The sequence below is a fragment of the Boeremia exigua genome, assembly GCF_020726555.1.
Source record: "Boeremia exigua strain MPI-SDFR-AT-0100 chromosome Unknown C7974scaffold_5, whole genome shotgun sequence".
NCBI classification, from domain to species: Eukaryota; Fungi; Ascomycota; class Dothideomycetes; order Pleosporales; family Didymellaceae; genus Boeremia; species Boeremia exigua.
This window is the reverse complement of record NW_025763522.1, coordinates 1-441,324: the sequence shown is the minus strand read 5'-3', so window position 1 is coordinate 441,324 and position 441,324 is coordinate 1. Positions and strand designations below refer to the sequence as shown.

At 49.3% G+C, this 441,324-nt stretch overlaps 141 protein-coding genes and 2 non-coding genes across 143 annotated transcripts; 72 read left to right on the top strand and 71 right to left on the bottom strand.

Annotated features, from left to right (window-relative positions):
• Positions 1-19,044: 19,044 nt before the first annotated feature.
• C7974DRAFT_281371 (uncharacterized protein) lies at positions 19,045-19,287 on the bottom strand (the record flags this gene model as incomplete). Its single annotated transcript, XM_046137593.1, has 1 exon — positions 19,045-19,287. A coding segment is annotated over one exon (243 nt), but the record flags the coding sequence as incomplete, so codon positions are not given.
• A 423-nt stretch (positions 19,288-19,710) lies between these two features.
• C7974DRAFT_309375 (uncharacterized protein) lies at positions 19,711-21,402 on the bottom strand (the record flags this gene model as incomplete). Its single annotated transcript, XM_046138220.1, has 2 exons — positions 19,711-19,861; positions 20,984-21,402. Coding segments are annotated over 2 exons (570 nt in total), but the record flags the coding sequence as incomplete, so codon positions are not given.
• A 2,889-nt stretch (positions 21,403-24,291) lies between these two features.
• Positions 24,292-26,678, bottom strand: C7974DRAFT_471276 (SNF2 family N-terminal domain-containing protein; the record flags this gene model as incomplete). Its single annotated transcript, XM_046146499.1, has 2 exons — positions 24,292-25,170; positions 25,224-26,678. The coding sequence occupies 2 exons, from the start codon at positions 26,676-26,678 to the stop codon at positions 24,547-24,549; spliced, it is 2,079 nt and encodes a 692-aa protein (XP_045997786.1). The 3' UTR covers positions 24,292-24,546.
• A 147-nt stretch (positions 26,679-26,825) lies between these two features.
• C7974DRAFT_471275 (uncharacterized protein) lies at positions 26,826-30,021 on the top strand (the record flags this gene model as incomplete). Its single annotated transcript, XM_046146498.1, has 6 exons — positions 26,826-26,959; positions 27,038-27,140; positions 27,200-27,495; positions 27,699-27,828; positions 27,875-29,308; positions 29,510-30,021. Exons 2-6 carry the CDS (start codon positions 27,086-27,088, stop codon positions 30,019-30,021), a joined length of 2,427 nt encoding a protein of 808 aa, XP_045997785.1. The 5' UTR covers positions 26,826-26,959; positions 27,038-27,085.
• Positions 30,022-31,793: 1,772 nt separating this feature from the next.
• On the bottom strand, positions 31,794-31,903 carry C7974DRAFT_t56. Its single transcript has one exon. It is a non-coding gene; the product is annotated as a tRNA-Leu (tRNA).
• Positions 31,904-34,923: 3,020 nt separating this feature from the next.
• C7974DRAFT_433192 (uncharacterized protein) lies at positions 34,924-36,734 on the bottom strand (the record flags this gene model as incomplete). The annotated part of the gene is made up of 3 exons (XM_046144904.1): positions 34,924-35,698; positions 35,752-36,187; positions 36,233-36,734. 3 exons carry the CDS (start codon positions 36,732-36,734, stop codon positions 34,924-34,926), a joined length of 1,713 nt encoding a protein of 570 aa, XP_045997784.1.
• A 1,353-nt stretch (positions 36,735-38,087) lies between these two features.
• On the bottom strand, positions 38,088-41,696 carry C7974DRAFT_163431 (Piwi domain-containing protein). Its single transcript, XM_046136003.1, has 2 exons — positions 41,093-41,696; positions 38,088-41,039 (listed from the first exon to the last, which is right to left on the bottom strand). Exons 1-2 carry the CDS (start codon positions 41,467-41,469, stop codon positions 38,276-38,278), a joined length of 3,141 nt encoding a protein of 1,046 aa, XP_045997783.1. The 5' UTR covers positions 41,470-41,696; the 3' UTR covers positions 38,088-38,275.
• An 871-nt stretch (positions 41,697-42,567) lies between these two features.
• Positions 42,568-44,018, top strand: C7974DRAFT_391932 (30S ribosomal protein-like protein S7). The gene is made up of 2 exons (XM_046141631.1): positions 42,568-43,305; positions 43,362-44,018. Exons 1-2 carry the CDS (start codon positions 42,676-42,678, stop codon positions 43,797-43,799), a joined length of 1,068 nt encoding a protein of 355 aa, XP_045997782.1. The 5' UTR covers positions 42,568-42,675; the 3' UTR covers positions 43,800-44,018.
• A 689-nt stretch (positions 44,019-44,707) lies between these two features.
• C7974DRAFT_163353 (uncharacterized protein) lies at positions 44,708-47,279 on the top strand. The gene is made up of 4 exons (XM_046136002.1): positions 44,708-45,628; positions 45,682-46,463; positions 46,521-46,582; positions 46,629-47,279. The coding sequence occupies exons 1-4, from the start codon at positions 44,806-44,808 to the stop codon at positions 46,795-46,797; spliced, it is 1,836 nt and encodes a 611-aa protein (XP_045997781.1). The 5' UTR covers positions 44,708-44,805; the 3' UTR covers positions 46,798-47,279.
• A 12-nt stretch (positions 47,280-47,291) lies between these two features.
• Positions 47,292-50,074, top strand: C7974DRAFT_163323 (heterokaryon incompatibility protein-domain-containing protein). Its single transcript, XM_046136001.1, has one exon. It carries the CDS (start codon positions 47,733-47,735, stop codon positions 49,950-49,952), a length of 2,220 nt encoding a protein of 739 aa, XP_045997780.1. The 5' UTR covers positions 47,292-47,732; the 3' UTR covers positions 49,953-50,074.
• A 777-nt stretch (positions 50,075-50,851) lies between these two features.
• Positions 50,852-53,132, bottom strand: C7974DRAFT_433185 (SEC1 family transport protein-like protein SLY1; the record flags this gene model as incomplete). The annotated part of the gene is made up of 6 exons (XM_046144903.1): positions 50,852-52,075; positions 52,127-52,173; positions 52,226-52,730; positions 52,776-52,823; positions 52,873-53,054; positions 53,102-53,132. 6 exons carry the CDS (start codon positions 53,130-53,132, stop codon positions 50,852-50,854), a joined length of 2,037 nt encoding a protein of 678 aa, XP_045997779.1.
• A 968-nt stretch (positions 53,133-54,100) lies between these two features.
• Positions 54,101-57,847, top strand: C7974DRAFT_163312 (uncharacterized protein). The gene is made up of 3 exons (XM_046136000.1): positions 54,101-54,715; positions 54,767-54,983; positions 55,035-57,847. The coding sequence occupies exons 1-3, from the start codon at positions 54,191-54,193 to the stop codon at positions 57,554-57,556; spliced, it is 3,264 nt and encodes a 1,087-aa protein (XP_045997778.1). The 5' UTR covers positions 54,101-54,190; the 3' UTR covers positions 57,557-57,847.
• A 337-nt stretch (positions 57,848-58,184) lies between these two features.
• Positions 58,185-60,771, top strand: C7974DRAFT_452149 (CASC3/Barentsz eIF4AIII binding-domain-containing protein). Its single transcript, XM_046145812.1, has 2 exons — positions 58,185-59,141; positions 59,202-60,771. The coding sequence occupies exons 1-2, from the start codon at positions 58,564-58,566 to the stop codon at positions 60,631-60,633; spliced, it is 2,010 nt and encodes a 669-aa protein (XP_045997777.1). The 5' UTR covers positions 58,185-58,563; the 3' UTR covers positions 60,634-60,771.
• A 1,602-nt stretch (positions 60,772-62,373) lies between these two features.
• C7974DRAFT_452141 (Six-hairpin glycosidase-like protein) lies at positions 62,374-64,640 on the bottom strand (the record flags this gene model as incomplete). The annotated part of the gene is made up of 1 exon (XM_046145811.1): positions 62,374-64,640. Exon 1 carries the CDS (start codon positions 64,471-64,473, stop codon positions 62,374-62,376), a length of 2,100 nt encoding a protein of 699 aa, XP_045997776.1. The 5' UTR covers positions 64,474-64,640.
• Positions 64,640-65,634, bottom strand: C7974DRAFT_163264 (uncharacterized protein). Its single transcript, XM_046135999.1, has one exon. It carries the CDS (start codon positions 65,392-65,394, stop codon positions 64,807-64,809), a length of 588 nt encoding a protein of 195 aa, XP_045997775.1. The 5' UTR covers positions 65,395-65,634; the 3' UTR covers positions 64,640-64,806.
• A 319-nt stretch (positions 65,635-65,953) lies between these two features.
• Positions 65,954-66,633, bottom strand: C7974DRAFT_310020 (magnesium-dependent phosphatase-1; the record flags this gene model as incomplete). The annotated part of the gene is made up of 2 exons (XM_046138248.1): positions 65,954-66,310; positions 66,364-66,633. The coding sequence occupies 2 exons, from the start codon at positions 66,631-66,633 to the stop codon at positions 65,954-65,956; spliced, it is 627 nt and encodes a 208-aa protein (XP_045997774.1).
• Positions 66,634-68,412: 1,779 nt separating this feature from the next.
• On the top strand, positions 68,413-71,189 carry C7974DRAFT_433179 (alpha-glucosidase precursor; the record flags this gene model as incomplete). The annotated part of the gene is made up of 2 exons (XM_046144902.1): positions 68,413-68,659; positions 68,737-71,189. 2 exons carry the CDS (start codon positions 68,413-68,415, stop codon positions 71,187-71,189), a joined length of 2,700 nt encoding a protein of 899 aa, XP_045997773.1.
• A 636-nt stretch (positions 71,190-71,825) lies between these two features.
• Positions 71,826-73,397, bottom strand: C7974DRAFT_163232 (uncharacterized protein). Its single transcript, XM_046135998.1, has 2 exons — positions 72,810-73,397; positions 71,826-72,759 (listed from the first exon to the last, which is right to left on the bottom strand). Exons 1-2 carry the CDS (start codon positions 73,348-73,350, stop codon positions 72,008-72,010), a joined length of 1,293 nt encoding a protein of 430 aa, XP_045997772.1. The 5' UTR covers positions 73,351-73,397; the 3' UTR covers positions 71,826-72,007.
• A 711-nt stretch (positions 73,398-74,108) lies between these two features.
• On the top strand, positions 74,109-75,300 carry C7974DRAFT_163230 (tryptophan synthase beta subunit-like PLP-dependent enzyme). Its single transcript, XM_046135997.1, has one exon. The coding sequence runs from the start codon at positions 74,193-74,195 to the stop codon at positions 75,210-75,212; it is 1,020 nt and encodes a 339-aa protein (XP_045997771.1). The 5' UTR covers positions 74,109-74,192; the 3' UTR covers positions 75,213-75,300.
• Positions 75,301-76,023: 723 nt separating this feature from the next.
• C7974DRAFT_391916 (uncharacterized protein) lies at positions 76,024-78,026 on the bottom strand. The gene is made up of 2 exons (XM_046141630.1): positions 77,739-78,026; positions 76,024-77,686 (listed from the first exon to the last, which is right to left on the bottom strand). The coding sequence occupies exons 1-2, from the start codon at positions 77,990-77,992 to the stop codon at positions 76,456-76,458; spliced, it is 1,485 nt and encodes a 494-aa protein (XP_045997770.1). The 5' UTR covers positions 77,993-78,026; the 3' UTR covers positions 76,024-76,455.
• A 1,506-nt stretch (positions 78,027-79,532) lies between these two features.
• On the bottom strand, positions 79,533-80,084 carry C7974DRAFT_163206 (uncharacterized protein). The gene has a single exon (XM_046135995.1). It carries the CDS (start codon positions 79,935-79,937, stop codon positions 79,575-79,577), a length of 363 nt encoding a protein of 120 aa, XP_045997769.1. The 5' UTR covers positions 79,938-80,084; the 3' UTR covers positions 79,533-79,574.
• Positions 80,085-80,233: 149 nt separating this feature from the next.
• C7974DRAFT_163215 (vacuolar calcium ion transporter /H(+) exchanger) lies at positions 80,234-81,879 on the bottom strand. Its single transcript, XM_046135996.1, has 2 exons — positions 80,477-81,879; positions 80,234-80,429 (listed from the first exon to the last, which is right to left on the bottom strand). Exons 1-2 carry the CDS (start codon positions 81,649-81,651, stop codon positions 80,330-80,332), a joined length of 1,275 nt encoding a protein of 424 aa, XP_045997768.1. The 5' UTR covers positions 81,652-81,879; the 3' UTR covers positions 80,234-80,329.
• Positions 81,880-82,226: 347 nt separating this feature from the next.
• On the top strand, positions 82,227-82,613 carry C7974DRAFT_375148 (uncharacterized protein; the record flags this gene model as incomplete). The annotated part of the gene is made up of 1 exon (XM_046140191.1): positions 82,227-82,613. The coding sequence occupies one exon, from the start codon at positions 82,227-82,229 to the stop codon at positions 82,611-82,613; it is 387 nt and encodes a 128-aa protein (XP_045997767.1).
• An 826-nt stretch (positions 82,614-83,439) lies between these two features.
• Positions 83,440-85,634, top strand: C7974DRAFT_163179 (heterokaryon incompatibility protein-domain-containing protein). Its single transcript, XM_046135994.1, has 2 exons — positions 83,440-84,119; positions 84,171-85,634. The coding sequence occupies exons 1-2, from the start codon at positions 83,725-83,727 to the stop codon at positions 85,585-85,587; spliced, it is 1,812 nt and encodes a 603-aa protein (XP_045997766.1). The 5' UTR covers positions 83,440-83,724; the 3' UTR covers positions 85,588-85,634.
• Positions 85,635-86,789: 1,155 nt separating this feature from the next.
• Positions 86,790-89,256, top strand: C7974DRAFT_310205 (endo-1,3(4)-beta-glucanase 1 precursor; the record flags this gene model as incomplete). Its single annotated transcript, XM_046138260.1, has 2 exons — positions 86,790-87,317; positions 87,373-89,256. 2 exons carry the CDS (start codon positions 86,790-86,792, stop codon positions 89,254-89,256), a joined length of 2,412 nt encoding a protein of 803 aa, XP_045997765.1.
• Positions 89,257-89,595: 339 nt separating this feature from the next.
• C7974DRAFT_391903 (small nucleolar ribonucleoprotein complex subunit Utp14) lies at positions 89,596-92,081 on the bottom strand. Its single transcript, XM_046141629.1, has one exon. The coding sequence runs from the start codon at positions 92,056-92,058 to the stop codon at positions 89,665-89,667; it is 2,394 nt and encodes a 797-aa protein (XP_045997764.1). The 5' UTR covers positions 92,059-92,081; the 3' UTR covers positions 89,596-89,664.
• A 684-nt stretch (positions 92,082-92,765) lies between these two features.
• Positions 92,766-93,258, top strand: C7974DRAFT_412023 (uncharacterized protein; the record flags this gene model as incomplete). The annotated part of the gene is made up of 2 exons (XM_046143606.1): positions 92,766-92,960; positions 93,061-93,258. 2 exons carry the CDS (start codon positions 92,766-92,768, stop codon positions 93,256-93,258), a joined length of 393 nt encoding a protein of 130 aa, XP_045997763.1.
• Positions 93,059-94,356, bottom strand: C7974DRAFT_163165 (hexaprenyldihydroxybenzoate methyltransferase mitochondrial precursor). Its single transcript, XM_046135993.1, has one exon. It carries the CDS (start codon positions 94,319-94,321, stop codon positions 93,407-93,409), a length of 915 nt encoding a protein of 304 aa, XP_045997762.1. The 5' UTR covers positions 94,322-94,356; the 3' UTR covers positions 93,059-93,406.
• A 1,285-nt stretch (positions 94,357-95,641) lies between these two features.
• On the top strand, positions 95,642-98,309 carry C7974DRAFT_471257 (uncharacterized protein; the record flags this gene model as incomplete). The annotated part of the gene is made up of 2 exons (XM_046146497.1): positions 95,642-96,053; positions 96,227-98,309. 2 exons carry the CDS (start codon positions 95,642-95,644, stop codon positions 98,287-98,289), a joined length of 2,475 nt encoding a protein of 824 aa, XP_045997761.1. The 3' UTR covers positions 98,290-98,309.
• A 444-nt stretch (positions 98,310-98,753) lies between these two features.
• Positions 98,754-100,145, top strand: C7974DRAFT_412020 (uncharacterized protein; the record flags this gene model as incomplete). Its single annotated transcript, XM_046143605.1, has 1 exon — positions 98,754-100,145. One exon carries the CDS (start codon positions 98,754-98,756, stop codon positions 100,143-100,145), a length of 1,392 nt encoding a protein of 463 aa, XP_045997760.1.
• C7974DRAFT_391900 (uncharacterized protein) lies at positions 100,050-102,532 on the bottom strand. The gene is made up of 2 exons (XM_046141628.1): positions 101,528-102,532; positions 100,050-101,465 (listed from the first exon to the last, which is right to left on the bottom strand). The coding sequence occupies exons 1-2, from the start codon at positions 102,236-102,238 to the stop codon at positions 100,215-100,217; spliced, it is 1,962 nt and encodes a 653-aa protein (XP_045997759.1). The 5' UTR covers positions 102,239-102,532; the 3' UTR covers positions 100,050-100,214.
• Positions 102,533-102,745: 213 nt separating this feature from the next.
• On the bottom strand, positions 102,746-104,803 carry C7974DRAFT_310154 (uncharacterized protein; the record flags this gene model as incomplete). Its single annotated transcript, XM_046138256.1, has 2 exons — positions 102,746-103,524; positions 103,591-104,803. The coding sequence occupies 2 exons, from the start codon at positions 104,801-104,803 to the stop codon at positions 102,746-102,748; spliced, it is 1,992 nt and encodes a 663-aa protein (XP_045997758.1).
• A 340-nt stretch (positions 104,804-105,143) lies between these two features.
• C7974DRAFT_163116 (uncharacterized protein) lies at positions 105,144-107,831 on the bottom strand. The gene is made up of 2 exons (XM_046135992.1): positions 107,182-107,831; positions 105,144-107,127 (listed from the first exon to the last, which is right to left on the bottom strand). Exons 1-2 carry the CDS (start codon positions 107,419-107,421, stop codon positions 105,298-105,300), a joined length of 2,070 nt encoding a protein of 689 aa, XP_045997757.1. The 5' UTR covers positions 107,422-107,831; the 3' UTR covers positions 105,144-105,297.
• Positions 107,832-108,886: 1,055 nt separating this feature from the next.
• On the top strand, positions 108,887-110,015 carry C7974DRAFT_163109 (uncharacterized protein). The gene is made up of 3 exons (XM_046135991.1): positions 108,887-108,944; positions 109,042-109,210; positions 109,261-110,015. The coding sequence occupies exons 2-3, from the start codon at positions 109,136-109,138 to the stop codon at positions 109,945-109,947; spliced, it is 762 nt and encodes a 253-aa protein (XP_045997756.1). The 5' UTR covers positions 108,887-108,944; positions 109,042-109,135; the 3' UTR covers positions 109,948-110,015.
• On the bottom strand, positions 109,918-112,867 carry C7974DRAFT_163104 (uncharacterized protein). Its single transcript, XM_046135990.1, has 2 exons — positions 111,491-112,867; positions 109,918-111,358 (listed from the first exon to the last, which is right to left on the bottom strand). Exons 1-2 carry the CDS (start codon positions 112,715-112,717, stop codon positions 110,084-110,086), a joined length of 2,502 nt encoding a protein of 833 aa, XP_045997755.1. The 5' UTR covers positions 112,718-112,867; the 3' UTR covers positions 109,918-110,083.
• A 1,429-nt stretch (positions 112,868-114,296) lies between these two features.
• Positions 114,297-118,591, bottom strand: C7974DRAFT_452112 (uncharacterized protein; the record flags this gene model as incomplete). The annotated part of the gene is made up of 8 exons (XM_046145810.1): positions 114,297-114,834; positions 114,883-115,367; positions 115,416-116,008; positions 116,109-116,240; positions 116,363-116,364; positions 116,394-116,911; positions 116,965-117,294; positions 117,884-118,591. The coding sequence occupies 8 exons, from the start codon at positions 118,589-118,591 to the stop codon at positions 114,402-114,404; spliced, it is 3,201 nt and encodes a 1,066-aa protein (XP_045997754.1). The 3' UTR covers positions 114,297-114,401.
• A 180-nt stretch (positions 118,592-118,771) lies between these two features.
• C7974DRAFT_309370 (uncharacterized protein) lies at positions 118,772-119,279 on the bottom strand (the record flags this gene model as incomplete). Its single annotated transcript, XM_046138219.1, has 2 exons — positions 118,772-119,103; positions 119,153-119,279. The coding sequence occupies 2 exons, from the start codon at positions 119,277-119,279 to the stop codon at positions 118,772-118,774; spliced, it is 459 nt and encodes a 152-aa protein (XP_045997753.1).
• Positions 119,280-120,561: 1,282 nt separating this feature from the next.
• On the top strand, positions 120,562-121,631 carry C7974DRAFT_391886 (major facilitator superfamily domain-containing protein). The gene has a single exon (XM_046141627.1). It carries the CDS (start codon positions 120,598-120,600, stop codon positions 121,615-121,617), a length of 1,020 nt encoding a protein of 339 aa, XP_045997752.1. The 5' UTR covers positions 120,562-120,597; the 3' UTR covers positions 121,618-121,631.
• A 49-nt stretch (positions 121,632-121,680) lies between these two features.
• Positions 121,681-122,834, bottom strand: C7974DRAFT_163070 (uncharacterized protein). Its single transcript, XM_046135989.1, has 2 exons — positions 122,707-122,834; positions 121,681-122,648 (listed from the first exon to the last, which is right to left on the bottom strand). Exon 2 carries the CDS (start codon positions 122,634-122,636, stop codon positions 121,920-121,922), a length of 717 nt encoding a protein of 238 aa, XP_045997751.1. The 5' UTR covers positions 122,637-122,648; positions 122,707-122,834; the 3' UTR covers positions 121,681-121,919.
• A 140-nt stretch (positions 122,835-122,974) lies between these two features.
• On the bottom strand, positions 122,975-123,991 carry C7974DRAFT_310156 (uncharacterized protein; the record flags this gene model as incomplete). The annotated part of the gene is made up of 2 exons (XM_046138257.1): positions 122,975-123,817; positions 123,878-123,991. The coding sequence occupies 2 exons, from the start codon at positions 123,989-123,991 to the stop codon at positions 122,975-122,977; spliced, it is 957 nt and encodes a 318-aa protein (XP_045997750.1).
• Positions 123,992-124,409: 418 nt separating this feature from the next.
• C7974DRAFT_391883 (uncharacterized protein) lies at positions 124,410-126,158 on the bottom strand. Its single transcript, XM_046141626.1, has 2 exons — positions 125,772-126,158; positions 124,410-125,720 (listed from the first exon to the last, which is right to left on the bottom strand). The coding sequence occupies exons 1-2, from the start codon at positions 125,901-125,903 to the stop codon at positions 124,524-124,526; spliced, it is 1,329 nt and encodes a 442-aa protein (XP_045997749.1). The 5' UTR covers positions 125,904-126,158; the 3' UTR covers positions 124,410-124,523.
• An 896-nt stretch (positions 126,159-127,054) lies between these two features.
• Positions 127,055-128,872, top strand: C7974DRAFT_163061 (uncharacterized protein). Its single transcript, XM_046135988.1, has 2 exons — positions 127,055-127,664; positions 127,717-128,872. Exons 1-2 carry the CDS (start codon positions 127,239-127,241, stop codon positions 128,791-128,793), a joined length of 1,503 nt encoding a protein of 500 aa, XP_045997748.1. The 5' UTR covers positions 127,055-127,238; the 3' UTR covers positions 128,794-128,872.
• A 273-nt stretch (positions 128,873-129,145) lies between these two features.
• On the top strand, positions 129,146-131,369 carry C7974DRAFT_357116 (amino acid/polyamine transporter I). Its single transcript, XM_046139613.1, has 7 exons — positions 129,146-129,453; positions 129,511-129,777; positions 129,827-129,885; positions 129,933-130,155; positions 130,219-130,558; positions 130,614-131,122; positions 131,176-131,369. Exons 1-7 carry the CDS (start codon positions 129,393-129,395, stop codon positions 131,283-131,285), a joined length of 1,569 nt encoding a protein of 522 aa, XP_045997747.1. The 5' UTR covers positions 129,146-129,392; the 3' UTR covers positions 131,286-131,369.
• An 866-nt stretch (positions 131,370-132,235) lies between these two features.
• Positions 132,236-133,033, top strand: C7974DRAFT_308788 (uncharacterized protein; the record flags this gene model as incomplete). Its single annotated transcript, XM_046138191.1, has 1 exon — positions 132,236-133,033. The coding sequence occupies one exon, from the start codon at positions 132,236-132,238 to the stop codon at positions 133,031-133,033; it is 798 nt and encodes a 265-aa protein (XP_045997746.1).
• A 630-nt stretch (positions 133,034-133,663) lies between these two features.
• On the top strand, positions 133,664-135,046 carry C7974DRAFT_433164 (kinase-like domain-containing protein; the record flags this gene model as incomplete). The annotated part of the gene is made up of 3 exons (XM_046144901.1): positions 133,664-134,183; positions 134,232-134,501; positions 134,628-135,046. The coding sequence occupies 3 exons, from the start codon at positions 133,664-133,666 to the stop codon at positions 135,044-135,046; spliced, it is 1,209 nt and encodes a 402-aa protein (XP_045997745.1).
• Positions 135,047-135,243: 197 nt separating this feature from the next.
• Positions 135,244-137,175, top strand: C7974DRAFT_163035 (uncharacterized protein). The gene is made up of 3 exons (XM_046135987.1): positions 135,244-135,978; positions 136,032-136,437; positions 136,490-137,175. The coding sequence occupies exons 1-3, from the start codon at positions 135,444-135,446 to the stop codon at positions 136,995-136,997; spliced, it is 1,449 nt and encodes a 482-aa protein (XP_045997744.1). The 5' UTR covers positions 135,244-135,443; the 3' UTR covers positions 136,998-137,175.
• A 2,404-nt stretch (positions 137,176-139,579) lies between these two features.
• Positions 139,580-140,990, bottom strand: C7974DRAFT_391874 (uncharacterized protein). Its single transcript, XM_046141625.1, has one exon. It carries the CDS (start codon positions 140,556-140,558, stop codon positions 140,091-140,093), a length of 468 nt encoding a protein of 155 aa, XP_045997743.1. The 5' UTR covers positions 140,559-140,990; the 3' UTR covers positions 139,580-140,090.
• A 491-nt stretch (positions 140,991-141,481) lies between these two features.
• C7974DRAFT_391873 (acylase ACY 1) lies at positions 141,482-143,706 on the bottom strand. Its single transcript, XM_046141624.1, has 3 exons — positions 143,264-143,706; positions 142,845-143,213; positions 141,482-142,796 (listed from the first exon to the last, which is right to left on the bottom strand). Exons 1-3 carry the CDS (start codon positions 143,414-143,416, stop codon positions 141,537-141,539), a joined length of 1,782 nt encoding a protein of 593 aa, XP_045997742.1. The 5' UTR covers positions 143,417-143,706; the 3' UTR covers positions 141,482-141,536.
• A 150-nt stretch (positions 143,707-143,856) lies between these two features.
• On the top strand, positions 143,857-145,206 carry C7974DRAFT_310076 (uncharacterized protein; the record flags this gene model as incomplete). The annotated part of the gene is made up of 3 exons (XM_046138252.1): positions 143,857-143,944; positions 143,993-144,168; positions 144,220-145,206. 3 exons carry the CDS (start codon positions 143,857-143,859, stop codon positions 145,204-145,206), a joined length of 1,251 nt encoding a protein of 416 aa, XP_045997741.1.
• A 1,017-nt stretch (positions 145,207-146,223) lies between these two features.
• C7974DRAFT_423416 (major facilitator superfamily domain-containing protein) lies at positions 146,224-148,409 on the top strand (the record flags this gene model as incomplete). Its single annotated transcript, XM_046144384.1, has 6 exons — positions 146,224-146,440; positions 146,489-146,789; positions 146,839-147,138; positions 147,188-147,403; positions 147,465-148,086; positions 148,141-148,409. The coding sequence occupies 6 exons, from the start codon at positions 146,224-146,226 to the stop codon at positions 148,237-148,239; spliced, it is 1,755 nt and encodes a 584-aa protein (XP_045997740.1). The 3' UTR covers positions 148,240-148,409.
• Positions 148,410-148,806: 397 nt separating this feature from the next.
• On the top strand, positions 148,807-151,893 carry C7974DRAFT_357101 (uncharacterized protein; the record flags this gene model as incomplete). The annotated part of the gene is made up of 2 exons (XM_046139612.1): positions 148,807-149,931; positions 149,986-151,893. 2 exons carry the CDS (start codon positions 148,807-148,809, stop codon positions 151,696-151,698), a joined length of 2,838 nt encoding a protein of 945 aa, XP_045997739.1. The 3' UTR covers positions 151,699-151,893.
• Positions 151,894-154,468: 2,575 nt separating this feature from the next.
• C7974DRAFT_391863 (ABC-2 type transporter-domain-containing protein) lies at positions 154,469-159,929 on the top strand. Its single transcript, XM_046141623.1, has 3 exons — positions 154,469-159,040; positions 159,090-159,425; positions 159,475-159,929. Exons 1-3 carry the CDS (start codon positions 154,738-154,740, stop codon positions 159,630-159,632), a joined length of 4,797 nt encoding a protein of 1,598 aa, XP_045997738.1. The 5' UTR covers positions 154,469-154,737; the 3' UTR covers positions 159,633-159,929.
• Positions 159,930-160,819: 890 nt separating this feature from the next.
• C7974DRAFT_391859 (ATP-utilizing phosphoenolpyruvate carboxykinase) lies at positions 160,820-163,784 on the top strand. Its single transcript, XM_046141622.1, has 6 exons — positions 160,820-161,245; positions 161,320-161,395; positions 161,446-161,646; positions 161,890-162,228; positions 162,279-162,999; positions 163,050-163,784. Exons 1-6 carry the CDS (start codon positions 161,199-161,201, stop codon positions 163,349-163,351), a joined length of 1,686 nt encoding a protein of 561 aa, XP_045997737.1. The 5' UTR covers positions 160,820-161,198; the 3' UTR covers positions 163,352-163,784.
• Positions 163,785-168,321: 4,537 nt separating this feature from the next.
• On the top strand, positions 168,322-169,947 carry C7974DRAFT_423411 (uncharacterized protein; the record flags this gene model as incomplete). Its single annotated transcript, XM_046144383.1, has 1 exon — positions 168,322-169,947. The coding sequence occupies one exon, from the start codon at positions 168,322-168,324 to the stop codon at positions 169,507-169,509; it is 1,188 nt and encodes a 395-aa protein (XP_045997736.1). The 3' UTR covers positions 169,510-169,947.
• Positions 169,948-170,345: 398 nt separating this feature from the next.
• Positions 170,346-173,874, bottom strand: C7974DRAFT_391853 (chitin synthase-domain-containing protein). The gene is made up of 6 exons (XM_046141621.1): positions 173,625-173,874; positions 173,086-173,569; positions 172,674-173,035; positions 172,324-172,624; positions 170,905-172,274; positions 170,346-170,850 (listed from the first exon to the last, which is right to left on the bottom strand). The coding sequence occupies exons 1-6, from the start codon at positions 173,667-173,669 to the stop codon at positions 170,713-170,715; spliced, it is 2,700 nt and encodes an 899-aa protein (XP_045997735.1). The 5' UTR covers positions 173,670-173,874; the 3' UTR covers positions 170,346-170,712.
• Positions 173,875-175,341: 1,467 nt separating this feature from the next.
• On the top strand, positions 175,342-176,403 carry C7974DRAFT_309351 (uncharacterized protein; the record flags this gene model as incomplete). Its single annotated transcript, XM_046138217.1, has 1 exon — positions 175,342-176,403. One exon carries the CDS (start codon positions 175,342-175,344, stop codon positions 176,401-176,403), a length of 1,062 nt encoding a protein of 353 aa, XP_045997734.1.
• Positions 176,404-176,412: 9 nt separating this feature from the next.
• Positions 176,413-177,680, bottom strand: C7974DRAFT_162817 (dihydrofolate reductase-like domain-containing protein). Its single transcript, XM_046135985.1, has 2 exons — positions 177,414-177,680; positions 176,413-177,359 (listed from the first exon to the last, which is right to left on the bottom strand). The coding sequence occupies exons 1-2, from the start codon at positions 177,532-177,534 to the stop codon at positions 176,422-176,424; spliced, it is 1,059 nt and encodes a 352-aa protein (XP_045997733.1). The 5' UTR covers positions 177,535-177,680; the 3' UTR covers positions 176,413-176,421.
• On the top strand, positions 177,536-178,764 carry C7974DRAFT_162801 (ubiquitin-conjugating enzyme/RWD-like protein). Its single transcript, XM_046135984.1, has 3 exons — positions 177,536-177,848; positions 177,906-177,993; positions 178,048-178,764. Exons 1-3 carry the CDS (start codon positions 177,828-177,830, stop codon positions 178,488-178,490), a joined length of 552 nt encoding a protein of 183 aa, XP_045997732.1. The 5' UTR covers positions 177,536-177,827; the 3' UTR covers positions 178,491-178,764.
• Positions 178,765-179,364: 600 nt separating this feature from the next.
• Positions 179,365-180,987, top strand: C7974DRAFT_391848 (6-phosphogluconate dehydrogenase). The gene is made up of 4 exons (XM_046141620.1): positions 179,365-179,677; positions 179,727-179,758; positions 179,838-180,113; positions 180,161-180,987. The coding sequence occupies exons 1-4, from the start codon at positions 179,479-179,481 to the stop codon at positions 180,851-180,853; spliced, it is 1,200 nt and encodes a 399-aa protein (XP_045997731.1). The 5' UTR covers positions 179,365-179,478; the 3' UTR covers positions 180,854-180,987.
• Positions 180,988-182,488: 1,501 nt separating this feature from the next.
• C7974DRAFT_411990 (uncharacterized protein) lies at positions 182,489-185,722 on the bottom strand (the record flags this gene model as incomplete). Its single annotated transcript, XM_046143604.1, has 7 exons — positions 182,489-182,605; positions 182,707-182,889; positions 183,552-183,872; positions 183,921-184,102; positions 185,320-185,386; positions 185,442-185,651; positions 185,705-185,722. The coding sequence occupies 7 exons, from the start codon at positions 185,720-185,722 to the stop codon at positions 182,489-182,491; spliced, it is 1,098 nt and encodes a 365-aa protein (XP_045997730.1).
• Positions 185,723-186,912: 1,190 nt separating this feature from the next.
• C7974DRAFT_411989 (uncharacterized protein) lies at positions 186,913-188,544 on the top strand (the record flags this gene model as incomplete). The annotated part of the gene is made up of 1 exon (XM_046143603.1): positions 186,913-188,544. One exon carries the CDS (start codon positions 186,913-186,915, stop codon positions 188,542-188,544), a length of 1,632 nt encoding a protein of 543 aa, XP_045997729.1.
• Positions 188,545-188,863: 319 nt separating this feature from the next.
• C7974DRAFT_309010 (endoplasmic reticulum vesicle protein 25 precursor) lies at positions 188,864-189,584 on the bottom strand (the record flags this gene model as incomplete). The annotated part of the gene is made up of 2 exons (XM_046138200.1): positions 188,864-189,307; positions 189,375-189,584. 2 exons carry the CDS (start codon positions 189,582-189,584, stop codon positions 188,864-188,866), a joined length of 654 nt encoding a protein of 217 aa, XP_045997728.1.
• Positions 189,585-191,369: 1,785 nt separating this feature from the next.
• Positions 191,370-192,110, top strand: C7974DRAFT_433150 (uncharacterized protein; the record flags this gene model as incomplete). Its single annotated transcript, XM_046144900.1, has 1 exon — positions 191,370-192,110. One exon carries the CDS (start codon positions 191,370-191,372, stop codon positions 192,108-192,110), a length of 741 nt encoding a protein of 246 aa, XP_045997727.1.
• A 376-nt stretch (positions 192,111-192,486) lies between these two features.
• On the top strand, positions 192,487-194,914 carry C7974DRAFT_162692 (hexose transporter-like protein). Its single transcript, XM_046135983.1, has 7 exons — positions 192,487-193,215; positions 193,267-193,291; positions 193,339-193,624; positions 193,671-194,191; positions 194,282-194,401; positions 194,449-194,592; positions 194,674-194,914. Exons 1-7 carry the CDS (start codon positions 192,862-192,864, stop codon positions 194,778-194,780), a joined length of 1,557 nt encoding a protein of 518 aa, XP_045997726.1. The 5' UTR covers positions 192,487-192,861; the 3' UTR covers positions 194,781-194,914.
• Positions 194,915-195,243: 329 nt separating this feature from the next.
• C7974DRAFT_391838 (major facilitator superfamily domain-containing protein) lies at positions 195,244-197,119 on the bottom strand. Its single transcript, XM_046141619.1, has 4 exons — positions 196,764-197,119; positions 196,231-196,713; positions 195,707-196,183; positions 195,244-195,655 (listed from the first exon to the last, which is right to left on the bottom strand). The coding sequence occupies exons 1-4, from the start codon at positions 196,981-196,983 to the stop codon at positions 195,276-195,278; spliced, it is 1,560 nt and encodes a 519-aa protein (XP_045997725.1). The 5' UTR covers positions 196,984-197,119; the 3' UTR covers positions 195,244-195,275.
• A 771-nt stretch (positions 197,120-197,890) lies between these two features.
• On the bottom strand, positions 197,891-199,235 carry C7974DRAFT_309819 (glycoside hydrolase superfamily; the record flags this gene model as incomplete). The annotated part of the gene is made up of 2 exons (XM_046138240.1): positions 197,891-198,592; positions 198,642-199,235. The coding sequence occupies 2 exons, from the start codon at positions 199,233-199,235 to the stop codon at positions 197,891-197,893; spliced, it is 1,296 nt and encodes a 431-aa protein (XP_045997724.1).
• A 609-nt stretch (positions 199,236-199,844) lies between these two features.
• C7974DRAFT_333807 (Six-hairpin glycosidase-like protein) lies at positions 199,845-201,682 on the top strand. The gene is made up of 4 exons (XM_046139146.1): positions 199,845-200,059; positions 200,116-200,203; positions 200,259-200,733; positions 200,780-201,682. The coding sequence occupies exons 1-4, from the start codon at positions 200,022-200,024 to the stop codon at positions 201,562-201,564; spliced, it is 1,386 nt and encodes a 461-aa protein (XP_045997723.1). The 5' UTR covers positions 199,845-200,021; the 3' UTR covers positions 201,565-201,682.
• A 35-nt stretch (positions 201,683-201,717) lies between these two features.
• C7974DRAFT_452069 (uncharacterized protein) lies at positions 201,718-204,058 on the bottom strand (the record flags this gene model as incomplete). Its single annotated transcript, XM_046145809.1, has 2 exons — positions 203,078-204,058; positions 201,718-203,030 (listed from the first exon to the last, which is right to left on the bottom strand). Exons 1-2 carry the CDS (start codon positions 203,871-203,873, stop codon positions 201,718-201,720), a joined length of 2,109 nt encoding a protein of 702 aa, XP_045997722.1. The 5' UTR covers positions 203,874-204,058.
• Positions 204,059-204,063: 5 nt separating this feature from the next.
• C7974DRAFT_391831 (fungal-specific transcription factor domain-containing protein) lies at positions 204,064-207,171 on the top strand. Its single transcript, XM_046141618.1, has 4 exons — positions 204,064-204,420; positions 204,472-204,549; positions 204,599-205,203; positions 205,250-207,171. Exons 1-4 carry the CDS (start codon positions 204,255-204,257, stop codon positions 206,909-206,911), a joined length of 2,511 nt encoding a protein of 836 aa, XP_045997721.1. The 5' UTR covers positions 204,064-204,254; the 3' UTR covers positions 206,912-207,171.
• Positions 207,172-207,255: 84 nt separating this feature from the next.
• On the top strand, positions 207,256-209,626 carry C7974DRAFT_471226 (Six-hairpin glycosidase-like protein; the record flags this gene model as incomplete). The annotated part of the gene is made up of 5 exons (XM_046146496.1): positions 207,256-207,326; positions 207,380-207,497; positions 207,548-207,612; positions 207,664-208,541; positions 208,593-209,626. 5 exons carry the CDS (start codon positions 207,256-207,258, stop codon positions 209,624-209,626), a joined length of 2,166 nt encoding a protein of 721 aa, XP_045997720.1.
• Positions 209,627-209,946: 320 nt separating this feature from the next.
• On the top strand, positions 209,947-211,588 carry C7974DRAFT_423398 (uncharacterized protein). Its single transcript, XM_046144382.1, has 3 exons — positions 209,947-210,421; positions 210,469-210,533; positions 210,583-211,588. Exons 1-3 carry the CDS (start codon positions 209,960-209,962, stop codon positions 211,406-211,408), a joined length of 1,353 nt encoding a protein of 450 aa, XP_045997719.1. The 5' UTR covers positions 209,947-209,959; the 3' UTR covers positions 211,409-211,588.
• Positions 211,589-218,402: 6,814 nt separating this feature from the next.
• Positions 218,403-219,188, bottom strand: C7974DRAFT_375103 (uncharacterized protein; the record flags this gene model as incomplete). The annotated part of the gene is made up of 3 exons (XM_046140190.1): positions 218,403-218,504; positions 218,703-218,840; positions 219,036-219,188. 3 exons carry the CDS (start codon positions 219,186-219,188, stop codon positions 218,403-218,405), a joined length of 393 nt encoding a protein of 130 aa, XP_045997718.1.
• Positions 219,189-221,995: 2,807 nt separating this feature from the next.
• C7974DRAFT_t70 lies at positions 221,996-222,073 on the top strand. The gene has a single exon. It is a non-coding gene; the product is annotated as a tRNA-Gly (tRNA).
• A 5,037-nt stretch (positions 222,074-227,110) lies between these two features.
• On the bottom strand, positions 227,111-231,646 carry C7974DRAFT_162625 (p115 like vesicle tethering protein). The gene is made up of 3 exons (XM_046135982.1): positions 231,166-231,646; positions 227,278-231,120; positions 227,111-227,215 (listed from the first exon to the last, which is right to left on the bottom strand). Exons 1-3 carry the CDS (start codon positions 231,490-231,492, stop codon positions 227,117-227,119), a joined length of 4,269 nt encoding a protein of 1,422 aa, XP_045997717.1. The 5' UTR covers positions 231,493-231,646; the 3' UTR covers positions 227,111-227,116.
• Positions 231,647-232,176: 530 nt separating this feature from the next.
• Positions 232,177-235,604, top strand: C7974DRAFT_452050 (XRN 5'-3' exonuclease N-terminus-domain-containing protein; the record flags this gene model as incomplete). The annotated part of the gene is made up of 2 exons (XM_046145808.1): positions 232,177-235,153; positions 235,254-235,604. The coding sequence occupies 2 exons, from the start codon at positions 232,177-232,179 to the stop codon at positions 235,466-235,468; spliced, it is 3,192 nt and encodes a 1,063-aa protein (XP_045997716.1). The 3' UTR covers positions 235,469-235,604.
• Positions 235,605-238,179: 2,575 nt separating this feature from the next.
• Positions 238,180-238,659, top strand: C7974DRAFT_375100 (uncharacterized protein; the record flags this gene model as incomplete). The annotated part of the gene is made up of 1 exon (XM_046140189.1): positions 238,180-238,659. The coding sequence occupies one exon, from the start codon at positions 238,180-238,182 to the stop codon at positions 238,657-238,659; it is 480 nt and encodes a 159-aa protein (XP_045997715.1).
• A 10,375-nt stretch (positions 238,660-249,034) lies between these two features.
• C7974DRAFT_375099 (uncharacterized protein) lies at positions 249,035-250,811 on the top strand (the record flags this gene model as incomplete). Its single annotated transcript, XM_046140188.1, has 3 exons — positions 249,035-249,104; positions 249,349-250,200; positions 250,297-250,811. The coding sequence occupies 3 exons, from the start codon at positions 249,035-249,037 to the stop codon at positions 250,809-250,811; spliced, it is 1,437 nt and encodes a 478-aa protein (XP_045997714.1).
• A 264-nt stretch (positions 250,812-251,075) lies between these two features.
• Positions 251,076-253,533, top strand: C7974DRAFT_423395 (uncharacterized protein). Its single transcript, XM_046144381.1, has one exon. It carries the CDS (start codon positions 251,132-251,134, stop codon positions 253,088-253,090), a length of 1,959 nt encoding a protein of 652 aa, XP_045997713.1. The 5' UTR covers positions 251,076-251,131; the 3' UTR covers positions 253,091-253,533.
• A 90-nt stretch (positions 253,534-253,623) lies between these two features.
• On the bottom strand, positions 253,624-254,856 carry C7974DRAFT_391820 (uncharacterized protein). Its single transcript, XM_046141617.1, has one exon. It carries the CDS (start codon positions 254,759-254,761, stop codon positions 253,832-253,834), a length of 930 nt encoding a protein of 309 aa, XP_045997712.1. The 5' UTR covers positions 254,762-254,856; the 3' UTR covers positions 253,624-253,831.
• A 1,344-nt stretch (positions 254,857-256,200) lies between these two features.
• C7974DRAFT_308831 (uncharacterized protein) lies at positions 256,201-257,067 on the bottom strand (the record flags this gene model as incomplete). Its single annotated transcript, XM_046138192.1, has 1 exon — positions 256,201-257,067. A coding segment is annotated over one exon (867 nt), but the record flags the coding sequence as incomplete, so codon positions are not given.
• Positions 257,068-257,769: 702 nt separating this feature from the next.
• On the top strand, positions 257,770-259,206 carry C7974DRAFT_391818 (uncharacterized protein). Its single transcript, XM_046141616.1, has one exon. The coding sequence runs from the start codon at positions 258,056-258,058 to the stop codon at positions 258,743-258,745; it is 690 nt and encodes a 229-aa protein (XP_045997710.1). The 5' UTR covers positions 257,770-258,055; the 3' UTR covers positions 258,746-259,206.
• A 2,839-nt stretch (positions 259,207-262,045) lies between these two features.
• Positions 262,046-264,093, top strand: C7974DRAFT_162570 (multicopper oxidase-domain-containing protein). Its single transcript, XM_046135981.1, has 2 exons — positions 262,046-262,396; positions 262,446-264,093. The coding sequence occupies exons 1-2, from the start codon at positions 262,165-262,167 to the stop codon at positions 264,044-264,046; spliced, it is 1,833 nt and encodes a 610-aa protein (XP_045997709.1). The 5' UTR covers positions 262,046-262,164; the 3' UTR covers positions 264,047-264,093.
• On the bottom strand, positions 264,094-265,406 carry C7974DRAFT_162554 (uncharacterized protein). The gene is made up of 2 exons (XM_046135980.1): positions 265,143-265,406; positions 264,094-265,093 (listed from the first exon to the last, which is right to left on the bottom strand). Exons 1-2 carry the CDS (start codon positions 265,288-265,290, stop codon positions 264,141-264,143), a joined length of 1,101 nt encoding a protein of 366 aa, XP_045997708.1. The 5' UTR covers positions 265,291-265,406; the 3' UTR covers positions 264,094-264,140.
• Positions 265,407-268,706: 3,300 nt separating this feature from the next.
• C7974DRAFT_310180 (mannan endo-1,6-alpha-mannosidase DCW1 precursor) lies at positions 268,707-270,161 on the top strand (the record flags this gene model as incomplete). The annotated part of the gene is made up of 3 exons (XM_046138259.1): positions 268,707-268,797; positions 268,850-269,550; positions 269,604-270,161. 3 exons carry the CDS (start codon positions 268,707-268,709, stop codon positions 270,159-270,161), a joined length of 1,350 nt encoding a protein of 449 aa, XP_045997707.1.
• A 580-nt stretch (positions 270,162-270,741) lies between these two features.
• Positions 270,742-272,079, bottom strand: C7974DRAFT_411969 (uncharacterized protein; the record flags this gene model as incomplete). The annotated part of the gene is made up of 1 exon (XM_046143602.1): positions 270,742-272,079. One exon carries the CDS (start codon positions 272,077-272,079, stop codon positions 270,742-270,744), a length of 1,338 nt encoding a protein of 445 aa, XP_045997706.1.
• An 804-nt stretch (positions 272,080-272,883) lies between these two features.
• On the bottom strand, positions 272,884-274,589 carry C7974DRAFT_162528 (fructosyl amino acid oxidasesarcosine oxidase). The gene has a single exon (XM_046135979.1). The coding sequence runs from the start codon at positions 274,363-274,365 to the stop codon at positions 273,007-273,009; it is 1,359 nt and encodes a 452-aa protein (XP_045997705.1). The 5' UTR covers positions 274,366-274,589; the 3' UTR covers positions 272,884-273,006.
• Positions 274,590-275,226: 637 nt separating this feature from the next.
• C7974DRAFT_162319 (transmembrane amino acid transporter protein-domain-containing protein) lies at positions 275,227-277,135 on the bottom strand. The gene has a single exon (XM_046135978.1). The coding sequence runs from the start codon at positions 277,018-277,020 to the stop codon at positions 275,593-275,595; it is 1,428 nt and encodes a 475-aa protein (XP_045997704.1). The 5' UTR covers positions 277,021-277,135; the 3' UTR covers positions 275,227-275,592.
• Positions 277,136-278,801: 1,666 nt separating this feature from the next.
• Positions 278,802-280,263, bottom strand: C7974DRAFT_162279 (phosphoglycerate mutase family protein-like protein). The gene is made up of 5 exons (XM_046135976.1): positions 279,775-280,263; positions 279,369-279,722; positions 279,232-279,318; positions 279,096-279,186; positions 278,802-279,049 (listed from the first exon to the last, which is right to left on the bottom strand). The coding sequence occupies exons 1-5, from the start codon at positions 279,826-279,828 to the stop codon at positions 278,886-278,888; spliced, it is 750 nt and encodes a 249-aa protein (XP_045997703.1). The 5' UTR covers positions 279,829-280,263; the 3' UTR covers positions 278,802-278,885.
• C7974DRAFT_310415 (uncharacterized protein) lies at positions 280,158-280,457 on the bottom strand (the record flags this gene model as incomplete). The annotated part of the gene is made up of 1 exon (XM_046138268.1): positions 280,158-280,457. One exon carries the CDS (start codon positions 280,455-280,457, stop codon positions 280,158-280,160), a length of 300 nt encoding a protein of 99 aa, XP_045997702.1.
• Positions 280,221-282,023, bottom strand: C7974DRAFT_162289 (uncharacterized protein). Its single transcript, XM_046135977.1, has 3 exons — positions 281,368-282,023; positions 280,996-281,321; positions 280,221-280,882 (listed from the first exon to the last, which is right to left on the bottom strand). The coding sequence occupies exons 1-3, from the start codon at positions 281,773-281,775 to the stop codon at positions 280,699-280,701; spliced, it is 918 nt and encodes a 305-aa protein (XP_045997701.1). The 5' UTR covers positions 281,776-282,023; the 3' UTR covers positions 280,221-280,698.
• Positions 282,024-282,114: 91 nt separating this feature from the next.
• C7974DRAFT_375086 (uncharacterized protein) lies at positions 282,115-285,566 on the top strand (the record flags this gene model as incomplete). The annotated part of the gene is made up of 4 exons (XM_046140187.1): positions 282,115-282,391; positions 282,443-284,196; positions 284,336-284,553; positions 284,603-285,566. 4 exons carry the CDS (start codon positions 282,115-282,117, stop codon positions 285,564-285,566), a joined length of 3,213 nt encoding a protein of 1,070 aa, XP_045997700.1.
• Positions 285,567-286,698: 1,132 nt separating this feature from the next.
• On the top strand, positions 286,699-289,193 carry C7974DRAFT_162268 (fungal-specific transcription factor). The gene is made up of 4 exons (XM_046135975.1): positions 286,699-286,971; positions 287,017-287,935; positions 287,989-288,364; positions 288,412-289,193. Exons 1-4 carry the CDS (start codon positions 286,879-286,881, stop codon positions 289,160-289,162), a joined length of 2,139 nt encoding a protein of 712 aa, XP_045997699.1. The 5' UTR covers positions 286,699-286,878; the 3' UTR covers positions 289,163-289,193.
• A 729-nt stretch (positions 289,194-289,922) lies between these two features.
• On the bottom strand, positions 289,923-291,196 carry C7974DRAFT_310542 (uncharacterized protein; the record flags this gene model as incomplete). Its single annotated transcript, XM_046138277.1, has 2 exons — positions 289,923-290,397; positions 290,508-291,196. Coding segments are annotated over 2 exons (1,164 nt in total), but the record flags the coding sequence as incomplete, so codon positions are not given.
• Positions 291,197-292,224: 1,028 nt separating this feature from the next.
• On the bottom strand, positions 292,225-294,581 carry C7974DRAFT_333767 (glycoside hydrolase superfamily). The gene is made up of 2 exons (XM_046139145.1): positions 293,784-294,581; positions 292,225-293,728 (listed from the first exon to the last, which is right to left on the bottom strand). Exons 1-2 carry the CDS (start codon positions 294,215-294,217, stop codon positions 292,525-292,527), a joined length of 1,638 nt encoding a protein of 545 aa, XP_045997697.1. The 5' UTR covers positions 294,218-294,581; the 3' UTR covers positions 292,225-292,524.
• Positions 294,582-295,723: 1,142 nt separating this feature from the next.
• Positions 295,724-297,994, top strand: C7974DRAFT_162249 (FAD binding domain-containing protein). The gene is made up of 4 exons (XM_046135974.1): positions 295,724-296,299; positions 296,355-296,741; positions 296,791-297,138; positions 297,189-297,994. Exons 1-4 carry the CDS (start codon positions 296,096-296,098, stop codon positions 297,882-297,884), a joined length of 1,635 nt encoding a protein of 544 aa, XP_045997696.1. The 5' UTR covers positions 295,724-296,095; the 3' UTR covers positions 297,885-297,994.
• A 487-nt stretch (positions 297,995-298,481) lies between these two features.
• On the bottom strand, positions 298,482-299,721 carry C7974DRAFT_333760 (uncharacterized protein; the record flags this gene model as incomplete). Its single annotated transcript, XM_046139144.1, has 2 exons — positions 299,337-299,721; positions 298,482-299,081 (listed from the first exon to the last, which is right to left on the bottom strand). Coding segments are annotated over exons 1-2 (717 nt in total), but the record flags the coding sequence as incomplete, so codon positions are not given.
• Positions 299,722-300,628: 907 nt separating this feature from the next.
• C7974DRAFT_471207 (uncharacterized protein) lies at positions 300,629-301,402 on the bottom strand. Its single transcript, XM_046146495.1, has 2 exons — positions 300,968-301,402; positions 300,629-300,906 (listed from the first exon to the last, which is right to left on the bottom strand). The coding sequence occupies exons 1-2, from the start codon at positions 301,242-301,244 to the stop codon at positions 300,755-300,757; spliced, it is 429 nt and encodes a 142-aa protein (XP_045997694.1). The 5' UTR covers positions 301,245-301,402; the 3' UTR covers positions 300,629-300,754.
• A 1,692-nt stretch (positions 301,403-303,094) lies between these two features.
• On the bottom strand, positions 303,095-304,901 carry C7974DRAFT_310434 (sugar transporter STL1; the record flags this gene model as incomplete). Its single annotated transcript, XM_046138270.1, has 4 exons — positions 303,095-304,102; positions 304,151-304,689; positions 304,740-304,789; positions 304,840-304,901. The coding sequence occupies 4 exons, from the start codon at positions 304,899-304,901 to the stop codon at positions 303,095-303,097; spliced, it is 1,659 nt and encodes a 552-aa protein (XP_045997693.1).
• Positions 304,902-305,862: 961 nt separating this feature from the next.
• C7974DRAFT_357014 (uncharacterized protein) lies at positions 305,863-307,535 on the bottom strand (the record flags this gene model as incomplete). Its single annotated transcript, XM_046139611.1, has 2 exons — positions 307,214-307,535; positions 305,863-307,163 (listed from the first exon to the last, which is right to left on the bottom strand). Exons 1-2 carry the CDS (start codon positions 307,314-307,316, stop codon positions 305,863-305,865), a joined length of 1,404 nt encoding a protein of 467 aa, XP_045997692.1. The 5' UTR covers positions 307,317-307,535.
• A 506-nt stretch (positions 307,536-308,041) lies between these two features.
• Positions 308,042-309,337, bottom strand: C7974DRAFT_411955 (uncharacterized protein; the record flags this gene model as incomplete). The annotated part of the gene is made up of 1 exon (XM_046143601.1): positions 308,042-309,337. The coding sequence occupies one exon, from the start codon at positions 309,335-309,337 to the stop codon at positions 308,042-308,044; it is 1,296 nt and encodes a 431-aa protein (XP_045997691.1).
• A 445-nt stretch (positions 309,338-309,782) lies between these two features.
• Positions 309,783-311,930, bottom strand: C7974DRAFT_310096 (uncharacterized protein; the record flags this gene model as incomplete). Its single annotated transcript, XM_046138253.1, has 4 exons — positions 309,783-310,799; positions 310,854-310,988; positions 311,034-311,786; positions 311,883-311,930. 4 exons carry the CDS (start codon positions 311,928-311,930, stop codon positions 309,783-309,785), a joined length of 1,953 nt encoding a protein of 650 aa, XP_045997690.1.
• A 1,676-nt stretch (positions 311,931-313,606) lies between these two features.
• C7974DRAFT_162188 (uncharacterized protein) lies at positions 313,607-315,156 on the top strand. Its single transcript, XM_046135973.1, has 2 exons — positions 313,607-313,789; positions 313,851-315,156. Exons 1-2 carry the CDS (start codon positions 313,743-313,745, stop codon positions 315,046-315,048), a joined length of 1,245 nt encoding a protein of 414 aa, XP_045997689.1. The 5' UTR covers positions 313,607-313,742; the 3' UTR covers positions 315,049-315,156.
• Positions 315,157-316,279: 1,123 nt separating this feature from the next.
• On the bottom strand, positions 316,280-317,122 carry C7974DRAFT_375075 (cytochrome cd1-nitrite reductase-like protein; the record flags this gene model as incomplete). The annotated part of the gene is made up of 1 exon (XM_046140186.1): positions 316,280-317,122. The coding sequence occupies one exon, from the start codon at positions 317,120-317,122 to the stop codon at positions 316,280-316,282; it is 843 nt and encodes a 280-aa protein (XP_045997688.1).
• Positions 317,123-318,069: 947 nt separating this feature from the next.
• Positions 318,070-319,325, top strand: C7974DRAFT_433127 (uncharacterized protein; the record flags this gene model as incomplete). The annotated part of the gene is made up of 3 exons (XM_046144899.1): positions 318,070-318,178; positions 318,403-319,177; positions 319,211-319,325. The coding sequence occupies 3 exons, from the start codon at positions 318,070-318,072 to the stop codon at positions 319,323-319,325; spliced, it is 999 nt and encodes a 332-aa protein (XP_045997687.1).
• A 1,288-nt stretch (positions 319,326-320,613) lies between these two features.
• On the top strand, positions 320,614-321,400 carry C7974DRAFT_375072 (Alpha/Beta hydrolase protein; the record flags this gene model as incomplete). The annotated part of the gene is made up of 2 exons (XM_046140185.1): positions 320,614-321,024; positions 321,056-321,400. 2 exons carry the CDS (start codon positions 320,614-320,616, stop codon positions 321,398-321,400), a joined length of 756 nt encoding a protein of 251 aa, XP_045997686.1.
• A 1,634-nt stretch (positions 321,401-323,034) lies between these two features.
• Positions 323,035-324,191, top strand: C7974DRAFT_433126 (uncharacterized protein; the record flags this gene model as incomplete). Its single annotated transcript, XM_046144898.1, has 2 exons — positions 323,035-323,327; positions 323,378-324,191. The coding sequence occupies 2 exons, from the start codon at positions 323,035-323,037 to the stop codon at positions 324,189-324,191; spliced, it is 1,107 nt and encodes a 368-aa protein (XP_045997685.1).
• A 20,128-nt stretch (positions 324,192-344,319) lies between these two features.
• C7974DRAFT_391776 (beta-lactamase) lies at positions 344,320-345,753 on the bottom strand. Its single transcript, XM_046141615.1, has one exon. It carries the CDS (start codon positions 345,595-345,597, stop codon positions 344,431-344,433), a length of 1,167 nt encoding a protein of 388 aa, XP_045997684.1. The 5' UTR covers positions 345,598-345,753; the 3' UTR covers positions 344,320-344,430.
• A 194-nt stretch (positions 345,754-345,947) lies between these two features.
• On the top strand, positions 345,948-348,236 carry C7974DRAFT_462663 (fungal-specific transcription factor domain-containing protein; the record flags this gene model as incomplete). The annotated part of the gene is made up of 5 exons (XM_046146212.1): positions 345,948-346,010; positions 346,070-346,551; positions 346,599-347,060; positions 347,106-348,035; positions 348,078-348,236. Exons 2-5 carry the CDS (start codon positions 346,111-346,113, stop codon positions 348,234-348,236), a joined length of 1,992 nt encoding a protein of 663 aa, XP_045997683.1. The 5' UTR covers positions 345,948-346,010; positions 346,070-346,110.
• An 87-nt stretch (positions 348,237-348,323) lies between these two features.
• Positions 348,324-350,228, bottom strand: C7974DRAFT_162168 (major facilitator superfamily domain-containing protein). The gene is made up of 5 exons (XM_046135972.1): positions 349,766-350,228; positions 349,597-349,703; positions 349,371-349,545; positions 348,908-349,316; positions 348,324-348,846 (listed from the first exon to the last, which is right to left on the bottom strand). Exons 1-5 carry the CDS (start codon positions 349,986-349,988, stop codon positions 348,411-348,413), a joined length of 1,350 nt encoding a protein of 449 aa, XP_045997682.1. The 5' UTR covers positions 349,989-350,228; the 3' UTR covers positions 348,324-348,410.
• A 294-nt stretch (positions 350,229-350,522) lies between these two features.
• Positions 350,523-352,339, top strand: C7974DRAFT_391769 (aldehyde dehydrogenase). The gene is made up of 4 exons (XM_046141614.1): positions 350,523-350,730; positions 350,790-350,859; positions 350,914-351,347; positions 351,402-352,339. Exons 1-4 carry the CDS (start codon positions 350,530-350,532, stop codon positions 352,296-352,298), a joined length of 1,602 nt encoding a protein of 533 aa, XP_045997681.1. The 5' UTR covers positions 350,523-350,529; the 3' UTR covers positions 352,299-352,339.
• A 506-nt stretch (positions 352,340-352,845) lies between these two features.
• Positions 352,846-353,709, top strand: C7974DRAFT_162144 (uncharacterized protein). The gene has a single exon (XM_046135971.1). The coding sequence runs from the start codon at positions 352,886-352,888 to the stop codon at positions 353,393-353,395; it is 510 nt and encodes a 169-aa protein (XP_045997680.1). The 5' UTR covers positions 352,846-352,885; the 3' UTR covers positions 353,396-353,709.
• On the bottom strand, positions 353,710-355,482 carry C7974DRAFT_162143 (uncharacterized protein). Its single transcript, XM_046135970.1, has one exon. It carries the CDS (start codon positions 355,393-355,395, stop codon positions 354,025-354,027), a length of 1,371 nt encoding a protein of 456 aa, XP_045997679.1. The 5' UTR covers positions 355,396-355,482; the 3' UTR covers positions 353,710-354,024.
• A 126-nt stretch (positions 355,483-355,608) lies between these two features.
• On the top strand, positions 355,609-357,819 carry C7974DRAFT_162124 (uncharacterized protein). Its single transcript, XM_046135969.1, has 4 exons — positions 355,609-356,309; positions 356,372-356,422; positions 356,480-356,768; positions 356,858-357,819. Exons 1-4 carry the CDS (start codon positions 355,679-355,681, stop codon positions 357,663-357,665), a joined length of 1,779 nt encoding a protein of 592 aa, XP_045997678.1. The 5' UTR covers positions 355,609-355,678; the 3' UTR covers positions 357,666-357,819.
• Positions 357,707-359,095, bottom strand: C7974DRAFT_433119 (uncharacterized protein; the record flags this gene model as incomplete). Its single annotated transcript, XM_046144897.1, has 2 exons — positions 357,707-357,964; positions 358,019-359,095. 2 exons carry the CDS (start codon positions 359,093-359,095, stop codon positions 357,707-357,709), a joined length of 1,335 nt encoding a protein of 444 aa, XP_045997677.1.
• Positions 359,096-359,439: 344 nt separating this feature from the next.
• On the top strand, positions 359,440-361,518 carry C7974DRAFT_471196 (hexose transporter-like protein). Its single transcript, XM_046146494.1, has 5 exons — positions 359,440-359,816; positions 359,877-360,649; positions 360,707-360,912; positions 360,975-361,155; positions 361,209-361,518. The coding sequence occupies exons 1-5, from the start codon at positions 359,715-359,717 to the stop codon at positions 361,477-361,479; spliced, it is 1,533 nt and encodes a 510-aa protein (XP_045997676.1). The 5' UTR covers positions 359,440-359,714; the 3' UTR covers positions 361,480-361,518.
• A 534-nt stretch (positions 361,519-362,052) lies between these two features.
• Positions 362,053-364,553, bottom strand: C7974DRAFT_162079 (uncharacterized protein). The gene is made up of 5 exons (XM_046135967.1): positions 364,204-364,553; positions 363,633-364,152; positions 363,203-363,579; positions 362,823-363,152; positions 362,053-362,771 (listed from the first exon to the last, which is right to left on the bottom strand). Exons 1-5 carry the CDS (start codon positions 364,488-364,490, stop codon positions 362,303-362,305), a joined length of 1,983 nt encoding a protein of 660 aa, XP_045997675.1. The 5' UTR covers positions 364,491-364,553; the 3' UTR covers positions 362,053-362,302.
• A 111-nt stretch (positions 364,554-364,664) lies between these two features.
• On the top strand, positions 364,665-366,504 carry C7974DRAFT_162068 (uncharacterized protein). Its single transcript, XM_046135966.1, has 2 exons — positions 364,665-364,868; positions 364,915-366,504. The coding sequence occupies exons 1-2, from the start codon at positions 364,741-364,743 to the stop codon at positions 366,419-366,421; spliced, it is 1,635 nt and encodes a 544-aa protein (XP_045997674.1). The 5' UTR covers positions 364,665-364,740; the 3' UTR covers positions 366,422-366,504.
• Positions 366,225-367,806, top strand: C7974DRAFT_391757 (uncharacterized protein). The gene has a single exon (XM_046141613.1). It carries the CDS (start codon positions 366,588-366,590, stop codon positions 367,602-367,604), a length of 1,017 nt encoding a protein of 338 aa, XP_045997673.1. The 5' UTR covers positions 366,225-366,587; the 3' UTR covers positions 367,605-367,806.
• Positions 367,807-368,193: 387 nt separating this feature from the next.
• Positions 368,194-370,399, top strand: C7974DRAFT_162052 (Alpha/Beta hydrolase protein). Its single transcript, XM_046135965.1, has 6 exons — positions 368,194-368,623; positions 368,674-368,853; positions 368,901-368,978; positions 369,028-369,535; positions 369,583-369,751; positions 369,799-370,399. Exons 1-6 carry the CDS (start codon positions 368,317-368,319, stop codon positions 370,294-370,296), a joined length of 1,740 nt encoding a protein of 579 aa, XP_045997672.1. The 5' UTR covers positions 368,194-368,316; the 3' UTR covers positions 370,297-370,399.
• Positions 370,400-370,592: 193 nt separating this feature from the next.
• Positions 370,593-371,147, top strand: C7974DRAFT_309519 (uncharacterized protein; the record flags this gene model as incomplete). The annotated part of the gene is made up of 2 exons (XM_046138226.1): positions 370,593-370,755; positions 370,867-371,147. The coding sequence occupies 2 exons, from the start codon at positions 370,593-370,595 to the stop codon at positions 371,145-371,147; spliced, it is 444 nt and encodes a 147-aa protein (XP_045997671.1).
• Positions 371,148-372,170: 1,023 nt separating this feature from the next.
• Positions 372,171-373,615, top strand: C7974DRAFT_423367 (carbon-nitrogen hydrolase). Its single transcript, XM_046144380.1, has 3 exons — positions 372,171-372,670; positions 372,719-373,280; positions 373,330-373,615. Exons 1-3 carry the CDS (start codon positions 372,387-372,389, stop codon positions 373,585-373,587), a joined length of 1,104 nt encoding a protein of 367 aa, XP_045997670.1. The 5' UTR covers positions 372,171-372,386; the 3' UTR covers positions 373,588-373,615.
• A 143-nt stretch (positions 373,616-373,758) lies between these two features.
• Positions 373,759-374,561, bottom strand: C7974DRAFT_433114 (uncharacterized protein; the record flags this gene model as incomplete). Its single annotated transcript, XM_046144896.1, has 4 exons — positions 373,759-373,859; positions 373,915-374,205; positions 374,253-374,330; positions 374,381-374,561. 4 exons carry the CDS (start codon positions 374,559-374,561, stop codon positions 373,759-373,761), a joined length of 651 nt encoding a protein of 216 aa, XP_045997669.1.
• A 156-nt stretch (positions 374,562-374,717) lies between these two features.
• C7974DRAFT_391750 (uncharacterized protein) lies at positions 374,718-376,022 on the top strand. Its single transcript, XM_046141612.1, has one exon. It carries the CDS (start codon positions 374,786-374,788, stop codon positions 375,938-375,940), a length of 1,155 nt encoding a protein of 384 aa, XP_045997668.1. The 5' UTR covers positions 374,718-374,785; the 3' UTR covers positions 375,941-376,022.
• A 132-nt stretch (positions 376,023-376,154) lies between these two features.
• Positions 376,155-378,437, bottom strand: C7974DRAFT_433112 (uncharacterized protein; the record flags this gene model as incomplete). Its single annotated transcript, XM_046144895.1, has 9 exons — positions 376,155-376,363; positions 376,433-376,769; positions 376,827-377,032; positions 377,097-377,167; positions 377,234-377,315; positions 377,372-377,401; positions 377,460-378,006; positions 378,088-378,143; positions 378,323-378,437. 9 exons carry the CDS (start codon positions 378,435-378,437, stop codon positions 376,155-376,157), a joined length of 1,653 nt encoding a protein of 550 aa, XP_045997667.1.
• A 998-nt stretch (positions 378,438-379,435) lies between these two features.
• Positions 379,436-382,245, bottom strand: C7974DRAFT_309204 (glycoside hydrolase superfamily; the record flags this gene model as incomplete). The annotated part of the gene is made up of 4 exons (XM_046138213.1): positions 379,436-380,169; positions 380,287-380,548; positions 380,606-381,429; positions 381,504-382,245. The coding sequence occupies 4 exons, from the start codon at positions 382,243-382,245 to the stop codon at positions 379,436-379,438; spliced, it is 2,562 nt and encodes an 853-aa protein (XP_045997666.1).
• A 1,492-nt stretch (positions 382,246-383,737) lies between these two features.
• C7974DRAFT_433110 (LysM domain-containing protein) lies at positions 383,738-384,958 on the bottom strand (the record flags this gene model as incomplete). Its single annotated transcript, XM_046144894.1, has 2 exons — positions 383,738-384,685; positions 384,743-384,958. 2 exons carry the CDS (start codon positions 384,956-384,958, stop codon positions 383,738-383,740), a joined length of 1,164 nt encoding a protein of 387 aa, XP_045997665.1.
• A 5,465-nt stretch (positions 384,959-390,423) lies between these two features.
• On the top strand, positions 390,424-392,075 carry C7974DRAFT_161992 (uncharacterized protein). The gene is made up of 3 exons (XM_046135964.1): positions 390,424-390,557; positions 390,688-391,227; positions 391,279-392,075. Coding segments are annotated over exons 1-3 (891 nt in total). The 5' UTR covers positions 390,424-390,555; the 3' UTR covers positions 391,628-392,075.
• Positions 392,076-399,514: 7,439 nt separating this feature from the next.
• Positions 399,515-401,248, bottom strand: C7974DRAFT_391743 (chaperonin 10-like protein). Its single transcript, XM_046141611.1, has 7 exons — positions 400,945-401,248; positions 400,782-400,883; positions 400,563-400,716; positions 400,330-400,512; positions 400,201-400,281; positions 399,925-400,147; positions 399,515-399,869 (listed from the first exon to the last, which is right to left on the bottom strand). Exons 1-7 carry the CDS (start codon positions 400,990-400,992, stop codon positions 399,608-399,610), a joined length of 1,053 nt encoding a protein of 350 aa, XP_045997663.1. The 5' UTR covers positions 400,993-401,248; the 3' UTR covers positions 399,515-399,607.
• A 448-nt stretch (positions 401,249-401,696) lies between these two features.
• On the bottom strand, positions 401,697-403,533 carry C7974DRAFT_451978 (uncharacterized protein; the record flags this gene model as incomplete). The annotated part of the gene is made up of 4 exons (XM_046145807.1): positions 401,697-401,842; positions 401,897-402,654; positions 402,710-403,193; positions 403,245-403,533. The coding sequence occupies 4 exons, from the start codon at positions 403,531-403,533 to the stop codon at positions 401,697-401,699; spliced, it is 1,677 nt and encodes a 558-aa protein (XP_045997662.1).
• Positions 403,534-403,665: 132 nt separating this feature from the next.
• Positions 403,666-404,741, bottom strand: C7974DRAFT_391741 (uncharacterized protein). The gene is made up of 2 exons (XM_046141610.1): positions 404,459-404,741; positions 403,666-404,410 (listed from the first exon to the last, which is right to left on the bottom strand). The coding sequence occupies exons 1-2, from the start codon at positions 404,581-404,583 to the stop codon at positions 403,861-403,863; spliced, it is 675 nt and encodes a 224-aa protein (XP_045997661.1). The 5' UTR covers positions 404,584-404,741; the 3' UTR covers positions 403,666-403,860.
• A 147-nt stretch (positions 404,742-404,888) lies between these two features.
• C7974DRAFT_391740 (uncharacterized protein) lies at positions 404,889-406,173 on the top strand (the record flags this gene model as incomplete). Its single annotated transcript, XM_046141609.1, has 3 exons — positions 404,889-405,349; positions 405,457-405,638; positions 405,700-406,173. Coding segments are annotated over exons 1-3 (937 nt in total), but the record flags the coding sequence as incomplete, so codon positions are not given.
• A 241-nt stretch (positions 406,174-406,414) lies between these two features.
• Positions 406,415-408,106, bottom strand: C7974DRAFT_433106 (Aldehyde/histidinol dehydrogenase; the record flags this gene model as incomplete). Its single annotated transcript, XM_046144893.1, has 5 exons — positions 406,415-406,997; positions 407,057-407,651; positions 407,701-407,877; positions 407,937-408,018; positions 408,068-408,106. 5 exons carry the CDS (start codon positions 408,104-408,106, stop codon positions 406,415-406,417), a joined length of 1,476 nt encoding a protein of 491 aa, XP_045997659.1.
• Positions 408,107-408,235: 129 nt separating this feature from the next.
• Positions 408,236-410,323, bottom strand: C7974DRAFT_161959 (uncharacterized protein). The gene is made up of 3 exons (XM_046135963.1): positions 408,957-410,323; positions 408,797-408,906; positions 408,236-408,745 (listed from the first exon to the last, which is right to left on the bottom strand). Exons 1-3 carry the CDS (start codon positions 410,193-410,195, stop codon positions 408,493-408,495), a joined length of 1,602 nt encoding a protein of 533 aa, XP_045997658.1. The 5' UTR covers positions 410,196-410,323; the 3' UTR covers positions 408,236-408,492.
• A 175-nt stretch (positions 410,324-410,498) lies between these two features.
• On the bottom strand, positions 410,499-412,397 carry C7974DRAFT_462649 (CoA ligase; the record flags this gene model as incomplete). The annotated part of the gene is made up of 2 exons (XM_046146211.1): positions 410,499-412,310; positions 412,364-412,397. 2 exons carry the CDS (start codon positions 412,395-412,397, stop codon positions 410,662-410,664), a joined length of 1,683 nt encoding a protein of 560 aa, XP_045997657.1. The 3' UTR covers positions 410,499-410,661.
• A 296-nt stretch (positions 412,398-412,693) lies between these two features.
• On the top strand, positions 412,694-413,935 carry C7974DRAFT_451966 (kinase-like domain-containing protein; the record flags this gene model as incomplete). Its single annotated transcript, XM_046145806.1, has 3 exons — positions 412,694-412,792; positions 412,851-413,146; positions 413,191-413,935. The coding sequence occupies 3 exons, from the start codon at positions 412,694-412,696 to the stop codon at positions 413,933-413,935; spliced, it is 1,140 nt and encodes a 379-aa protein (XP_045997656.1).
• Positions 413,936-413,984: 49 nt separating this feature from the next.
• On the top strand, positions 413,985-415,349 carry C7974DRAFT_161939 (chaperonin 10-like protein). The gene is made up of 4 exons (XM_046135961.1): positions 413,985-414,225; positions 414,282-415,060; positions 415,113-415,164; positions 415,217-415,349. The coding sequence occupies exons 1-4, from the start codon at positions 414,104-414,106 to the stop codon at positions 415,320-415,322; spliced, it is 1,059 nt and encodes a 352-aa protein (XP_045997655.1). The 5' UTR covers positions 413,985-414,103; the 3' UTR covers positions 415,323-415,349.
• On the bottom strand, positions 415,350-416,619 carry C7974DRAFT_161940 (beta-lactamase-like protein). Its single transcript, XM_046135962.1, has one exon. It carries the CDS (start codon positions 416,543-416,545, stop codon positions 415,376-415,378), a length of 1,170 nt encoding a protein of 389 aa, XP_045997654.1. The 5' UTR covers positions 416,546-416,619; the 3' UTR covers positions 415,350-415,375.
• A 165-nt stretch (positions 416,620-416,784) lies between these two features.
• On the top strand, positions 416,785-418,878 carry C7974DRAFT_333694 (uncharacterized protein). Its single transcript, XM_046139142.1, has 7 exons — positions 416,785-417,007; positions 417,061-417,119; positions 417,179-417,273; positions 417,323-417,680; positions 417,734-417,999; positions 418,049-418,346; positions 418,394-418,878. Exons 1-7 carry the CDS (start codon positions 416,876-416,878, stop codon positions 418,869-418,871), a joined length of 1,686 nt encoding a protein of 561 aa, XP_045997653.1. The 5' UTR covers positions 416,785-416,875; the 3' UTR covers positions 418,872-418,878.
• Positions 418,879-419,610: 732 nt separating this feature from the next.
• On the top strand, positions 419,611-421,414 carry C7974DRAFT_462646 (Aldehyde/histidinol dehydrogenase; the record flags this gene model as incomplete). The annotated part of the gene is made up of 7 exons (XM_046146210.1): positions 419,611-419,671; positions 419,727-419,752; positions 419,805-420,091; positions 420,141-420,240; positions 420,297-420,668; positions 420,727-421,000; positions 421,052-421,414. Exons 1-7 carry the CDS (start codon positions 419,627-419,629, stop codon positions 421,412-421,414), a joined length of 1,467 nt encoding a protein of 488 aa, XP_045997652.1. The 5' UTR covers positions 419,611-419,626.
• Positions 421,415-421,652: 238 nt separating this feature from the next.
• On the bottom strand, positions 421,653-422,685 carry C7974DRAFT_451952 (3-beta-hydroxysteroid dehydrogenase; the record flags this gene model as incomplete). The annotated part of the gene is made up of 2 exons (XM_046145805.1): positions 422,482-422,685; positions 421,653-422,422 (listed from the first exon to the last, which is right to left on the bottom strand). Exons 1-2 carry the CDS (start codon positions 422,510-422,512, stop codon positions 421,653-421,655), a joined length of 801 nt encoding a protein of 266 aa, XP_045997651.1. The 5' UTR covers positions 422,513-422,685.
• Positions 422,686-422,969: 284 nt separating this feature from the next.
• Positions 422,970-423,713, top strand: C7974DRAFT_471177 (EthD domain-containing protein). Its single transcript, XM_046146493.1, has 2 exons — positions 422,970-423,327; positions 423,404-423,713. The coding sequence occupies exons 1-2, from the start codon at positions 423,115-423,117 to the stop codon at positions 423,674-423,676; spliced, it is 486 nt and encodes a 161-aa protein (XP_045997650.1). The 5' UTR covers positions 422,970-423,114; the 3' UTR covers positions 423,677-423,713.
• A 572-nt stretch (positions 423,714-424,285) lies between these two features.
• On the top strand, positions 424,286-426,619 carry C7974DRAFT_471176 (general substrate transporter; the record flags this gene model as incomplete). Its single annotated transcript, XM_046146492.1, has 10 exons — positions 424,286-424,354; positions 424,423-424,500; positions 424,548-424,754; positions 424,805-424,819; positions 424,870-425,031; positions 425,085-425,403; positions 425,458-425,786; positions 425,837-426,019; positions 426,070-426,311; positions 426,421-426,619. The coding sequence occupies 9 exons, from the start codon at positions 424,286-424,288 to the stop codon at positions 426,205-426,207; spliced, it is 1,500 nt and encodes a 499-aa protein (XP_045997649.1). The 3' UTR covers positions 426,208-426,311; positions 426,421-426,619.
• Positions 426,620-440,745: 14,126 nt separating this feature from the next.
• On the top strand, positions 440,746-441,324 carry C7974DRAFT_161917 (uncharacterized protein; the record flags this gene model as incomplete). Its single annotated transcript, XM_046135960.1, has 1 exon — positions 440,746-441,324. A coding segment is annotated over exon 1 (518 nt), but the record flags the coding sequence as incomplete, so codon positions are not given.

Here is a 441,324-nt window from a genome sequence, read left to right as displayed (position 1 = left end):
AGACCTAGACTTACTAGACTAGTAATTTCCTAATAGGGAAGCGTATAGCCTAAAGAGATTATAAAGATATAAAAAGAGTAAGTTATAATAGTATATATAACTTGAATTCTTAGTTGCTAGGTACAGGATAGCATAGGGGGGAATAGGAGTACTTATACTTCCTCCCTCCCTACTCTATTACTAAGCAGAATATTCTAGATAATACTAGACTTTTCTTATTAGTAATATACTAACAGGATTTATAAGCAGATTACGCGTCTATACACGCAATCCCTACTAACAATAGTAGTATATATTTATAAGCTTATTCTAGAAGCTTCTCTATACTACTAAGAATAGAACAAGAAATATCTCTAGGACTAGTAGAGCTATAGGCTTAGTAAGCACAGGAAAATACTTCTCTAAGTTAGGAGATTCTATAGCGTGATTACCTAAGCGCTATGCCTAACTAGGAATCTACTAGAGTAAAGATTATTCTAAGTTATCTTGAAAACTTTACAACCTAGACTTAGAAAACACATAGGAACTAGTTATAAACCTTATAAACTGCTAATAGCTCCTGTCCTAGTATTCTTAAAAGTAAAATCTAGATTACCCTCTAAAATAGATAGTATAAAAGCACTCTAGTTAAGAGCTAGAGAACTAGGTATTAGCCCTCCCTCTAGCTAAGCAACCTTGCAGTAAATATCCTTAACAGCTTTAAGAGCCTTAATATTATTAATATACCACCCTACTTTATCTACCTACTATTTCTTATAATGCTGTAATAATTTCCTTTGTTTCTAGATATAATCTTTCTTTGTATATGCAGCTAAGATAGCTTAGAGAGTAGCAGACTTAGCCTTATCTACTTCTGCCTCTTGCTGCTCTAGATAACTTAATTCCTAATTAATCTTATTAAAGTTTAGAATTAGAACCTCTACTAGAATACACTACTGCCTACTAACATAATAATAGTTCCTACACTCCTTCTTTAATAATAATATCTAACACTCTAAACCCCTCTTTGCATAATACTAGCAAGACACTATTACTAGTTTGCTAGTGCAATTAATGCAGTAGCTAACAGAATAATAGTACGTAGTACTTCTAGAAACTATAGAGTTAGTTTATAAGGATATAAAGGTTAAAAGGGGAGAATAGTGTTATAAACCTAAGGAAGAGGCATAGTAGAAGATAAGAGATAGAAGGATTAATAACACTTAGGGACAACCTAAAGGTCTTTAAAGAAGGTTAGCAATTAGGACTAATAATAATATAACCCCTTATATTCTAAAGCCTTAGTAGAATGCTACTATAGAATATATTATGTGTTGTTCTAAGAATCCTATAATATTCTAAGATGTCCTAACACTAGCATATTATAGAATACTAGAATAACTATAGAATATCTTAAGTATATAGCAAGTAGGAACATAACCCTTATAGTTTGTGTTTAACCTAAGTATTAATCTATAATATTAGATCTTAACCTAACCTTCAAGCTAGACAGTCTACTCTATACTACTTATTATTACCCCTTGCCCTTAAGACAGACAGATAGTATCTATACTCCTTAGTGCAAGACCCCTTTAGTTTCCCTAACAGTATTTATCCCTAAGAACTAATTAAATAGTGCTTATAAGCTTTGCTTAAAGTATAACCTTAATAAGAAGATAGTATTTAGGATAAGATATAGACTCTATATATACCTAGTTATACTATTTAGTCTAATAAATATACTAGCTATATATTAAGAATTAATTAATAATATCCTTAGAGTATACCTTAATAGGATAGTAGTAGTATATCTAAATAATATTCTAGTATACTCTAAAATACTAGAAGAGTATATATAATATAATATAGAAGTACTAGAATTCTTAAAGCAAGTAGAACTCTAACTAAAACCTAAGAAGTATAAATAGTATAAGAAAGAAGTTAAGTTCTTAGAGTTTATTATAAGATAATATAGAGTTAATATAAGTAATACTAAGATTAATATAGTAAACAATTAGTCTACCTTAATAATATTAAAGGGATTTAAGAATTCCTTAGGTTTATTAACTTTAATAGATAATTTATTAAAGATTACTTAAAGAAGGCCTTACTACTTATAAACCTAATATAAAAAGATATACTCTTCTTATAAAGAAAAGAATAGAATAATAAATTTAAGTTAATATAATAGGTATATATTAACCCCCTAATACTAATTATATTTAAGCGTAATAAGCTACTTTAAATAGAAATAGCTACCTTAGATTTAGTATTAGGAGTATATATTATACAAGAAAAATATAGATAATAGTGCCTAATTACTTACTACTTATATAAGTTTTTAGGACTAGAGAAATACTATAATATATATAATAAGGAACTTTTAGTAATTATATTATCTTTAGAATATTAGTAAGTATATATAGAAAGCTATTTAGACTTTATAATCTATATAGATTATAAGAACTTAGTATACTTTACTACTACTAAAACTCTAAACTAAAGATAAGTTAAATAGTTAGAAATGCTAGGCTAGTATAAATTTAAGATTCTATATACTCTAGGTAAGAATAATAGTAAAGTAGATACTCTTAGCTAATAATATAACTTAGTAGGTAAAAAGATAATTAATAGAGCTACTATACTTAAGATTAACTAAGATAGATCCCTTAGACTATTATAATAGCTTAATAATATTATATATATATTATAAGAATACTATATACTAAGTTAAGTACCTAATATCTATTAAGAAGGAATTATATATAACATAAAGCACTACCAAAGGGGCTACACTACCAAAGGGGCTACTTTATCTTAGCATTGCAACTTTCTTATATAACATAATATGCAAGAACAACGCAAACAGGAATTAACTCAACAAGAAGGCAGAATTACTCTTGCTCTTTAGGCATATACTAAGGGACAGTTTTAAAGTGTGCAACATGCTGCTACAGCCTATAACATACGTTATTAGCAGCTCTTAAGGAGGCTTTAAAATATTAGATTTTAACAAGAGGCTCTACTAAACAGCTAGAAGCTCTCTACAACTAAAGAGCAATTAATTATATAATATATAATTAAGCTTAACTTATAAGGATTTGTACCTATACTACCTAAGGTAGTAGATATTACAGACAAACTCCTAGCTATATATAGTAGAACACCTATTAGAAAGAACTAGGCAGAGCAACTTGTTATACGTACGCAGGAGCTTAAAATAGCTTTTAACTAAGCAAAAGATTATTAGAGAATGCTTTAAGAGGACCTAGGGGTTATTAATGCCTAGTTTAAGCTTATATAAGACATGAAAGACAAGTATAGAGTCTAGGATAATAATATCTATAACTTTAATAAGACTAGCTTCTAGATAGGAGTTATTAGCTTAATAAAGATTATTATAGGTTTAAAGAGATATAAAAGACTATAGCTAGTTTAGCTAGGCAATTAGGAGTAGGTAATAGTAATCTAAAGCATCTATGCTGCTAGGTATACTACTTTACCCTTTATTATCTGTAAAGGGCGCGTATATATCTCTACCTAGTATAAGGAGACTAATATACTATATAACTAGAAGATCTTAGTCTTAGATAATAGATAGATAATTAATATACTTAGTCTTAAGTAGTTAAAGTACTTTAACTAGCATATAAAGGCGCGTTAGAAGAGGTTGTATAGGCTACTTATTTTAGATAGCTATAAGAGCTACCTTAACTAGGATTTTAAGGACTACTGCCTAGAAAACATAATCCTTACCTTTTATATACCTGCTCACTTATTATATATCCTCTAGCTACTTAATATAGTATGTTTCTTACTATTAAAACTAAAGTACTCTTAACACGTATAAGACTTAGTATCTAAACACGTCTTCTATATTAACAAAGAAGGCTTCCTTCTAGCCTTTAGAGATGTATTTTTTAACATGTTTATATATAAGAACTATAAGAAGGCCTTTAAGGCTTTAGGGCTTGTGCCTATTAATAGGTAGTATGTCTTAGATTAACTAGATATTTAGATTTATATACTACTACTAGCACCCCTACTAGAAACACTATAGTAATTCTAAATACTAAGCAATTTATATAAATTTAGGTTATAGGCAAAGCTTATAAGGCAAGCTATTATATAATTACTAGAAGTAGCAAGAGAGGGGTTTGCATAGCTTATAAAAGGTAGTAAGCTTATACTATATAAGAATGTTATATAAGCAGCTTGCATCTATAAGCTAGAAGAGTAATTAGTAGTACTTACTAAGCGCAAAACCTAGAAAAGAAAGTAGATCTAGCATAGCAGTATAATAGAGTATAGCAAAGCAGCAGCCTTTATAGCTAAAAGCGCAGCTATAGCTTATATAGTGTTAAAAAGAGCACGTGTTAGTAGTAGACATAAAAGAGCCTAACTAGGTTAATAGCACTATAGCAACTATAGGAAGACTAGATATAACGCGCATACGTGCTAGAAAGATGCAGAAAAAGATTCTACATCTAATATAAGTGCGTTATACACAAGTATACAAGAGGGGAGTAAGTAATTGCTTGTGTTATATGTGGTGTTTGCAGTGCCAAGACAAAGTAGCCCCTTTAGTGGTGTGGCCCCTTTAGTGGTGCTTTATATTAATTATTATAATAATCTACTATATAGTTATTCTAGAATTATAAGGACTATAGAACTTATTAGATAATATTATAAGTTCTTAAATATAAAAAATAAGGTTACTAAATGTATTAAAGAATATATTAACTACTAGTAGAATAAATATAGTATATATACTAAGTATAGAGGAATATAGGCAATAGAACTACCTACTATACTATAGATAAAAATTATAATAGATTTTATTACATCTCTATTAATCTCTAAGAACTCTATAATAGACTATAATTACAACTTAATATTTATAGTAGTAGATAGATTTATAAAAGCTACTAAGTTTATACCTTTCTAATATAGCTATACTATAGAGTAGCTTACTTAAGTATTCCTAGATAGAATTATTTAATACTATACTATTCCTAAATTAATTGTTAGTAATAGAGACAAGCTCTTTACTTTAAATTTCTAGATAACATTCCTAGTAGTAATAGAAACAAAGAAGAAACTTTCTATAGCCTATTATCTATAGAGAGATAGATAAATAGAATAAGTAAACTAGATAATAGAGATATATCTCTATATTTACTATAACTAATAGTAAAATAACTAGGTTTTACTTTTACCTATAGTATGAATTATATATAATAATAAACTATTAGAAGTAATAGGTATAATACTATTTCTTATAAATTATAGAAGATATCTAAATCTCTTTATATAAAGTCTTAATAGTAATATCTAAATAGAATTAGTAATAGCCTTAGTAGAGAAACTAAAGAAAGTATATTAGAAATTACTTAAGAATATTACTAGAGCTTAGATATAAGCAATCTCTTATATTAATAAAAAAGAAAAATTATACCTTTACTAAGAAAGAGAGATAAAGTATATCTCTTTATAAAAAACCTATATATAAAAAGACTTATAAAAAAACTAGATAAAGTTAAAGTTAGACTATTTTTTATTTTAGAGAAAAGTAGCCTAGTTAACTATTAACTTAAGCTACCTAAAGATATTAAAATATACTCTATATTCTATATCTCTTTATTAGAACTAGCTAATACTAATATACTAATCTAGAAAGACTTCTATTACTAGAATAATAGTAATAATAAATAGAAAGTTAGGAGAATAATAAAATATTAAGAAACTAGACTAGATAAAGAATACCTAGTTTAGTAGTTAGAATACCTAGACTTAGACAATATATAGGAACTAGTTATAAACCTTATAAACTACTAATAGCTTCTATCCTAGTACTCTTAAAAATAAACTCTAGATTACCCTCTAAAATAGATAGTATAAAACTACTCTAGTTAAGAGCTAGAGAACTAGGTATTAGACCTCCCTCTAGCTAAGCAATATTATAGTTAATATCCTTAATAGCCTTAAGAGCCTTAATATTATTAATATACTACTCTACTTTATCTACCTACTATTTCTTATAATGCTGTAATAATTTCCTTTATTTTTAGATATAATCTTTCTCTGCATATATAGCTAAGATAGCTTAAAAAGTAGCAAACTTAGCCTTATCTACTTCTACCTCTTACTACTCTAGATAATTTAATTCTTAATTAATTTTATTAAAGTTTAGAATTAGAACTTCTACTAGAATATACTACTACCTACTAATATAATAATAGTTTCTATGCTCCTTCTTTAATAATAATATCTAACACTCTAAACCCCTCTTTATATAATACTAGTAAGACACTATTACTAGTTAACTAATATAATTAATATAGTTACTAGTAGAATAATAACATATAGTACTTCTAGAAACTATAGAGATAGTTTATAAGGATATAAAGATTAAAAGGGGAGAATAGTATTATAAACCTTAGAAGAGGTATAGTAGGAGATAAGAGATAGAAGAATTAATAATACTTAGGGATAATATAAAAGCATTTAAGAAGGTTAGTATTTAGGACTAATAATAATATAACCCTTTCTATTCTAAAGTCTTAGTAGAATACTACTATAGAATATATTATATATTATTTTAAGAATTCTATAATATTCTATAATATTCTAATATTAGTATATCTTAGAATAATAGAATGACTATAGAATATATTTAAGTATATAGTAAGTAGGAACATAACCCTTATAGTTTATATTTAACCTAAGTATTAATCTATAATATTAGATCTTAACCTAACCTTTAAGCTAGATAGTCTACTCTATACTACTTACTATTACCTCTTACTCTTAAGATAGATAGATTATATCTATACTCCTTAGTATAATACCTCTTTAGTTTCCCTAATAGTTTTTATCCCTAAGAACTAATTAAATAGTGCTTATAAGCTTTACTTAAAGTGTAACCTTAATAGAAGGTATAATAAAATAGTTAAGACTAGAAGTAAAATAATAATTATAAGAAATAGAAGTAATAGTATTATATTAATAGATTTTAAAACTTAAGTAGATTTACTTTTAGAAAGTAGAAGATATAATACTACTATAAGTACTAAAGTAGTAGTAGAGTAAGCTTATAAAGAATAGCTAATAGATTTAGAATAAATCTAAGAGAGAGAGGAGTAAGTAATATAATTACTCTCTTATTACTAACTAGATACTAATACCTAGCAAATGCTAATATACTTAGTATAATATTATATAAGCTTCTCTATATAGTATAGTTTTATTATAAGTTATATAATAAGCTTACTCCTTAGTAGTTAAACTAAAGTAGGTCTTATATAGAGCTTATATAGCTTATATTAATCTTAGTAAGCTTAGCATATAAAGCTTCTTTTAAGCCTAGTAAGCTGCTATACTCTTTATAGTATATAGTAAGTAGAAATATAACCTTTATAGTTTATATTTAACCTAAGTATTAATCTATAATATTAGATTTTAACTTAACTTTTAAGCTAGATAGTCTACTTTATACTACTTATTATTATCTCTTATCTTTAAAATAGATAGATTATATCTATACTCCTTAGTATAAGACCCTTTTAGTTTCTCTAATAGTATTTATCTCTAAGAACTAATTATTTAGTTTTTATAAGCTTTACTTAAAGTATAACCTTAATAATTAGCTAGCTCTATAATAGTATAAGAATTAACTAACTTTTTATTATATAGAAGCTTATAAAAGTAATAGAAAAGGTCTATAGTATATAGCTAGCTAAGGTTATTTAGTACAATAAAGAATAGCTAAGAATTTTATATCGTTAGAAGTTACTCTTAGTAGATAATATTATAGATATTACTAATAACTCTTAGAAATAAAAATAGTACTAGTTAAAAATTAATATTAATAAAGTTAGTAATAGTATTAGTAAGATTATAAGTAAGGCTTTAGTCTAGCTAGTAACTAAGAAATAGAAGTACTAGAAAGGTTAGTAAACTATTAAGTAGTAGAAGAATAAACTTACTAGCCTTCTAAATAAAAACTTAAGAAGTCTTTAGGTATAGCTTAGATTATAAAGTTATTAAGATAACTTAGAATACTCTTTACTCTAGTAAATTCCTAGTTAGGTATAGCGCTAACGTAATCACGCTATAGAATCTCCTAACTCTAAGGAGTATTTTCCTGTGCTTACTAAGCCTATAGCTCTACTATTTCTAGAGATATTAATTATTCTATTCTTAGTAGTATAGAGAAGCTTCTAGAATAAGCTTACAAATATATACTACTATTATTAGTAGGGATTGCATGTATAGACGTGTAATCTACTTATAAATCCTATTAGTATATTACTAATAAGAATAGTCTAGTATTATCTAGAATATTCTACTTAGTAATATAGTAGGGAGGAAGAAAGTATAAGTACTCCTATTCCCCTCTATATTATCCTAAACCTAGCAACTAAGAGTATAGGCTATATATACTATTATATATCTTTATTATCTACTTTTTTTTATATCTTTATTACCTCTTTAGGCTATATGCTTCCCTATTAGGAAATTACTAGTCTAGTAAGTCTAGGTCTACTAGACTAGGGAGAAAGTAGACTAGTTCTTCTCCTACTTTCTTTACATATATAGACTAATATTAGTACTTTCTAATCTACTATAACTTTTAAAAAGTTCTTATTACTATTACTACTACTACTACTATTACTATTACTACTACTACTACTACTACTACTACTACTACTACTACTACTACTACTACTACTACTACTACTACTACTACTACTACTACTACTACTACTACTACTACTACTACTACTACTACTACTACTACTACTACTACTACTACTACTACTATTACTATTACTACTACTACTACTACTACTACTACTACTACTACTACTACTACTACTACTACTACTACTACTACTACTATATTAAGAAGAGTTATTAAAACTAGTCTAAAATATTAAGAAGTTTAAAAATATACTAATTAGAAAACTTAATAGAGAATTAAAGCTATAAGTTAAAAGAGATGTTAAGTAAAGCTTATATATACTTCTAGGCTAGTAATATTAAGTAGTAAAAGAGATTATATATAGGTTTTATAGATAGTAGTAGTATATATATATTTAAATAATATATTTACTAAGCTATAACTTTACTAGACAAGCTAATAAGCGATAAAAGTATAGTAGATTATAAGTTATTATTAGCTAATAAAAACATACTATAAAGAAGTAAATAGTCTATTAGTAATAATATTAGGTAATATAAAGTAGTTATTAAGTAGTATATATATTAGTACTATAGCTTAAGCTAGCTAGCTATAGTAGCTATTAGAAGGTATAAATTAAGAATATAAATTAGAGATATAATATAAGAGTATAAATTAGTAGTATAACTTAAATAGGTAGGTAATAAGCTGAAAGTAGATAGGCTATTAGGCTAGTAGGCTAAGAAGATACCTTACTCTAATTAATTATATATAGTTTATAAAGGCTTAAGAAGCTATAGAGAAACTAAAGCTCTATTAAGTATATTTTAATTTAAATAATTAAAGGTAGAAGTATTAGTAAAATATTAGAGTAGAAAGTTAAGTAGACTTATAAAGAATAAGAAGCTTAACAAGGCTAAGCTCTATAAAGAAGAAAAGATATATAGTAGAGTATTAGTTACCTAATAAAAAGACTAGTACTTTATTAGAATAAGATATAAGAAGTAGGTATATAATATAGAGCTATAGCTTAAAGATAGATCTTTATAGACTATTAGAGAGATAAATAATTATACTATACCTTAACTATATATATTTCTACCACTATAGTATATTAGATATAATCTATAATTTTATTAATAATATATAAAAATAGAAGTATATTATAAAAAATCTATAAAATTAGCTAAGGCCCTCTGCCTATAGCATAAATGTTATAGATATAATCTATAGATAAGTTAAACGCAAAAAAAAGATTAAAAATAGAACAAAAATGTTGCTGCCGAAGGGATTCGAAAATTAGGCTAGTACTAGTGCTAGTGCTATTTATATTCTAATAATAGCACCTTATACTCTTAATATAGGTAGTATTAAATATACTAGGATATATTAATAAACCTACTCTATATAAAAGGTATAATATTATATACCTTGCTTTAACTACTAGAAAGGCTACCTTAATCTTAAGAGAGATACTAGATCTATAATAGTTTAGCTAGAAGGTAATAAAGGTATATATACCTACTATTGCTAAGTAAGAGGTAAGGGGTATTACTTAGTAGATTAGTATTATTTAAGGTCTAGATATTAACTACCTAAAGGCTTAACTAGTAGTCTAGCTAGAATATTTAAATTTAGTAGATAAGGTATATATAGAGTAGCTTAGGTTACTACTTATATAAGAGAACTATATATTTTAGTACTTATAAAAAGAAGAGATATCTACCTAATATTAAGTTTAGAAGGTAGTATTTAGTTATAATAATTTTTAATATCTAAGGTTACTAGGTATAAGGTTCTAAGTATTTAGTAGATCTATAGTATAACTAGGTTTACTTAGTTAGTAAATAACTATAATATATTAGTATAAATATATTTAAAGCTACTAAATAGCTATCTAAGTAGTACTTTATTATTATAGTATTAGTATTATTACTATTACTTAGCAATATTAGCTATAACTAGTATACTTAGCAAAATAAATCTTAAAATCTAAGGGGGGGAGTTTATAAAATTAGAAAATAAAATTTAACCTTAAGTAGATTAGGCCCTAGGCTAGGTATTATAATATAAAAGTAAAATATAAAATAAAAGTAAGATAAAGGTATTTAGAAAGTAGTTATATTAATTAGCTTTAGGCTTAAATATATTATTAGAACATGCTAAAAGTATAAGTAGTACTCTATATATATAGAACTAGTACTAAACTACTAAACTAAAACTAACTATTACTCTCTATACTAGACTCTTAATTAGAATTAAAATTATTATTATTATTAGTAGTAGCTTAAGTAGTAATATTAGTAGCCTAGATAGTAATTAGTATATAATTAAAATTTACCTAGAATATAAACTTATATTAACTTTAATACTAGTAGCTAAAAACTTAAGAGTAGTAGTAATTTAGTGCTATTTAACTATAACTAAGCTTAGATACTAAAAAGTAAACCTAGGCCTAGAACTAAGAGTATTAAAAGGTATACTAGCATTAGCTATAAGGCACCTATAACTCTAGAGCTTAAGTTTAAAGGTATACTAAGTATATATAAGCTTAATACTTATATATATAACCTATTAATTAGTTCTAAAAGTAGCTATAGTAGTAATAGTAGTATTATAGTAAATATAAAGGCTATATAGTTAATTAGTATAAGTATTTAACTTTTAAGAAATCTATAATTATTAGTAAAAGTATTAGTAAATTATAAAAACTAGAAAAATCTACTAGAGAGTAGCTACTATAATTACTATTAATAAAAAAGTTATACTTAGTATACTTAGGCTTATTATAAAGTTTGTTAGTTTTAAAAATACTTTATATATAGTATAGATAAGATATATAAAAAGTAATAGTATTTTTATACTTATTAGTAGTAGAGTATATAAAGAAGTAGATATTATAGACTATAGTATTAGTAATATACTTAGAGTATAGGTAGTAGACTATAGTAGATAAGTAATTATATTAAAATAAAGATATAGTATAGTTATATATTATTATTAGCTTACTTATATAGCTTAATAGCTTTATATTTATCTTAATATTTTTAGTAGAATAATACTTAACTAGAAATTTATAAATATAATATTATATAATATTATATAATATATATATACTATATAGATAAAATATATAAAAATTACTAATAGAAAGCTTAATAGGTATATACTCTAGGAAAATACTCTTTTCTTTACTACCTATAAGGTTTTATTAAGGCTCTTAGTGCTACTAAAAACTATAGCTAGAGAGAGAGGTTCTATAATACCTATTATAATATTTATTATAGTATTAGTATTCTAGTGCCTATTCTAACTAGAGCTAGTATTATTAGTAAGTAACCTATATAAGCCCTTTACTAAATATAAGCTTTAACTTGCTAAGTATTATTCTCTATATATAATATACCTACCTATCTTCTAACTATCTCCTCTAGTATAAAGTAAGTACTTTTACCTATAACTAGAACCTTATATATATAGTAATAGCTTATTAAGATATTCTAGTATATCTAATACTACTTAGATTAAAGGTATAAGGCTATAAAGCTAATATATATATAGTACTAGCACTAGATTAATATATATTACTAGTATAGCAAGAGTAAGATATAATATATATTATAGGCAAGCAGCGCATATAGGTAAACAGCGCACTTTTGCTAAGACTCTCCCCTATTATACTATATTATAGCCTAAAATACTATAAATTAGCACTATATAAGATAAAATAAGCTATAATATTACTTAGAGACCTCTTCTACTCTATTCTTGCATATTTATATATTATACCTACTCTCTCTATACTTTCTATAGTATTATTAGGATAATTTACCTCCTTTAGCACATACCTATGTCTTCCTCTTCTTTCTATTACTATATATACTAAACTCTAATAGAGTAGTCTACTACTAGCCCTCTTTAACTATAAGGCTTCCCTCTATCTAGATATGCCTTCTTTTGCATAATTTATATTCTATAGCAGCTACTAGAGCTATATAAAGCATAGCATTCTCCTATTATACTAAAGCTAGCTTATATATAATAATTGCTGCCTCCTTTAAGACCTTCTTAAATACTTTAACTATAGAGGTTAGTAAGCTATCTATATACCTCTAAATCCTCTTCTTTATAAGCATTAATTATAACCTAAATTCTAGGGTATTACTTAAGGTCTGCAACTACTAGAGCAGGCTATTTTAGGGGAGTAGTAGTAATAGAGTGTATAGCTTCACATTTAGAGCTAATATAACGCAATCTAGGGCAAATAGAGCTAATCTAGCCCCTTAGAACTCTTCTTAAATATTGCTAGGGGTAATGGCTCTATTATAAGCTGCTATAAAGCATAGAAGGAACTCCTACTTTATAATATAGTTAATCTAGTTATATATTAGCTAATTAACCTTATCCCTATATACCTTCTTTAGAGGGCTAAAATAAGCTATATTAAGTAGCTATAGGAGGTATAATAAGTATATAGGCATATATAGACCTATAATATTATTATTCTTATAGTATTACTTAAATTCTATAGAGTTATAGCTCTTATAGCTATTAATAATTAGTAAATAGTAGGTGCTAATAGTATATATCTTTATGTACTTATTAAAGTACTTTAACTAGTTAAAACTAAGCTTATTAGTAGTCTAGCTATTCTTAGAGATAGTAATAATCTAATCCTAGGGTAGGTTATTATCTTTATACTAGTTAGACTAGTAGTAGTAGGCTTTAAAGATAATATAGGGTAGAATAGCCTACCCTATAGTATTAATACCTTAGATAACTATTACCTACTTATAATTGCCTAGCTAGACTACCTTTACCTATCTATAGTTCTCTAAAGCTATAATAACTACTCTAGAGCTTATCTAGCCTATTATAAAGCTTATCTTATTAAAGTTATAAGTATTATTATTCTAAATGCTATACTTAGCTTTAGTATTAGCTATAAGGTTAAACTAGCTCTATATAACCTTAGAATCTTTATAGAGAGCTTGCTTATAGTTATACTTATAATTAAAAACTACTTTAAGCTCCTCCTAATATAAAATAAACGTGCTAGCCTAGTTTAAGCTAATAGGTGCTAAACTATACTCTTTCTATAGAGAATTAGTAATATTAGTTATATCTATAAGCTAGGGAGGTTATCCTTACTTAGCTAGCTTAAGTATATGCATAATAATTACCTACTCCTTAGTATTAGTTAGATTCTATAAATTAGCTATAGTATTAATATATAAAGGTTGTCTAGTGCATCTTGCATAACGTACCTCACGGGCGAGCGAGCCAACGGGCGAGCGAGCCACTTTTGCCAAGCCCCCACCAAAGTACCCTTTTTATACCAATGCCTCAACAACAACCTATTATTAACGCGTTAAAGGAGGCTCAGGTACAGCTTACGCTTCAAGCTCTTAAACAAGACGCGAATCTCTCACAGCAACGCGCTGCAGCCATCTATAAGGTGCCTCGAAGCACACTAAGCCATCGACACACTGGACGACCTTCACGAGGTGATACTATGCCTAACTCACGAGGGTTGGATAATAATGAGGAGCGGGTAATTGTTGAGCACATACTTAAGCTAGACGGGCGAGGATTTGGCCCCTGGCTGGCAGATGTGGCTGCTATGGCCAATTCTCTGCGCGCTGAGCGCAATCTGGGCCCTGTTGGCACAAACTGGCCTAGTACGTTCGTTAAGCGTCAGCCAGAGCTTAAAGTAAAGTTTAATCGCAGGTATGACTACAAGCGAGCCCTCTGCGAGGATTCAGGGGTTGTGCAGGGCTGGTTTAGCCTGGTAGCCAACGTCAAAGCCAAGTATGGCATCCAGGATGATGATACCTACAACTTTGATGAGACAGGCTTCATGATGGGCCAGATCTCCCAAGGAGCAGTCGTCACAGCTTCAGAGAGACGAGGAAGGCCAAAGGCAGTCCAGCAAGGCAACCGGGAGTGGACAACAGTCATACAGGGCATCAATGCGAAAGGATGGGCTATTCCACCCTTCATCATCTTCAAAGCGCGCCACCACCTTTCTGGCTGGTATAAGGAGGAAGATCTGCCCCAGGACTGGGTTATTGGAGTCTCCAGTAACGGCTGGACTACTAATAAGCTTGGTCTTGAGTGGTTAAAGCACTTTGACAGGCATACAAAGGAGCATACTGTTAGTACCCACCGACTGCTGGTTATTGACGGCCATGAGAGCCACGACTCGCTCCAATTCCAGCAATACTGTAAGGATAACAAGATTGTTACCCTGTGTATGCCTCCTCACTCATCACACCTCCTACAGCCACTTGATGTGGGCTGTTTTGCCCCTTTAAAGACAGCGTACGGGCGCCAAGCCGAAATGCTCATGCGCAACCGAATCACCCACCTTATAAAGGCTGAGTTCCTGCCATGCTTTAAAGCAGCCTATAATGCAGTATTTACTCCTAGTAACATCCAAGGAGGGTTCAGAGGTGCTGGATTGGTCCCCTTTGACCCAGAACGGGTCATATCAGCCCTTAATGTGAAGCTTTGGACTCCAACACCACCACTTCCTGCCAACAACGTGCCCTGGCAGTCGCAAACCCCTAGCAATACTTTAGAGTTTAGATCGCAATCAACACTTGTAAAGTCAAGGATTCAGAGGCATGTAGACAGCTCTCCTACATCTATAGTAAAGGCGTTTGAGAAGGTGTCAAAGGGGGCTGCAATTATTGCGCACAAGCTGGTTTTAGCTCAACAGGAAATCAGGGAGCTTTGAGCAGCTAATGAGGCCGCTACGCGACGAAAATCACACAAAAGAAAGCGGGTTCAGAAGGAAGGGACACTGATAGTTGAAGATAGGCAGCAACTGGCAGCTCTAAAGGAGTTTGGGGCACGTAGCGATAGAAAGAGGGCGAAGAAGCAGGTGCGCGCTCAAGAGGGTGAGCCTGCCTAAAGGCGCTGCAGAAGGTGCAATCAGACTGGTCACAACGCGCGAACGTGCAAGATTGATATAGAAGAGGTCTCTGAATGATATCACATGCCGTAGTCTGCCACAGAGTGCCAAAGTGTGGTGTTGTAGGCTATAATGGGTCAGGTTTTGGTAAGGGCTTGGCAAAAGTGGCTCGCTCGCCCGTTGGCTCGCTCGCCCGTGAGGTACGTTATAGTGTTATTTTAGAGGTGCTATAGATAGCTGCAGCGCGTTATATAAAGAGGTCTAGGTCTTATTTAAGAGCTTAGATTATAAGCTATATCTAACATTCTTTTAACGCATTAAGCTATTGTTGTTATAGAGGCATTAGTAGAGGTTGGTGTTTTGGTAGGGTCTTGGTAAAAGTGCGCCGTTCGCCTATGTGCGCCGCTTGCCCGTGATGTACGTTAGATCTTTAGCAACATACCCTTATGTCTAGCAGAGCAAATAGTAGAGATGGCCGTGATCGCGCCTGTAGCAATTTCATCGAGTATCAAATTCCCTTTGGACATGTGAGGTGCAGTACAGTAGCTCTAGCGGACGCTCGCTGCGCTTATTGCTCGTATGCGCTCTATAGTGGGTCCTTCGCCTAAAGGAAATAAGTTCGACCCACAGGATGTAGGCCCGATGCATACGTATTGAGTTGATAGAAATGAATCGGCTAACGATTCGTGGACTTCTTGCAGCTCAGGGCAAGGTCAGGAAATGGTGCCACTACGATCAGGCCAGGTTCCGGCTGGAATACCTAAGACATGGTAGTATAGCTCTCGACTCCGCTTTGTCCACGATAGGCCGCGTGGTTTACGCACCTTGTAGGCGATGAAAGGCACGCAGATCAATCGAAAACGATATGGTCGCATATCCGTGTTGGGAACCACACCAAGCTACCTACCTAATTATAAGGTACTTTTTCGAGTAACAATCATGACGGTTTCCTCAAGCGCAGGTGCCCGGATAAGCGCTTCAATTCTGCGACAGTAATGTCGAATGCACTCGCGTCCTATCCCCATGTCCAATGGCCTACTCTGATTTGCTTTTCATGCTTATGTGACTGCCATCTTGTGTCTCACTCTCACTGCGATCGTTGCCTATGGCTGTGGGGCAAGCTATAGCCCCACTTCACGTCCTTGTTTGATATATCACATGAACTCTATCACCTTACTCATCACAAAATTTTACAAAAGCTCTTGCACTGCAACCAACCGTCTTCTTGTCACGGCTCGATCGCGACTCCAAATACTCGGCGCTCATGACGCGTGGATTGCAGGCATGCAACAGCATCGCCTGCAATCCACGCGCCTAATTTACTCTCTTTCCCTTACCTGAGGCACACACGGCTATCTCGTAGCTGTAATGCGCGCCCAACTCTAGCTGCAGGGCATTCGACTCCATCTTCACGTCTACGCAACTTCACAATCACAACAAGACACCTCATGGCCACAGGCGAAGATCAGGTCGAGATCTAAATAGGAAATTAATAATCTTAACAACGAGTGCAAGAGAAAGCCGCGGATTCTAAACACATTGGACTTAGTCATAGGAGAAAGAGCGTTGCTCATGTTGGAGGGACTCATATTGGCTTGACGGGTAGCCGCGCGGGTATCTTGCAGCAAGTCATCGGCTTCCTTGAGAATCCAAAGACTTTGCTGACTCTGAAACGCCAGCGGACCATTAGCTATCGGTGCTTAAGAGAATATGCGGAGGCGCGCTTACTACCAATAAGTACATCTCTGTTCTATAACAATAGATATTAGCAGTACAACTCTTTGTACCCCAGACTTGCTGTAAGATTTTGCACGCGCGAAGTATAACTTGTCAGGCAATCAGCGGAACATCATTCGAATTCATCACCATGGTCGTTACAGTTGTTGCAGTGTTGCATTTTGTCATCTTCTTAAACTACTCACTTTTCCAGGCGCCACCAGTCTTGCGTTGAAGCATCCACTTCTTCTTCATCATACAGGCAGGTTTGCTAAGCCCCGTTCGGAATTGTATCGGCAGCAGTAGACTACTATGTACCGTCTCTTCACCATTGAGTGTCCTTGCTACCTCCTTCATCAGTGTTCCAAGCGTTTTCGGTAGTCAGTCCAGTGATGGGCTCAGTGACAGTGGTCTCGCCAGAGACAGCTCCTTGTCCGTCGCCACCAGAATCTTCGCCAGTGACAGGGGATCCGATGACAAGAGGCTCGGTGACAAGAGGCTCGGTGACAGTGGTCTTGCCAGAGACAGCTCCTTGTCCGTCGCCACCAGAATCTTCGCCAGTGACAGGGGATCCGATGACAAGAGGCTCGGTGACAAGAGGCTCGGTGACAAGAGGCTCGGTAACAAGAGGCTCGGTAACAAGAGGCTCGGTGACAGTGGTCTCTCCAAGGACAGCTCCTTGTCCGTCGCCAGTAGGGCCACCCCAGACTTCATCCCCAAATCCACCCAAGGCAGCGTTCTCGTCTTCGAAACCAACGAGAACTTCTTCGCCCTTTTGCTGTGTACCGTAAGCGGCGTCGGGGTCGAGGCGAATCTGCGTGTCGACTGCGGCCTTATCCGAATGATACTCTTTGAGAAGAGTAGCCACGTCGAAGTCGGGGATCTGCCACTGCTCGCGCTTTGCCTGATCATTCTCCAGGTTCACGAAACACTTGTGAACGTAGCACCAATACCAGGCCTTGTAATACGCGGTTTTATGGTAGCGGACTTTCTGCTTGCCCTCGTAGCCATCGCTCACGCTCTTGGGGTCACCGAACATGACAAGAAGGGCTGCCGCGCGACCGAGTGCAAGAAGCTGTCGGGTAGTGTCGACCGTGAACTTGAGCGGGCCCGAACAGACGCTGTCGTACAAAATGACGTCTTTCTGAGCTCCCTGCATCCTATCGACCGTGAAAACATCGACATCCTTCAGCTGCAGACCAATGTGATACTTCTCACTGTCCACAGATTCCTGAATGAGATGCTCGATCAGATGCTGTATGACGTGGCGATATGAAGCGACTTGAGCGGTGTACGGAGCCATGATTGCAAGTTGCGTGCCCTTGAACCTGCCGTCCTTGACTAGATCGTACGCAGCTCGGAGGACATAGGGAACGAAAGAGTCGTTGTAACTGGACTTACCCGCAGGCAGTACCTCAGTCTTTCCGGAAAGCCTCACAAAGACGGTGCTTCTCTCGCTACCGTAAAGCTCGAGAGCACACTGCTTTGCGAGTGCGAATGTTGGTCGCTCATCAACGCCAGGCGCGACGCGCATCTTGCCACGTGGAAGAATGTAGTTGACCAAGTCGTTTATGTTTGAGTTGAATCGGTGTTGCTCCCACAGCCAAACAGTGTTGAGGCCATTCAAGACCCATCGTTGAAAGAGAGAAACCTCAGCCTGCTGGCCGAACGGGTGGTCCTCAGCGTGGCGTGCAAGTGCAGGCGTAGGCTGAAAAAGATCGCCGAAGAGGATGTGCGGTTTGTTTGAGTCGGGCAGAATCTTGAGTGGGCCGTCACCAGTCTCGTACGGGCGGCTGAAGAGTAGGCCGGCTACTGTGCCCATCTCGGATGTCTTGCCTGCCTCATCGTGCAAGACGGCGTATGGTGGGCGGAGTTTGTGAGCGCGCGTCTGAGACACTACATCTGGGGTCATGCAGATGGCAATGGCTCGGTCTGCGAGGTCTTTGACGATCTGGTTCGCATATAGGGTGATTTCTTGAGACTCTTCGGGAGACAGATCTGCAGAGTCGGCCACCTTCTTGAGCAATAAACGGAAGGAGGCGTACGTATCGTCGTCTTTGGCAATAGCATGAGGCTCAGTCTCCCCTGGGTCGGGAAAACCTGCGCGACGTAGGATCCAGCGGCCTTCTGAGAGATCCTCAATTTGGAGTCGCTTGTCGAAGCCAAGTGCACCCTGATCCGTAAACGCTTTTTGCATCTTGACAAGAGGGATGAGTGAACGTGCGACAGCGCGCTGTTGCATCCTGTACTCGTACTCTTCTTCAGATTCATCTTCTTCCGATTCTTCTTCGGACTCTACAGACTCTGAACCTTCATTTCCAGAATCTGAAAGGTCATCTGCGGAATCTTGTTTGTCCATCTCCATCTCGTGCTCAGCGACGAGGTCGGGATCGAAATACAGTGGCTTTGACTGCTTGAGCTTCAGCTCGCGCTGGCGCTTGAACTCTCCGTAGTACACATGGACCTCGGTCTCTCCCATGTGGCGACGAATGACGATAGGATAGAATGGGTTCATGCCTTGCTCGCGAAGATCATGATACACGAGGAGACAAGCGTTGGAGCTCTTGACAGCAATGTCGTCTACGTTCTTGTTCATCGGAGACTGTACCCAGAGAGGATCAAGGTCACCCTCTGAACCGAACTTAGCCATTAGCCAGTAGTGGAGCTGTGCTAGGTTGATGAGGATGCGAGTCTTGCCTACACCTCCAGGACCCTGGACGGGCAAGATGCCTCCCTGCATGAAACGCAAGGCATCTATGACACAACGCTGTTCATCTCCGAGCAGATTCGCAAGGTAGCTGATTCCCTCGTCGACAGCCTTGTCCTTATAAACGAAAATCATACCCGCAAAGTAGTCGAGTGGTGCAAGATTGCGGAGGTTGTTGGCTTGCAGAAGTCGCATCTCGTGAGCGAAGGCATCTTTTCCCTTGTATAGATGGTTAAGGGTATTAATGGCACGCCTCACACCGACGCGGGGGCTGGTCTCGCGCACGATACAAGCGATACCTGGGAGCGCCGCCAAGGCTGTCTCCATCTCAGTCGATGTGTCGCATGTTCTGCTGTCGATACAATGAATGCCGTTCTCGAAGACGGGGTCAATGAGGAAGGTTGTGCCATGACGAGGGCGAAAAAGGTACCCAGCGTACTCGCGGGCGTTGGTGAACCCCAAGGGCTCGATCACCTGAAATGTCCAGTCCTCAGACTCGTCGGCATCTGCGCTCGACAGCTTGACCTTGAGAACTGAACCTGCCCGGTAACTGCTCTCGTATGGAATGCCCAGGTGAGCGAAGTACAGCTGATCGTCGCCTCCAGGGAAACGCGCGATCTTGAGATATGTAAGATCCGGTTGACGAGCGTCAATCGCGTCCAGATCATGCACGAGGTTGTGGAAGAATATCGTGAAATATTCCGCAGAGGACATGAATGAGTACTTCTTGTGGATCTTGTATCCACTAGGGCGCTCTTCACGGCTGATCTCCATCCCCTTCTGCGGATTGATTTTGCCGTCTTTCCACCAGGCAGTGAGTGGGTCGCCTCCGGGCGCATGCTGTGCCGTCATACTATCATCCACTGTTCGGATGCGCTCCTCAAGTGATGAAAGTGCCGCAACGGTGTAGAAGTGCACGATGATGGTTCCAGTGCTCATCAACATGTCACGAGCCTTGCCAATGTCTTGCTCAAACTCGCCGAAATCAAGGTTCGAAAAGAGTGCCTGACCAAATAGAGGGCGCTCGTTACCGTTCTCTCCCTGTCCTGGGCCATCGCGAACAGTGCGGAGGGGGATACGAATATGCACCAACTCAGCTGATAGATCCAAATCGACCTGACGCGCTGCGATCTCTTGGTCCTTGGTGGACGCATACTTTGTGAAGAGATTATCGGTGACTTTGACAGCTTCGACGATGCAGCGATTGTTCTCGTCATCGCAGATGTTGTCGCGCGTGAAAGCACAAGAGGCAGTCTTGTGCTCCCAGCCACTATTGGCCTTGGTGTTTTCGTAGCTTCCGTCAAAGGAAAAGCCGAATGATGAGATGTGGTGCTCGTTGACGGTTGTGATGAATTTAGCTGTGAGAATGCGCTGGGGCTTCTCGTCGTCAAGCATGCCCTTTGGACGCTCGACTTGCTCCATTGCAGCAGGCTCGAAGACTTGCTGCCCCTGTTGCTGCTTCATCTCGTCCCTGGCCTTGCTGGGTACAGCGGGTTTAGACTCGTTGCTGCCGGAGGGTGTAAGAGCTGCCGCATCTTCACGCTTGTTGTCTTGCTGCGCGTCGTTGTTCTTGGGCTGAGGGCCTTTGAAGCAATCACTCAGCAGATGCCCGTGTTCACCGCAATTGGTGCAGACTTGCTTTGTGCAGTTGGCAGTACCATGGTCAGTACCACCGCAGGACTTGCATGCTCCAGTCTTCTTGTTCTTCCTCATACGCTGGGTGCACCGCTTTGCAACATGGCCAGGTTGCTTGCACGTGTGGCATACCACTACAGAAGACGAAGTGCAGTTTGACTTGATGTGACCTTTCTGGCCGCAGTGCATGCACTCCACGTCTGGACAGTTAGGTTTGGAATGTCCATGCTGGTGGCAGACCTTGCAAGCCTGGCCATTTGGCTTAATCGGACAGTCCTTAGCCATGTGGCCAAGCTCGTGACAGATGTTACAAGCGCCCACGGCTGTAGCTGTAGCCAGGCGGAACGCGCCAAGGGCAACGCTCTCACCTTCAGCCTCAAGTACTAGCAGACCGCTAGTATACTTGGTGTCTTCACGACCATACTCGATCTCGCGGGTGAGGTACTGGAATGCGGCGTTATCAGCCATTGCTACGTGCGTTGGCCAGGCGAAAAACTGCGTGCAGGCGGATGGACTGCAAGTCATGTGAGCAAGCTGTTGCAACAAGCAGACAGAAGAGTGCATACCTTGAAGAGAACGGTAGAAGCTCTCGTCGTGGAGAGTGTGAAAGGCGGGCGGTTGATTGTCAGTGACGCGGTCACTGTAGAGCAAGCGGTCTCTGCAAACAGTCAGTAAGCGCGCGCAAAGTGAAGCAGTGTGTTGTAGGAGTTACCTTGTGAACGTAATCCCTTTAGAGACTGGTCAAAGCAAGTTGGTAGATTCTTGCTGTCGCTGTCGTGGGGTTGGCAAGGTGAGGTAAGTGGGGTGGGTGTGATGCTGCGCGTTTGCTCGCTCGCTTCGTTGCCCCAGCAGCTGAACTTGCGTTGAAGACAGGCAAAGCTTTAGGCAGCTGTAAGTGCTGTATGAGAGTGATGTAGCTGGAGAAAACAATAAACAGTAAGTTCCTATGGGGATTACCCTCCGCAGTTCTAGTACTGGTAGACTGGCGAGCGCAAAGAGAGAGTTCTTGCGATTGCAGCGCAACAACTTACTTATGTTTGAGCCTGCTAGCGCGTTTCTACGATTGCAGCCTAGCCTAAGCTAGCGGTGAGTCCGGCAGGCAGCACATGCGCTCCTTCACCGTGACATCGCTGTTTCAGTCCGCAGCCGTGCCTCGAAGACCAGTGAGCAGGGCCGTCAATACGACGCAGCTATAGATTGGATGGGCTTGGATCCGCAATTTCCTTATATCTCGTTTGCATGCTGGCTTGACCGACGTACTTGATGCGATGTCTATGTCACTGGTCTTCTAAGCGCGATCTGATACTCGCAGGTCGCCTACCAACAACAGCCAAGCAGCGACCGTCTCACCGGTTGCATTGACGGTAAAAGTTATGGATATAGTCGTTCTCGCATGCGCGGCAGGTCTTCATGCCGTCGAGCTACTATCGCGTTACCAGTGTTGGTTGGAAGATGGGCACTGCGTTTGTCGTACGACTGTAATTTACGAAGTGTTTCTTTGTATGCTACGACTATAATATATCACAGCATAACCCCGTGCAGTGAAATGCAATGAAGCGCTATACTCAGAATCACATTCGAATCCCTCAGATAGCGATATTCCATTGCCTTGTCGATTTGCTTTTTCGCTTCCAGACACCACCAAAGAAGCAGGTAGAGTACAGATACTGTAATCTCTTTGTATGATTTTATTTATCAACGTTCGTACCACTGGATTATATCGGTGATTGTAAGGATATACCCCCAACCTTGGCTTGTAGGACGCAGCTTCGCAGCTGAAGTGTATGCAGAACGCCTCACAGTACTCACTCGGTCAAAAAAGAAATCCGGCTATTGACAGCTCCCTCTCTCTGAACATCCCCAGCGCCAGAGCAAAAAGCGACCGTCCCAAGATCGTGATCAGCGGCTGACGGAAGGTTTTTGGTTTAGCTGACTTCTATAATCGTTGGCGATTTGTGCAGACCCCTACGACTATGGGTCAGATTACACATGGTAGCAAGTAGCAGATGATCCTATCATGGTTTAATTCCAACGTTGTTGCCCTGCAGGACGTCCAATCAGACTCCTATTGCCAGTCAGAGGCATTTACTACCAATAGGTACATCTCTGTTCCATGGTTGTGGGGGTCGCCAGACTAGTACCTATCACGACCGTAATGCCAGCTGGAATTGGGCTGCATTGTGGTGCAAAATGCGAATCTTAACTTGCAAATCGACGGCATCACCTGTGCAGGCCTAATAGTTCAATGGCTACAAGGATGGTGGTATGGAAATTAACGAATGAGGCTTAGATACAGTCTCTCACATTTTGGAACAAACGGCGGATAAACCACCTTTCAATATACTGGTAGCCACTCTAACACTGAACTTGAAGCTACGATAGCAATTGAGTCTAAACTATGAGTAGGCGTTTCTTCCACAGTTAGCGGAAGCATTCTACAGAGATTTTCGACGTTGTGTTGTACTGGACTCACGGTGGTAAGGCAGATCTCGAATTCCGAGGTTCCTACAAACCGACTTGGGCTTAGATCTTGTAGGATGTTCACAAGGACGTTCGAGTGTTGTTTGGTTGCGAGCCGTCAAAAAGTAGGGTTGAGACAATTCTAGCATTGTAGTTATGGATGACATTGGTGTACTGAAGACTTCTGATGGTTTTGATCGCTATCTACTTTGCATGCCCAGCACTAGTGCGCACCCTTGACCACCAATGAAATACCTCTCTTGATTCCAACATTGATGCAGTATCAAGATGAGAAAAGGAAAGCCTTGTGGCTACCAAGACGACATCCTTGGCGATCTGAGAGAGCAATGAGTACTTAAAGGGTGGTGCGTGCTGGTGGAACATATTTGGTAGCCACCAAGGAGACGCCTTGCTCGTTGCCAGAAAGTGAAGATTATCGATGGTCTACGTCCAGAGTGGTTCTGTTGGCAAATCGACCTTCTTCTGCTCAAGACCCTTTGCAGCCGACCGAAGACTGATGATGTTGCCGTCGAGTGTCTGCCCGGCCATCTTCATAGATATGTACATCAACAGTGTGTCCGGATCGATGACGTCCAGATCCAGGCCAGCAACTCGAGGGTCGTTAGCAGGGATGATGTCATCGTTGTGAAGTACCCAATCCCCAAGGGCACGGTCTCGGTCTGTGTCTGCCTCATTCGTGCCGAAGACGTCGAGATCCAGCTGGGTCATCAACATCGGTAGACTTCTCAAAAGTGTCACCGCATCTTGCTGCGTGTTGAACGAGTCCTTGGTGGTGATTGTGATGTGGCGACAGAATCGCGTCTGATTTTTGCGTCGAACGCGACCCACCATCTGATCTCGAACGCCCTGGCATGGCGCAGGCTCAAACTCGATAACGGTGCGGCACCGAAGGTGCATGTTCACACCGGCGCACGAGATGAGGTAGGAGCAGATCAAGATCTGAGGAGAGTGTGGATCATACAAGAACAGCTCTATGAGCTCGTCGCGCTCCTGTGTTGAAAGATCTGCCCGGAGTTGCCTTGACCTCAGTCCGCAAAGCCTACAAACCTGTTTGATTGTCAGTAATGCGTTTACAATACTTGTGATCTCCGGGTACTCACAGTGTCCAGCCATTCCATCTGGAAGGGGCTGTTTACCCATACCGTGACCTTCTCACCCTGGAGAACAACAAGCTCTGCAACTAGGGCAAGGAAGATTCGTAACTTCGGCGACCCTGTGCAGTGCTGCCTAATGATGCTCACGTGGTCGTCTGGATCTGGTAGGGGCAGCTGCCTATCTTCTGGTACATTAGCGCGCTTTTGACCTGCGCGAACGTCTTTCAAGAACCGGTATCCGTTGTTTTTGTGCTCTTTCACCTTCTTAAGCTTTGTGGCTTTGTACTCAAGAAGATACGCCATCCCGAGCCAGGAGCTAATAAGGCAGAGCTTCCTGTAGGTGGTGGTGTTCCACTGGAGCGCATCACCATTGATATTCTTTTTGAAGAGTGTCGAAGACGTGTCGGCGTACAGAAAGTCGTGATGCAAACGCTCAGTAGCAGTGAAGTCAGACTGAATGTTGATCCTTTGGACTTCTGGAAGACTGTCGCCAATACGCTTTCCATCAATCGTGGACGATAGCGAACGGCGAATCATGCATTTGCGGAAGATTTTCCTCATCCGCAAACCGCGCTGCTCATTTGTGGTGTTCCGGTTGAAAACCCATTCCTCTAGTGCTTCCACCGTGAACCTTAGGATAGCTCGAGGATCATCATCCGGCACGGTCCAGGGGTCAAAGTTCTGGATGATATCCTTCAATGCGTTGGAACCGTTTGCCTTGATAAAGCCGACATTCCGTAAGTATTCTTCAGAACTCAGCTCCGGCGGTTGCAGGAATCGCATGATACCGCAAAAGTCATAGAGGCCGCTCAAGATCGGGGTGCCGGTAACTACATTTCGATACTTTCCCCCTATCCAACGCACGGCAGTACCGACTTGAGGCGACATGTGTCTGATTTCATGCCCCTCGTCGAGGACTACGCGTTCAAAGCAATCTTGCAGCTGGATTGCGCAAGATTTCGTGGCTACATGAGCCTCTCTTGACGAGGTGACGTGATTTTTCGCGGTCTGTCGGAACACATTGTTTGTCTTCATGTAGTCGCTGACGAGCCAGTCCGTCTGCGCCTTGGGACCGTGCCGAGTCGCCCAGGTGGTGTACGTAGATAATACAATCGTATCGGAGTTCGACTCGTCGCCGTTGAAGTACTCCGAGGATCGTGTCAACCTGCCCTTGGGGTAATCTACGCCGTCTTCGGCTCTCTTCTTTGGGGTACCGTAATACATGACGATCCGGAAACGGTCAGTGAAGGCCTGGATTTCTTTCTTCCATTGGGTGAGCAGAGTCTTGGGCATCAAGATCAGTGTAGGTAGCGCTCTGGGCACGGTCTCGCCGTTGGCAATTGCCAACCTTCGCTGGTTCGACCGCAACAGCAGAAGTCCAATTATCTCCACCGTCTTTCCGATGCCCATCTCGTCAGCAAGTATGCCTCCACTGATTTCAGAATCTTCGAAGCTCGCCATTGCTTCGAAGATTCTGAACCTAATTAATTGACTTAATTACTTATTCTATTTTTATTAACCAACCGTGATCACAAAGCCAAGCAAATGCCGGGTCTGTGCGTCTTCGTATTGTTGCTGCGACTCGCGAGACGACCTCCTCTTGACCATCTTCGCGTGTCGCAGCTCGCTCGTCGACGGGGTCCGACCTCTGCGGTACCTCTTCGTTGAGGTCCAGCCGCTCCCTAATTCGAGGGAGTATGAACTTCTTCTCTATTTTTCTCTTAAGCCATCATTAATCAGTAGTAAGTCCTTGTCTTTGTGCAACGTGGTTCTTCTGCATTATGGACCGCTCACAGCCGGACTCAACTAATCGCTAATAGTATCTTTGCATTTGCAGATCATCGCGCATTCAGTGTTGCGACGAGAACATGGATGTTCTTTGCCAACGAGACCTGGGCTCTGGTCGTGGTGCCAGGCATATCTGTATGTACAAACGGTCTACGCTTTTTTTTCGCTGAGATTTGGACTGACCAAAGCCACAGGCGTTCAGGGCTTCTTCGTCGCTGCATCTTCGTGGGCTCGGCACGTGGGTGTCAACAACGGCAAGAGCTCTTGCCCTAGCTCTCGCCCCACCTGGCTTCCGCTTCGCCCAACAAGACAGCAGAACACTGTCACACTCCGTATTCAACCCTGCAATTACATCCGTCAAGAAGTCACTGTCAACTCTCACTTTCTTCCTCAAAGGGTAGCCCCCGTATTCCATCCTGTAGCCCACCTCCTTCCACCGAGCGAGCAGCCACTGCCAACTCGCGCCTTCCTCAAAGTCCGGCCTACAGGGGTAGGTCAGACAGGGTAATCCCCATATTCAATCCAGCAACTCACATCCATCCACCGACCGAGAAGCCACTGCCAACTCTCACCTCCTTCCGCCGAGCGAGCAGCCACTGCCAACTCTCACCTCCTTCCTCACAGCCCAGCCTGCAGGGGTAGACCAGAGGGTAAACCCCATATTCCACCCTGCAACTCACACTCATCCTACAGGAGTCCGTAGTCGTCAACCTGCAGCTTGCAGATACAGAGCAGCCACCGTCGACTGTCATCTCACTCACAATGGCCTCCAAGAAAATTGATGCGTACTTTCCGAAGTCAAGCAAGCCAGCAGCGGTCCAAAGTGAGTCGTCGTCCTGCACGGTGTCCCCAGGAACTAATCTTTACAGTACCTGAAACAGCTGCAGATCTGTCACCACCGGAAGTCTGTCTAGAGGACCTTCAGCTGAGCTTCGATGAGTCGCTGGGCAACATTGAGCTCCTTCTCGCAGAGCTACCAAGTGACCATGAGTTGGCCACACTGAACGTTCAGCTTGCATTTTCTGCCAACCCACCAATAGAGCAGGTCACGTCCGTGGCGAAGGCAATTTTGACAGCAGAGTTTGCACACACAGGCTTTCACATGGAGCCGCTGATTACTCTCAATGAAGAAGCTCCCTTTGACGTGGCTACACTTCAGCACGAATGCTTCCTGGCAGACAACGGCCAGCTCATCGGCCGACCTTTACCTCTAAAGAAGATGAAAATGAGCCAGGATCGCGCCCTCATCATCGCAGGAAATGGCCTCTGTGAGTGGCTACTAGTGGATCTCCAACTTCAATCTCCGGTCAATGCATTCACCGACAAGCGAGAGTGTTCTGTCACGATATACAGTCATGACGATCTTGAGTCGCAAGCGGTCTACTACATATCCGTTCTGCTCACACTCGCCAAGAAGCGTATGCATAGTCCGCTGCGCCACGCCGATTTCGTTCTCGGCAGCAAACACTGTGTAGCCCTTGGTCAAGCTCAAGGCAAGGGTCTCCTAGGACTTGTAGCCGCGAGAGCCATGCTCGCTCATGCAAACATCACAAGCACTGGTGGTAATGATACCACAACCACCCAGATACGCCTCGCCTGTGCCCGCTCGCTCGAGAACAGGCTCCTCGAAGTATGTGGTCATCGACGGTCCACGCAAGCTTTCGCAGAACTCGTCCTTCATTACCGTTCAATCGACGCGGCCGTCCCACTGCCATCGAGTAAGAAGAGACTCGGAGAACCACTCGCCTCTGGAAGTAAGCAGAAAAAGGTGCAAAAGCGGTGGAACACAGTTGAAGAGACAAGACTCGTCGCCATGAGAGATGTAGAGGGAAAGACATTCGAGAACATCGCAGCAATTCTAGGCCGCGGTATTCCATCAGTGACATCGAAGTATCAATCACTCATGGGCCAACCTCGAAAGAGTCGCAAGCTAGATGTCGGCAAGGACGACGATCTGGAAGAGTACACCTTTCCGCTTGAAGTGATTGGTAAAGTCCCCTGCGCCAATCATGAAAGAGGCTGCATGCATGTCGCAGCTACCTACAGAGAAAGCATGTTTCATCTCGACCATTGCCTTCACAAACAGACGTCCGGACCGTACAAGTGCGCATGGGATCCCGAGAACTGCCCAACGTTTCCCAATGTACAGGGAAGAACCAACCACTACAAGTCTCACAAGAATATTCAGACCGACAATGACTTCGCGTGCCGGCGCGGCTGCGGAACTCGCTGGCCAAATCCTTACCTCCTCACAACCCATGAGTACCACTGTGGTTTCGATACGCGCCCCAAGGGTGATCAACGTACGGCGCAGGTTGTCACCATCAGTTTAGCCTCGAAGAGCGAACCCCGGTCGCCATCCATCATTTTTGTAGCACGCGAGTCCACGAACAGAATCCCTCAAGCGTGGCTCGCTGGAAAGGACTCCTGGCTTGAGGGACTGCCAATCTGGATTCAGCCGAGGCTGGAAGCGTATCGGAGGTTGTAGAATGACCACCGCCCAGCTGTCCTTGTTGCCGGCCTGAATGTCAAGACCCGCCACACGCCTGCGCCGCCTGAGCCAGTAGGATTTCTCGAGGCCGCGGACAACAGCACCCAGAAATCAAACAGAATCCGCGCCATGGACTTCACAAAGGCCGTTGTTGAAGTGCTGACGAAAGCTTCAGACCGCCCAGTCATAGTGTCCATCGGCGCTGATGGGTTCTCTTGCAACACCGCCATGCTGCAGCCTTTCATCGAGCGTGTACCAGTGTTCGATCTTGTCCTTCGTCTTACATTCATCGAATATCCGAGAGAGGAGAATGGCCCTAAGCTGACCGAGACTCTGCTGGTCAAGGACAACGATGTGTGGTGGGGAAAGATGAACTCAGTCGACATCCTGGCCGGCCTGAAGCAAGAGACCTCCCTCAACGATAACAAGCTTGTCCTGGAAGTGATTTCGCTCTGGGATCGGCAGCAGGGAGGGAAGGACATGCAAAGCGCCGCACCATCTATTGCCGGTCGCAACACTTATTGACTTGCCGATACGAGGACCAGTCATCATTCTGCCATGCACTGCAGTCAGTCGTCAGTCTGCTTGTTCTGCACAATAGCGGCGAGAGTCTCTCTGGAAGACAGTGGCGCATAATCTGTAGCTAAAGCGTGTAAACTTTGTATGTCCATAGTTAGCTACGAGATTTCTCTTAACTTCAACGTTTCAATGACTCTCATTCCCAAACAGTCTCCGCAATCAGTTGTGATATCTAGTCCGATGATCGATGGTGAAGAGGCAAATGTCCACGCTCGTTTGCTAGGTCCTCTCGCTTCACCTCCACGACCTCGCTAACACCTATACGCTCTACCCGCCCCCGTACTCCACTGCTTTACACTGCGCCAAGATCATCTCCGCTTATGACTATGCCTACTGGCCAACCTGTCTTTTTGAGTCGCGTGTCTACGGTTATTCAGCCGGTTTTCTCACTTTGCATCTATAGCCTCACCAAAACCCGTACGCTCAAATGCACTTGTCCTGCTTATTCCAAGACTAACGCTACATCCAGAACTCCTTCAACTATGATCCACCTGCCGATCAAGTGCTCGTCATTGTGTGAAATCTTGTGGCTACGTATATTACCGCGCATCTAACACAATGACACCCAAGCGAAAGAAGAGAACGTACGAAAACAGCGCCCTCACGAGGGCTGGGATAAATCTCGGCGAGAAGAAATTCTTCGACAAATGGCTTAAAGTACCACGCGCCGATCCTTATCAGGAGATCGTCGAGAACGGTGTCCTGCTTTCTGAAGCCTTCAAGGAGGGCCAGAAAGGAGACGAGTTTCTCAACGTCTACAACCAGATCTTGGATGGAGAGAGAGGCGGAGCTGATCGATTCGAAGGCAGATTGAGAAACGCCTTCGATTGGCAAGTGTGGCTCTCACACAAATTCGTCCACAACACCACGTATCGAGATGGATGCTTGTATGGCTGCATAGACCCGATGCCGGCAGTACACGAGAAGCTCTAGAACATGATTAAGAGCGAGCTGCGGAACCGCAGTCGTCTTGCAAAGACACCTGGGAAGGCTTTAAGAACTACAAATGATGAGAAGCACGGCGGTGAGGTGAGAGCATCAGAGACACAACAGATGAGCTTGATCCCAACCTTGATTTGGAGCTGATCACCTGGAAGAAATGCTCACCTGACATCGAACTTTGTTCATTAAGTATTGTAGCTGCAACTTTGTGCTGAAGTTGGTCGGTCAGCTTGAAGGTTGCTCACTAGCCGTGGATCCCGAAACGCGAGAGACTGCATCTGAGCCTCATTACTCAACGTTCCCACACCGTCGCCTTCCTGAACACGCAATTTTAGGTCTGCACAGGGTGCGCAATTGATTTGCAAAATACAACTGGCATTTCGCACTGCATGCAGCCCGATTGCACCTGTTGTGGCAGTCGTGGCAGGCACCAGTTAGGTAAGGCACCTGAGGCCTGCCCCCGCACACATCCCGTAACTACACACCCCATGACTAGCAATCTAATTTTGAACATATTAGACTAGGATAATAGTTCCCTTTTAAGAAGTTGTGTAGAGCTTAAGGAGCACAGAGCAATGAAATGCACGAGTACTACATAAATATGTGGTCTTTGCGAAGGATTATTAGGTGGGGTGGTCTGTGCCCCTAGCGTCTCGCGTAGGGGTACGGCCACAAACACCTGCGCGAGACGCTGGGAGCTGCTGCTTTATAACCCTAAGCAAGTAGAAACCAAAAAAGCATAAAAGCAAAAAAGCAAAAGAAAGAAGCAAAAACTATGCTATGAAAGAGATTCGAACTCTTGCGTACAACGTACATGAGAAAACCCTACAGAGTAGAGAAGCTATTAAGCTTGAGTCACACGCCTTAACCACTCGGCCATCATAGCGATTGATGGAATCATGATCTGGTTTTGAACTCATAACTCACATATTTTGCAACTCGGACTTTGATACTTGAACCATTTACGAGACCCAAGCCCAGACATCGTCTCCTCCTAGCGATCCTCACAAGCGTCCACTGTTATTGATTCGAATAATCAACCCCACTTAACTCACCTAACTCACCTCGCCAACCCCGCGACAGTCAGAGTAGCTCACCTCGCTTCAATCACTTCCTAACACTACCAAAGCAACGTAGTACATGAGAAACCTCTACGAATAGAGAAGCTTTCGCTTGAGTCACACGCCTTAACCACTCGGCCACAATAGCTTTTGATGCGAATAAGGGCGGTATAAGGTAATATATTGGAAGCAGCAAACGTTGTAGAAGGCCGATATCTAGCGAGGCTGAGGTCGGCTTAAGATGACAAGATAAGCAACTCGCCCCATGTGGCTAGTAAGAATGCAAGCAACTATAGACAGTCGCTCCAGGCCTTAAAAAATGTGCTACCATATAGAGCTGAAGGGACGATCTTATACTGTATTGGGGAAATGCTTGAGCTGTACAGAGCGAGTGAACTTCGGTGCTGGGACGAGCGAAGTGGTTTCTCCTAAATGGTTGTAGAAGTAGGTTTCCACGAGTGGTTTGCGTGAGTTACTCTGGCATCTAACGGACTACCTAGATGGGCCGTACGGACAGATATGCCCATACGTAAATGCGTTCCCTGTTCTGGTGGGCTTTCACGGTTGCGAGCTGGAATTCGCTGCCAGCGATTTAGAAGGCCGAGTCCCGGTTCTGATACCACGAATATGTTTTGAACCGCACCAGAACCCCATCTCTGAACTATCTACGATAATGAGATTCTTCGTATACCTATCCCAGAAAGTAGGTATACCACGGACTGTCGCCGGTAGGTCGGTCACCATAAGCATGGAATCCGTGTTGCTTAACATTCTCAGGCTCATCTGCCCAGATCGATTCAGCACCGGATCTGGGAAATGCCGAGCGATGGTGTCTCTAGCAGGAGGCTCAGAAGATAGATCACACCCAACATATAAAGGAAGCTGAGTCTATCAGCTCAATCATGTTCTCTGAAAACGCAAGAAGCGCACGGCTCGGTCGACTTGCCTAAGCTAACGGCAGACAGATCCTGAGGGGCGTATCCAACACGCGAACCTTCGTCAGCCGTGAGCTCAACACAGAATATATCTTTGGGCTCTTTATGCTCTCTGTGTCTCTCTCCACCATCGGGAATCCCAATGGGTATGAAGTCGTTCAGTTTATGGCGGACCAGAAAAATGCATTAGCGACTACGCACGTCAACTTGACCTTTCCAGCTTTCAACGGGGTCTTATCCTCAGCCTGGGCGGCTCTGTCGAGGACGCCACCAGAAAGACGGTGGGGAAGGTTGCAACATCAACATGCAACTCGCACATGAGGTATTGCAACGGCCCGAATGCACGGTATGGAGATTGCCACTTTCGTGATGAGAAACCTCTGATAGTACAATCTGAGAAGCTGTTACGCTTGAGTCACACGCCATAACCACTCGGCCACAGCAGCAGATGTTTCGATAGAATTTTCGCCTGGTAGTTGCAATACATCACCCTTACTTGGGCCAGCAACGGCGTAGTTATTAGTACCTACTTGGATTACCCTTCCACAAAGCCAGGCTACTAGCTCTGTACTAATTCTCTCGGGTTACAGAAAAGTTAACACCAAACTAAGGATGCAAGCTAAGTATCCTAATATACAACAGCAAAGTAGGGGAACGTACAAAATGAATCTACTAGATACTTGGTTGCCTGCAATGCAAGTACTCCATAGCCAAACGTTAGCTTCTACTATCACAACAGTCACAAATCTTACGTCGAAGTCGATCAGCTTGAAGGTTGCTTATCCGTCAAAAGCCTCAAGACAATAACTGTGTGACTAGCCGGCCCATGACTTGGTCCATCAATTCCTCTTTGTTTGGCAGTGCCAAGTGGTTTGGCAGAGGTTGATTGGCATCGGCCATGTGATGGTCTTTATGCCACTTGACATTCGTAGCGGCGCATGGTACTGGACGGCATGAAGTCAATTGCACGTTATAGCTGAACATTGGGTATTCTTCCATCATGACGCCAAGACCATATCGCAGAGGGATGCATCGAGGCAGTCTGCAAACTACAGTACGAATGGCTGCGAGAACTTGATGTTGTTGGTCCAAAGACGTACGTTCTATGCTGCACCGAGGCATGTCCGGGTAGCCACTTCGTACTTTTGTAGGATCCAACAGATCACTGCCATGGCTAAGAAGCCGCAGAAGCACTACCGAACAACTCCGTTTGAGCGTGTACAGTCTGATAAGAAAAACCCATGAGGCTATTCATCGGATTTGCTTCACGCTGCAATCCGACAAGTGGCCAGTCGGACCTGCTCGGGTGTGGTAACTACTGGGTACTTGGCCAGTCCCATGACCCGTGACCCGATTTCTAGCAGCTTTCACGTGCGCTCCCTCACCGCCCTTGGATGCTTATCTTTGTTACGGTCCTTTCCTTGAGGTCACGAGGATTCCGATGGTTGGCACTTGTGTTGGAGGTACACACCGGACTTGCGCCTCTTATCTGCTCATCATGCATGGCGGGGCGGCGCTAACTACCGTCGCATCGTGCACGTGAGGAACATGTCCTCGCCATCCCACAGCATCAGGCAAGAAGGACTGAATCTCTCATCAGGACTCTTTCTTGTCAGAGTGTATGTGGTCAGGAGCTGAAAATGTAACAATGTTGAAGGATGATTGGTATCGAAAAAACGCAACGCTATGTACACCGCAGCTGAACGCTGACCCAACACTGTATATCCAGACCATGTCGCTAAATGTACTCTGATGCAATCCCTGTACGCCCAGAGCCAAACGCCTGATGATAACCAACAGTCAACAAAGGAACACGCCTCACACCGTTTGTCTAGCCGGGACGCTATGCAGAAGCCAAGAGTCTACAGAAGGAGTTGCGAACAAAGGGGGGTCAAAGAGCATGGCGGCAGCTACATGCTCTCGGTTTCGTCCATCCCGTCCTCCTCGTCTCTGCCCGACATGATCTGTACTCGCCGCTTAGGCTCGGTGCCCCACAGCTCGCGTAGTACGCGGTGTTTCTGGGTATCTCGTACGCCCTTGAGGAAGCCGTAGGTCTTGTCGACTTCCTCGAGCTGGCCCTCGAGCCCAAAGCTGTTGCTCTGCGCACGCTTGATCAGCGGGCCGACCAGGTTTCTTCTGGCTTTGTCGAGCTGGTCCTTGACCGAGTTGATGACCTGGATGTGGCTCTTGAGCTCTGACTTGTTGATGAGGGTGGAGGCGCGCACATCCTTGAGCAATTTGAGGTTCTTCTCGTACTTGGCAATCTTGAGTTTGTTTGTGATGGTGTTGCGCCACATGCGGGCGAGGAATTCGTCCTTGCGGGTTGCCAACGAGTCCTCTTCGCGCGCCACGCTACGGTGCAGGTTGTGGAACTGTCGGTCGACGGACTCGAAGAGACGGAACAAGACGTCTGCACGGGCGAGCTCGTTCTGGATGTTTTCTTCCAGGGTGCTCAGGAGGTAGTCAAATGTGCGCTGCAGCGTGGCGCGGGAGCGCTGCTGGGTGGTGTGGCCGAGCACGTCGTTGACGACGCGGCCGAGGGAGGTGGGCGTGCCGTCGGCCTCGAGGGCGCCCAGCAGGGACAGCACGCCGTGGACGTTGGAGACGAGGGTGTCGAGCATGCCAACCTTGGGCGACTGGATGGACGAGAGCTCGCGGCGGGCCCACTCCATGGTGATGAGGATGCTGCGGCGATTAGCGCGGGCGGGCAGGCAGGGCGGGGCGGGCGGGCAACGTACCTGTCCATGTCGCCGTCGACGTTGGTGAAGAAGGAGGTGATCTTCTCGGACAGGACCTTGAGGCTGTCGCCCAGGTCGTCGAGCTGGTCGATGATGACGGTCGAGGCGGACATGTTGGTGGCGCGCACGCTCTCGCCCAGGTCCTGGACGGCGATGCTCGCCTCGGCCAGCTCGCGCGAGCGCGGGATGACGTTCTCGCTGGCGTACATGAGCGGCTCGAACTGCTTGGCCATGTTGGCGACGTTGGCGACATCGGGGATTAGGGTGGTGTTCCACGGGTGCAGTAGCACCCAGCTGAGCACGAGGGTGGCGAGGGTCATGAAGAGGTTGCGGCGGGTGCGGGTGAACATGGCCACGGCGCTGGCCAGGGTGGCGAGGGTCTCTTCGATGGGGGCAGTGCGGAACAGCGTCTCCCCGCGGATGGCAAAGCGCACGACTGGCAGAGTCAGTGGGGGCCCAACGCGCACGGCGGGCTACGTACAGCCGTCCATGGGGCCGGGCTCGTCGGCGGGGTCGAGGGCGGAGGCGGGCTCGTCGGCGGGCTCTTCGGCGAGGTCGGCCATGGGGCTCTGCAGGCGCGAGGCGATGCCGTCGGGGTAGCGCGGCTCGTCGGGCTCGGGGCTGCCCTGCGGGGTGTTCTTCATGGGCGATTCGGGCAGCGGGATGCGCGACGGCGTGGTCTCGCGGTCGGAGCGGTAGTAGGACGGCGAGCGGCTGGAGTGCAGCAGCGAGCGGCGGTGCCACTGGCTATTGTTCTTCTGCCAAGCGGGCGGCGCCCAGGGGCCAGCCTCGCTCTCGTGCTCCGACTCGTCGGCGTCGTGTGGCGGCAGGCTCCAGCGCGACGAGTGCATGTTGGAGCGCGCGCTGTAGCCCGACTGCGCGAGGCGGCTGCGCTCGGGGTCGAAGGCCTCGAGCGACGCGCTGAGCGAGGGGATGTCGTGGTCGTAGATGCTGGCGCGCGAGCGCTCTATCGGGTCCATCATGCTGGTGCGCGCCTGCGCGGGCGACGGGTGGGCGTGCGAGTGCGAGTGCAAGTGCGCCGGCGGGGTCACGGCGAGTGCTGTGCGACGAGAGAGTAGGGTGCAGTGCGCGGCGACAGTGTATATAGCTTGTGCGAGTGAGTGCGGGCGGGCGGGCGCGACGGCGGCCTGGGGACAACGACGGGCGACGGCGGGCGACGGCGGGCAACAGCAGGCGACGGCGGGGTCACGGCGAGTGCTGCGCGACGAGAGAATAGGGTGCAGTGCGCGGCGACAGTGGTGGGTGCTATGCTGGGTGGTGTGCTGGTGTGCTGGGTACCGTGGTGGAGGTACGCAGTCCGCGATAGAGCGATAAGCTGCCCATGCCTGCCCAGCTACCGGTACACCAGCGCCGCCCGCCAGTACGCTCGCGGCCTGCACTCATAGCCCGCCCACTGCCCTCTGTCCACCCACTGCCCGTCGCCCACCCGCCTGCTCGACGCCAGGGCTCCAGCGGAGTGACACGGGGTGGCTGGGGGCGGCCCCGTGATTGGCGCTGCTGCCTCGCGCCATGCTTCCCCGCTGCTAACCACCGCTGCTAACGCACCTCGACCTCTGGACGACGTCTGCTGCTCCACCGCCAGTCCGGCCCATGTGCGCACAGCGCCGCCCGCGCCCTCGCTTCGTGCTGTCGCCCACATCGAAATGCCCGTCCGCCTTACAGACGTTCAGCGATGCAGGTCGCCCCGCGACCGTGCCCCACGACAGTGCCCCGCGACAGCGCCGATCGTGCCCGCGACCGTGCCCATCGTGCCCCATGCCCCGTCGACGCTCTGGCCAATCCATGTGCGGGAGCGCGTCGGCACTGTGCGCCCGCACGCCAAGCCCACCCTGCCGTCATGCCGTCATGGACTGTGCTGACCGTCGTACCTTGCAGCCGGCCTCTGCCAGGACGACGCCAGGTCTGTCAGCGCCATGTCAGAAATGCGAGGGCTGCCGTGGAATGCATGCCTCCTGCGAGGAGGGAATGCGGGCCGTTGACGGCTCTACTCTCTGCAAGGCTGTGAGTGCCTGCCGTGCTGCCACGTCGACGTGGCCGTCGTGCAACATTGCTGGAAATCATCGCCATCACCACAGCGTCTTCCTCGCGTCGAAGCGCGCTTAAAATGACGCGACCGTGCCGAGGCATTCCATCGACATCTTACCATGCATAGAAGACTGAAACCAAACTTTGTGTATTCAACTAAACTCCGCTAGCGCTACCAACACCCAGCACTCATGTTGTATGAGCGTCGTCGAAATGCAAACAGTAGAGAGCCATGTTGAATGCTCTCGCCTCAGACCGGCCCCAGCTAGCACAGGTAGCTGCAGCCGGGCGAACAGTACCACCAGGGTGATGACTGTGGAGACAGCCGCGCACCATCTCTCCCTCGATTCCGTGCATGGCTGCCTTGGAACCGGATGTCTCTGTCGAAACATCCGGTTCTGAATGGCTCAGTGATTCCTATCTGGATGACAGGAAAGTTCGTGTAAATCACACCAATAATGATGAGAATATCAGGGTACTACAAGTAGTACATCGACTCCATCAGCGGCGCCGCCACATCCTTACGCCACTGCGTATCGTCAAAGTTCGTATTGCCATCGCCCTTGAGCACGCTGTGCAGATACGATCGTCCGCGTTCGCACAGTAGATCCGCATAGTACGCCGGCGGGCAGATACTCACAGCCCGCGTTGCCCGCGCGAACGTGTAGCACAGGCTGTGCGTCAGGCTCTGCAACTGGTCTGCCCCGAGCTTGATGTCGTCCTTAATGACAACGTAGTGTGCCGGCTTACTCGTACCCTGCAGGCCCTGGTGCGCAAGCAGGAAGAAGTCGAACAGCTTTTCGCCCGTGACCCCGCGATCGACGACAGTCCCCGGCATTGGGTTGCCCGTCTTACCATCCGTGTCCTCAATCTTGGTTGGGTAGAAGCGGGTGTGGTGACGCTTGCCGACAATGACAATCGAGATCTTAGGGTGCTTGTTCTTCGCGCCATACAGCTTGTCAAATGCTGCCTCAAACGCAGGGAGCTCGTTCTCAAGCACCAGTCGGTACTGGCCCTCGGAAACACCATCGCGGTACACAATGACTTTGGTAGGAAGCCGGCCCTGGTTCCGCTTCTGCCAGAGCTTGAGCCGCTCAATGATCATCTCCTCCAATTCGCTGACCATCTCAACCCGGCCTTCCTGCGTACGCATGCTAGCTGGGTACTGCGAGAACAGAGCATCGACCGATGCGACCACGCCTGCGATGCTAGGCGCCTTTTCCGAGCTTCCAGGAGATGGGTGTGTTACGTCGATTCCGAACAGAATGGTTTGTGGGTCAAGAGGGGCCATCTGCTTTGCATCTACAATGTGATTGACGCCACCAAGCTTCTGGTTGAACTTCATCGCCACGTTGGCAAAGTACTGCGGTTGCCCACGTTCTTTGGAAAACTTCTGCCCAATGTTGCAAATATTGGGGATGCCGAGTTGACAGTCGCACACGTACTTGATGGCATCGTAGAGGGTGGCATTGTCGCTGGGCAAGAGAACGAACAGAAAGTTCGGTTTTGTCGAGAACCCCTTCTTCAACGTGTCAAAGATTTGTGCCTGGATCTTCGCAAATGCCTTGTTGTTGAGATCGTTAAAGGCAACGTTGACGTAGACCGGCTCTTGTACTGCGCCAGGACCGAGTCCATACGAATGTAGTGCCTGTTTGAACGCCTCCAGATGCATTTTAACAGCGTTCGGCCCTCCCATGATGGTGTCACGGGTGCCCGAGTTGATGACGAGAGTGCTCCATGCCCCGAGAGGCTTCGCAACATGGCGGAAAGGTTTGTCTCCAAGAGCTCTGGGATCCAGGTTCCAAGCCCCACCACTAGGTCGGTGGGTTTTGGCTCTGTACTGCAGCTCGGGAGCTGGAAGGATGCGTCCGGGTACCGTCAGCAGTTGAGGATCGACCTTGATCCCGAACCTGCTGAGTGCGACGTTCAGCCCATCCGCCATGGGGTTGATCTCGGTGACTTGTAGACCGTCCCCAGTGATTGACTCGGCGTTCTGGTGGGGTCGCCGCGCTGCAAACTTGATCATCTCGCTCGTCTGGGGGCCGAGCAGCAGACGCTTTGCAAGCTGGCCTGGTAAGACGGTGCACAGCTCTGCAGGAATCCACTTTGGATCGTCCCTTGTGCCATAATTGACGACAGGAGCCTTGGGCACTGACAGAGTCATGTTGTACGTTTTCTTGAAATACTCCGCGATGGACAACTTGGTTCGCTTCCCGTTCTTGTCTGTCATGTCGAAGGTGAGATTAGAACTATCCTTGCCGAACAAGGACAGGTTAGTAATGACATGCTGCTTCCTCTTTGTCTGGCCCTTATTCTTGCGATCCGGGAGGTAGTTTGTTTCAAACTTGAGCAGCTTGACAAAAGCCGCTAACTTGTTGTACTGGTACGCATTACTCGGCGGATAGCCACCAGTGAACTCCGACATGACATCAAGAAGAGGTCCGGGCTTGTAGAATGCACCTGTAGCAACGTTGACGTTGACAAGCAGGCGGTTGACACTAGTTCGCACACTGGTGAAGTATCCGCGGAGGGCCTGTAGGCCGGACCCTAGATCTGCATATTGTAGCTGAGGATGGTTGTCGAATGGATAGAACTTGTTGCCACCTGCGGTAGCGATGTTCGAGTCACTACTTGGACTGTGTGTCATCAGGATGTTGAGCGCTTGGATGGTCTCAAGCTTGAGTGGGTAATTGGACCCTGGCTTCGAGACATCGTCGAGCAACTCCTTCAGTGAGACGGTACCCAGCTCGTCCACCAAGGCCTTGAATGTGCACCTCTTTCGCGCCGCCTTGACTCTGTCAGTATCGTCGGGCCCTGGGGCGGGGAGCGGCTCGCCATCCGCTGGGTACCATTCTATCGTGTAGCTGGCCTTGTCTCCGCCGATCGCTATCTTCTCCGGCGATACAAGCATCTGAGCCCAGTCGCTAGCGATAGGGAGACCTTCAAAGGGAGCGTTTTGTAGTAGAAGCTCGACAAGACGGCGCTTCTTTGCTTTTGGCATCTTATCGCCGTCGGGTTGGAATGACACCGAGTATCGGTAGAGATCCAGGTTCGGATGGATGCCCTTCAACTCGAAGTAGTTCGTATACAAGACAATGGATCTGCCCAGCTTCCCGTATGCAGGGCGTACCGGAAGTACCACTCCCAGTGAAGCGGATGCCATAGCCTTGGCCAGATCAGCCTTGACCATAGCATCCTCAAGCTTCATGACCTCGGCATTTGGTTTAGGGATATTCCCACTTCTATGAGTCTGGTAAGTACAATTTCCAGTTGCTGACGCGCTGTTGGTACTTACCCAAACACTCTAGGTCCTTCTGCAGCACCACCGCGTCCGCCGCGAAAGCCTCCACCTCGATCGCCACGAAAACCACCTCCACCTCGATCGCCACGAAAACCACCTCCGCCTCGATCTCCACGGAAGCCACCTCCACCGCGATCTCCACGGAAGCCGCCTCCACCTCGATCTCCGCGAAAGCCACCGCCGCCACGATCGCCGCGAAAGTCACCACCGCCGCCTCGTCCTCGTTCTCCACCCTCAAACCCTCCTCTTCCTCGACCACCGCCTTCAGTACCTCCTCTTCCCCGGCCACCACCACCGTCACCTCGTCCGCGTCCACGGAAGTCTCCCCGCCCACGATCACTACCGCGGCCTCGTCCGCCGCGATCAGCCATACTTGCTGAAACCGATCACCGGGCCGGTGTTAAAAGATCTTCTAGCTGGAGTGACGAGCTTGAATTGAGCAGTAGTTTGTCTTAGTCTGGATTGGATAGACAAGTTATTGTTTGTTAATCGGGAAAGACTGTTTGTGTGCAAATCATCTCGCGAACGACCGATCAAGGCCAAAGATTTAGACAGTCTTTGTGGTGAGCTCGACTGGCTGGTCTATAATCGTCGGATATGGGGGGTTCGGTAAACATAATGCGCATGAAAAGTACCGAGAAATAATGTAGCCTCACCTGCTGAGCAACAGCCTACACAGAAGGCTGAAGCTGTGCCGCCACCTCACAACACGACTGGGAGAAGTAAATCCGTGCACGCTAGATCAAACAGATTCGAAGATTCAGTGTCAGTCGAGATGAGATAAAGACGGGAGGCGGTCGGGAGGGGCGGGGCTTTTAGCCTCCACATGGAGGCGCCGTGCGCTGACGCGTGCTCACGTTTTAACAGGGGGTCGCGCTCTTACAGTGTGAGTGGGGCGAGAGTAGACCAATGTGTATTTGTTCGAAGAGCCGATTGACATCAGGCTTGCACACAGCCGAATTGTTCGGCGGCTGACAGGCGTGTGGCACGCCAGCGCACCTATCAGCCGATCCTCTGCGTAGAGCTGCAGCTCGTTTGACCTATGAGACATGCAGCAAGCAAATATCTGCATGCTTGCGTGAATAAGGTGCTGCTCAATTGCTCACCGGAGATATACTTCGTACGTCGTGTGTGATGTTAGCCCGGCTGGGACTGGATTAGAAGGATGCGCAATTCTCTAGGTCTATGCTGCCTGCTACAGATGTCTCCAGTCGCACGTGTTTGTAGAACTGGGTCATTTCCATGGTGTTCGCCACACATAAGCGATGTTTGAGCACATCCTTTTGGCTGGATTGCATCTGCAGCTGCGATTGGGGTGTGGTTGGCAGCGCTTGGGTGCAGATCCCATTGCAAGCCTCCAGAAGCAAGCATGCATACGAGTTTGAAGCAGTTAACATGTCATTTCACAGAAACAAAGCAGCACACATCCGCATGCGACATTGGCATGGGTGCCAGTGGCGTTTGGACGTGTTCAGGAAGTGACGTGTGCACGTGACTTAGCTCCGCGAAACGGAGGTTACCAGATTTGACATCTCGTCACTTTGGAAGACGGCGACCCGACACACAACACCGCCGCCATGCCTCCACGACTGAACGTCAGCGCATTCACACGCTCAATTGCCTTCAGGCCGAGGCCCCAGGTCCAATGGCCTGCTCGCTCCGCGTTGCGAGCGACGCCCTCGCAGAGCCGCACATATGCCGACGACGCTCCTGCGCAAGACCGGTCCCACAAGCCCAGCTCGGAGCCCATTGAACATGTCTCGGAGGAGGCTGCAAAGACTGCAGAGATTATGGGCAAGCCAGGTCCAGATGTCAACCAGGGCACACCGGTTGAAGACGTGGGGCCCATATGTAACGAGTGCGATGAACACCGGCTAACGGGTGTTAGATCGTCAAGGGCGACAAGGAAGCGCAGAAAAAACCTCCCAAAGGTCATGCAGGACGCTCTCAAGCAGGGTACCAAGACGCCGGCCCCCAAGGGCTCGCGCTCCTACTCCACCATGACTACACGCTCGGAAGAGGCAGTGGCCCCGGGTCTAGTCGAATTGCAGGCTGCCTCCAACCTGCCGGCGACTCCTGGGCTCAAATTTAAGGCGCCGACTCTGCCCCTGCCCAAAGACGGTCACGTCAAGCACCGGTATGACCCCGTTGTTGAGCAAGTCACCAATCTTCTTATGCGGCACGGCAAGAAGGGCGTTGCCCAACGTGTATGTTGCTTTCTCCGCGCAATATCCAAGTCTACAGCGCTAACAGTCCGCGGCAGCAAATGGCAGTAGTCCTCCAGTACCTCCGCACTTCACCCATTCCAACTATCAACCCAGCGCGCCCTCTGCTCCCAGGTGCACCACCGCCATCGCACCTTCCTTTGAACCCCGTTCTTTACCTTACACTTGCTATTGACTCTGTCGCCCCGCTCCTTCGACTTCGCGCGCAAAAGGGTGCTGCTGGTGGTGGTGTGGCGCTGCAGATCCCGACGCCTCTCAGCCAGAGGCAGCGGAGAAGGACAGCGATTCAGTGGATCTTGACATCTGCATCCAAGAAGAGGAATGTGGGAAGTGGCAAAGATAGCTTGGGACAGCGTGTCGCCATGGAGATGATTTCTGTTATCGAGGGCAAGAGTGGTATCTGGGACAGGCGCAATGCGGTTCACAAGCTGGGTGTCGCTGCCCGTGCCAACATTGTGCTGCCCAGGAGGAGATAGTTCTGGTTTTGCTGTGGTTCGGCTGGAAGACTAGCACTGGAAGGTGTACCATAATGTAACAAGGAAACAAGGAACGAATGCCGCCCAAATGAAATTCTGCAGGATACAGGATCTTCGTTGCTAGATGCCGTGCTCGTCCATCGTGATAGACGTGCTGGCATCGCTCAAAAGTTGTGCCGCGGGGTCCGAAATGCGCGATTCACAAATATGGAGCTCCACATGCTCAGCCACACCATCAGCCGCGCGCGGAGTCGCGGACTAGCTCGCACCTGCATATGCCAGTTCCCACTTCCAAGGTTCCGAGTTTGGCTTCTTGAACCCATTCTCTACCCCGAGAGCACACGGTGGCCAAGGGCGATGCCGACGTTTATGCAGGCGCGCTGCGTGAGGGCTGATCCACACGACGGCCGACGGCACGTGTAGAGCGAGTGCCTTCCAAACTTTACTTCCAGCGCGTGCAGGCTGCGAACGAACGTCATGCCACGCCAGGCTGTCTTGGCATGAGGGGTCTCAGACCAAACCCAGACGTACCCACGAGACATCGTGTCGCGCTTACGGTTCCTGAAGTTCCCTTGGTCTCCCGGCTATTCTTCTTCTCATCTTCATGTCGTCTGCCTCCCTCGCTCTTCTTGGGAACCGTTTCTTGTCAGACAGCGGCTAGAGCTGACAATTGGACACGGTCCGGCCCGCCATCACATCAGCGCAGCGTCGGTCTTTGGACTTGCACTGACCCCACCTACCGCATTGATCTCCAGCCATTCATCGCGCGCGCTCCCCGCAACGAGCCCCAGACCCGCCGGCCAGCGTGAGGGGTGCATGCGAGCTTCAGGCCCTGACTGCCACCTCCGTGACGCTGCTGCGACCCGCCCAATTGTGATATCCCCCTCGCGTCACTGTACCCCACAGACGCGCCGCGCTTCTGCTCCACCGGGTTCGCGCACGTACACCGCCAGTTGGCACCGGAGCCCGCCCAACCCTCGACCAACGCCCTCGCAACACCGCCGCCATGTCGTCGCTGACGGCTGCGATTGACCAGGAGATGAAGGAGCATCGAGATGCCCGCAAGAACAGTGCAGGCCGGCGCGCCGAGAGCCCTCTGCCCGGCGGCCGCCATATGAGCCCTACACCGCGCCACTTGAACACTGATGACGACCGGGTCCGCAGTGTCAGTCGCGGAAGCACGGGGATACCGTTCGCCATGCCGAAGAGCGCGCCGTCATCGCCCCGCGGCAGCAGAATGTCCGATGCCACCCCGTACAAGTTCAATTCGATCGCAAGCGTCGCGCAGAGCGGCCCCAAGCCTCGAGCCATGTCCTCGGTCTACGGCAACTCGGCCGGCTTTCTGGGCTCCGGCAGCCCTCGCGACCGACACAATTCCATGAGCGGCGCCTACAACAGATCCAAGTCGGGGTCGCCAGGGCCAGGCCGCTCTGCATCGCCGCGGTCGCGGGGTCCAGCCATGTCGACCTCCGAGGCAATGCGCAAAATGTCCGATTCCGCAATGACCGACTCTGAGAGCGAATACACAGCACCCCCTCGACGGAAGGCTTCAGATCCCACCAAGGGCACGACGTCCGCGCCCGGCGGCGGCGTCCGGCTGACCACCGACGATGACGGTGACGAAGGCGAAGGCGAAGACAGCGCTGCGGTAGAAAGTGACGATAACAACTCCAGCTCCAGCGGGGACTGGGATGATGGCTGGGCCACGGGCTCCTCGGGCAACAAGAGCAGAGGTCGAAGGAGGTCGAGAACAGAGTCTGGTGGTACAGATCGCTTGGGCAGAGAAATTGTCACTGCGCAAAGTCTATTCAAAACGGCCAAGGAGGAAGGTAGGGTGCCCTGCATCCATGTCTTTTGCTGTAGAGATGCTAATGTCAAACAGGACGAGACCTTCAAGCTTCTTTCATGACCCGTGAGGAGCGGCAAGAAAAGCTGCGCAAGCTGAACGGACCAATCATCAACATTGAGGGACCTGACGGCGAGAAGGCCATGGTCCGGCGCAAGTCTACGGACGTGCATCCACATACTAGCTTTGACCAGGACAATTCTAGGATGCCCTCACCAATGAGCTCTGATGCCGAAGATCACATGGCTGAACTTCGGTCGGCCCAGCAGCTGGCTCTGCAAATCACACCCATTCAGTCAAGTCCCGAGGCTCACCGGTGTGTTCGCCAAATCGTTCGCGGAGACTACACGCAATTTGCACAAGAAGCAGATACTGGCTTGAGGCGACAGCGTGTATATCTTGTATCAACCGATCTGAGTGATGAAGCAGCATACGCCTTGGAATGGACGATCGGTACCGTCCTACGCGATGGGGATACCCTTTTAGCCGTGTATGCTGTTGACGAAGAAGTTGGTGTGGCTACCGATGCCCTAGGCGCACCAGTCGCTCAGGGTACAACTGGATTGCAGGAGGGAGCTCATCTCAAAAGGACCCTGTCCGGCCACGATGGCATATCCCATAATACTCCCTTGTCAAGCACTATCGCAGCTGCTGAGGCTGATGTCAGTAAGATGGGCAAAGCAGAAAAGGATCGCTACCAGGCTTGCGTAGAAGTATCGGACCGGTGTGTCAAATTGCTGAGAAAGACTCGACTCCAGGCCCGTGTTGTGGTCGAGGTATTCCACTGCAAGAGCCCGAAGCACATGATCACGGAAGTCGTAAGCCGCCTCAAACCTCTCTGACACTTCGACTGCTTGCTGACAGATGTTTGACAGATTGATATGTTGGAGCCAACTCTCGTCATCCTCGGGTCTAGAGGACGCAACGCCCTCAAAGGGTAAGTAAGCAGCTCCATCATTGAACGCATGAATTGACTGTGGCAGTGTATTGCTTGGCTCATTCAGCAACTACCTTGTGACGAAGTCTTCGGTACCGGTTATGGTTGCTAGGAAACGCCTGCGAAAGCACAGCAAATACAAGCGACAGAATCTGAGAATGTCCAACGTCCTCACTGGCCCGGGCGACAAGCTCGCAAACGCCAAGATTGACTAAAGTCGTTGTATGGGGATTTGTCAGTCTGTTGCGGTCTTCAAGGGCGAACACGCTTTATCTAGTAGCATTTCCGGTCGTTACGAAACCTGCATAGTTTGGCAGACACGGCAGTGTATACTTGACTTAGCACGGGGTTTGGAATCCATGTTTGAGCTCATGAAACTCTTGTCTTCTTGAGGTTGCAGTGCTCTTGCTGGGGTGTGGGGCTAAATATACATTGATCTCCAGAGCCGGGCGGGATCTGCCTCAAACGCATTACGATTCAGGGCTCAACGTTCATCTTTCGCAGCTGACACAACGCGACAGCTCTAGGCAGTTCTGACAGTTGGCTTGTTCCAACCATCTTTCCATTCTCAGGTCACTGGCGTTGACGCGAAATGAAAGGGTAGGTGCAGACAAGAATTACTTTTGTCTTCGAGAAATTCTAGCGTGCCTCAGCCCTGCAAAAGAAGGTGCATGTTTCACTCCAATTTCTTTTTGCATCGTGCCAACGGCAATTCCAGCCGCTAATCGGCCAACGTCCTTCAATCAACCCGAGTCGATGTCGTAAAGACGCCCGCGATCTGGGCGCGGTCCCAAGATCCCGGCTCGCTGAGCTTCCACATCTACCCCCCTCACATCGTTCTTCCCGCTCTACGCCTCAAGCGCAGCTCACACTGCGTCCCCGCACAGACAATGCGTGAGGGGCCCGTTTGTGGCTGTCTGCAAACATTCATCATGCAGCATGTCTGGGCACCGTATGTGTGAACGGACCAGGCTTAGGCATCCGAGAGGACCTGGATGATGCCCGCAATGTAGCTGCAGGCGCATACGGCCAACTGCTGGGCGGTGGTGAGGGGCAGGGGTGCAACGAGCAGCATTTCAAAAGCTATGCTTGCCTCGGTGGAGAGTATTCCAGACACTTGACGCTGCGACTGTTGTCGAATGCTTTCCACATGAATTACCCTACAACATACTTACCTCGGCTCGGCCACCTTTCATTCCTGGAGCTTGACCAGGAAGAACTGGACACCTCAAGCTTGCAAGCAAAGCTCATTCAACCACCCACACGACAGTACCTGCTCTCGAGACGGAGACCATGGGCCGCAGCAACAAGAGACGAGATCGATGCAGACATGCTGCTGGCGGACCTCGGTCAGCTGGCCCCATCGGCGGCTAAAGACTTCATGCCCAAGGCACATACCGAGGCCAGTTTTATCTTCCGATTGATCAATGACGTCGACTACCACGGCGAAGAGAATGGATATGTAGCTATCAGTTACTGCTGGAAGGGAATCAATCGAGACACCCCGAGGAAAGTTGTCGAAGAACTACCATTCGCATGGAGTAGGGAAATCGAACATTTCCCATTGCCGACCAGTGGCGCCCTATTCCAAGCCGTGCTAAAGGAGAAGAACCCGAGCGAAGGGCTGTGGTTCGACCAGGTCTGCATCAACCGGGATGATGACGCAGAGAGGGCCGCCACTATTGGTGCTATCGATAGGATCTACAGCAACGCGAGAGTCGTTGTTGTGGCCTTGGACGACATCGTGGCTTCGCCAGCAGAAGAACAATTCTTACGATATTACCTGGAGCAGTACAGCTACTGCGACCTGCCTGCCGGCCATCAGCCCAATGTGCGCCAGAACCCACCTTTCATGTACCACTATCCTGTGTTCGTCTCCTTTGTTGAGCGTGTCCTTGGTTCAGAATGGTTCGAGCGGGCCTGGTGCGCATATGAGATGAGGCTGGGCCAGCAGCATGTGTTTCTCTTGCGCTGTTCCTCTCAGTACGCAAGTGAGGTGCAGACAGTGATGCGATTTGCGACACCATTCCTTCTTCATATGCTGGTCCTCGCGAGTGAGCTACCTACATTCACGACTACACAACAAACGAAGATGCGGAGGTTGCAGGACGCCCTTATCGGACACACCAGCATACAAGCGAAGGATCTTGCTGTGCGAAGGCCTGATACTCCACAGTCGCCAACAGCAGAACCTTCCCAACTCGTGCCGACCATCGTAGAGGTTTTTCAGATGAAAGCTGGCGGCAATCCGCAGTTACCAGAGTATCTGAGAAGGCTCGATGCCAATCGAGACAAAACATGCATCGCTCTGAGCGCGGGCAAGCTTCCGATCACTCTGGCACCAGCCAACCCATACCAACGGCCGAATATCGAGGACGAGTGTCTCCGCTCGCTACTCCTCGTTGGACTGGCTGCTCGAGACCCTGTCTGTCTGTGCACGACTGGCACACCACTGCAACTACACGATGGCTCGGTGTCATGGCTATCGAGGCCTACATCACTAGACACGCATTTCACCCGCTCGATACCTCGACGATTCCCTCGAAGTTCGAATCCGATACGGCAGTCTTCTGACGGCAGAGCCGAGTACGCTGAGCTCGATCTTGTCTTTTTAGATCTACCACATCGTTCCAACCCAAATCCATTGTTTCCAACACATGTTGCACGAGCGCAAGTCTTCGTTCAACTCTGCATTCAATTTCACATCCGTGGTCCAGGCATGTGGGACTTCTGGCAAACTCCCGACCATCCTCGGAGCGCTTCTATGCGCAACGTCTTCATCCAAATACTCGCTTGCATCTTCGACTGCGGCCCGCAATGGCTACTCGAGCTGACCGCCAGCTCTAACTTTTCCCACATATCAACGCTCGATCCCAATACAATCGACATGCTTCTCAACCCCAATCTGATCATTCAAAACTACATCCTTCTTCCCGAAGGCCAATCTGCGCTCTCCTCGCTCTTGGCTTGCATATCAGGCATCCTCGTATCCGGCATATCGTGGGCGAGCGGCGCGACGGAATGTACCCATGGCCCACTCATCGTCTCCGCACCGGCGCCATCGTATCTAGCCGTCGACCCATCCTATGGCGGTATGGCGATCGTCTTTGCGCCATTCGCGCACAGTAAAACACTGCTTGTTGCCGTTCCAGACGCGGTCAAGCCTGCCGAATACGAAGGCCTGTCGCGAGCTTGGGTGTTGACGAGCATGAACCCATTTACTGGAAGTCCAAAGCAGAGCGTAAATTGGACATTGCAGAGCAAAGGAGTCGTGTTCGGAGACGGCAACTTCAATGCCGCGTTGGCGAGGAGCGGAGAGACGAGGTGTCACCGGGTTTACGGGCCGTGTGTGCAGATGGGATCTCAATAGGCAACCAAGCGTGGTGTTTGTTCATTTCTAGAAGCAGACAAGATATTGGTATCCTCAAATTTGTCACGATAGCAGAGTGTACATAGCCAAATTGTTCAATGTTCGTCTTGGCCGTTATTACCGTACGCCCATGCTCTACAAGTGACGTTCCTACCACAGCGCTCAATCGGGCCTTGAGTCGCCGTGCCACAGGCTCAAGTGCCCGTTCAAGCATCCAAGCCGGAGCCACAGCACTGCCGAAGGCACTTGCACAACCCAGCTGCAAGTCAGCAGTAGACCCATGACCCTGCCACGGAAACGCTATTCCACACCACGCTACGCCACGGTAATCGCGCCTCTGCTCAACCACGCCGCCTGCTGAAGTCACAGCACAAGATCTCACCTCACCGCGACCGTGCTCGCTCAACAACGTGGTGCCGTTTCAGATCCTTCTTTTCCATGCTTTTGGCTTCGACGTTGCATCTCCCGAACCCGGGTCTCGTTGTGCGAGGCCGCGCCATGTGGCTCAGGTCGAAGGCGCAATCGTTACTCAGGTCTGGGTGGACGTGAGAATTGCTTTTTGGACCAGTGTCAAACCATGTGGCAGGGGCCTCGGGAAGCGTGGTTTTGCGTGTTTCGGGCCTGTCAATCTGTTATGCTGGAACGGGTCGGTGGAGATTTAGGGGTGGCTAGCACTTCCTATGTGGGCGTGCGTTGAGGTGGTACAGTACGCACTGCATTTGCTTTTCGCGGTACAGGTAGGAAACGCGAGAGTCAGCAACGGCGGGATTGCGAGGGGTGAAGTGTAACGTGAGCCTTTCAGCGTCAATCACTCTGTGAGCTTTGATACTGCGATTGTTTCATTACTTGGCCTGCGTTTGGGCGTCTTAAACGCTGAGGCTCTATGGACAGCTGAGACTCTACGAGCTTTCCGTCCCTAATTTGGCAAGGTCTTTGGTCACGAATTCTGTCGCGCTGTACAATGCCGTGCTGCCATACACGATCCTCCTCTTCTGGCCCGGCCCCTGTGTACTTGCGCTCGTCCGCTTGGCCCACTCCTGCAGATTCCCGTACTCGTCCATACTGCCACCACCAACCGTGAATACGATTGCCTCGCTAAATCCCTGCCTGCGCTGCCCAAACGTTGCTTCAATGCCACGGCCGACAGTGTTCTGCTGGTTGCGAGATGCGCTCGCGGGAGGCAGCGTGCCACGGGCATTGGCGGAGCGCGGATCGAAGTAGAGGTACGATTCGGTCTTGCTGATGGCAGAGGAAGAGGCGTTCTGTGGGTCCATGAGCGATTCCGTGATCTTGGTGAGTGTAAGGTCGGTGTTGGTGGGCAAGAAGTTCTTGATACCGCTCAAGACACCTTCAAAATTTGCACCAAGGCCTGCTTCCTTGAACTTGTCTGTGACGCGCGATGAGAGTGATGAGAAGCCGCCGAATAGGTGGGACGTGCTTTGCGCGGGCTGCGCGGGGGCGGATGTGATCATTGTCATGCGAGTGAGTTGGCGAACGGTCTTGACGTATTTGACAGGTGTGGTATCGGCACCTGCGGCCTCGAGGGCTTGCGTGAAGGAGTCAAAGTCGCCGCGAGAGAGCTCGGTCTCTGTAGTGAGATACCACTGCAAAAACAGCCGGAGCTTGTCGAGTGGCTCGTTGCCCTTGTCGTTATCTTTAATGACGTCGAGGATCTGTGCCTTTGTTTGTTTCGACAGCTCTTCTTCCAGCTGGAAGTAGAAGTCCATCTTTCGATTCTTGATGCCCTCCATGACCGCTTCGAGGATGTTCATATGCATCTCTATCGTAGTCTTCCTGTCTCTCAGCTCGGGGAGTAGCGCCATAGCACCCTTCAAATGCGCGGCGAACTGATTCGTTTCTCCGCTCAGATCGTCAAGAGAGGAGGCACCGGTCTTCTTTGTGACGTTGTCTGCATCCTGCTGATATTTGTTCCATTCGTTGGTCACGTCCTCGGCTACGTTGGGGAATGGCAGCGATGCATTTCTTGCCCAGAAAAAGTCGGATGCTGTGAGGTCATGAGACTGCTTCTTGACACCTTTTTCGGGATGGTCCTTGTCGACGGGAATCGAAATGCTGATCTTGTTTAAGTGGAAGTCTAGTACATCGTAGACCAAGCTTTGGTACTGGGAGTACGTCAGTCTCTGCTTGAGGGCTGATGTCGCTCAACGACTTACAATCCACGAGTGACTGAACATGGGCACCAAATCAACGTTGCGGTCGACTGTTGATCAGTCAGTATGCGCGACCGTGCGTGGGGGAGATTCCACACTCACCAATGACCATGACCGGCCGAGACGATACAGTCGAGGACTTGTTGTCGGAGAACAGGTTGGTCTTGGAGTTGAGGATGTGGTCTCGCAGCTTCCGGTCAAGCTTGGCGCAGATGTCCTCTGCGGCGCCGCCCTTGGGACAACGGATGATGGGCACAACGCCCATGGTGACGACGACGGAAAAGAGGCCAGACACGATGCGGTCGACGACGTTGTCGAGCTCCTGGTCGGAGGTCTGGCCGCTGTTCAGGGTGTGGTACGCGCCCTTCATGTTCAGATGGAACAGGTCGGGCTCGGAGACGACAAAGTTCAGGTATTGGTCGTAGACCTGGGCCAGATGCTCGGCCGTGTTCGTCTGCACGACCTGGGCGCCGAAGTCCTCGAGGAGGGGCCGCGGGATGCTGGAGAGGAAGTTCAGGTAGGCGGGGCTGTAGAGGCCGCGCGCCAGGTCGGACGTGACCGTCTGCAGATTCTGGGCCGTGGGCTCGACGAGGTAGATGACGGGGACCTGCGGGCGTCAGCATGCTGCGGGCGGGCGAGGCCGGGGGCGTACATCAGGAATCATGTGCCGTGTGGTTGCGAGATTCAGATGAATGGTGACCTGGCGGCGGCTCAGCTTGGCTCGGGGCAGCTCGGGGGCGCGCGCATACTCCAGACGCCCTCAGGTCGTTCACACGCAGGACGGAGCTGATGACGTCCCGCCCCATCTCGTCGAAGACTAACACCTTCCATGTTGCGCCGGCCGAGGCGGCGTCGGGCGCGTCGTCGGCGTCGCTCTGAGCGTCGACGTCGGTCACGGGGGCGTTGAGGTTCAGGATGCGCTTGATGCTGGCTGTCGTCCGTGTCAGCGCCGGGGCGGCGTCGGGTCGAGGAGCGTACCTATTTGCCTGTCCCGCAGTGAGACAGCCATTGTGAGGTCGGCGCTGGCTGGCTGGCGCCGTTCTGAGCACTATCGCATGCGCCGAGGGCAGGTTCGGGGTCAGACGCAGGTCGCAGTGAGGCCCGCAGCGCTGCAGCAAAATGACACCGTCGCTCGTCTGCCTGTCGGACACCTTCACCATGCGCCGGCGATGCTGCACTTACCCCCGCGCGACCTAGCGCGGCCCGGCCTTGGCGGCTGTCCGTCTGCGTAAAACGTCGACTCGCCCCTGCGCACCCGCCGTTCCTCCTCAACTCACCCACCCCCAACACCCCCCTTCTTCTGTCTAAACTCATGCAACTTCTCAGTGAACTCCCGCCCACCTAATAAGGGCTTCTGATTCTGAGCTAGATTCACTTTTCGAGTCCCCGCTCTGGAGGAAGTGTGCACTCAGGTTGGCAGCGGCGTTTGTCTGGAGGATTCGCGTGCGAGGCAGAGTGACAATCAGCCTGCTTTCTGCTACTAATTCAGCACCGCGCCGACATCGAGTGTCGCATCAGGAAAGTTAGGCCAGGCATTGTGCAGGGCAAAGCCGCTCCTGCAAACGCTTCTCGCGGCGACCTTGTGAGCGAAACGCCGCGCGTGTGTTGTGCAATTGCGTGCGCAACCGTACGTCAAGTGACAGCCTCCGCAGCGTTCATCGCAATAATTGGCGACGCCAAGTGCCGTCCTGATAAAGTCAAACCCTCACATTCGTGGACTTGAGCGTAACAGCATCGCGGGCGACGGGACACGAGCGCTGCGCGGTTGACCCAGCATCCTTCTCGCTGTCGCAGCCTGCGCAAAGAGGCACTCCAGCGCCCTGGCCACTGCGCACCAGGACTCACCACGACACCACTACAGCCCAAACCGGCAGTATTACCGGCCATTTCAGGCTTCCGATTTTCCTGACTCGACGGCCTTGTTCACTTTTCGTGACACCCGCCATTCTTGTTCGTGCCTAGCGCACTACATAAATCTCCTCCCCTGCTGAGACGTGTGGGCCCACCCGCCCTTTCAGCCAATCAGAATCGTCCAGCGCAAGCTGACCCAAGTCGATCATTCAAGCCATGGCCTCCAATCACGTGCCCAGTGACCAAGTGCCTCTGCAGGGTCAGAACATCTATACGGACCCGTCCTATCCCAACTTCTTCCCCAATAATGTCGAGCGCTATGGCACCCCGTCTTGGGAAGCACAGCTGCATCAGAATGCCGCCCTGACATCAGGCACAACCACCCAAGCTTGGCACGGCTCATATCCCCAGCAAGCCTTCAGCCCGCAGCCATACGGAGGGCAGCCACAAGCCTTCCGAACTGCATCGCCATATCAGTATGGCCAGTTCAACCAACACAGTCCAGCAGGCACCTTCAGTCATGCCCCTGCTGTGGATCCGGCTCTGGCACTCAACCCAAACGGTTTACAACAGCAACAGCAGCAGCAGCAGCAGCAGCAGCAACAACAACAACAGTCTCCGTACCAGATGCCCGTACGGAACGTTACACCTTCGACTCAGGCTGGTACCGTGACCCCACAAGCACTCCAGCAGAACACGACGACACTTCAAAATGCACGTGCTTCAGCGTCCCCTTTCCAAGTAGGTTTCAGTGACTGGCCATGCGCAAACCAACAGCTAACATACTTGCAGGTGCCGAAGAGTACCGCCGAGCAATTCGCCCAACAAGCCATGCCCTCAGCTTCTGCGAGGCCAGTCCGGAACCCAGCATATGAGATTCCCAAAGGCAAAAAGTCAGGCGGGCTCTACGTCATCGACACACTCGCACTCGCAAAGGCCACGAACTCAATCGCTCTCAACAAACTCGTGACGCTTGGCACAGAACCCATCCAGCTAGCTACAAATAGAAGTAAGCAAACACGATTCCAACCTCACATTGGCCGACCTAACGCTAGTATAGCTGCACTACCACTGTACACAGCACGACAGTCTATTAAGGAGCTGAAAAAGATCGGAGCTGACAACAAGAAGCTTCTTGCTAAGCTGTCTTCTTCAAAGTCGTCGCTCTCAAGAGCGATCAGGTTCAGCAAAACCAGTGCTAGCGGTACCGGAAGCCTGAAGCGGGATGTCAGTGACAGCGAGAGTTACACCGAGTCCTCGGATGACGACAGTGAATATAGCGATTCTGAAGACGAAGAAGAATCACCGCTGCCAGTCTCAAGGCCTGATGATGACCCCCACAAGGCCGTCTGCTACGATGTCATCAAGGCATCTTGGTTCCCGCGCAGGTCTGCCTTGAATTCAGAAAAGATCAAGTCTAGCATGCGCGATCTATGGGATGTGCTGAATACTATACAGAAACGCTGGCGGACTGATAGTAAGGCAGTTGCTGAAGCGGAGGAGGCGAAGAAGATGGGCGAGCTACCCACATTGAAAAGTCGTGTCACAAGTCAACGAGACTTGCTGCAGACTGCTCTGAAGGCTGCGCTTGATCATGCACATCCCGATGTTCTGTATCATTTGGGTCAGGTGAAGCCATTCTTGTATCTCTGCTATCAGTTCTTGGCGAACCGTTTCAAGGCTAAGGATTATGACGGGCCACTCCCTGCGGCCATCTATGAGGTCCTGGCGCGGTGTGGTACCCTTACAACGGAGCTCATCGAAGAGACTAAAGTGTCCAAAGCCTTGGTTTCCATGAAAAAGCAGGCAAATGACAAGAACAAAGCTTTCATACAACAAATTGTTGAAGCCGCCGCGGCGGGGTCCAAGAAGGCCAAAGTAAACTCTCCACCTGCAGCTGAGACACATGAGGCTAAGGCTGCAAAGCGGCCTGCAGCAGAGGCAGCCACGGCCGCCACAGGTGAAGGTCCTTCTGTCAAGAAACCCAAGCCGGTTGAGCCCTCTGCTCCGTTGGCCAGGAAAGACACTAGCGCAGGAGCCACAAAACTCGCTGCGATGTCTTCGAATACTTCTGCGCTGAAGCGACCCGGGGAGAAACCTATAGGTGCGCCCGCGCCTGTCAGGGCCCGTGTCAATCCGGCCGCGAACAAGTCGTCGAGCATATTTGCCTCCCTCACTGCTGCCGCTAAGAAGCCGACGACAACGGCCACTGCTCAAATGGCCATGAGGCCGACTGCACAGTCTAAAGCCACGGCAACAGCAGGCAAAGATAAGAAGCCGGTTGCGGCAGCAGCTAAACCGTCGGGCTTCTCATTTGCATCAACGATGGCGGCACTTACGAAACCCAAAGAGCCAGAGGCAGCACCTACCAGGACAGAAAAAGACGATCCGAACGAAACACCTGCGCAGAAAGCAAAACGTGTCAGGAAGGAGTCTCGGCGCCATTTGCGTGTTACATTCCGCCCGGATGCTTCGCTGGTCGCGATCAAGTATTTCAGTCACGATCCCGAGGAAGAGCTGGGTCACGAGGAAAACTTTACTCGCGACGCTGGCGATCTTGGAGGTGAAGGCCATATGTTCAAACAGCACAAGGAGCTCGAAGAGGATGACGACGATGAAGACGATGAAACCGAGTATCGACCTTGGTCGGAGCCGTCTCAGGTTGACTTCAGTGTGATCGATGCTGATGAGCGTAATCGCAATTACGTGCCATATGGTGGAGGTGAGAAGGTGCCGAGTTGCCCCGAGAAAGAGGCGAATGTGCGACGCGAGAACGACATACTCATGGTATTCTACACAAGTCCTGCTGATATCCCGCCATCACCGCATGAGCCTCCGGAACAGTCCGAGGATGAGACAACAGCGGTAACAATGTTTGGTAGTCCCCCCGACAAGTGTCTGGAGCGAGCCCCGAAGGCTGCAGCACCTGCAACGACACCCACGCTCGACTTCAGCAGCCTCGAAAGTATCGTTGCTCAATTCGCCAACCAAAATCAACCTGCTGCACCTGCACCTGCAGTGGTGCCGGCGGCATACCTACCACCAGCACCAACTGCTGCTCCAGCTGTGGATCTTGCGAGTCTGCTTGCTTCTCTCCAACAACATCAACCTCCTGCTATGCCTGCTCCACCTGCAGCAGCAGTGCCCGCGCAGTTCCCAGCGCTTCCAGCTGGAGTCCCTCCTCCACCGCCCGGCGCACCCCCAGCCGAGTTGGCGGCCTTCATGGCGGCCATGCAGGGGCAGGCGGGCGCTGGTGCAATGCCACCAATGCCGCCTGGATTTCCTCCCATGGGATTTCCTGGGGCGCCTTTTGCATTCCCGCCGCAGGCTCCCCAGGCGGAGGCGACTGCATATCAGGCACAAACACAAGCACAGGACCAATACTATCCGCAAGACTACCAGCAAAGTAACGGTGGAACGAAGCGAGCGCGCGAGGAAGGAGTCAACAGTGAGCGCGGCGGGCAAGGCAAGAAGCACAAGGTTGGAGGGAAGCCTCACAAAGTGCTTGCATGCAAGTTTTTCCAGAAGGGGGCTTGCAATAAGGGAGAGAACTGCACATACATCCATGATGTCAACATGTAGATGTGCACGAGGAATCGACTAGCATGGGTGGGTCGCATAGGCGCGGTGTTTGATTTTCAGCAGAGGCTGTATTATACCCCATTTGGCTTTGGCCATGTTACGTACATGTATGCATTACGGCGGACGGCGTGTCTGGGACGGACGGGACTGATGCATTTGCGGCGTTTCCATTCAGCATTTACGCGGAGGAGCAGAGCGTGATACACCGAGAAGGAAGGGAGGAGCATGGGCAGCTCCAGACAAACTTGTCTGAGACGCATAGTTAAATACTATAATCTACATATTTCCACGTCACCTCAGCACCAATGATATGTGGGGACGTCAGATGCGCAGACGTGCAGAAGTGCAGATGCAGATGCCGAAGGTGCAGAGCGCAGACCTAGGTCATGACGCATGCCGCGTGACGCACGACGCACGCCCGCAAGAGAGGGTCTGCACGTGACCAGGGGTGCCAGCCCTGTGCAACTGTCAGCAAGACAGGGGCATGTTTGGCTGCATTGTTGGGCCGACGCGGTGCAGAGGCGCAGAGCAGTGCCAGCGCCAAGCACGGCAGCTGCAGCTGCGTCTGGCGGCCGAGAGGGCTGGGGCATCGGTGTGCGGTCACTGCGGGCACTGCGGTGCAGCGTGTGTCGGACGGGGCGGTCGAGCGGCGTGGTCGAACGGCGTAGTCGAGGCGGCCGCGGCTGGGCTGCCGGGATGTGGTTCGCGTCCTCAGCACAGCGCGGGAGCGAGGCGTCGGCTTGGCACCGTGTTCCGTCACATTTTCCCCAAGGCATCAGGCCTCACGTCCAGCTCCACGCCGCACCAGCAGCCTGGACACGCCCTCGCACGCTCGCTCATCACCCGCCGCCCGCGCCTCTCTGGATCTGCCCCGCCCGCTCGCCCGCCCGCTTGGCCTGATCCTGCCGAGCGCTCCCCGCCGAACGCACCGCCCTGCGAGCTTCACCAGCCGGCCGCACCCCACACACCGCGCTGCCAGCGCCCCGCCACGCCCGCCGCACGCAACCATGGCGCCCGCGCGCAAGAGAACCACCAACATGGCCCGCCGCCGGCTGGACGATGAGGACGAGACCAAGTCGGTCGCCACAGACGGCGCCGACGACTCGCAGAGCGACGGCTCCGCGCCCAGCCTGGCCGAGGGCGACGCCGACGCCGACAACAGCGACCTGAGTGACGCAGACAGCGCCATCGCGCCCGCCGAGGGGCAGCCGCGCCGCAAGCCCCACCGTGCCCGTCGCTCCAAGCCCGCCGCGCCCGTCAGCGCCCGCGCGCGCTCGCCGCCCGTGGCCCGCTCCGACGCCGCCTATGCCGCGCCCGACGCCGCGAGTGTGGAGGAGCTTGACTTCGAGACGGCCCCCGCCGAGCCTGCGCCGCCCGTCGCCCGCCCGGAGACGCTGGGCGACCGCCGGCGGCGCGAGCACGACGAGTACAAGAAGAAGCGCGACTCGGATCCGGCCTTCATCCCCAACCGCGGCGCCTTCTTCATGCACGACTCGCGCTCGGCCCCGGGCCAGAACGGCTTCAGGCCCGTCGGCGCCCGCGGGAGGGGGCGCGGCGCCATCGGAGGGCCCTTCTCGCCCGCAAAGTACGCTCCCCGCCCGCCCGCCGCCCACATGCACATGCAGCTTGCTAACCGCGCCCCCAGCCTGCGACACCACCCCCAGGAGGCCACCGACTCGCCCTGGCAGCACGACCTGCATGACGCCGTCAACGCCCCGCACCAGCCCGCCGCGCCCGCTCCGCCCGCCGCTGCCGCTCTCCACACACAGCAGCCGCCGCACCCGTCGCAGCACCAACCCCACCGCGCGCCCTTCGCGCCTGCCTCGAAACCCCCACCGGCCCGCAACTTCTCCACCACCGTGCACACCCACAACGCCGTCGTCCGCGTGCTCCTGCCCAACATGAAGAGCCCCATCACCTTCCAGAACGTCCCCATCAAGTCACATACCCGCCTGCCGAACCACCGCCCTCCCCTGCGCCGCGACAAGCCCGTCCGCATCTCCCTGCCCCCGTCCGCTCCGCGATACATCTTCCCCACCGTCGAGCGCTCCTTCATCTTTATCCCCCGCGCCCTCCGCCCCAACCAGCAGGGCTTCGGGCGTGGCCGCGGTCGCTTTGGCTCCATTGGCGGCGGCGGCGGCGGCTTCTCTAGCAGACGGACGAGTGTTTACGGAGGTAGCGTATATTCGCCAAGCGTGGCTCTTAGTCGACGCTCCTCTATTGCACGCGACAACATGGTGTCGCCGGCCGGCTCCATCATGTCCAGGAACGGCAGCTTCATCGATCCCTCGCGCCCCGTTGTACGCCTGCCTCCGGGCGGCGTTAGGATGCCTACCGGGCCTGCCATCATCTCGCCCACCAACGGGTCGTACCCTCCGCCCCAGAAACCTGCCTTCCGCGAGAACTGGGCCCAGGGCCAGCTGCCCATGCACCAGCCACGCCCGCAGAAGAACGTCAATGTCGCAGGCATCGAGTCGCCTGCCTCGATGCACTTCAACCCTCCTCAGCAGCAAGAACAGCAGCCTTTCCATCAGCAGGTCCCCGCCCACATCAACGGTGCTGCGTCGGGCGACCAAGCCGGCTTCTATCAGCACGCTCGCCAGCCGTCATACCCTGGCCATGTGTCCACCGGAACCCCGCTGTCCAACATTCCAGAGCGTGCCATCCACGCACCTGCCTTCCAGCCATTCCAGCCCGGATACCAGCCGCAACCCTTCGTGCCAGGGGGCTACTACTACCCGCCTAGTGGTTCTCAGCTACAGTTCATGGCCCCTGGTGGCATGGTACCCATGTTCGTTCCCGGCGCACAGCAACCCTACCCCATGCCGCCACCGGCGCCTGCTGTGGCGCCGCCTGCGCCACCTGCTGCAGGCCCCCCCAACATGGTCGCGTATGAGCAGAACGGCATGACCTACTATGTCGACTCGAACCAGCTTCCTTACGCACCACCTGCCGAGACCTTTGGGCAGCCCAGCTATGCAGTGCCCGGCATGGGTGGTATGATGACCCCTGGGCCAGATGGAGCGTACTACTACCCGCAACAAATGCAGCCTGCTGCTTTCTATCCCCAGCAGTAGAGCGGCTTGGGGATGCACCTGTTCAATTGTGTCATATTGCCGAACGGAGACTATCACAGAAGGATCAAGGCAGCATGCCCTTTCGGAATGACGCTGCAGCAATTCGCTGACGCTCTCACCAGCGCTCAGATTGCTACTCTCTCGCTTGTGGATAACCGTCCACGCCCACAACCCTCACTCGATCATCCCCTACGCTACGATTATGATCTGAGATCATTGGCTCTCTCAACCAATCGCGTGCCAATGGATCTGTTACTTCAGGCATTCGACCCTTATTACCGCCTACACATGCCTTTCACAGCAGCCACACGATCGGCAAACCCACGCACTTGACGGATCATCCCGTCACAAAACATGACCATTTTCAACACTTCGTAACCACTAGCGACAAAACATGCATTATCTGCCTGCGTCTTCGACTTTCCCGCTTTCGGCATGGCGTTTGCGACGCATGCGATGCGCGCACTTTGGCATTGGATACCGTAGTTCTAATATTGCTTCTTTTTGATTCCCCCTTCGTTTTGTTTCTGGCATATCTCTCAGTACCCTGTTGACGGAATGGATTGGAGTACGCTCGGGTTGGATGATTCGGATGAGGTACGATCTGGGTCTGGACGGGGACGGCTATGGATTTAGGCGGGTCGGGAGAGGCTTCGGTTGGGAGGAAAATGGGGCGGCACGGCGCGTTACGTACGATTAGACGACTGAATACAGGCTATCCGGAGCTAAGCTGATGATGCGTGTTGTTTACTCGGGGTTGTGGGTGTGATGTGGTATTGTACGACATGGTTGTGATGCTCCTCAGGCTCGAGAGGTGGCTCGCAGTGAGTGCAAGCAGACGCACACGGGAGTGAAGGCACTGCTGGACTCATTGAGGAAGGCTCGGGGATGAATGGGGCGTGGAGCCGACAAGATCCTGACAGAGGCTTTCCGAGCTGAACTGCATCCGTGGTACGTCTAGCGCCTAGCTTCTTCCCCGGCACCGTGAACAGGTGGGTCTGATTAGCGCGCTTCCCGAAGCCTCATCCCACATGGTGGCGTCGGCCGAGCGTGTGGGGTTGTACCATGGCCGTATACGAAGTCGCAGTACAATGAACCTACAAAGGCCTCGTGATTTTTCAGAGCTCTTGCCCCGGTCCTGGGTAAAAGGTCAAGCTGGAATTGATGCGACTTGAGCACATTTCTTTTCCGCCTATCACGTCGAGAATGGGGGCGCACTTCGACCTAATAGCTAGCTACAAATTTGTGTTTGGACACTAAGATACTGGCGTTGCCTGGCCTCAATCGTCACAGACTCTATCAAGCAGAAGTACCGAGTCGGGTATCTGCTTCCACACCCTACTTCGCTGCCCTCGATCCTTTTGGAGCACAAAGACATGTAACTCGGCCAACGACACGTCTTGTACGTAAATAGTCAGCCTGGACTATTCGTACTGGTTTAGCTGCAGACATGCCCACATGCTCGGCTTGGAGCTCATCGACTAGCTAGTCAAAGCCAAGGGCATTCTGTATGCTGTCTAAACGGAGTCCGAACCATGCGAAGACGCTGTGCAGGGCTGTTAGCAATGGCCATTGAGTTGCAGACACGGCTATGAGTTGCAGACACGGCTGTGAGTTGCGGACACGGCTGGGGATGTGGCCGATACAACTGGCAAAGTAATGCGTTGGAATTGGTAGGACGTACAAGCATCTTTATAAATCAGCTTGAAATTTATCTCTGTATACTGAGACCATCACACTTCACATCCCTCTCACAAACCCCTCAGCCTCAACCTCCCACCCGACTGGCCACACTCCTCCCTCCCTCCCATCCCACCCCCCACTCATCATCCCCACAGCCAGCAACAATCCCGCCGCACTCGGAAAATACGGCGTCGGCACCCTCGTGCCCCCCTCCGGCATCCCCAACTCATCCACTCTGTTATTCTCGTCCAGCAACCAACTCACGGCTCTCTCCGCATCGCCCCTCCTCGCCTCGGAAATCGCCAACAGCGGGAAGTCCCAGCCATAACTAAACGGAAAATTCCACGTCTCGTGCACTTTGTCGAAGGTATTGTTAAACACCGTCTCGTTGAAACGCGGGTCCGGCGGCAGCCAGCCGCAGATCCCAAGCAGCCCGGGGTGATCCTCTGTATACTCCGGCGTCGTCCACATATCCCGTATGCCCTCGTAGGTGACATATGCATCGTTTTCTACCGGGAAAGGCGCGAGGTTGTCGTGCACGTGTGTCCACGATGCGGGGACGGGTTTGTGCTGGCGCGCTTTCCAGGCCGACGCAACGGCGAGTCCGAAGCGCCAGTACGACAACTCAAACGTGGGGTTCATGGTTCCGTTAGGCGGAGTGTTTTCAGATACGGGGTAAAGCGGGGGTCCGAGGTCGTAGACGCCCGTGGTGGAATTGAAGAAGGCGTAGCTGGCCATGAAGTCCGCCACGGGCTCCAAGACGTGATCCCATTTCTGGAGTGTGGCGGCAGTGGGGAAGGATCTGTACTCCATCTCGGCGAAGTACATGGGGTGCGGCTGCTGCCAAATCAACAGGCTGTTTATTTGACCTGGCGCAGACCGGCCACTGGGGTCGCTCATCTTGCCCAGACGGGCACCTTCGTAGCCTTGCTTTTGGGCCCTGGTGATGCTGGATGGGAGGAAGCGCGAGTAGACTCCGATGCTGCGATTGTATAGGTCCCACTTTGACCAGAACATCCAGTGCGCGAGATGCCAGAAGACCATTTCCAGGTGGAATTTGCCGTACCAGCCGTTGTTCACCAAGCCAGATTCCTGCGCAGGGTCTTTTCCAGCGCCATTTACAGCAAGCAGGTATTGCGAGAGTACTATGCGGCGTTGGAGCTCGTTCGCAGAAGAGTTGGTTGCGAAAGGGAGGGAGATGAAGGCGCCAGACGACCAGTAGTCACCCCACCACGCTTTAGATGCTTTCTGGACCCCGTCAAAGGAAGCGCAAAGGTCATTTTTGGCATGTTGCGCGTAGGTGACGGTGAATGATAGAGTACCTGCTTCTTTACCAGACTTCAGCGCGTACTTGTGTTCGCCATCGATGAGTCGAGTCAATGTAGCATTGCCTTCCCAAGCAATCTCAGCAGTATAGGCTGTTGCATCCAGCGTATGCGTGATGACTGCTCGATTGTCTCCGACGCTCAGTGCAGTGGTGTGATTCGATGTGGCATTGAACAATCCCACAAATGGCGCGTCGAACTTATTCTTCCCAGAAGCATATGGGAAGTCAAATACAACTCCAAAGTTGCCCTGAGTCAGTAGCTTTGAGGTGATTCGCACAGCTACAGTGTCGGTCTCCGGGCTCCCTACTGTGGTAACACCGACTTTCTCGTCGTCAAAAGCGAACTCCGACAGGATCTCGCCCGACCAAAAATCTAACGTTTGCGTCTTACCGCTGAGTGACTCCTCGGTGACATTTCGTCCACCGAACCACAGCCCAACCCTCCCTAGATTGATACGGTGCGGATTCGCAATCATCCACTGACTGATCTCTTTCTGCTCTGGGTTCGGCATCTCATAATTGACAAGCCTCTCGTGCGTCCACCAGTCAACACCGGTATAGTCTTCAGGCAGCGTCTGGTTCTGCGTTGTCGGCAGTGAGGAATTGTGCCAGCCCCATGATGAGAGCGTGTTGTGTGGCAAGAAGGTTTGAAGTCCCGTGACATCGACTCCGAATGCAAAATTGCCATTGCCGACTTGGACCGGGCTATATGGATGGGATTGATTGAGTCTGAGGTTGAATCTCTGAACGATGGATTTGCGATTGATGGCACCCTCCACAACCGATGGTAAGAACAGCAGCGCAAAGCCGTAACTGTAGGAAGGTAGCATGGTCGGTACCTGGTGCGGACACCATGGTACAAGAACGTATTTGTAGCCTTCTGCATCACTAGGATGCCCGGCTCGGGCAGATTTCGCTCGACTTCGTATTACTGGTTAAATGCCGGTTGATGATCGCTAGCCACTTCATCGTCAGCGGGGTTGGCGATCTTCAACCTCATCAAGCCGCTACCGGGGCAATGGATCCCGACAACCAGGCCTGGGAATCGCGTGTGAATTGTTGGCGTGGTCAGATTTAGCGTGGGTAGGTAGACATTGTGTACCAAAGTGCTGAACTCGAATTTGATTACTAACGCATTATCTCCGCAGAGTCCTGTTAACATCTCACTGCAGTTGGGTAGCAAGCGCTATAACTTGGTCCAACAACGCTTTATCCTCACCCCCTGCGTTCTTAGTGACCTTGTCCCTTAGGTGATCCACCTGCTGTCCCGCTGCCGCTGGCGGGTTGCCCTGTGCCGTCTGAATCCTAGAGACCTGCATCTGCAAGAAGAACTTCGGCACCTTGATGGCTAGGCTGCCTCCTACACTCCTGATACCCGCTTCAGTGGCGAGGTAAACATTGAGGTTATCCTGGAAGGTCTGCAAGTCTGTGTCTGCGAGGGGGTCTGCGGTCGCGAATTTCGAGAGCGCAAATTCAAGGGGTGTTTGCGAAGACGTGGAGAAGTCGATAGCGGAGAAAGTGGCGCCGCCAGATGAGACGTCGGGGACGTTGGAGATGGTTGTTGCTGTGGTGGAGCAGGTAACGGCGCTTTGAATTGCAGCAACTGTGTCGGCGACTTCACCAGGGAGGGAGGTTTTTCCGATTACGAAGCATGCGTTAGCTTGTCGGGTGGTAAGCTGCGTAGTAGGGAGAGCCATTGAGGCCGACAACATGCTCAAAAGGGTGAGCGCTGATGTGGTAGAGGTGCGCATCTTGACCACGGGTATTGAATGTGATTAAAACGATTATGTGCAACGAACAGAGGCCTGCCAGAGGTTGTATTTGCGAAAGCGATGAACCGAATGGTATGAAGTCGATGTGGCTGATGCAATTTTGGTAGCGATGGGCTCCCGTTTTGTAGTCACTCTCGTAGCCTGAAGCCATCGTCAGGACTTACATTCAGGCGCCGCGCTGTGTGAGGTCGTAGATCAGGCATCTTTTGCGGTGGTTCCTGTATCACAATGGTGGTCGTGACAGGCTTGACAGGGCGGGCCGTCCACATTAGGCAAGGTCGCGTCTCAGGTGGAGTTTTGGGTGCGCGCAGCATGAACAACAGACTCCAATCCGCCCATACATCCTCACGATTGTTCATGAACGAGGGACGAAGACCGAATCCTGTGCTCGCACTGCTAGAAAAGGTGTCGAAACCGGCTGGCGTGATTGACGAATGTGTGAGCCGTTTTGTCTAGCAAATTTATTGTGAGCCCCGCGACCTTCCTTCTAGTATTGCTGCTGTTTGTCTATCGATTCCTCAGTAACTTACCCGTTGAGCTAGGCGTGCTCTCGCCCGTGTCTCTTCCTCCACCCTCTGACACCCTCGTCTATAACGTCTCTTGTCACACCACGTGGCACGAGCTTCATTGTCACACCCAGCACTTCCACATTCTTATTCCTACTTTCATCGTCGAAGAACAGCATCTCGTCGTACTCTATCCCACTGTCCCTGTGTATGCGTTCGAAATGTGTTGTCTTGTTGCCGGGGTATATTTGCAGATGATCGAAATAGTCTAATGCGCGGGTCGAGGAACCAGATGAGCTGGGGATCTTGAGGAGCTTCAGCATTTCGCGGCCGAGGTCAGGTGCGTGCGTGCGCGAGGCAGCGCCAATCAGAATATTCTTGGCCTTGAGCTGTAGATTGTCAGTGACCTGCTCTCTGTTGGATGTCAAATTCCTGCACTGACAGCTTCCAACACCCCGCCTACGTCGTTATAGAAGCCATAGGCCTCTCCAAAACGGTCCTTCACCTTCAGCCCACCCTCTGTCGCCTTCAGAGGCCCTGAGACGTGCGTATCTACCCAGAATGGCCATAAAGTGTAGTCGAGGTCGAATACGACTATTTTTGGTAGAGGCAAGCCATCTGTGAATGTCGACGGCCACTGGACCTTCACCGGCAGGGTTGTCGTGGTTGCGGTGTCGTCTGACTGCGTAGAAGCACCGCTACGGCGGGGCATCTTGAAATTGTCACGCGAGATTAGCTTCGTGTATACTGATTCGCAAAAGTATGTGTCTGTACAGCGCAGAAAGGATAGTAGACCGAATCTACCGATATGTGCGGTGTTGCGATGTTACTGAAGCAAAAAGTTCGTCGAAAACACCGAAGTGGCGCGCATCCACGATGACGTCACGCGCCGACAGAAGTACATGGCTGCGCTTCAACATCCGAGGAGTAACCATGCTTTATCTCCCGGCAATCCGCGGGTGTACTCGTGCTTGTTGTTTTGTGATGCGTCAACTCATGGGGAGCGAATTGATACGACCAAAAATTGGCATTTCATCACGACCGCACACCCTCCCGAATGACCCACCACGACACACGATAACGCCTAGTTACTTCGATTGTCGATTGAGTCGAGATCTCCGATGTGGTGCATCGTACATCGGGAGATTATTTACCGGCGCGACGAAGTCACTAGATTACTTCCATACTGAAGTTCTGATGAAATGCACATGCAACGACCAACTAGCAATGATACCTGCACTAGCAGAAGCAAAACGCCATACTTTGGGCACGAGTCGCTCGTGATCAGAAAGAAAGTTGGCGATGTTGTTCATGAAGCAGCCCAGATGTACATAGCTTCAGGTAGCACCACTTGCGACTGACTTGCTGCTCCTGCGACTCGCTCCTCGAGAGGACACTATTACCTAGCTTGTAACTCACTCGACAGGGTTCCGCACTGCCCCATTTTGACTCCAATGTAGCACCGACAGAAGGAACCACGTGCCTAGGAGGTTGCACCGGGAGCTCACCGCTCCACCGTCCCACAGATCCACTAATACCCGGTTTGTGAGCTCGACACACCTTCTAAAGCCTTCGCACGCGCTATGGGTATCGGCCAAGGTCAACATGAGCCGTTGAGTTTCTTGTACGCCGCCGGGTGTGGGATTGCAGATCGCTCCACAGCCAGTAAGGAGCATGTGAGGCGATCGTCTCCGCTTTGGGGTAGCCAAGCTTTGCGTAGCGTGGCGCGAAAAGCGCCTCGAAGCGTGATCCCCGCAACGCGTGAGCCTCGCGTCTGATCCCCAACGTCACGGACGCAACTCACATTGCTAGTGAAGAGCCAGTACCCGCGCCGTTACTCAGACAGCATACCGTCATTCACTTAGCATGCCCAAGACCAGTCTCAGCGTCACTCTCTGGATACAGCAAGTAGGGCGCTGAGGCTGTGGGGTCGAGTACAGCATTCCCCTGACGGATGCCTCGTGCCCAATAGGAAGGTATCATCCACATTCACCGGCCTGATTGACTACCCCAGCTTTCCTTACATCCACTATAAGCGGGAATTGCACATCCTCATATCCTGGAACGATGCGCATCCATTCATTTGTTTTCTGTCATGTAGTGCATACGCGCCGAGCACAAGGAGCCGGAGATATCTTGGCCCCTGTACATCCCCACATGCGTCTGCAGGACAACAACCCGGTCCTCTTCGCAATAGCCAATGCAAGTCACTGCTGCGTGTCAATAGACAGGGATGAGGTCATTTGTTTTCCTACGAGCCCTGAACGATGCATCATGCGGTGCAGAGACGGCACTGCAAATTGAAAATGTCATTCAACAACTTGTCGCGAGCTCAATTTTACCTTCACTCCAGGTCATTCTGACTACGGCCCACTCATACCCGGCGCCAGCCCTAGCCCACACTCATATTTAATGTGCTCGTGCCCGCCCATCCTCCTTCTCCCTCACTTGGACCAACACTGACTCGCAGGAAGTCAATCTTGGGTGCAACATGTTATTCAAGTCCTTCATCGCGCTCGCTGCGTCTGCGCAGCTTGCTCTCGCTGCGCCTTATCCACACGGCGCCGCTTCTCTCACTGCTCGGGCCGTAAACGCCAGCGCGTGCCCAGGCTACACTGCTACCAATGTCGACGTTACAGAAGCTGGCCTCACAGCTGACCTCACCCTCGCTGGCCCTGCTTGCAATGTCTACAGTGAAGACTTGCAAGAACTGAAGTTGGTTGTCGAACACCAGACTGGTATGTATACCAATTGCGCATCACAGGACCCATCCGAAATTCGAACGGCAAACGGACATAGACTGACCCTTCCAAAGATGACCGTCTTCATGTCAAGATCTATGATGCAGGTCTCAACGTGTTCCAAGTCCAAGAAGAGGTGCTTCCTCGCCCTGCCAACGACAAGGCTGCTTCTTCCGGGGCAGCTGTTCGCTTTGATTACACCGCACAGCCCTTCGCGTTCAAGGTCACCCGTACCAGCAACAACGAGGTGATCTTCGACACTACAGGCACTCCCTTGATCTTCGAGAAGCAGTATGTTCGTCTGCGTACCAACTTGCCCAAGGATCCCAACCTGTATGGTCTTGGTGAGCACAGCGATTCTTTCCGCTTCCACACGGACAAGTATCGACGTAGCCTTTTCAACGCGGAGTCCATCAACATTCCCAACAACGCGAATTTGTACGGCTCGCACCCAGTCTACTTTGACCACCGCGGCGACAAAGGCACTCATGGTGTCTTTTTGCTGAACTCGTCTCCCATGAACATCGACATTGACAAGGACGAGGCCGGCAACCAGTACCTTGAGTACAACACCATCGGCGGCGTTCTTGACTTCTACATTCTATCTGGCCCTAGCCCTACTGCTGTCTCGAAGCAGTACGCTGATGTTGTTGGCTACTCTGCCATGTATCCTTACTGGACGTTGGGCTTCCACCAATGCAAGTACGGCTACTGGGACGTCAACATGGTCGCCGAGGTTGTCGCCAACTACTCGACTGCTGGCATCCCGCTCGAGGTCATGTGGACAGACATCGACTACATGGATGCTCGTCAAGACTTCACCCTCGACCCTGAGCGCTTCCCTCTCACCAAGATGCAAGAGCTTGTGTCAACTCTGCACTCTCGCGACCAACGCTACGTGCTTATCCTTGATCCTGGCGTCCACGCTTTCGATGAAGTTGCGGCATACAAGAGCGGTCATGATCTTGACATCTTCCTGAAGGCAGCTGACGGTACTGATCTCCTCGGCGTTCAGTGGCCTGGAGCTGTGGCATGGCCTGACTGGTACCACCCCAACGCGCAGAAGTGGTGGACTGACGAGGTCCTCAACTTCTTTGACGCCGACTCTGGTGTCGACATCGACGGCATCTGGGTTGACATGAACGAAGCGTCCAACTTTTGCCAGGACATCAACTGTAAGCCGCGCGAGAAGGCCATCGCAGATGGTATTCCCCCCAAGCCCGCCAACGGTCCTCGTCCCAACACCGGACGCCCTATTCCCGGCTTCCCGGCATCATTCCAACCCAGCTCCTCGAAGCGCGATGTCGAGGCTCGTCAAGCTATGGGTCAGATGAAGGGTTTCCCAGACCGCGAGTGGTTCAACCCTGCCTACTCAGTGAGCAACCACGTCGGCGATCTGACCGCGCTCACCATCTACCTCAACACCTCGAACTACGACGGAACCCGTCAGTACGACACGCACAACCTTCACGGGCACATGATGGCCATGACAACTCAGAACTCCATGGTCACCCGTCGTCCTGAGGTGCGCCCGTTCGTACTCACCCGCTCCACCTGGGCTGGAACTGGCCGCAAGGCAACCCACTGGTTCGGCGACAACGCGTCCGACTGGGAGCACTACCGCACGTCGATCCGGCAGATGCTCTCCTTTGTGTCGATGCACCAGATGCCGCTTGTCGGCTCCGACGTGTGCGGCTTCAACGGCAACACCAACGAGAACCTGTGCGCGCGGTGGGCCATGCTCGGCGCCTTCTTGCCCTTCTACCGCAACCACGCCGAACTCAGCACCATCCAGCAGGAATTCTACCAGTGGCCGTCGGTCGCCGCGGCCGCGAAGAAAGCCATCAACACCCGCTACACGCTGCTCGACTACATCTACACGGCGCTGCACGACCAGACCACCTCCGGCGCGCCCATGATCAACCCGCTCTTCTTCCTCTATCCCAACGACGCCAACACCTTCGCCATCCAGGAACAGTGGTTCTACGGCGACGCGCTGCTGATCTCGCCCGTCACCACCGACTACTCCGACACGGTCACTTACTACCTGCCCAACGACACCTTCTACGACTTCTGGACGCACGCGAAAGTCCAGTCCCCCGGTGCAAACGTCACGCAGTCCAACCTCACGACTAGCGACATCCCCGTGCACATCCGCGGCGGCTCCATAATCCCCATGCGCGTTGCGTCAGCCAACACAACGAAAGCGCTGCGCGCGCAGGACTTCGCCGTGCTCGTGGCCCCCGGTGCTGACGAGTCCGCGACGGGCCGCTTGTACCTGGACGAGGGCGAGCGCATCTCGCAGCCGGCGGTCAGCGAGATCGAGTTTGAGTTCAAGGACGGCAAGTTCAGTGTCTCGGGCGAGTTTGCGTATGCGGGTGCCGACGGCGAGTCGATTACGGTGGCCAAGGTGGTGGTTCTTGGGCAGGAGAAGGCGGGGGCGGTGGGGGTGTTTGATGCGGAGAAGGGCGAGGTGGAGGTGGAGGGGCCGTGGAAGCTGGATGGCGGGTTTGAGATTCAGCTCTAGAGTGGTGAATTTGGTGGGTAAATGGTCTGGATACGGGGTGGGATGCTACAGTGGGGGTTTAGAACCGGTACGGTGTGCGTAGATTAGCATACATGGCATGGCGTTCTGGGAAGGTGGTGTTTTGGCGATGAGGTGGACTTGGATCTATCCACACCTTCTACTTCGACTTTGAATTCAAATCTAATCTCTACAACATGTCTTCTGCTCCTGTGCTTCTGCTTCTCTGCTACTGCTCTGCCTTGTCAACTTTCACAAATCTACACTCGACGAGCTCAACTCCGTGCGCACAAAACACAGCTGCAATGACCCGTACAGTCTCACCGGAATCATACTGCGATCCCACAACAACCATAGCCGCAGTCATAAGCCCTGCGCAGGGCTGCAGCCACAGCATCAGCGCACCCAGCGCAGTGGGTGTGTGAGTCAGTGTCATGGTCGTGCGACACCACCGCATGGCCACGGTGTCCCAGACGCGGTGTCCGCGGTGGCATTGTTGTGCTCTGAGGTCGTGTGACGCGGGTGCGGGTGATGGGACGCGGGTGACGCGGGCTCGGTGGTGGGTGCGGGTGCGGGTGGTCACTTCGGAGGTCACTTGACCATCCGGCCACGTGATTGTTGCGCCGCGGCCTGGGCGGTGTGGGTGAGGGGAGAGGTGTGGTGGAGGGTGGAGGGCGGAGGGCGTAGTGTGTGTGCGCTGGGCTGGAGTCTTTGTGCGTCATGTCTCGCTGTGCGGTGTTCTCCGACTGCGACTGCGTGGCGCTGTGCTGAGGCGCGACTGAGCACTGCGGTGTCCGCCGTTGTACTGCCCTCCCCTGCGCTCACCCCTCCACCGCCAGCTTCGCGGCCTCCAGCTCGTCCCTCACGCTGTTCAGACTGACGTCCTGCACTTCAGAGCCGACCTCAATCCCCCGCTTCGGCCGGTTCTTGTTCAGGCCCTCTAGCAGCACGCACGCCTTGCACACAGCCTGGCTGGACAGGTATCCGCACTGCGAGCACGTGCCCATGACCTGCTTTGCCGGCCCCTTCTTCTTAGGCCCGCCGGTGCGCTCGGCGCGGGGTTTCTTCTGGCCCTTTGCTGGCGGGGCGGGGCGAGCGGGGAGGGTGATCTCCGTCTCGAGAGGACGCGCTTCGGAGCTAGGCGCAAGACTGGCTATGCTCGTACCAACGGCGCTGCCGCAGCCGGCCTCGTCGTCCTCGGCGACGCGCATGGGCGGGTTGGTGCTGCAGGAGCCGGCGCAGGCGTCGTCGCTGCCGGGCACAAGGCGGGCCATGTCTTCGCCGCTGCGGACGACGTCGAGGATGGCGCTGGGTCGCACGCGCTCGAGGTTCTTGATCAGGGCGCGGGCGCTGCCGCGGAAGGCTTCGGGCGAGTAGATGCACTCGGTGCTGAAGTAGTCGAGCTGCTTGTGGTGGGCGTAGAGGACAATCTCCTTCTCGTAGGCGTATTTGAGCGGCTTGGAGCGCTTGATGTTGGTGTTGTCGGCGACGGGGCCGGACGAGGGCGCGAGCGAGGGCGTCGACGTCACGATGGAGGTGGTGCGGGACAGGCGGGGGAGGTCGCCGCGGAGGACTGGGGGCGTTAGTTGCGCACTCAGCGGACGGCGGGACAGGATGGCTCACGGTTCATGAGGACGGTCTCAGCAACGTCATCCGCATTGTGGCCAGTGACGACGTGCTTGACGCCCAGCTTGGCCGCGCCCCGGTCCAGGGCCTGGCGGCGGAACACGCCGCAGTACGTGCAGTTGCCCTTCTTGCCCACCTGCTCGACCACCTGGTCCATGGTCCACCCGTACAGCTCCGCATAGCCGAGGATGGTCAGCGGCATGTCGTACTGCTGCGCGTTGCGCTTGACCGTCTCCAGGCTGTCATCGCGATAGCCCTTGATGCCCTCGTCGATGGACAGCAGGATTAGATCCAGCCCGTAGTCGTAGCGCTCGTTCAGCGTCTTCAGCACCGACGCGAGCACCGTCGAGTCCTTGCCGCCCGACGCCCCGATTGCGATGCGCTCGCCGCGCTGGAAGAGGCTGGTCGAGACGATGGTGTGGTGGATCTCCGTCTCGAACACGTCGATGAAGCACAGCTTGCACAGCTTGGAGTGGTCCTTCGGCCGGAGGATGAGGGCACGGTTGGTCTTGCACACGGCGCATATCGAGGGCGGCATGCTGGGCGGTTGCGCGTTGTGGCGCGTGGGATGGAGGCGCGCTGAGGTCTGGCGGGGCGAATCTCAAAATTCGTCCCCGAGTCATTTGTGAGATGCGGGCAGCGTCCCCGAGTCATTTGCGCTTATCCGCGCCATTGGCTGCCTGCTCACTGGGTGGAAGGGCAAATTGCATTCCTGCAGCAATCAACGTTTCTGCAGTCCTGCAATGTTACCGTGTTAGGAAATAACGGTGGTGTAGTCTGGTTGTCTCTGGCCTTCTGGTTTCCTCCACCCACACGCTGCTTCCAAGCAGCCAGATATGCCGTCATCCACAGCCCACCCTTGTGCCATCACTCTGCCTCCTGCCGTGATATTCCACGCCAGTCCTTCCAGCCAGCACGGATCATTCTGGAGGTATCTAGTGAATCTTCAGTGCTTGGGGGTGCGTCAAGTGGCATGGCCTGGAAGTGTTGGCTTCGACGTGCACTTGCAACTGCATTGACTGCAAATGGGGCCACTTTCGCGGGTACCGTTGACCGTCGACTATCTCAATCATTCAATTCCAGCAGTCTTGCAATCACTCCCTCTCCAAGGCGCGCAGCCAAGTACCACCAGCCACTATCACATCATCCTCCGTAAGTACAACGGTCGAAGGTGGTGGAAAGACAGAGCCTTGCCCCACCAACCACGCTAGCGGACCGTCCACGCCCTACAAGTACACCATCTCCAATCGGCCGCCTATAAACAATTCCCCCAGCCCTATATATCCATCTAACAACCCCAACAATATACACCCATCCAAAATCACCAACCCTTTACACCCATCCAACAACCCCAACCCAACACCCAACACCACCCCCAAAATGCCGCCTCCCGACTCCCCCCTCCCCCAGCCCTGGCGCCGAACCCCCCTCATCCACTCGACCACCCTCTCCGCCGCCGCCGGCTGCCAAATCCACCTGAAGCTGGAAAACCTGCAGCCCAGCGGCTCCTTCAAATCCCGCGGCATCGGCAACCTACTGCTCTCGCACCTCGCCTCCGTCCCCGCGGACGCCCGCTCGAAACTCCACTTCTACTCGAGTTCGGGCGGCAACGCGGGGCTGGCGTGCGTCAGTGCTGCGGCCGCGCTGGGCGCGCCGGCGACGATTGTCGTCCCGCTGAGCACGAGCGCGTTTATGGTCGGCAAGATGTGGGAGGCGGGTGCGGCGGGGGTGTTGCAGCGGGGCGCGAGTTGGGCCGAGGCGGATGCGTATTTGCAGGGTGAAGTCATGGGGGAGGCGCGGGCGCGGGGCGAGGCGCCGGTGTATGTGCCGCCGTTTGATGCGCGGTTGATTTGGGAAGGGCATGCGACGATGGTGCCGGAGATTGTGGAGGACTTGGGGGAGGTGCCGGATGTGCTTGTGTGTAGTGTTGGAGGAGGGGGGTTGTTTTGCGGGGTGATGTTGGGGAGGGAGGCGCTGGGGGAGGAGGCGGAGAGGATGAAGATGCTTGCTGTTGAGACGGAGGGGGCGGATTCGTTGAATCTGTCGTTGAGAGAGGGGAAGTTGAGTACCCTGCCTGCCATCACCAGCATTGCGACTACACTGGGGGCCAGGACGGTGGCAAAGCAAGCTTATGAGTATGCACAAAGGGATTGCGTAAAGAGCTTGGTTTTGAAAGATACAGAGGCTATGGAGGGGTGTGTGAAGTTCGCAAACGATGAGAGGATCATGGTCGAGGCTGCGTGTGGCGTCAGTCTTGCGCTGTGTTACGGAGGGCGGCTGAAGAAGGCGTTGCCGGAGCTGACGGAGACAAGCAAAGTGGTGATTGTGGTGTGCGGCGGGAAGAACGTCACTGCAGGAATGTTGCAGGCTTGGGCGGAGGAGTTGAAGCAGACGGCATGAATGATGAATCCTCGAAAGGCAAGACGACTGTGCATATAGATCACATTAGAATAGACAACTTGCACAAGCAAATCGCGAAATAGCCTGGGGTCTCTTGAAAGTTCAATTACCGTCGAGTCGGTGAGCAACGCACATAATAGAAGTGAACGAGCCTCGAGCGTTTGTTCGTCCCTCCGACAGGTGAAAGCACGTCAGTGCAAACGCAGTTGTTTATATACCATCCACACCCGACTCCACCGTACCACACAACCGCTCTCTCTATATACTTTAACATTTCATAATACTCACCAGCGCGTCTCTTCAAATACTTTACAGCCATGGCAGACCCCATCCGCGCCGCGGGTAAGCTCCTGCTCGAAGCGAAGCAGTGGCAAATCGACACCGCCAGAAACGAGCTGGCCGAAGTCGAAACGCGCCTCGCCGTCCGCCAAAGACTTCTCGAAGAGGAGCGCAAGTCGTTGCTCGCTTTGCTGGTCGGCTGCTACAACTCCCTGCAAGAAGAGAAGGCGCGTGCGCTGACCGGTCTCTACACTCACTGGCTAATTCTCTGCAGTCGATCATGTACCAGACTCTTGACGCTGTGCAGAAAGAAGAGGGTGATGATGGCGAAACAGAGGAACTGAGAGCCCAGTACGACAAGCGCTGGGCCGGGCAGATTGAAGCGCTCGAGGTCATGATCGAGCAACACTACGAGAAGAATCCCGAGTGGGACTACCCGCAGGCGTGGTTGGACAAACGTGCGGCCAATGCGATCAGTGGCGACGGAAGGAAGGTGGAGCATGCTAAGGAGAAGTAGGGAGGAAGCAGGGTTCTTTGAGCAAGAGTATCTGAGCCGCTTGTGCAGGCATTAATTATTTCAGACGACTAGCAAAATCCTTCCATCTTCTGCTTCCAGAGATCGGGTATAAGTTTAACAAAAAGTGCTTGAAATGCTTCGCCGGAGCAGCATCAATTCTATCCGGTCCGTTTCCAGTCCAGACTCTTCCATTCTTCACTGCCAATGCCTGATCGAACATCCAGTAGTACCTGTGCATCGAGTGATACCCCGCATATCTCTGTATGTTGACGGGTTGGCGGAGTGCCCTTCAAATCCAAGCCAGTGCCGTCCATGACCTCGAAGATTACGCGAGACGAAATGCGATCCTTTAATCGTTCGACCCCTCCGTAGAGGTACTGAAGGTGGCATCAGGCCAAGAAGTCAGCCCCAGTCAATCTCAACAGCTGAGACTGAAATGCTCGTTTTTCAGCCGGCAGAACCCAGATTATCCCATTCGCCGTTGGAAAATCTGACGTTTGGGTCGACTGGTACTTCCAGCTGGAGTCTCAACACATTATCCAGCAGATCCTTCACCACCACCTCGAGACTGCCGTTTTCATACACAGCCATCGAAGTCGCCAGGATCTCCGTCGGGTAGTAGCGTTCGTTCCCTACATTATCGGTGTTGCACCACAAATTCGTCCAGAAATCCCAGTCGGTCCCGTTGTGCGAGATGAGGTGCATGCAGTTATTCGTACCGCGTGAGATGACATGCGCGAACGGATACCCGTCCCCGCCACGGCCTTTGACAATGCTCTGTGTGTCCGGGAATTCGCCGCCCTCGTGGCTGGCGCTGACGATGAGCCAGTCGCTCCATGCACCGCCTCTGAACATCTTGTGTCGCGAGCTTCCGTCGGTAACGAATATGTCGATCACACCATCGTCCCCGTCGCGCCATGAGACAGCCATGGGCGAAGAAATGGAAGGGGGTCCGGGCGAGATAGCCTGTCTAGTCCACAAACTTCGTCCAAACGGATTACCCAGATCCTCCCAGTTCTCAGGCCACCCAGAGTCCGGTGTCCAGTGCTTATGCATGAAGGTCTCGCCATTGCTGATAAACACGTCGATTCGATCTTCGCCCCATGTTGTCGCCGAGACGTCTGCTGAGACATTGGTACCGAGTTGCGTCCATTCGCTCCACGCGGAACCGTCGTACGAAACAATCCACACAGACCCTTCGCTATCCACGTTGACAACATCGACCCTATGCTGGGCCCTCGAGATCACAGCAGGACGCCGCAGGAACTTCGCCGCAAACTCGAGTTCTTGCCAGTCCTCCCACCGGCCGTCGTGGAAGTGCATGTACAAGATGCCGCCGCTGACGCCATTGACGGCGACTGCTGTTCGCGTCGTCTCACCCGTGTTGACAACCACAGGGGTAACTAACAATTGGCGATAGGGATCGACTTCGAAGTCGCGGTCGAGCTTCCTTGTGTATATGCGGCCTCTGGCACGCAGATCCCAGATCAGCAGGTCGGGGACCTCTACAGCGACGCTGATGTCTCTCGGCATTGGTCCTTGTGCCTGCAGAACAGGTTGAGTAGGACCAGGCGTAGGGTCAGGGAAGGAACTCGAAGTTGCAGGAGTGCCGGTTGGGTATATTGCCCGACTTGAAGACCAGGCCTGTAGTTGTTGGTCACGACTATTCTCTGCGTCGCTTTCAACTGTGTTAGTACGGCAGTCCGGGGACGAATTGGCCTTGAACCTACTCGGATCTTGATCTCTTTACGCCGTACGCTGCACCGAATATGATGATAGCAAGGACTCCAAGTGCTACAAGACTCCATACTCGGACTCGATTGTCCGTCCATTTTCGTTTTGGAGGCGTTGCTGGCAATTGCGGGTTACCTGGAGGCGTTGTTTGCATTCGCGGGTTACATGGGGGCGTTGCTTGCAACTGCGGGTCACGGACAGAGTACTCCGGAGGAGCCTCGTCCGGGTGATGCACCCTCTGTGGTGCCATGACGTCGAAGTCGCATTGGTATTTGACTCCATATCCGGGGAGATCGTCTGATAATATATGTGCTTGCATCGCCAAGATACCAAGGTTGCTTCACAGTACACAAGGCGTCGCCAGCCAATCAGCGCCGCGGCTTGTGCCGCTAGTGCCGCTGCGGCGACAGATTGATCACACCGGGATTCGTACGGGCTGCCTGATGTGGTAGAGCGCCAATAGGAACATTGAAATCCAGCCTCTTTACATGGGCAGCCAATTGAAATAGTAATTTTTGCCGTACAACCGTGACGGCGTGGCGATGGGTCGGTCATGTTTGACAATGTAGTAGAATACCTGCAAGATGTCAGTATTGGAAGACGAGCCAGGTTTTTTCTCAGATAAGAAGGTGGAATCCCATTCGCGGTAGCTCACAACTTTGGCATCATGGGTGAGAGTGCTTGCGCTTTAGATCATGCGGTCAAGTGCAAGTGACCTCGTGCTCGATCTTGACAAGGGTCTGAATTAAAGCTCACCTTCAAGATCCTCACCGGATAGAGGGATGAAATATCCACTGATGTCTTTTGTCGAATCTGCAAGTCCGTTTGCAGTTAGTAAAGGAAAGCGGGCATGAGAGTCATGTTGTATGAACGTCGTAAGTATCTTCTCCCCGAGCCTCTCAGGGTTGATTCTCTATTGGATGCTGCTACGTTGAATTCAAGACGTTGCCCGAGCTCGTTTGTGATACTTTGGCTGTCTTAGGAGGAATATGCTGTCAGAGCTTCCAGCCCGGTACGACACCATTTATTCGATAGTCGAACGTTTTTGAGACACGAACGCGTTATATGGCGACCAAGAGACTACAATATGAGTTAGTACCTGCCGTATCGCTAAGATGAAAGCCCAGAGAACTCCTATGCTTCGTGACTCAGCTTTGCTTGAAGTTCGAAGGTCGCTGCAGACGCCGCCATTCTCATTCCCAACGCAAGCATCCAGTCTGGAACAGACTTGTTCTGACCTGCGAGCGTGGCGCTGTGGTGGAAGCCGTGGACTGTACCATGAAGATTTGACATCTTCCCAATGCAGTCAGCGTTCTCAGAGCATAAGAACTTACGACATACTGCGCTTGATCGCACATTACTGGGGACCCACTTTTGGGTGAGAATGCAAGACGGTAATGCCATTTGTGAAGCCGCAGAGCCATTTGACAAGCCATGCAAGCCAGCGATCACGACCGAACGGCTGTCGCTGAGGCTGGAAGAAGCGACGTCGACGTCCTTGACAACAAAACCCATGGAAGGCTCGAATGAAACATGGCACCCCGTGTTTTGAGAACCCGAGTGTGTGGCCTGGCAAGAAGCGCCGCTATGGCTTCGTGGACGAAGTCAGGACAGAGATTGCAACTAAACAGCAGATACCACCCCTTTCCACTTCAAGAACACGGGATCTATTTTGCATGAAGCAAGTTGAGGTGAAATGCAACTTCAGCGTAATCGCTTTTGGGGTTGTCCATTGGAATGTGCTGTGACAAACCACAGCACTCCTTCACCACAACACGCACCTGCGCAGGCTGCTTGGCAGGCCGCTGGATGTTTAGGCTTCGCCGCTATATTTATCTGACCTTGTTGTTGATCACACAACGGAGAGCGCCGGGACACATAAAGCTGGTCGCAGTTATTGAGGAGTATGACATTCGCGTTGGCGATGGCATTTTCCCAGCGTGCTTAGTTGTAGATGTATCCGAGGCGCATGTTTGATCTGCGTCTGACGCAATCCCGCACTTACTCGTGTATGTATATGCAGCCCCCAAACGCTCTAAAACCAGCACAATGTCAGCTAGCGGATCTCGGCAGTGAAGGGTACGTACTCCAGATGCCGTGTCTTCCAGAGCCGGAGCCGTGTGGGGCGGCCCCCAAAAACCCTCAAAGCTTAAAAGGACAGCCACTCCCGCTGCCACAGTGTGTGGCACAGTCATGCAAGTCGCTCAATTGCAGCATCTGGGTGTACTCGCCATTCTCGATTGTATTATTGTTACTGTTTGGCGGCTATTCTTACACTAGATTCTTTCTTGCACTATACTTTCGACACCGCTGCCGCTCTGCTTTCCTCTCCGCTATCCACAGGCAATTGCTCGCTACCTGGCTCAGTATCAGACCGAAACGCCCGAGGGACTAGCCACCGTACAAAGGAAAAGCAAGGAAATCAAGACAAGGGAATAACATGTTCCTTACGGAAACTGGTATCCAAGAACTGTACAAAAGGGAACAGATGTCGCATCGCTCTGCAAGCGACTGTGTTTCGGACTAGCCTCCATTTCAGAAGGCCGAGGGGGTTGGTTGGGGAGGTTGAGGTAAGACTGGTCAGCTCTTAGCTGGTGGCGAAAAACCTCTGAACGAGACCGTTACCGGTAGGATCGCCCTGGACGTTGTCGGGGTAAATGTAGAAAGCAAGCGCGATGATGGCGTATCTGTTTGGCATTAGCGTAAGTCGTTGCGTGCAGGGTGTAGTACTTACGTTCCGAGGCACATGGCGCCCTCAAGGTAGTTGCTCTTTCCATCCTGGATCAAGTAGTTGACGATCAGCACCGAGATGAAGAAGATGATGGTCTCGAAGCCCTGGAAGTGCAGGGTCATGGGCTGTCCCATGATCCAGCCGAGGATAACGAGGAAGGGAGTGACGAAAAGCGCGATCTGCATGGAGCTGCCAATTGCAACGTTGATGGCCAGGTCCATCTTGCCCTTGTATGCGACGATAACAGCAGTTACGTGTTCAGCGGCGTTTCCAACAATGGGGATAAGGATCAAACCGACGAACGTCTTGCTGATGTGTGCTGACTCGACGATGGAGTCGATGCTGTTGACAAGGAACTCGGCGCAAATGGCGACGAGGACGGTGACGAGGACGAGCGCAACACCAGCAGCGACGGGGGACAGGATCTGGCCGTCCTCGTTCTCGTCATCTCCACCTTCCTGGTTCTCGACGTCGGCGAATAGGGCGTGGTGGGAGTACAGCTGGAAGTACAGGTAAAGAATGTACAGGATGAGGAGGATGATCGAGGTGCCGTGCGACAGAAGCAGGACGTTCTTCTCGGCCTCGTGTGTGCCGCCGTTCTGCTTGTCGCCGGAGATGGTCGCGTACAGGGTCGCGGGAATGATCAGCGACGCAGATGCGACAGCCATCAGCGAGGACATTGTCGATGCGACGGTCTCGTTGAAGCTGCGCTCCTGCTCGCGAATACCGCCAGCGAGGAAGCAGCAGCCGAGCACAAGCAGGATGTTGGACAGGATGCTGCCCAGCATGCTGGCCTGGACAATGCGGATCTCGCCCTGCTTGAGCGCGACAATGCTAACGATGAGCTCGACGGCATTGCCAAAGGTGGCGTTCATCAGGCCACCCAGCGTCTGGCCGAGCTTGGCAGAGAGCTCCTCAGTCGCAAAGGACAGCAGCGCGGCCAGCGGGATGATGGCGATGAAGTTCAGGATGAAGACGGCGGTGGGGTTCCAGCCGAGGGCGCCGGCGATGATGCCAACGGGGACGAAGACGAGCAGGACATTGACGTAGTTGCTGACCAGCGTCGCATAGACGAGGTGCATAAAATGCTTGGGCAGTCTGGTGATGGCCGACTCGTCGGGGCGAGTGGTGCCGAGCAGCGGGGTGTGCTCTGTCGAGCCATTTTGCGGTTGCGGCATAACTGGATCGCTGAGAGAACGCGAGCTGCCGTGGCGACCGATGCGGTGGAAGTCGCGCTTTATGTTTTCTGCCAAGTCCGGTTAGCCAAGACCTGCCGAGTGCCTTTGTACTATCGGAGAAGGCCTGCGACGGAGACGGTAGAGAGCGGTGGTGCTGCGCCTGGCGTCCAGAAGGGACGGGTCACAGGACGGTGGTGTTGGAGGGCTGCGTTCCAAGACAGGAGGGGCGACGAAGCCGGCACACCGAATGCGGACAGCTGCTCGGGGAGTTGTTGATTGCAGGACTCACTCATTGCTGTGCGGGAGACGCAGATATCAAGAGTCCCGTGGGCGCGGGTATGCTAGCAAGTACTTATTTGAGCGTGTCAGAGGCGCGCTGCTAGGATTGACGCTGTAGCGGGCAGGTGTGAATGCAGTTGGCTAGTGGTCCGACAAGATCAATTGACCGCAGATCGCATCAATCAGACTGCACACAAAAGACGGTTGAAGAGAATCGAAGAGCGATAGCGTGAGGGGAAAGAAGGCGCAGCGCTCCTGACTGACTGTGTTGCTCGCGCTGCTGATGACGGAATGAGATGGCTGGGAGCTCCAGAGCTTGCTGGCGTTTGCCAATGAGCACTGCCTCAGCCAAGCGCACCACCGCGGGAAGTGCTGCTCCACCTGCCCCTGGCGCCGTTGCAGAACAGCGGGTTGCCTGCGGACAATTCCTCGTCAGCCGAAGCATTGCGCACTCGGCCGCCCGCAGGGCAAGCATATCCGGCTCTGCCAGCGTTGCTTATGCGGACATCAGCAGCATTTGCGCACTGCGCCGGGCGTCGAGGGAGTTGAATGCGCGACGTCATCGTGTGCGCTGGCTTGACAAGCCAATCTTGCTTCGTCGATCATCGATCGCACGGCCCCGCCAGCACCCGCCAACGAAACCGCCAACGAAACCACCAACCACCGCGCAGCATCACGTCTGAGAGGCGAATCCCTCATTCGACGAGATATGCCAAGCTGGCGATGATTTCGCGTGAGCTTTCGGCGATGACAGTCTCACTGCCTGCCTCGTGTGTACTGCCATCAGCAGCATTGGCCCGGAGTATGTCCATTTTGCAATTACCAAGGCCAAGCGCCTGCTCAGCGCTCCTGAGCCCGTGGCTGGTGAACAAATGCCCGAGACCTGACCGCAGCCACGCAAGGTGGTGCTGCAAAGTAAATTCAAATGCAAGGCAGCGCCTCTCAGGTACAGTTCTGCGCCCCTGAAAGCAACGGCATGGCAGTCGCAGGCTGCATTTGCCACGCGTTAAGCTGAGAGACGACATCAGCATTTGGAAAACCATCGTCGCTCATCAACAACCTTCAAATACTGCCGCGCAACAACGTGTCATCTTAGTGTTCAATCTATCGTCATCATGAAGTGGTGAGTAAAAAGGTGCTGAAAGTATCTCGAGCAGCCTCGGTGTTGTGCTGGTTCTACAATCCACTGATCCTTGCATTCCTGGCAAGTGCATCTTAAAGCACGCTGTGTTCTATAGGTAGGGTGATCAGAGCGAAGGATTCCACAGCGGCATGTCGAACGCCTCAACACGTGGGGAGACCAGCAGAAGCACCCCGCAGTAGTCAGCTCAGCCTCGACAACCGCGCCGAAACAAGCCATGCTCGTGCAACACCCTCTGAGCTCTGGCGTTTCGTCTTCTTTCGAGACATGCTCAACGATGGCTTCTGCGATCCGTGCAAGGCCCTGTTGTGTGGGAAAAGCGAGCCTTTCGGAACGTTCTCGGGGGCACAACTGTATTTGCACCATCCAAATGCTGTTTCGTTTCAGGAAGCTCTTGACTTGCATTGTCCATTGTGTCTGCGGTTATGGGCGGCGATGGGCCGACCCTCTGAACTTGCAAGTACCAAATTCGGTAAACCTCAGCAAGACGATGCATTCAGATCAGATGTGTATACGATGGAGTTTTTCCTGCATCGCGAACACACAGACACTGATATCGACGAAGACGCAGAGTCGTTCAGACTTCATCTCATGAGTTCAACGGGTACTGCCTCACACTCCTCAATCAACCTGAAATTTACCAAAATCCAGCAATGAGCCCTGCTCCAACGACACAGCCCCTTTCCTCGACCACAGGATCAGACTCGGCCTTTGAGTTTCTAGCCACCAGTCTCAGAACGTGCCAGACGTCCCACACTCGGTGCCATCAACTAACTTTTAGCACGAACTCTCTGCCAACACGAGTTATAGACGTTGGCGAATCAGCTGGCGATCTCGTTTCCTTGCACGAGCGCGGTACACTCGACCAAAACACCTCTTATGTAGCCTTGTCACACTGCTGGGGAGGTCTTCAACCTCTCATACTCTCTGCAAGGACAGAATCAACGCTACGCCGTGGGATAGATATCGGTGAACTACCTCGGACGTTTAGAGATGCTATTTTCGTGTGTCGTAGATTTGGCTTTCGTTATCTCTGGATTGACTCGCTGTAAGTATGCTGAGTTCACCAGATCGGACGCATGCTTACTCGCCCCTACAGCTGCATCATGCAAGACGACACAGCAGACTGGGCTAGAGAATCCAAGTGCATGAGGAAGGTGTACAGTCATGCAGCTTTCACAATCGCTGCAACCGCCGCAGAGGATGGAAGTGTGGGGCTGTTTTTTTATCGACCCCATCCTCGATTACCTCCTGTGCAGGTTGAAGCGACCTGGCATGCTGATCCATTACCTGCTTTCGAAGACAGAAAGACAAGATTCTTCCCTCCGTCAGATACTTACTTCATCGGCGATTTCATTGGAGAGGTCGATGACATACAACGCTCGCCACTCAACAACAGGGCATGGGTAGTACAGGAGCGTTGTTTGTCACCAAGAATCCTACACTTTGGCCGCGAAATTCTGTACTGGGAATGCCACGAGTTGTTTGCCAACGAACTTTACCCGGATGGTATATCAATCCCAATACCAGCCATGAACATGTTCAATCTCAGACACCTAAAAGCCAGGACCTTCGAGAGACGAATCTCGTCATTCCAAGAGGATCGGCAACTTACAGCTGATGCGGTAATACCTACAGATGTAGACTCAGGTCTTGGCCTTTACAACGATTGGCTCAGACTCCGTCTGATATACTCCCTGTGCAGTATAACACGCGAAGAAGACTTGCTGGTGGCACTGGCAGGTATAGCAGACGAAGTAACACACATGTTCTCTCTCTCGGCGTCTGTCTCACAAGACGACCTTTCTACACCACACATGACGTTCATCGCGGGAATGTGGAAGCCATATCTACTACAAGAGCTGTCTTGGTCGCTCATGGCTCACCACCCGGGCGGTTTCAACAGGCCAACGAAATGGCGGGCCCCGACATGGAGCTGGGCAAGTAGCAGGTGCGCTATAGGCGGCTCGAAAACTCTCATGGCCCTTATCATGCACTCGGACAGCGATCCGCGGCAGCTCTCGTTGGGAAAAGACCAACCAGATATACTCGAGGTGAAGAGGAAGCTGACAGCCTCGGAATCCGCAGAAATAGTGGAAGTGCACATAGAAACGGCGCTCTCGGGAGAGATAACCGCAGGTTTTCTGCGCCTGGGCTGCCGCCCGTTCCGGGAGAAAATGCGACTGAGTCCCAAAGGCACATCCGGCGCGTTCACGCACTCGCTCCCAGCCGAAGCGACGATCAGCAACGATACAAATTGGACAGGCATCACTCTTGATAGCGCAAAAGACGGCACGGAGATCGATGTCACAGCCGTCGTTCTCGCGCGCTTCCGTACCCCCGAAGGCGAGTCGTGGGTGGAGGGCCTGGTGCTACAGCCCTCACTTCAAACGCCGGAGATGTACGAACGCATTGGAAGCTTTTTCTTCAATGATTCTGAAGCGCCGATTGCGGAAGGGGCTAGGATACAGAAAAGGCACGAAGAGGCCGAGCACCAGGTCATCACAATGATCTGAACATGATGGATACCCTGAGTGTATGCAAACCCCGGCCCCATGCCTAGCCCGACAGCAACGCAACCAGGAGCGAACTGGATATGCGTAGCCACCTCAGCAGAGCAGCTTTAGTACTACTAGAGTCGCAGACCTCCACTCCCAGTCCAGCGGCGAAGATCGACACTGCCAACCAGCCCGCCGCCGCCGCAGCAAGCAAACACCCTGCCACTGTACCAGCCATACACCACCCTCCCCCGCGCCCAGCAACTCTCCCGGAGCGACGCACACTTCCACAGACCTACCTGGAACCACTAAGCTCCAGCGCAATCCCCACCTCCTAGTCCGCACCACCGCCTCCCCAGACTCTAGCAATGGCACAGCACCGCAAACGGCTCGCACTGACATACACCCCCCTCCTCCTCCTCGCCTCGAAAACGCTGGTGTCGATACACACAACACACAGCCAACACGATGTACCCTGCATCAGCACCAGGATACAGGTGGCTGATTGGTTGTCATGGATGCTGATACACGTGAGCGTCTTTGCTCTGGTCGTTGTGGTGTGGGGTTGAGAACGCGAGAACTTAAGTACATGAGATAGCGCAGGTCGAGGGCAGCGGGCGTACCAACACATCACGCTCGAGAAGACAGAAGCTCCCCAGAGCTCGTCCTGGAATACATGTACGCGGACCTCGCCACGAGGTGTGTCACTGCTTGACTGCATACCGCATCCTTCCACGATCCCCTCCCACTTCTAGTTACGTGGGACTTCCGCGGTGAGGACCTTCGATCTACGACGCTGCCCAGGGCCACTGGAACGGTGTTCGATAATCTGGCCCGTGGTTGCGGGGTGCACGCTTCGTCGCCAGTGCTGGTGCGTGGTTTGGTTGGACGAGGCTGTTACACCTTGCCAGTGACTCGTTTGCGCTCACGTCACTTGATGGCCGGTTGCACGGGAGGTCTGGAGTAGTCCTAGAGCGGAGCAGTGCCTCAGTAGTCCCAGAGCGGAGCAGTGCCTCAAAACGTGTAGATCGCGTTTGATGTTGTCAAGCCCGCTTGCCTACACAAACGGCTGTCTGCACTTTCCCGCGCTGTCGAGTCAACGTCACCATGTGCGATCGAAACAACCAGCCAGCTCGCCCTCCTCTAGCCATCTATCCATCATCACTACGGGACCTACCACCCTATGCGTTTTGCCCCGGACGACCCGCCCTCACACAACCATGTATCCTTTTCTCGACTTCCTCTGCTGCTTCCACGACCGCAAACCCGCCCCAAAGCCACACCCACACAAACCACCCGCACCCACGCAGCCCCAGAGGCACAACACTCTCCCCTCGATCCCTCCTCGCGCCGCCACCGCGCCCAAATCCCCGCCCCGCCCCCGCCCCAAAGGCCTCCTCCAAACCCTCAGCTACCGCACCAACCCGCCCTCCAAGAGCCCCGACATCCCGCCCGACAACATCTTCGTCCCAATCCAGCCCGATGCCATCCTCCCGCAGATCCCCATCGGCGACCACCACCCCGTGCCGCGCACGGGCATCGAAGACCCGCACTCGCGCACCCTCCACACCAACGGCTTCTACGCGAACGCGTTCCTCGGCGGCCAGAACCAGCCCGTGTGGACGCACCCGTACAGCGTGTGGTGGGGCAAGGGCGCGCAGGACGTCGGCGTGCTGCAGACGTGGGGGATGAACGTGGGGTGTGTCGAGGAGGGGGATGTGGAGTACGGGCCGGGGGAGCCGCCGAAGGTGAGTGCTGAGAAGACCGCGGGGGCGGGGGCGGGGGCGAAACTGACTGTGCTAGGTGTTTAGTTGCCCGCGGAAACAGTGCTTAGTGCTGTCGGCGGCGGAGCTGGGGGCGCTGACGCGGTTGTCGACAGATTCGCATTTGCCGTTCTCGGTGAATATTAATCTGGGGCTGGACGGCGGGGAGGGCGGGTTGAGGGTCTCGTTTCCGGTCGTCCAGGGCATGGCGTTTGTGACTGCTGGGTACCGGGGCGCGACGCCGACGGTTCAGACCGGTGGGCGGGGGTTTGTGGAGGTCAACAAGCCGGTCATGATGGGCAGGGTGGCGAAGTATAAGGCGAAAGACTTCGGTGGAAGGGACTGGCTGATCTACGTCAGTCCGTTGGCGAGCACGACGTATGATGCTGGCGCGTTCGTCAAGATCGACGCCAGCACGCTCATGGGCCCGGCGGGTTTCAACGGCACGATTCAGGTGGCGAGGAACCCGCTGGGCGCCAAAAGCGAATCGATCTACGACAACGCCGTTGGGACGTTTCCGATCGAGGCAACGCTCACTGCCGTGGTTAACGAGGCCAAGGCTACGTACTCGTTCAGCTACACGAAGATCGGTGCCTCGCCATTACTGATGTTTGCTCTGCCGCACCACATCCAGTCTCTTGATCCCGAGCTCAGACTAAAAGTCACGGAGCTGCAGCTGCGCACGTCGACCAAGGGCATGGCAACGGCAGTGTGGGCCGAGAAGCTTTCCTTCATCGAGACCAACCTCCCCGTCACCATGTCGTTTGGCCCCTGGAACCCCACCATGAGTGCCAACGCGAAGATCCGCTTCCCCCCGGATGTTCTCTCCTTCATTTCGTCGATAGCAGAGCACGACCTGCGACGCGCCATGAGCAGCCCCATTCCACTCGACTCGTACTACTACGCCGGCAAGTCCCTCTCCGGATTCGCAACTCTTGTTTGGGTTATCAAGGAGGTGCTGGGGCTCGCTGAGGTTGCCAATGCCGGTCTTACGAAGCTGAAGCAAGAGATGGCAAAGTACGTCCAGAACCAGCAGCGCTACCCGCTCTACTACGATGACAGCTGGAAGGGGGTGGTGTCGAATGCCGGATTCGCCGACTCGGGTGCGGACTTTGGCAACACGTACTACAACGACCACCACTTCCACTTCGGCTATTTCGTCTACACGGCCGCGGTCATTGCGTTCCTGGACCCGGAGTGGCTGACGCAGGGCCACAACAAGGCATGGACGAACATGCTGGTGAAGGACTTCGCCGAGAGCGACTACAAGGGCCGCGACTTCCCTTTCTCACGCAGCTTCGACTGGTGGCACGGCCACAGCTGGGCCAAGGGCCTATTCGAAAGCGCCGACGGCAAAGACCAAGAAAGCACCAGCGAAGACGGCTTCGCCAGCTTCGCCCTCAAGATGTGGGGCAAAGTCACCGCAGACGCCAACATGGAGAAGCGCGGCTCCCTCATGCTGGCCCTGCAAGCCCGCTCCTTCAACACCTACTTCTACCTGACTTCTGCTTCCGTCCAGCCCCCGCGCTTCCTCCCCAACAAAATCTCAGGCATCCTCTTCGAAAACAAAATCGACTACGCGACTTACTTCGGCGACTCCCCCGCCCTCATCCACGGCATCCACATGGTCCCCCTCAGCCCGGCGTCCGCGCTCCTGCGCCCCCGCTCCTTCGTCAAAGAAGAATGGGACGCCAAGTTCAGCGACGGCCGCGCGGTGCGCGACGGGCCCGACGGCGTCGAGGGCCCCTGGCGCGGCGTCTTGCATGCGAATCTCGCGCTGCTGGACCCCAAAGCGAGTTTTTCTTTCTTCAGGGATGGGGTCGCTGGGTTCTGGAGCGATTTGTGGATCGATGGGGGCGCGAGTCGGACGTGGTATTTGGTGTTTGCGGCGGGGTTGGGGGAGCTGGGGAGGGGTGGGCGGTAGGTTGGATATGAGGTTGGGTTGGTGTGTTTCTTGGGAGCTTAGGGGGAGAGATGGCGGGTGCTGGGGCGTGTGGATGTGTGTTATCTCGCGCCTACAAGGTGGAGTAAGGCGAGTGTAAACCTCGATATTCCTCCGAGTGCGCCTCAACAGCTACTTCTCTCCACTGTGTGCGATGTAAGAGTCTCCCGCGGCGCGGGCGGACTGCGGACACGGCACGGCACGGAACACCCAGTCTGGCGGCCAGTTTGCAACACACACACTCCATTTCAAAGCGCCATCTATGTGTATAAACACGAGCTCTATCGCTCTCTCTCTCGAATCCCCCATCCCACGACAACAAGATATAACTTTTCCAAAACGCCCCCCCCATGGCCCCGCTCACCCCAGTACAAACGTCCACGCAAACGCCTACGCAAGCGGCTTCCGCATCGCCCCAATAACGCCCCCCTTGACCAAAACCCTTGGCAACACAGCGTCCTGATGCGTCCGCTTACTCGTCCACTCCCTGCCCTTGGGCAGCCTGAGACTCCTTTCATACTGCTCTCGTGTCTCGAACGGAAAAGGCAAGCTGCCGGCCATGTACTTTTTATTCGGCTTGACGACCTTCTCGCTGATGATGACGCGGTCCAGTTTCCGGTCTGCGCGCGCGGAGGCGTCGACACCAGGCGTCACCGTCGTCGTGCGCCAGCCGCGGTTGCGCCGCTTCTCGGCCTTGGTCATGCCGTCGCCGGCCCAGGCGCCCCAGCCGGGCAGGAAGGTGGTTGTTTCCTTTGCGGCGTCGTCGGTGGTGGTGGCGGCCTTCTCGGCGCGGAAGTCGGCTTCGACGTTGTCGCCCGCGAAGCCCTTGGCGGTCAGTGCGTGGTTGCGGGCTAGGCTTGTGAGGTCGAGGTCGTCGCCTTCGTCGGAGTCGGCGTCGAGCTCGGATTCGGATTGCTGGCCGCTGAGGACGGTCGCCCAGCCGTCGGCGTCGGCGGTTGTGATGCGCTGTTGGAGGAAGTCGTCGACTGTTTCGGAGGGGGCGGGCTGGTCGTCGTCTTCGTCGGCGAAGTCGGTGAAGGGGAGGAGGTCGTCGGCTGCATCGTCCTTTTTGCTCTTCTTTGCCTTGGCTGCTTTGGCGAGGAAGGGGTTTGCTGCGTCGGCCTCGGGTTCGGCGTTTGCATTTCTGCTCTGTGTCTTGCGGGTGTTGGATGCGCCGGTCGAGAAGGGGTTCTTAGGCTTCTCGTTCTTGCGTGTGCCGTTCGACAGTCCGCCTGTAGCAGTTTCCTCGTTCTCCTCATCAGAGCCAGCGCGCTCCTCGAATTCGCTGCCCTTGACCGGGATAGCTGTCGTGACAACCTTGCCAGGCCCGTACTTGCGGCGTCCATTACGTGTAGCGTTATCCGCAATCTCGTCCTCGCTGTTCTCCCCAGTCAGCTCGCGGCGCATGCCTTCAATAGCCTCGTTGTTCTGTGCGCGCTTCGCCTTCTCGGCCTTTTGCATGAACGCCATCTGGCCCAGCTTCGAGCCCTTCTCGGAGAACGGGTTCTCGAGCTGGTTTAGCTGGCGCTGCAGCAGCTCGTCGTCGTCGGCCGACTCGTCGTCGCTGTCCTCTCCATCACTGGGGACATCCGACGCCTCGTCATCCGAGTCGAGGACCTCCTTGCCCTCGATGCGGCGCCGCAGCTCCTCGTTCCGCTTGGCCATCTCCGTAACGCCCGCAAGCGCATCCTGGTCCCAATTGGCGCGACCCGTCGCCTTGATGCCCTTGGCCCACTTGCTCTCGCGGTGCTTGGCGCCCATGCGCTCCTCGGCTCTGCGGCGGTCGTTGTGCTCGCGCTCGTCTTCGGACAGATCGACGCCATCGGCCTTGAGCTGCTCGCGCTCCTTCTCCAGCAGGCGCTCGCGCTCTTTGCGGTGCACGCGGCGGTAGGCCTTGCTCTTGATCTTCTTGATGCGCTTGGCGCGCACTTCCTCGCGGAAGAGGAGCTCGCGTTCCATGCGCAGCTGTGCACGGCGCCTTTCGACTTCCTCAATCGGCAGCTTGTTTGTTTGCAGGATCTCCCACTTCTGAATCTGCTCCTCGTCGTCTTTGCCGTTGGAGAGGCCGCTCTGCTGCAGGATGGACTGGATGGTGCTTTCGAGGTCGTTGGCAGGGGCGGCGGTGGTGGTGGGGAGGAGACGGTCTTCGCCCATGGCCTTGCCGGCATCTTTGTGCTGCAGCGGGAACGAGAGGTGCTCGGCGCGGCGGTTCTGCTTGATGGTGTCGGTCCAGCGGTCGAGGGTCTCGTTGGTTTTCGCGTTGGCGGCAGCGCGGTCGAGTTTGTCTTGCTGGCGCTTGGGTAGAGGCGCCTCCAGCTTCCGTGCAATGTCACTTCGCTTCGAGTTTTTGTCGTCGCGCAGCAACTTGAGTGCCCTCTTCTTCTCATCGTCGCCCGCCTTGGGCTTCAGGCTGAACAAATCCACCTTGCGCGACACACCGAACTCATCGGGCGCCGCAGACTCGTGGACCTCGACCCTCTTGCCTTTCGGCCTGTCCTCGTCGCCTGCGGCAAGCGACGAAATCAGATCCTTGAGCTGTGCCTGGCGATCCTCCTCATCCTCGTCATCATCACTAGACAGATCACTCGCGCCATCGCGGCCAACATCCTCACCCTCACTCGGCTCCTCGCTGTCACTCACGTGCGCAGCCTTCTTCTTCTTCCTCTCGCGCTCCTTCTTCTCCTCCCTCTCCTCCTCCTCATACTGATCCAGCGCAGTCGCCAGATCAATCCCCTCCTCCCCAAAATCATCCTCCTCTTCCTCCTCGTCCTCACTCTCGCTCATATCAACATCGCTGTCTCCCTCCCCAACCCCTCTCCCCTTCTTCCCCTTCGCACCCTTACTCCCCCGGAAACTAAACCCCTTGAACCGCTCCTCATCGCTCTCCCCAAACGCCTCATCGGAGTCAATATCCTCATCGTCATCCTCATCCACATGCCCCATCGTCCACGTATTCCCCTCGCTATCACTGCCCTCATCGAAACTGTCCTCGCCCCGCCGCCGAGCCTTTTTCCGCACCCCGTCGTCCTCATCTTCGTCGGCGTCCGAGTCGGCGTGCGCGCGCTTCTTGTGGAAACTGGGGTCTAGTTCGCCGAGCCGGTTTTGCCGCACTTTGGGGACGTCGGGGTTGTCGTACTGCGCGATGGCGAAGGCGTTGAGGGCGCGCTTGGAGGACTTTTGCGTGTTGCGCGAGCCTGGGGCGCGGCCTTTGGGCTTCGCGGCTGGGCCGCTGGCGAGCGAGCTGCGCGCTATTCTGGGCGGCATTTTGGTGCGTGTGGGAGTGTAGAGGTTGCGCGGGTGGGCGAGCGTTGGTGGGTGAGTTGCGGCTTGGCATTGACTTTTTTTGAAGCCCGTGCGCTCGGAGGTCCGCTGCGGTCGGAGGCGTCGCATCACAGCGCATCGCATCGCGGGCTGCTCATTGCGGCGCCAATTGACATCGCCGGCCGGTCGCACTTTTCCCTCCTCGACTCGACGCACGCGAAGCGCTCGCCATGTTCAAAGCTACGCCCGCCCTGCAGGGCACCATCAGGCGCCTGCCGCTGTCGACCAAGCAGGCTGGCAAAGAGTACTACAAGGGCAACCGCGTCGGGTCCATGGGCACGATCAATCGATACGGCAACTTCATCCCCGACTGGAATAAGATCCGGACGTATGTGTATCCGGTGCACGGGACGAAGAACGCGGAGGTAAGGACATCCGGATATTAATATCTACACATCTATTCGCCGCACCCCTCGACACCAATCTCCCGCACGCACAGCAGGATGCTAATATCACACCTCACAGCTGACGCCCTTCGTCGCCGAGACGGTGCAGAAGACGCGCACAACCGATACTGGCGGTGCCGAAGTGTACCCGCGCCGCTTCACGGGCGAGGACTATCTGCGCGCGTGGAAGATGTCTGGTGGGCATGATATTGTGTACGAGGAGGATCCGAAGGCGGCGAGAACGAACATGCCGGGTGTTTTCGAGGAGCGGCGGTGAGTGAACGGGGTGAGGGAGGGAGACACGGAAGGGGATGAGAGGAGCGCTGGGTGTATGATACGTTGAACAAAACGCTGTAGAGGCCGCAAAAGGCCGTGCTATGTATACATACTGTACATTCTAGGGTATCATGTACTCGTCCACCGCCCTACCCCAACCGCCTCACCGCAAAGAAGTAATTCCCCCAATCCTCCCCGCCCGGCACCTCGCGCCACCCAACCCCCGGCACATACATGACGCCCAGGCTCCTCACGCTCGCGCCATCCCACCCAGGCTCCTTTGCGAAAAACCCCCGCAGCTCGCCCTCATTCACGTACTTGCCCCAGTCGTGCGTCCCCTTGGGCACAATCCCCAGCACATCCTCGGCCATGACGTTCGTCACCAGCCAGCTCGTCCACGTGCGCGCAATCGTGCTCATCACCAGCCAGCCGCCGGGCTTCACGTGCGGCAGCAGCTGCGCCACGAACGGGCCGGGCGCGTTGACATGCTCGAGGACTTCGAACAGCGTTACGACGTCGTGTGCGTCTGCGTCGCGCTCCGGGAGCGGCAAGTCCTCGATCGCGGTGTTCATGTACGTCAGCCGCCCGGGCTGCATCAGCAGCGGGTCGCGCCGCTTGTGCGCCTCGGCGATCGCGAGCACCCCCGGCGTCGGGTCGATGGCGGTCACGCTGTGCGTGTCCGGGAGCCGCGCGGCGGACTCGGCGAAGATGCCCCCGCCGCAGCCGATGTCGAGGTACTTCAGCTTGGGGGCAAGGGGCGGCGCGGTTGATAGGCAGCTGCGGATGAAGGTGTGGCGGAGCGGGTTCATGAGGTGCAGGAGCCGTGAGGAGCCGTGCGGGTCCCACCAGGTCGAGGCGAGGGCGTTGAAGTGCGAGACTTCGGTTGGGTCGACGGTGGAGTTGGGTGGGTTGTGGCGCGTGGGTGTCGTTGTGAAGGCGCGGATGGGTGTGGTGGAGGCGCGGGCTGTGAAGGATTGTTGCGAGGGACGGATTGTTGCTCTTTGTGTTTGTAGATTACAGCGCTGTAGCGAGCGCATCGCGCGCGCCGAGGTATGTGGCCTCATCTTGTCGTTGTCAATTGCTGTTTGCTGGTCGTGGTCATGGAGTAGACGAGTTGATGTCACCAAAAAGTTACCGCGGCGCACGGGCCAACAGTTCGGTGGTCCTTTCCTCCCTCATCTTCGAACGTCGTCGCACCAGACATCCAAACTCTCCATCGCCTCTCCAAAATGCAAGTACGACATGAAGTCTATCAGACGATAAGTGCATCATCGTAGCGCAGGTCAGCATGTGGTTTGCTGTCGAGTTCTCACAGCTTGGTCAGATCCAGGCGTATAACTAACACTGCTTGCTTGCCCTGGCGAACATAAGTAGTAGGTTCTAAAGCTGTCCTTGACGCAGAACGTGAGTAATAGGATTTATATCAATGATACGATCAGCTCAACTCCTATATATCACTCTCCATCTTACCTTTGTTTACACCTCGAGGTTCTATCCAATTCTTGGTTGATTGGTGTACGTTACTGCAGTCATAGTGAGTCGCTGCACGCTCTACTCAAACACCCCGCAAGAGTCTAGGAGCCTTCCTCTGCACGACCAGCTCCATATCCCGTATCTCACAGGCTGTAAGTCTGCTGTCCGGCACTGTACTCCGTCCACGTATGAAAGAATTGTCTGTTCACTCATTTCACTACATTCTGAAAAGTGATTCTACTGCTTAACGACACAGATAAAGTCGCGCCGTCGGTTGTTCGAATACTAGATCATACCAGGTAGGAGGGGCTATTCGACGCACTGTACTTTTCGTGACTCTATTCATCTTACAACTTTGAGCTGTAGGGCTTGCGTCGAACGGCATCGACGACTCGACACTATGTGCTTCAAACATCGGCATAAAGTCCAGTAACCTCAGGGTCTTCAAACAGTGTGTATCTCTAGATACGTTGCACTTCCTGTCCGAGGTTGGCGGTATGATCAACACTCACATGAGCCTACAGGCGGGCGTTCATGTTATTTTCCAAGGCGTCATAGTCAGAGCATTGACTTTCTTGGGCAACAAGAGGTGAACAATCAATCCCGAAGTTGAGCATACCAAACGTGTAAGTTGACACAATGTCGATTCTGTTCTCGAGACTCATGGCTGTACGAAGCACGCGCCGACAATGCCCTTTGTGGGGCACCTTTGTCTGACAACACTCGATGTTCAACTCGAGTCAACAATGGACAAAGACCAGTCCATGAGGAAAAGAAATGTGAGGCTCGTTGTTGCACGGACAAAGGAAGCCAGTCCATTGTCGGAAGCGTGCACATAAACGTGCTTCACTTACACTAATTCAACTTCTACATACTGACACAAATACTGCACACATATCCCTAGCGACAGAATGGTTACCATCAAAACCGCACTACCAGAGCCCAGGATGGTTAAGGGGAAGCCTCTGGACCCTTCAGCTCAGGGAAACTGGAAGAATGTAGAGCCTGACACAGAAGAGCAGATGAATCAATGGCTCCAGGACGAGGAACGACTCTTGCTGGCACATTTGACATATTATCAGAATCTGATCGATGACAGCGCTGCACGCCAACAGGTTGTGGATGCTCAGACAAAGGTAGACGAAGAGTGGAAGAAGTGGGAGCCAGAGTACGACATGACCACTGGCGAGATATATGACGAAGCCATACGCAACCGCATGGACGAGGCAATGGCCACAGCAAGCAACGACTTGAAGCAGGTAGACCATGCGAATAATAGAAAGATCCATGACATATACACAGCGGCTCAAGTCATGTGGAACGGTAAGTACGCCGACACCTGTGTGGCTCAACCATGCTAACAAGAGCAGAATTCCTTTACTACCAGAACGCCTGGCACAGAACTGCACCAACGGACAACGGGGGTACCAAAGAAATGCAACGTGTCTCAGACTGGCGATTCAACCTGATTCGTTTATTCAATAAGTGGAATATAGGTGACCGCAGCAAGCTGAAGGGACCCATCGGGCCCAGTCAGCTGCACATGTTTCCAGATAACCTTAGACACAGTTCAAAGCACCCTAACCGCCGAGATCACTTAGCGGAAAAGTTTCCGATGAGCGACTTACGTCTCGATGATGATGCCATTGCAAAGAAGCACGCAGAAGTCGAGCAGAGGAGGAAAGAGAAGGGAAAAGCAGACAGATCTACAGTAGACAAGAGCAAGCACGCGACCAGGATAACCCTCCCCGAAGACCACCAACTCTACCACGCCACCACAGAAAGCTCTCAGCCATGGCAGTACAAGGGCCGCCGCGTCCACACATCCTGGGAGAGCGCGGACTGGGGCCCCGCAGTCGCAAGCAAGCAGCGCGTCCTCGGCACGAAGCGCAAGTCAGACCGACCGTGCTTCAGAACGCACCTCGTCGAACACGTCGTCGACGGCTGGGACACCGCATACGGGCCCAACCTGGAGCGCACGCGCGACAATGTCAACGGCGGCTGGGTGCTGGCCCGCACCGGCACCATGATCTCGCGCCGCATCTTCGAGCTCGACGAAGACGACCAGCGCATCCCCATCGACCACTTCGAGTACGACAGGCCTACGTACACGCCCTCTGGGACTGTTACGGCGGTTCATGCGCGTGATGGGACGTTCACTGCGCGTCGGGAGGCGTACCCGAAGACTTCGCTGGTCAAGTTTGGAGATGATGAGTTGTCGGATGCCAGTGATGGGGAGTACCACGAAGATGACGTGCCGCTTCCAGATCCATCTGGCGGAGATCCATCTGGCGGAGAATCCTCTGGCGGAGATTCCTCTGATGAAGGCGGTGATGATGAAACGGATGACGATGGCGATCTGTTTAGGATGTCGTATCTCGGCCTGATTAATGAGACACCACGCCCTGCACCACCTGGATCTGATGGTGGAGACAGTCCTTCTCATGGCGGAGACAGTCCTCATCATGGTGGAGACAGTCCTTCTCACGGTGGAGACAGTCCTTCTCACGGTGGAGGGAACGACCCTTCTGGCGGTGATGGCTCTGACCCTAAGGGCGGTAGTGATACCGAGAATGGAAACGATGACCCCCCCAGACCTAATGGTCATGAGCAGAGAGTCAAAGGGGAATCATTTGAGTACGGCGAAGACGAACAGGGGAAGTTCTGTTTTGTCACGATGAGACACAAGGGCCCAAAAGGAATTATGTTCACGCAGCGCGACCGGATCCCTGTTCCAAACCCTGATGCCCCCGAAGATCTCGACGAGAGAGGAAAGCCATACACTGTAGTTTACCCCAGAAAATACGAAGACGACTCTTTGGTTCCAGCTCCTAGAGACAAAGAATCCAAGAGCACGGAGTGGACGCGTGGTGAGAATGGCGTTTACCAGAGACATGACAGAGTGTGGCGCCCAAACTTCGTCCAGCGCGCATTTCGTCGAGACACTGGAGAGTACGTTAAGTATATCGACTCAAGATCTCACTTTGACAAAGTGATTTCAAGCAACTTTGGTAGCAAAGCTGTTACCGAGTTTAACAAGAAGGTAAACAAATTCTCAACAAAAAACGACGCAGACACCCAAGCAAAGACTCCCAAGCAACCGGGATGGAGGAAAGAAGAACTTGAAGCATTGGCTCGCTACCTTAGTGACGTGGTTCATCAGAAGGGCCTCAAACATGTCACGGACAACTGGACTACCGTCGTGAAGGACGTCGCGAAACCTTTCCAGAAGTTCCAGACTGAGACTCTCAAAACTGAGGCCCGTAGCGATGAGAGCATCCGCAGAAGGATTGCTCGAGGCTCAGGAATAAAGAGAAAGAACGAAGCCGCCGAGAATCGCATAGGCACGATGTCGAAGGCCCAGCAGCATCCTGCTAATTACTTCACTGCCGATGATTTCAAGGAGGTCAAGGAGGCCAAGGGTGGCGCGACGTCTAAGAAGCGCAAGCAGGATGACGTGTCCAAGACAGCGCCCCAGACTGGAGGTTCTGATGACGAGACTGGTAGTGAGGGTGATGAGTCAGAGGCGCCAAAGAAGAAGAAGCCTAAGAAGCATTAGCTGCGATGATTTAATAGAAGCATATTGTAGAGGTAAGCATAGTTTTCCATACCAAGCGAGCATTCCGTCACTAAATTGTACCTATTCCCATCATTTCCAACATCAATTGGTGCCGTGCGATCGCGTAGGAGCATTACGTGGTGTCTCGAAATCTGATCATCATCAGCATACCGCATCGCTGCTCGACATTGTTTAAATACTCTTCAACACGCTATGTGAACGAATACATGTAGATCTCGTCCGCACAGTGCACAAAGTCCCCGGTCCGGCAGTGAAGTCGGCACGGGCACGGGACAGGGACGACCCCTCACTACCATAAAAAGTCCTGCAGGTCCTACCCAACACCAATTGCTACCAACTCAACTGGTAGTTGCTACAACTACCCACCACCTACACCACACACGTTCCACTGTCGAGTAAACAGTCACTCCACATCCCAACAACAACGATAACAGCATCGAAACATGGTAGACACACGTAAACGCGGTGCTATTGAGCCACCCAACGAGGGCGACGGGTCTCCGAAGCGTGTGAAGGTGACTCAAGTCCTTCCCCCAGCTACGAAGAAACGCCCTGCCGCGAAGAAGACTCCAGTGTATCCTCAAAACGTGAGGAAAACTCCAGTCCCGACGCCAAGACTCAAACTACGTCTTCCTCCGGAGCCGGTTGCCGAAGTCCCAGCCCCGAAAGCAAAGAAACCAGCACAGAAAGCGAAAAAGACAACGGTGGCAGCTCCAGTGGTGGCAGAAAAGCCCCAGCCTAAGCAAACACGCCGCACCACTCCCGCATCGTTGAACCCCCCTTCGCAGGCTGCCCCCAGCACCCGGGCCAATCCCACCCCCACTCCCTCCCCATCCTCTATATGGACTCCAGCACAGCGATCCTGGATCCTGTGCCACCACGCGCTCCTCCTGCGCGGCCTAGTCACAACCCCGCGCCTCGCCGCGCCCGCGCCCACAGTGCGCTGCGCGTGGTTCAACGCCTTCTTCGAGGGCTACAAGCTCGACCAAAAGGGAGAGCCTGAGGTCGCGCCGCCGCCGCGCTACGCAAAGCGCGCGTTCCGCGACTTCTGGCGCGAGGCGGCCGCGCTGTGTCCGGGGCTGCTGGCGCGGATTGACACCGTGACGCAGGAGAACGCGGAGGCTGCGGGTGGAGAAGGGCGGACGTGGATCCCTGTTGTGACGCCGGCGGTGCTCGCGCGGTTCGAGGTGCTGCATGGTCGGGACACGGAAGACGGCTTGGACATCGGGACGAGCCGTGTGGGAGCGTTTCTGGACGAGGTCGTGCGGCGGCAGTTCGAAGAGGCGGAGCCGGCGTGGATCGCGGGCGGCCGGGCGAGTGTGCTGCGCTTCTGGGAGGGCACGGAGGAGGAACTGGCTCAGGAGGTTGGTGGGCCCTTGGCTCAACGCGAGTACATCCGGACCATGCACGGCTCGTCGGGGGCCCGCGTGGACGTCATGGTCGCTAAGAAGGATGTGTACAGCGCTTCTGGGGCGGCGCTGCTGAACATGGCGATCATACGTCCGGATGGATATGATGGGGATATCAACATGCTTGGGGCGGATTTGGATTCGCTGGCGATAAGCGGTGAGCAGAAGAGCCGTCTCCGTGAAGATATATACGCGAATCGGGTTGCAGATGCGCTGAGGGAGCGTGTGTTCGAGGAGAAGCTGCGGATAGCAAAGGAAGCTAAGGAGGCTAAGAAGGCTGAGGAGGAGGCTGAGAAAGCTGAGGCAGCTGAGAAAGCAGCTGGTACAGCGACTAGAACGAGGAGTAAGAAGCAGAAGACGAAAGATAAGGAGATGGTGGAGCCCAAGAGTGCTCCGTCAGCCGCTGCGCGAGAAGATCAGGTGTGAAGCTTTAGAATTTTGCGGCTGTCTCCGATGTTCTGACAATATAATGAATTTCCCCCGATACTATCATATCTATCCTGGTGGTGCTCTGTTACCTGACACTGGCAAAATCGATGATCGCTTACGAAAACTTTGACCTGATACCCTCCAACCCATCCTTGGTGACAGCTTGATACGAATCTTTTTCGACTCCTCTCTTGCCTTACTCCGTTTGGCTGGTGTCACCTTTTCTTGTGTCTCTTTTGGCAGTCCATAGATGAGAGCAGGCATGGCTGACGTCTTCCACATTCCGGCCCCTCCAGTGTCGTTCGATGTCTTGATGATCGTCGCAACCAGAAATACTAAGCTCAGGACAAGTAACACCAGAGGAAATGCGAGCCACGCCCAATTAATTTGTATGAATACCTCACGGGCGTAAGCGTCGCCGTGTAAGAGAATCTGAATTTCCTTGGCTGAGCGAATGGTGTTGGTCATTGCTGTGGCTAGTCTCTCTAAATGTCGTGTCACATTGTTTGGCGCCATCCATGGATTGAAGGCTAGTGTCTTAGTCCATGGCTCACCGTCACTCCAGATCATGTAGCGCATTAGTGGTATAGTGGTTGTGTTCAAAGATGTCGTCATAGCTGGGGTGATGTCTGTAAAGCCCATGATCATCTGCGAAGCAGTTGCATTGCTGACTCCATATAGCGTCGAATTGACGTCAATGTTGATGGCTTCTCGATAGGCAATATCGGTGTAGTTGTATAACTCGCCACGTGTGTAATTGGCGTCCCATGGAAAAGGCCCAGGCGTAGTGTTGAAGTGTGTGTCGACGACCTCTTCGACATAGCCTCCCCATGCAAAGGCCGAGCGCACTGTCTTGACACACCAGGTAAGAACGCATTCTTGTGCAATAGGTGTCGCGTTTCGATGAACCGCTTCGATTGTACCATCTGGAGAAGAAACGATGATCACGTCGATGATGGTATTTCGCAATGACTTGAACAGCAACGAACCATTGCCGTATAGAGGAGTGAACCGGGTCATTGACGTCAACGGTAAAGTTCGGTGGAGAAGAGTTTCGCCCTCTCCATTGGTAGCATTCGACTGGACAAGGTAGCCGGACATCAAGACTGGCCTGTCGCTAGTGGCGTTAAGAAAGTAACCACAGTGTGTTGTATTTGGATATGACCAGTCTACCTCGAATCCCCCTCTTGTCTCAGCAAGCCAATCGACTTTGTTAGTCAGGCAGGTAAACGTTAGATAGCTTGAAACGTCGGTGCATTTACTGCAAACGCCTAACGTGTCGTACAGGGGCCATGTACAATTACTGGTCGGGCAAGACTATATAGACAAGCTCTTGTTAGCATAAATGTCTGCCTTGAAGAATCCATGTGATGACATACGACTGGTATCTCAGGCCGGGTACCGTTTCCAAATAGCAAGGGCTCAGTGCCATTGCCATCTGAGAATTTCCTTGTGATCGGGAAGAGATCCGGGCTATCTGACACAGACTCCACACCTCCTAGGTAGGGTGTATTGGGATTGGATCCGTAGCGGATAGTTCTTGAAAGATCACCTGCAATGTCTTCTCCCTGTAGAGCCCAACGATCTGGGAGACTGACTACTTGCTGAAGAAATGTATCGATCGCAAGGAGAAGAACTATCAGAAGGGCACCCATCGCGGCGAGCGAACGTCCTCTAGTCCTGTAAAGTAACATTATGGCACCCCATGGACCACGAGTAGCCTTGTCAAATATCTCAAAGTCCCACATGGCCTTAGAAGACCCGTGAAACCAGCTCCACTTGAGTTGGCCAAGAGCTTCTGTTGTAGGTACGATCAGTGCTGCAGAAGCAACTTTGCCTAGTATGTTAGCAAGAGTGAGCAAAGTGCTCCAGTTTGCCAGACGCCCATTGCTAACATGAAGATAGATGCCGATTATGGCACCTAGACTGGAAGCACTGATCGCCCAACACGCGATTTCGAAGAGCCACCTCTTCACCACATTGTCCGATGCATCATATCTGGCAAGCTTCTGCTCGATACGTTGCGTAAAGTCGAGTGGCTGTGTCTTGTTCTCAGATATCACGCGTGAGGAGGATCGCGACGCGTTCATGCTTCGCTATCGACCCCTTCGACGTCGAGGCCAACCTTTGGGACAAGGTCTAAACTAACAAACCCTCAGACATATGATAGTGATGTGATGGAGAGGCGGATTGATGACCGAGAATTCGATGGATGCGGTGTATGCACAGCTGTTGAACAGCCACGCCATTTTCTTTTGCGCTATCCGACAATGTCAAGCAACTGAGTGCCGTCGAGCGGTTGCGTAGCGCCAGGATTCAGAATTTAGGATGCTACGCAATACCACCGCTGGGAGGCGCAGCGGCGCTACGTTATCATCTTGTTGGTGTTGGCATTGGAGTGCGGCACAGCAGCCGGGCGGTTAGAGACGCACCTTCCTGCACGCTGAAAAGTGGGCCCTCGCCTAATAGGGTAAAGCGGTAAATTGAACAACCCTCACAGACGGGGTTAGGTCCCAAAGCTTGCACGTGTGACATCATGTTGGAATCTTGAGAAGATGATAATCATGATTGTTGAGTTGAGAAAAGTTGGATTCTCTTCAGATCCACCCTGGGGGTGGTTGATTCTTTCGTACTGGCAGCAACGGCGACCTAAGCAAGCTCTGTTTAGACACCCGCCACCCTGAATTCGGCAGCAACTTGATTCGTACCTTCTTCGCATCGTTCTTCAAGCTGCTCAACGTCTGAGTGAATCTCCCCCTTGTATCTTCTGGTAAACCATATAACAACGTCGGCATGGCCGAAGTCTTCCAGACCCCGGTCGCGGAGTCTTTTGATGTCTCCCACATTGTAGACACCAGAAAAGCAAGAGATAGAAGCAGGAGAGCGAATGGAAAAGTAAGCCAGGCCCATGCAATATGAATGAAGCTTCTTTTACTGTACGCGCTACCTTCAATCATTTCTTTGCTGGCTGAAGAACGAAGAAGGTTTGTCATCGAAGTCGCCAATCTTTCCACAAATCGAGTAACGTTGTTCGGTGCTTGCCATGCATGGAAGTCTAATGTCTGTGTCCATGGTCCTTCGTAGTAGTTTTTGAAGCGCAGCAACGGCGTATCCGTAGCAGATTTGGTCGTGTAGAAAGAAGGGAAGAAGTCGTCAAAGATGTTCAGGATGTTCGTAACCGTGTAATTGTCACATCCATAAGCAATTTTTGGATATTCAAACCTTTCTCCGGACAGTTCAGATACGTGAGGTTCCAAGGTGATGTTGACAGTGTACTCTATCCAGGTTCCAACGACATCCACTCCGTCATAGAGCGTCCAAGCTAGCCATGGCCATGAATCGTCCTCCTGTATTGGCTCAAAGTACTCAGACAGCACTTCTTCTCTGTATGTTCCCCAGTCATAAGATGACTGGAGAGTCTGGACGCACCAGGTCAGCATACATTCATGAACGACTGGTGGCTCCTTTCGAAATATGCTTTCTACACCATCTGATGCAGAGGCTATCAAGAAGTCCATCAGTGGGTAACGAAAATCCTTGAAAGCGACTGAACCATTGCCGTAGTAAGGTTGCTTGAGATCGAAATCTGTTAATGACACAGCCCGCACTAACAAAGCTTCGTCACTTCCATTCGAAGATCCGTTGCTTCTGTCCACATATCCTGATAAAAGGGTTGGCGAGTCTGAGGTAGCATTCAGGAAGTATCCACAAGCTGTTTCATTCGGGTATGGAACTTTGAAGCGAGGGCCTAGCCAGGTGGCGGTCCAATCATTTGGAGTATCGAGACAGGCGTAAGAAATATCCAGGAGAGCAGATGCTTCTGTGCAACGACTACATACGGCTAAAGTATTGTATGTAGGCCACGTACAGTTACTAGTAGGGCATGAAAGCGGAATATCAGGCCTGGTGCCATTGCCGAAGGCTGTAGGCTGTGTTCCGTTTTCGTAGAAGAATTGTTTGATCAGAGGTTCGAAAGATCGGTCCATTATTAACATCTCGTCGTTATTCATCCAAGCATTCTTGTAGTAAGGCTCATATCGCGTGTTCCTGGGAATGCTACCGGTCGCACTCTCTAGGGACCAGAGATCGCGATACTCGACAACTTGTTGGAAAAATGTGTCAATGGCGAGGAGCAAGACGATAAGCAACGCCCCCAGTGCAGCGAGCGATCGTCCCTTGGTACGATATAGGAGCAGAGCGGCACCCCAGGGCCCACGAGAAGCCTTATCGAATATCTCGAAATCCCACATAGCTTTAGAGCTGTGGAACCAGTTCCATTTCAGTTGACCAATTGCTTCTGAGGTGGGCACTATCAACATTGCAGCAGCAACCTTTCCAAGAACGTTGGCACTATTGAGAGCGAGTTCATTCTTGGTCATAAGATTTCCGTCGACACGGAAGTATATGCCAACAATAGCGCCCATGCACAGTGCACTAGTGGTCCAGCTAACAATTTCGAGCAGCCAACGTTTGAAAATGTTGGTGGAAGCATTGTATTCGGCTAGCTTCTTCTCGATCCGTTGTGTGAAGTCCAGGGAGCGTTTCTCATCCGCGACAGTGCCATGGGAGGTGATCGAATTGCGATAAGTTGAGGGATTGAACGAAGCCGGGGGGTGCCTTTGAGGCCTCAATACCGGTGGAAACTCTCCAGGCATCTGCAATTTTGTAGCAAAACGGTATAAGGCCACTGTTTCAGCGAGCGGTGGTTTTTTGCGGGTGAGGGGTTGAGATACAACAAATTCTCCGCTGACATGTACATATTAGGTTCAAGTTCTGCTCGATGTTGACTCTCTGTTACGCGCCCATCCACAATCCTTCGAGGCTATGGTGCTGGTCGCGATACCATCACAATTTTGTGCCAATAAAAAATCGCGCTGTTGATTCTGTCGAATCATATTCGTTGGCGCTGCAGCGCGGTTCCTGGCGGCTAACATTCCATACCTAGGTAACTAGGGTACAGTAGGCAGCCCTCGCTTACCTAGGTAACCAACCCACAAGGTCAGCAACCAGGGTCTACTTACATACACAGTGGTTACAAGATTGTGCGAGCGTCACAATCCTGACGATCTCAGTATTATAGAACAAGGATAGTACTTTGATACGTGGGGTGGCACAATGATTGAGGGCAGAGACGATGGAATTCGCAATTTCAAATCCATCCAGGAGGCGGTTGATGATTCAAACCTCTCCTGAAACTGGGTGTCGTCAATGTATGACCAGACACTCTCCAGCCATGTCTGGGTAGAAGCTGAATCTTAACTTTCTTCGCCTTCTCGGAATCTCCAAATCCTTCTGAGGTCCGGCCCTCAAGTTCTCTCTGTACATTTTCAGGAAGACTATATATCAAGGCTGGCATCGCGGATGTCTTCCAGATCCCTAGTTCTTCGTGGTCACCTCTAGAAGTCTTCACGATTGTTGCTACTAAGAACGCGAGACTAAGCACAAGCAGTGCCAAGGGGAAAGTGAGCCATTCCCATCGTACTACAACAAACTGCTTCTTGTTGTAAGCTTGGCCAGTAATAATGTCATTACTGTCCACGTCAGATCGCATAACATTGGTCATGGCTATGGCTAGCCTTTCCATGTGGCGAGTAATGTTGTTTGGCGCCTGAAAAGGGTTGAATTGTAGCTTTCGCAGGTTAGGGCCAGCAAGAAAGTTCTTATATCGAAGCATTGGTCGATCAGAGGAAGACAAAGCTGTATAGGATGAAGGAAAGTAATCGTCGAATGCCTGGGCGATGTAGGAAGTAGTTGTGTTTGACATGCCATACGTGGCCTGCAGAAGGGCAGGTTCGATCGCGTCAGGCGTGGGCTCAGGAGTAATGATATTGATGTCCTCTTTGTAGATGTTCATTGTGCCGTAGTCCTCAGTGATGTTGACACGGTAGGCATCCCAGGGCCACGGACCCGAAGTTGTGTTGAAAAGCTTTGTCAATATCTCTTCTTTGTATCCACCCAAAGCATAAGATGATCGTAGGGTTTGAACACACCACGCAAGAACGCACTCGTGCGCAACAGGAGTGTCGTTACGTAGAATGCTATCAGCACCGTTTGCAGCCGAAACTATTAAGGCGTCCAGAATCGGATTTCTCAGATGCTTGAAGTTGATAGATCCTCCAAATAGCGGTGTTTTGTTGATCATATCTGTCAGAGGTATAGAGCGAACAAGTAAGGATTCGCCCACTGTAGACTCGTTCCGATCATCCTCAATAATACGCCCCGACATGAGAACCGGAGAGGCAGATGTCGCGTTGAGAAAGTAACCACATGCAGTCTTGTTTGGATATCGTGAGCTGTCGAGAGGGCCGATATGATTTGTGCTCCAGTCTACACTTGTCATGAGACAAGCGTACCGAAGGATATCCGAAACCTCCACGCATTTGCTACACACCCCTAAAGTCCTATACTCAGGCCAAGTGCAGTTGCTGCTTGGGCAAGTCAACGGAATTTCTGGTCTTGTTCCGTTGCCAAAAAGCATTGGTGGAGTGCCATTGTTGATCATGAACTGTCCCACGACAGGACGCATAGCTGGGTTTATGAACGTGGTCTCTAGGCCTTCGAAATACTCCGGCGTATAAAAAGGATTGTATCGGACAACTCGAGGAATGGCGCCACCAAGGTGCTCCAAGGCCCACTGATCTGGATAATCAGTGACTTGCTGGAAAAAAGTATCAGTCGCGAGTAGAAGAAGTGTCAAGACTGCACCAAGTGCTGCAAGGGACCGTCCCTTCGTACGGAAGAGAAGTAGGAAGGAACCCCAGGCACCTCGTGAAGCCTTGTCAAATATCTCGAAGTCGATCATTTCCTTTGACTTATCGCCCTGGAACCAGGCCCATTTCAATTGCCCAATGGCTTCCGATATGGGAAGTATGAGGGCTGCGGAAGCAACTTTTGATAGTACATTGTAGGTGGCAAGAGCGAAGCTCCGTTCGCTCAGAAGGCGGTCCCGAGAGTATATGAGAATGCCGACAATGGCTCCCTGTTCAACGATGCGTTAGTTATGAGCGATTTAAATGCACGAAGATGGACTTGCCATGCACACAGCACTTGTTGTCCAGCTAATGATCTCGAATAGCCAGCGCCTGAAAAGGCTCTGGGATGCGTTGTACTGGGCTAGTTTTCTCTCAATGCGCTGTGGAAGATCCAGTGGTGCGGGCTTTTGAACAGATGCGCGGTACGACGGAGGAGCATCGTCGTTGCTAGCTTCACGCGATTCCGAGGCGAGGTAGTGTCTCGATTGTGTAGGAATTGGGGGTAGTAGTTTATGGCTCATACTGTATGTCTGTGACCGACGGTAGCCGTAACGTGGTACAAGCGTGCGTCTCTAAGGGGCAGAAATCGTTCTTGAGTTAACTGCATCATCGGTGGATTGCCGCCTACATGCTCCCACAAAGTCGATCCTGCTTCAATCATCCACGCGACGCCCTACAAGCGCAACGATAACGATAATCGCAGCGGCATATTGTCGCTGTGCTAGTCGGGAGGAATGTAGAGGTACGGCGTAGTTGGGGGGATTGGCCGCTAAGAGTCTCGAGTTAAGCGCTGAGGCGCTCCTCGCTTGCACCTGAGCATGTCGCGCCGCGACATGATGAACCGAAGGACTACCGGACGCGCGGCGGCATGGTGGGCCAGCGGTTATAGCCCATGTCGACAGGACCACCACGGTGATGTCCTATGGGCGAGGATTTGAACAAAGCTTAATGCCTCCTAGAAGCGCGGTAGACATTCACGCGTCATTGTGGTAGGTAAGCCTCAACAGAGGCTCGCGTTAGTGGCGCCATGCACTGCCATGTGATTAGGTGCGGAGCAAGAATGACAAGCTTGCACACACCTGGGAATTTTCTGGTCATGAAAATTTTAGTTCGTGCTTGTTGTGAGTATACATATGTAGTACCGTACAGGGTGATGCGATCTTGCATTGCAAACCATAAGCTCTCCGTACCTAGATAACGTCGAATCTACCTCCAGCCTTGAGTTCAAAAAATGCGCTATGGTGACAGCTTTCAAAACATTCAAGCAAGACACGGGATCTCGTTCAAAGTCAAGTCCAACGATAGGTTGTTGGAGGGTTAGCGCTGGTGAACACCAGTTCAATGTTCTCAGGCTTGCATTTACAGGGACATGATGGCCCTCGACCAAAGCTAATGGTGATGTTCCTTGTGGCTTTCCTCATCAAAGGCAGAATCTATTGAATCTCGTCGCGATGCTGCAGGGACAAAGTAACCGCCGTTGTCTTCTGTCACGTGTGCGGGTACAGTGTGACTTTGGTCGCGGCAAGGGCTGATTGGCGTGATGATTCTGCCATCGAGAGCCAATCGCTTCTGATCTAGCAAAGCTAACAAGACGCCGCCAAGCCTCATGAAGCTGCTCGACTCCTTTCATTGGTTAGCAGCGATTCTCGCAGATGCAAAGACTTGGGAAATTACAGGAGGAGAAACAATTTCAAAAGAAAGCTCGTCACTTACAGAAATGCCTTGCAAGAAGCCTTCCAGCGCTTGCGGATGTGACAGCTCTTACTGTGACGGGCCTCCTGGTAATCTTCGAGCCATAGCTGATGGTATCGTACCTCCAAGAGCGACGATCTAACGCCGTTTGTTCCTGACCCCTCGATCGCAGCGTTTCAGGCTGCTGAATCTGCGACCCAACGATTATGCTTCGAAGTCATTCTCCAATGATAACTCTATCCTGCGGCAAGCCCTATATTGTGCATGTGAATTCGATGTGATCAGACTGCGTAGGTGGTTCCGACAGCGGTTGAGGTCTCACAAACCGAAGCGCCGAGGGTGGAAGGTGGAGGTGAGGTCGTCTTGCGTCGCATCCCGAACGGTCGATGAACTCAATCATCTCTGAAGGATAAAACGATTGGTTTTCCCTCTCTTAATAACCCAAGCAGATCTACTCAACTGCCTCTCATTCGGAATATCTCTCTGGGATTCTCTGGACCCTTGTCAGAACAACTTTGAACAACCTCAAACGTTCCCGACACCATGCATCTCCACTTCGTCGCCACCGTATTGTCCCTCACTCTTTCAGTATTTGCGTCCCCAATATCGGAACTCGAGGTATGCCACGTCTGTCTCGTACACATTTTCTTCCACTTACACGACTCTAGACTGGGATAGAAGTCACATTACCGCATACCAGTCGTCATCTCGAACCACTTATCGGTCTTGTAGAAGACAAGAAGGTCATTCGTGATGCCGCCAAATCTGCTGGGTTGGATGACCCGACGGAGTCTCCCGAGGCATTGAGCAAACGTATCAACCGGGGAGGACGTGGTCGGCGACATGCAGAACCTGATGGCAATGCTGTCTCATTAAATACTCGCATCAATCGTGGAGGTCGCGGTAAACGGGACCCAGAACTGGAGATCGGCGTCGAAGCTCTTAGCAAACGCGTCAACCGAGGAGGTCGCGGTAAACGAGACCCGGAGGTAGAAAGCGATGCGGAGTCTCCCAGTCTTGGTAAACGCATCAACCGAGGAGGTCGCGGTAAGCGGGACCTAGGATTGGAGAGCGGTGTCGAATCTCTTAGCAAACGCGTCAACCGTGGTGGTCGCGGTAAACGGGATCCTGAAGCTGAAGCTGAAGCTGAAAGCAACATTGAGTCTCACAGCAAACGCATTAACCGTGGTGGTCGCGGTAGGCGAGAGGCTGAAGTTGAAGCAGAAGGTGACGTCGAGTCTCTGAGCAAACGTATCAACCGTGGTGGTCGTGGCAGACGAGATGCTGAAGCTGAGGCAGAAAGCAGCATTGATTCTCTGAGCAAACGCATCAACCGTGGTGGGCGAGGTGGCTAGACAGATATCCCAGTGGAGACTTGGGTTGTTTTCCTTGATTGTTATTTTTTGTTGGTGTCTGTGCCAGGTGCACGAGCAACATCTCTCATATAGTATGTAGTCTTAATAAACCATCTTCTTTCTAGAGCGCTCTTTCTCAGATCCAACCAGGAGGCGGCTGAGCTTTGGGAGCTCGGGAGATCATAGGCGAGAAAACATTACCAGAAACCCGCCAACCCAGATTCGGATGCAATCTGACCTTCAACTCTTTAGCTTTTGCTCTTGGCGTACCTTTACTTGTGGATCTAGTCAATTTTCCTCGCATGTTATCAGGAATTCCATGAAGTAAAGTAAGAATAGCTGAGTTCTTGAGTACTCCCACTTGTTCCCTTTCGTGGGCAGACTTGAATACTGTTGCCGCGAGGAAGATCAAGCTCATCATGAGGAGTCCGAGAGGCAAAGTAAGCCATTCCCAGCGCACAGCGACATAGTTTTCCATACTGTAAGAGTGTCCGTCTATCCATTTTTTACCGGTCTTCGACCGGATGACGTTGGTCATTGCTGTGGCCAGTCTTCCAACGTGGGACGAGATGTTGTTTGGTGCAAGCCAAGGGTTAAATATAGGATGTTGAGTGTATGCTGGGCCATCTTTCCATGTCCAAAACCTGAGAACCGGTTCCGCAGACGCGTCCTTAGCCGTGTAGAAAGAAGGAAACATATCATCGAAGACAACCATTATTGAGTAGGCTGTATTGTTAGAAGTACCGTAGCTTTTCATAGTCGAATTGGCATCAGTGGAGTTGACGTGTATGTGGATGTCGTCGGCGAAGAAGATTTGGGTGCCGTTTGTGGCCTCAATAGATGGATCCAATGCCATTGTTTGCCAAGGGAACGGACCTGCAGTTGTGTTGATGCGTGTCTCAAGTACTTCTTCGTTGTACTCGCCCCAGTCGTATGACGACTTGATTGTTTTGACACACCATGAAATGACGCACTCTTGTGCCAATGGTGCCTCGTGTCTGTATACCGAGCTGGCTGTACCGTCTGCAGCAGACACTATCAAAACATCTGCGATCGGATCTCGAACGTCTGGAAACATGATGGATCCATTGCCATACACAGGTGTCTTGTCGAACACTGTTACCATCGGTAACGTCCGTACAAGAAGTGCTTCTCCCGGTTCAGAAGTTTCTGGCTCAAGGAGGTAGCCGGACATCATTGTCGTAAGTTCGCCCGTGAAATTGAGAAAGTAACCGCACATTGTCGCGTTAGGGTATGAATTATCCACGTTGTATCCACCGGTCAAATTCGAGGTCCAATCCACTGTACCATTAACGCAAGCGTAGGTTAGATAGTTTGAAACGTCTGCACATTCACTGCAAACACCCAAAGTGTCGTAAGCTGGCCATGTGCAGTTGCTGGTTGGGCAGGACTGTGAAAGTGAATGTATCAGCAGGTGTATCTGTTTGTGCAGAGCTCGAACGACAGGAAGAATGTGCTGGTATGAAGTGCTATTGAAGACCAACAGATTCGCCCTTCACAAAAGGTTGGAACTTGTACTTACAAGTGGTATATCAGGCCGAGTACCGTTACCAAAGGGTATCGGTTGTGTACCGTTGCCATAAAAGAACTTCGAGGCGACAAGCCCAACATCCGAGTCTGCAGTTGCCCAAAGCGCGTCTTCGCTGTATACGGAGATATCGCCAGTCTCGAAGCGCTCAGTCCAGGGAACGCTTGCTGGCGCATCTTGCAGTGCCCATCTATCCGGAAAGTCGACGACTTGCTGGAAGAAGGGATCTAGAGTCATCAAGCCTAAGGTGATAAGGGCCCCTAGAGCCGCGAGCGCCCTGCCCTTGGTTCGAATAAGAAGTAGCAATGAACCCCAAGGACCTCGAGATGCGTTGTCAAAAATCTCGAAATCCCACATCTGCTTTGAGTGCTGCAGGAACCAGCTCCACTTGAGCTGGCCAAGTGCTTCTGAGACAGGGAGGATCAATGCGGCACCAGCCATCTTCGACAGAACAGAGATGTAAGCGTTCAGTGTCAGGCCGGTCCTCTTGTCGAGAGTCCAGTTCGATAGTTTGTCATCTTGGAGATAGATGAGCACACCGATGATGGCAGCCATGCATAACGCGCTGAAGACCCAACTGACAAGCTCCAATAGCCATCTCTTAACAATGTTCCCTGAGATACTGTACTGGAAGAGTCTTTGTTCGATGCGCTCGGCAAGGTTGGGCGTCTCTTCTTCGATCTTTTCGACCTTCTCGTCAAGCGGTGGTGTTATCTCGACAGAGGGTGGTTTCTCGCCGCCATTCCAGATCCCAAGGCCAGGATGGAAGAAATTTATAGGTGTCTTCTCATCAACCTGTGGCATGTGTGGCATCTGAGGTATCTGCAGGGTAGGCACGCTGCCAAGTTGGATTCTGGGACGTTGGGTAGGAAAGAAGCGGAGAGATGGTCGAGCTTGATCTTTTGGTTGTTGCACCTCTGGTGCTGGCTCAGGGAGTGGCCATACAGACGAACGGGCACTCGACGTCTGAATTGTTGTAGTGGGACTGTGCTGCAGAGAGCTGTCGTCCCGTGCCGTCAGATAGGCTGGGTCCGAAGGAGCTGGCCGCCCATGGGTGAGAATTTCTGGTGTTGTGGGTGTTGTAGGTGTTGTTCCGTACGATTTTGGTGCTGTCCGTTCATCATGGGTCTCAAGAAAGATAGGGATACCTGGGAACGCTGGCCACTGCTTGCCGTTGCGAGAAGCCGAGGCCTGCCCGGGCGTTGAAATTGGATAAGGCATGATAGTGAACGTGGGTGTTGGTGTAACAACTGGGAGTAAAAGCACTAAGGGAATAAAATCTCTCAAATCAAGAGGATAGCAATAGTAGGGCTGAAAAGATGCGGTCCGACTCTACCTGTGTAAGTGACATACATCACAGTATTATCATGCACGCTGTGATATAGGCCCATACAGCAGCGCACATGCAATGCAGCTGCATGAAACTCCAGGAACGAGCTCTCACTGGAGGTTTCCACACCGACTGTGCCTTCTTTTCGAAAAGTGGTGCATCACCAGCACAATCGACCATTCACCTCACGGCCTAAGCGCAACAGGTGCTCCCAGCCACCTGCAAACATAGTAAATCATGCCAAGAAAAACGGCTGAGTGTTGGTTTCTGCACGCCTGCATACGGCACAGGTGTCGGCCGTTGTTGGTCTGGGTCACCGGTGAGGGTCGAGCCGTACAGAGATGGGGTGTAGCCGCTGTCTGACCAGGTGGCCAGCCTAGTGCGTGATGTAACCGCCGGAACAAAGACATTGTATGCAGGATTTGGTAAAATTAGCATTCGGCCCCCATATGAGGAAAAGTCCGGAGGATGACATTGAGGCACAGTATATAAGCGCTTCCAGCCTCATGCTTTCGAGATTCGGAAGCAGGACGTTCCAGAGATGTCCAAGCTTGCAAGGGCCCAAAGCCACGGCTGCAATAATGCTTGGTCTTATCGACACGCGTCGCTGATGCAATCAAGCTGTACCTTGTGGTCGTAATGCTGGTGTTGTGCGGAGGAATTCGCCAGGCTCGAGCAACGTTTGCGCGCTTAGACGCGCGAACTGCCGATCTCCGGTCTATTTTTAGACTCCAATCGCGAGTGTAAGCGCAATCGATAAGATCAAGATAGCACACCTTTGCCGATCGACTGCAGGCTGTTCTCACGCAGGCACACCCACAGCAACACCCAGCGATCTGCGACCCCACTCAATATTAGTTGTCATTGTCGACCTTCTGCGAGCCGATTGAGTGCCACAGTCGCAACCTATGCCTCTTTCACATGAGGACTTTCTCACGAAACCAGATGCACGGCAGAAGTCTACCAGCCACCAATCCTCCCCTCACCGCCCCCGGACCGTTCCTTGACCTGTTTTGCTCGAAGCGCTATGGCTTTCTGTGAATTCTACCATTCGTCGCTATATTTTGTTTGCCACGTGTAAACCTGTTCGCGTCAAGTCCAACACCTGCGGCCGGCTTCCAGCGCGGCTACGCTAGGCTTCCTGCGACCGCTCTGCAGCCCTCATTGGGCCGACGGCCGGCAACCGTGGTGTCGGGTGGGCGCCACCTGCGCATCATTCGTTCGTAAGATATTCATGTCCGCCTTGCCAGTTCCAGATATGTTTTGTTTGTTTTACACCGCGGTCACTAGGATTCGGGAGTCATGTGGTGGCATTGCGGTGCTTTGGTGGCATCGCTTGCTAGTCATGTTTCATTGCATTGTACCATGGGCCTCTGAGCATGAACCTGTCAAACCTGTCATGTGCAGGATGGTTCGAAGCGGAGCGCGCTTGCCGGTCGCTCTTGCAGTGGCCAGCCCGCCACGCTGTGTCCCGCTCTGATACCCAAACAGGAGATTCCTATACCCGAGACCTCATCTGTACTGTATATGCACACCCTACGCTACCACGTAAGCGTACTGCAACCGCGCAAGACCTCAGTCAAGCTCGAGACCACACTCTAGCAACTTCATTCTGATATTGCCGTCCAATGTTCCTTTCGCCTGTTCGACAATCTTACCCAGAGCAGCTCTTCTCTTTGTTGCTCCGGGAGTGTCGTCAGCGCGTTGAGGACATACATTGTTGAAGTCATGGAGGATGTGCTCGAACACCGATTCGCACTTCTCAAGCAGATCCGTCTCAAGCTTTAGAAGGTAGCTGTCGATGTTGATCTCAACGTGATGTTTGATTTCCATGTACGGACCGAGTTTTGGCTGAAGTACCTTTTCCCTGAAGGTGTGTGTGCGAATCTGATGCTTTGTGCGCATGGTCTTGGTGGGGGAAGCGTGAAAACTCAGACCGTAGATGTAACTCATCTTCTTCGTGAACGGGTTGGTGTCTCCACTCGTGAGCGAGTCGTGGAAAAGGTGGCTGGGATTGTATCAATGTATGCTCAACAATTTTGTGATTTGTTCTTACCGAAGCTTGGTTTCCAAAGTTGCAGTGGCTTCTTTGATAGCAATCTCGACGCCACGTCTCTGTTTGCCGAGGTTATCGAAGAAGTCGTGGAATGCGCCGAACTGGTTTGAGTCCAGGTTAGACTTAATGTCTTTCTCCATGTCATAGAGTGTCTCCGACAACGTTTGCAGTCTCTCGGTTCGGAACGATTTCAAGCCAATGTCGCAAAGAGCATCGAAATCTGGGCGCAAGCTCTCGTTCGCAAGAGCCAACAATTCCTGGTTCCAGTCCGCGCGGCCGCAAGATGGAGTCTTCCAAGCACCCTCGTGCCGCAAGAACGTGTAAAAGCTGATGGGCTTCCAGTCGGCAGGCTTCGTCCATCGAGCTATTAACTTGGCCGCCTTGTCGAGCCAGGCGCTTTCGGATAGCTCAATCTTGCTCAGGACTGTGGCCACAGACGATGTCCAAAACTCTTGTCGAGCGCGACGATACTGAGAAGGGATCTCCTACGATTTGTCAGCCCCTCTTCAAGCCCTTGAGTAGCAGCCACTTACCAATCTTGTCTCTTTTATGATCTTAGCAAGATGCTCCCGTTTCATCATTGGCCTGAACCCTGCACAGGATAGCGAGATGGCGTTGAGTAGTCCTGGTACTACGTTCGTGAAATGGTGTACCAAAGCTTCCTTCTTCCCAAGTCTGCCCGGTAGTGTGAGGATCAAGTGCCGAAGTTGTGGTATACCGGTGAGATCTAACGGCAGATCCGGAGGACTCAATAATGCGTAATCCTGAACATGCTTCAGGTATTGCTCACTGCTGACGCAGAATACAAGCAAGTCACTAGAATCTTTGGTCTTGTTCCGGAACCATGTCTGTAGCTCTGACCTGACCTGACGTACACGAGCAGCTACCACGGTCTGCCTGCGGAGACTATCTGCATGTTGTAAGTGTAGCTTGTACAACTTCTCCTTACGCTGGAGTTCGTCGACCAGGTCGCTAAGAGAGTTTTTCTTTGCACTCTTCAGGTTAGCTGTAAGTTGCTTCTGCTCGGCTTTGACGAGCTTTTCGTGGTCTTCGATAGACTTCAAACGACCTTGTTCGTCTAAAGTGTATGGCACCTTGACATTCTTGGCATTTCCGATTTTCTGTACTAAAGTTAGCAATTTTGCAGAACCAAACAAGTGTCGAGACTCGTACATCAACCTGTGTGATGACGACCGCTATGTTGCTACTCTTCTTCATGTTGCGACATGCCAGGACATTGGACTTGAAGCCCGGGTCATCACCCGCTCGAGTGTTTGCGTGAGCGACCAGAATGAAGTTGCATTTACGCAAGTATACTTTTGTAGCACGGACACGGTAGCGGTTGGTATCCGTGATTCCTACACATATGGATGAGCAATAATCTCAACGTATACAGACCAGAACCCACCTGGAAGATCAGTGAGCACTATGTTCCGAGAGAGGATTGGGTGAGAAAAAGATATCCTAATGCCGTCAATACTTCTGATGATCTTGCCGTATGAAAAACTTACTTCGCAAGCTTAACGAAAGGCCAGACTGAACTTTCAAGATAAGTGTCGCATCCGACATCTATCATTGGTGAAGCCGCTGTCTGTATGAACGGCTCGATAGTCTCGGCAAGCTCTTCAGCAGTGCCTGCAAGGAGCGGGCCTTTCCCGATGTAGGCTGCCAGTTGCCGGTAGATATCTCGCGTTAAGTTCAGCAGCTTGCCCAAGATGTGTGGATCGTCTTCTGACTGAAGCTCTCCAAGGGTTTCGCTGGTCGAGTCTCCATCTTCGAAGCCTTCACAGCCGCAGAATACTGCTAGAAGGATTTTGAGTGCTGGAGAGCCGCGATCGACATCTTGGCCATCGTCAGCGTCAGCTTCGGAGCTGACGAAACTATGGAAGTAATCTTTCACAGCCCATTTTATCATGTTAAGACAGCTTTCGAGAGAAAAAAGCTCAACATGCGCTGCGAACGGTCGTATTTGGTCATCTGGAGCCTGCACAAGCTCCATCGGAACGAGTGTCCCGGCATCGTTCTCACTCTACATTGCATCAGTATATATCCACACTGAATCATTATCTCGCTCAAACTTACCGTAGGACACAGAGATATGATGCCCAGAATCGCGTTGATGAGGGTAGATTTCCCGATGCCCGAATTGCCTGAGATGCCGACGACATACGCTGGCGAATAAGCGGGACTCTCTACTGCGATTGTTCGTTCTGCTATGTATGTAGACTCAGAGTCTTGTTCCTCTTTCAAGATGTGACCGTGGATGTTTCGCACAAGGGACCGGATCAGCGCTTCAGCTTCAGCAAACGCTGGTGTGTATTGTACCAAGGGCGGCACAGGCTCGGAGTCTGGATCATGGCATGTCGTTTCCTCCTCACCGTAATCGTCGTCATTGACTGCACGGTCGAGTTGCTCGAAATGGCCAGCAATGTCCATGCACACACCGGAAGCTGAGACAGGTTAGCCAGGCTTAAGGAGAATCAAAGCTAAGAATTACCTTTACGTTTGGCCATTCGAACTGGTTGTCTTTGAGGAAGAGCCTCTCCCGGATGCGCTTCGACACTTTCCGTTTTCACAGAAGCTTGGGAAGGTATGTCCTCCAGATAAGAGCCATCTTATTTTGGAACCGTCGGTGGTGGTGTGGTAGGCTGTAGATCATCGGTTGACTTCTCTGCTCCAAGCGTAGAGTCCATTTCACGATCTCCCGCCATGGTGCCGCGTGATCTGGCTGTACAGGTCAGGATACTGGATCGATGAGCCAGGATAGAGGATACTCACCACGTTGATTGTTACACACTTGAAGCTCTGTAGGCAAGTGTGAGTGTAAAGTAGGTGGTAAAGAAGTCTGAGTTGAGTGATGGAAGAGAGATTCGAGTAAGATTTATATTGGCAGATCGGCGGTGACCTAGCGGGAAATGATGACCAGGTGAGAGAGCACTAAGGGCCTCTGTTCTACAGAAAGTGTTGACAGCCACAACGTCTAATACAAGGTTCCGTTGACAACTTGTAAGCGTGGAAAGCGCAGAAAGGCAACGTGCGTATGCTCAGACCCACAACCAAGCCTTTTGAGAGTATCGGTGGCAGCGTAGTTGGTAAGGTCGCTGATGGTGTTCCTGCCTTGCTCTTCAAAACCAAGCTTCTTGTACAATCGGCCAGCAGGATTGTCGCTCGCTGTATCCAGGTACACCAGCACCTGCTGTTCATCTGCAAGAGACGATGCCCACTCGACTAATTGGCTCGCTAGGCCTTTGCCGCGATAATCAGGGTGCGTCGCCAGATTCTCCAAAAGGTAATGCTTTCGTCCTTGCAAGGTGTCCTCCCTCAATTGTCGCAATCCCAGTGTAAACGCCATGACAAGATCCTTGTTGCTACTTTCAGGTAAACCGCGTCTATATGCTTCATCTTCAAATTGCTGGCGCTCGTCGCGGTCCTCTTCCAACTCCTGCTTGGAGTCCGTTTCCACAGGCGTTGTCCATTGCGCAATAGCTGCAATATTACCCGTCTCCACGTGACGCGCCACGATAAATTTTGAGCTCACTCTTACTATCTGCTCTGCAATGCGGGGTGCCATGGAGGTCGCCAGCTCCGTTGGATCGATCTCGCCAAACTGCAATCTGGTGAAAGGTGAGACCCACGAAAGTGCAAAGAGTGACGCTATTGCTTCAGCATCTACAGGCTTTGCTTCTGCAATCTCAAAATGCGCTGCCATTTTCGACTGTGTGATTAGAAGTAGTCGAGGGCTCTCGTCGCGTTTCTCGAGCGGTGCGAGGGGCGTGATTAAGTGGGTCACTAGCTCTTAGCGCATGTTACCTATGAAGGAAGGTGCTTATGAACTATGCTAGAGAAGAAGACTTCTTCCAGCTCGATATGATTTGGTTCTTTTACTCCGCTATGTGTCGAACCACTCGAGCTCATCGTTACGTCCAAACACGGCTCTGTACACTCTGTCGCCGTCCTCCCTGATGACCTCTTCGGTGTGAATGCTATGCAGACTGTACTCGCGCTCATCCGCACTGCTACCATCTGTGCCCTCCTTCGGCGAGCCGAACACACGTATGTGAATATAACTGTCGTCGACGGCTGGAAGTTGAATCTTCCCGAACAAGTGCAGGCCATATGCCGAGATGGCGGCGCGGACGGACTCGAGGTCGCCGGCGGTGAATGAAGTCAGGTCTGAGTCGGAGACATGCTTGACGGCGCGGAAGTACTCTGGCTCGTGTCCTGAAGAGGTCAGAAGGAGTAATAATGCATGGGCGCTAGAAAGGCGTACGATCGTGGTCGCGACGAAGCTTCACGAGCTCCTCCTTCAGGGTATCCAATATAGATTCGACTGCATCTATGGACGCCTGCTGAGGCGCGTGTGCCTCGCTCAGCTGTACTGTCTCTTCGGTGGCCATGGTGTTGGTGGTGGTGTCGCTGAGTTCCTCTTCACAATAAAGGTTCGGGTAATGAATTGTAGACTCGCAAGCAATACTCTTACTTACCTTGGATGCCAGCAGCTCGGCTTACGTATGTGTGCTCCTACGGTATACCGGGATTATGCCATGTTATGCGCTGTCCAGGACTTGTTTCGAGTGGAAGCACATGTCAATCTTGTTGTTGATCAGCGGCAGACGACTGGCGACTGCGTGTCCAAAATTTGTGTCCACAATACAAGCGCAACTCCAGTATGGAGAATCCAGAGCTCAGATAGATGCCAGCTGGGCGCAAAGGCTCGTTGTTCTGTAGGTCGACTGGTGCTGAACGCTGTTGCGCCCGGCTATCCTCGGTTACTTCGTGCGCTTGCGCCGGACTCGAGCGAACAGCACCGACAGTTTATTCTAACATCAACAGCACAACATAATCGATTTTGTTCGAATTGTTCGAATTCTCGTCCGTAATGGAGACAGCAGGATACAGACTTTTTGTTAACGAGAGCTTCATAGTAATGTTATTCTAGCTGCGCTTAAAGCTGCTGACCTAAAATAAGACGTGCCCAGCTGTCGCCAGTGGGTTATTGCACGCCCTAGTGACGCAAGCGACAAGGGTGATGTCAACCATGTGTCTGCAGACATCCTCGATTCGACAATGAATGTTTACATTTGTTATCTGCTCGTTGTGAAGGGAAGCATTTAGCAATCGAACGATGCGCATTTGTATTGCAAAATGCTTTGGAACTTGCGAAACAATGTCAGTACAAGTACCTGCGATCTCGGAGAGCCCTTTCAAAGCGGCAGGACGAACATGTAGAAGGGCGCAGTCTAACCCTTTTGGCTGCGACCACTGTTACGTTTAAAAGAATGACTAACTGTCCAACGTTGTTCACTCTCATTCAGACGACTGCTGGTGCTCGAACTCACTGTCAACATGGCTACCACGACAATCACCGCTGAGCGCATTGGGCTCTCAGATCTACCTGGAGAGTCTCAGGTGCCGCTTACGGCCTACACCCCGGCAAGCTCACGACCCATCTCCATTGACAGAAACCCCGACGAGGTCCCAGAAGATGCGCCTTACTCTACATCAGCGATTCCAGATGGTGGCTACGGGTGGGTTATCGTTGCCTCGTGCTTCATCACGACCTTCTGCCACAACAGCATTATCAACTGCTGGGGTGTGCTACAAGCTGCGCTCCTGGACTCGACCATGAAGAATGAAAAAGCTTCAACGTTGACTTTTGTCGGATCCTTGGGTCTCGGTCTTGGCGCCGGTCTCGGTCTTCTTGTCGTTCGCTTCATGCGCTGGTTCGGCGCACGGGTGACCGTGCTCATTGGAGTCATCCTCATGGGCATGAGCTTGATAGGAGCTAGCTTCTGCACCTCGAACATCGCGGGTCTTTTCGGAACAATTGGATGTATTGGTGGAGTAGGCATGGCTATGAACTACGCTGTATCCAACGCGCTTCCGGTCCAGTACTTCAGCTCCCGTCTCGGACTTGCCAACGGACTCATCAAACTTGGTGGAGGCGTTGGAGGCTGCGTTATGTCCATTGCACTCGACGCCATGTATCAAAGAGTCGGGATTGATTGGACCTTCCGCTTCCAAGGGCTAATGACGCTTGCAATTGGCATGCCGGCTGCTTGGTTACTCAAGGATCGAGTGCCACTCAAAAAAGCACCCTTCTTCGATGCCAGCATGTTTCGCTCCGTGCCCTTCGTTGCGACTTTCATTGCCAGCGCCATCGGTGTCTTCGCACTCTACGTCCCTCCATACTACCTTCCGCTGTTTGCACGATCAATTGGTCTGACTTCCAGCACTGGCGCAGGCCTCGTTGCAGCCTTCAACGCCTGCAATGCAATCGGACGATTTATTGCGGGACCACTGTGCGACAAGGTCGGCCCTCTTAACATGTTTGTGATGGTGATGGTTCTCAACGCTGTCAGTATGCTAGCCATTTGGCCGTTATCGAGCACACTCGCGCCACTCGTTCTCTTCGCAACCGTCAACGGTGTCGCGAATGGGGCTTACTTCACTACTCAGCCTACTGTCGTGGCCGGCATCTTCGGACCTGGACGGGCTACCGTCGCAATGAGTATGTCTGTGACAGGCTGGACAGCTGGATACTTAATGGGCGCGCCGATCGCAGGTTACCTACTTCAAGCGGCCGGTGGTAGCAAGCAAGCTGCAGGTATTGGTCAGAGCATCGAGGTCTATCGACCTGCCATCTTCTATGCTGGCGGAATGGCTACGATTTCTGCTCTCTGTGTCATTGCAGCGAGATTGACAGTCGCGAAGAAAGTTTTGAAAAGGGTGTAAAACTTGTGCATTGTAGAAAAACATTGTATATTCGATCTGCCACAGACTACTCCAGTGACATTGTTTCCAAACAATCTGATGATAGCAGTAAACCGTTTTATCTTCGAACAGCCGTTGGTCCGGATCGAAAGTACAGTAATAGGAGAAAGCATCGTCCAAACCCATGTCGATGTCATAGTGTCCAAGTGTGGCGCAACTCGGCACGTCTGCCTCAGTCCTCGTTCATTCCAGTGATATGCTCCCCTGCGACGTCAATGGCGCCGTACTCCAATTCTCTAGCCTCCGTCTCATCGTCTTATGCATCAATCACCCAAGATATCAGAGTCCTCATCGTCATCGAGCTCATAATCATAGACCTCATCCATATCGAAGTCAGCTGGCGCGTTCACATACACAAGCTCATGACCCGGCTCTTCGAGAACTTCGTTGAAGAAGTCCAGCATGATCTGTGCAGTCCAGTGGCTCATCAGGTGCTCCCTAAGCACAGCCGCACCTTGGGGGTCGCGCAGGTGCGTCTCAACGAGGTACGTAAAAGCGATACGTTGTCCGAAAGTTGGCCACTCGAAAGGTATCAAGATTTTGGCAGCGACCGGGAAGAGCTCCTGGTTACACATAGGGCATCGATTAGATTCTGATGTGCTGAACCAGTGGACGAGGCAGGTGTAACCGAAGACATGACCACAGTGAGCGATACGGACTGCAACCTCGGGTTCGTGGCCGCCATCTTCTACCATGGCATCGCTGATAGAAGCCTCGACGTTTGCTTGTGGGTCGGTCTCGGCAGCATCCACTCGTGCACCCTTGGGTGTGTCGTCTGAAGCTTCTCCGATGACATCGCTGATGGAAGCATCGATGCTTGCTTCCGAGTCGGTCTCGTCATCGGTGAGGGCATCCACTCGGAGTGGCTCGCGACAGATGTTGCAGTCCATTGCACTGTCCAACAATACAGTGATCATCCCATAGACGAAGAACTCCTGCCTGGATGGATGTGGCATCGGATCTCCTTCTGCGTTACTCATGATGGACGAGTGCTACCGATGTCAGTCGTGATGGCCGTGGCCAAAGTAGTTCTGACTCGGGGTTACTCACAATGTTTGTTTTAATCTTGTTGAGAGGCTGACTGATTGAGTGGTTGTGAGGTAGAGGTGTGTAGTGGAGGTGGTGGGAGTAGCGGAGGGGACGACCAGGTAGGTATTTTATGACAAGCAGGGAGTCGCGTACCCTCTCGCAGCACGCGATGAGACGCGTGGAGAAAACAGAGTCTAGCAGAGTGAAGTGCGTTCTAAACAATGGACGCGCCTTGAATCGTGATTCGAGCTTAGCTCACTGTCACCGTATCACGAGACTCCGCCTCCATTCACTGATCCCCGACGCGCTTCGCAACCACTACGACTCCACGTATCACACCGGTACTTCCCCACCACCCGAACAGCCACTTAGCTGCCTGAAAGTTTCCAAGACCGAGACCAAGTAGCTTGAGCCTACGATGCTGATCGTCCATATACTCGGCCAGAGGTGCAAAGACGTCCTCAGAGATGTCGGTGATCTTGATGTCATCGTCCGCGTAGCCAATCTCTACAAGCTTCTGTCGATAGCCCTCGGGGGTAACGAAGTTCATCCACGGTGCACCCATGAGCGTGGTCAGGACTCGAAGAATCAGCTTCTGTAGCATCGTTGCATGTGGTGATAAGCAGAGATCGAATGCCATGAACGATGTCCCGAAGCTTCTGTACGCATACTTGATCAAGACCCATCGCGACGGAGAGAAGTGATAGGCAGTGTCTAAAGCCAGTAGCCAGTTTTCGTTCGATTTCGCACCCGCCGTATTGATGGAAGTGAGCAATTGTTTACCCCAGATATCAGGTCTTGAAGCATCTGCACAGAAGAGGTTAACGTTGTCCTTCTTTAGTTCGTCCACGCGTTCTTGAGCATATCGACACTGCCCTTCGTCTCGCGTGATACCGATATACTGATCGAACAAAGCGCTTTGATGCTCCTCGTCCCACCACATCTTGTCAGAAGGCCGGACAGGCTTTTCGCTCATCAGGTGAATAGTCTGCTCGCCACAGCCGAAGCCGACGTCAATGAGACACCTCGAGATTTTCGAGTCCGCTCCGTCGAGTATCCCAGCTTCAGTAAGCACAAGGTTCAGTAAGTCTCGACATGCTGCAGCCAGACTCTTGGGCCTTGGGGCATCATTCTCATCAGTCTGAACAAAATATTAGCACGACTCCCAGAACCCAAGACTTAATTCACTAACCTTCCAGTACCCCATGTTCATCCACATCGGCACATTTGTATCAAGATGTAATCTGCCATGCTGCAAGCCATACACGCTCTTCTTTCCCGACTTCGGCACGAAACACAAAGCCATACCGAGAGCAATCAGGAGTTTCGTCTCTGAGCTCCAGCTGTCCAATTCAAGGGCGCCTGCGGATACTGTGCCTAGGGCAAGGATCGGCAGTCCAGTATACAGGAGCAGCTTTCTGCAAACCTGCTGAACGTCATCAATACCCTTTCCACCAGGCTGTCGCTCGCCAAGAGTCCATATCTTTGGAAGGAAGATGAGCAGGGCAAGGGTCTGCAAGTATAGCCGAAGTATCACCCAGCGTGTTGGCCAGCTCTGCGATTGCATAAGCTGGCTGTCAGGCACCTCGAGGGAACACAACGGCAGCGCAAACCAGAGCAGGGTGCTCATGGCAACCAGCTTGAGGGCATGCAATATCATGGCGGCATGCGGAGCCAATTGTTGGGGTGAATCTGCCGACTGACACACTGTGTAAGTTCAGATTGCGAGGTTTACAATTTATTGGTAGTCTAGCCATTCTAGGAATAGTGCGATTAGGGCTCCAGCATGTAGACATAAGGCGTTCATAGTTTGAGGTCATTACAACATTATAAAGCGATCAGCGCCGCCAGGGCACGTCGACTTTTAGTGCATCAGCGACTCGCATCGCAGAAATAACACAGCCTTCCAGCAGCACCATACCATCCCAGCACCAACCACCGACCAGATACACATTATCGTCACCGTTCCTCCACAATGGTACTGACTTCTCGTCGTCGTCGTCGCAATTCTGGACATGGCCAAATATTGCGTTGACAATACGCTGGCTTTTTGAGCTTCGAAGGACTCGTGTGAACTTTGCGGAGTGCTGAATCTGAGACTGATCCAGCGTGCTGAAAGGACAGGTCGTAACGATTGCGCCACACGGCTGGACGTGATGTGACTCAGTCTCATGTCTGCCCTGGGTTGACGTGTTCAGGTGGATCAATTGCGCCGCACTACTCGGCCCCACTCGACTCGTGTTGAGTACGCTGTTGTCCGTATGTACAATACTCTCAACGAGAGTCGTTGGTATATGTGCCATGTAATGTCGCAGGGGTTCAAAGACTTTTCCCACGACATCAGGAGCCACCGCAAGGACTACCTTGTCAAATGTCTCTGATCCTTCTTGTCCGTTGGACCGCCTCCACGAAAGCTGTACGCCCTTTTCTCCCGGCTCGACAGCTGTGATAGCAGCATTAAGCTCGTATCGTATGCCCTGTACCAGCCGGTCTTGTGCTGCCCGAACGCCCTCCGATACGGTGTAGTGCGGCGCGCGGTGGGTCCTTCGTTTGTACTCTGTCAGGTCGCTGGCAGGGAACAACAGGAGCGATTCGTGCGGGCAAGTCGTGACGCTCGATATAAGGGGAAGGATGTAGTAGGTCGCAAAGCGCTCGGGCGTCCGCGTGCGCTCAAAGTATGCTTGCAGCGTTTCGCCGCTCTGCGGAGCAACGAAGAAGCAGCAGAGCGAGAAGTATATGTAACATGCCAACAGATACACCACGTCCAGAAGATATGTCAACAAGCTGGCACCAGACAGTCGCCGAGGCAGCTGGTGTAGATTCGACGCATGTGTGTAATAGGGCGTCTTCGATTGCGCAAATTCGAACAGGAAGGGCTGCGACTGGTAACGTATACCCAAGTAATCGTACATGGACTTTAGATTACTGTAGAAGCCGCCAGCGAAAGCGCGCATCGGTAGATCGACGCGGTCGGCTGATGTGCGCGCGGCATTGGGTATTGAGATCGAGGCCGAGTCAAGAGACAAAGTGTTGCCCTGTGTTGTCAGAATTTGAGCGACTCCAGTACCATCGACGTCACCACGTACCGATTCGAACACCTTCACGGCGTATCTCTGGCGACGGTCTTGTTGAAGCAGGTGGGCTGTCGCAAGCCCAGCCATGCCCGAACCAACTACAGCGATCTTCACCTGCTGCTGCGGCTCCATGCTTAAGGTCATGAGGGATGGCTCGAACTGTGCAGGGGCGCCTTTTGGTGATCAGACATGGTGCAAAGCTGGCCGGACGGCTCGGTTCGTTGAAGGTTTCTAAGATGTCGGAGGATGCTTTCCGCAAGGGGCAGCACCTGCGACTTGCGAGTTGGCCAATTACGCCAATCGAAAACTCAGCATTGACGGGATTTGTGGGGCGAACGTCACTTTCAAAAACCGGAAAAGCTTATTTAGAGACACAAGAGAGAGGATCTGGTGTAACTTGCGAGCACATGCATGCTTGCCGATTGGATGAGGACTGCACCGCCCCTGTGCGCACACCAACACTGTGTATCGTCAGCAATGATCGTGAACGCGGCCGCGACCGCAATCAGCTTTTAACAGTCGCGCGACCGTCTTCCTAACATCAAACGTCTCGAGATGGCACCGGCGATCCGTGTAGCTGTGAAAGGAAGGAACATCTTGTGCACGCCTGAACAACGACAACAAAGAATGCCTTTGACTCCTCTTAACTCGGTACCTGCACCAGATGGTTGAACAACGATACATACGACAGAGTTTGCAGAGCTTCCAAACATTCATGCAAAGCCCAACATACCGACGACTTTGTGGAGCGAGAACCTGGGAAAACTTCTTTCACTCATCGCAATGCAATGCGAATCACGTGCTCTGCTCACAAAGTAAGTACAATGCGCTCGTTGTGAGTAGGGTTCGTGATAGCAGGCTCTCCACCTGACTCATCTGGATACTCCTTCAGTTCTGAAACCAAGTCGGCCAGAATGTGCCGAGTGATGCATTTGCATTTCTACAAAAACATTGTTCATCAACGAATGAATCCTTTCGCTCAGCAGCGTATCTGATCAACAGAAGCAGCATATTTGGGCTGCATCGATCACACCAGAAGGAGCTCCCACTTGGTGCGACGAACAGCGGCTGCATGGAACCTCCAGAAGATACGCAGCTGATCGTTATCATGTCGCCAGCGCCCTACCAATCGAGAAGCGAACTGTTCCCGGATGTGAGCCGTTCTAGAGTACAGGACATCATGATGGTATCTTCTCACTTTAACACCCCAATTGGGACAGCCCCACACTGCATCACGCTATTTCAGCGGCGCTAAGCTAGAGCAGCTGATGGGTGTATCTCTCGATTGAATGCCTCGAAATGGATTTCGCATCGCTCCATCAGCGGAGGTTTTTCTATCGTAATGGATAAGAAATTATGGGAGATCACCGACACTCGTATAAAGCCCGATTCCCTCACTCGTTTGCGTTGTGCCTGCGCTATCAAGACTTTCCAGCTGTTCACTTCGTCCGTCCACCATAAGCGCAACGATCTCATAACATGACCTCCCGCGATGGTTACACATGGTCGCCTGCTGCCGGTCTTGTAGCTGGTGTGCCTTCCATTGGCGTTATCAATCCTCCTACCAATGTCTCCAGTGCTGAAGTTCTTTACGATGTCGTCGTCGTCGGCGCAGGATACTGCGGCTTAACAGCTGCGCGCAATGCTGCAGCCGAAGGGCTACAGGTCCTGTTACTTGAGGGACGGGACCGCATTGGAGGTCGCTCATGGTCATCGAATATCGGCGGCTACCCTTTCGAGATGGGTGGCACATGGGTGCATTGGGGACAGTCGAATACCTGGCGAGAGATGTCAAGATATCAGATGATGAATGACGTTGAGAAGTCATTTGACTTTTCGCATGGTATAAACCATTATGAGTTGAACATCGGTCAGCAAGGTTATACTATGAGCCACGAAAAAGAGGTATGCTCGTGACTGCTAAATCAGCATCGAGTCACGCACTAACAAGCTGCAGGATGAGTTGCTCATTTCGGCTTTGAACAAGTTCACGAACATTGACGGAGTCTTTGGGAGAAACACTATCCCTCTTCCCTACGATACGTTCCACGTCCCAGCCGCGAGAGAGCTCGACAATCTTTCGGCGCAGGATCGCATCAACGAAATCGCACCATCGCTATCACCACAAGAGCGCGCTTCACTAGAAGCATTCGTGCTACTTTGTAGCGGGGCCACACTCTCGACCATGAGCTTCCACGAGTTCATGCACTGGTGGGCAATGTGTGGTTATTCTTACACAGGCTGCATAGACATGCTCATTACGTGGAAGTTCAAAAATGGACAATCGAGCTTTGCGATCAGGTTTTTCGAGGAAGCGCTCGCTACCAAACGCCTTACATATGCCTTCAACAGCCCGGTCAAGCACATCCAAGACACAGGCCGCAAAGTTGAAGTCACTACACGAGATGGCCGTCGCTACCATGCTGCACGACTGATCTCTGCCATGCCGCTCAACGTTCTCGGCGACGTGACATTCGATCCGCCTCTCAGCACTGGCAAGAAAGCAGCCATCGCAACAGGTCACGTCAATCAGTGTGTCAAGGTGCATGCCGAAATATCGAACAAAGATCTTCGTTCCTGGACCGGTGTCACTTATGAATCCGGCTCAAGAGCATCCAATGAGCTCATGTACGCTATCGGTGACGGCACAACACCCGCAGGGAATACTCACGTCGTCTGCTTTGGAGGCGACAACAAGCATATTGATCCTGAAGTCAATATCGATGCAACAAAGCGTGCAGTCACAAACATGTTCGCGCAGCAAAAGCAGAAGCCTGAGATCGAGAGATTAGTGTTTCACAACTGGTCAAAAGACGAGTTCTCAAAGGGCGCATGGTTCTTCTCGCCGCCTGGGCTGCTCGTCAAACATCTGGATGACATGAGGGAGAGGCATGGCAATATCCTCTTCGCCAATTCGGATTGGGCCTTGGGTTGGAGGAGTTTCATCGATGGTGCAATCGAGGAAGGCACAAGAGTAGCTTTTGAGGTTAGGAAGGAGCTGGCAGAGCTGAAGAATGTGAAACCCAGTCTGTAGACTATGACAAGAGTAGTCCCGATAACTTTAACTGCTTTAAGCTTTGCATAAGCACAGTAAGTCATATTCTCAAATGCACAGAGTGTTCAGAAATGATCTTGGACACGATCAGTGCTACACCTTGCTTCTGTTGCTAACGTCAAATCCTGGCAAAGCATTCCCTGAACTCTGTATGACAAGACCAGAATTGATTGGCACCGACGTTCAGATTCCTCGCCTATGCATGCTACTCAGATCCCGTATCATATCGGGGCCAAAGCTTTGTCGCCGCGTGTCCCTGACTGCGTCTAGCGCCAAACCCCGCACTCGAAGGGTCCGGAAGGGCAATGTCGGTAACACAGACTTGCCCGATCGGGTCAATAAAGGGAGAACCCAAATGACCGGCAACTATCTCATGGCTGATGGTCCAGATAGATCGATTGGGGCACGATATCTGTGATAGGCGGCCGGCCCTTCGCTTCTATTGCATGTCCGTATCTCCCAGACCAGGAAGCGACAGTGATAAGACAGCAGCCGGTCTGATACAAAAGCCTCCTCGCAGCTGGCACTTCTCGAGGGTAACGCATTGGCTGAACATCTAGGTACTTCTCGCTACAATCATGGATTCAACGGAGAAGAAGGCAGATTACGAGTCGACCGTCAACACTGACCTTGAGCGCTGTAAGGACCCACGTAGTTCCTATACCTCATCTAAACTACCTGACTAACGAGCTCTAGTGGCATCGCAGCACCAGGGTCAAGTCCAAAATGTGCACCTCGAAGGCCTCGTTCTCCAAAATGAAGATACACGAAACATGAGCGGCTTGGAGACCATCTCCGCAGGCTGGATCATCTGCAACAGTTGGGCAGGCATTGCAGCGACTTTCGCACTTGCGATATCTCAAGGCGGGCCCGTAACCCTAATCTACGGGCCCATCATTATGTGTTTACTGGTCGGTGCTTGTGCAGTGTCACTCGCAGAGCTGGCGAGTGTTTACCCGACAGGTTCGTTGCGTCAATCACTCTCACGTCCGCGCCTCTGACGTTACTCTAGCTGGTGGGCAGTATCATTGGGTCTCGATCTTGGCTCCTGAGAAATGGAGTCGTGGGCTGGTAAGTTGCGCTTTTCGCATTGGTGAGAAAACACTTACATAAATTAGAGCTATTGGTGTGGAGCGACGAACGTTTTCTCTTGGATCGCCATCTGTGCAGGCATTGCCATTATCATCCCTCAGCTATGTCTGGGGATGGCTATCTTTTGGAACCCGACATATGTCCCACAGACATGGCATGCGTTTCTGGTATACCAGGCCGCCAACGTCCTCGTGTTAGTGTACAACATATACCTACTCCGACGGACAATGTGGGTACACGACCTTGCTTGTGAGTCTGTCCCTGTGAGAAGATACTGTCATAGTACTGTTACTGACTATGCTTATCGAACAGTCTTTGTATCAATCGCTAGCTTCCTGGTCATCGTAATCACGTCTCTCGCTCGCACCGCACCGCATTTTCAGCCGACGGAGTCCGTGTGGACAACCTTCCTCAATGAGAGCGGCTGGTCTAATGGCATCGCTTTCCTTACGGGTCTCGTCTCGCCAAACTACATGTACGCCGGAATTGATGGAGCTGTGCATCTCGCAGAGGAATGCAAGAACCCGGGGGTCGTCGTTCCTAGGGCCTTGATGAGCACTGTCTCGATCGGTTTCGTCACTTCTTTCATCTTTGCCATTATCATGATGTACTGTACCAATGATATAGAGGCTGTGGTGACAACTACCACTGGGTAAGAGGTCGATCTTTGACAAACTGATGGATACCTTCGGCTAACATTCATTCAGTGTACCTGTCTTCGAGATCTGGCGTCAAGCAACTCGATCAGATGCTGTGGCAACCGTCTTCCTGGTACTACTTCTTCTGGCTGCTACGTTTGCTTTGAATGCGACACATCAGACAGCATCCCGTCTAACGTGGTCCTTCGCACGTGACGACGCATTGTTCGGCAGTCGCTGGCTGGGCAAGATCAACGAGAGGCAGCAAGTTCCCATCGCTGCACTGCTTTTCAACTTCGCTATTATGTTCATCATCGGCTGCATTTATCTCGGTTCAACATCCGCGTTCAATGCCTTCATTGGCACAGGCCTGATCTTGCAACATGTCACTTACGCATTTCCGGCGATCCTGTTGATGATGCGAAAGCGATCTACGAAGTGGCTGCCAGAGTCTCGTTCTTTCAAAGTCCCATCACTTCTGGGTTGGGCAGCAAACCTAACCACTGTCGGATTTGCAGTTCTGGTCCTCATCTTCTACGACTTTCCGACTATCATACCGGTGACAGGCACAAGCATGAGTAAGTTTCATCTAGAGTAGCTCATTGTTGTTTTTGCTGACTCCTCTCGGTAGACTATGCATCGGCGGTCATTGGCGTAATGGCCATCTGCACGATTGCGAATTGGTTTGGACATGCACGCAAACATTTCCGAGGTCCGCGCTTGCAGGTAATGTGGGAGTAGGAGATTAGTAAGACCAGAGTGATAAGTCGTTCAACCTGTTATGAAGAGTTTACATCGACTCTAAAATGCTTACTCTTTCTGTTGATTTTTCCTTTAAGGTGCTTGCACTCGTGATTATAACTCTCAGTGCCAATGTGTTACTTCGCCGACTCACGCTTGTTCAGGCAACGGCGCATACCACGCAAGGTTTCGAGCAGAGTCTTAAGTTGGCACGAAGTCTTTCTATCAGAATCATGGTTGCGCATATCAACTCGGACGTGCACAGAACATCGCAGTAGACGAACGAATCCAAAAGATCCACTTAGACGCTAGACAGGGTTCGGAGGTCATGGGCAAGACTGCCCGCCCTTAGGCTAAAACACACCCTGTCTAGCTATCGCTTGGCGCAGTCTTTCATATGTAAGACGCCCCCCCTGCTAGGTAACCTCAGTATTGACACCTCATCTACAATGACATCTTCGTCTTTCTCCCAGTTGCCTAACGATGTCCTGGTCGAGATACTCACACAGCTCAAACGCACCAGCGACACCACTCAAGACCTTTTTTCATGTTTGTTGGTGAACTGCTGTTGGTGGGACGCCACTACGCCTCTTCTCTACGGAAACATCGCTCTTACGCTTAATTGTCTCGGACCCTTCTGCAATCAACTAGATACAGGAAAATACGGGACGTTAATCCGTTCCATCACGATATCTCCACAGCCGTACGACGAACTCGAGCAAGTCCCGCAGCTCGTCCCCTTACTCTCTCACTTCTCCAACCTCCGTTCTTTCTCCTTTTGGTTTAGCAGAGGATACTACGACATAGTTCCACATTCAACTCTCGTTCAACTTGTGGAGGCACTACCACCATCCTGCGTGAACCTCGAGCTTGATGTTTTCGACTACGATGTACGTACGGAAGAAGATACGACACACCTTTGCGACTCCCTTCGTAAAGTACTTCCGAGAATGCAGCATATCCGCCTCCGTGTGCGGAGTTGTGATGCGCTTTTTGTCAATCCCTCGACACCGGACCAAATGATAAGACTCCCGCATCTCAAGTCGTTCATCTATATATGCGCTTGCCCGCCCGGCGTACCCTTGCCTACATGTCGATACTCACAACTAGGTCCTATAACCCACGACTACCACGATATTCTCTGGACCACTGTTATCCGTCACTTGCAAAGACTTGTCGCAACACCCAACGCCGTTCCCACTGACGCACAGGTCTACGCCTTCATGACAACGGATAGAGACGACAACGACCATTCTCTCTGGACAGCGCACATCCTCGCTGACATGCGCGCACAGACCAGCATTGTCCAGCCCTTTGGCCTAGTTTGGATGGAAAGTTCGATTCGCGGCTCGCACGTGTTGCGACGTCAAGACGGGACTGAAGTCATGACCGTGCCAGCGAATATCGAGGCGATTGCCGAGGGACAGCTGTGGCGTGAAGTGCGTGGGGGCGCAAGACTACCAGCGGCGGTACTGGCGGATGCACGCGCGGGGAAGCCTAGTTTTGCAGTCGGGTGTGAGGAGAAGCCGCTGGCGTATCTGAAAACTAGTGCGCAATGGAGAGAAGACAACCCAAAGAAGAAGCTAATGACATGGGTCAACGAGGAGAAGACGGGGATTAGGCTGGTGGATGCGGAGGTGAGGAGCGGCAAGGACGAGTATCTCTCATTGGAGCAGATCAGCGAAATTACCCCTGAGGGATGGAGGCGGGTGGGCATGAACGATATGTTGGAGAAGATTGAATCATGACGGACAGACACCAGATTCATATAGGCGTGGTCAAGCTCTCAACGCCCTTGCCTGGAAATATATGGATCTACATGAGACTGCCAGCACAGTCCCACATAGACCCCGTCTCTACTTTCGATCCATCTAGTGGACAATGCTACTTTGTGAGAGCCTGAGAGGCTGAAAGAAGTGCCCTCGAGCTTCTTGAATGGGTCAATATTTCAGGTCCTGGTGCGCGGTACGGTGACATCGAGTCAGTACGCGCCGACAGAGCGTGGCGCTTTCAAAGGCTGATTCTATATGATGTTGATCGATCTGCAAATGCAAATTTAGGTGGTTGTTGACAAGTATGGAAAGACGTGGTAAGGCTCGTGCTTAACGTTTAGGTAAGCAAGATTTGCGGGACACAACCTACCTAGGTACCTACCTAGGTAGCCTGCATGTACTTCGGCGCCGTAAACCGTCGACCACATTCACCGCCTTCAGGACGGCTTGGACTCGATCATGCTCCGTTCAAGACTTGTAGCACTATACCTCAATCCTAAGTATCATCATTGCCGAGTTGGCAAATCAACAGAATTCGAAGCTAGATTTACTTGTGTTCGTGCAGCCTCACGACGCGTCACCAATGTTGGTTCACAGTTCTCGACCATGTCGTTCTGTTCATCACCGGAACCATCGGTCGAGTATCGTTGGATTGATGGGGTGGAGCGCCTGGAAATGTATGAGCCTGGAGGATATCACCCCGTAATGATCGATGATATACTGCACAAACGCTATGGGATAGTAGACAAATTGGGATATGGTGGTTATTCTACCATCTGGCTTGCTCGAGACGAGACTCTGAAACGCTACGTTGCTGTCAAGATCGGAATATCGAGCCCGTCGCTCCCTCAACGGGAAATTCATGTGTTGCGCGCACTACATAGTTCGAGGTCAAGCTCAAAAGCTCCCGCAGGTCCTGACACGAACGCGCTGCCGAGTGTTCTCGATGCATTCGATATTCACGGACCCAACGGAAGTCACGCGTGTTACACGCTGACTCCCGCCCAAGGGAATCTGAAGGAAGCCTCGTTCAGTCGTCTCTTTCCAATACAAGTCGCACGCGCTTTGGCTGCAAGATTAGCGACTGCGGTAGCGTCTGTGCACTCACGCGGTTTTGTTCATGGAGGTTTGTCTTGCTCTTTTCTTAACCTGTCGCCATAGACAAAGCTGATAGACAGTCTAGATCTTCATCTTCGAAACGTGTTGGTAAGGCTTCCATCCACCTTTGAAGGACTCTCGGTCGAGGAATTCCGAGAAAAATTTGGTAAGCCTGACATGGTACCCATTGCTCGGGTCGATGAGAAACCCCTCACTCCCAACGTACCGGCTCAAGCTGTAGTGCCTCTTTATCTTGGTAAAAAAGCCCAAGATTTTACTTTGGACGATGCAAACGGCCTAATTCTCAGCGACTTTGGCGAGGCGTTCTCCCCAGCTACAGAGCAGCGTCTGGGCAGGAACTGCAATACTCCTCTGGCGAAGCGAGCGCCCAAGGCTTTTTTCGAACCGGATGAACCTTTGTCATATCCATCAGACATATAGAGCCTTGGAACTGCTATCTGGGAAATATTAGGAATAAAATTCATCTTTAGCGAGTCAGAAACACAGGATGAGCTTGTGGCCGAGCAAATCGATGTCCTGGGTTATCATGGTTTCCCCGAAAGCTGGAGAAACCAATGGGAACGACTACGAAAGGAAGAGGATTGCGAGAACGGTGTGATACCTCGACAGCCAATTGGCGATCGGGAGACGTGGCCTAGTCTTGAGGACGCCTTTGAAGAATTTGTGCAGAAGTACAGAAGGAGACGAGAGGCAGCTGGGACTTTTGATGAGGAAGAAACGCGGGCGATCCTTGATTTGATGCGCCGTATGCTCAAGTTTCGACCTAGTGAGCGTCTGACTATAGACGAAGTACTCAATTCTGAGTGGATGATTGATTGGGCATTGCCTGAGTTGGGGGGTTCGTACACTAGTCTGACGTCCAGAAAGTAAGCAATCTGTAAGGTACCTCGCGGGCGAAAGAAGTACCTGGCGAACGAGTTTCTTGTACTGGTAGCTTGCCCCGTGAGGCCTGTATGGCAAGGTGAAGAGGGCACGTGTTTGTGGCCGTGCGCGGGTCCAGATGATCGAGGTCAACTCTTGCCGAACTCGGGCCGAATGGCAAACACACCTTCAGATCGCAATGTACTCGTGCAAAACTCATCGCCTGGTAATGGAGTACAGTGCAGTAAAACACCACGATTACAACAGCTCACTCGGCCTGCGCTTAGTGTGTTGTCATTTCCGACACTGAAGAACGCGAAACGTTGGGTACTCCGGTGGTGGCGGCGCCGCCGCCAGGCGTTTCGGTCTACACTCGAATCCTCCCTTACGTGGGTATTTCAACTAGATGTCTGCAGCTGAGACGCCAAAAAAAGAGCGAGGATGCTTTCAGTGCTCGCGTCGCAGGATTGTTTGCGACAGAGCCGAGCCATCTTGCCTGAAATGTGCGAAGAAGGGCATAGAGTGCTCAGGGCCCAACAGGATCAGATTCGCAGGCGGTGTGGCCAGGAGAGGGCGCTACAAGGACTGCAAGATACCTAATGCTGGAGGAGATGACGGCTATGGCGAGCTGCCGACTACCACCGAGTTCCAAGCATTGCGATGGCCTGGCGAAGACAGAGTCAAGAAAAGGAGGAAAGTTGATTTGGTGGAGGATTCAATCGCAAAGAGGTCTTCGTCGCCTGTCTCAAAAGACTCCAAAGATAATGAGATGTCATCAAAACCGTTACCGGGTCTCGTGAAAACGGACGAGGGCGATGAAGATGAAGTGGAAGATATTGGCCGAGGTCACAACTCCCCTATCGTCACTCGAACACAACCCTTCGAAATTGCTCCTTGGATTGCGCCTATCGATCCGAAACTGCGAATGCTCTTTTCATACTGTAAGTGACAACATAGATCCTCCATAACCGATGAGTAATTGACAGCTCGTTAGTTTCAGATATCGTCGCGCCGGTCATGGTCGTGCTTGACAATAACTTCAATGGATATCGGTCTTTGGTACTTCCCATGGCAATGGAAGACGATCTCTTGCGGCGTGCGGTCGGTGTTGTGGCCGCGCAACATCTCAGTCGTGAGCGGCCTGAGCTTCAACATGCAGCAGAGGCGGGTCGTGCCGCTGTCATATCGCGCTTGCGCAGTGACTCACTACAACAGTCTGCAGACAGAGTGTTCAACAAGTTTACGTGGGCGACACTCATCGTACTTCTAGTCGGTGAGACCGTGACGGGAAGCGCAGACTTCCGTTTCTTCGTTCAGATGCTGCTCAGCCTCTCTACGTGCAATCCCGGTCGAGATGTCGATCCTGTGTTGTCATCGTTTTTGCAGGCACAAACGCACATGTGAGTGACCCAACGATTCTACCCCTATCATACAGCCACTGACAGCTACAAGGTTTGAGTTCCTAGCTGTACCGCTGCTTGGCGAGGAAGTTGGCGTTCTTACAGTGATGAAAGCTTCAGAATCTCTGATGGGTTTCCTCTCTTACTCGAACCTACCTGAGGATTGCGAAGATCGGCGCAACACAGATCTTATCCGGCAGTGCTTCGTCTCTGCATGCAACATCTACGCTCGTTGCGCCGCGAGCTCAGACATCAATTCCAGCTTTAAAGACGCCATTCAATCCCAGTATATTCAACAGCTCATCGAAATCATGTTACAGGTCTCTCCAAATGCCCGCGGCGCACATGCTCTTGTCTGGGTGTGCTTCGTTGCTGGAGCCGCCTCGACGGATCAAGACCAGCGAGACTTCTTCGTACATCGCATGGAGCAGGTCTACGCTCAAACACGATTTCGCAACATCCCTACTGGGATAGAAAGTCTCCGCAATATCTGGTCGCAGGGACACGGAAAGCGATGGACTGCTTGTCTCTCTCAGCTGTCCAATGTTTTGGTAATGTGAGAACCTGCTAGATCAACATATGTGTGTGATCTCCGGAACACGATCGGCTTGGTCTTCGTGATCGAGTCTTGAACACAAAGGGCATGGAACTGTACTTGTGTCTTCAAGGACAGAACTCAAGGCCCTATTTGGGCAGCATGATTGATACAAGTGTGCGTTTGAGGCCGCATAACTTCTGTTAAGCTTAACCTTGAGAGCATGTAGAGATTCCGTGATTTGAATTTTGGCGCACGCTTCATGTCGGCATTTGTCTCATCTCTGCTCGAGGTTGGTACAGCAGAGCAAAAAGCCATGACTCTGTCTTTCAGAATAAAATGAGACCGACCGCAAGCCAGATGGTATTCGCGAAGGTGTGATGGGATCGCAGGTATCTTCCGCCCAGCAATTCGCACCCGAAAACGCAGGTCGTGAGCATGTAATCAGACCCTTTTCTGCAGCACCCACGAACCATCACTCATCACATTCCACCCTCTCGTCTCCATTCCAGTGTGACTCACAAAGGACTCAGAACTATCACCTGGAGCCTTTGTCAATCGAATAGATGACGCTTCAGTCACACTTCCAGGTCAAGCGCGTATACACATGTAGGTCGACAAACAGATCGATCATCATAAATTTCGTCTTGGGATTTAGTGCAAGCCAGACAGACGCAGCATCGCAGGCTGTCTCCAGCCTTCGGATACACATGGATTGTGTGTCTATCTTTCTCGGTTCCGAGTCCGGAGTAGAAACGCAACCATGCAAGTCTTGTACGAGGGCTTTTGGAGACACATCCCACCTAGACGAAGAGTGCATATAGATCTTGCCTCAGCTTTGGACGGACATACATATCGCGTGCATTTAACTTGATACGTAGCTTGTAAGCTAGGAGCTAAATGACAGGCAATCATCTCCCTTTAGATGCTGTTTTTAAAGAAGATCAGACAAACAGGTGACGGGCTACCTGTTCGACCTTTTCAAGCACCCATATACTTGATCAATGCGAACTTAGATTGGAGCTTCAAAACATCTAGTACAGAAGGACCATCAGATGCTTGTCCGTTTCTTTGGATCGTTAAGTACGCGTTACTAGCTGTATCTTTCGTTGACGCCTCTCTGAGAGGCGCAGAAAACAGAACCACAAATTCTTTGGCTGCAACTTTGAGAGACAGACGTACTGTTCAGCATGTTCAGAATGTACACGTCTTTGTATCGTACACGCCCTAAAACCGTCCTTCAAAAAGGCACACAGAAAGGCCATGGAACGCCTTCAACCAGTTTCCGAGCACACATTCCATCTGCGCGTGAGAATTTCGATGTCAAGTATTCCAGTCCTCGCAGAGCAGAGCGAAGAACCATACATCTTTGAAAACTTGGATTTAAAGAGACAGAAGCACCCACATGATGCGTTTGCGGTGTGTTTTCATTCGCAGACATCCGGAGCCTTGGTGGGTAGCCTTCCCCAGACGGAAGGCGGCAGAAGGAAGAAAGACATTTGCAGTCGTTGTGGTAATTTAGGATTTCGTGTGTTATGAATGGCGTTGTTTTAGTAGAAGGGAGAGTAGAAAGCAGAGAGCAGAGTCGTTCTGCCAATTTCTCGGGGTTCAGAAAGACAGAAACACCGCCATATCGCGTCCTTGGTCATATTTTGGACTGCGCACCATGGTGTAGACATCGTACGCGGATAGGAGGAAAGACATGAAGAGTAACCGCAGCTTTTCAGGCCATATCTGACATTTGGAGTGCGTTTTAGAGGTTTGTGGAGCAGAACAAAGAAAGTAGAACGAGTATAAGAGTGCTGATCATAGTGTTCGGAGAGACAGAGGCACTCACATGCATACTTTCTTGACGAGTTTCGACCGCAGATACTCCTCAGAGACAGAAAGAAGAGGACATGAAGATCATCCAAAGTTTTTTAGACCCATATTCTTCCCTGGTGACTTCGATTTAAGGTGCGTAGAGCAGAAAGCAGAGAGGAGAACATGTCGCTGCTAGACGGAAGCTCAGAGAGACAGGACCAACGCCACATGGCGTGATAATTACTAGATCATCTCAAGTCCTCATTTGTGTTGCGTGTACGAATCTGAAGGTATGTGAAGCAAAGAAAAGAGAGAAGAGAACATGGATTAAAATCCTGTCCCATTTCGTACAGATTCAGAGGGGAAGAAGGACGCCCATTCCTCATGCACGGACTGTTCGGAGTTTTTCGACTGCGGATACACCACAATCCTAGACTTTAGAGGCGGGAAGAGCAGAAAAGCCATGAAAGTCCATGCGGGATTTTTGAAGACATGGCAACGCCAGATGCTGATTTCACGGTGGATGGAGCGGACAGGGGCAGAGCAGAGCCATAGTTCCTCCTTGAAGGTGTCTGGAGAAACAGACGCCAGCGTAATTTTCGAGGCAGAAGCGCACCTGGGCAGACCATTTGAGTGATCAGTAGGGATTTAGTACGCACACACTCCCCAGGCTTTGATTTTAAACGCAGGCGAGACAGAAAAGCCATACGCCTGTCGAATCGGTCTTTGAATACCCGACCACTGTGACAGTCTGATTTCACGGTGGGTGGAGCGGAGCAGAGACCAGAGGCATATCTGTTGTGTCTGGATGTATGATGAATGTTGAGAGGCAGAAGTGAGACAACCATGTTGCGAGTTCCAGCTAACTGTTTCGACGCCGGACAGAGCGAAAGAGCTGTTTGCAATCGGATTGCCAATTTCGAACACATGTCGATGTCGAGGCGTGATTTCACGGTGGGTGGTGCAGACTGCAGAACCAGAGATGTGAGGAGAGATCTTGAAGTACAACGGCCATATAATGGATCGCGACAGATTCAGGACACCACGTGCACCCCAGTCATGGGATTTGTAGGCAGGCGAAAAAGGCATGTCAATTGTTATCGCCATTTTCGATGACATTGCCCTCCGGGAAGTCTGATTTCACGGTGGGTGGTGCGAAGAACAGAACCACATAAGTCCTCATCAGCAAACTTTGAGAGACAGAGGCACAGACGCCACACAGAAGCGAATGTGTAAGAGTTTGGAGGTAGACAGAGAGATCATGAATTTGGATGAGCTGACTTTTTGAACACACCCCCACCGCGACGATCTGATTTCACGGTGGGTGGTGCAGAGAGCCGAGAGCAGGGAGCTGAGCGCAGAGAGCTGGGAGTCGAGCGCAGAAACCAGAGCGCAAAGCCATTCGTGAAGACCAAAGGTCTTTGGGGACAGAAGCCATCGCATGGTATCCCAACCCATTCACCACGCGCATGTGCAACAATTCCGGAATTCCGGTGTTTTTACGGCGACAGAAAGACCATGAGCAGAATGTGCAGTGGATTTTCGAGCACCCATTTGTCGTAACTTCCGAGATTCTAAGAGGTGTGTAGCAGAGCGTCCCTGAAGACCAGAGCCATAAAGTGCGCTTTCCCGGGGTTTCGAGGGACAGAAGCGCAGCCGCCATGATGACCGTCCAGGTGAGATTCGGAAGCAGGCAGAAGAACCATCGCACGGATCTCCAGTACATTTCCGATCCATACGACATCGGATTCTTAATCGGGTGGGGAGTCGCTACCAGAAACATAAAATGTAGGGCATCGAGTTTTTGGAGAGCCGGGAGTGAGATCAGAAGGTGATGCTCGGCAAATGTAAGATTGATGGATCTGCTTCGCGAGAACTCTGATTAATGGAGAGTGGATGGCAGACAGAAACATGTGATCTTTGATCCAGTTTTCGGAATAGGGGCGGAGGCGTAAATGAAATACGGAACTTTTCGGAGAGAGATGAAGGATGTATGTTTTCGGTGGGAGGCAGGCAGAGACATGCTTCTTGTGTGTTTTGATTTTCGGAGAGGCGGAAGCGAGACCCTGAATCGGAGTGCAATATCCTTTCCTGAGAAGAGTGAGGAGTGGATTGCTGCGGTCCAGATACTGGTCAGGTGCGGGGTCGCAGGCAGAACCATGTTTCTGTGCAAACAGCATACTCGGAGAGGTGGTGGCCAGACCATAGAGTTTAGACGGACGCCTTTTTCAGGGGAGTGCAGAGTTTTCGTTTTCGATTTTGTGTTGAGTGGGAGGCGGGCAAAACATGACCTCCCGTGAGCTCCCTTCTGGATAGGAGAGAGCGAGGCCACCAAGGTACAACTAGATCTTTTGAGGAAGTGGTACAGGGTAGGTGTTCTCGGACTGATGAAGGGCGAGAGGCGGGCAGAAACATTAGTAGGTATTTTCGTAATTTTGGAGAGATCGGAGTTGATCAACGTTGTAGAATCTTCTGAAGGGAGTGTAGAGTGTCTATTTTCTGTAATGGTTGAGTGGATGGCAAAAACATGCAGCGTTTGAGATTGCTTTTTCGGAAAGGCGGGAGCGAGGCCATCAGAAAGAAAACACAAACTTTTTGGAGAGGGATGCAGAGAGAGTGATGAGGAAGAACGATAGAGATAGAGGGCGGTGGATCTCTATATATATGTAGAATGAGGTCACGTGGGCAGCGCGAAAGATGGAAACGGGGGTCATGAACCTGATTCAGGGTGTATTGAATTTGCAAAGCGAACCGGACATGTCTACAACGGCACCGCCGCGCCATCACCACGCAGGTCGCTGCCGCCGCTCCACACCGTCATACCATCGTCCGTATGCCTCCTGATAATCTGGCCGCGGCCGAACATGCCCCTCCCGTAGCCGCTCAGCAACTGCACATTATGGCCCAGTGCGCGCAGCTCCTCCACCACAGCAGGGTCGATGCCCTCCTCAAGATAAACTGTGGCATCTGTCATTTTACCGTCCGCACTGGGCATGCCCGCGCCGATGCAGAAGCGTGGCGAATCAAGCGCGGCCTGAGGGTTGAGCTTGAAGACCTCCTGGTTGAGCAGGACCTGGACATGACCCTGGGGCTGCATGAAGCCGCCCATGACGCCATAGACGGAGTGCAAGGAGCCGTCTGCATAGGTGGTGAGGCCGGGAATGATGGTATGGTAGGGCCGCTTGCGGGGGGCGAGTTCATTGGGGTGGCCCTTTGCGAGGTTGAAGTTTGCGCCGCGGTTTTGCAGCGTGAAGCCGCAGCCGGCGGGGATGATGGCAGTGCCGAAGCCGCCATAGTTGCTGTTGATGAAGGAGATGCCATTACCGTGGGCGTCAGTGCAGCAGAAGTAGACGGTGTCGCTGCGGAGGTGGGCGGGTGAACCGTGGATCGGTGCGTCGGCTGCCTTCTTAGGGTCGAAGAGGTTGGCGCGCTCAGCGAGATATTCTTGTGAGATGAGCTCTGCAGACGGGACTTTGACTACGTTTGGGTCTGTGACAAACCAGTGGGCGTCTGAGAAAGCGATGCGGAGGGCTTCGATTGTCGCATGGAGATGCTGTGCGGTGTTGTGGTCCTTCAGGCCCCACTTTGAGATCTTGCCTTGCTTCTCAAGCTCTTGGATGATACCAAGGGCCATTAATGCGACGATGCCTTGGCCATTGGGTGGGTGCTCCCAGAGCTCGATGCCGCCATTTGTGAACTCGCCAACACCTTGACCGGTGTACTTCAGCGAGATGGGATCTACAGCCTCAGATCCGGTCTCGGAGTGGTGCTTCAGATCGTCCAGAGTGATGTATCCACCAAGATCAGACACAACCTTCACAAGCTGCTCGGCTACCTTGCCCTCATAGAATCCCTTTTTGCCTTCCTTCGCTAGAAGCTTGAATGTGTTGGCGATAGTTGGGTTCTTCATAATCTCACCCGCCTTTGGCGCTCTGCAGCCGTCCTTTGCCGTTGAGTCTTTCTTGAGCATTTCATGCCCGTTTGGTGACGCTTTCCGGAGGGCAGATTCACTTTGCGCCCACTTTTCGAAGTCAGCAAACGACTGTAATCTTCATGTCAATTCACTTACAAACGTAGCAGAAAGTTCGGAAACTGGGAATCCATTCTCGGCGAGGTCAATCGCAGGGGCAAGGATCTCCTCGAGGCTCACTTTCCCACTGCCAAAGCGCTCGACACAGTCGACCCAGCCGGCAGCTGCACCAGGCACTGTTGCAGCATGAACACTGTCCATTGGAATTTGGCCATTTTCTCCATCTGCGATGTTGAGGTCTTTCCTGATCTTTTCTAACGTGACGTTTGAACCAGAGCGGCCAGATCCGTTCATGGCAGACACCTTCTTGGTCTTGGCATCGTAGAACAGGCAGAACATGTCACCACCGATACCGGTGGACCCAGGCTCGGTGACATTGATTGCTGCGGCGACAGCAACTGCTGCGTCCTGTCTGCAATGAGTATCTTGTCGTTGGTGCAAGGCGTATTACGTCATACCGCGGCATTACCACCCTTCCTCAATATGTCGATTCCAGCAGCAGTCGCGAGAGGCTGGGTACATGATACAATGCCCTTGGTGCTGTGTACGACAGATCGTCGACTGGGAAAGTGGACGAACTCGGGCTCTGGGTGGGGGTAGACGTTGGCCATGGCTGGTCAATGCTTATCTGGGCGTGTGTGTCGAGTAGTCTTCAAAGGTTCGGTCCTTTCCAACTGTAAGTAGGCTCGTTCTCTACAAAATCACAGTGCATGCGGGGTATCTATGGGGATATGTGGTTCACGGATATACGCGGAGATATGTGATGTGCTCATGCCGTCGGGAAAAGTGCAAGTGCCGACTTCGCTGGTGGCCATCTTGCCTCGGAGAGTCTCGATGTGGATCTACAGTGACGCCCACTTTTGATATGTAGAGATCCAGGTACAGAATTAGGAAGGTGCCGAGACGGTTTTGAGGCTGACATTGATATAGTGGCGTCGCGTGGCGGGAATGACGAGTCGTCACGTGCCAGCGTTCCGAATGGCCCTGCAGCTCTCGGAAAGCGCGTCGATGGTTGCAGGTTTTCGTTCCGCTGCCACGCCAGATCCAAAGTATGCTCACAACAGCGTGGGTATGTCGCAGCTGCCTCACGCGCATTGCAAGGCCACTCGTACAGCGTCAATTACGTCATCAGTCGAGCGGTACGAACCTCACCGCAGCACCCTTCTGCTTGTGCTGACCCTGTCCAGCGGCTCCTTCAGCATTGGTTTCACCTGCGCTGCTCTCACGCGCCCGCAACATCGCTCTCGAGCACAAGACGCTTACCGAAAAGCTCGCCAATGACTTCGACACGAAATCGGCGAAGAGGTTGGGCGAATGCAGCTCCGTAGTGAGGGCGTTGGAGACGTGGGATAAAGCAAATGAGGTAGGCGCCCTCGTTCTTGCGTGTGGCTGCGGCGGCTGATCTGGGCTAAAGTCTGTCACAGAGCTCACATCGCTGATACACGACTCCACGACCGACGCCGAGCTGCGCGATCTTGCAGCGGATGACCTGGAAGAGACGCGCAATGAGCTCGCCGGCGCCTCGCAGAGCCTCGTCACCTCCCTTGTACCCGTCCACCCGTTCGCCCACCTCCCATGCATCCTCGAAATCCGGCCAGGCGCGGGCGGGTCAGAGGCGGCCATCTTCGCTGGCGATCTGTTTCGCATGTATCAGGCTTTCTGCAACCACAGCGGCCTTCGAACAAACGTTCTAAAGTACGAGAATATCAATGGCAACAGCGAGGCTGGCATACCGCTTTCAGAAGCCATCTTCGAAGTTGAAAACGAGAATGCTTATGGCCTGTTCAGGTGTGAAGCTGGTGTGCATCGCGTTCAGCGAGTGCCGGCCACCGAGACCAAGGGCAGGACACACACAAGCGCAGCGTCAGTGCACGTCTTGCCGAGCTTACAGGAGAACTCCGCAGTACAAGAGGACTTCGACAACCCGGAGAGCGACTACTATGTCGACATCAAAGAGGTCAGACAAGAAGTCATGAGGGCCAGCGGTGCGGGCGGCCAGCACGTCAACAAGACCGAGTCGGCTGTTCGACTCACCCACATACCGACCAACATCGTAGTCGCCATGCAAGATTCGCGCTCCCAACTGAAGAACAAAGAGAAGGCATGGACATTGCTGCGCTCACGTATCGCGCAAGCCCGACGAGAGAAAAGGGAAGATGAAATCGTAGCGATGCGCAGAAGTGTCATTGGCGTCTCCAAAATGGGCCGCGGCGACAAAGTTCGAACGTACAACTACGGGCAACAGAGAGTCACCGACCATCGAAGTGGCACCACTGTACACGACCTCGATGATGTGATGGCAGGCGGACAGACGCTCGAGAAAGTCATGGACAATGTGCGCAGCTGGCTTATGGAGCGAGACGTCGAGAGCTTGATCGCCGAAGAAAGCGAGGCCAAGTGATCGGCCGTATCACGGATGCTATCCGTCGCCGCCACGTGCGAAGACTGCCGTAGACGCTTGGAAACATGGTGTCGCATTCCCAATTGGGATTCGAGGTCAAGAACACGAGCACGAGTACGAGTGCGACTTACCGAAGTCTGCCGCTGAGGCTGAAGACGAGGCGCTGCTACTGTGCCTAGTCTGATGATTTCAAAAAGGAATTACGAAGGCACTCCTTGCGTTGCTTTTGCCTAACAAACACATAATGTCACATTACAGCAATGCAACCCGTTCAGATCGACACATTCAATCGACTCTCACGAGCTTCAAGGTGTGCACAAAACAGCGCATCAGCTTGAGCCGCACTCAGCTCAGCAAGATTAACTCTCGTATTTCAGTTTGAGCGAGCCCAAGCAGATGGGTCTTTGTCGCGAACATGTTGCCGTTTGCGTCGCAGCATTCGGTAGTCGCGGCTCAGCCGTTGTGATTGGCCGTAGGACCCATGACCATCCCCTCTTCTTGCAAGCATTCAGCCACCGCTCTCCACATCCACTCCGAGTCCATGGTGATGGTCCCTTGGCGAGTGCTCGATTCATGCTCAAACTCTGTTGCGGGGTTCGAACGATGGATTTACCGAAAAGCTCCAGACTTAGTCGCTGTCGCGTACTGTATCGCATAAGGCGAGTCAGGTACAGCAGCGACGGTCAAATGTGTCGAGGAAGTCGAGACCGTAACCAGCAGGCCCACAGCGGGTTCCCCGCAGTCTCCAAGGCCACTACCCCGGATTTTTCGCTCTGTTGATCAATAAAGTGGGCCCTCTAGAGCGCCCCATGGTACGCTACACAATGCTGAAGGCGTGTCAAGTTTGTGACCTGCAGTCTAGATCGGCAAGGAGTATGTTACCCGAAGTCGAGAGGGGGTCGATATCAGTGATAAGATGTATTGCAGGAAGATCAATTCCAGCGAAGCACCTCCCCAAAGAATTTCTCTCTTGCCCTACCTGTTCTAACCCTACCGTAACGAAGCTGGTGGCCCATGATGGCTACCCCAATCTCCGATCACGAGAAACAAGATGTCAACTACATTGAGCATGTCGAGACGAACGAATCATCGATGAATCTGCACAAAATGCAAACGCTGTCGGGTGTGGACATGAAGAACACCTCGGCCGTGAAAGGTGACGATTCTGATGGCAAAGTCATCTGGAGCATTCGCGGTATCTTCTCGGCGGTCTTTCTCGCGGCACTGTACACCGGTATGCTCTACACCCGTGATCTCTTAATGTAGAGCGCTGACTTTTCAGGCTCGCAAGTCATCCTCTACTTCACCGGCGGATCTCTATCCTTCATTGCAGCAGACCTCGGGATCACCCGTGGCATCGTCTGGTTGCCGACTGCAAACATCCTCGCTATTGCCGCCACTTGCCCATATGCTGGCTACCTCCAAGATCTGTTCGGCAAACGTTACATTGCTCTGTTTGGAGCTTTTTGTATCTGCTTAGGATGCGCGCTTGTGGGATCTACCCAGACCTTTGGACAGGCTATCGTAGGGATGGCCTTATCTGGCGTAGGTGCCGCCATTGGTGAGCTTACAGGCCTAGCCGGGTAAGTGCTTGTATATTGTTACGTGAAGGGTCTTGCTGACAGTCTCCAGACTCGCAGAAGTTGTTCCCGTCAAGTATCGCGGCTACTCGCTAGCACTGGTCACTGCCTTTGTCCTTCCCTTCTGCCCATATCTGATGTACGTGGAGCTGTGGTCACATCGTGATCTGACAGTCGGCTGGCGATGGGGTCCGTGGGTCTCGCTAATCTACAACGGCATCGTGGGTCTCGGTCTGCTATTCACATACTTCCCCAAGGCTCACACCCGTGCGGATGGCTTTTCGCGACTCGCGATCTTGAAGAAGATTGATTACTTGGGAGGATTTCTGTCGGTCACCGGTCTGACTCTGTTGTAAGTCGGCTAACCTTGCTTCGATGTAGTCAAATCTAACTACTATCAGCCTTGTTGCCCTCAACTCTGGTGGCTATACTCACGCCTGGAGTAGCGCTTACATCCTCTGCACTCTCCTATTCGGCCTTGCTCTTATCGGTGCATGGATCGTGTGGGAATGGAAGTTTGCGCCCTATCCTATGGTTCCTGGTGAACTTTTTAAGGGCCAGCGCATCGTCGCTCTCGCGTACGTTGTTGCCTTTACAGCAGGCATGAACTTCTTCAGGTAAGCATGGTCAACATTCCAAATCTTTCAACTTCTTACAAATTGGCTAACACCTCAAAAGTATCCTGAACTTCTTCCCCGTCACGTTCACGTCTGTGTACGAACCTGATCCGGTCAAGATTGGTCTGCGAGCGATGCCTCCCGCCTTTACCACAGCCATCGGTGCCATTGTCTTCAACGCCGCCCTCTCCGTGTTCCCAGGTCGCGCAAGAGAAGTTCTGCTCGTTGCTGTGGTTCTCATGACGTGTTTTGCCGGTTCCCTTGCAGTCATGACTCCCGATAACGAACAAACGGTCGTGGCACTGGGATCCATCGCCTCGTTCGGCATCGGTGGTGTTATTGTACCGGCTGCTACCGTCGCCATGATCGTCTGCCCTGACGCACTTATCACCACTGCAGCCGCGCTCTCACTTAGCATCCGTACCGTCGGTGGCAGTATCGGCTACTCCATCTACTACAACGTTTTCGCTACAAAGCTCGAACAGAACCTGCCAAAGTACGTTGCAGAGTACGCAGTCAAATCAGGTCTACCCGTAACCAGCGCTGTCGAGTTCGTGACGGTTTTCCTAACCGCACCTGCGAATCTGACGACTACACCGATTGAGGGCCTCACACCAGCGGTCGTTGCCGGCGCGACTAAAGGTGTGCAGTGGGCCTACAGCCAAAGCTTAAAATATGTCTGGGTAAGCCAGCCGAGCCTCAACAAGAACTCAAAACAGTGCACTAACAATCCAAAGTTTACCTCAATTGCTTTCGGCAGCGTTGCAATCGTCTGCACCATCTTGTTACCAAGCACGAAGAAGTACCAGACAAACCGTGTTGCTGTGCAGATTTAGATGTTTGAAATGCGATCGAAGGACAAGACGTCTGCAGCGAAGACCGGTCGTTTGTCGTGGTGGGTCGGCTGATGTGTTGCCAGTACGGATAACGAGGCTGGTCCCGGTTTACCTAGTAATTAATGTCACAATACAATTGTCAGCATCCAGTACGATGGCATGGGCCCAAGACGAGCTGGCAGCTTCTCTTCGGAGGATGACTGCATGTGAACGTATCAGCTCCAGCTTGCTGGACACTTGGTGTCACAATTTGACCGGTCAACGACGCGGGGTGCAGGTAAAGCAATGTGATTGGTTGCTCTCGCTTAATATGCACTGGTTGGGAAGCTCGCCCCCAATACTTGGTCCGCAACAGCATGCACGACATATCCTTTGCATCAAAGGGCGTCCATTTGCTATCTCGGAGCGCTGTTATCGCTCTGTTGCCTTGTTCAGCTTGCGGCAGGTTACGTGCTACGTGCCTCCACTAAAGGCAACCACTGAAACTGTGCTACGGCGGTGGCTTATAAGCTGCGCAATGCCTCATCCGAACATGTAGCAGGGCAAATCTACTTACATTCCTGCAACATGACGCCCATGTCCATTGCATCGCCGCTGAGAGAGGTTTCTGAACTCAAAATCAGTGAGTTCGACCAGCTAAAGCAGGATTTCAAGGCTCGATACGGCATTGGCACTCCACAGTCTACCAACGTCACAGTGCGCGAACGAATCGCAACGCTTATCGATAATATCATCAAATTCGACTCGTATCTCAATGAAGATGAAGAACTCACGATCATGGCGGATCATGTTGAGCAGACTGGGGATGACGACTACATGTCAGATGATCAGCTCCTGAAGTTCGAGCAGAAGATTCTCAAGAAGCTGCACAAGCGGATGAACCGCTACGATGCAACCTCCCTTCATTTGCACATGATGAGGGAAGCCATGACAGGTACTGACAAGATGGCTACTTCTGGTTTGGATGCTTTCTCCTTCGATGACGACTTTGAGGTCGTTGACAATAGGCTCGAGAATGTCTGGGACAAGTTCGAGGCTGAGGCGTTCACCGCCAAAGACGTCGACACTGAAGCACTGGAGATATACCTGAAAAGTCTGATGGACGACAAGAGCACGAAACACCCCTTGTCCAGATTACGTGACAGGATGGATGAGTATGGTCAAGAATTGCTTGAGGGCGAAGCTGACATCGACGAATCTGATCTTGAGTACTGCATTATGGACCTGCTCAAGAACGACCTCATCGACAAGAAGAAGAAGAAGGTCCTCGAGAGCTACTTGCAGAGCGGGGTCGCTCTGAAGGAGCTGATTGGTGTGCTGAACATGAAGTCTCTCAAAACCTGGGACTGGAAGCAAGCGGCCAAAGGACTGCCTGTCACAGCCCGACTTGACTCTGAGGGTCAGTACCATGTCACTATCGAGGAAGATCTCGTCGACATGCTGTTCCTGCACTGCACAGCTATCGGCTGGGCCCAGAAGCTTAAGGACTGCTTCAACGACTTCTTTCGCTTCGTAGACGCAACCTACAAGCGAGAGCTCACTATCGACGACAGCAAGGAGCGCGAATTCTTCCTTGGCCAGATGCCGTTCGAACCCCTGTCTGAAGACTCATCCGACTCGCCAGAATTCCTCGTCCAAGTACCACCACCTCCGCCGATGCCCCTCAGCTGGGGCGTGCCACAGGGCGTCTACGTCACGCCTCCGCCCATACCTATGCCTGTCAAAGTTCGAAAGGGAAAGAAGAAGTGCGACCGTGCGATATCGATCATGCCTCCGCCTCCGCCCCCGCCGCCACCGATGATGATGATGCCGCCGCCACCACCTCCGCCAATACCAGCGATTTTCTTGATGCCCCCGGTCAATCTCGACACCATGAATGATGAGCGCTACAGAATCTACAAGCGCGACTTCTTCATGTCGCGTCTGCCCACGCCGAACGGCTGCAAGCCCAAGCTGACGCCGGTCGAGGAGGTGCAGGCAAACTTGATCAAGACACTGGCGGCTGAGGTCACGGTCCGCACTGCCCTGGATGGTCAAGCCAGCTGCTCGGTTGTTGATTTCCACTCACTCGCGACAGCACTGCCGCACAAAACTATCCTGGTGATCCTCAAGTTCTTGCACATCCCAGAGATAATCGTGGATTTCTTCGCGCGCTTCCTTGGTGCGAGTCTGAATATCGGTCCTTCGGTGCGTGGTACGAGAGACCGTGTTATTACGCGTGCTTGTGGTGTACCGGAGCGGCATGGCATGGAGCTTCTGCTCACGGAGGCGGTGATGTTCTTTGCCGAGCTGGCTGTCAGCAAGAAGACAGGCCTGCCTCTGTACCGTCTTGGGTCTAGGTGTTACTTCGTGGGTACGGAGGAGCAGAACGAGCAGGCTATGCAAGAGTTGTCGATCTTCTCAGGCCACACTAAGTTGGAGTTCGATGATGTGTCTGCCCAGCCTGGTCGGCTTGACATGGGCTTCTTGGAAATTTCGGGCGACGGCATTGTCATCAAACAGTCCATGGTGGAAGAGTACGCATTGCGTGCGAAGAAAGAGCTTTCAGCCCAGAACACAGTCTACGATTGGGTACGCGTATGGAACAGCACAGTCGGAACCTACGCCGCCCATCTCTTCGGACCCCTTGTCGACCTCTTTGGCAAACCGCATCTTGAAGCCGTCAAGGCCGCCTACAAACACATCCTCGACACCATCTTCCCCGGTAGCAACCTCACCGCCCACGTGAAATCCATGCTCCGTACCCGCTTCGACTCCACCCGCACCATGACCCCGCTCGCCCTTGAAGCCCTGATCCACCTCCCGATCTCCTTCGGCGGCCTGGGCGTCCTCAATCCCTTGATATCCCTCAGCCTTGCGCGCTCCCTCACAGCATCTCCCGCCGCCATAACAGCCGGCTACATCGATGTCGAAACCAAGTACCACGCCGAGGCCCTTGCAAACTGGAACGAACTCACCGCTACCCACATTGCGCAGAAACTCACGGATACATTCTCCGGCCCCGACTCAGCGCCCGAGTCCATTCGCGAAGCCGCCCAGTCGAAAGAGTTCCTGGATCAGAAGGCACTGACCAGGCACCGCGAGTACGCGCTCTATCTACCTCTTCCTTCCACTATGCTCCCACCATCACATACGCACCCGCCCCCGCCGCTGCGCGATCTGAGCATCCCGTATCTCACGGGCCTGTATCAGACCCTCCTCAATTGCCCCGTGGAAAACATATCGGCGCCGGAGTCCCTCAGAGACGAGGTGCGCGAGTGCGGCCGCATGAGGCGGTGGGAGCTACTCGAGGCGCGGGAGCGCTGGGTGTTGGCGGTGTATGGGGAGGAGTGCTTGGAGGCGTTTGGGTCGCTGGATGTTTGGATTGAGAGGTATGTGCCGAGGGTCTGTGTGGTACTGCTTAGGGGTGAGGGTGACGTGTCGGATGGAGAGAGCAGCTCTTATTATAGTATTCCCTGAGAGGTGGCATTTCCTTTGAGTAATAAGGGTGTATTTCCCGGTTTCTAGTGTCTTTTCTTCTGGCCAGTGGGAGATTGGGACCAGGGCAGACAGATAGGTTGAGACGTAACGATTCCCCAGTCAATGATTATTATTATTTCTTTATACCTAGAACATTATATGCGTGCAAAGGAGATCTGAGCCGTTGAGGGAAGGGCGGAGCGTGCGCGTCAGGGTCACTGTATAAGGCAAAATCCGAGGTCGAGTGGCTATCAGGGTCTCTATTTTATCTACATCAACCAAAGTTACAAAACTCCCACATAAATGAACTCAGGTTCAGAGTTGATCCGCTAGCCATCAGGTAGGTATAAATTAATTCTCTCCCTCTCTATTCTATCAGGAAACACAAAGTCCTCGAGACATACTCACCAGCTACCACAAACATCCAAACCAAAGGTAAATCAAACCCATACACCACTTCCTCAACGTGACTTACACCCTGCAGTCACGCGTATACCACGCCCATCCTATCACAATGGGTAACACCGCATCACCCACGCAGACCCTCGCCAGGACGCCCATTATGCGCATGAACAAGAACAATTCCTCGCACCGCCGCTGGTGGCAGAGGATTGTGAAGAAGTGCAACGAGCTCGGGGATATGAAGGTACGTCAACCCTTGCCATTGATTTATCACCCAGCCTCCTTGTTTTTGTCTTTCCAATATATTGATCCCCATTCCCACAAAACCCTACCGAATCACATGTCTTCAATATAATTATGAACCCTCGCTAACGCACCCAGAAATCCCTCGACACCATGGACCCCGCCCACCTCACCACCATACAACTCGCGCTCCAAGCCCGGCTAGCGGAGCACCTTGCTTCGCAAGAGCTGGTGGACGCGTTTTGGGGGGTGAGGAGGGAGCATGCGGGGTGGGAGATGCCGCAGTGGGTATTGGAGAGGATGGACGAGGAGGAGAGGGCGGGGAGGAAGAGCGGGTTGAAGCTTAGGATTAAGCTGAACCCGAAGTTGTATATCAGGATCAAGTTGGAGAAGCAGGAGGAGGAGGTTGCGGTGAAGGGGGAACAGATGGAGGAGTAGGGTGGCGAGGAGGGGAGGTAGCGGTCAATTGGTAGTAATTTCTAATACTTGCGCATAATGCTCCGCCCTGATCGGGTAGACCCTGCATACTGCACCGTGACGCGTTCAAACAGTCGGGTTTTTTTGTAGGATCTAAACCGTCCTCATCACTGCCGACAAGTCGGTGAATTGCAACTGAATTACTTCGTTCAATCGTATATCTGCCGACAACGAGAAGTTCTGCGCGATAGTGGGTCATGTTTGTAGCCATCCAGTGGAAAGTCATATGACTGTGATGATCGAATACTGGAGATGCCGCACTTGACGTTAAGATAGGCGAGTGTGTCTGACCAGCCACTTAATATTTGTAGGATCCAACCCATCTTTTCTGCAGCCGATAAGCTACAGGACTACACCTGAATGACTCCGTCGGATATACAGCTTAACGAGATAGCGCCATATTGCCTAGTGGTTGCGTGGACGTGCTTGTGTGCATGTGTCACTCATCCAACTTTGTGCGCTGACTGTGTAAGTGGTGAAGTGGCGTCCATTATGTGCCTCCCCTGACTCTGACGGGTCTGGTGGAATCTTTTGAAGAGCGTTGCCTTCTCGCAGGCTCGAATACGGCGAGGTCAAGCCCGTTGAAGAATTGTCGTCACCGTCGGTGAAGTGGATGAGGGAATTCGAACGCGAGACGAAGAACCTCAATGCCGAGTCATTCAGGGACGTTCTGGAGCAGCAGCAAATTGTGAGTGTTGTTGTCATATATTTTTTTGATTGTTTCGCTGACTTGCAAAAGCTGCAGGACCATAATAAGTTCTTGCTAAACCGCTTCGGCGATGAACACGGCATCAGCTGGCCTACGATGGCCATGAGCCTCTTCGCGTCTGCCACATTCTTCGTGGGGGCCCACGACGTTCAGCAACAGCAACAGCAGCTCGTCATGAACCGGCTCACGCAGCTGATGAGCGAGACCGACATCAGCGAGGACATCAGGCACAAGGTGGCAGATTGCCTCTCGCAGCCCGAAACGGTCAAGGAACTTGCCAAAGTGCTCTCGCTGCCAATGAGCACTGCCCGCGCCTCACGCAGGACCGCCCGCAAGCACACATCGACCAACGGGACCTCCGAGTTTTTTGACGAGGACACACACTCTGAGTCTGGGGACGGCGTCGAGAGCGACTCTGATTCTTCAGAGTCCGACGGTGAGACACTTAGTGTGGCCCATAAGCTGCGTTCGGGTATGAGGCGGACCAACATCCACGCCGTCAAAGCGCCAATTGGCACAGCAAGGCGTGTTATGTTCCAGCCTGGAGACCGTGGAGCACGACTAGCAAGTGATACTGGACATGACAGTTCACTCTCAGAACAAGCATTGGCATCGTCATCACCCCTGTGAGGATCCTACTTCATAATACGGCATGATCGAAATCGCGATTCATGAATAGAAAATTGTGCCAGTGAGGATGCGACGATTCACCGGATGGCGGATCTCGGTGCTCTCGCACGCCGCAAAACGCGCTTGTCTGTCTGAAAACGGAGACAAGCGTTGAGGCTGAAGGATGAAAGATCCAATCGATCGAGATTTGGCAGGCTAGACAGCGCATCGGCCCTTGCAAGCACCGAACGCGAGGGCCAGGCGCACCGACCAAGGGTAGATGCGACGCGATTATGACGACACCACTTTGCAAGCCCTAAACAATGAGCACACCAAACACGTCCAAGATGGCAGTATCAGCGTATTTGGAAGCGCGTAAGTACTCGTTGAGTGCGACCTGTACTTTAACACACATTCGTGATACCCACTGCCCGCTGCAATTTTCAAAGCGTGTGCATTTTTGCTCGATAATTTAGAGGCAATACCTCATACTGATTGGCTACTGGCTTATTGTCGGTTCCTGAACTGGTACCACCACTGCACTGCCAGTCTGTTCTGTCATTCCGATTGACCTGCTGCAGGGACGTTGAGGAGCATAAATGGCTTCAAATGAACGTCCCACGCCTTCAGCTTCCCAGCTTCCCGGTGGCTGGATAGAAACACCAGGAGAATCAATTACACGACCATTACATGTTGAGGATCAGCTTCAGGCGCACGATATTCACAACACAAACCAAAGTGGTACGACCGGCTCAACTTTTATCAACAATGCACTCCACACTTCGAGCGAGAGCTATTACGGCGGATCAGGAGCTGGTCTGTTCACCGAGTCAACACACAGCACCGCGGTCCCATCCCCAGATGCTGTCGATAACCGCGCGTTAGACACAAAGGATGTGTTCACACCAGATAGCAGCGGGGAGCGCAAAGAGGAAGTCGTACCAGAGTTGATCCATAGCGACTCTTCGTCGGGCTCAGAGCCCGAGGAGCCCCGTGACGATGCAGTATCCAAGCCAGCTTCAAGGCCAGCTCTGCAGTCGAGAACTTCAAAACCGATGACCGAGGACGACCTCTTTCGTGCCATGTCAAGACGCAGGAACAGCCATAGCAACACTCTTGAACGTCGAGATACACAAGCCACCTCCGCTAGCGCCGATGAGGAACAAGACGAGATCAACAAGCTGATGTCGAGGATGTTTGGCCATACACGACAGGAGGCTTCGGAGGAAGAGAAGACACGACATGTCGGTGTAGTCTTCAAGAACCTTACGGTCAAGGGGCAAGGACTAGGAGCCGCTCTGCAACCATCCGCTGGCGATATTTTCATGAACCCGATTCGCTTCGTCAAGAATCTCGCAACCCGTGGACCCAAAGCAGCAGCTGGCAAGCCACCTGTTCGAACTCTGATTGACGACTTCAGCGGTTGCATCAAGCCGGGTGAAATGCTCTTGGTACTTGGGCGGCCTGGCAGTGGATGCAGCACATTCCTCAAGATGCTTGGTAACCAGCGTTTCGGCTACGAGGAGATCACCGGAGATGTCAGGTACGGCGGCACTGACGCTGCTGAGATGGCCAAGAAGTATCGAAGCGAGGTGCTTTACAACCCTGAAGATGACCTCCACTACGCGACGTTGAAGGTTAAGGACACACTCAAGTTTGCCCTCAAGACCCGAACGCCCGGCAAGGACTCTCGTAAAGATGGCGAGACGCGCAAGGATTATGTGAACGAATTCCTTCGTGTCGTCACCAAATTGTTCTGGATCGAGCACACAATGGATACAAAAGTTGGAAACGAAATGATCCGTGGTGTGTCTGGTGGTGAGAAGAAGCGTGTTTCCATTGCAGAAGCCATGATCACCAAAGCGTCTGTACAAGCATGGGATAATTCCACTCGTGGCTTAGACGCGTCGACAGCTCTCGAATACGTGCAGAGTCTGCGATCGCTGACGAACATGGCAAACATCTCGACAAGCGTTGCCCTTTACCAGGCTGGAGAGTCGCTTTATGATCTTTTCGACAAAGTCCTCTTGATCCACGAAGGTCGCTGCTGCTACTTCGGGCCTGCTGATCGCGCCGCGGACTACTTCAAGAATCTTGGGTTTCACCAGCCAGACCGCTGGACTACCGCCGACTTCTTGACCTCCGTCACTGACGACCACGAGCGCCACATTCAAGACGGCTACGAAGACCGCATTCCCCGCACCGGCGCGCAGTTCGGAAAGGCCTTTGCTGACAGTCAACAACACCACGACAACCTCAAAGAGATCGAAGAGTTCGAGAAAGAAACTGCACGCATGGCTGAGGACCGCCGTGCGGCTGCATCAAAGGCGACCAAGAAGAAGAACTTCACCCTGCCCTTCCACAAGCAAGTCATGGCTTGCACCAGGCGCCAGGCTATGGTCATGATTGGCGATCCACAATCGTTGTACGGCAAGTGGGGAGGTATCTTTTTCCAGGCCCTCATTGTCGGATCTTTGTTCTACAACTTGCCAAACACCGCTGCTGGTGTCTTCCCCCGTGGCGGTGTTATCTTCTTCATGCTACTCTTTAATGCTCTTCTTGCATTGGCTGAGCTGACATCTGCATTTGAAAGTCGTCCGATCTTGTTGAAGCACAAGAGTTTCTCATTCTATCGACCCGCAGCTTACGCCTTTGCGCAAACTGTTGTTGATATTCCTTTGGTCTTGGTCCAAGTTGTGATTTTCGACATAGTTGTGTACTTCATGGCCAACCTGCAACGCACAGCTTCGCAGTTTTTCATCTCACTACTCTTCCTGTGGATCATGACAATGACGATGTACGCGTTCTTCCGCGCGATCGGCTCGCTCGTAGGATCGCTTGATATCGCGACGAGGATCACTGGTGTCGCAATTCAGGCTCTCGTCGTCTACACAGGCTATTTGATCCCACCAAGCAAGATGCATCCCTGGTTCAGTTGGCTACGATGGATCAACCCCATCCAGTACGGATTCGAAGGCCTCTTGGTCAACGAGTTCTACAACCTCGAAATCCAGTGTACAGCTCCGTACATTGCCCCCGCCATCCCCGGTGCCGAGGAGCAATACCAATCTTGCGCGATTCAAGGAAGCCGACCCGGTTCGCTCACTGTGTCGGGTGCCGACTACGTGGACGCTGCGTTTGGCTACTCTCGAAGCCACTTGTGGCGCAACTTTGGTATCATTGCCGGCATGTTCATCTTCTTCGTCTGCCTCACAGCCATCGGCATGGAGATCCAGAAGCCCAACAAAGGCGGTGGTGCGGTTACCATTTTCAAGCGTGGACAGGTGCCCAAGTCTGTGGAGAAGGACATGGAGACCCAGAAGCCTGAAGACGAAGAGTCTGGCAAGTCCGAGTCTTCTGCCGTAAACGAGAAGAGCGATGGAGAAGGCTCTGATGACAAGCTTGGCGGCGTTGCGAAGAATGAGACGATCTTCACCTTCCAGAACATCACCTACACTATCCCATACGAAAAGGGCGAACGTACATTGCTCAAAGATGTGCAGGGATACGTCAAGCCAGGTAAGCTGACTGCGCTCATGGGTGCTTCAGGTGCTGGTAAGACGACATTGTTAAACACTTTGGCCCAACGCATCCGCTTTGGAGTCGTGCACGGAGACTTCTTGGTCGACGGCAAACCACTCCCTTCTTCATTCCAACGATCTACTGGCTTCGCTGAGCAGATGGACATCCACGAGTCAACTAGCACGGTGCGCGAGGCCTTGCGCTTCTCTGCGCGCCTGCGTCAACCAAAGGAGACACCTCTTCAGGAGAAGTACGACTATGTAGAGACCATCATCGACCTTCTTGAGATGCGAGAAATCGCAGGTGCCGCAATTGGCGTGACTGGCTCTGGGCTGAACCAAGAGCAGCGCAAGAGGCTAACGATTGGTGTTGAACTGGCTAGCAAACCTGAGCTGCTCATGTTCTTGGATGAGCCTACATCTGGACTCGACTCTGGTGCTGCCTTCAACATTGTCCGTTTCCTTCGCAAGCTCGCCGATGCTGGCCAAGCTATCCTATGCACCATCCATCAACCCAGCGCCGTCCTATTCGAGAACTTCGATCAGCTTCTCCTGCTGAAGTCGGGTGGTTCCACTGTGTACTTCGGCGACCTTGGTGATGACTCGCAGACCCTTATCAAGTATCTTGAAGGCAATGGAGCGAAGAAGTGCAAACCCAAGGAGAACCCCGCCGAGTACATGCTGGAAGCCATAGGCGCAGGCAACCCCGATTACAAGGGTCAGGACTGGGGCGAAGTGTGGGCAAAGTCTGAAGAGAACTCCAAGCTCGGCAAGGAAATCCAGGACATTGCATCCAAGCGCAAATCTGCCTCCCAGAACGACGAGGCAAAGGACGACCGAGAGTACGCCATGCCCTACATGACACAGTGGATGACCGTCGTCCACCGTAACTTCGTAGCCATTTGGCGAGACCCTGACTATGTCACCGGTGTCATCATGCTGCATATCATCACTGGTCTCTTCAACGGCTTTACATTCTGGAATCTCGGCCAGTCACAAATCGACATGCAGTCCCGGCTCTTCTCGGTCTTCATGACTCTGACGATCTCACCGCCGCTGATTCAGCAACTCCAGCCTCGCTTCATCAACATCCGCTCGATTTACAAATCGCGAGAGGGAAATGCTAAGATCTACGCGTGGACTACCTGGGTCTGGGGCGCTATTCTCAGCGAGCTTCCGTACCGTATAATCGCTGGCACGATCTATTGGTGCTGCTGGTATTTCCCGCCTAACTTTCCTCGCGATACGTACACCGCTGCAAGTGTATGGCTCTTTGTCATGCTGTTCGAGGTGTTCTACCTGGGATTCGGACAAGCGATTGCGGCCTTTTCTCCCAATGAGCTGCTTGCGTCGTTGCTCGTACCTCTCTTCTTTACTTTCAGTGAGTCCCTATCAACCAGATTCACAAGTCGCATATTAACACTTTTCAGTCGTATCTTTCTGCGGTGTAGTCGTGCCCTATGTCGGCCTACCTACGTTTTGGCAAGCCTGGATGTACTGGCTCACACCGTTCAAGTACCTGCTCGAAGGGTTTCTCGCTCTGCTGCTCCAGGGTCAAGAGATCCGGTGCGACACTAACGAGCTGGCGATCTTCCCTCCCCCGCCTGGCCAAGACTGTCAGACGTACGCTGGGCAGTTCGCGCAGCAGTCAGGCGGGTACGTGGAAGCGCAGTCCGACGGAACGTGTGGGTTCTGCCAATTCGCTACCGGCGACGCGTTCGCGGCGAGTTTCAACGTCTTTCCACAGTACATATGGCGGGACTTCGGTACGTGCGATCTTTCCTGCATTAGGGTGCTGAACTAACGGTGCTGCAGGCATTATGTGGATATTTATCTTCTTTAACTTTGCGGTTGTTTTTGTATGCACATACTTGTACCTGGGAGGGATGCACAAGTTCATTTCATTGTTCAAACCTTCTGCGCGCAAGGAAAAGGCGGCGAAGAAGAAGAAGCAGAGTGGTGATGCTGCGTAGAGCTCGGCGTATAATTGTAGCGTAATCTCGTTCCTGAGTTCGGGTGAAACCGTAGAATCCCGCGGCCGAGCCATGAACCACCTAATTGGGCTTGGGCTATGTCTCATCCGCTCCTTGTCTTCCCCGCGAAACACCTTTTCCGAACATGTGCGTTTCGAGCATTGTGAGTCTGGAGCTCGTGACAGAAGGAGGCGCAACAGGTAGCTTCCCGGTATCTGCACGGATATGCAGCACGTGTACAAGAACCTTTGGCGACAACATTAGATAGCGGTGTGTGACAATAGAATGAAGTCTCGGTGTGCAAGCCAGGGTTGTCCGTCCATCTGGAACGAACGTGAGGCTCAAACGCGAGTGCATGTCTGACACGACGGGAACGTACCGCAGCTGTCACGAGCTGCAGCCTCACGACTCGTCAGCGCGCACGCGTGCGGGATTTGTCGAAATAGCCCGAGCGTTATCAAAAAGGCACATCTCGGCTTAAGCTGACCCAGGTTTGCACGCGCCCGGCTACGCAGCCGTTGCGCATTGCTTGACGAAATGCCTCACGCGCGATGGGCAGCAGCATGTGCAACAGCCGTCCGCCCGAACACTGATTTGTGAATCCTAGTGCTCCGTTGCGTGCAGGGATCTGCTTGTCCACGAGCTGGAATCGGAACGCCTGCTATCTGCACCGCCTCCTGCGCCCAGCCCTACCGACTATCGTGATTGTGCATGAGAGTTTCTGGTAGATTTGGGCTCTAGAGCCGCGGACTGCCAGCGCCCTTGGTTGCTCAGGGCCAATGTGGCTTCGCAGGGGTTTCACAATGTCTTCACGGGCCTTGAAAATTTATCACGAGGGCTGCATCGTCTGCCTTTCCATTAGCAATCGTGCGTGGATTTGGTTTATTTGTGGGTGCGCCGAATTCGAGAATGACGCATTGGCCCCTCCCTGAATGGGCGTAGCCTGTTTCCGGCGTCTTTTCTCTTCTGATGCAAGGCTTGTTGTGGGGTAGAACCCGATCAGCCGTCTGGGGCGGCCAGACGCGCCCAAGACTTCTGACAGCCTGAGCCAATGCGGTGCCTGTGGTTGTAATGGCACCCTGGGGAGGGCTTGGCTGCGAGGGGGAGGTTGCGGGGGACAGGTTGCAGAGTGACAATGCTACTTGTGACTGCATGCGAGCAGCTCTCAGACATCGTCGCTGAGACATGTTCAGGCGCATCGCTGCGAGCGCAGCGCGCTCCAGCAGCCGTGTCCCTGGAAACAGGTGCCGGCCAGGTGTTCCGAGTCTTTCGCGCTCTCGTGCGGACCTCCGCGTTATTTTCGTCAGCTGGGAGCCGAACACTACGAGCGCGCAACCATACACCCAATCAGCACGCGTTGGCTCAGCTGCTGCCCGGCCCACATCCAGACTGAGGACGAACGACGTCGTCAGTGTGGAATATCGTCACGCTATTAAAGAAGCCTCATACCCCGTGGTTTGCAAGTCAAGCCCAGCTACCTTGACCCAAGACTTTGTCCGTCCTCAGGTGTCACTCCAACAGCGTTCACATTTCCACTCTTCCTCTGTACCTGCATTCACGTTCACAATGGTTCCCCAAGTCAACAAGACAAATCTCCACCCTTCCGGCATTACGTGAGTACCTCACCGTGCGACCTAAGGCCAATTGGCCGCGCTTTAGGCAGACACAGCTAACAAAGAACCCACAGGCCGAAGAAGGAGCACACTGAGATTGAAGAGGAGCTCCACGACAAAGCACACATTGATTATGACCGTGTAGCTATTGTACGTAGCCTTCCTTACTGCCGGCTGAATTGCAGCTGACCACACACTAGATTGCCAACCCCTCAGTCGCTGCTCTCTACGAAGATGCTCTTGTATACGAGACTGGTTCCGCCATCACATCATCAGGCGCTCTCTCAGCCTACTCTGGCGAGAAGACCGGCCGCTCGCCCTCGGATAAGCGTATTGTCGAGGAGGACTCGTCGAAAGACGACATCTGGTGGGGACCTGTCAACAAGCCGATGGCACCCGACGTAAGTGCACCTCAGCTTTCCGGCAGCTTGCCGAGCTCTTTGCAGCTCGCAAACAAAAAATGGCTCGTGAATTCGGCAGACGTCATGCGCTAGTCACATAGCCGACCCAGGCCTCACCCCTGCAGGTGGCGACGCTAGAGCACGGCTCCCCCGCATTTCTGCATGCCGGCAGCACGCTCCAGCCCACGCTTCGGGATACCCATCACGTGTGCATCGAGTATTGTAGCTAACATACATCCACAGGTCTGGCGCATCAACCGCGAGCGTGCCATTGACTACCTCAACACTCGCAAGCGTATCTACGTCGTCGACGGCTTCGCAGGATGGGACGAGCGCTACAGGATTCGCGTCCGCGTTGTCTGCGCCCGCGCCTACCACGCTCTCTTCATGCGCAACATGTTGATCCGCCCGTCGAGAGAGGAGCTTGAGCACTTCCACCCCGATTACGTTATCTACAACGGTGGTGCCTTCCCCGCCAACAGGTACACCAGCGGTATGACCTCTGCCACATCGGTTGCTATCAACTTCGCCGACAAGGAGATGGTCATCCTTGGTACTGAGTACGCAGGTGAAATGAAGAAGGTAGGAAACAATCACACTTCAACCCACATCAAATGCTAACGCACAATCAGGGTATCTTCACAGTCCTCTTCTACGAAATGCCTGTCAAGCACAACGTCCTCACTCTCCACTCCTCTGCCAACGAGGGCAAGAACGGCGACGTCACCGTCTTCTTCGGTCTGTCTGGTACAGGCAAGACCACTCTGTCTGCTGACCCTAAGCGTGCGCTCATCGGTGACGACGAGCACTGCTGGTCTGACACTGGTGTCTTCAACATTGAGGGCGGTTGCTACGCAAAGACCATTGGTCTGTCCGCCGAGAAGGAGCCCGATATTTTCAACGCCATCAAGTTCGGCTCCATCCTTGAGAACGTCGTTTTCGACCCTGTCACCCGTGTCGTCGACTACGATGACGACACCCTGACTGAGAACACTCGCTGCGCCTACCCCATCGAGTACATCGAGAACACCAAGATCCCTTGCAAGTCGGACAGCCACCCCAAGAACATCATTCTCCTCACCTGCGACGCCCGTGGTGTCCTTCCTCCCATCTCCAAGCTCAACCCCGAGCAGACCATGTACCACTTCATCTCCGGCTACACCTCCAAGATGGCCGGCACAGAGCAAGGTATCACCGAGCCCCAGGCCACCTTCTCCTCCTGCTTCGCGCAGCCCTTCCTCGCCCTTCACCCCATGCGCTACGCCAAGATGCTCGCAGAGAAGATCCAGGAGCACGGCGCCAACGCGTGGCTGCTCAACACCGGCTGGGTCGGTGCCGGTGCCACCACAGGCGGTAAGTTCCATCTTCCTCGCTTTCATTGACTTAATGCTAATATACTCCAGGCAAGCGTTGCCCGCTCAAGTACACCCGCGCCATCCTCGACGCCATCCACTCCGGCGAGCTGGCCCAGGTCGAGTACGAGACCTACGAGACCTTCAACCTGTCCGTCCCCAAGACGTGCCCCAACGTTCCCGACGAGCTGCTCAACCCGGCGAAGAGCTGGAACGGCACTGCCGACTTCAAGGGCGAGGTCGAGAAGCTCGGCACCCTTTTCATGGAAAACTTCACCAAATATGAGTCAGAATCGACTAGTGAGGTGAAGAAAGCTGGTCCCCATGTGTGTTGCTGTCCAGCAAAGCACTAGATTACACTGTTCTCGCAGTGTGATGTGGTGTTGTCTTCTTTTTCCCGTTTCTTACACTCACAGGTGGCCTGAGCGCGATCGATCGATCGGGCACGCTAGTGCCGCTAGCGCCGATTTTGGACGCTAGCGGACACTAGCGGCTGGACCCCTTCCTCTTCTTCCTCTGAGCCTCGAGCTTGTTTCCCTTTTGATGGTTGCGGGTATTAATATGCCTGCTGATGGAATATGTTCTCTTTCACATTAATTACGAATACCTGGCAAGGAGTTTGTGTTTTGGGTTTTGGTCTGCATAATGCATCGGGGCGAGGAGCGGTGAGGAGAGGATCAGATGAGTTGGCATGAGTCCAAGTATGGTGGAAGTAGAAAATTGAATGTCATGACTCTTACATATCGAGCTGCACGTTGCATGGTTATTCTCAGATTTGCCTATTTTTACGATGATGCTGATGTTGACATCAGATTCACGACTGATGTACTGCACCAAGGCACATACAACCAGTCACTTGGCAAGGCGTAAGAAGGCGCTTTCATTTCAGGATGAACGGAGTTATTCAGTCGTAATTTTGTAGTCGATTGGCTGCGATGAAGGTGCGTTGCATCCTACAAAAATGCCAAGCGGCTGATCGGACGTGCCTGAGTGCAGTAGCATGTGTTCTTCGCAACACGCGGTTTTCGTGTTATAAACGCCTCTCTGACTTGATCTAGTCGCTCGTGTATCACTGCTCCCCCTTTGGACGCCGCAGCCTCTCCAAGGTTCAATCATCAACCTCAATAATGCCTATGCAAAACGTGGACCAACGCTGGGCTTGATATCATTTGTGATGGGAATGAAACCAGATTCCGGTACTATCAGGGACAGCGGACAATTTGCTGAGGCAGTAGCAGCGTGTTCATAATATGTTCGCTCTCAACTCCAGCTATTTTCAGCATCAGCTAGGGAATAATAGTGACCCTGTCGAACGATTATAGGGTCAACCTTGGTAACCATTGCGGGTAAACGCGTTGGATGGCAGCCGAGAAATTGAAATGTATTGGTCCTGATGTGTACGCTTGTTGGGTTCCATGGCCGTGTTCATCTTGCCCCCGACTGATAGGTGTATACACGTTTGCAGCATTCTGTCGGTTCTGGATATTTATTGTGTGAAATCGAGTGCTGTGAGTGATCAGTGATTTTGCTGTGATGTGGTTGATCTTGGTTAACATTGTGAGGGTTCCGGGAAACAGCTTAGCCAGGGTCTAACCGCGTAATTAGAATATCGCTGACATAGGTTTCAGAAAATCGGCGTTTATATATACGATCGTCTGGTCACAGTGCGATCTTGCACAAGACTCCTCTATTGGGTACCTGTCGATCAATGGCTTCCTAGGTTCGGGTCAATTGATTCCTGCAGGCGCGCGGTGAGAACACATCTGGATCTATGGGTCACGTAGAATGCAGTTCCCAACACGAATTTAAAAAATAGTACCCAGATCTTTGAGCCATATCAATTAGCTCTCCGGTCGCTATAAAGTCACAACGCCCCTTCACCTCAATCCTCCGTAGACCACAGAAGTCCCACAAGCCAAACATTCTCACAATTCACTTCGAGCATTCTCACAAACCATACTAAGCAGTTCTCCGATTGCTACAAATATACAACACCCTCCACTCCAGTCTCTCGTAAGTCATAGAAGTCCCACTGGCAATATCGTTCTGACAACCTTCACTTCAGGCACTTTCGCAAAAACCACCACACCACCATAAACCCCACCAACCATCACAATGCTTGCCAACGAAGCCAACACCAAGCCTTCTGTTGCCGATCTCATCAATGAGAGAGAAGAAATGCAAGTCGCCTACGACATCCTCTCATACAGCCTCGTCACTATGCCGCTCACCGACATGGAGCACTTCAAGCTCCGCCGAAAATTCGTGAAGGAGGCGAGAACCCAGCTTTTTGAACTGTAGGCAGCGATTTCGGATGCGACGAAGAAAGAGAAGAAGGCGGAGGAGCGGAGGAGGGTCATGCGGGAGGAGGTCAGGGCCCTGTGGACGTGAGGCGGCTGCCTCGATGCGGCGATTTCGTGGATTCATTATCATCAGTGACTGTATAATTGTGGGTAGCGTATTCGGAGGAGGGAGTCAGGGTTTCGGTTCCACACAAATTTGAATGCACTGCTATTTGCCGCATACTACAGATTGATCCAGATAATGAGTGGGCCAAAATGTGAACGTTGATCTGTAGCAGGTACTAGATTCCTCCACCACCACGCACCTTCCATTGTGATTTGCACAATGATCTGTCATATGTCTCCTCAATGACTTATCCATCAGCTTCAAATTTGGTTGGATCCTTGGTGTACCTCCCCGGTTCCAGTTGTACAAGTGTTGAGTATCGCAAATTTGGTTCGACTAGTTCAGCGCATTGTATTCTCTCGCTATATAATTATGCCTAATCCGCTGTTCAATCCTCTTCAAGTTACAACACGCTCTTCAAAGCAAATCCAAAATACCTCTACATTTCTGAAACCTCCCTAGAATATAACAGCCATCATCCAAGATGCATTTCCCGAACCCAATCGCCAACCACTACTCCTTTCCCACCCCCACTCCACAAGATAAACAAGCAAGGCAAAATCTTTTCAACATCCAATTGCAGCTCCAACAAATGATGGCAACGTTACGCCGTCAATGCTCGGACAAGGAAACCGAGCTCGCTGCCCTAAGGCAGGAACGAACTGTACTCCGCGCGTTTCCCCATTACCTCGCCATAACGCGGGGCAAGCTGCACGAAGATGCGCATCTGGCGGCTCTCTCAGATATGATTCAAGAAGCGAGGAGATTGTGGAGGGAAATCCACGGGGTGATGCAAGTGGTGGAGCGAGAGTTAGCTAGATCTCGGCGTTTGCATGCTCGGACTGCATATCTGTATGCAGTAAACAATGAGGCCATGATGGAAGCTTAGAGTGAAGTGTAGGCTGCCTCTGGGCCGTGCACTGTTCGTGGTGAGAGGGGGGCTAGTCATATAAACCGTTTGTTCACGCCCGCACAATTACTTAACCTTACACTCCCACCACTTCTTCACAACCTTACTTCAATTTCCACAATCAACCATGGAACCCACCGCGCCTTCAAACATCGCCGCTGTCGACAAGTTCTCTGATGATGAGAGCCTCGAGGCTGAACAGATCGCTTTCTTCCAACGAGCCGACGATCTCATGGACAAATACATGGCCAAGATGAAGGAGAGCATTGATTCTAATCGGATCATCAGCGCACTACTGACAGAGCAACGTCACATTGTGGACATGTTCTCGATCATAACCAACGAAGGTCTCTACAACACGGCGATGGAGTTCTACGAGGAGGGTGAGCGCAAGTTGAAGCTACACAAGGTACGTATATTCGTGACTGGGCACTGAAAGAACCTCACTGACTAGTATCCAGGACAAGCAACTCATCATTGAGCGCGATGTCGATGCGCTTCGAGCTGCGGTCGGCAAGTTGAATCAGGAACTTACTTCTAAGTTCAGCTGGATGATGGACCTGCCTGACGACACCGCATGAACGCGTTTCGTGAAGGAAAGCGCTCCAGTTATCTTCCGGGCAGTTGCAGGGTATCGAGTAAAGGATTAGCACTGGATCTTTGATTTGGGAACTCTATCACTGTCGCCATGTTTACTTGAGTTTGTCAGTACTTCGTCGCTCACATCCAGTGGCGGGTGACTGCTTGATGGATCTGATGGATTCATAGTTCAGCGGCACGTTCGCGCACCCAGAGGTGCATAATCCAATATTTATTCTACCAAACAAACAGCACGAACCAGAAAGTGATGTTTTGACGTAATAACGAAGTGAAATGTAATCGCTATACTGTTTGCTCACCAAGGAAGACCCGAACGCACAACCAGATACCTTCTCACCCGACAGAACAACAACTCCACTCAAGTCGACCTTCTCAGCTACAGGTAAACCATGGAATCGAGATCATCTTCAAGCACCGGCAATACCATCAGGCCATTGATCCAACCTCACACAGCCCAACTCACGCGCGTGACCGAGCTGGAGCAGCAGTACAAGCAAAAGTTCGAGGACACCACGAAGGCCATCGAGGTCCTCCAGACAGAAATGGGTGATATCGAAGACCTGTTCGCGATCATTACCGATCCAGAGCTTTACGACACCGCAGTCGACGCGTACAACAACTGTGAGGATCAAGCCACAGACCTCAACGTACGTGCAGACCCAGTTGTGGTGGATAGTTTGCTGACCGTCGCAAGGCGGAGCTTGATACGCTCATGATTTATATGTGTAAGCTCCAGGAGGCGAAGAGAAAGCTGCTAAAAGACAAGCCCCTTGAGTCTTTGTCGCAGTAGTGTAGCGGCATTCAGATAAATCACCGAGGCGAAGACCTGGACTGTTTCTTCTCGACAGCCACTGCTCAGCGGTCTTCCCAAAGAGTAGTTATGCATTCTCGGAAACCTTGATACATCAGCAAGGGTTAGTAGCTTCCGGATGGGGTTACGACGATGGTTGCTCGTAGCTAGGTTTGGAGGCTTAGAGGTATGCGTGACACAGGAGTGACTTGAACCACTTAGCAAGTATCTGCTATTCAATAGAGCACTTGTAACGCGTCTGAGTTGATCGTGCTGTGCATTGTGAATTTTACTCAGCGTGTGATTCCAATCGAGAGCTGCGCTAAGATGATGGCCATTATTTTTCAACACTGTGTGGTTTCTCTTTATGAAGAGAGAAGTGACGACTGTTCAGCGCGTCTGCATTTTCCATACCACAGGCCACGAGGATGCGCCACCAATGCTTTCCTCGCAGAGCGTCTTCGACCGGTTCAAACCAGCATGGAAGGAAGGCGCTCTACACTGCCAACCACTATAGCCTTACAACTTGTCGATCGACTTGCCGTGACCTCAAACCTTTTGACATCTTGCCGCTACACCCACGTTAAACCCAAACGTATCACTACCCACCCAAAATGGGTGACAACGGTGACTTCGACTGGTCAGCCTGGTTAATTCCTGATCACGACACGGACCAACTCTTAGACTTCCAACAGAGTAATGATCCTTCAGCAACACAACAGCCCGCCATCACCAATTCATTGTATGACTACTCAGCACAGCCGGTGGATCAAACTCCACATCAACTTCCAGACTCCCAACCAAGCAACGGCTATTCAGTACCGCACCAACACATCACGACCAGCGCATTCTTTGACTTCTCAGCACAGTCTATGGATCAAGCACTGCCAGACTCCCAACCGAGCCATGGTCATGTAGCACCACATCAATCCACCATGAACAACGCGTCCTATGGCAACTCAGCGCAGCCAGCGAGTCAAGCACAGAATCAACCTACAACGAACAATACGGTCTCCGACTCCAATGCCTATCTGGACAATCCGACCACGCTCGACTTCTACGATTTCTCGGCGCAGCCGACAGGTCCAGCGCCGCAACAAGCCACGATGTCCGACGCAGTCTACAATTTCACACCCGAGTTGACGAATCCAATATCAACCCACCCTACTATGACCGATCCCATGTACAACTTCCAAGTAGCGCAGCCAACATATCCAGTTGCACCTTCAGATCCCCAACTCCCGTCATTCGCACAAGCCGACGCCAACTCCACAGCGCTTCCAAATCACCCAGCAGCCTCTTTGCCAAATCCTAACTCACTGCTCCCCCGCGGCGAGCCCACACCAACCGCGACCCCGCCAGTGCCGTCTCCGAAGGCCCCAGAGCTCGGGGTCCATTTCCTGACACCACGCTTACCTTCGCCCACACCAACCACGACCCCCTCAGCGCCCTCGTCGAGATATCCAACGCTCTTGCCTGGACCCCCACCGTCCTCGTCAAACGCAGCGAGGCGCTCGTCCCAAAACTCAGAGCTCAGGAACCAACCACCAGCATCACGCCAACCCCGCCCCCCTTCCCCCAAATCGAACCCCTACCGCATCGACATGCTCCTCAATCGCCAAGCAAGTGTGGAACAGCGCATATTCTCCCTCGAGGTGAGCATCGGACGCCTCGAGGCCAAACAGGCCGCGCAATGGGTCACTTTCGAAGCCGACCGAATGCGCATCGAGAACGGTGAGAATCTGCAGTGGGATCTGAAGTTGCATTGGAGCGGGCTGGAGGAAACAAAGGTGTGTAGCTGACAAGTGCCGCGTACAAATGTCGGATGGACGGCAGTGCTGCAGGCCAGCGCAAAGTAACCTTGGAAGAGAGTGAAAGGTAGGCGTGGTGTTGACAGTGACACAGACGCAGCTGCGCTTCAAGCAAGACACGTTGGCCTACTTGTTCCGCGAGCGGTGGGTCACGACGGAAGGAATAGCGCAAGAGCGGGATCTGATGGTGAGGCAGGAGCGGGAGAGGGAACGGAAGGCTCTACGGCCGTGGGCAAGATAGTTTGCACGGAGGTTGTGGACGGGGTGGGTGTTGGAGTAGGACATTATTGGAATTGGATTCTGGAGAAGCAGGGTTGAATTAGCTCATGCCATTACTTCGGACAACAGCGCGGTTTTCCAGTACCATTGTAGCTGAGAAACGTACTGTACTGTAGCTTCCTATGAAGCTACGTGACTGCATTGTCCACGAGACTCCTGCGTAGTCTAGTGTTGAGCGGATCCGGCTACCCTGCTGCGCCACAGCCCCTGGTCGAGCCACCACACCAAAGAATTTAAGACTAAACCCAGCCACCAATCAAACCCTCGAGATGGCACCCTCCGCATTCCACGGCAAGCTCCACGGCAAGCACCACGGCAAGCACCTAAACCTGAAACATAGGGGTCTGCAGCGTCGTACCAATCAACGCACGCGAGCGGACGGAGGGAAATAAGGCGGGGGCTTGAACGACGTCATGGACGCTGGAAGGGATGGGCGCCCATTGTTGCACATGTCTGGGTGCAAGTGAGACAGGGGTTGAAAGTAAGGGATGTGTGTGTTTGATGAGTGGTTAGGAAAAGCTTGTAACATTGCATGTGGACGTATGCAGTCTTGATTTGAAAGTGTGGTATTCATTCTAAATATCTCAAAATACAGTGCAATGTAAAAGTCCGTTCATCCGCCCAAGTGAGTAGCCCGAGCGCGCAGTGCTGTAACATGGGTAATACAATGAGTTCTCGTGATCCATCCAACATGGTGTGGCAGATGGTTTTAGTGTATCAAGATGGTATGATCAAAGTCCACGACCGCGCAGCAGTCCGCTGGAGTCGTAAGACAGCCGGAAACGCCGAAACGCAGGATTGAAAACGGATTAGGGGAATCGAACAGACAGCTCCAATAAGCAGTTGCGGCCGTGGCGGGTGATGTGGCGCAGTATGGTCGTAAGTTGGTCGTTTGGAGGCCGAGTCGTTCGGATTTTAGCGCTTCCTGAAGCAGAAGAAGAGACCTGTGCGTCCGAGGAACCACACACATCCGAAGAAACGGACCAGAGCCAGACCAGCGGTCGCCCACAGAAGGGCCTGGAAGAAGTGGGCCGTTCGAGTGGTAGCGGATGACTAGATGACGTTAGCTATGCTGCAGCATACAACAAGGTGGGAAGGTAAACTTACAGAGAAACCGAAGCGGTCGAAGTTATCCTGGGTAACAACGACAGCGAGCAGCACGTTGGAACCAATCCAGAGTGTACACAGATGGGTACGGAAAGCCTTGTACGAATCTTCAAGAGTCTTCTCGTTGCCCTCAACAGGAGGAACGTAGGGAGCCAAAGCACGCTTGACGGTAGCTTCGAACTGAGAGTCAATGTCGGCCTGTGGCAAGTCCGGTTCTTCGATAACCGTAGTTTTTCCATCTGCAGCCTTTTCGGTCTTCGCTGAGGGAAGAGCTTCGGCCTTGTCGGATCCCTTGGTACCCCAAGAAACATCGTGCCAGTTGGAAAAGGCGTAGACGTTGAGGATGTTGACGTAAGACGACATGATCAGGAGGTACTGAGGGAACGATGTGAACATGTGCCAGGGGTCCATGTACAAGAACGACGCAACGTAGTAGAGACCGAACGTAGCCGCAAGCGCGATGATGATGATACCAACACCACTCGACGAGAAGAAAGATTTGGCAAAATTCTCGGGAGACGAAGTGTCGAGCTTCTGCGATGTCGGATTCGTGAAAGCCTGTACGACGAGGTAGATGGACAGGATGATGATGTAGAACTGGATCAGGCCGAAAACCGAAAACGAGATGAGGTAGGACACGACTGAACCCTTGGGACGATTACCGAACGCCAGAATGAACTGGAGACCGAGACAAGCCAGGTAAAGGTAGGTAACAATGACGTTGAAGATCGGGGTCACTGTGTTCCCAAAAGGCCAGGCGTCTCGTTCTTCTGTCTTTGTACCGACAAGAGACATGATGACAACGGTAGTCAGGTAGAAGGAAGCCATAGAGAACCAAGCGAGAATCGTGTTGGCGGTGGTGTAGAGCATCTGGATGTGGAGGAAGAACATGCGGACGAGGTTGTGGCCAGAACTGTACATGCGGCCGAAGTGGAGAAGCGAGTAGATACCAGCAGCGAAGGAACCGTTCAACCAACGACGACGCTGGCCGATGAATTCAGCAACACCCTCGGGCACATCGGTCTCACCCTTGGAGGCCTTGACGTAGGTAAGATGCCACTTGGACCCGGCCTTGGCGACCAGCTCGAAACAGAGAATACGATCTTCGGCCAAGAACATGTTCTTCTTGAAAATGTTCATGCCCTCAATACCCTTCTTTCCAAGAATCTTAGCCAGGGTATGATCACCGTGGAAGTATTGCTCGAGCGGGCGTCCCATAATGGCGCGGTAACGGTACGCAGAGAAAGCACCAGGTAACACAGAGACGTATCCAAAAGACGACTCTAGAGGCTTGTCGAGAATGTTACTGATCTTGTACTCGAAGTTCTGGGACGCGACGAGCGGGTTGAGCAGGTTCTTCCAGCCCTTACCTGCACGAGAGATTAGCGAGATTCAAACTGCAATCACTATTGTACGCACCCAACATGGCGTGGATTTCACCACAAGCACCACCGAGATCCTTGTCGTTGTAGAAGGCCTCCCAAAGAGCGAGCAGCGACTTGGGACCAGGCTTAGTACCGGCATCGAGCAGAATGCAGACTTCGGGGTTCAGAATGCGGCCAATGGCGGTGAACAGCCATCTGTGGGAGTTGATCTTCTTGGTGTTCTTCTGCTTCAGGCAGAACATCATCTGGACGGGGGGAAGCGTGCTGGCGCTGTCGTCGTGGGGGCGGATGAGCTGCTGGTTGGGTGTAACGGACAGCTGCGTGGTGTACTCGAACTAGGGGCTGTCAGAAAAGTCTCAATTTCGCCATTTGCGGGCGGCTTACGATGTGGGCAACGGTCTCGTTGCCGTCAATGTCCTTCTTCATGACACCGTCCTGGTAGATACCGATGGTGGCGAGGAGATCGAGCGTGCCCTTGTCGCAGGGGTCGATACCGTCGAAAACCAAGCAGACAACGATCTTCTGCCAGGCTGGGCCACCCTTGTTCCAGAACTCGGACTTCTTCAGGTTGACGATGTCGCGAATGTTCTGCATGACACCGTGCATAGTGCGGGCGGTGAGGACCTTGTCTTCGTTGTAATATGTCACGGCAATCAGCAGCTCCGTGTGGCGGTTGTACATGGCCGGACGCAGATTGTAGCCGTTCTTCAGGGTGAAGTCGTTGGGGTCACATGTCGCGGCCGTGTCTGGCAGCTGTCAGCGTTGCATCCCGAAACACGCGAATTCCATCACCTACAGCGCATGTGTGTGAACTCCTCGCTGCCGCTCTCGAGGTCGTTGCGGTACTTCGCCTGAATGGCGTTCTGGATGGCTGAGGGCACAGGGTAGTCGGCCGACAGGACGGAGCCTTGCACCAGCTTGACCTTACGTGTCATACCACGCTTGAGGCCACCAGCAGCGCCGCCGCCGGGCTGCTGGCGCTGTCGCCAGGCCTCAGTCGAGCTGGTCTCGCTGCGCTCGTATGGGGAAGCGACGCGGTGAGGAGCGCCAAACTCGGCCGCGGGCTCGTAGCCGCCAGTCGCCGAGTAGACATCAGAGCCGCCGTGAGCCTCAGACGGATACTGGGTCGGGCGGTCAGTGACGTATGTCTCCGTCAGACTGTAGGTCGAGTGTGGGCGGTTCTCCGGGTGGCCGTAGAAGGGGTCTTGCTGGGTGCCTGCCGCGTTCTCGTGCAGGAGAGAGCGGCCGACCTCCTCCTCGTCGTGCCTGCCAGGAGTGTACTGGTCGATGTCAGCAACCGCGTCGCTCCTTCCTGCGATGCAGGCAGCCACGCACTTCGTTGTTATGGGCTTCCCCATAGTTCTGCTGGTTGTACGCCATGACGTGCAGCGGTCGAGGGGCTGGCACAACAGATGGCAAGGGTCGCAAAGGTCCAGGGGACTGCGAGTTGGTGCTGATGTGCTGATGGGTGCAAATGGGAAACGAGGGAAACAGCGCACAGCTGGGGTGATAAAGGGCAGGAATGTCTGGCACAGCTTTCAATTCTCCTCAGCTCGATGTGAGCGACAGCGCCTCGTGCAAATGTGGCCTAGCGTACACGCTAGTCAGCGCCCGGGGTGTGAAACGAGACGAGGAATGGCGAACGACCTTGTTTTACAATGCGGGTGGCCAGTCCTTCATCAGAATGCACGCTGCAGTGACGCCGAGGCCTGCAGACACCTGCTAGAAGGAGTTGCGATTGTCTCTGCCCGCGAGAAGGGCAGCCGGAACCTGCTCGCACTCGTTGTACGGTAGTCGCACATACGACCACGATGGCAGGTGCGCTCGGGCGCCATTGCGGCCTCTAAATTTAGGAACGCGCCTGCACACCCCAACGCCGTCGCGAGTGCTGCTGACTGGCCACTCAGCCTCACTGCACAGCAAGACAGCCGACTCTCCTCGCTGTGCCCGATGGCGCTGGGTCTATGCCCGAAGAGCGTTCCTGCATTCGCCTCTCGACAGGCTCACCGCCGCTGGCGGCGAGTTGCTGCGGCGCCGCGGTGCTTTGTGCAGTTTGTTGCATGCACCGACGAGCGGCTTTGTTGGATTGGCCGTTGCGCGTCCCAATGCTCCATCAAGCTAGACGTCGCCCTGTCAACGTCAGCAAACACGCCGACACAAGCATCCCCGTGCACATCCCCCCAACTGTAGACGGTTGCTCTTTCCTATCAAGTCGTGCCTGCGGGCGCGTCTTACTGTACCTAGGTACCTTTGCATCGTGCCAGCCAGCCTCGAGAGCCTCAGCCCTAGGCTCTAGCTGCTATTGAGCCCCGCTGCGCTGCTGTGCTGGCATCCAATCTCACGCGCTCGTCCATGCTTTCATGAGGCCGTTGCAGGGACCGCCTAGAAATTAAGCTCTCCTTTTCGATGAAGTGGGTCCCGCCGACCCTGATCTCACCGTTGGGCCACCCGCCTTGCCGCGACCGCCGTCTGGCAGGTTAAAGTTAGGAGTTGCCCTACGATGATTCCTGGACGCTGCTGATTCAGACCTTACACAATTCATGATTTGGGACTACAGCGCAGCACGGCCGATCAACAATATTGGCGGATCTGAAATTACATTGATGTGCAAGGCTTGCCACATGGCCGTCTCACTCCACTTGGCTCTTCATTGGCCAAGTCAGCGAGCTTACTGCGAGCATTGTAATCGAAGTGGATTTCCATTGTAGGCGAACCGTCGTTGTAATGGCTGTCTTGTGTGTTGCACCGCCTGCGCTGATGGCGGGGACGAAGCTTGAACTGTCGCTGCGTCATCAGCCTCAACAAATGGCTCTTGACCTTGGAAGCCACGCGCAAACCTACGAGCATCTCACAATTAATCTCTAAGGTTCAACTAACTTCCGAGTGACATATTCTGTATGCCGTTGATGCCGTTGAGAATTGAGTGTCTCAACAGCTTAGCTTCCGCTGACCACGTTTTAGGCACGCTCGTCAGTCTCACCACACCGCCCAGCATAGCTGAAGTGCCAATTCAAGCTTTCGCGTTCCCGTCATCCGTCTCAAATCCGGTGCTATGGCTTCAGCCGCAAATCTGACAGCCCTGCCAAAGTCGAAAGCACATACTAAGAACGGCTCTGCGTCCTCCGCTAAGCCTTCAGACGAGAGTGCGGCCGCACATCACAATAAGACACCAATATATGAAAATCCGGATTTCGAACATCCAGATCAGCTAAGCTCATGCGGTCCAAAATACAACCAGAATATCGAACAGCTCGTAATCGTTTGCTGTCATGCTATCTTCTATCCCGATGTCGAGGCGCCTAATTTCCCTACACACAACCCCCATGATGAGGGCAACTGGCACCTCGCACCATTTCAGAAGTCAGACGCAGCCACAGGGAAGCCTGGTGAGCATGAGACATTTCTTGCGCACATCAAAGCAAGCCTCGACACTATGACAACTGGTAGTAACGCAACTTGGAAAGAGGATGTAGCGTGGAACCAAGACAGCACGATCTTGATCTTCAGCGGCGGCGCTACGAAACAAAGCCTTACGCCATTGAGTGAAGCACGCTCTTATTACCATGCAGCGCTGGCTGATGAGCTTGCTCAAGGGCATATCGGCGGCGGACGTGCCCACCAGCTATACAGCCAAGGGCGCATACTCCTCGAAGAGCATGCCACAGACTCTCTTCAGAACCTACTGTTCAGCATCCTGTTATTCCGGCAGACTATCGGACGTTATCCAAAAAACATCCGCGTCATTACACATGCATTCAAATCGAGACGGTTTCTAGAGCTACATGCACCCGCAATTTCATGGCCGCAAGATCGCATCCAAGTACAGGGTATGGACCCGGTCATGTCAAGTGCCGACATAGAAAGCACCTTGAAAGGCGAAGAAAAGCTTGGGTACGCTCCCTGGCAGGAGGATTCGCTTGGGACAGGAGAGCTGTTGAGCCGGAAGAGGAAGCAAAGAGGATGGAGTGACGTAGACGCTCAGAAGCTCACGGAGGGACTGGAAGAGAGTGTCATCAAGTTACTTGATGGTGAGACTTCAGAGGAGCTGCCTTGGACACGCATGCCCAAGCGAGAAGTGAAGACTTCCACAAGACCTCCGCCGTTTCGCTACTAGGTACAACGTTACCTTGTATCATGATGGGCTACCGCACAAAACCACATCATCTCCCAGCGGTATCCACTTTACGTTCGTCAACCTCGCTACAGGCAGTCTTGTGCCCCCATCCACTCGTGCGTCTGGACACACCTGCACGCCTCCCTTGCCCAACCACGTCGGCGCGATCGTGACAATGACCGCATCAACGAGATCAATATTCTCAGGCGCCAAGAGGTCGTTGATAACCGCCCCACCGCCCTCAATCATCACACTGCCTATATCCCAACTGCCAAGCACATCCAGTACATACTTCCACGAAATCCGCCACTCAGCCCCATCCTGCCCATCAGCCACTACAACCCGCCCTCCAACACTCTCCAGCAACGCTGTCCTCTCCTCGTCAAGCGGCGCCCTCGTGAACACCCACGGCGCCCTGCCCTTCCCCTCCCGCGCAAGCCTCAATACCTTGCTCTCCGCAGTAAACCGCCACCGCCCCCTCGGATCAATAACAACTGGCCTGGGCTGCCCGTCCAACCCCTCTCCGCCGTACCCGCCCACGCCAGCTATCCGGCAGTTCAGAGACGGATTGTCTGCTTCGGCGGTGCCGACGCCGATCAGGATGGCGTCGTGCTTGGAGCGCAGGTAGTGGGTCATGGCTTTTGATTCGGGGCCCGAGAGAGCGGTCTGCACGCCTGGGGCGAGGGAGAGCTGGCTGTCGAGGGATGTAGCGAAGGTCAGGGTAACATAGGGTTTGCCGTGTGGTGTGGGTTTGGTATTGGGGAGGTAGGGGTCGATTTGGTTGCTTGAAGATGGGGAGAAATGGAGTGTGTCTCGCGTCGGGACGGCCATGGTGAAGACGCTGTTAGGTTTTGGAGGACTCTTCTTCTTAGAAATGAGGAATATGAATTTTATTGTCGATATCCAGATGCGTGTGGACACAGTAATAGAAATGTGGACAAGGGTGGTCAAGGTTGCTGCCTGAAGTCAGTACTATATATTAGGTGTATTTGGTATTCTAGAAAATGCACCGTTCGTCTTCTTGGCTTCGTTGCTTCTCCACACGGAGTCTGTCCTAGTCGTGATCTGAGGCCTAACACAGGCAACAATCGGCAGAACCCCGGCAGCCAATCGCCCCCCACACCCGAGCATGGTGGCACGCCTTCATCGGCCATTCTACCGCAGGTGGCGGGTCCAAGTTGCTCTTGCCTTCCTGTTCCTCCATCTTCTTGCCTACGTCTACTTCTGCAAGCTCTCCTTCAGCTTCAAGTGCTCCCGTCGCTGAGCCCCGCCCAACCGAGCTTCACCACGCCGCTTGCTACCCGCCGTGCGCCCCACCAGCCGACTCACTGCGCCCAACGCGACTTTCGCAGTCACACGCCTCGCACGCGCGACCCCTCGCACCTCTCCCACCCCCCGACGTCTCCCTACACAATACCGCCAAGATGATGAAAATATGGTCCATGGTACGTCATAGGCCCTGCAGCACGACAGCCCTGAGCCGCCCGCTGACAACCACGCAGAAGAAGAAGCAGGCCGAAGATGATGCCGCAGCCGCCGCAACGAGCAAGAAGAAGAAGGTCACGCCCGCCCAGCTGCGCGCCCAGAAAGGTACCCCCTGCCCTCCCCTCCCCTACCTACACACCGCTAATCACCCACCCCCAGATCTCGAGGAGCTCTCCCTCGGCACAACGATGAAAACCCACTTCCCGAACCCCGACGACATCCTCAACTTCACGCTCTCCATCGACCCCGACGAGGGCATGTACAAAGGCGGACGCTTCGTGTTCAGCTTCGCGATCAACCAGAACTTCCCGCACGACCCGCCGAAAGTGAAGTGCACGCAGAAGATCTACCACCCGAACATCGACCTCGAGGGCAACGTGTGCCTGAACATTCTGCGCGAGGACTGGAAGCCGGTGCTGAACCTGAATGCGGTGGTCGTGGGACTGCAGTTCCTGTTTCTGGAGCCCAATGCGAGTGATCCGTTGAATAAGGAGGCCGCGGAGGATTTGAAGATTAACAGGGAGGGGTTTAAGAGGAATGTCAGGAGTAGTCTTGGGGGCGGAGTGGTGAGGGGGCAGGTGTTTGATCGCGTGATGAAGTAGGATGGGGGTATGTTGAGAGGAGTCGCGGTGCGGTTACAGGCTGGGCATACATACGCTTGGGTTGCGCACGTAGAAGGAGGGCGGATGGGCGAGCATGAGTGGGTGGTGAGGCAGAGAGCGTAACGGAGGGCAGTGGTGGATGGTGACAGGTGGTGATAGAGGGTGAGAGGCCCGAGGACACGACATCTGCACGTTCGAGCGCGCATAACAACGGCGTACCTGCGAGCGCGGCGTTTACATACAGGCTGTTTTGCAATGGACTCTTGAACACACACACACACACATATCCACGTAGCATTTACGTTGTGGACCTGTGAACATAACTACAATTTGGAAGTTCATCGCAGCTGAACACAACATAGAACACAACAATGGCTTGCGCGAGCAACAGAGAGCATTGCAAGAGTATTGTAAGAGCATCTATAGCTACTAGAAGCTTCCTATGCCTTCGCGCGCGTAATACTTCACGCGCAATACCTCACAGTGCAGCTCCCAGCCGTCGATAACCTTGGTACACCTCCATAATATCGTCACGCCCGTGCACGCAATGACGCAGCCGGGGAAAATTTGGGCTGTCGATCGCGGTGCGCGCCGACGAACTACCACGAAGTACGGTGGTGTTGAGACATTGAAGTTTTATCGTGAAGCGCTGCGTGGGGGCGAAGAATGTACAATTGATGGCAGCGTACTGTGCAGGCGAGCTGTGGACCGCTTGCGGCGTGCATGGGCTGCTGCGAGCGATTCCGCCCTTCGCACACTTCGTTCGCAGGCAGCGCGCCTGTGTGACTGTGAGGTGCGCCCCGCTTTTCCCGCAATAACGGGGCGCTGATTGGCCTCGGGGAGCCATGTGCGTCTCCGAAAATGCTCCAGCCCCGAGTTCGGCTGGAGCTTGGACAGAAAATCGACTCCACACAGAGTTCAGAGGTGGCATAAAGAGGAGTCGCTCCCCCGTACTGCTCTCATCAAGATACCCTCACACACATTCACAATGGCATCAAGACAAGCTCCCCGCGCTCTCCGCAACGCCGCAAGGCAATTGGCTGCTGCCCCTGCCCAGAGGCGCACCTTTGTGTCTGCCATCAACGCGGCGTCTCGCGCTGCCCCCAAGGCCGCTGTCTCGGCTCAGTTCCAGCAGACCCGTGGTATCAAGACGATTGACTTCGCCGGCACCAAGGAGACTGTCTACGGTAAGCAACTATTATCAAATTTGATGGAGAGAGCTGACGGAAATGATAGAGCGCGCCGACTGGCCCAAGGAGAAGCTTCTTGTAAGTACCCACCCAATGCATCAATTGCGAGCTCCAAGCATCAATTGCTGTCTCAATGGACCGGGCTGACCCCACGTAGGAGTACTTCAAGAACGACACCCTCGCTCTCATCGGCTACGGCTCGCAGGGCCACGGCCAGGGTCTCAACCTCCGCGACAACGGCCTCAACGTCATCGTCGGTGTCCGAAAGGGCGGCGCCTCGTGGAAGGATGCTGAGCAGGATGGCTGGGTTCCCGGCAAGAACCTGTTCGACATTGACGAGGCCATTGGCAAGTCCACCATCGTCATGAACCTGCTCTCCGACGCCGCCCAGTCCGAGACCTGGCCCCACATCAAGCCCCAGCTCAAGGGCAAGGTAAGCCTTACCGTCTCCCACTCCATCGACGTAGACTGACCCCGCAGACCCTCTACTTCTCCCACGGCTTCTCCCCCGTCTTCAAGGACCTCACCAAGGTCGAGGTCCCCACCGACATTGACGTCATCCTCGTTGCCCCCAAGGGCTCCGGCCGCACAGTCCGCACTCTCTTCCGTGAGGGCCGCGGCATCAACTCCTCCGTCGCCGTCTACCAGGACGTCACCGGCAAGGCCGAGGAGAAGGCCGTCGCGCTCGGCGTCGCCGTCGGCTCCGGCTACCTCTACAAGACCACCTTCGAGAAGGAGGTCTACTCCGACCTGTACGGCGAGCGCGGCTGCCTGATGGGCGGCATCCACGGCATGTTCCTCGCGCAGTACGAAGTGCTCCGCGAGCGCGGCCACTCGCCGTCCGAGGCCTTCAACGAGACCGTCGAGGAGGCCACGCAGTCGCTGTACCCGCTGATCGGCGCCCACGGCATGGACTACATGTACAACGCGTGCTCGACCACCGCGCGCCGCGGCGCGCTCGACTGGCAGAAGCGCTTCAAGGACGCGCTCAAGCCCGTCTTCAACGACCTGTACACCTCCGTCGCCGACGGCACCGAGACCAAGCGCTCGCTCGAGTACAACCTGCAGAAGGACTACCGCGAGAAGTACGCCGCCGAGCTCAAGGAGATCGACGACCTGGAGATCTGGCGCGCCGGCAAGGCCGTCAGGTCGCTGCGTCCCGAGAACAAATAGACGACGCGTCCAAGAGCATGTGTTGGGGTTCTGGAGTGTAGCATACTGTCTCATTAACGTTTTCATGGCGCCTGGAAGGTCAAAAAGGCTGGATGTGGATGGATTGGGAAAATGAACGATACCTTTTTTTTTCACAATGACTGTTCTTCTTCGTGCTGCGCCGTGAGTCCTGTGCTATCCTATCATGCAACGCTACTCTTACAGCCGATACTCACCCTACAGTCGACAACGGAGGAGGAGGAGGAGAGAGAGAGGGGGGGGGTCACGCACCTCCCTACTTCACCTCACCTCCCCTCCACCCCCCTCCCCCGCCGCCCAGGACCGCAAAACCGAGCCCACGAACATCACCCACACATCCCCAAACCCAACCAGCCGAGTCAAACGCGTAAACAAAGCAAAACGAGAGCGCGAGGGAGAACACGAACGACATTCGCACCGACCGACGTCTTCCCAAGCTCACACCCTAGGGCCTAGCGTGTAGGGTTTAGAGTTTAGGGTCTAGGGTCGTCCCACACACCCACATACCCGTCCGCCGCAATTAGGTCAGCCGCACGTCGTTCGATGGTCGGGGTGGAGGGGGAGGGGTGTAGTACTGCGCCGGCGTCAGGGTCCCGCACTGGGACACGGTAGCGAAGCCGTCAGCGGCTGTGCGGGCTCAATTTCGGGTTCAGGTTCGGCTTGTGCTATGGCTCGAGGCTTGGGACTGGGACTAGATTCGGGTTGGGTTGGGGCTGCACCTGGTATGGCGCAGTTTGATGCGTTCGGCATAGCGCAGTGTCTGCTTGGGCATCGGGCGCGTGCTGCACTTGGTATAGTGTCATGGCGCTGGACTGCTTCGTACAGCTTCGTAGCTGGCTGTTTTGGGTGAACCGGCGTATCACAGGAGACAGGTATCTGGAGGGACGGTCTGGCGGCTCCGGGACTAGTTGGATGACTCCAGCGTCTGCGTTCTGTGGTCAAACATCAAGAGTCTTTCTGGTCCAGCGCGTGGTCCCGGGGTTTGGATGAGCCGCGGGTGAGCGCGCGTGGGCATCTGGGCGGACGCTAGATTGGAAGATGGGAAGGGATGGCGTGCGTGTGGGTGTCTGGGAGCGAGCGAATGTAGCGTGGTGTCTACAGAACCGGCGTTAGGGAACGGGCCGGATCGGGCAGTGGACGGCACGGTCTGGATTGTTTGGTAGCGTGTTTGCTCACAGCAAGCGGGGACGTGCTGAGATGGTATTGGGCGGTAGTTAGCGCTGATTGGGGTTTCGGTTGTGGTTTTGCGACTCCATATGAGGCTGCTTTGCGAAGTGGGATAGGAGATGTGTAAGGTTGGCGGAGAGAAAGTGTTCGAGGTTGAGTCTGGAATTCTGCTGCTCAAATCAATAATCTTGTGTGCTTCGAGATCAAGAGCTAAGAGCGTGTGCTGATTCTGTTCGAGAAGAGGTTATAGGTGAATAAACAGTGTGACGGTGAGCTAAATGGTGTGTATCTTTTCTTTTTCATTCACAGCGTGCTAGCCATCTCGACCGTGGAACGAGTACACAAAACTGTATGCATTGTGTGCTTTGCGCAGCACCAAGATTCCTTTGTCAGGATGAGGCGACGAAATCGAACAGTCATCAAGCCCTCCTAGCGTTCCTCTGCAAGATCCTAGCTTTTCTCCTTGAAAGCCTCGATCCTATAATCGTATGCAGCCATCGACTTCAGGGTGTCCAGCCGCTTCACACGCCAATCTGCAAGCTTGTTCTCGTACGTCTTGATGTCCTCCTGCAGCATATCAGCATGTGCCATCTTGATACGGACTCATGGCAACTCGCCGCTGTAGAGTGTATAGCCTCCAAGAACAATTTGCAGCACATTTCCGTCACCTCCGAATCTGCGATCGGGAACTGCCGATTACCATCGAGAAGACTCTTGGCGGCGCAGAGCTTTTCTGAATACTCTACGTAACGACGGAGGTGAAGGTCGTACTTGCGATTGAGCGTGGCTAAATGCTCTCGAATCGCTTCGATCTCATGGTCGAGATACTGAACAGAGTCACCCAAAGTGCTCTGCGTTTGGTTAGTAATGATATTGCATTGTCCTGCACGGTCTTGCCTTGTATTCCGACATCGTGTGGTTGAGTGAGGTGGCGGAACTGCAAAGGTCGTGAAGAAACAATGAGTAGAGAATCCGGAAGCTTCTGTTTAGCCCTGTGGCGATCAGAGTTTGCTAATGAATGTGAGAAGTGAAAGTGACTCTGCGGCACCCACATTTCTATTGATCATCACAATTATGGCTCTGCTACCTAAATGTATGAGAGAGATGTCTATATGACTGCAGCCTGTGCCTAAGCTCAACACGACCAATCTATTCCGCGTGTCAATGCGAGTCGACAGAAATCTGGCAATTTGCGAACTGGCGCAAACATACATAGGTAGCGTCAAGAGGCTGGCGAGTTCAGAATGCTTCAGTATTGTACAATCATCATGCAAAGCGAACAGAGAATGAAACAATCGGCTTCAATTTTGTTATCGCGTTGCAGGTAAAGCTCTGAACTGCCTGCACGCAGCTCTCCTAGAATATACCGTTGGGTTTTGCTAGCACAAATGGCTGTCCATGAACCTCAACACAATCCCTCTGCCTGGTATGAGAACCAAAATGCGTGCCTGTGTTGTAACGAGCTCCAGCGTCACCATCCGCGCCTTGATGTTGTGAAAAGTAACCGGTCCACTCTTGCTCTGTACGATTTGAGCTTCTCTTCATCAACCTCTGCCTTACTGCCAGGATTCAAGACAAAGGCAACCTCTTGATCTACCTCCTTCTCGACATGCTTCTCCAAAACACATTTCTTGCCCATGCAGACATGAATCTTGCCCCAGGTCTTCTGCAGATGGTTCGGCTCGTATGGCATGTCGGGGTCCTCTTCTTGGTAAAAACCTGCTTCGATTCGGAGCTTGCGAATGGCGGCATTCTTGCTCATGACAACACGCACTAGGCGGGATCGCTCGACAGAGAAGGCAGATAGACGTAGAGCCGTCCTGTGAGTTGCCATCTGGGTGTATTAGCTGCATTGTCGCTGCCGGCTTTCAGTTTCATTGACCTCGACTTTCTCCATGGCTTCGATGACGTCCGTCGGGTGGATCTTGTTGTACTTCATAGCTTCTTTGAGCTGGCTGGAGCGCTTGAGGTGCATAGTAAGGTACGTCTTCTCCTCCTCGACTGCCTGGTCGAGAAGGTCGAGGCGGCTTTCGTCCACCGCAACTTCTCGGGCGAGCTTGACAGCTATCGAAGATCAGAAGTGCGATACGACAAGATCGCTGAATATGCCTTGCCTTCTGCAGCCTTTGCAATTTCGTCCATGGTTTCGGTAAATTTGTTTTGTACGCGCAAAATCGTAGGAAGCTGAAGGAGATAGGAAAGTGGAAAGGATTTGTTTGTTGTTAGCAGACTGTAGTGTCGGGCTAAGTTACTCATAAGCTTCTAGCGCCCTCCACTACGACTCACTTTCACCTTCACATGCAAAACCTGCAGCAGGTACACGTCAACAACACCAACAACGTCGGGCCATTATTTCCAGCGCTGTATTGGAACAATATCAATTCATAGTTCTAGATAGATAACCTGAGATGAACAATAGAATTGTGATCGAGAGATAGTCACGATCCGGAGAGTTAAACTTGCAATCCTTCCATCTCTGTGAGACACTTGTAGACCTTGAACTCTCGCTGACTCTATGGACCGACGACGATGTTACCGAAGTTCATGCTGAACAAAAAAGACACGGGTGGTTGAGGAGCGCACCACAAGTAAACGCACACTGTACGTCGTTCAGTGCTTGAAACTTCCGTCTTCCTCCGTCTCATTACTTTCTTATGGCAATTTATCGCATTATTCGTCGTCTAAGATTTAGAGGCTATCAAAGTCTATACTCGAGACGATTGGCGAGCTCATGAATGCCACGGAAGTAATAAACACGCCAGTATTAGGCACCTGCCAACCGACTCATGAGGCACCTGCACTGCAATGATGTGAGCGAATGTGCTGTTTTGTTCGTCATGTCAGAGGAGATTGCTTTAGTCTGCGGGTCTCCCTTGCGCCTTGGAAGGTACCAGTAGCGTTACTGAGACACTTACCTTCATGTTCACTTCAGAAGAAGGCGCAATAGCGGCAACGAAAAGCAAGCAGAACCGCATGTAACAGTACAAAAGAGGATTCAGGTCGAAAATGAAACAACCGCAAATGAGTATATTTGGTGAGGTGCAGTGTTTGCTCTAGTTCAGTTCGGCTTGAGGGCAGGATGTTCGCGCCCGATAACCAGGTGTAAGGATAGTCAATGTGTGCAATGTAGCTAACACATACGAATATCCATATCGCGCCGTTGAATCTAGTCCTGGGTGTAAACAAATTTCTCAGCCTCATTGTGTTACAACGCACCAATGTCACTGTCCCCATCACCTTTCAGCGGCGCAACAACTCTATCTCAAACGCGACCATATCACGCGCCACATGATCCGCTCTCTTCTGCTTGAGACCCACCAGTTCGCTCTCCTCACGCGCGAGTTGCAGCTATCCAGAATCAGCGTGCGTCCATCAAAGCTTTGCAACTGTGGACGCCACTTACCGCCAGTGCCTGCAACTCGTCCACGCACTTGACCCACAGGTTGAACCACGTCCTGGCACCCTCAGCCTGCATATCGTGCTTTCTGGCTGTGAGCTTGGTCCTTGCTAGGACGTAGGTCATATAGGTTGTTCGATCTAGGTCGCGCAAGGCTTCGACGGCGGTCTCTTTCTCCTTGATCTCGCGGTTGATATCTTGGAGGTATGTGGGGAGCTGGGTAGAGATTTAGTATCTTCTAGTGTGAGGAGTGGAGGAGATCGACGCACTTCGGACAGAGACGGCATTGTGGAAGAGTGTTGAAGTTGAAGTTGAAGCTGAAGTTGGGCAGTTTGAGGAAGGTGGGAGAAGGTAAGGCTCGAGACAGCGAGATGGGTTTATGGAAGATATGGTACTGAAACCTGTCATTGTCGCTACTTCCGTTTGTTCTTTCGGAGTGAAAGGGAGAATGTGCATGTTTTGCAACATAAAGTGTATGTCACATCAGTAACCAAGCCCGATGTGTAGGCAACCCCCATCTCCAAGTTCATGTTTTCACGACACATCATGTTAAGTACTCCAGTCCGTCCGTCAAAGGTTGAAATAAGTTCACACTTCGTCGCAATCATCCTCGAAATTTTTCAACATCTTCCTCTTGATCGGAAGCCGAGTCATTCACATCTCCCTCAGTGATCTCAGTAATGAAATATGTACAGTTACCAAATTGTGCCTCGAAATTCACATTCTTTACCTTTGCCTGTGGGATTCAGATAATACAAACCACATATTAGGCATGGAACCTCAGAATGAACGAGCCCGCCCGAAGAGCCATATTAATCATTCATATCATATACGTAACAATTTGATGTAAATTTTCTCCTGCTCTTCCCTGTAGAGAGAAAGAAATGCGGAAAGTAACTCCTTCTATTACCTACGAGTCTCGCCGCGGTAGTGTTAGAAGTCCGGTTGCGATGGACAGAAGCCGCAGTGCTCGTTATATCAAGTCCAAAAGCCTGCTATCTACGTCAGAGATATCCGAGTAACCATCCTAAAGTACTGCAAGTCTGCGTATTGCCAGTGTTGAACTATTGTGTTCGCCGGCACAGCCCACTCCATATAGTCTCGCTGTTGAGAAAGTGATATAAAACAGCGGACTTCTTAGTCGTATCCCGTGCACGAGTCCAAGGAAAGGGATGCTACAGGATGGCGAGTCGGGGTACCTGTGAGATGAGCAGCCTGAGATGTGCCATCATTCCGCAAACGAGCTGAAGACGAACAAGAGTCAAACGGTATGGACAATCTCCATTCGAGGTCCCTCGCAGCCTGTCAAACGGCATGACGAACACGTCACCGTCTCGTGCGTTCACTTCACCACCTCGATACGGCAATACCCTGCTGTCCGCTTCCCCGGTTCCTCTTCCTCTTCCCGTCAAACGCCCTGAACCGTTTGCCTCCAACCACCACACCATCACACCCACACCCACACCTGCCCATCAAGATGGCGCCACCACCTCTCCCCCGCGTTACCCTCAGCCCCCCTGCTCCCGTCACCTCGCCCTCAACCCCCATCTCGCCCGCAGCCGCAGCCACAGCCACAACCAACGCCTACCTGCGCCCGCCCCCTCACCCTCAGCAACCGCGCGCCTCACCACCTCCAAGTACCCCCGGCCGCCGCTTCTCGTCCGCCATGAACCCCTTCGCAGCATCGACAGTCTCCTTGCGCACACTTTCGCTACGCCGGCTCTCGCTGCGCCCACGCGAGCACCTTCAACGCCCCGCGAGCGCGGCGTCGCAGCTCCCTGTGGCGGCAACGGCGTCGCGCTCGCGCCGGTTCTTTGCTCGCGTTGGGAGGCTTGGTGCAAGGCGGAGTGTAGGTACGAGGACGACTGAGACCAGACATGGAAGCGCGAGCCCTCCTGCACCTGCGCCTGCCGACCGTCGTGAGCGCAGCACCGAGGTCGTCCGCCAGCAACGCACCGCACACACAAGCCTGCCAGAACTCCCACCGCCCGTCCCTCTCCCGCCACAGCAATACCTCGAGACCTTCGACAAAGTGCTGCAGAGCGGCATCGATGCACTCAGCGCCTCCCCTTCGACAACAATCTCCTCTCCCTGTCAAACACCCACATCCCCATACCATTCTTCCGCATCTGCATCACTCCAAGACGCGCCCACCATTGCTCTCGTCCACTTCTCTCGTCTGTCCGATCTCGCTGCGAGCATTGCACACTCCTGGCCTGAGTTCTGGGCGCTGCTCGTACACACGGCTACGCTGCTGATTAGTGTTGCGCGGGACGTCGGGGTGCGGAGTGTGTTGTTGAAGGGATTGGTGCGGATTGTGGCGCAGTGGAACGAGGTGAAGAGCTCCGAATTAGGAATGGTCGATGTTGCGCAGGCGGTGAGGGAGGTGGTTGATGAGGTCGCAGCGGAGAGGAGGGCGGTGGGCGAGGGAGTGGCAGCGATGTTTGCGTGGTGGGTCGGTCGGTGTGGTGTAAGAGAGGGAGATCGCTTGGTGTTTGCTGCCACTGGCTCCGTGGATCCTGGTTCTGCGGCGGATGTAGGTGGATTGGAGGTGCAGGACTCTTCGAGACTACGGGTGCTCGCGCTCGAGCTCTCTCCTGTGGTCGTCTCTGGTCTGACCCTCGCGCTCGCCTCAGATCCACATCTTACGATCACGCTCTCTGTTGTCTCATCGGCTGACAATCACCGGGTTTTGCTGTTGAGTCCTGACTTGCCGCCAATGTTGCAGGACCGGCTGCACATCGCCACCCACCCCAGCAGCGCAATCGGCACGGTAAGCCAAGAGGTCGACATCCTTCTCTTGGACGCAAGGTGTATTGACTCAGCAGGAAATGTGCAAAGTGAAAAGGGTGCATTGGGTACTGCTGTGTGCGCCAACACGCTGTCTCCCCGTGCTAGGGTCGTCGTTTTGGGTGCAGTCGACAACATCATATCAGTGAAGAGAGTGGAAGAATCGGCCAAGGATACTGCAAGTCAACTCGAGCTGGTCCCCGCGCAGTTCGTGGATGTGTACATCGCCGAGACTCGCGTGCTGGGAGTTGATGAGTTGGAGAGATTGGCAACAGTCGCTGGAGAGCTTGAAATGCACGTTCTGGGGAAGCAGGATTGAAGGTCTGGATCTGCGCAAGTGTCAGCTGTTCTGGAGGCTATCAGCAAGGTCTAACATGCTGGGGTTGAGTGATTTCATGGACGTTGGGCTTGGAATGAGGATCTGACTTTTGAAATAAGTTCATCTGGATATGCCCCGGCAACGCCGTCCTTCAAGCCTGTAAGCCAAACCTCATGGCCGCCACAATACCAACCGCTAAACTCAGGCTGTTCGTACAATGCTCTCCCGTCGTATCAAGCCTTTCGCAGCTTCGCTGTGCACATGCCAGCGGAGCTTCCATGCTTCCCCGTTTTCGTCTTCTCGCCATAGCGCTGTGCGTCTAGATGAGGTGCTTGCTCCTGAAGTACGCCCTCAGGTAGACGACCTGCCACGCGCCCAGACCGACCAGCATGCCCATTGTGCCGAATGCGAACCACTTGACGCGCTCGTTGGTGCTCTCGTTGGTGTCTCTCAGCTTCTGCTCACGAGCCCGCAGGTAGTCCATCTCAACGACAATCTCGCCGACAACCTCCTCGATCCTCCTCAGCTCGGCCTCGACGGGCTTCAGCTTCTCGTCAGCCTGGATGGCGCTCCAGTCCTTGGCGTCGGCGCCGATGTCAATGTCCAGCTCAACGTGGCGGGGGTTGGTGTTGGTTTGTGCGCCCGAGTAGATGTTCTCGAAGCACACATCAAAGGCGGAGTCGGCGTGCGAAGTGAAGGCGTAGCGGTTCTCGCCGACGACATCCTTCGGCCTGTGGTAGTCGTTGCCCATGGCATCACGGATCTGTCGTTCATCAGGACTTGCTGCGAACAATTGTGTGCCTGCTTCGTGCAGGGATGTGTGCGCTTACGTGCATGTCAACCTTCTGGCCGTCACCCCTGTATCCATCCAAAATAGCTGTGACGACTACGAGCTGCTCCTTCGCGACAAAGTTGCGGACGCATCGCTCGTACTTGGCGGCGTCGTGCGGCGACACGGGGTGCAGGTCGAATTTCAGGGCGGCTGTGAGCGGCGCAATGACGGCGATCAGCAATGTGAGAAGGCGCATTATCCGATCCATGGTGGGCGGTGTGCACTCCGGAGAGTCTGTGGACGACGTGGTGTTGATACAGACCTCCGAGAAGGGTCGGCATGTCCCGTCGTGAGGACAGGTGTTTTGAGCTAGCTCCTGATCGGGTAAGGTGTTAGGACCCTGGTCGCAACTCCCTCTCCTGCCCTGCACTCCATACTCTAGGCACGTCCCAATCATTTGGCACTTTTGTAGGATCTTATCCATCCCTGCTGCATCCCGTCAAGTGGCTGGTTTGTTTTGTTCTAATCAATAGACAGCTTTTTGACACTCGATTGAATATTGAGATCCAATCAATTAGCCACGTCCGCGGTATACTCAGTACTCAGCACAAAAAGAGGAGCGCTGATGCCTGCAAATGGTGCTGACGTACAACAACAAATCGATAATCTTATCACGACGTCGTGCCTCCATCAGTCCCGAAGTCGTGTAGAGGCATGTACTTGCCTGCATTACCCAGCATAATACTACAGACTTGAACCCATCCGATGTGCCGATCATCTCAAATCATGTTGCTATCCCTAGTAACGTTCGTGAAATATAACGTTCCGATACGGGACTGTTGCTATAGCAGATTTCTTGCTTTTCTCTTGCATTTAGTGAACAAGAAGTGCAACACATCAAGCTCTCAAATAGACAAATAAGACAAGACCTGGAGACACTCCCAGCATATCATTGACCATGATATCAGCGACTCAAATGCTGGCTGGGGTTGTTCGATTCTACATCATTGATAAACAGTGAGCAGCATCAGATCAGAAGCAAAGACGTTACTTTCCCTAGGCGTATTGCGCAAAACATTTTTGATCTGGTATCGGCTCTCCTACGTGGTGTACTTCCGCATTCATGACTCCCGCTTAGTGATACTCCAAATCAGTGCTGCAAACCCTCATGTGGGCCCAGTGCATTTATCGAGGACGTGTGAAAGAGTTTCTGCTGCCCGGGTATCGAGAGCCTAAGTCATGGCAGCTGAGATCGAAGTTAGCAGGCACCGCCATTTGGAAGTTTTGTAGGATCCAAACCATGCTTATCGCTGCCAATCAGCTGCAGAAGTACTACTAAATCCTTCCGCTGAATTGTACACAACCTAGTGAGTAAGATTATCGAGAATACCTCCGGGTTCAGGATAATACTTGTCGGTTGCTTAGAGTGTCTCGTGCGAGTTGCGCAGATTATGCTCTTCATTAGAACCGACTGCTCTGCGTCATGCTAGATTAAAACGTAACAACGTGCTTGCCGGGTTCAACAGCAACGTGGGTAGCCGAATAGTGTTGAGCTGTTGTTTAATAGTTTGCCCTTATATGGCCAGGACGTTGCATACCTGTGACGTCATGCTCAATGCGGTTAGGCGCGAACGGCTAGGCGCGAACGCGAACAGAACGCGCTACGTGACATACCGCAGACGGGTACCTATTTATCTGACGTTTTGGAACTAAGTAAAATCTGTTGTTCTCGACCCTGGACTACTGTAAGACCCGGGTACGTTTGACGATGTCAGCTGGCACGCGGCCGTCTTCCGCGGATTGCTCAGCCAAACAAGGCGCCCAACATCACTAATCGTGAGAGCTGTTGTGTCGTCAGTCTAACGCGTGAGACCTTTCAGCACACGCGATACATAGTTCTCTTTCTTCCTCTGGCCGCGACTCGTCTGCATCTACCGCTATGGCACGAACAAAAAGGATTGAACCCGAGCCTCGGGCTCTGAACCCTCTACCAATTGGTACAAGCCCTCTTCTGCGTCCCGGTCCCAACGCAGTTGCATACCACATTCCTAACATGCCATCCAACGATCCGTCACCGCTGAAAACAACCATTGCCCTTCCTCGCCATTCAGCGTGGACATCCGGCCTTCACTTCCATGCTAGCCACACCGAGTACCTCCGCCTCGTCAAAGGCGCCATCTTCGTCAAACTCAACGGCACAACAAAGCTGATCAGCGCACTTGCGGGCGGCGAAATCGACAAGGTTAACGGTCAATTAGTGCAGGAAGGGCTCGTGGTTGAGGTCCCTCGGTTCGTTCGCCATAACTGGGGTCGACTCGAGCACTACCGCAAATCTACAAGAGCTTTCGGGCGAGGTGTCCAGCAGCACAGGAACTCGCCCGAGGACTGGACCGAGGAGGTAGTTGTGGAAGAGTGGACGGATCCGAGCGATATCAAGAAGCCGTTGTTCTTCTGGAACCTGAATGCCATTATCACGGCGCCGGGTGAGGCGTCCTCCAAGCGCGAGCGGCTCGCTAAAGATATTCTAGGAGAGTTTTGGATCGACCTCCAGCTCTTCATAGTTTTCTGGGAGTTGGACAATTGGCCGGTCTTCTTCGATCTCAGGAACCTTTCGTATGGATATGATCAAGGGGTATTGCCCAGGCTAACTGATGGTGCTGAGATCATCGTATCGTTCATCGTTCTTTTTATCGCTCGAATCGTCGGCTTTCTGCTAGGCTTACACGCGGTAGAGCAGCGGAGGACGCCAGACGCGCTGTGGGAAGCGTACCGAAAGCCAGCGCACACCTTGTAGCAAAGGCCGACTGAGAACCCGCCGGACACATATATCAGCAATCTGGCAGTCATATACCGCTTGCAAAGACCGCTCGGTCTTTCATCTTGCATTTGTATTGGTTCGGCCGACTATCTGTGGTCTGATCGCGGATAAATAGACCCTCCCCGCAAACCTGGTCGAGGAACAAGGCTGACTGTCAACTTCCCCGCAAGAGCTAACAGCTAAATTGGGCCACCTGCTGTTCGTGATCTGGGGTAAGCGTCCACTCGTGGATCCTCTTCCACATTGGGCGCGGTCCGCGGCTAAATTGGTTTACCCTGTGAACTTCGGGCGGCGGGGAAGATGGGCACTGTACCACGACATTCATTGTGGTACAACAAGGACTGCGACCGAAGCCATGACCTCAACTTTCTATCTTTTCGTTTTTCGAGATGGGAAACCAATGACTTTTGCGCTGCAGGCCTGCCCGACATTGAGTTAAGCTTTCAACGCCAAGGTCCATTGATAGTGTGGCCATCTGGGGGACACCATCAGAACAACCCCTGGCCGTATGATCACCAACCCCTCAATGCCCAGGCTGGGCGACGGTATCGTAGCATTTGTCGGCATCTGCTTTGCCGATGTAACGACCGACGAGTCACCGGCATGAGCATGTCAGGAATATAAGACCAGATCAACCAAGCTCGGGATAGAGTCTAGAGAGTAGCTCTGAGCCCACCACGGACCCCACCCTAGCTTTCTCTCCCCTGCCTGTTCTCAAAACTCCACCATGGCGCCGCCAGTCGCCCCAATCGATGAGAGCATCATCCAAAATCTCGTAGCTCAGGACCACGTACGATGGTGGAACAAACCTAATTTGCGGAGTCTCTATCTCTTGCTTGTGCCGTTCTGCTTGTTCATCGAATCGACGTCTGGATTTGACTCATCCATGATGAACGGCATGCAAGCCCTGACGCACTGGAAGGTATTTTTCAACTATCCGAAAGGCGGACAGCTGGGTTTGCTGGTGGCGTGCTACAACCTTGGGGCCATTACCTCGATCCCATTTATCTCTTTGGTTTCAGATCACTTCGGGCGCAGGAAGTCGATTGTATTCGGCTCGGTGATCATGTGTATTGGGGCTGTAAGTTGACAATAAGTCGTCTTTGACGGAGCAACTGCTAATGAACATCAGATCATGCAAGGCCTATCCAAAAACTGTTTGTGTTTTCATCACTGTGCCTGTTATCCGACTGATTCACTCCAGTGGCCATGTTCGTCTTTTCACGCATCTTCCTGGGCCACGGGATCGTGTATGCGATCATCGCAGGCGCCGCACTTCTGGGCGAACTAGGTCACCCGAAGGAACGTGCCTTCCTGGGCAGTATGTTCAACGCCTTTTTCGGCGTGGGCGCTATTCTCGGCGCCGGTATTGTTGTGCAAACACGTCTGATCGATAACGATTGGAGCTGGCGGCTACCTTCAATACTTCAAGCAATTCCCTCCCTTATCCAAATCGTCTTCTCATTCGCCGTGCCTGAATCTCCACGTTGGTATGTCTGTGCGACTCGAGGACCCCGATGAAGCTAACCAAAGCAGGCTTGTCTCCAAGGATAGACACGAAGAGGCGCTAAACATCCTGATCAAATACCATGCAGAAGGCGACGCGGCAGCAGAGCTACCCCACGTCGAACTTGCAGAGATCCAGGCCGCACTGAAGATCGAGAATGAATCGCGTGCCCGCGGCTGGGGCGAATTGTTTCAGACGAAAGGCATGCGCCACCGATCGCTCGTCGCCGCAGCATTGGGCTTGTTCGTGCAGTTCTCCGGCAACAATCTCATCAGCCAGTACTTCGTGCCAATTGCGGAGAAAATCGGCATCACGAGCAGTTATGAACAAGTCCGCTACAACGTTGGTAAGGAAAGCTGGGGCTTCCTCGTCGCTCTGGTCATGGCAAGTATCACACCACGTTACCCGCGGCGCAAGATGTACTTGCTGTGTGCCACTTGTCTCCTGGCCGTTTACACCGCGTGGACGATCGCGCAGGCACGGAACCGTATCACGGGATCGAAAGAGTCGGGTTATGCGGTGCTGGTATTCATCTTCCTCTACAGCCCCGGTATGTTTCCCTTCCACTTCTCCTCTTCAACCACACTCAGACCCAGCCTATCAACGCACAAAACACAAGCACCTCGCTAACTTCCCTCAGCATACTGCATCGGCTACAATGCCCTGACCTACGTCTACATGGTCGAAATCTTCCCGTACTACGTGCGCACCAAGGGACTCTCCTGGTTCCAGCTATTCGGCCGCACAGCTGTGATGTTCGGTACGACACTCCCCCCTCCCTTCTATCCAATCCCGCTCACACCACAGGCTCCTTCGTCAACCCAATCGGCCTCGAGAACATCGACTGGAAATACCTGCTTGTCTACGTCGTATGGCTGTTATTCGAGATCGTGTTCATCTACATCTTCTTCCCTGAGACATACGGCAAGACGCTCGAGGAGCTGCATTTCTGTGAGTCTCCCCTGATCTTTATATTCCTATTTGATTCCTGCGGTGTGTCAGTGGTTACGAGTACAGTGCTAACGTGAACAGTGTTCGAGTCTGAGAAGGATGAGCGCGATGCGATTGTTTCAGCGGCGAATAAGGCCGTGAATGACCCGGTCATAGAGCTGCATGAGGTGCCGGAGAAGAAGGTCTGATGAGCTGGTGTAGCTGGGTGTGCTGATCATGTGACACGCGGAGCTGTGGATGTTTGGAACCTGAGCTTAGCGGGTCAGCCAACAAAATTGATTCATCGATACCAATGCACCGTATGATCCTTCTAGTCTAATTCGGAGATCTGTAATACTTGCATTGTGTGAAGAACATGTTGTGGCCCGAGAAAATGTGTTTAGTGCTAATATGGTGAAATCCCTAACACGCGGAGAAACCAAATGTCAATGTCATGAATGTTTTCATTATCCTGCCAAGTTACTACAATGTGGAGGATTCTCCAAGTGGCTCCGTTGAAGTAAGCACGAGCCATGGAAGCATGTGACACATGCACAAAAGCGGCCACTGGCCGACGTCGCACAACATCCACAAACGGAATTTGATCAAATGAACGCAGCGTTGAAGTCAAAGTATTGAATAATCATCATTTGGGTATAACATCTTACTTTTCCCCACTCTCACAGCCAACACTGTCCACTCATCTACCTTCGCTCCTCTACATGCTCCTTAATATCATCCATCTTCTTATCACTCAAGCTGTCCTCCTCATCTCTCGCCGCCCCCAAGAATTGCTGCTGCTTGGCTTTCTCGCTCCTCTTGTACAAATACTGCATGGTGACGAAGCACACCCAGCAGCCGACGATAAAGCATATGTTGACCGAGTACCCCTTCGTCCAGCGTGGTGCTTCGACTACAGGGAACACCGTGATCGGGTAGAATGAGAACACAGCCCAACCGGCGGTCAGCATGCCGCCAACAGTGATGGCGCGGGCTTCGGCGTCGTCGCGTAGAGCCATGTTTATGAAGGGCATCAGGATGGGGGTTATGGCTGCGGATACGCCGAGGAGGTAGTAGCATGCGACTGCAGTTGTTAGTTTGTGTGTTCGATAGTTGGGAGAGACGTGTGGCTTACAGTGGAGACCCTTGGGGATGACCCAGACGAGGAGCAGGATGTTGGCGATGATGTAGATAGTCTGGACGATGGAGAAGATGGACCACAGAGGGTAGATCATGCAAAGCGACGTTGCGAGAAGCGCAGCGACAACGGAGACACCCTGAGCGCCGGTCGGGATGGTGTTGATCTGCGGGACAGTGTAGCTGCCGGGGAACTTCGCGGCTTGGTCCTTGAGCCAGAGTGCCATCTGGCCGTGGGGGTATGAGGAGGACAGGAAGAATGTGTAGGTCAGAAGACCCATATAGAACTCCCATCGTCGAAGAGTGCGCTTGATGATAGACCAACTCAGCTTTGAACTTGGGGCGATACCGGCCTCTGCTACGCGGGTCCTCGCTAGGGTGTGTTCGGCAGGGGTGAGCCACCATGGCTTCGAGCTGCTAGGGAGGCCGGGGAAGATGAGGAAGCCAGCAAGAGCGATCGGGAGGGAGATAACACCTAGTGTTGTCAGCATGCGAATCACTATCAGATATTTGATGACTTACCATCAATGATGAAGAGCCATCGCCAGCCTGCCATTCCGCCAACACCATTAAGGTTCTTGTACGCAGCCGCTTGCAGGTATCCACCGAACATGACGGCGATGTTGTTCGAAACATACCACACACCAGTACGTTTGAAGACCTCCTCAGGCTTGTACCACGATCCAAGTACGTATGTAGTACCCGAAGCTACTGGTGTCTCAAGAAGACCAAGCAGGAATCGAGTGCCGTAGATGTCACGTTCGTTTCGCATCTGCGACTGGGTGAAGGTGACGATCGACCACAGGACCTCCATCAAGGGAAGATAGTACTTTGCAATCTTTGGACGGGAAAGCAGCAGTAGAGAAGGAATCTGAAAGACTAGGTATCCACAGTTGTAGAATGTACCAAAGAGCGAATACTGGTTTCCATAGAGGTTCAGCTCCTCCTTCATGCCAGAGACATATGCATTATTGATGTTTGACGAATCAAGCCATTTGAGGAAGACTGCCGATATCAGTATCTGGTTGCCTGCATGTAGTGCAGGTGTGGCTTACACATGAATGAGCAGAAGGTCAATAGACAGGCGTCCATTTTCCTCAACAGCTTCCTCTCCTCCTCGGGATAGTGCTTTGGATACCATTCCCACAGGTACATCCAGGCTTTCCATGGCGACCGTTTGGGAGCATCGGTGGGAGCAATGACGTTGGTGCTGAACTCGCCAGTCCTGCCCTCCACGCCTGCGGTCTCGTCTCGGGGTGTTGTTGTTGCCGCCATTGCGAGTGCCTGGTAAGGGGTGGTAGCCGGCCGTTATTGAAGAAATACCCGTCAACCTGGATTGTGACGACTTCTGATCATCCCCAGCACCGTAATATGTACATGGTGCGTCGCTTGACGTGAAGGTTGGCAAGCGACGCCGTTGTTCGTGTCACGGGCAGCGGTCTATTTCTATAACGGGTCTGGCGCATTGCGGGGGATACCAAGACCGGGGTATTTCTCCACGAGCAGCGCCCAAGAGGGAATTCGCCCGATGCACGCCCGGTTGTGAACTCCTGGAGCATCTGCAAAACCGAAGGCGATATTCGTGGGACGATCACCAGACGCCTCAAGCAAGGGTGAAGAACATGCCATGCGCCTACGCGAGGCGGTGTCGGCGAACGTTGTACCGAGGTCTGACCGTTGAAGGTTTAACCATGCAAATGAGCGGTGCGTACGCCTTGGTTTGGCTTGGGACGATTTGTTGTAATCCTAATCGTCTTGGAAATTGCCATCCGTGAGAGATTCGCGACCGAGTGTGACGGAAAATTAGGTCGATGACGTCATAGACCAGGCCTCCTGGGAGAGACGATGTGCCAAAAAGTTTGAAGTCTTCCATCATCACTGATGTAGGATGTTTCCAAGCGTTAGAGTACATCAGGGGGCTCCTGATTCCAGTCAAAAATTTCATCAATGAGGCAGTGTCAAGCCATAGGGAATTTTTTGGAGTTGTCATCCTAACCTTACTACTTAGTATTCATTTCCGCAGGACAGGGATCCTCACCAGAGATGCGGAGTAAATCATTAAATGTCTGTTTTGTTGTTCTACAATACAGGCCAAGTCTTATTTTGCAACGTGTTGACTGTCATTCTAATCATCGAGAGTGTGAGGAACGAATTCATTTCAATTCTACGTAGGCGTATTGCTTCACTTCAAAGCCCCAATCATTTTGTACAGGCTGTTCTCAAGGGTAATTGGAGAGCGGATGGCTGTCCAGTTATAGTTCAACAGCCCCCAAAACTCTTCCAATCCCTGGATAGACTCTTGTGGCTTCCTGCCTGGGCGAGTCTGCAGGTAAAAAGAACCTGATATATCCCAGTGCATCCAGCTTACTTGGTACTGTTCAACCATTTCGATCAGGCACTTCGCATAAGTAGTCTGGTTCCAGTATGTTCCATTGTGAATGAAACCCCATTCGGAGATGACCATGGGGAAAAGATACTTGGTGGCAGGGTCATCAGGGTTGACACTTTGAAAGCCCTTCTTGTACCACTTGCTCTTGAAAGTTTCGCAGTTGTCTTGAGTGGCTTCGAAATCATACTTGTGGATCTCTAGCACGATCTTGTCCTTGAAAGCAAAGTCTTCGGGCCTGAAAACGGCAGTCTTGTTGGCCGATGGTTTGCCAGCCGTGCCGCTGAGCGTCTTGCCAAGCGGTATGGGATCAATGTAGGTGTCGTATGAGAGACCAGAGAAGAAAATGAGGCCATCTGGATCTGCCTCGTATACAGCGTTGGCTGCTTCCGTCATTCGGACGTACCAGGTGTACCAATCGACCGGCTCAGCAACAGTGGCGCTGCGAAGTTCGTTGCGAAGACCCATGGAGGAATACGTAGGCCAGTTCTTCTTTGCCTGAAGGTGTCAGTATTCATTTTCATGAGAAATTTGCGATCAGACTCACATGTCCTGCCATGAAAGCTAGACCGCGCTTCCACTTCTCAACATCGAAGAACTTCTCACCGAACCAGCCATTACCGTCATTATCTGCACAACACCAGAATGCCTTGCTGACATGGTTGTCCAAGTGAATGATAACGCCTTGATTTGAAAGCTCCTTAGCAACGGCGTCCCAAACCTCAAACCGTGTGGTATCTTTGGTGAACTCTGGGTTCTTCTCTAGGATCTGGTTGAGTACAATGGTACCATTTACTACACCAAGTGAATTGATGAAGCTCTTCTCCAGTGTCTGGTTCGTACTGTTGCTGTAGTAGTCGTCGATCATCTCAATCGCAAACGTCAGGCGGACAGAGTTCAGGCCAAATTTTGGGAACCAGGAAACAATGTCTTTGATGGAGGAATGCTGGAGACCCTCAGGCACCATGACCTCCTGGTGGCCTGGCCAGTTCGTGGAAACAAAGTGGAAGATTTCGCCATTGGCATCGATGATGTCGCGACCCTTGGTTGAGAGGGGAAGTGTAGCAGCACGCTTGACCTCTGGAAGAGCAGACGCGAGGGTGCTCAGCAGAAGCACTGGGGTGAAGTCGGTAAACCGCATGATTGCACTAATCAACGTGCACTCAACGATTTTTCTCTTGATCATCTTCCGACCCCAGACTTCGGCACTATTATATACATATCACAGCTCTGCTATGCGCCATTCGTACAGAATGCGGGCACTAATGTTAGCTTCCTGCCAGTTTCCCCGGACCTAAGCTACACTCTGGAGAAATTATGGGGAACACATTACAGTCAAGCAGACGTGAGAAGGCCGAGTCTAGCACGTGTATATCGCAATCTAACAAATGTCCGGAAATGGGAAGCCTTCCTGGAAAAATGCTGGTGCACATGACGTAGCTCACTAACGAAAGCCTTGGGAGACACAAGCAACTTCCTGTACGGGAGGGTCTAGCGTATGGTGCCGGCGTGGCGTGCATTGCCGCAAATCAGAGTTAGAGGCCAAATCGTTTGATGTCGTAGATTGGTTCAATCCTGAAGAAAAGTCCGTGGCCGGGGCTCCTCCTGCATTCTGCCGAGCCGGCTGACGGAAGAAGTCTGCTTTGAGCGACGGACCTCGGGGTAATACCGATCCCGAGCACCCACCTCTCACAACGCCATCGGTTACTCCGTTATCGATAGGTTAATCGATTTACAACGTACGAATAGCGAGGAAGTATCTTGGCTGTTCGTGTTACACGACTTCGACAACTTCTCATCGGTCGATAGTCCAGCAGTTGCAGCATCTGCAGCAGCGTCAGCCAAGCGAAAATTGATTCTCCAAGAATTGGAGACCCGCTATATCTACGGAATACGAAATCTGAATAATTTCTTCTCGGGCACCAAGATGGTTGGTACTATCGAGACAAAAGTGCCAACGTCGAGGTGAGCAATACCACCGTACAATGGACGTGAGCAGCTGATAAAGGTTCTACCGATAGCATCCGAGGTATCGACTTGAGCAAGATATATTCGGAGAACGTAGCTGCGAAAGTGTTCCAAGTTGCGCAACGAGGTTTCAAGCAAGAGGTCAGTACTTCGATCCCAGTGGACTTGTGATCACTCATGAACCAACAATCCTTAGGCACCACTCCCTACCTACCCGCACACTGTGCCCCAAGTTGGCTCCAATGCAGGACGGTATGAAGAGCGCGAAGCAGACTTCTGGACATGCGGCTTCTTCCCAGGTTGCATTTACACAATAATTGAGCGGGCTGTACGCTACCCACAAGCCTTGGACGTCCCTGAGCACATTCGATCTCAATTCCAGGATCAATTGCTGAAAGTTGGCCGACACTGGAATGTTGCAATCAACCAAATGAGCTCACGGACCGACACACATGATATGGGCTTCATCGTTCAACCTGCATTGCAAAAAGACTGGGAACTGACAGGAAATAAAGAGAGTTTACAGTCCGTTATCAACGCCGCGTATGCTCTTGCTTCGCGGTACGACGAGAAGGTCAAAGCTATCAGAAGCTGGGATGTCGCCATCAATGATCGCTACTCTATCACCGACATGAACAAGAACTTCCTCGTCATCATAGATAGCATGTGCAGTAAGTTCTCGACAAATACTTTGATTGCTTGCACTGACGCCTGCAGACCTTGATCTGCTTTACTATGTCGGTCATAATCAACACGATCAGAAGCTCATAGATATTGCAACCCAGCACGCCGACTCCATCATCCACGAAATTCTGCGCCCGGACTTTTCCTCCTACCATCTCGTCAATTTCGACCCAGCTACTGGTCTTCCACAAGCGAAAATGACCAACCAAGGCCACAAGGACGACTCAACATGGAGCCGTGGGCAAGCATGGGCCATCATGGGTTTTGCACAAGTCTATACTTGGACTAAGGATACGAAGTACCTTTCAACAGCGATCAAATGCGCAGAGTATTTTCTGCGACGCTGTAAGGAAGGCGAGGGCAAATGGCACCACCCGCTTGTACCGTTGTGGGATTTTGACGCGCCAATTGACGATCCAAATGAGCCACTACGCGACGTCTCCGCTGCTATGGCGACCGCAAACGGCCTCCTTAGCATTCACCAGTCTCTCCAATCATTACCAGCTTCAGAAGCATCACAGTTGGTCGACGCATCCACAGACTTCCTCGATATTGCACTGCAGATTGTCAGCCAGACGCTTGAGATGTCGTATGACCATGATCATGCATCTTTCGAGACACCAGGAAAGGCTTTGACCAATGGTGCTGGGGCGGCGGAGATCAAGGTCAAGGAGAGTGGGTTTGATGCGATTCTGAGGAATAGCACAACAAACTGGAATCCAGATGCCCATCAGAAGTACAAGGATCACGGGTTGGTCTACGCAGATTACTACCTGTTGGAGTTTGGGAACAAGCTGTTGCGAGCGGGGCTTCTTTAGACAGCATTCAGTACCGATTGATGATTTTTGTGTTTAAGAACATGAAGCTTTCTGTGTCGTCATCATGGATAGAACTTTGGACTGATCAGCACGGCGCTCGATTTCAGTTGAATAGAATAATATTTTTTGGCATGAGCGACAATTTTGACTTGTTTACTGGCTCATTTGTATGTCGATATAAGTTTCATCCGTCTTCCCTTCTTTACTGGTAGTACGGACAACTGGAATGTCATTCCACAGCTTGGAAAGGTCCAGTGCGTCGTACCGCGCAACCCTGTCAGACGTTCTCGCAAGCGAAAAGACCGCGGAAACGAATTGTACGCTATCCCCTTGCTTGATCATGCGGGTCTCAGACCTGATTGTCGGGATCAGGGTCCTTTGCCACACGAGATTCGTATTCGCATCCGGCTTGAGAACTTGACCAGAAGAGACTAAATCTCCAGGAGTGAGTTCATCTCCACCATCTCTGCGCAAAGTAATGGCCTTGATGCCACTCGCTCCGGCGTCCGAACATATCAACGCACCGGTTTGAGACTCCAAAGTGGCTTGTGGAAATGAAGTATCCTTGCTGGCTTTGATATCCGCATTCCCTTCCAAGACTGGTAGAACTTCTCCTTTCTCGGAACCTCGCCCTTGAATTGAGAAGCCACCTTCAGATACATTGATGGTGACGGCGATTGCACCTAGGTTGGCGATGCTAGTGAGCCGCACATACCAGTCCGGCCATCTCGAGCAAGGTGCAACCAAGATTGTTCTAACGTTGACATCGGCGTCTCTCCACGGTTTCCAGAGACTCTGAAAGATCGGTATCTTCTCCACGATCTCGTCTCCACTTTTCAATGATGCTTTGACACATTGTTCGTTTGTGCGGACTTTCCAAGGTACGCGCCATGTATCGCCACCATCTTTGCTTATTGCTATCGTGCTGTCTGGCGCCATTTGTTGAAGCAGAGGTCCAGTGGGCACGCTGAATCCGAAATGCGAAGAATATGCAGATTTCCCGTACTTGGCTTCTGTAGCTTTGAGAGGCCAGGGGCAGAACTGGCCAGATGACAAGAGGTAATGGTGATTGCCTGTATTGCACACGACATGCATTGGTGGATCCACAGCAGTAGCCAATGCAGAGTCGTTGGGGAGAGGCTTCTCCTCTGCAGTCCAGAAGGGGTGGTCATCTGGTAGACCAAGAGCAAGGAACGACTTCAGAGCCCAGTAAACAGATTGCGGCGAGTTGTAGTCTTCGCACATGTAATAGTTCTGATATGCAAAGCCGATATTCAAACAACCATCAATGTTGAAGATATCGGGCTTGTTGCTCCACCAACGAAAATGACGGAGCAAAATGCCTTTGACTACTCCCCAGTCGTTTACAGGCGCAGGGAGGTCAACCTCAGCAAATGCTGCAGCTGACCAAAAGCCAGCGAACGCAAATCTATAAGTCAAGCTCCGACCAAACGGGATGGCAGCGCCTATCGGAGTTAGCTTAGAAACTTTATGAATGTACCCAAGATCTTACCATTGGCATCGAAGTATCTCCAGAACGTCGCAGCAAACTCTTTCGCGCGACTTCGGAATCTGTCACACCGCTCAGGATCGAAGTCTTGCGCCATTTTTGCATATATGAGCTGCGAGAACTGTATAGCAAAGCTTCCAGAGTAGTAGTCAGCCTGGCGGCCGCCATCTTCGCTCCACATGCCATCTGCCGCCCAACCTTGACCAAGATAAAACCGTTCCATCAGATCCAAGTCTTCTTTCATCGCGTTGACAACCTCATCACTAGGGATTCCACAGACTTTGATCAACGCGAGATTCGTCATGACGCGGAACCAAAGCCAGTTGGTCGTTGGGAAATCCTTGCCATTGATCGTCTTGAGCCATTCTGTGATGTTGTGTTTTGCTTCAGTAGTCTGTGAGTGGAACATGGCATCCGGTGCTACGAGCAAGGCATAGGAAATGATCTCCATCTCAACCATACGCTGATCCCGAAGCACCACAGGGCCCCAATACTCATGGTGCACAGGATTGGTGCCATTTGCCAGTCCATCGATGTATGGGCGGATCAGCTCATTGTGCTCGTCCTCTGTGGTAGAATTGGAGTGTAAAAGCGTGCCAACGGCCCACAACGCGCGCGCAAACCCTTCAAGCTGCGCCGCGACATCATCGAAATGAGTACCAGTTGCCAATGGCAGTCTGATGCGTGCACCACCGGCAGATTGGTAAGGCTTTAGCGCACGGAGCAGTGATATGGCACCTACTTTAAAGTCGGCATACGTGCTGAAAGCATTATCGGAGAAACCAGCGAGGGGTGGCATCTCACTGCGGGGTCGTAAACACAGCCTGGAAGACCTTGGTGCTGCTGCTGAGCGTTCTTGGTGGACAATTTACGACGTTTGGCATCGGCGTACCTGGCGCGTTCATGTCGGCGTACTATCGGATCTCATCGCGCCACATCTAGCCTCGACCTGTCCTGGCAATACATCCGCCCGGTCTCCAACCGTCGTACACCATCAAGATTGGCCTGCAGGTGGGCGGTTTGAAAACTGGGGTCGGGTGGCTCTCCAGGTGGGGTGATCAGCCGGACACGAGGCTAGCTCCACAAGCGGGGTGGAGGGTCAATCTGATTTAATCCGACGCCCGCCGCGCCCATCCTCTCCACAATCCCTTTCTCACTAACGATTGAGGATGTCGTACAGATGTCGGCGGGCTGGACCAATTTCTCCGTGGGCAATGGAAGCCACAACGGCGACGACGACGGCCCATCGGTTGTCGGCGAAGATCAGCCGGCTTGCGCGTCGTGCAAGAAGCGAAAGCTGCGGTGCTCAAGGGACACTCCAGTCTGCTCGCACTGTCTAAGGTTATGTAAGCGCGTATCGTCTTGTGCCGGTCGTGCGATGCTGACCTCGACCTCAGCAACTGAGTGCGTGTATAATCCAAAGCAGAAGCCAGGGTTGAAGCCCGGAGCAGTGGAGGCTTTGACGCGTCGCGTGGGTACGCGGCAGTGCGTTTCTGAATGTCACAACATCTCTAACATCAATAGCTTTCCTGGAAAAAATCTTGCTAGATGAGTCTGGAAACATCCGACCGCAGTACAATGGAGAGCCAGAACATCAGGCCGATGTTGACATCCCTCGCTACGAGTCACGTGCCAATGTAGAAGATCCAGCCCAGAGCGATAATGATGTGACGGCGCCTCCACCCAAGGAACTACCGCCAAACAGTGTATCAACACATGAGGGTGATACAGCGTCGAACCCTCTGAAGCGCAAATATGTTGAGCCCGAAGCCGAGCGCTGGCTGTTTGCTACTGAGGAGCTCGACCTTGCACAGCACCTGCCTTCTCAAGCTGTGCTTCTGAAAGTCGTTGACTTCTTCACAACGTCCTTCCATCACTGGATCCCGTATCTACATAAGAAAAGGCTTCAGAGTAGGGTCAGCGAAGGTATCTGCAGTAATGGATTGCTACTTGTTCTGCACGCCCTGGTTGCTGTGGCGTTGCGCCACATGGACCCAAATGTCCTATTCATGGACGAGGATGAGATCCAGCGACAATCAAGTTTTTCTCGAATCATCGTTGAAACGCACGCGATTCGGTCGGTGTCTGTCGAAAGTCTGCAGGCGCTAATCTTCATCGTTTTTGACTACGTGGGTACTTTTCACGACCTTCAAGTCAGTCGCTCACACACCACAGCTCAATGACGGCAAGAACCACCGCGCGTGGCCACTGATCGGCAGCCTGACAAGGACCATCGGTTACCTTCAGCTCTCTACCGAGCCATCCGCTGCATCGCAATCTAGCTTACTCATGCGACCTGTGCGGCTGGCCCAACCGTCTAACGACTGGACTGAGCTTGAGGAGCGTAGACGATTGTTCTGGATTATATTCATGCTCGACCGTTTCTGTTCCGTGACGACAGGCTGGGACACAAGCTTGACCTCCGACGATGTGCATCGACGTCTACCCGCGGATGGTGGGTACTTTACTCGTGAAGAGCCCGTCGTTACGCCCTACTTTGGAATATGGAACAAAGCGGCCGCACGAATCGGTCGGTCCCTGGCGAATGTACCTGCTCCGTACAGTGAAGAAGACCCCGTTGCAGAGCAACCTCAAGGAGCCAGCCCAAACTCTGCCAATGGTTACATCGATGCATCGAAACTAGGTGCCTTTGCATATTGTGTGGAAGCTACAGAGTCGCTCAGTCAAGTGACGACATTCTTCCTGCAGCAGAGGATCAATGCTCAGGACAAAGAACATGCGGTCAGTTGGCTCACTCGGTTCAAGGAACTTGACTTGAGATTGGTACAGTGGAAGTTGTTCTTGCCGGCCCGTTGGAAGGATTCAAACATCTCCGAGGACAGGACCGTGATTAATATGGACCCGAACCTGACTCTCGCACACATCACCCACAACACTTCTATGATTCTGCTCCATCACCCTATTGCGTTTCCTGCAAGGAGCTGGAATGACTACGTGGCTTTGCCAAAGGAGTGCAGCGCTCAAACGTGTGAGCTTGCTGCGATTGAGACCTCGAATATTGTCAGCAAGTTCCTGATCTACACTCCTATCCCGTTCGTCAACGTCCAGTTTGCTTTCTGCGCGTTTGTCGCTGCCAAGGCTCTTTTATTCGAGCGTCACCAAAGTCCGCTTCGACCTGAGTTTGGCCGGATTGTCCGAGACCTATGGGAGATGTCAAAGAGATGGGAACATAATGCGGCCAGTGACGCGGAATCACGACCAGCAAACCAGGCAGGCATATATGCGCAACACCTGGAACGGCTTCAGGAAGCATGTTCGCAAGATCCAAACTATCGGTTTGACTTCTACGATCATACTTGTACGTCGCTAGAGCCACAGCAGTATGTTAGCCCTATGAACGTCATGACTCCATTGCAGCGGACGGGTAGCTTTGCGCAAGAGCGGCCGAACTTGACCCATGCAAGACATCATAGTCTAAATAGCGTACACACAACGCTCAGCCCACGACAAAGAGCATCACTTTCTGGGGCCGCTGGGGCCTCTCCGATCGAGTACGCCGCACAGCCATCTGTACATGGTCCGAATCTCGACGCGATGTCGCCGAGAGGAGTCACAGCCGCGAATGGGGCACTGCATCCAAACGCCGCCCATTCCAAACAAGGACGACATGTTTTCCACTTAGGGCACGGTGTTGCCCCAGGTGCTCACTTCAATGGCATCCCCGGTGCACCCGGAAACCAACAGGCTATGCAGGATCAGTCTCTATTAAGCCTTTCCGACACGTTTATGGATTCCCAGTTCCTTGATATGGATCGCGTTATTACTTTCGAGGAGGCAAACTTTTTCTTGCCGGGGGACGCTTATAGATGGCAGTAAGGAGTGCCGATTCACTTGTCACAATATTTGTACGAACATATCAGACATTAATACACATAGATTGGACTTTGTCATGCTTAGTTGTTGTAGCGGGATATGCCAACCGGAAAAATCAATCAGGGTGCACAGAGGGGAACCCCAATTTAAGTCGCACGCTAGCCCGATTCTCATCAAGATCAGCAGCCCATATGTCATTCGGTCTACATTTACCCCGGAGCCAGGCCTCCCCACGGGGTCATTCGACGATTGTCAAAGGATGCAATGTCAGATTATGAATTGAATCGGTACTTCAAAGCCAGTCTGGCCCCATGAGAGAATAGCTTAGCACCAGCAACAAACACACAATGTGGCTCAACTTGCCGCGACTTCTGTACATCTTGCTGGTACCGTCGTTGGTGATTGGCAAGATTGATAGGTAGGCTTCTTCTCATCAAAGATGCATTGACGGTGCGCTGATGCTACATTTAGGGAAAAGGTCGTTTCGCAATTCAACATCAAACGCAATAGCTTGATCAATAACGAGACAACCCCTCTCCAAGTTGGCAATGGAAACTTCGCGTTCAACGTAGATAATACCGGTCTTCAGGTATGTCAAGACGCCATTAGTGATCTCCGAGACTGATAAATGTACGAAAGACGTTCCTGCCCTTCAACACCCTGTCCTCTTGGGCATGGCACAACGATTCGCTCCCGGCCAATGGGTAGGCTGTTTCAAGACATTGTAAACTTAAACATACTGATCGGTCTCTTAGCGAGTTACCCTCCGATTACAAGGGCTTGCCAAGGGACACATACGGCCGGGAGGTCTTCTACGATATCCCAGATCCGAAATTGCGACAAGCTACTCAATGGTTGATCGGCAACCCAAATCGAATTAATCTTGGGCGCGTTGGCTTACGGTATAAAGGGGACACGCTACAAAAAGCCGACATTAAGAGCCCAAATCAAGAGCTTGATCTGTGGAGCGGAGTGGTGACATCAAATTTCGAAGTTGCTGGTAAATCAGTCAAAGTTGTTACTCAGGGAGATTTTGACTCTGATGCTGTGGCAATCAGCATTGAGTCTGAACTCATCCTTTCTGGCGATCTGCAAATCGAGCTGGACTTTCCATACCCGCCGATCCACTCAACACAGTATAAGTATGAGGTATTTGCTGGCGTCTATGACTTCCCACTCAATCACACCACGACACTGGAAGGAGATGGAAGCGATCGCACATCAGCCCACATCCAACATGTGCTACAAGCGACAAGCTACTTTATCAACCTACGCTGGCCGAAACAGACACCCCTGAAGCTTAGCAGAAATGATCCTCCGAATTCGACTGCCGTCACAGCACACCGATACACTCTGAGTTCAGTATCGAATACCTCATCTATAGCTTTCACCACTCATTTCTCGCCTGACTCCCGCGTCCCCAGCTTTCCTGTCAAGATCCAAGAGAAGAGCGTTCGAGAGTGGAACGCATATTGGAAGAATGGTGGTTTCGTTGATCTGACGGCATCAGCAAACCCCAATGCGACTGAACTCCAGCGGCGAATCATCAAGTCTCAGTACCATGTGCGTGTTAATAGTGCAGGAAGTGGTCAGCCACCTCAAGAGAGCGGTCTGATGAACAACGGCTGGTATGGTACGTCACGGTTGGGTGCGAATGTTACGATATGCCACTAACGATGTGAAGGCAAATTCCACATGGAGATGGTCATCTGGCATCTTGCTCATTGGTCGACCTGGGGAAGGCAAAAATACTTTGACGGCGTATTTCCAGAACTATACGAGACATTGCTTCCTTCCTCGATCGCCCGTGCGCAGTCGATGGGCTGGGAAGGAGCCCGATGGCCAAAGATGACAGAGTTAGAGACCGGTGTCAGCTCTCCAGGAGACATCAATGCGGTACTCATGTGGCAGCAACCGCACCCCTTCTACCTTGCGAATTTGGCATATCAGGCCAATCCTACAAGAGAGACATTGCAACGCTGGGACAAAGTGCTCACTGCAACTGCCGACTACATGGCGTCATATCCTGGCTTCAACAATAGAACAGGGAAATTTGACTTAGGACCACCAGCATATGGCGTTACTGAGAACACGCCCCCGAACTCGACGCGGAATTTGGCGTACGAAATCGCATACTGGCGCTATGGGTTAGACGCCGCCATTGACTGGAAGCGGAAACTGAATCAAGCCGTTCCCGAAAAGTGGACCCATGTAGCCGCAAATCTTGCGCCGCCACCAATCGTCGATGGTCTGTATGCTGTGTACGACGGGCTGAACAGTTCCTGGTGGAGTGACCCTAAGCTCACTGGTGACCCGCGCAGCCTCATCATGCTTCAGGGTATACTCCCCGACACACCGGCAGTCGACCCCGCTGTTGCTTTGCGCACCGCAGATAAGGTCTGGGACATCTGGGGTGATGCACGCATCCGTGGATGGGGACGCCCCGTGCTCGCAATCAACAGTGCAAGGATCGGCAACCCTGAACGCGCGATTTATCATCTTACTGCCTATGACTACTGGAAGTTTGATGACGCTGGCTTCGCCATCAGAGGTGGCGACGGAGGGACACCACCGCCGTTTATGCCTGGCAACGCTGGTTTCTTACTAGCCGTTGCGTATTGCGCAGCTGGATGGCAGGGCTCTGAGGGCGACGCGCCAGGCTTTCCTAAAGACGGCACCTGGGATGTGAAACACGAGGGGCTTCTGAAGGCGTTGTAAAGACACTTCCTGCAAACGAATGATGTTTACATTCCTAAGCTCTAAGATGCTGCAAAGGTTAATCACGTGTTCGCGCTACACAAACCCGGTTCTCTACATGCGGCCGCACGAGCCTCGATCATAATATGGAACGTTACACATGGTTCCAAGTTGGGTAAGCGTCAACGGCGGCGGCTTAAACTCAAACCTAGGCAAAGAGCAGCCGTAGTATCAACACTGTGCTGAAAGCAGCATACCTATCCAACTTACTGAGTTTTCATTGACTTGAAATTTAGATAAAGTGCTGCTCACCATGGCAAGACAGTCTCAACTCACGCATTGCTCACTGAAACCATGGCGCCTTCTTTCTCTCGCATCTCTTCCGGAGCACTGCTCCTTGCTCTCGCTTACAATGCACGGCCCGTGAAAGCTGACTTCTGGGAAGATGTCGACAACTGCAAGCTTGTGCTTGATGATCTCCCCGCAGATCTCACGACCGACTTCTGCTATGACTGGACCTACGGTTACGAACCAGAGGATGAGTATGTGACCATCACCGATTACCCAGTCACTGTCACCGAGTACCCCGACTCGAAGACCTGTGAGGGTGAGGGTTACTCAACGACCACTAAGTACCCCGAGTATACGACTACGCCTGAGCCTTCCAAGAACTACTGGGCAACTGCGCCAACTTCTGGCACGAACGGAACCACGGAAGTGCCTTCTGAAACGACCAGCGTGCCTGATGAGACTACTACAAGCTCGTCTGAGATCACGGGATCGTCTGAGACCACCGACGCGCCGGAACCCACAGAGGTACGTGATTTGCACGATCTGATTTGAACCATGACTAAGCTCTGTAGACACCCGAGGGCGAAGGTGATGCTGATGTCACTGTGACAAGCACCATCTATACCACATACTGGACGTAAGTCATTGCGCTACCAGTATCCTCACCGTTTATTGACATCTCTCAGTACCTCGACCATCTATGATGACTACCCAGCTGCTACACCAGCTCCTTACCGCCGCCAAGTTCGCGCTTCCTGGTGTGTTGATAGGCCCTGCCGCCTTGTGCAGTACGATGACGATACCATCGTCGAGGCCTGCAAGAAGTATCTCCCCCTGGAACCCCAAACCAAGACCGTCAATGTCCCTGGCTACACCGTGACTATCACCAGCTATCCCACCGACTGCAAGAAGCCTGACCCCTACCCCGTCGAGGAGGAATATGAGCCATACGAGCCAGAGCCCTACAAGCCCGAGCCTGAGCCCGAGTACCCTGAATACCCTCCCGAGACTCCTGAGTACGAGCCCGAATACCCAGAGGAGAGCTACCCTGAGGAGGACTACGAGGAGAAGCCAGCTGGTAACACCTTTGACAACAACTACTCCGGCCCCGACGGCCCGAAGCCCTGGGATGACAACGAGCAAACCAGCGAACTCGCTGATGCAATCGAGCAGGGTGGCTACGACGATGCGTTAGAGAAGGTCGGTCTCGACGATGCTGAATGGAATGCCATCCCCTCTGATTACGGAGAGGCGGAGCCCACCGACGATTACTATGAGGACAGCAAGCCAGATTACTATGAGGACAGCAAGCCAGATTACTATGAGGACAGCAAGCCAGATTACTATGAAGACAGCAAGCCAGACGACTATGAAGACAGCGACGATCACTATGACTCCGAGAGCCCAAAGCCGTGGGATGACAATGGCGACGCCAGCGCTTTTGCCGACGCGCTTGAAAACGGAGGCTGGGATCACGCGGAAGAAACAGTCGGTGATGGATGGAGTAAGTGAGCCAGATTGTGATGAGTAGGTGTGGTCTACTATACAATCAGGGCGTAGAGGGGTGCGAGAGACGGAGTGTATATGCTGAAAACTATTTCGATTCGGTGTCAATACGTGGCAACGAATGAGCTGAGATAAAGCAGTAATCATAATACTAATGGTCGTTGTATGAGAGAGGCATGCTGGTGTCCAGTGCGTCATGATTTCCAAGTTGTTGTGAGAGATCAAATCCATATCCGGGAGGGACTATGTTCTTCAGCTATGCAGAGCAACCTTCTGGTCTTTGGAATTCTTTTCGTCTCTTTACTTGTGCTATGGTGTCTGCCGTCGTTGCAGATGACGAGTTCGTGCTCACATCGCACAAGGACGTCACCCTCCTCTAACCTCTCAAGTACAAGCAGTGCATATCCTATTACATTGACTGTCACCTTACAATACGCTAACCTCGTCCGTTGCCTGAAGCTAAACAATGATTTCGTGAGGACATGGCTGTGTTCTCGAGCAACGTCATCGCCATGTCGATGAGCAGAATCGAGCAGCCACACCTTGAAGGACTAGAGTGTTGCAGACGCAGCTATGGATTAGCAGATAGGCTCAGGGTGCTCAGTACTGAGTCGGGGCTGAATCGGAAGTCCCTGCAAACTTGTGATCGAGGTTTCCTCGAGGGTCGGGGTTGGGATCACATGGACCCAACCCCAACACAGCCTAGCGCCATCGCCGGTCGCGGTCGCTGTCCTTCGCCTGCAACCGATGCAAATGAGGCAACAAGTAATGATTGGCTGACAGATGGCAGAGAATGCTGCGAAACCAAGAGCACTCGTGACCATAGCACGGTATCTTTGACGGTTCTGGAAAGACAAGATGTACATCAATTACTGTCACATCGAAAGTTTACCTGGGAGCGGCAAAGAAGCAGTATAAATTGTTAGCTCAATATATCGCGTGGTGTGATACATTACTGAGTTTGGAATTTAGCGGCTGCTTCAAGGTGTATAGGTCATGGAAGCAAGAGAAAGCATAGAAGTGGACAATGCCATTTTGAGCCAGGCTTCATTGTGTTGGAACTTATGCTCCCGAGACACTTGGCTCCTCCCTTCATCCCACGCTCTGGGAACTACGCGAGCAGTATCGGGCAGGAAACTGTGGCAGTGGACGACACTCGGCGTAGCTATGATGTTTTTGAAAGAATCAGAAGAGCTTTCAAAACTTATGCGCTGCAAGAAATTCAGCTGCGAAGTGTAAAATAGGAGACTGTGTGGAACATCATTTTTACGCAAAGGAGGGTCTAAACATTAGAGAAGATGTAGCAGAACGCACTAGATATCTGAATATTGTGACCAAAGCAGCAGAAGGAGGGCAGGTTCCTCAGCGAACAGAACTTTTGCACCGCGACAGAGTATGTGAATTCAGCGGGAAGATGCGACAGAAAGCAACATGCCCCAACAGTGTCAACGCTTTTGAAGAAGCAGGAGACATGGAAGTAAGTGTTGAGATTTTAGAAGAGTAGGAGGAGTATCTGACCCTATGGGCTCTGATTCCAAAGTTTAAGATAGAACATCGTGTTGAGAGAGGTGCGTATCACAGAAGAAGATGCATTTCCTGTCTCCTCTTCCATCGTTCCGGGCAACGTCTAGACATAGAGAGATGGCATGGCAGAACACATCGGACTGGTCAACAAACGCTTTGAGAGGAACAGAAGATATCTGATCAATAGATGATCAGTCACGGAATAAGCAGGAGAAGCATGCAGACTTGTCATTGATGTTTTTGTTTCTCCAAAGCCGCGACTCAGGAAAGACAGCACTGAAAACAGTAAGAGCCAGCAAGAGACATCGGGCGCACACGGATACTGTTCAAAGGGGTGAGAAATATCAACGACTATGTAGTGAGATCTAAAAAGGGCAGGAAATACTTGTAGTTGTCTAGCTTATTCTTTTTTCCCCGACCGTTGCTCTGGGTAGAGTTTCGGATTGAGACAGTGGAGCCCGAAAAAGCCATTGCGAGCAGTGAATTTACTTTCAACGAGCAGAATACATGTCTAGAACCCATCGGTTTTTTCAAAAACACAGAACAAGACGTATCTGGTAGAGTACAAATCTCCTTTGCTCCAATGTCGCATCGCAGAATAAGTTCTGACAGAAGATATACAGATGTCACCGAGATAATTTGGGAGATGCAGAGTACGCACAGTGTACCCAATTGGGGATTTCAGAAAGAGTAGAAGAAGCCAAACATACTTCCCTGGGTATGTGTTCTTCAGCAAAACAGGAGGACATAGACATGGAGGGAAAGTGTGACAGAAGACATCGGGCGAACCCGAGTGCATTTCAGAGGCGCAGAACATCTAGATCGTAGATTGATGATTTTCGAAAGAGCAGAAGCTGTGAAATTTGTGAAGAACGCAAAAATTTCAAGAAGGATCAAAAGCCTTGGAACAGTGAGACGGCAGGCTTTAGGAGAAGCAGGCCGAGAGATGAGCAGAAGCCGTCAGGTTCAAGTCTATCGGTAGAATATCAGAAGGAGCCAAAGTCAAATTGTTTTCCATCATCCACACTTTGGTTTTCGAGTGTGCTGTCTTAGAGGGAGCACGAGACATGAACTCATGCTCTTTCGATTCTGGTTTCTTTGGGTGAAGAGCAGTACATTAAGAAGGTGTACAAGGTGGCATACGTGCGCGGAAATGAAGTTTATATACTTGGGTTCCTATACTTCCACGTGACACGAGCATGCTATCCAATGTCCCGTCAGGCTGCACGCTGGGGGCTTGATGCCGTATACGGCTGCGCGCTAAGGAGACCGCTGCGTGCGGAATGGATACCACGCACCACACACATCACATGCGGCATTCCGCACGAACCTGCATATCCTCTACAACACCTCAGGCACCGCAGGTACATCGAAAGCCACAAAAAGCGCTGCGAAAACCACCACAAGCACTGCCTCCTGCCGCACCTAACACTCAATGCCTCATGCTGCACGCCGAATACTGCACGCCTTGCGCATTGTCCCACGCTCGGCGCACAGCGCTCGACGTTCGAAGCCCTGTGCTGGTTTCATATCCATCATTCAAGATTCACGTCGCGGCTCACACCCCCGGCCGCCTACACCACATCTGACGTACCGCGCCTGACCGTAATCTTCTTACGCAACGATGTGAAGATACGCTGGGTTTGGAAGGGGCAAAATGATGAACTGGCTTCCCGTGACATTCAAAGGACGGGAGCAGGACACATGTGCAGACTCAAATGTTGACTACGAAAGGAGCAGAGAGAGCAGAAAGAGCAGAAGTTATGTATTTGTCTGCTACGCCTTAGAAGTAGTATGAGCCATATTCAGCCTCTTGTAATTATAGAAGGAGCCGAAGAGGCAGGCCATGCATCATGGTTTGCAGGACACACGGAATGAACCTACCTCCTGTCTAAAGGGGTAGAAGGAGCAGAACTCGTAACATAGACCATTCTTCGATGCTGATTCTAGCAGAAAGAGGGGGAGGCGCAGAACACATTGTATGTATGTCCGGACTTGGAAGGCGGAAAACATGTGACGGGAAATGACGCCCGACTCTAGAGCAGAAAATACTCGTATAGCCACAGACTGATGAACGCAGCCGACGTCACCCTGATCTTCGCGGTCTTCAAACGATGTAGAATACATGATTGGTACATCAGTCCATTTCTGAAATGAACCGGAGGACAGAGAATATCAAATATTTCCGGTATTTCATTTTCCAATGGCGCAAACGAAGCAGCAGAACAATACATGGATGCCGCATCTCGAGTCTTGAAAAGCGGAGGGGCCAGACTACAGTAAACGAAGTAGCCCGGAGTTTATTTTGAGAGGGGCAGAACTCGTCGGTAGAATCGGACTTGGTTTTAGAAGGGACAAAGAAGCGACCACGTTGTTCCTAACTTCATCAGTGGATTTGAAGCATGGCCGAAACAGCAGAGAAGCAGCGGATTCCGCGGCGTCGCCACAAATTCGTTTTGGCCATTCCCTTAATTCGTTTTTGAAAGGCGGAGGAGGGGCAGAAAGAGCGGAAAGGCTAATCACACATCGTCATTCAACGGACAGATGATCAAAGGATCAGACCTCAGGCATACAAGCTCGCTCTCATGACTTTAAAATGATGTAGAGTCTCAGGAAGAGCAGAAGGAGCAGCCACACATGTTCTCGAACACGTGCATCTGCAAGGGAGCAGACCATGGGTATGCGGTCTGTCCTCGTAGACTTTGAAGTAGCAGGAGGTCAGGAGGAGCAGGGGGAGCAAAACATAGAACTTGTATATTTGCGTTATTTAAGAAGTTCCGAACACGGAAATGCACTCTACCTTTTGTAGCTTTTGAATAGCGCAGAGTGCTAGGAGGAGTGGCAAGAAAGCACAAAGTGCAGACCACATATAGTGGAGCGTTTTCCATTTCCACGGATGCCAAACAAAGGCATGAGTGATACTTATTGAGGATTTCAGATAGTTCGGTGTCTTGGAACAAGTAGAGAGAGCCAGCCACTTCCGTATGGCGATGCGTTCTTTCAAAGGCGGCGCTGGAAACGGGCATTCCAGCATTTTATAAGGATCGGGACCTTATAAGAAGAAGAGGGAGCAGAAGACGCAGAAAGAGCGGAACACAGTTCTTGTATTTACTCGGTATTTCAGAGGTGCAGAGCACACACTCTCTTGTTTCTGCTGTTTTTGGAAGGCGCAGGAGGAGCAAGGAGAGCAGGAGGAGCAGAAAACATTTGTTATTTGTGTTTAGGTCGAACATGAGCATGGAGGCTTGCCATTTTGATTTTCAAAAGGAGCAAGACCTTGGGAGCAGTAGAGAGAGGAAAGAGAGGAAAGCTCATAGTAGTGCCCTTGGATTGCGTTCACCATCGCATCACAGTTTCAAGACCAAAGAACACATGCCGTGCAATTCTAAAAGCTTTTGAAAGGGGAGAAGGAGCAGGAAGAGCAGAAGCAGCATTACCGCATATGAAATGTGGTTTCGGGTTTCGAGTGTTTTCAAGGGTGGAATTGTAGACGAGTGTGTGAGAGAGGAGTCGTGTGAGAGGAGTTGTGTGTGTGCGCGAGTAGAGGTTATATACTCAAGTACCCTGGAAGCGTGAGCTTCCAGGGTATAGGTCATGATCATCACTGAGGAGCAACGGGCGCAGAGTGAGCTAAGAGAGCAGAATTCGTTCAACGGACTTTATGAGGAATTCAAACACATGCTTCCTGGCTCTCATCACTTACGAAATGCGCGGCAGGCGCAGAGAGCGTAGACCAGGTATCGCTTGCAGTCATGATCTATTCCAAAGACCCAGAACGCATATACTCGTCGTCGGCATTTCCTGGAGATGCAATGGAAGAGGCGCAGAACAAACATAGTCTGAGGCCTCTTCATTTTCGAACTTTTAAGTTTTCGCCCTTCTAATTTTCTGGTGTGCAATAGTGGCCATGGGAGGTGATGGAGACAGGATACGTGCAAAACCGTGGAGGCTTATATACCTAAGTACCTAAGCATTCAAGGACCCAAGGGCTTCTCAAAATCCTACGTGACGCACCATCCAACTACCCATATATGCAGAAGGCAGGCTCGGAAGGTGCATAATAAGCAGACAAAGTGAAACCCTTAACGTGCAGCTACACTCGATCTCAAAGGCACAGAACGCACATGGTTGTGGTCTCTTTCGTATTTAAGGAAAACCTGTAGGACCTCAGGAGACGCAGAACAAGTATGGCCGTGATTTTTTCATGTCTTGAAGTTTTTGGTTCTAGATTCTGGGCGTGGGGTGGTGAATTAGAATATGTGGAGAGATACCTGCGGAAGCGTTAATGTTTATATATATACCTAAGCAATCAAGTGCGAAGACTTCCATGCCATACACCGCCTAGAACTTGCAGTAGGCGTAGTAGGCGCAGGACGTCAGGAGGAGCAGAAAGAGCGAAGAGAGCAAATCACAAATCTTGCACGTAACCGAACATTTGAAGGCGCAGCAGGAAGAGCGAAGCACATTCTTGGTATTTGTTATCCCTCTCAAAAGCACAGAAGGCGTAGGCTTAGTAGTCGACGCAGAAGAAGCATGTTCTTAAGCAGGGCTTCCTTTCGCCTTTAGCTGGTTTCAAGTCTTTTTGAGCGTGAGAGGGTGGAAGAGGATGTAGGTAGAGATCATTCAAGTGCGTAGACTTCCGCATAACATGCTGTCCATCCTCCTGGAACGCTTAGGCGGTACAGACGCAGTAGAACAAGCATACATGGATGAGATTTCATCTTTGGGCTTTTGGATTCCAAATTTCCAACCTTGCCGTCGAGAGAAAGATTGTGGCAGGGTATTGTGAACACCATCCAACCATCTGGAATGCACACAAGGTGTAGGAGGCGCAGAACGAGCATACTACCCACGTATCTGAATTCTGAAGTTCTGGGCGCTTCAATTTTATCAGGCTCATTAGAATGTGCAGGAGGAGCAGGAGGCGCAGAGACGGAGGCCACCGAGAGGGAATGAATATTTCACGCCGAAACTTCGAGTTTTTGCGTTCTTGGTATTTAGGTGTGGAATTGTGGGAAGTGAATATGAGAAAGGATATGTCGGAAAAAAGATAGATTCGAGAAGAGAGGTTCATATACCTGTCTGCCTGTGGCGCACGAGACACAGTATTTGTGTCCCCGAAATTTGAAAGAGAGGCAGAAGCCATAGAGAGAGCATGTCTCCCTTACAGCAAACTTTCAGGTTTTCAGCGCCGGTTTTTCGAGGGGGGAGGAAGAGCACACATAGGTCTGACCATCAGCACAACGCAGCAGACATTTTGAGATTTTATTCCGGTTTTTGGTTCATGGGTTGATCATAATCTGGATTTAGGAGCCGCCACCGCCACTGGTCTTGGACCATGCCAAACTCCTTTGCTTTTTCGGGGCAGAAATATGTGTGTAGAGGTGTATGGCGAGAAGGAGTCGCAGAGGCAGCAGAGGCAGCACATCGAACATTTGACAATTCGTTTGCGTATTGAAGCTTTAAAGACCAGTTTTCAAGGGAAGAAGAAGAGCATATGTGTGATCAAGGCATGTGTGCAGAAAGCGCAGGCAGGAGCAGCATGACTGCCGTTTGTCCGAACGTTGAAACATTTAGACTTTCGGCGTCAGTGTTCAGAATCAACAAAAAGGTACGTAAGATAGAAGAGATGCGCGCAGGAGAAGGTGTAGAAGCCACACATCCTACTGCTCGTTGAACTTTCGAACTTCCTAACTTTAAGCGTCGACTGAGGGTGTGATGAGAAGATGCATAATACAAGTAGACGTGCAGGAGACACGTGTGAAGAGAGACTCACGAGGAGCGAGCGCAGCAGAACAAGCATGCCGCCATGCTCTCGTGGTTTGAAGTTTTCAGCGCCGGGTTCCGAGGGTGGAGACGGGAACAACAGGGGATGCGTGCAAAGGAAGGCGCAGAAGCCGCATGCATGCCTCCTCTACCAAGTTCTAGTTTTGTGTTCAACCTTCAGTGTGCATTACGGAAACATGTGTACCTAGGGAGAGATGCGTGTGAAAAGCGGGCAAGGAGTAGGTGCAAAAGGGCGCAGAGAGAACATGAGAGTACATAAAGACCATTTGTTTAAGCACGTAAGTTCTTGCCTCTAGCGTTCGAGGGTGGGGTAAGAACATACGTGGCAGCAGCTGTATATGAGGCGCAGAAGCAGAAGCAGCAACATCAAGATAGCTTCCCCGTTTTTAACTTGTGCAAAAAGTGTGGTAGAGAAGAGGTATGCGAGAAGATGCAAGGGGGATGTTTGCAGAAGCCGCAGGCAGTGCAATGGCATCTCGTTGCCCTCATTGACTTGCAAATTTTCGCCTTTAATCTTCGGGTGTGCAATACGGCAGCATGGTTTTGCTTCCAAGATATCGCCTTCGGTCTTCAAATGCGGAATGAGACATTGTCAGAGAAGATAAGCGTAGAAGCCGGAGAAGCAGAGGCAGAAGCACATCCCGGTCACCCTTTCTGGCTCCTGAATTCTCACCTTGAACTTTCGGGCGTGCAACAGATAAGAAGAATCATGCATGCGTGGAGACATGTGATCAGATATTTATAGAGACGTGTAGGCAGGGGCATGCAAGCAGAAGAGCGCCAAAACAGCATGGGGAAGAATTTCGCGCATTTTAATTTGTGTAACAAGAGTGTGTTAGGGAAGATACATACAAGCAGACATGCGTAGAGACATGTGTAGAGATGTGTTGGCAAACACTTGAACAGAAGGCAGCGCACAAGGCGCAGATGCAGCATAATGTAGACCTCTCCCTATTTCCGCTTGTGCAGCAATAGTGCAGTAAGAGTGTTTAGTAAGAGACACAAGAAAAGCCGTGTTAGAAGATTTAGGGGTAGAAGCCGCGGAGGCAGAAGCAGCATCGGTCCTGAAGTTTCCAATTTTGACCCTTGCATCAAGAGTGCACCAGACGAGAGCGCATGACGAACACATGTTGTTTAGGCTCTCACTTTTGAGCGTGTAGCAAGCCCGTTCAAGGAGGGGTGTTTATGGAAATGTGCAAAGAAGGAGCTGAAGGCGCAAAGGAAGCAGAAGCAGCATCGGTTCGGAATTTGCCTGTTTTGGCTCGTGCAGCAAGAGCTCATAAGCAGAGACATGCGCGGAGACATGCAAGAAGAGACATGTATCTGATCAGAGAAGTGCAAACATGTGTAGAAGCGTAGGGTAGCACTCTGCCGCAGAGCCACATGACTCCACATCTTCGAAGTTTTGGACTATTGGCTTTTCGATCGACATACGCGCAGATGAAGAAGCAGAACCCGCAAACAGCCCATCACTTTTGTCGCCACATCGTTGAAGCTCTAGACCACAAGGCATGCAAATTTCCAAAATTCCCAAAGGCACAGAACGCACATATTCCTCATCTGTTACCCTTTTTGAGGACGAAGATGTGCAGAAAGAGGAAGAAGTGCAGAACCAACAGAGAAAGCATCCAGTGTTAAGCTTTTCCTTTCAAGTCCGCAACAAGAGGATATGTGTTGGGTGAGAGACGTGCAAAGAGAGAGCGAGAAGACGCATGGGCAAAGATATGGAGGCGGAGACAAAGCCTCTGGAGGGACAGAGAGAGCGAGGAGAGCAAACCATGCTTCTTGTATTCCATTAAGTTTTAAAGGCGCCGCAGCAGAAGAAGCAGGACACATGCCTTGTATTTATTGCCTCTTTTGAAGGCACAGAAGGCGCAGAAGGCCCATGCTGTGGTCTTTTACACCTTGTCGCCTTCGACTGATTTCGAGTGTTGTTGAGCGTGAAGCGGTGGAAGAGGATGTAGAGAGAGATGCACGCAGAAGCGTTGACGCTGTACATCGCCAGCAGTACTTTTAGAGGCGCACAACACGGTACCATATCCATTGAGATTCTGGAGCAGGCAGGAGAAGCAGAGAGCACATGCCCGCCACATGTCATTGTTTTCTTATGATTTGGAACGGGGCAGCGCACATTCATCATTCTGATCCAAGATTTTGATTGCAGAACACATAGCGATGTTCTCGCTGCTTTTGGCGGCGCACAACATGTCACGGCGCGAAAGTTCATCGAGACTTTGGAGCATACAGCAGAAGCCGAGAGCGCAGAGCACATCCAACGATTCTTCTGATGCTTTAAAAGGGGCAGCGCACATTGGACCTTTCGATTGAGTGTTTTGAATGCAGAACACATGCGCTCGTTCTCAAGCCTTTTCCAGGAGCCTGGACGAACATATATCTTGCAGATCAGAGTTTTCCAGCAGAGCAAAGGAGCAGCCCATAGAGTTGACCTTGGGTCGATTTTCGAGGCGCGTAGGACGCAGGGGAGAACAAGTAGAGCATATGAAGTTTCGTGTCCTGCCCAAGAAAAGCAGAAGACATGTAATAGTCGGGTAATAGCTTTTGTAGTCGAGGATTTTCAAAGAGCGGAGGCGGAACACATTACAGCTTGTTTGAAGATATTCCAAGGCCCAGGAGGCACAGAGTCCATTGATCCGTTCCAGTGTATTCGGAGCAGAACACATGCAGATTTTCGGTCTCAGGTATAAGCTGGACCAGGAACGATTTCAAAAGGAGTAGAACACACAGTTCTTCTTCACACCCATTTTACACAGCCCATATCTTAGCGCTTTCTTGATTTAAACGGAGCTGAACGCATCGTTGCTCGTATTCAGACCTCAAGGGAGCGAAGGAGCAGAACATGCAATCTTCGATCGCATCCTTTCGCACAACCCATGCACAAGAGCTGATTGAGTTCTAGAGCAGCTACATACACAGTTACCCCGTTACTTAGACATTGGAGGGCGCAGAAGCAGCGGAAGCGGCAGCACGTTGCGTTGCCGTGCAGCCGTTTTAAGCGGCAGAACACGTGACGTGCCCAGTATTCGGTTTAGAGGAGGCGGAACGCTGCGACTAGTTTTGAATCTCCACAGGGCTAAACTGGTAGGGGGCCATGACTTACCAATTATGGAATCGAATAATAGCCGAGTTACCTCAAAACAAAACCATTACAAAGCACTTGAAGCTTAGGTAATCCCGCTCTAAAAGCACACGGCAGGGACTGAGGCAGAGTATGCAGCTTTTAGATTATAGACACACATACTCCCGTATCTCTCATCAAAGCTCGCTTCAGTGGTTTAGTGGTAAAATTAGCCGTTGCCATCCAGTTTCGGCTAGCCCCGTGTTCGATTCACGGCTGATGCAATTCAAACTTTCTTTTTTGCGTCCACCATATTTTTGTTCCCGTAGTGTCTGGATTATGGTAGAGGTAGACTTGAGAGGAGCAGGCAGAGCAAACCCTATGTCGTCCAATTGTAGAGTCTTAACAAGCGGACCGCATTACTTGATGGTTTTTTCATTTTGAAGCAGCAGGAGCAATCCGCATGCTATTGTCGTTATTCTCTTTTTCGCAGTGCAGGAACGCTGGACATACTGCATCCGTAGCATGCATTTCTGGTTGATTGGAGGTGCGGAAGTCGTGGACAGACAGAGCACGACCATCCTAATAATTCACCGGCGCTCTCGAAAGGCGGAGGACATATGCCCCATTTAATGTCCTTTTTCACACCGCCCATGAATACCACCTCATTGAGTTTGAAGAAGCAGAAGAAGCAGAAGGAGTGCAGACCTCAGAACAGATTCTATTATGTGCCCTCGCCTTCCCAAACGACCCATGTTCTCAGCGTCAATAGCTTTTGAGGCGCAGAAGGTGCAGCCTCCATCGAGCTTCTTGGTTTAACTTTCACAGAGCCGAAGGAGTAGATGCAGAGTACATTTCAAGTGCTCTCGCCTCGCAAAGGCGCAGGACACGTGGCGCATCTCTTGTTGTGTTTTACACAAACCATGTATCGGACTTTGTTGGGTTTTAAGGAGTAGTAGAAGGCGCAGACTGTGTCAGTTTTCCGGGATGTTAAGGAGCGGACGGGCAGAACACATGTCTCATAACTATTTTGCCTTTCAAGAACGGGGAGAGCAGAACACAGCGCGTGCTGTAGTAAGGCACAATCTTGGAGGAGTAGACGGAACACTCAAGGTAGACACGCAGCTCTGCGAAGGAGCGGAAGAAGCAGCCCGCATCCGGAACCAACTCTGTACATTTCGACACCAAGGTAAAAATAGGGATCAAGGGCAGAAGCACATTCATTTCCTCTGATCGAGTTTTGGCCGCCAGCAGGAAACGCATCACAGCGTATGCATCATGCTTCAAAAGGCGTGGAAATCGTGTACCTAATACTTCAGAAGGCGCAGAAGGCAGAGAGCGCAGACCCCATATCGGCTTTATCTTTCCCTTTGCTGCAAGGCGCAGAGCATATAGCTAGCCCTGTCTTGATTTCAAGGAGTAGAACTTATCAAATGTGCTTAACTATAGGTCTGGCTGTTCAGCAGCAGAACACATATGTTGCCGCGTTTGTTGATTTTGAAAAGGGTATGTAATTAGAGGAGCACAGAGAACTGCAGAAGCGTAGAAGCCACAGCACTCCGTCGCAGAGAGGACATGACAGTTGCCCATACGTTTTCGAAGTTTCAAGTTTTCGACTTTTCGGTCATCCGCGCAGTAGGTGCAGAAACCACCGACAGCCCCCTATATGTCTACGTCGTCGAAGTTGTAGACCACAAGGCATACAGATTTCTAAAGTTTTCGAAGGCGCAGAACGCATATCTCATCAGCAAGTATACTTTCTAAAGGACGAGGTGCAGGAATAGAAGCCGCAGCGCTTCGCCGCGGGAAGCACATAATTCCAATATCCAAACATCTTCAGAGATCCATGTTTCGAGTTTCGATTTTCGAGTTTCTCATGTCGAGTTTTCAGTTTCGAGTTTCCAGCTTTCCAATCGTTTCCCACGCCTCAGAAAGCGCAACGCGCAGCAGACGTAGCAGATGTAGAAGCCGACGCAGGCGGAGACCATGTGTCGTACAGTAGGTCAATTCCTGGAGGCGCAGAACGCACATAGACCGCCTCTGTTTGCATTTTAAGGAGGAAGAGGTGCGCAACGCACATCCACTTCCTATCTTTCGCTTTCAAAGCAGGAAGAGGCGCAGGTATAGGAGGGATTGCAGAAGGAGCATAGGCAGATTGGACAGTTGATTTCGTCGTTTTCAGGTAGTGTGTGCATCAAGAGTGTTCAAGGTACTGGAGGCGAGATATGCGAGAAGATATGTAAGCAGAAATATGGAGGCGGAGACATACACAGTGTCGTCCTTTCTTTAAAGCAGTCGGAGGCGCAGAGGGCGCAGAAGAAGCATATGGTGCAGACTTCCTCTTTTTCATGTGTGCAGCAAGAGGACCTGTACAGGAGAAGAGGTATGCGAGAGACATGCGAGCAAAGGATTACAGAGGCTGAAGAGGCGTGCAGAAACCGCAGAAGCCACAGGAGCCACAGAAGCCGCAGAAGCAGCATGCATGTCACTTGCGTATGTTTCCAGCCTTTCGTTTTTCAGTGTGCGGCAGGGCCTAGTGTTCAAGGAGAGACGCGTAAGGGGATGTGCGCAAGGAGACATGCACGACATAAGGTATATGAACACAGGGCAGATTAAAGTACACACAAGTTGCAGGACGTGCAGAAGTCGCTGAAGCCGCAGAAGCAGCATGTATCTTGAGTCGGCAATTTTCAGTTTCCAGTTTCCAAGCGTGCAGCAAGAGTGTCGGGATGATAGAGGCGAGATGTGTGAGAAGATACTGAAGCAAAGACCTGGGCCGACACATACGTAGAGAATACGTAGAGATATGTAAGAGACAGAGATATACAGAAGCTGCAGCAGGCACAGAAGAGACATACAAACTCGTAAAAAGCGTTCTAGTTTCCGAGTGCATTGAAGTGTGCGACAAGAAGTGTGTCAAGGTGTTGGAGGCAAGACATCTATCACGCCAATATCTACAGACAGAGCCTTGCAGGCTAACACATGCACAGAGATGCATAGGAGGAGAAGGTGTGTAGAAGCCGCAGCAGGCGCAGAAGAGACATAAAATTTCTTGGAGGAGACTTTCAGTTCCTGAATGTTTTCAAATAGAGGAGGAGAATCATGGGTGGTAATGCTTCGAATTTTCAAGAAGTATTATGATGTTGGTGGAGACATCCAGCCTAACACATACACAGAGATACATAGGAGGAAGATATGTGCAGAAGCCGCAGGAGCAGGGAAAGCAACATTCACCTTCGGAAACTCAGTTTCAAGTTTTCAAGATTTCAAGTGTTTAACCAGGGTGTGGCAGGGTGTTGAAAACGAGATGTGTGAGAGCATCTTAGAAAAGGTACAGGTGCAGACATGCGTAGAGATCTGTAAAAGACAGAGATGTGCAGAAGCCGCAGGAGCAGAAAAAACAGCATGAGCCTTTAGACAGTGCTTTTCTAGATTCTAGGGTTTAAGTGTGTAGCAAGAAGTGTGTTAAGGTGTCAGAGGCGAGACATGCATCGCGTTGAGATTTGTACGCAGAGTCATGTAAGCCCTCGCATGCACAGAGACATGTAGAAGGAAGAGACGTGTGTAGAAGCGTAGAAGCAGTAGAAGCAGCAGAAGCAGCATCAGACTTGAAGAACCGGAATTCTAGTTTCCAAATGTTTTCGAGTGTGTAGCAAGATGAGTAGGCAGAGACACACAGGCAGAGATACAGCCGACACACAGACATGCGTACACAGCCGTGTACATAACCCACAGAACCCACAGACGAGCCACGCACTGCTCTAGTCCAAATCCCCAGTCCCCGAGTGTTCTCAAGCGTATATCGAGAACCACATACCAGCGTGTTAACGTTGAAGAAGAAATGTGTGTAAAGACGCGTGCAAAGAGATTAGGTACGTGTGGCCGCCGCCGCAGCAGCAGGCACGACGAGACATGAATACTCAGAGACGGGTTTTTAGGTTTCAAGTGTTTTCAAGTGTGCAGCAAGAGTGTTAGGATTTCGGAGGCAATGAAGATCCGCGCAGAGCCGTCCCAAGAGCCGTTCAAAGAGCCGTGTAGAAGCGCAGAGCCCGCAGAGCCAGCATCGATGATTGTGGAACGGCTTTCCAGTTTTCTAGTGCGCAGTGCGCAGTAAGTGTGTTCAAGGAAGGAGTTGGAGACAAGATGCGCGGAACCAACTACGAAGACATGTGTTCAGGGGCGAGGAGGAAGCGTAGGAAGCGTGAGGAAGCGTGGAGGAAGAAAAAAACAGCTGCGCAGGCGCGACGAGAGCAGAGTGTTTATACACCGCACCCGCCTCACGCCACACGCCCGCGCACCGACGCGCCGTTTAGAGCCGGTGCTACGCACCACATGACGCCTATGCTGCGGCACTGCATCGCGGCGCTGCATGTCCAGCGTCCATATTCCACGCTGCACGCGGAGACTATGAGTTTGGGCACGGTGCGGTAGTGTGGTGTCTTGGTGTCTTGGTGCGATGATGCTGCGGTACCGGTGCTGCAGTGCTTTGGCTCGCTGATACTGCGGTGCGTTGGTGGTTGCGAGATATGTCGGTGTGGTGGTGCGGTGATACGTGGTGCTTCGGTGGCGGTGTGGTTTAATGCTTTGATGGTTGGATGTTTTGATACTCCGACACTCCAACACTCCAACACTTCAACAATCCGACACATGCCTTCTTCCATGCTCATGCACGCCAAGCGTTCGATACCGCGGTGCCTACGGTCTCAGTACCCCAGTCCCAGTCTTTTCGACTGTGCCACCATGCTACTTCGCCACTTCTGTGCTTTCACGATTCGATACTGCAGTGCTTTCACGATTCGATACTGCAGTGCTTTCACGATTCGATACTGCAGTGCTTTCACGATTCGATACTGCAGTGCTTTCATGATTTGATACTGCACGATTTGATACTGCAGTGTTTGAATAGCGTGATGCTTTGAAGACCCACAGTTCAGTGCTTTCAAGACTCGAAGTTCAGTGCTTTGCAGTCTCGAAATCCAGTGCCTCCATGCTTATTTGCGCCGAGGATGCAATACTGCAGTATTTGCATGCCTTGCTACTTCTCCACTCCCGTCCTTTGCTGCTTCTCCACTCCAGTGCTTAAAACAGTGGTATACATATGCTTTGATGCTACTCTGTCGATACTCCTCTATCCCCATTCCCATTCCCACGCTTAAATGCTGTGATGTAATGCCTTGTACTCCTCCCCCACTCGGTCGGGCGGTGTGCATACCCGCCGTGCTCGTCTCTTTCTTTTCCTCGCCCTTGTTTTCTTCCTCCGGGTACTATTCGTCGCCCGCCCACTGCCCTTCCTTTTCGCCTTCGCACTCTTGCTGATCGGGCACTGCTTACTCGACATCGTCTTCATCATCGTCTTCATCGTCGTCGTCGTCGTCGTCCTCGTCGTCGTCGTCGCTGACCTCCTCCCCCAACTCCTTAAGCCGTTTCTACGCCAATTAGCACTCTGACCAGCCAACCCCCGCGCACCAGGACATGGATATGGACGTACCTTATCCCCCCCCCTCCTCTCCTCAAGCTCCCCCAACATAACCAGCAGATCCTCGACTTCCGCGGTTTTCTCCTGCTCCGACTGCTCTGCCTTCGCGAGCTTGGTTTGCAGGTCTTGCAGCTGCTTGGCTGTCTTCTCCCTCTCTTCCTTCTCTTTCTGCCGTTGCTCGCGCTCTTTCTGGATTTCGGCGGCGAGGGCCTCGCGCTCCTCTTTCTCTTTTTGCATCTGCTGTGCCAATTTCTCCCTCTCCTCCTTCTGCCTCTGCATCTCGGCGGCCATTTTCTCCCTCTCCTGCTTTTGTTTCTGCATCTCGGCGGCGAGTTCCTCGCGCTGTGCTTTATCCTGCGCGGCCTGTTTCTCCATCGCTTGTTGCAGTTTCTCACGCTCCGCTTTCTCCTTGTCTGCGGTCTGCTGTCTGGCTTTCTCCTTCTCTTCGCGGGCTTTATCGGCGTTCTCGCGGGCTTTCTCTTTCTCTTCTCGCTCCTTGTCCGCCTTTTCTCGGTCGGCCTTGTCCTTGGCCTCCTTTTCTTCGCGGGCTTTCTCCTTCTCCTCCCGAGCCCTCTCCTTCTCCGCCCACTCCTTCTCTTTCGCTTCTCGCTCCTTATCCGCCCTCTCCCGCTCCCTCTCAGCCTCCTCCCGCGCCGCCCTCTCCCGCTCGACCTCCTTGGCCAACGCCTCGCGCTCTTCTCTGTCGGCTTTCTCTTTGGCCTCGGCGGCCTTGTTCGCCTTCTCGGCGTCTTTGCCGGCCTTTGCGGCGTCCTTCTTCGTCGGGGCGGGGGCGGAGTTCTTCGCAGCGGCGTCTTTCGCCTCTTTGACTGCTTTTGCGGCGGCGTCCTTGGCCTCTTTGACAGCCTTCGCCGCCGTCTCCTTTGCGTCTTTGAGCTCCTTGACCTGCTTGTCCTTCGCCTCCTTCGCCTCCTTCGCCTCCTTGACGGCCTTGGCCTCCCTCTCCTTCGCCTCCTTGAGCTCCTTAACCGCCTTCTCCTTCGCCTCCTTCGCCTCCTTCGCCGCCTTCTCCAGCGCCGCGATCTTCGCCGCGGCCTCGGCGGCCGTGGACGTCTCGTCTGCGACCGCGGCCTTGAGGCTCTCGATCTCGGACCTCAGGGACGCGAGGGTGGTGTCGTGGGTCTTGGCGGCTGTGGCGTGGGTGTCGAGCGCTTTTTGGGATGCGGCGGCTTGTGTCTTGGACTCCGCGGCCTGCTTCTCAGACTCCGCAGCACGCGTCTCTGCGGCCTCGAGGCTCTTCTTGTGCTCCTCAAGCGCCGTTTTGAGATCTGCGATGCTCTTCTCAAGGCGCGCAACGACCGCGGCGTGCTGCCCCTCTTTCTTCTTCAACTCGACGTCCCGCGCCGCCGCCACGGTATTGGCTTCCTCGAGCTCGGCCTCGTGGTTCGCAGCCGCACTTTTGAGTTTCTCGAGCTCAGCATCCCGCGCCGCCGCCGCAGATTTGGCCTTCTCGAGCTCCGCCTTATGCCCCGCAGCCGCCTCCGCAACCGCCGCCTCATGCGCAGCATCAACCTCCAGCCCGCGCGCCGCCTGCTCCGCGCGCAGCTTCTCCAGCGCGCTCTCGTGCTCGCCCCTCAGCCTCTCCAGCGCCTTGTCGTGCTCACCCCTCAGCCGCTCCAGCGCCTGTTCAGCCTCGGCCTCCAACTCCTCATTCGCCGCCATCAGCGCCTCGGACTGCTGTTCCAGCCGCCGGACCTCTTTCTCGCGCTTCGCGGCCCCAGCAGCCGCGGCCGCGGTCTCGACGCGCGCCTGCTGCAGCGCGAGCTCGAGCTGCTGGATCTTGGTTACGGCGTCGGCGCGGCCGCGCTCCGCGCCCTCGAGGCGGCGGCGTGCTTCGTCGGCGGTGCGGAGGGCGTCGGTGAGTTTGGCGTCGGAGTCTTGTTTGGCGCGGGCCGCGGCGAGCGCGGAGTCTTTGGCGGACTGCTGTAACTTACTATTCAGCGCGGTGAGCTGTGCGGCGTGCTTGGCCTCGGCGTCCTTCAGCACCCGGGCGTGCTCGCGGTCCTTTGCTGCGCCCTCGCGCTCGAGATCCGCGTGCAGCTTGTCATTCACGCGGGTCAGCGTGGCGCGCTGCTCGTCGGCGGCGTGCTGCACGCGGCGCTGCTCGAGCTGCGCGTGCTCGAGCGCCTGGCGCAAGCCGGCGAGCTCGGTTTCCAGCGCCGCGATGCTGTCTGTCTTGGCGTCGATGTCGGCGCGCAGCGCATCCACGATGTTGCGGTCGACGCCGGCGGCGGGCGCGAGGATCTCGAGCGTCGGGTCGCGGTCGACGGCGCGCGTGAGGCGGGAGAAGTTGTCCTTCAAGAAATCCACCGCCGTGGGCACGAAGAAGACGTCGGGCAGGGCGGCGTCGCCGGCGCGCTGCGGGAGCACCTCGAAGTCGCGGATCAGCGGGTGGTTGCGCAGCTCGGTGATGGCGGCGAGGTACTTCTCGCGGCCGAGCTTGGCGGTGAGGGTGTTCTGCAGCTCGCGGCGGGGGACGGGCGAGTCGCGGGTGGAGAATTCGTAGATGGTGCCGAGCAGCGCGGCGGCGAGGCCGCGGGTCAGCGGGTGCGAGGACGGGCGCAGCACGGCCTGCACGAGGCTCTGCAGGCTGCTGGCCTCGCCGAGGAAGTCGTCGATGGCGGCGGCGTCGTCGAACAGCCAGCCGAGGAGGAGCAGAAGATAGGCTACGGCAATCCGCTCATCCTCCTCCAGCTGCAGACTGGCGATCAGGTTCGCGGTGAGGGTCTGGATGCACGTCACGACCTCCTCGCCGCTCTCGGCGTCGCCCTCCTTCACGGCCATCAGCGTGTGCTTGGCGGGCAGATTGTCGAAGATCAGGTCGAACATCAGCGTCGCGGCGAACCAGATGCGGTACGGGTCGGGCGAGGCGCGCGAGCCCTCCATCAGAATGGTCAGCGCGTTCTGCGTCTCGTCGCCCGCCTCGTGGCCGCCAATGGCGCGGTGTAGGAAGTGGCCGCGGATCTGCGGGTGGAGGTGGAAGTAGGCCTTGATGACGTCGGCGCCGGCGCTGCGCAGGTCGAAGAGGTCGGTGCCGGCGGGGGTGAGGACGAGGTTCAGCAGGGCCTCGATCACGTAGACGCGGGATGTCTCTACACTCCCGCCGAACGGCAGCACCTGCTCCTGCGCGAAGCCCTCCTGCATGCGCGGGTTTCCCCGTATCAGGTCGGCGCAGGTGCTCAGGGCCTCGACTTTGATCAGCATGGCGGTGGCGGGGTCAAAGGCAATGGCCAGCAGCTGGCGCACCAGCCCGTACTGCACAAAGGCGGCCTGGTTCTGCGGGGTGGCGGCGCTGCCCGGGGCGAGGAACATGCGCATGACGATCAGCAGCCCCCAGACGTTCTTGTCGCGCTGCGGGCTGACCCAGTCGTCGGTGGCGGGCGAGGCGGGTGTGGCAGCAGGCAGCAGACGCGCGAACTCGGCCGGGTAGGCCATCTTGGTGAAGTACGACTGGTTGGACGGGCTGTGGCGCACCAGGTTCGCCAGCAGTGAGAGGCAGTCCTGCACGACGATGCCGCCCTGGGCCAGCCCGCCGTCGCCGTGCACCATGCGGAACACCTTCGCGAGCACGTCCTCGAACACGAACACGGTCTGCAGCTCGGGCGAGTCGCGGGTGAGGTCCGACAGCACCACCAGCGCCTCGCTGCGCACCATATCCCGCGGATCGTCGAGCATGGCGGCCAGCCGGCTGGTGCCCATGGGCGCGGTCTGGATGCACTCGCGGGCGCGGTCGGGGCGGGCGGCGACGCAGGCGCGCAGCAGCTGCAGCGGGTACAGGCGGGCGTACAGGTCCGGGGCGTCGAGCAGGTCGAGCAGCACCGTCATGTTATCCTGGCGCTGTGGTTCTCAGCGCGTGTCTTCCGCGGGGGGCATTCGGCGCACCATGGTGAACTCGTCGGCGACCCACAGCGCAATCTCGTCCGACGCCTCGGGGCTGCTGTCGTTGGGGCGGAACAGCGCCAGCAGCGTCTCCAGCACCACCTTGAGCGTGTCGACGTCGTCGGCATCCTTGGAGAGCGACGCGATGAGCCCGCGCAGGGCGCCCGATGCGACCGACGCGGGGTATTCTTTGGCGAAGCTGCGCAGCCCGAGGATGGCGGCGCGGCGGTCTTCGAGCAGCGTGGCCGACGACAGGCGGCTGCTGAGCGTGCTGATGGTGTCGGTGGCCGTCTGCTTGGGCGGCGCGTTGGCCTCGAGCACGCGGAGCATCACGGGGATTGAGGAAGGAAATTAGACTACGCAGGAAGGGGGACTGCACGGAAAGACAGGCACTGTACGAAAGGCTGCAAAAGAAAGTGCACCGAAGGGCTGCCAAAGAAACATGCACAGACAGACACACGCCGGCCAGGCTGCTGGAGTCGCGTCACCGTGTCCGTATAATTTCTGGGGTCGGCCACGTGACCGTGTTATCGATTGCGCCGGGTATGCTTACCTAAGCTGTTACTAAGTAGGTATCGGGTCTCCGTCTCCGTCTCGTGCTGCCGTCTCGCCCAGGCAGCACTTCATCACGTGATTTATCGATAGCGCCCGAATCATCTCTCGCGTCTACTCGCGCTTGAAGTCTCCGTCTCCAGTCCATCTGCAGGCAGCCGGCCATCACGTGACTTATCGATAGCGGCGATTAATCTCACATTCTCACTGTCGCGTCCTGCCGAGTCTCATCACCGCCCAGACAGGGCCACCGACATCAGCGACTGTCGCGTGCATCAGTGTGCTATCCCATTCCCGTCGCTTAATTGCCATCATCTAATACACGTCGACGTCGACTGACATTGACTTCTCCGTCGACTGACATCGACTTTACGTCGTCGCATACATCGACTACGTCGTCGACTTATATCGACTTCTCCGACTGTCGCGCATTCATTCGTGAAGCATTGCTACACCGCCGCCATGGGTGTCCCCGCCATGTTCCGCTGGCTCAGCCAGAAGTACCCCAAGATCGTGTCCAGCGTCGTCGAGGACCAGCCCAAGAAGGTCGACGGCACCACCATCCCCGTCGACCGCACCACGCCCAACCCCAACGGCGAGGAGTTCGACAACCTCTACCTCGACATGAACGGCATCGTGCACCCGTGCTCGCACCCCGACGACGGCCCCGCCCCGCGCACCGAGGCCGACATGATGGTCGCCATCTTCGAGTACACCGACCGCGTCGTCGGCATGGTGCGCCCGCGCAAGCTGCTGTACATGGCCGTGGATGGCGTCGCCCCGCGCGCGAAGATGAACCAGCAGCGCTCGCGCCGCTTCCGCTCGGCCAAGGAGGCCGCCGAGAAGGACGCCGAGCGCGCCGAGTTCGTCAAGATGCTGACGGCGCAGAAGGCGAGCCGCGGCGAGGACATCCACAGCCTGGACGAGGTCGTCGAGAAGACGTGGGACTCCAACGCCATCACGCCGGGCACGCCCTTCATGCACATGCTCGCCGAGTCGCTGCAGTACTGGTGCGCCTACAAGTTCACCACCGACCCGTCGTGGAAGGACATGAAGGTTATTATTTCTGACGCCTCCGTCCCCGGCGAGGGCGAGCACAAGATCATGAACTTTGTGCGCTCGCAGCGCGCCATGCCCACCCACGACCCCAACACCTCGCACGTCATCTACGGCCTCGACGCCGACCTGATCATGCTGAGTCTGGCCACCCACGAGCCGCGCTTCCGCGTGCTGCGCGAGGACGTCTTCTTCGACTCGGGCAAGGACAAGGTGTGCACGCGCTGCGGCCGCAAGGGGCACATCCGCAGCAACTGCGAGTTCCCCGACGACGGCAAGAAGCTGACCGAGGAGGAGGCCGATGAGGAGTGGGCCTCGGCCGAGCACGCGAAGAAGCCGTACATCTGGCTGCACACGGGTATTCTGCGAGAGTATCTCGCCGTCGAGATGGACACGCCGAAGAGGACTTTCGCCTACGACCTCGAGCGGTCCCTCGATGACTGGGTGTTCATGTGCTTCTTTGTTGGAAACGATTTCCTGCCGCACTTGCCCAGTCTGGAGATCCGCGACCAGGGCATCGACCTGCTGATCAGCATCTGGCGCGACCTGGCCGCCGAGATGGACGACTACGTGACCAAAGACGGCTTCCCGGACATGCGCCGCGTGCAGCAGATCCTCACCGCGCTCGCCGGCAAGGAGGCCGACATCTTCAAGAAGCGCAAGGAGGTGTCGGACCGCCAGGCCGCCAGACGCGCGCAGCGGGAGGGGGGTAATCGCGGGCGCGGACGTGGCGGACGCGGCGGCGGCGGCGATCGCAACGGCGAGCCGCCCTTCAAGCGCGTCAAGGAGGACACCAGCACGTACATGAACTCGGGCGTGCTGTTCTTCGCCCCGCAGGACGCCCAGTCCAGCGAGGTCCGCAGCGCCCACAAGGACGTGCTGCACAGCCGCGACCTGCAGACGAACAAGAGCGCCGCGGCGCGGCTCAAGGAGCTGATGAAGGGCAAGGACGGGGAGGCCTCGTCTGAGACTGTTTCTGACACCACCGACACCGAGCCGGTCCAGCTCGGCAAGCGCAAGGCCGAGGACGAGCCTGTAGTGACTGAAGCCCCCAAGCCCGCCGCCGACGAGCCGCTCCCCGACACCATCATGCTGTGGGAGCCCGGCTACGAGGAGCGCTACTACCAGCAAAAGTTCCACGTCGCCCCCGACGACATCGCCTTCCGCAACAAGGTCGCCCGCCAGTACGCCGAGGGCCTGTGCTGGGTGCTCGCCTACTACATGCAGGGCTGCCCGTCGTGGACCTGGTACTTCCCGCACCACTACGCGCCCTTCGCGGCTGACTTTGTCGGCCTCGAGGACATGGACCCGAAGGCGCTCTTCGAGAAGGGCACGCCCTTCCACCCGTATGAGCAGCTCATGGGCGTGCTCCCGGCGGCGTCGAACCACGCCATCCCGGAGCCCTTCCGCGTGCTCATGGAGGATCCCGACAGCCCTATCGTCGACTTCTACCCCGAGGACTTCCCCATCGACCTCAACGGCAAGAAGTTCGCCTGGCAGGGCGTCGCCGTGCTGCCCTTCATCGACGAGAAGCGGTTGCTGGCCGCCATGGCGACGAAATACCCCGAGCTCTCGCCCGACGAGAAAGCGCGCAACGAGTTCGGCAAGGAAACCCTCATGTTCTCCGCCCAAGGTGAGCTGTTCCCCGCCGCCAACACCGCGCTGTACCGCACCAACGTCGGCTCCCACACCATCGACCCCGCCACCTCGGCCGCCCTGCACGGCGCCATCGAGAAACACGACGCCTTCGTCCCCGACGCAACCCTCACCCCGCCCTTCGACGCCGACGGCACCGACTTCGAGCCCGTCCAGGACGGCTCCATGCGCGTCTTCTACGAGATGCCGTCCCTGACCGCCGCCACCGCACATAAATCCGTGCTGCTGGCCGGCGTCAAGCTGCCCTTCCCCGCGCTGTCAGAGGGCGACAAGGCGGCTGTCAGGCGCAACCAGGACCGCGGCGGGCGCGGCGGGTACCGTGGCCGCGGCGGCGGCGGATTCGGTGATCGCGGGCGCGGCCGCGGTGGGTATGGTGGCGGAGGTTATAACAACGGAGGAGGAGGAGGGTATGACCGCAACAACAACGGTGGTAACTACAACAACGGCGGCGGTAACTACAACAACAACAACAACAACAACGGCTACAACGGCAACTACAACGACCGCAACGGAAGTGCTGGGAATGGAGGAGGTTACGCACAAGGCCCACCAGGCTTCCCCCAGCCCTTCACCCCCGGCGCACACTCCTGGCCCGCGCCCCCGCCGCTGCACAACGGCGTGCCACCCCCGCCGCCGGGCTGGGTGCCGCCGCCTGGGTTCGGTGCGCCGGGGCAGGGGCAGTATGGCCAGCAGCAGCAGCCAAGAGGTCCGCCGCCGGGGTTGGGCGGTGCGGGGGGGGTATGGTGGGAGGGATGGAAGGGATGGTAGGGATGGTGGGAGGGAGAATTTCGCGAGAGATGGGGGGCGCGATGCTTACCAGGGAGGAGGGAGAGACTACAACGGCGGTGGACGGAATGGGGGCGGTGGTGCTGGGTACGGGGGTAATCCGTATTCAGATCGTCAGCGCAGTGACCGCAGCGGCGGCGGTGGTGGACGGGGTGGGAGGGGTGGAGGCGGAGGCAACGGGGGTGGATACGGAGGGGGAAGAAATGGAGGTGGTGGTGGTGGGAATGATGGACGGTGGAAGGAGGGCAGCGGTTGAGCTGCTAGACTTCTCTGGACCGGTCGAAAGGGCGACGGTGGTGAGGTTGGGTGGGAAGGGTGGAGATGGGAAAATGAAGGAAAAGGGGGAGATGTAGGATACGATAGTATATTCCAAAAATCTGTTCACGCGTCTATTCCAAGCCCAGCCATCAATCGTCAATCATCGAAAATCGAAAATCGAAAAACTGTGCACATAGTTCTATGCGTCGTGTCGTTGTTCCAGCATCCGGCATCCAGCATCTATGTAGCGTCTAGCATCTAGCATCCAGTGTCTAAAAGCTGGTATCTGATACGGTATATAAACACGCTCCTCTGCGTCTCTGTCGCTCCTCTCCTCTCCTCCTTTCCTCGCACGGCGCCAACGCCAACGCACTCGGGCATTTCAAGGGCTGGGGAATCGAAAGGGCGTGTGTGAGGTCTTATGGCTGCTCCCTCTGTGTGCCTCTGTGCCCGTCTGCATCGCTCCAACTCTCGAAATCGAAACCATGGACCTAACCTGGCATGTCTGCCTTGCCTCCCTCTCTCTCGTTCTCTCTGCCTCCCTACTTCTCTCCTCTCTGACCATTCTACTCTCTGTTGATTCTGCTATACTCTGCTGAATATGTGGGGATCTGGGAGTGAGGGATCGAAACTAGCTTGATGGGAGGGCATGGCTGCTTGCTTGGTTTCTGTCTGCGTCTCTGTGTCTCTCTGCATCTCCCCACTAATTATTGTCAAGTCTACTTTACTCTGCCGGAAATGCGGGGGTTGAGAAATCGAGAAATCGAGGAATTGAAACCATGCACTCGACCAAATATGTCTACCTCCTTTTGTGCCTTTGTTTGTCTGCGTCAGTGTGTGTGAACACGCACCCCCTGCCTATTTGTCTCTTCTTCTCTCGCGCCCTCTCCTTCCCACCTCCCCGGCTCTACTCTACTCTACGGACTACTCATAAAGCTCCTGGAAATCGAAGAATGGAGAATTCAAAACAATAAGCCAGATACCTTATGGCTGCGTGCGTCTGCGTCTCTGCGTCTCTTTGCATGTCTACTTCTCTGTGTCTCTACTTCTCCCTGTCAATTACTGATGTTTCTACCCCACTGTGCCGGAATTGTGGGGATGTGAGGATTTGGGAGCAAAGGATCGAAACTCGCTTGGTGGCGGAGCATGGCTGCTTGCTTGGTTTCCGTTCGCGTCTCTGCATCTCTGCCAGGCTGCATCTCCCCGTCTCCCCGTCGATCACCAATGATCCCTTTTCTCTCTTCTGATGCTCCCTACCAGCACGCCAAGAAACCCCAGGACTAGGGGATTAGAACAAACCACCAGCTATCTCATGTCTGCTTCCTCTCCGCGCCTGCTTTCCTATATGTCTCTACTCCTCTCTATTACCCTATCTCCCTGTTGATTATTATTGATTCTACTTTCCTCTGCTGGAAATCCGGGCATCTAAGTTAGGAGTCAGGAATCGAAACTACCTGAGTGTCAGCGCATGTCCGCTCCCCCCTGTCCCTCTGTCCCTGCTATCTGCCTCGCTGCATCTCTGCATCTCTACCTCTCTGCATCTCTGGATCTCTGTCTCTCTACATCACCCCGCCTCCCCGTCAATTACCAATAATCCTTTTTCTCTCTTCTCATGCTCCCTACCAGCGGGTCTGGAGAAGCAAGGACTGGGCGATCAAAATAGCTGAGGCCTCAGTTGATGTATGCTTTCTGCGTCTGTTTGCTTGGTGGCTCTCGACGCCTACCTGTCTGCCTGTTGGTCCTACTCTCTACTGATTCTACTCTACTCTATCCAGCCGCAAATGTAAAAGTCGGGGCACTGGCGGTTGGGCAATCGAAACAGGCACCATGCCGTTTCATGTCTGCTTTTTCTCTGCCTCTCTGCATCTTGCTGTCTCCCTGTCTCCCCATCGATCAACGTTAATCCTACCCTACTCTACCTCGGTACTCTGGAAATGTGAGTATCTAGGAAATGAGGAATCGAAACAACGGAATTACCTAGGTATGTCTGCGTCTGCCTCCCTCTGTCTCTCTGCCTCTCTCTATCTCGCTGTCTCCCTGTCGATCAGCGTTGATTCTACTCTGTTGATTCTGTTCCACTCCCCTCTGCCGGGAATGCGGAGACTGGAGAATCGAGAAATTGAGGAATTGAGGAGTTGAAACCAAGCATTCAAACTGGAATGTCTGCGTCTGCCTCCCTCCGTGAACCTGCCTCTCGCTTTTCTGCCTCCTCTCTGTTGATCCCAATTCACAGACACAAGAAATCAAAACCAGATCCTTCACCAAGCATGTTCGTGTGTCCCTGCTCCTGCTCCTGCTTCTGCTTCTGCTTCTGCTTCTGCTTCTGCTTCTGCTTCTGCTTCTCTCTGCTTCTTTCTGCTTCTTTCCGTCTATATCTACCTACCACCAACAACACCCCTACAACTAGAATCCAAGATCCTCGATGCGGGACCTGAAAGTCGCTTTGTTTTTGGCTTATGTCTGTTCTGTGCCTCTCCGCCTCTCTGCCCCTATATACGTAAATACCTACACCCGTCCATATATGTCTCCTCCTCTCGCGCCCTCTTCTCCTCTCCCCCTACAGCGCCAACGCTCCTAGAAATCGGAGAATTAAGAACTCGATCGAAACAGAATGCAAATTTGGAAATGAAATAACCATGGAATCAGCGGTTATGAGGATTGAGAACTGGACATTCGAAAAACCGCGGAGTTGAAGACATCTACAATAGTATGTATGGCTGTGTGCGTCTACCTCTGTACCTCTGTCCCTCTGTACTTCTGCATCAACCTCTGCCTCTGCCGACTCGAATCGACTCGACTCGACTCGACTCGACCCAACTCAACTCTTACGCAACCCCTCCGCGGCCGCAAAGCCAAGATGTAAGAACTGGGGATTGGAAATCATTATCTGCCCAACCCATGTCTGCTTTTCTGTGCTTCTGCCTCTCTATATCTGCGTATGTCTCTGTCTACCCGTATACAACGTCTACTGCTTCTGTGGAGATGCAGGATCCGAGATCCGAGATCTGCGATCTGGCGATTGACATAAAAGAACCAAAGAACCTAAAAACTGCGAAACCGAAACAGTTTGCGGAAATAGAGATGTCTGTGTGTGTAGACATGCACCCCACCTATCTCACAGCGTTCCTCTCCTCTCCTTCTCCCTCCCACATCACCAACGCGCCCGGAATCCAAGAGCTAGGGGATTAGAAGGAGTGGCTTCTCGCTTCATGTGTGCTTCTCTCTCTGGCCGTCCTTCTCTCTATCTCCCGTCAATGCTAGTCAACTCTACTCTACTCTACCGCAATTGCAGAAACTAGGTACCTAAGGAACTGGGAAATCAAAACCACACACTCGAAAAGGCTTGCTGGCTCCCTCCGCGCCTTTTTTGCCTGCCTCAGTATATACAAACACGCACCTCTGCCCCGCCTATCTCTCTCTCTTCTGCTCTCCTTCTCTCCTACCACCCACCAACGCGCCTGCAAACATGCATCAAAAACTCAAAACGAACTAAGTGCCAGAAAATGTCTGCTTCCCCCCTATCCTCTCTTTACACGCACCTACTCCCCCAAAAGCCCAAGATTCAAGTCCCAAGGTCCAACGTCGGCAAGGAACCAAAAAGCATCCCAATACGGTGCGATGTCTGCGTCCTGCTGCGTGCGTCAAGAAATACGTTGGCTGCTATGCTTGCCCGAAAATTTAAACTTACATGTTGTGATGTTGGACGCTGGGAACGGAAATAGAGATGGAACGATACAAGGCTGCACACACCTAGCTTTGCGTATCGTGCACTGTCTATGTCTACCTACCATCCCGGTTATTGCAGCTAAGGATCTAAAACCTGAAACCATACGCAAAGCGATCACATGTGCGTGTGTGCGTCTGCGCCCTTCTTCCTCTCTATAATCTACCTGCTTACCCATACCCGCAACGCCCCTGAAATTGAAACAACAGCTCTGTATGCGGGACCCCAGAAATCCAACAGCTAGGCGATTAAGAAAAGTGCGGTATCGCTTGATGTGTGCTTCCCTCTCTGCCTCTTCTCTCCCGGGAATCCGAGAATGGAAAGGCCGCGTCGCCTTGTGCATGTTTTGCTCTCTCTGCGTCTGCCTACCTCTCTACATACTCCGCCTTAGGGTCTAAAACCTAAAATCAAAGATAAGATCAACACATGGCTGCGTGTGCCTGCGTCTGTCCGTCTATTCCGCCTAGCTACCTCTCTTCTACTCCCTCGAAAGTCTAGGATTGCCTGAGATCTGGAACCGAAAGGGAAGTAGTGATGGACGATGTCTGCTTCTCCGCGCTGCCTGAAAACTTAGGGGCTGGAGAATCTAAAGGTTTCTTAGCGCATACATGTGCTCTAGCTTCTGTGCTTTTAAGCCTCTGTGAATTGTTGCCTGCTTCGGTATTCTTCTCTGTCTACTGTTGAGTAACAAAGCTCTGCGAACCCGAGATCTCGATCTGGGATTCAGAAATAGTGTGCTCTAGGCCATTTCTGCGCCTCTGCGCCTCTCTCCCTTTTCCTGGAATTTAAGACCTGAGACCGAATCAAAATGCGTGACAGGGTCTATCTATGTGCGCTGGCTTCTGTGCCTCTATGTCTCCTTTCCTACTTTGGTATCCTTCTCTGTCTACTACCTGCTAACAAGACTCCTGCAATTGGAAACCAAGCTTATGATGCGGAACCCAAATCTGGAAGTTCTTTTGCTGATGTCTGCTCCTCCGCACCCCTCTCCGCTTCCTCGAAAATCGAACACCTAAAGTTTAAAAATTAAAAGCATCTTATGAGCCGCTCATGTGGGCCGGTTTCTGTGTTGTCCTGCATCTCCTATCTCTCTATCGACCTACCGCTTGCTTAACAATCCGGGATCCAGGATCCAGGGACTGAAATATGGAAATTCCCACAGCATGTCTGCTCCTCCGCGCGCCTCTCTACTTCCTCAAAAATCTAAGACTTACGGCTTGGAAAACTAAAACCTTCTGCACGAGATCTCATGTGCGCTGGGTTCTGTGCTTCTGTCTCTATATGTTCCCTGGCTACGCGCTGCTTGCTCAAAGTTCCAAGGTTGGGCATGAATGAATGGAAATGGAGAATGTGACAATCAATGGCTGCTTCTCTGCGCCTCTCGGCGGCGCGCCTGAAAATTTAAAGACTGGGAAATTGAAAGATACTTCATCATGATACATGTCCCCTGCCTCTTCTCCTGCTTCTTAGCCCCTCTACCTTTCCGCTTACCTACTGCTTGCTTGAAGGTCGGGAATCGAGGATTCAGGAACCAAAACAAACACTTCTCCGGGCTATGTCTGCCTCTCCGTGCTCTTCTCCACCTCTCCCAAGGACTCAAGAATCGAAAGTTTGGAAGATACTAGACCAATTCGCACTGCCTCCTGCTTTTTAACCACTGTACCTCATTGCCTACGCGCTGCTCGCTCGAAGATCCAAGATTCGAGGTCTAAATAATCGAAATCACGAACTCTACAAGTCGAAATGTGTCTCTTTGCGCCCTTTTCCACCTCCCTGAAAATCCAACACCTGAGATTCGAAAGATTAAAATGAGGATGATGATGTGGCGATATGTTCTGGCTTGTGTGTCTCCACTTCTCTATTTCTTTGCCTGTCTACTACTTGCTCATCGATCATCGATCCAAGATCGAAGATCCAAGATCGAGCATCCAATATCAGGGATCCAAGAATTCTGAAAAACACTTGGCAACCGGTGATGTGCTCCGCCTTCTGTGTTGCTCTGCATCTCTACTTCGCTGCTGCCCGACTTCTACCATCACGATAAGGAGCCGAGTCTGAACGATTGAAATTAAGTGCTCCAGTGGGCGATGGCTGCGGCCTTGTGCCTCTGTGCCTCTGCTTCTCTGCTTCCTGGCTTCTCCGCTTCCTATCTTCTACCACTAAGTCGAGAAGCCGAGATCTGAAAACATGAAAATTGTTTGTTTTGTCAAGTCATGTCTGCGTCCCCGTGCTGGTGATCATCGCGCCTAAAGACCCAGCACCCGAAAAGCTTCACCCTCCAACTCATGTCTGGGTGCCTCTCTCTGTTTCTCTATTTCAATAATGGTGAACCTATTTCGCCATGTTGAGAAGGCGAGATCTGGGCGATCGAAAGGAATACCCCAGCGGAAGATGCCTGCGTCCCTGTGCTGATGATTGTTGCGCCTAGGGATTTAAGAACCGAAGAAAGAGATTAAAGCTTTCATGTGCTCTGCTTTCCGTGTTAAGCTATCACTGCTACTTCACTTCCTAACCTCCTCCATCACGGTGAGAAACTAAGATATGAAAAGTCGAAACTGAATACTCCATCAAACGATGTCTGCGTCCGCGCGCTGATGACTATCGCGCGTCCAGAGATTCAAGAATCCTGGGACAGGTCGTATGTCTGCTTGCTCTCTTTGCCTCCCTACTTTGCTGCTGCTCAGCTTCTACTCCATCTTTAAAGGTCTGGGCTCGAAGGGCTAAATAGGACAGAGCACCAGAAGATGTCTGCGTCTCTGTGCCTCCCTAAACATCTCAGACCTGAAATAAAACCTTTGGAAACTATATGTCTTTCTCTCTCTGCTCCTGTACATCTCCACCGACTCATCGCTCGCTTGAAAATCCAGAATCTGAGATCGAAATCGAAATAAGGTACTTCATTAGGCAATATCTGCTTTTTTATCCCTCTCTATCTCCCTACCAACACCGCCTCCGAATATTTAGGATCTGAACAACCAAAATCCTCTACTCCGCTCTCAATGTCTGGTTCTCGGCTTCTCTGTGCGCCTCTCTATTTCCCCTAAGAACTCAAAAACTAAAAACGCCTCATTACAAATCACATGTCTGTCTGCTCTCTCTGCCTTCCGCTTTATCGGTCTTTGATACACCTGTACCATAACTAGGTACTATACTGCTAACCTTACACCTTCTACCCAAAAATCCAGGAATTCGAGGGCAATGTCAAAAGGTGGCTCTCTTGAGCGAATGTCTGCGTCTCTGCTTCTCTGCCTCTCCAATCATCAGGTCTCAAGATCCGAGAACCAGAAACACTCGCTTATCGAACGCATGTCCTCCTCGCTCTGCGCCTCTACCTTTGGCTACGTTTCTACTACCAGTCTACTACTCACACTGCTGAAAACGTTGGAACCTACGAGGATCTAAGGATCTGAGGGTTAAGGAGCTGAAAGACTAGGATAGCAAAAGCATGACTGCGCTTCTGGGGCTCTCTGGCTGTACTACATCTGATCTGTACCATTCCTGGGCACTGTGCTGTACAGTGTATCTTCTGCCTGGAAACATGGGATCTAAGAACGAAATATGAATGGAGAAGAGCGCAAGTCTGCCTCCCTCTACCTCTCTGTCTTAGGTACCACTCTATCTAAGTGTCTGTTAAAGATCCAAGACCTGAAAACTAAAACGGTGTGCTTTACATATTATGTCTGCGTCCCTCTGCCTTCTGGATCTTGAATAAGACCTTGCGATTGTATTGCATTGTGCTGTAGTGGAATGTACACGCATCTATTTATGCACGCACTCCCGCAGAAATGGCTTTGATCATGTTCGATGCCTGCTGCTCGCTGCCTCTTTGTGTATCCAAGTACACTATATCTGTCCCGTACTATCCATCATCCACCATCTACTCTCTCCTTGAACCCTGAGGGTCTGAGACCTAAAACAATATCAAGAGCTTATGGATGCGTCCCTCTGCCTCTCCTTCCGCCTAAGTACACTACTTCTGTCCCTTACTATCTACTATCTGCTATCTACCCTCCCTGAAGCCGGAGGGTCAAGGAACTAGATCAGGACATGTAGCACCCTATGGCTGGGTCCCTCTGCGTCTTTGCGTGCTGCGAAAGAGATTTAAAGTGTGTGCTAAATCGAACACTACACGCGTACATGAACTGCCCTGGAGATCTGCGGATTCGAGAACAGAAAAATCACAGACATAACGTTCTATGTCTGCCTCCCTCTGCCTCTCTATGTAAACTACCTCTCTGTCACCCACTCTCCCAAAAAAGAGAGTGAAAGACTTCTATCTTTGTGCTTCCCTATGCCGTTCTGCCTCCTAGCCTCTCCGCCTCTTTGGCTCTCTGACTCTCTATCTACCATCTACAACCTACTCTCCCCAAAAACGCAAAAATCCGCGGCTTTGATGATCTGACAACGAAAAAGAGTACCTTTTTGGCACATGGCTGCTTCTCTGGGCGTCTTTGTGCCGTTGTGTCTCTGGTTATACTACCCCTCTGTTATGCACTCTCAAAAACGCGAGAATCTGAAAGCCAAACAGGCAAAAACTAGAAAAAATGACCACGCTGGCCTATGCGTGCTTCTTTGTGCCCCTCTGAGGCTCTACTTCTGTAGCTCCGCGTCGCTACGTCTCTACTACCTAGCCTCTACCACTACGCTGAAGATACGGAATTCTGAATCTAGGAGACGAGGGGTTGCTAAAAGACTTTTGGAACGAAACGATGTGCTCTGCTCTGCCTCTGTCTCTTTGCTCTCCTCTATCCGCACATGCACCCTCTCGAAGACGTGAAGATCTAAGACGAGGAAAATCAAAAGATGAAAATGACAGGATGGTGGAGTACATGGCTGCGTGCTTCTGCATCTCTGCTGCCCTGTGGCTTGGCTTTTCTCTGACTATATTACCCGTGTACACGCATACGTACTGTACAGCATTACACCGTGCTATTCACCTTCTGCCTGAAAACAACGGAATCTGAGATCTGATATGCCGAAACATGCGTTCTACCAACCTATGACTTTCTCCCTTTGCTTCTCCCCTTCGCTCTGTGAACACTATCCCAATTCTGTACGATACCTAGGCGCTGTACTATCCACCTTCTGCCCGAAGATCCGAGTATCTGAGATCCAAAAATGAAGAAAATATCGACCCATGTCTTTCCGGGCCCCCTTTTCTGTCTGTTCGATCTGCACATCTTCTACCACCGTTCCACAAGCCCAAGTATCTGAACAGTCGCGAACCTGAGAACCGGAACCCTAAAAAATTCAAAGGACCTCATGCTTCATTACATGTCTTGTTGCCTTTGCCTTCCTGAGCATGGAGGGATTCGAGAGGATCTAGAGATTCGAGAATCTAAAGGACCTGGACCTCTAAAGACTACAACCTGGAGTTCATGTGCTTAGCCTCTTTCTGCCTCTCTCTGTCTAAGACGGACATGTACTGTACCGCACTTTACTGTGCTGTCTATCTTCTACCTTTTGCCCGAAGGTCTGGGACTCTAAGAACCAGAAAACTGAACAGAAGGCAACCAATGTCTTCCTCTCTCCCTCTGTGTATTTGACCTGCAAATCTTCCATCAGCCTCCCACAAGCCCGAGGATCTGGGAATTTGCGAATCTGAAAACTGGAAATCTAAAAACTGTAAGCCTGAACGATTCAAAGGACCGAATGGTCCAGTACATGCCCTCTTCCCTCCACAGGAGATCCGAATCATTCGAAGAAGCACACAGTGCATGTCTTGTTCCCTCTGCCTTCCCAAAAAATATGACGATCTGAGAGGATCTGGGGATCTGAGGACCTGAGAGCCCGAGATCTCAGACCTCCAAAGTTCACCAATTGGAGCTGATGTGTCCTGCCTCTCTCTGCCTCTCTCTCTACACTACACATATTCTGCATTGTACTGTACCAACCACGCCGTCTGCCTTCAACCTTCTGCCTAGTAATCAAGGATCTGAGGACCAGAATAGTTGACTGAGGACAACCGATGTCTTCCTTCCTCTATTGCTCTACTTCTCAATGGCTCTGCGTCTTTACCTCTTTCTCACACATCTACCCCCACGAAAATCCAAGGATCCAAAGGCTAGAAGCCTAAGATCTCGAAATCTCAATCATACTGATTTATGTCTTTCTGCCTCCGCCTATCGACATCTTGAATCCCCTCATTCTCTGACACTCTGCGTTTCTCTACATTTCCTCTTGGAGATATGGGGATCTGTAAATCTAAAAACCAAGCAATCTAAAGACGATAATCCTCAAGTTCATGTGCGCTACCTCCGTCTGTCTCTGCGACATATCCATCTACCTATCCACTCTCTCGAAGATTTGAGAATTCAAGAACCAGAAGCTTGGAAATGTTCAAATACGGTAACTACTTTCTGAATATCTTGCTCCCTCTGTTCCTCTAGGAATGTGAGAATCCGAGAGCTCCAAGATCCAAAAACTAGGCTGCTTGAAGCAGATGTGCTCTGCCTCTATCTGCGTCCGCTACGGAGATGCTAGCATCAATCACTCCCTTGAAGATCGAAGACTCGAAAACAAAATAATCGGAAACTCAAAGTAAATCCATTGCTGCTGCATGGCTTCTGCCTTCTGCCTGCCTGGAAAACCCGGCGATCTGAGAATCTGAGAGCCGAAAACTGCCCTGAACAATATGATGTCTTCCTCTTTCCGCCGCTCTGTCTTCGCTACCCTGCTCTACTACCACGCTGGAGTTTTAAGGGCCTGAGAATCTGGAGATCCAAAAGTCTGGGAGCTGAAGCCCTCAAAACACGGCAACGAAATGCATGTGCTCGGCTTTTCTCTGTCTCTCATACCCACCTACCTACCCACCCTCCCGAAGATCCAAGGATCTGAGGATCTAAGAACCTAACATCCAAGAAGTTGGAAACTTAAAATCAGTTGCATAGCTTACACATGTCTCCCTCTTTCCGCCCTCTTGAGAATGTGAGGATGCGATGATCTGATGAAATGAGGGTCTGAGACCCTGAGAGCCGAACACTTAAGGACTGGAAACCTGAAAAATTAAAAAGAAAACCTGGAACAGGTATGACTTCGTCCTTCTACGTCTCTTTAACATGCCTACTGAGGTACCCATCCACCATTACCCCGAAGATGCGATGATCTGGTAACATGAGGTTCTGGGGGTCTGAAAACCAAAACCTCCGAAAATGGCCAGCAGAAACCCCTATGCTCCGCCTTTCTCTGCCTCTCTCTGTCCCCCCTCCGTCTCCGCTACCTGACTTCCACCACTACGCCGAAAGTGCGAGGATCTGAGGATCTGAGACCCAACCCCTCCAAAAACCTCGCACATTGGTCGCAATGTGCTCTGCTTCTCTCTGTCTTCCTCTGTCCACTATCAACCATCCACAGCCACTTCGAGAACGTGACAGTCTGAGACGTCAAAAACGAGCAAACTGAAGAATTTAAAAGCAGAATAAAAGTTAGAATGTTTTGCTCTCTCCTTCGAGACATCCTATGCTTTCCCCAAAAGGTTGAGATTCTGGGAATCTACAAATCTGAGAGCCGGAAAAATTGAAATAAAATTTTAACTTGAGGGACTCCTCCCTCCGCCTCCCTGTCTCTCCGTCTCCGTCTCCTATACCTGACGTCCACCGTCATGCCGAAAAACCAAGACTCTGAGACGATAGAGAATCTGAAGCTTATAACTGAGCTACTCATGTCCAGCCCCCTCTGCCTCTTTACCTCTTACCTACTATCTCCGCCACCCCCTTCTTACCACACGAGAAAGTTTGAGATACAGAACTTGATGTCTCCTGTCTTGCTCTGTCTGCGTCTCTGCGTCTCTGCATCTCTGGCAGTTCATCCGCCTATTCACACTCCCCCGGGTTCCAAAACCTAAGGTCCAAGGATCCAAGATCCAGGAATCGAAAGTACCCACCTGAATGTCCTCCCTCTGCTTCTCCGCGCCCGTCTCCAAGATTCCCAGACATCTGTAATTCGAAGTATTCAAATTTTAAAACGCACGTTCAGATGGCTGGTTGGTGTACTGTCTTTTCATCTCTCGGTCCGGCGCTGTGCTCTGAACAGCCACAGTCTCGAGTCAGTCGTTGACACTCGAAAGCCGGAGATTAGAAAAGCAGTAGAACGTTGGATTATGTGGCGTGCCTGCTTTTCTGCTCTACGTCCATACAGTTGGACTATCACGTCAAAATCGGGGATGTTGGAAGTTGAGATGTGAGATGGGAAATTCAAGAGTTGGAATGTTACAAGGCGGGAGGCAGAAGGTCGAAAACCACCAAGCGTAGAGTACATGGCCTCTTTCCTGCTCCTCTGTTCTGCACATTCACCGTGTGAATGTGAAAGACAAAATGCGAACCCTGAAAGTTGAAAATTGAAAGTGGAAAATGGAAAGCTAGGAGTTCTAAGAAAGTTCGAAGGTCTGAAACCGATGGTTGCCATGAAATGGCTTCTGCCTGCTGTAGCCTGCACGCCGATGATCCAAAACCGGCGTCTGAAATCGATATCCTGCCTGGAAGTCAAAAACCAAACGACCGTAGGCCACTAAGCAACGAAAATTTATTGTGTTTTCTTTTGCCGTCGGTGTCTGTCTGCTCTGCGTGCCTGCAGTCGCAATCTGCGATATTGAGACCTGGGACGTCGGAACTCGAATGACACTACCAACATTCTCATGACTTGCGCTGCCATCTGGTGCCCTAGCATGTCGTCCTCTATCCTCTATCCCCTGCCTATGATCTGGAATCAAACATCTGCAATCGAAAGTCTCCACACGAAATCTAAAAAGTCTGAAGCTACCATTTATGATTTGGTAGCGAGGTTTCAAACACAGCCTTGCCTGCTGCAGTCCGCCTGCTCACAGTCCAAACCTAAAATTGACGCTTGAAAAGTCTAAAGGAGACACTGATCAACCCATGTGGTGTGCCTGCTCTTGTGGCCTGCGAACCTGGAGTCTAGAGCCCCGGAACCTAGGCTTCCGAATCGCTGTGTTCACGTACCCATGTCCTCATCCTTAGTGCGGTCTGCAGTCTGAAAGAAATAGTTTGAACCCGGAATGCTTGGGGTTAGTTTGTTGACGCGCTGATGTGCCCGCCCGTTTCAGTTCTGCACGCATCCGGTTGGAACGCTCAAGTCTTGAGTCTCGTCTCTTGGTTCGGATGTTGGGAGCTCCAAGAAAATTGACTTGTCTGAAATCCACGTGGTCTTGGCCGATGGGCTTTGCTTCTGCTCTGCTCTTCTATACTCTGCTCTGTTTTGCCCGCCCATCGTATGAACGAAGAACTTGAAAGTTGGAAGTTCCAAGGAAATCGGGAATACCAGAGCCCATGACCCATAGGCTTTGTTTCTGCTCTGCTCTGCTTGAACCCCAAAGGTAAAAGTGGGAAGGCCCAATATAGAGGATATGTCGGTCCATGGGTCTCTGTCTTGTTTTTCTATTCCGCATGCCCACAGCGCGAGCACAGAAATCTCAACAAATCTTGATTCTACTCAAAACGCGAAAGTCGGAAGCCCCAAGGAAGTTCGAAGGTCCAAAACGAGGATTCATTCGACCAATGACTGGTGCCTTGCTCTTCTGCTCTACTCGATCTACATACCCACAGCGGGACCAGACCTGAAAACCTAAATGCTCTGAATCGTTACAAAGATTCTTACATGTCCTACCTCTTCCGTTCCATACCGTACACCTAGAGTTACGCAATTGGAAATTCGAAGACTTACAACTTCCACTGAATCCGAATGCACTAAAAGATGAAAGCCCCACTTGATGTCTTCCTCTCTTAATCTGCTCTGTTCCGCATATTTGAAGCCTGTAGGTGGAGGGTAAAAGGTAGCCCATTTCTCCCATTGATCGTTGTTCAAACACCTAAAACGAGTACATGTATGGTTGCAAGTGAAGAGGCTCAAAGAATTGTCATAGATAGAAGCACCAGTCTTTCAGACAAGTTGCATTGTGTGCCGGTACGGACGATGAAAGGATGCATACGTTTTGTACAATTTCCTTGATTAGACTGTTTCTTGAACAATGTTGTTATGGAAAGCCTGAAAAGTTATACACACTGCTCGACACGGCTTTGTTTGGACTAGTCATTCAAGTGAATCAAACTGAAACCGAACAATGAAACAGTGCAGACTTTCAGAATGTTTCTAAATCTTACGCATATTATATAGATTGGATGCATTATCGTTCGTCTCAGTATCAACAATTTCACACTCAGAGTACATTACTCCCCTGCGATGGCACCAAAACGACCAACCCCCTGGCGGCAACGGTGGCGATAAGCCTACCAAAAAGCGCAAAACAGGTGACAAGGAAGACGAAAATGAAATTGAAACTGCAAAATTGCAAAAAGCTAATGCCGGTAAATATCAGCTTGTGTCAGGAAACACTGATCCTCCAGAAGTCAAAAAGGCCGATGCAAGCAAGCTTACCCTGCATTTCAAGGATGTGAAAACCGGGAAACAGCAAATGTTATCATACCCAAAGGCGCACGCTGATATAATGGACTGGAACAATAAGGATCATGTACAAAGACTTCAGAAGTGGCGCCGTCAAGTCTTTCGCCGCCATGGATTCCAGGACCGCGGTGTTACCAATTGGCAGCCGCAAGAGGAGGCCTTTCTTGAATTACTCTACCGCTTGCTACAGCAGCGTGCTAACAGTGGTCAAGTAGTGCGTAGACCTAAGGTTGCCCAGGTCATGGAACACTTCAATGCATTCTTCGAGGGAAAAGTAATTGCGGACAAGGGTGGGAACCAGATTCCTCCTCGAACAAGCCGCAAGGAGGACTCGATCTCTAGTAAGCTTAAACGGGGAGATTCACTTGGAAACTTAGTCACTACGGTAAAGGCACAGTTAGTGGACGACAGAAGTGTTGAACTGTATCTCCCGTCTATTACTGATGCACAATTGAATCGATTCATCGCAGACGGTCTAAGCCTGCCTCAAGGCCAAAATGATGTCCCGGTTACCAAAAAGGGTGCAGGTGGCACATCAGCCGAGGATCCAGGGGAGACTGGTAATGCGGCCGCTGGAAGTAAAACTCCAGGTGTGGACGTCATCGAGGCAAACACATAGATCCAAGATGATCCCCAGAGTACTGGTGTGCAACCCACTAATACCAGTACCACAAACAGACCTGCAGGAACGGTAACTATCATTAGTAGACCTGTGGAGACAGCGGCTGTCCTCACTGACTCCGAGGAGATCAAAACTATGCTCGAAGATGGGTGGTCGATTCCCACAATATCCGATACCACGGAGGCAGTAGAAGAGGTTGACGAGAGCTTTGATACCCTTGAAGACTCATGGATGTATAAAGCAGTTGAATCACTCGAAGATCGTTGGAAACGGCGGGATTTTGGACTTACACGTGTAAAGGGTCTCAGTGGCATTCGTTCGGACTGGTATAGCGATTTGGCAGATGATACAAAACAGGTACGTGGGCTAGAAGAACGTCGGTTGGAAGCTTCACATGTCAACGCTCTCCTCGCGTATGTGGCTTGCCCGCCGATCGGTTATGGTGGAGATGTTAATGCATTGATGGGCACGATCAAAGCACTGTCAAAATGGGAGCGTGCACTAGTTAGACAGAACCAGAGAGCCCTAGCTTTACAGCACGACAACGCCAAAGCTAAAGCACCGGGGCGCGATAGTTAGGCATTAGATGCTTAGCGTGATTCAATATTATGCTTTCAATATTTTCAAAGGGTTTAGTTGCATGTTCTTTGTTTCCCGGAGCCGCGATCGTGCGCCAAGCTCGTTTCCATGCTTTGTTGCCGAACGATGTAGACTAGCAACCTCTCAAGATTGGGTGGATGATATTTTTAGCGCATATACGAAGAAAATGAGATACTGTGACTGGAACAAAGAAGAACTTCGGCGTCTTGAATAGAAAACTGCGAACGCCGGCCTCCGGTACCTAGGTGGCTCAGATCTCATACTCTAGGACACGTCCTGGAAACTCCTTCTCGAGCATAATGTCAAGTCGAGGACGCCAAGGAGCAATCGCAAAAGCAATTCCCCTCAGGAACCCAACAAATCAAAAGGAATGGCCCTCGGAGCCTGCAAGTTTAGAAGAACTGGAGCAGCAGTGGATACCAGCGACAAGGCGTGCACTCCTGACTTGGCTTCAGGAAGCGAGGAATAGAGCCACACAGAACTCGGATCTGGACAAAATCAAGCCATGCAAGCAAGCGCTCGACGCAGAATGGTCAAATTGGGTAAAAGAGGCTGATCTCGAAACTGGGACTATGAAAGGCGGCACGGTAGCTGCAACCGACTGTGAAGCTGCCATGCTTCGTTTACAGCGAGAGTACCAGAAGGTTCACAGTGACTTGAGCACCGATCATAAACACGATGAGTACCGCTATGCTCAAATAGCGTGGGAAGACTTTTTGTACTTCCAGAACGAATGGAATCGTCGCTACCTGGAGGTTAACAAGATATACTATGAAACCAGGCAAGAGGCTGCAAGCGCCAAAAGAGCCGACCCGATACTCTATTTTTACCAACTCTGGAGAGATCACCTTTGGGAGCTATACACAAAGTTCGGATTGGGGAACAGAAACTCTTCGCCAAAGAGCGTGACTCCAGATGTCGCGCATCGCTATTCGCAGCCTCCAAGAGGGACCACGTCTACCAAACTGAAGGCGTATAGAATACGAAGCGAGCAACTCAAGCTCAAATTTCCAGGGGCGGACTCACGCATCGTGGATTTGGATAAGCTGCTCACCACCAACATTCAAAGGAACCCCAGGGCTACGGAATGGATCATAGATCAGGATATCTTCACTCTTGAACAAGAAGAGAAAGATCGAAGCTATCTGCAAAGCCCTACCACCAAAGCTCTGCTGCCCACAGGTCATGATTTGCACCACGGTGTCCTAGAGACTAGTTTCGACTGGCCTACCTCATTCGATGCCGATGAATGGGGAAACGTGATTGCTGTAACTGCGAATAAGCGGGATTATGTGTATGAGGAGGAAGAGTACCAAACAGAAAACGGCAAAACAGATCGACGTTACAAGAAAGATGGACAGGGTCGTCCCATACGACTCACGGAAACTTGTGGGTACATAAAGGAAAAGCACAAAAAAGAGAGTGAGGTCTTCATTCACGATCTTAATGAAGATGGCAGTGTTGTAGGCCGTGACAGAGGCGGCGTCTGGGTCGGACGTTTCGGAACCGCAACTGAGATCTACTACAAGCATGTGCTCAAAAACCGGAAAAAGATACCCGACATACGATACCGCTCGAAATTTCAGTTCAAAATCGTGAAAACCAAGTCAAAGTGGAAGAGGGTGACCAGATACCAGCGCCACCTTCAGTCAGCCAATGGAAGGCTTGATACGAATGGCAATACACTCGTGGATCAGCTCTCTGACGACGAGGCTGTTGATTGCATCAAGTCCAACTTGAACTTTTGCCGCTCCGGGAACGTTCAGTCTGATTCTGACCCTCAAAAAGCTCGGCCAGTTGTGATAGACAACGGCAGTCACAGCAGTGATGATGATAGCAGTGGCGAGAGCGACGAAGATCTATTCGCAATTTCGTATCGCGAATGCTCAGGGTCAGTCAGCGATCACGCACGAATTCTACTTGTGAAGCTGAAGTATGAAATCGGACGCGTAAATCCACGATGGACATACCGCGATGTCCTCAAATTAGTGGCAGCGGGAGCACTCGACGAAGAGGTGCAAAGGATATATCGAGAGACTTACACTCTCCCATCAACGTACGACTACAGCTCAGAGGTACTGATCAGCGCGACGCGACAGCTTATGGCCTGGGAGAAAGATCTGGGAAATGCTGGTTGGACTGTTTCCTACGTTGCAGCAAAGCTGTCCGGTGAGCTCGAGCCAGACGAAGGTGATCTGGAGAGTCAATACCAGGCCCGCCTGATACATCAAAGACCGGATACTCCCAGCCCAGAATAACGCCCGTGCTGTTGACTTGCTCGAGCGTTTGCCCAGACAATCCGGCGATGCCGAATGGGACGCTGTCAAGATTGCCAGTGCGCTACAAGACGAAGACAACGTTAGCACAATTGAAAGGAAACACAGGGATTCCATTCAGCCTCTCAGAGACCTTGTGACAAAGCGCTCAATACCCGGGGTCGTTCAGCCAAAGGCGTCGTTCGTCCTCGAGAAACGGACCATGGTTGTACAATGGTTTCTAGATAACAAAGATCCAGCGGTCTCATAGAGCTACTCGCTGATTCGAAAAGAAGATTGTGGTGATGTGCTTAGGGTATGTAAGGTTGCCTTGGAAAGTAAGGACGTCTACCCGACGAGAAATGCCCTGACTTCGAGGTCCGTCATGAACGCGGTCAGACCGCGCTCTGAGCGGTATGTTGTTTGACAAGGTGGTATAATTCGGTTAGAAATAAACGCTCTTATTTTGGAAAATGCATAGTCTCCTGTTACGTGTGGACCAATGATATCGGTGACGTCAGAGGGCCAATATCTACCGGCGAATCCAGCGTGGCCATTGACATTTGAAAAGCGAGTCTTAAAGCCTCTATAATTGAATATGGCTACTTCTACGTTTGCCCAATATTGTAATACAGTACATGGCTTCGGTCCATAGGGGGTGCCCATGTCACGTGTGTACAGATTACTACCTAGGTAAGCCAAGTAGTTCGGATTTGCAAAGTACTCCAAGCAAAACTGAGCTCCTTACACTGTTAAGAAATCGGCAGCTTTTCCCTTCGGCGCTGCAAGCTCAAGAATCTCCCTACTCGTCGTCTCAGCCTTGCATAAACCGTCCCACGCGGTCTCGGGGGCGTGACTGATTGATTGAATGACGTTTTTCGACTCTGATGAAGCCGCGACCATTTCGTCCAAGAACGACATGTCCTTAAACTTGACGTCAACCTTCATTGCAATCCGCTCCTCCACCATCGCCACAATTTGTTTGCCTGTGATATCCTCCGGACCATTCAACACATACTTCGCTTTGTTGTGCACTGAAGTATCTGCCTCAAGTAAGAGCTTGGCCGCGACGATGCCAACGTCATTGGCGTCGATAGCTGCAACCGGTGCGTCTGCACTTGCCATCAATCGAAGCGTGCCTGGATTCTCTCCACTCCGAACTCTTCTGATCATATCCGCAGCAGGACCCACATAAAATGATAGGAAGACATTTGGTTGAAGTGACGTCCAATGTAAGTTGTCAAAGGCTGGCGACTCAAGCATAGTTTCGATGGCCCAGTGCGTACGTGGGTAGTACGCTTTGCAGTCCGGGCGCACGTTTGCTGCTGTTGTGGAGATGCGCACAACGTACTTCACTCCAGCTTGAAGGGCTGCATTGTGAAAAGTCGATTCCTCAGCGAACTGGTTAGGCTGGTTGTGAGAGGCGATGAAGGCTCGGGCAACTCCATGATCCTGCAGCCATTCAGAGGTGATTTCCGGCCACTGAATCTCGACAACCTCAACGTTGGGCAGTTTGGCAATCTCTTTCGACGCGGAGCTGTCGGCGGATCGCGTCTGAGCGAGGATGCGATAGTCGGCGAAGTTCTGACTGTTCTGAAGGCCTTTGGAGAGCGTTTCGACGACACTACGCCCGGTATTGCCTGTCGCACCAACGATAAGAAAGGATGGGAACATCGTGTAAGTGCGGTATTTTTGAATGGATGTTTGAATGTTCAAAGCTACCTTCTCATATTTATAGCTGTCTCATCTGCAAGTCCCTAAGCCATTGTCACTTCAAGTCCGTCCGCATGTCGTCCGAACTTTAGTCAGTAATCATATAAGTACAGCCATGTTGAGTTACCGCACTGACGATGGGCGCGCTAGTGCTGTTGCAAATGCGAACGCGAGACACAGGCATCGAAAACGGCCCCACAGCGGCTTTCCGTTGACCAGCCTTATGTCTGAGACTCTATGCTATTGGTGAGAACACCCTACTAGCACGGTCATTGAGCATGAACAAAAGCATCGAGAGTTGATCAAAGGGGCAAGTTTATGTAATCAGCATGACGTCATCAAAATTGCATTTAATTGTGCAAAAGTTGCCTTTTGCACTTACTGGTCCCCTTCAGATTGCTCATATGCGTGTTCGCGTAAGCTATTTACCTTGCGAGCATGCTATGATGTATGATATCGAAAGTGATTGACAGAACCAGATTGCTCATACCGTCAGTCAAACCCTGTAGTGTCAGACTTTGAAGCTGGTGTCTAGCTTTGGTGAAGACCTGCGTAAATGCTTTGAGATATCTGAATATTTATCCTCCAGTCCAAAATAGGGAGTGCATTGAACTTGCATCCTACACAAGAGGGTAGTTGTCAATGCAAATTCTGCTGACGAATTAGATACATGCATATCGAGCGCATCGATCGATCATGAAGAGGAGCTGATGACTTTCGCTGTTTGCGCGTTAAAAGAGTTGAAGTCGTAGGCTGCGAAATCACAATAAATGATGCAACAACCACATACTGAATAAGATTGAAATTTGAGTTTGACTACTGTACTCTGCCACTTTCGACTACAAAATCTCCTCCTCTACATCATAATTCTCATCGATCTCAACGCTGCGAACTGCCCTCTCAGCAAAAGCGCTGTGAGCCTCAGACCTCGCAGTGGCAACTTCATTCTCACTAATCACCTCATGAGTGGAAGCTGCAACCGCTCCCTGATCTGTGACAGCCAAGGTCTCAGTCAACTTGACGCCCTGAGACTTAATCGAACCATTAGATGGTTGCTCGGACACAGTAATTGGAGGTTCTACTGCCTTGTGTTCGGCACCAGCTTGCACGCGTTCGGAAGCGGCTTTCTCTGCTTCTTCAGCAGCCTCCTTCGCCATTATCTCGGCATATGTAGCATCAGCTCCGGCAGCCAGCTCTTCATCTGGCTTTCTTACCTTCCTGGACTTGCCCTTCTTCTTGATATCACCTGTGGCTTTGCTCGATTTTCCAGAAGACGGCTTCTTCGGCATCTTCGGCACCTTCAACGTGGCCACTTTCTTGGTGGCCGCCTTTGCCTTCACCTGTTCTCCCTTCCACTCTGCGTAAAGCTTTTCAAGTGGGATGTCCCTCTCGGTCGCTTCCGTTGGTGCTTGACCTTTTATGTACGAAGACTGATAAATACGAAACTCATGTTGAATGCTTTCAGTGAAGCGGCCGCTGGGATAACGACCAGATTCAGGTGCGGTGATGGGATAGGCTCGCTCATTGAACTGCTCCGCAGCATCAAGCATTGAGATATCGGGGCTTTCGGAAAAGATTTTAGCAAGAATGCCGCGTTCGACTTGATTGAAGGGCGCTTCTTTGTTCGACTTGGATTTAATCGCCTCCTGGAGTGCTTTGTTTACGTCATTCAGAGCACCGGTGTCATTCCAGACTATCGGCATACCATGCGGATAGTAGTAGCCTACTGGCACGCGACGAGGCTTTTGATCCTTGCTACTGATGGGTCGTACGTCCATCAGTGGAAGCCACATGTGAAATGCTTGATCGTAGCCGTTTATATAGCGGCTACCACGCTTCAGACGAACAGAACCCTTGCGGTCTTCCCAGAGGGCTGGGCGAATAGCCCCTTCGCTGGTGGTAGCTGAGGGCTGCGGATGAGATGGTCTCTCATAAGTTCCTGGGCGTGGGACGATACCCCAATGTGGCTGAAGCTCGGGGATGTCGATATAAGCTGGCTTGGGCTTCCAGGGCGCAAAGCCGTCGCCAGCCTTGCGCTTTGTCTCCTTCTTATTTTTCTTCTCTTTTGTGGCCACAGGCTTATCATCGGGCTTTACTGGTGGTTCGCTCTGCGGTGAATCGCCCTGGATATTTTCTATTAATGGTGATGGTGTATTATTGACAGTTTCGAGCGGTGGTGAAGTCGCCTCCTGAGTATCCGGTAGCTTTGGTCGTTTAGTCTCTGGATGCTCTTCAGTAGGAGAAGAAGGTGCTGAGCGTTTTGACATCTTTCGAATGGAAATTGATAGTTTGATCGATAATCTTTTGTTTAGAGATGGATTAGATGTTGGGAGGGTTTGGTCTGACGGCGGTATAATATACACGGATGTAGGAAGAGATGAAAGAGTCATTGAGATAAAAGGACGTCTCGAACTTTGATTGTGCATTGTTCATGGCCCTTCGAGATGTACCAATGTGAAGTCTTTGTGGTCGACCGTGGAAGAACTGGCCCAACAAAGGACTTCACCAGCACAATTCATTGTGAAAGAAGTTGGAAAGGATGAACGAGGTCTCCAGAATCAAAGTCGTTTCGAAGTCATCTCATTGCCTTCTCATACGAGGCGATATGTCGCGCCGTGATCTGTCTACCTCCATGTGCTTTCTCTTACTAGGTGCCTGTGTACGCAATCGATTTGCATATTACATAAGGTCCAGTTCTTACCAGACATGTCGGACGGATAGAACCTTTTTCTTCGCGGGTTCTAACAGAGCGCCCTCAACGACGACATCAATCTCACAGGAACCGGTTGGGACCTGATTAGATACGAAGCGGTGGATAAGCATCGCTGCGTTGAAGTGGTCGAATGAACCTCTGAAAAGAAGCCTTTCGCTATACCTGGAGACAGTGGCTCCCTAGTGTACATCGTGGTCAATTCGGTTGTCGTCCCCCTAGGAATTCACGTCGGCAGATCACTAGCGCCGAAAAACAGTGGCTTCTTCTTGGGCTTGGACGCTCACGCTATAGAAGCCCGACTATAGGACTTGGAATTTGTCTTTGCTCGAGAATTTTCAGCCTCCCTCGACATGCATTATCTAACTTTCGCTGATAATTTCCCATGCATTGCGTCACAACACTAGGCTGAACCACAGTAAGCCAGAGGCCCAAATTAAGGTCTCCACTCACGCTGTGACCCTAGTGGAGACGAACCAAATCTTACATTTTGAAGCAGTGCATAAGCGAGCTTCCGTCCAACGTTGTTTTCATTCAACATTGTCATGCTCCCTACCAAAACACAAATCAGACTTGCTTTCGCACCAAAAAAGGCTCCCACAGCACAAATAATGACCAATCAAGAAGCAACAGTAAAGCATTCGGACGAACGAGAGTCAACGCACGCACACAAACGTTCCCAACGACCGCTTGCGACAGACAACCAAGACAAAGATGACACCAAAGACAGAGATGACGACCATGTCACAGATGACGACGAAGCCACAGATGACGACGAAGACAACATAGATTACAGAGAAGATGATTTCGACTGGAACCAAGACTTCAGCGCTCCACCAGTGATATATCGGACGCCTGCACCTTCTAGGAAGCTTACAATAGATCTCGAAACTTTTCGTCGCATCTGTGAAGTCTGGAAATGGGACGACTTAAATACTGAGCAGGAACCACATGTGCTAAATGTTGCTGAGAGCCTAATTTTTGATCTTACCTCTGGGGTTTGGGACGAAGATTACCGGCCTGGAGGACGGAGTTTTTCTATCCATGCAGGCGTGCAGTGGTATCTACGGAAGATTCTATCAGCCGCTGGCTACACGGTTGGTGACACTGGCATCATATTCGTGTGTTACTGGTCTCCGGCTCGTCCATGTAAGCCACTACCTGATTGGTTTCCAGTTAATGTCTTGCAATTTGAGGAGCTCCCAGAAGATGTAATGGGATATGTTAAAGAGTAGTTAGTGGCTTTGCTCGTGCAGACTGCTCGGGGAAAATGATGATTGGTATGCGCACTATGTAAGAAAGGCTGAAGGAACTTCCACTGATGGAAGGTTTCGATAAAACATCTAATCATTGGCGTGCTTGTGTGCTTCACCGGCTCTGGTCTCGGAAGGCGGAACATCCTCCCACCGATTGAGACCCTTGTCAATGTGAAAGGTCGTTGGTATACGAGCGGTGTCAAGTCAGATGACGGCTGACATTCGGAGGCAGAGGTGGCGGCAGGCAGTGCACGGCTGCGAGGGGCCGACACGGCTGAGTGTCAGCGACAGTGCTGCCGGGGAGTTCAAGCAAAAACATGTGATGTACCCTCGTCGACCATCAAGCTCATGAGCTGGATGTTGGAGTGTTTAACACTGTCAGAAGTTTGCAAGGTAAAGAAGAAAGGTGTGCGACGGATGTTGCACACGACAGCCGAAGGTGGTTTGATCGACGAACACGCGAGAACATGGCGCTAGGAGTACCGTGTCCGTGCGCGTAATGCGCGGATTCGCGTAATGCGCCGAACCACCAAAACACCCCTATTATCTTACCTCTATAACAACACAACGCGATAGGATTAGAAGAAGCCCTTTTAGAGTGTGATACTTTTGCATCTAAAGATAAGATCCTATAGTCTAAAATAGCTAAAAAGTATAGTGTTGTGCAGTTAACGTTAACGCGCACGTAGAGGGGTAAGACATAGTTGCATAATAAGAAGGCTATTACATAGTAAAAGCTCACTCTATAATAAGAGGAGGAGCTTGTAACTTATATAGAAGAGCTTACTGCTTATTCTATACTACCTATAAGGGAGATAATATAGAATTTTGCGTCTTCTATAGCTAAGGAGCATATAAGCAAGAGCTAGGTTACTTAGTTTATTAACAACTACTCTATCTATCTTATCTCTTAATACTTAATAGGTATAGATGCTAATTGCTATAATGCTAATTTATATACAAAGTATAAGCTATACTTTAACCTACTATAACGCAAGGTTACTAAGTATAAGGTTAAGAGCTGCTATATATATAATATAGATAAAAAGGGGTTTATAATTAGGATTACTACTAGAATAAAACATATGTTTAGTAGGTAGATATAGGAGAAGAGGGAGGTTAAAGTATTACTTTAAGATAGTAATAGAGCCTAGGTTATGCTGCTAGCTTATATATATAGTAATAGGACTGCACTGCTACTAGGCATCCTCTATAAGTCTGCTAATAGTACTATCTAATTAAGCTAGGTAGAGGAAGTATAGCTAGGGGTATATAATATACTTGTTTCCTTATTACCTACTAGCTAGACTAATAATAATATAGGCCTTACCTAGCTTTAACAGGTGTTTAATTGCTTTACTAAGACTAAGGCGCAGAGGAAGTAGCACCTTCTAATCCTTAATAGCTATAGATCCTATATAACTATAGACTTTATTAACTACTATAATTAGAATAAGATACTACTAGCTATCCTTCCTCCTTACTTAACCTATATGCTGCAGCTGCTAGATATAGTAATATTTAAGCCTCTCTTAACTGCGTACTTAAAGAAGCTTATAATATACCTTTATAATAGCTAGAGACTATTAGTAATTAAGAAGAGCAACTTCTTCTACCTATTCTAGAAGGCCTAGATAAGCACGTTTACTTAGGAGTTAATACTTAAGTCTTTTAAGGCAATAGGTATAGCACCCCTCTAACCTAACGTTATCTTTTACTGCTTTGCTAAGCCTTCTCTCTAGGCCTCTAATGCTAGCAGAAGCTCTTCTTTAACTTATTCTAGCAAAGATTAGCTAAAAATAGAGACTCTACTGTGCAAGGTTACTAAGAATAAGAGTAGTAAGGAGTTAAAGAAGATTAGCTACTTGCTCTACTATATCTTAGTCTAAAACTAGCTACTCTACTATAAGATAGTAGGCCTAAAAGAGGTTCTTAAGACTTAGAAGAAGCATAAGAAGAAGAGTAAAGTCCTTAACTTCTAGGAACCTAAGGACTATTATAGTAGAGTAGTGTTTTACTCTTCTTATAGGGTTAATAAAGCACATTAGTATAAGCAGGTAAAATAATAAGAAGCTAAGGTAGAAGAGGCTAGAAAAGTAGAGATAGCTAAACTTAGGCACGCAAATAAGCTATATAAAGAGCAACTAGCTTAGGAGAAGTATAAGTAGTAGGTAAGAGAGAAGGAAGAGAGAGACTATATTAAAGCTAAGAAGGTAGAAGAAGTAGCTAAACGCAAGGCTAAAAAGGAATGTTAGAAGCAAGCTTAGGACGCCTAGAAAGCTATACAATTGTCCTAAAGAGGTAATAAGACAGCTTTAAAAGCTTCTATAGTAAGAAGAAAGCCTGCGCGTTATAGTATAGGTGCGCGTAGTTAACTAAAGCCTGCAACGCCTCCTCTACTAGCTCGCACACACACTACCTGCAGTAGCTGCACTGCTACTCTATATAAATAAAATATATAGGCAATAATTATTGCATAGACCTATAGAACACTCTACTAAATAATCTTATAATAATAACTATTATACGTGGCTCTATAACCTCATTTTTCAGGTGCACTTTAGGGGGTTTCGGCGCATTACGCGAATCCGCGCATTACGCGCACGGACACGGTAACGCTAACCGAGGCGCGCTAACTGGGCTAAATTTACCACCGCCCTCTGACACACCTCATCTCCATTGACTCTCTTTGTCATGGCCCAGAGCTTCCAAGGAATTTAGTCATCGTCGAACATCAAGCTGATTGCTGCAGTTTGACTCTCTCGTAGCATCATTCATGCCGGCTCCGCAGGCATGTGACATTGCCAATATTGGACTTGCAGCCTCACGCCGACTCTACAGCCCTGTGGTTTGTGCAGCCTGTGCTTATTGCAGGTTACCTGCGTCTTGCAGCTGCCATGCACTCAACCAGATGCAAGCAGTAAAGCATCCGAGTGACCGGCATGAGGCTGCTGACACTAATTTACAGACTCGCTTCGGTCCCGACGTAGTGCTTATCCTGCTTGTTCGCTCGACCAACCGCAGCAGCTTGATATGCACGGCATGCCATGCAGCTCATTGTGAAAGGCGATTTTGACAGGTCTAGTGTGACCGAATCTGCACAATGCAGCATGTAAGCCCTTACCTCAGGCCCGGCGTCGCTCTGCGCCTCTAGCATCATGCCAACGTTGTTCGTGGAGAATACTCAACGCTTGCCCCATTCGAGTCTTAAAATCATCAGCAGCAAGTGTGAGCGTGGCACGTTGCCTGGAAAAGGCTTCTGTACTATTCCCTAAGATCTGGTTCCAGCTGGACGGTCTGAGTACAAGAAGCGCGGCGCCCATCAGCATTGAAAGGTGTGTGCAAGCAGTGCGATTATTTCCTTTCTTTGAACACTACCTGCTTACGTTACCATCGCTATGTTCTCATTGCTTACCCTATGTCTCGGCCTTGCAGCTGTCGTGTCTGCGAATGAGTGCTACTTCAAGCTTGAGTTGACTTCTGGGAAGGGTTCCCCGGATGGCTTCGAAAGGGAAATGATCTTCATCAACGGGCAGTATCCAGGGCCGTTGCTGGAGATACAGCAAGACGACTGGGTAGAGATTGAGGTTGTGAACAAAATGCCTGTCGAATCGAGTGTGCACTATCATGGTGAGTTTCACATGATGCACAAATCCGTGGACTTTGCTGAGTGTCACAGGCATGCACCAGACTAATACTCCATGGGCCGACGGTGTGCCTGGACTTACCCAGAGACCAATTCAACCTGGGGCTTCTTTCACATATAGATGGCACGCCGATCAGCATGGCAGCTATTTCTATCACGCTCATAGCCGTGGTCAAATCGACGACGGCGCCTACGGTCCTATTGTCATCAGGTCCAAGGATGGAGTTATCAACCCCTTCGACAAGATTGCTCCTGCAGAGGTCGGTCTTCTCAAAGAGGCTGCAGCTGCTGCAGTCCCTCTGTTGCTCTCCGACTGGCGTCATCGGACATCTGAGGAAACGTGGGCGGACCAGATAGCCTCCGGCATCGAAAGTGCCGTCTGCATGGATGCGATCCTTGTCAATGGCAAAGGCGCGGTCGATTGTTGGTCACGAGAAGAGATTACCAAATTTACGAGCCCGGCAATTGCACCAGTGTTGACTCAAGCCAACCTACAATTGACAGACAAAGGTTGCTTCCCGCCAGCGGTCTTTCCCATCCTTCTTGGAGGCGCCGACCTCAACCCTTCCGCGCTACCCCCCTCAGTCTTTGAGATTTGCACCCCTACGCAAGGCAGCCGCGAAACCATCAGGGCTCCAAGCAACAAAAAGTGGCTAGCACTCGACGTAATTTCGTCTGCCGGCATCGACACCTTTGCCTTCAGCATTGATGAACATCCACTCTGGGTTTACGCAGTCGATGGGCACTATATCGAACCCGTACAAGCCGACGTCCTGACGGTCGCCAATGGCGATCGCTACTCTGTCTTCGTTGAACTTACCAATCCGGGGAATAAGAATAACTTCGGTATCCGCGTAGCATCTTTGGCCCTCGTGCAGCTCATCGATACCACTGCACTCTTTAGCTACTCCCCTACTCCTGGAAGCGAGGGAGGATATAAAACCACGAACGGCCCTTACACGAACTCTTCAAGCTCAGAGCTCAGATCAAAGCCGTATACAAATCGTGCCGGATTCGCTGTCTCCCCAGGCGTCACCGTCCTCGAGCACGCCTCGACCACTTCATTTCCCCCACAATTTCCCCAACCACCACCCTCGCCAGCGCAAACCTTCTTCCTCACAACGGGTAACGTAGGAAACAGCTATACTTGGGCGCTCAACGCAACCCCATTCAGCAACACAGCCTTCGACAACACTGCACCGCTACTATACCTGCCTCCAACCCTTCAGAATGGCGACGGCAACATCACTCTTGTCACCAAGAATGCCACCTGGATCGACCTGATCATCTTGGTTCCGAACCTCTCACAGCCGCCTCACCCAATTCACAAGCACGGTAATCGTGCTTTCATCCTCGGCGCCGGGGCGGGAAACTTCACATGGCCTGATGTCGCTAGCGCTGCAGCTGAGAAGCCAGAGCTGTTCAACCTGGTGAACCCAAGTTACAGGGACGGCTTCGTGACGCCGCCAAGCTCGACGCAGCCGACGTGGTTGGCAGTCCGGTACAAGGTGGAGAACCCGGGGGCGTGGATGCTGCACTGTCACATCCAGACTCATTTGAATGGAGGCATGGCAGCGGTGATTTTGGATGGCGTGGACGAGTGGCCCGAGGTGCCTGCTCAGTATCAAAACTGAGGTGACTGAGCCGGTGTAGATGGTCGTGTAGTAGACGATCAGGTATCTTAATGTTTAAATTATTTCATGACTATCATTCAACACGTGTTCGGGTTCACTCTTTGACTTTGATGACGACCTTGCCGAAGTGACCGCCGCTGAACAGGTACTGTAGCGCCTTATCCGCCTCCTCGAACTTCCACACCTTGTCGACAACAGGCCTGATTTTTCTCTCGTCATAGAACTGCAGCATGCGTGCAAATTCGTCACGGGGCCCGTTGATGATGCCCTTCAATGTGACGTTCCGCTTCAGACATAGCAAGTTGGTGTTGGTCCTGTCGCCTTCCGAGTCCTCCTTGCCAGAGAGGTAGCCAATGCACGCGATCAACCCACCGAAGCGCACTGCCTCGAAAGACTTGCGCAGCGTCTGCGCGCCACCGACTTCGATGACAACATCCGCACCCCGATCTTCTGTCAGCTTCAGGACTTCGCTGTCCCAATCCGGCGTGTTGCGGTAGTTAATCGTCGACTTCGCGCCGAGCTTTTTCGCACGCTCAAGCTTCTCATCAGATGAGGATGTGACAATGACGTTTGCGCCAGCGGCGCAAGCGATCTGCGCTGCTGAAATAGACACACCGCCCGTACCCTGGCATACGACTGTCTCGTCCGCCCCGATGATCTCGCCCTTGGGACGCATGCAGTTCAGACTCATCCACGCCGTGACCGCTGCGATGGGCAGGCATGCCGCCTCATCGGAGGAGAGATACTGCGGCACCTTGAGCAGGCCGGTGGTGGGGAAGACACGGTACTGTGTGAGCACACCAGGAAGAGGGTTGCCCAGTCCGTTTGCAAGGTCACGCGCTTGCACTTGGCCGGTGACGTGGGTCTGCGCGAACGTTGCCACGACACGGTCACCTTCGTTGATAGCAGAGTCGGGGCCCATGAAGGGATCGGTTGCGTTTGTCAGGCGGGGCCCAACGGCAACAACGATGCCGCACATGTCGCTAGCAGGGACAACGGCGGGTGGCTGCTCGACATGTTTGTGATGGTTGTAGAGACCCATACAGACTATGTGCTATTAGTGGCCGTCGCCGCAATGTCTGGTGGTGTCGCATACCTTCAGTATCCCTGTAGTTCAGCGACACCGAATGAATCTCAACCAGCACTTCATTTTCGCCTGGAGTAGGGATGTCCACCTCTTCCATGTACAGTTTCTCGAGTCCATCCTGGCCGGACTTCCATTGCTTAATCTTCTGTGGCGCCATATCGCGTCAGGCTGGTTTATCGCAAGGGTTTCTTCAATTTCGTAATTTGCCGATGAGGGAGTACGTCGAAGTAGATCTGAACGAATTTGACGATGATGTGGACAGAGCTAGAGAATTGGTGCTCTTGAATTGATTTTTTGCGATTGGCTTTTTCTTGCTAGCAAATAGCCCAGAAACCTCAGTGAGCCAGTCTCGGCGATCTTGCGAGAACGGTGGCGTCGGCATCGTTAAATATGTCCAGTTGTTTCGTCAAATCTTGGAAATCGCCTTCGGGTACAAGTCGCCGAAACACCAATGTCAATCTCAAAACAGTTCTGACAGCGGATACAAAGCCCTATGAGGCTGCGCAAGTGGGGAAACCTATGACATATATACCCTATCATGACGATACGGGTACTCACTCGTGGTGTTGGCAAGCATCGGGTCTAGACGTCACTGGCCGGGATAGCCCGAAGCGGCCGAGGTCGAGATAGCCACTCGGGTGCCATCATCCGCGGGAAACCGCCTTTGAGTTCGAAAACACGACAACACAAAACCTGCACAGCCCTGTTGCGCGGCCGGCTTCGACTCCGATAAGTAGGCGGTGACCAAAATCACACAGGTAGGCTACGCTGCTCAAAAGCTGCGATGGAAAGAGACGAGCCGCGAAGACGTCGCGAAAATGAGTCGATGGTGTGCTGACTGCTGATGGGTTTTGACGGCTGACGTTTCTGGAAGATTGGCAGTCGCAAAGACGGCAGAACAAATACTGCCTGCTACGCCACACAGTGACAACGGCTTGCCGGCGATGATCGAGAGCCAAGGTCTGCATTGAGCTGTGGTCAAGGGCACTTGCATCATGTCCAGAATCGACCCGTTGACCCATCCGCCATGCGCAGTGTGCTGACGTGCAACACGTTGAGTCCCGAAGTTCTTTACCGACATGGAAGGTAGCTGCCTTCAGCGTCAAATTTACCCCGGAGTTCCAGAAGACGCGGATGGCTGACTTGTGCATGTGGATCAAAGCACCACCACACCTTCAATACAGCCGTGCAGCAAGTGGATGCCGATACCACGTCGTGGATGCAAAATGGGCAACCGAGTACATTTCTTACAGACCTGCACGGTACTTGGTAGGAACGTGTGTGATATTTTGTCTCTCAGACCCACCCGCTACCAGAACCTCGGAGCTCGAGTAGATGTGCAGAGTTGACGCTGTTCAAGGCTGTGGTACGTCGGCACAGCTTTGCGGAGAGCCATGACACAGCAATCTGACTGGCCTATTCTTGACGTTCTTTCGGAGACGATGTTCCGACGAACCATGCAGGCTCCACCAGCTGTGTACCTCGCGGCCCACAAAAGAACCGGAAGATGCAGCAACAGTGGGACGTAGCTGACGAATCGGGGCAAGGTATTGCTGAGGAGGCAGCGCCACGCATCGAGAAACTACGCATCATTGCAGACGATGACAACACAACAACGAAGCAATACCGATGCAAAAAAGAACGGATCTACAAACTACAGTGACTGCCTACCTGAGCACTGCTTTACTCGTACGTTGCCCCAGCAGGGCTGAGCGCGCAGAAAGTCTTATTATCTCCTGGCCGCTCACCACATATGCCCTGGATTTTACCGTATCCAGTGTCGCTGCTGCTGAAGACATATCACAAAGCACTCATATTCGTGACTCATACTACGCGCTAGTAGTGCGGGATATCCAGGATTACACGACAGCTCTGGTTGTCAAGTATCCCAACTCCCTACTGCCCCCTGGTGTTTCCCGTACACGAGAAGGGTATACACATCCCTAGACGATTGGCCCGATTGGCAATAGGCAGTGATTCATTCTGCGAAAACTCATCCGCCACAGCTCTAGATCATTAGTAGCTCCTCTACGCCGAAGCCTTCTTGAGGAGTACGTCCTAGAAAGGGGGGCAATGCAGTCAGACGTGACTCTCAGCTACAGGTTTGTTGTTCGGGTAGAGCAGATGAAAGGCCGATCTGATTGGCAGGGATCTTGGGCGACGGTTTTGCAAACAACCTTCCAAGGTTTCCATTTGACTTAGCCACCAACACTGATACAACTGGCCAACATCGCTTAAGATCCGGGAATATTACCTAGCATCAAAGAAATGGGGGCGCAATTGAGCCTGATACAAAACAGGAGGAACATCTACCGAGAATCTGTAGTAAGCCCGCTTGATGAGCAGGTGCGAAAGCTTACAGAAGGTGCAACATAAAATTGACCTACCTACCTATGAGTTTATACAATCGTCGTGCTGCATACCTACGCAGAACTTCAAATGCGGCAATGGAGCATGTTTCTCTTCATTCTCGTCGTCGCACTCGTCATTATCAGGCCTTTTTCGCGTCCTTAAGGTCCTCAGGGAACTAAAAGGTGGGTCTCTGATGAATAGTAGCTGCCTTGCCTCTGCCGACGAACTGTGATCTATAATGCAGTCAAGATAGATAAGACCTAGACCAGTAGGTTCCATTTCCTGCGAGGTTATATCGCCGAGTGCTACTAATCCGAGTCTTGCTTCTACGTTCCAGTAGCCATGTCATTGTAGCTTCACACAACAGAGCCAGTTTAGTCCGATTCTTTGATACCTAGCGTACTCTCATTGCGCGATAGAAATGTTCAATTGTAGATAAAGTAAAAGCAACCTTCAGAGTGTCGTACTTGCTCACAATGCGACCCAGCATGATTATTGATAAACATTATCCGACCGAGGTGTGCAGAGGGGACTGTCCCTACTATTGAATGCAGCCAAGCCAGTCAAGGCAGAATTCACGTCAATAGCGTTCGTGTTTGAAATTCAGATTCTTCTATATTTGCTCGGGCAATATTAAGCCTCGTGAAGAGGTGGTCCGTGAGCTAGACAGAGGCCTTTGAGGTGCACGGGCACAGTACTTCGTTTCATAATTGATGTAACGTGTTTAATGACGGCTCTCGGCATGTAGCATTGTTACATGATATCGCAGTAGGCATGACTCCATGTATTACGCCGTATGCCACAAAAACATGCGTGAGGTGTGACTGCGCCGCTTTCAAAGCCCACATATGGGCCTGCATGGGCCTCGCCAATCACACCAAGAATAGCTATTCTTTGATCAACTACTATAGATAAACGTCAATTGATGTCAATTTCTCTTGACTCTGCCTTTTGTGTCGTGCGAATCTGTACGACTCTGATCCGATTTTGCCGAGTCAGCCTTGTAATCTTAGAACAACTCCCAATTGAGCGAAGGACCGACCGGACCAGAGGCACATCGCGTATCCAGAGCGTATCCAGAGCGTATCCTACTCAGGGTCTCGTCCCACCTACTCAAGAGCGTGGCGCCCAATGCTAGCTGCATTCTATATAGGTTTGCAAAGAACGTCACTCTGGCTGCCAGATTTACACGGAATCTAATTCCACGTCGAATAAATTTACATGAAGCCTACATTCCCCTTCGGGGCCATTGGTGTCTCAGTTCTATTGCTGATAGGTGTAGGTGCTATCGAACTGGAGGTCAATTCGGCAGGTGAGACTTTCATGAATGCCGGCGAGCCTGAGGATAGCGCTAATGGACGTAGACTCGATCAAAAAGGCGGCAAAGGCAATTTCCACTAACCTTCGAAATCAATATACTGGCGACAGACCAGGCGATGTCCCAGGTAATCTTCCAGATCCTTACTACTGGTGGGAATGCGGTGCCATGTTCAACGCCCTCATCGACTACTGGTATTATACTGGAGATGACCAGTATAACGAGATCACAACACAGGCTCTAGAGCATCAGATTGGGGACAACAACGCGTTTATGCCGCCAAATCAGACCAAGTCACTAGGAAACGATGATCAAGGCTTCTGGGGCATGGCTGCCATGTCAGCTGCCGAGAACAGATTACCCGATCTCAAAGATGGGCCTTCTTGGCTCTCTCTCGCTCAGGCCGTATTCCAGACCCAATACAGGCGATGGGACAACACAACATGCAGCGGGGGGCTTAAATGGCAGATCTTTCCTTTCAACCCTGGATACACCTACAAGAACACTATTTCTAATGGATGCTTCTTTAACCTTGCTGCACGTCTGTACAAGTACCTTGGCAACGAGACGTACTCCGAGTGGGCTGAGAAGACCTGGGATTGGGAGCTGTCTGTGGGACTTATAAGCCCAGATTCGCATTTCTTCGACGGAACCGATGACCTTCAGAACTGTACCTCTATTGCCCATATGCAGTGGACGTATAATGCCGGTGTGCACATGTCCGGTGCTGCTGCCATGTGGAATGTGGTACGTACAAGACAGTCTTACTACATTAGTGCACATTTGCTTACATGAACAAGACTCAGAACGACCTATGGCGAAATAGGCTTCAGGGTGTCATCAAAGGAATCAACGTCTTCTTCAAGAATGGCGTCATGACTGAAGTCGCGTGTGAGAACAATAGAAAGTGCGACGTTGACCAGCGCTCTTTCAAAGCCTATCTTGCCCGTTGGCTAGGATATACAGCCATCGTCGCCCCCTGGACGCGTGACCAAATCGACCCTTTGCTCAAAGCCTCAGCCAAAGCTGCGGCAGCACAGTGTAATGCTGGTGAAGATCAGGTGTCGTGCGGTCTCCGATGGATCGATAACGGCAAAAACGACGGGAGCCTTGGTGTTGGTGAGCAGATGGCTGCATTGGAGATAGTGCAGGCATTGCTCTATCCTACTGTCGATGGGCCAGCCACTGCTGAAAGAGGCGGAATCTCGAAAAGCGACCCCGACGCTGGAAACAAGACACCTGCTGATCATGCTGCCAATCTCAATTCCGTCACTACTAGTGACAAGCTTGGTGCTAGTATACTAACCATCGTTATTCTAGTTGGTACGATTATTGGCGGGTGGTGGATAGTTTCATAACTGCTCAGCCAAGGCGTGAGCATACTTGCTCGCGAGACGAAACGGTATTTGAACGCCATGAATTCGCACAAAGGTTCACGAAAAAAAACTCATAAGTTTTTGGAACGCCGTGACGTCTTCATCCAGCCAACCCAGACTTGTCCTCAATTACCACCTTCAACGCGGACCATGTGCAGTACTCATTCGCGATCCCACTCCAACAGAGAGCCCACAAAATCCTCAAGAGCCTCCTGAACCTCTACGGACTTGTTGTTGCAAAGAAGAAGAACTTCAACATATCCACTGGATGGATTCAAACGACAAGTGTCAGATCATCTGGAAAGTCACGCGAAAGTGCGCAAATGGTGGTTTGGAAATAGTGCGACGCTTTTGAGGCGAAGACCTTTCTATGCCTGAAAATCCGGTCTGTCACTCATTCCAAGTTCAACTACGGAAGGGAAACTGAGCACGATACCAGAGGGTGGGAATGAAAATAGCAGATCAATTGTATTGTACTATGATTCCAAGCTGTCCATCATTCCACACCATGTTATTGCCAACCTCTGTTCATCAGAGCGGCAGTCTGTAATACATGTATCAATCACTTTTTTCCAGGTATCGTGATAGCATTATCGGGATACAGCTTTGCCTTCGAGAACTTGACGCCATTCTCCATCTCTCCCTTGATCCGAGTAGCCCTGTGAACCAAGTCGGTGATAGGAGAAGTTTTATTGCCTTCTCCTTTCAGACCGCGTTGAACCTGGGATCTCACAGCGTCTTCACTGCGGCATGCATCTTTATCTCCCTCGTGACACTCTTTGTTGACGTCCTTGGTGACTTGCCTGTAGAGGCTTTGGAGATCCCTAGGTGGAAAGTTGTGCACACCGTGCTCCTTGCACCACTTGTTGATGCTGCGGTATATGGCGCGTTGTTCGTCTTCGGTCCATCGCGCCCTCTTGACATCTGAGACGTAGTCAGATTGGCAATCATCGACGATCTTACGAAGCGTCTTGTTGTAATAAGTTCTCCAGTCTTTGTCATTCGGGTCGACGGCAGATTGGAAGCATGCTTCGGGATGACGGTACTTCACGTATTCGTGGTTGTCTTTGCGAAAAACCCTGAAGATGGCTTTCATGGCCCATTCTTCGTCGCCGCTGACCCAGACAAATTCCTTGGAGCTTTTCCTCGTCCACTGTTGGCCTGATCTCAGGATAGGCACCGTGTGCTTCGACGGATTTGGCATGATGTAGGTATCCGAACTTCCGCTTGTGAGGCCAGGCTTCTTCTTAGGCAGATGATCGATCTGTACGTATTCTTTGCCTTCGTTCACTAAACTGAATCGAGCGCGCACGCCTCCAGAAGGTAGTATCTCGAATGTTTCCTTTGCATGTTTGCTGCTTGGGGCAACTCCTGCATCCGAGTCTACATTGCCGTGATCGAAGCTATCATCGTGCGGCGTATGTGTCAAGACACTGCTAGCTTCATTCTCTGAAACAGAGTTGAGCAAATTTGATGCCAGTAGATCGTGCGGCTGAACGAAGTACTGGTTTTGTACTTTGTCGTTGAGGAATGCCCACAACTCACCAAAGTCCACACCGGGCAAATCGGGTAGCGTCAGTCCATCTACGCATGCGATGCATGCATATTCTTCCACCATTTCTGCCGTAATATCAGGAATGTCAACTTCAAGGCCCCGACTCGCCTCTATTGGCCAGCGATGAAATTGGCCCATGAGTTCGGGAAGAAGGACGTTGCGCAAGCTGTCCAGCTCAAAGATCGAGCGTTCTAATGAGTAGGGGAAGAAGTCATAGAAGGCCCTGTGCAGTGTCGCATCATCAAGCCTCTCGATGACGGAACCATTATAATCTATTACCGCCAGTACTAAGTGATGGTACAGATGCATCCACACACGTTCGTCAAAGGTCAATCCGGCCGACATGTTGAACACCTGAACAGTGTGGTCTGTAAAGTTCTGTTGCGAAGATGCCTCAGTATAGTGGACATGGTCTTATTATAGCAATCAAAGTTTGCTATACAGCTTGTGAAGAAGAAATCCCACAGTGCTGCTGATCTTGATTTGCTTCGACTATTGTTTGCGACGCAACGCGAATGACCTATCGACATAGCCCGTGATTTGATGTCGTGAGCTTGTGCCCACTACACAAGTCATAAGGAAAAAGGTTCGATCTCGGTTGTCTCCTTCACGGGCCTCTTCGTCAACGAAGGATTTGCACATGATGACGACAGCTTGCCCCTCCACTCTGATCTGGCAGAAGTGTTTTCTCATTGTCGGTTATTCACATTCCTATACCGTTTTCTGAGCATAGCAACGGCCGTCTTTGACTTTTGTACAAGATGCTTCTGAGCCCACTTTCTCGCCAAAATAAGAAATGATTGCTTCCTTGCTGATCATTGCGTCGAAATGTAGTGCTTTGACATCTTGCTCATTCCACCAAGGCGATTCACTGAGATCATTGCGCATATGTACGAACGATGTCTCAGTCTTTCCTTTCTGGGAGGTCATATCGGGTTTGGGTGGATCTTTCCTATGTGATGATGGACATGTGTGGTCTCACGTAGCCAGATGGAAAGAGTGGCAGTACGCCATCTGGGCTTGCTGATTGCTACCCACTCCACACTTGAGGTTGGCAAGAGTGATGTTTGCTGCCATGCACGCATGTCATCATGACAGAGGTTCGTTCCAAGCTGAGCAGAGCTTGTGCGTACGCCACAAGCAATCTTTGCGGCCAAAGCCCTTGCACTGAACTATAGCTCCTCCGTGGCTCACCTGGAGACCGAGACGTCAAACAGAACATCGACCTACATCTTCACAACATGATTGTGTTATCCAGCAAAACGACCGTCTCTATAGCCTCGCTTTCTCCTCCTCAAAATCACTCAACTCTCTCCTGTGCTCATTCCGGGGACTGTTACCAAACTCCTTCGCGCATCTTTCCTTCAGCTCGTCCTCACTCTTCCACTTCCACGCTCTATCCTTCTCCTCTCCATTACTCTTGCCCTCAATCACGTTGAGCAAATAGCTTCCTGCATTCGGCATGAACTTGTACGAGTGGAAACTTCCACCGACTGCAATGTACATGTTCTTGAGCCGATTGTCGGGGTGTCGTGATAGCACCCAGTCTTCGGTCGGGGTGACGGCATCGTAGCATATGCGCCAGCGGTCTGGGCTTCGGGATTTTGTCCATCCTGGCATGCTGTTTTTGAGGACTTTTTCGCTTTCCTGGGTAAGCTTTTTGGGAACTTGCATCTGGTTCCTTGTGCTGGGTGTCGTGATACGCCGCCCTGAAGCTGTAATGATGGTGTTCGTGAACTCGGTCTTGAGGTCATTGATCTTCAGGCAGGGTAAGTGATAGTAAGGAGGGATGATGTCGACCTCGCCTCCAATGACTACGATCGGAAGTTTCGTCTCCATCATGTGTTTTGACTCGCTTTCGCTCAGATCGTAGTAAGCGGATAGTCGTCCAACGGCTGTGATCTGCCGTTCGATTCGGTCTTTGTCTGCAATGTCGAGTTTGTCCTCGAGAGGAGAAAGTAAGCTGCTTGTCCAGGCACCAGCTGCAACAACGACTTTGTCTGCTTTCAAGACCGTGCCGTCGTGTAGCCGCACACCTGCTAACCCCTCCCCGTTGTCACGCAGCAGCAATTCATTCACTTCGCCAGTGACTCTCTTCACACCTCTGCTTTCCGCGATTCTCAAATAGGCCTTGGTCGCGCTTGCTGCATCTACCCACCCCGCTTCAGGATTGAAGTATCCCTTCCCCAGCTTGTCGCCATCCAGACCTTTTAAGACATCTTGCTCTTTAATCAAGTCATTCGCGTCAAGCTGTTTGATGACGTTCGATCCCCTTTCCTCAAAAGTCTTGCGCACGCCCGACCTGAATTCTTGACTCTGATCAGGGCCATCGAATACTGTCCACCCTGCTTTGTGAAAATGGCCTTGCACTTCCATACCCCAGAACCAGAAGTGAATGGCCTCATTTGCGAGGTTGCAATACAGCGGTGAGGTGTAGTCGGTGCGGATGATGCGGTTGATGTCAATTGCGGCCGCCTGTTTGTCCTGCACAGGCCCGTCTGGAGACCAACGGTCAACTATCGTGATTCTCGATGCATCGCGGTAGGCTTTTGAAGCATGCACGGCAAGAGAGGTGCCGAAGGTGCCAGCACCAATGATCAAAAGCGTTGGCTCCTGCTTCTGTTCCGCCATTGTAGACTCTTTCTGTTTGTTTCCCTTTCTGCGTCAGATGTTTGTCTCCGGCGGACGTACGGGTTCTTCACAGTTGATATGTTCGATATCGTGGTTCTCTCGGCAGTGTCCCCGCGTCATGGTGCGGATCCGCCGGACAGGGGTGTCGATCGCCGCGCCATTTCGAGAAGGCGGAGATCGTTCCGCGAGTCGTGGAGCGGGAAGGCGCGAAGTATGTCGCAAACTTCCTCACACAATGTACATTTGTCGCACGCGACTGCGAACGTCTTATTACAAGGCAGCGTCCATACGGCAACATCGGGCAAATCGTGACTGCGGAACTGACACCACGTGGGCATTGCAACGCTTGATGCGTCTGCACTCGGAGGCTCGACGCTGGCAGTGCGCTGAGCGGTAATTCCTCCAGGCCGCAAACACACGAATCGCAGTATATACATCACTTCTCGACGCTGCGAAGACGAGGTGCAGAGGTATCGAAGCCGACGAACGGTGCATTCAGCAACACTCTGAACTCCAGGTAACGACCACACAACCCGTCGCCGCGCCGAATCTTCCCACACGCGACCCCAGCGCTCCTCTTCCTCAGCAAACACGACACAAAGGCCACCGGCGACGGAAAGGTTACAACCGTGGCAGCCCTTTGCGTACTCTCAACATGAATCCGTAACCCCGTAGGTCCGTCACTGCATGCCAACCAGTCGTGGGTCGTGCAACTCTAGTACCTGCGAGGAACCCAACAACCTCAACAAGTTGATTGCGGCTGATTTGAGTTAATGGGCTGGTTTTGGTCGCGACTTCGTGGGTTGTATCGGAGGACAGGCAAGTCCCGTTTCGGTCGCTTGGGAGTTTCCAGGGTGACAGAGAGCGGTGTTTGGGAGGATTGTGCCGGGAATCCTGTTGGAAAGAATTGTTTGAGAAGTGGCAGGGCGGAAGATTACATCGATGATGTGTGAACGTCCGTTTGAGCAGCTAACTTTCCGCGTGAAATGTGCTGCGTTTCAAGGTTTAGATTGTTGAGGGCGCACCACCTGCAGCCATTGCTGAGTCAGTTAAAGGTCTCACTGTGTATAGAGCTCATTTTGGAACTTGGATGAGATCATGATTCGATTTGTAGATCATAAAATAGTACATGCTGGTATCTTGCAGACATTACCCAGACTCATTGCATCGTCTATCCAGACTGATATATAAATAACAAACGCCGTGCTAAATGCTCATAATCATGCTTTATGTGTAAGACACAGCGGAGCAGGTAAACGCGCTGCGAACATTGCCGCCGCTGTACTGGTGAATGATGTCCTCGACCGAAGCGTAGGTACCAGCACCAAGGATAACGATACCGATGATGAGTACACCGGCGTTGAGGAAAGTCAGCGCAATGTTCTTGCGGCTAGAGAAGCAGCCGCCTTCCCTGACAAGTTGGAACCAGAACAGCGCGGGGAAGTAGAAGGTGAAACCTGAGATGAACAGGGAGGAAATGAGACCGAGGAGCGCGTTAAAGAAGGGGATGGCCTCGGCGATAATCCAGCCAATGACCGTGATAATAGTGATCAGGCAAAACCAGACGCCCCAGCCGCGAGCACCCTTGACGTAGCGGATAGGCGAGTTGGGGAACGCGCGGTCCATAATGTACCTGCCGACAACCGTACCGTTGATCGATCCGGAGATGAAGATGACAGGCAGAGCAATACCAAAAGCAATGCGGGACACGGTATCACCTGCGGAAAGCAGAGCAGGAGACTTGACATCAGCACCGACAAAGGCGTAGATGAGAGCTCCTGTGACTGTGTAGATGAAGATCTCAATCAGACCAAGCGCCCAGATGGACTTGACGTAGTCCTTAGGGGTGTGCATCTCAGACATAAACGAGAACTGGCAGACTGCGAAGGAGTAGGCAAAGACAATGTTGGTGGTTGCCAAGAATGCCTCGTAGAATGTGGTGTTCTCCGGGGGCCATGCAGACCATGAAACCGCGGCAAGGCCACCAGGCGCGTTGTGCGCCTGGACACCGGTCGCGATAATAGTAACCAGGATTGCGACAATGATACTGACGAAATCAATGTAGCCCAGAATCGCGAATTCCGCAAAGGATGGCGGGAGAGCAAGAAGGAGCAGGATGATGAGTGAAACCACGCCCCATGCTAGTGCGCAGATCTGGTAGTTATCGATGATGTTGATGAAGGCGATGGTACCGGTCAGAGCGTGGGATCCAACAAGCAAGATCAGGAATAGCGCGAACATGACTCCGACGAGCTCGTATCCGAAGCGACCCCAGATGAGCTGCACGGCATCCGAGTAGTGATTGACGTGCGGGTAGCGCATCTTGACCTGACCGACGACGTATGACGTATAGATGGCAATCAGGCCGAGACCCACGCACATGATGACACCGGCAACCATTCCAAGCTTTGCGAACGCACTGGGAATGCTGAGAGACCCAAGAGCAATGGCTTCGACAATCAGGCAAATGGTGAGACGCTTCCATCCCAGTTGGTTGAATCTCTCGGAGCCCTCCTGGACTGTGGCGGTCTTGTCGAGAGGCATGTTGAGCTCGGGGTCGCTCTTCTTGCCCTCGGAGGAGATGTCGTCCCCATGGTAAACAGGAGGGTTGGCGTCGTAGCCGCGCTCCGGGTATGACCTCTGGACTTCCTGCATAATGGATGAAGGCTGCTCAAAAGTGAGACTGAGACAAAGTTGACGTGTCGAAAAGGCGGGGACAGGACTTCGTTTTGAGGGTCAGTTTCTACCGGCGAGCTAGGCCAAGGCGATGCTGAAAGCAGAAGTCGTAATGCAGGTCGCAGCCAAACCTTGGGACGGAAGGCGATAGCGACGAACCGTTGTTAGTTGAGTGGATAGGTGATAGAGTCGCGATGCAGGACTCGTGCTACTGGGGCAACATGATGTATTTTGTAGTCGTCCAGCTTATCTGCCACTTCCCCAAATGTGTAATAGAATGGTGGCTATCAGATACTCCGCTCCACGCTCCAGGACGCTGTGACCGAAATTGACCGGCGCGGCAGCGAGCAGCTCGAGTCGGGGTTGAATCTCGGGGCTGGTTGCTACCAACGGGCATACCCAGGTGGCCATTCACGGCTGAGGCGGTCGGCCCACCGCTAGGGTTGCACCCAGACAAGCATTGCGCCAAGCGAGAGGCTGAACCTCGCAGCACGCCCGGCATCAGAGACTTCACTGGTCTCTGGAGGCGTTCACACGTCCCGATCACACAACCCTACACTCCAGTTTCTCCAGACTGCCGGTCTGGGCGCCTTCTGGCAGCATAGTCTGGAGACGATGCACCCTTCGGCTTCGTAGCAGACAGCATCGCAGGGCGCTATGATGTTGCCCTGGCGTGCGCGTTGTACGCCTCACAGTGTGTAGCCTGCCCCTGCAGCAGCGAGGGATGATGCGCTCCACATAGCGCGCTGCAGTTGACGTAAAATTTCGAAAATTTTACGTTGCGCACACCTGCACCAGGGGGACGTGCAGCTCTCATGCGTGGGCGCCCTGTTTCGAATGGAGCAATGATCTGTGACATCACGACGCGCTCTCCGCGAAAGATGCAGCTGAAATCGTTGGACTTGCTGCTTGCTGCAGATAACGGAGACGCACAGTGACGACGCAAATAGAACGCCACCGACGTGAGGAACTGCAGCCCTATCGGCGCGAGCCGTCTTCCATCCTCGGCCTCTGTGGGTTCAGTCAAGCATTTCCATCCGCACCATCCCGGCGAGTGGCGTATCTTGTCATTCCTGGCCGAGTAGGTGCCGACGCGCTAGTTAGTCAGGCACCGCCCGACTGCAACCGATGTCTAGACCACAAGCAGTAATTTCTGACATCGCATTCGTGATGCTCGTGCCACCTGGGTATTTTGGAAGGGTAATGAAATGGTACAACCGCTTTGTCACTGGGTAGAACGCGCAAACAGCGCCCTTGACGCTCGCGTGCTTATCTTTACCTGTGCACATCCTGGAGTGCATAACGGGGTTTTATAGAGTTCAGAGATGAGCCAATTACGGTGGACGCAAATGAGTAGCAGCTGTCTGTACCCCAGACGGACCCTTCACAAGTTCTGGAAACAGAGTGTCTTCTCGGAGACAGCATGCCGGATTCGGCCCTTCGAGCGCAATGGACTCCGTGTCGTTCTCGTCGGCGATTAGTGGTTTGGAGGCAAGCGGGGTAGAGTCACGATGCTGTGGATGCCCCGGGTACTGAGTTCTGGAAGCTGTGGGATAGCGACCCAAAGTCGGAGCAGCTTTGCGGGGAAAGAACGAAAGAACTTGGCACAAAGTCAAGAAATGATTGGTAACGATCGAGATCTTGTATATAGTGTTGCTGCTGCATTAGAGTAGACATGGTTCTATCGTCTGTCAGTCCTGACACCGCTCTGTGTCCTTCCGTTGGTCATGAAAAGTTGACCTTCGGGTCCGGCGGCTAAGTTCGATACGTGCATGTTGATGTGACAAGCCCGTGTGGTAGCCTCGCAACTATTTGTAAGGTCGAGTCGCTCCACACGTGAACTATCAGCTTTGACTTTCATTTGAAGATACCTTGACCAGTTCCTCCAGCACATGAGGATCGTGCTTTCTCTCCTCACCATTCCTTGATGACTTGCTCTCATCGGTCTCCCGCAGATGGGCGTCTGTGGCAGTGGAATCAGGTGTGAAGTCGAATACACGATGTTCGCCTATCTGGTCAGTATGCTCGTGGCAGGCTCGAAAGTGGTGACGTACAGTTCAGCCATGCTGTGCCAGTCATTGGATCCTCAACATCCCAATCTTCGGTTAGAAAGTGAGTGAATGCACCATGGGTGACCAGTACGATCTTGTTGGTCAGCAAGGATAATACGAGTTAGGCATGTTGACGAACCTGTTTCTCTGATCGTTGCTGTAGAAAGCTCCTTAGGTCTGCTGCACGTTTTAATATCGCGTCTTTCTCGTACGCCCAGTATCCTTTCTAAATACGATTAGCTGAACATCGAACGATATGCATCAAAATCAACGAACTTTGCCGTTCCAGCCTTCAGTCACGTGCGAAGCGTCGATCTTGTTGTAATCAAAGGGTAGTTCTCCTTCCGCAAAGAGCGTAGGCAAGATTCGCACTACATCGTCTGCATTGTCTGCAAGGCCCACATCACACCCCATGTCGCTGACTTCTTGCAACGGCGGCAGCAGCACGAAGGGAACCTCATTGCGAGCTAGTGCTGGACCCAGACTCAAGGACGCCGTCTGAATGGTGCGTCGCAGTGGCGACGAGAAAACAATGTCGATGTCGTTGTGATACTTGAAGACGGACTGGAGGGTGCTGCATTGCCCTTTCCCCTTGGGAGTGAGGAGTGCGTCGCGGATAGTGTAGTCACGCTGCAATGGTGTGAGATCATCGTCAGTTCAGGCTATTGGACTCCTGACTTACAGTCGCATTGTGATCGCCTTGCCCATGCCTGATTATGTGGACTCTCGGAGGCATACTTAGTGTAGTGATGCTGTGTGGTGGTGGCCAGTGATGTGGGGTTGTAAGGCTGAGTCACCTAACAAATACAAATGCGACTGGTGACTGCCAAGCACAGCTTGGTGGTTCGGTAGAATAACCTTGCAGTCGGCGCGACGAGATTAGAGATAAAGACGCCCCTACTTTGTTCCTTACTGCTGGGAGCTCGTGCTTCGACTTCTCACCGTTCGAGACGACGATTTTACCGATGACGTCAGCGCCAGTACCATTTGGGAAATGTGGATCTTCACGATAAGAGGTGCTCAGATTGCCTCAGGGCCTCTGCGACAACTGCCTGTGACATGACTCTAGAGGTAGCACAACACATTCTGCACAAAGTCCTTCCTCCAGTTCGTGTTCGTCAGTTCGTTTGCCCTCAAGCACCATTCGATCGCTCCTGCAAATTCTGGGCCTGCCTCATCACTGGCCATCTTACTCCACTGCATGGCAGCCGCCCAATCGAGTACAGGAGCTGTGACCGTGTCACCAGGACTCAGCGTCTTACGGATTGGCATGGACTCCAAAGCATTGCCAAAACACAGCTCGAGCAGCCTGATGCCTAGACTGGACAGAGCATCGGTCGGTTGAGCGCCTGGGTTGGGCGACATCTCTTGTGAGATGTAGGGAAGATCCAGATTCGCGGTCGCAGGATCATTTTGATTCGACAAGAAAACAATGTCGTCTTTGCGGAGACGCATGCTGAGCCATGGCGTAGCTCCCAGCCTGAGAAATGATGTCGCTAGCGTAAGGGCGAGGCAGTACCGATTGCGTCTAGTGAGAACGTTGTTGTCTTGCAGAAGATCTCGCAAACTTGTCGCGGGTATGCCCAAGCTCAAAGGCGCTGTTGCGTCATGATGGAAGATGAAGCGATAATCGTCTTCTTCTATGAACCCGATGCAGCCCATACATTGAGTATCTAATGTACTGCATAAGTTCTTGATAGACGACATGGGCTCGTCTCGCAGCTGTGTGGCTGGCGCTGGCAATGTTGGAGCACACCATCGAACCCTCGTATTTGCGGTCGGAGGTACGGCTATCGACACATTGTCAGCATCTGTAATCTTGATCTTTGTGCTACGTTGCACGTTGGCCTGTAGGAGAAAGACGATATCGAACTCGACTTTTCCAGCTGTGGGACCAGCTAACCCAAGGTTTACTGTATGGCTCAAACAGCCACACTGCCAAGCCTTTGTCAAGGCCCCGTGTAACCGTTTTGCATGTCGCCAAAAGTCATTGATCTTACGGTCGATGAGAGTAGTAGACTTGGAGATACTCCGTTGTTGACGCGCCGTGATAATTTGATCGTCAAGCTCCAGAAGTTTTTGCATTTGGTTGCATGCCTCTTCCAGCTGCTTGAAGAGCCGCTCCCGTGTAGACTTCTTCAAGCTGAACTTAATGCGCTTCGACTGGAACTCGAAGTTCGCTCTGCTCATCAAGTCAACGCGAGATGCACTTTTGACAAGTACACTATTCTGCACACATAAGCTTTGAACCTGCACAACTCTGCGCAATACTCACCTCATCAACTCTTGCCTGAAAGCTAGAATTGGTGACACCCATCTCCTGTTTCAACGACTCTACGACTCTGTTGATCTCTACAATTGTCTCGAGGAACAGCTTGTAGCTTTCGGGCAGGCGCTGCTGCAGCCTCGTCTCCAGGTCTGGATCCTCCCACCTCTCTCCAGCTGGGTCTGCCATAAGTTCTTTGAGTTCAACGTCATCCACTACCAGGGGAAGCAGGAATCGCTCGACATTGCGCTCAAATTGAATCTTCTGGATTCCTAGGGTCCGGATGGAGTGCCGATAAGCTCGTTGCACTTTGTACCAGTCTCTGAGGATGTCCAAGCTCTCATGGTAACTTTCAAGCGCGTGGATAAGTAGTGGAAATGCGCCAAGCACCAGTCCGGCGATTTCAATGCCGCTCATGTTAGAGAGTTGTCTCGGACGGAAGGAAGGCTAGTAGGTAATCACTAAATCCGGACGATGAAGGGGGAACGAATAATCTGTCAAAGTGTATGCGCACAACTTCTTCTATGTGAACTTTGACTGCATGGTGCTTGTGAGAAGCGCGAGAGCATGAGAAGGTCGTGAGACTGGCGAGGCTGAGGTGCATGGTGGGGGCCGAAAGTGAGGGGTTGTCATCATGTGTTGTCATCAATAGAGGTTTGTTCATCCACCTCATCTTCTCCACATTTTTAACAACATCTGCCACTGTGATGAGGGCTATAAAGTGTTGTACTCATGTCCAGCAAGAGCGATGACGTCATGCAAATCTCATTAGCGGCTTCCTCAATCGAAGCTGCCCATTCGTTCGAGCGTTTGTGTTCACTTCTCAACGATGCAGAATGCGAAGGCCGATCAGCTCTCACGAAGCATGAGGCTGAAGACCAGTCGACCAGATTCCGCCTGTGGGCCGGCAACATTGGTGCATTTCACCGATTACCCTCAACTGCATCACTAGACTATCGCCTACGCGAGTCGCCGAACGTTGCAATTCAAATTCAAGAGCACCTCAAGGATTTGAATGATTGCCTCAATACTGGTGTGATGTTCTTTTCGGATTCTTTGATACACGACTGACCATCTTCGACAGTATGCAGCATCGCGTTAGGTGAACGACCAAATCGGCCTATTGATAGCGATGATGAGGATGAGCAAGAAGACTATGAAGACTTTGATGGCTCCGATGTACGAAAATTTTATACGGATGATCCACACGAAAGCATTGCAGTCTCCTCGAGCGAAGCCGAAGAGTCATTTGGAACCGCTAAGGATACCATCACTGGTCTTTTTCGCCTGTCTATACTTATACGCAAATACACTCCACGCGATCGATTTTCTAGGGCCCTCAGCGGACCCAACCCTTTCGATGAGACTTTTGATGTTGCTCATGTCTCGCAAAAGTTTCCTAAGCTCGACCAAGCCCCGTACGCATGGCTCAAGTTGCGTCTGGGTAGAGCCATCACACAGCGGCGGCGGTACTTGCAATACGCCCGCGAGCATAGACAAAAGCTTGGTCATGGTCTTGAAGAGAGTGGGATCAGCAGTATTCCCATACAGCCTTCTAGTCTTGCCCCGAAACAACTCAACTTTCCCATGCGGTCCGAGGCTGGTGTGACGAGGACCTTGGGACATCCAAGCACACTGACGCCCACGAATGCTTCCACGTTGCTTCTCCCCAGCTCTACCGTGCCTGATGAAGATCTTGAAGACTCTCAATCGCAAACCTCGTTTGCAATATCGCTAGAAGACGAGGACAGGAACGAGCAATTCCATCTTCCTACCCTTGCAGATGTTCTGAATGGAAATGAAACGTTTGAGTGTCCACTCTGCTGGACAATACAGAGCTTTCGCAAAGAATCTACATGGCGTAAGCATGTTCTGGCCGATCTTCGCCCATACGTATGTACCTTCAAGAACTGCGATCTCAAGCTGTTTCCGCATCGCCAGAGCTGGTTCGATCATGAGCTGAGTCATCATCGAAGGACGTGGTCTTGTCTCCTTTGCCAACAACGAAATTTCAAGGATCCAGACGTCCTTCGGCAACACCTCGGACAGTATCATCTTCACGACCAGGAGAATGATCAAATAGACACTGTAGTGGAAAGTGGTACACATACAGTGGTCGCCATCGCTGCTTCCGAATGTCCGTTCTGTGACGAATGGCAAGCTGATCTTGGAAAGCTCAACCCCGAGCTACTCAGCACTGCAATCAGTGTAACACCAATGCAATTCAGAAATCATGTGGGAACCCATATGCAAAATCTGGCCCTATTTGCAATCCCGAGGGGTGCTCTAGCACGAGATGACCTGAGCGAAGGGTCAGTGGCGAGCGCAAGAGCTGCTGGCAGGGCGCCAACGATATCATCAACAACAAACTTTGGGAAGCGCCTAGAGCGCGCAAGATCAGTCAGTATAGGCAGTTTCAGCTCGAACTCCACGAGCTTCAGTGCCCTTGACTATCGGCATCGAGCAGGACTCCGAAGTTATCCCTGCCCCCTCGCGCAATACAACTGCGCAGACTCCTTCTCCTCGAAGAGAAGCTGGACGAGACACGCGAAATCCGGACATTTTTACGAGAGCTACTGGCTTTGTGATATGTGTGATGCTTTGGCCCCTTCTCGATTTCACGAGATCGATCACTTCACAGAGCATATTCGTAGTACTCACTTGACTGGCCCTAGCGATCCTGAATCTCTCAAGAATGATATCCAGAACCATGTTATGCGCTGTTCCATACAAGGTCGCCGAGCTCCACATTCATCAAGCTGCCCACTATGCGATGAAGAGTTTGTTGGGCCTTTAAGCTGGGAGGAGCACGTGGATGGCCTTTGGCACCATCTCCGAGTTAGTACTCGCGCACTGGACCCCACGAGCTGGAAGACCGATACGGCTCTTGAGCAATATCTTATAGAGGAAAAAGTCATTATGAAAGAGAACGGCAAGTGGAAAATTTGCGAAAGGGTTCCGGACTACTCGTCTCAAGACAAAGTACCGGAAGACGTTCGCACGACACCTAGTAGAGGATGGGGCACCAGTCATAAACGCCCATGACTTGACCCTTCACCCGCCATTTCCTCGGCTGTTGAGCGACATGTTTCCCCGTCCGAATCCGGACCTTGTAGATGACGAAAAATTGGTGGCGATTGAGAGATTGTTCGAACTCCAGTCGCGAGTAGCACTTGTTGGGATGGCCGACGTAGGGTAAGTTTATCCTGTGCATGCTGCGATGTATGACATTGATCACGTGTAGTAAAACCGAACTCGCTCGGGAGTACTGCTACCGCGAAGCCGCACGGTGGCCACAGTCACACATCTTTTGGATAAGCGCCGGAGATCAAAACCGACAACGCAAGAGTTTCAGAGCCATGATGAAGGGAGTTAATCTCCCGGGCTACGACGACAAAAATGAACTCATCGACGCTGAAATGCTACTCCGGGTACTAGATACCCATACCCCATGGATTCTAGTCGTTGATGGGTTAAACCACAATATCCTTTTCATGGGAACGCCCTCAATAGTCTCTCAAGGAGGAAGCTACGATGACCTTCTCCTGCTACTCCTGTCTGGAGATCGCGGCGGAAAGGTCTTGCTTACCACTCAGAGTTTCAATGTCGCCTTTGATCTAGTACAGAGCTCGCAAATAGTAGAAGTCGAGATCTTGACCGAGGAAGCTTCGATCAGCCTGCTACGTAGCCGACTAAACTTCGAGAGTAATCTCGACAACAGCGAGCTTGCCGAGCTTGCCGAAATAGCAAAGTACAGGCTTATCCGGCTTGTCCGTATTTGTGAACAGTCCAATACCCTCCATCCTAGGGTAGACATGAACTCATTTGTTCCATACATTCGCGAGGTCTTCAGTGACTCGAATCGAGAACCAGACCGCGATCTCGACAACCCTGAAACAATACCAGGCGTAAACACAGACTCACCAGATTTCGCTTACGTCGCGGATCCGACAAACGTACCTCCTCCCCCGTCTGTTATAAGCACTGGGAGTGAATGGTATCACGACGATGAAATGATAGTCATAGATGTGGATACAGGCTCACCAGACTTCGCTTACGTCACGGAACCTTCAACGAACGTATTACACTCTCCCTCGCCTGTTGTGAGTACTGGTGAAAGTAGTGGTGGGGTGACGAGAAAGGCGGAGGAATCTGAGCAAATTCAGGAACTGGATAGCGACAAGGCAGGAGGGGAAGAGGCCAGATAAGGCAGGTAGGAGGAAGAAGCAGCCACATCCATTTAGAAGGTGTTGCAGGTCAATGCAGCCTCAGCTCGACGTTCGCCTGTCCTGCAGACTGCGATGGACGACGAATGTGATGATGAAATCTGGTGTCACAGAGAAGAGAGGCTTGGCGTCTACAATGTAGTTCTGCTACTACCTAGCTGTCGCTTTTCAAGCAAGACGGCGAATGAGCGACCTCCAAGCTGAACAGCTTGAACATGAAACTTACAATCATAATGATGCTTAAAGCGAAGGTTCAGCTAAATACTACCTGGGTTGTAGGCAAAAACAGTCTATGGATTTTTTGGACATGTCCTTCCTTGGCGTTGCGTGGTGAAGTACTCAGCTCACATCCTTGATCCGCCGTTTGTCCTGCGACGTGGGAACCTGGGTACATACAACAACTGCACGCAACCATCGCTGCGCACAAGACAAAGGACTGCTGACTGCAGGAACGGCGCCAAGGGCTTCATGCTTGTCGACACCAGCGCGCGATGCAAAGCGGTGAAGCTGGCCCGGGCCGTGTCGAGGCCGCGATAGGAGAGCCGCTCGGGGCTCGCTGCGTCGGCGATGAGGGCCGTCTAGATGCGCACGGTTGGTGTGACGGCGGCTGCGCTCGGCGCTCGAGACCGCGCCGGTCAGCATGCCGGCCCCACGACGGCGACCGGACGCCGTGCTTGTCGGGCTGGAGGGACAGGAGGCGCACGCCGGCTTTGACACGGGCTGCCTGGACTCAGCGCGACTGCGGCCATGACATCAAACGAGGGAGGCAGCCGCGCTCTGATTCGCATTCGTACACAGCTCCGCCATGCAGCCGCGTGCCGCTCTTGGCGGATGAAAACTCGCACGTGATTGTAGCGGCGCTTCTTCGGTGCTAGCGACACGGCTTGCCTGCAGGTGGCACGGGGCGGGCCAGGGCCGGCGTCGCCAGGTCAGTGAGGGCTGCAGTTGCGCGCATGGCTGCGGTGTGAGGAGAGGGGGTCAGGCACTGCAAGCCTCCACGGCGCTGAACGTGCAGATTGGTGCTGCAGTCGCTGAGGCTGGTGGCCGGCGTTGATGGCGCGTTGCGGGGGCGTTGCGGCGCTGAGGCAGACTGGGCCGGCCGTCAACAGACGCCCATCGGCCCACGTACGGCTGTTCCGTGCTGCCATAGCCTCGTCCCGTGTCCGCACGCTGGCAGCCCTTCTCCTCGACAATTCCCAGCGCGCATCCGTCGTCCGATCAACAAACCCGTATCCGTGCTCGTGTCTGCGATCCGTCGCGTTTTGCAGTTGCTCGACTGCGACTGCCTTTCATCATGACCAGCAGCCCCACGCCTTCCGTCTCCGCCGCGGACAACAGAGTGCGCAAACGCGTTTCCGCGGCCTGCGCCTTCTGCCGCCGCCGCAAGGTTTGTCGCGTCCACCACAACATTTGCTGTCGCTGAGTCTCGCAGATCAAGTGCAGCGCCGAAAGGCCCTCGTGCGCAGCCTGCAAGACGTACACTAGAGTCTGCAGCTATGAGGATGCCCAACACGTCCCCAGGCCGGCCCGTGTCCGCCCGCCCAAGTCTTCTGGTCACGTGGTTTCCTCATTCACCCCCAACTCGGCTTCTGCATTCACCCCTGTTGGCTCGGAGCACCTGCGCCATCATGGCATTGCTGATCACTCGCTCAGTGCTCCTCGCCTCGGCACCGAGAATGGCTTCTCGAGCTACCGTGCCCGCATGAGCACCTTGTTCGACGAGCACGCCCACCATGACCGTTCTGCTGTTGAGGCACGCTCCAAGATGCCAGAGCAGTGGATCGAAAATGGCCTTGTTGCTGAAGCCACTCGTCAGCGCCAGCTCGAAGGCTTTAACCTCCAGCGAGGTACCCTAGACTTCGATGGCCTCGATCCTGACCTTGGCATGCATCTGCTGAACCTACACTGGAACCGCCAGCATCACTCGTTCCTCGTCACCTACCGACCAGCTTTTATGAGAGATATGGCCTGCGCAGGTCCGTATTTCTCAAAGCTTCTTCTGAACGCGATCTACTTTGGCGCATCCAAATTCTCGCCTCGTCACGAAGAGGTCCGTAGCGTTGCCACCGACGTTCGAACTGCTGGATGGCAGTTCCGCAACCGTTTCCGTCAGCTCCTAGGAGATGCCTTGGATAAGAGTGAGATCACCACCATCCAGGCCCTGCTGGTCATGACCAACTCGCTGTTTGCCCTCGGTGATGAACGCAGTGCAGCCTGGACATATGCAGGCATCGCATTCCGCATGATTGTTGATCTGGGCCTGCACGTGGATACGTCCGATATTGCGAGCACCAGCAGCCATTCTGACCAAGACTGCGAGGTTCGACGACGCGTCTTTTGGTCTGCTTTTGGTAAGCAGCTCCCGTAACCTGCATCAGAGCCCAGGGACTAACTAACCGTCTAGTCATCGACAAAATCCAGAGTCTTTATCAAGGTCGGCCTGTAAGCATCAGAGAGTCCGACGCCCTTGTACCCCTCAAGTTCCTTGATACGTACGAGGAGCTCGAGCATTGGTCGCCCTTCGCCTACAACATCGACAGCTATCCAGGCTCTCCATCCTTCAGCGTGTCCACCTTCAAACAGCTCTGTCTGCTCTCGATCATCCTCAGCGATATCATCGGCAACATCTACACCGAGAGTAGGCCCAATGCCGACCTCACTACCAAGCTGCACAGCATCCATCAGACCCTGGTATCCTGGCGAGACAACCTGCCAGATCACCTTACCTTCACCCCCACAAAGACATCCTTTACCCCTCCGCCTCATGTCATGAAGCTGCAGTAAGTTTTCCAAACCTCGCTTCCTGCCTTCTACTGACTTCAGATAGTGCGCTGTACAATGTTCTGTTGGTCCTCCTCCACCGGCCATTTGTGACTGACGCCCATCTTCTCAACATCCCTCGCACTATATCGGTCGGCTCCCTCAAGACATGTGCAACGGCTGCGAACGATATAGTGGACCTTATGCGTGCGTACGACAAAGCCTTTGGCGTGCGAGGAGCTCCCTACTTGATATCCTATGCTGCTTATGTGGCAGCGACGATACATGCGCGTATCGCTGCCAACTCGAGCGCCGACTCTCACGCCCATAACAATCTTGTGGCATGCTTGTGCGTGCTTCATGACAACCAGCAAGCAAACCGGGCAGTACGGCGTGCGAACGCAGTCATCCAGGACCTCCTCAAAAGGATGGGATTGGAGGTCCCCAATCTGGACAAGACCGCATCTTACAAGAGCGCCGACATCGAACAACAAGAGAGCCTTCAAACACCCGATGTCGATGGCATTCTTGAGAAGTTCACCCGAGTGCACGTCAGCGCCCAGAAATCGCAGCCAGCTGCGGACACACGCGATTCGACTGAGGTGGCTACAGCCGTCCCAGCACAGACCAATGGTGAGGTCTCGGGGGCAGACGCTGACGGACCGGTCGATGTTCCCATGCAAGATGCCCACCATGAAGGTCTTCAAAAGCAAGCCCAACAGGCTGCAGCAGATCCGAATGTTGCGGACGATATACTTTACGGCCTCAACGGGCCCGCGTTGGACAACTTTGCCTTCTTGGACTGGGAGGCGCTGTGAGTGGTGTTTTGTCGAACTCTAGAACGACAACTGGACCTATAAGCCTTTTTCACTGGCTACAGTCACAACTCGCTCTTCACATCAACGGTTACGATGCGGCAGATCACGTTCTCGCTTGGGATGCCCATTTCCACCGTCCGTATGCCAAGACACGGTTGGCTTTTGCGACCGTGTCTCATGTCGTCTCGAAACTGTGGCCGATTGGCTCGGCCGTTCTTATCTAAGCTTTCTCCGTCATCACGCTTCGAAATGTTATCAGTTGAGGCAAACTCGACATTGTAGAATTGCGGCAAGGGTACGGAAACTTTCCCGGCAGATCTTCGGGACATGAAATGCACCCGCGGAAACGGCAAGCCTACGGAAGTGTACGATGAGCAGGGCATAGTCCCGCCTCTACTGCGCTTTTCAAAGTACAATGTTCTTGTGAAGGCGTCTTTGACTGTGCACACACGTTTGTCTATAACAGTACCATGCAACGGCATACTGCTGGCCATTTGGCGCTCACTCTAATACAATATCTTGATCACTTCGTACTTCTTTGTGTAGTCAGTCATCATATGCCAGCTTGTCTCATGATTGAGCACATGTGTGGTGGACTAGGTGTAGTGTGCATAGCAGTGATTCTTTTCCAGTGAAATCCATTTGTGTATCCTACGACGGTGCGCACTGTTGCGCAGCAAGATCTGTACGGCAGTCCAGCTGCCTACACCCCCCCATAACGCCCCCCAATCTCCTCCCCACCCCCCCAACTACCTCCCCCCTACACCCTCTTCTCCTTCCCCTTCCCCTTCCCTCCCGGCACCTCCCCTCCCGCATACACCCCCCCGAACCGCTCCACCTCCTTCGTCAAGCTCGAGTGGCTCCTCCCCTGCCTCACCCCCCCACCACCCGCCAACACCTTCCCCTCGAAGGCGGCATTGAAGCCCGCCACAAACACCTTCCACCCGCCCACCGGCCTGCCGCCCTCCAGATGCGCCAGGATCCACTCGCGCTCCTCGCGCACATACGGCTGCACGACGTCACGGAACCGCACCGCTGTGTTGCGGCGGATCTGCTGCACGGTGCGCTTGTTCAGCGCCGTGAGCGCCGCCTGGCACGTCCACGAGCGCGGCGGCGGGTTCGTGAAGATCCGGGCGCGGCCCGTGGCGTCGGTCAGCCGCAGCAGGAGCTTGGCTTTCTGGTCGGCGGCAACGCCGGTGGGGAGCAGCTCGTAGCGGCCCGGGACGAACTGCGTGCTGCGCGTGTGTTAGCAGGCTGCTTGGGGGAGGTGGGGGAGAGGAGGCGTGGAGGGAGTGGGGAGTGAAGGTGCAGGTGAGAGAGGCGGGGAGGGGGGCGTGGGACGTACAACTCTGGCTCCGTGGGGAACGCGGCCGGGTCGGAGTAGTCCGTGGCCAGCGCGCCCCACTTCACGTTGCGGAAGAGCTCTGGCTTCGACGTCTCCTTGACCTTGCCTGGCAGGTCGTCGGCGTCGCTGTCGTAGTACTCGGGGCCGGCTTTGGTGGCGGCGGCGATGAGGCGCGCGTGATCGGGGTTCTTGGGGTCGAGAATGCGCTCGGAGCGCTTCATCACGTTGGTCGAGAGGACGAACGGGGGTGCGAGGGTGGATGAGGAGGCAACGGCAGCCGAGGTGGAAGGGCCAGCAGTGGTGGAAGCGCCAGCAGTGGTGGAGGAGCTGATGGCGGCAGCGTCGAACATGACGTCGTCCTCGTCGTCGGCGTCGCTGTCAGTGTCTTCGTGGGTAGGTCTAAGCTTCTTGGCCCGGTGTGAGGTGGGCATGAGCTTCTTGGTGGTGGTCTTGAGAGATCTCCTTGAGGGAGGTAGGATTTCGATCTCAGAGTCAGTGTCATCGATATCTTGGTGGTCGTCGAGAGATGCTTCGACAGATGTACGCTTGCGCGAAGAAGCACTTGGCTGTGGTGAAGGGCTGGGAGGTGGGGTGGGTGAGCCTCGCAGCGCAGACTGGATGCAGCGGAGGCGGATCTTGAGGCCAGAGCTGTTGGAGCTGGAAGCAGATGAGTTGATACTGTTCTGAGATGCCTGAGCTTCGGTCTGCGAGGACGTGGGGATATCTGCTGCCACGGCTGCGTGGTCTGCTTGGTGTGACTTCAGAGTGAACTCGAGACGTGAGCGGGACGAGCTGGACGATGATGAGGTGAGACTGGTCTGAGATGCCTGAGTCTCTAAATGCGAGGATGTGCGGACATGAGGTGATGAGGATGTCTGGCGAGGGCCGCGAGGCTTCAAATACAGCCTGAGACGCGGTGAACGGGATGGCGAAGGTGAGGCAGTCTCAGCGACTTTGTCTGACTTTGAGTCTACTGCGACCCGTTAGTGATTTATCATCCTGTGCGAGGGATCTGGCTCACCATGCGGGGAAGATGGCTGAGCGAGCTGGCTGATGACAGCAGCACTCTTGCAAGACGCCGAGGGAGCACTCGTAGCGGGCGATTCAGCTCGGTGCGATGGAGGCGACTGACTCTCGCTCATGGCTTGAGCCGGAGAGACGGGAGAGCTGTCGGCGCGCGGGGTGCTAAGCATGTTCGCGTGCGCGTTCATGCTGCTCTTCGGAGCGATGGTGCGGTGACGGTTGAAAGACATTGTGGTGACGTTGCGATGCTATACAAGAAGCGGTGCAACAAAGTGGGCAAGAGACAAGACTGAGCGTACTCAAAAAGAACTTTGAGAGACAAAAATGTGTGTGTGACAAAAGTGGGTGGAGAGGTGTTGGTGGCAAGCTGAGACGTGGGCACAGCGAGGTGTAAGCAAGATTAAAAAGGATGGCTGGCAGTGTGCGCCGGCGCTGCTAATCCGATTTAGAGCTATTGAGCTATTGTGCTCACTCGTTATCAGTCTGGACAATAGTGAAGAACTTCACGATGAAGACTGGTCAGTCTCGAGCGTGGACAGAGGTGAAAGTATCGTCCAAACAGGGACTGCCGGGGACCGTGCGACCGCGAAGAGCCAGTCAAAAGCGCGCTTCTTATCAGCTTTCCTATTGTATTGTATAAACCGGTGATCCAGCCTTGATGGAACCCTGTCAAAGTGGCGTGGTACTGAAGGTGAAGTGAAGACCAGCGTTGCCTTTGAGAGCATCTGCTTTCGAATTGATGGCGCGTCCAATCAGCAGAGCCATGGAGACATGATAGACTCTACCCTACGTATCTCTGAGCTGAATTGTGGGGTGCTCGAAATGTGAACAGTGTGAACGTAGTTGGTGAAATCGCGCAATGTGGGAGCATGACGTGCGTCACACAATGCTGTTCAGAAGATAATGGCATATCCAAACAACGAGGAATTGTGTAAGTGTAATAGTAACGGGGCAACATTTGATAGAGTTGCGAGTACGGAGACTCACTATGTATTTACTCCAGAATCTCGAGGCCGACGACGTCTGGTGCCCAGCTTGTCGCACTGCCAAAACCACCAAACACAACAGTATTATTACCACCCTCAACAAACCCATCAGCCTCCACAGTCAAGCGCCCACTCTCTTCCCAGTTGCCACCAGAGAGCGGGAACGCCCATCGCTTCGCAGCGCCACTATTGACCGCAATTGTCGCATTCCTGGCATTGTCGCCGTAGTCCCAAGCCGTTGTGAAAGCGTAGTCGTAGTTCACGAAGTCAACAGCGATAGTCTTCTTTCCAGAGGACGAAGCTGCAACCTTAGTGAAAGTGGCGCTGGAGCCGAGCGCAATGTCGCCAACCTTCGATCCTGTTGGAAGACAGGCCCCAGAGGAGCAAGGGACGACCTTGGCCGAGCCGGCGAGAGTGGCATCAGAAGCACTGTGGTATCCAGAAGACTTCAGCGGCGCTGCTGCGGTTGCATTTGAGATCACCCAGAGACGGAGTTCGTGGCCAGCGAGATCAAGTTTCTGAGCACCCTCGATGAGCCCCAGGTCCTTCGCTGCCCATACATTGCGAACTTGCGCAGAGCCGACGCCGAGAGATGCGAGGTCCACTTCGACAGTCTGAGACTCGTTCTTCCAGTTTGCGACTCCGAGAATTTGGCGGGAGCCGGAAAGCTCACCTAGCCAGATGTCGTACTCTTCCTCGGTGTAGCGACGAACCAGCTGCGCTTGCTTGGCGAGAACATCCTGGTTGATTGCGATGACTTCCTTGTTGGACATGATATCCAGAGAGTGCTTGTTAAGCTTCTCTGCATCAACTGCCGCTCCGATAATGAGAGGTGACTTGTTGATGGCCCACATGCCGAAGTGGAAGCGCTCCTCTTCTTCGGATAGAGTATTGAGCCCGACGATCAACATGTCCATGTCTGCGAATGCACCGACCGTTGTGTGGCGGTAGTAAGGCACGATCTGGTTGGTGATGCGCCAGATACTGCGCCAGGCGTTGTAGATGTCGTTACTAATGCGCCAGGTATTGCCAATCTTTGAGGCCCATGCGCCGGTATCTACGCCAATGCCCCATTGGCAGACGAAGTACTGGATGTCACGATCCACTGCCTCTAGTTCTGCTGCCATGTGCTGGAAGCGTGCTGGCGACTGCGACTCAGCCGACGAAGAGTCGACCATCGTGGTGTTTGAAGTAGAGTAGCAGTTGTCGTATCTAGTGTAGCGTCAGCATGCAAGCACAGAATTGATCTTCGCATTCTCGGTCTCACTTCAGACTGTCACCGCCCCATTCGGCAAAGCTCTCAGCATCGAGCTGCTCGTACCCCAGACTCGCAGGTAGATCCGTGCTGCCGCATTGTAGGTAACCAGCACCCGAGTACAGTCCAAAGTCCAAGCCGAGGCCGTGGATGTAGTCACCCAGAGCCTTGCCGCCTGAGGGGAACAATGTTTCATTCCATTGCAGCTTGCCTTCCGGGCTTCGATCTCTTGACGGCCATCCACAATCCACAGTGATGAAGTTGTAGCCAAGCTTGTCAAGGCCTAATGCGATCAACCCGTCGGTGCTATGCTTGATCTTCTCTTCAGAGGGAGAACACGAGTAGCTGTTGTACGAGTTCCATCCCATCGGCGGTGTCGGAGATCGAACGGTCTTTGCCAAGGACGGTGCCACCAAGGCAGCTGTGAGAAGGAGCGAAAGCGACATTGTTGACCGGTCGATGTTGCTTGGAACATTGCGCGAAGGCTGACGACCGCATTTTATACAGACTGTCGATTCAGACCCATTATTCTATCCCTGCCAGCGTGCCATGCCGGGCACCGGGGAAAGTCACTTCTCTGGAAACTGACTTCGAATTCCAGGATCTTGATCGTACCTGGCCTGGGAAAAACCCGCAAACGATACCAAGCCCTTCTTGGGTCAGGCAGATAAGGAAGGTGATGGCCGGTATGAGAGTCATGTCTGGGGAACGAACCGACTAACCAGAATGGCGTCAACGGCCCGCACCTAGCGAATGTTTTCCCCGCATCGGAGGAAAGATGCTGCGATGAAGCGCAGCTATTTTTCCTGGCGCAAAATCGTAGAGTGGCTCGGTTGACAGCCGAGGTACTTAAATGCAAACCATGACGTCATCGGCAATTTCGCCGAACGATGGAGCAGACCTGTTCCCATTCTGGTAATGCGCTATCAGTAAATGATTGAATTGACTACATAGCCAACTGCATGTTCTCCATAACTACCTTGGCAATTCGGTGCTCGATGCAGTGCTAGGTCTCGTACTCGGTGCACAATCCGGATCTCTAGTTGCATTGACTGTGATTAAGTTAGCGGCTGCGAGTCCTTACTGACTGTCTTGTCTGTCGGTCCACAGCATTGACCTCTTGTGCCCCGACCTGCTGGTCCTGCGACATGCACTCTCCAGACTCCCCATCTTCATACCGTTCGCCGACCGCTTTACGTAGCCACGGGAGTCATATGCCACAACCAGGATGCCGAATTGACGACATATGCTACTCGCCAAGGCTGGGGGGCACAGCACATGATGTCGAACAGCAACTCTTGCAATAAACAAGACGGAACGATTGCTGGCTGCTTTGTCGCATCCCCACTGGCATTTTTGGAGCTCATCGTGCTGGCGAGGGACAGAACGAGGGAGAAGGAAAGAGCTGGAAACGCGAGTGTTGTTTGCAATGCCGCACGAGAGAGACAGTACGTTTGTAGATAGAACTGCACTTTGGACAGGACTCGAAGTGCTCGAGGAGCGGCTTACATCTTACCAGGGGGGACCGTGCCACCAGATTGTACTGCCCCTTCGATTGCTGCCCTGCGGATCCTCTCATTACATCAAGTTCTTGCTGTCATCGTCACATGCACAGCTGATTTACAATTGTTAGAAACGAGGACCTTCTGTCGACAAAAGAGTAGGGCGCATGCGACGCGGATATGGCATAGTTTTGATCGAGTGGGCTGATCTGCAACGGTCGCTGGAATCGTACGATGCTCCAGGCGAGATCTGTGGCACAACTGGCTTACCTCCGACTGGAAAACGCAGGGCAGCCAGTACCTCAGTTGCAAGTCGATAGCGATTCAAACGAGCAAATCAGAGAGTCGACAACCTCGACTTGCGTCCCCTGAAAGACACAGTAGCGCCATGCGACATAATCCTGAGACAAAAGAGTTCCCGATCAGCCTTCCTGCAGGACCAGGGCCAGGTGCGTGCTTGTCTGCCTGCGAAAAAGCTTCTGCAGGGCGCGAACTATTCAGAGATCTTCTCTCTAATGTCTGAGAGATGTGATTTGAACTACACGCTGTGTCGCCACGTTAACCTCTTGCTCACATTGATTGGTGGTAGCTTCGGAAACGAACCGAGCCGATGCCTACCTAGGCCCAGAGTAGTAACTCTGATGCATATCGTTGCCGTGTTCTCTCTCCAAACAGTAAGCGAGCGGGGATGATTCAAATGTAATCTAATTCGAGCCAAAGCTCCGATCATGCTTGATCTACTGTGCGCAGTGTTCAAAAAGTGGTGTCTGCCGTCGGTAGAATCCTGGACACGAACACACATCGCCATAGTTCAGATCCAAGATGAGAATTGCCGACATTCTCTCGTTGGCCATCCTTGCAGTGCGTGCGACCGCCCAAGCGGGAGGAAACAGCTTCGAGCCGCAGGACTTCAACGTCACAGCAGCTCTTGAAGACCTAGGTGTTCCCGTTGCAACACTGCCTAAGCCAGCAAACGAAACATCGGCTCCCAAGAGACGTTCGTCATCTTTGTCATGCTCATTTGCCGTATGCAGTCCTTCTACGTCTCGTCTATAATTCCCGGAACTAACTACCAGGGCAGTGCGCTTCCTTGAAGATCCTCTTCGGCGGTGACAGCACTTTGTCCGAGGGGTCATCAGCATACGAATCCTTCACTGGAGAGTATTGGTCTGCTCAGCAAGGCGCACTCGATCCTTTCTGTGTCTTCAAGCCAACCAAAACCTCAGACGTATCCGTCTTCATCCTTATCTCGCGACTGTACCAATGCCCGTTTGCAGTGAAAGGAGGCGGCCACTCAGCATGGGCTGGCGCTTCGAGCATTGCTGACGGGATCACTGTGTCCATGGAGAATTTCAAGCAAGCCAACGTCGCTGCCGATAAACAGACCGTAGATATTGGTCCCGGTCTGCGATGGGTAGACGTATACACCGCCGTGGAAAAAGACGGCCTTAGCGTCGCAGGTGGACGCGTAAGTCCGTGATCTCGCAGAAGAGATCTCGACACTGACAAACAGTCAGATGGCACCAGTCGGTGTGCCGGGTCTTGTCTTGGGTGGTGGCATCTCACACTTCGCCACCAAGCGCGGATGGGCTTGCGACAACGTGGCAAGCTTTGAGCTTGTTACTGCATCAGGAGCCGTTCTCGATGTCACACTAGAATCTTACCCTGACTTATATTGGGCACTGAGAGGAGGAGGAAACAACTTTGGAGTCGTTACTAACTTCAAGTTGGACGCCTTCCCTCTCGGCCTGATGTGGGGTGCGCAACGTATTCATCCTGAAAGCACCTTTCCTGCCGTTGTGGACGCAATATACGACTTTACGATGGAAGGATCTCGAAGAGATGAAGATGCTGCGGAGATTGTCGTATGTCAGCGCCAGCCCTGGGTTCTCTTTCCGTTGCTAAATTTCTACAGACGTTTGCCAATGCCCCCGGTATTGGTAAGATTGCGTTTGCACTCTTACACTATGCCAAACCAACTGGGAACGCCTCAGTATTCGATCAATGGAACAACATAAATGCTATCAGTGACACCAGCGGACTGCGACCGATGTCTGGGATGGCTAATCTTCTCAATGAAGGAGCACCAGCGAATGGTGAATATCAAATGTGGGGGGTCGCTAGCCTGAAGATGGACAGAGATCTGCTCGATTTTACTATCGCTACATTCTTCACGCAGGAAGCGACAATTGCCGATGTCGAGAAGATCTTGCTCGTCATGGCAGTTCAGCCCATCACCGAGGGCGCACTCAACGCAATGCAGAAAAATGGCGGCAATGCTTTAGGTCTCGAGCCAGAAAATGGTCCTTACTTCGTTTTGAACTTCAACGCGGCGTGGAAGAATAAGGACGATGAGTCCAAATTCCAGAAAGTGATCTCCGACGTCATCAGCATCGTCAAGGCCGAAGCGAAAAGACGAGGCGTTGACAATGACTTCCTGTATATGAATTATGGCTCTCAGTATCAGGACCCGATTGCAAGCTATGGCTCCGCAAATCAACAGCGCTTGATCAGTATCTCCAAGAAGTACGATCCAGCACAAGTCTTCCAGCTTCTCCAGCCTGGCGGTTTCAAGCTGGCTAGTGGTGCACCGAACTCAAGTCCTTCATAAATCTGTTGTAGACCACTTGTGAGAATTCTACTAGAAGTTATTTGGCTCGAGGACTTCGACTTCGACATGGAGTAGAAAGATAGTGCTGCGCTTACAAAGGTATCATACGTTGAGACAGCTTCAGAATTGATGGAGCCAGCGAGCCATAATACAAAGCACTGTTTCAACGATTGAACATTCGGTGCGTCTAGAATCAACGCTTCGTATACCTCAACACGATCAGACCTCAGTCCCAGTGTTCTGCGCGAGCATTGCACACAGCCGCTCCCACCCTGCATGATCTGTACCATCCTCAAAAAGACCGAATGCCTCATCAGAGGTAAAAAGCATGCCGTATTTGTCATCGACAGTTTTATAATCAAACATTCGCCTTCCAGGGATTTTTTCAAGCAGCTCCCTCGCAGGCAAAGCACAATGAAGATCATAGGCGCCTTCTTCAGGCAGTTCAGCTGTTTCAAGATCCGTCGGAGCAATATCAAATACTCGCAGGCTATTTGGTTCCGCTGAGGCAATGATTGTGAAGAATTCGCCCCAAGAAACCGAGGCTTCTTCTGCACAGTTGTTTTCGTCTTCGCCGGAGTAGCAGTGTTTCAGTCGGATGGTGTTGAGCGAGCTGCCATGCGCTACAATGAAAGCAGCGAGATCTTTGCTGATGAAGACATGCTCTAGTTCTAGAATCTCTAGGTTCTTGAGTATGTCTTCCTTCAATGGAAGCTCGACGTTGTTCATTCCCTCTGCTAGACCAGGCGGGCCGTCGGTAGTCGCAGAGATGCTGAGATGCTTGAGATTGTTCGCGAATCCGAGGAAAATTGTATCTAAGCTCCCGACAAAAGAGAGGTACGCAGCGACCTTGTTAATTCGCCAACCTGCTCCGTTGTCGCCCCCTCGCAATGAAATCTTGAATGCAGAGAGACCTTCCAGCAGCGCACGAAACGCAGAAGTCTCCCAAGCAGAGCATCTCTTTGCTACAACATTGCGTAGTTCGAGGCTCTTGATAGTGTACGGAGGGTTTTGGGCGATCGCATCGTATGTACGCTTGGTCAATGACCGGAACGCATCGGCCTCCTCTATTCCAAGGGTCATCTGGGGTTCCTCCAGCTCCTCAAAGATGTCGTAAGTTTGGCTGTATATTTCTTCCTCCTTTTCCTTGGCTCTGCTGCAGCGAAATTCGACGATCACACACTCCAGATTTGGAAACTTCGCAAGATTGGAGAGTGCGTGTTGCACGGACTCGGGCAGGTCTTCTGTCTGTGGACTCCTTGGAGGCTGGTCCAAATTTAACGAGGGGTCTGGTGTGAATGGTATGACGCCAATGAAATGTAGACTCCGCACATGCTCTGCATATGGGCTGTCGAGGATGATGGACACCGAAGAGCCACTTTTCTCATCGTTCAATAAGACAACCTCTTTGAGAAGGTATGGTAGTGTTATGGCTCGAAACACCTTGCAAACCCGGCTCAGGCTCAGAAGATCGAGAGAGGGAGCAGGGATGAATGAACCCGACTGTAGCTCGAGCTGTTCGATGATACTGAGCTTCAGCTCGGCGGAAAGGCTGACGAGAGAGGCCATGACTCTCAAAAGGTGTCTGATTTAGTACTAAGAGGCTGAGATGCTATCGACGGACTTTTATGGTCGGCCTTAGCGCAAGGCAGGCGAGAGTTGGTACATATGCGGGACCTGCATTAAACGAGGCATGGCAGGCAGCTGCCTGGGTGCCTAACACTAAGTTATTGCCAATGTCCGCGATACATCGTTTGGCGCTGTTCAACGAGTGTGAGGTAGACGTAACGTCATGTATTGCATTACATGAATACGAAGGCGAATAGCTGCTCGCATGGCTTGTGGGCAGGAAATGCTGGGAGTGAAGCCGGAACTGGTGACTACCCGGATGAGTGACGTCATTGGTCGTTGTATACCACCTTGCGCCCGCGTCAACGCACCAGCAACTTGAAATTGATGATGCCAGGTCAGCGTCCTTATGCGAAACGTCTCCATATTGAAAGCGCATTTCGTATGAGTTCACGTACGACCAGAGATAAATCCCACACCAATTGCACGCTTTCCCTCATCAAATATTACCAGCGTCAGTGGAGATTCACATTACAGTTACACGTTACTCAGATCGTACACTTTAGCGCTGTGTTGTCTGGTCGCTGCACTCTCGGAAGTCGCTCGAAAGCACTGGACATAGTCTACAAGTCTGATTGGATCGCCTTTGAAAGCTGTAGGGTTGTAGTGGTGACCAATTTTTCGGCACTCTCCTGCATGATTCCGCGCATGGGGTACTGTCGTCCGCCAATAGTATGGATAGGCCGATTAAAGCCGTGAGATTTTTGTCCGCACCAGCGTCGAAGTAGATCGTGAGCTGCCGTCGAAGCGCGCATCCAAGTTCCCACGTCCACGCCACTCGAGCCAGATAACTGATGACCAGCTGGGTTGATGAGCTATCGATTGTCCAAATGAACTTGTGGGGTGGTCGAATAATCGACGACCAGACCTTCGCCCAGGAGCTCTACCGAGGCTAAGGCGTCAAAAACCTCGTTCACTCTTTGGTTGTCACGGCGTTGGGCCCGGCTTCGACGAGAGCAAAATGAGCCAAGTATAGACTAGACCTACTTAGAAGAGTATAAGAAGTAACTAAGACTTCAGTAATATAGAGTAGTAATTAATTTACCTTTCTTTATGTAATATACCTTACTACTTGTAATACCTTCTCTCTTAGTTGACTAGGCCTAACAAGTAGAGTCTTAGTATTCTAGGAATAGGTATATATATAATTTTAGCTTGAATGCTATTCAGCTAAATTATTAAAAACTACACTCTATTGAAATATAGAGCAATATCTACGCCGATAGTGGGTCTAGTTCTACTTAAGCTACACCAGTAGTAGCAGTAACAAGAATGTTAGAGGCAGCAAAGCTCTTGCCAGTGATGCCGTCGCTGACCATTTCGAACTTGTCTGAAACACCCTTCACGGTAACCTCTGTCTCATCGAGAGTAAGAGTCTGGCTCAAAGTGAGCTCTGTATATCGTTAGCAATAACCCTGGCCGTCCCGCCTGCCTGCCCGAAGAACTGTACGTACCATTGCCGCCCACGAATTCGTAGCTGAAGGACTCAGGGTTGCAGGTCTTCTTATTAACAACCTCTCCGTTGATCATGGTGTCGAAGCGGCAGGTGACCGGGATGTTATCAGCCAGCTGGGCGTTGGCATAGACACCAGTAACGGTCTCGCCGTGAGCCCTGTCGGCACCACCATATGTGGTCATGGTGACGTTCCAGGCACCCAAGTCGGAACGAGGAATAACTGTGGCAGTGGCAGCAGCGGCCATAGTGGCGATGGTGGCAGTTGTGAAGCGCATGTTGATTAGGTTGCAAAAGATTGATGTGTTTGTAGTTGAGAGATAAGAATGTTTAACAGCGAGTTATGCTTCTCCAACAGCAGTCTCGCAAGCCTTATTTATATTGCGAGTGCTCGTATTCACTGTTAACAATGACTTGAGATAATTCAAGGTTCAAGGCAGAGAAAGTGTTATATTTAGATAATATCCCTGCAGGTGGAGACAAATGTACAACGTAGCATAAAGCGCCATGGCGTTACGGTATCGGGACGGCGTCGCCACAGGAAATCTCCGTAATGTGGAGCCGAGACGCCACGTAAGCTGTCCAGTAAATAAAACTCGAAAGACGATGACAACTACCAGGTGCCAAGCAGCACGTTTGTGAGTATGCGTGCGCAGAATGAGACAAGGTCTATACATCTGCTGAATGCTGGCGCTGCTGTGTACTGGGCGATATCTGCTGCGACGCATGGGCCTTGTTTGGCTTTACGAGAAACGAGGCTAGAGAGAGGGGCGTCGTCGTATTAAGCACTCTACCCATGCAAGCTGGTTGATCAATGTCTTCTTTGTTTTGCAACGCGGAGATTAGGGGAGGTGTTACCTAGGTAGTGTGCATCCTAATCGTCAACGTGCGCAAGACATAAGACGAAAGGATTCCTCCAGAGCTATGCCGTGTTGCGTGAATATGAGGTAATACTGGCAATGCTTTAAATAAGGTCATTATGCTTCCCATGGCTTCAGGGAAGCCGCAGCTGGAATGTCCTCGCTGGCAAGCAATATGTCGTGCGTGGATAATTTCGTTGGTATCGCGTGTATGGTTGTCAGAAACAGCATTTGTGAGCGAGGGCCCATCTTATGTCTCTACCTCTCCAGGGCCTTGTGAGCACAAGACTGCTGATAGCTCACGGGTATTCATTGAGTTTGACTAATCTAGAACAGCTACGCCACTCTCCTAGAGCTTCTGACCTGCTGGATGCATGCTGCGCTGGCACACTGTATCAGCCCGACGTGTCTAGGTACAATAACGAGGATGGGCCCAGGTGCGTTTCATGCTTATCCTTTGCACTCAAGGGCGACCATTATCTCGTCTGTCGCGTTGCGATCAAAGCTCTCCGACGTCTAGTATGCAATACCGTGTTTGTAGGTTCCACTTCCTGGCAGTGCGATTCGAACAATACGGGTCTAGCATGATTTGACTATGCGTATCGCAATACGCACTCGTCACGGTGCTCGGGTGGGGCGTGCGCTAACAGCTATCTTCAAGACGAACGTCATAAGCCGCAAATAATATCGCTAACGATACCTAACAGCATGAATTGGCTCCTAGGCGCTAGAAAAGGTGCAGTACGCTATAGAGAAAAGTGCTGAAGCATTTAGCGTGCTCGCGAATTGGGCTTGGCTATCTCGTCGACTGTTAAGCCTAACGCGTCGCTATAACGCCTACCTCTAGGCAACACTTACGTTTGGGGCCTAACTTGCCTTTTCTCTATAGTTTAATCTAATATTAACTCTTTTCTGATCCTTGAACTACAAACTCTCCCAGAGAGTGGCAGAAACCTTCCAGATACAGCTACCGGATTAAGAGAGTTATGTTGCACTGTTTCAGTGCTGCACGTCAGTGCGTTTTTACATATGAGATTTTCCGGGTCACTTGACCATGATGGATGGACCTTGGAGCCGGGATGGCACCTCAATACACACACGCGACCTTCATAATGTTTCCCGCACAACGCCGGTGATGCAATGTCGAGAAGGTGGCCAGCCTAATCACTCATTGGTAGCTGAGATAATAGGGACACGTTACTATTGGTCGTAGTAAGACAACAGAGGTACTGCGCATCATGCATGAGAAAAGCAACGCTCGAAACAATTCACAACTTACTGTCTTCAACATGCAGACTCATGCCCCGAACAACGCTCCCTTTCCTCTGCGATACCGACTCAATATCGTCCTTCGAATCATTGCCGTGTTCATAGGTAATCTGGTTACGGAGATTCTTGAAGTTTTTCTCCGCCTCCCAATTCCATATGCTGTCAGAAGCAAACAGCAAATCGATCTCTTCCAGCGTGCGCTGGTTTGTTTCGGGATATAGCGCCCAGACCATGGGGATAGTGATGGCGTTGCAAGCGGCGAAGATGTACAAAGTCTTCTCGCCAATTGCCTCGAACATAATGGGACAGAGCAGGGTCAGCCAGCCGTTACCAATTGACCAACCGACGACTCCCCACGCATTGCCCTTGGCTCGCACTTCGAGCGGAAATATTTCCGCCGGGTATAACCATGGGACAGTCAACCAGGTCGCTCCAAACACGGACGTGAATATGAAGACCATGGACACCGCCGCATTGCCGTAGGCGGATGCTTTGCCAGCGTCACCATTGATCGTCGCCTGCTGACCAAGGTATGAAAATCCTCCGGCAAGCGCCATAGCGATACCCTGACCGACTGAACCCCAATAACAGGTCCATCGACGACCGATGCGATCGAGCGTGAAGACGCAGATGAGCGTGGCAAACATATAGAAGATGTTGTTAAGGCCGGCAATCCATTGTCGCTTTGCAGGACTCATTCCAGCGATACCAAAGATGGTCGGCGCATACACGGTGACTCCAGCGATGCCGACCCACTCTTGCATGATTTGAAGCCACACTACCAGCTGTACACGTCTTCCAGTGTGCATCTTGCCGGATCCAATACCGAAAAGCATGTGGAAATAACTCTGCTTGCGAAAGTTGGATCGCTCAAGCTCGCAGGATGCGACGATGTCCTGGAATTCAGCTTCGGCCTTCTTCTTATCCGCACCTGAGTCACCACGGAGGCGACCCAGGATGTAGCGACCTTCCGCTTCACGGCCAACTTTGACCAACCATCTTGGAGACTATAACATATCAGCATTTCCTCCTGCTGTCATCGCAGTTAGACATACCTCTGGGAAGAATAGAACGCCAGCCATGAGACCCATGAGCATTGGAATTTGGAACGCGACCGGAAAGCGCCAGATGAACGACGACGTACCGTCGCCGTAGAACGAACATGCGTATTCCAGCCAGTACGCAATAACAACACCAAAGATATTCAGCGTGAACTCGATGGCGATGAATTGACCACGAGATGTATGCTCAGCCGTTTCGGTAGCCCAGACAGGGATGATAGCGTTCAGGATACCGGTTCCCCATCCATTGACCAGGCGTGCGCAAATCATCCATTCGTGATTCATCGCTGAGCACTGGAGACAAGCGCCAACAGTGGCCACGGCTGCTCCAACGAAGATAGTCTTGATACGACCATAGCGGTCGCCAATTGATCCGCCGACCAAGCAACCTATCAGGGTACCGAGATAGTACACGGACACAATGCCACCTTGAAGCAGAGCGTTGTCGACGACAGGTTCGCCGTTCTCATCTTTGTGACCGAAGCCCATAAGGGTGTAGTAGTCGTACGCGGTATTGACACCGCCCATCATACCTTCGTTCAAAGTCAGCTTTCGCGCAATGTTTGTCACAGGATTGAAGTACCTTGATCATAACCGAAAAAGAGAATGGCAAGACCGGCGATGCAGTTGATCCTAGCCCCATTGTTAGCCATGTTCCAATTTGTGAAGAAAAGAGAGCTTACGCAATGAGAAGACTTCGCTTCTCATATCGGTGCACTACGTTAAGTTTGTGAATTTGGTCCATGTTGATGGAAGGCCAAATGGCGTGCGACAAAGGATGATGCCCCAAGAAGCCCAAGGATCAAGTAGCTTGAACGTAAGACGTTGCGATAGGAAGCGCAGATGTCGTGCGGTCTGTAGCAAGGAATGACGATGCCTTTATATGCTGCCCTCAATCGCGGGCAGGTTCTGCGCGACGAATCATGTCATCGTGCGATCTGCGCTTTCGTGACTGTGGGGAAAAGCTCCCCGTGGGATCTAACCACGCGGCCCCAGATTCAGCCTCCGCGCTAGGTCTTGGGAACACAGAGTTCAGAGAAGCTGCTGAGGCTTGTGTGAACTCCTAGAGTGCCGCCACGGCCTGCAAACGATCAAGAACGCCTCAAGGTCGATCTGGCCGGGTATTCGGGGAGCAGCATTGAGGGGAAGAAGATGACGCCTCGACTCGGCAACCCGCCGTGTCGCTATCGCGGCCTTCGGGGAGGCTCCGCGTGGGCCGTTCTTGCACAAAAGCTTTCCGCCAAGCACCCACCACTTGCAACAAGAGTGGTTGGCAGCAGACGACTTTGTCTTGACAGTCGCTGCATGAACTACATTGCCCACATTGCAACGCTGGGCCTTCGCCCTCATGCTCGTGAGTGCGAGCTTTGATTGCAATGATGGTTGAGCGCCAAAGTTGATGACGTAGGATGGCTCAACTAAGCGGCCCCATATGATTGGTCGGGGCTGTTCGGGGACATCTTTCGCGTTGCATCCTGCCGCCTGTCGGCATTTGAACGGCGGCGCCCAGCTCGATTGCCGCTGACCGACGATCGACAAGTGAGCACCCAAGATGTGGATTTGCACCTACCCGCTTCCAACAACGCGAGCTCCGTCCTAGAGTGGTGTTTGCGACGTTAAGAGCTGTTGGTGTCACCCCATGCATGTTGAACAGGCGGCAGCGTTGCGAAGAGTTGGAATAATCAAGTAACCTTCTCTGTCATCACCTATAACGTTTTGCTCATAGACTCTAGTCCCCTCTCCTTGGCCACCCTCGCGCATTCTGACCGAGTTATTTCCTCTACTACCCCTCCAGAATGCTGCACCAATAGCTGGAACAATGCCTCGTCCTCCAGCTCAAAAGCGCGCACAAGCAACCCCTGCAACCCTGCTCTAGCATCTGTCCGGCGCTCTAGTAGAGTATGAACCATTACGCGATATCCTTTCGCTACTGCTTCAGCCACAGCTCTTCCCACCTCTGCACCCTGATCAAGAAGTAGGTAGGCAATGGTAAATTGCCCGTGCTTGACAGCTGTTTCTAATGCTGGCGCAGTGGTGCTTGCGCCATTGGCCAGTAGCACTCTGACAACATCCTCGTGTCCGTATTTACATGCAAGAAGAAGTGGGCGTTGATTTTCATCAATTGAACCGGATTCGGGACCGTCCACAAGTGCTCCAAGAGCGAGATATTGGGCGGCCATATCTGCCCATCCTTTTCTTGCACAATGGAGTAGGAAATTGGTGTTCTCTTTGACACCATACGTTCTTGTGGTACAATGGATCCTTCGTTTTTCAGTAATGAAGTCGAAGACCTCTTTACTTGGAGTATTCAGCATTGCCAATCCCTGCTCATTGAAAAATGGGTATATTGGTCTCGACCTTTTCCTAGCAAATGCCCATGGATGCTGCGTAGCTTTGAAGTTGAACACAAAACGTACTATCTCCATACGCCCGGCTTCAGCTGTTCTCATCAGGAAGTAAGACCGCATCATCTGGAAAGTATCCTCGTGGCGCGATTCTATCATCGCTGCCAGGACTTGGGTGCTGCCAAACCTGGCCGCATGATTGCGCGCGTCACCAAAAATCAAACTGCGTTGCAAGAGGCTTCTCCCACTTCTGGCCCATCTCGTAACTACTGGCCAAGTATTTGTGTACAACGCAGCAAGGTACACATCAGAAGCTAGGTCATTGCTGTAAATAGCTCCCTTCCTCTTGCAGACATTTTGGTCAACTGACCAGATCTCATCCAGATGTACTCTGCACGTCTCTATCACGAGAGGGCACAGTTGCTTGATGTATTCTTGTTCGTCTGATCCGTCCACACTTTCCTGGCACAGCTGGGCGGCAACGCTACGGATTCGAAGCAGGACTGCGGACCCACCTTGACGCTCATTCAGCACACGGCGCTCAAGGTAAGTCGTAGTTATAGGGAGTATGGACGTGTCTCCGCTGACTTTCGAAGGCTGAGGGTAGGGATCTAAAGTCTTGAAGAGGGGAAGCGTGACTAGAACTTCCCGGGCAAACATCTCTGCAGTACCGGTAAGTCGGTTACCGTGCAGTGCGTGAGGCCAGACCTACTGTTCACCAGCCGTAAACGAAGACCACGCTTAATGCCTCGGATCAGAATAGACCAGCCAAGGATCTCGTGTAGTAGCTCCAACGGCAAATCTAATAAGAGCATGTTGCCAGATAGCCGGCCGCTGAAAGCAGTCTTTGCTTGTTACCGAGTCTACCTCAAAATTCAAGATGTAGGTAGGACTTGACCACCTGACTCAAAGCAGATAGAGCCCCCTTTATATTATAGCGCACACTGTGGGACTATAGAGCGGGCGGCTAATAAGAATGAAGCGTGCTGCGTAGGTTAGCGCCGCTGCTTTAGAAGCGCCGTAGAAAACACGGGTATAGGGCACGGAGAATGCTCATTGGCTGCTAAATCCAGATCAACAATTATTGGAGAGCACGTGTGCAGCCGTGCCTCTTGTTCGGTAGAATTGTTCCAAGGTTTTGTTAGATTTGTAAGTTCTCATCATCTGTTCTTATAACTCATCAAACTTAACGATGCCAGCTCCGAAGAGCTCCTCTGCCGTCTCAGGGTCCACACTCCCTCTCCACAAAGCGATAAGCCAAATCGCTTGTTCATGATCGATCTCAACCGCATTGAGAAGCCTCATGCGTGGGTCCCAGTGTATGTATGGCACGAATTCGGCGCATAAACATGATGCGCGCTGAGATTGATATCGTCGGTTGTTTGCTGCTTTTTTGAACGACAGGCAATGCGAACGGTCGATGCAATTAGTCATCTAAGAACATCATTTATTATATCAATGTGTTTCTATGAGCAAATCAGTGTACAGGCAGCTGCTCATATTTTCGCCGACGTTGAGATTTCCGTCTGGATGATTGTTATTATGTTTTGAAAACAACCTTGTAAGTGCGTCCACTGAAGTCTGTGTCAGCATATGGAACAAGTTCCACTTTGCGGCGACTAGGACTATCCATCTCAAACAACGTGCATATCGTATCTGTTACTTCGGCTTCCCAATCTAACCACTGACCACTTGCTTTACACAACATATCAAGCCTGACTAACAGCATCCAACAATATCCCAAATACTGCTTCAGCTCGTCCGTGTTGATGAGGTTCAGGGGATCATCACGAACAAGGAGTCGCCCTACCGACGTGTAATCCGCCAGGTGCATGATCTGCACCGCAAGCTCAGTGGGTAGCCCTTTTGACTTTATCAGATCCAGCACAATTGGGATGTCTGCCTGCGAGGCAATGTAGATTCCCTTGAAGGGTTCATCAACTATGTCCGGAATGCGAACGGTCCCAAGTTGACGTTTGCATCGACAGTCGGCGGACTCCACGTGAAACATTCCGCTTGGAACGCCGAAAAACTCGCGATGCGGATACGTGTGCACTTCATAGTGATTGGAGCCGTACCGAACTCCTGTGCAGCACAGAAGCATGTGCTGATATGCCGCTGTCAGTCTGTAATCATACGATTCTGTGGCAAACGTCGTTCGATTCTTCTTGGTTTCTCGCTCGACAAACGCTTTACGACTTGTCGCATCGTAAAGTTCAGGCTTGAGAAACATTACGTTGAGGCATATATATGCTTGGAGCGCAGAGTCTTTGAGTTTGCTGAGGCCGAACCCGTGCGCATTTGCAAACTGGGTCTCATCCCAAAGCCTGCTGAAGCGTACAGACGGATGCGCAGCCACTCGGAGAAGCGAGTCCATTTCTCCATACAACATCATCGTTTTGACTTGTTCGCAGACATCGCGGATGCAGTCGTTCATGTCGCCCTCGCCTGGATGGGTGTCTGAGATGAAACGTTGAGTGGTGCACTCGTATTGGGAGAGTACACTGTGCGTTGGGATGTAAACAGGGACCTGACCATCGCCCCCTCTGTAACTCAGCACCGTCCTCGCCATTTTCTTGACTGCATCGTCCGAGATGACCTTCTCGTCTAATTCGGGATGATCCAGGTCCGTATTGTACTTTTTGCGTTCGATTTCGGAGTATCTGGATAACGCACGGGAGAAGCCACCTATAAAGTATTGCAGCTCCTTCTCTTGGTGCTGTCTTGTGTTACGCAGGTACAGATTTGTGATGCCGTGATTACGTCGACTGCAGTGCATGAACTTCAGGTTATCGACAAGCGCCTGCCAGGGAATGCTATGTGCCTGGTGCGCCATGAGTATTGATGGATGTTGGTTCTCATTCTGAGGAATGAACCAAGTGAGAATATCTCGGGTGGAGTCATCGATCAGGAGTAGGCTAAGCCTTTGTAAGCAGCACTGCACACTATTTTTAGATCTCATCGCTGCTGCATTGCGCGAATACGACGAGCTTGCCTTGAAGTCCTTCGATTCATCAAGTACAGCCTCAGCACGAGTGGAACCAGTGAAGATCGGTCTTTGGGGTTGACGACTGAAGTTCTCCTCGAAGGATCTCTAATCTCACCTCGTAAGTGCCGAGTAGATAGACTCGCTGCCATACTGAAGGACTAAATTGACACGAGATTGTGCTTCGAATAGACATCATAAGAAAAAATGCTGAGCCGAACCCTTGTTAAGTCGCCCTACTAGCGTGAGCCATTGCATTGCCGTTGGATGTAAAATCCGCATCCATCCAACTACATTAACCTGAGCATGGCCCACTATTTCCTCGGATCCACGCTCGAAGGTGTTGGGGCCCAAAATTTGCAGGATTGCGAACATTAATCACCCGGGTCGCACCGGTGCCACCGTGCAAACGGAGGTCGCCATTCGCAGTACGATCGCTGTACTCGAACTTCATGACCATCTCACCATCTTCAAGGCCGTAGCCCACTTTACTGGGTATCCAGTCGGCAATCTCTTCGCCCGCCGTGCAGTCGAATGCCTCTATTAAGGCGTCTTCGTCGACGGGGTTGATGTGTAATAGTTTCAAGAGAGCGTTGCATCTTGTCGAGATCCACTTCTTCATCCTCTCGGCCGCAAAGAGTTTGTCTGCGTTTCCCTGATCAAAGCAAGAATAACGCGAGGTAAGATATCGGATTTGTCTGTACCATGCTCCAATGCATACTGAGAGCGGCCCGTGCATGCGAACCAATATTAATGGTGAAGGGTTCGCTCCAAGGCCAGACACCATTCTACCGAGCTGCATCGCAGCCCCTGTATTCGTTTGGTATAAAGTGTCAGGATCGGGGAGTAATGATAAGGCATACTCAGCAGGAAATCTGCGGAACAACGTATCAACGGTACCACAGAGCATGACTTGAAGCAACCAGTATCTTGTTCCAATGACCATGGCCGGGGTAGTACTGAAGCGGATGCCACGAAGAAGAATGTCTGCCACTGCATCGTCGACTTCATTATCCGTGTGCTCGATCGATGCATTGATAAAATTGTCGAAATCGCTCAGTTGAGTAAGATGCCATAGTTTCTCGGCAAGGGAAATCGCTGTTGCAACGGCAATGACGTTGGTCGGATCTCGGATTGCATAACGTATGGCTACAGTGAGTCGAGGGCATTGTATGAGTATATGCATCATGGCTCTTGTCGTTTTCTGTGATTGAGTGAGGTTGTGATCCATCAACGCTGCAGGGTGTGTCGCAGACAGATACACATCATTGTCATATATTGATGGTCTGCCAGCCATCATCGCCATAGTAATCTCTCTGCTGTTAGTGATCTTTACTCAATAGTAGTCCAAGTCCGGCTGACTTACATCGTCGATGTAGGTATTATCTAAGATGTCCCAGAAGTGATGTAAATCGGCGCCAGAGGCAACTCCGGATTTAAGAAGGTCCATGAGACCGATCGTATGAATGGCGTAATGCAAGCTCCCCACTCCAAGAAGAACCTGCTCACGTCAGTTTATCGGAGATGAAAGAACACCCGCAATCACCTCAGCAGCATAGTGCAGCTTAGTCGCAAGCACAAGATCATAGGTCGGGTGCTGCTGCGACGCGAGTATGCAGAGCTGTAGCTCTTTGATAGCCTTATTCTTGGTAATTAATACTGATGTGTGCTTTGAATGCGACCGATCGTAATGGGCGTCGAAGCTTTGGACCAGGAACTCGGCTGCCATAGTGACGGCAGGGCTGAACCCAACACGCGATGGAACCGACGAGACCCAATTGCCGAGAGCAAAGAACTGTTGGTGTCGTGTGGAGTCTGGGCGAAGCATATCCGAGAACATAGCTGCTATTCTTGTGGTTGTGCAGGAAGGTCGATGGGTTGCCAGGGATGTGTCTTGTAGCAGACGGATCAGATGCTCATTAAATCTCCTTCTCTCATTGGCCTCGACTTTTCTTGATACTTTTTTGAGCTTCATCTTGGTTGGTGCCAACGTCTGAAAGATCCCGCGTCCATCTGAAGCCACGATACCTCCTTTTAAATGAAGGTTAGAAACATCCGGCACTGGGGCAATTGCAAACTCAGCAGATGATATTGAGGCAGAGTCTAATGTAGGAGACTCATCGCTGCTTTGCGGAGCACTAAGAGGATAAATGACCGAAGTGGTCATGGATCTTCCGTATCTTGTCATCTGGCTTGGATCTTGAATTACCAGTGCAAAGCCTCGTCCGTGTGGGTAGGAGTAGTTGCATTGTCGATTTCCTTTCTGGCACCCACCACATGATGGCTTTTGCTCATCACACTATCTCAAGGTCAGTCCTCGGTAATGGCATCAATATGAGGCGTCGTTTTGTGTTGCGCACGCCTTGCGTTGGACAAAAGTGGGGATGCTTATTACCTTGACCTTTCGTTTCCTGCATCCATCACATTTCCCCAGCTGCCTCATCTGCTACTTTACAGTCAGGGTATTTGTTCCTACCTGTCAGGTTTTGTTATACCGCAAACTGCCCCTAACGTGATGAGCAGCTGTCGCAAGGGCGCAACTTGGCAGCTCCGTCGCAAAATCGGGTAACCGAGCTTCGGTTGTGCGTTGCAAGGCAGATGGGATGTATGCTGATGTGAATGGATAGCTGGTTTCAGTCATATGATAAAGCGCAGAAGGTTCTATGCTTAGTGATAATGATATAGGTGCATGGCTGATGCCTAGGGGTTGCCGTGTGTGAGAGATCCGCCTAGGCTGCGAAGCCGCGAAAACGTGGCGACTGCTGACGGCCTTGGCAAAGTCTTCTGCTCCATGGCCATGGTCTCACAGTAGTGATCGTAGATAATTATTACATGCACCACCTATCACTATCAATCTTCACCTCGCGAGTCTTTGTTGAGAGTTTGACTGATTTAAAACAGCATCAAGATTTGCCAGAGCTTCCAAGGTTCTTATTTGTCGTACTTACCGACCTGTACAGCACCATATTATTGCGGCATAATTGTTTAGTAGTCTGGCTTCATATGATGATGATCGGGTGCTTAATGTTCTAAGGCACAAATCAATACTTATCAAGATGTCTGTTGTGGGAATGTCTTACTGATCTCTGGTTGCAGCTGGTGTTGTACAATTAAACAATTCTCTCCGCATAGACACCTTTCCCCATACATACATCCTCAAGCCCGCTCAACATGCTTCTCAACCTGCGCGGGAGGCTTGCTAAGATGTTATCGCCATCGTCCTCAGCGTTGGAATATGTCGTGAGCAAGCATCATCTTTGCCCTCCCCGCCATCAATAGGCGTCGACGCTATACCGATTTGTTTTTGGCGTCCTGCTCGCCGTTCTCTCGCCCAAGCGTCGACCAACACGACCTGGAAACGCGCGACTTCCCAGTTCACACCTTACTGACTGATCGCAAACAGCCTCCCCAGCCTCATTGCCGGCTCTTGCAGCGACCACAGGCCCCAGCCCCGCAGCCTGAGCCGCCCCTCGGACCCTGACAGGCCCGTCGCCGCCTGCAATTTCGCCCTGCCAAATGGACTTGTTCAAGGCCCTGCTTTATCTGGCTGCGAATGGGAGCCTCATCGGCGAATTCGGTGTATGGCTCGAAACATTATCGTACTGCTTGTCCGCATCGCCCACTAGCCAGGCCATTTCGCCTTGCTCCTAATCTGGCAAAGAGTTTACACGAGATTCGGTACAGCGGCCAATACGCGCTGGTCCGCGATGGTGCTAGTCAGGGGATTAGCAGATTCCACCAGGACGCCTGTTGATCTCAGTGTCGTTCCATTGGTGTCGGTTGTAGTGTGTCGTGGCTCTGTATGGCTGCTTGCCTCTGGAGCCAAGATCGGGTCCAAATCACGCTCGATAGACCGTTTCAGCCGTTCCTGTGAGAGCCGGATCCAGGGAAGGATGTCAAGATCGGATCCTTCGGCTGTAGGCAAGCGCGATCGTGGAGATGTGCGAGCCCGTGCTCGAATAGAACACGCGGTATCATTGGCTAGCTCGCCTAATGCTCTGTATACAGCGTAGCGTCATCGCGTGCCCTTCCGATGAGTTAAATCTATCTAATCCTAAAGTAGGTTGGTAGCACTGAAGATACCCCCGAACACCAGATTGATGGATTAGGTATGCGGCATGACTTAGCGCTAAGCATTACGCAGCCGGATTGTTCCTCCGCCTTAACATCAGGCGTGCCTATTTGCTCTAAGACGTGTGTACTTCGCGTTCAGGCCAGGTAAACATTCTGAAAGGAAGCAGTCTGTTTGCTAAGTATGTCCCACATTGTGTGCAGAACTAGAACAGGCTGCATCACTTGCAGGTATGTGTATTAAACAACTATTCAATACCCTGGATCTAGCAAGCTAAATTTTTCTGGCCAGGATACGGAGGGTGAAGTGCGACGAACGTAAGCCAGCATGCATGCGGTGCACCACAACAGGTAGAACATGCGACGGTTACCCGTCAAACTTTCGCGTCGTCGCCAGTGCCCAAACTACTATTCCTTCCGAGGTGACTTTGAGAGAGCCGCCCAATCCGTCTCCTTGGCCGCTGCTACTGGGCCGATTACCCAGCCCAGAGCAAGTGCGGTATCTCGCCAGACACTTCACCATCAAACCGGTTCCTGAAATGGGCATGAGTTACGAAACAGGCATGAGCTATGAGTCTGAGGCTCGGGCGACTCTCTGCGCGACGTCAGAGCCTGCTGTTCGTCATGCCTTGACGTCTTTGAGTACTTTACGCAGGGCCTTTGAGCAGTGTATTGGTCACGTGTACAAAATCCCTACGGGCGGTCTGGACGTGCAAGATGGCTTGAAAGAATACAATCGCGCAATCAGAAGCCTTGCCATGCGCATTTCCAATCATGATGCCTACGCTATCCAGTACTCGTTACTCTGCTGCCAGATGTTCATCAGCATTGAGCTGGGTTTGGACGACTTCAATTCGGCTACCCAGCACTTAATTCGTGGTCTTTGCATCATGTATCAAGGGCGCGGTCGCCCGTATATTGGTGCGGGCGGCAAACTCTTGGCGGCACGATGTACCGGAATTTCGAACGTTGATGTGTTCGCCATCAAACTATTCTTGACTCCTTGCCCGGGCGGACTGACCAAGGATTTTCTGGACTCGGATGCAGGACAGCCAAGTTCTGTGATGCTTTTGACAGAGCGATCCACTCTTGTGAATGCGAATATACAACTTGCTGCCATTGCTAGATCCATCCTGAGTTTCCTGGAGGGAGTTTCGCAGTTATGTTCGATTAGCGAAGTCGCATTTCTAGTCAGAGACAGGCATATTATTCTCGAGAAGCTCCGAGCTTGGAAAGACGATTTCGCAGCCATTCAACAGTCAAGAGTATGCCAACTTACTCCTGAAACCCGCCTTGGTGCTGCATTCAGCATATTCTTTTGTGCAGTGCTTCGGGCTGTCGCCATGCTGGCTCTTCGACCCCCTGGAGTCGAGGTCACAGTCACTGAATCAGTCTTTGACGAGATGCAAGGGGCGGCCCGAAGTGTACAACAATTGAAGAGGGCGGTGAACATGACTAAGCAGTGCTTGGTGGATTGCACCATCGATTAAGTGTTAACGTCCGGATGGACATGATGAAAGAGCTAGTTGTACTGCTTGGCTTCTCATGAGTCATGCGCATCCACGCATGAAGGCCCAGCGCAAAGAGACAAAAATGCCATTCTACTTCTTAAGCAAACTAACAGCCGCAACATGGCGCAAACTTTGTGACAAAACAGGCATCCACTGTTCATGCTGTACATATATATCCGAAGCGCTGCGGAGTTTTAGTTTGGCCGCGCTGTAGGACTTCGTGATTGTGCTTTCCTTGTTTCTCTTGATTCCGAGCTCCCTTTGCTCAATTCTTTTGAGAACTCTCTAGGTCCTCACTGCGGTTATCCACTACTCTGTTAAAACAACCTACATGCATTCAAGAGTGCAGAAAATGAACTGTTGAGCCTTACCGTGTGCCCGCAAAGCTGAAAACTGTTGAACTGTATGATGCTTATCGTAAGATAAGTGCACTTCAGGTGATTATATAATCGATATACGCCGCGAAAGGGCGAGAGAAAAAAAGGTAGGGGGGGGGGGGGGGTCTCGATGATTCGCCGGGTCAAGTGATCAGAGTTGGGTTATGACTCCCTTCATTCTTTCCGTCCATCGACACATCAGCAGCTTGATCTGCGTTGAGTAGATGTAAGGGCTAAGAAATGGCAGAATTGTATTCACGTTCCTTAGGCTAGCAGGCTGAATAAAAGATTGCCCACTTCCACTGAAAATCATCGCCTCGCGACCTTTGAATCCTACTAGTAATCTTGCCTGTTCTTCTGCGCTATCATCATTCTCTCAGTTTTATTTATATGTTCTTGAAGTAGGGCGATACTTAGTGCGGCTGTGAACTTTTGCGACACGACAATCTCATGACTTGGGTTTCTAGTCTACTATTGTACGGTCACAGAGATGATAGCTTTGTCTTTTATTTTACTGAGACGTTAAGGCAACTTCTGCAACGTAGATCGCTCTTACTGACATGCAACAGAGACGTGCCCGTTGAATTGTGCTACTTTGCTAGGAAATGGTTCTATAACCTTAGCTAATCAACGCCATTCCATGCGCACCCTGGTTGATTGGTGCATTCTGTGTTTTCCCTAAGCCATCATCAACTTTGAGGGTTTTGACTATCGTCTTCCGTGATACGTCGATGATATCCACGGTTCCAGAAGCCATGTTCGCCACATAGGCCGTCTTTCCATCATTCCCTATCAGCGTTGTCAGGGGGAACAAGCCCACTTCAACCTCTCCCTCAGGTTTCCAGGCCAAGGTGCTGTAAAATGACACCTTGCTTTTCAGAGGGGACTAGAAGCCTTGAGGTGGCATCAATCTCGGACGCGAAGTGTATCACGAGAACCCTATCACTCGAGAGAGCTTTTACCGACATGACCGGCACATCAGTCAGCACCGTGGTTGTAACCTCGTTAGTACGAGTATCTATGACCTTGAACCCAAACTCGTCTGCAGGCTTTACAGAAGTCAAACTCAACGTTGGGAATGGGAAGTAGACAAATTGCCCATCTGAAGATACATCGCCCTCCTCACTACCAGGAAAAGGAATCTTCTTGAGCATTCTTTGCGTGACGAGATCGAGGACAGATATGTAATCGATCTCTTTGTTAGTCGTGTAGGCCGTTCTATCGTTGTCGGCTAAGACCAGCCAATGCGAGCGAGCAGCGCCGGCCACTGCCTTTACAATTGGAAACTCGCTCTTGGACACATCGATACCGATGACTCCGCCTGGACCATCCTCTTCGAATCCATCTTCAATCGCAGCGTATAGCATATTTCCATTCAGAGAGAGCTTTACGCCATGTGGACCACGGTAAGGTGATAGATCGATCACTTGGACCACAGCTTTCTTCTTGACGTCGAAAACGCTGATATGGTGCGCGTATTCGCCGTGCTTGTTGTAGAAGCCATATTTGTAGGTATGGGAAATGAAAAGGCGCTTCGTCTGAGCGTCGTAGGCAAGCTCGTGTGGCTGAGCTCTGAGGTTGGTGATGTGCAAAACACATTCACAAGTTATAAGATTGAAGAAGGAAAGACTGCAGCCAGCTTGGCTGATGACAGCCAGGGTATTCTCGAGAGACATGATGCGTAGACGACACCTTAATTGTCTGAGGGTTGGTAAACTTGGATCTTGAATAGAACAACGCATGAGTGAGGTCTGAAGTTCCTAAATATATGTAGATGACAATACACTGATTCGAGCTCGCTACGCAGTTCGGCCGAGGACATAACTGAGGAAGCTTTTTTGTCTGAGGATAAGTTGCTTGGTAACTGCAGGTCACCGAGATGACAAGCGATACACCGGGTGGCCCCCGTACGGGTTATTCCCAAACGAGAAGGCCTACGATTACTTCCTACGGGAAAAACTTACATCTATAGACAACGCAATTGGTCTCAGAGAGTGGTGGTGGCAATTCATATGCCGACTCATTCTAGGCATCCCCTGGTAGGACAGTGGATAGGGTGCGCGGAATCCAGTGCTTTGCAGCTAAAGTGTCATAGGAATGCAGCGTTCCTGTTGGTGAGCTCGGAAACTAAGCCTTTTGCGCTACGGCACGTGCACGATGTCGGCTGTACATACGTGTAGCGGAGGCTGAGCTTTCTTGGATCCCCATCATTATAGCTTGTTTCAGTGATAGGCTGCATGAGTGAATCGTTTCGTCTGCCATCATAATCACAGATCTCGTATCATATCTGGGCTCCTCTCGTGTGCGTGACAGCGAATCAAAGATTACGCACCCCACTGTATGCTTTTTGTGTGCTGCTACCCATGCCATGTCCATGCATGGTAAGTAACAAATACTGGGTATCAAGGCTAAATCGGGCCTTCGTGTTGACATATTTGATGTAGGCATAGCCTTCGGTTTCTACGTTGCTTCTTTCAATACTAGTGTCACTTCTGGCTACTATCACCTCATCTACTTCACGTGTCCTCTGCTTTGTCACTAAGGCTATCCGCGGTCATTATTGTTTATTCTGCCCACACTGTCGTTGGATTCGCAGAAAATTCACTTTCGCCTACCTGCCCCAATGCATCCCTTTCCCAGCACGCGCCGCCTACTGTATCGCATATTCATTTCGACGGGTCTTGTCTCGACTTTCATCTTGGGACATCTCGCTTGGCAGACTCTCCCGCATAGTCTGTTGCCCATTTCTACGTTTTCTAGCATGTAGGTACTGTGTAGGAGCATTGCATCCTACAGAAGGGTACCCTGCTTCGAATTCCTTTCTACCGTCAACACTTGCCTTTTGTCTGATTGAGTTGAGGACCTTTACTAAGCAGTTACAACAGTACCACACATCAGGAGTCTCAGCCCCTACCACAGGGGATCACCTCGATCGACGCTATCCATGACGTTTTAGCTGTGCTCTTCGAACCCTTGAAGATCTCGCCGACGGAAAAGTTCGTTCTTCCGGGCGATGAACCCAGGATTGACTTACCACTCAATCCGCGCTTCAAGACGTCTTTGGGCAAGCAGGTTCTGATTCTTGACCTGGAGACGCGTCCACTAAAATCTACCAAGGACTATAGGCGTGGAAAATTTGACTGGCGTGAACTGGATCACATCTCTAGGGGAGTTTTCAACCACTATACATATGCCACAATCCATGGCTACGACTACAAGCTTATCCACGCGGAACAATTTAAAGACAGACATGCTACTTGGATTAAGCCTTCTGCCCTGGCCAACCATATTAGCAACTACAAGTTTATTGTCTTTCTGGATGCTGACGCTACATTCCGCTTCCTACACATACCAATTGAGTGGATGCTGAATTACTGGCGCATTGAGCCTAAGCATTCTGTTACTATGGCTCTAGACCCATGGGACCCCCAAGAGCCTCAGTACAACTCGGACCGCTTCAACCGTACATATGCCAACACAGGGTTTATGATTATCCAAAATAACACAGAGATAATGTCTATCCTAAAGGACTGGCACGAGTGCCCTGATAATACACGCTATCCAATGTGTTCTCAGTGGAAACGGCCCAAATTCCATGAACAATCAGCCTTTGGCGAATATATTCGTTACGACTATAACGACTCAATTAAAGAGATACCATGCGGCGAGGCGAATGGGTTTCCTGGAGTCCATGTGTCCCACTGCCAGGGCAAGTTGATCCGCCACTACTAGTTTGAAAAGACCCTGGTTAAGAAAGATTTCAGCGAAAACATGATGAATGCTATCACCATGTCTATCCAGAAGGTCTTTGCCGACAACGCTGATGATATTATAACATATCAAGAAAAGAATGTCATCCGTGAAAGGCTACAATTATAGCACTGGAAAGACGGGCCATCGACTTCACGGCGGTGAAAAGCGTTAAGTTGATCTAGTGACTAGATCATGAATTTATGCAAAGTGGTTCAGTAGAAATCAATCTGAAGACGAGTCGTCTTCACACGAAACCCATTGACCTCATTACGTATATGTTGCAACGAGGCCACAGTGAAACTACGAACCTTCCACCTACCACCATTATCCCAACCGTACGGTCACCAGGTGCGGCTATCACGGCTGCAACAAAGAGGGACCTCTTACTTGAGAGTGATTTCTAACCCAAGCGTGACTGTTGCCAATCGTAAGGCCACCAGCGACATCTTCACTAGACACGTGTCAAGACACAGTTAGTTTCCCTTTCTCGAGATAGCGTTGGAGGGAAGCCGGGTTTGATCCTTATTGACCGAGTCCTCTGGAACCTGAATGCCGCGACCTCCCAGCAAGACGCAGGCAATTTGCGATCAACTAATTTTTTAATGCTCCAAATCTTCCTGCTGAAACTGGTCACGCTGCGTCGCTCTATCTAGTTATAAACACCTGTACAAGGATTAAATCATACCAGACATTCTAAAACAGGCCATCCCTTGCCACAAAGACTATGGACTGGACGATGCACGCCTCCATCCCCGTGTCTTGGAATAGACTCGAAGAATCAAGTTTGGTGGCACTCGGTTGGATTTCAAACATAATAGGCTTAGTTTCCGAGCCGACCAGTAAGAACGTTACTAGTAGATCCTTGTGCCACTTTAGCTGCGGCAAATTTGTAGAACCCATTCTCCCCAGCAAGTGTCCCATTGCTACTTACGCTATCTTGGGCGTCAATATCACCAAGCTTTTGTTGCCATTCGTCATTATAGCTGGGGAGGTTAGGTGAAAGACCTTTGGCTGACCAGGTCAATTTGAAGATCGACTCAGAGTCTCTTCGGTACTCGGGTAAGCACCTATCGAGCGATAGCGACAATACTCCTGCCATTCTGAGAACAGAGTGCCATGAAAAGTATTTGAGAGAGCAGATTCTGTTCAATTGGCTGAATACTACACCTTCAGAAATCCCTCTCAAGTGTCCGTTTTTACGCTCTTCTATCTCCCTTGCTGCAAGCGAAGCTTAAAAGTACCCAAGATGAACTACGCTACATCTCAGAGGCTCGTAGTCCTTGATCCAGCACTCCAAAGGGTATTTAGACGTCTTCTACGAAGTCTACAAAAGCTGCGCTACTAACGATGGGCACAGTTTCTCGCGGACCAGCCCTCCTCATCTACCCCTCCTGACCTCGAAGCTGTCCGAGCTATGTCGCAAAAAATGGAGGAAAAGCTCAGCGCAAGCCCACCACCAGAAGGCGTTGAAGAGCTCATCAAGATCATTCAAGCAAGAGACGGCTTCGACATTTCACTTCGCATCCATCGTCCGAAATCGGCATCGGACCAATTGCCGTTGATCGTATACTACCACCTTGGTGGATGCTGTGTGGGCAGCTCTGCAATAGCCATACCTTTCTGCCGAAGGCTCGTCCAGCGTTTCAACGCTGTTTGTGTCAACGTTGACTACCGTCTTGCTCCCGAACACCCGTTCCCCACCCCGATCGGAGACTGCTGGGACGCGCTACAATGGGTTGCGAGTAACGCTGTGGAGCTCGGAGCTAATCCCACGAGAGGATTTGTAGTTGGTGGAGAAAGCTCTGGCGGAAACATATCCAGAGAAGTACACACCGTTTTATCACTCATGGGAACAGGCTCAACAAGCTCCAGAGCTATTCGGATATGGCATGACAGTCATGTACCGCAAGTCGCACGCGGCTGATGTCTATTCTCCCCTCTTTGGAGCGTTTAACCACCCAAACGGACATGCTGGATTGCCACCTGCATATTTCCAGATCTGTGGCTTGGACCCTGTCCGAGATGAGGGCCTACTATACGAGAAGGTTCTCCGGGAGGATTATGGTATCAAGATAAGACTAGACGTGTACCCTGGGCTGCCACACGCATTTTGGCAAGTCTTTCCAGCTTTTGAGAAAGCTACAAAAGCACATGAGGACATGTTGAATGGTTTTGCTTGGCTACTGAACCAGAACTTGTAGCTCTACCGCCTATGTAGCTATCAATTGGTTCTAGTTCTTGCTTCAGGAAAGTCTAGCAGGAGTCCAAGTAGACATAAGTAGACACCATTGCCAATCCTTACCTCCCTCTTACTCTTGACTCTGTAAAGGAGATGCTGTTGATCATAATTTTACTAATAGATTAAGCAAAATCATTTTATACACTCTAGTTCTATAGTTTGTTAACTTGTTCAGGCTATATTATGTAAAGTTCAAGATAGTGACTTCTAGTAGGTTAGATGTCTGGACACCCCGGGCCTGCACCTTTACACTTAGAGATCTGACCTTTCCAGCCTCTTTACCTCTAAACTCGCCGTCATAAACGCTGCACTTCCGAATACACTATCGAACAATAACGGTCGTTGGACGTAATAGTCATAGCTTGCGAACACTCACAGTGCCGGTCCAGCCTAACGTTCCGTTGCCATTGTGCACCACAAATGTGTCCCTCAGATTCTCGTATGCGCGCTGTCCAACATCGACAAGATTCGTGTTTGATATCGAGGCATTAGCCTCGAGATAGCTCGCACGCCTGCCTTTGAGCAGTGCGTAGGCAAACATTCAACTTCCGCTGCTCTCAATGTAGTTATCAGGCCGTCCGGGCTGGTCCATGACTTGGTGGAACGGCAACATTGACAGAATCACGCCGAATCCACCGGAGCCAGATGGTAATGATACAGACCGAAGACAATCGCGCGCACGGACGTTGGTATCGGTAACAATGTGCAGCGCGGGCACACGCTAGCACAATCCCAATTCGAATGATATACTGCCGAGATGAGGGAGCCAAGAACAAAGTAAAAAGCGACTTGACTTAAGAGAGCTAACTAGGCAGCAACTCAAGCGATAATGCTACACTGTTTGCGGAGAATTAGGCGAACTGGCCAATGGGATCGCGTGTTGGAACCAGGGAAGCTGCTTTCCATATACTGTGGTATCCGTTCGTGCATCCGAGGCGGAAGCTTGCGCTGCGTTCGATGCATGTGATGTAGTTGTTTTCACTCTTCAATACGCAGCGTTAAGCATTGCCAGTGTTCCACGCAGTGCTCCGCCACGCATAGTGCCATATCGCTAGCACCTAGAGAGCATGTGCAATACAAGGCTGACGCCTTGCTTGCGAAGGCCTCGAGTTGAATACAAAGCAATCAGAGATGACCGCCGAGGGGAGGTCAAGGTTTCAAAGCTGAGCTCAGTGCAGTGCATGGTCAATCTGCAGTCGTTGTGATCCCGCTGATGCAGACTTCTAACCCTAACCCTGAGCCATACCAACCGCACCATCTGTGTTCGAGATAGACTTGGATCTGAGTCAAGACTGGAACCACAAACACTAACAAGGATCATGTTGATCTGATGCAAACGGCGGGATAGAACGGCCGTTTGGCCTCCGAGCCTAACTCCTTGTAACCCAGCTGTCCCCGCCTATTGTCAGCAAGGGTGATTCGCAATTTAGCTCTTATCCTCTCCGAAGATTATCAGACGAAGTTTCCAATCAGGAAAGGAAAGACTTGTAGTTCTTGGCCTGCGCTCTATCAATATATCCATCATTCCATTACTCGACTTCGGTACAAACCCAGTTTGACCTGACTGTGCTTTCCACTTCATTTGTCCTGTATATCATGGCAACACTCTCTGAAGAGCAAATATTAGCAGTGGAGGCATATGGTGACGAGTCGGATGGAGAGCTGCGATGGTCCTCGCCAAGTATGATGTGCATCGAGGACCGTCTCCCAGTAGCGGTATATCGCCAAAGCTGGTGGACGACCTGGAAAAGTGGTGACTGCTGGCGTGGACTACGATACCAAAGGTCGGAGAGGCCAGACCAAATAAAGAGGGGGCAGAAACCACACTCACATCAATGGGCTATAGTTGCTGTTTTTGCGTTGACATTTCTCAGCCTTACCGCAGGCATGTATGCGATCACAAACCCACCTTCTTATACACATAGCTGATTTTGCATAGCGTATACTCTTCTCTCGTTGCAATCCTGCTCTACAACCTTAAGCTACCTCCCAACCACAGCGGCCTTCAGCATATCGTTGAGGACTGGAGGGAGCCTAATACCAACGCTACTTATGAGTTCGCATGGCGAGCTGACTTTAGCCGCGATATCGTACCTAAAGATTGCCACTCGCATAACGACTACTGGCGGCCCGTGCCGCTTTATAGTGCGCTTGCGGCGGGGTGTGTAAGTGTAGAAGCAGACGTGTGGCTGGCGGAGGACAGTGAGCTACTTGTGAGTCATTCGTGGAAAACCACTACGCAAGCGCGGACATTGAACAGCTTGTATCTGAAGCCGTTGTTGTGGATCTTTGACAAGCGCAACATCTCTCAGGCTTCAGTCGAAGATAGAGAGGTTGGCGTCTTTGATGCAGATCCGAATGTCTCTGTCGTCTTATTGATTGACTTCAAGGGTGACAGGCATGCTATATGGCCAGTTCTTCTTACGCAGTTAAAGCCTCTTCAGAACAAGAATTGGCTCACGTACTATGATGGTGAAAAAATTCATTGCAGACCGCTTACTATTGTAGGCACTGGTAATACACCTATAGAGCTTGTCCAGTCAACATTGCCTGACCGCTTCGTATCTTTCAATGCTCTACTTACATCTATATCTAATACCACGTATAATTACACAAACTCTTATTACGCCAGTGCTAGACTAGAGGATGCTATCAGAAAGTTGTGGTTGAATCGACTAAGTATCAAGCAAGAAGAGACTCTGAGAGAACAGGTCAAAAGGGCAGAAGAGAAGGGTTTGAAGAGCAGATACTGAGATACTCCCGGGTGGCCGATAACCCTCGCTCATCCTGGGTTCATGGGTTGCTTCGTCGCAGAGGGGTGTTGCGGTCATTCTAGGTTTAGGTAGGGGTCAAGGTGAAAGTGCAAGTCACGTGACCTGCGAAAATTATTATTGCAGGAAGGCAAGAGTCTCTGTGCACCAAGGGCCTTAATGTTAACTCTCTTGCATAATAATAATATATAATAACCCTTGCTTTATACTATAGAGACGCTAGTATTATTCTAGTTCTGCCTTACTATACTAGTATAGTAAAGAATATATATAAACCTAGAATAATACTATAGTCTATATATATTAAAGGTATAGCTAGTTTCCTATATATACTAATATATATATTACTTATATTATTGCTTAAGCTATAGGGTAGCAGAATCTATTCTAGGTTTTTGCAACCTAACTAGGTTTTTGCAACCTAACTAGTGCATAGTTACTCTAGATGCTAAGAATATACTTTAAGCTATTAAAATATTCTATTACTTATATAGACTGTTACTTAGCATAGTATAATAAATCTAAGTTTTTTTTTTAATTTTTATATATAACTAATATGTTCTACTACTAAGCTACGCACCCTACTAAGCTGCGCACCTCTACTAAGACCTTATTAGATTCTACTACTATTATAATGCCTTAAAAATATAATATTAAATTACTTCCTATTAAAGATAGAATTATCCTTGCTATCTAAGCTCTTAAATCTAACGCGTTACTAAGCTAGCAACACACTGCTACTATCTATAACGTGCCTAAAACTACTCTCTATAACTAACGCGCTAGAATAACCTTATAATATAATATCTAAGCTAACTTATTAAGGCTTTATAAGTATAAAGAGGAGGTAGTTATATAGTATATTAGGAAGCTTAATGCTAGAGGCTTTGCCCCTATGCTTAGCTATATATATAAGATAGATAACTAGCTACTAGCTAAGCATAGTAGTACTTATATTAGAGAGAACTAGGCCTATAGGCTAATCTAATACTAACCTAAGGTTAAATCTTAAGTAACTTAAACTTATAATTACTAGTAAGTCTTCTATAGCAATCTAGCTATTATAGGCCTCTAGTTTAATCTTATATGCAATATTAAAGCTAAGTATAGCATCCTAGATAAAGATATATATAACTTTAATAAGACTAGCTTCTAGATAGGGGTTAAGGGGTTAGTAAAGATAGTAACAGCCTCTAAGCAGCGCCTTAAGCTACTTAGAGTTTAGCCTAGTAATAGGGAGTAGGTAATATTAATTGCTGCTAGTAATGCTATAGAGTAGGTTATCCTACCCTATATTATCTTTAAAGCTAAGAACTATAACTAGACCTAGTATTATAACCCTTAGGATTAGAGAATAGGAGTTAGTAATAATAGATAGATAATAAATAAGCTTAGGCTTGCCTAGCTATAGCACTTTATTAAGTATATAGAGGCTAAGAAAGTAGGTAGTTATAGGCTAATAATACTTAATAGCTATAAGAGCTATAAGTTACTTAGCTTCTAAAATCTATATAAGGAGAATAAGATTATTACCCTCTATATGCCCCCCTATACCTTATATATTCTTTAGCTGCTTAATATAGGTTACTTTACCCTACTAAAGCGTGCATATAAGAAAGAGATCTAAGTCTTAGCAAACTGCTATATTAACTATATTAATAAGAAAGCCTTCCTAGCTATATTTACCCTAGTATTTAACTAGGTCTTCTTAAAGAGTTATCTATTTTATAGCTAATATAAGAAGAGCTATTAGTATTTATCTTCTAGGGTAGTATAACCTCTAGACTATATATAAAGGCCTTACTCTCTTCTACTATAGCCTTAAGTATAGATCTCTATAGATGCTTATTATAGTAACCTCTAGAACCTATTATACTAGTCTAGGTAGCTATAGTATAGAAGGCTGCAGGTTAGTGCTTATAGTATATAACGCTATTATTACTATAGATAGCCTAGGACCTTAAGACTATAACCTATCTAAAATATAGTAGCTATTATATTATTAGGACCTAAATACTATTAGTTATAATATACTAAGAGGGTAGTAGCTTAATTCTAGGTTTATAAAACTAGAATAACACTATCTAGCCTATAAATAGAATAGAGAGGTTAGACTTACTAAGCTTAATATCTACTTTATATTCCTTAGAAAACTTAGGATTTAACTTATATATTAGGTTACTATTAACTATTATAAAGCCTATTATATCTTCTATAATATCTATGTTACTATACTCTTCTCCTTTAACTATGCTATAGATATATGCAATTGCTTTAGAGTTAATACTAGCTAAGATTCTAGAAATTACGCGCTAGGTGTTTAATAAAGTAATAGACTAGTTATAGAACTTTTTATTCTAAAACTTAATAATAAGATATATATATAGCTAGCTAATATATATAATATATCTAATATACTAGATCTAAATTAGGTATATAGGTATTAGTCTAAGCATAATTATTATATAGCATATAGATTAATAATTTATTCTAGTATTCTAATTAATAGAATTTATAAGAATCTATAGCTATTTACTACTACTACTACTAAGTATCTCTATGCGCGTGTTAAAGTTATTAACTATCTTATACTTTATAGCTAAGTTATAATAAGCTATCTATATAACGTACCTCACGGGCGAGCGAGCCAACGGGCGAGCGAGCTACTTTTGCCAAGCCCTTACCAAAACCTAACCTATTATAGCCTACAACACCACACTTTGGCACTCTGTGGCAGACTACGGCATGTGATATTATTCAGAGACCTCTTCTACATCAATCTTGCACGTTCGCGCGTTGTGACCAGTCTGATTGCACCTTCTGCAGCGCCTTTGGGCAGGCTCACCCTCTTAAGCGCGCACCTGCTTCTTCGCCCTCTTTCCATCGCTACGTGCCCTAAACTCCTTTAGAGCTGCCAGTCGCTGCCTATCTTCAACTATCAGTGTCCCTTCCTTCTGAACCCGCTTTCTTTTGTGTGATTTTCGTCGCGTAGCAGCCTCATTAGCCGCTCGAAGCTCCCTGATTTCCTGTTGAGCTAAAACCAGCTTGTGCGCAATAATTGCAGCCCCCTTTGACACCTTCTTAAACGCCTTTACTATAGATGTAGGAGAGCTGTCTACATGCCTCTGAATCCTTGACTTTATAAGTGTTGATTGCGATCCAAACTCTAAAGTATTGCTAGGGGTTTGCGACTGCCAGGGCACGTTGTTGGCAGGAAGTGGTGGTGTTGGAGTCCGAAGCTTCACATCAAGGGCTGATATGACCCGTTCTGGGTCAAAGGGGACCAATCCAGCACCTCTGAACCCTCCTTGGATGTTACTAGGAGTAAATACTGCATTATAGGCTGCTTTGAAGCATGGCAGGAACTCAGCCTTTGTAAGGTGGGTGATTCGGTTGCGCATGAGCATTTCGGCTTGGCGCCCGTACGCTGTCTTTAAAGGGGCAAAACAGCCCACATCAAGTGGCTGTAGGAGGTGTGATGAGTGAGGAGGCATACACAGGGTAACAATCTTGTTATCCTTACAGTATTGCTGGAATTGGAGCGAGTCGTGGCTCTCATGGCCGTCAATAACCAGCAGTCGGTGGGTACTAACAGTATGCTCCTTTGTATGCCTGTCAAAGTGCTTTAACCACTCAAGACCAAGCTTATTAGTAGTCCAGCCGTTACTGGAGACTCCAATAACCCAGTCCTGGGGCAGATCTTCCTCCTTATACCAGCCAGAAAGGTGGTGGCGCGCTTTGAAGATGATGAAGGGTGGAATAGCCCATCCTTTCGCATTGATGCCCTGTATGACTGTTGTCCACTCCCGGTTGCCTTGCTGGACTGCCTTTGGCCTTCCTCGTCTCTCTGAAGCTGTGACGACTGCTCCTTGGGAGATCTGGCCCATCATGAAGCCTGTCTCATCAAAGTTGTAGGTATCATCATCCTGGATGCCATACTTAGCTTTGACGTTGGCTACCAGGCTAAACCAGCCCTGCACAACCCCTGAATCCTCGCAGAGGGCTCGCTTGTAGTCATACCTGCGATTGAACTTTACTTTGAGCTCTGGCTGACGCTTGACGAACGTACTGGGCCAGTTTGTGCCAACAGGGCCCAGATTGCGCTCAGCGCGCAGAGAATTGGCCATAGCAGCCACATCTGCCAGCCGGGGGCCAAATCCTCGCCCGTCTAGCTCAAGTATGTGCTCAACAATTACCCGCTCCTCATTATTGTCCAACCCTCGTGAGTTAGGCATAGTATCACCTCGTGAAGGTCGTCCAGTGTGTCAATGGCTTAGTGTGCTTCGAGGCACCTTGTAGATGGCTACAGCGCGTCGCTGTGAGAGATTCGCGTCTTGTTTAAGAGCTTGAAGCGCAAGCTGTACCTGAGCCTCCTTTGACGCGTTAATAATAGGTTGTTGTTGAGGCATTGGTATAAAAAGGGTACTTTGGTGGGGGCTTGGCAAAAGTGGCTCGCTCGCCCGTTGGCTCGCTCGCCCGTGGGGTACGTTAGTATATTAAAGACTATAGAGATTAGTAATTATATTAATAATCTCTTACTTAATAAGATATTATGTCTATATAAGAATCTTAAAGCCTAGAAGGATACTAAAAACTATATACTAGTATAGAAGGCTATAAATATGCTTGCTATAGTATATTATATAGAATAAGAGTACTGCTAGCTAATTAGCACTTAGAACCTTACTATCTTTTATAGGGATAATATTACTAAATCTCTTATTCTTAGTATTATATTAATATTTAAGAAAGATTATATAGAGGAACTTACTATATTAGTAGGTATTATATAGGCAAGAGAGGTTTACTATTATATTATTCTCTATAATATTAAAAATCCTATTATTATAGAGTAAGATTAGACTTAAAGTACTAAGAGTAATTTAATATATTTATTTCTATTGATGCACTAGCGCTTTAAAAAAGAGTTATAAATCTATAATAGTATATTAATATATGCTATACCTATATTATAAATATATTAGCTAGTAGGAGTATTCTTAATAGTAATATAAATAGTAATATAATTAAATAATAGGTTCTAGAGATAATAAAAGTCTCTATTAATATAGGTCTTATAAGTAGAATTATATAATATTCTATATATATACTAGTTCTAGAGCGTGCGTAAGACCTTATTATACTAGGTAAGGGAATTAGTAGTCTTAATAAAAGCTTTAAAAGCAGTATATATTAATATATACTTCCTATTATCTAGATAGGTATCTAACTTATAAGGGTCTTTTAGCTAACTATCTTCTAGCTTCTTTATAGCTTTATTATTAAGCTTAGAGTTCTATATTAAGGCAAGTAGTCTACTATAACTCTAGATAGACTAAGGCATAGGTATTATAGTAAGTAGTATATAAAACTTAGTATCTAGACTATAAATTATATAGTAGAAGGTACTATTAATATTGCGTAAGTTATAAGCTTTATTAATAAAGTAAAGGCTAACTTACCCTACTATATTATAAGGGAAATCTAGGTATATATTATTTAAACTAGCCTAGCGCTATATAGCCTTATATCTAGAAAAATTAGCTAGTAACTCTTCTATAGCCTATTTAGTAATAGACTAGAGTTTATAGCGCAGAGATAATATCTAGTATAATATAACTAATAAAATATAGTTAGTAATAGGGCTCTTAAATAATAATTTATTTAGTATAATATAGTTTATTATTATTATAATACTATCTAGAGGAATAAGATATTCTTTATCTAAGCTATATATATAAATTATAATAGCCTTGCTATATATTAATATATTATAGATAACTTAAGGAATATAATAGGCCTCTATAACCTAGATATAGAGCTTAGAATTAGAGGCTTTTACTAACTAATTCTAGCCCTTCATAGTATATAAGTAGTTTAGGTTTATATTATATTTATTAATATACTATATAAGTTAGTATATAATTATTTAATAGTAGGGGAGTATAGAGTAATTCTAGGTTTAATTTTCTAGAATTATATCCTGATCTCTATAGATAATGCACTTATACTAAGCAATATAGTATATACTATAATAGTTTTCCTACTATCTATATTATAATATAATAGGCTACCTTTATTACTCTTGCTAGTAGCCTTTATATATTTTTCTTATATTTTATAGTAGATACTCTAATAACCTAGTTCTAGATAAGAGAGTAGCTATTAGAACTTATATACCTAAGGCATAGGAGAGTATAAGGTATTATAGAAAGAAGTATTAAATAATAATAGATAGGTAGCTATAGGTTATATTAGTAGACTATAGACTATTTACTACTAAGTAGAAATAGAGTAGAGTGCCTTAAGTATATATACTAGGCCCTACTACCTATAGGCTACCTATATCTTAGCCTATAGGGCTAATAACAAGTAGGTAGAGTACTAGTAGGTAGAGTGCTATTGTCTAGTAAGTTAGCTTTATTGCTTATCTACTACTCTAATAATTCTATAAATATCTTAACTTTGCTCTTATCTTCTATAATAACATCTATAGTAGCTATAGATCTATTTAATCTCTTTAATATATACTAATATGCCTATAATATATATAATAGTGCCTATACTTAATTAACTCTAACTTAAGAATAAATATATAAATTATAATATAGACTAGATTTATTCTTAAATAGAATATTAATAGTATAGTAGATAAACTAGGTAGTATGCTATAGGTACTTCTAAGTAGTCTAATCTATATTAAAAGAGTAAATTAATACTAATAATAATTCTTTAAGAAACTTCTCTACTATATTAAGAGTTAAGCCTATTATATAACCTATTATTATTAATAAATCTAACTTAACTATATTAAAAGTTAGAAAGATTTATTACCTAATATTATTCTAAAAAGCTAACTTCTTATTACTAAAGTAATATAATAAACCTATACAAGATTGCGCTACCTTATAATTCTTTTTAATAGCTCTACTATTAGATATCTTTATAGATAAATATAGGTTATCTAGTATTAGCTTACTAATATTAATTAGGCAAGTTAGGTAGATATTTATTAAGGTTATACTTTAAGCAAAGCTTATAAGCACTATTTAATTAGTTCTTAGAGATAAATACTATTAGGGAAACTAAAGAAGGGGTTTATACTAAGGAGTATAGATATAATCTATCTATCTTAAGTATAGAGGTAATAATAAGTAGTATAGAGTAGACTATCTAGCTTAAAGGCTAGGTTAAGATCTAATATTATAGATTAATACTTAGGTTAAATATAAACTATAAGGGTTATGTTCCTATATACTATATACTTAAAATATTCTATAGTTATTCTAATATTCTATAATATACTAATATTAGGACATATTAGAATATTATAGAATTATTAGAATAATATATAATATATTCTATTATAGTATTCTACTAAGACTTTAGAATAGAAGGGGTTATATTATTATTAATTCTAAATGCTAAGCTTCTTAAAGACTTTTAGGTTATCCCTAAGTATTATTAATCCTTCTATCTTTTATCTTCTATTATGCCCCTTCTAAGGTTTATAATACTATTCTTCTCTTTTAACTTTTATATCTTTATAAACTAACTCTATAGTTTCTAGAAGTACTATATACTATTATTCTATTAGTAACTATATTAATTATATTAGTTAACTAGTAATAGTATTCTGCTAATATTATATAAAAAAGTGTTTAGAGTATTAGATATTATTATTAAAGAAAAAGTATAGGAATTGCTATTATATTAGTAGATAGAGGTATATTATAGTAGAAGTTCTAATTCTAAATTTTAACAAGATTAATTAGGAGTTAAGCTGTCTAAAGTAGCAAGAGGTAGAAGTAGATAAGGCTAAATCTACTACTCTCTAAGCTATTCTAGCTGCGCATATAAAGAAAGATTATATTTAAAAATAAAGAAAATTATTATAGTATTATAAGAAATAGTAGGTAGATAAGATAAGGTAGTATATTAATAATATTAAGGCTCTTAAGGCTGTTAAGGGTATTAACTATAATATAGCTTAGCTAGAGGAAGGCCTAATGCCTAGTTCTCTAGCTCTTAGCTAGAGTACCTTTATACTATCTATTCTAGAGAGTAATCTAGATTTTACTTTTAAAAGTACTAGAATAGGAGCTATTAGTAGTTTATAAGGTTTATAACTAGTTCCTATATATTTTCTAAGTTTAGGTATCCTAACTACTTAACTAGAAATTCTTTGCTTAGTCTAGTTTCTTAATATTTTATTATTTTTTTAACTTTCTATTTATTATTACTATTACTCTAGTAATAGAAGTCTTTCTAGATTAGTATATTAGTATTAGCTAGTTCTAATAGGGAGATATAGAATATAGAGTATATTTTTATATCTTTTTATAGCTTAAGTTAATAGTTAAGTAGGCTAATTTTCTCTAAAATAAAAAATAGTCTAACTTTAACTTTATCTAGTTTCTTTATTAGTCTTCTTATATATAGGTTTTTTATAAGAAAGTATACTTTATCCCCTTTCTTTAGTAGAGGTGCTATTTTTCTTTTCTTATTAATATAAGAGATTACTTATAACTAAGCTTTATTAATATTCTTTAGTAATTTCTAATATACTTCCTTTAGCTTCTATACTAAGGATATTACTAATTCTATTTAGATATTATTATTAAGACTTTATATAAAGAGATTTAGGTATCTTTTATAGTTTATAAGAAATAGCGTTATACCTATTACCTCTAATAGCTTATTATTATTTATAATTTATACTATAAGTAAGAGTAAAACCTAGTTATTCTACTGCTAGTTATAGTAGATATAGAGGTATATTTCTATTATCTAGTTTACTTGTTCTATCTATCTATCTATCTATAGATAATAGGCTATAGAAAGTTTCTTCTTTATTTTTATTACTACTAGAAATATTATCTAGAAATTTAAAGTAAAGAGCTTATCTCTATTACTAATAATTAATTTAAGAATACTATAGTATTAAATAATTCTATCTAGGAATACTTAAGTAAGTTACTCTATAGTATAGCTATATTAGAAAGATATAAACTTAGTAGCTTTTATAAATCTATCTACTACTATAAATATTAAGTTATAATTATAGTCTATTATAGAGTTCTTAGAGATTAGTAGTTATATAATAAAATCTATTATAATATTTATCTATAGTATAGTTAGTAGTTCTATTACCTATATTTCTTTATACTTAGTATATATACTATATTTATTCTACTAGTAGTTAATATATTCTTTAATATATTTAGTAACCTTATCTTTTATATTTAGGAACTTATAATATTATCTAATAAGTTCTATTATTCTTATAATTCTAGAATAACTATATAGTAGATTATTATAATAATTATATATAATTCCTTCTTAAAGGTTATCTAGTACTTAACTTAGTATATAGTATTCCTATAATATATGCATAATATTATTAAGCTATTATAATAGTCTAAGGGATCTATCTTAGTTAATCCTAAGTATAGCTGCTTTATTAATTATCTTCTTACCTACTAGGTTATATTATTAGCTAAGTATATCTACTCTGCTATTATCTTTGCCTAGGGTATATAGGATCTTAAACTTATACTAGCCTAGTATTTCTAACTATCTAACTTATCTTTAGTTTAGGACCTTAGTAGTAGTAAAGTATACTAAACTCTTATAATATATATAGATTATAAGGTCTAAATAACTTTCTATATATACTTACTAATATTCTAGAGATAATATAATTACTAAGAGTTTCTTATTATATATATTATAGCATTCTTCTAGTTCTAAGAAGTTATATAAGTAATAAGTAATTAGGTGCTATTATCTATCTTTTTCTTATATAATATATACTCCTAATACTAAATCTAAGGCATCTATTTCTATCTAAAGTAGCTTATTACTCTTAAATATAATTAGTATTAGGGGGTTAATATATACCTATTATAATAACTTAAATATATTATTCTATTCTTTTCCCTATAAGAAAGATATATCCTTCTATATAAGCTTTATAAGTAGTAAGGCCTTCTTTAAGTAATCTTTAATAAATTATTTATTAAAGTTAATAAACCTAAGAAATTCTTAAATCCCTTTAACTATTATTAGGGTAGGCTAATTCTTTACTATATTAATCTTAGTATTGCTTATCTTAACTCTATATTATCCTATAATAAACTCTAGTAACTTAACTTTCTCCTTATACTATTTATACTTCTTAGGTTTTAGTTAGAGGTCTACTTATTTTAAGCATTCTAGTACTTCTATAATATATTATATATACTCTTCTAGTATCTTAGAGTATACTAGGATATTATCTAGATATGCTACTACTATTCTATTAAAGTATGCCTTAAAGATATTATTAATTAATTCCTAGTATATAGCTAGTGCATTTATTAGACTAAATAGTATAACTAGGTACTTGTATAGTCTATATCTTATTTTAAATACTATATTCTATTCTTTACCTTTCTTTATATAGATAAAGTTATATACTTCTCTTAATCTAATATAGTAAAGTACTAAGCTCCTTATAGTTAATTCTATAACTCTAATATATTAGATAATAGGTATTAATTCTTAATAGTAATATTATTAAGCTTTCTAAAGTTAATGCAAGGTTATAGCTTGCTATCTTTCTTTAGTATAAAGAGAATAGGGTACCCTATAGATAATTCTAATCTTCTAATAAATCTCTTCTAAAAGTTCTCCTTAATATACTTATATAGTATACTAAGTTTCTTTTCTAATAACTAGTATAGTAGCCTAAAAGTTAGTTACTTTCCTTTTTAAAGCTTAATCTTATAATTCTAGAGTTTATACTTAGGTAAGGCTTTTACTATAAGCTCTTCTTAAAATATCTATATATATTATTAATATATATCTAGAATACTAGGAGTTATATATTTCTCTTTAACTACTACTTTATAAGGCTAGAGCTAGTTACTCTCTATATAGTTAACTACTCTATCTTAGTATATCTTAGTTAAAGTAATATTACTAATTATCTTCTTATCTACTAGTTATGTTATAGTCTGCGCAGGTTTTAACTATATTATACTATATTTATAGTGCTTTAGTAAAAGCTTCTTAAGTGCCTAATCTATCTATAGGTTATACTTTTATAACTAGGGAATTCCTAATATAATATTATAAGTAGCTATTCTAAAAGTATCTAGGGTTATTTTCTTATAGTATTCTTAGATAGTTATTAGAATAGATAATACCTTATAGATTATTTCTAATTCCTTAGGTATAGGTTTTCTATTAGCTACTTATAGTAGGTAGAGTTCTATCTTCTAAGTAAGGTATAGTCTAGCTAGCTATATTACTTATAAAGAGATATAGTTAAACTATAATCTATAGTCTAATAGTACCTATATCTATACTTCTCCTAATTTAATAGAGAGTATAACTAGGTAATTAGTACTAATATTATTAATAGATTAATCTCTAGTATATATTATTTATACTAGTCTAAAAAAGACTTATTCTTACTATCTAATACTTCTTTATATTTAAGGAATTCTTACTACTTCTTAGCCTCTTTATAGCCCTTATAGTTATTATATAGGTATTATTACTAATATAGGTTTAAGTAGTAATTATTAATTAATAACTATTTATAATATATATATACTAAGTATTTTTCTCTTTTAAGAAGTAGTATTATTATTACTTATCCTATAAGTAAACTTTATATATATTAACTCTATATTTATACTATTTATTATAGTAGTATTATTTTATACTAGAGAACTATTTATTATTTATTTTATTATTATAGTATACTATATATAAGTCTATGCTATAGGCTATCTATAAAAGGGTATAGTAGAGGAGGTTTCTTATATCTATTAGGTACTAAGGTATTATTCTTTATTATATAGGCATTTGCCTAATATTGGGTTTATCCTATACTAGAATATCTTTACTAGCGTGTTATAGTATCTTAATAGTTATATAGTTATTTTATTAATAGTCTATAAACTATTTATTATACTATTCTTTAGGTTTCTTTAGGAGTTTATAGATAGATACTAATATATTCTTATAGTTCTTATAAATTTATAGGTTTAATATAACTATAGCCTATATCTTACTATTATTATATCTTTATAGTAACTTCTATAATTAAATATAAGCTACTATAGGTTTATTATCTATAATATTAAGTATATTATTATTTAGTATATAGCATCCTATACTTTCTTTATTATTATATGCTATATATTTATTACTAATATATTATACTATATTAGCCTAGTGCTTAGCTTTAAGTTATTAGTCTAGAACCTAGAGTATCTAGTTATAATATTCTTAATATTTAGCAGATCTATATTATTTAGTAGTATAAACTTCTTCTAACTATTAGTATAGTATAGGTATAATACTTTAGATATTTTATTAGTCCTTATTAGGTTTAATATACTTATTATCTATTCTAGATTCTATCTCTAGGTCTTTTATAAGATATTCTATATTATTAGTAATTATTTCCTAATTACTAGTATTAGTAAACCTAACTTTGCTAGATAATATATTAAGCTATTATATAACCTTATTCTTGCTATAATAGTCTCTAGTAAAGTAGCCTACTTTGCTATAGCTATAATAAGTTACTAGTAGCTTATTAGTTCTAAAACTACTCTTATTCTTAATATTCTACTACTTAGGTTCTTTATTAATATTAGAAAGGTCTATAGCCTTAGTGCTATAGTATCCTATATTAGTTCTAGTATAGACTTATTATAATATATTAGACTAGTAGTATCTACTATATTATCCTTATTAGAGGTTATTTTTCTATTAGTTCCTAAAGGCATATAGTATAGAATTAGTAGCCTATGCTTAGGAGTTATCTTATAATTCTAATTATAGCTTATATAGTTTAATATTAATATTAATTATAGTATTAACTAATATATTAAAAGTATTAGTGCTAGCACTAGTGCGCATTAGCTTCTTCTTAATCTTTAGCTTAAGTCCTTGCCTAAATATAGTTAAAAGTATAGTATTATCCTAGTTAGTATATATAGTAAGTTATTAGAACTCTATAGTATAGTTAGTAGCTAACTTAGTTTATATAATATATTAGATCTTGCGTCTTATACTAGAGACTTTATTAAATATGCTAAATATAGGTTTAATTTATTCCTTAAAAGTATTAAAGTCCTTTATCTAGATATCTACTTTATCTAGGGCCTTATCTACGTTATACTATTATATAAAGGGTTTAATTAATTTAAATACTATGCTATATATATAACTACTTATAAGTATAACCCTTTTAATTTCTTTAATATATTTACCTTAGAATAAGAAGAATAAGTTCTACTATATAAGCTAATTATTAAGCTTATTATATTTACTATAGTAAAGATTAGGTTTATTAACTATAATATTACCTATATAGGTAGCACTATTATTAGTTATATCTATATTATTAGATATTAAGCTAGGGGTAGCTTAGTTTCCTAAGGTAGTAGATATCTTAAGAGTATTTAAAATATTAAGGTTATACTTTAAGTAAAGCTTATAAGCACTATTTAATTAGTTTTTAGGGATAAATACTATTAGAGAAACTAAAGAGGTCTTACACTAAGTAGTATAGATATAATCTATCTATCTTAAGGATAAGAGGTAATAATAAGTAGTATAGAGTAAACTATCTAGCTTAAAGGTTAGGTTAAGATCTAATATTATAGATTAATACTTAGGTTAAATATAAACTATAAGAGTTATATTTCTACTTGCTATATACTATAGAGAGTATAGTAGCTTACTAGGCTTAAAATAAGCTATATAAGCTAGGCTTACTAAGCTTAATATAAGCTATATAAGCTCTATATAAGACCTACTTTAGCTTAACTACTAAAGAGTAAGCTTATTATATAACTTATAATAAAACTATGCTATATAGAATAGCTTATATAATATTATACTAAGTATATTAGTATTTACTAGGTATTAGTATCTAGTTAGTTATAAAAGGGTAATTATAATACTAATCTACTCTTATATCTTCTTTTACTTCTCTTAGGTTAGGTATCTAAACTTTCTAGCTACTAACTAGCTATAGATATCTTACTAATACTCCTTTATACTCTCTAGCTTTCTAAATATCTAGTAGTAATAATTAGAGTTAACTTAATATATTAATTTATTCTTATATATAGATAATAGATAGATAGGCTTAATAACCTAGCTAGGTACCCTAAGCTTACTAGTATACTAGATTAAACTAGCCTAGTTACCTACTTCCTCTACTATAGCTTTAGCTTACTTATACTAGGTAAAGTATATATACTATATATAGCTTTTAATCTAGCTAGATAAAATACTATATCTATATACTTTATATATAGCTAATATATACTTAACTATATACTTAAAATACTTACTTATAATACTACTCTCTACTATAATAACTATTTAATAATAGTATATAGGTAAATAACTATCTAGATATAGCTATATTTAACTATAGACTATATACTATCTATAGCGCTATTAATATATCTTTCTATCTATATATTTAATATACCTATATATATAGGTATTATTAAGTAAGTAGGCTTATATTTAGGTAATCTATTAGATAGACTATAAGTTCTATCTATTATAGGATAATACTTATCTTAAATATAAAAGAAAATTATATAGATTATATAACCTTATCTAATTAAGCTCCTACTATAGCTTAAGTAGCTCTATATTAGTAAATTAGCCTCTATAGGTCTAAGCCTTCTATATAGCTCTAGGTGCTTAATTTATAGTTATATAATTAAGCTACCTAATTATAGTTAGATGCTTAATTCTATAATAATAGGTAATATTAGTAATTACTAGTTATAATCTTAGAACACCTCTAAACCTAATTATATAGATTATTATAATCTTATAAATCTTACTCTAACCTTAAATATAAAACTCTAATAATATTAACTATATAAGCTATAGATCTAAAAATTAGTATTAATATATAGACTAACTTTCTAATAAATCTCTCTAAATTTAGAAGCAACCTAATAGTAGGAACCTAACTAGTCTAATATCTTAAAGTTAACTAGAGTAAGCTCTCTATACTAAAAAAAAACGCACTAAAATATATAGATTATAGTACTAGCATAACTAGAGTTAGAGCTAATTCTAAGTAAGGCTCTAGAATAGAGTTTATCTAGTAAGTAATCTACTTATAATATATATACTAGGTTAATAGAAAACTTTTTTTAGTAGAATACTTTTCTTAAAACTTTTTTTTATTATACTCTACTTTAGCCTATATTAGCCTATTCTAGGCCTATCGAAGGTAAAGTAAACTATAATATTACTTAGAAACTACTATTATATTATTTTTATATATTTATATATTATGCCTTATCTTACTATATATTCTTTACTATTATTAGGATAGTTTACCTCTACTAGCGCATACTCTTTTCTTAAGCTTCTTTCTATTACTATATGCCTTAAACTCTTTTAGAGTAGTTAAGTACTATATCTTTTTAACTATTATACTTTCTTCTATCTTAATTTGCTTTCTTTTATATAATTTGCGCTCTATTATAGCTACTAGAGCTTCTTAAAGCTTATTATATTCTTTGTTTATTTATATAAGCTAGTATACTACCTTTACTTCTTCTTTTATATAGTATTCTAGTGCGCTATATAGTAAATTTAGTAAAATACCTTACTACCTCTTATACTTATCTAAAATTAGCGTTTATTATAACTTAAATTTAATTAGGTTTTTAGAAGTTTAAAACTACTAGAGTTTATTATTAGTAGGTAGTTATAGTAATAGAGTGTATAGCTATATATAAAAGGTTAATATAACCTATTCTAGATTAAAGAGAACTAGTCTAGCGCCTTAGAACTCTCTCTAGATATTACTAGAGGTTATTATTATATTATATACTGCTTTAAAGTATACTAGAAATAACTACTTATTTATATAATTAATCTAGTTATATAAGAGCTTATTTACCTAATACCTATACTTCTACTTTAAAGAGATAAAATAACCTATATTAAGTAGCTATAAAAGGTATAATAAGTATATAGGTATTATAAAAGTAATAATCTTATTATTTTTATAGTATTAGAGAAATACTACTAACTAGTAGCTCTTATAACTATTTATAAGTAGTAAATAGTAAGTTCTAAGAGTCTACTTCTTAGTATACCTATTAAAGTACTTTAACTAATTAAAACTAAGCTTATTGTTAGTTTAGCTATTTATAAAGACTCTAATAACTTAGTCTAAAGATAGATCTTTATTTTTATACTAGTTAGAGAAGTAAGTCTTGCCTTTAAAGATAATAAAAGGTAGAATAGCCTACCTAGTAGTATTTATACTAGAAATTAATATAGCCTACTTTTTATTGCCTAGCTAGACCTGCTTTGCTTATTCTAGCTCTTTTATATCTATAATAACTACTCTAGAGCTAATCTAACTTATTATAAAGCTAGTCTTATTAAAGTTATATATATTTTTATCTATAATACTATACTTAGCTTTAATATTAGCTATAAGGCTAAACTAGCTCTATATTATCTTAGAATTCTTATAGAGAGCTCTCTTATAGTTATACTTCTAATTAAACTTTACTTTTAGCCTTAGTTAACACTTAATAAACTTTTTAGGCTAGTTCTAGCTAATAGGGGCTATTCTATACTCTTATTATAGTAAATTAGTTATATTAGCTATATCTTATAAGTAAGAAGGTTCTTCTTGCTATATAAGGTAAAGAATGTAATTAATAATTACTCTCTCTATATACTTATCTAGATACTATTAGCTAGGTATAGAATTAGCTCTTAAGGGCTATTTAGCATATTATCTACTTAAGGTACTTTAGTATATATTATAGATAGCTGCAGCATATTATAAGAAGAGATTTACGTCTTATTTAAGAGCTTAAAGCATAAGCTAGATTTAATACTTATTTAATATATCTAACTAGCGTTATTAGAGAGGTATAAAGATAGAAGGGTATTTTAGTATAGTCTTAGCAAAAGTATTCTACTAGAGAAGGCGTTCTATAAACCTAGTATATATATTATAAGTTAGAATATATCTAATATTAAATAATTAGATTAGAACCTGCATTATAGTAAAGGAGCTTCCTATAGGTACTAATATTAAAATTAAGGCTTTAGCATATCTATAGAACTTCTATTTTAAAATTTTAGATAACTATAGTAAATAGGTTCTATATCTTATATAATTCTACTTCTATATCTTATAAGTTACTTCTAAATTAGTTTTTAATACTCTTAAATAGTAATAGTATATTTAAGATTTTAAAGTATCTAAAAAGCCTATTAGGATAGATTTAAATTATAAATTATAGCTAGAAGCTAAATATAATTATATAACATGTTTAAAAGTATAGATAGTAATAATTATTTTATATTTAGTATAGAAGTTAATTAGCTAATATAGTATAAGATAATAATAGATAGTCTAACTAGAATAAACTTAGATATACACTAATTATAGCTAGAGTTATACTTACGCTAGAAGGTATCTTCTTTTACTAACAAGATCTTTCTTTTCTAGATAATTAAGTAAAGTTCTGCAATAATAGAGTATATACTTATCTTTTATCTCCTTACCTTTAGAGATTAAGGGACTTAGCTTAAGTAGGAACACCTACTAGCAATCTAATAGAGTAGGTAGCATTGCTATCCTATAATAGCTTCTTAATTTTACTTAAGTCTAGAAACCTACTTTTATCTACTAGGTAAAATTAGCCTACTTATTAATATTATAATTTTGCACTATAGGTACTTTATATCTATTATAGGTATTTTATATTAGCTTTAGTCTAAATATTCTTAGATATAAAGCATAGATAATAGCTAATAAAATATAGCTATATATATTAATATTTATATTTACTTAAAGATATAAAGATATAGTATTCCTAAACTATTATATCTAATCTTATATTTCTTATAATAAGAGTTCTTCTTATTCTTGCCTATCTAGAGCTGCCTTCTCTAATCTATAGCTTGTACTAAGTTATATATAATAAATTAAAGTAATAAGGCTATAAGACCTAGACCTTAGATCTCTATTATATAAAATAGAAACTATATATTAATTAGGAGGACTTTGCTAATCTACTAATAGATGCCTAGTTTTAGATTACTATAGTCTCTTCTTTAACCTTTACTTTAGACAGCCTAATAGAAGATATAAAGATAGAGCAAGCTAAAATTCTATAGGCAGATATAATTATCTTTATCTTCCCTCTCTAGTAGTTTAACTTCTTAGCAATTCTTAAGGGCTAGATTAATTAGGTCTTTATAGGCAGCTTTATATATAATATAAGAGAACTTAATAATAAGGAGTAGACTAGTAAGGGAGGTATAAAAGGGAAGCAGGTAATATTAGTTATAATATTAGGGGGCTAGGAATTAGCCTATACTACTTGCAGCTTCTAAGGCCTAATAGATAATATCCTATTCCCTATCTACTATAGAGTACTATATTATCTAGGATTCTAGGTGCTACCTCTAATTATAGTGTTTTAAGCAGATTAAATTAACTTAGCAGAATTTAATATTCTTGCTACTAAGGTGCGCAAAAGAATGCGCAATCTAAGCAGCATAGCACCTATTCTATATTAGACTCCTAAAGGTAGTAACTACGCAATTCTAGAAATAATGTTGCAAGATAGCCTTAAGCGCAATAGCACTATTAGTTTTGCACTCTATCTTAAATAATTATAGTAGGACAAGATATATACCCTTAAGATCTATAGAAGAATAGCTAAAGCAATATACAACTTAGTTATGCATTAAAACAATAGCATAGAGGCCAAGTGGCATAAATAACTCCCTTTTAATATAATCAGAAATGGCATTAGCTTTGTAACGCCCGTGTAGCTCAATCGCAGCCCTTGAGAGTGCAAGTTAAAGCCCCAATGTAAGTGATTCACACGCACCCGTCGATGGTTGATACACAAAGTGATACAGCCATGGTAATAGTTTCTGGAATCATGCCTACTACATTTGCGCCAATGTATACAGTCCTGAGCCAAGGTTAAGCTTCTTGCGCAAACTCGAAATCATGCAGACACTCAAGAAATGTGCCTTGCTCGATACCAAATCTTTGGAGATCGGGAGGGTATGCTCAAGCCCAACCGAGTAATTTTGTTCCAGGCCGGCGTTGCGGGATGATCACTGGATAGGGCAGTCTTATGGAAGCCTCATCCTGACCCTCCACCTCATTCTCTCACGTTGTGGTGACATCACGGACCAGGTCAGAGACTGCAATTTGGACACCAACCCCGCGCTCAGATTCAGAGGCTTCGTACTCTGGAGGAATCGATGCTTCATCCAAAGTCCAGGTGCGCTCACCATCCGCAGTCTCACCACCTGATTCGATAAGATCGACTAGTTTCCCCACGTTTGCATTGGAGTTTTCTGCTCGTCAGCAAGCCCTGCCTTGCGATCTTTGTGATCATAGTACTTTTCGCCAGTAAGGTCAATGCCAGTAAGGTCAATGCCAGTAAGGTCAATGCCAGTAGAAAGGCCTTTATTGATTGTTCCCAGGATTTTCGCAATGACCATGGTAGCCGTTGGCCGTGTCGATACGTAGCACAATAGTACAAAATGAAAGAGAGCAGTGCTTAGGCTGGGAAGAGAGCAGAGAATTGTTTGGTCGAGAATGCGAACGCAGGACCGTTATTTTTGTCTGTGGAAGGATACACGGCCGAGGTACAGAGGCCGAAGCAGTGGCTGAGAGTGAGGCATAGCCACCACCACTGTGTACCAGGTAGAGATCTGCTTAAGGATTGGCCAAGAATTACGCAATGTTCAACAAAAAGCTTAAATTGAATCTTACCAGCATCGTGGCTATGCAGACCGCCGATCAGGCTTCCGCAGCAGAGTGCTCATTTTCTAGGGTCCTGCGTGGATGGTTGAGTAATGACGTTAGAATGCTGATTATTGGCTCGAAGCAACGCTATACGATGACGGCGATGTCATCTCACCTCCAGCACACAATTGCTGTGTCTAGGAGCAACACCGCCCTGTTCTTGCTAGTGTTCTAGGTACTACATGAGGGTGCGGGTAAATTGGTGGGCGTTGCCCGTCCTCACCTGAGCGTGCGTTCGCGCCTGGCCGCACTGCACGTGCAACGCAAACATAGGTGTGTGAAGACATTCGTTATGTATGAAGAATCAACAAGCGAAACACTGAAATACAGCTTTCCACTCTCCCGTCTTGTGTAGCTTTATTACATATCTAGCGGTAGCTCTATCGCAACTCCTAAGGCCGCATACACAGCCTGAACATATGCCTTGGTCCGAGTTCCGCCAAGAAGAGTTGCGTCCATCTTGTTCATTACATATGTCACTGTCAGTTTCCGGTCTAGGTCCATGATCACTACACTCCCGCCCCAACCGCCCCATGTGCAGATTCGACCCTCGGGCAACCACTCCATGATGGTACCATTTCCTGTCAACGCGAAACCGATGCCCCATTTGATGTTCTGGTTGACGACGAGGTCTCGTCCGTTCTGCTGCTCCTGGAAGATAAGGTCGATGGTAGCAGGGGAGAGGAATTGTCGTCCGCCAACGGTGCCTCCAAGTGAAATAGTCGACATGATGCGTCCAACGCCCGCGGCGTTAGAATGTCCGTTCGACGCTGCGAGCTCCGCAGACCGCCAGAGGGGCTTGTTGGCTTCGGTCGCGTCCATGGCCGGGTTTCCTAAGGAACTGGAAGGATGGGTGTAGTCAATCTCCGTGTCTGGCAAGTGCCATGGAGGTGGGGCGCTAAGGGTGGCAACGCGGCTCGAGTCTGCTTGCTTGACGCCGTACTGGAAGTCTGCGTCCAGTGGTTGCGCGAGCTCTTCCTGAACAAATTGCCCAAAGGGTTTGCCTGTCACACGGGATACGAGGGCCCCGATCAGAGGACCCATGGTGATCCCGTGATATCCAGATGCGCTGCCTGGCTTGAACATGGGCGCCTGCTGTTCAAGCATCTTTACCGCCTCGTCCAAATTGCATATATCTTGTACCGAAACCTTTCGCGCCCAGCCACATAGGCCAGACGAATGACTCAGTAGATGCCTAACTTCGACATCTTCTTTTCCGTTCACGCCAAACTCAGGCCAGTATCTTGCGACCTTTTCGAATGGGTCCAGAAGGCCCTTCTCGATGCAGATAAGTGCTGCAAGACTTACAACAGTCTTTGAAGTTGACCAGACGTTGACAATAGTGTCTTCCCGCCATTCGCGCGTGCGAGTGTCATCTATGTATCCACCCCAGATATTAACAACTTCCTTGCCGTCAAGATTGACAAAGATAGAACCGCCGATGTCGTTGCCCTCTGCGATGCTTGCCGCCAGGAGCGCTGGCACTGCCTTGAAGCGGTCTTCAAACGAGCCGTATACGCTTGCCATTGTGTTGATATAATATGCGTCCTAGTATTTGGTGTCTCGAATAACTTAAAGATGCCCGTAAACATGAATTTCATGGCTTTTTGTAAGTACCAAAACATCCTATGTTGCGAAAGGCCCGAATGTTTTGGCACAAACATCCCTCAGATTGGTGAAAATTGCACAAGACTTGCACATGCGGTAAGCGGACAGCTTTGTGGTCGCTGGTTGTGATTCGCTAATGCTAGTCGCGGAACATGGTTCGTAGGTTGTCTAGGCAAAACATCGGCCCGTTGTTAGTGCTTATCAAGCTTAGCTTAGTAATATCCAACTGGTGATCAAAGTGCAACTTGTCCCCAGTTCCGAACTTACGCAGCGCGTGCTCGGTAGAACAATGCTTCTTTCTGCCCATATGATGTAGTGGAAGCGTATAGTAGGTCGGTGTTCGGTAGCTAATAGAAGGCCGTCGAGTACATTCACGTTAACATGTTGATAGATAACGTCAGCTGCCCCAGTCACGTGGGACAATTGTCTATCATGGCCGACGCTCAGGACACAGCCAGCACTTTGCCTGCTCCAACGATGGGAAAGCAAAGAAGGCTTCACCGATCCTGTTTACTATGTCATCAACGGAAGATCCGATGCGACAAAAAGTCACCGTGTAAGAACTGTAGCCGCGCCGACGTCTTGTGTTACTATCCGGCGCCGGAACAAATTGTTCGCAGGCCACAGAAGAGGACCATTGCTGATGTCTCGGCGCGTCTCGTCCGGCTTGAAAGAACTATCAGTGCCCTTACCAATGGTCCCGCGGCTACACAAGTTATTTCTACTCCTCGTCCGCCTACTGCCGACGAAGTCAACTCCAGTGACCCTAGCGTTTCTTCTGTGGTTGGCGTATCAAGTGAAGAAAGACTCGTTCAAGGTGACTCTTCAAGCCGCTATTTCAACGATGCTCTCCTTTCTCAAGTCATGGAAGAGGTTTGTTCAATCTATTTGTTAATCACCTCTCCTGACATGTATCACAGGAGCAAGAAATCAAGCTCTTGATCGAGAACCAGCATGCCGGAAGTGACTCCCACTACTCCGCTTGCCTGGAAATTGATCCGCTTCTATCCGCCTTCCATAGACCATCTCTGGGGAGCGGTTACAATCATCCGTCTCGACCATGTGCTGTACAACTATGGCAAGCTTTTGTCAATAATGTTGACCCGCTCTTCAAGATCCTCCATATCCCATCGACCCAGGGCATTATCTACGGCGCAATCAACAATCCTGTTCATGTTAACCCCAGAGTTAGTGCTCTTCAATTCGCCATATACTTTGCCGGAGTGGCGAGCTTGGATTCAGATCATGTAACGCATCTCCTCGGGCAGGCCAAAAACACCGCTTTAAACACCTTCAAGCAGGGACTGGAGCATTCGCTCGCTGCCGCAGATTTCTTAGACACCCCGACATTAATGACATTGCAGGCGATAACTTTGTACCTGGTAAGCAGGGCGGTAGTCCAATAATGCATGGCTAATCCCTTGTAGTTTTGTTCTCGCTCATCCCGTGGAGGTCGAGCTATCTGGGCCTTGAATGGACTTGTTACCCGGTCAGCTCAGTCCATTGGTCTTCACCGTGATGGCACGAACTTCAAGCTTCCGCCCTTTGAATGCGAGATGCGGCGACGCCTATGGTGGCTGATTGTTACCAACGACTCCCGAGTAACTGAAGATCACGGCCTAAAGATCTACACACCCGACAGCGCAATCGATGTTGCATTCCCCTCAAATGTTGACGACGGCGAACTCTATCCGACCATGGAACGCCCTCCGATTGTAAAACCGGGATGGACTGATATGTCATTTACTCTAATGGTAATCGAAGCACACAACGTTCTCCGAAAACTATCTCTGAGCACCTCACTCACTAGCAGCCATCCTACTGAATTGGCCCGGCAACAAGCGTTCCAAACGCTCAGAACACAATTTGATATGGAGTACTTGCAATATTGCGATCAGAATATTCCAATTCAACGCATGGCATATCTGATTGGTAAGCTGCTTCCTAGCAAGCTTGATTTTGTTACCCGCCAGATATGGCTACGACACCACACCCCAACGCTTGCAACAATTTCTACTCCGACAGAAGCGACAGAGACATTTCAAAAAGCGGAAAAAGATTTCCTTCACGCCTGCAAAATTCTAGAGATTAGCGAACAATTTCGAACCGATGACATGCTTCAAGGATTTCAATGGAACACACAGAGTTATCCTCAGTATCATGTGCTGATGTTCATTTTTCGATACTTGTGTGTCTCGCCTGAGGGTCCTGATACGGACAAGGCGTGGATGTTAGCAAATGCTTGCTTTGCGAGTGCAATCCCTGACGAGGGGGGCGGGAATTGGACCGTTTTACGCAGATTGAGAGAGAAAGCAATGAAACTCAGAGTTGCTGTATTAGGGAGAGGAAAGGGAGAGGTTGTCGTCAATAGAGAGAATGTCGGGGGAACTGATATGCAGGAAAGCTTTGATATGGAGGCAGCAACTACAGTTGATGTTGGTGGAGCAAGTGGTGCTTACGGAGGACAATTTCTTTCAAGCATGGACTGGAGTATGGACGCATTCGATCATATGTACTGGGACTCGATGATTGACGATGTCGATGTGGGAAGCTTTTGACTCGTCAGCTTTTGGCTCCTCGACATGACCCCTAGAATACGGTTTCTATGTTTTCAAGCATTACGATGGTTTCACAATTTCTATCGACAAAACTACATCAAATGAAGATAATTACATAGAATGAAAGAAAACTTCTGCGGGCATTGGTGCGGTGGAGTGATGGTTTTGCTAGTATCAGAAGAAGACGTTAAACTTCCAACCAACTTTATAGACCCTGGCTGCAAATACAAACACCGTGCCAGCAATACAAAAAACACCAGAGAAGACTTTGACTCCTGTCCAAATACCATTCTCCTGGTCTAGAATAGCACCGGCAATGGGGGATGTCGTCAAGGCTCCAATACTGTTGACGAAGAACACCAGCCCGGTCCTGAAACCGATCTCCTTCATTGGAGAGATTTGTGCCACCAGACCTGCGATTAGGGAGACATAGGCGCCAGAGAAGAATCCATATAGGACGGCGTATGCAATACGCGCAGCATCGTTGTCTCGTCCAATTGGAAGCCACAAGGCTAAAGTACTTATGCCTGTAGCGGACGCGGCTAGGGTAAATACGTTGTATTTGCCTATGCGGTCGGCTAAAACTCCAGTGAGTAGACGGCCAAATAGACTGTGCGCAAATCCATCATTAGCTAATGCTTCCAAACGAGGACCGGTATTGGAGGACAGACCTAGCAGCGTTGAAAATAGCAACGAGGTATCGCGCCAGATCTGGGCTCATCCCATTGGCAGCAGCTTCCACTGCAAGATAGTTGATAGGAATAAACATCCCAAATGTGAACAAACACAGTCCAGTATTGAGAGCTAGAAATTCTGGCTCGTGGAACGGGGCGGCAAGTTGTTCCTTGGTTATGCGCTGCATATTAGGAGGAAATCGAGACTTGACAGTCAACATGGCGAGAATGAGCAGAGCGAGAATCAGAAAGGCAGAAACACGCATCGTCCATCCATAACCCAGAGAAGGGATAAGACGACTAGTCATGATGGGAAAGACAATGCCGCCGATGCTAGATCCAGTGGAAAGAATGCCGTAGGCTATGCCGCGTTTCTTATCGAACCAGGTGACGATGGCATTCAATGCTTTAGTGGGGTCAGAAATCATGAATCTCATAAGATTATTCCCCAGATACGTACCTGGCTGGAATATGAGTGACACGCCAATGGCACTGCAGACGCCTTGCGAGAGCATGATTTGATAGTACTCTGTTGAGATGGATGCCATCATCAATCCGAAAACGTGGAGGAAGGTACCAGCGATTATAAGGTATCGTGGCCCATAACGGTCGTATAATCTGCCAACAACTGGACCCTAAACCACTGTCAGAGTCCTGCAGATAGTCCACATGGCGTGCATACTTACCATGGCGAACATGAAGAAGACTTGCAAGGAGGGGATCCAGGATATGGTTCCGGGCGAGTATTGTGGCAGAAGCTCTGTTGAATAATACTGTTGAAAAGTACCAATACCTAAAGGGAGCCACCATTTCAGTTTTCGGAAGATATTGTGCAAAACGCTGAAGTGCACGTACTGTTGATCCATCCAAAACTGCAGAATGAGGTGCACCAAGCACCAAAAACGACCATCCACGCGACCATTCCGCCATCGGGAGCCTCATTCGAAGTCCATGCTGAGGTAGAACCAGGATTGGCCTTCTCGTCGGGCTTGTCTGTCGGCGGGATCTGATTGATTTCTGGAGGTGTTGGTCTGTCTGACTCTGGAATGCTAGCGATGCTAGTCTTGTAACTGGACATGCTGAAATGAAAGAAATGTCGAGCGGAGAGTTTTGGGTGAACACAAGACGATTAAGGCACGAGGCGCGTGGCTGAAGTTCTTGATGAGACTGTAGCTCTTGAGAGGTTCCTAGGTAAGTAAACTCCGCTTGCGATTTCGTCGGAAGCTTTACCATAGTCGAAAAAAAAGTTCGCCTTGTATTGCTCCATTTCCATTTCGGCTCGGCGCAAGATGATGTTGACAGGAAAACAGATCGTGCGGCGCGGCCAATCAGGTGAATCCATCGTGACTCGGCGGATGTGCACTCCTTCGGCGCGGCGAATGTTGCATCGCCGGGTGAGGACTTGTTAGAGCACAGACCAGAACCTGATTTGCAATCTGGTGCTGCACGTGCCGTCGACGGAGCTTGGTATAGCGGGCTGCGTCGCTTGGCCCCGCAATTTTCGCTTGGAATTGACTTGTTGACTGTTCATTGGCTATAATGCCACTGCTGTTCGGTATGTGTAGGATCACCGATTGCCGAACACGGACATCTCTAGAGATCTCGTCCGTGAAGCATGGATGAAGCTGCAGCATCTTAACAAAGCAGACGACCCCACAGGTATAATACGCCCTCCATGCCACAGTAACATCTTTCCAACTACACCATCACTTCTACAATTTACAGAGCCCACCCAAAACAACGAACAAGACATGTCAGCTATGCAGAAACAGGCCTGGTCGAAGGAAGAAATCGAAACGCGATTGTTCATCAATGGCAATGTGAGGCCTCCGGGTTGGAGTTTTACGAACGTTCTACTAACAAGTTCGTGATGCACCAGTTCGTTAAAGCTTCAGGAGGTGAAACCTTCGAGCTCAAATCTCCATCGACTATGGATGTTGTTGCCGAAGGTGGGTTGTTGCTCCAGATACTCCAACTGTATGCCTATAACTAGTGTCTTGCAGTTGCCGAAGCCAGTGTGGAAGACACCAACGCCGCTGTCGCAGCAGCGAAGGCTGCACAGCCAAGCTGGGCCGCCCTTTCTCCTGAACAGCGTGGCGCCTACATGAAGAAGTTGGCCGGCTTGATCAGGGAAGCTCATACCGAACTTGCTTATCTTGAGGCCATCTCAATGGGAAGGCCGGTCCGGACCTACTGGGACTCTTGGGTCGCCGCATCCAACTTCGAACATTTTGCTGAGGCAGGTTACCTTGTTCAGGGAACTTCTAGTCTGAATACCCCAGGATATGTGAACGTGTCATTGAAACAGCCATTTGGCGTTGTTGCTGCCATCATTCCTTGGAACTTGCCAATTTTCTTTCTCTCCTCCAAGCTCGCTCCTGCACTAGCAGCAGGCAATACAGTTGTGTTGAAAAGCAGTGAGAAAGCGCCTTTAACGGTAAGTTGGCTTGACAAAATTGCGATCGTTCTTGGCGCTAATTTCGGAGAATAGTCCGCGAAGGTGGCAACCTTGATCGAACGAGCTGGGTTTCCCCCAGGTGTAATCAATGTGCTCTCTGGACACGGTCATATTTCAGGATCCTGTCTCTCGTCCCATATCGACGTGCGTGCTCTGTCATTCACTGGATCGACCCGGACTGGCCGCATGATTCAGATTGCAGCTGCCCAATCCAACTTAAAAAACGTCATGCTTGAGCTTGGAGGGAAATCCCCTGCAATCGTTTTCGACGACTCAGACATTGACTTGGCTGCCGCAGAAACCAAGAACAGCATCCAATGGAACAGCGGACAATCATGCATGGCGAATTCCCGAATCTACGTCCAAGACACCGTAGCGGACCGTTTCATCTCTGTCTTCAAAAAGAACTTCGAAGCAATCACAATTGGTGATCCAACCAACAATGCGACCGACCATGGACCTATGGCCGACGAGGTGCAATTCAAAATTGTTCGTAGCTACATTGATTCGGGTAGGCAGTCAGGAGAACTTGTCACTGGTGGCGGCAGTCCCGACGGCGCACAAGGCTTCGTGATCCAGCCTACAATCTTTAAGAACGTCCCAGAGGATGCAAAAATACTGAAAGAAGAGATTTTTGGTCCCGTCGTCATCATTAATACCTTCAGCACTGAAGAGGAAATTATGAAGAAGGCCAACGAGACGGAGTACGGATTGTATGCTGCAGTCTACACGAAAAGCCTTGATCGTGCTATGCGCTTCGCAAAGGGCCTGGAAGCAGGAACAGTGGCAATCAACTGTACCTCTCCCACAGTCGCTCATGACATGCCGTTTGGTGGGTGGAAAACCAGTGGCGTAGGCAGGGAGGGATACACCAGCAGCATTAACAACTTCCTTGAAACCAAAACGGTTTTGATGAAGATTTCTACGTAGGTCTAGAGGTTAATTTATTCTCCCTTTTCTTGACTCTCACTGTAATCTGGATCATATCCAAGGCAAACTCTTGACTCTTTGAAGGCTACATGGAGGCCCTTTATAAACTACAGACAACAGCAGAGCTTTACAGCGAGCAGCACTAGAGAGAAACTAAAGGCAGTGATGCCGATAGTATTGTAGCTAGTAGCTGGTACATTAGCTGTACATTAACACCTGTGTGAACAAAACACTCACGGCCGTAAAGTCGATTGGCTAAGGAGTTTATCAACACGGAAATCTAGTTTACAGTGCTCCATAAACAGAGATACTGCAATTCCGTTATTTAACAACTTTGGGATTCGATCTTGAAAGATTGCGCTTCCCACTGGCAGTAAGATACATATGGGGTTTCATAAGGCCGCCAATAGACGAGGGACGGTTCCGCTTTAGACGCACTTAGGCCGCTTTTCGCTTAGGTCAAGGTGGGAATTTCTCGGATCCTCGTTCATTGGCTGATGGGTCTGACTAGCAGGACAACCTTTTAGCTTTGCCTACCTGGTACCTTCTTCCATCTCGCAGGTACACCACTCCATCATCAACACATCATGCCACCATCAGGCGCTGCTTACAACGTCGATTGGGTGTGGTCCTTCGACTCTATGACACATGTGGCAACCGACCGCGACTGGTTCACAACATTTACCCCTCTCGCCTCCCAGGTCACCAGCACGCATAACAACACCACATACACCGTAGAAGGCATAGGTTCGGTCGAGATAGAAGTGCGCAGGATCGTTGGTAACGCTGCAAAACGAAACGTCGGCCCTAAAAACTCCAAGATTGTACTCCGCAATGTGCTATACGTTCCGAACTTCATTTGCAACGTGATGGGCAATCCCGTGCGAGAGGATTACGACATCTCTATCGGGGCCGAACGGTGGATTATGGACAAGAAAACTGGCCGCGGAATCGGTATGTTAGACAAGAACCCGGCGGGGCTGGTGAAAATCCTCTTGAAAGGGCAGGCGAAGGGAGAAACGGGCCTGGTGGGGAATGTGCCAGAGAGAATCACTGTTGAGTATTTGGACGAAGCGATTCAGAAGTGTAAAGTCTAGAAGGACGCCTGGGAAATCCTGAGGGCAGCACGGTACTCCTGGCTGCCGTGTCTCGGCTGGTCAACGGGATCTTCCACCAACTGGTTGTGGGAGAGAACGTTCTACTGCGTCAAGGACAGGTAAATATGCGAACCGTGCAGTTGGTAAACCTAGTCTTCGTGGGCAGGCTTTACCGTCTGCTATCAACACTGCCGTGTATACTTGCTGGGTACATTGACCACATCTCTGTGTGCTTTGTCACCGGCGTCACAAACTCAGAGTTTCTTTGCAACAGCTTTCGTTGGCACGTTCTTCTCCACCGACCCTCCTTTCATCTCGTAGAGACTTGCTACAACACCAATCCTTTCCCCGTCATTTTTTCAACATGCCCGGCATGAATCATCGGCCGGGGTTGAGAAAAAGTGTGCGAACATCTCAAGCCGCAATGCGAAAAATACGAGAGATATTTGCTGCATCGCCGATACAAGACCTCGCATGTCATTCTGTCAATATGGGCTATCGTGCGAGAACAGCATGATAAGATACAACACTGGACATGGAAGCATCGACGCTAGATCAGGTATGACGAGCAGAGGATGAAGACATGATGACCCGGTTAGAAGGATTTGCTGCCCAAACGTACGTACTTATCACCCAATTGCAGCCTGACCAGCTACCCGACGCCCTCGTACAAACACGTGCGCCATATTTCTATCATCTCCTGTGAGCATGAACTTCTCGAATTGCGTCCGTAATGTGTCAGAAGGCTCAACCGGTGTCATAGCTGACTTCAGGCCTGAAGTTGTCGTTATCCACACCGCATCGAAATCTTTTCCAACCTTGAAGTTGCCGATTTGGTCTTCAAGACACATGACCCTGGCACCTCCCATCGTAGCGAGATAGAAAGCCTCTTCGAGTAAGAGTGCTTTGTCCTTTCCGCCCGAAAGCACTTCCTGGGCGTTGGATGCGATCAATGTCTGCCGTATAACAGCCAACATCTGTGAAGCCCATCCCCCACCGCTATCTGTACCTAGTCCGACCTTGAGACCCCGCCGTAGGAAATCTCGTATCGGGGCAACCATGAAGCCACCTCCTACGGTCATGTTGGCAATCGGACAATGAGCAATACCACACTGCAGCTTTTTGATCCGCTCCTTCTCGTGTTCCGTCATGATTGTGCAGTGTGCAAGAATACTGCGCTGGTTCAAAAGGCCGAAGCTTTCATAGAGATCCGCTTCGCTTCCGTTAAACTCGGGGAACAGATCTTTTGTAGCAATGATTTCTTGCTTTGCCTCATTGAAGTGCGTTTGCATCGGGAGCATTTCATCTGCTATCAACAGATCTCCGAGGCCACGTAGTAGCTCTGGAGAACATGAGATTGCAAATCTTGGGGTCACGACGGGAGTGACCAATGCGGACGAGCCTTCAATTCTACCACATCCCGGTAGTCCGCGAATATGCTGTATGCACTCCTCTGTCTCCCGAATCGAGGTCTCAGCGTCTGGCTCGCGGATGTAGTCGGGTGCGTTACGATCCATATTGCATTTACCGATGAAAGCACGCTGACCTTTACGGTGACAAACATCAGCCAGGAGGCAAGTTGCCTCAGCGTGCCGCGAGCTGTAGTACGACGCCGTAGTAATTCCATGTCGGAGGAAGTCTGCGACTGTGTCCTCATAGATGCTGGCTGCGTACGCAGGATCGGCAAACCGGGCCTCGACGGGAAAGGTAACCTGGTCCAGCCAGTCGAGAATGTGTAAGCCTTGGCCGCGTCCTCGCATCGGCCACTGAGGGGCGTGATTATGAGTGTCAACAAATCCTGGGATTAAGAATTCGCCGACCGGCAGATGATGAGTGACAGCATCTAGTGGGGTAGTAATTCGATGGACTTCCTCGCTGGATTTGTAAAAAGCAACTATGCGACCGTCTGTGACAATGATTGTCGCGTCGTCAAGTACTTCAAGTGTCGATTGATCTGTTGGATGTACGACGGCCCCCTGGAAGATCGTTGTTGTGCCCATACCCAGCTGATAATGATATTACTGTTTCGAGGCGTCATAAACCTTCTAGTGGAGATGATGTCGTTCGCAGCTCCAGGATGGATTCTGTCAGTAAAGGAGGAGACCGACCGGACACAAGCGAGGGTGGGGGCGGCTTTATCGACGCTAGGCCACATTAAGGTGTGGGGCAGATAAGTCATCCACGATAACATCCGTTGTTCACAACAACATCACGAACGCTCTCGAGCCGACGTAACACATTTTTGAATGCTAGTACACCCCTATATCCTCTTACATTGCTTTAATGAGGAAGACACAACGCGCTCCACGTAGTTGCATCCCTTGCACTTCCCGCAAAATCAAATGCGACAAGTTGATACCATGCAGGACCTGTATTCGCCGGGGCCGGCAGGAGGATTGCGTCCGAGAAACAGTCCTCGTTCGAGGCGAGATTATAGCTTACCGAGATGGCTTACAGCAGCCGACATATGAGGATCTAAAGCGCGAGAATGAGCACCTAAGAGGGGAACTTGCAACACTTCAAGCACACCAAGCAAACATCCGCTCACGTTTGCTGTCCGCACCAGAGACCGGCGAGAAAGATATTGAATCGTGGGAATACCAGCAGTGGAAGACGAGTTTCGATGATGACCAGGACGGACTAGACCGAAAGCTTTGGGACACTTTAGCATCCGAACCACAAGCCATTGATTCACAGGTCATGACTTGGAATGACATTGTGTTGCCAGTAAAGTCGTGCCACGATCAGCTTATCGATTACGACGAGAAGTGGAACTCTTGGATTCATTATGCTCTCGAATATCCAAGATTTCGCAATGAGTGTGATGATTTCACAGCAGCAATGGTGAGCGGGGCTTCCCTTGCGCAACTGGATCCACTCTGGTTAGCGGTATATTTCAGTGTTCTCAGTGTATGTCCCTCAGTTTGTCAGATGTGAGAAGACCAAATGAGCTCAAACGCGATACATAATAGGCAGCACTACTCATGACGGACGATAAGACAGCTGCAGGGCTTGCCGTAAACGAATGTACGCGAGTTCGCTGATCAGACCTCATCTCAAATTAATCGGAGCTGACGGTCACAGCCATCTCACACCATACCCTTAGTCGAAACTGGTACAATGCAGCGGTATTTTGTCTACGTCAAGCCGAGTTTATGCAAACACCAGGTATACGGTCTGTGCAGGCAATAGCTGTTCTAGGTATCTGCTGCAACAATTTCGGGGAGTCCGACTTTGGTGGTCATCTGTGGTCATGTGCGATACTCAATGCAAAGACGATTGGCCTCGATGCACCGGTCTCAAAAGTGGCTACCGAGCAACTAAGCGAAGAAGCGCAGCATCGCCTCTGGTGGACTCTGGTCATATGCGAATGGTAAGGTGCAGATCTTACATCAGTCATCCTGTTTGAACTTTAAGCCTCCGTTTTGTCGAATGGTATGCCTCAATCTGACTTTAAACTAGGTTACGACATCCCTATCGTCCTCCAGCCATCAACGACTTCGACTTCGACATCCCTTATCCCCAACCTCCAATTCTTTCGCCTTCCACCGACTCTAATAAAACCAGAGAACACCCCGTACACTATCACATCTTCATGGCCAGAGCGTCAAAGGTCTATCATCGCTTCTGTAGAGCCGTACGACTTGGAGTCACTTCACTTGAATCTATGATTCGGGCTGTGAGACTTGCAGATGAAGAACTTGCGGGTATCATTGTTACGCTACCGAATCATCTCCAGCCAGATGCGGAGCTAGCAGGTCGCAAAGACGCCTCGCACGAGACTGATTTGTCTGAGTCATGGATCAAGTGGCAACGTTTTGATCTTACCCTCGTACTTCTGCATCTTCGCATTCGAATAAACAGGACTCTTCAGGTGCAGTGGCTGTCGACTCCAGGTGTGATTAACACCGACTGGGCAAGAACTGTTACCGTCAGATCCGCCACCAGCATAATCTGGATCCATAAGAACTGGGATCAACCATCATCGATGAGAAAGCAGTGGTATGTATGCCCCCAGCGTGTAGGGGCTATTTCAATGCTTTCGTTTCACATTCTCAATGATTGTAGGGCCCTATCCTACCATATCTTTACGGCCGCAATCGTACTCCTCCGGGAGTGGCAAGATGACGATCCAAATTTTCAAAGCGAGCACCGCGAAGGTCTGTATGCAGCATTAGATCTAATGAAACAGGTCGAGTCACGTAATGCATTAGCACGTCACGCCTTTACGGTGCTTCGGGAAAGAATGGATGAGATCGGTTTCTCGTAAAATCTCCACATACGCACGCTTGCCTTCTAGCAAAAGCCGCATCACGACACATCGTTGAATCCGAACGCTTTTCGTGCCTCATAGCTAAGCCCTTCTAGGCCGATGTACCCCTTCAATCGTCTCTCGTCTGAGTCTGTCTCATCACCAGCAGCGTAGTCGGGTGGGGGATGTCCTGTCAAGGTGGCAGTGAGTTGCCTCCTCACATAGTCAGTATTCGTCGGAGTCGTTGGGCACGAGCCAATGAATGCTACTGCTGCGTTTTGTTTTCCCAGATGCTCGGTGTCAACTGCATGGCAGACCTACGATCATCAGTTCCGTGTACTGGCAGGCCACGTGATGGATTCAACACTCACATCACAATGCCACCATACTGTATCTCCAGCTTTGACCCTTGGCATGTGCACCAAACAGTCCTCGAGTCGCAGGTGTGGATGAGAAACTCGACTCAGACGCTGGCTCTGCTCTTTGAATGTGCCAGGAAACCATGGGTCATCGTCACTGCTCATTGTCCAGTTATTCGGGTCCATAACGTCACTTCCCTTGTCCTTTGGAGGCTGGAAGAAAGGACGCAACACCACATACGCGATGACAGTGTTAAGGTTGGGATACACCATTATCGTTCCTTCGCGAGGTTGCGTGGGGGTCAAAGCCGTCCATCCTTGGAAGGTTCGTAACACAGACGAGTGCGCCATGGCTGTGTAGAGCGCCTGGTCTGCGTTTTTCCGGAGACCGATATCAAACGAATCATGATCTTCTGGTCTACCACGAAGGATGCTTTCGTAGACTCTCCGATAGTTCGAATCAGCCCAGCGGCAGAGGCTGCCGGCATCAATATGCGGCCCAAGCCCAAGGAAGGGCTGACCGGGTGCGCGGTCACGAAGGCCATCGAAGTAGACGACAGGCTCAGGCGATGTTCCCTCGCTCGTATCGTACCCGTGCCAAAGTTGATTCAATCTGTGTTGCAAGCGGAGGTGGTTTGGGTGTGATCGGATTGTGTTTTGTGTGGGCGAATTGTACAAAACCAGCATACTGGGACTTTCGACCGGCCAACTCTGGATGTATTCTTTGTTCTTTTGGACATACTCAGACATGTCTTTGTATAGTATGTTTGTCTCGTCCTCCGGGATCGTCCTCCGGCACACGAAGGCACCGATACGCTCGATCTCGGCTTTGTCTGAGTCACTGAAACCGCTCGCGAGGATGCGTGCAGTGTCGAAAGTTGGAATGATGGTATTGCCCTTGATCATTATCTCGTCGGTAATAGTTTGAAGCTCGCTGCAGACTTTGATCCAACTTTGACGCAGGGCATCGACGCCATACTCAGCGATGATGGCTTTCTTGATCGACAAGAGACTGTCATCTTTGCATTCTGCGGGGTCCGGGGAAGCGAACTCAGGCCAGGCTGGCCATTCTTGCGTGACAGAAGGCATGTAAGTCAGTTCCTCCGAACTTGCTTTCTCTTTTCTGTGTTTTAGTGTGGAATGAGTGCTGCGATCAGTCGATACTGTGTAGTAAGAGTTTGCGGGAAAGTCGTCTTGTAGAGCTGGCGTCATAATTTGTTATCTTCGATATCCGTGGGAACAGTGAAGATGTAAATCGACTCGGTTGAGCTCGGGCTAGTTCTCAAGCCTGTTATACCCCATGAGCACAAAGGTGTTAGTCGACGGGTGTTTATCCGAGAATCAGCCAATCCGCGATCAGCATTGCTCCCGTAAAGTGGGCGAGTCGGACGAGCTCGGGCGAGATTTTAAACCCCAAATCGGTTGTGATGGCTGAATATCTACTTCTCCATTCTCTCAGAGCGAAATGTGTTATCGCGCGCGTATCAAACTAGGAGCTTACCTACCAGGTGTAGCTCAAAAGTATTTACGATAATCTCCGAAACAAAGACCAGACGAGACACCTACGGACAGCTCCGCTGGAATTGCTGAGTTCCACCTCTTATCTCTTAGAGACAGAATCCCAGTGTCTCTCCACGACTATTTAAGTACATGTTCGGGTGGTCTGTTCACGACTTTCCACGAGCAAGTTGTTCAAGTTGCGATCACAATGGCGGAAGTATTCCATCGCAAGCATGTCTCAAGACTTGTCCCAGCGGACCACCGGTTACTCATGCCGTTGTTGTTGGCTGTTACGATAGTAAACTCTGCTGTGAGTAGAGTTCTTCGATCAGCCTGCCATACATTCATCTCATCACTGACGCGCATACAGACTCTTGGTTACGACTCATCAGTCATGAACGGCTTGCTCATCCTCCCCTCGTACTCTGAGTACTTCCGCCTGACTACTGCAACGGAAGGTCTCAACAACGCCGCCATGTGGATGGGAGGAATTTTTGGCGCATTCCTTATGCAGCCAGTGCCTGACTATTTGGGCCGTCGGCGCGCCATCTACATCGCCTCCATCGTGAGTGTCGTCGGCATTGTTCTTCAAGCTGCAGCGCAGAACATTGGCATGTTTGTCACCGCGCGTTTCATCGTTGGCGTTGGCTCGACAATCAGTAACGGTGCAGCACCGACACTACTGGGAGAGTTGCTTCCTCCACGCAATCGTGCAAGGATACTCGGGCTCTTCTTCTCCTGCTTCTACGTTGGTAGCCTGGCTTCCGCGATTGTGAATTACGGGAGTCAAACAATCGACAGCACGTGGTCATGGCGTCTGCCTTCCCTTTTACAGTTCGTGCCTAGTCTCTTGGCCGCAGTCATCGTCCCGTTTGTCCCGGAGTCTCCACGCTGGCTCATATCTCGTGAACGGAACGAAGAGGCACTGGAAGTATTGCTCATCATGCAAGGAAAAAACAATACGGATATGCAGGCTGGAACACAGCAGCTGGATGATATTCGCGAGACCATACGCGCAGAAGCGAAACAATATCCGCGAAATCCATGGAGAGAGATGATCTCAACGAAGGCCAACAGGAGAAGATTGGTGATTCTATGCATCTTTGGTCCAATGATCAATATGTTTGGAAACTTTATCATCTCGTAAGCTTCCACGACCTAATCTGAGGTACTTTCAAGTTTCTAATCTCCATGTCATAGATACTATCTCGGCAAAATTCTCACTCAAGCCGGTGTCACCAGTACGAAGACTCAAACCCAGGTTCAGGTTATAATAAACTGCTGGTCCTTTGCCATAGCTGTTTTTGGAAGCTTCATGCTCGACATTTTGGGTCGAAGGGTACAAACGTTCATTGGAGTGGGCGGCATGGTCGTCACACTCATGATAATAGGCGGGCTCATCAAACGTACGCATTCAAGGGCGAGGTCCCTCGAAATTGTTCTGGCCAGCATACTAATTGACTGACAGACTTCGGCGAAAGTGGGAGCACTTCTGGAATTTACGGGACCATTGCTGTGATATTTCTATTCCAAGGCTTCTACGCGTTCTCCATCACACCCATGACAAGCTTGTATCCGACAGAAGTGAACTCTTTCAAACTACGTGCAGCTGGTGTCGCACTCTTTCGTATGCTCGACAGTGGTTTTGGGTAAGTTTTGACGCGATTCAATAAGAACTATCCCGCTAACAATAAGCTCACAGGCTTCTGGCCTCATTTACCATGGCGTATGCGATGGAGGACCTGGGATGGAAATTCTATTTTATTAACGCCGCATGGGACTTCGTGTTCTTGGTCATTGCATATTTCACGTTTGTGGAGACGAAGGGCCTCACGCTCGAGGAAATTGCGTCAAGGTTTGAGGGCTCGACAGGAGAAATCATCATGGGTGTTGACCGCGGGAGCTCTGAAATAGAAGTAGAAGGAGACGGAAAGGAACAAGATGGTGTTGTTGAGGGGACACGAGAGTTATGATACGATACTTCAGGCAGGATTGACATGCACGAATGTAGTGGCGTATTTCCTCGTACATGTGGTGTATAAGTCACATTGGCTATAGCTCCTGCGGAAATGAACAACTTGGATGTATTCAATCTTTCAAATACTTAGATACCAATGATGAGGACCAGCACAGACAACAAACAGTCGATTTGTATCAAGGTCTGCCTGCGTGTGACGCTGGTTTCCTGGATGTGGTGCTGTTTTCCTGGCGGTGGTCTATCAAGCCCAATTACCTGCACATAGTATTGGATTCTCGCAGGCCACAAGCGAACGAGGTCTGCATCAATCCAAAGTAACGTCATAAACCGCTTGGAACTGTATACAACTGCAGCATACGGTGATACAGTGTGGAGAGGAGCGAGATGATTGACGCGAGAAGCGCGTCCACCCCGCAACCTAATCCTACGCGATCTTTGTTCGGCTGATTTCGTGAAGAGCTCATGCGTCTTTTGCTAAATGGAGCTGTAATTTGCCCCGTGTCCTCGGCAATGTATCCGTTTCCAACTCTATTGCCTTCCGCGTCTTTGATGTTCTCTTCGCTGTTCAAGCCCGTGCAATTTTCTACTTAGGCAGCTTCGTATTGCTGCTATGTTCTCCGATGCTTCTCGTAGCCTGGGGTCCATGAATAGAAGCAGACATTCCTCGCCCTTGGTACAAATTCAAGGTTCTGTATCTCAAGGCTCTGTAGCCACCTTATCAGCCGCGAGTATGTCTCGCTCTGCTTTGTACTCGGCAGCGATGACGTATGACCTCTCAGTGCTGACTGACTGCCCAGATCGTAAATCTCATCGCAACATCAGGTGTTAATATGTATCATGCGTAGTTGGCTACTGACGTCCTCCAGAATGAGCCGAGAAGCCTGGAGATCAGGTGCTTCGGACTCCCAGAAACGCAGTGTTGAGATAGTGTGCTGGATGCTTCGTTCACATGATTCTTTGTCAGCTTCGCGGAGCCCAGATCGTTGTGCAGCCAGAAGTAGCAGCGCTGAAGTGAAGCTTTGTCTGGCCATGAGCCATGTGCCGTGATGACGATGACGGACGTCCCAGTGATATATCAGCCTAACGCAGACAGATGCATGCAGTTGTATAAGCGGGCTTATTGCTTGTTTCTCCGCAGACTGACAAGGCCTGTGGATGCATCGAAATAGGAAAGGACGATATATACGTTCTCTGATTTCAAGAGCTCGGGCTTGCAGGTGGTAAGCAAGCTCAGAGTCTGCAGGTATGTCATGGTCAAATGAAACAATTTCTGGAAGCGTGCGATGCCTACACATGGATGTCAGGTAGGTACTAGGTGGCGACCGATGTCAGACGAACCATTCAAGTAATTGCCTATCGAGCTCTTCCGCGGTTTGAAGCAGACTTTGAAAGGGTTCATCGAGCCATGCTGCTCCAGTGTCGTAGAAAGAGCTGATCACCCTTTGCAGTATTCGGCGAGCAGCTATGTCCGCCAAGTAGTAGTACCAACCTTCTTCGAACTCACTATGGATTCTTGCTGGACTTGTAGAATCGGGTTCAAGGCCAAAGTCGCTATGCACACGATAGAAATCCTCTGATGTTGCTGCAAGAGGAGGTGCAGGGAAGTGGCTTGTATAATTCAGTTTTGTTAACCCAGACGATGGGAATCGAATCTCGATAGACGTTTCGCTGTGCCAGAACGTCAGGAGTGACTTCGCAGGCAGACTCGAAATACTTACTGCTCCGACTTCAAGCAAGACCAGTATAGTCGACTGGCTCTGGCTTTCCCTAATTGATCTCCAGTCGCGTAATACTCGCTACGCATCCACGTAAGCGTTTGAAAGGTCACACACGCCCGATTGAAAGAGACTGCTGCTTGCAACGGCCGCAGTGAATACATCTCGTACACCCCAGCCACAAAATAGCATTCGGTTGCAATCAGGGTATTTTTGAGTAGGCCAAGCCGCTTACACGCTGCTGTGTAATACGACTCAGCAGTCTGGTACCCAGGCGTACAGGAAAGACTGGTCTCGGAGCCATTTCGGACGTCATCAGGTGTCCATGTTAATCGACGAGCGAATCGAGACGAGATCGATGCTAGAGCGCACACAAGTAGCTGGCGGAGTGATTGTCAGTACTGTTCTAATGAAATGATGCAGCTTCACGAACCACGAGGCAGCTCGACGGCTTCCAATCAAACCCATGCTCAGCCACACATTTTGCCATATTTCTTAAGTAGCCTGGGTCGAATATTGGATTTTTCACATGCACGTTCACCAGGAATGTCTCGACCAGGTGTGGGACATCATCTTCACGTACACCGACTCCTAGTCCCGCTGATTGGCGCGGATCGTCAAATTTATCTCGTATGGAGTCATCGATTACCCTTGGCGAGGTGCACGGTTCGTTCAGATCGAGGTCGTCGCAAGGCAGCGTAGGATCAAAAACCAAGGCTTCAATCCAACGGCGATCATACTTGCCTTCGAAAACAGGCCAGTCGAGGATGTCTTGGCTGGAAGCGAAGTACACCTGACGTATCTCTAGATCATTGTCTTCCGGAGTGCACTCGGATCTGTGAACGGCGGTGGTGATGTTCAGACTCTCCTTGCGATTGTTACTTGGAGATGCGACTTCAACTAGATTGATCAAATATTCCAACCGGTCGAGGATCTGGCTGGCGGGTACAGCTCTGTATTCAATCAGTACAGCCTTGAACCAAGCAACGCTGCTCCTGGCTTACGAAGCAGTACTGGGATCGTCTTCGTCATAGGTGCATTGCGCATTAAGCTCGTTACATTTTGAACAAACCGGTCGGTCATTGTTACATTTCGTCTTGCGAGCACGGCACAATCGGCATGCGGTGACGGATCGCTTTCGTGGATATGTGGCGCGACTCGTCAGAGAATCGGCAACCGGAGGAATCTTCCTCTTTCTTGACCTGGCAATGTGTGCAGTCTGGTCATGATTGTCAAGAGCTAGGTCAGTGTCTGCACAGGGCGCAATCTCGGAATGTGTTGCAGAGTCCATGAGTGATACTCATAGCCGGAGTTCAAGCGTTTCCGGTCGAACTTACCGATGCGAACATGCGTGTCGCTTCTCTGTTCGTTCAGCTGTGTCGCCGGTCTTCAAGCACGCTAAAACGTTACGTAAGCCACCCCGATCATGCGGAGTCTCGCCCGAAGCCGGGACAGCCTCGGTCCTCCTGAACGCGTCACAACAACCCCTTCTATTCTTTCTAGATTCCATCTCGCCAAACGTCAACGTGCAACTTGACTGAATGCAAGTTGTCCTAGACACCAATGTCTCAAAACCTGCCCTTAGGGCTCACAGAAAGACGAAGACTGGGTGCAGAACTTGCAGGATACGACGTGTCAAATGCGACGAGAGCCGGCCCAGTTGCATAAAGTGCGTCTAGTCTCAGGCCTGCGCTTCTGTTGTCTGACATAATTAGATGTTCAAGTACAGGCCGTAAATGTGACGGGTACCCTCAAAACCAGAGGGATCTCCAGACCCATGCATCCAGCTATGGACAGATTAAGTCGGCGTGGCCCAGCAAAGCCCTTGCTTCACTTCCTGATTTTGGCAACGACATGCGCCATCTGGAGTTTTACTACCACTGTATCGGACCCAAGCTTTCTGGTAGGTTCGATACTGAGTTTTGGTCGCGTTCGATACTCCAGATAGCACATGTCGAGCCTGGTGTTCGCAACGCGTTGATAGCCTTGAGTCATCTTAATCAAAGCCAAAGTGGTACCCTGCAAGACGCTCGTCGATCTGCTAACAGACCAAATAATCTTAAGCGCAGGCCCTTCTGGATTAATTACAACAAAGCTATCAGACATCTCATTGATGACATAGCTAAACCGTCGTTCTCCGCGGAAGCAGGTTTGGTGATATGCCTGCTTTTCGCGTGCATTGAGTTTTTGCAAGCCGACGCAAACATGGCGTTCACCCACGTCAGAAGCGGGTTGAACATTGTTCACGAGCTGAGAAAGCAGAAAGCTGGCCGCTCGAGGTTCGGCCTTGCGGCGGCAAGTCAGGGTCAGATGAGTGCGCGATTGTATGAAATTGAGCAAATCATGGTGCCAATCCTCACGCAAGCTCTAGCTTCTGCCCTCCCATATGGTACCAGCATTGAAAGGGACTTTGAATTCCTACAGTCGTGCCCAAGCTACTATACAGGCACAGTTTTTACCCACATTGCTGATGCTCGAGCGTCCTTCTTTGACCTGCGAAATGCCGCAATCTTGTTAGCACGGGATATGGCCATCAAGCTGTACGGATCGATACCAATCGCGGCGTCAGACTATCATCGTCAGACTGACCTTCTGAACCAGCATCGTGTCTGGCTTCAAGCTCTGAAATCGCTGGAGCGTACAGATAAATGGGCCAAAGACGCCACATACTCTCTCAGCGCCCTCAAAATCGGATACTACTCGAGCTACACCGCCGTCTCCTGCATCATGGACGAGACCCAGATGGCGTTCGATGCGCACCTCGAGAACTTTATGTCCCTCGTTGCGCACGCTGAATACTTAGTCGGTTCTTTTAACTTCAACAACTGCCACGCACCATTATCACCACTGGATGCTGCCGCTAATTTTGTCTTCGACACCGCGCTCATCCCTGCACTATTCTACGTGGCCATACGCTGTCGCTGCCCCGTGACGCGCCGCAAAGCGGTTGACTTGCTGGCTTTGAACTTGCCACGAGAGGGGCTTTGGGACTCTGAGCAGCATAGAAAGGTTGCCGAGCGGGTAATCGAAATTGAAGAAAGGAAAGTCGATCCAAGAGGCTGGCCAATTGCGGCTTCGAGACTCTGTAGGAGCAGCGTTGGAACGGACGTTGATGAGAACAATGGATTTCAGGCAAGCTTTTTGTACACGAAAGACCTTGCAGCGGCGACTGAACGAGCGTGGAACGAGAGGCTCACGTTAAGTGAAAGTCACGCTAAGTGAGAGTCACACAAACTCACCTTCACTTGTTTTTCGTTAGTCACGACGTCGTTCGCGCTACATCTCTCACTTTCTTCTGTCCAACTTAGCGACCAAATCGAACTGCACTACTTGAAGGCACTCGATCTCCCTTCGCGATACATATAACAATCAGCCCACAGCATACCCCATGAGCGCGGAGGAAGCTCCTGCTACGACCGGCGTCGGACTGCCAATCAAGGCAGCGGCAACGAGCCAAGTATTCAACCGACGCACCCTGAAGACTTCCCGGTACACGACTGGAATGCTCTCGACGTCGGGCTGGGTTCCATTTGAGAATCCTTCGTGGCATACGGTAGCTTCAAACGACGATGCAACAGCAGCTAATGCCGATGTCGAAGAGCTTCTCGCGTGTCATGAAAGAGAAAGCAGCTCATATCAAACGGCAGCAAAGGTCATAAATTACAGCAGCATCGATGCGAGCGATGACAACGACGGTCACACGACAGTCGCCGATATTCCAAGCGCTCAACTCGTTTACGACTCTTACTTCCGGCACGCAGGATGGACTGGATGCGCATCGCTTAGTCAGGTCAATCAGCTCGCTGCAGGTCCGTCAGCTACACTCATTCAACCGAAGCATGCACAAGGCTCGACAGGCACTAGCACAGGCGCGACGATTGCAGACGCTATCACAGTCTTGACTGCATCTGACACTCAAGTGGATTGTATCGACACGCGAAACGTTACAGGCGACGATGAGCCAGCTGCTGCTGAAGAGTACCTACGAACCAAGAAGATGAAGCAGGCAAAAGCTTTCTTTCACCCCGAAGAAGAAGCCTGGTTACTGCTGTTTCACAGCAAGGTCAAGGCTGCCGCCGAAGCTGGACATAACATCAAACTTCCCGGAGCTTCGGCCGTGGTGAAGGTTTTCAACAAATTCTTCGAGGATCGTGTGCTGAAAGATGAACGTGGCGAGAACTTGCCGCCTCGTCAAGAGCGTGAGGAGAAGTCGATGAAGAACAAGATCATGAAAATGCACACCAAGATTTGGCGCCTCCGGGACGTGACGCGCAAGTTGCTGGAAGGCAAGCGGGATGGGGCTGTGTTCACGCCCACTGTCACTGAGGACGAGCTAAGACAATATCTTCTCGATGGATCCGTGTCGCTGCAAGATGCTGAGGTGCTTCTTTTCGTTAAACCTTAGTTTCAAAGTTTGTCGACAGGTAATCATGGTGCAGCTATGCGCACTCAGATCAGGTTCACTCCACTTCCAGGCACTGGTGGGCACGATGAAAGCAGTGACATGCGACTTGCCGCGCAAATTTCCGTTTACAGTACGCATCCCAGTACAGTCGCTGAATGGGGCAGAGGAAGGCTAAAACGCCATATGCAAGGGTCGAGTACAAGCGAATGTAAATGGGGTCGTCTTACCCCGCAAATAGGCGGCAGCCAGCCTCGGCCACGCGTTCACCTTCTGTTTCGATAACTCGTGATCGTACGCAAATAACGAAGAGCTATCTCTCGATGTTCTCGATAGTTCCTTGCCGCAGCGCAAATCTTGTACTTTGTGCTTTGAATTAAGACACTTGGGTTTTGTGCGATCGAACCAAGCACATGATACCACAAACACCTTGGCACCGCATCCTTGTTGACAATCAAGCAGGACAGCGTCGATCTAGCGTGCAGCTTGGCCAATCTAGATTCAGGGCACGTCATAGCTTTTTCAAACGCCAGCCTCGGTATTCAAAGCTGCCAGAGGCGTCTGTATGGTTGCAATGCGCACACATGGAGCCGCCCTGTGTTCATGAAGTATTGACGGCACAGTAGTTGCTACCTAAGTGGCACTGGATGATGATGCATACATCATTGGTCACAACGACAACATACATAATGAACACATCCATATTTGGTGCCCGATGCTACGCAATCGTTCTCCAGCCTTCGCAATGCAGTTCAATCGAAGTGTGCTCTTGCTCGCTCTGACATCGCTGATTTCAGCATCGGATTACAACCCTACGCCAAGCGCGACAATCGATGCAGGGATTATTGTTGGAAGAGCCACAGCTCTGCCAAATGGCTTGGGGCCCTCCGTGAACCAGTTTCTAGGCATTCCATTTGCGCAGTCGCCTCCAGAAAGGTTCTCACCACCCCGAAACGTCACAGCCTTTGGCAGCCCTCTTAACGCTACGGCATGGAAGCCTGCATGTATACAGCAATTTAGATGTATGGGAACTACTTCGAAGCGATATAGATTTTAGCTAATGGATGTCAAGATCCCCTAGCAAGCCAACAATTCGCTCAGGCGGTGTTCAACAACCCCGGTGGTCCACCGCCCGTTGAGTCAGAGGATTGTCTATATCTCAACGTATACGCTCCGTCGGGATCTCCTGGTGGCAATGGAAGAGCCGTGATGTTCTGGATTTATGGAGGGTCCCTACAATTCGGCACAGCCGGTATGCCCCCTAAGATGGACCTCGAGGTTTCACTGACGCAAACATAGGCCTGGCGACATATGACGGCAGTGCTCTTGCCGACTATGAAGACATTATAGTTGTGACTACCAACTACAGGACCAATGGTCAGATACTCAAACCCACTCCAGTGCCCCGATCTCTGACGCCCACCAGTGTTCGGCTTTGCAGCATCCCCCGAACTTCCATTAGCTGAACGAAACCTAGGTTTTCTTGATCAAAGATTTGCTCTGGACTGGGTACAGCGCAATATTCATGCCTTTGGAGGCGATCCAAGTAAGGTCACGGTGTTTGGTGAAAGCGCTGGAGGCTTCTCAGTCGACGCCTTGTTGACCAGCTACCCTAAAAACAGCAAGCCTCCCTTCCGTGCGGCGATTCTGCAAAGTGGCCAATACAGTTACCGAGCGGCACCTCCGATGTCCAGCGTACCGGCGTGGGACAATCTCACTGCCTCACTCCGATGTCCCGGCACATACGGTACCAATCTGACATGCGTGCGCGCCGCAAATGCTACCGATATCAAGCGAATCATAGAAGTTAATTCGTTGATATTCAACCCAATTGCTGACAATGTGACTTTGTTCCAGAACCCGGCTGCACGTAGGCTCAGCGGTAACATATCGCAAATTCCTGTCCTTGGAGGATCAAACTCGCAAGAAGGACGGTGAGCAGAATCCATCCCTTCCTGCCATACATTACTGATCATTCAAGTGTCTTTGCTGTCGGTCAAACCAACTTGACTGCCTTCCTACAAACTACCTTCGGCGCAGCCCCAGCATTAATTCCTGCGATTGCAGCAGCATACCCCATTGGCGGTCCCGGTATCACCAATGGCTATGACGCCATCTCTGCAGTCATCACGGATGCGACTTTCCAATGCGTAGGTCAATCCAATTCGTCCTCGAGCAGCGTACTAATCCCTCACAGCCAGCAGCACTGTGGGCAAATGCGACAGCATCCATTGGTATTCCCACTTGGCGCTATTACTTCAACGCCTCCTTCTCAAACACACAGTCCTATCCGCAACTGGGAGCGTATCACGCGTCTGAGATTCCACTCGTGTTCGGTACTTATCCAAGGTCGAACACAACAACCCAGGAATACGCACTCGCCTCCTACATGCGGGGTGCATGGGCACGTTTCGCAAAGAATCCTCTGGCAGGACCCGGTTGGAATGCTCTTGGTAGCGGTCAAGCTGGCTCTGTCCTCTCAGGCGCCTACGATCAAGTTCCCGATGGAATTTACTATGGTGGTAGCGGGAACGTCACAGCCGGGACTTGGAATGTGGGTGTACTTGGTGACATTGGTAGAGTGAAAGGTGGAGGTGTGACACTCTTGCCACAGAGTCAATTGGATTACCGATGCAGTCTGTTCAACCCACTTTACCAGGCTGTCGTCGGGAGCGCTGGGATGCCGCCAGCGTAGATCAAGGTTTTGAAGGGAATGAAAGGTGCGATTTCGGAGTGCGGGGTAGGTACGAAATAGTGGGGCAGCCGTTCAAATACCGAGCCACCGAGCCTGATACAGCAACTTCGTACTGCCGTTCCCGGATGACGACACCCGCTTTGGACACAAAAACAACGGCATCTAATCTCGGTACCATGCGGGTGATTTCATATATGAGGCGCTAGCAGCAAAAGCTCAGATCAATTGAAATCCGACATCTCACAATGCGTTTCTCCATTGCACTCTGCATCCTTACCGCCCTTGCGACTTACGTCATGGCTTCAACTTCAGGTGATCCCCAGCCACCAAAGATGAGTTTGCTGTACCATATGGAGGTACAGCTAGGCGAGCGATTTTCTCTCGGCCCCGTACCGAACGGCCAAGAGCGCATTGTGATCCCGATCGTTGGTGGCACCTTCAAGGGGCCGAAGCTTTCCGGTCAGTTCATTTGTCTCTCTTCTCTTCCCGTGCAACAACAATTCTACAGCTTCACCCGCCTGAGATCCGATGAAAACTTTCTGATGCCAGCTCACTACTAAGCGTTACCAGGCAAAGTCCTCAATCTCGGCGCAGACTGGCGTCTTACCGATGTGGACGGCAAGATCCGGCCCGACGCGCGATACAACATTCAGACCGACGACGGCACATGGATCTATGTCCAAACAGAGGGCCCAACGCAGTCAAACGGCAGAACGCTGCTGCGGGGCAAGTTTGAGACTGCAACGAACGGGACCTACGACTGGTTGAATGATGTTGTAGCCGTGGGCGTGCTGACCAGGAGCGGAACTGAAGGCGTGACTATCGATATGTGGGAGGCAAGTGCGCCATGAGGAGGAAATATAGGAGTATCGGTGACAATTTTGATTTTCTTTCATATCCTCGGGTACTTCGTCTTTGTTTTGAACGACGAATTCACTAATTATACATGCAAAGTCCCAAATGTAACTGCTTGTCGTCCTCGTTGAATATGTGACTGACACTACCGCGAACACAGCCGCTCGGATATAATCCTATCTATTTTCATACGACATACATGTTCTCATATTTAGAGATCGTATCACGAAATGGGATAGAATCCCAACTGTAAAATATGTGTCTCCTACGCTTTCCTTGGCAGTACCACCTGTCCCGTACAGATATAACGATACGTGACATTTTAGGGCTCTAAAGGACTGAATAATCACTGAATCAATGCTGATGTCAAACCTTATTGAATTCACCACACAATGATTCGGACTACTGTGTTTACGGTTTGTATGGCCTGCGGTGGTCTGCGAGATAAGGTGTATGCGGGCTAAAGCTGACATTGTCAGACTGCAGAAGAGCTCGGGCCTGTCACGAGACAACCAAGTGGTAGTAAATTCTTATCAATGGCAAGAAATCTCGAATGAAAAAGGTAATCTAAAAAACGCTGGAGAGATAATGCGATCTTTGACGGCAGGACGTCTTGTTGGTTCTCCATGTCAACAAATATTTGTTCAGGTATACGTAGGCCGAGACACGAATGAACGTGATTGAACCCTGTGATCAGTTTATGGAAAATACTCGCTGTTAGCATCTCCGAGACTCGCTCGATGTTCGTACCTTTGCCGAGGGTAGCAGATATATGCCGATGGTGCCGATCGTCTGCCGATGACACAGCAGGAGCGGCATGCATGCTAGCGATGCCGACCCTATGCCGCCGATGTAAGATCATATGTTTGGAAGGCACGTTTGAGCGAACTGCATTATGTGGGGCGTGCAGGCTCCGCAGGTCCAATCTGATTTCGCGACTTTGCGCACACGGTGACGCTGCAGACAAATGTCGCCAGGATCAAAACATCAGGAGATAGACAACGCATTCTTGGCATGGACCATGCGTACGGCATGCTTCGTAACGCGACAAACCTGTAATGGGGATCATCCATGATTTTTCGTAGTCGCACCGGATAGCGCGGGCTGCAAGCTCACAGATGCAGTATATAAACCTCCACTACACTTCACAGATGAATCCATAACCGTAGCAAACTTATCAGAACAAATTCCAACATCCCAACTCTACAACACCTTCAAAATTGCAATCTTCGAAGATGCCTCTCATCAAGTACAAAGCCGCTGCCGTGACTTCTGAGCCTTCCTGGTTTGATCTCGAGGCTGGCGTCCAAAAGACCATTGCTTTCATCAATGAAGCTGGTCAGGCCGGTTGCAAGCTTATCGCTTTCCCTGAAGTCTGGATTCCGGGATACCCGTACTGGATGTGGAAGGTCACTTACCTTCAGTCGCTTCCCATGCTGAAGAAGTACCGCGAGAACTCTCTTCCCATTGACTCTGAGGAGTTCAAACGTATTCGACGCGCCGCTAGGGACAACCAAATGTGAGTAAAGGGTATTATGTCGCAGACACTAGCACTGACATTGCACAGTTATGTCTCGCTTGGTTTCTCTGAGATTGACCATGCGACTCTTTACCTCACCCAGACCTTGATCGATCCTACTGGAGAGGTAATCAACCACCGCCGCAAGATCAAGCCTACCCACGTCGAGAAGCTCGTCTATGGTGATGGTTCTGGTGACACCTTCAAGTCTGTCACCCAAACAGAGCTTGGCCGCCTCGGTCAGCTGAATTGCTGGGAGAATATGAACCCGTTCCTCAAATCTCTCAACGTGTCAGAGGGCGAGCAGATTCATGTCGCTGGCTGGCCCGTCTATCCTGGCGTGGAGAACTGCAAGTATCCCGACCCAGCAACCAATTTTGCTGAAACAGCCTCTGACCTGGTCACACCCGCTTATGCGATTGAGACTGGTACATGGACATTGGCACCATTTCAGAGACTGAGTAAGGAGGGCCTGAAGAAGAACACACCCGAGGGCGTGGAGCCTGAGACTGATCCCTCTACATACAACGGTCACGCTCGTATCTATAAGCCTGATGGGTCACTGGTCGCTAAGCCTGATAAGGACTTCGATGGCCTTCTCTTCGTTGATGTAAGCCTCCTTCAAATGATACTACGATATCTTACTGACAACTGGGCAGATTGATCTTAACGAGTGCCATCTGACCAAGGCCCTGGCCGATTTCTCCGGTCACTACATGCGCCCTGATCTTATCCGCCTACTCGTTGATACTCGCCGCAAAGAGCTCATCACAGAGGCTGATCCGCAAGGAGGCATCACTGCCTACTCCACTCGCGAGCGCTTGGGTTTGAATGTGCCTCTCGATGCCGAGGAGGGACAGAAGAAGAGGGTTGTCAGCACGAACGGATCTAAGGTAGATGGTCAAGTGGCTGTGTAATCTGCCATAGAGGGCTAATTTCTCGGGGGTGATATACATAAATTCTCCACTCCAAATATGATAACAAGATGACGATATGCCAGGACCCTTGACACTCATATTGCCTGCAGTTGTTATTTTTCAAGCTGTGCCCTGGAGCCCATCCATTAGCACTAGTTCCGACCAGATCAACTACATGGATTCTTTGCGAACACCGATGATCCGAGCGAGCTCACTGACATCTACATGGTCCACCGTGTTTTGCATGCGGTAGATGTACTCGCAACTACCATCTTTATTGTGTTAGCTTTGCTCAAGAATGGTTTTCATCCTAGTGATGATCCGTACCGGTTGCAATGATTACTTCACCACCGTTTAAGGCCTTTGGTCCAATGTAAGGTGTGTGCTGTATGTTCGTAACAGCACCCACAATACCACCGAAGATTCTGCCGACAAGGGTCCCCTCATTCTCCATGTAGTCCCTCTTTTTCTCATCCTTGCTTGCCTCTCTCAGAACCGACTTGAACTTCAAAATACTGTGAAGTTGAAGCGTTGGGTCTGTGTAGACAGGATACGCAGACGATGTCATGCTTATATACGTGTTGATGGGCTGATAAGAGCCATTGCTGATAATTAGAACTAGTCAAAATCAGAGTGAGTTGTTTGAGAACTTCGTTGCGGCCTACTTTGAGTGCCGACAGGCAGACTGGAAGGCGGAATTTGTTTGCTTATAGCGCGGACGTATGCTTGACAGTTCAAGCACCCTTTTCGTTTCAGTCATTGAACATTCTCGTTCTCAGCAGATGCGGCGTACAAAAATGTCTAGTGAAGATCAAGACAGATCTCTTTGCTTTGATGAAGTCACCGAGTGGCTTCCTAGACCCGGTGCGATCATACACTTCAATTTGAGCCAGTCGCTGCATTTCATCTGGGGAGGGGGCTGATCTCGCGTCCGCCTCGTGTGATTTCGTTTGAGCCGTATCCAGAGAAGCCATCATGTGTATACAATCTTGCGGTGATGGTGCCGGTTTAAGGTTGGTAGCGAAGTCTTCGTGAGAACCTGCCCTGCCTTCATTAGTCGTACAACCTCGCACGTGCAACAACATGCATTTGACCCCGCACAGTCACTGTTGCAACATAACACTCATGTAGCAGCAAGCCCTGTCTATGTCTATCTGTAATTGCGCGCGCTACAAATCATCGTCATTTTGAGAGGGCCATGTCGTGGAGCTACACTTGTTTACCAGTCCCAGAGCCCATCGGAAGCGACCTTTCGAGGTGGCGCAGTTCCCTGAAATTAAACATGGTTAATGAGGTCACACGTGTCCTCCACTTTTCGCGAGCACCGATTACAACTTCACCACAATCCCACCATTGCACCTCACGGAAAGGGCAACAAAACCCCTACAACACCCAGTTCACCAAAAAGACCACAATGGCAGATGCGGAAAGCCCAAGATGGACTCTCGTCAGGACCGCGATCGAGACGGACAACACAACGCTATTAGACCAAGCCATATCAATGACCCCAGATGAGGATCTCGATCAATTTTTCAGCAGAGTCTGCCGGGAAGCAATAAAGAGAAGCTCGACAACCATCTTGAAGTCCCTCATCGATCGTGGTGTAAGTGTCAAGCATCTTGAGCCAACAGACGTTGCCGACCACGGTAACCCTCCTTCAAAAGCGACCCTCGAGTTCCTACTTGCCCACGGATGGGACATCAACTGGAGAGGATACGGCCCGCCCTTCATGTGGTTTATGACGAGCGACGCCGACATGATCGTCTGGTGCTTGGAGCATGGCGCAAGCGTCCTTCCCAGCAACCAACCGTGGAATCGATATGGCATCGAGCAAGCCCCTCGCCATTGCGATGCAATCCTAGAATATGCTGCAAACCACGGCAACCTAGAAGTTTTCAAACTCTTACGCGCCAAAGGGGCGCCATTGAGTCAGCGCGTACTGCACAAGGCCGTCGAGACGGCTGCGTTCGGCTGCGACGGACGTGACGATGCGGAAAAACAACAGCGCGACAGAGCCAGGCAGGCAACGCATCTTGAGCTTGTGCGATACTTGCTGGACGAAGTGAAGCTAGATGTCAATGCGCCTGATCAAGAGCCTGGTTCGACGAAAGGCATGTCCAGCGCTTGGGGCACCCCAATCGCGTATGTACCAGGCATAGGAAGACCCGACCTGGACTCGCGCGAATTGACCTGGCTACTTCTGGACCGAGGCGCGGATCCAGCGCCTGCTTTGGAGGTTGCAAGGGAGATGGAGCAGAAGTCGTTTCTAGCTGATGTCGCGGCTTGGACGCAACAGAACCCCGATGGGCCTAAAAAGGCTCAGAGTCGTGATCGCAGTTGCAGCGTGCAATAGGAGGAGTTCGGATCTGTTTCACTGCATGTGAAGCGTGTGAGATGAGCAAGAGCATATCAAGAAGTGTCAAGCGAATTGAATCAGTTGAAGAAAGCGTATAACGATGCACAGTTTGTGAGACATTGAATAAAAGCTCGAGCACTTCCACAGGATTCTATTCAGCCTGCTATCCTTACTCGATCTCGCTATAGACATGCATCAAGTATCTCGACCTCTAGATGCGGCAAGATGCTACGAGCTGGTAGTAATCATTACAGTTCTGACCCAGCTTTCCACACCCACTAGCCGCTCCTCTACCACAAGTGGTGGCCAAATTGTTCGTGGGCCTGAAACAGTCTCTCAAGACGGGTGTTCCGCTGTCGCAAGTGAATTGCCCAGCGATGAGACCCGAGCTTCGATCAGGTGCGTAAGGGCCACCGGAGACTACGATTAGATATGTGATTAGCGTGTCTGTCTGAGATGCAATTTGCTGTATGGATGGATAGTACTTACAGGCACAATTACCACCACCTTGAAGTACGACACCGTTGCTCTGCAAAATGGCGAACGGCTGGCTACGACCAACACCCACGTTTTCAGACCCGAGAGTCACCGTTTCGGTGCTGGCCACTTGGTTCAGGTCATTACAGGGGTTGATGACTTGACCCGCTGCCACTTGTTTGGCCACGTTGGTGGCTTTGCCGCCGCTGTTGACTCGCCAGACGTCGATCTGTACGTATGGCCAGAACCTGTTCTCCAGGGGAGTACCTTGTAGTACGACTTTGACCAGCGCGGTACCGGGAAGTAACGGTCCTCCGGGGAACGTGCTCTGAGCTGGATGGAAAGATACCTAGTAGCACCATGGTCAGCTGTAATTACTGACTGCCCTGAGTGAGATTGAACATACTGCTGCCCTGCCCCAACCTCCTTGTTCTCTGATAGTCTCGTCGCGCTGCCTTAAGTACGTGTATACAACAATGTCGTCGCTATACACACTGAGTAGGCGCTTAATGCTTTCCACTTGCTGTGCCCTGAATGGCCCTGCAGGGTCTGATCGACCGAGACTCGCAATATCATCAGGGCCGTTCGTCACTGTGGATTTGGCAGTACCAGCTATCGAACCAAAAGGTCAGTAATCATCCAACGTATCACCTATGATTCTCGGATCGTAGCTTACACATGATGTAGAATCGTGTTGACGGTCCAAAGTACTCCTTGCTAGTATCCGATGAGGGGTCGAAGTTTGATCTAGAAGCAAGTTATCCTTCAGTCGAGACACCAATTTGAAGCGCCTCGTGGGCTCGGGTTACATACTGCAGTGTGCCGATAACATCAATCAAGAACCTATCAGGAACAATGACGCTGTTCTTCTCCCAGAAGTGGCCGACAAAAACACCTAAACAGAGATGATCAGTGTGATCCTTGATTACGCAGATCCGGTATGTGACTTACCCAGCTGTGATACCGCAATGACAGCGATGCCTAGAGTCGAGCAGGATGGTGAGCCACCAACGCAAACGTGTCAAAGGTGTATACTCACAACCATACAAGTCCTGGACAATCACGTTGATTGGCGAGTTTCCCCACTTATACCGGACCCATGAAGCGAGTGTTCCTCCTGTCTGGGCATAGTTATCGATGACAAAAGTGTTGGGGTCTGCTTTGAGGGTCCTGTAATAATTCGCCCAGTCGCCCGTGTCATCCAGCGGGATGTCGCGCTTGGATATTGCGCGCTTAGCGAGAGCGCTGTTGGAGCTCATTGATCCGATATGCAGAACGCCTGAGTCATCCAGCTGTGGGACGGCAGTCGGTATCACGCCCATGTTTCTCTTCACGGGTCCACAGGCATTTCCGCAGGCAGTCGGTGCGCAAAGATCCTCGACGGTGGTAGTGGTTTGAGTGGTCGTCGTGAAGGCTGATTGTGAGCCAGTGCATGCTGTAACCGTGTAACAGGTGCTGCTCGTGCTGGTCGTGGTAGCAGTCGAGTCTGCATCGGGGAAGACTGTCTTGGACACTATCAACTTCGTCGTGCATGTCCTGTACCTGCTGCTTGTGCTGCATGACTTCGGGTCTTTGCCATCGTCGGGCTATGTTGACATATATCGTTAGCAGTAGTCACACAGCTAATGAATCAACATGGAACATCCCGAGTATACTTACAGCGTTACCTCCACCGCCAGTTGCGCCTCCAAAGGCCGTGCAGGAAGAGCCCGCGCAAGTGCCGCTGAAGCAGTTCAAGCCCGTACAAGAACGTGAAGAACAGTTGATGCCAAAACAAACGCCGTTTGGTCCGCAGTCCAGTCCTGCGCAGCCAAGACTGAGACAATTAAGTCCGAAGCACTGTTATGGGGCAATCACAAAGTCAGCTGTTGTCCCATGTTGAACTTCGCTGATAATACTTACGTGTCCAGTGCCTCCGCCACCACCGCCACCGCCTTCGCAATCCGAGCCTATGCAACCGCCGTTGAGGCAGCCTCGGTCTTTGCATACACCATCTGCACAGTTGGGCCCCATACATCCCAGAGGAATGCAATCAAGACCCGTACACACGCCGTTGGTGCAATCCCGACCAGAGCAGCCAAAGCTTGCGCAGAGAATACCCACGCAGCGGCCATTGACGCAATCGCGGCCGGTACAGCGTCCGTTGGTCACGGTTGGGACACCGGTCGCTGTAGGGAGTCCCCCAGGAGGAACTGTCGTTGTCACGCCGCCTATCACCGTCGTTCTGCCATTAACCACGGTCTGTCATTTGAAAGACATCAAGTTAGCCAATGTCGCACATTCACCATGCGTGTGTCCACTTACAGTAGTGCCACCAATTACGGTAGTGACAACACCGGGATTAAAAGTCGTTGATGTGCCGCCGATGACCGTTGTTTTGCCGTCGATAACAGTCTACAAAGCAAGGAATCGACGTCAGCAACTATCACATATAGATTCTGTTTGAGATCGCTCACCGTAGTACCACCGACGACTGTCGTGATAGGTCCAGGAGGTAACGTCAAGGTAACTCCGCCAACGACAGTGGTCACTCCGTTGATCACAGTCTGTAAGTCATGTTAGTTGGAACTCGTAGACAAGATACCGAGACCGGATGTGTTCGAGGCAGAGCGGAAAGTGGTGCAAAACGAGCCTCGAAACTAAGCAGGCTGTTGTATCTTGCTCGGAGCCTGAGTACTCCACATCGTTTACTTACAGTAGTACCATCGACAACGGTAGTAGTCGGGGAGAGCGTGGTAGTTATTCCGCCAATGACCTGTTGTTCGGATACGAGGTTAGCAGTGATATTTCAGTGCGCAGTCCGCTTTTGGTTGTCACGTACTGTAGTCGAGCCTCCAATAACCTTGATTAAATCAGTCGTTGCCTCATGAGTACTGAAGATGCAGAGAATGGACTTACTGTTGTAACCCCGTTGTTCACGCTGGTGACACCACCAATGACCGAAGTAGTGCCTCCTCTGCCGGGCCACGAGGCCAAGATTAGTATCCGTTCCACTTATGCATCATGCATCAACACTTACAAAACAGTACTGACCCCGGCACCTCCGCCAGGCCCACTGCCAATATCGTAGTCACCGTCGAGATCTATCGCCCAATCTGACGTACCACCGAAATTGAGGCCCTTGATCCAACTGGAGCGCTCGTTGTACTTCTGCTTGGTCATGTATCCCACGTACTCAGTCCCATCATATACCATTATCTCGTCTCCTTCAGCCGTCTTCAATTGCTGGACGTTCTTGCTAGCCATCAGTTCGCGAATCTCAAAATTGGAGATGTAGCCCCGAGTACCCGTGCAACGGCCTGGAGCAGCGGCAGACTCCTTACCCACGTAAGTACACATCGGTCCTGTACATCCGGGCGAAGTCATCTTGAACGAGCGACCGTAGAGAGGCATGCCCACTATAATCTTGTTTGCTGGCACACCGGCCTTTGTCGCCATGACAAGCGCCAGCTCGGTTTCTGTTCGGTTGGTGTGGTGACGCAGACAGTCTCCCTTCACACAACCGTCTGTGGACCACTTGTTGCCGTAGTCCCATTGGCCGTGCAGATCGTACGTCATGTAGATGATGTAATCCACAACCTTAGCCATCTCTTCAATGGGGAATCCCTTGAGGTACCAGAACGAAGCAGGAGCTGCGATACCAATCGTTTTTCCTTGTGGCAGTCTTCTACGAACGGCCTTCAAGAACTCAAGATAGTTTGGACCATCGTTAATGCTGCCCGGAGGGATGCCAGGGATATCTGGAGCACCTGCAAAAAAGGATCAGTATTTGTTGTTTTCCTAGGGAGTTTGAAGTCGCGCATTCATGTGGCAATCCATATGCTCAATCTTGTTGTCGCAGAGAAGGGACAAGACGCAATACGTACCTGGATATTCCCAGTCAAAGTCAAGGCCATCCAAATTATTATCGGCAGCAAATTGCACGACGTTGTTGGCAAATGTTGCACGTTGCGCTGCTGTGACACCCTCCCTGAAGATAGGATATGTGTCAGCTTCGGTAGAGAATGACCAACCACCAAACGACATGATCTTCTTCACCCCAGTGAGCTTCTTGAATTCTTCAAACATAGGCTGCAGCTTGCCGAGCTGCACTCCAAAGCTTGTGGATATATCGCCAAAGGCGAAGTGCTGTTGAGATATGTGAGCAAAGAGATGTCAACATGGCGATCGGGTATGATGGCTTACAATATGTGTATAGTAGTTTGTGTTGATATGGCGCGGCAGCATGTGAAGACAGGGCCTCTCAAGGTTGAATGCTTCAAAGTACCCAACCCGCATAAACGAAGACGGAGCAGCGCCGTTGTTGGTGATCTCCATTCCGCAACTGGCTACGCAACTGTTGGCTCCAGGCTGCGTCGTTCCAGGCGCCTTTGTGTCCGCTGGGTTTAGGATACAGAAGTCCTTCGAAATTCCACAGTTGCCCCAAACATTGCAGCAAGCTTTAAGAGGGCATGGGTTCAGCTCGTTAATTTTGGACATGTCACTCGGCTTTTGGGTGCCGGCAACGGTAGGTCCGCACGTTGCGAGTGGATCGACTGCTGGCATTGGTGGTGCACCCGTTGAAATACAGAGCAATTGGTCTTTCATCAGAAACTGACAACCCTGCCAACCCCAAGTGTTCTTGTTGCGGTCTTGTAATTGTTTGACAGTCATTGAGTACTTCTTTGAGATGGTGTCGCAGATGTCGGTTGAGGCAACAGGGTGCGTCTTGCATGTACCATCTGCATTTGGCTGAGGACTGAAGTCGGGAAGTGTGCCAGCCGAGCAGCAGTAGTACTGATTTACTTGTATAGCGTTGCAAAGATTTGAGTTGCCACTGAACTCCACGAGCTTTGCTTGTGTGATCTTGCAGCGATCAGCAAGCGCCCAGCAGCCATCGCCTGCCACTGCCTGAGTGTAGCTGCAAGTCGCTCTTTGTATGATGTTGCCTCTCCTCGCGACAGTTTCATTGCGACTAGTAGCAGGGACGACGAGGATATCCGAGCCAGGGATCATCGAGATAGATGCGCCTTGCCTAGCCGCACAGATCAGTGTATGCCTCTCAATCAAATCGAAAGAATCTTCGCTTACCACTTCGTTACACTGTCCCAAGATCCAGAAATACACTCAGCTTCATTCCAGCTTCGTAGGGCCTTCTGTGCAGCCGCAAGATCACCGGTTGTGTCCAAGAACACACCAAAAATTTGCGTGTTCAGTGAATCATCCTTGCAGTACTGTGCAGTAGCCTGGCCCAGGTTGCGAGCGTCAATGTGCTTCGTCAAATCTTGCACCAGTGAAGACAAACTTTGCTTCTCAACCTGAAGGCCTCCATAGACACCAACAATGACATCTCCTGTCTTTGCAAACAACGCTGTGGAAGTGCCGTCTTTTTCACTTCGCAGGTAGTTGGCGAGCGCGACCAGGGCGGACTGAACTGATCCTGCATCCGAGCTGACTCCGGTCTGTTGCAAGATCTGAATGTCGCCTGTCTGCTGTTCCTTGTCGAAGATCGAAGGAGTATTGTTGGCGTTGGATACGACAAAATCTTGACGAGCCTTGAGCTTTGCTGCGCCGGAATCGACAGCGCATGACCGAATACCAATAGCAGAGTTCTCGTCACTTATTGGAGTATAGAGGTTGAGTTCAAGAAGAACGGTCTTGTTGCAGCTCTCAAGGTCATCAATGCCGCTGTATAGAGCCCAGTTGCCTTCCCGACCACAGGAAAGCGGACAACGTGCAGCAACAGAGAATTGATCAAGTACCGGTTTAGCTTGGGTGTCGTCAATCTGGGCATAGGCCAAAGGAGTGAATGGTAGGATTGACGCAACACTGAGAAGAGAGAGCATAAATGACTTCCCCCTAGAGCTGGGGGAGGAGTGAGAGTATCTCATTGTGTGGTGAGACACTATAGAGTCGGCTCATTTTTCCTAGGATGAGCCACTGTGATGGATATATACATTTTGAGTGCTGCTATGTACTTGGTGGCCATACCTAGTCTCGCTTATGCTAGGTATTGTAAACCAGGCCTCGACCGTGCTGGTACCACGTGGATTCCGATCCATGTTAAGTTGCATCCGCTCAGCCTTTGAGCTAGCTTTTGATATACCTCGGGCGAGACAACTCGATGGTGCCTGACTTGAGATTGACGAGTTAAACGACAGCGAAAGACATGGCCTGTGCCACCCCAGCACGACCAATTGAGCCCAGATTCACGCTAGGTACAGCGCGGGAGTACATATTTCGTACGCACAAATCTTCCATAGTTCGTTGCGGGGGCAAGAGGTTTACTTTTTGCCGGTAAGATATTAGACTGAAAATCAGGACGGGTCATACGCTCTAGTGCCTTTTCGACCTTGGAGCGTAATGATAGCCGACCCATTGAGCACTATTCCTTCGAAAATGATTCCGGCAAATGCAGATCATACGATATATGCCGCATACGTGCATTATGGAATGCCCTGCGCTTGGGGCAGATTCTCTTGGTTATAGTGCAAAAATAAGCGAGAGCGACCGCCGGCCCTGCGGCAAGAAGCAGGTGACTGGGTTATCATTCGTGACAGTAGGATGTTTACAGGAACAAAAAAGTTTGGTACACCCTGCAAAACTCCCTTCACCGGAAACACAATTTGCAATTTGACCGTTTAGGCGAGCCGCCAAGGAATGTTTGCGCGCGATATATAGCTTCGGTATATTCACATGAAGTTTAGTTGCTTGATCCTCGCCAAGACTGTGCCGTGCCTCTGGAAGGAACCATCTTCCATAAGCATTAAACCTCCAATAGATCCCATCGGGAGCAGATCCGCCATATCCCGTACCTACTGCAGGTGGTCTCCCGTATTCGGCACGGGACGTTTCGATTTTTGGCGGGGCGAAAGGGTACCTCGCAGGTACCCAGATTCACCAGCCCCTGGAGGCTTGTTGATGAGGCCGCCCACTATCGCTTGTTAGGCAGGAGCCCGCAGCATTGCCGTCGTTTACACACAAATGTGTAGCAATTCGGTGGTCTCGTCCTAATCAAGGTATTCATGTGCCCACTACTGAAAATTGAGGGATTCTTCCGTGCAGTGAACTCTCGTGCAAGTGTGTATATGCGGCAATCCAGGTTCGTCGCCAGTCCAATATCTCATGTGTTTAGCGACGTTCTGTGATCGAGCTAGGCGATAGTCAGACTGTGTGGCCGACGATCATCTCGATATTAGCGCATTTGGGTGCTCATGGACGTTTATTGTATCGCTGAGCTGTCGCATCAGCCCAGATTGTATTAACGGATAGTTGAACTATTATTAAAAAGCTCTATGTATAATAACAATTTTATGATGAAGTTTAGGTAGTGCTGTATCAGAGGACGCCAACACACGTGAAAGTCTTCGCCCACATGGTCCTACAATCAGAACCAACGCCAGGGTTCCACTTGACAAAGTCGGCCAGACTAATGCCATTGTAACTTGTGATCTGGCTGCAAACAACGCCAGTCTCTGCGTAATGAAACTTCTTGCAATCAGTGACCATGCCTGGCTGGGTAGGTTGTGGGGTTTGGATGCCATTGCCCGCAGATGTAGTTGGGGTTGGAGGCGTTGTGGTTCCTCCAATGACGCCTACACAAACGTTCGAATCGGCCCACATTCCTGAACAGTCGCTTTTGACAGTTGGATTCCACTTCACAAAGTCCTGGAGTGTAATCTTCTGGTAGCTGATAACCTGGCTACAGGTAACGCCTTGAGCAATCCAGTGGAATTTAGCACAATTCGTCACCATGCCTGGCTGTGTGGGCTGAGGAGTTACGACTCCATTGCCTGCTGAAGTGGTAGTGGTTGGTTTGGTTGAAGTTGGTGTTGTGCCTCCAATGACGCCAACACAAACGTTCACTTCGGCCCACATGCCAGAGCAATCGTTGAGGACTGTTGGGTTCCATTTGACGAAATCTTGGAGAGTGATCTTCTGATAGCTGATAACCTGGCTACATACGACACCTTTGGCAATCCAATGAAATTTGGCGCAGTTGGTCACCATCCCAGGCTGCGTAGGCTGAGGCGTTGCAACACCATTGCCCGCACTCGTGGTGGTGGAGGAGGATACGGCGGTGGTGGAGCCTGATGCAGACGAGGGGATTACAATGGTCTTGATGGAAGAGCTCGAAACACTAGGCATGGACGTGGGCTTGGGTGTGGGTGTGGGTGTCGGCGTTGGCGTAGGTGTAGGTGTGGAAGTAGCAGAGTCGACGGGCGCTTCGACACAGTAAGACTTCCCGCTCGTGAGGCCTGCGCAATCTGATCCAATAGTAGGATTCTGAGTATTGTTAGCACTCTGTCGTTGCACATTTTTAGATATGAAGGGGAAGCCTACCCAGCGACGGAACTGCTCCAAGTCGATCCAATTCTCGTCAAGCATTTGCGCACACGTCTGAGATCCATTATAATCGACCCACCAGGCACAATTCTTAGCTGTATTGACATCGTATGGAAGATTAGGTTTGACATCTCGACGATCAATTGACAAGGCATCAGACAAGATGGATGAAGAGGCCACAAGGGCAAGAAACAAGTTCTTCGACAACGACATGTCTGCAAAGATTGGAGAGTGAATGCTCGTCGATATCTGTGGTGTCTCAAGAGAGACCACGTCCCCTCTTTTTTATATTTGAGTGAATGCTATAGCCACTGACCATAGTCCACTACGGTAGCGTGCACGTACGATCCAATGGTGACAGGGAGCAAAGCGAGAACGCACATGTTCAACACCATGCACAGTCTTACAATCAGGTCAGTGTAGACGAACGCCAGGAACGATGGAAATCTGCCCCTGCATATGCCCTGCATTCTTTAGCATCACTTGGCGCCGGCGCCTTGTTCACTAGCCTAGTTACCTTTTTCGCCGGGTAATACGTTTTGGCCATGGGCATCGCCCTACACTATCGATTGACAAGGTTAACAAAAAAACAGAAGGATGGGAAATTTGGACTGGTAGTGATTGAGGCACAGCGTCACCCGTCGGGGTCGCGTTGTTACTAGCTTACTTTCCATACAGGGCAGGTCGTGACTGTATGATATCGCACAGACCAATACCACCCGTACCCGCAATTGTAGTTGATCCTAAGATCGGGGCAAGGTTGCAATAGGGCTTAGTTGTGCTTTGATCGGCTGTTACCGTGACAGAGGATGTGGTGTTGATGTACTTGGAGTAGGTCGTTCTGCGATACCAGAGTACCTGCAACTTACGACCATGGGGGCCAAGTCTACCATCTCGTGCTCTTTAAACACTTTACTGCTTTCCCAGGAGAGGTAGTGGTGTAGTGGATTGTCACGCCTACATCTCGCAATCTGGCCGTTTACACATCCTGTAGACCGACGCTAATTGATTCTGTCAAGATTCGGGCAAATCCCCTTCAGACGCGTCACGCCCTTTCTGTGCTGCTGCGACTCGTGACAATCGCGTTGAGAGCCGCTGCTGCGATGCGCTTGAAGCTATCTCCTGTGTCCAGCAGGTAGACGCCTAACGCCTGGCGATTGGGACCTGAAAGTAGCGTCCGATGATCCCGTAAAAGTGCATTTGGTGAAAGTTCAGACGGGTCATGTTTTTTAAGTTCTAGACGCATTGCCCCGACATGGACAGATCTGGTTGGTGTATTGAACCCCAGAAAATGAAGCAATAACGCCGTGCATGACCGTTGGCGGCCTTACCCGTGTCCACTACGTTTTGCCACTTAGCAGCGTCAAACCAGCGTTGTACTCAAAGTGACAAGTACAAGTAATCTTTAGCCCTGGTGCTAGCTTACATGTCAACGAACGGTCTATCTGGCAAGGGATTTCTCAAACGGTGGGAACATTTACAAGGATCATGCTCAAGCCTCTTGATACAGCATACCGCGCTGACCAGTGTTGCCCTCCACATGTTCAAAATTTGCTTGTTCTCGTCTTTTTTTCTAATTAACCGACAAGGTGCTGCTTATCGAGTTGCGGCCATACACCTGACGAAGTCGGGAGCATCGGCAACGAATCGGCACTGCATCGGCAGACACTGTTGATAGGAAGATGGGCCGATGTAAACACATTGACCCACAGAAGATTTTCGATACCTTTCACAGCTGTGGCAGGGTCTTTGAAAGCTCGGACGCCTTGGCGGCCCCTCGTATGTTTGCGCTCGTCCGCCGGATTGCGGGGTGCAGCGAACGCCAAGCGAGCCACGTGATTGCGCGCCGGGTTGCTGTCTGCCCGCCATCCTGAACTGGTCTTCACTTGCGATGATGGCACGCTTTACAGCTCCAGCACCCAACACGCTATTTCCACTCGCATGAAGCCGACCCCCTATAACGGTCCCGATGACCTCGACGACCTTACGGCATCGCCCAGAAATCTGTGCCTAGAATTTCTTCGCGTATGTGAATTAAGATACTTCGGAACGTCGATTTGTTCGGCTGTAGATACAACAATTGTTTGAGATGTGTGATCACCGGCAGAATCCAGTTTTTGCATTGAGAATAGGGGCAGATCTTGTTCTGTTGCGCATAACGTATTATACAGTACCGTTCCTCTGTTATCCCCTTCCAGAGCAACGCAGTACGCTATCCCAGTAGCAGTACCTCCTCGTTAAGCCTGCCTCAGAAAGAATTGGTTGCTTCTTGTATAGTGTTTGAGTGTTAGCACAGAGAGAAGTCCGCTTTCCAGTACTCGTCAGGTCGACAAAACTTTGTTCTCTAACTTTCAAGTAGCAGATGCACGGCCCCGTAACGCACACCCAGCATTGTCGTAGGCTAATTCAAAATATACCGGTCTAGGAGTATCTGACCTAGCATCTTCATAGATGTAGTTGTCTGGACGCCTGAGACACTGGAGAACAGAACCACGACCTAGCGACATAACGCACCTCAGCTGTCTAGAGAACCGGGTTGCTATCCAGATGCATCTGAACACCGACCCCTCCAGAACCCCCAACCGACGCCACAAACGCCGTACTTCAGTGCCAATACGGCACAATCGAAACCTTACTTGCCGCAATTTTTGCGCTGGCCAGCATCATCTCCATTTTTTTCACTCGACCAGCGCACGAACCGGGGCCTCCAGCATCATAAAAGATCCAAGCCGCAGCAGCGACGGGAGGAAAGTAATCCTGCCAGGTCTTGATGTAAGCAGCCAAACGGTCCATGAAGTCCTCTGTACGGAGACTGTCTGTATCAGGAAAACCAGGAGGGGGGTGGAAGTGACCACACACAGCACCAGCTTCGGTGACGATGAAGACAACGGTGCCGCCGAATATCTTTGTGCCGATGCAGGGTGTGTATTTGAAGATGACGCCTGCGCGCTCGTCTGGGAGGACTTCTCGCGCTGAGCCGGTTGCTACGGTCCATTGGTAGGCTTGGTTCTTGAACATGACTGCCGAGATGAAGTTCGTCCCTGAATTAAGATGTTGGTATATGTGCGAGATATATTGCGCACTGCTCTACTATACATGAGCGGATCTTAAGGGAGCGGTGTCGAGCAGCAAAAGCGATTAGGGGACGGAGAGATGATACATAGCAGGCTTGCAAAGCTATCGGCGCTCCTCAGTCCGGTGTAGCCACGTTACACATGTACTACGCTGGGAAATCCTGCGTGCATCAGTAGACGCCGGTGCGACACTTTGCCCTTGGATCCATGGGATGTTTGCAGGCAAGGGAGCTAGACCTTAACAGTCCGTTCCACATCGAACGCGAAGGACAGAGATATGTCTAATGTCGATGCGCCAAACCCAAGCACAGACCAGTACAGCGCGTAGTTCGTCGTCTTTCTAGTGTAGGACGTTTTTGTTTTTGCCTCTATGTGGAAGTGCCGAGCCAATAGCGAAATTGCTTGCTTACTGATAATGTAATTATCTAGAATTCTCTCCCTAGCATAAGATAAATGACTTGAGGTTGGAGCGCAAAATCTAAAACATTTGAGGTGGCTGAAGACTTGAAAACAGCCTGCATGGGGTGGCAGCGAGACAGCAGTGCATGATTCTGACTGGTGAGAGCAGCAAGTTGGAAGACGAGTTCGATAGAGGATCAGATAATGAAGACGATGTGCATAGCGAACGAAATAGCGAAGGTGGAGACGAGTTCGAAAAGATGTTTCGCGTGAATACTTCACAGCAGTGATACGATGTGGCAAGCTCTGTTGCGCACTTCGTTGCGCAATGTTCTGTTGTAAGCGTGTTGAGTGAAGAGCATCCTCTACTATCATTACCAACCATGCAGGTTTGAACGCAACGCCGTCAATCTATGTGACTCATCGTGCACCATAGAAGCCCTCCTCTGCCGATAACTAGAAGAGCGGGCTTGGATCCGTGCGTTATTGTATCCATTATTTATCATGCATAGCCCCATGTGATCTTGCCCAGGCTCCATCACAGCGCCTCGCTCTCAATCGTATCGAATGCGAATGCCATACCAAGTGTACCGACGTATCAAACACTTGATTGCATTGATTCTAGCTGATTGGTCTTCCAAACACCAATATACAACAGACAATTGCGAAACTGGAGGACAGGCTGCGCAACCAGAGATTTGTAGCTACGGAGCGCGAGAGAGAAGGACAAAAGAAAATTGCTATCTGAAGCTGAACTTAGCCGTAAAGAGTCTGACGCTGCCGATCGCAAAGTAGCAGTTGAAGCGCCGTGACAGAGTACAGGAATTCTGCAATCCAAGACATGCAATGTCGGACTGGGCAGCCTTTGAGACTACCCAGCACAGAAGAGCATGAATCCAGGTCTCTAACAAGTAGTCACTAACAAAATTCAGCCACGGTATTGCTTGTAGACCGTGAGACGAGCTTCTAGAAGGAACCACAAAGTTCTTGTAGAGAATGAGTAGGTCGAAGCTCAGTACATGCAGCGCAGTAAGAAAACAGACCTTTCCTCGGGACAGCTCAACTGTCTTATTTGGCGGTGATCTTGACCAGGTTGCTCACTTTTCTGCCATTGACGCCAGGTGCAGGGGTGAGATCTCCAGCACCACCGAGAGTGAGCTTCTCCATCATTGTGCCCGCGTTCCAGGTCATAGATATACTTGGTCCGCCGTCGAGGCATACGGCTCGAGTCGAAGAGCTGATGCTCTTTCCAGTCTCTCCCATCTTTGAGAAGAAGAGATTAATAATTTCCTTGAAAGTGTTTGTGTCGACACCGTCACTTCTGGTCTTGGCTGTGTATGCTATGCTGTAATGAGTCGTACCGAAGCTTACAAGAGCAACACGCTCATTGAATTGACTCGCGTGGCTCAGACGTCCCACTAGGATGGGATCATTCTCATTGTACTTCCAAATTCCGGATTTGAGGGTGATTCCAGGGATGCTCCTAGACTGAGAACGGCCACCAGGGCTTGGATCGAATTGAAACGCATTGCGATGTAAAATTATACGATGACTCCAAAGGTCTAGTGCGCAAACCAAGAAGAGAGTTGAGATCGGGAAAAGAATGTAACAATACAAGAGAGTGTGTTTGTGACCGATCGAACGATTGGGGAAATGAAGGAAAAGACTGTGATGTTGAATGCAACGATGAGAGCTGGCCCGATCTCTGATGTCTGTAGACTTCCATGAGCTCAGTCTATAAATGAATGATGGTGTTCAAATTTTGGAACTCAGCCTCCTTTGCAAATGCAGATTGTTCCATACCACGCACTGCGCGCCCCTGCGACTGATGTTGTTGATCACTTGCTCCACTAATCACCGTCACTCCAGTTGGTTAGTCCCACTCGAGCACGCCCATTGCAAGGTATCTATCGAGGTGCCATCGACCTGCAATGCCACCGATCACGCCTGCGAAGTCCATAGCTTGATTCTGCAAACCTTGTTAGTCGTAAGAATACTGGTGGAGTCTCACTCTGGTGGAGCCTCGGAGTCCGAAGGTATAGCAACTTGCCAATTCTACGTAGGAAGTTGGGGCCATTTGCGGACTTCATCAAATTAGGCACCCAGGATGTCCACGCTAACTAGCTGCCGGCCCGGCGCGTCGCACAGACGTTGGCGTGATCCCCTAATTCAGAACATCGCAATGACATTCATCTCTTACCCAGCACCACATCTATACCAAACTCCATCGCATTCTTTTCTCAAGCAACAACTTGCAATCAACGTGGTGTTCGCAAATTTCCTAAAGCTGCCGCAAGAACTGCGAGATCAAATATGGTCTGAAGCTGTGGCACTTCAATGTCAGCAGGTTCGTAGCAGCTCCTTCGATTGCAGTAGCTTGTGACTTTTAAAAAACGATCCTTTACTAACTGATCTATAGTCAGTCTAGTTGGGACAATCGCATATATGCGTTTCTAATCTCAAGTACAGGATCATTGACACCCTACCCGAACTATGCACTACCCCTCATGCTGAGCGTCAGCGACAAGCGTTAATGGGCTACGATGACTTACCAGGTTCTAAAAAAAGACAGCATCTTAGACTCCATGTCTACGCTTCCAACCAATTGGATGAATTTCGCCTCGGTGAGAATGACTTCCAGACACTGGTCAACCGCCTTCCTGTCGCTACCAGCTGTCATGAAGCGCGCGCAATCGTAATCAAGGTTCTTCGCGCGCGGACTACATTCCTAGACCTGTTCTGTACCATTGAAGACGAGCTCCGCAATGGAAGGTTGATCCTGGAGCCCTTGTTTACAGACATGACAACGGTTATGGTAACTACCTCAAGAGGTCACCCAGAGGATGCTCCAGAGGGATTCGATTCTCCACATCAAGTTGTCGACGTCATTACTCGTGTGTTTGGCAGCGGCGTCAAGAAGATTATCTGGAGCGCTTGGTGCCAGCCTGGATTTGCGATGACTGATATCTATTCGCCTCATACTCCACACGTGGACAATGCAGACGAGGAGTACGAACGCATTGAAAACTCTCACAGATGAAGCTGCTGACTTATCAATAGTGGATGGAGTATGATCGATAAGTCAGGCCATGGGGCCACCACCCATTTCATGTCACCGGACCGCGTTCTGCATGTCGAAACAGAGCTCTACAAAGCGGCAATTCCAGATGGAAGTCAGTGGTGGGATACAAGAGTGTTGTATCGGCATACCCTCAAGATCTCTGAGCTTCTGAGTGCTGCGGCGATACGTTTGCCGCAGCTACAACAGGCTGAGCTTAGGATGCGCACTTCTTCTTGGGGTGAACAACTTGAGACGAACCTCGAAACAACATACAAGGATAATGTGATTTGGATTGGGGCAAACAATTTGAACACTGCGCCCTCCCATTGGTTTTCTCGCGACCAGTAGAGCATATCCCCGTCACCGTCTTCCTCAATGTGCAGCAGTAGACTCCACCCAGTAGTTTCAATATACCCCAATACACTGCGACCCCCATTGAAGGACCTGTTAGTCTACTTAAAGGTTGGTTTTGCACTTCACTAGTCGTGCACACTCGGGTTGCGGGCCACGGAAGGTCTAAAGGCGGTCTATGTAACGCCGAGTAAGAGCTCTGAGCGCGAGAAGTATTGGAATGGCGCATAGGGGCTGATAAGCAGATTCATACACCGTTGCGCCTGGTGTTGAAGCAAGATTTGTGGAAGAGACGCGTCGATAAGGCGCGTTGCTGGACGTTTAGACCCACCAGCCTCGGCTCAAGCGCTGGAAGAGCTGTGATTCGGCAGCCTTGCTGGCTCCGCATCCAGGACGCCGCTACAGCTGCTGGGAATCCTGGCCCGTCACAACAATCCCAGCAGATTTATTCACAGTCGAACTCTTCGTATGTCGTGCAGTCCGCGGTCAGCCGTGAACTCTCTGCTCAGCACCCGTTGTGGGTGCTCACTGGCGCCTTCCACGAGCTGCGATGCGCTCACAAGAATGTGTAGAGAACTCTACAACATCATCTCACCACTTCTTCCAGGTTGACTGTTCCCTCAGCCCGCCCCGACGACGACGGCAAACAAGACTTCCAGTGGACCATGCCTCTCGGCACGGAGGTCTAAATGCACGTGCCGCCTAAATGTCTTGCAGCCGCGAGTCTAAACACAATCCAGACGGCCGGTGCAGCTTAGGACAACCTAGAGTTCTATAGAGGGGGTATCCTACTAGCTAATAGCATTAACTAGGTGTAGGTTTTAGCACTTAGCTAGACCTAAAATAAACTTATAGAACAAGTCTTTTACTAACTAGATAGAGTAGTTTAGTATAAAAATCTATATTAGTTTATAATATTAATTTAAAATACTAATTATTAATTTTAGTAATATAGAAATAGTTATTATTTATTATAGTTGTTTAAAAAGTAATAATTTAGTAAAAAATAGTACTAAAAAGTACTTATAAAGAAAAAACTAAAAAAATTTAATAACTAGTTAAACTACTTAAGTATATAATCTAAGTTTATATATAAGTAAGTATTATTTATATAAGCTAAAAAAAGAAAATTTAAAATATTATTTTACTTTTTTAAAAATACTTTATATATACTATAGTAAACTATTAGTTATTTAGTATTAAGCTTTAATACTTTATTAAAATAAAATATAAAAAGTAAGTATATAATATAAAGCTATAGCTTAAAAATAAGTTATAATAAGCTATTGAAAAAAAAATATTCTATACTATTAGAACCTATATACCTAGTTTATAGGAGAGAAGATAGTATTATATAAATATATTAAATAATATTAAGTAGGTAGCTATAGGTTATATTAGTAGACTATAGACTATTTACTACTAAGTAAGAATAGAGTAAAGTGCCTTAAGTATATATACTAGGCTCTACTACCTATAGCTAACTCTAATATTAGCCTATAGGGCTAATATTATCTCTCTTCTAGAGCTAAATAACCTAATTAGTAGGCTACTATATAATAGTTATATTAATATAGGTAATAAGACTCTCTAATTATAATAATATAGGTAATAAGACCTTCTAATATAGTTCTAATTCTACTATAAGGTATATAGGAGCACTAGGAAAGTTAATAACTAGGGAGAATCTTATTCCTATAGGTCTTATATAAAGAATACTTAAAAACTATCTATCCTAAGACTACTATAAGCCTACCTTTTATACCTATAAGTCTTAGTTAGCTATAGATAGATAAGAGATAGTAATAAGGGTAAGTTATAACTAAGTTAAAGAGAAGTTAGTTCTAGATAGCTATAGATATATCTAAGGCTTAACTCAAGATTAAGCTAGAGCTAAGTTAGATGTTATTTAAGTTAAGTAGTATCATATTTATAAGATTTAAGATTTTAGTAGTTAATTCTTATAGATAGTAGTTTTTAATTATAATTTTATTAAGCTTTCTAAAGTTAATATAAGGCTATAGCTTACTATTTTTCTTTAGTATAAATATAATAAGGTACCTTATAGGCAATTTAAATCTTCTAATAAATCTTTTCTTAAAGTTCTCTTAAATATACTTGCGTAGTATACTAAGTTCCTTCTCTAATAACTAGTATAGTAGCCTAAAAGTTAGTTACTTTCCTTCCTAGAGCTTAATCTTATAATCTTAGAGTTTATACTTAGGTAAGGCTTTTACTATAAGCTCTTCTTTAAATATCTATATATATTATTAATATATATCTAGGATACTAGGAGTTATATATTTCTTTTTAACTACTACTTTATAAGGCTAAAGCTAATTACTCTCTATATAGTTAACTACTTTATCTTAGCATATCTTAATTAAAGTAATATTACTAATTATTTTCTTATCTACTAGTTATATTATAGTCTATATAGGTTCTAACTATATTATACTATATTTATAGTACTTTAGTAAAAGCTTCTTAAGTACTTAATCTATCTATAGGTTATACTTTTATAACTAGAGGATTTCTAAAATAATATTATAAGTAGCTATTTTAAAAGTATCTAGAGTTATTTTCTTATAGTATTCTTAGATAGTTATTAGAATAGATAATACCTTATAGGTTATTTCTAATTCCTTAGGTATAGGTTCTCTATTAGCTACTTATAGTAGGTAAGGTTCTATCTTCTAAGTAGGGCATAGTCTAGCTAGCTATATTGCTTATAAAGAGATATAATTAGACTGTTATTATTAATTAAGAATTATAAGTAACTAAATTAATTAATAGATATAGAATAAGTAATTAAGTAAATTAATTAGGTTCTCTATCTTCTCTAAGGTGTTATAACTACTTAAATATATACCTTATTCTAGAGCTTAATTAGGCTAAAATACTAAGCTAATTAGAGATTACTCTGTTCTATAATTATTATACAGTAGAGGTAATTAAGGTTAGGTAATCTAAACCTTCTCTATACTCCTAGAGGGTTATTAATTAGTAACTTGCTATAATAACTATAATTTATAGTCTAGTAGTACCTATATCTATACTCTTTCTAATTTAATAAAGAGTATAATAAAGTAATTAGTTCTAATAATATTAATAGATTAATCTCTAGTATATATTATTTATACTAGTCTAAAAAAGACTTATTCTTACTATCTAATACTTCTTTATATTTAAGAAATTCTTGCTACTTCTTAGCCTCTTTATAGCTCTTATAGTCTTTATATAGATATTATTACTAATATAGGTTTAAGTAGTAATTATTAATAAGTAACTATTTAATATATATATACTAAGTATCTTTTTCTTCTAGAAAGTAGTATTATTCTTACTTATTCTATAAGTAAACTTTAAATATATTATCTTTATATTTATACTATTTATTATAATAGTAGTATTTAATACTAGGGAACTAGCTACTATTTATCTTATTCTTATAGTATACTATATATAAGTTAGTACTATAGGCTATCTATAAAATAGTATAGTAAAGTAAGTTTCTTATATATATTAGGTACTAAGGTATTATTCCTTATTATATAGGCATTTACCTAAAGTTAAATTTATTCTATACTAGAATGTTTTTACTAGCTTATTATAGTATCTTAATAGTTATATAGTTATTTTATTAATAGTCTATGAACTATTTATTATACTACTTTTTAGGTTTCTTTAGAAGTTTATAGATAGATACTAATATATTTTTATAGTTTTTATAAACCTATAGGTCTAATATTACTATAGCTAGTGTCTTACTATTATTATATTTCTATAGTAACTTTAGTAACTAAATATAAGCTACTACTAGTTTATTATCTATAATATTAAGTATATTATTATTCTATACATATTATTATATATATTCTTTATTATTATACTATATATTTATTGCTTAGGTATTATATTAAATTAGCCTAGTGTTTAACCTCTAGTTATTAGTCTAAGACCTAGAGTATCTAGTTATAATACTCTAAGTATTTAGTAGATTTATTTAGTTTATTATACTAGTATAGTATAGGTATACTACTTTAGATACTTTATTAGTTCTTATTAGGTTTAATATATTTATTATCTATCTTAGGTTCTATTTCTAGATCTTCTATAAAATATTCTATATTATTAGTAATTATTTTCTAATTACTAGTATTAGTAGGTCTAACCTTACTAGATATTATATTAAGCTATTATATAACCTTATTCTTACTATAATAGTCTCTAGTAAAGTAGCCTATTTTACTATAGCTATAGTAAGTTATTAGAAGCTTATAAGTTCTAAAACTACTCTTATTCTTTATACTCTACTATTTAGGTTCTTTATTAATATTAGAGAGGTCTATAGCCTAAGTACTATAGTAACCTATATTAGTTCTAGTATAGACTTATTATAATATATTAGGCTAGTAATAGCCTCTATACTATTCTTATTAGATATTATTCTTCTATAGGTTCCTAAAAGTATATAGTATAGAATTAGTAGCTTATACTTAGAAGTTATCTTATAATTCTTATTATAGCTTATATAGCTTAATATTAATATTAATTATAGTGTTTACTAGCTTAGACAAGGTATTAGTACTAGTGCTAGTATATATTAGCTCTTCTTTAATCTTTAGTTTAAGGCCTAATCTAAACATAGTTATAAGTATAGTATTATTCTAGTTAGTATATATAGTAAGTTATTTAAACTCTATAGTATAGTTAGTAGCTAAGTTAATTTATTTAATATATTAGATCTTATATCTAGTACTAGAGACTTTATTAAATACTCTAAATATAGCTTTAACTTATATCTTAAAAGTATTAAAGTTATTTATCTAGACATCTACTTTGTCTGGAGCTTTACCTACGTTATACTATTATATAAAGGGTTTAATCTATTTAAATACTATACTATATATATAGCTACTAGTAAGTATAACTCTATTAATCTCCTTGATATACTTGCCCTAGAATAAGAAGAGTAAGTTCTATTATATAAGCTAATTATTAAGCTTACTTTATTTACTAAAGTAAAGATTAGGTTTATTAACTATAATATTACTCTAGTAGATAGTACTATTATTAGCTATATCTATATTATTAGACACTAAGCTAGAGGTAGCCTAGTTTCCTAAGGTAGTAAATATCTTAAGAGTATTTAAAATATTAAGGTTATACTTTAAGCAAAGCTTATAAGCACTATTTAATTAGTTCTTAGGGATAAATACTATTAGAGAAACTAAAGAGGTCTTATACTAAGAAGTATAGATATAATCTATCTATTTTAAGGGTAAGAGGTAATAATAAGTAGTATAGAGTAGACTATCTAGCTTAAAGGTTAAGTTAAGATCTAATATTATAGATTAATACTTAGGTTAAATATAAACTATAAGGGTTATATTCCTACTTACTATATACTAATACTAAGGTTTGCTTATAAATAAGTAACTAATAAGTATCTAATAAAAGGTAATAAGAGTACTTATTAATAAGTAGAGTTATACTATACTTATTAATAAGTAGTAGTCTATATACTTACTTATTAATAAGTAAGTTATATAACTATAATTATAAGTCCTACTTGCTATACCCCTATAACCTAGATAGAACCTAGTTAGTTACTTATTATACTATACTATACTCCTTTATAGGATTATAACATAATCTATAGAACTAGAATTTTATTTATACTATATATTAATTCTATTTTAAGAACTTAAAAAGGTTTATAGCTACTCTAAGAATATACTAACTATAGCTTTAATATACTTTAATTATATTAGAGTAATCTCTAGAGTCTAAAGCTAAGAAATAGTATTCTAACTTATACTAAATAAAATCTTATATAAAAATAGTATTATAAGTGCTATATTTACTATTATAGATATATTTACTATAATCTCTACTATAAATATTACTATTATAGTTAATAGTATAATTAAACTACCTAGTAAGATTAAATATTAACTTTACTTATCTAGGAAAAAGATAGATAGAAATATTCTAAGCTATAAGGTAATCTAAATTTATTCTATAACTTAACTACTTATCTAATATATTAATTTAATATTCTACTCTAGTATAATTATAATAAAAAATATAATAATATTAATTCTAGTAAACTACTACTAGAACTAAATTATAAAGTAAATAACTAGGTAGTAAGTATTCTTAATAGATATATAGTTATTACTTAAGTTATAAAAGAAGAACTTAATACTTTTTATTTTAAAATATAAACCTAAAGCTATTTTATTTTTAATCTATAGAACTATAGAGTTAAAGGTACTAGTTTCTTATAAATAAGTAAAAACTTTAACTTTATTAGCTTTATAGTTATATAAGTAGAGCTATTTAATCTTTTATTAGTAAGTAAGTCTAACTATATAGTAGAACTTAAAAGAGATATATAACTTACTAGAATATCTTAAAAAAGAACTAAAGAGTAAAAATAGTAAATAATATAAAAATATTCTAGAAAGTAATTAAAAAGTACTATAGAACCTATATAGAGATAATTACTTTAGATATCTTAACTTTTTTTAGCTAGAGATTTTACTAACTATACCTATTAGGTTCTTAATAGTACTATAGTTAAGCTAGTAGGCTATAATAGTACTAAACTAAAGTTTTATAAGTATCTTACTAGTAAATACTTATATAGGTATTTATAATAATAATAGAAAGCTAAATTATAATAGAGTAGCTATAGTATTTAGTAGGTAAGTACTTAAATATATATATTAAGATTATAGATATATTTATACCTATAATAACTCTATATTAACTAATTATTTTATAATATAGAAAGGCACGTTCTTTAGTAGTAGCCTACTTACTATTCCCTAAACTAGAGATTAAATATCTAATAATTAGTTATATAGATCTATATATATCTATCTAAATAATAGTACTAATAACTATAATAATATATCTATACAAGATAGTCTTATATTAACTAAGTATATTACTAAATAGCGTAGCTATAATATATTCTACTAGACAACTAATGTTATATAAAGTAATAATAGTACTAAGGAAACTAGCACTTAGATAACTAATTGCTGCAAGGAAGGTCAGATCTGTAACCAGACCGCCTAATACACCCTGCGAGTGTGATAGAATTAATTCTGATCCTTTGGCCTCTTAGAAGTGAAGCTGGTTACTTACCTGATCGTAACCGAAGAGAAGGTAGCAGCTGCCGGCGCTGGCAGTAATACTCCACCGTAGGCTTTTGCCTCTGAGAAACTAGAGGTTAACCATCGTGATTGTGGCTACAAAACAGTGTATGAAGCCGTTGTTGAAAGATCGGGACGTCGATATCTCCTTTATCTGCGTTACCTCGCTCGTTTTGGCGTTGACGGCAGGTCGACCGAAGTAGACACTCTGCACGCTATGCGCTAGCCCTTGTGAGAGCCCCATGCGGACACTGGGAGTTGAGATCGGTCTCCATACCCCGTTCCCCGGATCAAGGTTATCGCGGAGACTTGCTGGTAGCCAGACATGACTAATGATGTTTCCTTTCCACCATAGTTTCGTTGGGACGTGATTGGCACGAAGCTGAGGACTAGCTTCTGACCCAGAACTGAGTCATGCCATAGCATCGCTCTAGGCGCCCGGTAGAAGGTCCAAGATGAAGTCCATGATTGTAGAGCGGATCTGGGGAAATTTGACTTGCGGGGTTGTGTTTTGGGGAATTCGAGACATGTTACATCGCCTGTGGGGCGAAGGGCAAGACGAACGATAGGTCAATCAGAGCGCGCATAAGGTAGAGCGACGATGTTGATAGCAACCGATCATCAGGAGAGAGCAGGAAGGATAACATTAGTCTTCATATTGGCGGGCTAATTAAGCTGCACACCTGCCCTTGCACAAAGTCTGTAACATGCGTAGAGTTCAGTATGTGTATTTGCAGGCTACAATTCACGATGGTAGGCATAAAGTCTTGTCAAAATCAGGTCCGTTCAATCTCAACGTCATGCACTACTCAAAAACAATGCCAAATCGTCCAGATGCTTTCCCTGTCTTCATCTGCTCAATAGCCTCGTGAATATCCTCTATCCTTGTCGAAGTTGTCATATGCGACTTTATTCCGTGCTTGTGGCTGAATTCGATTGCCTCAGGCATCTTCTGAGGAATGCCACTGCTCCTTCCACCGATGCGGTATTTTCCAAGCAAGATATCGAGGGCACTGATTGATAATGGTCTCTTGGGAATGCCTGCAATCATCAGAAGCCCGTTGATTCTAGAAGTAGGTCAGTACGATGTTTACGCGTTGATGTCATAAGCTTAGACGTTACCTCAAAGTCTTTGGGGCACTCTCGTAAGCAATGTTCGAGGCACTGAAGACAGCAGTTGCATGGCACCCGCCGTTCGTGATTTTCTTGATCTTAGCCTCGAATTCAAGATCCATCGTGGTGTTGATGACGAAGTCGGCACCAGCTATTTCCGCTGCGTCCAGCTGCGCCTTCGAGATGTCTATACCAATGACTTTATAACCCATTGCTTTGGCGTACTGAATGGCTAGGTCTTTCATCAGTGATTGAATTCACAGGGCATGCTGTGGAAGGAATTACCGAGATGCCCAAGGCCACCGCAACCAACAATGGCTAACCACTGCCCAGGTTGTAAGTCGCAGCCCCTGACAGCATGATATGCTATGCTTTGATCAGTAAAGTTTTTCATTTGGGGAAATTAAATGATACCTGTGATTCCAGCGCAGAATAGTGGCGCAGCTGTTACCATGTCCATATCGTTTGGCAGGACCATAGCATTACGAGCATCCGCTAGTGAGTATTCTGCAAAGTGTCCAGGGCACGTAAAGCCATGGAGCCGTCCGGTGCCTTGCTCACACCAAAGATTGTGTACCTGGCAACCCTCACACTTGTCTGTAATGATCAGTCAAATCCTTCCGCACCAGAGCTGCACGCTCACTTACAGCAAGCATAACTGCAACCCAAGCAACCCACTGGATCACCAATTTCAAAGCCTGTAACGTTACGGCCTTTGGCTACAACGTGTCCTGTGTTTTCGTGCCCGATCGTTATCTTGTCCGTTGGTGGTTTCTCCGCTGTGTGGCCCCAGAATAACATCTGCATTGTGTGAAGTGTTAGGCGATGCGGCAACTTTTATGGATTTTATTTGAGACATGACGTACCAGGTCGGAGTGACACAACGAAGCGCATTTGGTCTTGATGAGGATCTCGTTATCACCACATTTTGGGATGGGTACTCTGTTGATCTCGACATCGTTCGTATGCTAATGTAAGTCGTGAGCTTCTTCATGATAAGCACAACTGTAAGGTGTGGATGCTGCTAACCACGTTGTACTGCGCAGCCAGCATAGTTTCGACTTCGAAGGAACCCATAGTGATTATATGTGACAGGTGCAGAAGAGAGTGAAAGCGCAATGTGCGATGTCGGGTGGTTTGTAAGACAGGAAACAGACGCGTACGGCAGGAGTTAAAAGTAAATTGTAGTAAGAATACCACAGAAGCGTAGACTAGCAAAAATGGGCATGGAAGGGGATCACAAGGACCAACACTCAGTAACTACAGAATTCTAAAGGATGTCGGCAAATAGACTGACAAATCGAGATCATGTAGCCCATACGTTGAACTGACATGTGCAATGACAAAGCGGATCTTCGAGCAAAGTTCGGACATGACCAACCGCAAAAGTGGCCGTACAAAAGAGCGGGGTACTCTGCGCCAGCCGGGGTCACGGGTACCGGTAACTTAGCTCGCATGACCCCACCGCCGCATCCAATTCCAGGTTGCGTTCCCAACTGACAGGGACAACGAGGCTGTGAAGCATTGCAGAAATTTAAGCTCGTCAGTAAAGCCAATATACAGCACATGGGTATTATGCTCATGGGGAAATTGGATGTATTGCTCCGACTGCCCTAGACATCATCATGGATCCGATTACCATCATCGTAGCTATTGCAGACCCTAGTTCAACGAAAGCACGGAAGCATTAGTACAGCGTTGGAAGATCTTATTTGTATTCAGTCTAGCTAAGGTCCCGACTATTTAACGATTTTGCAGAAGACGTCACAGTATCGATGTAACTAAATTCTTCCGCGCTCCAAATATCGTGTCGGGATGTCGACCAACTTGCATCTCAGATACTCCGCCATATTCTTGCCCAGGACGTCGTAGGTAGAGCTAGAAGCAACACCGCGATCAAGATGATCTTTGAGCAAGAAGTGTACAGCTGGAAATCTGTTAGCTTTGCTGTTCGTAATGATCGTCATGTCATCGGACTTACCCCAGATATTGGGTAGCTCGAATCGGAAGATAGGCTTTCCAGTATCATCTCCACCCAACAGCTCTCGTACCTTGTCCACCGTCAAAAGACTTCGTAGCCAGTCCCATTCATCAGCGTTACGGACGAAGAAACCAACATTGCAGTCTGAACCCTTGTCGCCAGATCTTGCATGCACGATGTATCCCAGAGGCGCTCTGGTTGTGGGACCCAGGGAGCTGAGATCAATCGGGTCGTTGGTTTCATATGTATCTTGTTCGTAGAGGAAATCTTGTGTGTCGGTTGGTGCGGGGATAGGGATTTCTAGCCCCTTGAACGGAATATAGCAAGTGTGCTTGATGCTTTTCTGTGGCAAAAGTGCGACCCAGTATTCGTAGTATTCCTTGGGGACAGCTTGTCGGGCATCTACTGCAAAGGTAGCACCTGGGTAGCTTTGCATGATTGTGTCTGTGACCGGGCGGAAGAAGTTCGCAGTAGCCAGAGCAGGTTCCTCTTTGGACTGCGCAAAGACTCGCAAGTCTACGGTTGCTGCATCTTGTGTGTTAGGGTTTTCGGGACAACGACCGTTGGCTCGGAACTTCAGACAATGATACTTCGACTCGTCGAGGGCCACACGCACTTGACGCTCAAGCATCGCTGCCTTTTCTTCAATGTCAAGACCACATAGGAAGTAGTGCGCTTCAGCCTGATATCCGCCCTTCGCCGTGAGTCCAACCTTTGTGGTCGGTGGAGGCTTGATGCTGCCCGCGTTGCTAACGTGTCTGTAATGGCGGTCAGCGAATGTCGTTGTCTATGTTGGTTTGAGCAGATACTCACACTCGGTCTTTGCCTACTTGCGTGATCCGGATCTTGTCCAAGATGGCTACAACGTCGGAGTTGTAGTAGTATGGCCCTTGAATCTCATACAGCAGCTGAGCTTTGCAGGTATCGACGGTCACTATTCCGTCGCGGTTCTTTTGTTTCGTCACAATGAATTCGGCATTCTCTTTCATCTCAATAATGGGAAATCCAAGGTTGAGTGATTCGCCAGGTAGATCCTTGAAGCCAGTGAAATTTCCGCCTGTCACATATGTTGAGCACTCGATAAAGTGACCAGCAACAAATGCATGAGCAAGCTCTCTGTAGCTCTGCTGAGACCAGCCGAAGTGATAGGCCGCGCAGCCAATCGTTGGGGAGGCATCAGCTACACGTCCGCAGAGTACAATGTCCGCACCATGCTTGAGGGCCTCTGCGACTCCAAAACCTCCGAGATAACATTGGGCATAGATTGGCTTGTTCTCCCACTCAGACAGTTTATTTCCTGCAAAATGTCAGAAATAGATATTGCATGCATCGCATTCGTAAAGTATACCTGTGGTCAAGCTCTTGAACTCGGACCCACTGTCCATTGCTTTTGACACGACATCAAAGACCTCGTCACCTCCAACCCAGGCTACTTTGAGGTCCAGACCAGCCTCCCGAACCTTATTGACCACAACCTCGTATAGCTTTTTTGTGTCGCTAGCGCCGGCATTGACGGCTACCTTGATGCGTTTGGCTGCAAGATGAGGCAATGCAGGCACGAAAGCCTCCAAGAATGAAGTTTCGAATTCTTCAGAGGCCCCATTGCTGCCCACTTTTCCACCCCCCCTTGTCGTCATATTGTATTCGGTCGCCTCTTCATCGCGACTCCAGATCTGCCTTTCAGAGTTAAGGAGGGGCTGGAACTGAATCAGTACAACCGCGACACGTTCTACACACCGAAGAAGCCGGAAGGATACATTGATTACGAATTCAGCCCTCAGTTTAACAAAGCTGCAGCTTAGATCCAGATTGTACATAGCATTTGCAAATCAAAAATTCTTTTTTACTGTTTCTATCCATTCCCTTAAAGCTACGAAGCCAAAATCGATGTTTATCACAATTGTACCGAGTCAAAGCATTCTATCGTCAAAAGTTGATCGTCAACACATGGATCATTTTGGGTTTTACTGCTCATCTGTCTCAATAAGAAACCCAAGATCAGTGTTACTCCCTGCGGTACTCGCGTCCTGCCTCCCGATGGCACTATCATCGGATGTTGATTGCGGAGACGCTTCACCAACACTGTCGACATATACTGGCGACGTAGGTGATGCTGAATGAGATTGAGTCATCGAAAGGCTGTGTCCGTTTTCGGATAGAACCCGCATGTCGTTGTCCCGGAGGATGCCATGGCTCATCAGTGCCTCTACTAGGTCCGTTCGGCGTCGCAGCATGGGTGTTTGCAGCGCCCTCGATGTTGCTTCCGGAGGATGCAATGACCGGACCCAATCTTCGACTTTCCGATGCCAGATCCGCGTGTCGCCGGAAGCTGCGATACGGGATGGACAAGAGGGATCTGTGCCTTCCGTGGTTGCGGCAGACCAAGTTTGCTGGCCGGTGCGTGCCTCGGAAATGAACAGGTCTAGATTATTTTCGAAAGCGAACGCCCCGCCTGCGTCATCCAGTGTCGCCGCCCATTCATCGGCAGCAACGTGCAGTGGCGGCTGCTGTCTCCTTTCTCAAGATCAGCGCACATATCTCTGGAAGACCATTTCGCCTTACCCATTGGATCTCAACAGCCATGGTTCCATGTAATATGCTCTTCTATGAGGCCGTCTCCTTCTGATTGGGTGACCCGTTGGATGGTCGCGGAGTTTCGCGATGCGAAAATCCCCATATTGCAGCATCACGTGAGTGCTTGACTTGCGGTTGTAGAATGCTCGTCCGGCGGCATTGTGAGGTTCTCCTGGATATGTGCGACTGTCATCATTAACCTGTAGCAACAATTTCGGAGAGCGATGGACATGACAATCTGTTCGGCGCACTAACAGGTCGCCATTGGTGGGGCACCTTGGTTTGCACGGTTGAGGAACTGAGTAATGTTCGATGGCAGCAGCGTGGCTTGCACTATGCTAGATCTGGAGTAGCTCGTCCCCGCCCTTGGCTCCCCGCCTGTCGAGGGGAACAGGAAGCAATGGACTTATCTGAAATCCTGAGTGATCAACCATGCCAATTGTTCGTGTTCTAGACTGTCATCACATGCAGTATTTTGTAGCTCGTCGTGCACATCAACAACGTCTCAAGCTGTAATGAACGAGCCCGCATAGCATTTTTCACTCCCTCAATGGCACAATCAAATTCAACAAACACATCAGCACAGCCCAGAGTGTGGCTCGTGACTGGCTGTTCTTCCGGGCTTGGACAGCACATCGCTCGCGCAGTGCTTGCCCGTGGCGACAAGATCATTGCTACAGCACGCCAGCTGTCGGATTTAGACTACATTAAAGATCAACCTGGCGGCACTGATCGGGCGCACTGTATCACGCTCGATGTAACAGTCTCGAGCGAACAGATCCAGGAGAACATTGACAAAGCGATCAAGCATTTTGGACACATCGACGTTTTGGTCAACAACGCTGGCTACGTTTTGTCGGGAGTTCTGGAGCAGATCAGGTATGTGGTTACTGGATGCAGAACATGTGGTCCCATTTGTTTCATCTTCGGTGTTGTCTGCGTAACTTGATGATGGAGATCGGCTAACCCTGGCACGTGTCTGATAGCGATGAAGAACTAAGGAATCAGATGAACACGAACTTCTTCGGTGCTATATCAGTGACCCGTTCTATACTACCGTACATGCGCAGGGCTCGCTCGGGCGTTATCTTATTCATGGGTAGTATATCTGGGTGGTACGGCGTAGGAGCTGGATCGCCGTACAGCGCGTCAAAGTTCGCAATCGAAGGTGAGCGCTCCAACATGCTAGCTCGAAGCATTTTTTTGAGCAAACAGCTAAAGTCGTTCAGGAGCCGCAGAGTCTCTGGCAAGAGAGACAGCCCATCTGAATATCCGCACACACATCCTTGTCCTCGGCCAATTTCGCACCAACATTCTCTCCTCGATGCGTCAAGCAGGGCCGTTGTGCTCGACGACCGGCTTAGTCGACTATGATCCCGTCAAGACCGAAATGGCCATTCGTCACAAGGAAACTCATGGCAAGCAACCCGGAGATCCACATGCCGCAGCAGAGAAGGTGGTAGATATTGGCAGAATCGAAAACTTGAGTGAAGCCGAACAGCAGGGGTTAGACTCGTTACGTATACCACTTGGGACCGATGCAATACAGGTCATGCAGACGAAGTGCGAGCAGACGCTGCAACATCTCAAAGTATGGGGTAACTTTGCAGCTAGCACTGATTATGAGAATGTGGAGGCCGTACCTAGCTATCTGAGATAGAATGTTCCTCGCGGCAAAGTTTATTAGGAAAATTACATGAACCTACAGTTCTCGAAAGTGGCAACAAGTCTTGCTCCATGCCAAGATACCGCTGCGATCCTGCTTAGTCGCCAATAGTTAACGGTACTCGTTTTACTCGTGCAGTGGAACGGTCTCAGAAAAGTGACCAGGCTCAATCAAAGGAAGGATAGTACCAGACAGTCTTGAACCTTGCAAATTGGGTCCACATGGTATAAAATTTATTCAACACTCAAGTTCCTGAGCTTTCTTGATCTTCCGCCCGTCTATAGCCCAAAATTTCCGATCGTCACAGCCTTAATGTTCTGGTACTCCGCAAGCCCATACTTGCTGCCCTCGCGACCAAAGCCACTATTACCCACGCCTCCGAATGGCGCCTCAGCTGCCGAGATCTTGCCCGTGTTGACACCAACCATACCGACCTTCAACCTCGCCGCCACTCTCATAACGCGGCTGACATCCCTCGAGAAGAAGTAACCAGCCAGGCCGAGATCGGTGGCATTGGCGAGCTTCAGCGCATCTTCTTCGTCGCTAAAAGTAAAGATGGGGGCAAGAGGGCCGAAGGTTTCGTCAGTCGCTACGAGAGCATCGCGGGGCACTCCAGATAGAACGGTTGGTTGGAAGAAAAATCCAGGCGCAACGGGAGCGCCGCCAATGAGGATTTCTGCGCCTTTGGAGACTGCGTCAGAGATATGTGAAGTCACTTTGTCAACGCTGGATTGGTTGACCACGGGGCCTTGGGTCGTCTTTGGGTCGAGTCCAGGGCCGACTTGTAGGGCGGCCACTTTGCTAACTAGCTTCTCGCCAAATTCTTTGGCGATGCTTTGATGAACGAGAATTCGGTTCGCACTACGTTGACCTGTTGGATTGTGCGACAGTTTGATTGATGGGAGAAAATAAGAACTTACCAAACGCATGTCTGTCCTGTGCAGCGGAACTTGCAGAACATGGCGCCTTCGACAGCAAGATCGAGATCTGCATCTTCGAAGACAATGAACGGTGCATTACCTCCCAACTCTAAACTGACGCGTTTCATCGTGCCCATTGCCAGCATCTTTCCCACGCCTGTTGATCCGGTGAACGAGATCTTCTTCACAATGGGATTCGTACAAAGCTCAGTCGCGGCAGAGCAATCCTTTGTTGGAAGTACTTGGAAGATCTTTGGCGGCAGCCCAGCGTCAATGGCTAGTTTCGCAAGAGCAGCACAAGTGTATGGTGTCTCACTTGGGGGCTTTACAACGACAGAGCAGCCTGCAGCGAAGGCGGGCGCAATTTTGCGCGTGATCATGGCTGCAGGGAAGTTCCATGGTGTAATGATGCCGCAGACGCCTACCGGCTCTCTGAAGGTCAACACGTTGGTATGCGGGCTCGCTGAGGGGATCGTGTCGCCATAGGCTCGAGGCGCTTCTTCAGCAAACCAATTCACGAACGAGGCTGCATAGCGCACTTCGCCAACCGCTTCGGAGAGGGTCTTTCCGTTCTCAAGAGAGAGAATTGTCCCGACTATCCACGATTAGTTGATAAATGGAATCTTACACTTCGAGATACTCACTATCTTCCTCATTGGCAGTGATCAGTTCGTACCACTTTCTCAGCAGCGCGCTCTTCTGGTGGGCTGTCGTGCTGCGGTAGAACTCCTCCCCAGCTGTTTCTGCGCTGGCAATGGCCTCTTGGAAGTCCTCCAACCCACAGTTCGAAACCTTGCCAAGCACAGTTGCTGTGGATGGTTCTGTCGTGAGCTTAGCTCGTGATCGCAATGTAGAGATTGTGAGATGTGGCATTGCTCACCGATCACATCAAAAGTCGAATCCTTCTTTACCCATCGTCCGTTGATGAGAGCTTCTGAGATGAACAATCTGGGGTTCTTGAGCTGTTCACTGTATCAGTGGGCTTTAACTTACATCTTCGAAACGACTTACCGAGCCAAGGGCACTCTGATGATATTGCGCAGACGACATATTGATATTTTTGCTGTTGGATTCAACTTTCACGTCTCGAAGATGCATACAGGTATTAGAACAATCGCGGGTTGTCAGATGGTCCAATGCACTCGTTCCAATCGTGGATCAAGTGCTGCAAGATGTTCAATTACTCGCATAGTACGGAATATCCTTGTAGAGTTTTGTATAAGCCTCTGAGCCCACCTCCAGATTGGCAATCATGAGTCATGCGGAAGTGTGCGGAGGGGGTACCGAATAGTGCCAAGACTTTCGTGAGACGGGGTTGAGCTAGGGTACTGACACGGTCCGAGAAAACACTGAGAACACTCCGCAGGGTCATGTTACCGTTGTCAGGCAACTGACAAACTTTCAGAGCAATGTTTGCGGACGACCGCCAGTCGCCGTCAATCTCTTGAGTATATTGCAGAGGACATGTACGGAAACCGGGAATGGAACTCTGCCGACACTGTCCAATTCTTTAGATTGGATACGTGTTTTTCGAAGATGGAATGCAGCACGACATTGTTGTCCACATCAGTGACAGCGTCCATATGGTCAAAAGGCCAATTCACACTGATATTGTGTGAGTAATACTGCGAAAACAAATCGAAGGGATGATCGTCAGGGTTCTCGATTAGAATGTCACGCACACCAGGCCTAAAGCACATGTGAGCTAGGTGCATATGTGTGGTGGGTTAGGGTTCGTACCACGGAATGTTGTCTATCCAGGCAGCGTGCTGCACTGTGATCTGTGTGACGGTCGGTCTAAGCCATGTGGGCATAGCCCTGTAAGTTTCTTTAGAAGGCGCAATTTGCCACTATTGCACATAAGCATGCATTCACTGTTCGAATGTGGAATGCAACCTACCCGCATTGTCTTGTACATCAAGTAATAGAAAGCAAGTTTCTCCGGCTGTTCGACGTGTGCAAATGTCGTCAAAACTCCCGACATTATGCCACTGAGAGGGTGGACGTCATTGGTCATATGAGGATCGAGCAGTGCTTTGACTGTTGGACGCAAGGGTCCAGCAGCAGCATCAACATCCATACCGTGTGTAAGCAGGTCTCTCCGACTTATTAAGAAGTTATGTAGTATCTCATCCAAAGGACATGTCGGTAGTACATGCGAAGGTAGAACTATGGATACTGGATCTGAGCGCAAGCTCTGTATTGAACTGGCAGTCGGCGCCGAATCGGCGGCATGAGGGCTCACCTGCATACCGTTGCACAGATCATGATGTGCGGGTCGTGCAAGATCATATTGATTCGGACTCCTCTCCTCCAGACCCGGGTCGATAGTCGCATATTGTTGGCCTGCAGATGATGAGACGCAGCTCGAGCCTGTACCAGCGAGCGATGCAGGCCTGATATGATGAGACGGTTCGCCCTGGTCATACATGGGCGACATGGGCTCACCAACAGAGTCATGGGCTTGCGGCGATATTGATTGCTGTTCCTGCAAAAGATCGAAAGGGTGTACAGAGGGTTGTGGCTGATTGGGAGGTGTCATGTCGATAGGTAGCATGCTAGGAGACCCCTCGACCTCGTAATGCATATCGTTTGGGACGTTGCAACTTGAGCTGTCGTTCTCTAAGGTCACAGGAGTTATGGGTTGTGATGCATTCGGTGCAGCATTGTGTGGTTGGTTGGAGCCTGTGGCCGATTTGTTTTGATGGCTGGCGTCGCCTGAATGTGCAACCGTGCTGTGTACGGGGCTGCGACCGGAGGCCCGATCATACTCAGTGTCGTGACCGTGGGCGATTGCGCGGATTGTAGCTGAGGCTAGCTCGGAGATGCGCTCAAGGCACTGCTGCAACGTCTGATTGTTCTTGTGGACGGCCGCAAGCTCCTGCTGGAATTTTGCATCGCTCTCAGCGGCTTTCTGATTGATTGACGCGAGCTGCTGCTCGAGCTTCTCGATGCTGTCTTTCGTGCGCTGTCGGAAAGCACGCTGAGCCTTGCGATCAACGTTTCGTTTGCGCTGGAGCTGCTCTTCCGTCAAGCCAGAGATGACCCTGGCTCGCTTCTTCGGCCGGCCTTGAAGACCTGTCGTGGACTCTGCATTGTTGTTCGTATTTTGGTCTGCCATGGCTGGGACTGCTGGCATTGCGCCATTTGTGATCGAAATGCGGAGAGGGTGACCGTATCCGCAATCAGGATGCAGGCATAGCGGACCGACAGCAGTCGTGTCTAGCGCTGCCGGTCACAGCCATCATAAGCGAGCGTGGGGCGGTCGGGCACGGCAAGTGAGAGCAGGGATCAAGCCTGAGCCCGAGGGATGTGCGCAGAAAAGTTGAATGCGGGGAAGCGAACTAGGCAGGCCCACGCCCCACCTTTTCTTCCGGCATCCGGCCGAACGCACCGGCTCAGCTAAGTTCCCTCTGCACCTGTTCCTGCCTTCCACTATCAACACCATGATTATTAAGCTTTGAACCTTACGCTGAGCAAAGGACAGGATGCAACGTGCGCTATGGAACAAGAATACTTGTGGACGTGTCGAAAAATACAAGCTCCATGCCGATTGATAGCTTCGAGTAACAGACAGTGCTTGCATGTAACGACAGGAGTAGCGTTTACAACTTAGCTTTGGTAGCAACATCACGAATAACAACGTTGCGGTTGCCCCCCGCAGCCTTTTCTCTCAACTTTCTCCTCAGGATCTTACCCGCCGGGCTCTTTGGTATACTATCCGTAATCTCCACCTCAGCAATCCATTTGTGTCTTGCCCTCTTTTCCTTGACATACTCGATGATCATCCTACCCGCCTTTACGGGATCCCGCCTATCTCCTGTCCTGAGCACAACAAACGCTTTCGGTCTTTCACCAGCGCGATCATCTGGAATGCCGGTCACTGCCACATCATTGACCGCCGGGTGACCAAGCAACAAGTTCTCCAGCTCAGCAGGCGCAACACCGATGCCTTTGACCTTGATCATCTCTTTCATCCTGTCTGTAATCGACAACAAGCCCTCCTCATCGATATACCCGATATCTCCAGTATGGAGGAACCCATCTTTGTCGAATGTCTCCGCTGACGCAGAAGGATTGTTCAAATACCCCATTGCCACTTGAGGCCCACGGGCCCAGATCTCTCCAGCTGTGCCCACACTGCACTCTTTCAGTGAAATCGGGTCTACGATCTTAACACTAGTGGAGCCGACCAGCATGCCCACTTTATCAGCATACTTGTATGCATATTTGGATGGAGGATGAGACGTGATTGCCGAACACGACTCAGTCATGCCGTACCCCTGCTTGAATCCGGTATTGGGGAATTTCTTCTCCAGGAGACCAAGAATCTCGCGTGGTAGAGGTGCCGCACCAGACGAGAAGCGACGGATATGCGAGAGATCGTACTTATCGACTGTTGCTGGATCCCGTACCAGTCGAATCAAGATGGGAGGGACGATTAAGAGCTCGTTGATTTGGTACCGACACACCGTTTCGAGTAGCGAGTCGAGTGTGTACGTTGGCAGTACATACGTGTGGGCATTGATCACAATGGGAAGATGAAGTTCGTGTACGATACCAGTGATGTGATAGAACGGCAGAGCTGCAACGATCTTGTCGTGGTCCTTGGGTGTGATCTGCTGAACTTGAAGGCACTGAGCGATAATGTTGCCGTGAGAGACCATCACTGCTTTTGGCAGACCGGTAGTCCCGCTGCTAAGACAGAGATAGGCGCAAACATCATGGTTGGTCTGACCTGTGGGAATCTGGAATTGGGGAACCTGGATCGAGTTTATGGGGTCGCTTGCTTTGGCCAGGAGATCCTGGACACTCGCAAAGCCATCTGGGTTCGCATCCATACACAACAGATTCGTGGCAGCCAGTCCAGAAGCTGACAACGCGAGACGTGCGTTGGAAATTGACCCGGCGGCAGTGAAGAACAGCTTCGCTTTTGTCAAGCGCAAAGCATACGTTAGCTCTTCTGTAGTATATTCTGGTGAAACTGCACAGGCAATTGCACCGATCCGAACAGCTGCTAGAGCTATCACTGGATACCAGACAGAGTTCTTGCTATAGACGACCACTACATCACCTTCACGCAAGCCAAACGCTCGGTAGAAGACCGTGGACAGAGCCTCTGTGTATTTTGTAAGATCCGTGAAGCTGATATGCTTCAAGGTGGAGACATCGGTGAAGCCTTGCACGGTGGTCGGATTGAAGGTCGGCGTGCGAGACTCAAACAGCCAGGACCATAGTGACTGGTGCTTGGGTACTGTTTATGTTCAATCAGCTTGAGATCATAGTAACGAGCTGTTGTCTACTTACGTTCGATATCTGGCTGCTGCGATGTGAACAACATAATGCTGACAGTAGTCTGAAATACGAAGCAATGGAAAAGAGCTCAATCTTTAATCCTGATATCTATACACAGAAATACCATATTGCTGGTCATCCACTTGCCTCGGTTCGGACATTCTTACTGTGCATGAGCGAGCCTTGTTACCAGGACTTTGGACAAACTTGGAATTAGTCATGTCATTCTGTACGCATCTGCAGCTTTGGGCGACTTAAGAAAAATACGGTTCCATGGTCAAGCATAATCGCGCGTTATAAACGGACTTTCAGTCGGACTTTTGGCACGTCTGCGTACAGAAAATGGCAGGCAATATGCGACAGCCTATTGATGTAGAAGTCTTTACGAAGTATGTTCAAGCGAACATTCCTGCCATCAGCGTACCGCTACGTTTGAAGCAGGCAAGTATTCACACCTGTGACTTGCCGAACTCACTTGATTGACCTTGATCGAACACAGTTTAGCCATGGGCAATCCAACCCGACGTACGAAATCACGTCGGCTACCGGCTCAAAATATGTACTGCGAAAGAAGCCACCAGGCAAGATACTCTCTGAAAGCGCGCACCAAATTGAGCGCGAATATCGGGTCATCAAAGCCCTTGAAAACACGAACGTGCCGGTTCCGAAGACATATGGATTCTGCGCAGATGAAAGTGTCCTTGGGACACCGTTCTACATCATGGAGTTTCTGGACGGCAGGATCTTCGAGGATGCATGGTTGCCGGATCAAACCCCAGAAGAACGTACCCTGATGTAAGACTCCCGAGCCTCTCAAAGGCCATGCTGATGTGCATTAGATGGAAAGAGGCAGTACGTACACTGGCGAAGCTGCACACAGTCGACCCATCGGCAGTCGGTCTAGACGACTGGAAGAGACCCACCCGCTTCTACAGCCGCCAGGTCAAGGCACTCTCGAAGGTCTCCGCTGCGCAAGCTCAAGTTAGAAACACCTCTACGGGTCGGGAGGTGGGCAAATTGCCTTACCTCGATGATCTGGTGTCATTCTTCGCCAACGAGAGCTCTCAGCCGACCGAACGTAAGGCGCTCGTGCATGGAGACTACAAGCTCGACAATCTAGTCTTCCACAAGACCGAGGCCCGTGTCATTGGCATTTTAGACTGGGAGATGGCCACCGAAGGGCATCCGACGTCCGATCTGATCAACTTGACCGCCTCGTTCAACTGGTCGGCAATGCAGGTACCAATGCTCATCGAGCAGACCTTGACCGATGAACTAAAGGAAGTTCAAGAGAAATTCCGTCAGGGCAACGTGCCGGGAATCCCGAGTCTTGCCGAGTGCTATGCCTGGTACGGCGATGGCGTCGGCTGGAATCCTGAGTCAGGCGCGGATTGGGCCGTGGCCTTCAACCTCTTCAGGACTGCCGTCATCATGCAAGGCATTACCGCACGCCAGGCACAGGGCCAGGCGAGCGGGATCAAGGCTGCGCGATTTGCGTTGCAGACTATGCCGTATGCGCTATGGTCTCGCACCAGTGTGGAGAGCATCAAGCGCAAAGGGTTGGATGTGCGGGGAAAGCTCTGATGACATCAGTAATTGCAACTTACTCATGCTATCCCAATGCACATACTAAGACCAAACCACGATATCGCCCGCGTGACTTTCCATCGCATTGTGCCTGCGCTGTCTCAAGGACAATTGTTTTAATTATGGCCTGCTGCGCAATTGCCGGCGTAGTCCCACTTGGATGAAATGATGCGCGCAGTTGTCTTCAAAGGCGTTCGCCAGGTCGCGGTGGAAGACCGCCCTATGCCAACCATCCAAGACCCCAAGGACATCGTCGTCAAAGTCCGATATACAGCAGTATGTGGAAGGTAAGCTGGCTATCTTACTGAATGAGCGTGGTCGTCTGTACTGATTCTCCACTCAGTGAATTGCACGTCTTTAGGGGTCACCAGCCGTCCAACACCGGCTTTATCATGGGCCATGAAGTCACCGGCGTTGTAGACAAAGTAGGCGAGGACGTGAAGAATCTTGTCCCTGGCGACTCAGTCGTCTGTCCATTCACTGTCAGCTGTGGAGAATGCTATTATTGCACGCACGGTTACACGTCGCGTTGCGAGAAATCTCTGCTGCTTGGTTGCCCGCTTCTTGATGGAGCACAAGCGGAGTATGTTCGCATTCCACTTGCAGAGTCGACTGTTGTCAAAGCACCCAAGGGCATTGAAGAGTTGAAGCTGTGTCTCATGGCCGACATCTTTCCCACAGGATATTTTGCAGCCAGCAATGGTCTGAGCAAACTCGACCCTACGATTGCCCGAGAAAGTGTCGTGGTCCTGATTGGTTGCGGTCCAGTCGGCCTATGTGCATTGATTGCAGCTCTTGAGTACCAACCCAAGGCGTTGTTGGCTGTAGATAGAATTCCCTCACGTCTGGATACTGCAAAGAAGCTTGGTGCAGAACCTTGGAACTATGAAACAGACAAGGAAGGACTCGCAAAACGCATTCTAGAGTTCACGGACGGCCGGGGAGCTGACGTAGTCATTGAGGTCGTAGGCCATAGCGACGCTCTTGAGATGGGATTCCAGCTACTTCGACCCTGGGGTACGATCTCAAGTGTGGGCGTGCACAACGGCCCGATACCATGGACTGGTAATCAGGCCTATGGGAAGAATTTGACCCTCCAGATGGGCAGATGTCCCGTGCGCAGTAAGTGCATCTCATTTCGAGCAATAACAGAGTAGTTAATGATTTTGTACAGGCATCTTTCCACAGGCACTTGAGTTGCTAGAGAGGAAGCAACACCTCCTTGAGTGAGTCACACTACGTATCGCCAATCTCACACACAGGGACTGACAGAAGTAGCTTCATGACAGACACGGTCCTGCCCCTGAATGATGCTGTAGAGGGCTACTCTCTGTTCGACGCTTCGAAGGTACACAAAGTGATCCTCGATGCACAGAAGTATTGATGTCGAAAAATATGTATTTTAGAGTTCAATCTTTCTTATAATGTGCATATCAACTATAACCTAGTACCTTGCAAATTTTTAACACGTTTCCCTTCCATGTACGTTCCGTCAACGAGATACTTCAGCTCCCTCACATCTGAAGGCAGCTCATCCAAGAACCTCCAACGAAGCGTACTCTTCCAGCCCAGAATTTGCCAATCATTGGCGTTTCCATGTGGAAAGAATGTGACTACATTCAACATTGCGGGGTCGTGCGCAATCAGAACCAGAATTCTATCATCCGCATCCAGAGCTTTGAGTTGTTCGACACTCTCAAGTGCACGGGGAGGATCGACGTACCATCCATCCGATCTGCAACACGGCGTATAGTATGGCACAGTCCTAGCATTCGCTTGGTCTGGATGACAATTGGTGAATATTGAGTGTGGGTAGGGCTCATCGCGCCGTTTCTGGTGTCCAACATCATGTGGAGTCAGGATCTCTGGCATAGGCACGTACTGAGTGGGCCTGAATGCACCGCCGAAATGGCAAATATCGCCGCCGAGAAAGACGAAAGTATTCGATGTTGTGCGAGCAAGCGCTGAAACATGTCCAATTGCATGACCTGGCGTATCCAAGATGTAGAAACTACCATCTGCGAAGTAGTCTATGGCGCGGTATCCTGCGACTGCTAGTTGATCTGAGAAGGCAAGCTCGCGCACGCTTCGACCAACGAGATCGGACTCGAATATTGGTGACGCCTCATTCTTGGGATATCCTGGCAACAGGGCATCAGAAAATCCGGGTCCTACCAATAGCTCCATAGATGGTGGAAATGTGCTTGGGTCACCGATGTGATCATAGTGGTGATGACTGATGATTGCCGCGTCGATACGATTGGTATCAACGCCGCCTTCGGCCAGTATCTCAGAGAGGTTCTTATTGACACTGATTCCAGGAACCTTGGCGTCGATTACATCTGCGACCGGCTGAGGCAAGTTCCAGAAATCTTTCTTGCATCCTAGATCGAACAGTATTTGCTTTCCAGACGAGGAATTGCTAATCAGGAACGAGAAGGTGGGAAAATTCATCAACTCATGTCCAAGGATCGGAGGATCGACCAGAGTCTCTGCAGGTACCGTGAGCACACATGTCGTGTCAACAATGGAGAGAGTACACGTGTGCTCACTCAGCGGAATATCCACCGCCGGCGCGTGGACCCGGGCGTTGCGAGTCTCAGCCATCGAGGAAGGAAACGGTAAGGGTCTGGCCAGGAGACCAGACAGTTATGCAACATAAGTGGAAATCCAAATGTTCCCCTCCACGACCTAGGCACGGAATTACCTGCATGAATTCCGGCAATTACGGCGCAGTTCTGTATTAATCAGTTCCGGAAATGTGCAATGCGGGGAAATACATTACTCATGTCTTTCATGCCAAAACATCGGGGTATGATCTTTGTCAAGACCTTATCAGCACCCGTGGGGGACGGAAGTGGGGCGGCGAACGATTTCTAATGCAAGTGCATACAAAGGTATGTATGAATGGCATGACTATATGATCTTCATCTTCCTATGCAGTATTCTTCCTGTATTCGACAGCAAGAACATTCCACAATGGTCAACGCAATTATCATCGGTGCCGGGCCCTCGGGCATCGCAATGGCGCACAAGTTAAAGCAGACTTTGGGGTTCGATAACTTCACGGTATGTGCCGCTTCAGTCAGAACATTGGTGGCAGACTGCTCACGGTCATTCAGGTGTACGAGAAATTGGATGGTGCAGGAGGCACATGGAGAACGAACATCTACCCAGGATGGTAGGTTTCCCTTTGCTAGAAGTCGACAAAAGGAGGGCCTGCTGACGACCGCGTTTTAGCGGATGCGACATTCCTACACATCTTTATTCATTCAGCTTTAACCTAAACCCGTACTGGTCCAAGGAGCTTTGCGATCGCCAGGAGATCCTTGATTGTGAGTCAAACGGTATCTGGGCATCTTGAACTTTTTCTGACATCTTTAGACATGGAGGCTACAGTTGACAAATTCTCTCTTCGCGGACACATTGTGTTTAACACTTCTTGTGAAGGCGGACGATGGATTGAGAATGAGAAAGTGTGGGAGGTCACCTTCCTGGACGAACTCACAAAGCAGCGCTATACAAAGAAGGCGACCATTTTCATATCAGCGATTGGTAGTATCGCCGAACCAAGAAAGCCAAAGTTTCCTGGAATCGAAACATTCGAAGGAGCGGTCTTCCATACAGCACGGTGGGACAAGAATTACGATTACCGCGGCAAGCGAATGGCACTCATTGGGAATGGTTGCAGCGCAGCTCAAGTCGTCCCAAGCGTGGTGTCTAAAGTGGCGTACCTGAAACAGTAAGTGTTTGCTGGCAGCGTATAATGACCACGTCCATACTAAAGATTTCAAGATTTGCTCGAAGCGCACAGTGGTACCACGAGCGACCCAACCGTGAATTTTCATCCTTTGAGAAGCTCCTATTCAGATTCGTTCCCTTTTGGCAGAGGTACCACCGGTACTCGATATTCAGTTCTAGCGATGCACTAGTCACCACGTACGGGTCGAGCGAAAAATCGAAGGTTTTGAGAGCGGCTACTGAGAAATCCGCAAAGGAGTATATCTACTCAATGGCACCAAAGAAATACCACGACTTTATCGTGCCAGAATTCCCTCTCGGTTAGTATGGATAATAGGACCACTGTAGCATAAACTAATAGGCACATAGGGTGCAAGCGTAGGATATTTGATCCTGGTTACCTGGAAGCTTTGCACGCCGAGAACATGAGTTTGGTGCCTGAGGGAATTTCTAAGATTGATACTAAGGGTATCACAAGCGCATCTGGCGTGCGTGAAGAGTTTGATGTTATTGTTCTTGCAACTGGGTTTGAAGTCGCAAACTTTCTTGGACCACTCAAAGTCATTGGCAAGAACAAGATCGATCTTCACGAACAGTGGAACTCAGGTGCTGGCGCTCAGGCGTACATGGGTGTATTTGTGCATAACTTTCCAAACTTTGCGCTGATGTAAGTACTGTCTATACATTCTTGAGTTGCCTGCTAATAAATGATAGGTTCGGTCCGAACACATTCCCAGCTCACAACTCTGTCATTTTCGCATCGGAAGTGCAAGTTGATTACATTGCAAAGACGCTTGTAGTCCCTCTGCTCACTGGACGCGCAGCCACAATTGAGGCAAAGCAAGAGGCCGAGGATAGTTTTGTAGCAGGCATTGATGATGAGCTCAGTGGTACCGTCTTCTCTAGTGGCTGCTCTAACTGGTACATCAACAGCAAGGGGCGGAACACAGCGTCTTGGCCCGGATTTGCTTCCACTTTTTGGAGAAGAACATACTTCCCAAAGTGGAATGACTTTGTGTTGCAAGGCGGTAATAGGACGTGGGTCTTTGCCTTTGCTTATAGGTCGATCTTATCGCTCTTGCTATCAACGAAGGGTCTTCTTGCACTAGTTGCTCTCTTTGGTACCTGTGCGAAAGACTCAGCTGCATGGGAAAGGCTCCAAGATCAACTAAGCCGATTGCTCACTAGATAGATTGTAGACAATATGGGAGCAGTTATCTATAGCAGGTGTTGATGATGATTGTTCTATAGTGTGGTCGCTTACTCGTTTTGTTAAGGAACTAAATGGTATGCTCTTTGACAATTGTGCACTTTCATCGTTTACATACACAACGACACCCTGCGCTTTTACTAACAATCGTAAGACCTTCGCCCCGCTCTACCTCGCTTTTAGACATGCTTCCTACATGATCATTTCAAGGGAGCGTAGAGATCAGTGCTCTACTGCATCAGCTGGACTCTGCATTTCTACAATAAGGCTTGGTCTATGCCAGTCGATGTAGCGCTTGTCGTACGTGCACAAGAGCTGCTTCGTGGCATCTGTAACCAACTAGAGAGAACATGAATCGACTGACCTCGGGAAGATCAATCAGCAACACATCTCCGGCCCCGGATTCAGGACACACCCCGCAATGCTACAACCCCACAAGTCTAATCTCGTCCCCCACAAATCACACGTTTTGTGTGGGACAGCGCTAAAAGGCCAGCGGGATGACATGACTAAGTTCCGCTTGTGGCCCCCCGCTCCCTTCGTAATGCACACGAGGCAATTTGATGGTGCACGCATCATCAGTCAGCCACTGTAAATTGTAAAAATTAAGCGGTAGACCCGCACTTGGGTAGTTTATGGAGCCCTGGGTGGGCTTGAGTTATAAGTCGCGTCCGCTGCTGGGAGCTGCCGTTAGCACGGAACTTCACGTACAGGCAAGGTCAATTTCCACCGACAACATGGAGCTAGAACCGCATCACACACAACTTTTCATTAATAACAAGGTTTAAAGCCATTCGAATCCCCTGGACAGTTTATTCGGGTTGCTAACAATCACAGTATGTGGATAGCCGCAACAAGCAAACGTGAGGATCTCCAGTCTACGTTCTGGCGCGGCAAATACTCATCTCACTATAGGATTTCTGTCTACAACCCTGCCAACGGCGAACTTGTATGCGACAAAATTCCTGTTGCGGGCGAAGCAGATGTCGATGAAGCTGTCAAGATAGCCAATACAGCATTCGCGCTCGACTCGCCATGGCGCACAATGACGAATGCTGAACGGCAGAAACTTCTTTTTAGGTTTGCTGATATTCTGGAAGCGAACCAAGAGCGTTTGGGAAAGCTGACAAGGACGACACTGGGAAGTCCTTTCCACTCATTTGGTCAATCAGAGATCCAGACAGCAATAGGATGTTTCAGATGTATGCTTGGCTGCAAAATCTCTATTTGCGGTTTACTGATAATAGACAGATTATGCTGGGTGGATTGATAAGTTTGGTGGACAAACATACCCAGCAGATGATGGTTTCTATAAGATCGTGCGCAATGAGCCGCTCGGAGTGGTCGCAGGGCACGTTGTACTCATTATGTACTATTTTCAGACAAGATGGCGCTGACACAAGACAGTATTATCCCTTGGAACGGCCCATTAGCATCCGTCGGTCTGAAGGCTGCACCTGCGCTCGCCACAGGCAACGTATTCATCCTGAAGCCAAGCGAGAAGACGCCGCTCATGGCCGCCGAGCTTGGTAAATTGATTATTGAGGCTGGTTTTCCACCAGGTGTCTTCCAAGTGCTCACTGGAGATGGAAGCACAGGAGCTCTTCTTGCCTCCCATCAGAAAGTCGCAAAAGTCAGTTTTACAGGAAGTATCCAGACAGGAAAGGCTATTCAAGTTATGGCGGCAAAGAGCAATCTCAAGAGGGTGACCCTCGAGTTGGGCGGCAAGAGCCCAGCTATGATCTTTGACGATGCCAACCTTGAAAACGCAGTTAAGTGGTAAGTGGCCGATGTTGCGATCACTGCTCTGCAAAAACTGACCAGACCGTATATCTAGGACTGTCAATGCGCTCACCACAAATAGCGGTCAGATCTGCTTCGCTGCAACTAGACTCTATGTCCAGGCGGGAATTTACGATCGATTCCTTGAGGCATACATTGAAGCCCTCAAAGCGAAGGGCGACAAGATTGGCGACCCCGAGAAAGAGGGTGTGGAGATTGGTCCCGTTGTCGACAAGGCTCAGTTCGATCGGATAATGGGAATAATTTCGGACGCAAAGAAAAACAAAGATGGCACCCTGCTACACGGTGGCCGGACCTTGGGAGATAAGGTACGCGACAGACTCGATTCTTGCAGATTGCCAGATGCTAATCTGAGAAAGGGGTTCTACATCGAACCAGCCGTTTTCACAGACACTGAAGGCGATGCATCCATCTACAAAGATGAGATTTTTGGTCCCGTAGTTGTCATTAACAAGTTCAACGACGAGGACGAGATCATCGCACGCGCCAACGACAGCAAATACGGTCTGATGGCTGGTGTTTTTACACAGGATATCCAGAGAGGATTGAAATTGAGCTCAGCTGTCGATTCAGGTGTTGTTGGGATCAACTGCATCAGCACCATCTCACACAACTGTCCGTTTGGTGGGACAAAAGAAAGCGGGCTTGGGCGCGAGAACGGAGAACACGCTTTGCGTGCCTACACTGAGCCTAAGACTGTTTTGATCAACCTGAACTACTAGCTCAAGAGTAATCAAGAAACCTTGGCAACTTCTCACATATTTTGCGTACTTGCAGCTCGAGACTAAGCGTTCAGCATGTGTGCAGAGTGTCTTAAGAGTCCTACGCTCGTGATAATCACTATAAACGTCAACAGGAATAGGAAACTTTCTCAAACAAGATAGAACATATATATTGACGCGGACATCCTTGTGATGATTTGGAGTACTGAATAGATTTCTTTCTTTAACGCTGGCTACTCTATTTGCCCATGCTCTTGAATGTCGGCTCAGCAAGTGTAATTCTGACGTTCTCGTTGGTGTATGACGGAGCGTTGTGGAAGTAGTGATCTCTTGGTGCCACTTCTACAATCTTGCCATGCATGCTCTCATCAAAAAGAAACATCTCTACGATGCTTACGATTTGTGATAATTCAATAAACTCCATTTTGAAAGCATCCCACTCCTCTGGTTTGAACAAGTTTGTCCTGACGTTCCCAGGACATAAAGCATTGACTCTGATACTGTCCTCTCTGTAGAAATATTCTGAGATCGCACGAGCAAACCCGACTACACCATGCTTCGCGGCGGTGTAGACAGGGCAGAATCGTACCGGATAGATGCCCGCGATGCTTGCATTAAAAACCAGACATGCCTTTCCCTTCTCTTTGTTCTTTCGCATGTAATGCTGAGCAAGGTAGGCTGTATTAATCGTAGACTTCAGATTAATATCAATGTTCCTATCCAGCTCTGGGGGCTTCGACGAGATCACTTGCTCTGTTGTGCTAGCGTAGAAGTCCTGCTTTTCGCCGATTCCAGCATTTGCGAAAACGAAGTTGATCCCGCCCTTCTCCTGAAATACCGTGTCGAACATGAAGTGCAGTGATTCATAGCTGCTAACATCCGTGCGAGTGTATGAGCCGGACAGCTCGGTCGCAGTCTTCTGCGCCGCCGACTCATTCAGATCCGCAATATGAACATGCCAGCCTTTCTTTGCTAGCGATTGTGCGACCGCAAGGCCCATGCCAGAGGCTGCGCGGTTTTGTATCAGTGATCTTAGCTCGTAATAGCAGCTCGACAGGTTCACTCACCTCCGCCTGTAATGACTGCAACTGGGGCCATGGCGCGTTCGTGAAGCTTTTCCGAGAAAGATCAAGTGATGACAAGCTTGGAACTTCTTACTATAGAAACAGCTCAAAGGGTGAGTACAGCTTTTGGTAGTTGAGCTTTAGCGTGGCTGCGTCAGGGACGAACAGGGCGTCATATGCCATCTTAAATTGTCGCCCAGCTAGTCGTGCAATTGTCCTTACCGGACCTCCGCATTGCCAGAGACTCTCCAACCATGACCATATCTCGGATCAGCTGACCACTAGCTCCTTGAAGTCGTCCAAACCATACGTGGAAATGTACATGTTTGGAAATCCAATAGTTCTCCACAGATGTCATGCCTTCAGGTGCGGGGTCAAGCGGGGTTAGTACGAGAAGCCAAACCTGTGACGAGATTAGCCTCCAATGACTCATGCACTGATCCTGGGTTTCTGGGGTTCTGTCTCGCAGGCTCCTTGGAGCTGCGCTGCAACGATCTGAACCATCGATTTTCCAAAGCCAGAAGCCAAGTAGCCTTGAGATTAAAAATATGCCACTTCCTCCCACACCCTAGACATCCTGATAGCGGGAGTTCGTTGATCCTTCACATCTATCATCCCTGACTGCCTCAACTCACCATGACCTGGAACAAGATCGAACACAACTTCAACTCTCCGGAGCTCGATTACAGCTCCGAGGGCAATTTCCAGCAGTGCATCAAAGTGTCTGTTTTTTTCAAGAAGATCGAGTCAATTGACTATGATACTTTCTTTGGTCATTGGCGTACCGTTCACGCGGATCTCGCTACAGCGACAAACGCGTTCAAAGATCACATCGTTCGATATACTCAGGTACGTTGATGCTCGCTCAGAGCGCTTTGTTCCGAATGGCTTTCTAGCGCAGAAGAGCTCATAAATACCATCGCAGCATCACCAGACCCCAGAGATGAAGGAACGCGCCAAATCACTGGGAGAGAAATTTCTGGAGTACGATGGATGCGCTCAGTTGTGGGTCAAGACATGGGATGACTGGCTTGCTTTCTACAATAGTAAGGAGTACGCCGCAGCACTGAAAGACGACTGTGACGTTTTCATGGCATTACCCATGACTTACATGGTGGGATATGAGAACATTGTCGTTGGCACTACGGCCAAGGAGCTGGGAGGAAAAGATGGTATGAAACCAAGGTTGAATGCTTGATTTAATTGGTAGAATATCACCGCAAAACAACTATCATTGTACATCAACTCTATTTACCTGAATGCTCTTACTGCACACCAAATTTCTCACCTCGTATTGTATGGGATGCCACCCACTCGGGATGCACTGATTAATTCCGAGCGCGCTCAAGATTGCGCCACGACGAGATTGGCGTTCTGTACTACGCAAGCCACATTGAGGTCTTCCAGAATGACTCATGTTCTGATCCTCATGTCCGTTAATTCCTTTGCGGCATGACGACAACAAAGCACTGCTGTCATGTCCTTTTCACACTTGGCGTCGAACACCGCGCCCGAATCCGTGTTATCTGTGTCCATCGTAGTCGATCAACATTCAGCTCTCGCGTAAAGCTCGTTTCATGGTCTCCTAGACCCACTTCTCCGCATCTTGGTGCGTGGTCCAGTTCTTCAGATCTCAGGTTGGCGGGGTCCCCAGATTTGACCTATCTTGGCGAAAGGGGTAGATAATCAGTTGCTGGATCAGCGGTTGGGAATAACAGCTAGACACCAGATACGCACATTTTCCTCTCGAACCATCTCTACCATCTCTTTCCATTTCACAAAACTTCTTTCCCATTTTTCTGTCAACATGGGCTTTGCACGCCTCCATCTCAAGGCCAAGACGATCGAGTGGCTCATCAAAATCAGCTGCTCAGTGGTGCGTCGTTATCGCGCAGATTCACATCTGTGGTTGGACTTCAGATGCAAAGATCTAAACTAAAACAGTCCTTCTGTCTCTACGGCTACGATGCTGGAGTTCTCGGCGGTGTCCAGGAAACGAAGCCGTTCTATGAGGCTCTCGGTGTAAGTGCAAGTCACGCTAGCCTGCAAATCTCTGATAATGTTGGTAGAACCCGACTGGTACTTATGTCATTCCCATGATTGCATCAGCATACACGCTCGCTGCGACTGTGACTTCGTTATTCTGTTCGGTCATGGGACTTCCGCTGGGTCGCCGAAACTGCATTCTCTTGGGTAACGCTGCCGTTATCGTGGGAGGGGCTCTACAGGCGTCGGCATGGTCTGTCCCCCACATCATTGTTGGTCGCATCTTCAGTGTAAATTGAGACCCGTGTGATTGTATGATGAATCTTGCTAATGAAGATAGGGCATTGGCATCGGTGTAGGCTCATCTGTACTTATTTCAAAGGATCATCGCTGATCTTCGCTTAGTTTATCTCGTGCACGATACCCACCTACCAGGTTGAGATGAGCACTGAAACAGAGGGTCGTGGACCCAATGTTGCGGTTACTTGTGTGTGGCTCGTCTCGGGCGCTGCGATTGCCTACTGGATCGACTTCGGGTTCACACGTATGACTAACCAGATTTCATGGGTATATTGATCTCCTAAAGTACCCAGTGGCAGTGTCTACTAACAATCAATTAGCGCTTCCCTATCGCACTGCAATGTGTTTTCGCACTCGTGGCCGGTGCTTGCATGTTTGTCCTGCCTGATACACCACGTTGGTACTACGCGAAGGGGCGCATTGAAGAGGGAGACAAAATCATGGCCAACCTCTTCGATGCTGATATCAACGATGCCCGCGTCCAGGAAACGAAACAAGCGATTCTGGCTAGTGTTCTTCTCGAGCAGCAGGAGGAGAACGGTTTCCGCATCATGGACCTGTTCTGGGACACCAGCGATCTCCGCGTCGGTCGCCGAATCCGCATCTCGTTCCTCATCCTTGCAATTCAGCAAATGATGGGTAAGCTTTTTGGAAAGCGAATAGTTCAATGCGATTATACTGACTACGAAACAGGTATCAACCTCTCAGTCTATTATAGCACGGTTATATTCTCTCAACTTGGCCTGCCTCTATTCAAAGCACAACTTCTCGCAGCGGTCATGAACACTCTGTTTGCAGCTGGCACTATTCCCCTTGTCTTCACAATTGAACGGGTCGGAAGGCGTGCAGTACTGTTATGGTCGGCCGTTGCTCTGACAGGCTGTATGATCGTATTCGTTGCGATGATCGGTCTTCCCAACCCAACTCCAGCTACTCAATGGACTGCTGTTGCAGCAATCTTCGTATACAACTCCGTCTTCGGTTACGGCTGGATTGGTGTCTGCTGGCTTTATGGCCCCGAGGTTTGTCCTCCTTTATACCTGATATGCAACATTGCTGACAGAATACGTAGATCGCTCCGCTCAAGCTGCGTCACACTGGTGCAGCCGCTGGCGCATTTGGAGAGTGGCTATTCTCGTTCATTACCGTATTTGCTGGTGGAATTGCTCTTCAAAATGTTGGCTGGAAGATCTGGCTCTGGATGGCCCTCTCTTGCGCTGCTGCAGTTCCTTTCGTGTGGTTCATGTGCCCAGAGGTAAGACCTACATCCAACAAATTTTGATAGCTTTTCTGATCATAACTTAGACAACTGGAAAATCTCTCGAAGAGATTGATCTTCTCTTTGCGAAGGATCATGTCAAGCAAAGTGCCCTGGCAAACGAGATCAGCATCCATTCTCACCTTGAAAAAAAGACAGATACAATTATGATTGAGAAGGTATGAGCTTGCCTCTTATACAGCAGCTTGAAGACGTCGATATTAGGGATATGGAAGATGAGATCGATTGTGGTGATGCGAAAGAGTGAGACCGTGTATACTCGAATCAGCTTTACATGAAATTAGTAAAGCGTCAGGAGGAATTGAGTCATGATGAATCCATATTTTTTTAAGCGTAAGATCTCAATCGCTTGTGCAGATTTTCGTGCAAGTACTCACCTTGAATAAACAACAAGCTTACTGGCGAGTGTAGGCTTAGAATCAATCGTGAAAATTGCCTAGGATTCTAAAACGCACTAGCAGATGGTCAGCTTGGCGAAGAAGAGTGTGTACATTGGCGTAGCTATTGACAGATGCAGCTGCCATTTGTTTTTGAGTCAACGGGGACTTTGTGTCATAGTCGATCATCCCAATTCATAGTTTACGAAAGCGGATTCTTCTACTGGCATCCCTCGTATGATAGTCGGTGCCATTGCTGAAGACCGCCTTTGGACTTCGAGAAGAAATGTTGTAGGTGACAGCGAGGCGTATTGCCGCACTTGCATGACTGTTTTTGCTGGCAAGCTGTGCGTGAGGTGTTTACTTGAATTGTCTCAAGTCTTAAATGTGTTGGTTCCTTACAGTTGCGGTTATGACATAAATGCGAAACTGTAGTGTATCCGTGGATTAATCGATGCCAATCATACTCTGACTTGACGAGACCGGAGCCAACCGCAACAACCCAATTCTTCAATCGCTGGAGCATACTCCTCGCAGCCATCGTGGTCGCAACGGCAAGTGAACAACAAGTTTGAGAGAGTGAGGGTAACATTTTCGGAGACTTTCGGATCTTTAGACGTGGTTAACACAAACACACAGTCTCGTGTTGGTCTTTACGATCGAACATCAGATAGACTCTGATCTGCTGCATTAATAGCCCGACTTCCAAAAGGCCTTAATGTCAGTTCATTACTTCTCAGCCACGATCAGAGCGATAGTTGACAAGACATCAAAAAGAGCGGGATCAACCTAAGCGACTTCGAGATATTCCGGTCTCTCGACCCCAGCCTTCCAAGTATAGTTATTGGTCCTCTTTATTAATGACACGACCGGTATAAGATTTGTCTTGTTGTTCACAGACCCACGGCGGAAAGAGAGAGGAAGGTGGAAACAGATCCTCTGTCGCCAGCATCATCATCGTCATTATCGAGCAGAATGACGTTGTTGTGCTGATCTCTTGGAGGCTGACCCCTGGACTTTGTAATGCGCTGGGCCACTGGCGTTGACGATCCCAGGGATTGCCGTAAAAAGCTTGGCGAAAGCCTGAGCTGAGTGTCTTCAGGGGTCAAGAGAGCAGGTGTGCGAGCGGGGAGAATGGGTGGCCTCGAGAGTGCAATTGATGGCCACGGACTCAATTGTGCCTGGTTACTGTTCACTGTGGCAGGCTTGCTAGCCGAGAGAAAAGACGGCATCGAGCATGCCTTGACCGTGATTACTAGAGGGGTGAACGTCGCCTCGATCTTACGTTGGAGAGAAGACTCGACGGGATGATGCTGTGCCGGACGAGGCTCTGGGGTGTTGTCTTCCTTCGCTGTCTCGCACTCCGAGTCAGACTCTGGATCAGCGGAATTATATGCCTTCTGCTCACGATTACTTTGACGAGACCTTTGAGCTGCATGATGAATGGGACGATGACGACCCTGAAATTGTGGCGCTCCTACCTCCACGCGACCGCCACGACACGGGCTTGATTTGTGCCCAATTCGGTATAGTGCACAATTTCGGCCCTAAATCGCCCCTTTTCAGCCTTAGTCTGAAGTCAACCCCTTTTGGTGTTCTGTTCTAGTCTAGCTCCATCCTGCATGAACGTGTATGCTTAGACACACTACACCTATAACAAGTTCTACTTTATACCTCCACTATCTGTTTCCCCTGTGCTTACTTGATAAATTCTATAATTCTATAACCTGCTGGACAATCTATGTAGGCGATCCAAGAGGGAGTGCACCTCTTAACAGCGCCTCTCCGCGTTCCTCTTAGGCTGTCTGTACGCAGGATCCTTCAAAGAATAAGGCATGATAGCAGCGTAGCTGCTGCACTATCCTTAACCCCCACTCAGTCCCTCACCTGCTAACAATATAATAGCCTGCAGAGCTGGAAGTTCTAAACGTCATCTCCTATCTACTAGAATATAGATACTTACTATACAATCTATACAGAAGCATCGTGCCCTACAAGACGCTCTACAACTATCTCTACAACTACTACAAAATCTAGACACTAGTCTACAAAGCTATTGTCTCTTGGTACGAAGCACTTCTAGCATTGCAGACTAATGTAGATGTTATACCTCTTCTAAGTAAGTCCTTCCTATTGGATTTCCTCGCGCCACCTAAGCAGGGATACTTCTGTCTATAGTGCGACTGGACGACTTGCAGTTAGGATATAATCCTGCTGCACTTTCAGAAGACACAATGTAGTTGAGGAAGAAAGGCACGCAATCACCTGTCCTGCTTCCTTCAACGGTGGTCCCCTATCAGACGGAACTTACTACTCTTGGCCGATTTCGCTTTGTAAAGGACCTTCCCTGTGGCGTTATCAGGGATATTATATTAGGAGTGATGCAGTTCTTGCTGCTATGGTCTATCGAAAAAGAAACTCGTTGCAATAGTGAAAAATGGGCTGGCTGTGCTTGTTCTTCATCCTTCATCTGTTGAATGTACAATGTAAGAAATTAATCATTCATGCGGAAGTTCCTTCACCTTGTCAAGACCAAGTCGGAATCGTGTTTGTCCTAACATCTGAACGCGTGCTTCCTCGTAAGGCGCCAAGTGGGCCGACATTGGCCGCTGTAGCATCTTGCAACGGGATGTGTTCATTCCCTTGATGTTCCAGTTCAGCTTTCCGAAAACCGATGTCCACACATCCCAAGCTGCTGCATTGAACGCAAGCTCTATGAGCCGAGGCGTCTCTTTGGGTGTGATGGCCCGTTCTCTAAAGTTCTCGTCCGCTGAGAGAAGCAGTGCTAACAGCTCTGATTGATAGTCGAAGTCGAACAATCTATGGTCAGGCCCCTCAGCCTTCAGAAATCCCCTTCGGCCAAAGGCTATCCGCAGGTAACCACGCCCCATGTCGTCCTTGGCATGAAGACCTGCGTTCACTTCCTGGACCAGAAAGTCGGAGATGAGACCAAGGTTTCGAGGACCGAACGCAATGGCTGCCAGTAAGGGTGTGTCCATCGTACGAGATTCTGTCACATAGCCGGATTCCATCTTGTCTATCACGATCGGTAGCAAGTATGAGTAATCCAGAGCCCTTTCTGGCATATCACTTGTCAATTTAGATCTGTCTCAGATCGTGTCAGCAGTGATGCTCATAATGCAAGCATAAGCATAACACTTGATGCTGACAGCAGCTTAAACAACGCTCGAACAGGGAATAAGAGGGGTAGAATCCGGGCTAACGCCCAGAATAGAAGCGAGAGCAGGCCGAACCGTGGAAAAAAGAAGTCAGGACCTGAACGTGAGTGTCGCGTGGAGATAACTTGTATCAGGCTTCGAAGCCGACGTGACCTCGCACAGACACGTTGATTGGAAAGCATAACTTCACTTATCTCGATTCGTTCTACATTCAAAACTTCCATTCGTCGTCCGTAACTTGATTTTACAGACTCATACATGTGTGTACAGTCTGTTTGAATCCATTGACATCACACCCTTACTTTGCAAAGGCGTACGACGGTCAAGGGAGAGAGGAACACGAGCGACAGACGCGCGGAAGGCTGCAAAGGCCAACGCTAGACGATCTACCAAGATCAAAGAGCGCGCTTTGGGTCTAAAGGACCTATAGAAACATCTGCCTTAGACTAGTTAGGAAGTAGACAGATTTAACACGCTTATATACTACGTTTTAACAGAACAAAGAAGATTAGTTTTTACTGTTATATACTAGCCTATTAATATAAAAAGTTGCTATTAACATAATCTAACTCTTTTAAGGTTGTTATATCCTCTTTGTCTTATCTATACTAAGTAAACTTCTTATCTTACTTATCTAGATTTACTTTCTATTTTTTAGTTAGTATAAAATATTCTTTATATACTAACTTTATAATAGCTTAAGGTAGAGGTTAGAAGGTTATAAAATAACTAATTATAAATAACGTACCCTACAGGCGAGCGGATTAACAGGCGAGCGAATTACTTTTGCTAAGCCCCCACTAAAACTTAACCTATTATAGCCTAAAACACTATACTTTGGTCCTGCATAGTATAGTACAGGCTAGAATATTATTTAGAGACCTCTTCTATATTAATCTTGCACATTCGCGCGTTATATCCTGTCTAATTGCACCTTCTATAGCGCTGTTAGGTTAGCTTGCCCTCTTAAGTGCGCACCTGCTTCTTTGCCCTCTTCCTATTACTACGCGCCCTAAATTCCTTTAGAGCTGCTAGCTACTGCCTATCTTTAACTATTAGGGTCCCTTTCTTCTAAACTTGCTTTCTTTTATATAATTTTTGTTGCATAGCAGCCTTGTTAGCTACTTAAAGCTCCTTAATTTCCTATTAAGCTAAAACTAGCTTATAGGATAAGATTGCTCCCCCCTTTGCATAGTGCTTAAGCGCGCTTAGAACAGAATTTAGTAAGCTGCCCTGCTGCCTCTTATACTTCTCTTAAATTAGAGTTAATTACAACCTAAATTCTAGGGTGTTACTAGGGGTTTATAACTACTAGGGTATATTATTAGTAGGGAGTAGTAGTAATAGAGTCTAAAGCTTTATATTTAGGGCTAATATAACCTATTCTAGGTTAAAGAGGACTAATCTAGCACCTTAAAACCCTCCTTAGATATTGCTAGAGGTAAATACTATATTATAGGCTGCTTTAAAGCATAGCAGGAACTTAGTCTTTATAATATAGCTAATTTAGTTATATATAAGCAATTTAGCTTAGCGCCTATATACTATCTTTAAAGAGGTAAAACAGCCTATATTAAGTAGCTATAGAAGGTGCGATAAGTATAGAGGCATATATAGAGTAATAATCTTGTTATTCTTATAGTATTTCTAGAATTAGAGCAATTTATAGCTCTTATAGCTATTAATAACTAGCAGTTAGTAGGTACTAGTAGTATGCTCCTTTATATGCGCGTTAAAGTGCTTTAACTACTTAAAACTAAGCTTATTAGTAGTCTAGCTATTACTAGAGACTATAATAACCTAATTCTAGGGCAGGTCTTCCTCCTTATACTAGCTAGAGAGGTAGTAGTGTGCCTTAAAGATAATAAAGGGTAGAATAGCCTATCCTTTAGTATTAATACCCTATATAACTGTTATCTACTCCTAGTTGCCTAGCTAGACTGCCTTTAGCCTTCCTTATCTCTCTAAAGCTATAATAACTGCTCTCTAGAAGATCTAGCCTATTACAAAGCCTATCTTATTAAAGTTATATATATTATTATCTAGAATACTATACTTAGCTTTTATATTTTGCACTAGAGAAAACTAGCCCTATATAACTCTAGAATCCTTATAGAGGGCTTGCTTATAGTTATACCTATAATTAAACTTTACTTTAAGCTCTAGTTAATGCTTTATAAATATACTAGGCTAGTTTATGCTAATAGGGCCTAGATTACGCTCTACGCGCAGAGAATTAGCTATTATAGCTATATCTGCTAGCTAAGGGCTAAATCCTTGCTTATCTAGCTTAAGTATATAATTAATAATTACCTACTCCTCTAGATTATCTAGCCCTTATAAGTTAGGCATAGTATCGCCTTATAAAGGTTATCTAGTAAGTTAATAGCTTAGTATAGCTTAAGAAATATTATAGATAGCTATAGCGCGTTACTATAAGAGTTTTGCATCTTATTTAAGAGCTTAAAGTATAAGCTATATTTAAGCTTCCTTTAATGCATTAAGATTAGGTTATTATTAAGGCATTAGTATATAGAGGATACTTTAGTAGAGGCTTAGTAAAAGTAATTTACTTACCTATTAATCTGCTTACCTATAGAGTACGTTAGTACTATATTAAAAACCTTTATAAATATCTTCTACTTATTCTAAAACTTTCTTAGTAATAAGAGATATAAGAATCTAAAAGCTATATTATATACCTTAGTCTTACTTTTTATAGTTAAGGTATAGTACCTATATTCTATTTTATATCTATATTTTCTAGCTTTTAAATCTTCTATAAGCTTATCTAAAGATTAGCTACTATAGATATTTATTTTAAAAAAGTTATATATATATTATAAAAAGTATAATATTATAAGAAGTTAGCAAGAATATTATAAAAGTAGTAGTAGTAGCCTAGTTTAAGGCCCTTTAAAGCTATATTAAAAAGAGAAATAAGGCTATATATAAGCTTTTTTCTAAAAAAAGCTAAAAGTAAAAAAGTATAGTATCTAGAATATATTAATTAAGTATTCTTAATTACTAATTATAATTATAGTTTAAGAAGCTTAATTAATAGCTAGCTATAAAATAAATATAATTAATAAGGTTTACTAGTTAAAGATTAAGTTTTTTACTTACTTTATTTAGAGTTTACTTTATTAGAATAGAATTTATAGCATTAATCTAGTAATAATATAGATTATTAAAAAGTATATATTCTAGCTTATTTTTCTATAATACTAAAGTATCTATAATTGAATTATAAGTAATAATAATCTTTTTACTATACTACTTTATAAAGCTTAATATCTTTAAAATAATTAAAGCTAGATTCTATAAGTATTACTTATATTTTAACTTCTATCTTTTAATACTATCTAAGATATCTTTTACTACTAGCACCTTAAATTTAGTTTAGTAATAGTATACCTATACTAGATTTAGTATATTATAAACTTAAAGCTAGAATATAATATCTATAATATATAAAGCTTTATAAAAAGTATAAGTTTTAATTTTAAAAGTAGCTAGAAAAAAAATCTTATAACTTTTTATACTAGTTACTAGCTTAGAACTAGTAGTAGTATAGTATAGAATATTATTAGATAGTTATAGCAACGTAGATAATAAGATCCTCTAATATAGTTCTAATTCTACTATAAGGTATATAGAAGCACTAGGAAAGTTAATAACTAGAGAGAATCTTATTTCTATAGGTCTTATATAAAGAATACTTAAAAACTATCTATCCTAGAACTACTATAGGCTTGCCTTTTATACCTATAAGTCTTAGTTAGCTATAGATAGATAAGAAATAGTAATAGAGGTAAGTTAGGACTAAGTTAGAGAGAAGTTAGAGGTTATTTAAGTTAGGTAGTATCTTATTTATAAGATTTAAAATTTTAGTAGTTAATTCTTATATTACCCCCTTCCTTTATAGTTATATTATCTCTAATATAGTTAATTAGCCTTATACTTATCCCTATACTAACTTAGTTCTAAGCTAGCTCTACTCTACCTTACTATCTCTTTATTTATGCCTTATTATTAATTATTTATTTTATAATTATTAATAAAGAACTCTATATTTATATATAGCACATGCTTAGTAGCAGCTAATAAGGCTATACCTAGCTAAGTTAGAGAGCTTATAGGTCTATAATACTATTTATATAGTAATTTTATATCTCTAGTATAACTAACTAGGCTTAGTACCTAAGCTAGTAGCAAGGTATAAATAATTATACCTATATACTAATATTCTCTAATAGATACTACTTTCTACTATAAGTTAATATCTTTACTTTTAACTTAGGCCCCTACTAATCCTTCTCTAGGCTTATTTCTTAGTTACTATACTAATACTAGTTTCTTCTAGCACTCTTATAGTAGCCTATTAGGTTATCTACCTTTATTCTATATATGCCCTAGTAAAGGGTAATTAGATTAAATAGAAGTTTAATTTAAGAACCTTATCCTAGTATATATACTATATATAGCAGAATAAGAAGTATTAACTAGTAATATTATAATATTTTTATTCTACTTATAACTATATACTAACCTAGAAAGGTTCTAATTTATATTAGTTTTAAGTATACTACTCTTAAGGAGGCACTTAATATATAAGTTAAGGTATTAGTAGAGAATAATAAGAGGATTTTAGCTAGAGAAGCTACTACTATAGAGAAGGTATATATAGATATATAGTATAATATTTATTAAGTAGTACTTAAGCTTTCTAGTATTATATAAATAGTAACTATATAACTTAAGAAGGTATTAGTAACTAGTATTCTTTTATACTACTTCTATATATAACCTACCTATAATATATAGGCTTAAGAGATATTAGAGAGGCTTACTAAGAAGGTAAGTACCCTAATAGAGGAGGTCTAGGTATTAAGAAAGGTAGTAGTAGACCTTTAGTAGATATATAAGGCTAGAGTATTTACTTAGAGAAGTAGTTCTACTACTAGTAGGAGTTAGAGTTATAGTTTATAATATAGTAGAGGTAGTTATTATATATAAAGTAGAGTAGTATAATAAGATAACCTTAAAATACTAGATAGGGGGGATAAAGAGAGCAAGCTCTCTAATATCCCTTCTAACTTATTTAATAAGAAACTCTAGTTAGAAGACTTACTTAACCTAGCTATATTATAGCTCTAATATATATTAATATTTCCTTTATTTTAAGTATTTATAAGATAGGTTTAAACTAGAGGCGCCTAATACTATAGATTTCCTTTATTATAATTAGCCTTACTATTTTCCCTATATCTACTACTCTTCTTACTAGGTTAATAACTACTATAAGAGTTTAAGTAGAGGGCCTAGCTATTATAAGTACTTCTAATAATATACTTATAACTTATAAGGTATATACTTAAAATTAGTAGTAGAATACTAAGTTAGGTCTAGGTTATATCTAACCTAGCTAGTATAGTATTCTAACTAGTAACGCTTTATCTAGCTGCCTAAGATCTCTTATACTTTCTACTCCTCTACTCTATTTATAGGAGTACCTAAGAGCTTTAGTATAGGTTAACTAGGTAGTAGATTATATAGATCTTTATATAAGATATCTAGTATAAAGATATTATATATCTTTAAGCTAGTAGGTAACCTTAAGTAGTATAAGTAACTAACTTCTTTAATAACTTTAAAGGGACCTTACTAAAGGGTAGCTAGCTTATAGCTAGGCGAGTTATTAGCTAGGTTCTATATTAATAGGAAGACTTTATCTCTAACTTTCTAGTTTACTAGAAGCTAGTAAATATCTTTTATAATTTATATCTAGGTCTAGGCTACTTCTAGATTATCTTTAGCTACTTTCTAAGTATTATATATCTAAGTTACTAATATTATAGCTTCCTTCTAGTTAAGAATTATTATAGGATCTACTCTTAGTTCTAAGAGGGACTACTACTAGCTTTAGTAAGGTTTACTCCTATATAGTAACTAGTATAGTATTATTCCTAGAGAGGAATATAGTAGTATTATCTAAACTTAGTCTATTATTAGAAGTAATTTAAACTAGTTATCTTAGTAGTATAATATAAAAGGGTATAAATATTAGTTAATATATTTATTTATAATTTTAGTTTAACTATCTATTTCCTTATAATATATAGTAGATAGCTTAACCTTTATACTAATAATATAGCAGAATTCTAACTAGAAGCTTAATATAAACTAAGGACCTTAGTTAGAAATAATTAACTTAGGGGTATATCTAAAATAATATACCTACTAAATAAAGAGTTTAGCTATGCCTTAGGTAGTAGTTATCTTATAGCATAGTATTAAGATAGCTTACTTAGAGAGATAATTAATAATTATAAGAATTTAATTATATCTAGCTTTATCTTTTAGAAATAACTTAGAATCTATATATAAATGCTATATAGGTTAGTTAGAGATTAGTAATAGATATAAGTACCTATAGAGTTAGGTCTATCTTAGATAGTTATAGTAATAAGATAAATAGTTTTATATATAGTAATTATAAGTAGCACTTATATCTTTCTAATAGTATTATTAGAATAATAATTAATATATTTTCTTAGCACTAGAGTAAGTAGTAGATACTTAGTTATAGACTTTATAAATAAGGTAGGTATAGAGTAGAGGATCTATAGGTATATATAGGTAGTTTTTATATAGTAATAAGCTATAGTAAATCTAATACCCTTCTAGTAGAGCTTAATATTTCTAGAGGAAACTATTATAGTTTATTTAAAGAATAGCTTTAACTATTTCTAGCAAGTTAAGTTCTATCTTCTTTTCTATAGAGGTAAGAGTTATTACTACTACTATTTCTAGGTATTACTTAGCTAAGTTAGAGTTAATACTAGGGTATAGTTAGTAAAAACCTAGTAATACTTAAGATTAATTATCTAGCTAGGCTACCTTAAGGTTACTTAAGTCTTATTTATATTAGCTTAGAATATTAGTATGTTTATTCTACTTACTAGGTATATACTTAATCTAGAAATTAAATAGGCTTAATACTTCTACCTAATAGGCTTAATATATATTAAGAACCTTAGTAATTATAAAATATTCTAGTAACTAGTAGTTAGAGTATACTTAGATCTAAGTTATAATTAAAGTTAATTCTATCTACTATTTTTTAAAAGCTTAGAAGATAGTAAATAGTTCCTTATTATAGATCTTCTAGTTAAGTTCTGCTCCTACTAGAATGCAGCTATAGAATATAATAAAATACTATTACTTATCTAGGTATTCTTAAGATAAGATACTTATAATAATACTATCTAATATATTAGTCTTAATCTTTATAGGGTATATAGAGTTAAAGTAATATAAGGTTAGTATAGCTAGAAGACTCTATTTAAGAGACTTAAAACTAGTCTAATATGCCTCTATCTACTTAAACTTATTATTTAGGCTTTAGAGCATAATTAAAGGTTTAGTAACTTAAGAAAACTTAGGCATAAATTATTAATAGAAACTAGTAAAACTAAGGTATAACTTAACTCTAGTAATTATTATAGGGGGCTTCTAATTATATAGAACTTATACCTTCTTAGAGTCTACTTTAATACTTATATTAGTAAGAATATAGCCTAGGTATTTAGTTCTAGTAATATAGAACTTACTTTTCTTAATATTAATTTAGAGACTAGTAAATCTAAGCTATTTAAGAATAAGCTTAATATGCTTCTTATAAGTTACTTTATCCTTAGAGTAGATTAGGATATTATTAAAGTATATAATATAGAAGTTATCTAAATAATTAATAAGTATATTATTTATATACTATTAGTAGGTAGCTAGACTATTATAAAGGCTAAATAGTAATACTTTATACTTATAGGTACTATATTAGGTATAAAATATAGTATACTCTTTAGAGGTAGGATCTATTTAGATTTAATTAAATACTGCATAGATATTAAATTTACTAAATATCTTAGCTTTTAATAAGTATACTAATAATTTATCTATATAAGGTATTAGATATAAGTTCTTATAGGTAAAGTTATTAAGCTTCTAGTAATCTATATAGATCTATAGACTACTATTTAGTTTATATATATATAAGACTAGAGGAGTAAAAGGGCTCTAACTATACTTAATTTATTCTTACTTAAGTTATTCTTATATAAACTTCTTTATAGCTTTAAGTTCTTTAAGGTTCTACTTATATAATAGGGAGTATAAGTTAAGTAAGGGTTCTTTTAATATAATCTTATAATTATATAGTTAATAAGGTAGTAGTATCTTAGCTTCTATCTTATTAAATATATTAGCATATTAGTAATATCTAGCTAGCAGCTTATTATATAGGAGATAAGTATTCTTAAGGTTATCTTAGTAGTTATCTAGTAATTGCTAGATTTTATATAAGTTAGTAATAAAGAATTTATTTTAGAGTTATTGTATAGTAAAATAAAAGGTATTTATAGATAAGAATATAATAGTAGCAACCTTAAATAGATATAGTATAGAAGGGAGTTAGGGTATAGTTATTAGAGTTTTATTTACTATAGCTAAAGGCTAAGATTAAAATTTTAGTATAGAGGTTATGCCTTGCATAAAATATATATTTGCTAATAGGCTTAATACCTATTAATAATTATCTATATCTTATAGGTTATCTTATTACTTAATATCTAGTTATATATTAAGGGAGACTATAGGTTAATATAATATTATTAAAATAGAGAGAGTAGAGTTATAAGATTTTAAATACTTAGCAGGCTAAACTAACTAAGACTACTCTATATTAAGTCTAAGTTTAAACTTACGCAACTATTTAATTCTAATAATATAATCTTAAGAACTTAAATTAATAATAATAAATAGGTAGTTATATATCTTCTATCTATCTATAATTATATAGAGTTAGATATAATAAGATATAGAGAATATAATCTAGTCCTAAAAACCCTTTACTTATACTAAGAAAGGTAGCTTCTAAATAGGAGTTTAGAGGGCTATTAAAATAGAGTTTATAATTAATAAATTTAAGAATAAGAAACCTTAGGCACTAGTATTAATTAAGGAGTAGAATTATATACTATAACCTTTATAATATAGCATAGTTTCTAAAAGAAAATAAGGTCTACTAAATAAATAAGATAAGGAAAGATTTAAGAGGTTATATTAGTTTAGGCCTAAGTAGAGTAATCCTCTTAAGTAACTCTATTTCTTATAGGTATTAGGTTCTTATCTATATCTTTCTTAGCATCTATAAACTCTTCTTATTTAACTTTAATTTTGCGCACCTAAAGTATTATATATTCTTTTATAAAATATCTAGGTTTACTATAGTTATAGTAAGTACTAGGTATTAGATCTCTTATAGGTATTAGTATGCTTAGTATTACTTATAGGTTTAGAGTGCTATATATAAATATAGTTAAATAGGATAGGTTAGAATATTCTTATTAGTATAATAGTATAGTAGGCTGCTTTAGGTCTAATTAGAGTTAGGGCCTAAAGGGTAGAGGCTAGGTAGTAGCTAGAGGTATTACTATTAGATTATTCTTTTATTCTATATTATAGGTAGTAAGGTATTCTACTATCTATAGAAAGGAGTTTACTTATTACTATTTAAAACCTAGGTTAGGTACTTAAAGGGCTAAAGTAAGTTTAGTCTATAAGTAATAAAACTACTCTAATTAGAGTACTTATTCTTTAATAGCTAAGCTAAGGAAATAACTTTTTAAGGCTAGAAAAGTTTTATTTCTTTCTATTTAAAGTTTATTAAAAATTACTTAACTCTCTACCTACTTATTTCTAGTAATAAAGTATATTTATAGAAGTAATATTATCTCTTCTATAGTATAGAAATAGTTACTATTATTATCTAATAAGTACTAAGGTTCTAGGTACTCTTTAGCTAACCTAGAGGTATAACTCTAAATAAGGGCTATATAAGCTTAGGTAGACTAATAGTAATTTAAGTTAATCTCTAATTAATCTTATATTAACACTTACTATTACTAAAAGATAGGGCTCTTCCTATTAGTAAGTACTTTAATATTAAAAGTTCTTTTACTTAGCTTTTCTCTAGTTATAAAGATAGTATTTACTTTAGATATTTATTAGACCCTTTATAGTCTAGGGGTCTCTATAGAGAGATAGGGAAGGTCTATAGGATAAAGACTAGTATAAAGTTTAGCTAGCTCCTAATATAACTAACTAATCTTATAGGCTAATACTATATATAAGTAGTCTAATTCTAACCTGCTTTCCTCTAAAGGTAAGAGTTATTCTTAGACTAAACTAGAAAGAGGTTTATAGGACCTACCCTTTCTAGACTTAGCTTAAGATCTAGTTAAGAGACTAGCTATTATGCCTAATATTATATTAAGTTTAATTTAGGTAAGTTATTAGTAGTCTCTATATCTCTACTATAGCGCAATCTAATGCAACTTTTCTAAAGTAATAATCTAAACCTAAAGGCTTTAGTTATTAAGAGGTCTCTAGTATCTTAACTAGAAGTAAGTAATCCTAGAAGTAGTATAGTTAGACGCGTGTTAGACTGCTTACTTATAACTAAATACTAATATAATATTATTTAGAGGCTATTACTAGCTAGGATAAGTTTTTAAGTATAATATAGTAATATAGGTAATAAGATTCTCTAATATAGTTCTAATTCTACTATTAGGTATATAAGAGTACTAGGAAAGTTAATAACTAGAGAGAATTTTATTTCTATAAGTCTTATATAAAGAATACTTAAAAACTATCTATCCTAGAACTACTATAGGCTTACCTTTTATACCTATAAGTCTTAGTTAGCTATAGATAGATAAGAAATAGTAATAGAGATAAGTTAAGACTAAGTTAGAGAGGAGTTAGAGGTTATTTAAGTTAGGTAGTATCTTATTTATAAGATTTAAGATTTTAGTAGTTAATTCTTATAATAATAATATAAATAAATAGCTTATCTTACTACCTAGCCGATATGACGCGCGCGATCGGGCCCGATCATCGCCAGACTAGGTCTAGCGCTAGGGTTGCGCGTCCAAATCGGGCCCGCCGTAGGGGGCGAACATCGCGCCTTCGACCCCCGATCATACCCCCAAGCTGCGCTGCTTGCGCGACGTGTTCCATACAAAACCTGCCGAGAATCATCTGCTCTATCGCGCCCCAGCCTTTGTTTTCTGCATTTCTCGGCTTGCGTTGCTGCACTTGGGGTCATCTTAGGGTTTCTTAGGGTTAACTCGCCAAGCATGGAGCTCTGCTGGAACGCGCAGCCACCCGCAACGCCAACCGCAGCGCAGCACCGCAAGCGACCGCGTGCGAGCAAGATAACAGTCAGCAACGTGCAAGAGCGCTTCTGCTACCTCCAGCGCTATCAGGTGCTAGTCTGCAGGGAGCACGCTACCGGCATACAGAACGTCGATGTGCACCTGCGCGACCAGCACGGCGTGGCGAGCAAGGAGAGGGAATGCATCGTGGAGCACTGCCGGCAATGGCGGATCGCCGCGCCGCGAGACGTCGAGCTGCCCGCGCCGCTGGGGCCGCCGATCGAGCAGCTGGGCGAGCCGCTGGACGTCTATCGATGCAGGATCACCAGCGACTGCGGCTTCTGCACCGCGAGCAAGAGCAGGATGCAGAAGCACTGCAACAGCGCGCACCAGACGGCTTGGAGCAGCAGAGACGCTGCGCTCTGCGAGAAGGTCAAGGCGCAAACGTTCTTCCGAGCCGGCGGGCTCCAGCGATACTTCGTCGTCAAGGCAGCGGAGGA

Bases quoted from the DNA above. Each gene is read 5' to 3' on its own strand.
- C7974DRAFT_163431 (XM_046136003.1), bottom strand. From the start codon at position 41,469: ATGGCTGATCGCGGCGGACGAGGCCGCGGTAGTGATCGTGGGCGGGGA. The intron at 41,040-41,092 runs GTAAGTACCAAC...CCAGACTCATAG, and splicing joins GAAGGACCTAGAGTGTTTGG to AAGTGGGAATATCCCTAAAC.
- C7974DRAFT_391932 (XM_046141631.1), top strand. From the start codon at position 42,676: ATGCCTCCACGACTGAACGTCAGCGCATTCACACGCTCAATTGCCTTC. The intron at 43,306-43,361 runs GTATGTTGCTTT...AGTCCGCGGCAG, and splicing joins AGAAGGGCGTTGCCCAACGT to CAAATGGCAGTAGTCCTCCA.
- C7974DRAFT_163353 (XM_046136002.1), top strand. From the start codon at position 44,806: ATGTCGTCGCTGACGGCTGCGATTGACCAGGAGATGAAGGAGCATCGA. The intron at 45,629-45,681 runs GTAGGGTGCCCT...AATGTCAAACAG, and splicing joins CAAAACGGCCAAGGAGGAAG to GACGAGACCTTCAAGCTTCT. The intron at 46,583-46,628 runs GTAAGTAAGCAG...TGACTGTGGCAG, and splicing joins GGACGCAACGCCCTCAAAGG to TGTATTGCTTGGCTCATTCA.
- C7974DRAFT_163323 (XM_046136001.1), top strand. From the start codon at position 47,733: ATGAATTACCCTACAACATACTTACCTCGGCTCGGCCACCTTTCATTC.
- C7974DRAFT_163312 (XM_046136000.1), top strand. From the start codon at position 54,191: ATGGCCTCCAATCACGTGCCCAGTGACCAAGTGCCTCTGCAGGGTCAG. The intron at 54,716-54,766 runs GTAGGTTTCAGT...ACATACTTGCAG, and splicing joins CTTCAGCGTCCCCTTTCCAA to GTGCCGAAGAGTACCGCCGA. The intron at 54,984-55,034 runs GTAAGCAAACAC...ACGCTAGTATAG, and splicing joins CCAGCTAGCTACAAATAGAA to CTGCACTACCACTGTACACA.
- C7974DRAFT_452149 (XM_046145812.1), top strand. From the start codon at position 58,564: ATGGCGCCCGCGCGCAAGAGAACCACCAACATGGCCCGCCGCCGGCTG. The intron at 59,142-59,201 runs GTACGCTCCCCG...CCGCGCCCCCAG, and splicing joins GGGCCCTTCTCGCCCGCAAA to CCTGCGACACCACCCCCAGG.
- C7974DRAFT_163264 (XM_046135999.1), bottom strand. From the start codon at position 65,394: ATGCGCACCTCTACCACATCAGCGCTCACCCTTTTGAGCATGTTGTCG.
- C7974DRAFT_163232 (XM_046135998.1), bottom strand. From the start codon at position 73,350: ATGCCGCCCTCGATATGCGCCGTGTGCAAGACCAACCGTGCCCTCATC. The intron at 72,760-72,809 runs GTGAGCCATCCT...TAACGCCCCCAG, and splicing joins TGAGACCGTCCTCATGAACC to TCCTCCGCGGCGACCTCCCC.
- C7974DRAFT_163230 (XM_046135997.1), top strand. From the start codon at position 74,193: ATGCCGCCTCCCGACTCCCCCCTCCCCCAGCCCTGGCGCCGAACCCCC.
- C7974DRAFT_391916 (XM_046141630.1), bottom strand. From the start codon at position 77,992: ATGGCACCACAGAGGGTGCATCACCCGGACGAGGCTCCTCCGGAGTAC. The intron at 77,687-77,738 runs GTAGGTTCAAGG...CACAGTTGAAAG, and splicing joins GTAAAGAGATCAAGATCCGA to CGACGCAGAGAATAGTCGTG.
- C7974DRAFT_163206 (XM_046135995.1), bottom strand. From the start codon at position 79,937: ATGACTGTGCCACACACTGTGGCAGCGGGAGTGGCTGTCCTTTTAAGC.
- C7974DRAFT_163215 (XM_046135996.1), bottom strand. From the start codon at position 81,651: ATGCCGCAACCGCAAAATGGCTCGACAGAGCACACCCCGCTGCTCGGC. The intron at 80,430-80,476 runs GTAAGTACTACA...AATGCCAAACAG, and splicing joins GGCGCCATGTGCCTCGGAAC to ATACGCCATCATCGCGCTTG.
- C7974DRAFT_163179 (XM_046135994.1), top strand. From the start codon at position 83,725: ATGAGCCCTGCTCCAACGACACAGCCCCTTTCCTCGACCACAGGATCA. The intron at 84,120-84,170 runs GTAAGTATGCTG...TCGCCCCTACAG, and splicing joins TATCTCTGGATTGACTCGCT to CTGCATCATGCAAGACGACA.
- C7974DRAFT_391903 (XM_046141629.1), bottom strand. From the start codon at position 92,058: ATGAGCGAGAGTGAGGACGAGGAGGAAGAGGAGGATGATTTTGGGGAG.
- C7974DRAFT_163165 (XM_046135993.1), bottom strand. From the start codon at position 94,321: ATGAGGCCACATACCTCGGCGCGCGCGATGCGCTCGCTACAGCGCTGT.
- C7974DRAFT_391900 (XM_046141628.1), bottom strand. From the start codon at position 102,238: ATGAACGCGTCGCGATCCTCCTCACGCGTGATATCTGAGAACAAGACA. The intron at 101,466-101,527 runs GTATGTCATCAC...TTGTCTATATAG, and splicing joins CCCGGCCTGAGATACCAGTC to TCTTGCCCGACCAGTAATTG.
- C7974DRAFT_163116 (XM_046135992.1), bottom strand. From the start codon at position 107,421: ATGAGCCATAAACTACTACCCCCAATTCCTACACAATCGAGACACTAC. The intron at 107,128-107,181 runs GCAAGTCCATCT...ATCGTTGAACAG, and splicing joins CAACAAGTGCTGTGTGCATG to GGAGCCATTGTCGGCATTCT.
- C7974DRAFT_163109 (XM_046135991.1), top strand. From the start codon at position 109,136: ATGCATCTCCACTTCGTCGCCACCGTATTGTCCCTCACTCTTTCAGTA. The intron at 109,211-109,260 runs GTATGCCACGTC...ACACGACTCTAG, and splicing joins CCCCAATATCGGAACTCGAG to ACTGGGATAGAAGTCACATT.
- C7974DRAFT_163104 (XM_046135990.1), bottom strand. From the start codon at position 112,717: ATGCCTTATCCAATTTCAACGCCCGGGCAGGCCTCGGCTTCTCGCAAC. The intron at 111,359-111,490 runs GTAAGTACAAGT...TCACTTTCACAG, and splicing joins CTCGGCCTGATATACCACTT to TCCTGCCCAACCAGCAACTG.
- C7974DRAFT_391886 (XM_046141627.1), top strand. From the start codon at position 120,598: ATGCGCTGGTTCGGCGCACGGGTGACCGTGCTCATTGGAGTCATCCTC.
- C7974DRAFT_163070 (XM_046135989.1), bottom strand. From the start codon at position 122,636: ATGAGTAACGCAGAAGGAGATCCGATGCCACATCCATCCAGGCAGGAG.
- C7974DRAFT_391883 (XM_046141626.1), bottom strand. From the start codon at position 125,903: ATGACCTTAAGCATGGAGCCGCAGCAGCAGGTGAAGATCGCTGTAGTT. The intron at 125,721-125,771 runs GTACGTGGTGAC...CTGACAACACAG, and splicing joins CCGTGAAGGTGTTCGAATCG to GGCAACACTTTGTCTCTTGA.
- C7974DRAFT_163061 (XM_046135988.1), top strand. From the start codon at position 127,239: ATGACCTCCCGCGATGGTTACACATGGTCGCCTGCTGCCGGTCTTGTA. The intron at 127,665-127,716 runs GTATGCTCGTGA...AACAAGCTGCAG, and splicing joins CTATGAGCCACGAAAAAGAG to GATGAGTTGCTCATTTCGGC.
- C7974DRAFT_357116 (XM_046139613.1), top strand. From the start codon at position 129,393: ATGGATTCAACGGAGAAGAAGGCAGATTACGAGTCGACCGTCAACACT. The intron at 129,454-129,510 runs GTAAGGACCCAC...AACGAGCTCTAG, and splicing joins CAACACTGACCTTGAGCGCT to TGGCATCGCAGCACCAGGGT. The intron at 130,559-130,613 runs GTAAGAGGTCGA...ACATTCATTCAG, and splicing joins GTGGTGACAACTACCACTGG to TGTACCTGTCTTCGAGATCT.
- C7974DRAFT_163035 (XM_046135987.1), top strand. From the start codon at position 135,444: ATGTCTGCAGCTGAGACGCCAAAAAAAGAGCGAGGATGCTTTCAGTGC. The intron at 135,979-136,031 runs GTAAGTGACAAC...ACAGCTCGTTAG, and splicing joins GCGAATGCTCTTTTCATACT to TTTCAGATATCGTCGCGCCG. The intron at 136,438-136,489 runs GTGAGTGACCCA...GACAGCTACAAG, and splicing joins TTGCAGGCACAAACGCACAT to GTTTGAGTTCCTAGCTGTAC.
- C7974DRAFT_391874 (XM_046141625.1), bottom strand. From the start codon at position 140,558: ATGTTTCTGGTAGCGACTCCCCACCCGATTAAGAATCCGATGTCGTAT.
- C7974DRAFT_391873 (XM_046141624.1), bottom strand. From the start codon at position 143,416: ATGGCCAACGTCTACCCCCACCCAGAGCCCGAGTTCGTCCACTTTCCC. The intron at 143,214-143,263 runs GTATGACGTAAT...CATTGCAGACAG, and splicing joins GGAAGGGTGGTAATGCCGCG to GACGCAGCAGTTGCTGTCGC. The intron at 142,797-142,844 runs GTAAGTGAATTG...GACTTCGAAAAG, and splicing joins CCGAACTTTCTGCTACGTTT to TGGGCGCAAAGTGAATCTGC.
- C7974DRAFT_391863 (XM_046141623.1), top strand. From the start codon at position 154,738: ATGGCTTCAAATGAACGTCCCACGCCTTCAGCTTCCCAGCTTCCCGGT. The intron at 159,041-159,089 runs GTGAGTCCCTAT...AACACTTTTCAG, and splicing joins ACCTCTCTTCTTTACTTTCA to TCGTATCTTTCTGCGGTGTA. The intron at 159,426-159,474 runs GTACGTGCGATC...ACGGTGCTGCAG, and splicing joins GTACATATGGCGGGACTTCG to GCATTATGTGGATATTTATC.
- C7974DRAFT_391859 (XM_046141622.1), top strand. From the start codon at position 161,199: ATGGTTCCCCAAGTCAACAAGACAAATCTCCACCCTTCCGGCATTAC. The intron at 161,246-161,319 runs GTGAGTACCTCA...AAGAACCCACAG, and splicing joins CTCCACCCTTCCGGCATTAC to GCCGAAGAAGGAGCACACTG. The intron at 163,000-163,049 runs GTAAGTTCCATC...AATATACTCCAG, and splicing joins TGCCGGTGCCACCACAGGCG to GCAAGCGTTGCCCGCTCAAG.
- C7974DRAFT_391853 (XM_046141621.1), bottom strand. From the start codon at position 173,669: ATGGCGTACAACCAGCAGAACTATGGGGAAGCCCATAACAACGAA. The intron at 172,625-172,673 runs GTAAGCCGCCCG...GACAGCCCCTAG, and splicing joins ACGAGACCGTTGCCCACATC to TTCGAGTACACCACGCAGCT. The intron at 170,851-170,904 runs GTAAGTTTACCT...AACGTCATCTAG, and splicing joins TCGACCGCTTCGGTTTCTCT to TCATCCGCTACCACTCGAAC.
- C7974DRAFT_162817 (XM_046135985.1), bottom strand. From the start codon at position 177,534: ATGCTCGGGTGTGGGGGGCGATTGGCTGCCGGGGTTCTGCCGATTGTT. The intron at 177,360-177,413 runs GTGCATTTTCTA...GACTTCAGGCAG, and splicing joins CGAAGCCAAGAAGACGAACG to CAACCTTGACCACCCTTGTC.
- C7974DRAFT_162801 (XM_046135984.1), top strand. From the start codon at position 177,828: ATGATGAAAATATGGTCCATG. The intron at 177,849-177,905 runs GTACGTCATAGG...ACAACCACGCAG, and splicing joins TGATGAAAATATGGTCCATG to AAGAAGAAGCAGGCCGAAGA. The intron at 177,994-178,047 runs GTACCCCCTGCC...ACCCACCCCCAG, and splicing joins CCAGCTGCGCGCCCAGAAAG to ATCTCGAGGAGCTCTCCCTC.
- C7974DRAFT_391848 (XM_046141620.1), top strand. From the start codon at position 179,479: ATGGCATCAAGACAAGCTCCCCGCGCTCTCCGCAACGCCGCAAGGCAA. The intron at 179,759-179,837 runs GTAAGTACCCAC...GACCCCACGTAG, and splicing joins GGCCCAAGGAGAAGCTTCTT to GAGTACTTCAAGAACGACAC. The intron at 180,114-180,160 runs GTAAGCCTTACC...CTGACCCCGCAG, and splicing joins AGCCCCAGCTCAAGGGCAAG to ACCCTCTACTTCTCCCACGG.
- C7974DRAFT_162692 (XM_046135983.1), top strand. From the start codon at position 192,862: ATGGCGCCGCCAGTCGCCCCAATCGATGAGAGCATCATCCAAAATCTC. The intron at 193,625-193,670 runs GTATGTCTGTGC...TAACCAAAGCAG, and splicing joins GTGCCTGAATCTCCACGTTG to GCTTGTCTCCAAGGATAGAC. The intron at 194,402-194,448 runs GTACGACACTCC...CTCACACCACAG, and splicing joins CCGCACAGCTGTGATGTTCG to GCTCCTTCGTCAACCCAATC.
- C7974DRAFT_391838 (XM_046141619.1), bottom strand. From the start codon at position 196,983: ATGGCGGCAACAACAACACCCCGAGACGAGACCGCAGGCGTGGAGGGC. The intron at 196,184-196,230 runs GTAAGTCATCAA...TGACAACACTAG, and splicing joins ATGGCTCTTCATCATTGATG to GTGTTATCTCCCTCCCGATC. The intron at 195,656-195,706 runs GTAAGCCACACG...TAACAACTGCAG, and splicing joins CATCCCCAAGGGTCTCCACT to TCGCATGCTACTACCTCCTC.
- C7974DRAFT_333807 (XM_046139146.1), top strand. From the start codon at position 200,022: ATGGTTGGTACTATCGAGACAAAAGTGCCAACGTCGAG. The intron at 200,060-200,115 runs GTGAGCAATACC...TTCTACCGATAG, and splicing joins ACAAAAGTGCCAACGTCGAG to CATCCGAGGTATCGACTTGA. The intron at 200,204-200,258 runs GTCAGTACTTCG...AACAATCCTTAG, and splicing joins AACGAGGTTTCAAGCAAGAG to GCACCACTCCCTACCTACCC.
- C7974DRAFT_391831 (XM_046141618.1), top strand. From the start codon at position 204,255: ATGTCGGCGGGCTGGACCAATTTCTCCGTGGGCAATGGAAGCCACAAC. The intron at 204,550-204,598 runs GTACGCGGCAGT...TAACATCAATAG, and splicing joins GGCTTTGACGCGTCGCGTGG to CTTTCCTGGAAAAAATCTTG. The intron at 205,204-205,249 runs GTGGGTACTTTT...CACACACCACAG, and splicing joins TCTTCATCGTTTTTGACTAC to CTCAATGACGGCAAGAACCA.
- C7974DRAFT_423398 (XM_046144382.1), top strand. From the start codon at position 209,960: ATGGCGCCTTCTTTCTCTCGCATCTCTTCCGGAGCACTGCTCCTTGCT. The intron at 210,422-210,468 runs GTACGTGATTTG...TAAGCTCTGTAG, and splicing joins ACGCGCCGGAACCCACAGAG to ACACCCGAGGGCGAAGGTGA. The intron at 210,534-210,582 runs GTAAGTCATTGC...GACATCTCTCAG, and splicing joins ATCTATACCACATACTGGAC to TACCTCGACCATCTATGATG.
- C7974DRAFT_162625 (XM_046135982.1), bottom strand. From the start codon at position 231,492: ATGCTCCGCGTGCTCGAGGCCAACGCGCCGCCCAAGCAGACGGCCACC. The intron at 231,121-231,165 runs GTGCGCCGAATG...TGAGAACCACAG, and splicing joins TCGCCGACGAGTTCACCATG to CGCCAGGATAACATGACGGT. The intron at 227,216-227,277 runs GTACGTCCATAT...TAATTGGCGTAG, and splicing joins AGAGGAGGGGGGGGGATAAG to AAACGGCTTAAGGAGTTGGG.
- C7974DRAFT_423395 (XM_046144381.1), top strand. From the start codon at position 251,132: ATGTCAAGTCGAGGACGCCAAGGAGCAATCGCAAAAGCAATTCCCCTC.
- C7974DRAFT_391820 (XM_046141617.1), bottom strand. From the start codon at position 254,761: ATGTTCCCATCCTTTCTTATCGTTGGTGCGACAGGCAATACCGGGCGT.
- C7974DRAFT_391818 (XM_046141616.1), top strand. From the start codon at position 258,056: ATGCTCCCTACCAAAACACAAATCAGACTTGCTTTCGCACCAAAAAAG.
- C7974DRAFT_162570 (XM_046135981.1), top strand. From the start codon at position 262,165: ATGTTCTCATTGCTTACCCTATGTCTCGGCCTTGCAGCTGTCGTGTCT. The intron at 262,397-262,445 runs GTGAGTTTCACA...TGAGTGTCACAG, and splicing joins ATCGAGTGTGCACTATCATG to GCATGCACCAGACTAATACT.
- C7974DRAFT_162554 (XM_046135980.1), bottom strand. From the start codon at position 265,290: ATGGCGCCACAGAAGATTAAGCAATGGAAGTCCGGCCAGGATGGACTC. The intron at 265,094-265,142 runs GTATGCGACACC...AATAGCACATAG, and splicing joins GAACTACAGGGATACTGAAG to TCTGTATGGGTCTCTACAAC.
- C7974DRAFT_162528 (XM_046135979.1), bottom strand. From the start codon at position 274,365: ATGGCGGAACAGAAGCAGGAGCCAACGCTTTTGATCATTGGTGCTGGC.
- C7974DRAFT_162319 (XM_046135978.1), bottom strand. From the start codon at position 277,020: ATGCAGGAAGTCCAGAGGTCATACCCGGAGCGCGGCTACGACGCCAAC.
- C7974DRAFT_162279 (XM_046135976.1), bottom strand. From the start codon at position 279,828: ATGCCTCCGAGAGTCCACATAATCAGGCATGGGCAAGGCGATCACAAT. The intron at 279,319-279,368 runs GTTCGTTGATTT...AATCGTATTTAG, and splicing joins CTGAAGGCTGGAACGGCAAA to AAAGGATACTGGGCGTACGA. The intron at 279,187-279,231 runs GTTCGTCAACAT...CTGACCAACAAG, and splicing joins AGCAACGATCAGAGAAACAG to ATCGTACTGGTCACCCATGG.
- C7974DRAFT_162289 (XM_046135977.1), bottom strand. From the start codon at position 281,775: ATGAGCGGCATTGAAATCGCCGGACTGGTGCTTGGCGCATTTCCACTA. The intron at 281,322-281,367 runs GTGAGTATTGCG...TTATGTGTGCAG, and splicing joins TTCAGGCAAGAGTTGATGAG to AATAGTGTACTTGTCAAAAG. The intron at 280,883-280,995 runs GTTAGCTGGTCC...ATGTGTCGATAG, and splicing joins AGCCATACAGTAAACCTTGG to CCGTACCTCCGACCGCAAAT.
- C7974DRAFT_162268 (XM_046135975.1), top strand. From the start codon at position 286,879: ATGACCAGCAGCCCCACGCCTTCCGTCTCCGCCGCGGACAACAGAGTG. The intron at 286,972-287,016 runs GTTTGTCGCGTC...TGAGTCTCGCAG, and splicing joins CCTTCTGCCGCCGCCGCAAG to ATCAAGTGCAGCGCCGAAAG. The intron at 288,365-288,411 runs GTAAGTTTTCCA...GACTTCAGATAG, and splicing joins CCTCATGTCATGAAGCTGCA to TGCGCTGTACAATGTTCTGT.
- C7974DRAFT_333767 (XM_046139145.1), bottom strand. From the start codon at position 294,217: ATGTCGCTTTCGCTCCTTCTCACAGCTGCCTTGGTGGCACCGTCCTTG. The intron at 293,729-293,783 runs GTGAGACCGAGA...ACGCTACACTAG, and splicing joins TGGGGCGGTGACAGTCTGAA to ATACGACAACTGCTACTCTA.
- C7974DRAFT_162249 (XM_046135974.1), top strand. From the start codon at position 296,096: ATGAGAATTGCCGACATTCTCTCGTTGGCCATCCTTGCAGTGCGTGCG. The intron at 296,742-296,790 runs GTAAGTCCGTGA...ACAAACAGTCAG, and splicing joins TTAGCGTCGCAGGTGGACGC to ATGGCACCAGTCGGTGTGCC. The intron at 297,139-297,188 runs GTATGTCAGCGC...AAATTTCTACAG, and splicing joins AAGATGCTGCGGAGATTGTC to ACGTTTGCCAATGCCCCCGG.
- C7974DRAFT_471207 (XM_046146495.1), bottom strand. From the start codon at position 301,244: ATGCGCTTCACAACTGCCACCATCGCCACTATGGCCGCTGCTGCCACT. The intron at 300,907-300,967 runs GTACGTACAGTT...AACGATATACAG, and splicing joins CGAATTCGTGGGCGGCAATG to AGCTCACTTTGAGCCAGACT.
- C7974DRAFT_162188 (XM_046135973.1), top strand. From the start codon at position 313,743: ATGTCCCACATTGTGTGCAGAACTAGAACAGGCTGCATCACTTGCAG. The intron at 313,790-313,850 runs GTATGTGTATTA...TTTTCTGGCCAG, and splicing joins ACAGGCTGCATCACTTGCAG to GATACGGAGGGTGAAGTGCG.
- C7974DRAFT_391776 (XM_046141615.1), bottom strand. From the start codon at position 345,597: ATGGCAAGCGTATACGGCTCGTTTGAAGACCGCTTCAAGGCAGTGCCA.
- C7974DRAFT_162168 (XM_046135972.1), bottom strand. From the start codon at position 349,988: ATGTCCAGTTACAAGACTAGCATCGCTAGCATTCCAGAGTCAGACAGA. The intron at 349,317-349,370 runs GTACGTATCTGG...ACCCCACTAAAG, and splicing joins GTCACTCATATTCCAGCCAG to CATTGAATGCCATCGTCACC. The intron at 348,847-348,907 runs GTCTGTCCTCCA...ATTTGCGCACAG, and splicing joins GCTATTTTCAACGCTGCTAG to TCTATTTGGCCGTCTACTCA.
- C7974DRAFT_391769 (XM_046141614.1), top strand. From the start codon at position 350,530: ATGAAGCTGCAGCATCTTAACAAAGCAGACGACCCCACAGGTATAATA. The intron at 350,860-350,913 runs GTGGGTTGTTGC...AGTGTCTTGCAG, and splicing joins TATGGATGTTGTTGCCGAAG to TTGCCGAAGCCAGTGTGGAA. The intron at 351,348-351,401 runs GTAAGTTGGCTT...TTCGGAGAATAG, and splicing joins GTGAGAAAGCGCCTTTAACG to TCCGCGAAGGTGGCAACCTT.
- C7974DRAFT_162144 (XM_046135971.1), top strand. From the start codon at position 352,886: ATGCCACCATCAGGCGCTGCTTACAACGTCGATTGGGTGTGGTCCTTC.
- C7974DRAFT_162143 (XM_046135970.1), bottom strand. From the start codon at position 355,395: ATGGGCACAACAACGATCTTCCAGGGGGCCGTCGTACATCCAACAGAT.
- C7974DRAFT_162124 (XM_046135969.1), top strand. From the start codon at position 355,679: ATGAGGAAGACACAACGCGCTCCACGTAGTTGCATCCCTTGCACTTCC. The intron at 356,310-356,371 runs GTCCCTCAGTTT...CATAATAGGCAG, and splicing joins TTTCAGTGTTCTCAGTGTAT to CACTACTCATGACGGACGAT. The intron at 356,769-356,857 runs GTAAGGTGCAGA...ACTTTAAACTAG, and splicing joins ACTCTGGTCATATGCGAATG to GTTACGACATCCCTATCGTC.
- C7974DRAFT_471196 (XM_046146494.1), top strand. From the start codon at position 359,715: ATGGCGGAAGTATTCCATCGCAAGCATGTCTCAAGACTTGTCCCAGCG. The intron at 360,650-360,706 runs GTAAGCTTCCAC...TCCATGTCATAG, and splicing joins TTTGGAAACTTTATCATCTC to ATACTATCTCGGCAAAATTC. The intron at 361,156-361,208 runs GTAAGTTTTGAC...ATAAGCTCACAG, and splicing joins ATGCTCGACAGTGGTTTTGG to GCTTCTGGCCTCATTTACCA.
- C7974DRAFT_162079 (XM_046135967.1), bottom strand. From the start codon at position 364,490: ATGGACTCTGCAACACATTCCGAGATTGCGCCCTGTGCAGACACTGAC. The intron at 364,153-364,203 runs GTAAGCCAGGAG...GATTGAATACAG, and splicing joins GACGATCCCAGTACTGCTTC to AGCTGTACCCGCCAGCCAGA. The intron at 363,580-363,632 runs GTTCGTGAAGCT...TCACTCCGCCAG, and splicing joins AGCCGTCGAGCTGCCTCGTG to CTACTTGTGTGCGCTCTAGC.
- C7974DRAFT_162068 (XM_046135966.1), top strand. From the start codon at position 364,741: ATGCAAGTTGTCCTAGACACCAATGTCTCAAAACCTGCCCTTAGGGCT. The intron at 364,869-364,914 runs GTGCGTCTAGTC...TGACATAATTAG, and splicing joins AGCCGGCCCAGTTGCATAAA to ATGTTCAAGTACAGGCCGTA.
- C7974DRAFT_391757 (XM_046141613.1), top strand. From the start codon at position 366,588: ATGAGCGCGGAGGAAGCTCCTGCTACGACCGGCGTCGGACTGCCAATC.
- C7974DRAFT_162052 (XM_046135965.1), top strand. From the start codon at position 368,317: ATGCTACGCAATCGTTCTCCAGCCTTCGCAATGCAGTTCAATCGAAGT. The intron at 368,624-368,673 runs GTATGGGAACTA...ATGGATGTCAAG, and splicing joins ATGTATACAGCAATTTAGAT to ATCCCCTAGCAAGCCAACAA. The intron at 369,752-369,798 runs GTAGGTCAATCC...AATCCCTCACAG, and splicing joins CGGATGCGACTTTCCAATGC to CCAGCAGCACTGTGGGCAAA.
- C7974DRAFT_423367 (XM_046144380.1), top strand. From the start codon at position 372,387: ATGCCTCTCATCAAGTACAAAGCCGCTGCCGTGACTTCTGAGCCTTCC. The intron at 372,671-372,718 runs GTGAGTAAAGGG...GACATTGCACAG, and splicing joins GCCGCTAGGGACAACCAAAT to TTATGTCTCGCTTGGTTTCT. The intron at 373,281-373,329 runs GTAAGCCTCCTT...ACAACTGGGCAG, and splicing joins ATGGCCTTCTCTTCGTTGAT to ATTGATCTTAACGAGTGCCA.
- C7974DRAFT_391750 (XM_046141612.1), top strand. From the start codon at position 374,786: ATGTCGTGGAGCTACACTTGTTTACCAGTCCCAGAGCCCATCGGAAGC.
- C7974DRAFT_161992 (XM_046135964.1), top strand. The intron at 391,228-391,278 runs GTACGAACGCAT...ACTTATCAATAG, and splicing joins GTGGACAATGCAGACGAGGA to TGGATGGAGTATGATCGATA.
- C7974DRAFT_391743 (XM_046141611.1), bottom strand. From the start codon at position 400,992: ATGGGTTCCTTCGAAGTCGAAACTATGCTGGCTGCGCAGTACAACGTG. The intron at 400,282-400,329 runs GTATCATTTAAT...ATCAAAGCATAG, and splicing joins ATTCTGCGCTGGAATCACAG to CATATCATGCTGTCAGGGGC. The intron at 400,148-400,200 runs GTAATTCCTTCC...TGAAAGACCTAG, and splicing joins CGGTGGCCTTGGGCATCTCG to CCATTCAGTACGCCAAAGCA.
- C7974DRAFT_391741 (XM_046141610.1), bottom strand. From the start codon at position 404,583: ATGCTGCAATATGGGGATTTTCGCATCGCGAAACTCCGCGACCATCCA. The intron at 404,411-404,458 runs GTAAGGCGAAAT...ATCTTGAGAAAG, and splicing joins TGGCTGTTGAGATCCAATGG to GAGACAGCAGCCGCCACTGC.
- C7974DRAFT_161959 (XM_046135963.1), bottom strand. From the start codon at position 410,195: ATGCCAGCAGTCCCAGCCATGGCAGACCAAAATACGAACAACAATGCA. The intron at 408,907-408,956 runs GTAGGTTGCATT...TATGTGCAATAG, and splicing joins TGATGTACAAGACAATGCGG to TGGCAAATTGCGCCTTCTAA. The intron at 408,746-408,796 runs GTACGAACCCTA...CATGTGCTTTAG, and splicing joins TGGATAGACAACATTCCGTG to GCCTGGTGTGCGTGACATTC.
- C7974DRAFT_161939 (XM_046135961.1), top strand. From the start codon at position 414,104: ATGATGCGCGCAGTTGTCTTCAAAGGCGTTCGCCAGGTCGCGGTGGAA. The intron at 414,226-414,281 runs GTAAGCTGGCTA...TTCTCCACTCAG, and splicing joins TATACAGCAGTATGTGGAAG to TGAATTGCACGTCTTTAGGG. The intron at 415,061-415,112 runs GTAAGTGCATCT...GATTTTGTACAG, and splicing joins GGGCAGATGTCCCGTGCGCA to GCATCTTTCCACAGGCACTT.
- C7974DRAFT_161940 (XM_046135962.1), bottom strand. From the start codon at position 416,545: ATGGCTGAGACTCGCAACGCCCGGGTCCACGCGCCGGCGGTGGATATT.
- C7974DRAFT_333694 (XM_046139142.1), top strand. From the start codon at position 416,876: ATGCAGTATTCTTCCTGTATTCGACAGCAAGAACATTCCACAATGGTC. The intron at 417,008-417,060 runs GTATGTGCCGCT...ACGGTCATTCAG, and splicing joins TGGGGTTCGATAACTTCACG to GTGTACGAGAAATTGGATGG. The intron at 418,347-418,393 runs GTAAGTACTGTC...AATAAATGATAG, and splicing joins TTTCCAAACTTTGCGCTGAT to GTTCGGTCCGAACACATTCC.
- C7974DRAFT_471177 (XM_046146493.1), top strand. From the start codon at position 423,115: ATGACCTGGAACAAGATCGAACACAACTTCAACTCTCCGGAGCTCGAT. The intron at 423,328-423,403 runs GTACGTTGATGC...ATACCATCGCAG, and splicing joins ACATCGTTCGATATACTCAG to CATCACCAGACCCCAGAGAT.